The sequence below is a fragment of the Zootoca vivipara genome, chromosome 15, assembly GCF_963506605.1.
Source record: "Zootoca vivipara chromosome 15, rZooViv1.1, whole genome shotgun sequence".
Taxonomy (NCBI): domain Eukaryota; kingdom Metazoa; phylum Chordata; class Lepidosauria; order Squamata; family Lacertidae; genus Zootoca; species Zootoca vivipara.
The window spans coordinates 29,899,079-30,399,362 of record NC_083290.1 but is presented as its reverse complement, the minus strand read 5'-3'; the positions used below and the strand labels follow the sequence as shown (position 1 = coordinate 30,399,362).

The window sequence follows — 500,284 nt, the reverse complement described above, 5'->3', positions numbered from 1 at the left end:
ATATGCACGGGGAAGGGGGTTTGCATCGCTGGCAAAAAGCTGCCTACTGGGTGCATCTCAGCTCTCTTTCCTTTGCTCTAGGAGAGGGGCACTGGAAGACACTTCCCTGCCCCACAGAGGCAGTTCAGTTACACCCAAGGATTCACCCAGCAACTCTGCAGCTCCTGCAGTGCTCACAAGCCTACCGCGCTGAGGAGCTACCTCCAATTCATCAGGCAGACCTCCCTGTGCCAAACCTGAGCTAAATCAGAGCCTGGATGGTTGTGAGAGACATCTGTTGCAATGCTGTGTACATTCTAACACAGGGGTGGGCTGAAGGTAGATTTCCTAGATCCAAGGGGTTTCTGACTACAGTACCAACCAGTTAACAAAGGCAACAACAAAAAGGCTTTATAAAATACAATAATAATATTGCTGAAACAAAGAAAGCTTGGAGGAGAACCAGTATACTAGTAAGTGTACAGTGGTATCTCTGGTTAAGAACTTAATTCGTTCTGGAGGTCCGTTCTTAACCTGAAACTGTTCTTAATCTGAGGTACCACTTTAGCTAATGGGGCCTCCCGCTGCAGCCGCGCCACCATCACACGATTTCTGTTCTCATCCTGAGGTAAAGTTCTTAACCTGAGGTACTACTTCCAGGTTAGCAGAGTCTGTAACCTGCTTACCTCAACCTGAAGTGTTGTAACCTGAGGTACCACTGTGTGTGTGTGTGTACACTAGTAAACTGGTTGTGCTATATATATATATACATATAGTCTGCTGAAGTCTGCCTTACCCGTTCTTAAATATATGAATTCTGGAATCACAGAATTGAAAATGCCCTTGGAGGCCACTACTTCTTCAACTGGTGGGTCAGGAGCCACTATTAGGATGCTGCCTGATCTAAGGTGAGTCACAACAGCCCCGCTTTTGCATGCTTTTACAAAAACTGAAGAAATGGGTCCCCATGTTTGAAATGGCCCCCATTGTGTGCACTGCTGTACATGCACAGCTGCAGTTTAACATCCTTAAAACGTATCCTGGCACCAGCCACAGAAGCAGAACCTCTCATCCAAGAGCTAACAGTGCAATCCCAACCCCCAGATACTCCAGCTGGGAGAAGTCAGGATGTAGCATATATTCCCATCTCTTAGTGAGTTGGGCATGAGCCAGCATAAATGGCTTAACCCACCATATCTGCTTACCTCAACTGAGGGAAAAACCCCTGCTGGTTGCTGTTGTTCTGATGTAGAGGGCAAAAAAGGAGATATGTCAAGAGGGCGATGGAGGGAATGGACATGTAGAGGGAAGGGAGAGGAATGAACAAAGTTGCCCTGCATCCTAACTCCCTTCATTCACTTGTCTTACCCACAGAACCAGGGTTGTGTACATATTCCTGCTCACTCTGCATCCAATGTGCTCCAACCACTGCTTTTGTAAGTGGTGTCCACACATTAGACATGGTCCCTGTCCACTCTGCATGTTTCCTGTAGTTTTCTATGCCATGCTGCAATTTGATGTGCTTTTCCCCAAACCAGTTTCGACCCATATTGGGGGAAAATAACCTAGCTGCATTTTAAGCTGGTAATGTGTACACAGTCTTGGTAAAACGCAAATGTATCTTAAATTCACCCCATAGGATAGGCAAAATTTAAATATTTATACTGTCTCCATCCCACCCTCTGGCCAGGAACAGCTAGAATATAGCTTATTTTACACTGGAGATGTGTTGGTGCATTGAGGATTGCTCTGCCATTAAGTACACTCTTCACAGCACCATGATGGCCACACATCCTTTCCTGACCAATCATCACAATTTTTCTAATAGTGTCTTGCCACTCTAAATCGACTTAACCTTTGGATGGGCTGTTTCTTGTCTCCCTGCCCACCAACCCCTTGAGACACATCCAGTATTCATGCCTTGCATCCTTGCAAGCTGCACACAGAGCTGCCTCAAACTCACTAATTGGGAGTTACCAGTTACTGGATCAAAGGCACTTGGCCCTAGAGATGTATTCCAGGTCAAACATTTCTAGCCACGGTACAATGTTCTAAGATGGGACTGTCCAAGCAAGCCTTACAAGCCTGTCTGCTGACCAAGACCAGAGGAAAAGTACATATTCTGCAAATACTTGCTCTTTCTTAGGGCTGGGCAGACACTTGCTCCAAGGACACAAGAACACCCATGCACCATTTCCCAGCAGCACCAGAATTCCTGGCTCAGCTCTGCAACCTATGCATCTGCTGTGCAAAGCAGCCTCTGAGCTGAGCCCCATCTTCAAGCCACAACAGAGTCTGCCTATATTCAGCATTTCCCCATCAGTGGCCCTCACTTCAGCCTAGGCACATAGCTGCCAAGTTTTCCCTTTTCTCACGAGGAAGCCTATTCAGCATAAGGGAATTTCCCTTTAAAAAAGGGATAACTTGGCAGCTATGCCTAGGCAAAGACCGTGTTCTAAAAGCAAAAGGTCATCTGTATCTTTAATAAGATCCAGAGGTCAGAGGGCTATAAAGTATCCTTTGACCTAGGCTAGTACTTTCTGCCTACTACATTCTCCAGGACAAGGAATTCATCTTGCCCAGCAGGAAACTGAGGCAGAGTGATGCCAAAGATCAGGGGTCAGCAAACTTTTTCAGCAGGGGGCCGGTCCACTGTCCTTCAGACCTTGTGGAGGGCCGGATTATATTTTGAAAAAAAATATATGAATGAATTCCTATGCCCCACAAATAACCCAGAGATGCATTTTAAATAAAAGGACACATTGTACTCATGTAAAAACACCAGGCAGACCACACAAATAACGCAGAGATGCATTTTAAATAAAAGAACACATTCTACTCATGTAAAAACATGCTGATTCCCAGACCGTCCGCGGGCCGGATTTAGAAGGCAATTGGGCCGCATCCGGCCCCCGGGCCTTAGTTTAGGGACCCCTGCCAAAGATCATGCCATAAGACACAGAGCCAGGCAGTCCAAAAGGCTCCTTCCTGCCTCCCTCCTCAGTTTCACTCTGCCTTTCTGCTCAGTGCTTGCCCTCCGCCTCCTTTTAAGGCAGGGCAGGGGAGCCCATGGCCCTAAGAAAGAGAGGTAGCTCAGTGGTGGAGCATCTGGCTTGTACATGGAAGCCCCAGAAGCATCTCCAGGTAGGGCTGGGGGACATTACCTGAAGCGCCGGATTTAGGGTGGTTCCCCCACACAGGGTACTAAGTTGAGGGGGCTAATAAAATGATGATGATGATAATAATAATAATAATGATAATGATAATAATAATAATAATAGGTATCTACTGAGAAGATTTATTTAAAAAGCAGCTGTATCAAAATGAACTACTGTGAAAATAAAAAATACTTGGAGGGGAAGGTGCCAAATTTTGTTCTTGCTCAGGGCACCATATTACCCTCCTCCATGTTCGCCTCATTACCTGCCTGAAACCCCGCAGAGGCGCTGCCAGTCTGTGTAGACAATACTGAGCTAGATGACCCAATGATTCTGACTCAGTACAAAGTAGTTTCCTATATTCCGGGTGTTGCCCGACGCCATCGACCCTAGCCAGTTCAGCCATACGGAACCCGCGAAAGTCAGCGCGGTTTCAAGGGTTGTTTTCGACCGCCCCATGCAAGAAAGGAAGGCGCCACCTTCCCCAGAGTTTAGAGCTCCGCCTTACCTTTTTAAAAGCCTTCCCTGCAAGGCGCTAGCCGGATACCTGAAGTCCCCCGGCGCAATTCCCTGCCCACAGTTTCTCATCGCTACCTGGTGCACACTCGCGCCCACCCGATGGGCGGCGGCGGCGACCTGCTCTCCTATGTTAGGGGAAGGGAGGATGAATGAGTGAGCGCTGCACGAGGAGAAAGAGGCTCGCCTCCGCCGGTCCGAGAATCCTGCTGCCCTTCCTCCCTACCTGGGGTCCGTGGGGTTTGGGACTAAGGGGAGGCCTACACCCCACCCACGAGTGACGGGCTTCTCAGAGGCGCCACTGTGAGAACAGGGCGCTGAGCGGGCCGGATGAAGGCCCTTTGTTCTGGTTTTTGGCTTAGGCTCTGAAGGCCGACCCGCCCGCCCGCCCCCGCCCCACAGGCCGGCGGGGCTCTTCCTACCTGTTCTGTCGCCTCAGCGTCCCTCAAGGCCAGGCCTCTTGGCGAGCGGCAGCCTCGGCCTGCGGCTCAGTTGTCTTCGGCTTCCTGGGCTCCGTCCCGCCACAGTTTCCCGCCACCGCAACCTTCCTCGTGGCGTTTCCGGAGCGGGCTCCTGAGGGCCTGGCGAAGGGGCTCCGTCGGGCGCCGGCTCGCTCGTTTACCTTGCGAGGAAGCCCCATCGAAGAAAAGGGCCGCGCTTCATTCCGAGCACCGCGGCGCCGTCTCTCGTCTCTCTTCCGAGGGGGGCAGAGTTCAGCCTCGCAGGCTCCCTCTCAGCCCCAGGCAGGGCCTGCTTTGCACACACCATGTTCGTTTTTATGTATACTTTTTAATGGTCCCACGTGCCCCCTCCAAGCATTTCAGAGTAACCAGGACAAATATCTTCACACAGGAAGCGGCTGTTGAGGCTCAGCTGTACAGCCGCGCACCTGTTGGCTACTGAGTTCTGCTTGCCTTGACTGAAAAGCCTAGACACCTTGCAATGCCAGGGACACCCAGCCTGGTCGAAAATGAAGCCACGACGACACTCCCAGGGCAATCTCTTGTTTTGCTTTTGTGTTGCCCATAACCCTGTGCATTCTCCTCAGAGTTGCACTTTTGTTTTTGGGGTATCAGAATTCCCCAGTGCTAAGTAAGTTTTTCTATTCTTTGCCATGTGGCAAGTGATGGTAAAAGGAATATAGAAAAGTTTTTTTAACTTGCAAAGTAATGAACAGCACAACTTCCCCCTGATGGCTGCCCAGACACCTTATTAACAAATGGGGATTTATTATTATCATTATTATTATTATTATTATTATTTATACCCTGCCCATCTAGCTGGGTTGCCCCTATAGGTTGCTCCCTCAAAAAACCTGTAGATTCTGACCCACTGTTGGTCTCTGTGTTCAGTATCTGTGATTCCTCTTCTCCAACTCCTGTTCAAGAGGGAACTACCCTAATATTATTGATATGGATAAATAACAAACTTTTATAAACGGAGGCAGCATGGAGGGGTTCCATCATCTGTCAGGCAATGTGTGAGACTCCTTTGTGGCACAAGAACTGCAGGGATCCCCTCTGCCAACCAAAAAAAGAGCATCCACCTCACGTCTTGTCATTTTGCAATAAAAAAGAATATTTTGGGGTACAAGGAGGACTGAAACACTATTTATGGAGGGTGAAAGGAAAATTTATTACCAAGGAGGAATACAGCTTTTTGGCGGACACTTTGCTATTGATGGATAAACCTTTCAGGAACCAAAACAAAGGAAGGGAGAATCACATGTGTGGCTCCATTCCAGCTCAGCCTTGTTGTCCCTGCCAAACGAGTCTCTTCAGCTACATTTAGCATTCAGTGCTCCTACTATTGGTAAGTCATCAGAATATATCCCAAGTTCTGCTTTCTTGTTTCTTCTTGAGACCCTCTGCACCAAACAGCTTTAGTGTGGCTGCCCCAGCAATCCTAAATCTGAGTGGGTCACTTCCTCAGGAAGTTTCTTCAGAACAGAAGACTTCAAGATCTGCGTGAAAGTGAAACATAGGGAGCTCCACTGTTATTAGATGATCTGTGGAATGGAGCCCACAGATACCACATGTAGGGCATTTGGCAAGTCATCAGCATTGTTCCTGGGTGCTCAGTGGATACGGGGACACTGCAGTCCATAGGCATGGATTAGATTGAACCTACCTAGCTTTAGATTCCCTGTTAGGGACCCAGGTGGCGCTGTGGTTAAACCACTGAGCCTAGGACTTGCTGATCAGAAGGTCGGCGGTTCGAATCCCTGTGACGGGGTGAGCTCCCGTTGCTTGGTCCCAGCTCCTGCCAACCTAGCAGTTCGAAAGCACATCAAAATGCAAGTAGATAAATAGGAACTGCTACAGCGGGAAGGTAAACAGCATTTCCATGTGCTGCTCTGGTTTGCCAGAAGTGGCTTTGTCATGCTGGCCACATGACCTGGAAGCTATACGCTGGCTCCCTCGGCCAATAATGCGAGATGAGCGCGCAACCCCAGAGTCGGTCACGACTGGACCTGTTAACAATGATTGGGCAGCACCCATGTTTATGTGTGATGCAAGGAGGGTCCACACCAAATATCTCCTCACAATCAAGTCATAAGCTGGTTGAAGTCTTTTGATCAAAAAGCTTCCCTAAACCTGGAAATAAACAAGTGCAAAACAGAATTCAAACCACCAAATTGCCTTGATTATGTGCATACAAACATCTCAGACTTCTGAAAATGGGACTTGGTGAAATGCAGTAAAACTGGCCTCCAGCTAAGCTGGGCCCTTCTTGGCCCTTCCTCTTGATACCTCACCATATGCCTAGGCTGCCTGTGTGGGCTGTCAGTCCTCTCAGCTCCCTCCCACCCCTTCTTTTTTCCCTTTTGCTACAGGAACAGGAGCATCTCACTACATGCAGCACAGTTGTGATAGGGAATTATATTGTCCAGATCAGAGGGTTGCTCTGTAAGAAGATTACAGGGCTGGATAGAATTCTCACCAATTTTCATACAGGTTTAGCAACTATCCAATGAAAGTGGTTCAATAGGCTTTCGTCAAAACTTTAGAGTTACACACAACTGTGCAGTTTAACTCAAATGCATTTCCCAAAATCAATAATAGCAAAATACCTTTGTTGGGCCATGCATTTTTGAGATATTGCCCTTTAGTTTATTTAGCCAAAGTGAATTGATCAGAAGCTGAGGTGGAAGGAACCATTTTTATTGTCAGATATCAGACTGCTAATCCAGGATGGAAGATGTGTGTGGCAGGTTGCCTGCCTAGTGCAAGGAAAGCAGATCTCACACTTCATCTGGGTAGTGCTGGGGAGGAGTCTTGGCAGTCTTGGTGCCAACAACATAGGAAAATGTAGTTATGCAGCCTTGGAAACAAAATTTAGGTTGCTAGGTAGGAAATTTGAATCCATCATGTTCAAACTGTTTTTGTTTTTTTTTTCAGAAAAGCTACCTCTTCCACACTCGAGATCAGCTAAACAGGTAGAGCTGAAGGGTCTTAATGTACAGATGAGAATGGTAGTGTCAAGAGGAGGAGTTTGATTGGTTAGGCACTGGAGAATGTTTAGGGACATACTGAATAGAAGCTCCACTTGAACTGAAATAGAACCAGACTGCTGGTGTTCAATACCAAAGATGTGACAGGGAGGCTTTTAAACTGTCTCCTAGGGGAAAGCCAATGAGCTGGGAAGTATCCAGTTTGGAAGAAATCATGCATAAGGGGTGAGGATCCATAAGGGGTGAGGATGAAAACTGGGGCAGGATAGTTCTAGACGAGGCACCCCCAAACTTTAGCCCTCCAGATGTTTTGGACCACAATTCCCATCTTCCCCGACCACTGGTCCTGTTAGCTAGGGATCATGGGAGTTGTAGGCCAAAACACCTGGAGGACTGCAGTTTGGGGATGCCTGTTCTAGACTGTGAAGGTGCAGTAGGATATTCTTGAAAATGATGCACAGGGTTGTGAATCTGCTTAGAAAGTAGGATTTCCTTTTGCAATCAACACATGGAATTTGTTGATGGAAAATAAATTGTTTATTATAATTAGTACGCAACTTGGATAATATAACATTTTTAGTTCTAAACTAACCTAAGATGAAGAAAACAAAGGTGGTCATGTTTTCCCCTTTGTTCCCTGAAGAGATAGTTCCAATATGACCTTGCAGCTTGAGGTCCGAGAGAAGTGAGGAAGGGGAAGCAGAAGTTAGAGAGGATGCAACTTGAGAATATCAGTCTTAAGATCAAAGGATAGGTCAGCATAGAGATCAAAGGGAAAGAGACAGTTGAGGGATCTGGAGGTGGTTTACTCTTATCTGCCTTAACCCTATGCAAACTCTTTACTGCAAGCTGTGCTGCATCCCTACTTCAAACAGATATGATAGCCAGTCAAAGAAGCCAAAGGGGGAAACAAAGGTGCCATAGAAAGTGGAAAAGGGACCTGTATTGTTGTTTTAAAATCAAATACTAATGCCAGAAGCCTCTGAGCCTAAATGAGGCAGTTGAAGAGCTTGGTTTCCAAAGGTGAGCATAATGGAAACTGGAGAAATTGATAGAACTATGCACTGCAAGTAGTTCTTCTTACAGCACATTGTTAAACTATGGAATTCACTTTCACAATATATAGTAATGGCCACCAACTTCATTTTAAAGGGGAATTAGACAAATTTATGAAAGACGTGGCTATCAAAGTCTACTGTCCAGGATGGCTATATACTACCTCCAGTATCAGAGGATGCATGTATCTGCATTGTAGTTGCTTTGGGAACAGCATCAATAAAAGGCTGTGATGCTCATATCTTGCTTGTGATCTTCCCATATGTCACTATGGGAAATAGGATGCAAGACCAGGTAGGCGTTTGGTCTGATGCAAGAATTCTCTTCTGATGTTCTCATCTTCACGGCCTTTTGGGTTGTGGCATCCCCCTTTTTGCAGTTTATAGGCTGGATTCATTCCTGGATGTGTTTTAGGCTTTGCTGGAAAGTAGGAGGGAGTGTGAATCCTTTTCTATTGCTGAAATGTTAATAATTGTTTATAAACTATTTTCATTAACTGTTTTTTAAGGACTTGCCTGATTGACGGTAGTTGTTATTTTTGTTGTAAATCACCTTGAGGGATTGGTTCATAGAATCTAAGAGTGAATGAATAAGTGCAGACATTGATAACTCATCAGAGGGCCTTTCCTACCAATGGAGACAGGGTCCCAAATCGATTTTCCAAATATAAATTTAACTTTTGATCCAATACTGAATTGGACAGATTTAGTAGTGACCATTTATAAGACACTCATTGGGAGTGGGGGTTTAGCGACACCCTCGCCTCAAAGTAAGATTGGTTGTAAGCAGAGAGCTGTGATGACCTCAAAATAAAACTCTGCCCAGACCAGGCCTTCTGGGGATTGTGGGGGTGGGGACAGGGGCAGCCAAAAACTATGAATGTGTATCAAATGTGTTGAATTCTGATACCAAAGATAGTACAATAGAGGAGACTCTGTATGTCCAAGAGGCTTGACTTCCCCAATCATAGGAGCCAGCTCCTAGGGGTTGAGCTCCTTTCGGTCTCTCTCAAAATATTTGAGGGGGCCAGGGGGGGAGCAAAGTTGATAGGCATTGCCATTAAAATAGGGTGTGTGTGTCTTGTGATTGATTATGAAGGGCTTACCTGACACACACACCCGAATATTTTATTCAAGTTGGCACCCCTGTCCCCAATCCCTTTATGGAGCAGAAAAAAATTGCCGTGAAATATTAAAGTTGCCCATGGCAACTTGAAAGAAATCACGGACTGAGAACTTACATTTCATCTCAAGGTGAAAACAGCAGCAGGATTTAAGCTAGCAGATTTATTGGCAAAAACTTTTTGTGGACAACAGTCTGAAGAGCCTCCAAAATCTGCCTGCTCAGCCCTGAAGGAGCTGCAGGTTGTAGTGCAGCCTCATTCTTTAATGGAACAGTCTGAGAAGCCCATTTTTGGGTGGGGCAGTGTCCAGGTTAAAAAGGTTATTTTCCAACAAGCTGTTACTCCTGGGGAGCCCCTTTCCTCCTCTTCTTCCCTCCACCTCTGGGAAGCCACCCCTTGTCTGGCAGAGGCAAGTCTTCTTGGAGAGACTGTCTAGGCATACCAAGTGTCCTATCTGATTCTTCCATTGCCTTGCTGCTTGTGGGAAACGTTTTTCAACTTGAAGGCCACATTCCTTTCTGGTAACCTACTGGTGACCACACATATACCAGTGGCGGGCATGACGAGGCAAAAGTGGGTAGAGCAACAAATGCAAATGTTACCTTTGTACAGCTGGCTCATTTCTGCACACAATTCTGCACAAGAGGCAATGCAGAGTTAAAGGACACATTCCAGCCATGCAAAACACTTGGGGTATGAAGCAGGGCCAATGAGGGATGTGACCTGAGGGCCAGAGAGAGAGATTTGAAGGGCCATATTCAGCTCCCCAGCCACGGCCTATATCTTCAGCAACAGCAGCTAGCCCTTGTAGAGCAGCCTCTGGATGAAAGAGCAGTCCCTTTTACCATGGTATAATGTCCAGGACCTTTGTACTCATCTCAGTGGCCAACGAAATAGCATGTGGGAGTCTTTAAGTCTTCTAGATTAAATATGAGTAGGGTGGGGGTACAGTTGAACAGGTGTGTAAGCTCTCTAGTAGTGGTGTAAAGAATGGCAGATATATTTTTCTCCCTCAAAAATGTGGGATGGCCACCAAAATTTATTTGTGGCAGGTTCGCAATGGGGAGGGGCACAGGGGAGTATGACTTCATCACACAACTTGCAAGGTTGGTTCACTATCACAATATATAGTGATAACCACTAGCTTTTAGCTGCATGGGAGTTGCATCTTCTTCTTCTTCTTCTTCTTCTTCTTCTTCTTCTTCTTCTTCTTCTTCTTCTTCTTCTTCTTTTAAAGTATTTTTTATTAAAGATTTATTGAATTACAAAGGTGTGTGCATTGTCTCTCATATTTTTACATGTATCATTTTTGCAAATCAGTTTCATTTGCGACATGCTTTTGTAGCCCCTTGCAGACCGTCTGTGTACCTTTGTCGAGAGAAGGAAGCCATTCTTTCCCGCACCAGCATCCCTGGCCCTGAGGGGAATGGGCAACACCAGAACAGATGGAACTTTATCACTTTTTGTATTTTTATTTATGTGTCTTATTTTGACAGGTACCCCCTGCCTTTTATGATGAAACAAAACCCAAGGCAGCTTACAAGTAAAAGAGTAAGTCAGACAAACTAAAAACAATACCAATAATAGCACACCTGCAGTAAAAACAGCAACATAAGAGCTATTATCAGCCACAAAAGCTGTCACTAAAAACATTGGTCAGGATAAAATAGTTTTAAGAGCCCATTTGAAATCAAAAAGTATTCTAAATGCATTTGTACCTCTTACTGGAAAAGTGCAGAATTAGACCAGAGATAAGCAGCTCTCACAGGACTCTGGCAGGGTCTGAATTGTGCCTCATATGGCTTTTGAAAAGGAAAAGACAAATTCCTGAGAGAGTCAATGTCTTATCAATGGCTAATGGAGTCTCCATGTTCAGAAGAAGTCTGCATGTACCTAAATGCCATGTCTGGGGAACAATCAGTGGGAGGAGGCCTGTGGTCTTCATGCCCTGCTGGGGGGCTTCCCGTGATCTTGTGGCTAGCCTCTGCTGGAAACAGCAACCTTAACAAAATGGACCACCGTTGACCTGATACAGCAAAGCAGCTCTCAAGGGTCAGGAAGGAGCTGCTTCTCTCTATCTTTCTTTGCAGTGCTACTGCTCCATTTCCCCCTTTGCCTATTCAACTGTCTCCACTATCCTTAATAAACTCATCTTTGATTTACTATAATTGGACACAAAGTGTTCTGTGGTTAACAGGAGGAGAACAGAGATAAGCTGGTCAATTCTGGGCTAATGACTCTCCGGAGGCAGGTATCTTTTTTCTCATTCTTCTTCTGCATGCCAAAGGTCTCTGAGTCCAGGACAGGCAGTGCCAGATACCCCTGAAGAATAGCAGCAGAGCAAGTTGAAGACTGAGAGGTGGTGCTCACTTATGCCTTGATTGGGCTGCAAAGGGCATTCCCAGAAGAAGATGTGTTGTGTACTGCTTTAGGAGAGCACCACAGTCCCTAAAGTGCTACAGGAATCACCGCTCCTGTCTCTGAGGTTGTCCAAGAGATAGGGGCCTGGGAGAGTCCAGGAGCTGTGTTCAGATGGGAACATGGCCCGTCTAGTGCGGCTGAGAATAGAACAATATATCTTACAGAAAGAATGTTGAATGGCTACCATGTCTTACTTCAGTGCTCTTTCATTGCCTAGTTCCACCCCACCTTCATTTGGACAATCATGAACAGGAATCAATATCTCCCAAAGTGAATGCTCCCCAGATCTTGCAAGCTTTCCCCTGTAGTCAAATTTAAAAGCTGGTCTGCTTCCTTTTTTTTTTTTGCTATTGAGTGCTAGTAGTCAGTTCCATTTCATTCAAGCTGAGCTTTTGTAGACTCGGCACCCTACATTGGTGCTGACGTGTGCAACAACCAAGTCCTTCCCAGCCTATCAAGGAAAAGCATGACGCGGTCACCATCATCACCATTGTTTATTTATGAGCTGCTTTTCCATGTTAAGCCATGCTCAAAGCAGCTCGCACATCAAGAAGTTTTCATAAGATAATTCACTAACAAATACAAGGTATAACAAAATTTAAATACAGTAGTCATAAACAATATGCTTGTTAAATCACATATTAATGAACAGACTTATCAATGGATTATCAATGGATTGTTTGATGTTAAAGAAGAAGCCAGATGAAAGTAAAAATCACACATTTCCAAAATTAAGCAGCTTGACCCCAGCAACAGTCCTTAAACAATACCCCATCTTGTTTATCTCTATGCACCAGGATCAACCTTTATAGCTTGAGTTTCAGGACTCCGGAAGGTAGAAATGGGCAGGGGAGAGAGAGAAAAGGCCCCAGGAAATCAGTCCAGAACATAGTCCAGAGGCAAGATTAGGCAGTGGTCCAAGCTCAATGCCACAGGGAGTCCAAACAATGTACAGCAAGGTTCAAGAGCCCAAGACCTGCATTGTTCCCTCCAAGAACAACTGCAACTGAATAACCACTGTCGTCTTTAGCACCTTCCTTCTCCAATAGCACCATTGTTATCAATGAAGGCATAACTGTCCTTAATTAGGAGTGCCTTTTACCTGTTTTTGTTGGGAAGCTGCAGGTAATACAGAACATGGTGGCTGGAGTGCTCTACGGAGTAGAGGTAAAGCTGGCAACAGTGGGTGACATATTGCAGGTCTTTAATATGCTGCTTTTTGTGCGCTGCTCTGGTATTTCTCAGGTTCCCTAGGCTTTGGCAGAAGGTGTCATCTGAGGAGAAGAGGCGTCTCCTTTCAAAGCCATTCTCTTCTTTGGTTTCTCTCTGGTATCCATTTCCAGTGAAACCTCCTTTCCTAAAGGGAGCTGTAGTAACTTTAACCCCCTATGAAATGGAATAGGTACACATGATGACAAGGGGCTCTGGGCATCTCTGGGCCACGATCGCTGGCAGGGGAGATGGTGCCTCCCTCGCTCGATCGCTCTCCCCATCTGCGCCCGACACAGAACCCTGCTAGGTCTTCCATGGCGGAATAAATGAATGTTTGCAAAGCACTTTTGAGACCTGGGGCGGAAGGTGTTGGCGCTCCACGAGAGGCAGCCTTCGTCTCCAGATCTAATCCCCTCCCTCCCCCAGAGGGCTGAGGCTCAAACACTCGGCAGAGGCAGGAGGCTGGGGCAGATGGCCTCTCCTCAGGAGGGTAGGGGATTAATTATTTTCTTCCAAGAAAAAACAAAAAGCTGCATTTAATTTACAGAAGCAGGAAGAATATGATAGAAATTGACCAATTAATCGTGCCTATGCCAAAGCCTCACAGCTGAGGGCATCGGAGCAGCTCTCGCCCCTGCCCCCTTGCACCTTAGACAAAAGCTCCCCGCTCGCTGAGCGCCGGGCAGGCAGACAATGCGCTCCCCGGTTGGCTTTCGAAGGGGGTTTCCAGACGGGGCTCCCGGGGCTCATCCCAGGGTCGTTGCTTTTTCGCTGGAAGCTGCGTGCAGATTTGCAATAGGCTCATGGGGGTAGCCAAGGAGGGGCAGGGGGCAGTTGCCCCCCATCAAGTAAAACAATAGAAATAATTAACTAACGTTACGTACCAATCACATCGGTTCTCCCCCCTCCTAACAAAAGTCCTTCCCCCCCCCCCACAAAAATCCCGACGTGTACCCTATGTGTTCATCCCGGTGTACCCTACTGTGTGTCACCTTCCTGGGAGGGTGAGGAAGGGAAGCTCACCTCCGCATCTCATGTTTTAAAGTCCATTTTCGTCCATTTCTAAAAAATTATTTTGGCAATTTGCACAGAAATGCTTTTCTCTCATAATTTCAGCGCTACTAGTTCAATGTTAGAAAGCAGAAGAAATTGGAAGACTCCACAGGGGGGGATTTAACACAGTGGTGGCACCAATCAGAAGGACTAAAAGGCAGCATGGGGTGTGTGTGTAAAAGTTAGTTGTTAACTTTGCACTAAAATGCTTTTTCGTTTGAACCATTTTGTGCAAATAATTTAATATTTTAAAACAATAATAAACACAAACACTTGTTAAAAGATTGATTTAAAACACCACCACCTGGCTATAACTGCTTAGCCCGGAAAGAGGCTTCCACGCCCAAGGACCTCACTGCTTTTAAAATAAGTTTACCAGATTTTCCAATGAATCTGGGGACACTTAAATACATACATACATACATACATACATACATACATACACATACATACATACTACACGTTTGGGATGTTGATGCTGCAGTGACGGCGGTGACAGAGGGGTGGCCGGCGCCTTGACCTCAACCGCCATGTTTCCCCTTCCTCTGAGGCTTCTATCTCCTTTCTCCATGAGCCTGGGCAGCCCCTGAGTTGTTGGCTCTTCAGTGGTGGTGGTGGAGGGGAAGCAGTGTGCAGTGGGTCAGGCATGGAAGGTGGAAAAGGAGGGCCGAGAGCGGTGGTGGCAAGGCCATTGGAACAGCCCCAATCCCATTCCTACTTGTGTGCAAGCAGGAGGAGGAGGGGATCCCTCAGCAGGGAAGGGAGAGATCCTCGCCCCGCTCCTGCTTGCACGCAAGTAGGAGTTGGGCGGCTGCTTCGATAGGCAGCATGAAGCCTCCCTTTACAGCTTAGTTGCTGGGGTAAGGGAAGGTGGAGGCAGCCCGGAAGCTGCATCTTAGAGCCTCTGCACCACCATCATATGGGGACAGCAGCTCCTGAAGAGCCGACTGCTCCAGGCTGCTGAGACTGCTGCTGCTGCATTTCCCGGGGACATTAGATGAAATCCGGGGACATTCCAGGGATGGAATTTGTCCGGGGACTTATTCCCAGATCCGGGGACTGTCCCTGGGAAACGGGGACACCTGGCAACCCTATTTTAAAAGCCGGAAGACTAGCTCAGCGCCGAGGCTATCCATGTGGAATGTACTTGCTTTCAAAAAGCAGGGTTTTCTGCAATTGGAGGAGGGAAACGGAAGGAGTACAGCGAAAGCAACCTTTTGTTGACGACATGGGTGTAGACAGGGGGGGGCAGGAGGGGGCAGCTGCCCCCCCTAGAAGCAAAAAATTATGGTATTTTACAGACCATAACCAATACTTTGCCCCTCCAAAAACTGAAGTGGAAAGGGCTTTGCTTTAGCAAGAGCAGCTCTCCACTTGCTGGGGGCGGGAACACAGCTGTAACAAAAACACATCAAATAAATAAAGCAAAGTGGCTACCAGTACTTAAGCAGTTAAGACAATGGAGCAGAATATCCCTTCAGGCAAGGTCCACCCTATTCACCCTATTGTAATTCAGTGGGAGTTGTTAATGGGCATTCAGGGATCGCATTAACAGTTCTATTGGCGATTTAATGAGGGTGCAGAGGATTCAATTTGACTAAGGTGGCCCTGCAAGGCTAAAAGGAAGTGAATAAGAAGGGGGGGGCTGTAGCTTTGATAGACACAGTGATGTTTATAAAAAGCATTGGTGTTCCAGTCTGCCCCTCCTCCTGCATCTGTATACTGTAAATCAGGGGTGGCCACCTCCCAAGAGACTCTGATCTACTCACAGAGTTAAAAACTGGGAGTGATCTACCCGCTTTTGGGGGGTTCAGGTCAAAGCTGTTGAGTTTTTTTAAGGAAGGGAAGCCCTGTTTTGGGGGGTTTAGGTCAAACTTGTTGAGCTTCTTTTAGGAGGGAGGGAGGCCCATTTTTGTTTAGGGCTTCAGGTCATAGTTCAGCTTTTTTTAGGGAGGAGGAAAAATTTGGGTGAGCTTTTTTAGGGGTGCCAGTGATCTAGCAGTGATCTACCACAGACATCCAGTGATCTACTGGTAGATCACAATCTACCTGTTGGAAGTGCCTGCTGTAAATCAAGCAGAGAGAAAGCTGCTTACAAGGCTCCTGTACAGGTGTACCGGTATCTTGCTGCAGAGTTCTAGCATCACAGCATCACCCAGAGGCACCCACAAATGTGAGTTATCCCTCTCTCTATTTCTTCCTTCCTTTCCTCCCTCTTCCATCCTCAATAAAATACTGGGGGGGGGCAGATAAGCCCCACATAGAAAGCCCATCAACATGGGGGGGGGTGACTCTTTAAAATACAGTATTTACCAGTAATTTCTTTTTGGGGGGGGAGGCACCTAGGCCTCTAGGAGTTGGCTGCTATGCCTAGGAGTAGGACAATTCAAGAAAGCAGAATCATGCATATGCTATGGTAATATATCAATAGAATCATGGAATTGTAGTCGGAAGGGACCACAAGGGTCATCTAGTCCAACCCCCTGCAATGCAGGAATTTTCCCCCAATGTGGGGCTTGAACCCACAACATGGTTGAAATATTATGCTGATATGCAGCAACGCCTCGGAGCCATTGAGACTGCGGCCCTGTCTTGCCTCGCCCTCGCCCGCCCTGCCACCCCCTCTCCCCTGCCCGACCCTCCCATCCTCTTGCTGCAGAGTTCCAGCTTCACAGCATCACCCAGAGGCACCCACAAATATGAGGTATCCCTCTCTCTATTATTCCTTCCTTCCCTCCCTCTTCCATCCTTAATAAAATACTGGGGGGGGGCAGATAAGCCCCACATAGAAAGCCCATCAAAATGGGGGGGGTGACTCTTTCAAATACGGTATTTACCAGTAATTGGGGGGGAGAGAGGCACCTAGGCCTCTAGGAGTTGGCTGCTATGCCTAGGAGTAGGACAATTCAAGAAAGCAGAATGATGCATATGCTATGGTAATATATCAATGGAATCATAGAATTGTAGTCGGAAGGGACCACAAGGGTCATCTAGTCCAACCCCCTGCAATGCAGGATTTTCCCCCCAAGGTGGGGCTTGAACCCACAACATGGTTGAAATATTATGCTGATATGCAGCAACGCCTTGGAGCCGTCATGACTGCGGCCGTGCCTTGCCTTGCCCTCGCCCACCCTGCCAACCCCTCTCGCCTGCCCGACCCTCCCGTCCTCTTGCTGCAGAGTTCCAGCATCACAGCGTCACCCAGAGGCACCCACAAATATGAGTTATCCCTCTCTCTATTTCTTCCTTCCTTCCCTCCCTCTTCCATTCTTAATAAAATACGGGGGGGGCAGATAAGCCCCACATAGAAAGCCCATCAACATGGGGGGGATGACTCTTTCACATACGGTATTTACTAGTAATTGGGGGGGGGAGGCACCTAGGCCTCTAGGAGTTGGCTGCTATGCCTAGGAGTAGGACAATTCAAGAAAGCAGAATGATGCATATGCTATGGCAATATATCAATAGAATCATAGAATTGTAGTCGGAAGGGACCACAAGGGTCATCTAGTCCAACCCCCTGCAATGCAGGAATTTTTTCCTAAGGTGGGGCTTGAACCCACAACATGGTTGAAATATTATGCTGATATGCAGCAACGCCTTGGAGCCGTCATGACTGCGGCCGTGCCTTGCCTTGCCCTCGCCCACCCTGTCACCCCCTCTTGCCTGCCCGACCATCCCGTCCTCTCCAGCCAAGCAGGGTAGCCGCCGCCGTTGCCAGCCCCAGAAGAACAAGGTGGCCGCTGCCGCCGCTGCCGCCACCACGATGTTGTCAGGCCAGCTGGCCCTGTAGCCCCGCCCACGTTCCCACTTTGTGGCCCCGCCCCTGAATGATCATGGCTTGCCCCCCCCTAGTTTTGATCCTGGCTACGCCCTTGGTTGACGATGCGGAGGAGCTGCCTAGCAAAGGATGTTCGGTCCCTAGAGGAGAGTGGGGAGGGTCATGCAAAACACAACTGGGGTTCTCCAGCTTTAGGTTACTTTCCCTTAAGTAACTAGCAGGGGGTGCTACACTAGCTGGCTCCTTAAAGCATATCAAGTTGTTTTTAACCCTTTTAGCTCAGTATTTCCTTTCAAAATCCCATCCAAACCCACAGGGCAGAAACAGGCTGGGGCAAAGCAGTACCACATATTTCAGAGCAGAGGCAACGATAACCTTGTCTCCTGGTGCTATTTGTCAATCTTTGGTAGGGCAAAGAAAAACTTTTTTTCCCTGCAAGAGAAACCTACCAAAGAAGCTGAGCAGAGGAAGAGGGCAGGTTGCATTAACACGCATCCTTAAGGGTTACACTGCCACTTTTATTTTTTTTTAAAAAAATCGAAAGTTGCATTATTAGGACCAACAAAAACACCACAAAATAGTGAGCAAGCTTTGAATTCACCAGAACTGTTCATCAGGCTGGTTGTTAGCCAAAGCAGTGGTACTGGTTGGGTCCTGGTGCTGGTGTGGTATTGAGAAAAAGGCTGGCTTGGTATTAAGTCATACATCTCTGCATTGTTCAAAAGTTATTCTTTTGGTGTGTAGTCTTAGAAGGGGCATGGCAAGAGGATGTTGTCACGGTCAGTGCCACCACTGAATTCAAAGCCGCTTCAGAGTCATCTTTCGGAGCCAGGAGGAGGAAGAGGAGGAAATCTTAAGAATATAAAAACATCTAGTCCAGCATCCTGCCCTTTGGAAGCCTGAAAGAAGGATCTGAGCACAACAGCACTCTCCCCGACTGCAGTTTCCAGCAAACAGTGTTTAGAGGCATAATTCCTTCATCAGTGGAGGTATACATCTTAGCCATTGCAATCACTGATAGCCAACACGCCGCTTCAGTGGATGTACCCAAGTTCTATTGTGTTCTCTTCTGGATATTCTCACAATCCCTTTTTGTTTTAACCACCCTGACAAATTCAGCAAACTCCAGCAAACTTAGCCACTTCATTGTACAGCCCAGCACCTTAGTGTTGAGGTGTGTGTGTGTGTGTGTGTGAGAGAGAGAGAGAGAGAGAGAGAGAGAAATTGTGTTTCCACTAAGCCCACAGCTACTTTGGATTACTTCCAGAGTGCATGTCACTCTTCCTACACAATTTGAATGCAACTCTAAGGAATATCGGGAGCTGCCATATACAAAGTCAGACTGTAAGTCCCTCTAGCTCAGTTATATCTACACTGACAGGCAGTGGCTCTCCAGGAGTTCAGGCAGGGGTCTCTCCTTGAGGATTGAACTAGGACCTTCTGAAGGGAAAGCAGACAAACTTTCAATGAGCCATGGCCCTCCCCCAAATTCAATTGGCACAATTTGTGAATGAATTTATAGAGGCTCTGAAAGAGCCTCAGCAATTGGGGGGGTGGGCACAGGGAAGAAATCAGCTAAGGCACATATGCCCCTAGAGATCCAAAGCTATTTGGCTCTTGAGAATTAGCATAGGCTCACCAGCCAAAAGCTGTGTATTATAGTATTTCTCAAGCGGTACCATCTTTCCAATTATACAATTTAAATATCTTGTTCTACTTTTACTTCTAGGGTGAGGCTTGGTTTTGTAAACTTTAAATGGATAGGCATTTGGGAGGAGGCATTGCTGTGTCTGTGGCTTGACCCCTGGCACTCAGCCCCTCTCCGTCAGCTCTCAGGTCCCCCTCTACAAGGAGATTAGTTTGGCTTCTTCCAGTTGAACCCTAATGATCACTCATCTTTGAGTTTAGTTGCTGATCCTGGACAGATGGTCTCAGGAGGTATCAGGTCACAGAGTTTGCGGCTCACATGAGCCCCACCTGGCTGGTCTGCAATAGGGCGCACACACACCCCTCCCTGGGCTGCTCACTTCACCTGCTATTGACACTAGAGCAGCTTGTGGGTAGGAAGCAAGTTGAGGTGGATAGGGTAACGCAAATCCTGTGCTGCGTGCCATCTGGTGCCCAGACAGCACTCCCCACCCCCCCCACCCCGCTTAGGAAATCCAGCCAAGGCTTTTCAGCCCCCTTAATCTGTTCACTTCAAGCAGCAAAGGACCCAGCAAGTGGGCCGCCCCATCTATGTAGATTAGAGGGATGATGTGGGGCCACAAGCATGGATGGAAGGTGAGCAAAAGAAGATGCCGAGAACTGGCCACATTTGGAGCGTGGAAAGGAATCTCTGTTTTGAGGCTGCAGCCACCTGGGGAAATGATCCCTTATTATTTTTGACGGTGACATTCTCTTGCTTAGGACAGTTCGGTTATGATGGCACATCGAATTCTCAGAAAGCATACACATTATTTTGGATCAACTGGTAGATGGGGGGGAATTCCAGTTTTAATAAATCACCCCCCCCCATTTCTTGTATATAAAATTGGGTTTATTATTAGCTTCAGGGGCAGGGAGAATAGGCATGGGGGGGGGGTCAGCCAGTTTCCACTTTGGGGATGGAGTCTTCTGTACCCCTGTTACCATTGCCAAATACTGTATTTATAATGATTCACTAATGACTCCATCAGGGACATATGAGCCAACTCCTAGGGGCTAAAGGGTCTTCGCCCCTCCAAAAATTTTATCGGAGGCTGGGCCCATGAAAAGTTCATGAGCATTGCCATTCAAGTGGTGTGTGTGCACTGTATCATGTGATCTATTATGCAGGGCGGGGCTTGCCTGCCCCCCAATATTTTATTCAAGTTGGCACCTCTGATCAGTGACATCACTTCCCATCCCTGCAGAGAGAAACCTCAGAGATATTTTAGCAGGCAGTTTGCTTGCTCAATGGATGTATCTATCTCTGAAACTTTGCCCACCCCTTGAGAAATGCACACCATGGAACTTGCTTTAACTATGACAAGGTCAGAGAACAAATCACTCCTTCTTCCTGCCCTCTTTGCTTAGGGTACACATTAGACTAATAATCCCCATCTAATAAATTGCTCCTTTCTCTATAGCAAATACCAAGTTTGCATTAAGGCAACCTGCTCTGGGAACCACCTAGTCCCCTTCCTGGTTAGAAGCAGGATGGTGACAAGTACACAAAAATTTGAATATTTATCTCCTTTTGTTAATGCTCTTGTTTGAATATACAGTATAAACCAAACTTTAAGAAGCTCTGGATAACATAATGTGCCTAGCTTATAATTTGCAATTCATAGTTTTTGAATTCTCCATGTTATTTACACTCCCTTCCTTTGCACAGCAAGGAAGCCAAGCATTGACTTCAAGAGACTCCCTGCAATGATACAGAAAGGAGAGAAGGCGTCATCAGCATGCTGATGGCACCACACCCCAAATACTTGAACAATTGAGCATGGGGCCAAATTAGGTCTACCAAGGGTCCTTGTTTCCCCTACCTCCCCCACACCAGATATCAGTGGTGGGGCAGGTAAATCTATGGCTGCACTTGGGTGTGTTCAGAGTGTACATTCCTAGTTGTTCCTCTGCAAGCAGGGATTGCCCTTGCTGATTTTAAACTTTGCCTGCCATCTGCATTTTACTGCCCCACACCTTGTTACAAAAGGCTAGTGCTCAGAAGAGGACACGTTTATATGAACGTTCAAAGCTTTGCAGTAAAATAAGGTAAAGTTTTAAGGCATTCCAGCATATGTATAGAAGGCCAGCATTTCCAGCATAAGTTTTGTTGAAAATGTCCTGGAGAAGGATGGATCTGGAGTCAGGGAAGCAGAGGCCGGCTTACAAGGGGAGAATGTTTGAGACCAGGGCTAGGGACTCCTGGGCAAAATGTATACCCAGGCTGACCTCTAGTGGCCCTCAGCTGAACACCAATCCTTTGTTTTACACATCTAAAAGCTTCTGTATGAACTTAGGGGGAGAGTCTGCCAATGGAAACCATAGGGCCACTGCAGCCTCCCTAATCATAGCACATGGTTTGTTGCCTTCTCAGTTTGTGTATGCATGGGGCGATCTTTTAAATTTAGGGTGGATTTTTAGGAGCTCTAAGTTGGAGCCAGCGCCGCCCCAGCCCTGGAGGTAAGAGAAAGCATGTTTTAAATTGTGCACCTCTTTAAGCTGAAGGTTGAGCTGGGAGTTTGTGGCTGGAAGGAAACTGAAGGAGAAGTGGCTGGCTGGCTGGTTGGCTGGCTGGCTGGTTAGCTGGCTTTGAGGGTTAAATGCCAGGGGAGACAATACTGGCATCATGGGAACAAAGAAGGCATCTTCTCTCTTTGACAGGGAAGGTGGGAAGGAAATGAATTTCCTAGGACTTTCTTTTTGGTTAATGAATGTTTTGATGTTGTGGTACTCAGATCCCACCTCATCTGTATACTGTTTGTGGTCTCTACCAAGTCAGTTGTCTGAATCTAGTCCAGTTTACTGTTCCCAGCAGTAGCCAGGAAAATATCACTTGAGAAGTTTGCAAACAGGGCATAAGGACCAGAGACATCCCTTGTTATTTGTCCCTGGAAGCTGTCATTCAGAGGTAGACTGACTCTGAATGTGGAGTTTCCATCTGGCTAGCAAGGCTGATAGGAAGGACGTCTGTTGATAGAGCAAGTAGGAGGACCAGAATGAAGGTGCAGTGGGTCTAGCTTGGCTATTCACACACACACACACACACACACACACACACACTTGAAGCACTAGTTGTTCATGTAAATGTGCCTATTTCCAAGTTAGTATTTTGCACTCAGAAGTGCCGGAAGTCTTCAGAAAGGGCTGTAGCTCAGTGGTAGAGTACATACTTTGCATTCAGAAGGTCCCAGGTTCAATCCCTGGCATCTCTCATCTGAAAATCCCATCTGAAACCCTGGAGAGATGCTGCCAGCCAGCATAGACAGTACTGAGCTAGATTGACTGGTAGTCTGGCTCAGCAAAAGGCATCATTCTAACCTGATGCAAAAAGGGAGAGTCCTCTGCCTTTTCAATAGCTGTGCAGATGACATCGGCCCAAGCATTAGGCAGAGAGAGAGAGATTTGCCTCAGGCAGCAGAAGTTAGGTGGCAGCCATCTCTCTCATTCCCCCCTCCCTCTCTCACACACACAAATAAACAAAAACACACATCCATTCTTCCTGAACCCCTTAGGCCACGTTATTTCCAACCTTTCCAGACACAGGACCTACTTTTAACCCACACATCCATTTGGGGACCCATCTCTTAATCTTTTACCATATATTTGCATGGTGGTAGTGCCTCTGTTGCGATCCAACTTGGGTCAGACCTTGACCCACTACTGGGTCCTGACCCAGCAGTTGAAAACCAGTGCCTTAGGCTATTCCCAACCATTGAAAATATGATCCATGTGTGCTACAGGCACCTCCTAAAAGGGACTCCTGCCACCCATGTACACTAGAGGGTGTTGTGCCACCCCATTACTCATGTTGAAGTGAGAGTCAATGGCCACTCCTGTACATGGCATTTGCAGGTGCAGTGGACTTCTCCTTTGGTTCAGCCTACAAAATGTCCTGGGGCAGGAGGAGGAGAAGGCTCTCCTGCAGTTCACCATTAGTTTCTGCTCTCTTCCTCTGCCCTCTTCCCACCCCCCACCCCCAGTCTGCAGCAGAAAAGCTGCAGCAGGAGACTAGCCAAGGGGCCCACATAGGCATAGAAGTGCAGCTGTGACCAGGCAACTGACCCATCAGCATTTCCATCATAAACAGCTCCGTTTATCACAAGGAGTTTTCTGTTAGAATTCTATCTACAGGAACATTTGCAGTGAGTATCTCAGCTGTGTCTCCTCTGCACTCCTCCTTCCAACTCTTTGGGGGAAATGCTTTTTTGTAAGGACCAGATCTATCCTACCCACCCCAAGTACTGTGTCTTGCCCCCAAGATGCACATGTTTAGCACCCAGCCATTAACAGCCATTTGGGTGTCTGGCAAAGGCCTGAATATGCAGTTCTAAACCTCACGCTCAGCTCATCTGAAGCTCAGGTACCAAGATTTAAGATGCAGTTGCTTAGAATCATAGAATAGTAGAGTTGGAAGGAACCCCTGCAATGCAGGAAACTTTTGCCTAATATGGGGCTTGAACTCACAACCCTGAGCTGTCCATCTAGCTTGCTCAAGGTGGTCCAGAGACATCACTCTCATACAACTGCAGTACATTTCACACTTTATGGAAGGGGTGGGTTGGCTACATGTTGCCAAAGACTTATCACGGAGGACAGCACACATACTGGAATTTCTGCACAAACTCCATTTGGAAAGAATGTCACAAAGCAGGCTCCTGCTTTTGTCAGTTAGCCTGGAAAAACAGAAGGACACAGCTGTTAGGAGAGTGGCAGACACCAGGTGGCAGCACCAGCCCATCTTTGCCAGGCCTGGCCAGACTAGTTTGTCATTTGGAGTTTCAAATGTGGAGGGGGGTGGCAGAGGGGAGAGAGATGCCATTACAGGGAAACACACAAACACCCTCCACACAGTGAGTACAGGAGTCCAGTATGAGCATCCTGTCTGACATTGCAAGGGATCCTCCACCTAAGGGATTCCTCTGGAGCACACCTGGCTGCTTTACTAGTGGCCCTAAACACATTGTTTGGGTTGCTTCTATAGCTGCTCTGCTACTGGCAGTTTTCTTTGCAATCACTGCTCATTCTCTCTCCTGGGAATAGAGGCATCCTGTGTAGAGAGGAGGCAGCAGCATATTCCCTGACCCGGCCAGCAGGCTATATGTTCTACATCTACAGGCATCCAGCAAAAATAATAATGTCTGAGAACCACCTGGGAGCTGGCAGTATGTGTGCATGCAGTGCGGGTTTTGCTTTAGGAAGTTTTACCCACAAATTTTCCTCTTTACTCCTGTGAATCCTAGATTTATGATGTAGATTCACTCTGATAAACAAACACAGAATCTCGTCTCGGCATAAAGATTATTCCACATTTATTATGGAATAAGATTTTGCGGACTGGAGTCCACTTTATCTGATTTACTATATAATAAAAACTCTTTCCCAACCTGTTCTTTAGGTATTTAGAACTACAACTCCCATTATCATTGCTGACCATCGGCTATGCTTGCTGCTGCTGCTGCTGCTGCTGCTGAGAGTTGGGCGGTTCGGCACCAGGTTTGGGAAGGCTGTTTTAAGGTGCTCCAAGAGTCTCCACTGCTGCTTGTGCTACCACATACACTAACACAGCTTTGGACACATCTGGAACAAATGGAGAGGGGGCAGAGAGCAGTTGCCTCTCCCTTCTGCACAAGCAACACAACAAATGTCACTCTTGCCTAGTGGACATTTTATTAAATAAAGCATAGAAGCAAGCAATCTGTTTTACAGAAAGAGAACTCCAGGCAGACTGGGTGCAGCTCCAAATTCAGAAAGCTGCTCTGTTCATTTGTCGAGTGCAAAAGATTTGGCTGCTGTGATGGGCCTATCCCTTTGGCTCCAGCAGGGACCTCATCGGCTGGTCAGAGGAGTGCTGCAAAGGGGGAGAGTAGAAGACATAAAATGTTGGTGAACCAACCTTAACCAAGCTATACATGCCCCCTCCACCCTTCCCTCCATGTCTGTTGCTTCCCCATGACTCAATTTTAGATTGTAAGCTCGTTGAGAGCAGGGGTCTCTTCCTTTGTTGCTCCTGCAGCTCTGTAAGGCGCCAAGTATTCTGGCAGGGCAGTATAAAGAGATAAGAGAATCCATAAAGAGAGGGCAATTGCTCTGGTGTTAGAGGAGTCTTTCCAGGGGGCATGTTCCTTGCACAATCTTGGGGAAATTTCCTTCCCTGGGCTGGGATGGCTCAGGATGACCACATTCCCTGGTCCAGAAATTGATCTCCTAGTCTGGAACTGGGTCATGTGTGACTGATTTGAAGGGGACCCCAAGGCCTGGCATGGCCCTGGAGAACAGGGTCTGCAACAAGCAGCAGTGAAGCCCAAGATGAACAACTGACTAGCAAGGGCAAGGAAGGGGACCCCTCATTGGAAGCTTCCTTTCCCAAAGGACCCCTCTGGTCAAGGGGCGGTACCTGGCTAGAGCCCCTTCAAGCTGTTGCCAGAGGAAAGGCACCTCTGGGGCCCCTCGGCCTCCACCAAACATACCAGAATTCAGACTGCATCATCTTCATCATCTCCTTGCCTAGAAAAGGGAGAGGGAGAAGACCACACCTCTGTTAACATGATCTGGGTGCCCTGCAGACTGCCTTCCATGCAGCCTGTGCCCAGAGAAGGGATGGAGCAGGGGGGAAATCCTGACAAAATTGCACCCACCTTCGCTTCCTCTTTCCCCCACAGCGGAAACGCCGACCTGGAATCAGAGAGACAGGGTGAGGCCTCAGACAAACAAAAGTGCCCTGCCTTCCCCCATGGTGGGCACCCCCTTCCAACCCATATTTTCCTCTAGGTTTCCTTTACAGACTGCTGCTGCCCCATAACCTCACTCTTCCCACCCCGACCCCCATTTAGCCCAGGAACAGAGGCAGATTTAGGGGAGTGCAACTGGTTTGATCGCACTGGGGGTTGCACCACAACTATGATGTAGGATGGAAGGCGAGAGGCAGAGGCACCAGATTTTGGCTTTATACAGGGCCCTGCTGAAATCTGACAAGGCCTGGCACTGCCAGGAAAATAATCCCCAAATCTCTCCATGGCAGAACATTGGTTGGCCTGCCCTGTGGCCCTCCCCGCATCTTATCTTCCCAACACTGGCCGAGCCTTGAATTTCATGTGCTGCTGCAGAAATGGAACTTTCCACTGAGATAAAAATCTAGGAAAGCTGAGGGATGGAGAAGTGTGTTTGTGCCTCTGGAGAGGGGGGAGTATTTAACTCCTTAACAGCAGAATAGGGGACCTCTGACATTGCAATGACCCACAGACTGGGAATGGCATCACAAGCAGGGGGGTGGGCTAAAATAGTAACCACCACTCAGGCAGGCAGGAGGATCCTTCTTGGGATTTGGTAGGAAGGGGAGTTGCTTTGTGGCAGGACCCTTCCTCTCCTTTTCTGTTCCTGCTCCTGAGATCTAGCAGAAGAAGCTTTTCCTGACATAGAGATAACAATAAGTGTCAGGAGAAGCTTTACCTGCTGAACTTTTTCCTCTGGGGCTTCAGTCTCTGGATTGGTCAAGTGTGAGCCAAGGGCTGAAGTTCACCAGAACCTTTCCCCCTCCCCACTCCAGCCTGGAGCCTGGGTGTGTGCTGATGGGCCACAGCAGATCTGCCTTCAGGAGAGGTCCACTTTCTCACTGTGGGGTAGGGAGCGGCTGGAGGAGCACCTGTGACCAAATACAGGAATCTTCCTCTGGGGAAGTTCCACTGGATCACAAGGGCTTCTGGAATTTTCCCACAGCACATCCCTGGGGTAATGACAGCAGGAAGGGCACCCAAAGGGAGCGGTTTTTGCCTCAACTTTTGCACCCAGAAACCGCTCCTCTTTCCCACAAGCAGCAAGCATGGTGCCCACCCCATACACCCATTTGCATGGACAGCAGCCTTTGTGAACACACATCAGGAGCATGCTGGGTAACGTAGGTCAGGGGCTCCATTGCCAGTTTGCTTATTGTTGAGCTGGGCAAGGAAAGAAGCTGTCCCCTCCCTCCTTCTTTCTGCCCCTAGAGACACCCACCCCACTTTGGTACTCTCTTTCCTCTGGTCTACACTCCCCTCTGCCATTATGTAGACAAGGCCACTGCCCACCACCACCCCAGGAAAAAAAAATACTTACTGAGGATGATGGCAAGTCCAATTAAAAAGGCCACAACCGCAAAGATCAGGCCCCCATTGCGAATGGTTTCATAGTCTCAGGGGGAAAAGAGGGGGGGGAGAGAGAGTCAATCTAAGCCCATGCAGCAATTGCAGGGGGTGCCTCTGGCTCTGGGTGGGAAACCTGAGCACCAGCGTCCTTGGGAGCCTCCCCTCCCTCTCTAAGTTACAGGGGAATTCAACAGAGCAATTAGCTGCTGCATCTCTGCCAGTTTTGAAGCTGGGGATACTTTACAGGGGAAGGGAAAAGAACAAATTTGGTAGGAAGTGGAAAGACATACAACCCTCACTTTCCAACCCCAAACTTTATGACTTTAATAACAGGGAATGTATTGTGCATGACTGGTGGTACAATGTATGGCACTGTTGGTCTGTTTATTGAGTTTGAAACTATTGCTGCCTTTGTTTCATCATTCAAACAATTGCAAATATAGCCAATTAGCCATGGTCTAAGCTGGATCTGCACCCAAAGTAAATACTTTATAGGTTTTGCCATATGGGATTGGGCGTCCCCCACCCCCACCCCTTACTCTAGGAAGCCAGCCTTAAGGGTAGCACAGCCCCCCCTCCCCACTCACTCCCTTTCCTTACCGTAAGAGAATTTGTCAATCGCGGTCTCGGGGAGCCTTTCTGGAGGAGAAAAAGGAGAGGGGAAAGTCAGACTCTGAGCTCCCGCGGCAGCCCTTGGAGCCATTGGGCGGTGAAACTCGACAGCTGCGTCGGCGGCAACGGCTTCTTTCCAGCCGAGCTCTAGAGTCCTTGGCCGAAGAAGTTCCTCCTACCGCGGCGCCTGTATACTGGGGAAATGAGCTGGACTTTCTCCTGTCGAAGGGAAAGACTGGCCGTGCTGCTTCTGCTGGAGGACCCCACCAGCTCCTTCAGGCCACACTGCCTCCCTGCTCCTCTTCGTGGCTAATTCCCCTCCAGTGAGGAGAGAAATGAAGGGACTGACCCCCACGAGAAGTGGTGGCTTCTCCTTCCTTGGAGGTTTTTAAGCAGAGGTTGGGTGGCCACCTGCCATGTATGATATAGTTGAGATTCCAGCATGGCAGGGGGTTGGACGAGCTGACCCTCGGGGTCCTTTCCAAGCCTACGATTCTCTGCTTCTATCACCCCCACTTGCCCACAGAAGTAGGGAAGCTACGCCACAGAATGGGTCGAGCAGAGCACTGCCATGGCAGGCAAAAGCCCCTCCCGAAATGGATGCCTGGAGATCAGCTTTAGGGGAAGAAGAAACTGGAAAGGAAACTCTCTTTGGGGAGGGAGAAACTCTCCCTATAACCCCAGGATTTCCCCACTGTAGCCGGAAGGAGGACAGGACCCTTCCAGGGACCAGAATCCGGAAAGCATGGTGGGATCCCGGTCAAAGCTGCCCCATTCCTAGAGGTGTTGCTGAGGTTGTGGGAACCGAAGGAAAGCGCGTGGACCACTAGAGACTTGGCGTCATTACGCACCAACCCCCTCAGACCCAAGGAACAAGAAAGGCAAGACAAGCCCTACAGCAGCTGGGCCAGACCAGCGGGTACCCATTTCCTTCAGCATCCCGTTCCCCAGTGGTCAGCCAGACGTCCCAATGCAAGCAAGACCCAAGTGCAACAGCAACTCTCCCGAGGTTTCTAGCAACCGGTATTCAGGAGCACACAGCCTCGGACAGTGGAGGGAGAACAGAGGCATCGGGGTTAGCAGACTTTAAAAGCCTTTTCCTCCAGGAGTCTGTCTAATTAATCCTCTTTTAAAGCCATCCAAGTTGATAGCCATTACTACACCTTAAGGAGCGAATTGCAACACTCCTTCGCCTGTCCTGAGCCTTCCAACATTCAGCTTGGTCGGATACCAAGGAGTTCTAGTGTTATGACAGATGGAATTTCTCCCTGTTTGCTTTCTCCACTCCGTCATTTCATTTCACTTTTAAATTGTATACTGTCTTTCTATTTTACAATACCCAAGGCGGTTTACAAGCTAAAGAAACAAAGAATGTACACCTTATAACATATCATCTTATACACCCCTATCTTAAGAGAAGCCTTGCTCGCCTTTTCTCTAAACTAAAAAAAACCCACAAATGTTGCAGCCCCTTGATCCTTTCGGTTGTCTTTTTGCTGATCCTTTCCCCAGCTCTACAATGTCCTTTTTCAGGTGAGGCCACCAGAACAGCACAGCTTCGCCCTCCAACAGGGTCTAAGATGGGCAAAAACTCCATGGGGATGGATATTTGCTTTCCTTTCCAGCATTTTTCTTCTGCTACTTGAGTTAGAATTTTGCGCTGGGGGCGCGTGAGGGAGGGGAGAACGGATGCAGGACCCTCTTCGCCCCTTGGGAGAGGGTCTCCCTCTGCCCTGAAGGCGCAGCTCCGCTCAGCCGGCCAAGCAGGGGCGGAGAGGGGCGCTTACCGTCTGCCATCGTTCAGTTGCCGCGGCCAGAGGGTGTCTGGAGAGGCAGAGGCAGCGGAGCGTCCCTTAAGGGGCGGCGGGGACAAGGCTCTATTAACCATTAATGGGGCCCGTCTAATGTTTAGCCCAGGCAGTCACAAGGTGAAGCTGCGGAGGGAGGGGCCGAGGGAGGGACGGAGGGCGGCCCGGGGAAGGGAAGGGCCTGGACTCCCCGCAGGAGGCGAGGACCAAAGGAAGCAGGCGGAGGATGCCCAGCACATAGCTGCCAAGTTTTCCCTTTTCTCGCGAGGAAGCCTATTCAGCATAAGGGAAAATCCCTTAAAATAAGGGATAACTTGGCAGCTATGGCCCAGCACCCAGCAGTTGCTTCACTGTCGCCAGCTGTGCACAAGGGGCAAATAAGGCCCTTGATGTGTTTACTTAAAAGCATATTGTGGGTTGGAGCCCCACATTGGGCAAAAGATTCCTGCATTGCAGGGAGTTGGACTAGATTACCCTTGTGGTGCCTTCCATATGATATCTAAATTGCTTAATAGTAAACAAAAATCCTAATCAATATACAAAGATAACATAAAAATAAGAAAAATGCATCGTATAGTAAAAAATTAAAAATAGGCTGCATCGGACTGAAGGCCCTCCTTGTCCAACATCCTGTTCTCAAACTGACCAACCAGATGCTGCAATGTGAAGTCGCAAGCAGAACAGGAGTGCACCAGCCCTCTCCCACCTGATATACCCAGAAGCAGGTAGTTCAGAGGCATACTGCCTCTAGTATTGGATATAGTACAGTACCTAGCCAGGGTTAGGCTTGAAAGTCCTGAATCTTTGAAAATTCAGCTTCCTTTGATAGACTGATTGTGTTCTGAAGAGAAAATCTGAAGAGATGCAGACAAATTTCTCTCTCTGCATTCCTGACAGCCTTAAGGGAGTTTCATGCATTACAGCTGGCAGTCCTGTTGGAACACTTGAATGCAGAGAAGACCTACCCTCTTGGAAGGGCATGCTTGGCTCCCTGGTTTCTCAAAGCCTGGGAGCAATGAAGTGGCTGGGGCAATAGAGAGTGTTGAATTTTTCAAATTCCCCAATTGAAGGATGCTAAAAGGTTGTAAAACGTGACTTGGGAATTCAAAAGATATTTTGGTTAAGTTAATACCATTTAGTTTTGTTTGGTAAATAACTACATAAAAAATATTGACCTTTGAACATTTCCAGTACAATTAAACTTTTCTTATTAAAAGGTTTTGTGGGGGAAAGTGTGTAAAATTGCATGAAAATCAAAACTTCAAAACTTGACAAGCTTTTTGACACCTTCAACTGCAAGTGTAAAAAATTTCTCCTCTGAGTTTGGCTGCCATGCAGATGCTGGTTGCAAAAAGGAAGCTCACGTTAACTGTACATGTTCTAAGGAGATGAAGATCTCTGTGAGGGAACTTGCTTTCACTAAAGGTCAGAGAGAGAAGACTGGTTCTATTGGACCACATCAGATTAACTTGCCAGATCTACCTGAGCATAACAGACAAGTCCAAAAGCAGAAGCTTCAAGAAGACAAAAAAAGAAGGCTTGCTGCATATAAGCAGAGAAGTAAGCAGGATGGTTCAATATCATCAAATGAAATAATTTTCTCTACTGATGAAAATGAAGAACAAATAGCTAATGCCCAAGATGGAAATGATGGAAGTTTTGAATTGAAATTAGGATAACCAAGTATTTCTTCCATTTCTAATAAAAATACAGAGTACAACACATTATAAATACATAATATTGCTCTGCAGAGCATCATATATGGTATTGGCCTGTGTGCCACAGCTGTCATCACCACAGCCACCTTTATAGATGCTGATTTGATCACTGAAGAAGACAAGAGACTTGTAGTTGGATCACAATAAAGTCAAGAGTGCCAAATAAAAAGTAATGAAATCCCTGGATCAGGAATTTGATTATCTTTGTCAGAAAGGTGAAATTGGCTGCATCTTCTTTGATGGTCGCAAAGATACAACTAAAGCTATACTGAAAGCAGACAATTCAGATCAGCAGTTCCTCCTGAAACTTGTTTAAATTTCTTATTAATTGATGTCATTACTTTCTAATGTTGTATTATGATTACAAGGTAATGTTGCATGCTTAGATATGTTTTATGCAAAGAAACTAACATTTAAATTAGCATTATCTGACTTCTTCAGAAGGCAAACTTGAAATTATTTGGTTTTCCTAGAGCAGTTTATGTGCTTTTTAATCAAACATAGATTTGCCAAGCTAAATGTTGCTCAATCACAAAAATAATAGCAGATGTGAATTCCTCACACCCAAAAACATATTTTTAAGACCCCTCAATGAAGAAATTTGCAAAAAAAAGTTTCACCTTCTAAAAAGGCACAACCTACTGGGGCACAGGTAGAAAGATCAATGGTGTAAAGAATCTCATACCGAAACTGCTTGAGAAGGAGTCACAGCCCATGGCAATGATGGCAGCAAAGGAAGCTCTCATTGCACCAGTAATGGATTGTGCAGGCTGGCAGTAGTGCTTTTCTGAATGGAAATTGCATGCTGGTCCCTGGTAGGGGACAGAGGAGCCTTCAAAATCTGCTGCAACCAGTTTGCAAACCACTTTGCAGATAAAAATCAATCATATCTGCTCCATCTTGGACTCCACATTATTCACAGATGCTGCTATTAAGGATGGTCCCATGATTTCCGCTTGTCAGGTTCATAAGACCACGGTTCAGTTTGCTTGGCCTGAGGATGTGGGCAGAATACTTGAAGAGGCGAGTCCTGCCACTTTGCTTGCATGGCCTATCCCTGTTGCCAGAGTTTACTGAGTTAGCTCTTGGGATGACTGAGCTACTCAATGGAGAGAGAAGCAGTCTTTGGGCTAGGGTTGCCAGACTCAATAGAGGACAGGACTTCTGTGCCTTTAATTGCCCTGCTCTCTTTTGAGTCTGGAAACCTTAAAGAGAAACCAGCAGACCCTTTGTTTAATTTCCAAGCAAAGGGTCTGCTGGTTTCTCTTTAAGGTTTCCAGACTCAAAAGAGAGCAGGGCAATTAAAGGCACAGAAGTCCTGTCCTCTATTGAGTCTGGCAACCCTACTTTGGGCCAGTATTTTTGACCTCTTTGTTAGCTTACCTCAAATGTATCGCTCTTGCGTGAAGTTCTTAACCAAACAATGGCAGCCCAGCTGAGGCATTTCTGGTTGAGACTCATCCCCTGGGTCCTTTTCAATCTGGTTTCCAGTCTGGATTTGAGGTGTAAACTGTTTTGACCATCTTGACTGATGACCTCTTGCCAGTCCTAGCTTAAAGTGCGGTCAAACCCTTAGTGGCCAAGGCATCAAAAGGGCCATAGCCCCCCCTCCAGACTTGCCAGCTTTCTCTGAGCTTCAGCAAAAGAGCAAAGAAAGCTTTGTGTGACCTCACTCCCTTCTGTGTCCTTCCTGGGCTTCCAAAAATGCAGTGTAACGATGGCATGGGGGCAGTGGAGCTACAGCAGATGCTCGATGTGTTTTTTGCTTCTGCTGAGGCTGCTGAAGAAGAGGAGGAGGAGAGGACAGAGGGTAAAGAAAGAGCTGTGAGCAGAGGGATCGGCTGGGAAACTCAACAAACCTGCTATCCCTGGGCCTGGAACCAGGTGTGGAGAGGGCAGCTGAATGGGACACAGCTGGGGGCAGCCCGAGGAAGTACCATCCACCTTGGCTTTGTCCAAAGAAAGCAAGTCTAGAGTGAGAGATTAGGCTGGTGCCTACTGTTTCCAGGAACTCTTCTCTTTGTGGGTGAGATGAGAGTTTGTTTGGACTCCAGGTGAGAACCCAGAGGCTGAGAGGCAGGGTGTATCAGAAGGAAAATGAACTGATATTGATTTTTCTATATTAGTAACTTTGTATTAATGTAACATTTTTATATGTAACTGTGTATTTTTGTAATACTGTATTTTATTTTAGTTACCTGTTGCTGCTTCTGTTTTCTGTACACCACTTAAGAGATATTTTTGAAATATATTAAACTGTATAGAGATTAAATAATCAACAACAACAATAAATTTCCACTCTTCCTTCCCTATATTGGAGATCTCTCTGGCAGTTTCTGGTTGCTTTGCTAGATTCATTTTCATGTGTGTAGAAATACATATATATGTATTGTTTTAAGTTGCCTTGAATTAAACAGAAGGGTGGAGGAAACTCCATAAATATAGGGGCTGAGAGAGCAAGCACCACATCAGCAACTTCCAGAGGGTTGGCCTTTTCATTTCCTCTGCAAAACAGAAAAGAATCTGATGCCCGCCACCTGCTTACTTCAAAACAGGCAGATTTATTCTTATCTGAGGGAGAGCTGAAAGGAGTGTGAATGTAAACAAACACTAGGGAGGGGCCTCAGCATCTTTCCTTAAGTTGTCGGTGGTGGTGCTGAGTCCCAGGCAACAGATGCCGAGTGCCAGAATTGCCCTCTCCCCAAATTGCTCACAAACCTGCAGCTCAATAATCCAAGTGCCAGTTAGGAATGAGAAGCTCTTTGTTCTCAAGGTCTGTCAATCATTGACTGCCCAGTCAGGCATCAGAAGAGGGGTTAGTTTTATGGCAAAAACAGCCCTGGGGCTCAGGAAGGCTCATTCTGTACCTGGAGTCCTAGGGAAGGGTGACCAGCTGCCCCCTCCTCATATTGTTCTTAGCCCACACCCATCTAAATTAAGGCTAATGGCTTTGTAAGGAGTCATCTAATGTCTGACTGTTCCACACACCCCATGGATGCTGTGTGTGTGTTTGTGTGTCTGTCTGTGTGTGTTGCTCAGACTGTGTGGATCCTTCATGGAGGCCCTGGTGCCAGAGTGTGGGAGGGCCATTGTTACAGGCTATTGATTGCCCCTTCAAGGGCAGAGGGAGACAGATGGCTCTTCTACTGGAATTGGCTCCGAGCAAAGCTGCTGGAATGTGACCATGATGGGCTCATATTTAGGCTGTTTCCTCAGTTCTTTCTGCCTGTGGTGCCCCTTCCTGCCCATGCCTAGTGGGAGAAACTGGATGTTGCCTTTACTGAGTGAGCAAGTGTGCAAGGATCCATGTTCCTGCTCCCACCACACCCAGTGGGGACCTCCCCTCTCTCTTCTCTGGCTGCTGCCGTTTAATTTTCAACCAGGGCTGCAATCCACAATGGGACTCTCGCGCGCTGTTGCTCTCTGGCCAGGATTGGCTCAATACAAGTTTGTGCAGTGACCCCAGTGACCTTGCATGAGCAGAGGCAAGAAACACATATTCATTAGCATTGTTACAAGAAATTAAGCTTGCACGATGGCCAGTGTCCACTCTAGGCTGGATATGAGCCTGCCTACTGTCTTGCTGCCCCTCAAGTACTAAGCATGGACCCAATTCCCCTTTGCCTAAACTTGGTGCTCGCTGGCTCCTGGGGTGAGCACATGAAGAGCATCTCTTTAGCCTCTAACTGGATGAGCATATTTCTTCACCCCCACCCATGCATACACTACTTATTTTAACATCAGTCTTGGCCAGGACACTAGCTCATATGGTTGGGTTACTGAAAATCTGCAAGTAACAGGTCTTGTCACATCTTCTTGTTGTATATGGACCACCTTGGAATATACAGCCCAGTGCTAGCCCAGTGTGTGTCTTTGCACACACAGGCATAGTCAACCTTGGCCACAAGAGAAGGCGAGTGGGGGGGGGGAGATGCCAGATTTTGGCATTGCAGAGAGAGCCACTGAAATTTAAGATGCCACCACTGTTGGAAGCCAACAGGAAGAACTGACTTCAGCTTTTGCAACAGCACCTGGAACTGAGCCTGAACCCCCCACCCTTAGGCTCACAAGGTCCTGAGCAAAGAGAAGAAAAGTGCACAACAGACACCTGCCATTCAAAGCAAACAGCTTTGAGTATTATTTCAACCAAGCCGTATATTAAATTTTATGGAAGTGAATTGCAAATATAATAATGGTGTTCTACAAATCTATGGTGTGACAGCACACGGACAGTTCTGGTCCCCTCACCTCATAATAGATATTGTAGAGTTGAAAGGGTTCAGAAAAGGGCAACCAAATGGTCAAGGGGCTGAAGCAACTCCCCTAGGAAGAAATGTTAAAACATTTGAAGCCTTCTAGTTTACAGAGAAAGTGACTAAGTTCAGAAAAAAGGGGGTGGGACATGATAGAGATGTGTATAACATTATGCATGGAAGCTTTCCCTCCCTCTTGCATAGTAGTAGGACTTGTGGACATCCAGTGGTGCTTGCTGGAAGATTCAGAGCAAATGAATGAGGGAATCACTCCCATAAGAGTCAGTGATTCCCTCCAATGAATGGCTTTAATAGGGGATCAGATAAATCCATGGAAAATAAGACTATCCTACTAGTCATGGCAGATGTGCTCTGCCTCCAATGACTGTGAGTCAGTAATGCTTCTGAATTTGAGTTGCTGGTAACCTGGGGGGGGGGTGTTCCTGTTGCGCTCAGGTCCTGGTTTGGGGCTTCCCATAGGAGGCATTTGGTTGGCCAGTGTGAGATCACAATGCTGGACTAGATGGGCCTCATTTGGCCCGTTCCAGCTGCTGCCAGACTCCTCTGATGCTCTTACATCACTCTGCTGTGAACTTGGCCTGAGTGCCTTCAGTGGAGCAACTGATGGCTCTGTCAGGTTGCTTTTCTGCTCTCTGCTTTGAACCACAGTGTCCATCCCAGGCTCAAGGTAACCATGCTGTGCTTCTCCAGCACTACACAGGAGCTGGTGGCAGGTTTATGACAGCAGCACCAGTGCCAGTCAGCCACAGGATCACCCCAACCCCTTGCAGTCCATTTAAGATGAAGAATCCAAAGTTGTTTCCGCTGTTGTTCCCTGTGTGCTTCATGCACAGTCCATGGTGCAGCACTTTTCCCTTGAGGTGGCTCAGCCTACCGGTAGCAAAAGTGCAACTCTGCAACCAAACACCAGCAGGTGGCACCAACGTGCATGGAAAAACTGTTCAGCAAGGGAAGCTTTTAAGATCTCAGAAACTCCTCCAAGAGCAAAAATGAATAAATAAGAGCAGCCCTGAGGCTGGATCCAGCCAAGGCTCATCTTGTCCAGCATCCTGTTCTCACTGTGGCCAACCAGGTGCCTTCTTTGGGATGCCCACAACCAGGATGTCCCCACTCATGCTCCCCAGCAACTGGTGTTCAGATGCATCCCTATTCATTCTTGGTTTGATCTCATGGTTTGATTGAGAGAAGCCGGCCACAAGCATTTGTTCATATGTAACACTACACCTGCCAACCTAGCAGTTCGAAAGCACGTCAAAATGCAAGTAGATAAATAGGAACCGCTATAGCGGAAAGGTAAACGGCGTTTCCATGTGCTGCTCTGGTTTGCCAGAAGCGGCTTTGTCATGCTGGTCACATGACCTGGAAGCTATACGCTGGCTCCCTCGGCCAATAATGCGAGATGAGCGCGCAACCCCAGAGTCGGTCACGACTGGACCTAATGGTCAGGGGTCCCTTTACCTTTAACACTACACCAGTGGTCCAGCTTGCTTCCTGCTAGCATGGCAAAAGGGAGGAAGGGGGCAAGTGAAACTGGAACAGTGTCTCCTGCTACTGATGTATTTAAGTATTTTTGTTGCTGTTGGCCTTTATGTTTTTCTCAATGTGCTTGTATTCCTTTTTGGTATCCCCTATTGTCTGCTTGCAATCCTTTTACCGAAGTTGTTGCTCATTTTTGTTCTTCTCATTTCAACAATATCTGCATTGTCTGAAGAAAGCTTTCTTGCCTCTAATAGCTTTCTTAACTCTGCTCATTAACAGTGTTGCTATTCTCTTGACCCTGGTAGGCCATTTCCTGATCTGCAATAAGCATTCTAGCTAAGCATCTATTATTTGATCCTCTTGATGTTCCCTTTCATCTTCCTTTTTGCCATTCCCCTCATTTTTGAAAAGTTTCTTCCTTTGGGAAGTCCAGTATGACTGGTGAACTTTTTGGTAATTGTCTCCTTCCCCCTACTCCTGGAAGAGATACATCAGGCTTCCCCAACCTTCGGCCCTCCAGATGTTTTGGACTACAATTCCCATCATCCCCGACCACTGGTCCTGTTAGCTAGGGATCATGGGAGTTGTAGGCCAAAACATCTGGAGGGCCGCAGGTTGGGGATGCCTGAGATACATCCCAAACCAAGCAGGGTCCTTCCCCCCCGAGATCAAGAGTGGCAAAGGGAGAGGGGCTCCTGCAGGCAATAACTGAGGTTTTTTCACCACTCCTCCAGCCTGCCCTATATGCTAGTCCTCCTGGTAGGCAGTTCATTGCTGCCTGGAGCCAGTCAACCCTATCATACATTTCATAGAATTGTAGAGTTGAAAGGTGTCACAAGGATTATCTAGTCCAACCCCCTGCAGTGCAGGGCTCTTTTGCTGAACATTTTGAGTTTGAATTAATTATCTGAGGGCCCTATCATTTGGCAGCAAGTGCTGGGGGGTGGCAGTGAGGTGGAAAAGGAGGAGAGAACTGTGTGTGCACCCCTTAAGCTCGCTTATTCCCCTCTGATGCAGCGGAGGGCAATATCTCCTCCTCCTTCTCTGGTGTTGAAGAAAGATTCAGCTACCAGAATGGTTGGCTTCTGTTTCTGGAACAGGGTGTGGGGTGTGGGGTTGCACCACCTTGTCCTTTGCCTCAGGCAGAAAAATGTCCTGGTCTGGCCCAGAATCAATACCAGTGAACTGCTTCCTAAGGAGGTGCCACATCCCTTGCACTGAGGGAGTCCCGTCTCAAAGCAAAGCAAAAGGGCTGGGTGCTTTATGCAAGGAGCCACAGGCAAATAAATATCTGGATGTTGTGTCGGTTTTGAATGGAGAGGGGCTGCAACTTCTGCAAAGCATTTCTGCCTCTCAGCTTTTTCTTACTTGAATGGGGAGAGAGGGGGCCCATCTGGGCACTGGGCAGGGCAAGTGCTGAGGGTGCTGGCTGAGGTCGATTTAGGGGAGTGCAACCACTTTCGTTGCAATGCATGTGGAGCCTCACAGACACTGCAACTATGATGTGGAATGTAAGGTGAGAGGCAGGAGGCCACCGAATTTTGGCATTGCACAGGGCACAGCTGGAATTTGAAATCCCAAGGTCCACCACTGGTGTGGGGAGGAATGAGGGCCAGGCACCTTCTAGTCACAGCAGAGCTCACACATGGAAGGCCTGGGCGAGACCAGCAGCTCCCCCTGCAAAGCCCCACAGAGAGCAAGGGCTGGTAGGACAGCTAAAGCCCACAGAGAGAAGCCAGAGCCACTGAAATAGAAATGATATTTTATTCCTCTTCTCACGTGGGTTTTGGGACACAACACAAAAATGCAACAGTCCTTTATCACAGCAGCACAGCAGGGTTGCCTATTTCAGATGAAGACACAACAGTGGGTTTGGCTTTCAGAGTTACAACACTTTTACAGCTGGATGGCTTTCTACCAGGTGTGTTAAATGGCTGTTACCAAACTGCACACTACAGACACAACGGAGAGGCACATGGCAACAGACGACTGGTGGTGTACACACAGCAAGCACTGGTGGAGGGGGCAGAGCAGGGTGGCCCACTCACTCATTGGTGTGAGCAGGAGATGAGGCCACCTGGGTGGGAGGCAGGTGGCCCCAAGCACAGCACTCTGACTGCCCTGCACAGGCATTCCCAGTGGCCTAAGTCCATCAAGGTTGGCTGAGCCGGGCAGAGAGTGATCTTCCTGGGGCTAAACTGTGCTGACTGAGACAGGGGTCGAATCCCTTTGCAAATCCTCACTGTCCCAGACAAGACAGAGGAGAGGGATTCCCTCCTTCCAATGGCATGGAACTGACTTGAATCTGTCATGGGGGCAGGGGCTCTGGCATAGAGCAAACCTTGCATTGGAACAAATTTAACAGCTGAATTTGCACATGTGGCTGCGTAAAGCATTGTGGAAAGACAACCTGGTGGTGACAAATTGATGGGGCAGTGATGGGGTGGAGGAGGCTGATCTCTGCAAAAAAAAAATATGCCCCTGCCTTTTGGTGCCATTTCGGCCCTGAGCCCAGGAGCAATTGCACAGCACGGCTCCAGGCAAGCCTGTGTAAAGTGAGAATGTCACCTTTCCAAGGCTTTACAGAAGAAACCTGGAAACTCTGCAGATCTCCCCACACAGTGGCATGGCTGGAGGGCAGAGATTTGCAGAGGCAGCACTCCCAGGTAAGCGAGGCAGTGCTGTTGCTGACACCTTCCTCTCCCAGTCACATGTGGAGTTGGGAAATGAGAGCTCTCCCCTCACCCCTGGCACAGAACTAGCTCCCTTTTCTGCCTCCTTCTGCTTCACCAGATGACACTGGCATCTCCCCTCAGGTTGGCATCACAGTGGCATGGGCAGGGGGCTTCTCATAGGCCTTGCTGAGTACTGGTTGGAGGCGAGAGACAGACACAGCACATTTCTTATGGAGAGGGGAAGGGGACCGAGGGGGGGGCAGGGCTGGAAAGAGAAAGTGAGCTGCTCTTATGGCTGAACACTGCACATTATATGCATAAATACCCTGGGCCAGGTTCCTGCACCCTCTTCTCTCCCCCAGCCCCACTTCATTGCTTTTGCCAGGATCTGAGGTCATGGAAAGGTACAAGGAAGAGAAGTTGTACAGGCCGAAGGAACCTCCTTTCTCACTCTCCAAGGATGGAGCATCACGTCAGAACAGCACGAGGGAAGTGAAGAGAAACAGACTCACACGACAACATCGAACTGGAGGCAACGGTCACCACGGATTAACATTACACAGGTGGATGGTATTGGCAGTAGTTGGGGGTGGGGGAGTTTTTTAAAGAGAGAACCGATGTTCCAGGACACAGCCCAACATGGACACAGAGCTGGCAGCATCTCCCTGCAAGGACCCAGGCAGGTCCTTCGCCTCAGCCTCTCTTCACATCGTTTGCATCGGAGGTCCGCTTGTCCGTTGTCTGGTCTCTAGATCTACAGGAGAAAAAGAAGGAAGGAAAGGAGGGCTGGCAGCCTGGAAATTCCAGCTTTGCTGGTGGTAGAGCGCAAGGGGGGGAGGGCACGCTGCCTTTCTAGGAAGGAGCCCAGATTGGGCACGCAGGTTGTGTCTGACTTGCGTGGTTCAAGATCGGGAGATTGCATCTGCTCCTTTATCTTAAAGACACACATTAGGAGAAGAAGCGGCAGGCAGCCGCCACCTGTGGCTCCCACACACCTCTGCTTGCAACAGCCTGCAAGGCCATTTCTTGGCCGGCTGCCAGGAATTTTGCGTTCACAACTATCAGTCACTTAAACAACTTGGCAGGAGGGGGGAACCCAAGTTCAAGGAAAAACACCATCTGCATGTGAGAGTGTCTCTGCCTTTGACAGGGACAACATTCAACAGAGAAATCAGGCTTTGCAAAGGCAGAAATCTGCAGCCACTATTAGGGATTAGATCAGGCCTCCATAAGGAGCTCAAAAGGAACATGTTCCAACTCCTGGAACTGGGGCTTCCTCCTTGTTGTTCATCCAAGGTTCATCCTGCCCCCCAGCTCCACCCAGCAGTCCCTAGGAAAGGGTCATGGGGGGACGTAGGGGCTAATGCAGCTCCAGTATGGGAGGAATGCTGAAATATTTGCACCCCCATTTCATTTTTTTCTCCTTTAATTGGCAGAGTTGGGAGACAGGGCAAGAGCCCATTGGAAAAGGAGAAGCTGTAATTAGTGTTTGTTATCTTCCAGCTCAGGAAGGTTTCAAGCCTTGACTCTAAGGATTCATCCAGACTTCCTTTTGCACAGCCCTTTCCAGGCACAGCTCCGTGTCCATGTGTTTTCCTTTATTGTCCAGGCATTTCCCCCAGAGAAACTCATGTTTTACTGCTGAATCACAGCAAATGGCAATCCATAGAAAACCCTGGGGTGTCGCTGGTTTTGTTTGCTTCAGTATAAATGCAATAAAAAAATAAACAAACGAGAAGAAGCAAAAGAAACCCACCCTCAAGAGATGCTGCCCTCATGTAGCCAAAACTGAGGAAAGAAGCCCTCTCCAATTCTCAAATCACTGTAACCACATTCCACAGAACAGAAATAGGGTGAAGTGGCCATGGATGGGTCAGCCTTCTGCCGCCCAAGTTTCGGTCCACCCCACTGGTATTGCCACCCCATGCAATGGCACACAAAGGACAGACAGCACTCGCTTCCTCTCTGGAAAGCTCACCTCGTAATTTCTGTTCAGTTCTCCGCCTTTTGTGCTCCTGTTGCTGCAGAAAAGAAAAGAAAAGACCACCTGAAAAATGCCCCTGACTCCTCCATGACACAGCTGTACATTTTCTCCTTATAAGGAGCACTCAAGTAAGCGGCTAGGGGGGGAAACATGATATCTGACCACCCACTCCTTTTGGTCTGGCACCTCCCACTGCCAGACAAAAAGGACAAGAGAGTTTTTGAAGACGTCCCAAATGCCAAGCAGGGAGAAACTATTTCCCATTCGATCAAGAGTTCCTAGAAAACTGGCCATGCAGTTAAAGTGGTCTGTCTGCTTTTTGCAAACCAGCACTGCTGTCACACAAAGCATCCTGGCTGCTTCCACTTGCAGCCAAGACTTCTACGCACAAAAGAAACATTTGAGCACACAGACTGCAGGCAGAGTCAGGAATTCAGAGTGTATCTGAAGCACTCCTTCAAAAGCACCCTTGGTCAGGTGCCAGGATGTTCTTCCCAACACAGAAGGAGGAGGAGCCCTCAGGAAGCTTCTGCACAGCAAGTATGAAAGGCCCTTACCATTTGAGGCAATCAAATTCTCCCCCTGTGCCTCCTCATCTCCAGGAGCCCTGCAAAGAGAGACAGAGAGTGCAGTGGAATGGCCAAATTGCCTCTTGCCCCAGCTGGGGTTAGGGGAGCAGGCAGGGGCCCATGAATGGCCGGTGTTTTTGGCCACAGTTCTATAAAGACGGTTCTCATTTTTTTCCATCTTGGAAATCTATCATTACATTTACAATTTAAAGACACCTCAGAGAGACTGCCTGAATCTCAAGGCCATCAGCTGTCAGGGCAACTCCTACAGAAACACCTGAAGCTATCTTTATTCAGAGTCAGACCATTGGTATTGCCAATGGTATTGCCTACTACACTAACTGTCAGCAGCTGTCCAAGATTTCAGACAGGGGCTTATCCCATCTTCTAGCCCTACCTGGAAATGCTGCCTGGAAATGAACCACAGACTTTCTGCATGCAACACAGACGCTCAAACACTGAGTTATGGTTTCTTCCCCAAATCTCCTAAGGGAAAGTACAAGGATGCTTTTAACTTTGCTCCCTGGGTCTAAACTGGATGTGACATGATGGCCCATAGTTGCCCATGCAAGAAAAACAGACTTGCAAAGGCTGAGGTGGAGAAGGAAGAAAAGGTTGGTGTGTCTGGAATTCTGAACAGAGAGAGCAAAGCTTCTTCTCTCAGCTGCTCCTTCCAAGGCTGCTTTTATTTCAGACAAAAAACACATACTTGATCTAAGCTGGAGGAATCCAACTAGAAAGTCGCAGCCACTTTGGCCCTTGCTCCCTGGAATAGGATGTCATGGTATTTCAAGTTTCATAGGAGTAATGAATGTATGGGGGCGGGGAAGGGGCTGAGGAGAGAGGTGTCACCCAGACGGAACCCAAGAATCCTCCGGGCTGCCACATACCTTGGCTTTTGGTTGAAACTGCACCTACATCTTCTGCCTGGGAAAAGAAAGAGCATGCCATGAACTTAGAACCAGAACCTCAACAAAGGGTTGCCTCTGGAAACTGGGCAGGTGTCCCTCCAAAGCATCACTGGGCATAGTTCCCACCAGAGCCCTCCTCAGTGGCAGGCTATCTTCGTGCTGCTGCTGCTGCTGCAGCCCACTTCATCCCATGGTAGTGTATCTAGGGCAGGGGTTCCCAACAAAATTTTCTCGAGGACCCCTCATCGAGCCGCTATTGTGACAAGGACCCCCATTAATTCCTAATCCTAAAATTAAAAAGTGAGAGCCAAATTAAGAGCCTTTTTATATTTTATATTTATACGTTTTTTTACAGTTACAACAGAGTACTCCATCAGTATACAGTTAGTTTTAATTTTCAGTTCTTAATGAGATGAGTTAAATGTGTCCTTTGAGTCCATTATTTCTGAAATATTAGGTTCCAAACTTGAAACTTTCACTCTGAAATCCGACCACATGTCGAGCCGATTCCTATATTTGTTTTTCATGAAACACATGGAAGAAAATGCTTGCTCACACCGATATGTGGTTGCAAATGGAAGGATCTTTTTCATTGCCTTATCTCCAAGTTTCTTGTAGTCCTTGCGGCATACAGCAGAACTACTGCTTCTATCTAATTCTAGTTTTGCGCTAGACTCTGCTCATGCAGGAAGCGGCCAAAACAAAAAATCTGTTATCATACGAAATATATTTAATATATATTTTATTCTAATAGGATCTTGAGGACCCCTCTGGCATAGCTCGCGGACCCCTGGGGGTCCCCGGACCACCTGTTGGGAACCACTGATCTAGGGAATTCTTGGGTCTCTGGAAACTGGTGAGAACATTCAGAGCTCATTAGTTGAGCAACAGCTCAATCCTCTGTCTGCAGGAGCAGGAACCAAAACACTCCTCTCCCATTCTTGTTACCCAACAGAGAAGAGGGGGAATAAGAGAGCCACAACTGGGATGGGAGGCTCTGAAACTGCCTCCTGAGCAGGTAGGTTTCATTTAGGCTGTAGTAGAGGAACTGAAAGTACTGCATGGGGGGGGGGAGGAAGAGGTGCCACCCAGGCAGGGCCTCAGTGTCCTCCACATATGTCACCACACATCTTGGGCTTGAGGCCATTGTTTTAGACTGATGGCAACTTTTCATATTCAGAACAGCCCTGTCCCTCGGGGCAAATTTAGGCGGTGCTGTTCAGGCCAAGCCATTTTACTGCTTGAGGCGGAGTAGATTTGGCGCCCACAAGCCAAATCACACAGCACAAGTCTACTGGAACAACAGCCTCCTTGGTGGCCAAATTTCATTTTCTGGCCCTTAAGCGTTGTAAGGTTAAAATTGACAACATTGATATGGGTCTAAATGTATAGCCTATTTCTTATTGTCGGTTTAAGTTTTAAGTTCCTTTATATGTCCGATGTTTTAATTTTTGTATGGATAAATGTTTATTTCTGACTGACGGTCGAATAAAGTCTGATTGAAATCACACAGCAGCCAAGGGTGGCCAAATTATTTCGGCACCAGAGGCAGAAAATCCCAGAGGTCTGCCTTCCCCTCCTTGAGATTACACAATATGCAGCAATAGCCCATTAATAAGCTGACAGCTTGTTCCCTTTTTTTATGACACCTTTCACTCTGCTGCCTGAGGAGGCTGCCTCACTCTACCAAACGGGAGGGCCGCAGAGAAATTTGCAGACTCACTCAGTATAAGGAGGATCCCCACAGTGAAGAAGACCACAGCGAAAACCAAGCCACCGATCCGAAGGGTCTGGTAGTCTGGAAGGGGAGAGAAAAGGAAGATGCCGCTCGCTGCTGCTTTTGCAAACAGGCTGCAATGCCCAGAAACACACCGCACAGGGAAGGATGCTTAAAGATGCTCACCATAGTTAAAGGGGTCTTTTTCCTTCTCTTGATTAGTCACTGGAAATAAAAAACAAGAGCCTCATGAATATGGATCTGTCCACAGCAAAATACATGAGAATCCATTTCCCCCAATATGTGTGTGTGTGTGTGCGTGTGTGCGCGCACACACACACACTCACACACTCACACATGCAAGGAGGATGGGTTGCTGGAAGGGAGCATTTATGCCAAAAGCATGGAAGGTGGCAGCTCCCAGGAATGTTTCTGGGCAGAGAAACTGGGGCTTTTGCTACCTGGGACTTAGGGAGTAGCCAATGGAGCAGGAGAGATTTCAAGAGGATTTCAAGAGGAAGTGAATGCTTTGCAGGTGTGTTTTAGATTTGAAAGCCTGCTTACATGCCCACGAAAATTAATTCAATAGTACAAATACCCGAGTCACCCGAAGAGATAATGCTTCACCCCAACGCTTTCATCACACAAAGAAACAATGGCAGAATGAACCTGTGTGTGCCCCTAAAGGCTCAAGAAGCAAAGACCTCTCCCGAGTGCCTTGTTCTGTTCTCTTGAAGAGTCTCTTCATTAGGTGGCCCCTCCCTCTCCAGGGATGGCACTGGCAGCAACCTCAGGCAGAGAGCAGTGGGTTGGGGCAGGTGTTTTCATGAGACCCATTCTCCCCACCCATCCAAGGCTGCTACCTACCATCCACCAGCATCACTGGAACCAGCAGAGAGCAGAGAAAGATCAGCCCCGTTTCCATGGCTGCTGAGGAGGAAGAGAGAAAGCAGAAAGGGGGAGCAGGTGGTCAGACCAAGGAAGGACCAATTGGGAGATCTGTGGCAACAGGACAGTTAGCACTGCAGCAAGTCAGCCCACCCTCCAACCTGTGGGATGTAATCCTTTGGAGCAGTCAAGTACAACATTTTCTGTTTGCCTAGAGTGAACATGCATGAGGAACGTTGGTTCAGCCAGTTGAACTTCCTGTTACACCTGGCTGGAGCATCCTTCCTTTTGCATGTGACTAGTAGGTGGGCGTAACCTTTCCATTGGGTACCATTGGGGAAAGGGTGCCATCGTGGCCGCTCCCCCCTCGAACGCACAACCCCGGGATGCATGCCAGGCCCCCACAGGTGACGCACCATGCCCCTGGGACGCGCCACGCCCTCAAAATACACAGCAGCCACGCCCCCGCCTGTTCTCCGCTCCGGGGGGGGGGGGGCTGCAGCATGTTGCTCTGCCACTGGACCTTTCCAGACCTGGTAAATGACCAAGTGATGTAGCCACCTCCCTTCTTTTTCGTCCCTGATTCACCTGGACTGTACTGCTGGCTGTCAGCCAGCAGCCCCTAGGTAATCTCCCATTTGGGGTAAACCTGCTTGTACATACATTTGTAACTTTAAGCCTAAAACCTGCCTTAAGGGATCACACTGTACTCTGCCTGATCAGGAGTAAAACTTCTTTTTGTTACTTATGAATAAGACTGTTGTGTCTTTATTCTTTTAGGAGGGATTCAAGGGATCTTACCAGGAACACATCCAATCTGGGCAAGCCAGATTGAATTGTTTATTGTCTTAAGAGACTCACTTGAGTGTGTAACCAGCTTCTTGCTGTGTAAAGGGGAAATGCACTCTGCTGTATAAAGAAGCTTGCTAGGGTGAGTTTGGAAGGATTATATAAATCAATATATCCTCTCCTGTTACCCACAACATTCCCACACCACCCTGTTGCAACTCACTGAGCCCATTTTGTGTTGGACAAGGAATCCTGTGACATCTCCCACAGTGGGAAGATCTGTACCAAATTCCTTCAGCAGTTGCCTCCCATCTTTTCCAGAGCAGCTGCCCACTAACTGCCCAGGAGCGGCACAGGTCACCCTCCAAGTGGGCTTGAAGGTCAGTGGCTCAAACCACTTTAAAGCCAAACTCTTAAAATATCACTTAAAGCAGAGGTTAGCAACCTCTGGCCCACAGGCCGCCCATGAACCGAGCCACCCGCTCGGCGAGTCCCCTGCGCACTGCACTAAACCGGTGCAGAGCGGCATGGGGACTCACCGAGCGGTGCCGGAAATGGCACCTGCACCATTGCAGACGCTGGAAATCGCTTCTGCGCAGGCATGATTTCCGGTGTCTGTGCAGCTGCAGATGCCATTTCCAGTGTTGCCCTGCGCCCGTCCGGCCCACAGACGACATCCATGGGAACGATCCAGCCCATGGTCGGATAACCTTGCCGACGCCTGCCTTAAAATATACAGACTAGCAGGTAAAAAGGGACCCCTGACCATTAGGTCCAGCCGTGACCGACTCTGGGGTTGTGCGCTTATCTCGCATTATTGGCCGAGGGAGCCAGCGTACAGCTTCCAGGTCATGTGGCCAGCATGACAAAGCCACTTCTGGCAAACCAGAGCAGCACACAGAAACGGTGTTTACCTTCCCGCTGTAGCGGTTCCTATTTATCTACTTGCATTTTGATGTGCTTTCGAACTGCTAGGTTGGCAGGAGCTGGGACCGAGCAACAGGAGCTCACCCCGTCACAGGGATTTGAACCGCTGACCTTCTGATCAGCAAGCCCTAGGCTCAGTGGTTTAACCCACAGCGCCACCTAGCAGGACTAGCAGGACAACAGCACAAAAAGTAAACTTTTAAAGCCTGTTTAAAACCAACAAGCAAATAGGCTTGCCTAGTCACAGGCTGACAATCCATAATTTGGTGGGGGAGGCATTGCCGAAAGGGCTCCATTCTGTGTGTCTGCCAATCTAGTTGTGTTCATAGGTGAGCATCTCAACAGGTCGTCCAAAACAGATCTTAAAAGTACAGGCTGTATTGAATTGGCGGGAGCAGTCCCTAAAACCATCTGAACCCAAACATTTAGGGCTTTAAATGTCTTGAAATGGGCTGGGAATGTGGGAGAATGTGCAGCCAAGATCACAACTGTGTAATTGCTAGAGAGTCACAAACAGGGGGGGTATGATGTCACATAACCCCTTTGTGGTAGGAGGGGAACAATAGAAAACTTAATATTCTTCTTCCTCTTACTGCGCACAATCTTCTTCTTACCTAGAATGGGATAGGTTGTCAGCAAGCTCTCTCCAAAGAACACACACCATTCTTGAGCTGAACAATGGGCTTTTGTAACTTTTAATGATTATTAATTGCCTGCCTGATTTTCATCACTGTATCTATCTGAACCCTGGCACGTCTTTTGGCTTGAGTAAACTTTATATTTTCTTCTTTGCCTAAAACAGGCCTGAAAGTGATTTCTTTGTTAAGAGGGAAACTTAGATGGGAGATGGTCCAAGTCTGCTTAAGCACCCCAGGGATAACATAACAATTCTTTTTAGAAGGTTGCAAAACCTTGCCCCCAAAGCTTCTAAAGATCAGCTGCACGTGGATAGTGATTTTTAACTCTGCTGAAATAAGTATTTGCATTCTTGCAGAAGTGAAAAGAAGGATAATAAATAAGTAATTAAATAACCTCTCCTACCCTCTAAAATCCATCCAGCAAGAAACATACTAGTGGCCTGTATAACTGGTGCAATATAGGCATCATATGTCCCATCCACCCAACCTGCATCCTGTACCAGTTTTGGTTTCTGAACCATATTCAAAGACATATTCAGATAAAGCGTATTGCAGTAGTCTAGGCTGGAAGTTACTAATGCATGAATAAAGGTGACAAAGCCCAACAGTTCTAGAGAGGGTCACAGCTGGTGCACCACTGGGAAGGGAGATTTACATGTGAGGTTCTGGATCTATTTCTCCCCCATCTGTAACCCAGGCCCAACTCTGTGCAACAAAATTTAACACTGGGAAGTTGTCCTGAATATGGGATTGCCCTTTATTGTATGAAGGATAGATACTGTCCCGGTCTGCAAACAGAGCCCTATTTTCTGCCTTGGCAACTTATGGCTGTGGTTAACAGAAGCACCAGAGGCATCAGTCAATGGAGTCTTTCTTCACAGGCCAGAAAGCACCCAGCAAATTCGTACTTTGGAGTGCTGCCACTCAAAGGGTACCATACATAGTTCTCTCAAGTGCCCTTCAGGTAGCCAAACCTTGTGTTCCATCCTGCAGATTACTCAGGGCCAAACCACAGTACTTTTAACGTGTCTGTGGGGTTGTTGTTGTTTTTTTAAAAAATAATACAGTCGTATCTTGGATCCTGAACGCCTTGGTACTCGGACATTTTGGCTCCTGAATGCCGCAAACCCAGAAGTGAGTGTTCCGGTTTGCAAACGTTCTTTGGAACCCAAATGTCCATCGGGGCTTCTGCAGCCAATCAGAAGTCGTGCTTTGGTTTTCAAACGTTTTGGAAGTCGAATTGACTTCCGGAAAAGATTCCGTTCGACTTCCAAGGTATGACTGTAATTCTTTTATCACTAGGGAAAAGGAGGGCTACAGTCAGGACCAGGGCTTCTACCCTTTCCCTCTCTGACATGGTGTTGGCAAAAAAAAATTACCAAAAGCACCACCTGCTGTTTGTGTTGGGAGGAAAGCTGTGAAAGAATCTCTGGTCTACCCCCAAATGTCACCACAAAAATATAATGCAGCTGGAACACACTGCCCAGCCACATTAAAACACACACACACACACACACACACATACTGTACTTGTCAGCATTTCATGCCAGGTCTGCAACTGAGAGGCAGTGTGCCTCTGAGCATACACAAGCATTCCCTCCTTGCCACCTTGAATGTAGAATCCACCTTGGTAATTAAGCTGTATGGAGATATATATATATATTTGAATGATAATCACAATGCACCATGAGCCCATGTGACATTTCTCTTCGGCAACGTGGCGCTTCCTTTGCTGGGCAGGTGAGGAGTCCGTAGGGGACTCTTCATTTCATGACCTGCAGCACATATCCTGCCTGGCTTGCCAATCCTCCACCCCAGAGCAGAAAGGGCTACAGACAAAGAAGAAGCAGGCCCCACCTATGAACCTCTTCCTGGGTGCTGGACAGAGCCACTGAGCTTAGCCTCAAAAGCTGTGGCTGCAGCATCCAAGACCCAACCAGCAACATCCCTCCCTCCACAGCTACAGAACAGGCACTGGGATGCCTGGGGTGTAGAGGGTCCTTCTGCCTAACCACTGACTCTGTTATCCTGCCCCAAGCCTTCCCCTAAGCCTCCTCTTGCATTGAGAGTTACAGCCAGGGCCACAGAGGAGCAAACCAGTTGCCCGCAGGGATGCATGTAACAAGCACATGAAAGATGGCCCTTGAAAAGATTTGATGCATTTGTCACCAGAGGATGTGGCAGTGGTGGCTGCTGCTTAGGGACATGCTAGACAAGACAGCTGAGTGTACCTGTGATCAGACCTCTCAACAACAACCACCAAATGGGAACAAGGACTCTGGCAGAGAATATGAATGCAGGCAAGAAGGTGTGCAATAGAATGGCAATCATGTAAGAAATCTTATTGGCCACTCGGTACACATTGAATACTGTACAGTGGTACCTCGGTTTATGAACACAATTGGTTCCGGAAGTCTGTTCATAAACTGAAGCGTTCATAAACTGAAGCGAACTTTCCCATTGAAAGTAATGGAAAGTGGATTAATCCGTTCCAGACGGTCTGCGGAGTAACCGTTCATAAACTGAAGCGAACTTTCCCATTGAAAGTAATGGAAAGTGGATTAATCCGTTCCAGATGGGTCCGCGGAGTACTTAAACTGAAGCGTTCATAAACTGAAGCGAACTTTCCCATTAAAAGTAATGGAAAGTGAATTAATCCGTTCCAGATGGGTCCGCGGCGTTCATAAACCGAAAATTCATAAACCGAGGTGTTCATAAACCGAGGTTCCACTGTAGTGTAATATTGGGAAGGCTGTCTTAGAAGTAATATAGAACTAACTGATAATGATTAAGATTAGATGGGTAAAATATGAATTTATTAATGCAGTATTGTTTTAACTAAGTGGTTCCCTATATTTTGCAAATAAGCTTATCATCGTAAGGACCCTCTAGAATGACTTTACTGTTTTGTTTGCTGTTGTTGTGATTTGTTTCATCAACATGAAACATAGAACACTAACGATTTATGGAAGATTGTAAAGATAAAATACAAATTGTGTTTAAATTGTATAAAATGATTCAGGGCAACCCTCTCCAGGTATGGAGTGGTTGTTTTCCCGCACCCAGGCACAGCATCTCAGCAAGTGACCACTGGAAGCTGTAAAACAGGTGGGAAGGAGGCAGAGAGAGCTGTGGAAACACCTCCTAGCAAAGCCTAACACTTCAGCAGGGGCTGCCAGCTGGATGCCACCTGTCCAAAGGCTGCAACGCCAGCTTTGAGGCTGCCTTCTGTGCCTTGAAGGGCAGCCACTGAGCTGGGCAAGTAGCTGGAATCTGTCCTTGGACTTCCCTTTATTAACATTGTCCCTGAGCCACAGCTTGCCATCAGCTGCCATGGGAGGAACAGCAGCATCCTGCGCTGGGGACGGTAATGACATAGGTGTCCTTGCCAGTGCTGGTGAGCAGGGTTTCATTCTGCATAGCAAGAGGGGCCCCAAGGACCTCCTGTCTGCAATATGGGCATGTTCTGCTGGGAGTCTGATTTCTGCTGCTGCACGTGGAGCAGGGAGCCGTTCTTGGCTTCAAGGCTGAGCAGAGCCCATTCTGGAAGGCTCCCCACCAGAGTCTGGTTCTCTTGCTCCACTCAACCCTTTCTGCGGCAAGACAAGCACTTTCCCATCATCCTTCATCCCCAAGATTAGTCAAGTGTGCCAAGGGAACCCTGTGCAATAAGAGTCTCAGTCACTCATGAAAAGGATCAGGGATTTTGCATATTTAAAGCATCCAACTTCCCTGTGGAAGTTCCTTGGGTAACCTCATAAAAGGTAAGAGCCAAGATCAAGCCACAATGAGAACTACCCAGTGAGTCAAGTGTGCTCTGTTCCTACTGCTAATCTTCTGCTGTCTAAATTGTCCATCCAGTAGTCTCTGCCTTGAGGACAGCAGTCGATCTGGGGACTAATGCATCATTTAGCAGATCTATCATGCAGCAAGCAGTTTTCTTTTGTGATTTCTCCCTCCTCCTAATGACCAGACACAAAGGGGCCTTTGAGCAAGATCAGAGAGTGAGATAGATACTCTGCCTGTTCAGTGTTGCCTGCTCAGCTGCAGTCCTCAGCGTGAACAGGGCTTCTCCCCTTCTTAAAAATTAACCATGAAACCCACGAGACCCCTCCCAGGATTCCTCTCCAGGATGGAGATGGCGGGGGACTGTGGGATCCTGGCCAGTAGATGGAGACAGCATAGAACCCTCATGACTAGAAGCCACTGATAGCTTTCCTCTGACCAAGAGGACCCCATGGCAAAGCTTGTTATTGAGGAAATATTCCCCTCAAGTCATGATCAGCCAGGCTGGTGTGTCTCAGAAAGTTCCCCATGCCAAGGGACTTGCTTCCAACTTCCTGCACCCAGCGTGCTACAGAAAGGGCAGCCTTCCACACAAGCCATTTCCTGTCCCACATGCAAGGACCCTCCTGCAGGAGAGAAGTGGGTCGGGGTGGGGCAGCAGCCACAGCTTTGTTGTGCTAGCCACAGATGTCAAGGAAAGGGCTGCCAGCCTCCACATGCCATCCCAGCCCCATGGCAGGATCTGGCACACAGCAAGCAAAGACAACAGTATAGCCTCCTCCTCCTCTTGCAGCTGATGTGTGTAATCCAGCTGGAGAAATATTTGGAATGCTTTTGTTTTGCTGGCCAATAGCTCCATCATTCATGCGAAGAAAGAGATTAATGGAATACAAAACTTAACACAGGCTTTTCACATTTAGGGAATGTACATTTGCAAATATATCCATGCATGCTTTAGTACGTGAGCATGGATTTCATGTGCTAATCAGGCAGCTGCTTGCTCAACCACAAAGCAAAAACTCAGTGAAAGTTTGCAAAAATCACCAAAGCAGTAAAGCAAAGACCTTTGATAAGCATCTACTAGTGAGCAGCATTGGAAGCTGCACTGCTGGGCCACTCGCACCAAGAGAGAGGAGGCCAGGGTGGGTGGGGAACTGAAGAACACACAGGGCCAGCGCAAAACAAGGCAACATCTTTCCCTGGTCCAGAAGCAATCTGGACTGGTAATTAGTGATGGGGTGTCATCCTCCACTGCTCCTTACCTGAGACAGAAGGCTGAAAAAGGGAGCCAAGGTAGGCCTGTGACAACAGACCAGAATGGTGGTGGTGATGGGGAGACGAAAGCGGAACAGCTGGGGGCCACCCTCCAAAATCCCCAACTGAGCAAGTCCCTTCAGTCTGCCTAATGCAGGCATTCCCAAACTGCGGCCCTCCAGATGTTTTGGCCTACAACTCCCATGATCCTTAGCTAACAGTGGTCAGGGATGATGGGGATTGTAGTCCAAAACATCTGGAGGGCTGAAGTTTGGGGGTTCCTGGCCTAACGGCATTGCACAAGGTTGCCCACCCCCACACTTGACCGTTCATGACTGCTACACACCAGTACTGCACATACACAAGCACACACACCTGAGTCCAAAGTAAGCATCTGCTCCCATTCAGGGACCTCAGCATAAAGGTGAGTGTAAATAGCAACCTCAGTCCTTGTGAGGGTGCAGGGGAGCCCCATCAGAACACCATGGACTCCATCCTTTGAAAATGGGCTCTTCATTCTGTGTTTACTCAGCTATAATCATATATTTCAGCCACACACAAAATCTCCCCACCAGGCTAGAGGGCAATGTACCTAGCACTGGATTTTAATCAGAAGGGAGGGATTTTATCAGATAAATGAGGACATTCATGTTATCTCAGTCTCCTCCTTTAAAGTGTGCATCAGAAAATTGACTTTTAGGACTGCACAAGCATTCACCTTTCCCTTTTGCTTTTAAGGTATCCCCTGTGCACAGCAGAGACAGTCAAGTCAATCCTGTAGCTTTTCATGGTGGTTTTTGCAAGTTCTGCTGCCTAGTCACAGATACACTCCCCACCCCCACCCCTCTCAGTTTGCCTGCCTGCCTCCCCTCCTCCCTCCTAAACCAATCTGGACAATCCAACTTCAGGATTTGTTGTTGACTCATTGGCTGTGGGCGTCACTTTTGCTTCCTATCTGATTTTTCAGGGTGTATAAGAAGGCAAGACAAAAATGGAGGCCAGCTCTTTGTCCACAGATTATGTGAACCCCGGTTAAAAAGAAGCATCTGTCACAAATCTCCCCCAAACCAACCCCTTTAGAGAAGAGTTTCTCTGTCTCAAGCACACTGCACCCTTTTCTTCATGTACCTTAAAACAGGCAGAGCCCAAAGCCTGCATTTTCTGCACCCTAAGAAGAGTGGAAATTCATCTCTGCAGCTCAGCAAAGGAGAGAATGTCAATGTTGCCCATCGTCTTCCCGGAGCCACCCAGCCCCTGCTAACATCACAGCTTCCTGTTCTTGTTAAGGGGCCTGGAGGCATCTACCAAAGATCAAACCTGGTTAAAATCATGGCACTGCCCTTGAGTCTTGCCTGCACAGCTCAGCTGCCTCAAGGGGGAAAGGGGGTGCATGTGTGAACACAGGCAGGAATGTCACTTTGCTTCAACATCAATCAGGCTTCTAGTGTGAGGGAGGTTTTCTCCGTCTTCTGCTCCAGAGATTCTGAAGCCAGCCTGCACTGTGCCTGACAAGTGCTTCCCGCCACATGAATGCATTCCTGGCAGGTGGGGAGAGAGAGAGAGAGAGAGAGAGAGAGAGAGAGAGAGAGAGAGAGAGAGAGAGAGAGAGAGAGAGAGAGAGACCGAGACCCCTTGGCTTGTGGTCAAGCCTGGCCGCAGGAGCAGGGGTGGGGTGGGGGAAAGCACCAGTGCAAATGCCATAAAAAAAGGAGTAGCAGTGGTTTGCAATAAGGTGCGGGTGGCACTGTGGTCTAAACCACTGAGCCTCTTGGGCTTGCTGTTTGGAAGGTTGGCGGTTCGAATCCCTGTGACGGAGTGAGCTCCCATTGCTCTTCCCCAGCTCCTGCCAACCTGGCAATTTGAAAGCACGCCAATGCAAGTAGATAAAGAGGTACCGCTGTGACGGGAAGGTAAACAGCATTTCTGTCCACTCTGGTTTCCGTCACGGTGTTCCATTGCACCAGAAGCAGTTTAGTCATGCTGGCCACTTGACCCGGAAAGCTGTCGGTGGACAAACACCAGCTCCCTCGGCCTGAAAGCGAAATGAGCGCTGCAACCCCATAGTCGCCTTTGACTGGACTTAACTGTCCAGGAGTCCTTTACCTTTTTACCTTTTTTTAGTGCCACAAGGAAGAAATAAGAACAAAATCTGAGCAGGCTGAAAGCAAAAAGTAAGGTTACCATAACTTCCATCATAGAGCTTCAGTATGCTGATGTCAACGTAGTGTGCACATGCTCAGAGGATGACCTCCAAACCATCCTAAATATCTTTGCAGTAGCTTACGAAAAACTTGGCCTATCACTCAACAGCCAAAAAACCAAAGTACAAAATAACCCCTCCGCAGCACCACAAATCCAACTCAGTGGTGTAACGTTGGAAAATGTTGGTCACTTCCCCTACCTAGGCAGTTACCTTTCCACAAGGGCCAACATTGATGCCGAAAACCAGCATCGCCTGAGCTCTGCGAGTGCGGCTTTCTCCTGATTGAAGTGCAGAGTGTTTGAGGACCGGGACATTCGTAGGGAAACCAAAATGCTTGTTTACAAAGCTATTGTACTACCAACCTTACTGTATGCTTGTGAAATGTGGACCACTTATAAATGCCATCTCCAACTCCTCGAAAGATTCCATCAATGGTGTCTCCGAAAAATGTTACACATCACTTGGCAAGACAGGCGAACTAATATCAGTGTACTGGAAGAAGCAAAGACCACCAGTGTTGAAGCAATGATTCTTCAACATCAACTTCATTGGTTTGGTCATGTTGTGCGGATGCCTGATGATCGTCTTCCAAAGCAACTACTCTATTCCGAACTTAAAAATGGAAAGTGTAATGCTGGTGGTCAACGAAATAGGTTTAAAGACTGTCTCAAGGTAAATCTTTAAAAATGTAGTATAAACACTGACAACTGGGAAACACTGGCCTGTGAACGCTCCAGTTGGAGAACAGCCTTTACCAAAGGTGTCATGGGCTTTGAAGAAACTCGATCTCAGGACGCAAGGGAGAAACGTGCTAAGAGGAAGGAAGGCTTGGCAAATCCACACCATGATCAACTCCCACCTGGAAACTAATGTCCCCACTGTGGAAGGACATGTGGATCCAGAATTGGCTTCCACAGTCACTCACGGACCCATTGTTAAAACCGTGTTTATGGAAGACAATCTTACTCGGCTACGAGTGATCGCCAAAGAAGAAGAACAAAACACCTTGGATGATAATTCAGAGTGGAAAAGTCACAGGCACCACCAGAAACATCAGTGCTGGTTTGTTGTCCATTCTGCACAGAAGGGCTGGCTCTAAAATATTGGATGCTGGCATTTAGGGAGCATTTTGCCATCCCAGTTTTGACTTGTCAGGCTTGAAGGCTGCAGAAAGCCCCCTGTTCCCACCTGTCAAGACCCTCAGGCTCCTCCTCCCAGGATTGTAGCTTCAAGAGTCCCGCAAAATCAGAAGGCACCATCTCATTTTGCCTCAGGTGGTGAGATGGGACAAGCCACCCTTGCCTCCTTCCCTCCCACTAACCTAAGGGATCATGTCCTAACCTAACTTGGAACAATTGCCAGATCCATTTGGAGATGCTTTTCCTGGCCATGGAGGGGGTTCAGCTCATCAACCTGACGTATACATCACAAGACAGAATGTGGCAGGTCCCCAAAAGAATAGCTTGGCCCACTACCCACCACTAAGTACAGTCATACCTCGGTTTGCGACCACAATTTGTTCCAGGGAGCCGGTCGCTCCCCGAGTTCGTCGTAAACCAAGGGGCTCTTCTGCGCATGTGTGAAGCGCCGGTAGAGCGCTTATGCACATGCGCGCGTTGCGCAAATCGCTTCTGCGCATCCACACGCCACGGTACCCGGATGTAAACACTTCCGGGTCCGCGGCGGTCACAAATTGATCGGTCGCAAACTGAGGCGGTCGCAAACCAAGGTATGACTGTATCTCAGATGTGACTTTGGCAAGGCTTAGCTGCCTTCGTGGGGAAAACAACCTCAGAAGAAAGCACACGGGAGCATTCTTAAACGGGTGGCCCTTAATTGGAGGGTGGGTGGAGCCCTGGGTCTTTTGCACCATTCCCCAGATCTCCAACCCCATCCTCACCCCACTTATTAATCTTTAAAAATTATTTGACTTTGCTTACATAGGGTGCTCTCTAAAAGCTGACCTAATTTACATGTAGACATGCAAATTAGCATATGCAGATTTCATGCAGATTTTAATCATAGGTTGTGCCTCAAGTCTTTTAAGGGCCTAGCAACAGCCCTGGAGCCTAGAAGATTCTCTTGCTTGCTTGAGCAGAGAGGATGTTCCTTATTATTGTTTTTTTGCCTCCGCCTGATTATCTAAATATGTGAGCCTGCCTTTGTAAACAGAAACTCCAGCTAGCACAAAATATTGCTGCTTGCCTGTTGACAGGCTCGAGTCAGTGTAGTCGTCTCTCCATCTTATGCAAAACTCAGCTACTGAGCACCAACAGGACCATAGCCAAAGGGTGTAAACCCCAAATGTTTACAGAGGTACAAAAAAATCTTTAGGAAAAACGACCAAAGGAGCAACCCGCCTCCACAACAACAAATAGTGAGGACTGAACATGGTCAGTGATGGGCAAATAATGTCTCTTGGGGCCAAGGCAGTGGGTGGGAGAGTGGAATGGAGTTCCTTGGAAGGGGGGTGGCTTGCTAGCTGGCTGGCTGACACACTGAAATGAAACACTCCACAATTCATGGGAGGTCCCAGTTGTACCACTTCTTTTATTTTAAAACAGCTGCACCAGCTATTCATTCATTTCTGGGCTCAGTTCCAGGGGCTGTTTTTGACACTTGAGGCACTAAACAGCCTTGGACGAGGATCCAGATATCAGGGAGAACATCACTAACTGCCTCCTCCTACACAAACTTCCCCAGAATGACGACGGCATTCCTGAACTCAGAAGGAGCAAGCCCCGTTGAACACAGAGGGACTTGCTTCCAAGTAATCGGATTGCACGGTAAGTCCTACAGGCAAAAAACGATGCTTCCGATTCCACTATGGCATTTTGCACAGAAGCCACATTTGCCTCTGCAAGCAGCAGCACCTTTTTAGTTAAAGCCCCAACATTGTGCTGCACCTTCCTGCAGGAAGTGCTTGTGCACCCCTGTCATCTTTCCATAGGTGTGCTAAGACTTCTTCAAAAGGCCTTGATTCGGCTTCTCTGTTGTAATTTTTGTAGCAGATAGAGGTGCCGAGGCAGCAAAAAGATATGGGCAGGGAAAACGTCTTAACACTTACAGTCCCCTCATCCTATTATCATCAGTGCCACCCGGTTTGTGATTAACTGTGGCTGGTAGTGAGGGTGAAGTTTGGAGTCATTGTAAGACCACCCACCATTGCAGGCAGTGGGTGACATTTTTCACTTTGGGGGACAAAATCACTGTTTTGTTGTTGTTTTGATGCATCTATGATTGTGGGAGAGTCTAGTCCCCAAGTTTGAGATCGAGGGGAGGGACATAAGAAAGCATACCATACTCTCTTAGAATGCCTGAAAGCAGAAGCCATGGGTTCTGTTTTCAGTCAAGCATATGAAATTCAAAAGACCTTCTGTTCAAGGTAAGGAAAGCACATGGGGAAAGAAGCAAACATCTCAGCCTCTGAAGGTCAAGCATTATGAACACTGCAAGATGAATAATGTTCAACTTATGTTACTGTGGACCAGAAGCTCCCAAATCATTGCAAGTTCTGGGATCTAGTCCCTAGCTCCAGGAGATGCTATCCTGTAGATTAAGATAATCCTCACCAGGATAATTGTCTGAGCTCAGTTAGGAGATCCAATTGATACCCACTAGCTTCTTGATTGATGCAATTTTCTCATTTCTCAAAATATATGTTTATAACTCTGCCTATCAACCAAACCCACTCTCAGCCCAATAAATTCTAGCCTTTATTTCTAGGCAGTTCTGGATATTTGAGTCTGCAAGTAAATTGTCTTCCTCAATGTATTTGTCTGCACTCAGAAATCAATGTTCAAAATAAAAGACAGGTTTTATGCATTTAACATCTAATTACCATCTAATTAGAGCATGGCACAAACTGGAGCCAAACAAGACAGTATGCAGATATACAGTGACATTATTTGATAATTTACAGAGGGTTTGCTGTTGCAGCAAGAACATTAAAGGGCTTGTCTGCACCACAATTTACTGTGTGTTTGAATTCCCATTTAATTTGAGTAGTCCACATGATGTTACCCTCAAACAACACCAACCTTGATGTTTTCCTGCTGTAAACTCAAGTTTACCCATTATGAGGATAATCAGATAAATTGGGGAAAATCATGCTCCAAACTGTTCCACTCAGGGTCCCAGATGATTTGCTTCAGTGTTTTTGGGTGGATGGATCAATTGTCATTTTCTGCTGCTCCCTTTTCCATGCCTACCACTTCCACAACACTTTCATTTCTTTTCTGGCTGTACTTGTAACTATTTACGGTGTGGTGTGGTGTGCTCTTAAATAGAGGGGTGGTGGTTGTTTTTGATGCCTCAGATTTGCACAAAAATAGAAAACTGTACAAGCAAACCACATCCAAAAATTCTACACTATACTGTATATATTGGGCAGCAATCTGGAAAAATATATAATTGCTTTCATTTCTTTTCCAGCATGCTAGTAAGGCCTGGTGAGGAGCTCTGTGTGTGTGTGTGTGTGTGTGTGTGTGTGTGTGTGTGTGTGTGTGTGTGTGTTGGACCGGCTAGATGCAGAGGAATGGATGGAAGCACCAGCTTGGAAACCCCCCAAGGGAATCTCCAGGGGAAGAAAGCTCAGAGCCAGGGGATTGGTGGTGGGACAATGATGAGTGATCTGAGGGAGAAGACTGGGAGGAGGAAGTGTTGAAAGCTGAATAGGTACAGTAACAGGGCTTAATGAGCAGGAAGAGGGTGGGGCAAAAAGCAGTCCAGAATCAAAGGCAGGATAGCAATGGGGGCCAGGAGACAGAGGTGAGGCAGGCTTCTGGAGAATACAGGAAGTCTCTCCCTCCTGCTGTCACCAGCTCCCCTCCTCCCTGGTCTCCCTGAAAAAGGGCAACGAGAGACTAGACGAAGGAGCCTGAGATTGCTTGGGAAGGACCCGAAGGAAAAGGAGTCTTAGGGAGCAGAGAAAAATAAGGGGACCTTCCATCCTCATAATGGCTTCATAGGAGCAAGACCCAGTGGCGGAGCATATGCCAGGCACGCTCCCGAGGGGGGCATGGCGCGGAAGGTGCCCTCCCAGGTGCGGGATAGCCGCTCAGGTGCCTGGAGCAGCGTGCGCACCCTGCAGCTGGGGGCGGAGCAAGCCGCCCATGGCGGAGATTCGGTGTGCCACCCACCTGTGACTTCCAAGCCTCCCCCAAGCTGTCAAAACTAAGGGGGATGGGGGGAATGCCACCGGCAAAGCAGTGCAGATCCCTCCCTTACGCCAACAACTCAGGGTAGGCTTTGGAGTTGCAGATGGGCAGCATGCTAAATGTCACCCCCCTCAGTGAGGGCACCCGGGGCAGTCCGCCCCCACCACACCCCTTTCTATGCCCCTGCCAAGACCTACTGGGAAGAGTTGCTGTGATCACTAGGCCTATAGTGTTTTGCTTTCTTTGAGTCAAGAGTTAACTTCACAGACACATTGCTAACCTGCTCCTGACTTTGGCTCCTGAATGTGTTTGTGTTTATTCAATTGCCTGACCATATACTTTTGCACCCTTCTTGCAAGGGTGGGATAGGTACGGAGGTCGGCTATCTGTCCACATGCCCTGTCAGTACTTAACTGGCATAACAGAGTCAACAAATTAGAAGACAAGGACAAACACCGAAGGGAACATCTACTGGTGTGGACTGAAGTTGCTTCTCAGGTACAATTCCAAATGTGCATGGGTGTGAACTACTTCAGTCTAATTAGAACAGGGGGAAAGCAGATTAACAGCAAAATTATGCTCCAATGTGGACAAGTCCAAAGAATCTTAAAGCAGGGGCACGGAACATCTGCGGCTGGTCTCCATATGTTGTTGGACGCAACTTCCATCAGCCTCAGACAGTATGGTCAATGGTCAAGGAAGGATGATGAGGTCTGTAGTCCAGCGACACCTGAAGAGCACCGGTTCCCACCCTGTCTTAAAGACTTACAAATATTATTATGTATAGGCTTTCATGGACTAAAGTCCACTTCATTGGAAGAAATGCACAGGCATATGGGGACAGACAACTAAATTGTAAATTAACTCCGCATTCTCAAGATGATTATTTTATCATGTATCACAGCTGTGGTCAAGGGTCCCTGTACTTATTTTGTATTCCTGCAAGTTATAATGAATGGGCATTAAGTACATTTTGCATTACGTTTCCTCTGACCCCCACCCTCCAGATGCATATATTCCTGTACCTAAGGATTATGCTTCATGCATCTGCTGAAGTGGACACTACAGTTTGGCTGTAAGCAACGTATCACATTCTGTTTCAAAAATGGTAAAACTGTTTTCATATATTCCATAATTTTTTGTATAAGCAGGGTAAGTTTTTCATTATATTCCATAATTTATTGTATAAGCAGTGTAAGTTTTTCATTTAATTCAAAGTCAGCTTGTTTTAGTGATTGTATACAGCAATCAGCAGCTAACATTTTGCTTATGAAGTGTCTGAACTAGGAATAGAAAACTTGATTTAAATCAGTTTTTATACCCTGCCAGCTCAAGCTCGCTTCCAACACACTTTCTGGGCCCTTGTGTTGTGTTTTAGACAGTGTAAAATGTCTCCTCCTAACAGCTGCTCTGAAAGTTTTTCTTTCCTGTTCCCCAAAATTGGGATGTGGCCTGAAGGCACGTGATGGAATAACCTTGGTGAAGCTAAGCAGATCTAAAGCAGGCCTATGCCTGGGTGAGGGACCTCCTGGGAGCCCCACAAGCGATCCTTTGAGCTCCATGGCAGAAAGGTGGAATATAAATAAATGAAATATAAAGATGGACCACTGCTGGTAGGCCCTGTCCATCTTCTCATCTCCCCATCTGTCATCTCAGATACTGTACTGTCCCTCATTTAAGCTTTCCCATTTTCTTTCAACAGGGTGCTCACCCCATAGGTGCCAACTCCCAGACTGAAAAATCCGGGATCGGCGCGGCGCAGCACTGGAAGTCGCGCTGCGGCCATTTTGGAACTGGACGGAGCAGCACCAGAAGTTGCTTCTATGCATGCTCTGCCCATTTCCAAAATGGCCGCAGTGCCAGAAATCGCTTCTGCGCATGTCCAGAGACTCCAGAAATGCGCAAAAGGGGCCTCCCCGGGCTGGTAAGAATCCAGAGGATTTACGGGGGGTTTTTAAATCCAGGCTGCCAGCGGGAAACGGCTGGGAAAACGGGGGTTTCCAGGGGAATACGGGAGACTTGGCAGCTATGGCTCACCCACACACACAGGAGGGAGGAGGAACGCAGACCAATGGTGTGCAAGCCCTTATATAGACTTTTGAAATTGCCACCCTGTAGCTTTGGCCACCTCATGAGAAGAGAAGACTCCCTGAAAAAGACCCTGATGCTGGGAAAGTTTGAGGGCACAAGGAGAAGGGGACGACAGAGGACGAGATGGTTGGACTGTGTTCTCGAAGCTACCAACATGAGTCTGACCAAACTGCGGGTGGCAGTGGAAGACCGGAGTGCCTGGCGTGCTCTGGTCCATGGGGTCACGAAGAGTCGGACACGACTAAACGACTAAACAACAGCAGTTCAAGGACCACTCTTAGTTGGTCTCTAAGATGCTACTGGACAATTTTTTTATTTATTTCGACATCACAAAAGGGGCGGTCTACAGCAGAATCCTGTCTGGCAGGAAACCTGTTAACTGGTTTACCTGGACAGCCTGGCCATTCTTTTGTGATGATAAACACTTAGTTCCTGAGTCCAGGTCACAGGCTCACCCTATTCATACTCTAATGTGCCCTCAAGGCAGGATTTCTGAGCACAGACACAATGGGGAGGCTTTGCCCATTTCCATTCAAACTGCAGCGGAATATTTGAGGTCACTGAGTCAAAATGGCTTACGGAATGTTTTCCTGTACACAAGGCCGGTGGGTCCATTTAGGCGAACTAGGCAGTTGCCTAGAGCACGTAAATGGAGGGGCGCAAAAACCCCGCGCCGCCACCACCCTCCCATGGCGCACGCTCACGCTCCTCCCGCCTATGGAGGTCCTATGGAGCGCAAGCCAAAAGGAGAGCTCAGCGCCCTCCCGCCTATGGAGGGGACGCTGTGAGCTCCTCAGTGGCTGCAACGAGCAAGCGAGTGGTGGCGGCGGCGGCCGTAGCTGAAGCCTTCAGCTATGGGCGCTGCTGCTGCCACTCGCTCGCTCGCGGCAGCCGCCGCTGAGGAGTTCACAGCATGCCCTCCATAGGCGGGAGGAGCGCGAGCCAAAAGGAGAGCTCAGTGCCCTCCCGCCTATGGAGGGGACGCTGTGAACTCCTCAGCGGCTGCAACGAGCGAGCACTGCTGCTGCCGCCGCCGCCGCCGCCAGAGGAGCTCACAGCATGCCATCCATAGGGGGGAGGGCGCTGAGCCCTCCTTTTGGCTTGCGCTCCTCCCGCCTATGGAGGGGACGCAGGGGCGCCAGGAGGTCATTTTGCCTAGGGCGCAAAAAGCCCTAGCACCGGCCCTGCCGGTACAGTTTCAGACATGTTGTTTATATATGTGTGTGTGTATGTGTGTTTGCTTGTTACATTTATGAACAATTTGTTTTATATCTTAGGTCCTATAATTGTCATAACATGCCCAAAATCTCAGATGTGTATTCCAGTAAAGTGAAGCCAGAGTGCAGTAGCTATGCATCTACGCCAGAAGAGCTGGCTGGATCAGGCCAATGGTCCATCTAGTCTACTATCCTCTTCTCAAAGTAGTCAACCAGGTTGACTACTTTTGGGAAGCCTGCAAGCAGGACACAACCACAAGAACTCTCTCCTCTCCTGCAGTTTCCAGTTACTGGTACAGTCATACCTCTAGTTACGTATGCTTCAGGTTGCGTACAACACGGGATACATACGCGCCGAACCCGGAAGTAACAGAACGGGTTACTTCCGGGTTCGGCGATTCGTGCATGCGCAGACGCACCCAAGTGACATCACGTGCGTGCGCAGAAGCGCCGAATTGCACGGGGAGCATGCGCAGATTCAGCGCTTCAGGTTAAGTAGTGCTCTGGATGCGTACGGGACTCTGGAACGGATCCCGTTCGTATCCAGAGGTACCACTGTAGAAGAATTACTGCCTCTGACCATGGAGACAGAGAACAGACAGCATGTCTAGAAGCCATTGATAGCTTTGTCCTCCAGGAGCTTATACCTTTGCATCATGCCCACACGCAAGCCAGCACAGACATAATTATTAGGATTCAGATTTTAGAAAATCAGCGCTTCTGATTGCAAGGCTTCTGATTTAAAGTTTGTCGCACAGATCTGATAACTCATAAATTACTATCACACATTTCGCCCAGTCAGTTAAGAGTTAATTGCTTAATTGCAACGTGAGCCCCAGAAAGACAAGCCTCCCTCTTCTCCTCTGCTTGCAACAAAATGGTGGCAACCATGACTCTCTTAGGGGCTCATTGGGGCACCTCCAGTGTAGCTGAGCTAAAAGCCCATCCCGGCCAGAGGTAGTTTTGGCCAGCTGTGTCTCTCCATTGCAATGGCATTAGCTCAGGCAGACATCCTAGCCTCCCCCTCCCCATAGACTTTTAACTCTGCCTTTTATTGCAGCCCGCCCCCTTCCATCGCGCGCGCTCTCTTCATTCGGCTGGTTTTTGTTTTCAAAAGATAGGAGAGAGAAAGCTGAGCCCCTCCCTCCACCCGATGGAGGCCAGATGATGCCAAGGAGGGGCTGCCCAGAGGGCGCATGCGCACGGGGAGGGAATTGCGTGGAACCACTTTGAAAACATTTCTTCATGTTGCAAAAACCAGATAGGTCGCCCCTCCCTCGGCCCTCCTCCCACAGATCCCTCCCTCCTGCAAGATTATGCCTGTATTTTCCAGAGGGACCCCCCCCCCGGAAAAAAAGCATGAAACCCCTCCCTCCTCTTCTTCCTCCGCCTCCGTCGGTTCTCTTCTCATGTTGTGCTAGATAAACAAGGTTTCTCCTCCGTCTACCCCCTCCCCGCTCCTGCTCCCGCCCCCACCGACCATAATGGCTTGCTGTAGTTCACGTTGTATCCCCTTCCAACCGCCTGAATCATCCCACAGTCAAGAAAAGTCGCCTCGTAAAGATAATGCAATATGTTTGGAATGCAAGTCTGGATTAGTGTTTACCAGAAAAAAGAATGAGAAGAGAGGGGGCGGGGCGGGGGGACGATCGTCGTGGCCGGATGAATCCAGGCGCACGGCTGAGCGGCTTACTGAGGGCGGGGGCAGCGTAGATGGGGGGGGCGGGCAATGCGCGAAATTGCAGGCTGTCAGATGGGATTCCATCCACTAGCAGGGAGGGAGCGGGGAGAATGTCGAGGTAGGCCGGGGAGGGGGAGAGACTAGTCAAGGCAAAACATCCTCCCAGACTTATGTGGGGAGATAACTGGTAACTAGGCAACCCACGGAAAGAAGAGCCGTGCTAGCAGGTGGTTGGCACGGCAACAGCAAGGCCAATCACAGCCGCTCAATGGACGGATTTGCAAGACAGACAGACTGCAGGGCATGTGCAAGAAGAGCCACAGCGGTGCCAACAAGTGGGGCGTTGAAGGGGGGGGGGAGAGATGCAGCTGGGGAGGCGGGAGGGAGGCGCGCAGAGAGCGCCTGGCGAAGGTAGGGTGACGATAACACTGAGCTCCCGGGAACTCCCGCTGAGCATCCAAAGCAGGCATCGCAAGCCCTACCACGCAGCAAGAGGGCGCAGGGTGGGTGTGAGCGATCCCCGGGTGCCGGAGCAGAGTCTTGCCAAAGAAGGCGCCCTCTTGGCCCGTCTCTTTCCCGCGCCCAAAGTGTTGGACTGCAGTTAATGCTGGTCTGGAGGGAGACACTCTGCGAATGCTCAGAGGCACGCTCCTGGTTATTCTCTCTCTCTGTCTATTTATTTTACAGATTTGATCCCCAAAATCCCAAGGGGTGAGAAGGGGGCAACATATTTAGGGGTACATGACGCCCCAGATCGGATGATTGTTCACTCAGGACAGTTTTGGCCTGGCGCGGACTGGCTGGGTGGGGTGTCGTGAGTGGGAAGACCTGGAGGTGCTATGCCCAGGAATGGGAGGGAGCTGATGTGCATTTGGAAAGGCTGTCGGCGGGCAGAAGGCTAGAGCGGCAACTGCCCGGCTCCTCGGGGCAGAGACCCGTCGAGTGCGAGGGAAGGACAATTCGGGCGGGGCACCGCGGGAGGCATTTGCTCCCCGGTCACGTCTCCCGCGGCGCCTAGAAGGAAGCAGCCCGGCGTTGGCCGGACCGGTGTCTCCTGGAGTGGGGCCCGAAAGCCTGCGCTACGTAGCTACCTTCCCGTCGGGGGCCCCGCTTACCGGGCAGGCGGCGCGAGTGCGACGGCGGCTCTCGGGCGTCTGGCGGGGCGAGACGAGACTGGGCTGCAGGGGGGCCGCTCCGACGACGAAGGCGGCGATCGCAGGGCGAGGGCGGCGCGCGAGGCTGGCAGGCTTGGTTAGGGTGTCTCCTTTCCTTCGGGCGCTGCTACGCTCAAGCCCGCGTCCCCTCGTGGCTGGCTGGGGCTGGGCGTGCCACGGGCTCGGGCATGGCTGGGCTCGGCTGAGAAAGAGGGAGGGAGGCGGAGGGGGGGGCGAGCTGCGCGGAGCCGGGGAGGCGGCGCTGGCAGACAGACGGAGGGAGGGAGAGCGAGCGAGCGAGCAGGGGCGAACTGGGGGGTGGTCTCTCCGCCACCTGCACTGATGTCAGAGCGTGTTTCTGGACGCAGCCCCGAGACCGCCAGTCTCCGTTTCGGAGCGGCCAGCGGCTGCACTGCCTGCCTGCCACGGTCTCAACGAAGCTCAAGCAGACCCTCGACGCCATGCCAGCTGCCTGGGGGTGCTTAGGAGGAAGGCAAAGCGCTCTCTGCCCATGTTCAGCGGCGCCTTCACCGATCGCCTTCACGCGATCGCAACTACGCCCAGCCTTGGGAGGACTTGGGTTGTTCCACACTGCTCTGGAAACTGCTCTCCAGTCCCGTCCCACCCCGGATCTCGACGTTTCATGAGAGTAGCGCCGGTCCAGCGAGCTTACGTCGAGCACCAGAAGCCTTGCTGCGCGGACCCTGCCTTGCTCCCTCCCTCGTCCTGACTGGGGGGGGGGGGCTACAGCATCAAGTGGGGACTTGCCATTGCGTACTGATCAGAAGGTCGGCGGTTCGAATCCCTGTGACGGGGTGAGCTCCCGTTGCTTGGTCCCGACCCAGCTCCTGCCAACCTAGCAGTTCGAAAGCACATCAAAATGCAAGTAGATAAATAGGTACCGCTATAGCGGGAAGGTAAACGGCGTTTCCATGTGCTGCTCTGGTTTGCCAGAAGCGGCTTTGTCATGCTGGTCACATGACCTGGAAGCTGTACGCCGGCTCCTTCGGCCAATAATGCGAGATGAGCGCGCAACCCCAGAGTCGGTCACGACTGGACCTAATGGTCAGGGGTCCCTTTACCTTTACCTTTTTAACCGTCGGGAAAGCTGGTCAACTCTCAAGGCAGGAGAAGAGTCTCCAGCAGCGCAGCTTGGTTTTACATGTCTCCAGTAAGGCAGCCTGGTTTTCCGTCGGGGACAGAAGACAATGCGATTCTCCGCCTCTTCCCCAAGAAGAGAAACAGGAGGCCCTGCCTTGCCCACTCCCTGCTGTCCAGCTGTAGCAGCTTTCTAGGGGCCGAGCAGGAGCAGCAGGTGCTGAGCTCTGGCAGCTCAATATTGAAGCAATGCGTACCAATGTGGAAAATGCATAGGCCCTTTGGGGGCTAGTACAACTGCTGCTGCATCAACTGGGCAAATCCTGAGCTGATTGGCTTCCCTGTTCCTGACCAGGCTCTTTCGAGATTTGCATTCAAGACCAAGGTGCGTCAACATCACACACAGCCACACACTACCTCTAGCAGAGGGGCGGTGAACTTGTTGTTGCTCCTCCCTGACCATTGGGCTGCCTGACAGGCTGATGGGAGTTGGAGTCCAAGAATACCAGGAGGGTGTTTCCTCTCCCTGCACATCCTACTTGCCCTCCCTTCCTTGGGGGCATTCATTGCCTCCCCCTCTTCTTCCTTTAAAAAAACAGGTGGCTCTAAGGGTTGCCAGATGGATGCCCAACAGCTTCTAAGCCTAGGAATCCTGCTGACCTTGCACTGCTGGAGAATGGTCTTTTAGGAGCCTACCCCAGTAATTGTTTGGCTTCTGTAGGGAGTGGGGGGGGGATGCAGTCTCTTGGGGAGGAAGCTGCTTGCAGGAAAGACACCTCTGGTTAATGGATTGTCCATCTATAGGATGAAGTGTAAACCGACCAGGAGAGCATTTTTCAAATGCAAAGCCCAGAACTCTGGTTTATACAATGTAAATGATTGAGAGGACAAGCAAAAGAATTTCCTCAAACAACACATAATTAAATAATATAATTCATTTTCACAAGAAGTGGCAAAAACCACCAGCTTGGGTGGCTTTAAATGAGGATCAGGCAACCCTGTGGAGGAGAGGTCTATCTACAGTTGTTTCCCCGAACAGCTAGGTTGAGCCTTTGTAGTGAGAGGAACTTACCTCCTACCGGTAGAACCAGATGCAGGGGGCTAATCATCAAGCTCTGCTTGTGAGCACCCAGATGTATCTGGAAAGCCCTGGGTTTTGTATTTGATGGGCAAGAAGGTCACCCTGTACATCATCCTGCGCCCTAAGATCAGGAGAAATGGCTCTCCCTCCAACATCAGGACAAAGTCTAAACCCAGGAGTTACAGAAATGCGATTTCTGGAGAAATAATTGCCCAACAGTTACTATCAGGCTAATGTTGAAATGTGTATAAACATTAGAGGCAATTGTGGCATGGGGTGTGGTCTTTAAAGAGCACTGAATACATGTTGCTGCATGAGGAGCCCCCTAACAGCCCCGGTTCTTTGGGGCAGGCACAGTACTAAAGCTGGCTCCTCTTCACACCACCTCAGTGGCATAGCATGGGTTGCTAGTGCCCAGGACCACATGAGGGATGGGAGGGAAACAGGTGGAGTACACATGCACATTCAGCTGCCTAATGCCGTCCACATGCATCACCCAAGAGATCTCAGCTGCAGAGATAAGAAGAGCTGTTTTGTTGTCTGGAGAGGTCACTCCTCGTTTGCATAGAGGAGACAGTCAACAGAGCCCAGTGATGAAAGCACACCCTAACAGTTATGCACCCAGGACGACCGCTCCTGTGCCCCCTCCACGCTATGCCACTGCATCTCCTGTTAGAAAACTTATTATTGCCACATACCGATTATGCGCATTTCTGCTCGAAGAACTATGACGCTGATGTGGCAAAACAGCTGCCTTTGCCAATAGGCAAATCATACACAGTTGGTGGCTGGGCGCTTGGCTACTGGCAGCAGACACAGATAAGAAACTCTCTGCACTATAAGAAGGCAGCTTCGCTACCATGGTCTACCTCAAAGGGAGAGGTCATAACTAAGTGGCAGAGCACCTGCTTCACATGCTGTAGGTGGAAGTTCCAGGGGGCCTGGCTAAGAAAATGCCACACCTGAAGTTTCAGGAGGTGGGGCTATTACTACTGCCAGTCAAGCAGACAGTACAGAGCGAGGTAGACCAATGGCCTGCATCTCACTTGACATTGCAAATGGAAATGCCCCATAGGAAGCCATTGTGCCAGAGCAAAGGAGGCAGTTCCTCCTACAGGGGTGTGTTGTTTAAAAGGGTTGGAGAAGGGCAGAGAAGAGGCTTATTCCCACGACAGAGTGCCACAGTTTGGGGACTGAGAGGCACCCTTCTGCAGCTTGCCACTCTCCCCACATAGGATCACTGGTGGGGCCCAGTTCCCCAGAGTGGGTCAGTGGCATGGATATATCTAAGGCTGAAGCGTTTCTTAGCTGTGCCCTGAGGACTTCCCAGTGAGGGAGGCTGAGTGGGTAGGTGGGCTTAGCTTCCAAGGTCTTGTGATGTAGCCAGACTGATTCTAAAATGCAAAGGAGGCAGAGATGCAGCAGCCAAAGATGCCACAAGGGCTCCTCTTCTGCCCTATTTCCAAGTGCAAGGACCTATCCAATCCATTCCTGGTCCAAACTGCACAAACAGGCGACTTTAAACACTGAGAAGTGGTCTGTTCCCTTTTAGCCAATGCAACCTGATCCCAAGAGCAGTTCCAGAGCTTGAGCGCAGCTGCTTCTCTGGGGAGGACATAATCACACTCCACACTCCTCCCAAATGCTCCATTGCAGGCCCAACATCAGTTGCATCAGCCCCCAGAGGCACAAGCCAGAGTCCAAGAGGCACTGACAGCAGCAGCAGCCCAGAAGTACCAGAAGAAGGGAGGGGAAAAGGTTGTCCTTTGCCACACAGTCATCCTGATGGCCCATGAGCAGGACAATGCATCTGGCCACCCCAGCCTCCATGAGGACCTTTCCATGGGAAGACAGATGTGGTGCTGGGTGCAGAAGAGGCCCTTCTTTTCTCAGTCAGTCTGGCTCTGGCTCTGGAATGGAAGGAATGAAGGAAGGAATGAAATGAGCCCACGGAAAGCAGCTGCTTCATCCCCACAACTGGGGGAAAGCGAGAAAGGGGCACCTGCTGCCAGACTGAACTTCTGCTACTCTGGAATGTGCAAGCTTTTATGAGATCTAACATAAGCAGTCAAGTACAACACTTCCTGTTTGCCCAGAGTGGACACATGGGGATGTTGCTCCAGCCAGGAGGACTTCCTGTCATACCTGGTCTGGAGCATCCTCCCCCTGCATGTGACCAGGTAGATGAGAATGACCCTTGGAGACCCCATAAAAGGGTTGGTCACGCAGCCACCTTCCTCTTTCTTCTTCTTTGTTTTATTCCATCTTGATGCTTTTGCTGTGTGCTGGCTCTCAGCCAGCAGCACATGGGCTCATTCTCATATGGGATGAACTCAAACACTGTTCTGTAACTAATAGCTAAAGCCTGTCTTCAGGATCATCCTGTGAACTGAATGTAAGTAAACTTCTTGTTACTTTTAAGAAAAGACTGTTGTGTCTTTATTCCTTCTAAGAGGTAACAAAGGGTATTTACCAGGAACAAACCCAATCTGGACAAGTCAGATTGGATTGCTTAAGTAAAGAGATTCAAATGAATCTACCAACTTGCTTCCTGCAACATACTGGGGAATGTACTCTGCTACTGACTCACTAGCATGAGTGAGGAAGGATAATATTTAATCAATATATCCTCTCCTACTATCCACAACACTCCCACACTTTTGAACTCCCCAGGGCATCTTCTTCAGGGCAATGAAAAGGAGATGCATTCAGTTGCAAATATAAGTTTCTGTCCACATGGGCATAGCCAGGGGGGCAGCTGCCCCACCCTAAATCAATTAATTATTATTAAAATCAATTTAATCAATTAAAAATACTTAACTGACCAATTGTGTTGCCAATAACTCAGTTCTGCCCCCAACATAATGCCCACCCCCTCTAAAAAAAATCCTGACTACGCCCATGTCTGTCCACATTTGTAGGACAGAAGGTGGGTGAAGAATGGCTTTGGCACTAGCTATTTCAGACCTGTCCCCATAATATGACGTAGAAGTTGCAATGAATCAAGGATGTGCTTCCCTCCCACTAAGAGGTATGTTTGCTGGACAAACCTCTGATCTTTTAGCAGAGCATTGAAGAAACATTTCCAGCACCTCTCCACCTGTGGTCTGCCTGCCAGTCTCCTAAGCTAAAATAAGTCAGCCGGGCCCCAGCAGGCTCCTCACATGCTCCCTTACCTCCATTTTGCTGTAAATCCAGCTAAGCAGCTTTGTGACCTTCGTGTAGACACCAGGCTTGTTCTTCTGGCCACAGCCAGTCCCCCAACTAGTGATGCCAGCCAAGTACCAACGGGAGCTGTCATTACAGACCAGGGGGCCTCCACTGTCACCCTGGGGCAGAGAGAGAAGGTCAGTGGGGCAAGATGGAACCAGAGGCTGGAGAGGGGTGGAGCAGAAGCCACCTGACATTTGGGTCCCCCAGGAGATGTCGGCCACAGTGGCTTGTGAGCAAGGCCCATGAAGGCACCACAAAGGGGGACTTTCCACCGCAGGCCTAGAGTTTATGACAGGATGTGTGCCCTGGGCATAACCTCTCCTCATGGCAACACAGCAGGTAGATCACCTGTCCCAACATTTTAAAGAGCTGGACAGGACTTGTAATTTATTGAGCCCTCCATCCCCAGAAAGCACAGCCTCTTAGGGACACCTCATGTCAGGGAATGGTCTGGATCTGAAGATTGGGGAATGCAGTCGCAGGAAGATCGCTCATCACAGAAGAGGAGGGGGAATATTCACCCCACCCCCTGCCTCCAGCATTTTCAGAAGCAGAGAGAGAGGCAGACACAGACACAGAAGCTAAACAGCTTAGGGAGGAGTTACCCAGCTACGAGATAATGACAAGAGATCCAAAAGGGAGGGGACAGCTGGGAGACACATCAATTGAGTGTGTGAGAGACCCCTCCTCCCCACAGACTTGAAGGTCCGCACAGAGAACAAAGGAGGCAGAGAGGGGGAGGAACTTCCCATTGGTGTGCTCCTTGCTGCGGAAATTCGATTCAGAGTAGGCAACTGATCTCCTTGCAGAGAGTTGCGTGTTTGTGCTTGCAACATGATGCTGTAATAAAAGGACTATAAATCTATCAACTGCTTGTTAATTCTTATCTGTGAAGCTACAGAAGGGAGAAGGGTACTCTCCACGCTTGACACCTCTGGTCAAAGCACTCCACTTGGTGCTCAGTGCACCCACCTCAGCCCCATGGCATTTGGCACTTGACTCCTGGCACCAGTGAGAAGAGGATGGGGGATGACCAACCTGAGGGCCCATGGGTACTCTTGAAATCACACCCCCTTGCCTTCTTTCAGCAAAATACCATTCTCACCTGGCAAGCATCTCTTCCCCCTTTCAAGTACCCAGCACACATCATCTGTGGGGTCAGGTAGTGGTCATAGACATTCTGGCTGTTGCAGAGTCTGTAGTCAATTATCTTCACCTCTGCCTCCCGCAACTTTGGCGATGTATTCTCTGAAATAAGCAGACCATGATGAGATGAAGGAGCTCTCCTGGGCACACCAGCACCTCCTGTTGGAGTTTGCTCTGCAGCTGGCTTGGCGTCCTCTGCACCCCTCAAGCTGCAGTTCTACAACCCATCAGATGAAGAACCCCCACCCCAATTTACCTTCATTCTCGTTTGTCTTGCCATAGCCTGTGATGTAGCAGGTCCTCCCAGGCTTGAACTTCTGATCAAACATGGGGAGGCAGGCTGGGCGGACATTGGCTGAAGCAGAAAGAGAGAGAGATTAGTTTCCCCTTGAGGGGGAGGCTGTGGACTTGTTTCACCAAGGGACCTCAGCACCAGGAAGGCAGGGAGGTGAGATGTGGCAGCATACAGTTGGGGAGCTTTACCTGATAAGGTCAGAGGCCTCGAGAGCTTCAGCAGCGCAATGTCAAAGTCATCATGATCATCATCGTATTTGGCATTGATGATGATGTGTGAAACAGGGATGCCCGCGGTAGGCAGGTGCTTCAGGTTTGAGGCCCCAGCATACACCTTCCACTGGTCCAGGATCTTCACACTATTCCTTAGAGGCCCAAAGGATGAAATGCCACACAAGTTAGGGCAGAGTCACTTCTGCTTTTGCCCAAAGCCATCTTCCTCAGCAGGAACGTGTGCTCAGAACATAAATTATGTGTGACAGGGGTGCATGTGAGAGGGAGAATGTGCTTTGGATCAGGACCGGGTGCCAGGTGATGCAGCTACTTTATCAGAAAGAGAGGCATGGAGGGGAGGCAGGGGCCAAAAAGGACAGGGCAGGGGCTGGTGGGGCTTACGTTGCAGTTGGGAGGAAGCTGCAAGCAAACCGGGGGGGGGATGAGGAAGAGAGTGGAGTGGGGTGACCTGTCCAGGGAAGTGGCCATGGCATCTCCTGCCTTGCAATAACAGGTGGAGTAGGCATCAGGGATGGGATGACAGAGCAGATGGTCCACTCACTTCCTTCCTGGACCTCCTGGACTTCCTTCCAGCCTGCCATGGTATCCTTCAGAACTACACGTAGCCACAGTGGAAACCCAGAAGGTCAATTTCCCCCTGCTGATGCAACCCTCCAACCCAGCCCCCACCTCGCAAGTTTTGGCCAGGGATGCCACTTACATGAAGAAGCAGTGAGCTGCTGTGAGGACCCACTGTGGGTCAATGATGGTCCCTCCACAGATATGAATCGACCCATAGTGCAGGCTCACTTGCCAAGGCCACTTGTTGATTGTTGTTTCGTTGCCTTCAACAATGCGGCCAGACATTGTTTGTCCGCAGTCTACAGGGAGAGAAGACATCCAAGAATCATAGAATTGTAGCATTGGAAGGGCAAGCAGAGAACTCTTGTGCCCCAGGAGAGCTTGTGCCCAAAATATGCCATGCTGAGATCTGGCATTGCACAGTTCCGTTGCATCACCCAAAGCTTCCTTTAACTCTTCCCCTCCTGCCCTCTCCTCTCTAGTGATGTGCCACTCCCATGGCATTCTCTTCCCCTCTCTTGGCCCATGCAGGGACTTTCCTGGGACTGGGAAGCAGTAGATGGAGACAATGACAGGCAGAGAGGCAGAGCAATGGATGCTAGTTTTGTCTCCATCCCCCTCCCCCTCCCAGATGAGTTTCACAATAGCAACACGGAGACCAAGGAGGAGGAAGCTCAAAGCCAGGCCCACTCTCTGGGCTGCATATGAGAAGACAGATACATAAGTAGGTGGTGAGGGTGACCAAGGTGAGTGGGGCAATGCCCCATTTGCCCTAATAGACCATCCACCACTTGAGGCTCCTATTTCTCACTCACACATCTCTGCTGTGCTGGGCCCATGATGCTTCTGTGTTTCCAGTACGTTTCCGAGCACAATTCAAAGTGTTGGTGCTGACCTTTAAAGCCCTAAATGGCCTCGGTCCTGTATACCTGAAGGAGCGTCTCCACCCCCATCGTTTAGCCCGGACACTGAGATCCAGCGCCGAGGGCCTTCTGGCGGTTCCCTCACTATGAGAAGCAAAGCTACAGGGAACCAGGCAGAGGGCCTTTTCGGTAGTGGCACCTGCCCTGTGGAACGCCCTCCCATCGGAGGTCAAGGAGATAAACAACTACCTGACATTTAGAAAACACCTAAAGGCAGCCCTGTTTAGGGAAGTTTTTAATCTGTGATATTTTAATGTATTTTGGTGTTTGTTGGAAGCCGCCCAGAGTGGTGGGGGATACGCAGCTAGATGGGCAGGGTATAAATAAATAAATAAATAAATAAATAAATAAATAATAAAGGGACTGGGCAATGTATGGTCAGGCAGGGATCACTTCAGGGTAGCTCACAGCTCAGTCTCTTGGGTATAGCAATGGAAATAACATGAGATCCAGGAGGGGACCCTACCCACCTACCCACCCACCTCCCACCTATATAATAGCAAAGTCTCCTTACTTGTGCATCGGAGGGAAACATACTTTCCAGTACCACATTGGGACCTTTAGGAGAGATGAAAACAGACTCTGTTAGGTTTCAGAGGATGGGTCCAGCAGGCTGCAGAGTCAACACAATGTGACCTCCTGGCTAAGAGAATCGAGGTGCGGTAGGATCATGTCTCCAGGAGCCAGCCAGCCACCCAACTTACACATGTGCCAGGAAGGACCACATTCCTCCTGAACCACAAATGGGCTTTCTGAGCACCTGTGTGCCAAGAATAAGCAGGCTTGGCTGGAACAGGCATGGAAAGGGATCTCCATCCCTGTGCTAGACAGTCCAGGGAATCAATGATCCAAACAGTGCCCAGGCAAAGGCCGATGCCAAGGGGAGAAAGGAGTGCCTCATCCATCAGGTGAGTTTCCCCAACTTTGTGTTATCCTCCCAGCAGATTAATCATAGAATCATAGAGTTGGAAGAGACCACAAGGGCCATCCAGTCCAACCCCCTGCCAAGCAGGAAACACCATCAAAGCATTCTTGACATATGTCTGTCAAGCCTCTGCTTAAAGACCTCCAAAGAAGGAGACTCCACCACACTTCTTGGCAGCAAATTCCACTGTCGAACAGCTCTTACTGTCAGGAAGTTCTTCCTAATGTTTAGGTGGAATCTTCTTTCTTGTAGTTTGAATCCATTGCTCCGTGTCCGCTTCTCTGGAGCAGCAGAAAACAACCTTTCACCCTCCTCTATATGACATCCTTTTATATATTTGAACATGGCTATCATATCACCCCTTAACCTTCTCTTCTCCAGGCTAAACATACCCAGTCCCCTAAGCCGTTCCTCATAAGGCATTGTTTCCAGGCCTTTGACCATTTTTAAGAGACAGTGGCTTTCTCAAGGCCTCCTTGGCTAAGGGAGGATTTGAGCCACCTCGCTTCTCAGCATTTTTCATGGTTCCACTGTGAAATGTACTCGGAGTCGAGAGTGAATTTCATGCTCTTTATTCAGCTCATAGTCATCAAGGAGAAGAGGAGAAGAAGAATGGCTCTTTTCCCAAAACCATCTGCTTATATACATTATTTACACAATGGGCCTTGCGTGATTGGCTACTTCAGGGCTACACCTGTGGGCCAATTATATTGTGGATTGACTTCTGCCTGCAGCCTGATTGGCTGCTCCTACAGGCCAATCAGGTAGCAGATTCGCTTCTGCCAGCCGCCTGATTGGCTGCTCCAGCAGGCCAATCAGGTTGCGGATTCACTTCCACCTGGAGTTGGATTGGGTAGCTCCCGCTGATTCTGAATCCTATTGTTCTAGGATTCAGCTCAGTACATAACACCCCTCCCCTCTAAGTTCCAGTCCTGCCCGGGAAGTTGCATTTGTAGTCCCCAAGGTCTGCTGGCCGCCTCCGTGTGCGTTGTGGCCTGGGGTGTTCCTTGGTCAGGGGTTCTGGTTCTGGCTCGTGTTCCGGGGCTGTCTGGTCTGGCGCCACTGAACCACTAGGTTGTGGCTCTGGTTCCGGTGTCCTTCCAGCCTCGGGGCGCCCCTCTGTGCCTACTGCTTCTGCTTCCCCTGCCCACCCCTCTCGCTCTACAGGCCTCACTGCCCTGCTGTCCCCTTGGGACCCCTCTGTCCCGCTCTCCTCCCGGGTTCCTCCTGGGAATCGTCGCCGTAGCTGGTCGCAGTGGCGGCGCCAACATTGCCCCCCTTCCGTTAGTACCTCGTACGACACGGGACCGGTCACCTTGGTGACTGTGGCGGGTACCCATGCTGGGCCTGCCCCAAAATTCTTTGCGTACACTGCGTCCTGGGCCACAAATGTCCGGGGGTTCCTGCCTTTCCCCACCACTACCTCATCCTGAGCTCTGTCGGGGTGAAGTCGGTCCAGTCTAGTAGCAAGGCGCCGGCCCATTAGTAGTTCAGCTGGGCTCCGGCCCGTCGTTGTGCTTGGGGTGCTGTGCTGTGCTAGAAGAAATGCGGCAAGGCGGTATTCCCAGTCCCCTTGTGTCATGCGGCGGAGGCTGTCCTTGGTGGTCCGCACCATGCGCTCCGCTTGGCCATTGGTGGCAGGGTGGAATGGTGCTGAGCGGATGTGGCGGATGGCGTTCTGCGCTGTGAAGGTCTGGAACTCCTCTGACGTGAATGCGGTTCCATTGTCCGAGACGAGGGTGTCAGGGAGCCCGTGGGTTGCAAAAAGCTTACGTAGTACCCGGATGGCTGCCGCCGTAGAAGTGGACGGTACCAGTGCGACCTCCAGCCATTTGGTGTAGGAATCCACCACTATGAAGAATGTTTTTCCCTGGAAGGGGCCAGCGAAGTCCACGTGCAAGCGTGACCATGGATGTCGGGCGGACTTCCAGGGCTGGACTGGGGCCCTTGGGGGATCCGGGCGGGATTCTTGGCAGGTCTGGCAGTGTTGGACCCAGGCCTCTATCTCTCTGTCAATCCCCGGCCACCACACATAACTCCTGGCAAGGGCCTTCATCCTCACTACCCCTGGGTGTGTCTCGTGTAGGGCTGTGAGGACCCTTTTGCGGAGGGGCTGGGGAACAACAACCCTGCTTCCCCATAACAGGCACCCCTTGTGGGCCGACAGTTCATGTTTGCGGTTTGTGTAGCCAGCGAATTCTGGCCCGGGGCTGCTGCTGGGCCATCCTCGCCACACCCAGTCCAGGACCCGGGAGATGACCCTATCTTTTGTGGAATGGTGCGCAACTTCTTGTGCCTGAATGGGTCGGTCGGGAAGCAGCTCCAGGGTCATAACCTCTTGCGCAGGCGCTGGGTCGGGGCCTGTTTCTGGTAGTGGTAGCCTGCTGAGGGCGTCTGCGTGGCCCATCGCCTTCCCAGGGCGGTGGATTAGTGCATACTGGTAGCCGGCAAGGAAAATTGACCACCTGAGGACACGTGGAGACAACACTTGGGGGGTCTGCTTCTCGGGGGCAAACAGGCCAAGCAACGGCTTGTGGTCAGTCACTATGGTAAAGGGCCGCCCGTACAAGAAATCATGGAATTTTTTTACGCCCTTCACGATTGCCAGACCCTCCTTGTCAATCTGTGAGTAGTTTCGTTCGGCTGCAGCAAGCGTCTGGGAGAAGTATGCCACCGGCACCTCTCTTCCATCCGGGAGTTGGTGTCCCAGGACAGCGCCGATGCCATAGGGAGAGGCGGCGCATGCCAGCACCACTGGCAGCCTCTCGTCGAAGTGTGCCAAGACCGAGTTCGAGACGAGCAAGTCCTTGACTGCCTGGAATGCGGCCCTTTGTCGCTGGCCCCACACCCAAGGGGCCCTTTTATCTAGGAGTCTGTGTAGGGGCTCCGCTACCGCTGCCTTATGGGGAAGGAAGGCATGGTAAAAGTTCAATAGTCCCAAGAATGACTGAAGTTCGGGCTTGCTCTTGGGCGCTGGGGCCTCACAAATGGCCCGTACCTTGTCACCGGTTGGATGGACCCCTTCTGCGTCCACCTTAAATCCCAGAAAGTCCACCTGCGGCACTCCCAGTAAACACTTTTCCCGCTTCACCTTGAGGCCCGCCGTCTGGAAACGGTGCAGGACGGAGCGGAGGCGGTCCTCAAATTCCTCTGGTGTGGGCCCGGCGATCAGTACATCATCGAAGAAAGGGGTGACGCCAGGAATCCCTTTAAGGAGAGAGTCCATTAGATTCTGGAATATGCCTGGTGCCACGCTAACGCCAAATTGCAGCCGCTTTACTCTGAATGCCCCTCTGTGCGTCACAATCGTCTGAGCCTCTGCTGTGGCTTCGTCCACAGGCAACTGTTGATACGCTTGGGCCAAGTCCAGTTTGCCAAAGATTTTTGACCCAGCCAGGGTGGCGAGGACATGGCTGACCACTGGCACTGGGTATGCATGGGCCGTGAGAGCCTTGTTTATGGTGCATTTGTAGTCTGCACAGATGCGGACCGAACCGTTAGGCTTGACGGGTGTGACAATTGGAGTTTCCCAGGGGGCGTTGGGCACCGGCTCCAGTACTCCTTGCTCCACGAGCCGGTCCAATTCCTCGTCTATGCGGGGTTTCAGGGCGAACGGGACCCGGCGGGCCTTGTGCCTGATGGGTCGTACAGCGGGGTCTAGCTGTAGGGCAATGGGGGGTCCTGTATATCGTCCCAGTGCCCCATCGAAAACCCCTGGAAACTCTTTGCATATGGCGTCCACGTCCACTTGTAAGCTAGTGCGGTTCACCCCGGTAACGGCTAGCCCCAGAGGTCCAAACCATGCCAGTCCCAGTAAGCTAACGTAGGGGCCCTTAACTACCAGCAAGTCCAATTGTTGCTTTCGCCCTCGATATTGCACCCTGAAGGTCCCCACCCCCATTGTAGGGACCTTACGTTTCTGGAAGTCCCGGAGGGTGAATGGGGCCGGCCTTAGTTTGGGACCCCCATTAGGGCACAGTTCCCTTAATGTTCGGGCCGAGATTATGGATAGAGTTGAACCCGTGTCCAGCTCCATGCGGCATGGGGCTCCCTCTATCTGTACCTCTATATAAATTTTCTCTGTGCTGGGATGGGGCAACTGGAATACCTGGTAGTCCGTGATCTCCGTCGAGTTGCCTTGGTGCATGGTGCCGTGTGACCTGGGGCTCCTGGGTCGGTCATCTGATGCTTGTCGACGGGTGAGTCGAGCCCGACACACCCGGGCGATGTGTCCCAATTTTCTGCACTGCCTGCACTCTGCGTTGCGGAAACGACAGGTCCTCCTCTCGTGGTTCTCCCCGCAGCTTGCACAGTTCCCTCCTTCTCGTCGAGGCTGCTGTGGTGTGTGTGCTGCTTGAGTGCGCCGCTGTACTCGGTGTACTTCCTCCCTGTCAGATTCGGATTCGTCGGTGAGGTCTTCGTGGTAGACCCTCGGTTGGGATGGCGGGGCCGGTCGTGCCTCTTGCGTTGACCTCTCGGCGGCTTCGGTTGCCAGGGCTTCCTCCAGAGCAATCTGGAACGTGAGGTCTTTTTTGGCGTAGAGGCGTCGTTGCAACATCTCGTCCCTCAGGCCACCGACGAGGCGGTCACGAAGCATGTTCTCCAACTCTGAGAAGTTGCATAGCCGGGCGGCTTGGCGGAGGGAGGTCACAAACCCAGTTATGGTTTCCCCCGGGGCTTGCCGCTTTGCGTAGAAGGCATTTCGGCAAGCTACCACCGAGGGCTGTGGTGAGAAGTGCTCCTTCAGCCGTTCCATTATTGTTTTGTAAGAGACGGTAGCGACATCTCTAGGTGCAAGGAGAGCCCGGGCGATTTCAAACGTCTCCTCTCCACAGACGCTGAAGAATGTCGCCCTCTTCATGGCATCGTTGGTGACTTCTTTCGCTTGCAGGAGGAAGTTGAAACGGGCGGCGTACCCTTCCCAGTCTCCTGATGCTGGTTTGAATGGCGAGAAGCTGCTGTCGGTTGCCATTCTGGGTTCCTTGGGTCCTGGAGCTGAAGCCTGGATGCACAGTGCGATGCAGCGGTGCAGCAGGTGGCGGTGCTGCGGTGCAGTGCGTGGTGGCGGTCAGCTCAGCAGGATCCCATCCTCGTCGCCAGTGAAATGTACTCGGAGTCGAGAGTGAATTTCATGCTCTTTATTCAGCTCATAGTCATCAAGGAGAAGAGGAGAAGAAGAATGGCTCTTTTCCCAAAACCATCTGCTTATATACATTATTTACACAATGGGCCTTGCGTGATTGGCTACTTCAGGGCTACACCTGTGGGCCAATTATATTGTGGATTGACTTCTGCCTGCAGCCTGATTGGCTGCTCCTACAGGCCAATCAGGTAGCAGATTCGCTTCTGCCAGCCGCCTGATTGGCTGCTCCAGCAGGCCAATCAGGTTGCGGATTCACTTCCACCTGGAGTTGGATTGGGTAGCTCCCGCTGATTCTGAATCCTATTGTTCTAGGATTCAGCTCAGTACATAACACCCTGACTCTCTTAAACCAGACTTTTCGAAGGTTAAGGGGCCCCAGTCAACATATAATAAACCTGGCAGACTTAGCTGGAGCTCTTTTGCCATTTCTAGTTCTTAGCTAAATAAAGCACATTTATAAGAGTTGTGGGATGGCAACCTCACATGCTCCAATATGTATCAGGTGAGCCCTGTAATGGCCATTTCCTCATTGCAGTTCAGAGGGGCAGACTCTAGCCAACAAATTGCCTCCCCTGTATTGGGAGGTGGGGGTCAACAAAACACTCAGTTAAGCAATAATTGTTAATTTATGTTCTGGAACTCACACATTTTAAGGTGTGAAAAGTCTCATCTCTCACAGCTCCTTTGATGTTAGGGATTATGTTCTTTAAAGGGAAGTAATGCCTTGAATAATTTTGCATAGCAGATAGCACCAAGTCAGGAAGCACATGGTAAACTGATCTCCTGTGAAATTCACAGCTCCAGCTAACAACATCTTTGTAATGTGGCCTGAGAGAGACACAAATCTGAGGGATCTTTCTGTACACACACACACACACACACCATTTAAACAATTTTCAAAAATAACAGAAGACTATATATGATAACCACACAGAAATCATGTAATTTAGGGTTAGATTCAGATTCCAGACACATGTAGAATAGACCCAAGGAAGATCATGGGACTTAAGTTAGTCATGAAGAATTGATGGTTAAGCATGACGGGAAGTCTGGAACCAACACACAGGAAGGTGCCCTAGACCAGACCAGATCAGTACATTCATTCACGTAGCCAAGCAGCTGTCCAGGGTCTTGGACAGTGGGGGACGGTGGGGTGTTTTTCCTTGATACTTTCCACTATAGCAGGGTGATCCAATATGTGGCCCTCAAGGCCTTATTTGGCACCCTCTGCAACATTTGACCCCCACACACCCAGCCCTTGCACTGCCTTCCCAAAGCCAGTTAAGTGAGTCACTGGACTTTGTAAAGGAAGGGTGAGAGCTCCGACAGGGTCCTAGAGTCCTCCAAACTCCTTAAAGGCTAGTTAACACTTTCCTAGCTTTGGGAAGGAAGGTGTGGGCATCAATATTTTGCCTCGCTGCACCAACACCATCCTGCACATGCAGCAAGGCAGTGTATGGCCTGCGGGTTCCATGTCGAAGTATGATTGCAACCCAGTTGGGACACCTTCAACTAGAGGGTACTCTTGTACTGAACTTCCCTGCAGGAAGAGGCCCATCCAGGATTGCATGATTTGTTGTATGGCAGGAAGATCTAAGGATACCTGGATTTGGGGTGGATTTGTGGCAATGGAAGGATGCAGCCCTTGGCATTCTGGCTAGGCAAGCAAGAGAGGGAAGAAGCTGGAATCGTACTCATTCTAGTAATCCCTCTCCCCCCACCCAATGCAATGCTTAAATTATGTGTGTGCGGTGTGTGTGTGTAGATGCATTTAATGAAATCTACAAGCCCCATCCCCTGACTCACCCAAATTTTAGTCAAACCATGCCCCCTAATACAAGCTTCTAGAACAGGGGTCAGCAAACTTTTTCAGCAGGGGGCCAGTCCACTGTCCCTCAGACCTTGTGGGGGGGCCGGACTATATTTTTTGGGGGGGGGATATGAACGGATTCCTATGCCCCACAAATAACGCAGAGATGCATTTTAAATAAAAGGACACATTCTACTCATGTAAAAACATGCTGATTCCCAGACCGTCCGCAGGCCGGATTTAGAAGGCGATTGGGCCGCATCCGGCCCCCGGGCCTTAGTTTGGGGATACCTGTTCTAGAAATAGTCACTGGGATCTGTCACAGTTTGTTTACGACAATAGCAGAGCCAGTCCTATCATTTAGTATGGGGACACACCTGACTCAAGCGGCAGATGCTGGCAAGTGGCAATGAGCTGGTGGAGAAAGAGCTGTGTGTACCACAGAGTCAGTTCTGCATCCCCTAAGCTCACTTCCTGCCCTCAGGTGCAGTAGAGGGCATGGCCTCTTCTCCAGTGTTGAAAGAAGATTCAACAGCCAGTTTGGTTGGATTCTGTATCAGAAATGGGGTGGGGATGGAGGGTGGGAGTTGCAATATCTAGACCTTTGCCTCAGGCACGAACATCTCCTGGGCTGGCCCTGGCAGGCCCCAGGATTGGAGAGGGGCCAGTGCAGCCCCACCGCCAGTCTACAAAGGGGCAATCAATAACAGCCTACCAAGCTTAGCAAGGGGCTGCTACCCTGTCCCAGAATCTCACTGATAGGAGGAAAGGGCTGCCCTCTCCCCTTTCCAAAGGCCACCCCTTGCTCCCTTACCTGCTGAGGCTCTGCTGGATTGTGCTGTTCATTTCTCCGGCTGTGAAGCTGTTCCCAGACCACGAGAGAGGGGCATAATCTGTTAGAGAGGCACTGGGGAGACAAAGGAGGCCGTGTTCAGGATGCAAGAGCCGACCTTTAGGGCACAAGGCCTATCTTGGGGCAGCCCCAGCATGTGTTTGTACTAAACAGAGGCAGTGGAAGGGGCACATGTGGATGAGATGGAAGGTGGAGGGGTGTCTAGCAGGGGCTGCCTCTGAGGGCAGCAGAGGGATGTCACCCCCACCTGGGCCTCCACTGCCTGAGAGAGGGGGGGCCCACACAGAATCACAGAATTGTAGAGATGGAAGGGACCCCGAGGGTCATCTAGTCCAAACCCCTGCAGTGCAGGAATCTCAACTGAAGCATCCAGGGTCATCCAGCCTCTGCTTAAAAACCTCCAAGGAAGGAGACTCCACCACCTCCGGAGGGAGACTGTTCCACTGTCGAACAGCTCTTACTGTCAGAAAGTTTTTCCATATGCTTAGTTGGAATCTCCTTTCTTGTAACTTGAAGCCATTGGTTCGAGTCCTACCTTCCAGAGCAGGAAGAAACGAACTTGCTCCGCCTTTCCAGGCTAAACATACCCAGCTCCTTCAACCATTCCTCATAAGGCAGCGACCCTTTGATCTCCTTTTTTGCTGGGAGAAGCAGGTAAGCCACACACCCTCCCTGTGGGGTGGCAGCGAGGAGGCGCCTGGCGGCAGATGTTCTGGAAACTGCCCGAAGAGGAGGAGGGTTGCCTGCTGGTCTGCGCTCCTGCCTGCCTGCCTGCTTGCTGGGGCACGCCGCCCCCATCCAGGACTTACTTGATGAATCCGAGTTGCTGGCAGGTCTTCCTGGATAAATCATCTGTCCAGTCTTTGCTGCACACGGGCAGCCACCGCTTCTGGGGCCCCGAGTAGACCTGGAGAAAGGACTCGTTCCCGGCGAAGCGCACTGCAGAGCCGGAGAGGAGGAGCCAGTGAGGACCACGAGGAAGAAGAGGAGGAGGAAGACTTAGCCCTGCGGTGGCAACGCTTCGAGCGCCTTGCTCGCCGGAGTAAGCAGGCGACCCGGCCGAGGCCTCCTTTCCCGACCCGGCGAGCACTTGCCCGGCCCCGGCTCCCCAGGTCGCCCCCCCAACCCTCCCTTCGCACCCCCGGGGAAGGCATTACCGCAGTCCAGCTCGTCGCTCCGCTGAGAGCATTCGGCGACCCCATTGCAGCGCACCGCGTGGCTGTCGCATTTCTCGGCCGGCTCCTTGTAGACGATGCCGGTGCCAGAGCGCCAGAACAAGACTGCGAGGGGCGGAGAGAGAGGGGGAGAGAGATTAATGATTCCCACCGCCTTTTCTTTTAGCTGAGCTGCATTTGACAGATTGTCTCGGCTTCGAAGTTTATCTGGGTTTACGCGCCCGTGTTCTTTGTCCACCAGGTGTCAGGAAAGCTCCAGCAACCAGCAGAGGGAAGCTGTTATGCCCTAAAGGGAATTCCAAGCCTTCAGAAAACACCGCCTCCCTTGTCAGGGCTGCTGCCCTTCGTGATCCTCGTGACCTCCCGAGGATAACGAGGACACTCTTCCCACACACTGAGTTGTGGTCAAAGTGAGCATGACGATCCCTCATAAACTAAATGACACCAAAAGTGCTTCTATATTAGATGCTGACCACACTCGGTTCATTTTAAAAAACAACAACAGGGCACCTGCGTGATAAAATCATCAAAAGGTAATTGGGAAGGTGAAAAGAGCCCTGCAGCTGCATCAGGCCCAAGGCCCAACCGGTCTATGGCAACGGTCAACTTTATGCAGGATCTGAGAGCCACGGCAGTCCTCTCTCCCCTTCTAATTCCCAGCAACTGGCATTTACTGTATCCAATACTGGAAGTTCCCCCAATGCTATCCTTGTGCTCCTCCCATGTTCATTAGCTTGCAGAAAATTCTGCTTAAAAATATAGGTGAAGGAAACAAAAGCATAATCTATACAAGTGTGGATCGCCTTTGGCCAAGGCTTTTTTTTGCAGCTGGGACTCACAGTGGGGTGTGCGCACAGAACAAGTGTGGGACCCTCTGAAGCATGGAAAGTCAGTTGCCACAGCATGCATAACTTACTGAGAAGATCAACAAATGGGCAACCTTAGGAGCCACCCACTTGTGACCATCCAGCAGAAGGAGGATGGGATGAATGCCACGGAAAGAGAGCCTGGCCTGCAGCTGCTCCCCCAACTTCTCTCATCTCCCTTCCCAATTGTTGACTCCGAAACAGAAGAGAAAGAGAAGAAGGCTCCAGCCAGTGTGTCCTTGTGAGGAAATGTGGGCTCTCAGCCAATTTTCAAAGGAAGGGAGGAGCCATGAATCCAGGTCACATCTAAAACTGGGCGGGGAGTTCTCAAGACAGGCTTGTCAGAGTCAGAATCCTGAAAAATGGGGCAGCCAGTAACACCATGTCATTTGCATTTATTTGCCTGTTCAAACTGCTAGTTGCCTTTGCGTTGCTTCCTCATTTTAAAATCGCAACAGGTAAGCCTCTTGGGCTGTGTATACACACCATACATTTAAAACACATGACTTCCCCCAAAGAATCCTGTGAACTTTAGTTTATTCCCGCAGAGCTACAATGCCCAGAACCATTAACAAACTACAGTTCCCATAATTCTTTGGGGGAGGTCATGTACTTCAAACGTATGGTGGGTACATAGTTTGAAGAACGTGAAAGAGGAGCAAGGAAGAAGAACTCATGCAGGTGTAAGGGACAGCAGGGCCCTCCCATGAGCCACAGGACTCTCAGCTCTTCAAAACAGATGGAAGAACCCCAAGGGCCAAATTTACCCACCCACCAGGGTATCTGTCATGTTTCCTGCCCTGCAGCAGAAGGAAGGCGAGATGACGTTTGGGTTGTTGTGTGTCTTCTGATGCTGCAGCACATACAGGTGAAACTTGAAAAATTAGAATATCATCGAAAAGTGCATTTATTTCAGTAATGCAACTTAAAAGGTGAAACCAATATATGAGATAGATACATGACATGCAAAGCTAGATACATCAAGCCTTTATTTGTTGTAATTGTAATTATTTGTCGTTAGGCGGGTCAATTATAAATGGAATGTAATTAATGAAATGTAATAGCGATGTTTATTTTTGTATTATTGTAACTATTTGTTTTATTACTGTGGAATTTCCAAAAGAAAGCATTTGTAAAAATTAAAAGAAAAAATAGAAAATAATAAGTAGCATTACTGAAATAAAAGCACTTTTCGACGATATTCTAATTTTCCGAGTTTCACCTGTACAGGCCCCTCAGCCAAGTATTTGGTTTCTGGCTCAGTCCCTCCTTGTCATACTGTGATTAGTTAGAAAGAGATTAGTTATTTACTCTCACACCCAAACAGCACCCCAGGAGAGAGAGAACAGAAACTTCTACACACAAACACATACCAAAACAACCTCCCCCATCTGGCAAAATCCAGATATTTCAGACTACATCTCCCATAATCCCCAGACAGAGTGCCTAGCACCTAAAACAACCTCACTTGAATGTCTTCTCCATCCTTCCCCCACTCTGTTTTAAGACTGCAGCCAGATGGAGACTCCATAGCTTCAACATGAGCCCAAAAAGTTCTCTCTCCCCCAGTTCGTTTGCCATCTAGCCTCAGGTCTGGAGATCTCAAAAGCTCGCACTCTGTTTTGTAATATTTTGATTGCCCCAATATGAATTTGAGGGAAAATATATTCAGGGATATTTTTTAAAATTGTATGAGATCTGCCCTCTTCTTCAAGCAGGATCATAGCTGCCAAGTTTTCCCTTTTCTCGCGAGGAAGCCTATTCAGCATACGGGAAAATCCCTTTAAAAAAGGGATAACTTGGCAGCTATGAGCAGGATGTTCATTCCCAGGAATGAAGGAAGAGCAGAGACACGTTCCTTCCCCACCACAAACGAGAGGAGAAGGACTCACATAGCAGAATGAGGGCCACCAGAAGCACAATGAGGATTGAGATGCAGACAATGAGGGCCAACCTCTTCTGGCCCATCCTCCAAGACGCCTTGAATGTTGGAGTGGAGGAGGCTGTGGTTGGAGAAAGAAAAAAACCCAGATTGGTTACAATTATGAAGTACCCCTAAAAACATCCAGCTTTGCTATGGTTAAGTCTGCACCACAGAAGGAAATTTGGGGAGAGAGACTCCATTACAGAAAACCAGACTCACATGTCCAAGCAAAACTGAGTTGCAAGGAGCATCATGCTAAATTAATTTGTCTCCTTTGGCTAAAGCCTGGACCATTCCTCCCTTATCATTTGTAAATTTAAATGTAGAACTCCTTTTACAATATTCAACAAAGATATGGTGTCCCTCCTTCTACCCACAATTACTAATCAAGAAATTTCAATAGTCTAAGGGGCAAGCAGAGCCCAAAATATATGTTAAGCTTTTCACTCATCTCTCCTGTACAACAGAATGAGATTTTCCAAGAAGACATTTTGCAAGCTTTTTTTTAAAAGACAAACTCGTCTTGACTAGCACTGTTTTAAAATCTTTACACCAATCCACTGTCAGGAAAGCAGGATTTACAGTCTTTGTTTCTGTATTAATTTCTGTAGGCCAAATAGGTTTCTCATTCTTGGGGAGACCTGCTTCTTTCCACCCCCTGACTGTGCTCATTTCTTCCTTGAAAGGTGCAGATGTTCTTGACTCTGCCAGTCCTGCCTGGGATATACCATCCAGACTCCTCCACCTTCCATCAGGTGGCTTCATTCTCCCCCACCCCACCCTCCATCTTACCCCTTGAGCTCTCACGAGCCATGCAGGGCACAGGACCCAGTCTGGAGTCTGTAGGGTAGGGTCTGAAGGCAACTCCTCGAATGGTCTCTTCTGGTGGGGGAGGTTGGGCCACGATGGGCAGGACAGATGATGGGGCACAAGGGCTGGGATTCAGGTTGGCATGATGCACGGTTGGAGTTTCCTGCAGGTAAAAAGGGTTCAGACTGAATAAAGGGTTCTGAAAAGGGTTTCGGATAATAGCTATTTCTCTGAAGGAGCCAAAGGTCAACATGACTGAGGCCTCACTCATGTTGGAGAAGGTCCCAGCTTCAATCTCTGGCATCTCCAGGTGGGGCTAGGATTGTCCACTGTCTGTAATTCTGCACTGCCAATCAGTGTATAGAATACTGAATGTTCTGACATATACTCAGCTTCCTATGCTCAGCTCTTAATGTTCATCAATAGCAATGGAGAAATCCCACCATTTTTAGTAGGTCTGACCTTGAAGGCTAGTAGAGAAGCATCAAAGCAGAGATGCCTCCATTGCAGGACCTGCCTGCCCACAAAGTGAGGTGAGGGGCAGGGCTGGATTAACCATTAAGCAAAATAAGCACATGCTTAGGGCATCAAGGGAAGGGGGAGGCACCACCATTGCCAGATTTTTAGCATTAATGGTCATAAATTATCCAGCTGAGCATTCATTTTCTCACTTGAAGTATATTTAAAAATCCCAACAGAATGACTATGCAACAAGGCAGGCTGGATTCCTTATCTCTACTAAGTATAGAAGCAGATGTGTTGTGTAAGATTGGTTTTGAGGATCTGATCAAAGACTTTGCAATTAGAAAAAAAGTAGGAGAATACCCCCCCAAAAAAATATATAAATAAAGTGGAAGTGTACAAAAATAAACATTATTTTCTATCTCGCTGTAGGTTTCATTTTGAAAAATTAAATTAAATTTTATGGTTTATTATTGTTTATATTTTGAATTAGATATATATGGGGGCACCAAAATCTTTTAAGTGCTTAGGGCCTCTAAAGGTCTTAATCTGGCCCTGGTGAGGCAGTTGCCTCAGACAGCAGATCCGTGCCCAAGAAGAACCTGGCCCGTCTCCTCCAATGCTGCCATGCCCCCACTGCCCCCTCCTTTGCTGTGAACATTCCCCCCATGGAGGTAGGGGTAGGGCACAGTTCTGGAGGAGAGGGAGGGAGTGGGATGGGGCATTTTGGACCAAGATGCAAAATGTCCCAGACCAGCCCTGTTCTATTGGCCAGGAGTCCAGGCTGCACAGGGACCTCCAGAAATGTTTTCTTAAGCTGCTTCTTCACGGGATGGGAACACAGGGCATCTTTGCAAAGAAGTCACCTGATCGATTCTGGTGTGACCTGTGTGTGTGGATCTAGTTCCTGAAGATGGCTCCCCCTCAATGAGGCCACCTTGTTGAGTCAATCATTAGTATCTGTTTGAGCAACCAAGGGAGGGGGGATTGGGTACTTCAGTTCATGCACTTCCTTCCCTGGAAAGGCAGTGGCTGCTCCAACCTTTGCTTTGGGAACACACCTATTAATAGCCAAGAACCAATTATTTGCATCTGCTTGCTACTGTCTTCCTTGTGGGCAAAGGCAGGCAGGTCTCTTGAGCAAGAAGCCTGGGGTGCCTCCAGCCTGTTACTTTTTCCAGGAGGGATTCAAATGTGTATGGGAACTGTACGACGACTATCTTTTAGAATGGGAGACGATCGAGGAGCAAACTAAAACCCCAATGATTAAATGGGCCCAAGACTTGGGTTATAACATCAACATAGATCAGTGGGAGAGATTGTGGGAGAAAGATCTAAAATTTACAGCATGTTTCAACCTAAGAGAAAATTGTATGAAAATGATATACCGTTGGCATTTAACACCATGTAAGCTGGCTAAAATGTATGGGGGTATAAGTCCGAGGTGCTGGAGGTGCAAGAAAGAAGATGGCACGCACTACCACATGTGGTGGTCCTGCAAAAATATAAAAGAATACTGGAACAAGATATATGAAGAACAAAAGAAAATGTTTAATATAACATTTAAAAAAATGCCTGAAATGTTCCTTTTAAATATCCTACCATCGGAAATAAATAAGGAAATAAGATCTTTATGCCTATACGCTGTGACCGCTGCTAGAATCTTGGTAGCTAAAAATTGGAAGAGCGAGACGCTGCCCACAGTAATAGACTGGCAAACACAAATGTTAAACTATATTAGGATGGCATGGTTGACAGATTCAATGAGAGATATACCCGTACAAAAGACAGTGAAAGAGTGGAGAGTGTATAAGAATTATCTTAAAACATATTACCCAAATAGCTCTCTACTCATGGACATTGAATGATGCTTGAGAGAAACAGAAAGGATTAGAATAATAATGAGGAGGAAAAAGAGATATCATTAATATAAGCCTGTGAAACATAAGATATAGAAAAGTGTGCAACAAAAGGGACAGGAAGTATCTATATGTAGACGTGATGAGTGTATTTGTTTTGTATTCTTATTTGTTCTGTAAACCTGTGAGGATAAGTTTTGACGAAATATTGGAAGAATAAGGGTTTTTTTTCTGCCCTCTTTTTTCTTTCTCTTTTTTTCTCTTTTTTCTTCTTTTTTTATCGATCTTCTTTATTGTATTGCTGATTCTTTTCCCCCTCCCTTATTATTCTCCCCACCTTATTACTCCTTTTTATATGTAAGTGTGTATTTGTTGCTTTGTTGATTTTAAATAATAAAACTATTTAAAAAAAACAAAAAAAACCAAATGTGTATGGGAACTTTCGGTTTGCACAGTTAACGTGAATTAAAGGGCTCTCATTCTAGCACAGAAAATCCACTTCTAGAAAGCATCAAAAATTTTGCAGTTTGGAAAGTGACAGTGAAAAGCACTGGAAATGTGGGGTGATTGAATGTAGAGACACCCTGCAAGCGAATTAGGATGAATTCAGGATAAATGCCAGCTGTTGTATAACAAATCATAGGGAAGGCTCAATAAAAACCAGACTAAGTCTACATCCACATCATCTATTCAAAATACTCTTATATCACTTTAACAGTCTTGGAGAATCCTGGGGATTGTAGTTTGTTAAGGATGGTGGACCTATGAAGCCCACACCCTTAGCAAACTACAGTTCCCAGGATTCTTTGAGGGAAGCCATGGCTGTTAAAGTGTTGTAAGGGTACTTTCAATGGATTGCGTGGATCTAACAGTAGTCTAACAACTGCATTAGCTTTATGCAAACAAACCAGGGCAAATAGATGCTTCATGTACAGGTCATCTGGAAGAGTCCAAAGTCAGAAATGTCTACTCACACAGGGTCAGGACCCCGTAGGCTCACTCAAGGCCAAGTTGTCAAGACAGAGGAAGCAGATCTGGGAGTATTTATAGCTGACAGTGGCACCCAATTGGCCCTCTGCTGTCATTTGACTTCCTAGGCCGGGAGGCTTATGGGCTGTTCTGTTCATGCTGTTAGAAATATAAAAGTTTAATGTAGTGAGTGCAATGTGTTACTTTGTATTCTGTTCTTAGTAATGTTTATATGTAACTACTTTTAAGACTGTTCTGCAGTAAAGCTTTGAAACTCATTCTTGGGGCAGAAAGCTCAGTTATCCAGGTCAGGATTCAGATTCAGGGATTTTGCTGAATGACTCCAACATGTGCCCCCAGCCGAAACGATCTGCAATTCTACCCCTTGGCCCTGCAGCAACTCTGGTAGTGCAGGGAGCAGGTGACCAGCAGTGACTGAGAAACGATGATCCCAGTTCCAACCTGGCACTTTTCTAAATGCAGAGATGCCTCCCAGGGCCATGGAATGCTGCTGGGCCATCATGTCACAACCAGGTGGAAAATTCTCTCTCTCTGATTCACTAACAACCTTATTAACTGGATCACCATCATCTTTTCCACAAGCTGCTGCTAGTCCTGCTGTGGGGCTTATAAGCCTGGTGTTGTGGGTGGTGAAATGAGAGGGAGGAGAAGGTTTCACTCCCACACTCCTATGTCACTGCTGCAATTCAGTTTGTAGGGTCTCTCTCCCATTACTGTTTTTAAGGGGAAATGAAATGGCCGAGGGACCCAGCCCCAGACCTCCTGTGTCATCCCATCTCCTTTTTGGCCCCAATGCAAGCTTTGGTTGGGTCCTGACGAGCTCCAAGGGGGCTTCTCAGTCATCAATGTAATGTATAGGGAAAGGCAGCCCTCATGTCAAAGAAGAGGCAGAAGAACAGGGAACTGGCTATTTCTCCAAGGGGAAATAGTTCCTCCTCAAGGCAAAGGAGGCACAGCCAGACCTTTCTGATTTCTAAGCTTTTGTCAGAGGGCCAGATAGAAACTGCCTTCTGACTGTCAGCACAGCTTCCAAAGACCTGTTTCCTGTGCATCAATACTTGAAGTTCTGGTGGATTTTCAGGTCTAGGATCTTTGGGCTGATCCTAAAAGGTGCTGAGCAACATGAAGTCAGTGTGCAGAGGCTTCCACTGAGTTGTGGGGCTAAATATATATAAGCAGACATGGACACACACCCAGGCTGAACTGCTTCCCTCCTCCTAAAAAAGGGTGTGAATTGCTTGCACCCCTGGTCACAGCAGAAAGAGGGCAATTAGATATTTGGCACAGACCCCCACCCACATCCTTTGGTCTAATTGGGAGGCAGGGGGAAGAAGCCCCCATCCATGAGGCCCACCTACCAATGCAAGCACCTTGGGGTTCTCCTTGCAGCTGCCCCAAACCATCTGCAAGCACCACACCAGCCTCAGGACAGCTACCCTGAAGTCCTGCATTTTTACCACCACCCGCAGCAGCAATCCTGATTATTCAGCTCCGGGAAGAGGAAAACAGTGGCTGTTGACCAAACAGTGGCTGTTGACCAAACATGAAAAGGGGGCAGAGGAGAGCACCAGGATGCTTTGGCTCCTGGTCTGGCAGGTCTGAAAAGTTGCCAGAAAGTAGTAGGGGGTGGGGAGATTGCGCAGCACCTCCCCCAGGATACTGTAAGGAGCAAAGGGCTTTGGTAACGAAGGGAGCTTGAGGTTCAGTCTTAGGAAGAAGAGCTTGCAAAGAATATTGCACATTGGGCTAAGAAAACAAGTAGGGCTGGGCAGTATCTGGTTTTCAACTTCATATCCCCAGCAACTGCCCCAGGATGCCAGCTGGTGGTGCTGAGGCTGCGAGGAAGGGATTCCCAACACTTAGAAAACAAGGAAGTATCAGGATGGGGGGAGCAGCCTTGTCTGTTTTGTCAGCCCCACAAGTGAGGTCTTTTTGCCCAGCTGGGATGCTCAGGACAAGGCTCAAGTCCACCTCCCCCCACCTCCAGGCTGTTGCCCTGTTTCAATCCGTCTCCGCCCCCCACCCTATGACCTCCACACCACATCAAGGCCCCTGCTTCTCCTCCTCTGTTGACTTACCAGGCACGGTGGTCTCCCTTCCATGGCCTCTTCTCTCTGCCAGGAGCTCTGGGTCACTGCCACCTCCCAGTACCCATGGCGAACTACCAAGGGTGGTTCGCCCTTCCTGCTCACTCTTGGGCTGTGGATGCCAGCCAACCCAACGGAGTGGTGACTGTTCCAAATGGGGAGTCTGTCCGTCCGTCCGTCAGGCCTGCCTGCCTGCTTAGCTCACTCCCTGTTAGCTGTGTGGCAACCACAGATGGAATCCAGGGAAGAAACTGGACCAACCTGAAGCACTGCTGCTCAGCTCTGTGTTGCTTCCCTGCCAGATTCCTGGAGGCAGCTGGGAGGTGTGCTGGGATGGGCTCCCACTGGGACAGCTCCTTCCCGGCACAGAGAAGTGACCCTTGAAACCCAGCTAGGGAGGCATCACACTGACCGCCCCATTAGCTCTTTGAGCCTGGAGCCTGCCTAGCCTTAGACCTTTAAAGAGCCTTCGCAGGCAGGCAGGCAGGCAGTATTGGGGAGCCCCACCCACTTGAGGTCATCATCAGGAGCAGGGGAGGAGATGGTTTTCCTTGACTCAGGAGAGACAACAGAGTGTCATTTGGAAGGAGTAGCAGAGAGACAAATTACCTGGCTGGGGAAACCACCCAGGTCTGGGTCCTGCTGGGGAGCAGAATTTCATTGGAAGCTGCTTCTGACCTCTGGAAGCCTCTCAATTGCCATTAACAGCACACAGAATGAATGAATGAATGAATGAATTCTTTATTTATTTATTTATTTATTTATTTATTTATTTATTTATTTATTTTATACCCTGCCACTCTGGGCAGCTCCCAACAGAGGACTAAAAACAGAATAAAACATTTAAACATTAAAAAACTTCCCTAAACAGGGCTGCCTTCAGATGTCTTCTAAAAGTCAGATTGTTATTTATTTCATTGACATCTGATGGGAGGGCGTTCCACAGGGCGGGTGCCACTACCGAGAAGGCTCTCTGCCTGGTTCCCTGTAACCTCACTTCTCGCAGGAACTCTTTCCCTTTGGGTTCTTCTTCTTCTTCTTTTTAGCCATTGCATCCCCAGCAAAGATGCAAGCCCCTTACAACATTCCAAAACTTTTGTTCACTTAGTCTCTGCGCTGCTGTCCTATCACCTGGCCAGCACCCAAAGGCAGCAGCAGGCAAAAGCTCAGCATCCCCCCTGGTTTCAGGACAGGTGTGTGCATGTCTGTACTGTACGTGCGTACATGTGTGTGAAACTGTATTTGTGCTAAGGCAGAGTGAGTCAGCAGTGACCCCCAAGGCTGGGAGTTTGGATCCCTTGGTCTCATTCAATTCTGCCTTTCGACAGACACTGGGCTCCCCAGAGCAGTTTGATTCAGCCAGACTGTCTTCTTCAATTGGGGGTGGGGGAAGGAGGTTCAAGGGGCAGGATGAGCTGAGTGTGGCTCCAGGGTGAGGAAACCATGGGGAAAAGATGGAAACGCAGATTGCAAACTGGGCATGGGAGGTTGAGAAGGGATGTCTGCTTTGCACACACTCGATTCCTGTGTGAGTCTTGGAGAGAAGCAGGGCCGTCTTAAGCATATCTGGTGCCCTGGCGACGTGGTGCGAAGATCCCTCCGGCGCCCCACCTCCACCCAGTTTCCCAGTGCGGCTGTCTGGCGGGCGCCCTGCGCCACCCAACCTTGCCGTAGGACCGGCCCTGGGGAGAAGGATCACTGTTACCCACCCTCAGCCTTTAGAAGAGGGAGGGGCATGAATCCAGATGTATCCACACATGTATTTATTAATATTTGTTATATTTGAGGAATATATACTCCACCTCTTTTTTTAAAAAAAATCATTGCATGGCTTTTAAAATCTTAAAACACCACAAAACGAATTTAATTATATATATATATATATATATATATATATATATATATATATATACACACATATGCAAAACCCCAGAAAAATCACTAGAAACACCATTAAAAAACAGCAAACCCAGGCAAGTCAAAATGAAACAGACTTAACTGAAAGACAGAATAAAATAAAGAAACGCCTTTCCCTGGCACTGAAATGACATCAGGATAGGTATTGGCCAGGCAAGCCTCTCTGAGATGAGTATTTACTACTACTACTACTACTACTACTACTACTACTACTACTATTGCAAGGAGCTCAAGGTGGAATACGTAGTTCTCCCCCTTCCCATTTTATCCTCACAACAACCCTGTGAGGTAGGTTAGGGTGAAAGTTAGTGCGCTTCATGGTTGTGTGAAGATTTGAACCCTGGTCTCCCAGATCGCAGTCCAACAATTTAAGCACGCTGAAGCAAGTCTGAATGTAGCAAATGATAGATTATTTGCGTTTATTATAAGATTACCACTAGGGGGTATTTACCTCAGGTAGCCTTGTGTTACCGACAACCCATCTCTGCAGCTCTTTCCCCCCCAAAATAATATGTTGGGCATCTCAGAAGAGGATGGTGTTTCGCATAACTGGGGCCACTACTGACAAGGCTCTTCCTTGGCTGCCAGCTGCTGTACATATGATGGGGAGAGACCCCAAAGAAGGGCCTCTGGTGAGGAGCTTGCTGCATGGACAGTAGAGGCCACCCATCCCTCCAGCCAGGTCCCATGACTAAACACTCAGAGATGTGCTCCTGACCGAAAGGTCCTGAGTAAATGCAGCAGAGTCACGGGGAAAAAGGAAGGGTCCTTGGATGAGTCAGTAGCAGAAGAAAGGCCTCTTCTGCACGAAGTCCAAATGTGGGCTATATCCAGTGGGGGACGTCTGAGCCCTGAGCCCTGAGCCCTTGTCCTTGCCTGCCGCCAGGCTCAGCTAGTCATCTTGAGCATTGTTCGATGTTTTGCTGAGGTGCTAAGCAGCCTTTCCCAAGCACCAGCCTTACGCAACCGGTTGATCGTCTTGTCTGGCAAAGCAGAGGGAGGCCGGAAGCACCTGAGGACGAGGAAGCCAATTACTGCTCTTACATGGCAAAAGCATTACGAAAGCTGCTTCCCAGTTCACTCATCATACTGATGGGCTGATGTCACGAGCTCCCACAGAAGTTACATTGGCAAAGACGGTTTCGGCCAGCCTACTCTGCAAGATGCAACGCCAATGTCAGGTGGAGGTAGGCAGCTGTTCCTGCCTCTTCAAGCCTCCAGCCCATCTCTGTCTCTCACTGGGAGATGCGTTGCAACAAAGAACAGGAGCAGGGCCCAGATTTGAAAAGGCTCCTCGTTGCCATGAGAGCAGTGCCAGATTTACATATAAGCTAAACAAGCTATTTACATGCGGGTGGTGCTGTGGGTTAAACCACTGAGCCTAGGGCTTGCCGATCAGAAGGTCAGCAGTTTGAATCCCCATGGCAGGGTGAGCTCCCATTGCTCGGTCTCAGCTCCTGCCAACCTAGCAGTTTGAAAGCACCTCAAAGTGCAAGTAGATAAATAGGTACCGCTACAGCGGGAAGGTAAATGGAGTTTCTGTGTGCTGCTCTGGTTCACCAGAAGCAGCTTAGTCATGCTGGCCACATGACCTGGAAGCTGTACACCGGCTCCCTCAGCCAATAACATGAGATGAGCACCGCAACCCCAGAGTCGGTCACGACTGGACCTAATGGTCAGGGGTCCCTTTAAACAAGCTATAGCATATGCCCCACTCTCTTGGGGAACCCAAAAAAATTAAAGGAAAAAAACCTGGATGCACATTTCCAAAATATAAGATAAAAAGCAAATAAAATAAAACCTACATACAGCAACAGTGTTTTGTGTTGTGTAGGCTCCTATTATGTAAGTAATGGGCCCTGCCTGCTAGCCTAAAATATCACTGGTTTGCTCATTTCAATATATAGGGTACCCACATTCTGCATGGACTGTTATGTGCAAATGGCTTCAGATACCTATTAGGTCCATAAATTACCGTACAGCATATATTCAACACAAAAAACCAGCCACAATTTGTTGTTGACAAAGGACAGCTGGACAAAGGGCCCCATTACCTTCAGTAGCTTAGGGCCTCATCAAACCTAAATCCGGCCCTGCCTGGGAGTCCTTGCTCTCACAGCGCCAAAGTTGTGAGGGCTGACCACAGTTATGCAATGGCATTCTACACATGCTCAGAGACACCCTACTTATTGTGACTCCACATATGTGCACAGCCCGTGTCAAGTTTATATTGAGCATTCATTCCTGTTTGTTTACAGAGCAGTTATAAAAGAATAAGCAATTGCCTTGTGGGGTGCTGATACATCTTCCAAGTAATCATTCACTCACCCTTATATTTCTCTGTGTCTGTGCATTCCCCCAAAACTTTCCTGACTTGAAATGTACCCTTCAGAAGGGATTAAAGCACATAAAACTGAAGAGGACTAAAGAGCTCTATCGCCCAAGCACAATAAATCCACTAAAAAAAGCAACACAACTGGACTTTTTGCAGTTTGGAAAGTGATGGGGGCCTGCAGCTTGAAGTGTGGGGTAATGAATTACCAATGGGAAGATATATGAACACCCTGCAAGGAGATCAGGATAAGGTTACCAGATGTCCCCATTTTGTCCCCATACAAAATCCATTGAAATTGAAAAGTGTCCCCGGATTCATTGAAAAAAATCTGGTAACCTTAGATCATCAGGATGAATGCTCAGTGAAGACCAGATATAGTCTAACCTCCATGTAAGCTTTGTGCTAGCAACTCAGAATAAATCCTCAATAGGTCATCTGAAGGTACTTCAAATATCACTTTCGGTTGGTGTTTTTTTAAGTTGACATTATTATTATTATTATTATTATTATTATTATTATATATGTATTTACATTCCGTCTCTCCCCCCCCCCAGACAGGGACGTGTTGTGCTAGGGCAACATAGCACTTTAATCCATTTTAATTGCACAAAGCCTAAAGTTTCAATATGCACCCCAACCCCTCCCACACAGTATTAACAGTTTGGACGCAACTATAATTATTTTCCATGTGTGTATTAGTGCTTTTGAGTGTTTGAAGTGCTACCGTATGCCCAGTGGTGCACCCTTCTGCTGCTTACAACAGTCCTGCAAGGCGGGCTGCTGATCCATTATTGTCCCATATTGCAGATACGAGGGCAGAGACAGAGAGTGGTTTCACTTGCAGCTACCGTTTCACCAACAGGTGGTGCTGTGGTCTAAACCACTGAGCCTAGGGCTTGCCAATCAGAAGGTCAGCGGTTCGAATCCCCGCGACGGGGTGAGCTCCCGTTGCTGTAGATCAAGCAGGAAGGTAAATGTCCGTGCACTGCTCTGGTTTCACCAGAAGTGGCTTAGTCATGCTGGCCACATGACCCGGAAAAACTGTCTGCGGAAAAATGTCGGCTTCCTCGGCCAGTAAAGCAAGATGAGCGCCACAACCCCAGAGTCATTTGCCATTGGACTTGACTGTCAGGGGTCATTTACCTTTACCTTTTTTATCGTTTCACCAACAGAAAGAGCTGGTTCCAGAGCCATTGAATCCGACAGGAGGAGGATGGGGTCCCAGTTACAGAAGGTAGAAGCCTTCACCAAAGTATGCACCAAGGAGGGCAGGAGGGCAGCACAGTCCAAACAAGCCAAGGTCAAGTGCAGTGAGTTCTTCACCTGGTTCCTGTTCTTCGCCTGGTATAAACCGGGAGCTGGGAGAGAGTTCAAAGGGTTCCTCAGCACAGGATGCAGGAAGCCCTGCCTGCTCCTTAAGACCCTCAACCTGTGGAGTGTCTGATTCGTCCTCTGAGAAATGCTTTGATGGTGTTTCCTGCTTGGCAGGGGGTTGGACTGGATGGCCCTTGTGGTCTCTTCCAACTCTATGATTCTATGACTCCATGCCTGGTATCAGGTCAGGGCTAGGGCACTAGGCAGGATATTGGTACGGTAATTGTGCTTGTCACAGAACTTATGGGATAGGATGGCAAAGGTTTACATATGGGGTTGCCAGCTGGTTGCTCCAGTAGGGCTCCTGTACTTTCGGCAGCTGCATAGCAGAGAGAAGAGCAGCATGTGAGGTGTTCCTTAAGGTTGCATTTCCACATTGGGAACACCTTCATCTGTTGCTGTCCATCCTGGAGCTCACCTGGGGCAAGCAGGTTTGATGTTGGTATCTGGAGTGTTAGGGTGATGTCTCCGTTGGGCTTCTAAGTGTCACTGATGTACTCAGATCCCCAGGTGTGTGGTGAGGTCAGGCAGTTTTTTAGGAGCTGTCTCCAAAGTTTCCCATCTCCAGAGCTCCCCCTGGTGATCTCTAAGGGTATATGACAGGAGGACTGAGAAATGGAGCTCCATGCTCAGCCTCTGTGGCAGTGGTTTTCTACCATGGCACCCTGGGGCGCCTTTTTCTAATTGCAAAGTCCATGGTAAATCCAACAATTCAATATTTCTGCCGTGCCCGCCTTCCCTTGATGTCTGAGCAAGTGCTTATTTTGCTTAATGGTTAATCCAGCCATGGGCGTAGCCAGGATTTGGGGTGGGGGGGGGCGGGCAGGCTTTTGTTAGGGTATTGATTTGTCTTGATTTGGGGGGGGGCAGCTGCCCCCTGCCCCCCACATGAATCCAGCCCTGCCAACCCCTCCAGTCCGTACCCCTCTGCTCTGCTGCCTCTTTCGTTTCTCGAAGCGCTGCTTCTTTCTTCTAAGCCTCTCTCTTTTTCCCCTTTTCGGTTGTTGTTTTCGCTCTGGGGTTTCCTGTGGAACTGTGGCGGGTGGGGAGGAAGAAGTCGGCCGAGACTTCTTCTTTGGGTTTCTCCCAGCTGCTCCAAAGCAGAGGGGAAGTTTAGCCCTTTCTTCTTCCCTGACCCGACGGCAATCGCTGCCTGAGGATAGACGTGCCACTTCTGACCGGTTGGGGGTGGGGCGGAGCCTTTTCAAGGACCATGATGTGACCTATGGTCCGGTGACGTCATCCTGAAAACTCTAGACAGGGCCTGTTAGGATCCCTCCGGCCAAAGGGCAGAAAGACGGTGGTGGAAGCCTCAGGGCGCGCGAGGGAGGTGGCATTTCGCTTCCAGATAGGAAGCCCACCCGCCCCTACGCGTTGTCACCTTATCCTCGCCAGCCCCTGAAACTGAAGCTGAAGCTGGGAGGTGGACTTTAGCTGTGACACCCCCCCCCACACACACACACCTACACACTTGGCTTTCCCCAACAATTTACGAGGCAGACACAGGCGCACGCACTAAATCTGAGTCACGGGTGAGTATTAGAACGTGCGCGCGTGGACTTATTTCCCTTCGGAGCTTGGACGCTCTGTGAGGAGGGGCAGCGGCAGAGATCCTGACGCCTGGCGAAAGAAGAGCCTTGCTTGGGGAGAGGAAGGAAAGACAGACCCCGACAGCTCTCAGAGGGACACCGTCTCCCTTCTTCTGGCAGAATCCCCTGGTAATTCCTTTCGTTGGATGACAACACCCACTATAGGTCTAGCATAGTGAGCAGGGGGGAGGAAGTCCCCCCCTCTACCTCCACTTTCAGCACAACATACTAAACCCAACTCCCCAACTCCCATGGGCGTAGCCAGGGGGGCCGCTGCCCCCCTAAATCAAGTAAGAAAAAATAAAAGCTAAATTGAAAGTAGAAATAATCAGGATATTTGAAACTGAAATGCTCGCTGAGGTCAAAAGAATTAAGTAATTAAAATGAAAGTAATTTAAAACAACTATGGTTGAGACATTTCATTCCGAATCTGCTAGACAGAGACAGGCAGACGATGATGACAGGTGGGCCTCCTGACGCCCCCCAGCATAAATACTGGCTACGCCCATGCCATCAATAATACACCCCTAAACGCTTCTGCGCGGGCAGTCGAAGAAGCTCTCCGCCCTGCAACTAGTGAACTTTCCTCTTTGGCAGGGCTGGGGCTGGGGGGTAGGACATTGCGCACACACACCCCATTGGAAACTGACATGTGGACTCCACCCAGCCCAGGGCCGGATTTAGGTTTGATGAGGCCCTAAGCTACTGAAGGTAATGGGGCCCGGCCCTTTATATGTCCAGCTGTCCTTAGTCAACAACAAATTGTTGCTGTTTTTTGTGTTGAACATATGTTATATGGTAATTTATGGACCTGATAGGTATCTAAAGCCATTTGCACATAACAAAATATGCATTTTAATTAAGGTAATTGTTGAACTGAAATACAATTATGAAGAAGTATATTAATAGTGATAGTGATGTTTTAGGGAGCAGGCTAGCAGGCAAGGCCCATTACTTAGTACATTATAGGAGCCAACCCAACACAAAACATTTGCTGTATGTAGATTTTATTTTATTTGTTTTTTATCTTATATTTTGGAAATGTACATCCAGGTGTTTTTTTCCTTTACATTTTTTGGGGGGAGGGGCCAAGAGAGAGGGACCCTAAACTTGTTTAGCTTATACATAAATCCAACACTGACCCCGCCCCACAGATATGCTGCCGCAGCGCCCAAGGATGAGCCAAGCAGCTGCCGGTCAGGAGCCTCAACAGACACCTGCTGCAAACTGCAGCAGTAGGGATGGAAACAGAGAACCATAGAACCGTAGAGTTGGAAGGGACACTAAGGATCATCTAGTGATTTTCTAGAATTTCTAGTCCAACCCGCTGAGATAGCTCAGTCAGTAGGCTCTTAATCTCACGGCCCTGGGTTCATATCCCACGTTGGGCAAGAAGAGTCCTGCATTGCAGGGGGTTGGGCTAGATGACCAATGGGTCCCTTCCAACCTCATGATTCTGTTCTAACCCCCTGCAATGCAGGAATATGCAGCTGCCCCAGGGATCGAACCTGCAGCCTTTGCATCATTAGCACCACGCTCTAACCAACTGAGCTATGTAGGCCAGCATTCATAGTGGTTGAATGTTGGAAATTAGACAAGGGTCTGATGCTTGGCTCATTGAATTCCTGTGTATGGACTGTTGGGTTAGCAGAAAAAGTGGCATGTCACACCTGCATGTTGCCAGATCTATGAAGACCACCGCCATAATAATAATAATAATAATAATAATAATAATAATAATAATATTTATTTATTTATATCCTGCCCATCTGGTTGGGTTTCCCCAGCCACTCCGAACTGCTCCCAACAGAATATTAAAAACACGATAAAAAAAATCAGACATTAATTAAAAACTTCCCTAGACAGTGCTGCCTTCATAGGTCTTCTAAAATTCAGATAGTTTATTTCCTTGACATCTGATGGGAGGTTGTTCCACAGGGGTTCCCTGTAACCTCACTTCTAGCAGCGAGGGAACCTCCAGAAGGCCCTCGGCGCTGGACCTCAGTGTCCCGGCAGAACGATGGGGGTGAAGACGCTCCTTCAGATATACTGGGCCGAAGCCGTTTAGGGCTTTAAAGGTCAGCACCAACACTTTGAATTGTGCTCGAAAACGTACTGGCATAAACGTACAATCGCACGGAAATCTTTGGAGAGGCCTACTGGCGTGAAATAGTTGATAAATTATGCTGTATGAGTTAAGGCTCCTTTGGAACTCACCGGGACTGCTTTCAATGGAACACCCGTTAATTTGTATTTTGCTATAATTTGTGAATTGATTTCTCAAACTTTTAATAAAAATGTTTTTTTAAAAAACAAAACAAAAAACAAAAAACACCTGCAGATAGGGAAGAGGAGACCAGGTGGACGGATCCGCCTGCAGTGTTGGGCCGCTGATTCTCGCGCGGCTCAGTCCCCAGTCCAGAAGTGTTCTCTCGCCTCCTTAGGGGGACGCGCCGCCGGCCTGCCCAGAGAAGCAGCGGGACATTCCCCGAGGAACGTGGCGTAGGCGGGGATTGCCCCGAGGGAAGCGAAAAACGTCGCCAGCGCTTCCCTCCCCGCTCACCTCGCAGCGCTCGCTCAGTCGCTCGCCAGCAGCCGCCTGGACTGGAGGGACGGGGCAATGCTCCTGGCGGCGCTTCTGCTGCTCCTCCTGCGCTGCCTTCGGGGACACGGTGAGGATCCCGGGCGGGAGAGGGTCGCGGGGCCGGACGGGGTGTGGGGCTTGGCTTTCTGATCCAACCGCGGGCTCTCCTTGCCTTCTGAGGGTGCCAAGTCTGGGTCTCTCCGTGGCCGTGCCCTTCTCCTCTGGAGTAGAGCGGGTGGAAGATGCCCTCGCCCGCCTGGAGCCCTGGCTTGGTCCCTTTCGGGCTCACCGCGGTGCCTAGGTAACCCCGAGGACAATCAGTCGCTAACCGCTGCCTTTGCAGGAGGGAAGATCCCAGCCCCGCCCGAGCGCGTGAGATTCGTGGCCGAGACCTTTCAGCACGAGCTGCGCTGGGAGCCACCGAGCACCGAACGCGGGCTCCTCCTGTACGACGTCCAGTACATGCGGTAAGAAGGGAAAGGGCCGTCGCGGGAGGCACTGGAGGTCTTGGTGGTGGGGCATCTGCACCGGCCGTCTTAAGTGGGAAAGGGTCTCTGTCGACATCCAAGGCAAGCCCCCCGCCCCGTCGCCACTCCGGCCTCCTCCTCTCCCCTCACCCGCTTTGCCCTGTCCTCTCTTGCAGATACGGCGAGAACGGCGGCTGGAGCCCAGCGCTGAACTGCACGCGCGTCCGGAGGCACTCCTGCGATCTCTCCTACGAGACGCGGGAGCCTTCGGGGTTCTACTTCGCCAGAGTCCGGACGGTGACCGGGATGCGCGCCTCCAACTGGACCCAGACGCATCGCTTCGATCCTAGGACAGGTAGCCGCCGCCGCAGATTCTCCCCCTCCCCCTCGAATCCAGCCGCCCCAGAGAATCCGGATTGGGAGCTAGTGCGCTGGACCAGCCCCGCCGCCGGGCAGGAAGATGCGCGCTCCCCACGCGACAGCAGTGAGGAAAGGGCTTTGGTGAAGAGGCTGCTGTGCGTGCAGAAGGCCCCAATCCCCATTGGCATCTCCGAGCAGGGGGGGCAGGCACTCTCCTGCCTAGAGAGCCGCTGCCGGTCAGTGTAGGCAATGCTGAGTTAGATGGACCCATATAGGCAGCTTTCTAACGTTGCAATATAGTTCTGAGTGGCTTACCGCCTCCCAGAGCCCTCCACCCCCCAGCTCCCTGGCCTGTGTCCCATTTTGTTTATGTTTAAAATTGGTACTTAGCCTATTTATCCAATGTGGCTAACAGACTGTGACAAGAAACAGAATAAAACAAACATAATCCCTAAAAAAATATCAATGTACATTCAAATCACTAAATTAATAAGACTTGGAGATGCTATCACTGCAATCATGCATAGTTAATACAATTTGTGACCTTACTGTCTGTTCTTGGTTTGTTATTTTGTGTTGTTTGTTTTCCTAGCAGCAAAGAAATATCTATTTTTAATGACTAAATTAATAAATATCCAAATCTATTTAACAAATCCCAGCAGCACAATAATAATGCAGAGCTGAGCCAGCAGAACCGCAACATTATAAGTCAGGCCTGTTTTAAAAAACCTGCAAGCATCCTCTTGGCTACTGGGACGCTGTGTGCTGGGTGTCTGCTCACTCCACCTCATTCCCCAGGAAAAATGAAAGGCCATTGGAGTTTGGGATGGGAACAACTCTTCACCAGCAGGGCTGAATGGTTTTTCCAGCTTCTCTGTTTTACAGGATCTGGGTCCAGGCTGTGTCAAGGGGTGACTGTCACCCACACCTCCCAGTCACAGGGACTGGGCAGGGGTTGCTCAATAGATGGGAACAAATAGTCGTGAGGAGGGTAGAGGGCAAATCCCCCAATTTAGGACAACAGTATTTTCCTAACCTTGGAACGTCACACTCAGGCAGTTTTTAAAACTCCCCCAACAGAAATTCACATTAATTCTTTGGTGTTGTTTAATTTTCCCAGCAACTCCTCGACTGGCAGGAGTGAGCCTCTCTCTTTCCCACAACGTGATCCAAGTCAAGCTGCAACCTCCCACCAGCAGGTGGCACAATATAACCTATGAGGACCTCTACCACTCAGAGGAATACCATGTCCATATCCGGACGGTGTCTGACAATATCCAGGTAAGGCTGTGGTGGATGGCAGGGCACCCTGGCTGGCAGAGTTCAGGGGAAAGGTTTGCCTGTGGCGGGGGTGGGAGAGCATCCAGCTACAGCACCCACTTCGCCGTCCCTCCTTCTGCTCTGCTGGCCACTGGGGGCGCTGTCTCTGGACAGGCATTGCACGCTCTGGCAGGGGACATGTCCTAGGCAGTCCCTTCTTCTGTTCCCAGAGGAAGCCCTCTTGGTGATATTCCAGGGAGGCAGGCAGTTGCTGAAGGTTCCAGGTGCTTCCACAAAGAAGAGAATGGCCAGGCCCAGACCCTTTGGCATAGGGAGTGCTGGCCTCTTTGAGGATGCCATGGGGAAGAGGAGAGGAGACACCCTTGGCACTGACTGGGACTTGGCTAGAGCCGGGTATCATTGGCCAGCCTGGTGAACTCTGGTTAGACTTGGACTGAGCTGGACTGACAACTCTCACATTATTTTCTGCAGTTTGAGTATGTTGAGACCAAGCTGGAATTTAACCTCCCATCGCTGTCATGGGGAGAGTGCTATTGCATCAGTGTGGAGACACGGGTGGTCTCCCAACCAAGTCCTGGCAAGAGGACAGAGGAGCAGTGTATCTCAATACCCACTAAAGAAGGTGAGGCTCCAGTCCCCCTTCTCCTCAGCCCCCTTACTGTTCTTCTGTGTGTGGGGGAGAGAGGGGGGTGATACCAAAAAGAGAATGGGGGGCGGGGAAGGAAGAGAGATCCACTGGAGGGGATTGCAAAGGCAGGCTAGGCCCAAATTAAGCAGCCCAGTTAAATACTTGACAAAGAGTCAACAGCAGGAGACATGGGAAACATCTCCCAGGTAGCTAATGACCCTGCCCTCTGCATCTGCCACAAAGCACCCACGGGGTTGCTGTTCATGGGATCATAAAATTGTAGAGTTGGAAAGGACCACGAGGGCCATCTAGTCCAACCCCCTGCATGGGGCTCAAACCCACGATCCTGAGATTAAGAGTCTCATGCTTTACCAACTGAGCTCTTAAGCTACAGCCCTTTTTTTCTCCACAGCATGTGTCTCTGACACATTTGCATCTGCACACATTCTCATGTAAGGAACCTAGCTGCACCAGTCCTTTCCTTCACCTCCTCAAGGAGGCTTGGTTCATTGCGGAGGGCAGGGGGAGGGAGGCAAGATAGCCAGTGCACACAGAGAGGAATGGACACAGATCCTGGTCCCACAGTTGATTCTCCAGGTACTCCTGTCTCTACAGTGCACTTACTGGTAGCAATCTCCTGCAGATGCCTGTAGAACTCCCCCATCAGCCCATCCAGTTGAATAATCAGAGGTTGCTGCTCTCTTCTGTGCAGACCATGTAAGATCCATCCTCATCTCCAGCTTGGCCCTCCTTACGGTGATCATCCTCTGTGGCCTGGGAGTGGGAGTAGCCTGTGCCTATGTGAGGAAACCCAAAGAGGCACCTCTCTTATTGGTAAGTGCTTCTATGGAGGTTCAGCACCCTCTCTCCCTATGGGCAGTCCAACTGTACAGGGAAAAATGGAACCTGAATCCTAGGGGTGCTTCTGTGGCCATGGAAAAGTCTTGAAGAGAGAGTCGCTGCCTGCACTTCTGTAGAAGGCAACCCAGAGGGGGATGAGCAGCTCATCAACTGCGTAGGACCGACCCCGCACATTCAGGGTCCCTTCTACACCTCCCCACCTATTTATTCAGACCACCTAGCTGTCTTTCAGGGAGTGCTTATGAAAGAAAACCAGGTTTATTTAGGGCAAAGCCATAGAAAATAAGCTGTTAACATTCCTATTTTGCAGATAGGGACTGAGGCTGAGATACTGACCTATCCACACTGAGTGCACGACTGGGGGTGGGACTCAAACCCACATCTTCCAGCCCCACAACAGCTGCCTCTCTACCACCAGATTCTTTACTTCCCCTAGTCGTGGATTCAGTTCCTTATCGAGCAAGAAGCTGGTTCTGTCCATAGCTGCCAAGTTCTCCCTTTTTTAAAGGGAAATTCCCTTATGCTGAATAGGCTTCCTCACGAGAAAGGGGAAAACTTGGCAGCTATGGTTCTGTCATTAGGCAAAGGGTGGCAGGGAGTGGGTTGAGCATCAGCTGTGAGGTCTTAGAAGACACTGTGGTGTGTTCCACAAGCCAGGCCTGTCTGCTGCCCCTCCCCCGAGCTACCTTCCTGTCTTCAGCTGCAACTTGGGGCGGGCGGGCATCCTCTCGTGTGTTTTTTACTTGGATTAAACTGACAACCCAGTCAGCTTAGATAACTGGAAGAGGGGAGGCTCCCTGTCCTTTGCCTCAGGCAACAAAGTGTCATGCTCCAGGGGTGCCCTCAGGGATGAGGGTCTCAGTCCAAGGAAGGGAAAGACTTTTCTCAACACACTTACCCAAGGGTGCAAGGTAGCCTCCACAAGTCCAAGTCAAGCACAGAGAATCAGTCTAGGTCCAACACGTGCTCCAGAAGCAAGGACAGGAAACAGACCAAGGTCACTAACACAGGACGTGCAGCAAGGCAGAGCAATGAAATAGCAGAGACCTGCCTTGTTTCCAGCAACTGGAAGGGTCCAGAGGGATGCCTTACATACTCCAGCCTCCTAAACGTCGCCCTAACCACACGTGTTGCCAGTGAAGGATTCTCAGGAATTGCTTACCAACCACTGGGTCTGGGGATGGTGCCAGCAATCTTTGACCTGGACCCAAAGTTCTTGGCATCCCTACTAGTCAGTGGGGTAATTCCACCTCCTCTTCTGACAGTCCCAGGGGTCCTTCATCAGGTATCAACGTGGGGCTGGGGGAAGGGGCTCAACAGGGTCCTTAGCATTGGATTCAGGGGGCCCTGCCTGCTCCCCACTTGGTGCCTGGCACCAGGTCTGGGCTGCTCAAGACTGGCAGGTGAGTGAGTGAGAAGGACTCCCCTCCCCTCCAACCTGGCAAAGAGGAAGGAATATTGAGCAGAGTCTCAGAGACAGGCTTCGGTTTCTGGAAGGCCCTTCCAGCTGTGACCAGCACCTAGTTGGCAGAAGTGTACAGAAGCCAGAAAGCCACAACAGAAATCTTTTCTTTCTGCCTCCCAGAAATCTCCCGTAAAGCACAGTCTGCACTGGGTGCCAAAGGAGAAGCCTCCGCTCGGGATGCAAGACTTGGTATCATGCTTAGAGGTGGATGCCATCCAGCCGCTCTCCTCCATGGGACCGAAGGACCCTGTCCATCCTGACAGCACAAAGTGTGGAATGGGAGCAGCACCAGCACCACTGGGAGGTTGCTTCCGGCTGCCGACGCGGCTAACACAGGGTGCAGTGCTCAGGGACCTGATGGACAGCAGCAGCTGCAGCACAGACAGTGGCATCTGCCTGCAGGATCCTTCTGGCAGCCTGGGGAGGCTGTCTCTGGGAAGCAGTGAAGAGGGAGGCACCAAAGAGGACGAGATGGGTGCCCTCAGCAGACAGGAGCAGCTCTTGCTGGAGGCTCCCTCTTCTTCCAGTGGGGCAGAGCAGGTGGCTCCAGAAGCTGAAGACCCACCCAAGGCCCAGATATTTTCTGGGTACCAGAATCAGTCAGGGACACCTTCAGAGATATTGGGCTGCTCCCAGCCTCCCTTCAGTATAGATGAGATGACCCCTTCAGAGCCTGTCTTAGCTACTGGGTACTTGAAACAGGTCTCCATCAGTGCCCCCTCTGGCCTTGCGAGGGACGGGACTCTTACCAATGACTTTCTTGGCAGAACAGAGCAACAGAAACAGCCCTTCCCTGCCAGCACCCCCCTGGAGCAGCAGGGATTGCCCCCTGAATTCCCCAAGACCCTCTTGGCATTGGGCTTCTTTGAGCAAGAGCTGGCAAGCCCCTCTTCACACATCTCCCCACAAGTGAACTCTGTTCCACAGCTGAGCCTCGGTGTCCCAGGCCTCCTGCAGTACTGGGTGCAAGGACTGCCTCCCAATAAGCTGAGTCAATGGGAGATAGCACAGCTCTAATGGAGCCACACAGAGAGGTGAAGGCTGCAGGGTGGAAGGGGCAGGATTGGGGGCGGGCACCCTCCTGACAGTCCCTTTCTGTTGGACAGATGGAGCTCTAGTTCTGACATCCCTTCCCCGTGATACACCTTTCCTCTGTCCCCCAAATCCATACATGTAAACCAGCATGTTTTATTCTAGTCACAGACATAAAACATGCAGCAGGAAGGAGGTTGATGATACCAGATGTTTCTGAGAAGCTCTGGGACCTGAATGCAATAAGGGAGGTCAATGCAGTGGTGCGTGTCTGCCTGAAAAGGTCTGCAGCAACTAGAGGAAGGTAGTTGTGGGCGGTGGAAGGAGAGGACACTTCACACATCATTGGAGTTGTCTCTGCAACACTGAGCACTGGTAGTTTGTTGCTGGCAACAGCTGCAGTGTCTTCAGGATGATTATGTATATGTATGTGTCTCTCCTTTCCTACAAAGAGCGCAGAGATTCCTCAGCTGCCTTCCATTCATTTTGGGGCAGACATCATTACCCTTGATTTAGCTTTGGAGATAGAAAGGATGGTCACCCCGTCATAAGCAATAGGCACAGACTCAGCAGGACTGGCCTGTGCCTTTCTGAAGTGGAGGTTCCTTTGCTGGCCCTGAGCCAACCTGCCACCCCTCCCCCTCCCTGTACAGCAGTGAGAAGCCTTGAGCCCAGAAAGCCCAGTTTCAGCCTCTGATGTTAGCCAGAGGTGCTCAGAGATGAAGGAAGCAGTTGGATCTGCCCTTGGCAGCAGCAAATGGCCCTTCCAGACAATTCAGAAGATGGACTTGCCTCCTCCTTAGTGGGGGAAACTTGCACTAGCCCAGATTCAGCACCCTTTGCAATGTCAGGGCCAGCCTTTGCCACTGATGTGAGGGGTGCTAAGAAATAAATTTGTTCAGCTGGGCACTGGCTTCAGGGCCCAAGCTTACCTTGCCAGCCCTACATTTCCTTAGGAAGAGAATTCAGTGAACTTCTTTCAGGATTATTACGATTATAGGGAGGTCGCTAAATGTTCAAAATATTTTGTACAAACTGACTTTATTTATTTTATTTATTTTGTAAATCTATTTGGAGCATACAAGTTTTTTTATCAATGCATTTTGGTGTATTTATTTATTTAAAATGCCATGCCACTTTGAAGCATTGCTTTGGGATGAAAAACCTCCGTGAAGCACCCAAGGACCAAGTGTGCGGTGCTTGCATTTGTGCAGAGCTGCTCACCTGGCATGAGGTCAGGCAGGCTGAGCAGCTGAAGAACATCTCCTGCACAGGCATCAGCTGCTGGTCAGATGCAGAGGCTCCTGGTCTGGCAAATGGTCTTACACTTCACAGCTCCCAGAGCTGGTGGCGGTTCCTTTTCCTACTGATGTCAAGTGGATTGCAAGCATACTGATGCCCTGAGAAACTAAATGCACCTTTAGGTACATTTGCAAATGCCAGCTTTTGCCCCCAAGTGGAAAGATCAAGTGACTGCTCTCCATGTACATCAGAATGGCTGCACCAGACCATTTCAACTGCAGCAGGCGTGGACAGGGGGCACCACTTGTGAAATGCTTCCCTTATTCATTCATTCATTCATTCATTTTTAAAAAGCCAAACTTTGCAAAGCAGCACATCTGGGATAAAAGGTCTGTCCCAGCCCTTTAGCAGTGGCACCTTCTTTTCTATTGCCAGGAGCTTTTAAACTTAGGGGAACATTTCAAACTCTTGAGCACCCCTCTGCCCTCTGAAGTGGCACAGTCCAGCCCACAGCCACCTGCAGCTGTACCTGCCAACCACCCTATGAGCCAAATCCACAATGGCAGCCTTGGGTATGTTTTGATGCAACAAGGAGGTGAAACTCCTCCCCTAGCATGGACAGAGAGCCACAGGGGAGTTGTGCTTTGCAGCTGGCTCAAAACTTAATCCACCCCTAAAGAACAAGACACAGGTGTATTTGGCAGGCAAGACTATTAACAGCAATAGCAGACCATTGTTTTCAAAGCCTAGCTATGTTCTCATACTCCATTTTGCACTGCTATGAATAATTTGTGCATTTGATTTTTTTAATTTGACAAAATTTGTATGCCGCTTAACTGTAAGTGAAGTCTCTAAGCAGTTTACAAAAATATGTAAAAGATACAGTAAATTGTCAGTAAAAGTTCAAGGTTGTTGTTTTTTTAAAAAAGTCCAAAATATAATTAAAAGCACCCGACCCGTTAAGCTAAAATTACAGATTAAAAGACACACGAACTTTTAGATGTCTGGGTAGGCTTCCTTAAACAGAAAAGTTTTAGGGGGCACCAAGAAGCCTGCAAAGGAATTGCAGCAGCTTCACCTCCTCATGGGTCTGTGGTTTCTTAGCTCCCCAGAGGAGCAGACTGGAGCTGAGCTGTGCAAGACAGTTTCTCTGGAAACCCTGGAAAACCTTCAGATACAACTTCTTGAGAAATTCCACACACACAACATTGCAGCTTTCCTTCAGAGGTTCTGGACTTCCTCTAAACAGGGAGCAAAACTTGGTCACAAATGACCAAGGAGAAATTCCACAACCTTGTGGATTCCCCAAATTATCTCACAGTGTGACGGTTGGAGGAAGTCTGTTTGCATGTTATGCAAAAGAGGTTTCAGGAAGTAGTCACCAGGCAGCTGCAGAGCAAGACCCAAGTCTTTGGCCCTCAGGAGTTGTGCTTTTTTAGTAGAGCTGTTGAGTTTTTCCTAGTGGGGCTCTTTGAGTAAAACAACGAAGGTACGAGCAGGCATTTTCTTGTAAACACCCAGCCCTATAGATGATGCCCAGCACTATTGTTTCTTCCCAGGAGAAGCTCCCCAAGCTTCTATGGGTGGAGGGTCTTTCTCAGCTCTTCAATCCAAGGCATGGATTAATGGGAGATGCCAGGAGCTAAACCGAGGCCTTGAAAAAGCAAAGCCACCAAATCACAGCCTGCCATCGCCCCAAGGACACTTCATAGAGTTTTCTCTAGTCTACTCTGGTGACCTGCCAAACCATGAATCATGGCCGCCTTGAGTGGTCTGCATTGCAAACATGCCCACATGGGGCCTCAGAGCAATGTGACGTGGAGCTGCTACCTGGTCAATGGGGCAATGCCAAGCATGGGTGCAGAGGGACTTCTTGGTAGGTTCCACCATCTGAAGTAGAATGGAGTCAGATCCCTGCAAGTGGCTACTCCAATTCATGCCATTCATACACTTTGCAGAAGGGGACAGTGTCCTGTTTTCAAGCATTGAATGGGGTGAGATGAAGGCTGACCAAAGCAGCAAATAACTTTTTCCCAAAGAAGGAAACTTTTTAGCATTGGCAACCAGCTTGGTGCCTTCCAAGTCAGGGGCCCATTTTTCCTGAAGGCAGGGGCTGGGAGCCAAGAGTTGGTCCAGCAAGTTGGTGATGAACAACAGCCAGGAACCAGAACCAAGGAGCCAGCAAGTGGAAATCCTGGGATGGAGTCAGAACCAGAGAATACCTAGGAAGGCAAAACGGTGACCCTCTCCTTCTCAAAGGAGGTTCAATGGCCAGCCTGGGTAGGCAGAGCTAGGGCAGTACATTTACCGCTAAACACATGGGGCGCTAAACACATTTACCGCCTCTCCACATGGGGCAGCTGCACAGAACCCAGAGCCCCCCTGGCAGCTTCTGACATAGCGGAGGGATATTCTGCAAACTTCTCGTTTCATCTGGATGCTTGCACCATCTACTGAGACCTACCCAGAGATCCCAACGTCCTCCAGCCCTGCTCCCTATAAGTGGTTGTTTAGGGACTGTGTCAAAAGTCCTGCAAACTCTCTCATAGAAAGCCAGGAATAGCTGAAAAGACTCTCTCCATTTTACGCACACACATTGCCCAGACCCTTGAGCTGTGCAGGGTGTGAAGAGATGGCACCAACAGTGGTAGTCTGGGTGGAGCATCATTATGACCAACCTGCCCAAGCAGCCATATGCCCAATGGCTACTGCTGTCTAGCTGGTCCAAGACTCCTGGGAGACTTCTTTGAGAAGCAGTTGTCTGAGCTCCAAGAAGGTCTTGCTGGGAAAGAAAGTCACTGAGACCAGATTCAGAGTTGGCAGCTCCTTGGACTTACGTGCCTCTGTCGTGGAACCACACATAGCCACTTCCAGCTTCGCGCATGGAGCCACTGATGGTGAAGGGAGGGGCCAGTTCCACCTCCACTGATTTCAGATTGCTAAAAAGGACAAAGACAGACAGACTGACAGTTGCCCACTCCTTCATTTACTCCTAGAGCAGGCTTCCTCAGCCTCGGCCCTCCAGGTGTTTTTGGCCTGCAACTCCCATGATCCCTAGCTAGCAGGACCAGTGGTCAGGGATGATGGGAATTGTAGTCTCAAAACATCTGGAGGGCCAAGGCTGAGGAAGCCTGACCTAGAGTACCGTTAAGCAGGCACACACAAACACACGAGAGAACAGGAGATGGGAGTTTTAACATGTTGGTTCCAGTTGGCAAAGATGGAAACAAAGCCAAAAGGAAGTAATTCATCAAACCAGTAGAAATTGGTGTAGGTGTATGCAATATGTTAAGCCCCACAGGGGACTTCGTCTGGCACTCTGCTGGCACTCTCCTGGTTTTTTCTTGTGAGCAGTCACTGCAATGGTCTGGCATGTGCAGTCAGCTCACTGTGCTTGAGGGGCCCCCTCTGTCCCTCCCTCTGTTAATAGTGACCATCCATCACCCTGCAGAGGATCCAAGGTGAGCTAAAAGCTTGGGGTCTTGCAGAGTTTCATGGCCAGATGGGCCTGTGATATGGCATGCAGGTGTGTGTCTTTACATACCGGATATGGTAAAGGTTGAAGACAAAATTAGGCCCTGTAAGAAGAAAAAGAAGAGGGAGTCAAGAAACTGTTAGGAGCCGCAAGACTGGCAGCATACCCTCCAACATTCCTCCCATGAAGATAGGGGGCATCCTAAGGGAAAGCAAGACATTCTGTGATCAACTCAGAAACTGAGCAGCTCTTGGAAACACAAGCATGGAGCCCACAAGTTATGGGGTGGGCCTGAGGGTCCCACAAGAGGTGATGGTGGCAGAGATCCCTGAGCAGAGCTCCTACACTTTCCTAAAAGAGCACATGTAGTTGTGTGAGGCCATAATTCAGGCATCCCCAAACTTCGGCCCTCCAGATGTTTTGGACTACAATTCCCATCTTCCCCGACCACTGGTCCTGTTAGCTAGGGATCGTGGGAGTTGTAGGCCAAAACATCTGGAGGGCCGCAATTTGGGGATGCCTGCCATAATTCAAAGCTGGGCTGTCACAGTTGAGGAGGATATGTATGTTAACTCTCCTCTCTCCACTGCATTGTTTTCCTAGTCCAAATCACACATACCCTGAGCTGCTACTTGCCACATAACAGGGACTGTGTGGGAAATAGCAATTCATGTGAAACCCAGACTTTGGAGCTAGGAAGAGGGGTGGCCTTTAGGCTGACCTTGCTTTCCCACCCCACCCCAGTGTGGCCTTATAGTTTTAAAAAAGTGTGGATTTTAACACTTGGACTGTCCAGAGTGAAACCCACAGGGATAACTGGAAACTCTCCACAGTCCTGGGGATCTTGTTGAAATCTCCCTTCCTCTGCTCACCTCAGCTGCTGCTCTGCCCTCCCCTTGTCAGGCTTTCAAAAATACCCTGTCATGCTGGCAAAACCCCTCAGAGTGAGTCAGCACCAATAAGCCCCGCTTTGTGAAGTTTCACTCCTGACTAGCTGGAATTTCGGCAGCTCAGGCAACTCTGTGCTCTGTTGACGCAAGTTCCACATCTGTGGCATTGAACATCTGGAGTTTGCTGTCCATGAGACCTTCCTCATCAGTTGAGGGGTAGCTCAACAATGACAGAGCAGTGTTTTGGCAGACTGATTGCTCTGAGGGTCTGCCAGTCTTACTTTGTAGACACTTTACATGGTAACTTGGGGTTTAACTAGAGGCATTGTGCTTTGAAATGTAACCCGGCTAGTGCTAGTTATCTTCTTGTTTTAGAATGTAATTTGGATAGCTCAGTTGGTTAAAGCGTGGTACAGATAATGCCAAGGTTGCTGGGTCGATCCCCATGAGGGACACCTGCATATTCCTGCATTGCAGGGGGTTGGACTAGATGATCCTCAGGGTCCCTTCCAACTCTATGATTCTATGAACCTATCATTCTATGAATTATTTCTAAATTTTCATCTAGACATATAAATTAGCATATGAAAAGTGTATGCAAATTGGTAAATCCTTCTATGTGGACATATTAACCTGAGTCATTAGAAGCTAGCCCCAGCAGGAAATGCTTCTGGAAAGTCTTCATGTTATTGCTTTTTAATGGGATAATTTTTATTTGAATTTTACAGTGTAACTGCAGACAACAAATTATTTATGTAGATCACAAAGGTTATGTGTGTTTATGTAACTAATACATTTCAGTTTACATTACATTACAACTGAGCAATAAAGTATTATACAGTAGTAACTGTTAGAAAAGATAACAGTAGACCCGCCCGTAAACTCACAGAATGACAGCTGGCTCATAAAAATAAATCATACCTGCAGCAGGAAGAAGAAGAAGAAGAAGAAGAAGAAGAAGAAGAAGAAGAAGAAGAAGAAGAAGAAGAAGAAGAAGAAGAAGAAGAAGAAGAAGAAGAAGAAGAAGAAGAAGAAGAAGAAGAAGAAGAAGAAGAAGAAGAAGAAGAAGAAGAAGAAGAAGAAGAAGAAGAAGAAGAAGAAGAAGAAGAAGAAGAAGAAGAAGAAGAAGAAGAAGAAGAAGAAGAAGAAGAAGAAGAAGAAGAAGAAGAAGAAGAAGAAGAAGAAGAAGAAGAAGAAGAAGAAGAAGAAGAAGGAGGAGGAGGAGGAGGAGGAGGAGGAGGAGGAGGAGGAGGAGGAGGAGGAGGAGGAGGAGGAGGAGGAGGAGGAGGAGGAGGAGGAGGAGGAGGAGGAGGAGGAGGAGGAGGAGGAGGAGGAGGAGGAGGAGGAGGAGGAGGAGGAGGAGGAGGAGGAGGAGGAGGAGGAGGAGGAGGAGGAGGAGGAGGAGGAGGAGGAGGAGGAGGAGGAGGAGGAAGAGGCTTCGTGAATATGCATCCCTTGTTACATCAGGCGAAACCATACAATATTATTACACAAGTCTTATTGTATTAGCCAGATGCATTTATATGCGAGAGGCAGATTTTGACCATGCTCCTCTTTACTAACGTACATAATAAAATCAAACCATACTGATGTGAACCTGTCTTTCTTGCTCTGACCTCTGGAACCCCTTATTTTATACATTAACTTTTCTAAAAAGGGCCGTTTCCTGTACTTTGTTGTACTAATACAGTATGTGACTCGAGCACCTGCCAAGTCTCTCCAAAACTGGCTAATTGTAGCCCTAGCAGCCATCAGTAAATGAACCATTTTCTCTGTATTGGAAGGTCCTCATGCCTTTTGGGGGAAAGAGGGTCCATGGGTCATGTGTGGGGAGCAGATGAAGCCAGGACAAGTGCCATGCCAGCCCCCAGCCTCTGCTACAGATCTAGCCCTGGGCTCTCACTACACTACACTACACAGCAACTGCAAACCACACCCCATACTTACTGTTCCAGCAGTGTCCTTCCTGGTACCACTTGGCAATGACATAGCTAAGGACGCCAAGGATCAAGAGGGAGAGGCTGACGCCAAGGATGAGGCCAAGAATGCTGACGGGCTCCCCTTCTGAAAAGACAAAGAGCCCCACAGATGGAATCCAGTCAAAGGAAGACATGGAGGAACCTTCTTATCCCCCAAGGCTGATAATGGGTGATTGGAGGTCTTTGCTCTTAGGGCTGTATTCAATTCAGAGTTGACCCACTGAAATCAATAAACCTAACTTAGTTATGTCAATTAACTTCAATAGGTCTATTGTCAGTAGGACCAGTGTTGAATGCTACCCTTAGTGCCTGGCTCCCCCCCCCCCGAATGAATGTGATTTATTTATTTATTCTGAGCTTTTATACTACCCTTTAATCATATTCCCAACTCAGTTTCCAAAACAAACAAACAATTGAAATGTACTTTTCAATAAATTAATTAACACTAAAAACACGAAGTTATAAGCCCAAAAATGGAAAACTCAGGAGTTACCGATGATTGAAGAGTGGCAGACAAAAATGATGGACTATGCAGAATTAGCAAGACTGACTAGCAGGATCCGAAACCAGGGAGAGTCAAAGTTCCAAAAGGATTGGAGTAAATTTGTGGACTATATGGAAAGGAACTGTAGAAGTTTAAAAACATTCGCAGGATTGAAATAAATCCTACGAATTGACTTTAGATAGAAGGAATAAAGAAACTGTAAGACAGGAATGGACAAAAAAACCGACTGGGGGGGAGGGAGGGAAGTCAAAGCTCGGCAGAGCAAAGAGAATTGCAATAATTGAGAAGATGTTTAAAAGAAAAAAAATTGTGTTTATTATGTGGTGTTTGTTGTTGTTTGTTTCGTTTTGTTATTTGTTTAATTGGAAAATTTAATAAAATGCTTTTTTAAAAAAAACCACAAAGTTATATTTCAGCATTGTTTTATTGTGTTTTAATCTTGTTTTGTGTTGAAGTTGTTGCAAATTGTTTTGGATTATTTAAAAGACAAGTGGCACTGAAAAAGAGATTAGTTTAGAAATGAATGCACATACAGAACAACCCCTCCCCCCAAGACCCACCCCTTGTAGCACGAGCAACCAAAGTATCATAGCTGCCAAGTTTTCCCTTTTCTCACGAGGAAGCCTATTCAGCATAAGGGAAAATCCCTTTTAAAAAGGGATAACTTGGCAGCTATGAAAGTATACCAGAACAAAGTTTTCTGGAAAAACAAACTTTTGTCAACACTGGCCGAGGCAAAGAAATGCCACTATCCACTGTGCTTGCTGATGGTGGGAGCTCCTCACTGTGTTTTCAGGGAGCACCCTGCTGGCCATGCCAGGAAGTAGCAGGATGGCCTTGAATTTTAATTACAGTAATAACTTTAAAGAGTTCTACCTGCCCTCTCTGCAAGGTCCCCAGTAGGTTGCCTCTCTGCATGTGTGTTGGGTGAATGCTTTGGGTCCAGATCCATAGCTGCCAAGTTATCCATTTTTTAAAGGGAAATTCCCTTATGCTGAATAGGCTTTCTCGTGAGAAAAGGGAAAACTTGGCAGCTATGTCCAGATCATCCAGCTAGGACAATCCAATCTCCTGAGAATTAGGGCTTGTGCTATCAGGGAAAGCCTCCCATCAGCCTCCCCACTTTCCCCTGGATAAAGAGAGATCTGCAAAGTCAAAACATGCCTTTGCTCCCTCCTCTGAATCTATGGGCAGCCCAAAGCTTCCCATTAAATGAAAGGAGAGGGACCTTCATACGAGCACAGTGTCAGATAACCTGCCTCGTATAACCAGCATGCTTACGTCTAATTAATGTATGAAAGGGTTAAGTACATAGAGTATACTGTCCTGCCAGGCTTAGCTCACCTTGGGAGGGATTAGGTCAAGTCTTTGTTCCCGCAGTCTACCACATGAACTCAGCATGTGAAGAGGCTAAGCAGGTTGCTCCAACTTAGCTGCATGGCTCTAACAAGCTTCTCTTGTGCCCCTATACTTTAATTTAGGCACTTTCCCCACTAAGCCAAGTTTTACTGCCTGTGACACCTTTTTCTGAATGTTGTACAGAAGAGCACATGAATCTAACTTTTGGAGAGTTTGTAAGAAAACGTTTTTAACTTACCCAACGTGTGGTCTTTTTCTATGTTAGGAGAAGAGCAAAGTTTTGGAACTCACGAGAGCATATTTCAAAGGTCTCGCAGCCTGTATTTCCACACTACTTTGCTAAATATTTTGTGATTTTAAATCTCTCACCAAAGACTACATGCCCCAAGCTTGGACCTTATCAGAAATTAGTCTATAATACTTATATTTTTCCCTTGCAACCAACACACAGCTACCCCTGTCTAGGGAAGTTATATGAGATTGTGGGTCTGCTGCTGCCTGACAGAACTATATGCTGTTTGCCTCCACCTATGGTCTCCTTGTATACTTCTAAATAAAGCAAATATTACAAAACTACAAAAACACCATGCATCTCCCGTGCTGTGCTGTGCTCCATGCAGTGTGGAACTTATACAGCACCCATGTTCATTGGAAGTGCTCAAAGGAGCACCCAGAATACCCTCCCCTTTTAATAAAAAGCCATGAAGCCTGGGGGGGGGGAGATAGGTGTCCCCTGAATTTACCTGTGTTGGGGTCCATCCTTTTCCTCTGCAGTCCAGCTCTTCAAACAGGAGCTCTCCCTCCAGTCATCCAAGCCAACAACCTGCCTGCCTGCCCCTGCTTTGCATGCCTCTCACCTCTTAGCTGTGGCCACTCCCTAGATGTTGACACAGAATGTTCCACTTTGCAGGCAAAGCTACTTCAAATATCCCACTTTGTGGGTGACAGAATCACAGCTGGCTCCAGCTCCAACAGAGGAGGCAGCTGAACCTCAAGTTAGGCGCAAGAGTGGCCAGGGGTGGCAACTCGCAGCCCTGCAGTCCTCCACAGAATCTCTAGGATGCCCCTCTACTACAAGAAAATCATGGGGTCAAGATTAGGTCAGTTACCTATTGCAATGCTTTCACATGCAGGGCAAGCAGAGTTTGGCATGTAATCTTGGTTAAAGAGTAGATGCTATTGGTTGCAATCACACACTGAAAGATGCTTGTAGAGTGTGAAAAACAGGCATAGGCAAATTCGGCCCTCCAGATGTTTTGGGACTACAACTCTCATCATCCCTAGCTAAGAGGACCAGTGGTCAGGGATGCTGGGAGTTGTCGTCCCAAAACATCTGGGGGACCGAGTTTGCCTATGCCTGGTGAAAAATAACAAAGTACCCGTACTTTACTGTAGGAAATACTTTTATAACTTGGATATAAAAGTTTCTAGTTCTAACCTAGCTGTAGCTAATCTGGAGAAGAACAAGGCTCTGAGTGGCAGCAACCCCTCTCCACTCCTGGGTCCCAGGCAAATATTTTTTCCAGCTGACTACTCACAGGAATGGGCCACTGAGTTCTGGCCTCTCAGCTTGAGGTTGGATTACACAGGCAGTTCCTACAGTTCCTCCTTATCCCATTCTCTTTGGACCTTCCCACTTAGACTACTGCAATGCGCTCTACGTGGGGCTACCTTTGAAGGTGACCGGAAACTGCAATTAATCCAGAATGCGGCAGCCAAACTGGTGACTGGGAACAGCTGCCGGGACCACATAACACCGGTCCTGAGAGGTCTACATTGGCTCCCAGTACATTTCCGAGCACAATTCAAAGTGTTGGTGCTGACCTTTAAAGCCTAAATGGCCTCGGTCCTGTATACCTGAAGGAGCGTCTCCACCCCCATCGTTCAGCCCGGACACTGACATCCAGTGCCGAGGGCCTTCTGGAAGTTCCCTCACTGTGAGAAACAAAGCTACAGGGAACCAGGCAGAGGGCCTTCTCGGTAGTGGCACCCACCCTGTGGAACGCCCTCCCATCAGAGGTCAGAGAGATAAACAACTACCTGACATTTAGAAAATACCTAAAGGCAGCCCTGTTTAGGGAAGTTTTGAGTCTGTGATATTTTAATGTATTTTGATGTATGTTGGAAGCCGCCCAGAGTGGCGGGGGGAGACCCGGCCAGATGGGCGGGGTATAAATAATAAATTATTATTATTATTATTATTATTATTATTATTATTATTATTATTATTTTCCCTAGTCAACTCCAGCCTGGGGGAGGGAACTAAAGCACACAACCCCCTCCACAATCACATGCTCTGGCTGCCCAGAATGAGCATCCTGCAACCTTTCCATTTATGCAACCAGCAGAGGTTTTGGCATCAGCTACACCCCAGGAAAGGGCCTTTCCAAGCCATGTTTGTACAGCTGGGGACCAGAGGGGGCATGCACCTTCCCACACACCTCCCCACCACCTCCGCCCATGAAAACAGCCCTGCATGACGAATTGCTGCTCATTAGATGAAATCTTAGCCTATTCAAGGACTGAGCTAACAGAGGCTGGAGTGGCAGGGCCCACAGGAGGGGTCCTGCTAGACAAACCCGTTCCTAAGCAAACTCTGGCACACAATGAGAATCCTCCACAGCCCCAACTCCCTGGGCCTTGCTGGTGAGAAGGACGCCAAACAGCATGGGTGAAACCTGACCCAAGATGAGGCCAGCACCCAGCACCCAGCGGCTGAGGTGCTTCTCTCTGAACCAGAGGCTAATCACCACATTCAATCTTTCTGGCCCTTCTCACCAAACACAAGAGTTGTTCAGGTCTGCATCTCTATTTTCAGGGGCCTCCCGCCCTGGACAGTGCTTGTGCAACTTCACCACATACACTAAGGCAGGGGGTCGTGAGAGACCTTCATGCTTCTGTAAGTTTCTGTCTTCCACTGCACCATCACAAGTTGCTCTGGCACAGAAGCACACCTGTCTCTGAGTTAGAGAAGCTCAGAAAATCTATCGGATTGCCCAGCCAGTGTGTGCCCAGTTCTAGATTCCTGCAGCCTCTCCTGAAACTGCCCAAGGCTCTTCCAGTGGAGTGTGCTTGCCTCTGAAGGCTGTTAGTCATGGTGCATGCCTCTCTCTTCCATGGTCCTTATCACAGAATGGAGGGCTGCAGGAGTTGAGTCAGTTGGTTCCCACACTCAGATTAGGTATACAGTACATGGTCCCCTGGCTACTGGGATAAATAAGAGGAAGGGACTCACCACCAAGTTTCACATGAGTCCTTCATCCAAGGAAGCCACCATCATTCACTTTGCCTTTAGACTCAGATGGGCAGCAAAAACACAGGAGCGGGCAAGGTCTCTGCATCCCTGCTGTACCTATTGAATCTTGGAGTCTTCCAACCTCATTGACCCCCCCCATTTAAAAGCTCCTTCAGGTAGTGCAGCACCAAGTGGCTGCACATTGACAGGCTGGCAGAAGGTTGGGAGGACGTTTGAGTGGTGTCTGACCCAATCGAAAGTTCTCAGTTACACTGCAAACCAGACACAATGCGAGTCTGTTGCATTCAGGCAGAATGAATTAACTGCACTGTTGCTTAAGCACAGCCCAAACCCTAGACCCCTCCTCCTCTCTTCTTTTGAACTTGGATACAAACCCTGTTTGATAGTTCCACCTGTCACTGTTTAGTTTGACAAATGATCTGCCTCCTGTTCTATTTTTAGACCAGAGGTTCCATTGTTTCTGATGTTTGTATTCTTATTCTGCAGCTGCCATTTGATTTGACCATTGATAATTTTTTTTAGGGTGAAGGGCACGTTATAAATATGTGAAATAAAAACAAATACGAATACGTAATAGATCTGAGTGACGGGCAGAGGAACAACAAGATCTGATTTAAGCACTGCTTGTGAAACGGGCCTTAATCTCTGACTCTTGCAGGCCTGACGTAGGCCTGTGTTTTGGTCAAGAGGAACATCAGGATTCACGTACACAAGAGCACATATTTCCTCTTGTTGATTTGTTGTGTGCACAAAACATCCAAGGCCCCTGAGTCACCTCAGCTGTGCCCAGGTGAAAAATGTAGACATCACACCCAATTTTCATTTAGAAGGAAGCAGGAACTGCACTTCTGCCCTGCCTCCATGCGTATGAATGTTCAAAGTCACTGATAAAACAATGTCTACTATCATTTGCATTGCAAAGGCTGGAAAGACAGGGTGGGGGGCGGTGTGTGGATGTGCTGCCACTCCTATTCTGGATACAACCTCAGTAGCCTCCCAAACTTAGACCGTCTGCAAGAGATCAGGACCAAGGAACTGGGAGTAATCTACCACAACTCTTTCCCTCACTCCCTTGGTGGCCCAGCCCAGATTAGCTCCCAACAAGACCCAGCATAGGAGCCAACTCCTAGGGGCTGAGGGGTCTGCACTCCCCCCCAAAAAATTGAGGGGACCGCCCCCAAAAGTTGATGGTCATTGGCATTCAAATGGTGTGTGTGCACTGCATCATGTGATCAGTTACGCAATATTTATTCAAGTTCAGCCCTGGGCCACATGGGAGCAATTGAGCCTGCACCTGAAAGCAAGGGGTGCTCCAATGCCTCCCACCCCTGCCCCTAACCTCTGGGTTGTGCCCTGAGAGTTGAATGCAGTCCCAGCTGGGTTGACACCTCCTGGGGACTAGCATCTCTGACCAGTCTTTCAGACGAGCTTGCTGAAGAGGCCTGTGGGCAGGTGAGGAGATAGCGCTGGAGGAAGAACTACGCCTCCTTCCCTGCCCTGAGTCAGCCGGGCTGAGTAATCGGTTCTTGGGGCATCCAGAGGTCTTCTCTGTTTTGACAGAAAGCTGTTGTTCCTTCTCCGCGAGAGCACAGCAGCAGCCCAAACGGAGCGGCCTTTCGCAAGAGCTGCGAGCCTGCAGGAGGCTAGCAGAGCGCAGCTTGGTCTCGTCTGCTACTGACCTGAGTGACCCACCAGGCTCCCGGCTTCCCCGCTGTCTGTCTGGCGCATTGACAGCCTCCTTGCAAGAGACAGCCGCGTCCTGCAGCTCCTCCACCCGCGTTCCTACACATTTGGGTGCACAAAGGAAGAGGGAATTGGGGTCGTGGACTCGCCCTTGCTCCTGGTGCCCACGCCAACCCCCTCCTAGGCAGTCCGCTGCTGGTGGTGGATGATGCTGCCCGGCACATCGTCTTTTCCAGGTGTCTCTCCGCCCTGCCTGATCCCGCCCGTTCTTCGGTAACTTAACAGGCCGGCAGGGCGCATCGGGAAGGTGCCAAGGCAGTGGGCAGAGCCCGGCCCTGGTATCTCCAGCACAGAGCGGCAGAGGGTGACTGGCTGGCAGGCAAGCAGGCGGGGCTGGGTGGGGCAGCCGAGGGCACCAGGAGGGCATCTCACACTGAAGGCAAGGAGTCGCCCAGGGCGGGCGGGAGTTGGAAAACAGGTTTGTCGTGGGGCTTTGGGCACATTTGGGGGGGAAAGGGCGGCGAGTTTGTTGGCCCCCCACCCCCCACCGAGAGAGGAGATGACATCGGACTTTGTAGGATGGGAACAGACTGGCCATCCTGTGGCCTCCATTGGGGAGGCGGAGGGTTTGCCAGTCATTTCTGTGGGACTGATCTGGCTAACGCCAGATGTAAAACTCAGTTGGTTGGAGCGCGGTGTTGATAATGCCAAGGTTGCCGGTTCGATCCCGGTGAGGAACAGCTGCATATTCCTGCACTGCAGGGGGTTGTACCAGATAATCCTCAGGATCCCTTCCAACTCTATGATTCTACTCGCTTCCCATCCCCGAAAACCCCAGACTGAAAGCTATCTTCCTTTCTCCAAGCCCAAGTTTCCCAAAGCGGGGGGTGGTAGTGGCGGGGCTTCATCACTTTGCCTGATCTCTCCTTTTTCACCTGTCGATGAAATTATGCTTTGCACTTGGAAGCGCCCTTCGCCTCGCTCTCGTCTGCCGATGCAGGCTGACTTACAACCTGGGCAAGCGGAACCCCTGCAATTTCTGGGAGTCCTGCCTCTCACCCACTCGGGTGTCCCTCATGGAAGAGGGAGCTTCCTTTCTTCCACTTCGAGCTCTGCCAGCCCCTCGACGTTTTGACAAAGGCTCAGCTACCCAACCATAGGCCCAGAGAAGAGGCAGGCAGGCAATGGCAGGGTTCAGTTTAGAGCGGAGCAAGAGGTCCCCGGAGCCCAGCACCTCTCTAGGTCAGAATTCAGCATCTCCAGATTTGTCCCTTCGCTGTCTGCTTTATCGCATCAGTACCGCAAAGACCTCTGTGACTCTGCGGACTAGCCTGAGTTGCTAGTGTCTCCTGTGACCTTGGCTTCCCAATTCTCACAATCTACCTGGAAAGGCTTTTTCTTCCATCTTCCCCGCCCCCGGGGGCTTCACTTCATGGACCACCTAGGGGCCAGGTATCCAAGGTCCCTTAGGGATGGAGGGTGTGTGTGTCTTTTGTGCTTTAGGAGGGAAGGGTGCCTGTAGTCCCCGACGCCCCATCCTCCTTGCCAGGACTTCCCATTCGTGATTAACTGCGGTGGGGGTGACTCACTCAGGCTTCACAGTTAGAGGCAGGAGGAGGTGATGATGTTGCCACTGACAGGTGCGTGTCAGGTTACAACCCAGATCATCAGTCCCGCCTGACGACTCCAGCTGAGCCAAGTCTTAAGCAGGCGGCGGCGGCACAGCGCTGCTTGCCTGACCTCACACTCACAGCTGGCACGAAGGGGCAAGTGAGGAGAAGGGAGCGGACCCGCTGAAGACCTGGAAAGGACCTCGGCCACCTGGAGAGCAGCACACCAGAGCGGAGCCCTCTGAGCATCCCTGGGGACGACAAGGGCAACGCCTCTTGCCCGTCTGTGAAGGTAACTGGAGAGAGAGGAGCCCCGGTTGCAACAAACATGGTAAGTGCTGTGTACTAAATTTGCTTTCTAGAAGGCAAGATGAGTCCTATGGACTCTTTCTTCTGACCCAGTTGCCAGGGTGAGGGCGCCTTTCAACCTTCTTGGAAGAAACCACAACACCTCCTGGTAACTGGGCAATAGGGAAGCTGGCAGGACCTTTGGGCACACAGACAGGAACTAATGGCAGCAACAACCTCCACTGTGAACAGCCAGTTGCTAATTAATACCCCACCCCATCCCAGTTCGTGTGCTTATGTTGAATGAAAGACAAAGGGGGGGAGGGTTCTCTGTGTATCCTGAGCTGGCCGCAAGACCAGGCATTAGTTTACCACTGAGAGGTTCTGGGGCTTACATACACAGTAACCAGGAAGCCCGTTCCCTATTTCCAGATTTTTTGGGGTGTGTGTGTGTTGTGGCAGCAAAGGATAGGTACTCTGCATATGGAACAGAGTTGGTGTTTGTTGAAACAGACTGAGCCAAATGAAAGTCAAATTAAGTCTCATGGGCAAAAATAAGGGACCCTCTGTTCTTAAGGGCAGATTCTCAAAGCAAAAGAACATAGGAAAAGCCTTTTCCTGCTGGAAAAGCAATTGCCAGCCATATGCCTCACAAGAGGGAGAGTGGGACAGCAATCGTGCTCCTGTTGTTTGTGTCCATCTGGTATTCAGAGGTAGACTGCCCCTGGATATAGAAGTTCCACTGTGCTTGCATAGCAAGTGGACTTGATAATTCCTTCTACACTGCTTTGTGTCTGTGAAGAGTGTGAGCTGCAAAGTGGCCTTCCGAAATCTCAGCTGAAAGCATGGGTGTAGCCAATGAATGGAAATACTTAACTAATGGAAATACTTAACTAACTGACCAAACTAACTGACCAATCGTGTCAGTTCTTCCCCCCCCCCCAAAAAAAATCCCATGTCTGAAAGCACTGCCAATTATGAGGTTTAGAAAAGGATAATGTGCACATGAATTACCCTGAATAATCTCATGTGCTTTGATGTTGTTTAGTCATTTAGTTGTGTCCGACTCTTCGTGACCCTTCGTGATGTGCTACATAAGTGCAAAAAAGTTGTGGTGGTAAAATGAGTGGTAAGATGATAAAAGAGCCTACAAATATGCAGGCAGCAAAGGAACCAGGAAGTTGCAGGCAAATGAGGACAAGAAGGCTTTGCCGCCTTCTGTTGCCCTGCTGCTGCTGAGCAGCAGCAATTGAGAAGTTCAGCTTTGAACCAGACACTGCTTGGAGCTGTCCTGCCCAGATGCACCCTGGGACTCCCCAGTGACAATGGCACTATTAATGCCCTGCCAGGGAGTGAGCCTTTCCGTGAACCAACAGGACACCTCTTCCCCAGCTGCTAATCACCAGCAGCTCTTTGTATAAGCCAACTGGCACCACGTCTCAGACGGAAAGAGCAGCAGCCCTAATCGCTTCTAGAAGCCACTTTGGATGCCACCCTGCAGGACGGTTTTTCTGTGAATGGGAAGAAGAGACCTCTGGGCCCAAAGAGAGGGAGGGCTTCAACAGCACTGGCTGAGGCAAGCTTTGTCACCCTGGAAGGCAGAGAGAAGGAACAAGGCATGTCAGAGAGCACTGCCTGCCTTCTAAAGGACCTCCCCAGGTTTTGAGCCAAAGCAAGGAATCAGGCCAGGTGCATATACTGCTAGGTTGGGTACTTGGATCTTATTTTTCATATATTTGCAAAGGGATCTTTTAAAACCAACTCTCCTGTGGCTATGAGTGGCTTTGCACCACTCAAAACCTGACTTAGCATTGCCCAGATTTAGCCTAATTGAGAGGTCTGTCACAATTTGCTCCATGGGAAATGGACTGAGGATTAAATCTTTAGATTTATATCTGAACCTCTATCCCATGTGTGTAGGAGAAATGCAAAATGAAAACTGGCTGTGAAACCTTTTTAGCAGATTAAAACACTTACAAGTTTAACAGCTTATTAAAACTTAGGAACTGGACAGTTATACCATTTTATCCCTTTCATTTGTAGTATGCTGGCGTTCCCCTGTTATGGAGAATAAACCACACTTTTTTACGGTAGTAAGATAAACTAAAAACAGGTTTACTTACATTTCAATGCAGGCAGCATATACAACAAAATAGTGTACAGAAAAATATTTCTATGTTATAGTAAAATAAAAGTTGGTAGTTTTACCTAACATGTCTGAAAGCAGGAGCTTTAGCCATGTGTGTCTGGTCAGCTTGGAGGCATGGTGGAAAGAGAGTGTCTCCTCACAGACAAGAGGGAATATAAAGGATTGTCTCATTTGTTACAAAGTTCCTGTCCAAATGAGGCAAAGGAAGGACCACATACAGAGGGTCTAGGAAGTTCGAGAACTCTGTCTACTAGCCCTGTGTTTGTCTAGCAAAACATGCATTTGTGCATTGGCTGCAAATCCCACAGGCTCCACAACACCCAGACAGCTGTAGGAGAATAAATCCTTCCTGTTTGGGGTGAGGGCAGAGAAAAGAGAAAGTAAATTTGGCTTGGTTGTCCCTGTGTCAGCGGCAGAGTATGTGCCTGCGCTGCCTGGGGAGGGCGCATGGGGTGCACCCCCAAAGGGTGCTGGCTGTGTAGGGCAGTGTTTCTCAAACTTTTTTGGGCCACGGCACACTTGTTCCGTGAAAAAAATCACGAGGCACACCACCATTAAAAAAGTTAAAAAAATTAACTCTGTGCCGCCCTATATTATAATTATGACTGTAAGAAACACTTGCCAAATATTGGTTTCCGGCGGGTCAGTGTTGTGTATTGGCGGCCGCCAGGCTCGTTTGCACTGAGCTTTGGGAAAGAGGAGGAGAAATATTGCTTTCTGGCGGTTCAGTGTTGACTATTGGCGGCCGCCAGGCACGTGACAATGCAAATCGCCCTTCTCATCGCCGCACATCGCGGCACACCAGCCAGCGTCTCGCGGCACACTAGTGTGCCGCGGAACAGCGGTTGAGAAACGCTGGTGTAGGGCACCCTCCCACATGCCAGAGTTCTGGGTAGGAGAGGGGAGGGGAAGCTGCTGCTCACAGTCGTCCTGCTCTCTTCCCTGGGTCAGGTCTGACCCGGGGGCAGAGCTGTGCCAGGAACAAGCGCCGCAGCCAGGGCGCAGCTCCTTCTGGCACAGAGCCATGTTCCAATGAAGGAGCCTGCTGTGGGGGGTGCCTGTTTGCAAACCCCCCCTCAAAATTGTGCCTAGGGCCACGGCACCCCCCATGCTACGCCTCTGTCCTGTGTGAAATCAGAAACTCTTGATATAATAATAATATAATCCGGCTGGGTTTCCCCAGCCACTCTGGGCGGCTTCCAACAAAGATTAAAATACATTAAAATGTCACACATTAAAAACTTCCCTAAACAGGACTGCCTTCAGATGTAAACACAGGTATGAGGAAGCAGATAAGGCTTCCCACAGGTAGCAGCTCCCCAAGGAGGAGGGCATGAATCACACAGTCAGCCAGCTGCACCAAAACTGCCATCTAGGGCCATGTGGCCACCCAGACAGCTCTCGGATGTCTCTCAGAGGATAGGAGATGGCTAGGCACCTTCCCTCCCTCAGCAGATGCTTCTAATATCTGGTCTAGAAGCAGCATCAATTAGGAGCACAAGACAACTGAATTAGGCTAACCTGCTCCCACCACTGCCTGAGCATCAAACATGGCACAATCAAAGCAGGCTGATTTACAGCAATCCAGGCACTGGTATTAATTACTGCAGGGGTGGATCAACTACATATTCCACCATTTGAGCGCTGCTCCAGCAAGAGTGAACAGAAACTTTCAAGGCAGGCAGCCTGACCCAAGGCACCCCTCTAGGCAGCCTGTGGTGAAGGCACCAGCAGCAGCAACTGGCAATGGGCCCTCCTGCCCTACTATTTTTGCAGCTTTCTCTAAGTTAATCATTCATACTTCCTTCCATTGGAAGCCATTCCACCTGGCACCATCTAAGCAGCCAAAGAGGTGAGCCAGTCTCTTTCCTCCTCACCAAGAGTTGTACCTTTTTTGACTTTCCACCTGCCTGCCTCCATCCACTCCATGCTAACGGGAGTCCTCCCTTGTGCAAGGGAATGCCATACCAGGCAGCCAGCAGATGGTAGCAAAAGCCTTCTACTTTTACAACATCTGGGCTGGTGGGATCTCTTCTTCTCTCTCTTCAGTCTGGGTCCCGCCCAGCTTGTGTGGCAGCTACAGATTAAGAAACCTGAACAGTGTTTCTATCAGAGGGTGCACTTTAATATTTCTACCCCACCCTCTCTTTTCTCCACAAATATCGGCAGAGATGAGATGCTAATTTGGAGCCCAGTCCTTCCTCTGCAAAAAGGCAGCCAGAACAAAAACACACATATTCTCATCGGGTTAGCTTATTTCATAGACCAGGAGGGAGAAGTTCAGATTCCATGAAGCCTCAGATTTTGAGTTGACTTTTGCCTCTTTGTAAAAGAAGATCAGAAGAGAGCCTGGCTGCAGCTGGACCAATCCAGAGGGGCCCCATCTAGTCCAACAACGAAGCAAATACTCACCTTGGGAAGCCCAACAGCAAAACAGATGCTTCAGGTGTGGGACAGGGTGCTTTCACACTTGGCCACACCAGACCCCTTGTCCCTCTCCCAATTTTAAAAATGCATTATTAAAGACTTTGCTTACAGGGGGACTTGATGTCCTGCTAGTGGCGGCGCTAATGAGATGCCACCTGGCATCTTCACTTGCCCAGAGGAAATTAATACATTGGGCCCAGAATACCCTGTTGGCATCAGAATAGGCCCTGACAAGAAGAATTAATTTTGCCCTGAAAAACTGCAAAGATAAATAGATATTTGCATATGCAAATCTGTATCATGAACTTGTTAACAGCTAATTACCGTATATGCCAGCGTATAAGACGACTGGGAGTATAAGACGACCCCCAACTTTCCCAGTTAAAATATAGAGTTTGCGATATACTCACCGTATAAGAAATACGACCCGGCATATAAGACGACCCCCAACTTTTGAAAAGAAAAAGTAGTCTTATACACAGGAATATACAGTAATTGATAGAAGGAGCTAAGCCACTCTCCTGGTTAGAAGCTCCCATGTAAACTAAGATATCACCACAGCTATGCTCTGTTTTTTGTTTGTTTGTTTGAAGATGACTATAGATTTAATTTGATTTATTAAACCTGTATATCATCTTATACTAAAAAAGAAGTCCCAAATTTTTATATATGATATTCTGTGTGTGCATACCTGATACAGTAAAGCATAATAAAGTGTATTAAAATGCACACTATCAACATATTAGCAATAATAATAATAAACACTGAAGCCCAAATTAAGTAGCTGTTACAATATCATTAAATCTGTTAATTTGCCTAGGAGATTAAAATGTTTTTACCTGGTGCTGAACTAATAGTAAGGTTTGTGCCAGGTGTGCCTCCCTGAGGAGAGTGTTCCACAGATGGGGCCACAATTATAAAGGACCATTCACTAGTTCCAAACCCCCTCCTTAGTGCTTGTTTTGGAGGTGCATGGAAAAGTGCCTCAGGCCATGAACACAGCAGTATCCAGGCAGTCTCATATGGGGCAGCCCTTGAGGAATTGAGGCCCTGAGCTGTATAGGGCTTTAAAGGTCAGAAACACCACTTGCCATTTAACCCAAAACCCAATGACTGTCAATGCAACTGAGTGAGAATCAGTACTACGGTACAGTGGGACCTCGGTTTACGAACTTAATCCATTCCAGAAGTCCATTCTTTTTAAAAAATAATAATATATTTTTATTGAAACAAATTTAACAAAACAATTTATCAATCAATATAAAGGTAAAGGTAAAGGGACCCCTGACCATTAGGTCCAGTCGTGACCGACTCTGGGGTTACGCGCTCATCTCGCATTATTGGCCGAGGGAGCCGGCGTATAGCTTCCAGGTCATGTGGCCAGCATGACAAAGCCGCTTCTGGTGAACCAGAGCAGCACATGGAAACGCCGTTTACCTTCCCGCTGTAGTGGTTCCTATTTATCTACTTGCATTTTGACATGCTTTCGAACTGCTAGGTTGTCAGGAGCTGGGACCAAGCAACGGGAGCTCACCCCCTCACAGGGATTCGAACCGCCAACCTTCTGATCAGCAAGCCCTAGGCTCAGTGGTTTAACCACAGCGCCACCTGGGTTTCTCCCCCTTTTATTCCCTCCCATCCCTCCCTCTCCCACCCCCCCAAGGACTTCCCTCAGCTTCCCTCTCTGGTTTGTTTATACATATTGTTCTCTGCATGTTGTAAAATTCTACATATCATTACCTTATCTATCATCTGTTCTACTAATAAATTTGTGGATGTTTATTCAAAACCTGCCAAGGGAGTCCAAATCCTTTTGCTGTCTTTTTAAGTAATGTGTAAAAAGTTCCCATTCTTCCTTGAATTCACGATTGTCCTTCTCCCACAATTTGTTTGTTAACTTTGCCAGCTCTGCATAGTTCATCAGTTTTTCTTGCCATTGTTCTTTCGTTGGTATTTCCTCATTCTTCCATCTTTGTGCTAACAAGACTCTTGCCACGTTTTCCTTGGCAGGTCTTGTCCTAAGATCCCTAATAAAAATGAATCTGGTTTTTTTTACAAATGTACCAGTAATTTTGAACATTTTTTCCAATTCATTATATACCATCTCACAAAAGTTTTTGACTTCTCTACATTCCCACCACATATGATATAAAGTACTTTCTTTTTATTTACATTTGCAACATGTTTAAAAGCTCCATCTGGTATGCAGGCTGAGACCCTACCTGCCTGCAGACTGTCTCGCCAGAGTGGTGCATGCTCTAGTTATCTCTTGCTTGGACTACTGCAATGCGCTCTACGTGGGGCTACCTTTGAAGGTGACCCGGAAACTACAACTAATCCAGAATGCGGCAGCTAGTCTGGTGACTGGGAGCGGCCGCCGAGACCACATAACACTGGTCTTGAAAGATCTACATTGGCTCCCAGTACGTTTCCGAGCACAATTCAAAGTGTTGGTGCTGACCTTTAAAGCCCTAAATGGCCTCGGTCCAGTATACCTGAAGGAGCATCTCCACCTCCATTGTTCTGCCCGGACACTGAGATCCAGCACCGAGGGCCTTCTGGTGGTTCCCTCGTTGCAAGAAGCCAAGTTGCAGGGAACTAGGCAGAGGGCCTTCTCAGTAGTGGCGCCCGCCCTGTGGAACACCCTCCCATCAGATGTCAAAGAGGAAAACAACTACCAGACTTTTAGAAGACATCTGAAGGCAACCCTGTTTAGGGAGGCTTTTAATGTTTAATCCATTACTGTATTTTATTTTTCTGTTGTAAGCCGCCCAGAGTGGCTGGGGAAACCCAGCCAGATGGGTGGGGTATAAATAATATATTATTTATTTATTTATTTATTTGACCCAGTTTTGTACATTTTTGCCATTTTCACTGGTGTAATATACCATCTATACATCATTTTAATATAATTTTCATTCAATAGAGAACAATCTGTGAATTTCAACTCTATCTCCCACAATTTGGAAATCCATAAAGCATCTATCCTTGAACTGCTGTCATGAACATGAGAATAAAAAGTGAACTGTTTATCAAACAAATGTTTTACTGTCCAAATATCTATCAGATTTAAGGTTTGAACCAAATAAAAAAAGGTCTTTGGTAATCTGCCGCCTTTCATATCCTTTTTTCTAGCTGTCCTTTTCTTTTTTTTTCTTTTTTAAAATATATTTTTATTAATTTTCCAATTAAAACCAATTATATCACATTCATTATTTCAAATTATACACATATATATATCAATCAAACCGAATGTTATGCCAAATCGTCTAGAGAGTTTTTTATTTGGGTTCCCATGCTTCAAGAAATTGGGGATTCCTCGCAACCGTCCACTGCCGTCTTTTTTCTAAAGTTCAAATCGTCCTCCAAGTTCATAATAATCCAGATCTTCCCCTTACAGTCACATAGATGTTTTCCACTTTCAACCGATTGTTTCCCAGCTGCTGAGATAAATATCAAACAAGGTTTCACAGATGTTCTTTCTCCTGTGTGGGTTAATCAGTCCAGCCTCCCCATAAATCTTCTTGGTCTGGAGCTCCCTGTTGCGTCGACTCTCAACACGAAGCAGCGCCATCTTTAAAAAACTCAAATCACTTTCGTTTTCTCTCATAGCCATGAAGATTAACGATCTTTATAGAATTTACAGCTTTTCCAGGCAGAAGACCCAAACATCAAACCATAAACTCTTGGTAAATTAATGGATCTCCTTGCCCTATAGCTGAACTTAGCTTCAGGTCGCTGCTCCAATTCAAAGTGCGTCACAGCTCATAAATCCTCCGAACGCGTCCAGGACTCCTTCCGTCCGACTAGGGGGGGGGCTTTTCTCATCGGCAACTCCACATCTTTAAAAAATATGCTCAGTAACAACAGTTTATAAAGTTCAACTCACACAGTCTTTTGCTTCTCTTTCACTCCAAACAAGCCAGGACATCGCGTCTGGGAAGATACGAAGTAACTCATATGAAGAAAAATAAAAAAAACTCAATTCCCTTATCGCTCCGTCCCCATCAATCCTTCTTCCAGATGATATACAGCCTTTGACTCCTCTCCCTCAGCAGCATAAATTTCTCAGCAGTAAACAGCGCTTCTTCCCCTCCTTCTGAAGTATGTCCATAGTTTTAAGCTTAATTATCTTCTTTAACCATGGAAATCCCCGCCATGCAGATTAGCGTCCGGGAGTCCTGGCCCTCGTAAGTGCTTTTCAGCCCAAGCTCCCCCCACTCCATAAACAGTCGGAGTGGGTCTGGGGGCATCACGGGCCAGCGGCCCCTCTCCGTAACCCCCGGAGAGGGTAGGGGGTTGCCATTTACTCCCCTAGCAACCGCCAAATTCCTCACGAAGGTCAGAGGGATGGAAAACAGGTCCGCCATTCCTGCCGGCGGAAACCGGAACCCCGTCCTTTTCTAATGATGGAACTCCATTTAAGTCTCCCATTTAAAATAATTTTTTGATCTGCATATGCCAATAATTCTGTTTCCATAAAAAAAACCAACCCTGCTTTCTTCTCATTTGGGGCATAAATTCCTACCAAAATTATCTTCTCCCCTTGAATTTTTATTTGTACAGTGGTACCTCTGGTTAAGAACTTAATTCATTTTGGAGGTCCGTTCTTAACCTGAAACTTTTCTTAACATGAGGCACCACTTTAGCTAATGTGGCCTCCTGTTGCCACCACGCCGCCGGAGCACAATTTTTGTTCTCATCCTGAAGCAAAGTTCTTAACCCGAAGTACTATTTCTGGGTTAGCAGAGTCTGTAACCTGAAGTGTTTGTAACTTGAAGCGTTTGTAACCCAAGGTACCACTGTACTACCGGTAGTCACTAGTCAGCCAGCTCTTTGAACTGTGTTGAGAAACAAAGGAGCCAAGGGGGGAAAGTTCTGCACTGGCAAAATATATCCTAGCTGGTCAGTTAATTTGTTTAAAAGTTAATGTTTTCTTTTATCTAGTTTTATGATATCTGAGGGTCCCAGGGTGGCGCTGTGGGTTAAACCACTGAGCCTAGGGCTTGCTGATCAGAAGGTCAGTGGTTCGAATCCCTGTGACAGGGTGAGCTCCCGTTGCTCGGTCCCAGCTCCTGCCAACCTAGCAGTTCGAAAGCATGTCAAAATGCAAGTAGATAAACGGCGGCAAGGTAAACGGCGTTTCCGTGTGCTGCTCTAGTTCGCCAGAAGTGGCTTTGTCATGCTGGCCACATGACCTGGAAGCTATACGCCGGCTCCCTCGGCCGATAATGCGAGATGAGTGCGCAACCCCAGAGTCGGTCACGACTGGACCTAATGGTTAGGGGTCCCTTTACCTTTACCTTTATGATATCTGAAAAATCAATAAATTGCCATTTAAAAAATACAGTACTGTATATTCTGGCGTATAAGACGACTGGGCATATAAGACGACCCCCAACTTTCCCAGGTAAAATATAGAGTTTGGGATATACTTGCCGTATAAGAAATACGACCCAGCATATAAGACACCCCTGACTTTTGAGAAGATTTTCCTGAGTTAAAAAGTAGTCTCATACAGAGGAATATACAGTATATATCTTTGCGCCTCAGTTCAAATCAATGTTCTGACTCCTTATTCTGAAGCAGATGAAGTTTCTGGGAGTGTTCATGGGCAGCGCCATGGTTGTAGTTAGTGGAAATTACCAAGGCAAAGATTGTTGTGGGAAGGTTTTCTCCACCTGGGAGGGTGATGTGTAGCAAAAGGTGCTTCATGCCACTGTGGCCACTTGAGCCTCTAAAGAAGAGGCCAGATCTAATATCATCCATAGGCTCTGACCTTGATCCTTAAGAGGGAATACAAACCCACCCGGAACACTCACTACCACCTCCCATCAGCTGAACTACCTACCCACAACAGCATCTCCATCCTGCCTGGACTGGGACTCAGTTTATTAGCCCTCATTCAGCCCATTGGTTCAACCTTCTTGAACCACTGCGACAGCCAGCCTTACTGGGTTTCAGCATCCCCAATTCCCAGTCCTGACACAGGGGCGTACCCAGGATCAAAACTAGGGGGGGGGGGCAAGAGAGGGGAGGAGAGAGGGAAAGGAGGGAGGGAGGGGAGAGAGAGAGAGAGAGAGAGAGAAGGAGGGAAAGAAGGAAGGAAGGAAGGAAGGAGAGAGAGAGAGAGAGAGAGAGAGAGAGAGAGAGGAGGGGGGGAGGGAGGGAGGGAGGGAGGGAGGGAGGGAGAAAAAGGAAGAAAGAAAGAGGGGCGGAAGGAAGGATAGAAGGAAGGATGGAGCTCCTGTCCGCCCGCCCCCCCAGCTCAGTCTGCTCCTCCCCCCCCCCATGTTCCTATCGCTGGCTGCAGCCGCGGAGGGGGTGGAAACTGCCCGATTTCCATAACCCGCAGCGACTTTTCCCCTTCAGTTTTTGGAGGGGAAAAGTGCGGGTTATGGTCCGTAAAATACGGTATTGTTCTTTTTTGCTTCGGGGGGCAACTGCCCCCCCTGCCCCTCGCTGGTATGCCCATGTCCTGACAGCTGGCTCAGAAGGACACTAAGAGAGGTAGTATTGAAAGTCACTGAAAGGGCCAAGAGAAGCCACTGGACCACATACCCCCTTGCTCTCAGCAGCTGTTGGTTCACCAGAGCAACCAAGGTGGTTTTGGTGGCAACCCCAGATGAAAAGTCATATTGAACTGGAGCTAGATTGTTCTCAGATACTGGGGGGAGGGGAGGGTTGCACCTCCAATGCCCATTTCTTATAAACCCAGGCCTTACCTGTCATTGCAGGATCCAAGAGTTGCCCCTGCAGGTAAATAAATGCTCTTGCTCAGGAGCAAAAGAGGCTTTAAAGCGACTGATCTGGCGATTGTTTCCAGTGCAGCAGCAATGGAGAGTCTCTTGGCGTCATTGTCAAAAATGCCAATCTAAGGTGAAGCCAAGCAGGATCTGGCTGGGCCCTTGGTTAGAAGCAGAGGGGCTGGCTTCTCAGAAAGCAGAGGGCTTACTTCCAGCTTCTTCATGCAGAGCTCAGGTGCTTTCTGTCTCGGTGCAGTCTGCCAAGAGTAAGTTGGCAGTCTCCTAGCAGCAACCCAGCCTGCTTTCCTCAGGAGGACTTTTGCCTCCTGAGATTCCACCCCCCCTTCCACCCTCCCTGCTGCTCATGCAACAAAAGGACATGGTGGAAAGAAGCAGGAGACTCAACCTCCCAGGCCAAAACAAAGTCAATGTGTGGCAGTCGCAAAGGAATTGCCTGCTGAATCGATGTGGGCTTGGGTTCCAAGGTGGAAAATTGAGGGCTTCCCCTGGAGTAATGTCTCCTTAGCTGAGATTTAGTCTGTTTCCAGGGAACATGCACTGCACAGCTTGTGTATGGCAGTGTTAGAGATATAATGCATTCCCACCAAACTTAGAGCAAACCAAGCTGCTTCTTCCAGTATGCCGTTCATTTATTTATTACAGTTGTGTAATAAAGATCTTCCTCCAGAGAGTTCAAGGACAAGGCCTTGTGCACTCTTCTCTACCCCCGCATCACCTACTTTATCTTAACAACCCTGTGTGGTAGGCTAGCCATTTGACCAAGTTCAATCAGTGAGCTTCAGAGCTGGGTAGGATATCGCACCCTAGGTCTTCCCAGTTCTTGTCTGTCACTCTAACCAGTGTTAGAAACTCACATATTTAAGTTAGGCACCAACCATCACCTTAAATCAAGGTTACAGCTGCCAAAACAGAATGTCCAGTTCCCATTTTTGGGCAAAACAGCTCTAATGTCTTATTTTTCAAATGATGGATTAAACATCTGGCTAGATAGATTTAACATCTAGTTAAACATCTGGCTAGATTAGATGACAACCATGAGCTAGATTAAGAGCTTTGAGAACTTAAAGAAGACAAATGACTTGATCCAGGGGCAGCTCACATATATATCGGCCTCTTCCTACCTTTTTTTCTTAACGGTGACTGCTCCTGCTCAGGCTGCACAGAAAAAGCATTTCGGTTCCAGAAATTCATTCCAATTGTACAAATAAAATATAACTAATAGAATTCTACAGGATGGGGTATTAGTGTGTAAAAACAGTCCAGAATCCATCATCTCCAGGCATGCACCTCCAGATGGCGGAGGTGTTGGGTGCCATCCTGGTGCTCAGGCATCTTCACTTAGACACATGTGGTCGAAAGCCAGGTGCAAAATGCGCCTGGCACCTGGTTAATTTTGAATGCTGACTCTAACCACCACACCACGCTGCCTCTATATCTAAATAAGTACCTTGGATTGCTTCTCATCAGTGAGCCATACTTCCACGATGGAAGGTGTGCCAGTGCGGCATGGTAGGGGAGGGGTCCTCCCTGTTTTGCTCCCAGGGCTTTGCTGCCTTCCCCATCCTGATGAAAACATCTCCTTTTGCTTTTTAGGATAAGGACACTGAGCAGCCACTCAACAGCAGAGGTAAGAACAGAGGAGACCCGTTGAATCGGACGAGCATCCTCTTTCACACAGGAGTCGACCAGGATCCCTCTGGGAAGCCTTTAACATGCACACAAGAACCCCCCCCCCAATGTGGCTCCCCAGGAGTGGGTAATTCCAAGGCAGGCTGCTTCTGGGTGTGAAGGCAGCACTAGAACTATGATGGCGATGATGGCTGATTTATTCATTGTCTTCTGAACAACTGTCTCAAGGAGATGCATGCTAAAAATAGTTAAAAGCACAAAAACAGCAAATAAATTATAAACTATACAAAGTTGTGGTAAAGACCCACTTTATCCAGCATAGCAAGCTGGTGGCAGTCTTGAATGTTCCAACATTCAGCTTTATGTGATTGGTGATTACGACAGTGAAGGCAGAGAATAGCCATTATGGCTAGTAACTATTGATACATAGCTGCCAAGTTTTCCCTTTTCTCACGAGGAAGCCTATTCAGCATAAGGGAAAATCCCTTTAAAAAAGGGATAACTTGGCAGCTATGTATTGATAGCCTCCTTCCTCTGAATTTTTCTAACCCTCCTTTGAAGCCATCCAGTAAGGAAATACTACAACATTTGGGGCTTTTTAATTTAGAAAAAAAGATAAGTAAGGGGGGGATGGGAACATGAGAATGCATAAAATTATATAGTGTGGGTAAAGTGGCCGGACGTAACATTTTCTCCCTTTCTCATAATACTAGAACCCTCTGAAAGCAGGAGACTCACAGCATGAAGGAGTCTCACAGCATGCCCACCCTACCAACCAGCTCTCTCTATGTTCACAGATTCTTCACTCACGCACAAGGCTTTGACCAGCAAGGAAGCCTTCATACGCATTGGCATCCCCGTCATTGCTGCCATCCTGTGTATCGGGCTTCTCATCACTGTCATCTTCCTCAGTAAGAGACCCTCATGCTGCCAGCTCATACCGTCCGCCTGCCCCCTTCCCACTTGTTTTCCTCTTCCACAATGTGCATTCCCACTCCGGGCCCATTGATGCGTTGCAGGGGGTTGGGCTAGATGACCATTGGGGTCCCTTCCAACTCTAGAATTCTATGATTCTATGGCATGCCAGGGGCACCCCAAAGGAAGCCAGGCGCCTTCACCAGGCCTGATGCTCATAAGAATCTCACTTGGCTACAGCTGGGGGCTTACCTGGGTCTGGGCTGTCCAGAGAACCCCAGAAGTGACCCTGGCTCTCGCTCTCTCCTCCTAGTTAAGATAGCGGTGGAATCCTACTACTTCTTCTGCAGCCAAACCTACAAGTTTATCCCCCTCAACCTCCAGTGCGATGGGAGCGTGGACTGTGCCTGGGGGGAAGACGAGATCGGCTGCGTGCAGCAGATGCCCGATGGCACCATTGTGGGGGGTGAGTCCTCGGGTCGCACCAGAGGGAGGAAGGGAGGCAGGCAGGCAGCCGGGGTCTGCGGCTGAAGGAAACCAATGGCTGCCGGGCCTCTGCTTCTCTCTCCACAGTCCGTCTCTCCCGTGACAGGTCCAGCCTGCAAGTGCGCGACAGAGAGTCGGGCCTCTGGGCCTGGGCTTGCCATGACAACGCCTTTGACATTGCCATGGCCACGGCTGCCTGCAAGCAGATGGGCTACAGCAGGTAAGTGAGGCGGGCAGTCTAATGCCAAAACAAGGTGGAAGCAGCTTCTGGGACCCCCGTGCCAAAGCAGAGGGAGCCTGCACCGCCACAGCCTGGAAGGCCACTTGGCTTGAAATAAGCGTGCACGGATATCCCGGTGGCATCACCTCTCCGCACTGCAGCCTTCCTGCGCAAAGGGCTCCAAGTGCTGAGAGGATCCCCTGCTGAGACTCCCAGGAGGGATTACAGGGTTTGCCAGACTTGGCTCTCCTGCTGTTTTTGGTTGACAGTTCCCATCATTCCTGACCACTGTTCCAGCTAACTAGGGATGGTGGGAGTTGCAGTCCAAGACAGCTGGAGACCCAAGTTTGGGATTACAGCAAGTGCCACTCCAACTGCTTCTGGCTGCCACAGCCAGCATGGTTGACAGACAGTTCTTCACCAGCTTGGCTACCCACAACTTAGAGAATCATTGCACAACTCAAGTGCACCCAGCTGACAGTGCAGACAGCCTGTGCTGTGCAAGGGTACCTGCTGGCCAGGTGGTGGTGGGGATCTGGCAGGCACTGGATGCCCATCAGGTGCCTTTACGCAGGCCTGGTCCAGCTTGAATCAAGGGGCAGCTGCTGCTCTCTGCTTAAGTGGTCCTAGGGGGTTAATAAAGGCCTGTCAAGAGGCACCCTAGCAGCTCCCCCAAAATGGCAAAATAGAGACAATGATTCAACAGGAACTGGGGAAATAATTAAATAAGGATTGACCTTGCTAAGCTGGGAAATATGGACAGGGATCAAGTGAGGTCTCAGGTTAGAGCTGTTTGCAATAGCAGAGTGTCGTCAGGTCATGCACCTGACACTTTTGAAGGACTTCTTTCAGCCCTGGAGAAGATGAAGTGCTTCTGAGCGCATGCAAAGTGCATTTCTCACACCAGTAGGAGTATCCTGACTCAAGGATCCTCTTTCAAGTCAATGTCCCAGGCCAGGCCAACCAAGAGATGAGGATGGTTCCTCTCCACTGGGCTCACAGGATCCTCCTTGGTATCTTGGGAGGAAAAGATTTCTGACAGAGCAGCAGAACCTTATGACCCTTCCTTCCTAGAAATGCACGATGCTTTAGTCACATGACTGCAGCCCCCCAAAGTGTGGGTCAGCACATTAGACTCCAATGTGCCCTTGGCGTCTGTTTTGCCCATGAAAAAAATGCTTCCACTTTGGCATGGAGTTGTATACCTGCATTCAGATGTCCCTGTTGCCAAGCTCCTTCCCTCTTTTGCAGTGTCCCCACCTTTAGTCCTGTGGCAGCCGGTGATATGCAGCAGGGGCAGCTCCTCAGACAGGTGACTCTGCAGGGTGGGGAACTCCGCTGGACAGATTCAGAAAGGTGAGTGAGGCTCAGCAGGTGGGGGGGGCACTGCTGCTTTTCTGCTATGAGGAAGGGGCAGTTTAGATTTCCTACAACACCCCTAACACAGCGTCATGCCAGGGCCCTGTCCGAAATGACTGTGGTGGCCAGATCCAGCTGCTTGACACTCACTGGAGCACAGCTGCCTGCCACTAGATGGAAGAGAAGGCCCAACAAATGACAAGTTTGCTCAGCGCCCTCCCCAAAACCCCTGGATCCATCTGCATTGGACTCTCTCCCTTGCTGTTAATATGACAAGAGGGTTAATCCATACTTACCTTTTGCCCTGCTCTATCCAGACACAGATCCATGCTTTAAAGCTCTGTGTCTGAGTGGCTTTTTTCTCCTTTTTTGCCCCAGAGCTTTCCTTGTGAAACCTTGCTTTCTGGAGCTCATTTGGAGCAAATGTCGATTCGGGTCTTCTATAGATTTGTGCCAATTCAGCTTTAAAGAGCAGGTTTTCACAGGGAATGCTCCAGGGCAAAAAAAACCCCAACCCCTCCCATGCTCGAACACAGAGCTTTAAAGTAAGGACTGTGGAAGGAAAGATAAGTGTGGATAAGCCCAAAGCTGCTGTTGTGAGTTCAGTGACTTTAATGCATTTGCCTTGCACCGAATGGAACTGAGGTGTGATTTCTTGAAGGCTGATTTGGTGGGAGGAGATGCCCCTGGTAGGGGCTGGCAGGGTACCCAGCATAGATGTGTTGAGAAAGGGAGGTTGGGGGGGGCCCTCCGGAATCCACATGGCTTGAAGATGTGGGAATGTTGAGGAAAGTAGGAGAGGATATACTGATTGAATATTATCCCTCCTCACTCACGCTAGTGAGCTAGCAGCAGAGCATGGATTCATTAGAATCATTTAAGTTGAGCAATCCAGTCTGGCTTGTCCAGTCTGGAGTGTTCCTGGTACTGTAAATTTCCCCTTTTATTTCCCTCTTTAAAATAATAACACAACAATCTCATTTTAAAGTAAGAGTAAAGTTTACTTACATTCAGTTCACAATAGTTTTGTGAAGACAAGCTTTATCTTGTGGTTACAGTTACATTTGTAGAGAAAAGAAGTCTGAGCTAGGCCTCAGACTTTCTACCTTGTGGATTCCATCCTCTTTAAGGATGAGCCATGTGCTGCTGGCTAAGAGCCAGAAGAGAAGAAAATGCCAAAAAAAAGACCAAAAGAGAGAGGAAGATGGCTAAGTGGCTAGCCCAGGGGTCAGCAAACTTTTTCAGCAGGGGCCGGTCCACTGTCGCTCAGACCTGGGGGGGGGCTATATTTTGGGGGGAAATCATGAACAAATTCCTATGCCCCACAAATAACCCAGAGATGCATTTTAAATAAAAGGACACATTCTAGTCATGCAAAAACATGCTGGTTCCCGGACCGTCCGCGGGCTGGATTTAGAAGGCGATTGGGCCGGATCCAGCCCCCGGGCCTTAGTTTGGGGACCCTGCGCTAGCCCTTTTGTAGGGTCTGCTAGGGTCATGTCCATCTACCTAGTCACACACAGGGGGAGGAGCCTCCAGAGCAGGTATGATAGGAAGTCCTCCCTGTCTGCAGCAACATTCCCCTATGTGTCCGCTCTAGGAAACAGGAAATGTATTTTACTGCTTCAGTGGTCCATCCCACAGAAGAGACCCAAACTGGCCAATTTTGCCTGATAAAGTCAGAAGGAGGAGTGATGAGCGTACCTACGCAAGGGTTGGCCAGGTTGGTCTCCGCCAAGGATGCAGGTCCAAGGTATGGGAATGTTAGGGATGTGGATTAGGATATATTATTAGATAGATCCTATCCAAGCTTGTGTTAGCAAGCTTCCAATATTAGCAGAGTGACATTCCCCTTTTGTGCGCAGCAAAGCATGTGCGTTAGATTCGCTAGAATCTCTATAACAATATTACACTTCCTGGCAAAAGTCCCCTTTGTCCCTCTTAAAAGAAATACACAACACAGTGTTTATAAAATAAGATAGAGTTTACTTACAGTTTCATCCTGAGTTACAGCATAATCTCAGAAAGGCAGGCTTGCTTAGAAAAGTTACAAGTACATATATATCTAGAGACTACTTAGTAAAGTAAGACTCCATTTGGTCTCACTCTTGGCTGCAGGCCTAGAGTGAGAACCATGCTAACTGGAGATTCTCTGGAGATGTGTCCTCATCGAGGGAGGAAGTAGCTAAGAGAGAGAGTGATTGCAGGCTAGGGGCTTATCTAATCCAACTCATTTGCATGTCTGAGGGAACAGGAACTGACCTGTAGTCAGGTGTCCCTCCAGGTGAGTTCCTGTTAGTGGACACTCTAGGAACTGTTGTGACTTGTCTGCCCCAGTGTTCCATCCCACACAAGGAGGTGCAAAAATTGTGCTGCTCCACTCTGGCTTCGCCCACCTGTATGCTTCCTGGGCTGCTCCTTCACTGCTCTCTGTGGCTAGCCAAGGTGCACAGGCTCTGGGCACCTCAACAGAGGAATCTGGTTGTTGGCATGGGCCATTGCAGCAGCCATGTGGGGCCCCCTCCCTAGCCAGCCACTATGTGAAGTGTGACTGGAGCACCCAGCTCTTTGCACAAGGGAGGGAGGGCACTGATGCAGCTCATTGCCAAGGGTGCTAGGGAGCCTAGGTACACCTCTGTTCCCACTGAATCCTATGCAAGACCCAAAGAGGCTCAGCACTGCTTCACTGCGAAGCCTGAGCCATGCCCTTGTTGACTCCTAGGGTGAGTAAAGCAGGCCGTGTTTTTCTCATGCCGATCTCCTAACCTGTGACCACTTGGCAGCAGTTTCTGACCAGGTCTCTCTGTTACAGGCAATGCCCCTCTGGCTCCATCATATCTCTCTCCTGCTCAAGTGAGTATATGCATGCTCATAGTGATGACTACAGAGCAGCAGTGACATGGACCTGCCTGGACTTGGGCTGGTGCCAACAGAGCAAACCCATCTGAAGGCCCGGGAGCCAGGGGTTGGGTCCATAAGGACACTATTCAAGTTGGGGCTGGAGCAAATTTCACCCCAGCAGGGCAGGGCACATGCTTGTTGGTGACTTGATTGGTGTGAATGTTGGTGGTGAACTTCCACCTCCAAGCAAGCACCTGCCTTGTGGCTTAACCTGTTACCCTTTCAAGAACCAAAGAAACTTATTTTTGTATGCAACTATTGCGGTGAGTGTACTATACGCCCAAAACTGGCAGGATGATGCACATAGCTTCCAAGTTCTCCCTTTTTTTTAAAGGAAATTCCCTTATGCTGAATAGGCTTCCTTGCGAGAAAAGGGGAAACCTGACAGCTATGATGATGAGCACCTACAAATGAGGAGTGGCAGATGAAATTGATGGAGTATGCTACATTAGCAAGCTTAGCTAGTAAAATTGGAGAACAAGATGAGACAGCCTTTAAAGAGGATTGGAAACCTTTTGTAGATTATTATTTTAAAAATATTGTAAATGCGTTAAAACGCTAGCTGGCTTGCAGTCAGCTCAGCACTAAAAGCTACTTTGAGAATAAGATGGATGAAAGAAGGATTAGAATAATTATAATATGCAACAGCAATTGATAACTTGAGGAAACCATGGAAGGGTGGAAGGGAAGTCGATCAAGAAGAGACTATATTTTGGAACTGTTTGATTGACTGTATTGTATTTTTGGAAAATTCATAAATAATAATAAAAAGCACCCTTTGCTCTTTCAGGGTGCAGGTCCCGCCCCCACCCCCCTTGAGTGAGTCAGGAGCCCAAATCCTGTCTTCTGGCAAGAAGGTTCAATTGTTTTGCCAAGTGTTGTATCATGCATGAAGGAAGAACCTAAGCAGATTAATTTCTGTAGCCTGGGCAGTTGGGTGGGGGACAGACTAGCACTCAGCCCAGAACCCTTAGATCTTTTTAACCTGTCTCTCAAAAAGACAACTGACAGTGCTGGGCTTTCTGTGAGCCTGCAGGGATCCTTAGCAGTTGACTTTGCAGAGAAGAACTCGCAACTGCAGTATTATCTTCTGTCCTGCTCCACACCCAGCTTGTCTCTTTGAACCAGACTCCCAAGGTAGCATCATATGCTGAACTGAGACCCCGATTTGCCTACCCTTTGGATGTAGGTTGTGGCCAAAGCTGGAAGTCGCCGCGAGTCGTGGGTGGTGGTCCAGCTTCCATCAAGACATGGCCATGGCAGGCCAGCTTGCATCACAAGGGGCAGCATGTCTGTGGAGGGAGCATCATCAACCCCCAGTGGGTTCTGACAGCAGCACACTGTTTCCGGTGAGTCAGTGAGCGCCAGATTAGGGCCTAGAACAGTGATAGGCAACCTTTTGAGCTTGGTGTGTCAAAATTCGCCAAAAAACCGAGCATAACTCGGGTGGTGTGTCACTTCGAGGAAAAAAACACCACAATTTAATTAAATGAAATGAAAAAATTTATTATTAAAACCAATAACTAATAACTAATAACCAATAACTAATAACAATTAAACCAAAAACTAATTATTTAACCTAACCTAACCAAAAAACCCATATTTATCACAAAGTGCCCAGAGTTGTTGAGCTTTTAGGGGGGAACTGCTGACCAAAGTTTTTGGGGGATGCAAAAGTTGCTTTGCTTTTTTGGGGGGATGCCCAAAAGCTGCTGCGCTTTTGGGGGGGGGGAAGAGAACAGAAAAAAGGACAAATAATACCTTCGCTGGAACTAACACGCAGCACCAACATAGTCTGCCAAAGCGCCAGAAAAAACAGCATAGAAAGGGTTAAAAACTCTGGCTACCAGCAACAACAACAACAAAAAGATCCGGGTTTTAACAGCGGAGACAAGCTGTAGTGTGAGGAGGAGCAGGAGAACAAATGCGAGGGGGGGGGACAACAACAGCGTGAATGGGCCGGTGGGGCGCGTGCCAGTAGTGAGGGCTCTGCGTGTCACATCTGACATGCGTGTCATAGGTTCGCCATCACTGGCCTAGAAAGAATTGATATGATTCCCATCAACCCTGGAGGGAAATGCATCCAGACACAACAGAGGCTGCAAGGCAGCCCCAGGGAGGAGCAGAAGTCCTCTGCTATATCAAAGCAGGACCTACATGCAGACTTGAACCAGAAACACCACCAGGCCCACTTTCACTAGGCCTGGTTCAAGACTAGGGTTGCCATCTTTTTTTATTATTAGCTCATGCTCCTGTGCCTTTAACAGGAGCTTTGACTGCAGACACTGGAGAGCAGTCAGGCTAATCATTGTCAGCATAGAGGCTCATAAGCAGGTTGAGCCAATTTGGGCTACTTTTCTGGCCAGTTGGGCCCCTTTGCGGCATGCATATGTCTTGCCACTGAAGGGGAAGAGCAAACAGGTGAGCCTCTTTCTTTTTCTCAGGACCAACCTGGTGACGAAGTACTGGCAAGTGAAAGGTGGCTCAGAAATCCTCTCAAGTGCCACCGCTGTCCCTGTGGAGAAGGTCTTCGTCATTGACGTCAAGTATATGTTCCCCAAAGATGAGGACATTGCACTGGTCAAGCTGCAAAACCCCTTGAACCTCTCAGGTGAGAGTCTTCTCAGACTGCCAGCTGGGGCGAGTTAGGGACCTCTAGCTGGACCAGGGACTCATAGCTCATGACACACCAAGCCCATTGCAGAAATGGGTTGGAGTTCACAGCCGAGATGCTGGACTTGCTGCTTGCCTGTGCTGTATGGGCAACCTTTTCCAGAAGATATTTGTAATTTCAAGGAGTTTAGTGATCTGACATGGTCATCTCTTCCTGCCTCTGTTTACTTCCCTTCTTTATCTCTTGTTAAAGTTCTTTGATGGCTGAAAGCAGCCTTTAATTTATAATCTGGTGGAAGGAAGAAGTGATAATGCAGGGTGCCTTCTGACCTTCTTTGCTGTTAGACATTGTTTGGAGGAATGTGCAGTATTGGAAGAGGGGGCTAGCTAATTAATAATCTCCACTAGCTAGTTGGGCAAGGTACGTAGGCTAACAATTTAGCTATCTATAAATTGAATTGTTTGGGGGCATAGCTCTCAGAAGCTTGTGCAACCCGAGGCTACCTGGGGGTCACTTCAGCACTTCTTGGGGGCTTCCCAGTGGCAGATCGAAGTGTTTGCTTGGTAATGCATATAATGCTTGCTGTTTAGAATAAAATCTAATCTTCTCACTCACTTGTGTTTGTATTGCTTCTGAATCTCATAAAAAGAACCACCTTGCATTTGGCAAGACATTTCCCAACTGCCTTCCTTCCCTCTTTCTGCTGCAGGATCAGTGAAGCCAATCTGCCTGCCTTTCTTTGATGACGAAATGGCCCCAGGAACCCCCTTGTGGGTGACAGGCTGGGGATACACCAAGCAAGATGGTGAGTTTTCCCTTGGCATGTTCATCTTCTTCCCCACCATTGCTCTGCAAGCGCTGGGCCAGCTGCATTCTGGTCTCTGCTGCAGCCTGCTTAGGACTAAACAAGGATGCCAGACTCTAGATGGGGTGATTACCTGCTGTGCCTTTGAACTCCCAAGCTGTTCCCACAAGGTGCAGCTCCTGAGGACAGCAGACAGAGCCCAGGGGCCTACAGAGACCAACCAAGAGCAGGCAAGTGGGTACAGGTAGCTACACCCAAACAAAAGTCTGGCTTGAGCAGCCATGAACTTCTCTTATTGAAAGAGCAAAGAGTGCCTGCCAGCCTTAGGGACAGGCCATAGCTCAGTGGTAAAGTATCTGCTTTGCATACAGAAGGTGCCAAGTTCAATCCCTGGTGGCATCTCTGGTAGGGAGGGAATGTTCCCCTGCTTGAAATCCAGGAGAGCTGCTGCCAGTCAGTGTTGACAATACTGAGCAAGATGGACCAGTGGTCTGACTCGATATCAAGCAGCTTTCTGATGTTATTTGTATCCCACCTTTCAAACCATGCTCAAGGCGGCTTACAACATGAAAAAAAAACACATAGCTGCAACATAGCAATAGTCATAAGCAATAAATAAAACCTTAAAAAACACACAACCAATCTGAACAATTTCCACATAAATCGCAGCAAAATCTATAATATACAAAAAACCAATAGCAAACAACCCCAACAAAACCTGGCCAAGAGTCTCTTCAGCAGCCTCAGCTTTTGTAGCTGGAGTCAGAGCCCTGCCCTCCCAGGCCAGGTGGAAAAGGACCTGCAAAGCAAACAACTGGAATGAGCACTCCAAGTGTGAAATTGGCTTGGAACAAACCCCTCAGCCCTACATATAGATGGGGTGGGAATTCGTTTGGGCCACTGCAACCTCTCCCATAATTTGAAGCCATCCCCACTACGCTTTTTGCTAGGTACACTATCCAAGAACCTGCAGGAGGCACAGGTGGAGTTGATTGACAGCCGCATCTGCAACGCACCTGATGCCTACCATGGGGAGGTGACCGAAAAGATGCTCTGTGCAGGCCATGATCGGGGTAGAGCTGACACCTGCCAGGTAAGTGGCACAGAAGGATCAAAGGTCGCAACTCTCCTCCTCCACCACTCAGCAGTCCCAGCAGGAGGGAGGGCAGAGCACGGAATCACCAGTTCCCTTTTTCTAAGAATGATGACGCTGAAGCTGAGCTTCATTTGGAGAGGGGACTGGTGCAGGTTAGAGAGGACAAGGCATGGCTGGTTGCCCTTTATGAGAGACAAACTACGGTAGGAGCAGGGCGAGACATGCAGAGCTCCTGATCCCTAATGTTTCTGTTTGGGATTCAGCTGAGTTCTGTGCACATTTATGCAGCCTGTGTCTTCCTTCTCACACAGGGAGACAGCGGAGGCCCACTGGTACACAACCAGGGCCAGTGGCACATTGTGGGCATTGTCAGCTGGGGCCATGGCTGTGGAAGCCCGAGCACCCCCGGCGTCTACACCAATGTGCAATCCTACCTCAACTGGATCTACACCATCCTCAGGGTCAGTGTTGCTTTTCCTCTGGGATAGGACCCATTTTCTGTCCTGGCAGGATGGCAGTGGGTGGGCAGAGTTAGGCTGCCCACCACCAGGGGAATGGGATCCTTCATCTGAGCCTTTGCCTCAGATGGTCACCAGGCAATTCCTCTGTGGTTTTCTTCATCCAGACAGAGTCCTGAGAACAGACTGGCCGCAACTGTCCTGCACACATGCACACCCTTGGAGCAACGTGCGTGTAGGGCGTCCTTCCAGTCCTGCCACAGCTTCCACTGAGGACATGGGAAAGGCAAGAGGACAGCCACAGGATGGGGCCCTCAAGAAGGTGTTGGACAAGGCTCCCTGGGGAAGATGTTAATTTATGGCTGCTGCTGCTGATAATGATGGTGATGATGGAATCCACCTGAGATCCATTTTGCCAGCTACTCTGTGCCTTTCCATTTCCTGCTATCTTTCTTGGCAGAGCTTGGGGAAGCTCTTGCAACCCAGCAGTTTGTTTCCCATGACCTGACGCTGACAAAGGGAGCAATTGCAGAGAAAGGCTGGGTCCAGACCTAGGATAAGGACAGCCCGTTGTCTAGCTTTCCATCTTTTTCTCTGTCTGGCAGGAGCCCTCACCTGGGCATCCCGTGGCCTTGAGGCTGTTCCTCCTCTGACCAGGCCTGTGCAAGTGTAGTCTGACCCCAGCAGCTCTTCCTCCTCCTATTTATTGCACCCTGTACGAATCCCTCTTCCTCCCCTTCCCCCCCCCCCCCCGCTTGGAATAAATCAAGGAATGTTTTATACCAAAAGACTTTTGAACCTGTGCTTGTGGCCAAACTGAGTCCAGTATGAGGTTTGCCGGACCGACAGCTGTTGGAGTCATACATTCATTTTGGCATCAGGAAAAACTGGGAACTGTGGAGGGGGGCCTTACCACTTTCCCTGCCTTCACAAAAACATTGCCTCCCTCTGAATATAAGAGGAGCCTGGGTGCTGGATCAGGCCAAGGGGAACCCATCAAGGCTAGCATCCTGTTCTCAGAGTGACCAACCACCTGCTCCAGTGGGAAGCCCACAAGCAGGCCACGAGTGCAACAGCAGCGCTCTCCCTACTTGAGATTCCTAGATAGGGTCTTTAGAGGCATATGGCCTATGAGAGTGGCGGGAGAAAATAGCCATTGTGACTAGGAGCTATTGATAGCCTTATCCTCCCCCACAAATTCGCTTAATCTTTTAAAGCTACCCAAGCATCCCTACATCTTGAAATTTCAAATTCAATACTAGTTTAAGCATGTGCCTTGTTAAGAAGTTATTTCCTCTCCAGAATCTTTTAGCTTTATTGGACAGCTCTGAATTCTAGTACTATGAGACATAGGGTGGATCTACACGCCGGGGGGGGGGGGAACCCACTATAAATAAGTCAGAAATTAGACATAACAAACTAAAAAATACCAATGGAAAATCATGTATAAAAAACTCCTCCTCTCTGGCACCATCTGGTGTTGCATGTTTGTAGTACATTCAAATTGGTTTGTTTGTTTTACTAATATAGCTGTGTCCATAATTGTATACACATCTGTCATATCCACCCCCTTACCTGGCTTCCCTCTAAGCCAAAAGGTCCCAAATGCTGTAAGCTTTCCTTGATCGTTTTGGTTGCCCTTCTCTGGACCTTCTCGAACTCTGTAATATCCCTTTTGAGATGAGATGACTAGAACTGTACACAGTGTTCGAAGTGCAATTATGTTGCAGATTTCTACCCTGTTTCTCCGAAAATAAGACATACCCATAAAATAAGCTGTAGCAGGATTTCAAAGCATTTGTGCAATATAAGCCATACCCCAAAAATAAGACATAGTGATAGGCGCAATTCTGGAGGGCACCAAGGAAGAGGCTAGGCTGGACACATAGCTGCCAAGTTATCCCTTATTTTAAGGGATTTTCCCTTATGCTGAATAGGCTTCCTCGCGAGAAAAGGGAAAACTTGGCAGCTATGGCTGGACATGTAATTAAAAAATAAGACATCCCCTGAAAATAAGCCACCATGTGTTTTTTTGAGGAAAAATAAATATAAGAAGGTGTCTTATTTTTGGAGAAACACGGCATAATGGATTTGCATAGGATGTTGACAGCTTTATTTTTGGTTCCCTTCTTAATGATCCCTAGTATGGCATTTGCCTTTTTCACAGTTGCTGTACACTGGATCAACATATTCAGCAAGCTATGCATGCTCCAGCAGGGGTGAGGTTCTCAGTCCAAGGAGGGTAAATTATTTTAACAACAAACGTACCTAAGAGAGCAGAGCTCAAGCAGTGGTATGGTCTCCCCAAGCCCAGGTCAAGCACAGAGAATCAGTCTAGGTCCAAACATGGTTCAGAAACAAGCTCAAGGAACTGTCCAAGGGCAATAGCACAAGGGAAGAGGAGGGCACAAGAAGTAGGAACTAGGATCCAGAGACTTGTCTTGTTTCCAGCAACTAGAAGGGACCAGATGGATGTCTCACATACTCCTAAATGTCGCTCTAATCACATCCCTGTGATTTCTTAGATCTCTCTTTAAAAATTAGTCTTGCATTGGCCAATTCCTGTCCTCGGGTAGAGAAGCCGATCTCAGAGACAAGTAGCAAATCTTTGCTGGAACACAAGCAATTTCATAGTTGAGTTCTTTTAAGAACTTTGCAGTGGATGCCCTCCAGGCCTGGTGAATTCTCAGTTTATTAATTTGTCAATAAGACCTAGAACTTTGTCTCTTTGTCACCACTACCAGCCTTTGTTCCCTTCCTGCAAATGTTAGAAATTCCCTTCCTGCAAATGATAGAACTTTTTTTTTTTTAAGGTTTAAAAATACTTTATTGAAACTTTAAAATGAACATATATCATTAAAAGACAGATAAATCATAATTCTTAAATCCACTCACTCTTCAAAAAAAGGAAAAAGAAAAGAAGAAAAAGAAAAAGAAAAAAAATTATATACATATAAATCATATAACTCTTATAAATCATATAAATCATAAATCATATATAATCCATTCCATTCATGCAACTTAATATAACGCTTCACAAAAAATGACAACAACAACAAAAATTAAAGAGAAAAAAGACCGGAGATAAGGGGAAAAATAAGAAGATCTGGTAGATTGCGGATTAAACAAAGAAAGAAAGAGAGGAAAGAGAATGAAAAAAGAAAAAAAGAAAAGAAAAGAAAAAACAATACAAAGAAAAGAACATAATAATAATGGCTAGCCTTCCTACTAATTACTACCCGCTTTCCTTCTTCTGAACCTATTAACTGCCGTTTCTCATTTCCCCTGTTTTTTTATAATATTCTATTTATCTAAATATTCTTTCTCACCTTTTATAGCTTCAATTTATGCACGTTACTAATCTATTTTCTAAATTCTCTTTTTCCAGAAACTCTTGCACATATTTCCATTCTTCTACTATTTTACATCTAGGAATCTCTCTTATTATCGCCGTTAGTTTTGCCAATTTTAGATACTCTACTAATTTCTCTTGCCAATCTTGAATTGTCGGGATCTTTTCTTCTTTCCACTTTGCTGCTATTAGAATTCTTGCAGCCGCGCAAGCATATAATAAGATGTTTATTCTATCCTTTGGGAAATCCAATGGGACCATACTTAAGAGGAATAGCTCGGGCTGCTTTTCAAAAGTAAATTTCATTTTTTTTTTAATTTTTCATAAACCTCATTCCAAAATTTTGCCACCTTTGGGCATGTCCACCAGCAGTGATAGAAGGAGCCTGTCTTTTCCCGGCATTTCCAACATTTACCATCTCCCGATCTATAAAATTTCCCAATCTTTTCCGGGGTTATATACCATCTATAAAACATCTTTAGGATGTTTTCTCTAATTGTTATACATGCAGTAAATTTAACATCTGTTCTCCATAATTTTTCCCACTGACTAATTTGGATTGGTCTTCCAATATCAATTGCCCAGGTTATCATTACTTTTTTAGTCAATTCATCTTTTAGTTCCCAATCTAATAAAAATTTATACATTTTGCCTAATGGTTTTTTATCATTATTTATTATTATTTCTTGTAGTTTTGACTCTTTACCTGAGAAGCCGATTGCTTTATGTAAATTAAATATACTTTGTATTTGGTTATATTGTAACCAACTTGAACAATACTTCTTTATTTCTTCATAAGGTTTTAAATTTAGGTTATTTCCCTCCATCACTACCAGGTCCTTGTATGTCGGCCATTTCCCATCTCCCCAACTAGGTCTCATCACTGACATTTCCACGGGGGATGCCCACCAGGGACTCTGTGGCTCCACTAAATTTTTAAACTCTTGCCAAATCTGAAATAATGATTTTTTAACTGTGTGGTCTGTGAATTCCCTATTGTTTCCTTTTTGTTCCATTAATAAGTAATTATGCCAACCTTTGATATTACGAAAACCTTCCACCTCCAACAATTCTTTATTCTCTAAGGTTAGCCATTCTTTGATCCAGCAGAAACCCGCTGCCACATAGTACAACCTTAAATCTGGAACTCCCCAGCCACCTCTTTCTTTTGTTTCTGTTAATAATTTGTACTGAATCCTGGGTTTCCCCCCTGCCCAGATAAATTTGCTTAAAATTTTTCGCCATTCTTCGAATATCGACTTTTTCCCCACTATCGGAAGAGTTTGGAATAGAAACATGATCTTAGGTAACACCACCATTTTTATAGCTGCTATTCTGCCTGAGATTGTTAGAAATAAATTTTTCCACCTTTCCAAATCCAATTTTATCTCTTTCCACACTTTTGAATAATTATTCTCAAATAGGTTTATATTATTCGTGGTCATTTCTATGCCTAAATATTTCACTTTTTTAACTACTTGCCAGCCTGTCAGTTTTTCCAAATTTCCTATCTCTTCTTTTCTTATATTTTTTGTCATAATTTTTGTTTTTTTCACATTTACTTTAAAACCTGAAACAATCCCAAAATCTTCTAATTTTTTCTTTAATTTCAATATTGTTTCTTCTGGATTTTCTAACATTACTATAATGTCGTCCGCGAACGCCCTCACTTTAACTATGTGTTTTCTCACCTTTATCCCTTTAATTTCTTCCTCATCTTTGATTTCATTTAATAAACAATCAATAGACATTATGAACAGTAAGGGCGAAAGCGGACAGCCCTGCCTCGTTCCTTTTCCGATTCCAAACTCCTCCAAAATTCTTCCATTTACAATTAATTTGGCCGTTTGATTTTTATATATAGCATTAATGCCTTTCGCAAAATTCCCCTTAATTCCAATTTTGGTCATTATGTTTTTCATAAAATCCCATGAGAGGCTATCAAAAGCCTTCTCAGCATCTAAAAATACAAAAGCAGCTTTTTTTCCTGGGTTCCAATCTAGGAATTCAAATATATTTAAAAGCATTCTGATGTTATTTGCAATTTTCCTTTTTGGTAAGAAACCTTGTTGATTTTGATTAATTATTCTATTTAATACTCTTTTTAACCTCTCTGCCAATATATTCGCATATATTTTATAGTCCACATTTAGGAGTGATATTGGTCTAAAATTCGAGACCAATATCTCCTCCCCTTTTTCTTTTGGCAGTAGGATTATATAGGCCTCTTGCCATGACTGAGGTATGTTTCCCTTCTCTAATGCCTCATTCACTAATTTATGATAAATATCCATTAACTCCTCTTTTAGAATTTTATAGTGTTGACTCCCCAGGCCGTCTGTTCCCGGCGATTTCCCTAATTTTAATTTTTTTATCGCCCAGGTAATTTCTTGTTTCGAAATCGGGTCATTTAACAATTTTATTTCCTCCTCTTTCAATACTTCTCCCCTGTACTTCCCCAAATAATTTTTAATTTCCATCTCCTTTCCGGCTTCCCCTTTGTATAATTTTTTATAATACCCAATTAAACATCTTTGTATCTCATCAATCTTTGCCCAACATTTTCCTTCTTCTCTTACTTTTGTTATGATTTTCTCATTTTGTTTTTTCCTTAATTGCCATGATAAGAATTTCCCCATTTTATTTCCCTGTTCAAATTGTTTTTGTCTATACCAACTAATTTTTTTCTCCAATTCTTGATCTACCACATTTTCTAATTCTTTTTGAAGTATCTTTATCTGACTTACCAATTTCCCATCTTTCGGGTTTCTCCCAAGCTCTTTTTCTTTTTCTTCAATTTTCTTTTTGATCTCCTCTATTCTTTCTCTCCTTTCTTTTTGTTTCTTACCTTTTTGTTGTATATATAGGCCTCTTAGGAATGCTTTACTGGCATCCCAAATTGATGTTAATTTTGTCTCTTCTCTAACATTTATTTCAAAAAATTCTTTCAATGTGCTTTTCATTTTTCCAACAAAGGCCTCATCTCTTAAAATGTTTTCATCTAATCTCCATCTTTTTGATTTCTCTCTTTGATCCTCTAATTTAATCATAACTGGGTTATGGTCGGAGATTGATTTTGGTAATATATCACAATCAATTATTCCTCTTATTAGATTTTTAGTTGACCAAATTGCGTCTATTCTAGCTGCTGATTTTTTTGACTCCGAATAATGTGTAAACTTCCTCCCAGTTGGGTTCCATTCCCTCCAGATGTCTTTCATATCATAATTTATGGTCAATTGTTGGAAGCTAGCCGGCAGCTTTCCACCTTTTTTTCTACTCACATTCGTTCTGTCCAAATCTGGTTTTATAATACCATTCAGGTCGCCTGCCAATATAATCTCCTCCTCTCTCACATTTTCTCCTATCAATTTCTCTACTTGTTTAAAAAAATCCACCTTACAACCATTTGGGGCGTAGATATTTACTATTATGATTTCTCCAATAGTTAATCTGATTCTTACTCCTACTATTCTTCCTTCATTGTCTTGAAATATTTTTTCTGCTTTAGATTTTGGATTCACATATGTCACTACCCCTCTTTTTTTCTTTTTATCAGCTGAAATAAATTCATTTCCTAGTCTTCCATTATTTAAAATTCTTTCGTGTTTTTTTGAAATATGGGTTTCTTGTATACAGATTATATCCCAGGCCCCTTTTTTCAATAGATATTCTACTTTATTTCTTTTGCATTTCTTGTTTAAACCATTTACGTTCCACGAAATCAAGTTGAATCTCATTCTTTATTCTTTATTCAATACACTTCAATTTTAAGATTGGCTTTCTACTGGCTACTTCTAAAAGCAGAAGATTTTTCTTAAATCAAGAGCAGTTCCTAGACAAATATTTATGCAGGTTTTCCCCCAAGGAAACAGAAAGTGAGAATAGAAGCAAAAAACCCCGGTCCCCTATCTAGCACAATTAGATTCAGGCCTATAACCCCTTTTATTTCCCCCCCCCCCCCTCCTTATAATACATAAAAGAACATTTTTAATTTAACTCAGATTTTCATTTCCTCTCCACCCGCCCCCCTTCAGCTCTCAGTGCTTCCTTCCCCCTCTTCTTCTTCTCCTAGTTCATTTTTCAATCTTCTCAAAAATTTCTCAGCGTCGTCTTTCGTCTTAATCGTTTTTCTCCTCTCTTTGTAGAAGAAGGTCAGACCCTCGGGGTATTCCCAGAAGAACCATATGCCTTTCTTAATTAAGACCTCTGTTAAATTTTTATATTTTTCCCTCTTAAGAACAAATCTTTTGGGCGTTTCTTTAAAAATGGCCACTGTCCTGCCCTCAATTATCAATTCCTCTTGTTTCTTTTTCTGGAGGATTTTGTCCTTTAAAAGTCTAGAATTCAGGATCACCATGCAAATGATAGAACTTCAGGCACAGGGATCTGCCCTGTACACCTTCTGCTGCATCCTCCACCACCACAGAGAGGTGGCAGAAGTGAAACTTTTTGCAGAAGTGAAACTTAGAATGCACGAGCAAAGCAGGCAGCCAGCCCTGGCTACCAGTTGAAAATGCAGAAAGCCCAAAGAGAACATAGTTGATCTCGTAGGTTGAGCTTTGGACCCCAAAGTTCAGCAGCCCCAGGCTGCTTGCTTGTCCCATAAAATAGCCATTATCCCCAGCAACTGTTCTCTTCTGCCCCGGAGCAGGAGAAGTAGACACAGAGGGTAAGAAAATGCAGCATCCCTTCCCCAAGCACAGGAGAGAGGACCAGCTCTTGGAAATTTCCCAGTACAAATCCTGCCCCGGAGCATCCAGCACTGGGAGGAAGGGTTTGGTGCCTCTGGAAATCCTTGCTAAATATTTATTTTTCAGTGTGGGATCAAGGAGGCTTTGGCTTTCAGCCATGGAGGACGGCATGCATGTCTTGGCTCAGGTCAGGGAAAAAAGGCTCGAGTGGATCTCTGTCTCTGCATGTGTTTTAACACCCATAAAAACCCAGTGTCATTGAGACACTTGCACACACTCCAAAGAACAAAACGAAAGCAGCCTCTGTAGTAAATATAAACGATTTATTTCATTCAGGGCAATGAAGCCAATTACAGCTGAAGAGTGCAAAAGAGAAGTCTCGAAGGCAACACCGGTTACCAAAGGTGCACCTGTGCTTGGCCCAGCCTCTATGCTAGCCTGCCGCCTCCTCTTCCGTTCCTGGCATGAGCGCATGCAGGCAGCGCCAGGCTTGCTCCAGCAGAGGCTGCCAGCCTCTTTGGAAAAGGAAGGAGGGCAGAGTGGGGAGGCCTTGTGGCAGAAGCAGCTGGATCAGGAGGGAGAAAGAGCTCTGCTCGGATAGTCTCTTGTATTCACAGAGGGAGCAGGGCGGGTGGGGGGGGCACGCATAAGCGCAAGACAGCTTGGTGATGGAAAGCCCTTGGTGAGGAAGGCAGGGCCTTGAGGCAAGCTGCAGGCAGGGTCGTCATCCTCAGGGTCCTACTGCCAGGGGAAGAGCCACCAGGGGAGATGAACAGGCCTCCCAAAAGCCAGCACAGGACCAATGGCCCACCAGCCACTCTCACGGGCAGGCTCAGGTTTCACACCAGAGTCTAGCTGGCCACTGCTCCTGGTGGCAACTTGCCCCCGCCCTGGGGCAAAGGCTCAGCTTGAAATAAAAACAGAGGTGGGAGGAACATTGGGGGGGGCATCAGTGTTAGCCCAGCCAGGAAGTCCTCCTGGGCAGAAGGTTCCCTGGCCAATGCTGCCCCTCAACTTCTTCCTCCGCCTTAAGCAGCTAGTGCCCCCTGCTGGGCTGCTCCGGGACTCCCATGGGAGCTCTGCCTGCAAGCCTGGCTGTGAATTGGAGCCCTTCCTTGGCCCTTCCAGGCTCCCACCTTCTGACATTATTGCCAAACGTCGCAGACTGTGACTTCACCCTCGTCCACCAGCCTGCTTAGGCAGACGGTTCAGAGGAGTGCAAGTGGAGGGTGGGGTGGTAGTTTCTTTTTCTTTGGATTTGCTGCTACACCCAGTGAAGAGGATTCATTAACCTGAGGAATCTGGTTAATTTGTCCAACACCAGCCCGTCCTGTCGGCTGCTGCTGCTGCTGCTGCTGGCTCAGGCTGGGTTGCACTGTTATTGCTGTTCACACCTCCTTGCGTGGGGGGGGGGGTCAAGAGGAAGGAGGAAAGAAAGCAGACATAGGAGCAGAAATCAAAGCAGGATCCAGAAATAGGGGGATGGTGTCTTTCCAAAGCTTGGGGGGGGGAGTGCAAGTCACAGCCAGGAAGTCACTTGAGAGAGCTGAGGCCCTCCATGTTTGCTGCCACAGCTGCTAAACTTCTTGTGCTCACTTTGTGTATTAGGGTGGGAGGAAGGCCAGCACACACTTACGACATCTGACAATGACCATGAATCAAGCCTCTTTACACCCCCACCCCCACCCCGGGTAGGTTGATATTATTACCCATCGTATGGGAAGCTGAGGCACAGATGAAGGATGTGACTATTTCAAAGGCACGCAAAAAGCGAGAGAAAGAACTCTACTGCGGTGGGAGCTGACCATTTCTCCTACTCCCCAGAACAAATGGCATCTTCTCAGCCACTTTTCTGTCAAACGCAGAAAATGTATCTCTTCGATGAGAAAGGGGAGTGGGGAGCACCACCCAGAACTGTCTCCCTCCTGCCCTCCCTCCTCCCCAACCTCTGGGAGGTCAGGAGCTTAGCACGCTGTCCTGCCCAAATTCACCCAGACCAGACAAAGCGGAAGAGGTGGCCTCTTGTGGGTTGCAGGACAACCTTGTGCAGGATTTGCAAACGCATAGCTTTCATTATCATTAGTATTAGTGTTGTTGATGCTAGTCCTCATGGTAAACAAAAGAAAAAGCCTGAAAATTTCTGCGGTAAGCTCAAAATCAGCATGGATCTGGGTCCACTATCCTACAGAGTGCCGAACTTTTATTTCTTCCCCCAGTTTAAACAGGGGAAGATAACATTCCAAATTCTGAAAATGCCCAACTGAACCAAACACACAACGATGGGGATGCAGCTGTGAGGTTGTCATGCTTCTCTGTCTGTGTCATTTTGCAGGATCCCCATTTGGCCTGGCTACAGGGACATAGGTTTTTATATATATATTATTATCACAGAGGAGATATTAGTGGCTCTAGCAAGCCAGTGTGGTAGAGTGAGACCTCTGGATTTAGGGTGGTATATAAATAATAATAATAATAATAATAATAATAATAATAATAATAATAATAGTGGTGGTGGTTAGGGTGTCTGATGAGGACCTGGGATACCAGGGTTGAAATCCTTGCGTCAATGAATTCCTCTCAGCCTACCTTCACAGGGTAGTTATGGGGATTAAATCAGGAGCAGGAAAACCATGCATACCATGTTGAGCTCCTTGGAGAAAAAGGTGGGATGTAAAATACAGAATGGGTGGTGTCAGAGGGTTAGGGGTTCCAGGCCTCCCTCCACCCTTTGCCAGCAAAGAGGGACCAACTTGCCATAGGAAAGGGGAGCTTCCTGCAATGGGGGGTTTAGGTCTGCTGGGTAGCAGAGAAGACAAAGCCTTTTGGACCAAGTGTTTTGGTCATGATCCTGGCAAGACAATGTAACCTGCAGACACATGCAAGCCTTGCAAGGTTCCCATCAGAGTTGCTCCTGACCATGGCCAGACAGAAGAGACTCCCTTCCTCTTCTCCCAGCGGGAAGCCCAGGAGAGGAGGAGCGATATAGAGCCAAGCGGCAGGCCAGCTAGGAGGGGAGGGGAGCGCCAGGGAATTGGCTTGCTTCACACTTAAGGCCTTGGCAGATCCAAGGCAGTCCAAAGGCCTGAAACAAGAAGCCAGGTTCCTGGCTCTCTCCATCTCCTCTCTCACCAGGAGACCAGGAGGAGGAGCCAATGCAAGTAAGTTGGGCCCAGGACCGTGAGTTCAGGAGCCCCAGACTCACCAGTTGGGTTGAAAAGAGGCTGCCAGGCTTAACGGCTCACCTTGCCTAGGTGCCATTCCTCACTACAGTGTGGCGGCTGAGGGCAGAGCAAGCACCGCTTTAGGAACTCCAACCCCGAAGGGGTGCAGCATGAGCAATGAGAGCCAGGCTGCTTCTCTTATCCCCTCAGCCTCACAATCACACAAGCATTAAACAAAACAAACAAAAAATATTGTATAGCTATTGTGGGAGGTAGGGCGTGGGCAGGCAGTAGTGGTGACAGAGCAGCAGGCTCCAGATGCAGTTTGCAGCTTATCTACTCTCCCACCCACTCCAGGAGGCAGGAAAGATGACAAAATCCAGCAGTGGTACAGGCAAAATGGCGCCTGGCTCCCAGGGGTGCTTCAAACTCCTATTGCCTGTGCAAGTTCTATCCCAGCAGTGTTGGCCCTCCCATCCTTTAGAAATGAGCCTCGGCTCCTGTGAGAGGCTGGCAGGGAAGAGGGTGCCAAGCATTTCCCCTGATGGATCCCAGCCCATCTGTATCAGCTGGTTGCCCTCTGCCCAGGAGGAGAACCAAGTCCCTGGCACCACGCCCACCTGCCAGCCCAGGCTTCTGCATTGCATTGAAGATGCCCAAGCTCACACCTACCAAATCCCACCTGGCAGCATCCTCTTCATGGCTTAAGAACTACCTGAGCACACAGCCCCTCCTCCCCCCAGCCTGCCTGCCCAATGCCTGCAGTCTTATCTGAGAAGCAGTGCTGGTTGCAGCCAACTGTATAATATAGTCATGTGTCTCAAGCATCAATCATTTGGAAATGGTCGACTCTCCTCCTCTTCCTCCTGGGCCTGGATTTCAGGGCCACACAGGTCACCGGTTCCACAGCAGCCTCAGGCCTTTGGGGCGGATTTCTGTTCTGCTTTGGAGCCGGCCAGCCCATTCTCTGTGTTGTCATTTCCTGAAGAAGTCACAAGACACTCTCTGCGGAGAACAAGAAAGAGGCCAACTATCACTGTTCCCGGCAGCGTGTCCTCTCCTCAACCACCACAGCCTGCTTCACCCTTCTTCTATGCAATGGCAGCCCCGAGGTGGGGAAATCTTCCCATTCAGCAACCAGGCCTCCCAGAGACATAAGCCACACTCAGGAGGTTTGGGGCTCAGCAGGGCTTGCAACAGCAGCCCAGGGTGGGACAGGGATGAGATGGCCTCCAGGAAGGCAAGGAATCCCTTCACCCCAGTGATACTCCAAAGAAAGAAGCCACGCAAGTTGCCTACAGCATGCTGGAGCCCACATGCTGTGTGCCATACTGGGCCCCACTTTGCTCAGGGCCTCCCAGCCCCTCTGGTGAAAGGGAGCCTCTCAGTCTCTACTCCCAAGGGGAAGGTGGCAGGGAATGGGAATCCAACCACACTCACTTCTCCCGTGTCTTCTTGAGAATGAAGAGGGTGACTTTCTTGATCAACATGATGAGGACCAGGAGTCCAATGACACCCCCGACGACTGACACGATGATCACCGTTAGCGTGTTGTCCTTCTTCTCCACTGGGGAAGGGAGCGGATAAGGAAGGGTGAGGCAAGAGGGCCCCAGGGTGGTAGGGTGCCCCCTGCCTGCACATCCATGCCAGGCTGTGCCATGAGCCAAGGAAGGGGCTTCAAGCACCCCCTTCTCTCCCTTCCTCCCCAATATGGCAGCTTTTGGGTGAGATGCAGCCTCCACACCTTATACATGTGAGGAGGACCCAGCTTGTCTCACCACCCAATGCCAGGGCTGGGAAAGTAGCCCCGACACAACCCCTGGGCAAAAGGAGCAGCTGGTCCACTGTGGCCCCCAATGGCTGCCCTGGTGGCAACTGGTACTTACTTTCCACGACCACTTTGAGCGTGATGGTGGCACTATGGTTGGCATTCTTCTCCCTTGGGTTCTTAACAAAGCAAGTGTATTTCCCAGAGTCACTGAACTCTGCAAAGAGGAGCAGGAGGGAGACGTTGAACTCCCGGTTATCCTTGCTGAGGGCAATATCAGTCGGCAACTCGTACTTGATGAGAGACCTGTACTCCGGGTAGGGCTCTGGCTTGGAGTCTTTGTTCTTGACGATTCCTTTGAATATCTGCAGCAAGGAAAAACCAAAGAGCAAAGGGTCTGGTGGTCCAGAAGAAGCTTCCCCTGATGGGTCACACAGTCAGGGATGGGGTGGGAAAAGAGCTGCTTGATGCATTCATCATCATCATCATCATCATCATCATCATCATCATCATCATCTAATCACCCTCTATACATGTGTCTCAAGGTGATATACAAAAAAACAGCAGAAACACTTAAAAATAGCAATAAGAGTTAGAACAAAGACCCATTTACCCAGCTGGGAAAGCCTGCTGGAACAAAAATATCTTGCAGGGTTTCCAGAAGGTGCAGAGGATCGACACCTGTCCTATCTCGAAAGGGAAGCTGTTCCGCAGAGCAGGAGCAGCCACACTCAAAAGCCCTGCTCCATGTTATACATCAGCTCAAAGTGCACAGCTGAAAAGGGCCGGTTTCTCTGGACAGCCAAAACTGCCAAGGAGAGACTGCCTCCGTTTGGAAGCTCCTGAAGGATACTCTGGGGATAAGAGACCTACGGGGGGGGGGGGGCCTTTCTTTACCTCCCCTGTGACCACAGCTGAGACAGGAAGGGGTGGGCAGCAGATGGTCACAGTTCTGTATGTGAGCTGTTATACATGGAAGGAATTGGGCCGTCACTCATTACTTATTAAGACACGTGTATTTTGCCTTTGTGCCCTAGACTTAGGACCTTCAAACCAGCAAATAATAAAAGCAGTAAAGTTACACCATTGGCTGTTAATGAGACTCATGATGCCTTTCCACTTTGCTATCCAACCCCTCGCCTGCAAAGTGTAGTAAGCCACACACTTCAGTGCTATTGCTGATCCACGAGAAGTTGGCTCTCTCGATTCCGATGCAAGAGCTGAATGTGCAGGGCAAGAGGACATCCGTGCCATTCTTTACAAAGATAACGGCCGTCTTGCCCACCGAAACCTCCAAGGCAAGTGTCACAGAGCAGAGCTGAAGGCCTAAGGAGGAGAAAGCAGAGGCACGTTGACTGCGATGTGGTTCTGCTGGGGAAGACTCTGGGCACTTCCAGACTGTAGCTGTTTTGGGGTGAAATTCGACAGCATAGCGGCAAGTACAGGCTGCGCTGCTATAGTTGCTTGGGAGTTCTTGTGCAAGAAACCCACTTGCCCCAAAGAACAGACTTTTTGCCATAAAGAAATTGATTGGAAGATGCATTGGACAGTATGGGCTAACACTTGCTTTGATGAAATAAATGTCATCTAACCTCCCCAGGAACAAATCAGAGTGGGCACTCATTAATTTGCCAATGTTATCTTCCTGCAAATCAATCAGAATGAATGCTCAGTAAACAGGCTGTCTGGAAGTGCCCTCTTTTCCTCCACACACCTCCAGAGAGGAAAGCAGAGCAGCTGACATCACCACCAAGCAGGAAGCCCTCCCCAGTGATGGACATAGGTGATGTGGGATTTCTAGTCAAGAACACAAATGCATGATTGCCAGACAGGCACATGAGCAACTTCACGCATAGAGTTCTAGAATTAATATAGAAGGTGCTGTATGAGGTCATTTTTTTAATGCTTTGGTGGGAATTTCTAACAAAGGAGAGAATCTGATGTATTTCTTCTGTGTCTGACCTTTCTCTCTTCTTTCAAGCCGGTGATGTGAGCCCAGATGCCATTATAGAAATTAATTTTGTATTTTGTAACTGATTTTTAACTGCATACAGTATTGATGTATTTGCTGCCTGCACTGAAATGTAAGGAAACCTTTTTGTTCATCTTGCTAAAACATGTGGTTCATTCTTAGCAATGGGGACAAAAAAAGGAAGGTCAGCAGATCACAAATAAATGGGGGGGGGTGTAATTGCCTAATTCCTAGCTTCTAGTAAGCTGCAAATGTGAATAAGTGTTTTTTCATTTGCAGCCTGCTTACTCTCATATTTCTCTCACACATTTGGGACAGAAAGTTTAAATTTTAACTTCCTAATTTAGTCCTCAATCCATCTCCATCAGGTGAGCAAAAGGAGCTGCCTTCCATCAGGGAAGCGGCTATTTGTCCATCTAGTTGTGTTGACATTACTGAGCTAGATAGACCAAAGTGTCTGACTCAGCACAAAGCAGCTTCCAATGTTCTTACGACCTCAGGCAGAAAACGATTTCTTTCATCACTTGCAAATTGCCATCCTTTTAGCTAGAGATGTCCAGGGTTTCCTCCTGGGGCCTTCTGCATGTAAAGCATGAGGTCTATCATTGAGTTCTGCAGGCTACTAACCCAGAGTACATCCATGGTGATGTGCAGGCACCCAAACAGTTTTCACCCAGTATTTGACAATTGTCAATGCACCAGTATTAGTGGGTGAAACAGTATTAGTGGGTGAAATGGATGAAATTGGGACTCTGCAGCCAGCACTGGTAGGGTTAGTGGCAGGAAGTGGCCACCCTGTCCAAGGGGCACTGGCTACCACAAAGTTCAACCTGCCCCAGGTCTCTTACAACAAACTGGCATGCCTTAAATGCAGAGGTTTACAGCCACCACAGAGGGTGTTTAACACTAGCATAAAGTCACCCGAAATAGTCAGAGAGGCCACATGACAGACAGTCTCAGAAGATGTTTTCTAGACAAAGAACATGTTGACCAGAATAACTGGATTGTCATTGAAATGATGTAATGTTTGCTTCACAAAGAAAATGAACATGAACACACACACACACACACACACACACACACACACGAAGAACATATTTTTTTCTTTGGCCAATAACACACCCTTGTGCCAAGTATGTGCTGATCACCCTAAGCTAGGCAGATGCAAGCCTAAGACTTGATCACAGCATCAAATGTGGACATACCAGGGTATGTTCTGAAGGGATATGAGGCCACCACCTTGCTGAAGGTAAGGATGTTTGGGTCTGGTCAGGGCCATAGATGGGTGACCTCCTGGGCAGTTCATAGGTTCCATAATGGAAGAGAGGCAGGGTATGAATGCTAAGAACATAGAAATAGCCTGTTGACAGCTGACCAGCAAGGCAAAAAAAAAGGCCATATGTCCATTAGAAACTTGTTCACTGGAATGTTATCTAAAACAATCAGAAGAGTGAACGCTTGTTCAACAAATGGCATTAATGAAGAATACCGGAATGGAGGCCAATGGGCAGAAGCTCCACCTCGGCCAAGGACCCTTTAGCTACCTGCCCTCTGAGTCCTGCCTGACTGCCCCTCACAGCTCAAGTACCCAAATTCTTCTGGGAAAAGGTGCCACTAAAATACTTAAGAGACTTAAGAGTTGAAGAACAGAGGTGGTATGCTTAGGAACATTCAGGAAACTGTTAATCTCATAATTGTTAAATCAGTCTATAGGCTGTGTTCAAAGTGAAAGCATTGTAAACCACAAAGTCTATAACTCTATAAGCTGTCATATGCGCTATTAGGATAAATAAAAAGCTGACTGTTTAAAGCAGGCATCCCCAAACTTCGGCCCTCCAGATGTTTTGGACTACATCTTCCCCGACCACTGGTCCTGTTAGCTAGGGATCATGGGAGTTGTAGGCCAAAACATCTGGAGGTCCGCAGTTTGGGGGTGCCTGCTTTAAAGTTTCAAGCTGCCTCTTAGTGCTATTTATTTCCCTTCTTCCCTCCAGTGCTTAAGAGTTCCAAACATACAGTGTCAGTTCAGGGTCCAGAGCAGAACACCATTCTCATCAAAAAGGTTGCAATCCTTCTTTGGGGCCCTAATCTAGAACCTGCAAAAGAGGGGTCACACCACACAGCATGAGAATGCAAGAAGAGCCTGATGACTCCTGCATTGCAGGGGGCTGGATTAGATGACCCCCAGGGGCCCCTTCCAACTCTGCAATTCTATGAATCATCATCCCAATGGCTCATCTAGGCCAGCATCCTGTCCTCACAGTGGCCAACCATATGCCCAAGGTTCTCCAGGGTTTCAGGCAGGGGCCTTCCCTACCTGGAGAGGCCATTGGAGATTGAGCCTTGAACCTTCTGCATGCAAAGCAGGGGCTCTGCTCCTGAGCTACAGCCCTTCCCTTCACCAGGGGTCCTCTGCAGAGGAGCGGACATGGCTCATCCTTAGCCTGTCCTCATACATCAGGAGCTTCTTCTAAGCTCTGTAAAATGAGCGCAGCTCTGTCCACCTCTTGAAAGGCCTGCAAGGGGGATCTGCAGTTGTCACATATGGGGAAATCAGTGAATGTTGCTTAAGATTGGACAAGGTAAAGGAATGGGGAATCTCCCAAGATCTGAGCATCCTGCCTTGTAGATACCCAGAAATGAGGTCCACCTCTGCAAGAGATGTGGAAATGGGAGCATGAAAGTGCAAGGTGCTCCTGAAGACACCCCCCCCCAAAAAAAAACCCTCTCTCAGAGTGTTTTGCACACCTGCATGCTACCTACCCTCAGTATTTGCTAATTAGCCCAGCCAGACAGGCTCCATCTCTTATGTGCTGTTTGTCCCCACCAAACATATCTGGGCAGCCTAGTCTCTTTGGAAGATAGCTTTGCCTTTGGTGCTGCAGCTGACAGATGACCTTCAGGCTGCCAGCTTCAGAGCTGCTGCATCACGCACTTGCATCTCTCTCCCCCCTGCATCTTCTCATATATATTAACAAAGCAGAGAGAGAAAGGAAGTACCGGGAACGCATAAGGTCCTCTCTTGCTGGTTCCCCCACAGCTTTGGTCCTGGGCACCCACTCAAGAGGGGCCCAGCTGATGAAGAGATTCCAGAGTCCCCACATCTTCAGTGCGAAACAAGTATCAGGAACTGGGATTGATGCAGTTGCTAAGCTGTGCACCATCACATCCTCTACTGCACGTGCCTCAGCCACCGTGCTGGAGTGCTCTCTATCCAGCTTGCCTCCTCACAGAGCCTGGAAAAGTGGACTCCCAGACCAAAGGCCAGCCCAGCAAGACTATAGATTTGGAGAGGTCCTGTGGCCAGAGCCAAATAATTGTCCTGCAAACCCTCTGGTTGTACAACTGTGTGCTCTTTGGGGGCCAGCAGAGCAACTACCCTCTAAAGTATCTCACCACGCTCCAGCCAGCAAGTCGGCACCTACAAAGGCTCTTCCACCCTCAGAGCTCAGTGCAAGGAGCCCAAAGGAAGGGTGCCACCTACTGCATCATAACCCTAGCTGCAGGAAACCCCTTGGCAGCACAGTGGGCCTCAATGCTTTTGCCCACTTGCTATGGCTTTGAGGGAACTGACAGGAGAGCAAGGCAGCTGCAGAACAAGCCAAGGCTCAAAGAATTGGGAGCTTGCCTGTTGCGGAAGAGAATGCATCCAGATGAATCTGGCTTGGTGCTTCTGGAAGACTGCAGAAGGATCCCAGGCCATGCCCAGGAGCTGGAAACCCAGTCCGATGACCCCTGCCAATTCCCCGGCCTGCTCCACTACTTTGGGCTTCAATCCTGCCATGACCAGCACTTTGTGACAGCTCCTTTCTGCATCTCTAACCGGCAGCAGCAGCCAGTCAGCCATTCTGCAGCCTACCAATGGAGTCAATGATGAAAGGTGGTATGAAAATCTCTTAAATAAACAAAAGGATTAAAAGGTAAAAGGGAGCTAATAGAGAGCAGATTTTGGGGCTCCTTGGGTCAAGGATTAAGTGGTACCTTCAGGAGCATCAGGAAGATCTCAGTGGCAGAGCAACTGCACTTCAAACTGAAGGTCTGAGGTTTAATCTCTAGCTTCTCCAGGTAGGGCCAAGAGGCTCCTTTGCCTGAAATCCCGGAGAGCCACTGCCAGTCAATGCAGAGAGACAGAATGCTGAGCTAGATGGACCAAGAGCCCGAGTCTGTATAAAGGCAGCTTCCTATGTTCTCCAGACAGGGTTAGGAACCTGCAGCTGCACACCTACATGGTGTGAGCTGCCTTTCTGAAGCCAGCAGCTTCCAGAGTTTCCAAGAGGGTCACAGGAGGCCTCCTTTCTTCCAGGAAAGGGCTGCTGAGCAACCAGTTCCATTAGGAGCAACAACCTGCCCAGGCCTCCTCCTGCAAACGGAATGGATGGGGGCCTCTGGGGGCCTCATCATCTCGCTGCAGCTCCTGCCAGAAAGACTCTCAAAGAGTCATCCTGGGGCTATGAGCCACCCCAGAAGAGCTAGGGAGCCTCAGAGCCAGGGCCAGCCCCCAAATAGCAGAGGCACAATCACAGGACACATGCGTAGTCCTTGCAGCTCATTGATACAAGGTCTGCTCTGTGGATCCCCAAGAAACCCAGTGCTGATATTTGTAAAGCAAACAGAAATCAGATCATTCCATTGTGACCCTTCCTTGGCCCCTCTCCCTCCATTTCTTTTTTTCAGCAACTTGGTGTTAATGTTTAAACAGGGAGGTAGCCAATCTCACTCTGTAAAACACCACAGACAATGGTGATGCAATTAATCAAACAGTGACCAAGGCAGACCAAGGGAGACTAAAGCCTGGAGCGACTCCCCACTTGCCTACAGTGAAGCTCTGGGGTGGTCAAGTCAGTCAACATCTACTCTGCACAGCATAGGCAAGGATTAAATGCTATTTATTTTATTAGACAAATGATATAGCACTTTCCATAGGAAAATACTGAAGTTGTGTAAAACCACAATGAACAATGTACCGTATATCTATCTAATTCCATTTAAAAAAACTCAAATCATATTGATCAATGGTAAGCATAGCTAGGTGGCATTTCGGAAAAAGCATGTGTGGAAAATAGTTTTGGGGCCAGCATCACAGGACTGATGCAGCTGACGCTTGCCTGATAATAGCAGGGATGGAATTCCTTCCACAAGGCAGGAGATGCAGCACTGCTGTAAATGCCCTGCTCCCCCTGATCACGGGGTGGGCACCCTCTAAGACGCACCCACTGTTGCCAAACTGGCCAGCTTGTTTTATTGCCCACAGCCCCCTGGAGTAGCAGGGAGCCCAAAAGGCTCTACAGGATCACAGGAGATATTTGGAAGCAATCCAAGCAATGCCCCATAACATTCCACTATTCCATAGGGAAAGCAGGGTCTTGATAGAATAACCAGCTCTATCCACTGGGAAATTCCCCAGAGCATTCAGGAATCCATTAGCCTGTGTAGAAGGACCATTCTAAGAGGTCCCCCACCCCTGCAGGGAGAGACAGATGCCATAAGCCCAAACTTCACCAGGGAGTGGTCTGACCATGACAATAGGATCCCCTACCTTCACAAGGACCCAATTGAGGATATGCCTTGCATTATGGATTGGACCAATGATATATTGGGCCAGCCCCATGGTTGCTCAAGAGGCCATGTAGGGCAAGATGTATCCTTGATGTGACTGCTGAAGCCACCCAGCAGGACCACCATTCTGGACTTTTGAGACTGCCTCGGCCATCTCTGGGCAACTGAGTGAGTTACACACCAGCATTATGCACCAGCTGTCTCTATGGCCCAATACCAGAAGCAGGCCCTCTAAGACAGATCCAAGACAGAGCAGTTTTGTGGCGCAAGAGATGGCTGCACAGAGGACCATGACAAACTTGCCCTGCCCCCTCTCTCCAAAAAACCCTCCAGCCTGGGTTGGTGCTGCACAAAATGCCTGGACAGCAGAGCTGAGTCAAGTTACATACCCTCCAACATTTCTCTAATAAAAATAGGGACGTCCCATTCCATAATTATAATTTTACTATTTATACCCCACATATCTTACTGGGTTGCCCCAGCCACTCTGGGCAGCTTCCAACATATATGAAAACATAATAAAACGTTTAACTTTTTTTTTTAAAAAAAAAAACATTCCCTATACCCCCTATTCAGGCAACTCAGGGGTCGGATATCTCCATATGCTCCAACATTTCTCCAATGAAAATAGGGAAAAGTGGGACATTCCAGGATCAAATCAGAAACTGGGACAGCTTCTCTAAATCAGGGATGTCCCTGGAAAACAGGGACACTTGGAGGGTCTGAGGTCATTCAAGTTACCTGGGTCTAAGCCATCCAGGGCTTTACAACTTAATTTTGAACTGGGCTCAGAAATGAACAGGAAGGCAGTGCAGCTGTTCCCTATGACTGGAAGCCAACGCTCACAGTCCCAGCTCCCATCAATAGTCTGGCTGCATCATGCCAAACACTTAGCAGTTTCAAACCCGTGTTGAGCACGCTACAGTCATCCAAACATGGCATCACTAAGGCAGATGTCAGACCCGCCATTTCAAGTAGCAGATGCAATGGGCACACCAGCCTAAATTGCTCAGAAGCACTCCTAGCTCCAGTAACCACCTCAGCATCTAGGTTTAAAACTGAGTCTAGGAGCATGGCTAACATGTGAGAGCACCCCATTCAAGACAGGTCACACTCTGGTCCCTGGACTGCCCATTCAACTTGACCAGGAGCATGGAAGACCTTTGCCATCTCTGGATTGCATTTCCATTGACTTGCCCACCCACAGACTTGTGCTGCCTTGGAGCAGAATGCACAGGGAAGCAGGCATTGCCTGTTGACCTCGCCTTAGAGAGCCATCAGTAGGCTTGGTGGTGGCTATGTTCCACCTCCACCTCTGAATACCAGTAAAACACCAGTCCTGCTTGTGGGCTTCCCAGAAGAGACATCTGGTTGGCCAATGTGGTCTGAACTAGATGGGTCCCCCTTGGCCTGATCCAGTAGCAGGGAGCATTTTTAATGTTCTGACACTGACTCTGAAAGGGGGAGCCGAGTAGGGCCATCGTGCCTAAATTAATGACCAGTGGCCTGGTCTTGGGTCTGGGGACTTCGCTGTTCCCAGGTCCCGATGGGCCAAAGAGCAGGGAGCTCAGAGCAGGAGCAGGGGCAGGTTTTTCCCCACAACCACAAGATGGGAGGGCGGTAGAGCAAGCTTTTCTTTGCTTTGAACTAAAGGCACCCATTATCAAAGTTCTTTTTCCTTAGGCACTGGTGTGTGTTGTGTTGAAAATATACACTATTTAATATACCTATTCCAGAACGATTTTAAATAAAAAGAGAAGAAATAATAATTTTTTAAAAGATGGCAAGATGGGCTTCTAGGCAGACTGGAGCCCCAACGGGGAGGAGACAGGAGCCTGTCCCAACAGAGCAGAGCAGAAGCAAATGTTGCCTTCCCCCCCCCCCCCCCGCCGCCGCCGCCGCACTCAGGAATCGGAGGATCCGGAGCTGCAGTTTGGACAGCACAGCAGCAGTTTCTTCCTTGCAAGGGAGCCCCAGCGGCACTGCGGGTGCGGGTCTGCAGGATGTCCTGCTGGGGCCCCGAGCTGCTGCAGTTGCTCCCGGGGAGGGGGCTATCCGCCGAGTCCTCCGGGCCTGGAGAAAGCCGGTGTGTTGGCGTGGGGAGGGGGGCGGTGTTTCGTAGCCAGGCTCCCGCAGCCAAGTTGCTGGCAGGCGCCCACTTTGCTCCAGCAGCCCAGATGCCGGCGCGGTCCTCTTCGGGGTGAAAGGCGCCCCTGCTTTGCGGTGTGGCAGATCGACCGACCGACCGACCGCCCCGCTCCCTCCATCCCACTCTGCGCAGCTGAGCCGGCAGCAGCTTCGCCTCTCCCAGCCCAGCCCGGGCGCGCCGCCTGCGGCAGGACCTGCGCCGGGTCCCCCCTCTTCACTCGCATCCGCCGTTCCCTTCCCCGCCTGCCGGCACCGCTACTTACCCACCAGGGCGACCCCCAGCCAGCCCCTGGCCCCGCCGCCCGCGCCCCCGGCCATCTCCTCGCCAGCTGCAGCGCCGCAGTGGCCTCTTCCGCCGGCCCGAGCGAGCAAGCGGCGTCCCAAGTGTGGCTCTCGCTCCGCCGCTGCCTGCGCTCGCTGCCAGCCTCCGCGGCTCTCTCAGGCTCCAAAAGTTGCCGCGCGCGCGACCCGCCCCCTCGAGCAGCCGCGCCTTGGAGGCTCCGAGGGGCGGAGGCAGCCGGCTCCAAGCCGCTTCGCGGGACCGCCTCCTCCGCAGCGAGCCCTGGACGGGACCGAGAAAGCAGAAAGCCTCTTTGCCCGGCCCGCGAGGCAAGCGAAAGTTGCGGGACTGGCAGCTTGGTAGCGCCGACAGGGTGCGTCGATTGGAGCCCTGTCAGCAAGCAGACAGGGAAGGCTGTTCGCGTGGGTCACTTCAGGGTTTTTTGGAAAGGCAGAGAGCCTCCGCCGGAGTGAGAACCCTAGAATCTGGGTCGGGACCAGTAAAAAGAACGAGAAGTTCCCTTCCTCGCCCTTGATGCCATGGGCTCCGAAGCCAGCCTCTGCAGCCATGCCTGCCGGGAGCATCAGAGTGAGTGGAAGTCCTCCTTTATCAGGGCGATGTCCTTACTCGACCCCCCCCCATCCCAAATGCCCTTGGGCATCCCAGTTAGTGGGTCCCACCCACTCAGCATTGATCATGACACGAGTACTCTAGCCCTTCTTTCTGACTGGAACCGTCCACACGTGAAGCCCACCTGGCCTCATCCCGGAGCTCTCTCTTCCTTATCACCTGGCCTGGGTGAGAAAAAGCTGCACAATATAGGCAGTCGGTCCTGTGACCAACCGGGTGGGTGGTGCTGTCCACTTCAGGACCAGCCCTGCCATTAGGCAGGGTGAAGCAGCTACCAAAGAACAGGGACAATCATCATGAGATCATGGTGGAGCAGCTGCCACAGGCCTTTGTGGTGCAGCTGGCCAAGCCTGTCTTGCCCCTACATGCTTCTCTGGAGCATTGGCCAAATAGCTTTTAAGAACATGACATAAAGGACACAATAAGAGCCCTGCAGGATCAGGCCAAAGTGGGTCTTCTGGTCCAGCATCCTGTTCTCACAGTGGCAATCCAACTGCCCATGGGCAGCCTGCCAGCAGGACCTGTGCAAGAGCACTCTCTCCTCCTGCGTTTTCTAGCAACTGATTTTCAGAGGCATAATAGGGTGTTAAGGCTAAAGAGAGACTCCAGCTTGTCTCCAGGGTGTGGCATCCAGTTGCAGGTGCCATCAGCAGAAGAGTAATGGGGATAGGCATCCATTAATGGATGGAGGCCCTCAAGGAGTTTGCAATTGTGCCGCCTCAGCAAGCACATTAAGAACAGGAGGAGCGCCCCACAGCTGGATCAGACCACGTCCTGTTCTCATAAGCAGGACATGAGTGCAGCAGCACTCTCCCAGATTCTGCTCCCCTGAGAACTGTCCTCCTATTCTTGCTCTCTGCTTCTGGTTCTTTAACCAGTTACTGACCCATGAGAGGCGTGTGGGATTTCCAGTCAAAATCACAAATGCATGATTGCCAGAGAGGCACCTGAGGGGCTTACACACATCATAGCTGTCAAGTTTTCCCTTTTCTCACAAGGAAGCCTATTCAGCATAAGGGAATTTCCCTTTAAAAAAGGGAGAACTTGGCAGCTATGCCACACATAGAGTTCCTGAATCATTATAGAAGGGACTGTATGAGGTCACTTCCTTAATGCTTTGGTGGGAATTTCTAACAAAGGAGATAATCATATGTACTTCCTCCCTGTCTGAGATCTCTCTCTTCTTTTAAACCAGTGATTTGAGCAGACATACATGCCTGGGCTCTGCTTAGAGCCCAGACTCCATTTTGGAAACTATTTTTGTAGCTAAGAAATATTTTTTCCCCGCATACTACTCTTAGGTATTTGCTGTCTGCACTGAAATGTAAGGAAACCTTTTTGTTCATCCTACTAAAACATGTAGTTCATTCTTCACAAAGGAGACAAAGAAGGGACGATCAGCAGACCACAAATAAACAGGGAATAAAAGATGTGATTGCCTAATTCGTACCTTCCAGTAAGCAGCAAAAGTGCAGAAGTGTTTTTACTCTTCTAAAAGGGCTATTTACTGTCATATTTCTCCCACACACATGGGATAGGTGGTTTAAAATTGAATTTACACATGTAATCCTCAATCCATCAAGTAGGAAGCTCTCCTATCATCCCAAGACTGATAAACTTAGTTGAGAGTGGTTGGTGAGGGGCTGTTGTGTCACAAGGACAAAAATACCATTAGTGACTACTAACCACAATGGCTGTATACTACCTCCACTGCCAGAGGAAGTATGTTTCTGAATACTGGCTGTTGGGAATGACAAGCAGGAAGAGTGCTACTGTTGCACTCAGGCTCTGCTTTGCAGACTGTCCAAAAGGGACATCTGATTGGCTATTGTGAGAACAGGTTGCCGGACTAGTTGGGTCCCCTTTGGTCTGATCAAACAGCATATTTCCTTACCTTCTTATGTTAAAACAGAGGCAATCAATTCACTCAGCTTCTCTGTAATCATTTTCCACCTTCAGCACACCTGTGACTCCCTTATTACCCAGAGGTCCAACCATCTCCCTAGCCTGTCTCCCGCTTCTAATGTATTTGGGCATAACTTTCTTTTTCTTTTTCGTTTCTCTTTTCCATTTTTCAGTTTGCTACAAAACAATAGAAATCAAGCAGAATTTTACAACTTCAAACAACAAAAAGTGCCCCGGCAAACATACAGACTTGTATCATGCTTTACAATAAAGTTTAATCATATTATTCCAAAAGGTCTCTCCACATTTGACAGCTCTCTTGATTCTACTTGTTAACCACACTGACATTCTTTTAGCCTTGGTTGTGCTTTTTCTGATTTGCCATCTATATTTTAGCTGAGAAGATTCTATTTCCCCACCCACCTAGGCTCCTAGATCCCTTAAAGCACAGATCCTAGGCCAGGCTGGCTTGCTTCTCTGCCTCCCTGATGCAGTAACCCATATCCTGAGCTGAAACGGGGGAGATGACTGGCCAAGGAGAGCCCATCTAACGTGGGGAGCAGGACAAGCATTAAAGCACAGGAGTCAGTTAAACAGAAGCACCTAAACATATGATGCTGCAAGAGATGACAATTTCTTGAGCATTGATCCATTGCGGCAAAAACAACACAAAGTCTTGCGACGCCTTAAAAACTATTATATGCCACATCGCACCACAAAGGAATTCACTGCTGCATCTCCCTGAATCACCAGGAGAGCAGCAGAGGCCATTCATGCCTGTGCATGTGCTGCAGTTTTAATACAATACTTTACAAACAACAGCAGGTCATGAGTGATACGTGATACAAAAAAAAAACCTTAAGCCAATTTTGGTTTTCTCGGATTTTTTTGTGGCTCTTTGATGTGAGGCTGGACCAGTTCACCACTTGATCATGAGGACCAGAAGCAGAGGCATCACCTGGCTCAACAGCAACCTGACAGGGGCACATGGCTGGCTTAGCCCAAATACCTGCATCTTAGGATCCCTGCCGCAGTGGCATGCAAGGAAGGAGCGCCAAGGCTGTGAGCTACTCACAATGCATAGGAACATAGAAAACTGTCACTGGCCTACCTACTACTGTCCACAGACAGAGGCTCTCCAGGGTTTCAGTTGGGGTTATCTCCCAGCCCTGCCTGGTGATGCCACTGGGGAATTGAACCTTGAAACTTCTGCATGCAAAGCAGGTGTGCTACCACTGAGCTATAGCCTTTTGCATATTAATAAAGCCAGCTTGTAACAAATTTAACAGTTCAGCATGCACGGGAGGCAGCCAAATTTGGATTCCTTTTTAGGGATGACAAATGTGGCACAAGGCATGCAACCCTGAGTTGTTGCAGCTTCTAGTGACGGCAGGACACCTCTAGCCATTCCAGTAAGGTGCCTCCTCTGAGCCATCTCCCCCCCCCACTAACAGAGGCTAGAATTCAGGAAGGGGGTGGGGCAGAAATGAAAGTAAATTATGAGAGAGAGCGCATTTAAATGTGCAAATGCTGGTCTAGCAATTTTAGGCAGCAATCTCACATCTGCAGTGGGCATTCCTTTCAGTAAATGACCTCAAAAGAAGAGGACAGTTCAGAAAGGGAAGGAGGAAGACCCCTAAAGAGAGGCAGCAGTTGAAGGCAGAGTTGCAATGGCTAGTGAAAAGGGGGTAATTTCTGGGCAGAGAGTCAGCAGGCAGAACCCTTAACTGGTGAGTCTTCTGCTGGCTTAAGGGAAGTGATAGACATGGTAGGTCTGAGGGAGGTTGGAGTGCTGCTGCTGCTGCTGCTGCTGCTGCTGCTGCTGCTGCTGCTGCTGCTGCTGCTGCTGCTGCTGCTGCTGCTGCTGCTGCTGCAGTGGCTCCCAAACCTGCAAGGAACCGTGACTCAGGGATTGTGCTGTGAAATAAAGAGCTGTAAAGCTGCCAGAAACTCACTGCAAGCACTTTGGGCACCAGCTCTGCATGGGGAGGGGAGGGAGCTGAATCCATCCTGGAGGTGGTGCAGGATTTCCACTGCAGAGAGCCAGCTCAGGTGGGACTCCTCTGAAGAGCAGCCAGGACAATGACCCCAGAGCCAGCAAAAGGACTAGCGTTTTTCAGTCCCTCTGCCTAACTAGAGGGCTGGACAGTTTGCATCAAAATGCCCCAGCATATCACATTCAAGGCTATTTCTGTGTTGGTGTTTGTTGCCAGCAAGAGTCCTCCTTGAGATGCACTAAGGGGCATGGTGTGTGCTTCAGATGCAATGGTTAAGCAGGGAGATCTGAAAAGGTGAATCCCCACAGCAGCCTTTCCTAACCTGGTGCCCTCCTGATGGTTTTGGATGAAATGCCTAACAATCCCTGGCTAGGGCTGACAGGAGTTGTAGTCCAAACCATCCGGAAGGCACCAGATTAGGGAAGGCCACTCCGTCCAGGAACATGCATAGCTGCATTGCTGTCAAGGGAACACAATACAGCACAGACCAGTTACCAACAAGGCCTCCCTAATAGGTACTGGCCTGCTTGGCTCAAGCATTATTTCATGTAGAGAAGATGGGGGGGGGGCATGTTCAGCACTGATGGATGAGGCATTGGACCTGCAAGTATTTGTTCTTTTCTCTCACCTGCTCTTGCCTTTGGCACACTCTAGCACTCTAGCCTTGCTCAGCACTTGGAGCACAACCTGGGAAGCTCATAGGTTGGAGACAGCCCTTCCCTCTCTTCCTTGTCCCCAGGAAGACTTTGTCATCAGAAGTATGCTCCCTCTGGACATTCAGCTTCCATTTTGCTAACATGGTTGATAGCCACAGCTGAATCAAGCCTCCACGAAGTCCTTAAAAAGCCAACTGCTTTTTGCCACTACGTAGTAGTCATCATGACTGATCTCTGTGATAGTGCCCTTCGCTTGAGCAGAAGTCCGCCCCTCTCTTTGGGAAAAGGAGCCCCTTGCCTAGGCAGACTGCCCTTCTCTTCTATCTCCCTTTTTAGAAAACAATTTGCACCTTGATGGGAAGGTGGGGGCTGTTTATGCCTCATCCATGCCAGGTGCGAAGGCTGACTTTGCCTGACATGAGCCACCATGGTGCCCTCTCTGTGTGCTCTCTCTGATTGATCACAAGGTGCAAAAATAGAAGTGGGCCAAGGAGTAAGCCCAGCAGGTGTTCAGAAAAGTGCTGACTTAGCTACGTCCTCCAGGAGAGTGGAAATCAGGACATCCCAGAGGATGTTTTGGTCCGGGAGTGGGGGCTGGGAATTTTCCCACGTTGGTGCAGAGAAAGTTTTCCTTGGATAGGGATGAATCTCTAACCTCTAAAAGACATTAATTCCAGATGCTGTGGTTATTTCAAAGGAATTGGAAAGCTCCTCTATACATGATCAACAAAACTGTTGTCTTTAGTACAGTACTCTGGGTTCCAGCTATGCCTAACTCAGCTATGCCTAACTCAGAGGACATTCTGTAGGTGGGCCAACCATGATGTGAGCTTCTTCCCACTGCAGTCTCCCCCCCCCCCCCACCAACTGCCCAACATGCACAGAATTGCATCACAGGTCTTCCCCTCCTCCCCTGCCCTCCCATAGCACTCCCCCACCTCCACCAAGTTTGGCACCCAACCCCTTCCGAGGTGATGTTGAAATACAGAAGGCTTGGGAGTGTCTCCTTTCTGCTGAGTTGCACATAAGGTGCAGGGTTTGGTTTCAGGAAAATCCAAGCATCCCTAGATCTGGAGCTGTCAGCTTCTGCAGACAGGTGTCACCTTCCCAGAGTAGCAGGAAACCAGAGATCCGGGCTTCTTCCGGCTGGAGTAGGTAGGCCGGAGGGTGGTGGGAGACTCATGTTTCCAGGGCTATTCTGAGAGCATGGGGTAGGCAGACAGGCAGCAGAGTCAAACCAGGCTGCTCCTTACCCTCTGCCTGCCCTTGGTGGCTTTGAGACACCTTGACCACTGCCTCCTCCCCCTTTCACTTAGGGTTTTCTCTTGCCAAGAAATGGCCCCCTTCTGCAGAGACTGGAGTGGCTCCCCATCATCTCACCTGAGCCTCTCCTTTGTGGACAGAATGGAAAGGGCTGTGGACTCCCGAAAGCCTCCAGCTGTGCTCTCCCCTCCCCCCACAAGCAGAGCTTTGGGGCCCCTCAGGCAGGCATTTTATTGTGGGTAAAAAGGTAAAGGTGAAGGAAGGAACCCTGGACAGTTAAGCCCAGTCAAAGGTGACTTTGGGGTTGCGGCACTCATCTTGCTTTCAGGTCAAGGGAGCTGGCATTTGTCCACAGAGAGCTTTTCGGGTCATGTGGCCAGCAGTACTAACCCGCTTCTGGTGTGACGGAACACCGTGATGGAAACCAGAGCAGCACACGGAAACACTGTTTATCTTCCCGCCGCAGAGGTACCTATTTATCTACTTGCACTGGGGTGCTTTCGAAGTGCTAGGTTGGCAGGAGCTGGGACAGAGCAATGGAAGCTCACCCCGTCGCAGAGATTTGAACTGCCGACCTTCTGATCAGCAAGCCCAAGGGGCTCAGTGGTGCAATTAGTGGTGGATTTGGTCTGCTTTATTAGGTGTCTGGTGATGTTTCCCTGAAATTACCACATTATTGCTATCTGGAGGGGCTACAGGATACCAGAAGCAGAACAAGAACAAACCCAAGCATTTGTGGTATGAAAAGTTGTAGGATTGTGACAGGATATGCACTGACTCGATATGAAACCTCAGAACTTTTGCACACACACAAATAATATTGTTGCACACCACCACAATCTCTGCCAAGCAGTACCAAAATTCCAGAGGTTCCAAGCTCATATTTCCATTGTGAATTCAGAGCATGGCAGAGACTGCAATGTTTTCAGATATTTGGTTTATTTTACACCTACGTATGTATACCTAAAATCTTCCATGGAGGGGCTGCAGAACATTATATCCCAACCTAGCAGTTTGAAAGCACGTCAAAATGAAAGTACCGTAGATAAATAGAAACCGCTACAGCGGGAAGGTAAACGGCGTTTCCATGTGCTGCTCTGGTTTGCCAGAAGCGGCTTTGTCATGCTGGCCACATGACCTGGAAGCTGTACGCCGGCTCCCTCGGCCAATAATGCGAGATGAGCGCGCAACCCCAGAGTCGGTCACAACTGGACCTAATGGTCAGGGGTCCCTTTACCTTTACCCTTTACCTTTATGTATACCTAAAGTCTTCCATGGAGGGGCTGCAGAACATTACCGGGTATATCCCAAGTGTCTCTCATTGCGCCTCTCATAGCTTCAGCAAGCTTGGGACTTAAAGCAGCAGTCAGGCATGGCTCTGGTCTTTCAGCGCAGCCTCCTCCAACCAGCACCAAGATGGACTTCTGGTCTGCCAGCAACTTGTGGAGGTCTGCCCTTGGTTCCTGTACTTCCCAGAACACCTTGCAGAAAAACCCAAACTCCTACAAAAAAAAAACATTTCCTGCCACCTCATACCCCTCCCTGCCACCTGTGGCAATCACAGACCTGAGCACCTTCTTTGATATATAGGACATCCACACCTGTTGTCATGTTAAAGGCTTATCCCCAGCGAGCTACATGCCATGGGCAGACTGAGCTTGTGATCCTAAACTTTATTGCAACAGTGCTTAACATTCCCAGTATTAGCTAAATTCTTATATTAGGGCAATACTGAAAGCAGGGTCGTGTATGACCAGCACAAATTATCCTGCAGGTGTAATTGAAAATGGGTTGCATGATCTTACCTTGCCTCAAAGAAACTATTATTATTATTATTATTATTATTATTATTAGAATTAGAATTAGAATTAGAATTAGAATTTATATACCGCTCTATACCCAGGGTTCTCAGGGCAGTTCACAGAATAAAATCAAGATATAAAAACATAAAATACCTAATAAAAATAAAAACAACCCAATATCCCGCCCCCCACAAAATAAACATTTTAAAAGGGCATAGTATGTAAATGGGGTCACCCAAAGGCCTGGTTAAAAAGGAACATTTTTGCCTGGTGCCTAAAGATGTATAATGAAGGTGCCAGGTGAACTTCCCTGGGGAGAGCATTCCACAGACAGGGAGCCACTGCAGACCAATGATGGTCATGGGCTAGCCAGAAATGCCCCCACTGGGGGGGGGGGTTCAAGTCCCAGCTCCACCCTGGGCTCACTGGGGTAAACTGCTGGGGCTCAGATCTCCTCGGCAGGGAGGCCTTTCTCTGCAAACAGATGCTTTGAATCAGAAGATGGAATGCCCTAGCCATACAGAAGAAACAGCTCCCCCCAATTCCCCACCCTATCAGCAATATAGAGCTTGGAGTGGGGGGTGGGGTTCAGGCACACACTGCATTGCCAAGCTCCAAAACAATAGCTTCAAGATGCTTTAAATGTCCAAAGTTCTTTTTTCACACACACCCCAATAAAAGCCCTTCATTGACCTCTTAAAAACAGAATCGCTTCCTACCCCATAATAGGGGGGGATATGAATTGTTTCTGCCACAAAGAGATGGGCTTAAATTTGATTCAAGGCCCCACCACAGCAGACTTCTTTGAGTGCCATGGCTAAGACCCAGGTAATGAAATGCCTCTGACCATGTGCAGAGTACCTTTCACCACCTACCGGTAGGTATAATGGGAAACAGCTTTCCTAATTCATAAGCATAGGTGTGTGAAAGGAGAAGGGCCCCTTCTCCTTTCACACACCTATGCTTATGAATTAGGAAAGCAAGGGCCGAAAGTTACCTCAGCAAGAAGACAGGCCTTCATAGAATTGGAAAGTTGGAAGTAACCCTGAACATAGCTGCCAAGTTTTCCCTTTTCTTGCGAGGAAGCCTATTCAGCATAAGGGGAAATCCCTTTAAAAAAGGGATAACTTGGCAGCTATGACCCTGAAGGTCCTTGCAATGCAGGAATATGCAGCTGTCGCATATGGGAATCGAACTTGCGACCTTGGTGTTACCAGCACCACGCTCTAGGGAAAGACCTGCCCACCTCCCACCTACCGGTAGGTGGTCGTACTGGTGCGGGGGGGGGGGTGCAGGAGGCAGCACTTCGGGCCCTTTCAAGTGCAGGCGGGGCGGAGGAAGGCACTTATCTGATGGTAAAGGCTGGGTCACTCTCTCCACTGAACAGCTGAGGGTGAATTCAAGGCCAGTTAGCAGTTTTTGTTCTGCGCGTTGAGAGCCGTGGCAGTTGCCATCCCTCGGTAGGCTGGATGGGTTGTCGCCTCTTCTCTCTCCCCCCCCCCCCCCGCCGCCCGCCCAAGTGCTGATATGGCAGAAAAGGTCCCGGACAAGGAAGCTGTAGTGTAGGCCAACCTGCGCCTGCACCTTCAGAGTTGCTGCACCTTCAGAGTTGCTGCACCTTCAGAGTTGCTGCGCTAGGGCCCTGCAGCGGCCCCGAGTTGTCTTTTCCCAGAGAAACTGGCCAAAGACAGATGGTGACTCTGCAAACTCCGGGCAAAGAAGCGGGAAACGCTCACCGACGGAGCGGGCGGAAGGGAAGAAGCCGACTATGCCACAGCCGAGCCAAACCTGGGCGGCGGCGGGCGATAGAGGGTGCTGTCCAGCCAGCCGGCTTTGGCCCCACTCTGCGTCCCGGGGCGGAAAGTGCGGCGTCCGTCCAGGACCACCCCGTCGGAGGCCAGCGAGATCGCGGAACAGCGCGCTGACGCCCCGTCTTCCGCGGGGGTCTCGCCCTCACTCGGGAATTGTTGGCCAGGCCAGGTCCAGGACTCGGGAACTGCGAGATAAGCCGCCAGCAGGAGCAGGACTGTAGAACCTGGCGCTTTTCGCTGCTGGGCGCCCTCTCGAGAACAGCAGACTCGCGAGCAACTCTCTGGCTCGCGTCGCCTTCATCCCCACGTTCGGGAAAGTGGCTGGGAAAGCGAGCTCGCTGAGGGGATTGGAAGCTGGCGGCAGCTCCCTGGCACGGATAGGGATGGCTTGGCCACTCCACCCACGGGCTGCGTTGCCCAGTGGTTAGCTTGTGCGGCGCTCAATGGAACACACGCGGTTGTCATAGATAGAAGGGAGCCAGCGGTCAGGTTAGCATGATTCCTTTCTCATTTACTCCTCCACCTTTGGTGCTTAAAAAGTTAAAATTGTGTTCCCTCCCCTATGCACAGTATCCACCGGTGTTGTCTAATAATTTCAGAAGTACTAAACTACAAACTACCTCAGCTGAAGTCAGGCATTGGCCGTGTGTGTGTGTGTGTGTGTGTGTGTGTGTGTGTGTGTCCTTTGACTGAAGGGATTTGAGGGAATAATGTTCCCGCCGCCCCGCCTCGCCCTCCCCATCCCATAGCTGCCAAGTTTTCCCTTTTCTCGCGAGGAAGCCTATTCAGCATAAGGGGAAATCCCTTAAAAAAAGGGATAACTTGGCAGCTATGCCCCATCCCCATCCCAGGTAGCCACTGCCTGTCCTTAAGAACTTTGCAAGCGGCCGCTCAAGACGCAAAACCGCTTCCCCGGCTGAGAGCAGATGTCTGCCACCCGGTGCTTGCCACGCCCCCAGCGCGCTCTCTTTTCGCCCACTTCCCTGAGTCCACAGAGAAGAAGCTTGCTCTTCGCCAGGTGTTCCGCTTGATCCGACGCCAAGACGCAGACCATCCTCCGCTTTGGCTCAAGAGGAGGAGACGGACAATAGAAAGGCAGTCCGGCTAGTCCCGACAAGGATGGGCTGCGGAATGAACCTTCAGGCACCACAGTAAGAAAACCATTTAGGGCAGCCGATGATTATTCAGTTGCAAAGGAAAGGTACTCTGCACATGTCTAGAGGCACGGTAATCTTTATTATTTAATATGCTCTGGATGTAAGCCCTGCACTAGGCTTTGTGTTGGGGTGAGGCGGACTAGGCGGGCTTCAGGATCCTCGGATCCTACAACAGGACCCCGCAGAGTTGCCCGGTCTATGCTCGTGAAGCTGAGGTCTCCCCGCTGCCCCGCTGTCCCGGGAAAGAGGCGGAGCTACGCCTGTTCTGAGCGGCGCTCCCTGTTTTATTTCCCTGGACTTTGATTCCCCGAGACAGACCCAGGCAGAAAAAAAATGCTTACTCCCAAACATAGCAGCAGCAGCACAGCGAAAATACAAACAGCCAATGTGCAAAGTATGGTCAACGAAATCGTTTCCTGAATATGTACATGTGTATAGGTATGCATATCTGTATATTTGTTTTCCTGCATACGCACGAAAAGAGCAATAAAACATTCCATACTGTGGCTTTGGTTGAGAACTAAACGGCAACATTTGGCAAAACACTAAAGAACAGGAAAGTGGCGGCAGGGGGCGCCGTCGAGCTGCCGGGTGGCGAGAACAAGAGACATCTGCGTCTCCCCTGGGGGGGGGGGCAAATATCGAGCGACGGGTCCGGGGAAAGTCAAGCAAGAACCAAAGGCAGCTCCAGACCCTGGAACCAGCCGACGAGGTGCCCTTGGCCGGCTTGCCCTGCACTCTCCTCCACCCGCGTTTCAGTCGTGGGACTCCGGGGAGAATAACCATCACCCTGTTACGGGAAAAAACGACTCCCTTCTCCAGAGGAGATGTTAGTAGTGTGGGATGTATTGATAGAGCAGCAAGTACAACATTTTCCTGTTGCCTAGAAGGGACACACGGGGGGAAGTGGCTCCAGACAGGGAGGGCTTCCTGTCATACCTGCTTTGGAGCCTCCTCCCCCTGTGGGTGACCAGGTACATGGGTGTGACCCTAGCTGACCATGTAAAAGGGCTAGCCATGCAACCATCTTCCCTTTTCCCTTTTTTTGGATCTTCACTTCTGTATTCCTACTGCTCCTGGCTCTTAGCCAGCAGCACATGGCCCATCCTTACAGAGGATGGAGGCCACAAGTAGAAAGTCTGAGACCACCCAACTCAGACTTATTTTCTCCACAAATGTACAGTAACTGTGGCCACAAGATAAAGCCTGCCTTCAGATTACTGCTGTGAACTGAACATGAGAAAAACCTGTTATTTTTCAAGAAGACTATGTTGCGTTATTCTTATTTTAAGAGGGGAAATAAAGGGGAAATTTACCAGGGACAAGCCAGACTGGATAGCTTAATTTAAAAACTCCAGCGAGATCAACTGCTTCACTATAAGCTGCAAGGGAATGCGCTCTGCTGTTTGCTCAATAGCGTGAGCCAGGAGAAATAATATCAAAACAATATATCCTCTCCTACCTTTCTAAACATTCCCACAAGTGGTGACCCCCCCAAAAAAAAATCAATCAAAAAACTGACTCCATTGTCAGGGGAGGTGAGAGCACCACCTTGTGGCCTGCTTAGCAGAGAACGAGCCAATCGCAGCAAGGCAGCAAGGAATGGAGCAGAGCCTTCTTGGCCCGACCAGATGCGAGAAGGATGGGAGAAGCAAGAGGACTTAGGGGGCGCCTCCTCCCCGCATTCACTGCCCTGCCTTTTTGTCCCCAGGTGCGACAGCGAAAGAAAAGCAAGAACCCCTTGAAGGACGGCAGGGTCATGCACGGGGCCCAGCTGTGACAGAGGAAGAGACGCCCAGGAATTGCCTGCTTCTGACCCAAGGACGCAGCAAGCACCGAAGGACCTGATCCAGCTCTGCCTCCCCTAGAGCCCTGGCGAAGTTTACAGTAAGAGGCTGACGGGCACGGCCAGGTAAGTGCACTCTACCGAAAGGAAAGCCAGAGCATGGAGTGGGGAAAACAAGGCAGACAAGCCCAGGATCTTGCCCCTCCATTAGGATCTACACCTCTCCTCTGCCAGGGCCCTTCAGGAACGCTCCTCCCAGCGGAAAGCATAGCCGCCCACCCAAGAAGAAAAAGCATGGCACGGGGCGTGGGGCACAGGCAGCATGCTCTCAGGAAATAAACAAGGAGTCTCCCGCCACCACCACCCCAAAAAAACCTATTTCCAGAAAGACCCTCCCCCCAATTATGCTGGGGGTTGTGTGAGTTTGGATGGGGATCAGGGAATAGCTGGCTCATGAGCTTGGAAATGCTGATACTGGGAGGGAATGCAGAGTGTGCCGTCCTTTCGACCTCCCCCTCCCGCCCCACTGGCAGTGAGTTGCGTTTGGCAGTAGTGGGTTGTGCTTGTGGCTTCTGTAGAAGGAAGACGATAAGTGGCAGTTTCTGCATCGGAAGGGGGAACCTCTCTTCCCCCACCCCCCTTCTCTTCCTGAGGCCAATGCTCCCCTTCAGCAGCAACACACACAAACACACACCCCCTCAGGAAGGGAAAAGATCCCCTCCAACAGGCGGAGTTTCCTGCGGGGGCACCCCTGGTGACCTGGTGGGTGGGGGCGGGCCAGGAAGAAGCCTTTCCACCATCCTTGGAGGCGCTGAGCAGAGAAGACCAACAGCAGGGGCAGGAGGAATGGGTCAAGACCTTCCCTGTGGCAAGTTGGGAGGCAAGTCCTCACGCTCACCCCCAAATCCCCCAAATCGCACTCGCCCCTTTGCAACCCCCAACTTTTTAGCCCCGGAAGGGCATGAGGAAGATCTGCTCTGCAGCACCCTGCCCAGCTATGCGTGCAAGGTCTCAATGGAGAGGCTTAAGTGGGGACACTTCTGACACCAGTGGAGAGTCTTTAGAGGAAGCTCATGGATGCGGGAGGGCGGAGGGGCAGAGTGCAGCAGGGGACCATCCCGGGCCGCCGGGTGCCGGTCTACTTGGTGCCTTCGTCGGGGTTGCCCTCGCCATCCGTCTTGCCCTCCTCCTCCGTCTTCTGGTCATCCGTGTTCAACCTCTGCTGCTTCTTGCGCCGCACGCACTTGACAGCCACCAGCACCAGGATGACCACGGCCAGGAACCCTCCCACCGTGGCTCCCACGATCACGGCCACCGTCGAGTCCCGCTCGGGAGGTTCTGCGGAGGAGACACAGCTGGGACTAGCGGGGGACAGGGCTGAGGAAGGGCCTGATCCCACCCCAGGGGGCTTGGAGAGAGGGGCTAGGGGAGCACGGGAACAGGGGAGTCCCCGCCCAGACTCTGCAGGAAAGTGGGCTTCTAGGGTGGGAAAGGCCTTTCTAGGGTGCTGCAGCATAGCAGGTAAGAAAAGCGTGTTGTTGTGGGGTGGGTCCTAAGGTGAGGGGGAGACCCTAGACGGCAGGCCTCCCAAAGGCTGACTGACCTTCGGTGATCACTATCAGGCTGATCTTGCCGTGTCCCTTCTGCCGGTCAGGGGGGTTCATGACATAGCAGTGGTAGGTCCCTTTGTCATCCAGCTGCACGTTGTGGAGGGTGAAGGAGACATCATTCTTGATGGGGTTCCCGGTGAACTCCACGCGATCCCCAAAGCGGGTCTGCTCCATAGGAACAATCTTCAACCTAAACTGTAGAAACTGGAGACAGGGTGGGGTGGGGGGTTAAGGAGCAGAGATTGCCGCAGTCCATGCAGGAGGCTCTGGAGAGCTGCGACAGACCGTTTATGAACTACCGGTATGTCTGGGTGATATATCACACCAGGGGAGCCATCTTGTATTGGGGGTACCCACCCAGGAAAGCCCCGTCCCACATAATCAATCACATGAAGGGATCCACACACACACCATTTGAATAGCAATACCCATTAACTTTGATTGGGGGGAGCCCTCAAGTATTTTATTGGGGGGGCGAAGACCCCTTGGCCCCTAGGAGTTAGGCTCCTATGTATCACACACCCTTTAAAAAAAAAACCTAGAATACAGTTTAAATTATTAACGGATAGCAAGGAGAGGGGAGGTTGGGGTGTACCGGATTTAAAATTATAATTATATTTAAAATTATATTATGCAGCGGCAAATTTGTGCTGCTTAAAAGAATGGATTGTGTTAGACAATAGGGAAATTTTAGATCTGGAGGGATTTAGAAATTCTCTTGGGTGGCACGCATACCTTCTGCAAGAAAATGAAAAGATATATAAGGAATTTACCGACCACGTAATCAAAAATTCGATATTCAGGATATGGTTGGAATTTAGGAAATTATTAGAACCAAAGACACCGTGGTGGGCATCACCCTTTGAAATAACGGCCCTGGGGGGGGGAGGAAGAAATAAGGAAAAGTGGCTAACGTACCAGGACCTGATAAAGGAGGTAGACAAGCAGTACACATTGACACCATATGAAGAGGTGAAAAATTGCTGTGCAAGCTGGTTACAATATACTCAAATACAAAGCTTATTTAAGAAGCATAGGGAAGTCGGTTTTCAGAAAAATAAATCAAAATTACAAGAATTGTTAATTGAAAATGAGGGGAAACAATTGGCAGCAATATATAAATTTTTGTTGGAGTGGAATCTAAAGGACGAATTAGTTAAAGATGTTATGGTAAAATGGGCACAAGATTTCGGTAGGACTATTGAGTGTATAAAATGGGAGAATTTGTGGCTAGAAAGTATGAGATTTACAGCTTGCACAGCAATTAAGGAAAACACAATGAAGATGGTATATAGGTGGCACCTGACACCAGAGAAATTAAGGAAGATATATAAAGAAGGCTCAAATAAGTGTTGGAAATGCCACGAACAAATTGGAACGTACATGCATTGTTGGTGGCAGTGTAAAAAAATACAAGGGTTCTGGAACATAATCTATGAGAAGTTAAAGAGGATGTTAAAGTGTACATTTGGGAAATCCCCAGAGCTGTTCTTACTGAGTATGGTTCCCAAAGACATACCCAAGGATAGAAGGAATATTTTATTATATGCGGTGGTAGCAGCAAGGACCCTTATAGCACAGAAATGGAAAAGAGAGGAGACACCGACGGTTTGTGAGTGGCAAAACAAAGTAATAGAGTATATGAATTTAGCAAAGATGACAGCGTATATAAGAAATACCCCGAAACAAAAAATCCAAAGCGAGTGGAAATTATTAGATGATTATTTAATAAAAGAGGGATTAAATTCCGAATTGGTGATATGTTTAAATTAAGATCCGTACAAAGAGATAATATATGTTAGGTTAAAGTAAGGGAAAACCATCCGGAATTAGCCGGAAAGGAAAGTGGGAATGTAACAAGTAAGAGGAAGAGTATACTGTAAGATAACAGTGGACAGACAATCGGAAGTACTTCTACATTTTTCTTCTTTCTTTTCTTTTTTTCATTATTTTTATTTTTTTTTTCTTTTTTTTGCATTTTTATCTTTTGTATTATTATTTTTGCAGGTATTTTTTGTTATTACTTTTTTCGTTTTGTGTTTATGCCTTATAAATTATGTTTAATAATTGCTGTATGAATTAGGTGGTGAATGTTTGGAATTTTGATTTAGTATATATATATACATACATATATATATCCTTGGTTATTATGATTTGATTTGATTATGATTTGATTATTTTATATGTGTGGAAGTATTGGCTCTGTATGCATGATTATAACAAGTTATGATTTATGTAAACTCGTGAAGGAGGGAGCATTGAATCCCCCCCTTTTTTTTTTTTTTCCTTTTTCATTTTGTGATTTTTTGTTGGTTTTTTTTTTCTCTGTATTTATTTTTTTTTCTTGTTCCTTTAATATGTAATTTTAAAAATTCTGAAATAAAAATTTTTAAACCATTAAAAAAATAAAAAATAAAAAATAAAAAAAATTAAAATAAAACAGGTTTCAGTAGCAAAGACTATCCCTGGAACATGTGGTTGCAATAAAACGGGTGCCTCTGAGCACATGCACAAGTACATTCTGCTTGATTGTGGCTTAAAAGGGGCAGCAGAGCTCATCTGTTACAGCAAACACAACGAGCAGAGTTCTGGAACCTTATAGACTTGCACATTTATTGTGGCACGAGAAACTTAGGCCACAGTAGATGCTTGGCAGCTTCACGTGGAATAAGTGCTACAACCCGCTCCCTCCACCACACACATACATTCACAGGAACAACATTTGGGGGACGGGTTGAAAGCGCTTCCAAAGTACAGGCTCTGCTGCTAGGTTGTTGTTGCAGCGCCCTCTCAGCTGGGCACCCAGTGCAGGTGACCCAGTTTTGCACTCCCCTAAATCTGTCTCTGCACCGCAGCATGCTTCAAGGAAGCGACCGGCCCAGCTCAGCTGCGGGCTGCAGACTCACCATCTCTTCGGTGCAATTGTCGCATTCCTGGTAGGTCCAGTTGAGGGAGAACTGCTTCTTCTCCACCCGGTAGCAGGAGTTGAAGGTGCAGGTGAGGCGGATGGAGGAGCCATTCAGGGCACTGAGGGTCAAAGGCGCCATGACCTCCATGCCCAGGCTGCTTGGCACTGCCGGAAGAAGGGAACAGGGTAAGGCAGGAGAGGCGAATCTACCCTGGTCAGTTATAACCTTTAAAATGTGTTATAAAAATGTGACACCAGAGGGTGCTGCAGAGCAGCAATCAGTTGGCCATGGGAAATTGCATTGAGAGTTATACAGTACTGTTTTTTTTCTAATAGCCTTTTTTTCTAATAGCCTTTATTTAATAGCATTTATACAGATCAGTGCAGATCCAGCCTCGCTTGCTCTAGCACCCCACCCACCCATTACACATGAAGGGCAGCAACGTTGGGTCGGCAACCCCCCCCCCTTTTGGGGGAGGGGAGGAAGGCGGGCTGCTGAAAAAGGACCCTCTGGGAGTTGGTTTGTTTCTTTCTTTCCAAAGGGGAAAGTGCTCAAGATAGTTCAATATTAAGTGATCAAGTTAGAACAGGATCCCAACTGTACCAGAAAAACGTAGCTGGAGAATTTTATAGAACAAGCCTAATGGGATAGCCCAGTCAGTAGAACATAAAACTCTGCACCTCAGGGATGTGGGTTAGAGCCCCACTTTGGGCAAAAGATTCCTGCATTGCAGGGGGTTGGACTAGATTACCCTTAGGGTCCCTTCCAACTCGACAATTCTATGATGGCCAGAGAAGTGGGACGGGTGACTTCTGGTTGCAGTGTGGACAGCTCCTACTCAAGGCGCCAGGCAGTCCTGTCCCTTTCCTGAGCACTCCATTAGGAACATAAGAAGCTGCATTTATACCAAGTCAGACCATTGGTCCATATAGGCCAGTATTGTCAACACTGACTGGCAACAGCAGCTCTAGAGGATTTGAGGCAGGGGTGTCTCCTCCTGGCCCTACCTGGAGATGCCCACCGGGGTTGCTCCTGGGGCCTTCTGCATGCAGCGCACATGCCTTTTTCAGACCTCCTCTGCCCCCTTGTTTTTCGTCCCCCTCCCGCCAGTATTCTGGCCCAGTTGTTTGGGATTATTCTTTTTTTCTAAACGAGTTTTTTGGGGGGAGGGGGCATCTGAAAACTTGCCCGCCAGCCTGATGGCAGAGCGCTCCCTCTCTTGCGCGCGTTGCTGGCGAGGCTTTGGCTACGGAAGGACGGGCGCTGAGCTCCTGCGTCTGTCGCTGTTCCGTCCGGCTACGGATGGCAGGAAGCCTGCCAACAACTCCGCCGCTTCCTTTCTCCCTCTCTGTTTCTTCGCGCTCATCTCAGCAATTCCTCCCAGGTCCCCCTGGCTTTGAAGGCAGAGCAGAGTCCCAAAAGGGTCTCCCCTCACCCTCACCTTCTTTATGGATCAGCCACGCGGGGGCTCAAGGCGAGTTTAAACAATTAGAATTGTTTAGTTTCTGATCAGGGCTAGCCTAGCACACTATATTCTTTTTGTTTTGGCTTTAACAGATCAGGAACGTAGAAGGAACTGCAGAGGACGAAAGGGCGGCTGGGGGGGACGGACGGGGAGATGTATGGATTACCTGTTTCAGGACTGAACTAGCAATACCTGCCACCATGTCTGGGGTCTGACATTCCCAGGCTGCACCACTGCTCCGAACCGAAGCTCCTTCCGCGTGGCCCTAAGACCCCACCTGAGTCACCCCCGAGGGGATAATCATGGTAGCGTGCGTGCCGGACCCTCCACACTGGGCGCATGCTCAGGAGCAGAGGGGTTCCTGCTGCCCCACACGGGTATGGGTGTCATTCTTCCCGGTCGCTGCTGAAGCTGGGTGGCAGCCCTGGGGCTTTAAGGAGACGCCTGAGGCAGCAGGCAGTCCAAGGTCAGCTTGTTTCTGTCAGTCCCTTTTGCTGACGCCTGGCAAACCGGTCTCCTAGCTGTTCCGAGGAGCCCTGAGTGCTGCAGAAGCTGCAGCCTCTGCAGTGCCTTGAATGCAGCAATTGCTGAGGCAGTTCCTGGCTCGTCAGATGCTACTGCAAACTGGAACACATTCAACACGCACCTCCCCCTCGCCGTACCCCGGGAGCCCTGAGGGGAAGCCGGTGCGCCCTTAGTTCAGCTGGGATTTGCAGAAGAGATCAGGGGGTTCCTCGCCGAGCTGGCTACCTAGAGCAGCGCCTTGGCTGCGCCCCCTTTTCCCCACAAGCCCAGCCGCAGAAAGCCTGGTCTTTCGCCCCCTCATCCTTTCCAAAACGGTCGCCTGCGCGCTTTTTGCAGGCCCTTTGCGCTCCTGTTTGGAGAGGCAGAGAGGGCTGTGTGCTCGGCCAACGGGACACAAGCCTTGTAACGGAGGGGGCCGAGTAAGACGGGGCTGGGAGTAGCGAAGGCCCATGTCCAGGTTTGGCGCAGCCTCCTCGTCTCTCCTCTCCCACATGGAACTGGTGATCACGGACTGCTGTAGAAAGGTCGCGCCTGGCAGCAGGGAACCACTGGCGGCTAAGTCGGCCTTTAGAGAGTCCCTTTGGAAGGTGTGAGCAGGAGGAGCTACTGCAGGGAATCGCCAGCGATGGCCAGGAAACCCTCGAAGGCTCCCACAAGGTTTCTGAGAGAAGCCCCTATCTATGAATGCTGGGGAGTGGGCGCCGGCGCAGTATCCTAGGGGGTGGGAGGCAGTGGTTGGTCCCTGCTGAATCAAGAGGGGGCTCTCTTCCTGCGCAGTCGCCCGGAGTCCCCCCCCTCGCCACACCCCACAGTCCAAGCGAGGAAAGAATCTGTGCCTCATTTTGGGAGGACTTAAGCAGGCGCGGGAGGGAGCAACTCTGGTCCCTAGGATAGGAGGCGGAGCAGCATCTGGCAACCCCGGCACAGCTGTGTGTGTGAGAGAGTGACCACACGCACACTGCCCTCAGCCGCCGCCCCCCGCAGCCACTTTCCAAAGATCCAGGCCCGGAGCGTTTTCCTCGGCATTGATATTCTCCGTTTCTGGCGACTGATCCGGCCAAAAATTGTGTAGCTCTGGCGGGGCACCGGCTCTGGCCGGTTCTACCAGCAAATGCACTGAGGGGCGCTGGCCAGGAAAGGGCCCACCCCGAAGGCGCCCCCCAAAGACGCTCCCCGCTCGCCCTGGAGCCTAGGCAAAGCGGCGCCTCCCGCTCCTCCTCCCTGGGGCGCAGCTGTCAGTGGGGCTGTGGAGCCGGGCAGGTCCGCAGCGGCCCTCGCCAGATTGCAGCAGCAGACGCTGCAGACCCCTCCCCGCTGCTCCCCTCCTGCCTCAGCTCCCCATGCCGGGACCCCAGAAACCACTTACCCAGCGCGAGGCAGAGGATGAGGAGCGCCAGGGCGGGCGTCTTCGGGGGCCGGGGGGTTTCTCGGCTCATCCTCCGGGCCTAGTGGGGAGAGGGGGAGGGGGCCGGGCGGTGCGCTGCTTGGCTCGGCTTGGCTTGGCTTGGGTGGAGGGGAGGGGAGGGTCAAATGCGGGGTTTGGACTCGGAGGCATACATCATGTTCTGGAAGCTTTATGGCGAGGGCTCAAAGATGGCCGGCTGAAGGGTTTGGTGCTTCCCCTGCAGCCGCGGTTAAAAAACGGGGGGACACATCATTTCTGTGGTTGGCGAATCTCAGCAAAGGAAGTGGGAGGGCAGGAAACCCTTATGTGCCGGGAATGAGAGATGCTCCCAGCTTCCGCGGGGGCGGCGGGCTGGGGGAGAGCGGAGAATTAATCTCGACACCCCCTGCCTGCCCTCCCCGTGTTCTGGTCAGGGAAGGGTCATAGCTGAGGGGCAAAGCACCGCATTTGGACGCAGAAGGTCCCAGATTCAACCCACAGCAGCACCTCCAGGTAGGGCTGAGGAAAGGCACCTGTCTAAAGACCTGGAGAGCATCTTCCCATCAGAGCTGGCTGGACCTGGACCCGGAGAAAGCAGTTGCCACTGTTGCTACGTTCTTGGGCTGCTGCCATTTCCCAAAGAGCAGAGCCTGGCGGCCTGTGGGAATGTTCAGGAATGTGGATGAGGAGATATTGTTTAATATATCCTATCCCCGCTTGCGCTAGCAAGCACAAAACTTTAGCAGAGTAAAACATTCCCCTTTTGCAAAATACACAGCAGAAGAACGTTTGCGCAGGCTTGATTTAAGCCACTAAAATAAAGTGTATTTTCCTGGTATTTCCCCTTTTTCCCTCTTAAAAGAAAAGACACAACACAATGCTCTTAAAAGTATAAAAGATGTTTACTTACAAGCATCTCGAGGTACAGCACACTCAAGAGGTAGACTTGCTTAGTTAAAAGGTAATATATACATTGTGAAGTTCACTTATAAGAAGTGAGACTCCATCTCATCTCTCTCTCTAGGCTGGAGGCCTTGAGGGAGAGACTCACTAAGATGTGTGTAGTCCAAGAGGTCTGGTCCAAGAGAGGGAAAATGGCTGTTTCCTTCAGGATTTATCTGCCACTTCCTCAACTCATTTGCATGTGAAGGAAGAGGAAACTACGCTTAGTCATATCCTCCTCCTCAGTCCTCCAAGTGGACTATCTAGGGATTGTTGTGACTTGACTGCACTTAACCCTTTGCATCCCACAAACCCCTTCTCAGGCAATTCACAACATACACAAAAACATACATAAATAACTTTAATCAACCACCCAAGAGTCCCAGCTTGCCACGAAGATCCTGGAACTTCTCTCTTGGCAGGGGCTTTGTTAGGACATCTGCAGTCATCTGGTCAGTGTTGCAGTAACACATTTCAACAAGTCTATCCTCGATCACCTGGCGTATGTAGTGGTACCTGACCCCAATGTGTTTGGTGCGTGCAAGGAACTTTTCACTTTGTGTCAGCTTCATACTGCTCTGATTGTCCTCCATCAAGCTGACAGGTCCCGTTCTTGGCACGCCAAAGTCCTTCAGGAGCTGATCCAGCCAGGGGATCTCTCTGCAAGCTTCCGAAGCCGCAATGTACTCAGATTCTGTGGACGATAAAGCTACACATTTCTGTTTATAGCTGCCCCATGCAATAGCTCCGTCCCCATACATAAAAACATAGCCACTTGTGGATTTATAATCCTTATTGTCCCCAGCCCAATCCGCATCAGTGTACCCAAGCAGTTTAGGGTCTCTGACAGCTGGCAGTTTTAATTTACAGTCCATGGTTCCCTTTAGATAACGAACAACCCTCTTAACTCCAGCCCAATCATGCTCAGTGGGACAACTTACTTTCCTACTTAGGATCCCCACTGCACTTGCCAGGTCAGGTCTGCATGTGGTAACCAAATACAAAAGTTTGCCGACCGCTGACCTGTATTGCGTGTTGTTTGGCAGCAACTTCGAACCTTGTTGATTCTTCAAGAAGTCTGTGGCCATCGGTGTCGCAACTGGGTGTGCGTCCTGCATCTGCATGCTTTCAATCAGTTCAGTTATCTTTTGCCTTTGGCTGAGTAAGAACGATCCATCCTCTTCTCTCTCAACTTGAATTCCCAAGTAGTATTTCACTTTTCCAAGTTCCTTGACCTCTACTTCCCTGTTGAGGTGTTTGACTATGTCTTTATAGTCTTTCTCATTTGACGTAGAAATTAAAAGGTCGTCAACAAAGGCTAAAATGTACGAAAACTGTCCATTCCTTTGTTTGGTGTACAAGCACTTATCAGCAGTCCCTTGCTTGTACCCAAGCTGCACCAGCATCTCATGGAGTTTCTGGTTCCAAGCCCTCGCTGCTTGCTTCAAACCATAAAGTCCTTTCTGCAGCTTGCACACTAGATGTGCCTCATTTGGTTTAATGAAACCTTTGGGCTGCTTCATATAAATCTGCTCAGAAATTTCGCCGTGAAGAAAGGCTGTCGCAATGTCAATATGGTAAACTGACATTTGCTTAGATGCTGCAATACTTAAAAGTAGTCTGACACTGCTGTATCGAACTGTCGGTGCAAACACTTGATCGTAATCCTCTCCATACTTCTGGGAAAAACCTTGTGCCACAAGCCTAGCTTTGTAGCGTTGCACCTCCCCTTCTGAACCCTTTTTAACCTTGAACACCCATTTACTTCCAATTGCTTCCTTACCAGGAGGTAGTTCTGTGAGTGTCCAGGTCCTGTTCCGATGAAGTGCATCTATCTCCTCCTGAGCAGCTTTCCTCCAGAGACTGGCTTCATCTGGTGGCATCCTCTCTATCTCTTCCCATTTGGAAGGTTCCTGTGGAGACGCCGACCTTGTAAGGTAGGACAGCCGTAATGGTGGAACACCTCTGTTGGTTCTGGATGAGCGTCTGACCTCTGGTCTTTCGACCGCATCAGCTTCCTCATCCTCCTCCAGCAGTGGCATATCCCCATACAGCTGCTCGTCATCATCTTCGTCTCTGGTGCTGCCAGGGGCCTGGACCTCCACGTCTTCTCGGGTGTCACCTATAGGGGGTGCTACGACACTAGAAGTTGGATTAGTACTTTGTATTGGTTCAAAAGGAAAAATCACAAATTCCTCATCCTGTGGCTCCTTGGAACAATCAATGGCAGTGTCCTTTGTATCAACTTTGCCTTGCTCATCGAAGTAAATTACATGCTGCGAACTTGTCTTGCCAGTTTGCGGATCCAAGACTCTATATCCTTTTCCTCCAGAAGCGTACCCAACTAGGATCCCTGCCTTCGCTCTGGAATCAAGTTTGTGTCTGTGCTCCTTGGGCACATGATAGTAGCACAAACTTCCAAATACACGTATATGTGACAAATTTGGGGCTTTTCCATGCCAAAGTTCAAATGGTGTGCGCTCTGCGCCTTTTGTGGGCAGTCTGTTCTGAAGATAGACTGAGCAACGAGCCGCTTCACCCCACAGCCTGTGTGACAAGTTAGCTTCCTTTAGCATGCACCTTGTCATTTCCAAAATGGATCTAAATTTCCTCTCTGCAATTGAGTTTTGTTGGGGTGTGTAGGCAACTGTGGTCACGTGTGATATGCCTTCTCTAGCCATGACGGCCTGCATCTCATGTGAACAAAATTCCCCACCATTATCGGACATTAAAATGGAAGGGGCTCGCTGGAACTTGTTCTTGACCATGTTAAGATAGTCCCTGAACAATTCCACTGTCTCACTCTTCTCCTTGATAAAGTAGGCTACGCAGAATCTCGAGAAATCGTCCAAAAATATCAAAATATATTTATTACCTCCTAGAGAAGACACATTCATTGGTCCACATAGATCTGTATGGACAATGTCCAATACTTTAGTGCTTCTCTTCTCTGCACAACGTGGGAAAGAAGGTTTAGTTGCTTTCTCACTAACACAAGTTATACATTTTGATGTTGGTGTATTTGTGTTGCTTTGCTTTACCTGCAGACCTCTCACAAGATCACCTTTCTGTAGTTCCAGAATAACGTTGGTGTCTCTGTGTCCAAGTCTCTTGTGCCAGAGTTCCAGACTTCCTTCGTCCTTTTGACTTGGTTGCGCCACCTTTGCAGACTGGTTCTGCTGGTTCTCTGAAACATTAAGCTCATATACACCATCCTTTAGTGTGCCTTGAACATAAACTTCATCATGCTTAGTCACAATACATTGTCCTTTTTCAAATGTAATTTTAAAACCTTTCCTGTCCAAACTGGACACGCTGAGTAAGTTGCAATTAAGCTTTGGTGCAAACTTAACTTCAGTTATCTTAGTATTAATTGTTTCATGATCTACGTTGAATTTCAAATTCACAGTTCCTGAACCAATTGCCTTTACAATGTTGCCATCAGCAATCTCAATTTCAGAGGTTTCATCCCCATTAATCTCATTAAAATACTCCTTTTCATAACAGAAATGAGAACTCGCTCCACTGTCAAGAATCCACTTATTGCGCTTATTTTCACAATCCTGGACAGCTAAACTCCTCTCCTGCATCAACATGGTTTGCTCATGACTCCCCTTCTTAACACCTTGTGGTTTTGAGGGGTGGGATTCAACTTTATCCCCATTTTGACTCTTGCAGTTCCTTGCTATGTGGTTTTTCCCATTGCATTTAAAACAAATTATTTCTCTAGATGTCTGTCTGGACTTTCCAAAATGCTTGGATGCATAGCTGCTATCCTTCCTCCTTGGATTCCTTTCTTGAGAATCAAGGCTATCTCTGCATTCCTCTCTTAAATGGTTGATAAGCTCATTAAAAGTTAAATCCTTTGTGTGATCCATTATACTTTTAAATGGAGCAAACGTAGGTCCCAATGATGCAAGCATAAACGTTACTTTAGTCACATCATCAAAGGCTCTGGGAGTAAGGGCAATTCTTTGAACAATCTCAGAAAAATTCTTAAAATGCTCTGTAAACTCTTCTCTAGAATTCATCTTCAACTTGAGTAACTTATCCAACAAGTATCTATAGGAACTCTCTGTAGATTGTGCATAAATGCGTTCAATGTCCTCTAGGATCTTAGATGCATCATCTTCAAAATTTATCATTGATAGATGCTCATTCCTCAAACTGCTCAAAATTATGTGCTTGGCTTCATCATTTTTAATACTCCAAGCTTCTATCTTAGCTAAAGCTTCTGCATCGGTTCCTGTAGGCTTTTCTTCCTTAATGGCCTGCAGAACACGCCTAGCAGCAAGATAAACTAAAACGCGCTGCTTCCACTGCACAAAATTATTGTCATCCAGCAGCATAAAACTTGGTCTTGCCTCACTATCAAAACTGGAGCTTGCCATCTTAAAACTTCAAAAATTTCCAAAATTCAAAAATCTTTCAAAAATCAAATTCAAAATCTCAAAAATATCTTCACTACCTCTGAGCTTTCTCAGTGCTGTAAACTCTGAGGGAGGGGAGGGGTAGTTAATCCCCCAAGCACACTGCAGAACAAAGAGACCATGTGCTCAACCAGGAAATCCTAACTGGAAAAATCCTACAGAGTTCAAAATCACAATCCAAATCAATCCTTCAAAAATACACAAAATACGCAACTCTGGGCCGCAATAACCCTATGTGGGAATGTTCAGGAATGTGGATGAGGAGATATTGTTTAATATATCCTATCCCCGCTTGCGCTAGCAAGCACAAAACTTTAGCAGAGTAAAACATTCCCCTTTTGCAAAATACACAGCAGAAGAACGTTTGCGCAGGCTTGATTTAAGCCACTAAAATAAAGTGTATTTTCCTGGTATTTCCCCTTTTTCCCTCTTAAAAGAAAAGACACAACACAATGCTCTTAAAAGTATAAAAGATGTTTACTTACAAGCATCTCGAGGTACAGCACACTCAAGAGGTAGACTTGCTTAGTTAAAAGGTAATATATACATTGTGAAGTTCACTTATAAGAAGTGAGACTCCATCTCATCTCTCTCTCTAGGCTGGAGGCCTTGAGGGAGAGACTCACTAAGATGTGTGTAGTCCAAGAGGTCTGGTCCAAGAGAGGGAAAATGGCTGTTTCCTTCAGGATTTATCTGCCACTTCCTCAACTCATTTGCATGTGAAGGAAGAGGAAACTACGCTTAGTCATATCCTCCTCCTCAGTCCTCCAAGTGGACTATCTAGGGATTGTTGTGACTTGACTGCACTTAACCCTTTGCATCCCACACGGCCGAAGTCAACTTCTCAGCCACCCGCTCCAGAGGGACGTCTTCTTGTCCTCCAGCCCAATCTATGCACGGGGTGCCTCCTGGAGCAAATGCCCATTTCAAGGGCTCCCTCCCCAAAACCTGCTGAGCAGGAGAAGGCTGGTAGGGGACCTTCGCGCGGGGGTGGGGGGAGAATTCCCTGCTCTTCAAATGATTTATTGCCTGCCCCCTCAATTTGGTCCCGGAGGAGCCAAGTGCATTTCATATTCCCAGTTAAAGCAACACTACCCCGCGCAAGAGAGATAGTAGAGTAGCTCCCCCGACTGGCTATTGGACCCTTGCGCGCGCACCCCTTCCTCTTTCGCAGCAACTGCCCCAGCGATTGGGCAGGGAGGGCGAGAAGGGTCAAGAGTATCAATTTAGGCATCCCAATGTGGTAATCCAGCAGGCAGCAGCCCTTCCCCACCCCCTACCGCGCGCAATCGTCCAAGAGGACAGAAAGTGGCGCGGCAGCATGCTCCAGGCGGATAGGTGGCAAGGAATGGATGGATGCGCTCCCGCCTCTTCCACGGCAAGCAAACAAGACAGACCCCAGCCACGCCACCCTCTCTTCTCCCCTCCACCAAGCGCTGTGTGCCACGGCTGCTTCCTCCTCCTCCCAGTTGGCCCTGAGCTGCTCAGTCTGCGTTGCCAGTGGGAGCTGCTGGGGACCAGTCGGGACAGGGAGCCAGCGGCGAATCAAACGCCCCCCCCATCCCATACAAACACACTGCAGGCTCCGAAGGCCTCCCCACCCACAAGTGAATGCCTTGGCTATCCTGCTCCCTTCCTTGGGCACTAGCTGAAGTGTCGGGTGCGGAGAAAGAGCTCCCTTAACTTCCCCGCTTTCTGGACGCTCCAATAAACGTCGGAGGGCGGCAACGCGAAACCAAAGAATACAGCCGGCTACGCTTCTGCACAGGCTCTGGGTGGCGTCTCCCGGGTCCGCTCAGACAGAGCCCGCGCAGAGAGGGCTCTGGCAGTGTTGTAGGTACGCTTTGGACTTGTCTCGCATCTGCTGGGGCTGCTTGGCTGCTTAGGGGTGAAGGAAGAGCCTTGGCTGCTGTGGGGAAGGGGAGCGAGGAAAGGGACTGTTGAGCCGCTCCAAGCCCCAGCGCAGCGCCCCTCCGGCCTATCCCAGATCCACATCTTTCTACTGGGGCGCTATCCATAGTCCTGATGCAAGCGGCCTCCCGTCACTCTCGCCTTCCTGATAGAAAGTAATGGTGGGCTGGGCTCATCCTGCGCAGTGCGTGGTCCATAGGGAGGAGAGGGCACCGGCCCACCAACCTCAGTCTGCACCTGCCTGCCTTTCTTGACATCCATCCAGTTTTGTCTTTGCAGGGGGAATGGAGACAAACACAGAATTAGTTGGCTCAGCCTGTCTTCAGTTCTGGTTCTGCAAACTGTTATCCTTCCAGTCTTCCACCCTGCCAGTCCTAATGGGCATCACACCCCAGTGGCTTCTGAGTCCAGATGGTTTCAGCAGCTATAAACCCCAGGTGGTTCATATACCTACTAGAAAGAGGAGTATTTTGGGTCTATCACTCATGCTCCTTATGGGCTGGGCTAGGCAAGCAGAGCTGAGGGAGCTGGAGAACGGCCCAACTGTGTTGGCTGTGTGTTCCTGACTTGTCTGAGGCCCTTCAAATTTACCCTATTGGGCTCAGCCAAATCTGATGCACAGGCCTAGTATATAATAGGCATATCTAGTAGTCACTGATAGCCTTATCCTCCATTAATTTGGCAACAGTGACAGTACAGCTCTCTGACTTCTAGATTGTTTTGTGCTCACAGAGGCTGCCCATCACTACCATCCTGGGCAGGTTCCAGCTGATCCCCTCTGAAGAAGACCCCACTGCACTTCCTCCTCCTCAAATTTAAGGAGCACTTCATTAATATTTCAAGGCACTCTCCTTTACCGGGACAACCTGTGCAGCCCAGTTCTGCAAAGTCAGAGCAGACTTCTAGCTGAGTCAGTCCCTTATGTTCGCAGTTAGCAGAGGCCGGGAGTCCCAAGGGGCAAGACCAGCCCCACTCCCAGAAGTTTGGCACTGTCTTCCAAAGGACAGGGAAATGTGGCTTAATAGGTTTGCTAGGTCCAGCGTAGTCCTTCCCTGAGAGACGCAGTATCATTCTGCATGATAACAACTGCCGCGATGACAAGAGGTGAGAGTGCTATTTCTCCCATGTCCCGCTTGTGTATTTCCCATTGGGGCACCTGGTTGGCCACAGGGAGAACAGATGCTTGGACCAAATGGGCCCCCATTGGCCTGATCCAGTTGTAATATTACCTGCTGAGATTACCTTTGGTGGACTAGCAAACTTTGGCCTCTTAAGGCCATTTCTGTAGGGATGTGAATGGATGCTAGGAGAGGGTATAGTTATTAGATTTTATCCTTCCTCACATTTGTGAATTTGGCAGAGTGCATCTCTTTGCAGCTTAAAAGGGAAGCTTAGATAGGTTAGTTTTAATCTTTTAGTTTAAGTAATCCAGGGTGCTTTAAGGCAGACTAGATTCTCCTGGTATTTCACCCTTTTCTCCCCTCCAAAACAACAATCACACAGTCTTGTAAAAGGTAAAAATGCCATATTTTTCCGTGTATAACATGCCCTCGTGTATTTGGGGGACTCAAAATTAAGGAAATGGGGGGGAGATTGTCACCATGTATAAGACTACCCCCCTTTTTAACATTATTTTTAGGTAAAAACAAAACAAAACAACCCTAGTCTTACACACAGAAAAGTATGGTAATATTCTGCTAGTTTTGATTTTGTTAGTTTTTGTGGGGGGTGTCCTTTTTGTTTTCTATGAATTCTCATTGTTTGGGCCTAAACTCTGCATATTTTATATACTTATTTATTATTTCAGGTATGACTATACCACTTTTCATCAGAAAGGATTACCAAGCAATTTACCAAAAATTAAAATTAAATGCAGTATAGAAAACCTCAACATCCATAAATAAAATATAGAAAACAGCAAACTCCTAACATAGAATTCCACTCAATCATAACAAAAGAAAGAAATCCCTATGGAAAACCACATTTTAAAATTTCCTGCTCTCTGCCGCCATCTGCTGTTGCACATTTATAGGGCATTCAAATCCCTGTTTCTTTACTAATGTAGCTGAGTCCAAACTCTCCGCAGTTACAGATCTCAATAATCCTCTCAGTACATATACAAAGACATACTACAACACCAGCAACCAAATGCTATGAGGCTAAAATCACATTTAATCTAGGAATAAACAACATTTACGTGGCAGTGCATAACAAAAATGACATTCCTTGTCTAGAACAGAAGTTTAAAAATAAATGTGAAGTGGGAAAAGTAACATAATACAAATGTGTAAATGGGACGGAAATCTAACACTGCAATCCCATGCCTATCCACTCAGAGGCAAGTTCCATCAAGTTCAATAGGGCTTACTCCCAAGTAAACATGCACAGGACTAATAAACTGTTACAATAAAAGAACTTAATTAACTGACTTCCTCCTTCCAGGACCATGGGTCAAAAGTTGTAACTTCCCCATAGTTATAAAAACTTTCCATCAAACATGATGCAACTTGAATTGGGCATTATGTAATTACAACTATTTCACAAGGAATTCTGTTTTTGAGACAGGAAACTGCTGCTCGTAATTCAAACCGACTATAAAATCTTAAGGTGTGTATCATGTCATACCCTAAGCATGCAGAGATCTGGTTTCTATCAGGAGGGTTGAAGAAAGGACATATTGTGTTGGTGATGAGTTATTTGCCACTTTACTCATGGAAATGACTCAAAGCAATTTTACAAGCACAATAGAAATACTAAAACCAACTACAATGAACACAATTAAAAATCTTTTTTTAAAAAAAATACAGAACTAAAAAATCACATCTATATAAACAAAACACATATCTAGCAGATCCTGCCCCGCCAAAAGCGGCCACAAATATTTAAAACCCCTTCAAAGCCAAAAGCCTGGGTAAAAATGAAGGTTTTTGCTTGGTGCCTAAAAATAGATACAGATTATACCAGGTGACTTTCCTTGAAGAGAGCATTTCACAAAGAAGGAGCCACCACTGCAAAGACCTGTTCTCATGTTGCCACCCTCTGGAACTCCCATGAAGTAGGCACATGCATTTATAACATTTTATTTTTACTAATGTAGCTGAGTCCTAGGACTCATTCCAATTCAAATCTAAGGGGGAACCACTAGCTGACATTGGATTTTAACTTCCATTAAGAACTGTTTGATGTTGATAATTGGTTAAAGGTAAAGGTAAAGGTACCCCTGACCGTTAGATCCAGTTGCGGACGACTCTGGGGTTGCACGCTCATCTCGCTCTATAGGCCAAAGGAGCCAGCATTTGTCCACAGATTGCTTCCGGGTCATGTGGCCAGCAAGACTAAGCCACTTCTGGCAAAACCAGAGCAGCTCACGGAAACGCCGTTTACCTTCCTGCCGGAGCAGTACTTATTTATCTACTTGCACTCTGATGTGCTTTCGAACTGCTAGGTGGGCAGGAGCTGGGACCGAACAATGGGAGCTCACCCCGTTGAACCGCCGACCTTCTGATCGGCAAGCCTTAGGTTCTGTAGACCACAGCGCCACCCGCGCCCCCTGATAATTGGTTACGGATTAGCAAATATTGTGTGTGTGTGTGTGTGTGTGTGTGTGTGTGTGTGTGTGTGTGTGTGTCCATATAGATATATAGTCATATATATATTGTGGGGGTGGGTGGGTGGGGGTGTAATGCAAACTTTGTAGGATTTTTTGTTTAAATGTGATTAACAACCAAACTCCTCATTAGCATAATAAATGACAGCACCAGCACCACCCCACAGACAAGCCTACCCCAATCTTCTCTGAAGTTCCACTTGCACATAACAATGTGATGGCTACATAATGGCAACAAAATATAGAACACTTCCTGAATTTGTGCTAAACTTCTCGGTATCATTCCATGATGAAGCAAGCAAATATTTTATGCTTCTGTAAGGCACATTGAGTGGTTTTTGAGAAAAGCAACCAGGTTAAACAACAGCAATAACAACAATCCTGCCAGACAACTAGTCTCTGCTTGCTCTGTGATTGCAAAAGGCGACAGGCGGAGGCTAATCTTCAATCTTATCATTGTGGGACTACAAGCTAAGATCAAAGCTAAGGCTCTGCCTGCTCCTGGCTTGAACTTCGAACCACCTGGCATCAGAAGATGAGGGGTGACTTACAAGTGGGCGCCTCCTCTCACCTGCTAAGAATGGTCCACAGAGTTCTCTTGCTTCCTGGGGAAGCAAGAGGCACAGCTCTTGCTTTACCTAAATGCTTTTCATTTTGGGCAGTGCTGGATGCCTGGGGTCTTGTGGAAGGGGAAGGCTTCCATTTTCAGGGTGATGGAAAGGAAGGAGTCACTTTGTTGCACTCAGTAAACTTCAGCCAAGGACTTTCTCTCTTTTACATCTGAAGGAGGGAGAAACAGAAGGGTGGGTTTCATGTTTCAAAGAAACCTGATAGTTGCTGGACAGGAACTTGACCTGGCTGCTTTTAAGGTAAAGCTCTCCAGAGCTGTCAAGGCATTGCCTTCCCACAAATTATAACAGATCAGAGGCCCCAGCTGGAACAGATGGCGGGGAGGGGGCTGGAAAAGAGCCAGCCACATGTGACCAGGGCAATGGCCGAAGGAGTCCTCCCAGCGATAGGGCTGGGAGTGATGACAGGGGTAATGACAGGCCCAAAGGGAGCCTAAGGAAAGGCATCCAGGCTCCAGCCAGGTCACTTTACTAACACTCGTAGGGGCCATGCAGACCACCATGGGAAGCCTCACTTCCTTGCCAATCTGTAGTCGGCAACCAGGGCAACCTGGGTCCATCAACACTAAAAGCCTTTCAGAACCCCCATGTCCTCAAACCAGTAACTCTCTAAAAAACAGATGCTGGAGACAAAACTCAGAGAGGGTTGTTGCCTACCTGCCCTGACCTCCCATTTATCCCTGTAGCTACAAGTCAGTGCAAAAAAAAACCTCCCATGCTGCCATTGAGCTTGAATAAAGCCTCCTGTTGTCTCCAATAAAAGACTTCTTTCTTTCTTTTCATATAATATCTGGTTTTTTAATTCTTTAAAAAATCATATATTTTAACTATAATTGCATGTACAAGTAGCCCTTTTTCCTTTTTGAAATCCTTTTTATTTGATTCTACTATATATAATTTTAGGAACGCGGGTGGTGCTGTGGGTTAAACCACTGAGCCTAGGGCTTGCCAATCGGAAGGTCGGAGGTTCAAATCCCCGTGACAGGGTGAGCTCCCGTTGCTTGGTCCCAGCTCCTGCCAACCTAGCGGTTCAAAAGCACATCAAAGTGCAAGTTGATAAATAGGTACCGCTACAGCGGGAAGGTAAACTGTGTTTCCGTGTGCTGCTCTGGTTCACCAGAAGCAGCTTAGTCATGCTGGCCACATGACCTGGAAGCTGGCTCTCTTGGCCAGTAAAGTGAGATGAGTGCTGCAACCCCAGAGTCGTCCGCGACGCAACTGGACCTAATGGTTTTACCTTTTTTCCCCTTTACCTTTTTATATATAATTTTATAACAATCCGAATGCATATCCATATACAGAGATTACTCTGAATCTCGAGATTTCCCATCCCCTTCATGGGTCCTATTGTCAACATTTACAACTGCATATTATTCCATAGTCTATATTTTATATCAATCCATATTGTAATGTAATGTTTGTTACATTACACGTGAGATTAAAATCCTGCTAATGGTTTCAGCTGCTTCCAGTGGTCTCTTAAATAAAATATAATTTCCCCCATTCTTTTTAAAAGTTTTTGTCCTCTTGGTTCCTATATAGAAGATGGGGATGCACTGGGGGGCATTTTGGGGAGGGAAGGGTGTAGTTGGGGAAAGTGTAAACCAGGCATGTCAAACCTGCGGCCCTCCAGATGTTTTGGACTACAATTCTCATCTTCCCCAACCACTGGTCCTGCTAGCTAGGGATCATGGGAGTAGTAGGCCAAAACATCTGGAGAGCCGCAGGTTTGACATGCCTGGTAAACCCTCACATGCCTTGCAACCCCCCTCCCCCAATTGAAAGCAATGCCCTGTTGCTGGAATAGGTAGAGTCTGTATGTGTATGTATGCATTTTATGGGCATATGTATGGGCTGCAGCTCAGTGGTGGAACTCCCATTTGCTTGCAGAAGGTCCTAAGAAGAGCCTGCTGGATCAGGCCAAAGGGGTTCTGTGTTATCCAGGATCTTGCTCTCCCACAGGACACCCACATGCCTCTTATGGGAAGCCAGCAAGCAGGACCAAACACAATCCTATTCCCCACTTCTGATTCCCAGCAAATGGTACTCAGAAGTCTACTCTGAGGTTCAATTCCTTGCAGCATCTCTCAGGGAGAAAATTTAGCAGTTGCCAATCAGCATAGACATTACTGTGTGATTGATTGATTGATTGATTGATTGATGGATGGATGGATGGAAGGATTGATGGATGCATGCATGCTAGCTCTGGCCCTGCCCACTTTGGGCAAACCCCTTTTCTTTCAACAGCTTGCCTGCCACCCACTCCTGGCCAGAACAAAAAACAAACAAACCATTAGACGGAGTTGGTACAAGATGTTTATTGGCTACAGGAGAGATGGGTATCCTCCTCTCCCAGGCCCTATCCACAGAAAGGCCCCACTGAGGAATGAATGTATGTGGAAGAGGAGGAGACAAGACACATACCGGCATCTGCACAGACACAAGCAGCAATTCTGGAAAGGAAAGTCAGGCTGACAAAGAGGAAATGCTTCTGTAAGTAAATGCAGAACAGTCCTCTAGAGCAGGGGCTCCCAACTAGTGGTCCACAGACCCCAGCAGGGCCGTGTAATCCACCCAGGGGGATGGATTATGTAACCAAAACTACCACAGGTATACCAACATTTTCAAAAGTAGGGGGTCCACGTGACTTAGCTGCCGTGTTTCTCCAAAAATAAGACACCGTCTTATATTTGTTTTTCCTAAAAAAAACACACTATGGCTTATTTTCAGGGGATGTCTTATTTTTTTATTAAGTATGGTACAGTTTCCAGTAGTGGTGTATGGAAGTGAGAGCTGAGCCATAAAGAAGGCTGATCGCCGAAGAATTGATGCTTTTGAATTATGGTGCTGGAGGAGACTCTTGAGAGTCCCAGAAGATCAAACCTATCCATTCTGAAGGAAATCAACCCTGAGTGCTCACTGGAAGGACAGATCGTGAAGCTGAGGCTCCAATACTTTGGCCACCTCATGAGAAGAGAAGACTCCCTAGAAAAGACCCTGATGTTGGGAAAGATTGAGGGCACTAGGAGAAGGGGACGACAGAGGACGAGATGGTTGGACAGTGTTCTCGAAGCTACAAACATGAGTTTGACCAAACTGCGGGAGGCAGTGGAAGACAGGAGTGCTTGGCATGCTATGGTCCATGGGGTCACGAAGAGTCGGACACGACTAAACGACTAAACAAATGGTACAGTTTAGCCTACAAAGTTAAACTGCCTATCACTAGGGCTTATTTTCGGAGTATGGCTTATATTCCTTGAATGCTTAAAAATCCTGCTATGGCTTATTTTATGGCTACGTCTTATTTTAGGAGAAACAGGGTAATTGGGAACCACTTCTCTAGAGTCTTGTCCCAGGGCCTGCCAAATACCTGTGCTTTGGGGGACATCCTGAGATGTGCATGGACCTCCAAAGGAAGGCTCTTCTTACATTTTAGCTCTAAGTCGCCTGAACCTAGGAACACAATGCCAGCCCCAGGCATGTGGCAAAAGGCCAGCTGCCACACTTGGCATTCATTAAAAGGAAGCTCAGTCCCCCTACCATCACCTGCTCTGGTGCCACTGCCTATGGCCAGCTTGGCTGTGAACCAGCAGCCATGGGCAGCAGCCAAAGGAGAAGATCACACAGTGGCCCTTCTCTCTCCCTGGAAACAAAAGCACAATGAACCTCTCTGGTCTTGAGCCATGGAATACCTGCCCAACTCTCTCCAAGCCACTGCAGGCGTTAACATTTGCCTGCTTCAGATGTAGTCCAGACTACCCCCTTTTCTCCATGTCAGTGGTAACTGGCCACCAGACACAAGGTGCCCACACCATTTCCAAGCATGTTGTTCTTGCTGTTTTGTTCTTGTTGTTGTTGTTGCTGCTGCTGTAGGAGTTGGAACTATACCGGAGGTTTGTGCAAAAATATGGCAAGGAGGAGGAGGACCAAGTAACACCTTCATGAGTCAAGTGCTAAAGGGTGGCTGAGTTCAACGCAGTGTGTGGAGAAGCAGCAGCTCAGGAGTGTCAATCAGCACAGGTCATCTTACCCAGAACCCAACAGTACAGATAGCTGTACTCCCCACAGGCGCAATTCTCCATCCAAAGAAACAGGGCAAGAGCCACACCAACCAATGAGAAGCTGTAACATCTTGATGATCCCCAACATGAGGTAGAACCTGATCCCACACACACCATCAGAGCCCTCCTGACACCATGAAGTCCAGTGCCAAAGTTCCATTCATTGAAGAATCACTGGGATGTATCCTGTTGGCCTTCGGATGACATTCAGAAAAATATATTTGTCCTCAAGTCAGTAAGGATCCTCATCATCTGAATCCTGAACAGAATGCAATAAGAAAAGGTCAAGCAACAGAGCCAACAAGAGCCCCCCAAAAAATGCCTCACCTGGCAGAAATTTCCTGCTGGGGAAATGAGCTGCAGGATTTTGTGCTAAACAACTCACTGAACCCAGATCTGGAAATGTCTGCAAGGAAGCTCAGTTAGATTCCGCCCCCCCCCCCTCTTCTCTCACACACACACATGCCACAGTGTACACCCTGGTCTTCTTGAGAAACCTCCATATGAGGATGAGACCACTGTGGGAAATGGACTGAGACACAATGCAAGATTCATGGACAACTGTGCCAGACTCTTAGACCAGGGCACACATTTGCAATGCCACTTCCTTGTGTAACCAACAGGATCCTTCAACTCAGTCTTATTTTGTACTCTTGCTGACAACCTCCTTGCATACTCTGGCTGAACACCAGCACAGGGATGCCAAAATCCTCAGCAGCTCACACCCAAGAGCCTGCCAACCACACAAACATTCATGGTCAGAAACAAAAGGGACAGCCAACTCTCCCACCCACCCAATGTTTGGTCTTTGCTTCACTGGCAAACAGGGCTGGGCCTTAAAAGACATTTTGCTACCTGACGTGGAACAGTAAATGTCCCCTCCCTAGGTCAGGGTATTTTTGTCATTTTTGGTATACCTGAAAGTGCCTCTCCCTGGGACTAAAAATACAATAATGGGTTAAGTCACAGGCCACTTGTTGCCCTTTCACAAGACCCTAAACCAGGGTTTCCCAAAGCTGTTTTTGGACTGCAACTCCCATCATCCCATTGGTCAGGGATATGTAGTCCAAAAACAGCTGGAGACCCAAGTTTGGGAAGCCCTGCCCTAAATCATTTGCCTCAGCCAGCAGCTTCACTCAAGCCTAATGGCAGGATCAGCCCTATGAAAGGGAGGGAGGGTACTTCAGATGAAGCTGTAGTATACCCCCACCCTGGACACCAGCTGTAACAGGGAATGGCCTCATTTAGCTCTCATATCCCCCTTGCAGCCCCTGCCCAAAATGGTGCACCTCTAGCAATGGCAGGAAGAAAAGAGGGAGGTTCTCCAGGGCCAGATGACTAGGATGCCTCCACCCTACCTCTCATGACTGAAGGGGAAATGGAAACAATGGGTGGTGGCTGTGAGTTGGTTTGTTCCTATGCCCCCCCAATCCACTCTGCCAGGCCAGTCCTGTTCACAAATGGCTTCACCCTTCTGACACCTACAGCGGCAAAGGTAGAAGACTTCAATCTTGGCCTCTGGATTGGGTCAGGCATGAATGGGAATTTGATGGCAGGCCCAGGATGCTTTGCCCTCCCTGCTATCTTGCCAGTGTCAAACTGGCTGTGTGTAAGAATGGCACTTTCACTTACCATACATCGCAGACACCAGGCGGCCAGCCTCTCCTTGCACTTAGGTCGCTCAGGTCTACAGGAAGAGCACAGAGATGAGTCCAGCATGTGTCTGCTTTGCCTGCCTGGCACCTGCCCACCTCAAAAACCCCAGTATAGCCAGTTGCACACCTGTGCCAGTCAGCTTGCTCTACCTCTGCCCATCCCCTCCAAAAGAAACCCAATTATCCTGACAAGCAGCTCCTCACTGGTGAGGCTTGACCAGACTCGCCCTACCCTGACCCCTGCATCTGCCACAAAGCTTCCATGGGGTTGCTGTTCACAGAATTGTGGAGTTGGAAGGGACCCCCCAAGGGCCATCTAGTTCAACCCCCTGCAATGCAGGAATCACAGTTAAAGAATCCCTGACAGGAGGCCACCCAAACTCTGTTTAAGAACCTCCAATGAAGGTGAGTCCTCCACCACCTGCTCCTCAGGTGGGCCAACAGCGGCAGACCACCAAGCTCCCAAGATTTATGCAGGAGCTGACAGTAGGAGGGACATGCCTTTGAGGCACCAGGTGCAGTGGAGTGTCAATCATAAAAACACCTGCTGATACCCTATGGAGGGTTCACAGTCTGAATCAGCTGCTCCACAATAACCACATATTCTGCTCATTATATTCCCCTTGGTCTGAGAACATGGGCATGCTGAGGGTTGGATGGGGTGGTGTCATTTATTTCCATTAAGTGACCTTGAGTACAAGCCCAGGGATCCCAACAAGAACCCTCAGGGCAGCCCTCCCCTCCCCAAATGCTACTTCTCTCTGCTTCTCCCTGGTTAAGCACAGAACACAAAGTGCTCACTCTTCAGAGACTTCGATGGAGGACTTCTTGTAGCTGCACTTCTTCTTGCTTTTCAGCACCCCGAGCTTCTTGCCCATTCGAACCAGGAGCAAGGCCACCACAATGGCTGAGGGGAGGAAGACCAGGATGGAGAGAAGCCCAGCTGACGTCAGCTGGAAGGAGGCCCCTGGAGAAAGAGGCGGGAATCAGGCCACATGTACATCAGAAGGGCAAGCTGGGCCTCTGGGGAAAAGAGGACCCAAGGGGAACACCCAAGATCAAACCACAACTGAGTTTCCAACCCACGTGAGAAAAGAAGGCAAAAAGCTGAATTAAGGAGGCATCACAGCCAGTCCGCAGAACAGAAGATGGGAGGTAAGCACATACCATGCTAATCCCTGGCCAATGCCCAAATGCTAACTGAGTCTTCCCATTGGTGTTTGAATTTTTCAGCAGAAACATGGTGAAACATGAAAGCTTAACTAGGGATATCCGCAACAGACTCAGTTTTGTGACCGGAACAAATCCATCAGCTTATTAAAGCTTAATAGTGTTACGGAATTTAAGGAAAAGAAAGTAACTTATAGAAAATAAAGCAAATCGCTTACGATTAAAATTAAAGCAGGAATACCATATAAACTGAATACTTATGAATGTTTTATACAGTAGATCCTCTGGATGTGAATTTAATTCATTCCAGGGTTCCATGTGCACCCCGAAAATTTCGTAAGCAGAGGCGCTGCTTCTGCGCACACACATGGCATGCAGAGCACTTCTGTGCATGTGTGCACGGTGAAACCTGGAAGTATACACTTCCAGGTTTGCCGTGTTCGCAACCCGAAAGTTACTTTACCCAAAGGTAACGTAACCCTAGGGTCCAATGTAATTAGCATGAACTAATTGCAAGTACCAATAGTAGAACTGAGAAAGCAATCAGAGAAACACAGACTCTGAACTTCCATATGTCATTAAAGTTCTTTGTTTTCATGTGATTATTCTTTTTTTTTCCAGCCCTCCCAACTCCCCCCCCCCTCCTATCCCTCCCTACTCCTCGTCCCCCGAGATTTCCCATCCTGTACTGGGCTTCTCCCTAATTTCCATATAAAAGATTACACACTACAATTCATATTACACAAACTATCGATGACATATAGATGAAAATCGTTTACAGTTATACTTATGATAGAACCTTTAGATATCTGAGATCAGGTTTGGGTTTTCCATTTTATCTTTTATATAATTAATAAATGGTTTCCAAATTTTTATGGTTGTTTCTGAATCTGTTCCTTTTAGTTCTTCATATCTCGTCGCTAATCTATAATATTGTAGTACCTTGATTTGCCACTCCTTTCTACTGCTACTGCATAACTTATTATGCACCTATCATTCGGTTTGACATCCTCCGGTAACATTCCCAAGAGAAACATTTCCAGACTTTTCTTAATGGAGTATTTCAATATTTTTTTTAATTCTTTGTATAACATTTCCCAAAACCCCTTAATTATGCTGCAGTTCCACCACATATGGATAAATGAACCAGTTTCCTTGTCCAGCATAGATTACTAACCCCTGGATAGATTTTTGACAGTTTTAGTGGCGTCAAGTGCCATCTATTTAGCATTTTTAGGATATTTTCTTTCAGGTCATAGTTAGGTGTGAAGTTTGAGTCACGTTTCCATAAATTCTCCCATTTTTGTATTGGGATTGATTTCCCCAAATATAATTTGTATATTATTGTTCTTTTTTCAAAATCAATAAAGATTTTCTTTAAAAAAAAAGTTCTTTGTTTTAGGTATGTTGCTTTTGTCTTGAGTTGTTTGTTTCTCGGTCACATCAGCCCATTCTTCTTCAGCAATGGGTACTTCACTTTGACACCAGTCCAAATAAAACTGAGGTGTCAGTCTATGTCCTTAGCCATGGTTCTACATTAAAATAGGAACGACTCAAAATAAACTTTTGGTTCTGTAGGCCTAGCAGGCTTTGCAATCTCCAAAAGGGGGAAAGGGAAGAAACACCCCAAGGAACTTGCCTCTCACCATGGCAAAAAAACAGGTCCTACTTGCAGGCTCACACAGATACAGTGAGTAAGCCCCACCCCTTCTCTTTTCACTTTGTACTCGCCAGCCTCTGGGGACTAAGGCAGGAAGTGAGCAGATCTGACGCTCAACCCCAACAGCCCCCAGGGTAGAATGAGGGCCTGTCCTACCATTCTCCTGAAACAGTGCATGCTAGAAAATGCAACTGGTGGAGGGTGGCAGCGGGGAGATGGTACTAAGAGGCTGGGATTTTCAGGAAACAGCAACAGTGTTTTAATGCTCTTGACAGGAAAGGCTTGGGGGAGGGGGGGAGGCAGAACCACCATGGCCACGGAGACTAGAAACATTGCTTTACCTCTCTGAGTGACAGTCAGCATAGTCTGGAGGATGTTATGCTGCACATCTGGGGGATTTTTCACAGCGCATGTGAAAGTCCCATTGTCAGCCATCGTTGGGTTGTTGATCCTAATGGAAGCATCCCGCTTGGCCACGTTTCCAACCCAGGATACCCGGTCACGGAAGGTGCCCTTCTTAGCTGGATAGGCATCTGACTGGTAGTGGAAGATCTAGAGGAGTTTAGAGATGGTGAGCACAGACAGTCGCACAGATGCTACTAGCCCAGAGATGGAAAGAAGACAAAGTCCCTACCAGAGAAGAATGGCAAATCAAGCTGTTGGACTATGCCAAAATGGCAAAACTGACCAAAAAGCTCAGGAACCAAGAAGACCAAAACTTTAATAAAGAATGGAGGAAAATATAATTTATCTGGGAGACCACTGTAAGCAAGATGAAAACATTAGCAGGGTTGCAATAACACTTGTAATGTAGCAGATACTGTGGACAAAATGGAGTGATATAAAATATGGATTATGGAACAATATGCAGTTGAAAAGATTGCCAATTGGACCCATGGAGGGGAAGGTGGAAAGTCTAGAGATTCGGAGAAGTCTCTAAATATGGATATGTATTTTGTATTTTTATAATTCTACACTTGTAAAATCAAATAAAAATTATTATTTTTATTTAAAAAAACAGAGATGGTGAGCATCACGTCCCATGACAGCCAAGAGCCAATGGCTCAAGGCCTTTCATGAGCCAATCTCACTGCAGAGATCCATAGCAACATTCCAGCAAGGTAGGCTCATGCTTTTGCATGAAGGATGATGATCTCAGGGATACTGAAAGCCATTCGATTGGTACCCCCAGAGCAGCAAGATAAAGGCTCTGCTGCGCACCTGCCACCATATACGCCTTGTGCACCAGTGGCACCTACCACAGCAGAAGTGGCAGGCACCTGTGCCACTCTGCCAAGAGCCAACGGGCAAACAGTGAAAGCACCACTCACCGGCTCCAAACTGCCCCCTGCAAGAGGTCGGTATGTCCAATCGATGGTGAGCTTCTCTGTGACTGGGGAGGAGGACTTGAACCAGCACTTCAGGATCACGGCCTCACCCACAAAGGCCTGGATGTCTGAGTCAGCCTGGATCTCGAGGGAGTAGACTCTGGCAAGGGCTGCTGCAAAATATAACCCCAAGAGATGGGTTAGTCACCCGAGCAGGAGCGCAGAGGTGTTGGCAGGAAGAGTTCCTGCTGCTCCCTCTTCTGCCAGACCCACTTTGCAGGAAGTGCTCAGCTCAGCGAAGGAACCGTCCACCGTTTTTTTCTTTTGGGCAGGCAGAGATCAGGAACTCAACAGAACCAGCCACAAAGGACTCCCAAAAAATAGCACCTTCTGGTGCTCTGCAGCCTCCAGACATAGCAAATACCAGCAGGTGGCACCATCATTAGACAAAAGGAAGAAACTGCCTTGAGCAGATGACAAGTAGCAATGTCTTGGAAGGATGGTGCTGTGGCCCCCATGGTCTCCCCCCCCCCCAAGATAGGCTGCTGTGCTCTGGAAGCAGAGGTTATCCTTTGCCTATGGCAGCACAATGTCTAACACCAGCCCCAGAGGCAGGGGCCTAAACATTTAGTCTGGGGTGGGGAGGATTGGTGTGGGTTCCATCAGAAGTGCCAGTCTCAGTGCTTTATAGACTCCACCTCAGAGGGAGGGAAATTCCCATTTTCTTTCTTGTTGGGACAGATTTTATTTTTCACTGTATCCAATGCTGCAGATCTAATTTTATTCAATGGGTCACTCATTTCAATGGGTCTACTCAGAGTAAGAAAAGCACTCAACACAACCCATCAGTGATTCTTTCAGCCTAGGACAGGCATAGGCAACCTTGGCTCTCCAGATGTTTTGGAACTACAACTCCCATGATCCCTGACCACTGGCCTTGTTAGCTAGGGATCATGGGAGTTGTAGTTCTAAAACTTCTGGAGAGCCAAGGTTGCCTATGCCTGGCCTAGGACAACGACTTCTGGGCATTTGTTTGGCTCCCCCCCCCCCCGTTCAGCACACTTCGAGGGCCTAGGCTAGCTGCTCTCTTGAGAACCACCCCGCAAGGTAGCTCAGTCTTGTGGTCCACCATCCCTACAGGAACTGGGAAGGCCGAGCCCCGTCGCCTCCCTCCGCCACTTGGCGGAGTCGCGTCTCCGGATAGAAAATTCCCTTAGGCGGGCTGGCCGTGCGCCTCTTCCCCGGGCAGCAGGCAAAGGGGCGCGGGGCTTCTGGCCCCGATTCGCTCCCGCCTGGAAACCACGAAGGCAGCCCTCGCTGCACTCCAATGTTTCTCTTGGCCCCGTACCGCCGGCAGGCCGAGTCGACTTGCTCCGGAGGAGACCTGGCTGCGCTTCTCGCTGTTTGGCACCAGGCCCGGGCGGCTGTTCTCGGTCGGGTCGGCCACAGGACCAGAGGCAAGCCCGAGATCCAGGACAGCGCTATGTGCTTGCTGGAGGGGAGGGGAGGGGAAGGGAAGGGCCCCGCTCCCGCCTCCGCCCCTCTCTCACCCCACAGAAGCAGGAGGACCCCACCGCCAGGCTTCTTCCGCGAGAGCCCCATTTTCCTCGCCACTTCCTCGGACGACACCTGTCCGCCCAGGTGAGGCCGGAAAGGGAGGGGAGAGGCTCAAAATGGCCGCCCAGAGACACTCCCTGCACAGCAGCCGGCAATCTGCACATGCTCAGAGGCGCCGAAAAGACGCGAGTGGCGACTGCGTCATCCAAGCGCTCTGCGGCGTCACCGGCTCCACAAGCGGGATACGGAATAGTGATGTTGCCGCCGCCGCCGCCAGGGCATCATCTCTCTCTCTCTCTCTCTAGGGCGCTGCCGGCCCGCGTTGCCTCCCTCAGCTGAGCCCTTGCCGCGGGAAGAGGGGCCTCCCAGCTGGCCGGCTTCCCCACGAGAAGCCCGGAAAAAAACTTACAAAACAGGCTCAAAGTTCGCTTGACTTTCAAAGGTTTACAGTTTTTATTGTGAAATACAGCTTATTTACATACAAATGCGTAACCAGTCTCTCAAGGACAACTAAATTCCAGGGCCGGGCCGGCAAAGGACAAACCCGCCCCCCAAGGTGCTCCCTCCCTCCCCTGACCACTTTCCATATCCAGAAGCAGACCGGGAATGCTTGGCAGTTTACTCGGCGGCCCAGGACGACCCCCTGCGCCTCTGCAGGGCAGGCTGGCGGGGGAAGGAGCGTGCCGCATATCCTCTAGCAGAGGGGGAAGGGGCTCTACAGATGTGACCTCGCCCCCTCCCCAAATAGTGGGGCAAGCGGGACTGAACTGGCCTAGTTTAGAGCGCTGAAAGGCAGTTTCTGAACAATAAATATACAGCGCAGAGGGGGGCTGGCTGAGGCTTCCTGAAAAGCCTCCAGTCCTGAAAGCTGTTGAATTGCAAATGGCCCTGGGTGCAAATTCTGAGGGAGGAGGGGTTTGTCGCAGCATTTGGACAAGTCAGTTTGCATCTCCAGAATTCCAGGAGGAAGAGAATCTTGGCTTGCGCCTGGGGTGCAATGTGTGCAGGGAAAGGGATGGTGATGGCTCACTGTGAAGAAACAGAAACCCAGACGCCCCACCCATCATCAGCTTCTTTCTTCCTGGGCTCATAATGTTGACCAGCCCTACAGTTATTGGAGCTACTGTGGATACTGAACTGCTGGTGATAGGATGATTGGAGCACTGTGGGCTGTGACTCTTGAGCAACACCTCAACTGGCAGAGCAGGAAAATCTCAGGGTTGTGGGTTTGAGCCCCACCTCGGGCAAAAAGATTCCCACATTGCAGGGGGCTGGACTGATTGTTCTTTCCAACTCTATGATTCTATTCTCTGCTTAACAGTTTAGCTGTGGAGGGGTAGGGAGGGCTTCTCCTATGGGTACAAATAATTTATTATTATTATTATTATTATTATTATTATCCTTTAAGCCTCAGGAGTCTAGCCAGGCTGAGCTCCCCAAAAACTTAGAAAGTTGGACTGTATTTGTGCAAGAGTGGCATAGTCCTAGTTGAGAAAGAGGCTGTGTGTTGGAGTCTTCGCCTTTTCTGACAGTTGTTTGCTTGGAATAATTCCCCACAGATATGCACCAGGTCAGGGCTGGGGAGCCACCCATGACCCCTCCAGACACACACTATAGCATCACTAGGAACCGCCACACTCTGCTATAGGCCAAGCCTTAAGGTCTTTCCACCAAGAGCTGCAGCCTCAGAGGGCCTTTGAAGATAACAGTGGTGATGCACTTCTCTAAGGCAAGGGAATCAGGGACAGCTGTCTTGTGGCATCCGCCATCTCTGATCCAGAACTCTGAAGAACCAGCCTCCAGCTCCTATGGGGGTGGGCAGTAGACCTGTGAGGAGAACAGACAGGTACACAGGTTATTCTTAGGCTTCATCCCTGAGCCTGAGGGCAATGCTGGAAAGGGTGATGGGTTCAACCTAGGCCAGCAAGGGCAACACTGCAGGGGTGTGCCAACAAGTTGCATAAACAGGTTTCAATTCCTCTTTCCGCAAGGTATGTGACAATGTTCTCTGCTCCCTCCAATTTTATTTTATTCACTTAAAGTATTTGGATCTTGTCGGTCAGCCAAAAAAATGCTACCAGAGTTGTTTACAGTGATCAGCAATAAGATAGTCCCTACCCTCAGGTTTAGAGTAAAAATGGCACAACACTAAAGGAAAAGGAGAGTGGAGGAAAAAGGAAAAAGCCAAACTCAAGCACAAGATCTTATTTAAAAGCTCCTATAAGTGCTCTTTCTTGTGGAGATAGGGGAACATAGGAAGCTGCCTTATAGAGAGTCAGAGCATTGGGCCCTTCTAGGTCAATACTGCTTGCACTGGCTAGTTGTAGCTCTCCAGGGGTTCAGACAAGGGGTCTTTTTCCAGTCCCACCAGGAAATAGTGCTAGGGATTGAACTGGGACCTTCTGCTTGCAAAGCAGGTGCTCTGCTACTGAACTGTGGCCAGGGCCGTTTTAAGCGCCCCTGGCGCCGTGGTGCGCCGAATCTCTCCGGCACCCTCCCGCCCAGTTTCCCAGTGCGGTGGGTGGGTGGGCGCAGCGTGGCTGCCACAGGCGCAGCTGCGTGTCGAACCGGCGGACTGGCCGGCCAGCGGGCGGGCGCAGCTCGTGGCGCCCTCCTGGCGGGCCGGCGCCATGGTGCCCTGAGCCACCGGGGGTCTACCTAGAGCCGGCCCTGGCTGTGGCCCTTTCCCCAAACATTTAGAATGGCTAGATGGAGACACCTTCCGCTGGGCTTCTGCTGACCCACCTTGGACTCTACCACCCACTTGGTAACAGAAATGCCTTCTGGAGAAAGGGGCAAAGCCAAAGGTACCTACCGGGCACATTAGGCTCCCTCTTCTAGCAAGTGCTTCTCTGTCTCTTTCGAATTCTCCTTCTCTGACCTGTTATCAAATGCAACAAAAGCAGTAGTTAGGGAGCCAGCCAAGTTCTCTGGCCTCGGGGTCAGGGAGGAAAAAAGAGGCTGCTGTGTAAAATGAAAGGCAAGAGTCCCTCCTGGATTTGGGAGGCAGTGAGGAGCAGCAGGAGGGCCCACCCCAGCCTAGAAGCTAGTGAAGCTCAGCTGTCCTGGGTCCTGCCAAAGTCACAGTCCTGATCCACTCGGTGCAGCGCTCACCGTGTAGGTCACAAGTCTGTGCTAGTAACACAGCAAATGTGCCCCACTTGCAGGCAGTTGTGGAGCAACTCAGTTCAGTTTCTGGCCCGACTTTTCCTCCACTTCGACACAAAGCCATCAAAATGTTTTGCAATGAATTTCCTTCGCCTTGTATACGTAGCAGATGAACGAGGTAGCAGAATGGTGTGCACCACACTGAAAACTGTAGCTGCAGGATGTGGGTCCCAACTTTAAATGGCCCTACAATGAAAACTGCTTGCGATGGAAAACTAGCACAGCTGTGAGTGGAGTGGAATAGAACTTTTCTCCCCAAGTGGGCTAAACTTCCAATGGCAGGGAGGTTTTATTTATCTATTACAAAACATATTTATACAGCTTTTCATCCTTTTGTAACTTCGGGTGGTATGCAGTCAATAATCATTTCAACCATAAAGCAATAAACACAGTTCATAAAACCAATTGACAGCAAACACTTTTGCGTGGGGCTGAAAAGATTTCATTGTTGGCACCAGGTGAGCCTCTCTTGGAAGGATGTTCCCCAGCTGGGAAGCCACCACTGAAAAAGCGTTTTCTTTCATTGTTGAGTACCAAATAAAGGAGACACCCGAGTGAAAGTTTTGGCTGAAGACCTCAAGACACAGGCAGACCAATATGAGAAGAGTCATCCCTTCAGGAGTCTGGATCCTAAGATGTTTAGGAGGAGTTTTTAAAATGCAGTCTGTTTAGAAGTGATGAATATCACTTCTAGGGCTGCTTCCATGGTCTCCCACATAGGCTCACTTCATTCTGCCACATGTGTAGAGACTTGGCCTTTTTCATTTTAACTTCTCTGGTTCACCAGAGCCTGTCAACAACCCGGCCCATTGGCACTTGCCTGTGACCCATTAAAGCTTTATGGGATCCAGGCAAGTAAATTCTGGCACTCCTGGTTCCATTACTTACTGATCCCAGCCCCAAACCATCCCTTGCTCTATCTCTCAAGGCTGTGTGGTCATCTTCATCTTTTTTTGAAGAGAGTGATTTACCTATATCAGTGAACAGTTGGTGTCCATTTTCTGTGACGGCCAAGAGACCAGTTGTGGTTCCCACAAGGCCAGGCAAATTGGCTCTAGCCAGCTTCCTTACACACACACACACACACCACACACACACTTACAGTTCTGTCTCCTCCACTTCTGACTCCATATCTCCATGCCTTCTCTTCCGGGAGCGGCAGATGACAACCACGACAACGATGACAATCATCAGAAAACAGACAGCGCCGATAACGAATGCTAGGATGTGGATCTCTGAGAAAGTCACTGTGCAGGGATGAAAGGCATGTTGGGTGTGCAAGAGGGAGACAGTGGCCCCTGTACCCCAGAAGCACTGGCGACTGAGCAGCCCCTCCCTCCCCCAGCAACCCCACCCGCACCCTCCCCCCGAAGTCACAAACCTTTCGTCACCACACGTAGCTGGATCTCGCCAGTCGGACCGTCCACATCGGGCGGGTTCCTCACGTGGCACTGGAAGGTCCCGTTGTCACTGGGCTTGGTGTCCCAAAGGATAATGGAGCCATCGTTCCTGTGGATGTTGCCATCCCATGTGACTCTGCCTTTGAAGCGACCTGATGTCGGCGGGAAAGGCTCCTCACTGTAGTAGAAAACCTAGGAAGTTGCAAGGAGAAGCCCAGCTATCATGCCTGCCACTGCTGGTGTTAAATGACAGCCACTTTTCAGTGACCTCAGTCCTCTGTGGATAGCACCTCCCACTTCTGCAGGAGATTTTTTGAAACCGGAGGAGCCAGGAGGTTCTCTAAATGAATATACTCCTGGGAATGGGTGAGATTGACTGGTCAGGTCTGGCCCAGCCATGCAAAAGAGTGAAGCAACTTCCTTCAGGCAGCACCAAGAGTGGGAGAGGATTTGTGTCTGAGTGGTACAGCAAGACTTTTCAAAGTGTGGGTCCTGGCTAGAGAGGGTGAACACCTGTTTAGCTCTCTGCCTTAGGCAGCAAAATGCCTTGGGCCAGCCCTGCCAACAGTGGTGAACTGCCCTTGATTAAGCCGATCTCCAAAGAGGGATCTGAACCATCTTCCCATCAGGGACTGGATTTTGTTGCATGGATGTCAGCTGCAGCTATTCAGAGCAGAGACATTATAATACAAGCCGTTTTCAGGATCTGTAAACATTTGATCAGCAAGAGCCACTCACAAGTCCCACTTTATTGGGCATGATTGGTCTCTAGAGCCTCATGGCCATGGTACAAGGTGACACCCACTCACTCCCCTTTGCTCCACGGGGGTGCAGGGTGCTTATTCAGAGCATATTGGACATGGGTAGAGGCAGGTGGTGAGAGGGTTGCAGAGACTGGGCTGCAAAACTCCCAACTTCACAGGGAGGTTTATCAGCTGCTCAGGATCCTCTGGAGGCCCAAGCACCAAACTGGGGCCACAACCCTGGGGAAGAGCCCAGGTCATGTTCAATGAAAAGGCTGCAGAGATGAACTTACAAACTCAGATCTGCCAGGTTCCTCAGGCTGGAAGTGCCAGGACACTGTCAACTTTGACCCGACTGTGGAATAGCTGCGGAAGGTGCATTTCAAGCGCACTTCTGTCCCATTCAGGACTTCCAGGGACTTAGGAGTGTAAATGTCCACAGCTGACACAGGCCAGAGCACTGGAGGGGAAAGAAGCATAGAAAATGAGCCCCTACAGGACACACACACACACACACACACACACACACACACACACACACGAGTGTCAGCATTCTAGCTTAGCACCAATAATCTCCCAGAGCCAAGAGTGATGCCCTGGCTAAACCTTCCTTGGGATGATTTTGCGCATCCTGGGTGACACTCTGCCCTTTTGGTGGGTTTAGGTCTAGCTGGAAGGGGAGGGCTTCTCAACTGCCCTGAAAGATGGCAAGTTGGCTGGGCTCAGTGCCCTGCCTGGCTTCAGCACCTGAAGAAGATGGGCACCTGCTACATACTGTAAGCATTGGTGCGACTTTGATCTCTCCTACCTGCAGCTGTCAGGCAGAAGAGGCTACCCCAAAATAAAATGAGTTTCTGCTTCCAGTGTAGCAACTACTCTTTGGAAACCCCTCCTGTACATAACAGGCAGGCAGAATATTTACTGACTTTTTGGTACCTAGGGAATAAGTTCCTTTTCCAAAAAGCCTTTTAAATGGAGATTTTCACCCCCGTTTTTATGTGTACTGGGTTGAGAATGTATCTATGTTTTCATGCCCTGTTTCCCCTATTTTAAGACGTAGTCATAAAATAAGCCATAGCAGGATTTTTATGCATTCAAGGAATATAAGCCATACCCCGAAAATAAGACATAGTGATAGGCGCAGCAGCAATGCCGGCCGCGGCAGGAGGAGGAAAAAAATAAGACATCCCCTGAAAGTAAGCCAGTGTTTTTTTGTTTGTTTTTTGAGGAAAAATAAATATAAGATGGTGTCTTATTTTCGGAGAAACACGGTGGTTGTTATTTTTATTGTTAAGTCACATGGGGATGTTTTAGGGAAAGCAATTCATAAATTAAGTAAAAAAACAAAACAAAACTGAGCAGTAGCTTTGGACACTGGCTGCTCTAGAGTAAAGGATTCCCATGCCTAAAATCCCCCCCCCCAAGCTGGCTTGTGTTAGTCAATGGGCTGCTGGCTGCCCTTCTCTTTCTCCAGCTCACCCTGAGAAGCTCCTTAATTTCAATCTTCAGGGAAAGGGTCTCTGCCCTTACCCAGATGCCAAAGGTTGCAGCCTCTATTTGGATGCTAAGGCACTCATTATCTGCTTAGGGCACAGGTGAAATGACACCTGGGAATCACCATTCCCTTCCCATTGACCAGGATGCAACAAAGGCAGGATATCGATGCACAAAATAAAATGAAACAATACCGTATTTTTCGCTCCATAAGGTGCACTTTTTCCCTCCTAAAAAGGAAGGGAAAATGTCTGTGCATCTTATGGAGCTAAAGCACTGGACGGCAGCGGGATCCTTCGAGCCTCTGCCACTGGAGGGATGCCTCTGCCACTGGAGCCATGGCTCCCAGTGGCTGGGGCGGGACGAGCAGCCCGAAAGTGGGCTGCTCCTCCCTCAGCTGCCACTGCCAACAGCAGCATTGATTCAGAATATTTCTTTTCTTGTTTTCCTCCTCTAAAAAACTAAGTGCGTCTTGTGGTCAGGTGTGTCTTATGGAGCGAAAAATATGGTAAATAAAGCGGCTTTCTTTTAGAATATTGAGGACACAAGTTGGGCAAAGCCAGTACTCATGGGTGGAAGGTGGTAAGGTCCCCAAAGTGGTCTCTCTGCCCTTGGGCAGTAGCTGGACCACCTGATCCATAAATCCCTAGGCTGCCACCACCACCCTCGTCAGGTTGGAGGAAAGGCCAAGAGCTGCCTCTGCAGAAGGAGGAAGAAACTTCTGCCAAGACCTTGGCTCTGCTTCTCCTCTAAGTGATTCATGGTAAGGTAACTCCTTATGATAGAAATGCTTGATTCCTACATCCGGCTTACAAAACACGTGAGTTGATTCTGTGTCCACAGCGAATGAACTCTGTGGCTGTGTGATGCAATGGGTAGAGCGCTGGGCTTGGGCATGCTAGGACACAGGCATTGCCAGGCTGGTCTTGCATAGAATGCTGCTGCCTTCTGGCCTCGATTTCCGGCATGGAAAAGGGGAATGGCGTGGAAAGCGAAACAGTGAAAAAACCAAACCTGCCAAGTGTCTCTTGTTAAAAGTGCTGCATTAGGGAAAGGTGTGAAGGTCTGTTTTCTCAAGGGAGGGAAGGAGGGTCTCCAGAGAAGCCAAGCCCTTGCAGGAGAGGAAACTGATCCCGCATTCCCGCATTGGCCTCCCTTTATCTCTCAGTGGAGCAGAGCACAAACATTCCTTCTTTTTGGCAGAGCCCTCCAGAGGGAGGGGAAGGTTGGCAGGAGAGGGGGGGGAAACACACAGAATAAACAGGAGCTCAGGACAATACTTTCACCGGAGCCCCTGTTCAATCACACCAGGGTAAACCGTCCACAATCAGCTGGAGTTTGACAGCTGGAGAAAAGCAGAGTTGAGGCCACATTGTCCAGGTACAGGCAGGCAATAGCAGCCCAGCTGGCCTGAACAGAATGAGACCACTGCTGGCCATCCCCTCCAGGCCCTGGGCCCTCTGCTGGGCACCCCCACCTGGTGATTCTCATAGGAGGCCAAGGAAATGGCAGTGGAGGGGAGTCTCTCTCTTTCTCTGTGCCTGGAAGACACCTCAAACCTGTTTGTCCAAGAGCGCCTGTGAGCTCCCCACTGTCCGCACAGCCCAGAAAGTGCCTGGCTTGGGCTGGCCTGCCAGCTTGCTTTGGAGCTCTTGCCCCTAAGAGCAGAGCCCAGGGCAGGGATTGACAAGCAAAGGGAGAGAAGAGCAGGGCTGTAGTCCTTACCTAGCAGCAGGAAGCCCACCCAGCTGGGGCCAGGCAGCCCCTGGGAACAAGGTGCCATGTCCACAGCCGCTGGGACGGTGGAGAGGAGGCGGACTGCTGCAGCAGAGTACAGCCACTCCTCTCAGGTGCCCTTCTGGCACGGGACTAAACAAGGTGGAGCCAAGAGGGCTCTCTGCTTCTCCTCCTCCCCTCCCCTCTCCCTCCCACAGGCCAAACCAGGAAGCCTCTCCCAGTCTTGCTGCTGTTACAGCTGAGACTGCCTCCACCCTGACTTCCCTGGGGCAGGCAGTGGTTTGCAGAGAGGAACTGGGGCTGTAGCTTGACTGCACGTAGCACTCCTCAGTGTGTAGGGCTGGTTGTGATTCGTCAGGGGAGGCCTAGGCCCTCTCCCACATGCTCAGGACCTCTCCCTTTCTGCTAACTTCAATTCCTCCATAGCTGAGCAGGGGGTGCTTAGCTCCCACGACAGAGGGGGAGGAGAGATTTCCATTCTCCCTTTTGGCAACTACCTGATGATCAGACCAGGAGCAAGCAGGCCACCCCGTTAAGTCATGGCAGAAGCAAAAGGCTAATGCTGGTGCTCTGTGTATGGTAAATGGCCTTGCAAAGTTCTCCACCCTGTTTGTGGTCAGAGGAACTAGGAGAACATAAGAGCCCAGCTGTGGGGTCAAGGCAGCGGCCCATCCAGTCCAGCATCCTGTTCTCATAGTGGCCAACCAGATGCCCATTATGGGAAGCCCACAAGCAGGACTTGAGTGCAACAGCGCTTTCTCCTCCTGTGTTTTCCAGCAACTGATAGGCAGAGGCATGGTGCCTCTGACGGAGGATATGCAAACTACGGTAGCCATCCTGGCTAGTAGCCATTGGTAGCCTTATCCTCCATGAATTTGTCTACTCCTCTTTTAAAGCCATCCAAATTGGTAGCCATCACTGCCTCCTCCTGTGGGAGTTTCATAACTTAACTATGCCCTGCATTTTTTCTGTCCTGAAATTCTAATGTTATGAGATGGGGGGGGGGAGGAATCTCTGACCACTTTCTACTTTCTCCATACTATCCAAAATTGCAACACATCTATCATGTGTCCTCTTACTCAGAGGAGTTACCATTTCCCTGGAGAGAGAGAGAGAGAGAGAGAGAGAGAGAGAGAGAGAGAGAGAGAGAGAGAGAGAGAGAGAGAGAGAGAGAGAGAGGGCAGTGAAAGTTGCAGCATGCGGGACTTTTTAGTTTAATGTGCCGCAGATCAAACCTTGTTCCAAGGCACAGGGATGGTGGAAAAATATGTGGAGAACATTCTGAAAAGTGGCTGCCTTTTTTTCTAAGGGTGTGAGGGGGCGGGAAATAGATCTTGGCCACTTACTCAGAAGAAAAATGTCTTCTGAGGAATTTCAGCTCAGCCCTAGTGAATGCCTTCCAACCTTAATGCTGCTGGGATAAAGAATTTAAAATGATTTGTTGCAAGTGATCAGTAAGAATAAGGATTTCAAGGAGCTCCAGGGCAGATATCAAAATGAAAGACAGAGGCAGGGAGATCTTTGCTGGCGGGGTGGACAGAGACAAGAGGGAAGCCTTCACAATGACAAACTCTGAAGCCTGAGAAGCATGCATGTGTGTATTGAGGTGGGGGGGTTTAATAGGGTCTTTCCTTCCATCACTATCTGTGCTCTGAGGGCAAACAGTTAGTTTGTGGCTTTGCAGTGAAGATGGGAAAGCATTTCACACATGCTCAGAGGCTCTCTCTTCCCGTGATGAGCCAAGCCCAGCCTTGCAAGCAGGTTCTGGAGCAGGCACCTGTTGGTGTCTTATGCACCTTAGGCCAGGTCCAAATAACAGGTGACATGACCACGAGCACAGGGGCAGCTGAATCAGCCTACAGCAGCCCTTCCCCACTCCCAGCAAAGCTTCCCTGCCAGTCCAGGCCGTTGTGCCTTCCAAGAGTGCAACAGAGCATGGATCGTGGCGCCGTGAGGCTTCCTTCTCTGGGGCTGTGGGAAGGGCATACAGCTGGGGTCAGGTCTCAACATGCAGCAACAGCAGCAAGGATCGCTGAACAGGTTCCTACTCTGGTGATGGGAGGGAGTTGGGCTGGCCCCACAAAGGCACTTTGTACTTTCTGGTCTGGCCGAAAGCTGATCCGACAGAAAAGGATGGATTGCATTTGAGCCGGTTTTCCCTTTGTCTGGCCTGAGAAGCAGCCATCAGAGTCAGTCATCGCAACCTGGATTGGACTGTCAGCTCAGAGAACTGCACCAGCTACTTCTCCGGACTTTTGAGCCCCCAGTGCTCTGCACTCCCTTCTAAACATTCTCTAAATATCCCCTAAATATCCTCTAATTATGACCATGCAGTGTGTGCAGCAAGACTACTTGGGAACAAAATATCCTCCATTCATGTTATATTGATGTCACCTGGCTCCTGGGAGAGCTTTCCCCAGGGAGATCTTATTGATTCCCCGCCCCCCCGCCTCAGATAATTAATCTAATATCCTCTCTGCCTCTGCCCTCCTCCCCATCCTGTGGATCCTTTACCACAGAGAAGAAAGCACACATCCCAAATGAGCTGGATTCAAAGGCAAGAGGAAGCTGCTGACAGGGGAATCAGAATAATTTTGCAACAGATGCAGCAGGCAAAAGGGGACCCACAAGGTACAGCATCCTATTCTCTCAGCTGCCAACCAGATGTCCCAAAGGGAAGAAGACCACAAGGAGAAACTAAGTGTCACAGCCACACTCTCAGAGTCATTGATTGTGAACCCCAAAAAATTTGCAGTGCCAAAGTTTTGTAATAGTTTTGTAGTGTTCTGCAGAGCAAACCCCATGTTTTGCAGCAACCAAGCTCAAACTGGGGGGGGGGTCACAGGTATCACCCCAATACCCAACATGGTCTGATTCACTTCAAACCAGTGCCAAAGTTTTGTAATAGTTTTGTATTGTTTTGTAGTGCAAACCCCACATTTTGTAGCACACCCAGGGCTGTCTTAAGCGTATCTGGCGCCCTGGTGCGAAGATCCCTCCGGCGCCCCCACCCCATTTCCCGGCATGGCTGTCTGGCGGGCGCAGCGCAGTGCCCCCCTAGCGGCCCAGCACATTGCGCCACCCAGCCTTGCCTTAGAGCCGGCCCTGAGCACACCCCAAACTGTGAAATTGATACTTCAAACCAGGGTTCGTATTTAACACCCCTAAAACCAATATGGTCCAATTTACTGCAAAATGGGGGGTTGCACTACAAAATGCTGCAAAACTATTACAAAACTTTGGCACCAGTTTGGAGCTCCCAAATCTTGGGGTTCATAGTTGCCATTGTGACTGAATCATTTGTGGCCTTAATATGCAATCCTAACTCTGCACCCACTGCTCAGTTTAGGAAAGAGAGACAGTCCTCTTAGGAAAGCCCAAGCCATCTCCTATCCCTCACATGGCTGGCTGGCTGGTAGCAGCAGTAAACACACCCAGGACACCCCAAAATGTGTTGATCCAGGACAAACCGCCACCTGCCAGACATTCCTCCCAGACGACACTTCCACCTTTGAAATCCTGGGAAAATCCTCAGCCCCACTCCCCATGAGTTGTAGCCATACTGGCCCTCAACACTGACCCACCCAGCCAGGACAAAGTCCCAGCTCTGACATTCAATGAGCTTGTGAACATGCCAGTCAGAACAAGCAAACAGTCACCTGCATGTTATTATAGAGACCTCCTGGCTGATGTATGAATATCACCGCAAAGGGGGAGAACTGCATTGGGCTGCTCTGCTGGCACTTGGAACCCCAACCCTTGGTTCTGGCTCCTAACAGCCACTGCTGCACCCAGGCATGGCACATGCACAGGGCAGCATTGCTTCCATGCTTGTATGAAACATGCAGGGTGCACAGAAGCCTGCAATTCTCACATGCAATCCTGACACTCACAATGATCGCTTGATGTTGAGGCCCGGATGCCCTCTCAAGCTGGTCACCCCAAGAGTTTGCACAGATGAAACAGAGAGACAAACAGCAAATTTTATTCTATTGTAAACAGCACACTAACACAAAGCTGCATTGGAAGAGTTTGAAACCACTGTTAAGATAAGCGTTTCTCGAGGTCCGCTAGCTTGCTTTTCAGCTCCCTGTTTTCTTTATGTAGTTGTTTTAAATGCTTTCCTTGTATCTGGTTCTTCCTCTCCAAGGCGGTAACGCTGCCTCTGAGAGTACTGACCTTGGCCACCATCTCTTCTAATTGTTTCATCAGTTTAGCCATTGCTTTAGTGGTTTCTTTAACTTCCTGGTCAACGTCTTCTGGGTCCTGTTGTGGTTGTATTGTGTTACTGTTTTCTGGGCCCATGGCAGTCTCTGTGGTTTTGGTATTGCCCTTGGTTGTGGCCAATTTGGCTTTCCCGTCGACCCCTCTTTCAGGTTGTGTGTGGTGGCTTTTGGCAGTGGGGGTGGGGTGTTGCAGGTCTCTTGCTGTTGTGCCTTGCTTTCACCTTACGTACCCCTCGTGTTTATGGGGGGAGAGTTCTCTGTGAATGTTAGTACTGTAGGTCATACAGGCTTTGCTGTTGGGTGGTTTATTCAGAGCTCTGGGCTTAGGCAGCAGTCACTGTTGCATCTGGGCTGTGGGTATTAAATGTTGCAGTCGTTGATTTTGGTGAGGCTCTTTCCTTTTTCCATGCCTTTCTTTCGCTCTTGCTTCCCTAAGGACAACTGACCTCCCAGGAGCAGGTTGGTTGGTCCAAGGGCTTCTCTTGGGCCGCAGTGGCTGAGTTAACCCTGGTGGCAGAATGATGGACAGACAAACAAGGACAAACTACCAGAGAGAAGGACAAACATGCAAGCATACAAGAGACAAGTAAAAATGTACAGGGCAGAGCCGTAGCTGGGTGATCTTGCACCCCTGACAGAACCGTCCAGATTGTGCCCCCTAGCCACGGACAAATTAGCTCTTCTATCCGCCTCTCCTCCACCCATTCAATTCAACCTCTACTGTATTAAAAAAACTTTTCTTATGATGCAATAAATGATATTTTCATTTACAGACATTTATGGACATATTTTAAGCCCATTTTGCACCCCTCCCTAGTCTGCGCCCCTGGCGGAGGTTCACTTCAGCTCCCCCTAGCTATGGCCCTGATACAAGGGGAAAGAAGGGGAGGATGGGTGGTGGTAGGGGATTGTGTGTGTAAAACAGGCATCCCCAAACTGCGGCCCTCCAGATCCAGTGGTCAGGGAAGATGGGAATTGTAGTCCAAAACATCTGGAGGGCCGAAGTTTGGGGATGCCTGGTGTAAAATATTGAAATAAGAAGAAAAATGAAGATGTGCAAATAAAAAGTATAAGGGTAAGGATAAGAATTTAAAGATGAAGGTCAAAAATCAAGGTAGAGAGTTAAGTTTAAAAATGGAAGGTAAAGTTAAAAATTTAAAGTAAAAAATAAAAATCAGAATGAAGATTAAAGTTAAAATGTGAAATAAAAAACATATATACCCACCCAAAAGAATGCGGGGGGGGGAGGCGAAAGTTATGAATTTAAAAAGTTTGAAAGTATTGTTCAGTCTCCCTGACTCCAAGTCCTGGTTTATTTCTGCTGCATAGCTAACATATCTTTCTCCAGTCTCCCTGGTGTGCTGGGAAGGGTGGGGAATTCAAATATTGAGAACAATAATAATGCTAATGGTGATAAAATTAATAAGGAAAGAAGAAAAGGTGGGGAAAGGAGAAAGCAATGATAATAGTAGTAATAGTACCGGTAGTAATATTTTTTTAAAAAAATATATTAAAAAGCGGGGAGGGGTAATGATTAAGAAATAAACGTCAAAATAGTAAAAATAAGGAAAATTGATTAAAAGAAAAAGGGGGATTGCCCCACTAAAGAAAATATTTTTTAAAATGTATATGTTTGTTTATTTCTTAAAGTCTCCGTTGGAGCGCACCAACCTGAGGATGTTTTTTACTGCGTTTCGGAACTCACGAGGCTTGGAGATCGGTAGCGTAGGCAGGAGGAAGCCTTTGTCGGCTCAGGCTTCCTTCGTGGGCGCCACCATTCTCCGTCTCCTCCGCTCTCACCCAGTCCAAAGCGGACCGGCTGGGCTTGGGGGGTCCCGACCCACGGTAGCCGGCTCCGCAGGCCCAGCTGGCCGAGGGTCAAAGCGACAGCAGTGATTTCAAGGAGGCAGCGTCAGAAGTCGCCGCGGTCCTCCTCCTGAGCCTCGCGGTCCCGGCTCTCCGGTGGCGCGGTCGCTGCGTCCCTCTCCCCAAAATGTTAGAGTCGCTGGCGACTCGGGACCCGGGTCTGAACCTGGGTCTCCCATTTGTTGGGGGGGGGGAGATCCGGAGACGGAGCGAAACGTGGGGATGATCTCCCCGCTTCTCCTTTCCTCCCTTGTTTTGCTTCGGGATCTGCTCTAAAGCAGAGCGCATGGCCGGGCTCCCTCCCTGCTTCTCCCGGCGTTCAGCTGCTCCCCCACCTCCCCTTCTGCCTTTGAAGGTTGGATGGGGCTTCACCTTTTCTCCAGCCCGTCGGTTTGGGTCTCCTCGGTGTGGTTCCGAACTCCTGCGTCTGGATCAGCCCTGGGTGGCCTGGGAGAGATGGCTCCCCCTAATTCGCAATTTCCGCCCTCCCTTCCCCACAGGTGGGCGGGGTTTGCGGCACAGAGCGGGGCTTACCTGGGCGGGTGCCTCCCACCAGCTCAGGTTGGCCTTTGACCCGCCCCCGGCCAGGTAGGACAATGGACGGCCGGGGATGGGGCTAAGGCAAAAAGAAAAAGATGCTGAGCCTTTCGGCCAGGCCTCACTTGGATAACACAAAGGAAAACTAGGAGATGTGGCCAGGCAAAAAAGTTGTTGTTGGCTAGGAGGAGGAAATTTGGCTGGAGTGCTGAAAGGGTTACTTGCTCTGGGAAGAGAAGGGGAGGTTTGCAGAGGAGGAAGGGGGGTTGGGTAAGGGGTCTAGGGAAGGTTTGGGGGCAAGAATCGGAAGAAAGCAACTGGAAGAGTTTGGGGCATGGAGGTTTTTAAGCAGAGGTTTCGATGGTCATCTGTCATGGATGCTTTAGCTGAGATCCCTGGATCGCAGGGGGTTGGACTAGATGACCCATGGGGTTCCCTTCGGACTCTGTGGTTCTATGAAGGGGAGGCGATCTCTGCAAGAAAGAAGGGCCCGATGGGGCTGAAACCTGAATACTGTATAGGGGAAGAAGGGAGAGAGTGAGGGTTTTGCCTGCTGATGGGCTTGCCAAGGAAGAGAGAGGGGAGTGAGCCTGAACACCTGCAAGTATTTATTTGAGGATTTTTAGTATTTATTGATCAAAAGATTCCTATCTGGGAAAGGCACCAGCTTTTATGCCCAAGTTGAGCTCAAAATAATAGGCAAAATAAAAATAAAAAATCCTTCCAGTAGCACCTTAGAGACCAACCAAGTTTGTCATAGGTATGAGCTTTCGTGTGCATGCACACTTCTTCAGATACACTGAAACAGAAGTAACCAGACCCTTATGTATATTACTTCTGTTTCACTTCTGTTTCACTTCTGTTATGTGCATGCACGCGAAAGCTCATACCTATGACAAACTTGGTTGGTCTCTAAGGTGCTACTGGAAGGATTTTTTATTTTTATTTTGACTGCGTCAGACCAACACGGCTACCTACCTGTAACTACTCAAAATAATAGGAATAGTTAAGTCTTTCCGGCAGTGTATGCAGACTCTCCAAGTGTCCCTATTTTCCAGGGACATCCCTGATTTAGAGAAGACATCCCGGTTTCTGATTTGATCCTGGAATGCCCCACTTTTCCTTAGGATGCCCCTATTTTCATTGGGGAAATGTTGGAGGGTATGATAGGATGTCTCTATTTTTAATTGGAGAAATGTTGGAGGGTATGATAGGATGTCTCTATTTTTAATTGGAGAAATGTTGGAGGGTATGGAGTTATCAAACCCCCGAGCCATCTGAAGTCAATCCCTTTATAGGGAAGGTTTTTTATTGTTCAATGTTCTATTATGTTTTTATATACATGTTGGAAGCTGCCCAGAGTGGCCGGGGCAATCCAGTAAGATGTGTGGGGTATAAATAGTAAAATTATCATTATGGAATGGGACGTCCCTATTTTCATTAGAGAAATGTTGGAAGGTATGGTGTATGGGTGTTTAAAAGTTTTCGAATGGTGCCAACCAGGAAGAGTTTGAGAAATGGATTCTAAAAGTGTATCTCCATTCCTCTTTTCAGCTGAGTACATAAAGGGGAAAAAAATTGGCATATTTGGGGACATCTACTGGAAAGAGCCTTTTAGGTGATTAAAAGTATTTGATTAGTAGATGGGGGGGGAGGAGAGGAAAAGGGGAAGAAGTGGCATTCGTTTAACCATTCTTGGTTTAAAGCTTCCAGAAAGAATCTGTGTTATTTTGTTTTTAAATTTAAAAATGATAAGGGAGGCTGGCAGAGATTTACAGAGAGCGGTCAACAGACTTGCCAAGAGCTGTTGCAGTGAAGCTTGCTTGAACATGCCAGCTGGACTTCCAGTGATGGAGGCTCTTCTTCTGCCTCTCCAAGCCAAAACCAAACTTCCCTTCTCAGGAACAGGATGCCATTGCAAAATCTGGTGCCTCTGTTTGGGGGTGATTCACAACAATGCACTTGTATTCACATGCTGCCCTGTAAGAGGTGCCAGCCCAGAAGGGGGACATGGAGGATCAATGCCTCCCCAACAAGGAGCACACACACTCCACTTGCCTCCCATATCAGAACTCCTGTCATTAACATATGCTGTTATGGAGAATAGAGTTCCCTTACCTTTTAAAAAACAAATAATTGTGGGGGGGGGTTGTCCAGGGTGGGGGGGGGGTAGCGGCTGGAATGGATATACACCCAATGCCTGAGTCAAAAATTCACCTACATCTGTAATCAATAAAGTTGTGGCTATTTCTAATCCAGATCACTGTGGGCTTGATTTTATTAATCACACATTACATTTAGCCAGGGTTGGGCACTGTGACTGGGCCTGCGTTATAAGAATTCTAAGGTCTCAAATATGGAATAGATGTTCATAAATTTACCAGGCAAACACATACATAAGTATATAAACCAAGTGTCTGAAATGGTACAGGAGAGCAATCCTGAAACCCTTTCGGCTCTCCCAAATTGACCTCAAATATTTCTCTGCAAGGAGGAAGGAAATGGGCAAAGCTTTCCCATTGTCTCTGGACTTTACAATTGTCTTTTTACACCTCCCTGCAAATACAGTCTGTTAAGCTGAGCAAACTATCAATATGTGCAAGAGATTCTGGAACCAAAGTATTTTCCATCTCAAAGGAATGACCAGGCTACCCAGAAAAGGCAATGAAGTAGTAAGTCATTATCAGGTATCCTGGCAGGAGAGAAGCAATCCTCTCAAATATCTGCTGCAGACCACCTCCTTCTGTGATGTATGTATGATTTTTTTGGGGGGGGTGGTCTTGGGCCACAGGGTGGGCAATTTCAAAAGTTTATAGGGGCTTGCACACCATTGTTCTGGGTCTCTCCTACCTCTTTGCAAGGAGGAGAGGGAACTTCATTGCAACAAGAAAATAAAGATCTGCCTTATTTTCTATGGATCTTGCCTCCATCCATTCATCTCTGACTAACCATGGACTTAGAGGACTCAGTCCCTTGGGGAGTTGGGAAGCAAAAGCCATCTCCCCCCCCCCCCGGGTTTTTTTAACAACTGCAAAAAATAAATAAACCTTGGGGTGAGTTCCCCCACCTTTTTCCAGAAAAAAGCACTGGCAAAAAACCTCCACACTTTGGACAGTTTTATCTTGTGTTATCTTATGTTTTTTTTTCTTTTGCAAGTTCACACACCACCAGAGGTCCTCCTACAGCCCTCTCAGCAACAGCCCTACAGCGCCAGGCTCTGCTGCTGGACTACAACTCCCAACATCCCTTGCAGCAGGTCTTGCCCCGCAGGATTAGAACTGCAATCCAGCCACAGCTAAGGGACTCCAAATTCACACAGAGGCCAACAGCTACTGCAACAGATGGGCTCAGCCCAGGGCAGGGAGGCCCCCAGCAGAATCCTTGGGGTGGGAGCAAGGAACACCCAACCCAGGGGGCAAGGAGGACAGCTGGGCACAATATGGGTAACAGGGAGGCATTGCCACAGAGTGGGTGCCAAAACCTATAAGGGGCTGTCGAAAGGGTTGACTTGGGGAAACAGAGGCAGGGCTTGCACTAGCCTCAGAGGAGACCTTGGGCCAGAGTTCATTTTGGGCCGCTTTCTGTTCTGTCCTTGTCCCAAAGACCTCCTTTTCCTCCACAGTCGGCAGCCTTTTGGGCTCCATGTCAGGAGAGCTGTAGTAGAGCAGCCTCTGCTGCTGCTGCTGCACCGCCGCCGCCACCACCACCCGCCCTTTACGCTTCTGTACTTCCTGGCAGGGCTTGTGTGTCGCAGACACTTCAAGCTGCTCTGAGGATGTTGCAGTGGAAACTCTGAGTCTCTTCAGTCTCTCTTTGCTGATAGACTTGCCAAGACTCCTACTCAGCGATTCCAGGACACCCCAAAAGCATACCTTCCCTTTCCCTGTACAGGAGTAAACAAGGTGGCACGAATTGGATGAGAGAAGTCTAATTAAGCAAGAGCCAGGAGATAGCTGAAAACGGAGAAGGATGCACCTGGGAGTCTGTCTCGGAGCCTTTGTTCTTGTCCTCCCTTTGTGTAAGTACACCTGGCTTGTTGTGGTGTGAGGGCTGGATTGGGTGGGAGGACATCAGAAGGACACACATCACCTTGCTGGGTCAAAAGGGCCCTCCAAGGTCCATCTAGGCCTCAGTTCCTAGCGGTGGCCACCAAGAGGAACTTGGAAACCCACAAACTGGGCACGAAGGCAATGCCCTCCTCTGCCATCATGGGAGCCCATTTGGGTTACATCAGAGCAGCCAGTCCACGAGTTTGCCCCTCGCTGATGATGCTGAAACAGGCTCTCCTGACACCGCAGGAAACTCCCAGACCATTGCTGTGGTGCAGTGGATCAGTACATCTGGCTATCAACCAGAACATTGAACAAGAATGGCTGTGGGCAGGATTCCTACGTTGCAGAGGGCTGAACTACATGACCATAGGGGGCCCATCCTGCTCTACAGTTCTATGCTTCAGCCAGTTCTGTTGAGGGAGAGATGATTGGGGCACCAGGGAGGGGCCCTCCTAGACGGTGCCAGAGCTGCCTGCAAGCAGCTTCAAAGTGTTTCTAGCCATAGGTGGTTTGGGGCACTGGGGCTTAAATTGCACCAGGAAAAGGACACAGGCACTGGGTGAACTGGGAAATGTCCCCACCCCCATCAAGCTCAAGAGCATGTTTACATGGATCAGGCTATCCCTGGGCAGGTGAGGCCCTCAATCCTTTGAAAACCAACCCAGCAGTAGCAGCGCAGAGCTGGATTCCTCGCAGCTTCCTTGCAGACACTAATCCTGGAGATCTTAACTTCCACATTTCTCTTGCGTAGCTTGCCCCCCACCTTGGCCCTGCTGCAGATTAGGGCTAGTCCCCCACCCACATACTGTACCTAACTCAGACGCGCGCGCCCCCCCCCCCAAGTACTTGTCCCTATTTTCCAGGGACAGTCCCAGATTTACAGAAGCCATTCCGCTTTCTGATTTGATCCCGGAATGTCCTGCTTTCCCCTTAGGACGCCCCTATTTTCACTGGAGAAATGTTAGAGGGTATAGAGTTATGCGACCACCAAGCCAAGGAGATACATAACTATACAACCCTTAGAAGACATGTGAAGGCAGCCCTGTATAGGGAAGGTTTTTAAAAAAATGTTTAATGTTTTATTGTGTTTGATATATGTTGGAAGCTGCCCAGAGTGGCTGGGGCAACCCAGTCAAATGAGCAGGGTAGAGATAATAACAATAATAGAATATATGTCCCTTTTTTCATTGGAGAAATGTTGGAAGGTATGCTAAAAGCAATGACAAACCTAGACAGCATCTTAAAAAGCAGAGACATCAACTTGCCGACAAATGTCCGTATAGTTAAAGCTATGGTTTTCCCAGTAGTGATGCATGGAAGTGAGAGCTGGACCATAAAGAAGGCTGATCGCCGAAGAATTGATGCTTTTGAATTCTGGTGCTGGAGGAGACTCTTGAGAGTCCCATGGACTGCAAGAAGATCAAACCTATCAATTCTTAAGGAAATCAGCCCTGGGTGCTCACTGGAAGGACAGATCCTGAAGCTGAGGCTCCAATACTTTGGCCACCTCATGAGAAGAGAAGACTCCCCGGAAAAGACCCTGATGTTGGGAAAGATTGAGGGCACAAGGAGAAGGGGACGACAGAGGACGAGATGGTTGGACAGTGTTCTCGAAGCTACTAAAATGTGTTTAGCCAAACTGCGGGAGGCAGTGGAAGACAGGAGTGCATGGCGTGCTGTGGTCCATGGGGTCATGAAGAGTCAGACACGACTAAACAACAACAAAATGCTAACGGGGGGGGGGGGGCGTTTCCATAATTTATATGCCTCAGCTTCAACATAATTTCTGCTGCTAAATGTTCTGATTCAAAGCTATATGAAAGAAAACATCCTAACCGATGTTCCTGACTAAAACAACTGTGGTCGGGTTCAAATAAAAACTCCTCTGAGTTAAAAGCATGAGTCTTGGCACCTCTTAAGTGCCCTGGTAGAGAGAGAACTGTCACAGATGGGAGAAGCTGATGTTACTTTTCCCTCACCTCTGCTCTCCCACTACGTTCCACATGAAGCTCTCTCTCTCTCTCTCTCTCTCTCTCTCTCTCTCTCTCTCTCTCTCTCTCTCTCTCTCTCTCTCTCACACACACACACACACACACACACACACACACACACACTGCCCTTGGCATGAAAGGTCCTGAAAGAGAGAGAACCAAAGGTTTCTAAAGGCCTTGGATGAGGCTTTTCTGAGGGGCTGGTAAATGAAGTCAGAGCTCTTTCTCAGCCAGAGGCACCAAGGAAAAGGCAGAGTGGAGACCTTTTCACCCTAGCCTTGTGGTCACCTGTCTTTTCTTCTGTTCTCCAGCCTCATCCTCTGAATCGCACAAAGTGGACATCTCTGGGCGCCGCGTAACTGTCACCTGCCCTCTACAAAATGCCAAATGGGACGAGGACGATAAAATGAATGGAAATCATCATGTCACCAGAGAAAATGAAACCTTGACCATTGAAGCCATGAATGACAACGAAGTGGTCAAGGGTGACTTCACCTGTCAGGATGGCAAGACATCCAACAAGATTTATCTGCAAATCAAAGGTCAGTGCTCAAGTTTGAGGTTCTGGTACTAGAAATCCTCTGCTTTCTTCAGGCGAGAGCTACTGTGAGGGATGACTATGCTCTACCCCCCCCCCCAGTATGCCTCTGAATAATACCAGTTGGTGGAATTGAAAGGGGGGGGGGAGAAGAGTGCCGTCCCACTCTTGTCCTGCTTGCGGGCCTTGTTTTGGGGCATCTCATTGGCTGCTGTGACACTGGACTAGCTGGGCCACCTTTGGCTTGACCCAGCTGCAGGGCTCCTCTGATGTGGAAGGTGGAGGGATCCAAGGGAACTGCAAAGAGCTTCTCCTCCTCCTGTGCCAGAAGCCAAGTCTGGGGTATCCATTCCCTGACCTTGCAAACAAAGCCTGCTCGGCCCTAGCAGACTTGGATAAAACTGGAGGAGACAGCCCCCGCACCCCAGTGAGATCTTTCTCCAAAGCCAGAGTGTGCCTGGACATCCCAGTACATTTTGCTGCCTGCAGGGAAGGACAAGACAAGTCCCACCCACCCCCTTGTATGTGTAGGAGCATCCAGAGCAGGGCTCAGCAAACTTTTTCAGCAGGGGGCCGCTCCACTGTCCCTCAGACCTTGTTGGGGGGGGGCAGACTATATTTTTTGGGGGTGGGGGGAATGAACGAATTCCTATGCCCCACAAATAACCCAAAGATGCATTTTAAATAAAAGGACACATTTTACTCATGTAAAAACATGCTGATTCCCAGACCATCTGAGGGCCGGATTTAGAAGGCAATTGGGCCGGATCTGGCCCCCGGGCCTTAGTTTGCCTACCCATCATCCAGAGGCTGGAGGGTAGGTTCTGTGCAGAGTGTAGCATGGGTGAGGTTGTGGGGGGCCGTCTCCCCGGATACATTTTTTAAAGGGGTGCAACCAGGCGCTTCCACAACAGGCTCCCTCATTGAGGCCAGAGCCACAGAGAAGGAAGCTGCACCTGGGCTGGGCCTTCAGGATTGGAGCCACTCTACTCCTAGGCAGAGAGGAGGAGAGGCTGCAGCAGCATTCCCTCTCTGCTCCTGTGCTGGACTCTGGGCTGCCCAATCCACCAGGGGATGCAACATTTTACCCGCCTCAGGCGCCAGCAACCTATGCTATGCCACTGGCTCTGTGCACCAACCCCTTCCTTGCCCCAAGCTGCCTAATAGTAGGGCTGCCCCAGTTTCTATGGCTTGACTCTCTTGCTCTCCTGGGCAGCCTGTGATGACTGCGTGGACCTGAGCATCGGGCTGGTGGCCGGCATCATCGTTGCTGACCTGCTCATTACCCTGGGGATCATGTTCCTGGTCTACTACTGCCGCAGCAAGAAACCTGCCACCAGCTTTGGTGGGGGGGCCGCAGGGGGAGGCACACGGGGACGGACACGAGGTGAGTAACTCTCGTACTCTCCACAGGGCTCTCCACAGGGGTGCCTTCGGCTTCCTCCGTTGTCCCACAGAGAAAATGGGAAGTTGTCTATGCTGGGGTTGGATTGGTAAATAAATGCCAAGCATATATGGCTCCCATCCAGAGCTGGAGGTGGGGAGGGTTGCAGATCTGGTGGCAAGGGTGGGCTCTGGTACGCCCACAGCTTAAGAATTTGGGGGACCTGAAGGCTCCTCTGGGTGTTGCTGGGATGGGATCAGCTGGTTCAGGGCTTGCTTTAAGGGGTGAACTGGAGGAGAAACCAGCTGGGTGGCTGGCTGGCTGGCTGGCTAGACCCCAGCAGGGATCCTGATTGGCCCAGCCCAGAAGTCATAGCAGCAGCAGTGGCTCTGGGCTGGGCTGGGGGGGACTTTACAGCCCCATCGTTCTGACACAAAGTATTTCAGCTAAAGCACCCAGGAGTTCCTTGTATGCGCAGACAGGGGCTGATGCCCCACAGTTAACCATCCTGCAATAACCACCTCCAATTCTTGGTTGTGCTAACAAATACCCACTTTGCATTGTCTTCCAGGCCAAAAGGTGGACCGCCCCCCACCAGTCCCAAACCCAGACTATGAGGTAAGCACAGCAGAGGGTGGCTGCCAGGGGCCAGGAGGGAGAGTCTATGGAGGGCAGCCAAATAACCTGTCGCCTGAACGCCATCAGCACTGGGAGGGCCAAGGGCTAGACTGGGCACACCTGGCAGGAAGGCCCCGCAGCCCTCTGTGGGCAGCTGCTTGCTCACCTGAGGTAATCAGGCCCTGCTTGTTGGTGACCCCCATGGCCTCTCCAGGGGGAGACAGAAATGGCCCCATCACAGAAGGACCCTTGGTGAGTAACCTCTCCTCTTTATTCCAATAGCCCATCCGGAAAGGCCAGCGGGAGGTGTATGCTGGGCTGGAGCCCAGGGCCTTCTGAGACATACCACAGTCTCTGGGTGAAGCCGCAGTGCCACGAAACCTCATTGTTGCTGACTGCTGGTGGCACCGCCGTCTCCCTTTGCCACCAGCAGCTTCCCTTGGTGGCAGGTGGGTCACCACACACCTCTCCCTGAGTCTCACAGCCTGGAAAACCATCCTCCTTTTCTGCAGCTCAGTCCACTCCCTTCAGTGGGTCCAGGTGCACCTCCGATGGGGTCCTTCCCAGCTTCTTGATGGCCCAGTAGAAGTGCTTCCTTCTGGGTCAGACAATCGTCGTATCCAAGCCATGCCTGGAGCAACTTCAGCCCTGCACTGCAGAGAGGGATGTGGGGCACAGAGTCACAGGGGGGACAAGTCACGGGGACTGGGAAGGGTGTTATGGGCTTAGGGTCATAGGCCACTTGGGCTTACACTGTGAACTGTGTTCCAACCCTGAGCCAGCTCAGATTCTCCTGATTCCTCTTCTCTAGCCACACACCTGGGCAGGAGCTGGTTGCTGGGTCATGCAGGTGGGGGAAGAAATGCTGGGCAGAGAGGTTTGTCCCATCTCTAGAGCCTTAACTATGGGGGCTGACAGAAGCTGAGCCCTGTTCTAAGGCATCTCGCCTTTGTTCATTCATCAGTCCCAGCCCTTCTCCACCACATCAGCCCACCTTTAAACCACTTTGTAGTCTGGTCCCCACCCCACCCCACCCCAAAAGTGCTCCTGTGACCCAGGGAGGAGGGTTGGTCCTGATTGAATAACCTCAGCTGACTCCTCCGCTGCCTTTCTCTCCCCCAGCCATGCTGTGTTTGGGCACCACAGTAGATGCGCTGACCCCTCGGGGCACAGAACTGTACAGTATGTATTTTGTTTTGGTTGTGTTTGCAAGGAATTCTAATAAAGTGCCTTCCAGGCCAGCATGCTGTATCACACTGGCTCTCTTTGCATGTCATTCTTTAATGGGTTGGTATGTTCCCTGCTGGGAACTCCTGGTGACTTTGCAACTAACAGGGGATTCAAGAAAATTCACAGATGTGGCATAGTGGGGAAAAGGCAGGGCAGAGAAGGCAGGGATTGCTGGTTATGCCCAGGGTGGGAAAGACTTAAAAGCTGTCAGGAAGGCAGGTGAGGAAGGTAAGCTATTCAGAGCGGCGGCAACAGAAGGCAGGACTACATTAACGCCATGGGCCAGAAACTCTGGCTGAGCACCCTCTTGGGAGCCCCTCAATTCTCTCTGCTGCCCAGGGACTGCTTGATGGGGAAGGGCAAGTGGCAAACACTCATTCCCTCGCCCCACAGGAAGCAGCAGGTGTGGGAAGAGCTGTGGTCCCACGTAAGAGCGCTCAGCACCCAGCTACCACGGCACTTGTTCTGCAGGATGTGGTCAAGGCAAGCGCAGCTGCATTTTCAAGAAAGGCAAAAAAACAGCTCCCACGTGCAAAAGGCATGTGAGTCAACGTCCAATGTGTGGCTGCGCCTTTGTGCAAGTTGCTGGCTTCGTGTGGTGCTTAAACTCAGAGCAAGCTACCGATCTTCCTTCAAAATACATTCAGCCACACACCACTTGAAAGACTGCAATTTGTTTTCAGTAAAATAAGTAATTCCCCCCAAAAAATAATATTTATTGATTTTCTAACATTACAAATTACAAAAATTCACAAAAACAAGAATAAAAACATAAAAAAGAAAAACATATCAATTCTAACATTTTAATTAACATTGTAGACTTCCTCGTTTCCCCTCGCACTGGGTCCAATTTTAACTCCAAATTAAGCCATTTTCATTTATTATCTTAAATCATTCTAACACATTTTTTTCATTATCTCACAACTATTTCTATTCTTAAAAGCATCGACTATCTTCCACCCATAATTCATCTTAATCCAAATCTAAATTTATTTTCCCATCCATCTATCCTCTATTTCTCCCCTTAGCCTCAAATTTATACCCAAATTTTTTCCATACATTCAAATAGTATTTCTTTTATCATAATAACATTTAAACACTTAAATCTAATTCAGCCCCCCCCCCTGGACTCAGGGCAGTAAAATTAGTAATTTGGAAAGGTATGCGCTGCACACGGATGAGATGCAGTTTCACTGGAAACTGGAGAAGCATTTCCTTGATTATTATTTATTTCATTCTATTTATGCATTGCTTGCTATAAAACAGCTCACAGCGAACAGGCAATGTTGAAAGTGGATCACTGCAGAAACAACAAAAGCCCTTTTGGCTTTCTTAGTTATTGGAGCCCCTTCAAATCAGAGGGGAAAGTTGGGGTGGGGAGGGGGGTAGGAAGAACAAAGGGAGGCCAGCTCAATGGTAAGGACAGGGGTTAGATTTTGAAATGAAAGCACAGCAAGAGTCAAACTATTTCTACACCCTTAACTATAGCTTGAAGGAACCTTCCCTTTTGAGCTCCCCATGGCAAAAGGAGGAGCCATCAGCAATTCACTCTTTGCTGCCAAATCAGAGGAAGAACACTTTGTCCCCTTCTCACTGGTGGCGGGTCTTGGCCACTCCGATGTGGCTGTACTGCCCATTGTTGCGTTCTCCGAGAGGCTGGAGGGGAAGAGAGGCCTGCCGTTAGAACAGGGGTCTGTACTTTTCTTAACCTGCCTTAGGGACTTGCAGGTTGACCGAGGAGGATTTGGGCAAGACTAGTCTGGCACATGGGAGTGCTAGCGGACTGCGTCTGCATTGAAAGCCCCCCCCCCAGCTGCACTTGACCCATCCTGATGCCACTGGAGATGAGGGTTCCCATTAGCTATCTGGAGGCTGCAGGGATTTCCAGGGGGGAAGCTGGGTTAGTCTGCTGCAGCAAAACCTGCAAAGGCTGGATCCATTTCAGCTGCCCAGCCTGGAGTCCCTGCCCTTTGTTTATTCATTTTTTTATGGCAAGAGGTCGGGTGGTGTCATGACCTGCCCGTGACAGATCAGAGTTTTCCCAATATTTCTTCCATCTCACAAAAAGAAAATCTGACAGTTTCTGTTGAACCAGCAGCACAGTCACTTCTTTCTTAGTACTATTGCCTGCCTTTTCATGGCACGTTAAAAGATTTAACAAGTTTACTACAGCAGAAGCTTTTGCAACCTTAGATTCACTTTCTCTGTCTGTCTACTCCTTGTTTTTTTTAAAAAAGACCAGGAAATCCAGCAGCTATCCCAATGAACTCCCAGAGTAGTGACAAACATGCACGGACCTTACAGCAGGCTCTGTATGAAAGAGTTGTTGCAAGGGCTGCTCACCCTGTAGTCCCCTGACCACTTGAAATGTCTCAATGCTGGTCTAACCTGGTTCTGACCTAGCCTGTCCCTTTAAGAGTACCCAGTTTTTCTAGACCAGGAGCTGGGACTCTCCCCCCCCTCCCCAGCCTTTGCTGAACTACAACTCCCATCAGCCCCAGCAAGTCTGGCTAGCAGACAGGGATGGTGGGAAATTTAGTTCAGCCCCATTAGAGTACCACAGCTGCTCTGATTCTCTATCATGTTTAAGTGGGGAGCTTGCACCCCACCCTACCCCACCCTAGTCTCCCCTCCAATGCACAAGCAGAGGGAAGTTGGGCAACTCCTGCAGTGATGAATTCGTGAAAGCCCACTCTCCCCACTTCCAAAAGGTGGCACCCACCCTGGCTCCATGCTTCTATTCCTATCAGCATGCCAGAGCCACCTGTCAATCAGAACCCACCTGAATCAAGAGCTCTTAAAAACAGAACACTGCCAACATTCCTTTCCCCCTCAAATGCTTATTTTCGGAAGCCTCATTCATAATACTGTAAACTCTCTTAAAATTGTGCCACTGGAGTTTGATGTGTGTTTGCAACTGCTCACTCCAGGGGCAGACTTTGGTAATAGGGGCGCCCTAAGCAAGGACAAAATTTGGCACACACACACACACACAAAAAATCTTATTTTCTCAACAATTCATTTTGGTGCAGCTGATTTTTTGTGAATCTTCTTAGTACCAATATAAACATAGGGATTAACAACAACGACGACAACAACAACAACAATATCATGCGCCCCCTTGGCTCAGTGCCACCACCCTAAATCTAGCATTGCTTACTCATGGGAGAGATTGTGTGCCTAGACCTCTTGGATTCAGCCTATGTATTTGTGTCCAAGGAGGCTGCTATCTAGGGAAGAAAAGAAAGCTGCTCTGTTTCCTGTAGAAGGAGAGGTATAGGCTGAGTGCTTCTTCCACTTAAGAATGGAGGCTTAAGAATGGCCTTTGACTCCAAGCCAGAGAGGAAAGGGCTGGAAGCACCAACACACCTCATACTGGATTTGGAAACAGCTGCTGCTCCTGTTTCAAGGGATGGAGGACTCGCCCTGCTTCCTGCTACACACCCCATATCACAGCAAACTTCAGGTGTCCGGAAAGGACTGTGGGTGTTCTCATCCTTCATTTATTCTTCCTTTATTTTTATTTTTTCAAATGAAGTTGCTTTTGGGATTTTCTGCCACCACAGTCTCTTCATTTTACCCCACTGGGAGGCTAATCTCTGGCCACGAGGGCTAGAAACTAGCTTTTTAAAAGAACACACAGACAGAATCATGATTCCCAGAAGAATACAGTGGTACCTCGGTTTAAGTACACAATTGGTTCTGGAAGTCTGTACTTAACCTGAAGCGTACTTAACCTGAAGTGAACTTTCCCATTGAAAGTAATGGAAAGTTGATTAATCCAGTTCCAGACGGGTCCACAGAGTACCCAACCTGAAGCGTACTTAACCCGAAGTATGAGTGTAATTGGTTCTGGAAGTCCGTACTCAACCTGAAGCGTACTTAACCTGAAGTGAACTTTCCCATTGAAAGTAATGGAAAGTGGATTAATCCGTTCCAGACAGGTCCGCGGAGTACTTAAACTGAAAGTACTCAAACCGAGGTGTACTTAAACCGAGGTATGACAGTATATTGTCTCTGCAAAGCAGCACCCTAGGCTGAGGCAGAAGAAGCTTTGCAGAAGTCAAGGAATTCTTGGATGCAAAGGGCCCCTCATTTCACAGCTTGGGAGGAGCTGTCCAGGAAAACACCACCATGGAGGAGAGGAAGAGATTGACCACAGGCACCCACTCACCTGGTAGAGCTGCTCATTGGCTAATAAGGTCTGCTTGTCAGAAGCTGCAAAGTCAAAACAGGAAATGTCAGGATGACTCCAAGTGGGGGATTAACAAAATTAAACATTAAACATACCAGGTATGGGAATGTGGATACCAACTTGGACATTGCTCCCTTTTCCAATGATGTTTCCCCATCTCCCAGCAATTGTCTGTCCCCCAATGCTCACCCTGAGATCGTCGGCCCGGCTCCCCTGCAGCAATGTAGTACACACCAACAGCCATGAAAAGCGTAGCCACGATGCTGGCCGTCAGAATCCCCATGATGGCGGCAAGGTCCAGACGAATACAATTCTGGCACACTGTGGCAAGAGGAAGAGAACTCAACATGCATCCTATGCTCACAAGCACACCTGAGTTTTGTCCACATGTGGCTTGATTTGAATAGAGTGTGCCTCTGAGCACATGGGAACTGTAGTGCTTTAGTATTTTGATGTTTGCAACCCTGGGCTCCTTTGGGGGGACGGGCAGGATAGAAATTTATTAAATGACAAGAATAATCAATAAATGGCCGGTCCCTCGCCATTGAGTGACTAGAAACAGCCAGTGCTTTTTTTCTTCGGGGGGGGATGCAGGCGGATGCATGCCCCTAAACATTTTATGAATCTTTGTACTTTTGTCCATTTACTGTATTTATTTCTCCTGATTTGAACTATAAAATGGTGGTTTTCTTGAGTCAAAATGAGAGTAACCCTAAACATTAAAAACATTAGTAACCCTAAACATTAAAAAAAAAGCACTGGAAACAGCCATTTGCCATCTGGGACTAGATGAAAAGCACTTCTGGTTGTAGGGTGGGTTTTCTAGATAATAATAATAATAATAATAATAATAATAATAATAATAATAATAATAATTTATTATTTATACCCCGCCCATCTGGCCGGGTTCCCCCAGCCACTCTGGGTGGCTTCCAAAAAAACAGAAATTCTAAAATACAGAAATCCATCAAACATTAAAAGCTTCCCTAAACAGGGCTGCCTTGAGATGCCTTCTAAAGGTCTGGTAATTGTTCTCTTTGACCTCTAGTGGGAGGGCATTCCACAGGGTGGGTGCCACTACCGAGAAGGCCCTCTGCCTGGTTCCCTGTAACTTGGCTTCTCGTAATGAGGGAACCGCCAGAAGGCCCTCGGAGCTGGACCTCAGTGTCCGGGCAGAACGATGGGGGTGGAGACGCTCCTTCAGGTATACCGGACCGAGGCCGTTTAGGGCTTTAAAGGTCAACACCAACACTTTGAATTGTGCTCGGAAACGTACTGGGAGCCAATGTAGGTCTTTTAGGACCGGTGTTATGTGATCTCGGCGGCCGCTCCCAGTCACCAGTCTAGCTGCCGCATTCTGCATTAGTTGTAGTTTCCGGGTCACCTTCAAAGGTAGCCCCACGTAGAGCGCATTGCAGTAGTCCAAGCGAGAGATAACTAGAGCATGCACCACTCTGGAGAGACAGTCAGTGGGCAGGTAGGGACTCAGCCTGCGTACCAGATGGAGCTGATAAACAGCTGCCCTGGACACAGAGTTGACCTGTGCCTCCATGGACAGCTGTGAGTCTAAAATGACTCCCAGGCTGCACACCTGGTCTTTCAGGGGCACAGTTACCCCATTCAGGACCAGAGAGTCCTCCACACCCACCCGCCTCCTGTCCCCCACAAACAGTACTTCTGTCTTGTCAGGATTCAATCTCAATCTGTTAGCCGCCATCCATCCTCCAACCGCCTCCAAGCACTCACACAGGACCTTCACCGCCTTCACTGGTTCTGATTTAAAAGAGAGGTAGAGCTGGGTATCATCAGCATACTGATGGACACCCAGCCCAAACCCCCTGATGATCTCTCCCAGCGGCTGCATATAGATGTTAAAAAGCATGGGGGAGAGGACAGAACCCTGAGGCACCCCACAAGTGAGAGCCCAGGGGTCTGAACACTCATCCCCCACCACCACTTTCTGAACACGGCCCAGGAGGAAGGAGCGGAACCACTGCATGACAGTGCCCCCAGCTCCCAAGCCCTCTAGACGGTCCAGAAGGATGTTATGGTCGATGGTGTCAAAAGCCGCTGAGAGATCCAGCAGAACAAGGAAACAGCTCTTACCTTTGTCCCTAGCCCGCCGGAGATCATCGACCAACACAACTCCTAACATCCAAACAGCCCATCAATCCAACAAAACAAGTCCCGGAGCCCAGGGACTGTTGCTGCACCACAACCAGCAGAGAGACCTGCGCAATATGCTTAGCAGGATACTTACCACTAACAAAAGAACAAGCCAGCCGAGAGGCTTAAAAGTGGAACAGAAACAAATTTTGTCATTCAAAATTCTCATCTGAAAGGTATTCTAAGTTTGATGCCATTGTGTGATATCCAACGATATTTGATATTTGATATTTGATTTCAACTTCTTTAAAAAATGAAATCACAGTCAGATCTGATGTGAGTATTTGACAGCTCCCATGCAGAAGCTGCCAATCTTTGATGGTGTCTGAGATCTTTCATGCAACAGCAGTCTGCTTTTGAAGTAAGATTGTTCATTTAGTTTAACCAATTAATTAGGAAACAAGCCCCAGAAAAAGATAGTACTCTCTACCATATGCGGTGATCTTGTAAGAGAGTAAAAGCTTTATGGGAAATGATTTATAACAAATTGAAGAAAATGTTTAAGATAACTTTTAACATTAAAAACCAGAAGCTTTTTTTAGGGATAGTAGATAGTGATATACCAAAAGACACCCCACCCAAATTGTTTATGTATGCCACAACTGCAGCTAGAATGTTTTTTGCCTAGAGATGGAAAGAAGATATAGTACCAACCCTGGAAAAGTGGCTAATTAAATTAATGAATTATGCCGAAATGGCAAGGTTAATGGGTGTACTAAAAATTTCTTAAAGATTGGGAGAAATTTGTGAAAAATGTGAAAAACCCATGTATGCAAATAGATCATTAACAGGATTAATGTAAAACAAGTGGTTAAACATATTATTATGAGAAACTAAAGAATAACTTTAGATGGAGTAATGTGGAAAATGGAGCATAAAAATTAAAATCAGAAGGAAACCACAAAAGGGAGGAAGTCAAATATGTGTGCATTAGAAATGTATGTAATTTGTGTTTTTGCAATTTGTATGTTTGCAAAAAAATTGAAAAACCAAAAAATAAAATTTATATACTGTATTTTAAAAAAAAGGATACAAAGAAAGCAGGCTCCACCAGGGCCATTGACAACATCACAACTGCCAGGCTAAGCACATTCACACTGGACAGGGTTGTTGTGGTCCCCACCAAGTGGCCACACATCTGGGTGTGTCCCCCTCCCACCATCTCCTCAGTTGTGTGACTCTCTGGAGTAGCACTGCTTTCTTTTCCCTTCACATGGGGGAGGAAGGGCTCACGCACTTCGGACGAACACCTGAAGACGTGCGTCATTGCACTCAAAGACACCTCTCGGGTCATCCAGGATGGCACCCAAAGACAGGCTAGTGTTTCCGTGGTTTAATGCATTCCCATCTTTCTTCCAGCTTATTGGGTGGTTGTTATCCTCTTTACAGTAGAGGACAATGTTATTCTTATGCTGCTTCACTGTGATGGATGCCGCAGCAATACCTATGAGGAAGGAATGACAAGGTGGAGTGAAACACCCGCAGCAGTGCCCTTGGTTCATCTAACACTCAGAGGGACGCAAGATCAGCCACAGCTGGGATGCACAAAGGAAGACCACAACCCTAAGGTAAAGACCCTCTCACAGGAAAGTGATAAAAAACATAGACTACATTGCTTGTGCTGGAAGAGGAGGAAGCTACTAGGCTGACCCCCTCCTGCAATAAAGGAATATACAGCTGTCCCATATGGGGATTGAACCTGCAACCTCGGCGTTATCAGCACCATGCTCTAACCAACTGAGCTATGAAGAAAGCCAAGTCATTCCATGGTCCAATAAAAGAGGGTGGGAATTAAGTTGTGCCAAGAGTCAGCCACATCACGCTACTTCGCCCACTTCTGAAACAGAAACATGGCCTTTTAAATGCTTTGTGGGAAGGGGCTTATTGGTGTCAAGGAGTGGGGACTATGCCCAGATCTGGACACAGAAGTCAGGACAATGTCTGCAGCCCAAACACAAACACCTGCATCCTCCCACCAGGCTGTACACCTCAAAACAATGGAAGCAATTACTTGGTGTTCAGCAGTAGTGGCAGAATGAAAAGGACAAATACCACACTAGGGATAGCTAGGAAAGGGACTGACAATCAGATGGACCCAGCATTATGTAAATCACAGTGTGGCTGCATTGGAACTACTGGCTGCCACATCTCGATAAGGACACCAAAGAGCTTAAAAAAAAACAAAAAAAACCAGCGGGGGCAGCCAAAACGATTAAGAGGCCAGAACACCCGCTGTCACAAGGAAAAGCTAATGTGTTTGTGGTGTCTTAGTTTTAAAAAAAATGGTGGTGGGGAAAAGGGACATGTTTGAGGTTTATATTATGCACATTGGACAAAGGAAAGTCTGCTTCTGCTCCTCTCTCTCTCTTATACAAACACACACAGACACTCACACACACTACTACTACAACAACCCAGAGTTGTACAATGAAGTGGAAGAGTGGGACATTCAGGAGAGAGAGAGAGAGAGAGAGAGAGAGAGAGAGAGAGAGAGAGAGAGAGAGAGAGAGAGAGATTTCTTGTGGAATTCTCTGGCACAAGATGTGGTGATGATAGCTATTATTAATGTAGGTTGGCGATTGATCCTGATGGCCAAATGGAACCTATCTCCTGTGGTTGGTGGTTCTGCTTTATCCTCTGAACAAGGCACTAACATTTCATAGGGTCCAGCGGCCAGTAAGGCCTGATGCCTTTCAGGGTGGGACATAGAAGCTAACTGTGGCGAGCATCTTCTTTTCAAGCATTTGATATATACAGGTTTTTGGAAGCGTTTTAGAGCACAATTACAGGCAAAATAAAACAATATGGGAAAGGATTTGTCAATGAACATTTTAAGGTGAATGGGTTAGTTGTCTTCCCACTCAAGGACCCGACTTCTCTACTTTTCTGTCTTTGTTCCCCCACCTCCACAAATGTGAGATCCTTTCCTGAGGCTAGACTCAAGGGCCTTTGAGCGAGGTCCTACCTTTGGAGAAGAGCAATCCAAAGAGGAAGGTTGCACACAAGAGATGCTGGCTGCGTCCCATGACCCTTCTTCAGAGTGTGTGCTGATAACCCGCTTATTCTTTCCCTTGAAAGGAAATTGCCCACTTTGCAAAAAGACACCCACAAAGAAGTGCAACTTCTTTGCTCAGTGCTGTGCTGAGCTGGATATGAAAGTAGAAGAAAACATCTCTGTAGTCAGCCAAGAACAGGAAACCTGTGGGTGGGAGGCCTCTCTGTCCCCGCTGTGCGTGAAAATGAATGAGTGAATAGATGTTAAGAAAGAGTACAATTTCCGAAGGGAACCACAGGGGAGGGGGAGTGCTCTTGTGTTTGGGACCTGCTTGAGGGTCTCTCACAGGCAGGTAGGATAGTATGTGAATAGGATGCTGGACTTAAAAGGCCATTGATCTAACCCAGCAGCCTCTTCTTATGTTCTTAAATGGAAGGAAATAGCCTGCAGAACATGGAAATTTAACTGATTCCTCACCACACACTATTCCCCCCCCCACCAGATCTGCCAACTTCATGAACTGTTGTCTAGAGAAGTGGTGTACTCGCTGGGGGTGGCATGCAGCCATCACACCATCAGAGGGTGGGTATTTTGGTGGGGAAAGTGGTGAGGTGAATCCTGGAAACCCAAAACAGCCGCTGGCAGAAAATGACAATTGTGGGCTGGGCTGGGCCAGGGCAGGATATAACTTCCACTGTGGCATTGCAAAGCACTGTCTAGTACGGTATATGAGAAAGAAGGATTGCATTGTAGGATTGTTACATAACTCTCCCTCTCCTCTCCATGTCCTGTTTGTGGGCTTCCCAAGAAGGCATCTGGCTGACGACTGTGGAAAACAGGAGGCTGAATAAGATGGGTCCCCATTGGGTTTGGTCCAGCGACACACCTCTACAGTACTTAAATTTGGCCACAGCCCTCATACTGCAACATGAAGACAATGCTTGTAGATTTGATTTTCATTTTTGAAATATTTTAAAGAACCATTTGAAACTGCATTGATTTTCACAAGAATATCTGAGCATGAAACAGTATGAACTCGGCTGCAGTGCTAGAATAGATACAGATATACTGTAGAGATATAGAAAGAGTGTGTATGAACTTCCACCACCGCTTCTATATGTGTGGGCAGTGGGTAAGGATGGATATGCTGCTGCCCAAACAAAGCTACACAAGAGCAAAGCAAAACTGGATCTCTCTCCATTGTTTCATATGAACAGCTGTCACTTTTACCTTGGCAGGCGAAGTGGGAAAGCAAGGCTTCAAATACAGCCAGGAAGCCCCGCCTTCAGGAACGTGAACGGTCAATCTGATCCTATTACAGAGCTACGATTTCAAAGTGTTTACAGTTTAAAGAACCTTCGGAGCAGTTATTGCAAGCAAAAAGCAACAAAGAGGCTCGTGGCTCCTCATGTTCCAACAAATATCCTTATGCTATAACCTTTCGGGGACAAGAGGCCACTTCCTCGGATACATCACCCTCAGTTGCAATAGCAGGGATATGATACACACATCATCATGGCTGTAAGCGGGGGCGGGGGATGACTTGTGACCAGGGACCCCCTGCCAGGAGGGCTGTTGCGAGTCAGAGGGGACGATTTCACCCTCCCAGCTGTCCCTATTCAGAGCAAACGGCCCTGCAAGCCTTTCACGAGATGTGATCCTTCGGCCGCAGCCCCCTTTCTACAACTTGCGCATAGCTGTCAAGTTTTCCCTTTTCTCGCGAGGAAGCCTATTCAGCATAAAGGAATTTCCCTTTAAAAAAAAGGGAGAACTTGACAGCTATGCTTGCGGCATGAGGACGGCAGAATGTATTTGTTTTAGAATTGGTGTTGGCTAATTTTGCAAATACTGGAATTTACGGGTGGCGGGTTGTGGGAGAAGCAAACGTTTCCTACGAGGCGACACCTGGGTCTTCTGCTACCTTCGGGGCGTAGTGCAACGGATGGCTGCTGCCCAGTCAATAGCTGTATGATCTTGGATTTTACACATCTCAAAACGGGAAACGGGAAAGCGAGCTAGGAACAGAACCACGTAGTCCTCTCTTTCTTTTTCCTATCTCTGTGGCTCTAATTTCTCTCTTTCCCCCCGCCCCGCCCCCATGCGTTCCCGCCTTCCCTTCTTCCATTGGTGGGGCCCGCTTCCGACCCTCTACGATGACGTATTGGCGCGATCCAGTGGCGTCACGCGTTGTCAAGTTGACTGACTGGGAAGTGGCATCGAAGCGGTCGCGGACCGGTAAGCAGGCGAAGAAGCGGCGAGTCCTGTCGCTCCGAGCCTTGGGCTGGAAGGACCAGGCCAGGCCGGTGGGGTTGCCCTGATTTGGGGAAGCCTTGGTGCGGTGCAGGTTGTTCGGCCCAGCCGGGAGGCCCTCCGTGTGCGGGAGCCGCCGTCACCGTCGCCTCCTGGCTCGGCGCTTCTGCCGCAGCTGCGGGTCAGCGGCGTCGGGCCTTCCTAGGCTCCCTCCTCGGGCCCTGGAAAGAGGGCTTCTGAGTCGGCCTCTGAGGCCCTTCTCTCGCTTTGGTCCCCAGCCCTGGATGGAGTTCGCCTGGCGGGGAAATGACCGACCAGGAGAACAACAACAGTATCTCCAGTAACCCCTTCGCCGCCCTCTTCGGCTCCGTCGCCGACGCCAAGCACTTCGCCGAGATCCAGAAGCAACAGCAAGTGACGCCGCCCGTTGGTGAGAGGGGGAGAGGCGGCCTCGCTTTGGGGGGGAGGGGTTGACGCCCCTGGCCTAGGAAACATTGGGTCAGATCGAAGGTTGAATCCCACGTGGAGGCATTGGTGAAAGCACTTGAGTGATCTTATCTGTACCCCCACCCCTCCTTGTCCTTATTTTAAACGACAAAAGTTACCCACCAAAAGTTGGGCATCAGTAACCATAGATTGCAAAAACTAATCCGGATTTTAAGGAATTGGTACAAAGAAGAATTGGATTAAAATGGATAAAATCTAGTAGATGCTGAAATCCTCAATTTTTCACTGGCTTAACCCCAGGCTGGAAAGGTTTTTTCTCTGCTTCAGCTTGTGCAAATCTTTGGAAGAGCAGAGACAGTTCGTGGTGGTGGGATAGTCACTGAGGCAGCCTTTTTGTGTCTTGACTGGCCTGGCTAGGCAAACAAATTGTGTTTGGGTGATAAGGTACAAATGGTACCCATGTGGGGCTGGCAACCAGCCTACATGTGTTTTCTAGAGGCGACAACAATATGTTTGTGATTTGTGATAAGCTGACTTTGTGGCTGGTAGCTGTATTTGCCTGGTGCCTGACACCTTATCAAGAAGCCAAATCTGAGGCATAGGCCATGCTGGTCCCTCCTTCTTCTTGACGCAGAGCCCTCCAGGGCAAAAGGCCAGGTTGCGTGGCTGGTGCCTGGTGGGGCCAAGTTAGGCTGCTTCTTAACTAGTTTTACTTCTCCAGTGGAGGAAACCTCGGCCAGCCAAGATGATTCTGACAACAGCGTGTCTGAAAGCCTGGATGATTGTGACTACTCTGTGGCTGAGATCAGCCGCTCATTCCGTTCCCAGCAGGAGCTCTGTGAGCAGCTCAACATCAACCACATGATCCAGAGAATCTTCCTGATCACGCTTGACAACAGTGAGTATGGGGCGTTAGTTCCTGGGATCCAGACTAGGAGGAACTCTCAGTTATACTAGGGTTTTTGCAGCTTACTAAGAGTAGGGCTGCAGTTTTCTATGGTGGCTGTAGACTCAACACAGATAATCTTCCACTTGTAACACCTTTTGCTGTACTATGTGCTGCAGAATCTCCTAAAGAAGAACTTGGCTGGGTTTGGTTTCTCTTACACTGTGCTTGTCACTGTATAAATGCTTTCCTGACACACCAAGTGTGGTGGCAGGTAGTAGTGTTTCCTGTAATAGTGCTGCTCTATTCTGCTGCACAATGATTTGTGTGGGGCAAGAGAACCCCTCAAGCTTGGATCCCCATGTGCATCAGTTGCCTTAAAAGTCTCTCAAGAGTTCTAAAATGCTGGAATGGCTGTGTCCCTTCAGGCATGTGCTGTGCCACTGGCACTCAATAAAACAAAGCTTAAATCTCTCCCTTCCTCTTCCCCAGTGAACTGATAAAAATAAAGGAAAAATGAAGTTAACGTCTGCCAAACTAGGGAGGGGGGTTATTGGGTAGTTGTTTTTATTTTGATTATATATTTTGATTTTGTTCTGTGAACCGCCCAGAGATTTCTGGGTAGAGGGTGGTATATAAATAAAATAAAATAATAAAATTAAAATAAAATAAAATAAAATAAATAAGAAGGTGGGGCGGGAGGATGATGTATGGGTTGGGCGCTTGTAGGGACACAGATTCATGCTTGTAGTGTTACTGATGTTGCTGGTTTGATGATTCCCAACCTGCAGGTGACCCCAATCTCAAAAGTGGCAATGGGATTCCTGCACGCTGTGTGTACTTGGAGGAAATGGCAACAGACTTGGAGGATCAGGATTGGCTTGACATGGAGAATGTGGAGCAGGTATCTGTGCACATGCAAATGCAGTTGATTTTTCTGCCTGGCAGAACATCCATGAGCCTTGGTGAAGGATGCAGGCTTTGCCCTTCAGGACACACTGTTCTCTGTGCTGATGTTCTTGAAGGACCCTTCAGGTGGATCAGTCTTGTGAATGGAAGACATTTGCCTTCTCTCCTTTTGTAGTGCTCACTTTCTAGAGTAGGGCTGGCTAACCTATGGACCTGCAAATGTTGTTGGATTTTAACTTGAATAATCCTCAACCACTAGCCATACTGGTTTGGGGCTGATGGGAGTTATAGTCCAACAACATCTGGAGGGGCACAAGTTAGCCACCCCTGTTCTAGAGCCACCAACGTTGCATTTTGGACTTCTTGTTTAATCAAACAGACTTGTCTGAGCTGGGTGCCTGAATCCTATCACCCATTTGCTTGCAGCTCATGATAATGTGGGTGAAGGATCTGGCCTTAGCCACAGGGATTGTCTTGGATGGCCTTCGGGTCTTACTGTGTGTTTTTGATACATAGCTGGGCACTTGCTCTGTGTGGCTGGTGGGTGGGCAGGGTTGTGTACTGACCATTTATGTTTGACTTGGCATGTCTCTCCAGGCTCTCTTTACCCGGCTACTCCTCCCTGAACCAGGGAATCACCTGATTCACATGACCTCGGCTGGCATACAGAATCTATCAGCTGAAAGAGATGCAGGGGAGAAGCACATATTTCGCTACCTCTTTGCCAGCTTCCAGAGGGCAAAGGAGGAGGTGGGTCAATGCCCCACATCCCTGTCAGCAAGTCTGACTGCCTGAGCAGAGCAGACCAGCAGACCAGAGACAAAGTGCTCTCCTCTGTTCTCCTAGATTACCAAAGTGCCAGAGAACCTGTTGCCCTTTGCCATGCGCTGCCGAAACCTTTCCGTGTCCAACACTCGCACGGTCCTCCTCACCCCGGAGATCTATATCAACCAAAATGTCTATGAGCAGCTAGTGGACTTGATGCTGGAGTCCCTTAGAGGAGCATGTAAGTTAAAGAGGCAGAGCTGGGCACCCTAGAAGTTGTTAACGGGCTACAACTGCAGGAGGTCCCTCAAAGATATCCCACCTTTTTATTACAGTTATAAATGTGTTGGGGTATCTGTATATTTCTGTGTGTGTGAATGAATAAATGTCTGGGTGTTCACTTCTCTCCTACTCTCTTACTGTAGGCTTTGAAGATGTAACTGAGTTCCTGGAGGAAGTCATAGAAGTCCTCACCATGGATGAGGAAGTGAGGACCTTTGAGGAAGTAATGGTGCCTGTCTTCGATATCCTCTTGGGACGGATCCGAGAGCTGCACCTTTGCCAGATCCTGCTATACTCCTACCTGGACATGCTCCTGTACTTCACTAGGCAGAAAGATATAGCGAAAGTGAGCATTTGGCTAGCCTCTCTTCAGGGTGCCAGGGAGCAGCAAACCAATCAGTCATGGCCATCTTCAGCCTCCCTCCTGGGTAGAGGGATAGTTGCTTGTTCTCTTCACTGTGAAGGGAGAATGGCCTTCCTGATTCTGTGCCGTGGTTGCAACATGCATCAATGATAGGCTGGCCAATATGGCAGAGCCATCATTCCATAAAAGGGTGTCCTTCATTCCACAACTTACATCAGGGCTTACCCTGTACAGTACTGGCTGACTAGCAGTACCTTCTATTTCTGTTTGTTCAGGTTTTTGTAGAGTACATCCAGCCAAAGGACCCAGCCAACGGGCAGCTCTACCAGAAGACTTTGCTGGGAGCTATCTTGAGCATCTCATGCTTGTTGAAGACCCCAGGTGTGGTAGAGAACCACGATTACTTCTTGAATCCCTCTCGGTCCAGCCCTCAGGAGATCAAGGTGCAGGAATCCAACATCCATCAGGTGGGTGGATGTGCACGTTTCATACCAGTGTAGCTTAACCAGGCAGAGTAGAGGGGGAAGCAGTGGAAAATGGCAGCTTCTCTCTCTTAAACTTATCTTTCTAGTGTGATTTGGTGGGTTCTTGGTTGTTCCTTAAGTCACAGATTGTCAACATCAAAGTATAGTGAAAACCTCCGCAGGAAATTCATGATGCTTGGGGTATTTGAGAAGACTGCTGAAAGTTATGGAATTTAGGAGAGAGGCAACATAGCTCAGTGGGTAGAGCACAGACACTGCATGTGGAAGATCCCACTTTAAGTTGACTGAGCAAGTGTGTTCGTGTTGTACACATCTTAAGACTTCTGATGTTTTGGCAACAGTTCATGGCTCAGTTCCATGAGAAGATCTACCAGATGCTCAAGAACCTGCTGCAGCTATCACCACAAACAAAGCACCGAATCCTGTCCTGGCTGGGAAACTGTCTCCATGCTAATGCAGGCCGCACGAAGATATGGGCCAACCAGATGCCAGAGATTTTCCTCCAGATGTATGCCTCGGATGCCTTCTTCCTGAACTTGGGGGCCGCCCTCCTCAGGCTATGCCAGCCCTTTTGTAAGCCCAGATCTCCCCGGCTCCTCACATTTGACCCTACCTACTGTGCGCTGAAAGAGCTGAATGAGGAAGAGCAGCGGAGCAAGAATGTGCATATGAAAGGTGAGCCACAACTTTGCAGGTGCCGAAATCTTGTCCTCATACCCTTGGCAAGGCAGCCTGTAAGGGAGGAGGCTGCTGGCCAAGGGCAGAGGAATAGTTAGAGGAAACCAGAGTGCTCCCATTGGCTCTGGCATCCTCCTGGTAGGTGTTGCTTGGTGGGGAAGCAATTCCTGTTAACTTCCTTCAAGGTTTGGAGAAAGAAACCTGCTTGATCCCAGCCACAACTGAGCAGGAGCCAGAGTTTGCCCCCAGCTACAACCTCGTGACGGAGAACTTGGTGTTGACCCAGTATACCCTCCATTTAGGATTTCACAGGTACTGCCTCCAGAGGGTGTATGGGTGTGGGGGATTGGCAAGGCCTTGCAAGTGCCTCTTCCTTAAAGGTAAAGGTAAAGGGACCCCTGACCATTAGGTCCAGTCGTGACCGACTCTGGGGTTGCGCGCTCATCTCGCATTATTGGCCGAGGGAGCCGGCGTGTAGCTTCCAGGTCATGTGGCCAGCATGACAAAGCCGCTTCTGGCAAACCAGAGCAGCACATGGAAACGCCGTTTACCTTCCCGCTGTAGCGGTTCCTATTTATCTACTTGCATTTTGACGTGCTTTTGAACTGCTAGGTTGGCAGGAGCTGGGACCAAGCAACGGGAGCTCACCCCGTCACAGGGATTCGAACCGCCAACCTTCTGATCAGCAAGCCCTAGGCTCTGTGGTTTAACCACAGAGTCCCACAGCGCCACCTGGGTCCCACAGCGCCACCTGGGCCTCTTCCTTAAAGACTGAAAATTTGCCCACAGCAGGATTGGGCTGTAAAAGCCTGGTTGGCCGCCTTTGCAACTGAGGTGACCTGAGATATCCTACTGACAGGCAAAGCCTGTAACGAGAACAGGGATGTGAGAGCACCCCAATCAAATTTGTTTAAGCAGACATTGGTTTGGAGAAAGGAGATTTTACTGCTATAAAGAAGACCCTAAAGTAGTAAAGCCAATGCACATGATTTCCAGCTGTCCCCTTGAAGCACCCCTCCTTGACGTGGAAGCCCCCTCAAATCAAAGCAGCTATCAAACAAAGGATTGCAAAAAAGCCTCTGGATGCAGTAGTTTGTTCCAGTTTGCTGCTTGTGTGATCCAGCAGAGAGAATTAGTTCTGTTCCTGGGAAACCTGAATTTTTCGCATCTCTAGTTCAATGGGGGAGCCTTAGACACCCCCCCATACTTACAGAGACTATCTTGTACACCCCACTTTGCTCCTGTCCTTCTGGTTAATGTATGTATTTCTGTTGCTTGTACAGGTTGCATGACCAGATGATCAAACTAAACCAAAGCCTTCACCGGCTGCAGGTGGCCTGGCGAGAGGCTCAGCAGAGCTCCAGCCCTTCAGCAGACAACCTTCGGGAGCAGTTTGAGCGTCTCATGACCATCTATCTCTCCACCAAAACAGCTATGACAGAGCCACAGATGTTGCAGAACTGTCTTCACCTGCAGGTCTCCATGGCTATTCTCCTGGTCCAGCTGGCCATTGGAAACCAAGGGACCGAGCTGGTAGACCTGACGTTCCCTCTGTCTGAGGTGGAGAAGAATGCTCTGGCCTATGTCCCAGGTGACCAGCAAGGGGCTTCCCCTTTGGAAATGTTGGGCTTATCTCTTTGGCCTATGACGGCATCCCAAGGTTTTGAACACCTCTTTTCCTCCAGCAGTTTCCTGAAAGTTAAGAGCACCCTTGACTGAAGGGCATCTAGAGAATTATAAAATATACCCTTTTGTAGTTTTCATCAGGGTTTAGTAGACCTAGAAAAGTTCTGGGATGGAGCGAAATAGTTTACAAGCAGGGGCCTTTAGTTCTGCTCTCTCTGGAGCAGGCCTAGCTGGCTTATTACAGCATCCTTGGGTAGGTAGGTAGGTGGCAGTGGTGACCATGGTCTAGGATTCTTAAGTCTGGCAACCCCAAAAAAATCCACACAGAATCACTGAAATAATTGGGACAAAACATTGCATTGGCTGTGCTTGTGTGCAGTCTCTAGTTCCACGCTAGAGATGGAAGGTTGAGGCTTCTGGAGTTGTGAAGGGAAGATATGCTGATGTATAAGAGGGCCTGAGAATTACGCCGGCAGCAAAAACACCAGACCTGGAAGCCCCCCACGAGCAGGCACTGAAGGCCCAGGTGGTTTTAGGCTTGTCTTTGCAATTAAGGACAAATGCATCTTTTCCAAAAGAAAAAAAGCTGTTCTTCCCAGGACACCACACAAAATCGGACATCACTTGCTGTACAGATTCCACATTGCTCTAAAAGATTCCCCTGCTACATCTTAGGGACCTTCTCCCTTAGTGCCAGAAAGATGTACAACTCCAGAAGAGGTGTCTGTCTTGCTGGCAGGGATGGTGTATGCTACCTAAAAAGCTAAACTTAGAGAGACAGTGAAATGGATGGTGACACACAAACACATCTGTCTCTATCCTTAGATGTGAAATAGCTACAAGTGTGCATCCATTTCCAACACCTTCCATGTTGACATATAGGTTTCTCTTCCTGTGAGCTTTAGGCAAGGCCAGGCTGTGGTGTCTTGGAGTATGTTTAGTTTGACCTGCTTATTGACTTTGGAGAAGCTAAAATGCCGTCCTGTTCCAGAGGAGTCTTTGTACTATTGAGTTCTTTATATCTGATCAAGGTCTGGGCCTGAACATTCTCCCAGCAAGCACCTCATTTGGAGCTTTGTATTTGCAGAATTTTTTGCTGACAACTTGGGTGACTTCTTCATATTCTTGCGCCGCTTTGCTGATGATCTTCTGGAAACGTCAGCTGATTCCCTGGAGCACATCCTTCATTTTGTGACTATCTTCACTGGGGATGTGGACAGGTAATGGCCTCTCCAGCCACTTGTCCACCTCATCTCCCTTCATCCAGGCTTCAAGGGTGGTCACCAGTAAATATTTGGGAGTACCAAGGCAGGGAGAGAGGTTATGGCCAGATCAAATCAATCCCCTTTGAGCCAGGCAGTGATGCTACAGCTCCTATACCTTAGCACGGAAGACCAGGCCAGTGCAGAAATCTTAAGCCATTCAGGCAGCTGGTAATGGCTTCCTGTTCTGCCTCCCTCTGTATTCTTGAACAGAGACTGTCAGCTTGAGACCCTTTCTCTGTCAAAGGAACAACTGGGGGCTTTGAAGTCCTGCCCTTACCTGTCAGGTGTTGGGTATGGCTTTCTGAAAATGGCCTGGCAGGCCTAAAGATACCTACAGGTCCATGTTTGGTCAGGAGGTTGGAGGTTCCCCACCCTTGCTCTAACAACTACATTGACTGCTGCATTGTGAGATAGCTATTTATTTTTGTTTATTTGTTTATTAAATTTATATCATGCACCTTCCTCCAAAGGAGCCCAGGATGGCAAGCATGTTAGTACTCAAACAGTGCAACTGAAACTTCTAAGAACAGTTAAAAATGCCTAAAATTAATTACCTACACTCAAACTAATAATTTCAAGGTTACTAGGGACAAGACTTTCAGCCAAGAAATGCCAGGGCAAATAGGAACGTTTAATTTTTTTTCCCTAAAAGTTGATTGCGAGGAAGACTAATGAAGCTCACAAGGGAGGGTATTCCACTAAAGGGTAACTGCCACTAAAGAAGGTCATGTTTTGGGTCACCGCCAGCAATGACACCACCAGCAGGGCTTCCCCTGCTGATTATAGGGTTAGCCTCTAAGGTCCTCAGTGTCCAAGCTTTTGGGGTTTTAGGAGATCAAATCCCACATTTCCACTTGAGCCAAGAAGAAATCAGGTAACACTTGCAGAAGTTAGGGCACTTGCCTCATGGTTCTGGCATCTTCCAAGTTCTGCCCCAGTCGGTGTCTCTGAATTGTGGTCAACAGCAGACAACGAGGAAGCCACTAAGAAGCAAAGCTTCTGGGATATGATGGCAGGGCTAACAGTCATCCTTGAATGTCCTCCCAGGTGGTTGATCATCATTTGCCCTCCTGCAGGATGAAGAACCCACACCTGCGAGCCAAGCTGGCTGAAGTGTTAGAGGCTGTAATGCCTCACATGGACCAGGTGCAGAATCCCCTTGTCTCCAGTGTCTTCCATCGCAAGAGGGTCTTCTGCTCCTACCAGCATGCTGCCTACCTTGCTGAGGCGCTCATCAAGGTCTTTGTGGACATTGAATTCACTGGTAAGGAGGAGGTGGGAAAGAGGGACCTTGCTCTAGCATTGCCACTTTCATCTTCTTCCTCCTCCTTGAGCTGCTGCCATTTCCATTCCTGCTCAACAGAGCCATCTTCCCAGTCCCGTGCTTTGCATATGTGATAGCAGTGCTCAGGGGCAAGGGGTTTTTCCTTTTCTCCCAAGTCCTCTGAGCACCTTATTCTGCACCAGACATGGGTGACGTCTCTCCCTGTACCATTCATGGCTCTGCTTTTTCTTGAGTGTAAATCATGAAAGTGGAGGGTGGAAAGTGCCAGCCCTTTGCTGTTCTCTCTGGAAATTCAGTAGCACACTGTCATGCCAAGATGCAGCTTTAAAGCAGGAGGACCTGCCATATTGTGAGCAAAACATCCCTTCCTTGGTTTTGTGGTGCTGCCAGATCTTGGCATTCATTTTGGCTTGGCCTGTTCTTTTCCCCCTGCCTAGGGGATCCCCATCAGTTCGAGCAGAAGTTCAACTATCGCAGGCCTATGTACCCCATCCTCAGGTATATGTGGGGCATTGATTCCTACCGGGAAAGCATCAAGGTAAGGCTCGGGAGGTGCATGAGTTGCTTCAGCCAGGACAGCAATAATCTCTGGGAGGGAAACATCTCTTTCTCCCCCTCCCTCTTCTTGCAGGCACTCGCCGACTATGCCTCAAAGAACCTAGAAGCAATGAATCCCCCTCTCTTTTTGCGCTTCCTAAACTTGCTCATGAATGATGCCATCTTCTTGTTGGATGAGGCCATTCAGGTAAAGCATTTTTATTTATTTTTTGATGATGGGAGGGAGCACCAAATAGGAAAATAAAACGGTCCCAAAATCTATGAAACAAGAATTTCTCATAGCCATGAAAGGAATTGCCACCTGCAGTTACTCTAATAGTACCAGGAAGGGTGTTTGTTTGTGTGTGAGAGAGAGGGTGGGGGGAGAGTTATTGAAAGTTCTCGGAGGATTAGATATCTCTGAACTGATCATTGTAAACTAGCTCAGGAGAGGGAGTGGAAGGAAGTTTCTCTGGCAGCCTCTGTGGCACTGAGGCCAGTTCTCCTGAAGGGTTTGTGTGTGTAGAGACACTTCTCCTGAAGGGTTTGTGTGTGTAGAGACACTAACTTTTTTGGGTCACCACCCCTTCGGTTCCATGGTTTCACCCCCAGTGCCCCCACCCTTTAAAAAGCATTATTCGAAATAGCGGTCCACTATGGACACGGGTGGCGCTGTGGGTTAAACCACAGAGCCTAGGGCTTGCCAATCAGAAGGTCGGCAGTTCGAATCCCTGTGACGGGGTGAGCTCGTTACTCAGTCCCAGCTCCTGCCAACATAGCAGTTTGAAAACATGCAGTGCAAGTAGATAAATAGATACCGCTCCGGCGGGAAGGTAAACGGCGTTTCCGTGCGCTGCTCTGGTTGGCTTAGTCATGCTGGCCACATGACCCAGAAGCTGTACGCCAGCTCCCTCAGCCAGTAAAGCGAGATGAGCGCTGCAACCCCAGAGTTGTCCGCGACTGGACCTAACGGTCAGGGGTCCCTTTACCTTTTAAGGAAAATTACAACACAACGAAATTCAGAGCAGGAGCAATTAATTGCACATTTGTTCAGAGCCCAATTTAAACTATTTAGTCTAATTAATGCAACAAAATTGATAAACAAGATCCAGTGATGCAAACTTTTCAAAGTTTGATAGTCATTTACACCTTCAATGCCCCACCACCACCAATGCCCCTTGCCTCTTAGCACCCCCCTAAGTAATCCCACCCCCACCCCTGGGGGTGGTACCACCCACTTTGGGAAACACTGCTTTAGACCAACTTCAGTTGCATTACCCATGCTTGTAAGATTCATTCCCCCTGCCCCTACTGAATACTGTTGTGTGTTCATCACTTGCTCTACTGCCTTTTCTCAACCTTTCCTCTGCTGGTGTGAGCTGGAGAACTCTATTCTGCCATGCCTGCCTAAGAGGGCTGCATCTGGCCTGTGTTGAGGAAAGAGGCCCATTCCGGAAATTGAGTCTGGCTGATCTGTTGCTGTTGCCCCTCTCAGCTGCTGTCCATCTCCTTAATAGAAGATTGTGGAAAATGGGCCAGAGGACTACTGAGCTATGGTGTGCTTCATACACCCTCTTCCTTCTCTCCCTTTCTCCCCCACCTGAAATCGCTCTGCAGTACCTGAGTAAGATCAAGATCCAGCAGATTGAGAAGGACCGGGGTGAGTGGGATGCCCTGTCTACAGAGCTGCGGCGTGAGAAGGAAGCCAGCCTGCAGATGTTTGGGCAGCTGGCTCGCTTCCACAACATCATGTCCAATGAGACAATTGGGACCCTGGCCTTCCTGACTTCAGGTAAAGACAGCACTCTCCAGCTAGGAGTGAGGAGGGGAGCTGGGCTGTTCAGGGGACCTCACAGAGATCTGGTTTACATTGCAGAGATCAAGTCCCTCTTTGTGCACCCCTTCCTGGCTGAGCGCATTATCTCCATGCTCAACTACTTCCTGCAGCACTTGGTGGGCCCCAAAATGGGGGCTTTAAAGGTCAAAGACTTCAGCGAGTTTGACTTCAAACCCCAACAGTTGGTTTCTGACATCTGCACCATCTACTTAAATCTGGGGTATGTGTATTGGGAAGGAGAGAGCAACTTGGTGGTGGTGGCTGCGGCAGCCCTCTGAGTATCAGGGAAAATCAGTGAACGCTTTCCTCCATCATTCCCTTTTTTGGAGCATTTTGTTGACCAATGTTGCAAAAAGAGGGCAGGGCCAGCTGAGCCTTTGGTCTGTCCAAGCCCAAGAGCATTGGTATGCTTGTGGAAGTGTGAGAGAGCGAGAGAATGCCAAAGGTGGAAATCCGTAAGGCAGACTGGGCTTGCCTAGGGAAGAAAGTGGAGAAGCTCCCTTCTTTCCTTGAATGTGTGGAAGGGCCCTGCCACTCCCAGTGTTCTCTCAACCCTCTTCTCTTTCAGGGACGAGGACAACTTTTGTGCCACAGTGCCCAAGGACGGGCGATCGTATTCCCCAACTCTTTTTGCTCAGACAGTCAGAGTCCTGAAGAAGATTCACAAGCCTGGCAACATGATTGTAGCATTTAGCAACCTGGCACAGAGGATCAAGGTGAGGGGTGGTGGACGGGAGCTGGCGCTAGCTTCCTCCCTACTTTCCACAAAGGAACCCTCCTTTTTGGAGAGCTGCTTGTTGGTGCCTGATCCTCTGCGGTTGGCATTTTGAGCTGGGCAGCTTCTCTTGCGGGAAGGAGGCTTTCTCTGCCTAGTAGCATGTGCAAGGAGGAGACCCTCTGAGCTGTAGGCTTTCACTAAGTCCCTGCATGAAAGGAAAGGCAAGGGAACAAAACTGAGTGTAGTGGGAGCATTAGCCCCTTCCATAAGCCAGAATTACATTCCTTGCCACTTCCTGGAGCTAAGCCAGGCCCAAGAATATAACTTTGCTCTCATTTGTTGCCCTTAAACAAAGGCTTGGCGGCAACCAGTCATTGCTCAGCTTCTCGGGTGTGGCGGGCAGAGGTTTCCCTCTTTCATCCAGACCACCGTTGACTTGAGCAGGCAGGGACCTCTCTTAACAACTGTTGGGCTTTCTTCTAGTCCCTTGCAGACCGCCAACTGCAGGAAGAGGAGACCTACGCGGATGCCTGTGATGAATTTCTGGACCCTATCATGAGTACTTTAATGATGGACCCGGTGTTGCTGCCTTCCTCTCGGGTCACTGTAGATAGATCAACAATTGCCAGGCACCTCCTGAGGTATTCACAAGGATGGGAAGGGGTCAGGGTCAAGGCTGAACAACTGATTGCTTATCTCGTCTAGGAAAACATTAGGTGGCTATAGCTCCAAGTACCTCCCCCCCCCCAAGTCATTTGGTGTTAATGTAGCCCAATTTATCCCTGGGTCTGCCTCAGTTAGCTCTACTATTCCAGGCATACCCAATTTTCTAAAATAAGCAAATTCCTATCACTACAAAATGCTCCCTCACAGCAATGGCTGCACATTGGGGGGCTGTCAGAGCACCATGTTGGGCTTCCACAACTGTGGTCAAATAAAAGGCAGACTTGGTCTCTGCCAGATGACTTCCTCCTTGATTTGATATCCATCTGGTGGGGTGGGGGCAGGCCTATGTGTCCATCTCCAAAGGTTGGTGGCACTGCCTCCTGCCCACATATCTGTGCTACCAGCTAATCTCTCCTTTACATGCTTCCTGGTGTTTTATCCCTTGTAGTGACCAGACTGATCCTTTCAACCGGAGCCCCCTCACCATGGACCAGATCAGACCAAATACTGAACTCAAGGAGCGGATCCAGCAGTGGCTGGCAGAGCGGAAGAAAGAAAAAGAGCAGTTGGAAGGGACTCTGTGATCTGGATTGTGGCCCTGCCTGGGCTTCCACAACCCCCAGGACCTTTAAACTGCCTGCTCCTTCCCTCTTTTGCGCTACCACTGTGGAGTTGTGGGGGGAGAAGTGTGGGGGTTCTATGGGCCTGTTTTGGTTTTCGGGTTTTTTTGCCGTTAGGACTTTTGTCAGAAATCTTTAGCTGCTCCCTGCCTTTTTGGTTCACCTGCTGTCCAGTTTCCACAGCAACTGCCCTTCCCCATATCCCTGCCCAAATAGGTTTCTCTTCTGTTGCAGCAGCAGTTCTCGTGCCAGAAACTTTTTTTCTGTTTTAATGTGAAGGCAAAAGCTGCACTCTCCCCATTGGACAGACCTTTGTTTATGCAATCCTGACACTATTGACTGAGATCTGCAACTCACTTTGGTCCATACAGGGGGACTATTACCCACCAACAGCCTTTGGGTAGAGGAAGCTGATGCCAAGAGGCTGGGTGAATGTCGGCTGTAGCATTTGCCCCCTCCCCAAGCTTGACATATCATACTGTGGTGATGAGCCCCCCGTTGTTGCTTTTGCTGGCAATGACTCAAGTCTTCTGGGCTGGTGGGCCTGTGCCCAAAGCACTGTGTACATGTTCATGCAGGTACCCTATGAATCCTGCCTGCATTTATACTGTGCCTGTTGCATGTCAATATGTATGCAGTGTGTATATAGTATAACATTCACTTTAGACCAATAAAAGTGTCAGGTGTCCATGTTTCTTTGGTGTTGTATGCCTGTTGATCCTGTAGCCTTCTACCCTCAACCACTTCCTCTCTACCAGGGTAGCTGCTGCAACCTTATTGGTGTGCTCAATATGCCCCTTGGCTGCTCTTCGTTTAACTCTTCAGTTTTTCCATTTCAAAGCAAGTATGTATTTTTGTTTTAAATATTCTACCCTGCTCCATTTAAATGAGATAAAACATATACTTGATCAGCTCTCCAGAAGTAGATGCTTTTCGTATATTCTTGTTGACTTTCCTCCCCTCCAGCCTGGTGTGGAAAACCCTTACCCTATAGAATACTCCACAAACATTCTTCAGGGCCTAAACACATTTAAATCTTCCCAGTGAAGATCCTGCACTTTGAGCTGTCTAGGTGGTCCTGTGTAAGGAGATAAATAGCAATTATGAAACTGCTTTCTTGAGGTCCTTGGGCAGGCATCCCTAGAACTTTGGCCCTCCAGATGTTTTGGGCTACAATTCCCATCTTCCCCAACCACTGGTCCTGTTAAATAGGGATCATGGGAATTGTAGGCCAAAACATCTGGAGGGCTGCAGTTTGGGGATGCCTGTCCCTGGGCTTCCATATTTTTCTTTTCTTTCTTTTTATGATTGCACAATTTGTTTCCCATAATCAGTGGTGCACCATAAGTGCTTCTCACCCCCTTTCACAGTGTGTGATATCAAGATACCCCAAAGCAGGCAACATGCCTGTCACAAGCCCATCTTTTTATACCCTGTGACACTTTCTTCCTCCTATCCATAGCTGCCATAACCACCTCCTCCCCTTCCTTCCACAGCCTGCCTGTATTCAGGGGTGCATTGGCTTGGAGAAATTTGACAGGTTCTATCTAAATGTGTCCCACAGTATATCCCCATACACAATCTGTTATTTAAAGTGGATCGACATTGTTTTTTGTTGTGGGTTTTTTGTTTTTTTAAAGAATGAAAACCACTCCCCATGGAAGGATTCACTCCCCTGAATTTGAAGAAGCAGGCATGGGGGCGGGGGGGGGGTGAAAAGCATGCTCCTACTGCCACTACATTGAAGTGGCGCACTGTGGGTGGTTTGTCTAGGCTAGGACATGGTTTCCCAAACTTGGGTCTCTAGCTGTTGTTGGACTACAACTCCCATCATCCCTAGCAGGCAAGATAATAGAATGATGGGAATTGTAGTCCAAAGACAGCTGTCGACCCAAGTTTGAGAAACCCTGGCCTAGGGAGTGTTCCCCCAGTGATGGATGGGGCTGTACTCTGCTGTGAAAGCTCAGATTTAGGAACACCAGAAGCTGCCTTAAAGTCAGATTTATTATAATGTCGGGTTTATAAAGTTTACCTAGCTCAGTGTTGTCTACATTGACTGGTGCCAATTTTCCAAAGTTTGAGGCGGGGATCTTTCTAAGACTTGCGTGGAAATGTCAGACACTGAATTTGAGGTTTTCAGATAGAGAAGTCCAAGTTGGAAATGGAATTGTTAGATACAAAAACGAAAAATCTTTCCAAAATGGCATATGAAAAGATGAACAAGTGATATCAGTAATGATTGATTGGGCTAAAGATGTGGGGCACAACATCATGATGGTTTGGGGGCCTTCTGCATGCAAAAAGTGCTCTTTATCTGTACAGGCTTAAGTAACTATGATGGTTTCAAAAACTCTTTCACGGGCGCCAGCTGTTAATTAACTGTAACGCCCCAACCCATAACCTGCATGCAAAATATCTATGCATTAGGAGCATGTGTGTTATGACGGCTGCCTTCTAAGATACGTTTGGAAACTCTAGTTGGTGCAATGTTAAAGCAGCAGCGCTCGCTACCTGTCCGTTTCTGAGCACAGTCCAAGGCGCTGAGACCAGGCTCCCTAAAGGACTGACTTCAGCACAAACCCGCACTGCTTGGAGAAAGGCGGGCGGTTTTAAAAAGGCAGAGCCTTTTTAGGTATAGCTCCCTCTCCCTGCAACTTCCGGGTGCTCTCGCACAGGCTCTTTCTTTTTTTTCTTTTCGGCTTTGCCTCCAGACTGCGGACAAAAAGGAAAAGCTCGCTGCTCCCTCTCCGGGGAAGCCAGCCTGCGGCCGCGTTCTATTTCTGCACGCGCGCTTCGCTGGAAGCGGCCCATTGACTTACCGTATTTCACGGACTTCATTCACCCTCCTCCTGTCAGCGCCTGCGAAGGGCGCACGCGCACAAGAACTCTCTCCATCCCAATAGACAGGTGTCTTCGATAAGCGCCTGCTGGAAAGAAAAGGGGGGGATTTTAAAAATTGCGTGTGTGGCAGCGAAGACAGGAGCCACTGAGAAAGGCCGGCAGGCATGGCTGCCCGCCAAGCAGCTCGGCGGCTTCCTCCGGGCTAGGTGCGTGGGCGGCGCAAGCGAGACCGGCACAGCCTGGGCATCTGCGACGGGGTCCTTAAACTCCGCCTGGCTGTGACCTTCAGGGGGCTTCTTTCGAGAGGCTCCTGCTTGTCCGCTGTTCCTCCTCCTCATTCCTCTCCGGTCGTCCTCCGTCCGCCGCTCGCTCTCGGGATGGCGCAGGCTGCGCAGAAGCTGGTGACGGCCATCACCACCCAAGGGCCCAAGCTTGTCTCTGGTCAGTCAGGGGAGGGGCGCCGGCTCGGGCGAGTTTCATTCAGGGGCAGCTGAAGAAGAAGCGCTTCTCTTTCGCCCGGCTGCCGCCGCTTTCCCGTACGCGCTGGAAGAGGAAGGGCAGGCGTCGCCGGCCACGGGGCCTGCCCCCTGCCTCCTGTTAGGGGACGACGAGCCGTCGCCGCTCTTGGCAGGGTGCGGCCCTTTGCTTTGCCCGACTCCCGCTGCTCCTTCCCCAGCCTCGGTGCTGGGGGCGGCCGCTCCGAGAGCTGTAGGGCCGAAGGCCGGGCGGGGAACGAGTTTCATTTGAGACGTGTCGAACCGCTGAAATGCCCCAAGGGAACCTGACGTCCTGACGTGGCTTCTTCCAAATGAATGACTTTGCTGCTTAGTCGCACTGTGGCTTTAAATCCTATCCCACAGTAATACCGTGCAGCAAGTAATACTGGAGCTCATGGTAAAATATGTATAAAATTTAAGCAAGCAGCCGTTCAATAAAACTGTTTTATATGCATGCAGTGGGACTGACCTTCGCATGCCCAAAAGAGTAAGGCAGGCTTAACATAGCATATAAAACTATACCACGGGCTTAGCCAGGATTTATGTTTGGAAGGTGGAAGGTGGTCAGGATTATGGGGGGGCAGGACCTCTGTCTGGCTCTGTTCTGCTAAACAGGCTGAAATGTCTCAACAGTTGGTTTAAATTATTTTCTTTTGATCCTGGCTGCTCAGAGAAATCTGTCAAAATCTTTCTCCAATTTCTACTCTTAGTTAAGTATTTTTATTTATTGACTTGATTTAGGGGGGCCAGCTGCCACCCCTGGCTACACCCATGAACCATACCATGATGACACCCGCAAACAATGCCGTGCTGGGGAGGGGAGGGGATTCTTACCAACATAGCAACACTACAGAGATGACGCTTTTCTTAGTCGCCATCTCCTGTGTGGGGGCTTTACTTATTGAATGGTATACCAAACTGTTAAAGGCACTTACGGTACCTTTGTTGCCAGTAGGGACCAGAATTACACTGTTTTGCTTTACTTCAAATGCTTAAATTATTTTAAATGTACTTAAACACTCAAGTGAGTTCTGGCACTGAATTTTTGGATGCTGCAGGTTTTGACGTACGTGTGCAAATAGTTACCTAGAGAGTTGAAAAAATTCCAAGTGCTGCTTTGCTCTGGTGCTTAAAAATGTGCCAGTGCTGGGGATTTGGACTACTTTTCTAACCTTGGTTATTCACTCAAGAGTTCATATTAAATGGCCATAGCGTGCAGATTGAGAGGAGTGATCCCCCACTGGACGCAGGTAGTTTTACCTGTTGTCAGGAAACTTCCACTTTTGTCACAGTGGGACATCAGTTTATGGTGATTTGTAGATGTCTGCTTTGCACACTTGCTTTTGTTCTCATCCCACTCTTTATCTCTTTCAGCTGCTATCACTTATTCAAAGCCTCGCCTGGCCACTTTTTGGTACTATGCTAAAGTTGAATTGGTTCCCCCAACTCCTGCTGAAATTCCTAAGGCCATTGAGGGCATGAAAGGATTGGTGAAGAGCATGCAGTCTGGCCGCATCAAACAGCTCACTGTCAAGGTAACTGCAAGCCAGAAGTGAAAGGTCATTACCCTAAGCTATAGCTGTTCATATCTATAATAGGTTATATCTGGCTGTATGCAAAAAGTGGACTCAGTCAATATTAAGCAAAAGACCAACTGAACACCTTGTTGGTGCTTTACCCTGATACAAACATTGTGACTTTTCTAAAACATTACAACTTGTAAATCATTAAAGTTTTTTTTTTTTTAAAAAAAAAAACCTCCTGAGATTGTGGGCTGGGCCCCTGACCTCATCCTGGCTTGTTGCTTCTTTGTCCAGAACTAACAGTGATGCCTGCAACAGTCAGTCTCAAAGTTTTTTATAAACTGGCATGCAGTTGCATTTTTGTTCTTTTATTGTAGGTGATGTAGCTTGCAAAGCTTTACTTGGGTCATAGGAGCTCCTCTTTCTGAGGCTGGAATCTTGGATGAATTTGGGGGCCACAAGCTGAAATGCTAAAATATCTGCCCCTTCTTTCTCAATCCTGTGGAGGAAGCATGGGCACAGATATTTTCTAGGAACTAGAGTGTGCCATGTAATGCATCCTATCATAGATAATAAGGGAGCTTCTGGAATGGGGTTTGTGTATTGAAGGGATGATTTGCTAAAGTAGCAAAAGTTGTGAAATATTTCTCTTTTCTTTCAGGAAGCTCTGAGGAACGGCTTGGTGGCTACTGAAGTGCTAATGTGGTTTTACATCGGTGAAATCATAGGCAAACGTGGCCTGGTTGGCTATGATGTTTGAAATTTTTGTTTTCTACTCCTAACAGTGTCTTAGTATTAAATTACAGTGCTGAGATGAAATTGTGGTGGTCTCTAGAAATATCATTCAGATTGGGGCAGAATCAGATGGTGGTGACATGAATGCAGACAAGGATCCCTAAAATGCTCCTTCTCTTCCTCCTGTTGGGGGATAGGATGGGCACCAGTGGTTGGCTATTCAAATAAATGCTATACAAAGAATGACTCAGAAGTGAATGGGAGTATCTCTTGATTGTTGCCCTGTATTTTGAAGTACCTTTATACTGTCCTGATGCTAGTTTGTAGAAATAACAGGCTCTTAAATTGAAGCCGTTTTGGCCACATGACCCGGAAGCTGTACGCAGGATACCTCGGCCAGTAAAGCAAGATGAGTGCCGCAACCCCAGAGTCATCCGCGACTGGACCTAACGGTCAGGGATCCCTTTACCTTTACCCAAATACTGTAACCTTGGCCTCTCCTGGATCCTACTTCAGTCAAATATTGCAGGTAGGTGGGATGATTCCCTCTGAAGCTCTACTGTTTGGGCACCCTACAAAAATATGAGTTTCCTAGCAAAAACCCATTCTTCACTTTTTTTCACTTACGGTTTTTTAAATACCAATTAGAATATGATTTAAAATAGCATATATACCAGTACTTCTAATCCTTAAAGTACTGGGTGAAAATACTGTTTGGGCATTAATTACTCCTCCCAGAAAGCTTAAAAGAATATGAAGGAGGCAAACTTAACTGGGTTGCATCCAGCCAGGTGTTCAGTGGCAAGGCAACCACTGAGAAAAGCCCTGCTCAGGCACCACTTCTAGTACTTGTGTTCTGAAATGTTAGTTGCTTCCTAAGATGGACTGAAGTCACTAATAGCAAGAGGGGGAATTGTGAAACAAAGAAGATTGATTTGTGTATCCACATTAAATAGCCTTTGATCAACTAATGCTTCCATAATGTTTTGGATGCCTAGCAGTGAGTGAGCATTAAACTGGCCTTAGCTCTGTGCTAGGGTCTGCGTGACACCATTGACACATTTATAAATGCAGTGCATTTGTGCTGCTAGCTGTGGAAGTGGTTTCATGAGTTAAAAAACAGCCACCAAACCTATCATGTTATTCGTTGAAAACCAATGTGACCTGGCTGTTGGAAGGATAACTTTACTCAACCTGTCTTGCTTTAAATATAACCTCATTATTGCATGACTTTGTATTTAACTTTGTGTGGAAGTGCAGCAAACTCTGGCTTTCCTTACTCTGGCAGGTCTGCTGGAGTACAGCCCTTATAGGAAGAAACAAGATGGTGTGATGGATGAAGCTTGGTTGTTAATGGGCATGAGGTTTTAGAGGGTGTTTCTTTTTGTGTGCTGTTGTATTGTAGCTTGCTTCCAAAAATGGTAGGCCAGAATTCCAAATGAATATTTAATCCTTTTCCTAGTCTTGCACCTGAAGGCAAGTATGGCCACGGTCCTTCCCAGTCTCCTCCTGTGTTGCAAAGAGGTAAAAAAGGTAAAGGGACATCTGACCGTTAAGTCCAGTCACGGACGACTGTGGGGTTGCAGCGCTCATCTCGCTTTACTGGCCGAGAGAGCCAGCGTACAGCTTCCGGGTCATGTGGCCAGCATGACTAAGCTGCTTCTGGCGAACCGGAACAGCACAAGGAAATACCGTTTACCTTCCCGCCGGAGCGGTACCTATTTATCTACTTGCACTTTGACATGCTTTCGGACTGCTAGGTTGGCAGGAGCAGGGACCCGGGCAACAGGAGCTCACCCCATAGTGGGGATTCGAACCACCGATTAGCAAGCCCTAGGCTCTTGTAGTTTAGACCACAGTGCCACCCACATCCGTTGCAAAGAGGAATGGAACATATTTGTCCATCAGCATTGCTAAACTGGGTGAAATGCCAAAAATACACATCTTGATAAGGTGTGCTGGTCTATATGGTAGTGGGACCCAGGAGGCGATTTCTCACCTTACTGTCTGTACAGGAATGATGTCCATCCCCGGCAGAGGAAGTTCTATGGCTTCTTAGCAATGTAAATGCTTCAGTGACTCATAAAGTCGCCCTTTTTGCTTTGGCTGCCAAAAAGATCAGAAAGAAGACCCTGGACAACATAGTGAACTGTAAGAAACTGAGAGATCCAAATAAGAGACCATTATTTGTAGCACGCCCCCCCCCTTTTGCTTGTATTTATTTTTGATTCAGATTTGTCATGGCCAAGGGCTAGTACAATAGTTATTTGGATCAGATATATGGTAGTGCCCCTTAAGGCATCCTCAGTAAAGTTAGTGTCCGTTTTGATCCTTGAAATTTAGTGTCTTTTATAGATCGAAAACTCCCAAGAAATGCCGTCTTCCCTTTAGTCATTTCCTGACTATTAATACATTAGCAGTGTCCAGCTATATATAGATGTGAATCTGTGCCAAAGGAATGCCTTGGTTTTTAGAGAAAGATGAGCCTTAGTTGCACAGTCTGACAACAGACCAGTTGGCAGAATGTGCTGCTTAATTATGCCTAATATGGGTTTTACCCCTAGAGGTGGCAGTCCTAGTTCTTAACGTCATTCTGCAGTTTGTGAGGCGGCTGTCAGAGTTATCACTTGGGGCCTATGATCCAGGGAAGGAAAGGCAAGGGAATCCACCCCTCCCTGGTGATTGCAGTCTGTAAGGATGTATATTCAGAGGTGCATGACTGGAGTGATGGTTCCCTTCCTTGCCTTTGTTTGGAACTACAGCACTCCACTTTCTAGGACTCCCAAGACTCCAAAGTTTTAAAACAGAGGTGGGTAGGAATATTAATGTTTATAATGGAGTTGCTGTAGAATAACCCACCAGTCTGCTTGACAGCAAGAAATGCTCTCTACTAGGGTCCAGGAATCTGAATGTGCACCACAAACTAAGTACTGGCACAGCTTTACGAAGACTTGTGTCTCTGGTGCAGAGGCTTTCCAACCTCCCTCTCCTCCCCCCTCCCCCACCTGTTTCCAGCTGAGAAATCACAGTATTGTTTCAGTGTAGTTGTAGCATCCCAGTGTAGCATCCCAGCAGCCAATGCCTACACGGAACTTAATTGTGGCTTGTTGGTGAGAGACCCCAGGATTGAGAGACCACGGAAGGGGATCAGAAGCAGCAGCGACAGCACGGTAACACCGATTTCTGCAACTCGGATTGTATTTAGCGGTGGCAACCTCCCTGGTGGGCTTTGCTACGTATCCGCTGACTGCCACTAGAGAAGTCCATGGCAGAGAATAAGAGTTTGTATTACCTTGGCCTGATCAATAATGCTGCTGTTTGTGTGGTCCAACAGCAAAATCGAGTCTTGTTTTTGTTATGCCTGGATAATGACATCTAGGGGTTGGACTACATGACCTGCTCGTCCCTTACTATTTGCCCCATGTTCCCCTTAACCAGCCCTGTTAAGTGCAGGTGGGGAATTGCCCAGCACCCGAAAATGAGCTTTTTCATGGTTACAAAGGGGGCTGTTGGATATTCATGGATAAGCAGGCCAAGCCTTCAGCAACGGTGAAAGCAATACTGTATGGACACCCAAACAGCACATTCAGTCCGATGGAATCCGTTCAGGTGAGTCCTTGGCTTAGCCTATCCCATCCTCCCCAGCCACAGAAATTTAAGTCACACCATCAGTCCAGCTAAGCTTGTGCTGCTTAGTCTGCCAGACTGTGGCTGTCCTTAAAGGAAGGCCAATATGGGAAATGTGGCCATTGAGGTCTTCCTCTGGTAACCACAAAGCCAAATCCCCACCACCTTTGTTCTGAGGTGTTGAGGGTGGTATTCTTTTAGTCCCAGAATGGGTACATTAAGCTGAAGCAGGAAGTTGGAGGAGTGATGCGATTTCCCACTTAGCTCCCGCACAGCATGCGGCCAAAGCAGATACCTCCTCGCCTCCCCCCATGGAGGCAGAGGGGCAATTCGCACTGGTGCCAAGTGAAGAGAAGGGAGGGCAAGAGAGCAGCCTTACTAGAGGGGGAGAAAGAAGAAAGGCCTAGCAGGGTGCGCCACCAGGATGCTCTTTTCTTTAAGCGCCTTTTTTTGCTGTTTTGCCGCCAGGCTAAGTTTTGAAACGTGAGCGAGGCCACACCCGCGCCTGCTTTTGATCTGGGGCGGCCGCCTCGCAGCGCCTCCAGCCGCGCTGCACCTGCTGCCCTTGTCCCGTTACAGGAGGCTGCCGCGGGCGGACATCCTCGCAAGGGCGGCCGTAGGAGCAGCTGCTGTTCCTGCTGCCGCCGTTTGCTGCGGTCCCCGCCAGTGGCCACTGGGCGGAGCAGGCGGCCGCAGTGAAGCTGAAGGCCCGCCCCAGCCGGGGCCCCGCGCCGAGCATGCAGCCCAAAGTTATGCCGGGCAGGCCGGCCGGGCTTTTGAGGTGTCCCGCTTCCCGGGCGGGGGCCCCGGCCCCTGTATAGGCTACGCTGTTATGCCGCGGCTGCTGCGGAAAGCCATGGCTCAGGCGAGGCGCGGGGCGGCGCTCTGGTGCCGCCCCGGAACCTGGATGGGAGCCGCGTGTCTGCAGCGCCCCTAGGGGCGGGTTGTGCGCCAGGCAGGTTCCCGGGCGCGGCCCGGCCCCGCTCTCTGGCTCGTCGCCTCACAGTAAAGATGGCGCACAGCGGTCGGTGGCGCTTCCCGGCCCGGCCCGGCAGCTGTGGCTGGGGCCGCCGCGGGCTCGGGGGCTGCCGCGTGCGGGTGCCGGCCGTGCGCAGCCTGCGCGGGGAGCCGCCCGAGGAGCGCCCGGCTGGCGGCGGCGGAGCAGCCGCGCCGGCGGGAAACAGCGGTGGAGGGGGCGGGGCGGGCGGCTCTTCCTCGGCCTCCGCCGCCGCCGCCCTCGGCTCGCCGCCTCCACCCGCTGCTGCTCCTGGCTCGGGCGCTGCCGCCGCCGCCTCCTCCTCGGTAGCGGCGACCGCGGCCAGTGCAGGGGTGGCGCCGGGCTTCGACGCGGCGCTCCAGGTCTCGGCCACCATCGGCATCAACCTGCGCCGGTTCCGGGCGGCCTGCGGGGCTGAGGCGGGCAGTGGAGAGGTGAGGAGCAGGCGGCCGGGCGCGCGGGGATGGAAGGGGAGGGAGCGGGATGTGCGCGGGGGGGGGCTAGCGGGGGAGAGTTCCCTAGCACGCGCGCTCGCTCGCGTGCGTGTGTGGCGGGGGAGAGAGAAGCGCGCGCGCACGCGGGGCGGCAGGAGATGGGGGGCGTGCCTGCGCTCGCGCCCGGCGGGAAACGAGCCGCCTCGGGATGGATGGAGCGAGAGAAGGCGGAGGCTTTCCTTACCCCCCCCCCCCCAAGCACTACCTCCCGGAGGGGATCCGCCCGCCTCGTGCCCGCCTCGCAACCAGCAGCCTGGGCCGCCGCGGGAGACTGACAGGCACGCCCACCTCGCCTCCCCGGGAGGAGATGCTGCTGCGCGCGAAGAACGGCGGGGCGGGAGAAGCAGCGAGCGAGCGAGGACACCAGCGCCACCCTCTCCCTTCTCTTTCGCTCTCTCTCCTTGGAAGCATCCGCGCTTCTCGCCGGGGAGGAAGCGGAGCGGCAAGGCCCGCTCGCACCTGCGTTTCTGCCCGCTGGGAGGGAAAAAAAAGCTCCCCCCGACTCCTCCTGACTATCAAAGCCGCGGGGCCACGATCCTGCCTCCGCACTCCTCCTGCAGGGAAGCCATCTCGCCACAGTTGCAGTGCACTTGGTGTAGGGATGTGTCCTTGCCAAGAGCTCTTCTATCCGTTTGCCCGCCACCCTGCAAGCAAGGGTGTCTAGGTGGTCAGGCATCACTGGTTGAGGAAGCATATTTAGCCTGGAGAAGAAGAGACTGACAGGAGATTTGATAGCCATCTTCAAATACCTAAAGACCTGTCAGGAGGCTAGGACCTGAATCAATGGCTTCAAGTTACAAGAAAGGATATTCCAACTAAGTATCAGGAAGAACTTTCTGACAGAGCTATTTGATAGTAGAACAGTCTCCCTTGGGAGGCGGTGGACTCTCCTTCCATGTAGATTTTTAAGCAGAAGTTGAACGGCCATCTGTTATGTATGATGTGGTTGAAATTCCTGCATTGCAGGAGGTTGGACTAGATGATCCTCAGGAATCTCTTCCAACTCTACAATTATATGATTCTGTGATTTTCTCTTTCTTCTATTCAGTACTTTCCCTACCTTCCTGTAAAACAGGGGTGTTCAATTTGTTGGTCTTTCAGCTATTGGACTACAATACCATGGGGTATTTCTATTGCTTAGGTTGGGAGGCTGGCTAAGTAGCTTGTTGTGCGGCAGTGTTCCTCAACCTGATAGCCTCTAGAGCTTTTTGGACCACAACTCCTATCAGCACCAGCCTGTATGGTTGTGCATAGTTGCAGTCCAAAACATCTGGAAAGCTCCAGGCTGAAGAAGGTTGTTATACAGTTGTCCCCCAAAATCTGTCTCTATATGGGAATGACTATAGATGCTCAGTGGTAGAGCATCTAGCTTGTATGCACAAGGTCCCTGGTTCAAGCCCCAGTGGCATCGCTAGGTACCGTAGGACTGGGAATGTTCCCTGCCTGAAACCATGGAGAGCTCCTGCTATTCATTGTAGACAATACTGAGCTAGATGGATTAAGTGGTCTGACAATATAAGGCAGCTTCCTATGTTTGTTTGTTTAGTTTAGTTTATTGAATTTCTGTTCCACCTTTCTTCCAAAGATAACAGAGTGGTTTACAATATAAAAACACGCACACACTCTCTATATATAATATTTAATAATATATATTATATATAAAACATAATACCAAACAAAAACAGTAACCCCTCCACAGTTTAAAAGTTTAAAAGGCCACAGTTTAAAAGGTCATAGATTGTTTGATTAGTCAAAGGCTGTAAACAGTTATGCAGCACTTAATCATTATTTATGATTTTACTGTGGTTGATACAAGCTGCTGCTTACCTTCTCCTACCTAATGACAAGGCACCTGCCTCTGCTCCTCTCTTGAATGAGCCTCTTGAGCAGATTGAGGTAAGCCCTAGACAGTGCTAAGTGCCATCTCCCTCATGAATTTAGCAGTTGGATGCAATAATTTTATGTAAACAGGTTTTAAATCAGGTGTTTTTCAGATTTACTTACATGTGAAAATGTGTGCATGGAATTGTTGTAACTAAGCAAAGATTAATAAACAGCAAGGCTGAGAACTGACTTTACCCAGTCTCAAAGAAGCTCAAGAGAAATGGGTATGGGGTAATTTTAGTATCACTTCATTTCTTTAAAATAGCTTATAAATGAGAAAGATTAGCTTCCAGGCCCAGACAATTGAACTTGGGTTTTTCATACATCCAGTCCCAACCACTTTATTGAGTTTATTGTTCTTTCTTTCCTAAAGGAGTCCTTCAAATAAGCAGCTCTTTCAGTCATTACTCTTTTGGGGGAAAGTGGGGTGTTCAAGTGAAAATATTGTTAAAACAGCTATGTTGCTATTAGGATAGCTGGAATAACTTAGCTGAGACATATTAGGGCAGTTACATATTTTAAGAAATCTCCCCCCCCCCATTTTACATTTTTAGAATAAACTTTGGACATATGCACAGTAACGTGGTCCTATTCAGAGACACAATAAATTTGATTCAACCAAATTGTGTAGATGTAGTAAAGATGTGGACCTCTACTCATGTAAAATATGGAGCCCTAGTTATTTACAGATTAATCAATACATACAAGTGCAGTGGCACAAACCTGATAAGGAACCTTTCTTGCAAATATGTCACTACTTATCTTAGATCTTCCAGTTTAGATTTATTTTGTTCAGCTAGGGCTTGAAGAAACTTAGACTGAAGTTGCCACTGGGATGCTTGATGTTGTGGCAACTTTTCTAAGAGGAAAATTAATTGCATGCAAAATTATTTGAATGACGGAGGCATGTTCCACTCATTTCAAATTATTTGATATTGATACCAGTATGCCACACCTTCCTTGGTGACAGAGATTTTGATGGTCTTGCATCTTTTGTTTTGGCAGAGCCTATTTCCTTCCTGAGGACTTTCAGTGATGTAGCAGAGAATTGGCCACTTAAATGCTCTGAACAGCAGAGCAGCTTCTGTTCTCTTTCAGCAACAGATGTTATGACCCACATCCGTTTATTTTCCCCCCATAATTAAAACTTAAGTTTAGGAATGCTGAACTTGTTTCACATAACTTTAAGTCAATGATGAAAAAAAGTAATTTTCGCTATTTCATGTGAGTTTTAAGTATTTGATAAAGAAGCTTAGCATGTAAATGACATCTTAATTGTCTTTCTGGTACTAGTCAGAGGTATTTTAATGCTATTCTCTTTTTAGGCTATTCCATTGGAAACCTTATTAATTTTTTTGCAGCTGTTGTGTTTTTCTTTTTTATGATCATTATATTCTGTAATTCCCCCTTCAAAGTTCAACTGAAGGACAGGGTATCAAACAAACAAGTAACCTAAAACAGTGATGCCACTATTGCACTGTAATTGTGAATGGATCATAATTTTTTAGGAGGCAAGCTGAATCACTTTATTGAAATCATTGCAGGAAGGGATGGTCAGCACTGTTTGAATATATTTTTCTTTCATAATTTTGAAATTTTGCCACTCAGAATTGTGCACTTTACACTGATGGCATAGCAACTTTGTTGCTTGGTATGTTGTACTTCTGGTCAGCTGCTAGTATCATGTTCTCAGCTGGCTTCAGCGCTGGATTTAGGGTGCTGCAGGCCAAGGGGTTGCAAAATAATAATAATATATTGAGAAGATCCATTAAAAAGCAACTGTTCTAAAAGGAATTTTTGTGAAAATAATAAATACTTGGGGGGGGGGGATTTTGTCCCTGCTCAGGACACTATATTACCAAAGTCCACCTGGCGGCATCCTGCATAATTAAACCTCAAGAGCTAAGCTGCTGGATGTGTTCTTGGCTCCTGTTAGTAAAACATCAGCCCCCAGTCTTCCCTGGAACCTTGCAGCTTGCTGTGTACAAAACACATTTTCAGGCTCTGCAAACTTTGTTTCCAAAGAAGATCTTTGCACATGGGGAACATGTGAGTGCCAAGTCAGTCTTTATCACTTGAGCTTGTATTGACTTCTGCAAAAACAGTGCTTTATGGCAGACAAATGAAAGGTGCTACCTCTGTCCAATAAGACTTTGCTGGAGTAAAATTAATAGAGCATCTTTGAAGAAAGGGGAATTTATTTATTTGTAAAATTTATGAGTTACTCAAAGTAAAAACAACCAACATAAAGAGTATTTTGTCTTATATTAAACAGCATTCCTGGAGACTAAGAAGGCCAAAAGACTTCCCCCCGAAATAATTTCTCAAGGTTATAATGGGTAGGGGCTCCCATTCTATGTTGCTGCTACATGAGATTGTTCTGAGAAAGAGTTAAACACAGCACATTAAACTCAGTGTTGGCTTGCAATCAGTAGCACAACAAGAACTATGCAAACAAAAACAAAAATGTAATTACACTGACAGAACTCCCAGAGCATCCGTAAAAGCTCTGGTGCCGTCCATCAATTGGTGATGAGATCCCCTCATTAGTGATGCACACAATGCACCAATCAACTTACAGGAAACAGCAGAAGCACTCTTTCCATCCCATAGTCATATTCTAGTTCCCAGAAATAGAGCACCTCCTCCAGTAAAGGCATCCCAATGCTCAGCAATCAGAGGCTTCCCAGGAGTAAGGTTTAAGTCCTGCTATGGGGCCAGCAATACTACACAGGCAATACAAATAATGCTGCACAAAATATGTTTGTATTGTGAGGTGAGGGGGTGTTTTTGGCAAGGAAACGCCACGAAGACAAATAAGAATGGAAGCTATATCAGCAAGCTTACAGGAGGCCACCCTTTGAGCTGCCCAGGAGCAATGTGTTTGTGACCTCCACAAGGGGGAAGCGCCACTTTGTGAACAGCAGTAACTTTAGATGGGGAAAAGAGTGAGGTAGCAGGACTAGCACTGGGGCTTCCTGGACCAGAGAGGGATACCCTAACCCAGAGATAACCAACACTACCCTCTGGACATTAGTTGGACTACAACTCTTATCATCCTTGACTATGGGCTAAGCTGAGTGGGGCTGATGGGAGTTGGGAATCTAGCAATATCTGGAGGGCACCACATTGGCTATCCTTGCCATACTTGCATAATGCAGGAACCTGTAAATGGGGGGAAAAAACACCTATGGTTGGGACCTTTTGGTCTTCGGGGGCCAAGCTCCTGGCACGTTCCACTTCCTACCCCCACTCCATCCATGAGATGTCTCCCACCCCAATCTTAAAAGTGCCTATGTTGTGGCATTGCACTGGTTAGCATACTTGAGATGGGTTCAATTCCTGGTACCAGTCTGCTGGGTTAGACTCATACCAGATAGTGCAGCAACTGGAATTACTCTCCAGTAGCCTCGTTCAGATAACTGACTCATTCATGCCACAAGATACCCAGTCCCGTCATCCGGTTCATTGACATACCCTTTTTGTTAGGATAATTACCAATGTCTGATGATGATTTTCTCAAAGTGCTGTTAGGACCCTCCAGAATTGAGCCCAGCTGCTACGTTAATTATTACACCAGGTGTTAGTGGGCTGGACATGTCTGGGAGGGGACTGAATTGCTGTCTCCTCAGCAACCATGAGTGGGGTGGATGGATTTCCTGTCATATGATGAGACTGGGAAGCTGGTCAGGCAATGAAGGCAAGGTGTGCCAAAGCAGGCAGGGAGCTGTCCAGCCAAGGATTCAAGCTGGAGAAAGAAAAGGGTGTTGCAGCAGCAAGGACAGGCAGCATGTGATAGTTATTATAGCTGCTCTCTAGATCTGGAGTATGTTTCAGGTATTTTCCCCTTTGTTTTTTCTCTTTAGCACATGACAGCTGTAGGGGGTGCTGATTCCTTATTTGTTAACTATCGCAAGAGCAGAGGCACAGCTTTTGTTGAAATGTGCCAGTTGTGGAAGGGTTTAGGTGAATGGGCTCACCAGTAGTATTGGTCTTGCAAGATTCCTGTGCTGTGCGCTTGAAAGCTGCATGACAGGTAGAGAAGTAACAAATGCAGAAGTTTCTACTGTATTACTCTCTCTGCATGCTGCAGATGGCTGCACCCGTTGCATGACTGTCTGGAAAGGCAACAGAAGCTAGAAGATTTTGATCTGTGGAACACCCTCCACAAATTCTGCCAGATGCCCAGCTTATTAGAATCATAGGATTGGAAGGCACCATGAGGGTCATCTAGTCCACCCAAAATGCTGAGATGAGTTTCATGCTTTACTCACTGAGCTATCCCAGGATGATGATGATGATTAATTCAATTTATATATCACTCTTTATCCAAAGATCCAAGGGCAGGGTACAACATTAAGAAAACATTTGATTTGATTTGATTATATGTTGTTCTTATATTCAACTAATAAAATATTCAAAAAAAGGATGGAAATAACATGAATAAGTAAGCAAACAAGGGTGGGAAAGAAAACATTTTATGGAGCATAAAAATAAAAACATAACAGCATAAACAAACAGCATAATAATAATAAAATAATCATAATAAGTGCCCCCCCAAAAGCTTTAACAGGTTCTAACTTGGCATAGAGTCAGACAATAAGCAGCCAATATCTGATTGTCTTATCATTTTAATGAAATTATATTTTAGCCACTGGTATGATGGTTTCCCTCTCTGGTGCTTTTTCAGGGTGATAGCTGAATTGTGTTAATATTTTGTTGTTTAGTATTGCCTTTCTTGAATATTGTTGATGTTTATGTATTTTAAATTGCATTGTAAACACCTGGGAATAAATGTGTAAGCTTTTTAAGCATCGGCTCCACACTTCTTTGCACACCTGTGGGATCCCTTATCCTTGCAGTCCCTGTTAAAGAAGGTTCCTAGGGTGTGTTTGTGTCTGGACTCCAGGGGGAGTCTAGAAGTGTAAGGGTTCTGATAGAAGACTTAACATTATTCCTACTTAGTTATTAGTATTGGCTGCTTGTTGTCTAGGTCAAGTGATGGAGCTCCACAGTGTATGTCATTTATATACCGTATAAATTGTGTTCCTTGCTGCGGCTTTGCCATTCTTTTGTGGCTGCACAGTTTGTTGGGATCCTGGGGACAGGAAGTGGGGGCAGTTGTTTTGGGCTGTCAGAAGCCTCTGGGCTGCAACCAGGAATCTTTGGATCTCTGAAGCATGAGCTTTGGATTGGGCCCCAAATACCATTTAAAGACACTCTCTCTTTATTTGTATTTAGCTTAAAGTCTTAACTTGACCTATGTTATTATGTATAGGTTGTTTTTTTTAAAAAAAAAAAAGAGGGTGGTTTTCTTTTATTTCCTACCTTTTATGCACTTTCACAGAAAAGTGATACATAAAGATTAGAAATCAGGACACAGGGAAGAAAACTTATACTTTGTGATGGAAGTTAATCCTTTAAGAGAGGAAAGTCTGCCAGGACTCTAGATGGAGCTTGGGAGAATTCTCATTTCTGCATAACTATTTGAATCATCAGAAAATTAATTAGTGAAAGGTGTGCATGCTATTATTAGTAGCATTATAATTTATTAGCCATCTTCATTACAACAATGAAAACACGATGTTAAAAATAATTTAAAACACCTTACAATTACAGAAATAATGTGTGCCCTAAAATATACATCTCAGGTGTCAAAAGCCAGGACGAAGAGGCTCAGAAAATGGGGAAGTGTTCTTTCTGGAGCTTCTCTGTCAGTTAGGTTCATTGCTGCTTCATCTAATATACCGGTAGAAGGTGCTGCATTTTCCTCTTGGCTCTTGAGGAAAAACAAAAAGCCAAGGTATGTTGAGGGATTTTTTTTACAGTTAAACTGATAAATCTTCTTTAAGTGCTGGCACAATAAGATCCTTGTCTCATGCACCTGTTTCTCTGGTAACTTGGACTAGCTTTCTTCAGCAAATCTATGACCTGCTTAAACATGGAGTGCTTCTGGCCTGTCTGCAAATCTCAGCTTGGGCCATGTTGTTCTTCTAAAGCCTTAGACTTGCAATCTCTTTTTCCATTTCTAACTTACTGTACTTGGGGGGTCAGCATGATATATACTCAACCATTTTGTAATCCCAATTGCCTTTATTTTGCTGTTGGGTCACTCAGACAGGATGGAGAGCCTTCTACAGTTGTCCTGTTTTAAAGCTTAAGGAACATAGCTAGGTTGGTTCCACTTTTGTCTCAGTTCTAAGAAGACACAACAGTCCCTGGGAGTGATTTGAGGTGTTTTTGGGGGGGGGGAATCCTGTACAAATTACCCTGATTTGCATAAGGTGATTTGCATTAGAAAAAAATTCAGTTGGAAGCAGAAAATTTTCTAATGCCCTAGAGACTAATCAAATTCAGCATGTCTATTTTACTTGTGTTTATGGTGCTGGAGGAGACTCTTGAGAGTCCCATGGACTGCTAGAAGATCAAACCTATCCATTCTTAAGGAAATCAGCCCTGAGTGCTCCCTGGAAGGACAGATCGTGAAGCTGAGGCTCCAATACTTTGGCCACCTCATGAGAAGAGAAGAATCCTTGGAAAAGACCCTGATGTTGGGAAAGATTGAGGGCACTAGGAGAAGGGGACGACAGAGGACAAGATGGTTGGACAGTGTTCTCGAAGCTACGAACATGAGTTTGACCAAACTGCGGGAGGCAGTGGAAGACAGGAGTGCCTGGCGTGCTATGGTCCATGGGGTCACGAAGAGTCGGACACGACTAAACGACTAAACAACAACAAAGCAAAGCTAAAAATGTTGAAACTGTCAATCTTGCCTAATGTTTCGTCGTTTCGCAGTTGGCATCTGTTCATTGTTAATAGTGAACTTATGAAACCGAAGAGTTTCTTTGGAAAAATAAAAGCACTGGGGAATTTTTCCACCTTAACGTACATCAATGGCTCCTGAGTCATCGTTCACTAGATTCCCACTGGAGATGCTTGTGGGTAGAGATGGAGGAATTGTCTTTTACAAAGCAAGGGAAGGGGAAGAAAAGAAAAGATGGGAGGAGACTCTTATCCCTTTTTCAAAACTGGTGACTTGAGTGGCTGCAGAAAAAGACTTTGAGATCCAGGAGTCCAGCCTCCGTATACTCGGAGACCATGAAGCTCTTGACTAATTAAAAGAAAATTGCAGCTTCACCCAATCCAGAGCTATGTTGGCTTCACCCAAGACAGGAATTATTATATAAGGCCTCTTGAAAGTGAAGAATCTGTCACATCAGACAGAAGCTGATGAATCTCCATTTTCATATTTTGTAAAAGAGGGTATTCGGCCCTCCAACCTATTGTTGAGTGAATGGCACTTTAAACTGTTATATGCAGAGCTAGCAGGGATGGCTACTAGAATAAACCAAAATGGCAAAATCCATAAAGAGGACTGGATGTTGTTTATGGAACATATGGGAAAGTACTATAAGTAAGGGACGCGGGTGGCGCTGTGGGTTAAACCACAGAGCCTAGGGCTTGCTGATCAGAAGGTCAGCGGTTCGAATCCCCGCGATGGGGTGAGCTCCCGTTGCTCGGACCCAGCTCCTGCCAACCTAGCAGTTAAAAGCACGTCAAAGTGCAAGTAGATAAATAGGTACTGCTACAGCGGGAAGGCAAATAGTGTTTCCGTGTGCTGCTCTGGTTCACCAGAAGCGGCTTTGTCATGCTGGCCACATGACCTGGAAGCTGTACGCCAGCTCCCTCGGCCAATAACACGAGATGAGCGCCGCAACCCCAGAGTCGGTCATGACTGGACCTAATTGTCAGGGGTCCCTTTACCTTTATCTTTACTATAAGTAAACAATTTACCTAGCAGGATGGGAAGATTTTTTTGCAATAGATAAGGTGAACTGAGAAAACATGGGGAAAAGGGGATAAAAGGAACCATGGAAGGAGAGGAATGTTTTCTGGTTTTTGTTTTTGTTTTTTGGTCTATTGTCTATTTCTCACCAGCTGATCAGATAGAAGGGAGCTGACATATTTGTGATGTTTTCATATATACACCACCATGGGCAGTGGGATAGTGCCATGGGGCAGCTGCTTCCACACAACTTGGTATAAATAAAAAAGGGACAACTCTGGTGCACTTGTAATGTACAAGCTTAAGAGAAAGAGTCTTTCCAAAAGGATCTCTGTGAGATAAGGTCATAGTATTTAACAATCTACACCAATGAAATTCATGCGAAAACAATATAAAGGGGCTGTATATTACAGAGCTTAGGTGTGGGATGCTTACTGGTAAAGAAGAAAAATATCAAACTTTCACTTTGGGATCATTTTATACCCAGTAGAATGAGAAGATGACTTATGCATTAAAATGATTATGTTCAAGCTGGTTGACAAGGCTCTCGAGGAAAGATTTCTATATGGTCTGGCCAAATGTTATGCCGTAATTTATATAACAGTTTAAATATATGCCCTTACATTGCATTCTTCAGTTGTTCAAACACAAATCCCATTCTTAGTGTAGAAAACTGCAACTAGACTTAAGGTTCTGCTTCTTGGTGGCTGGCAATCAAAACAGAAAAGAGTTCAGTGGCTGAGCATGGAACACTTCTGCAGGCCAGAAATTCAGTGAGATGAGGTTGTGATCCATAATTTGTTGCTTGGACGGATTAAGATGACTTGCTGAAATATGAAGGCACAAAGTGTTGCTGAAGTGTTTTGAGACAGAGCTGAGGACTGGGATACCCAGATTCCATCCCTAGGTAGTCTGGAATTGCTTTGCCTTTCTACCTCCCTCTCTTCCTCATTAAGTTGGACTCACAACAGCAGGAAATCATTGCAAAGAGTGGCTGGAGGATTTACAGCCTTTGATCTTTTTGAACTGCCTCCCTTGAAGCTGGTTAGAGCCCACCTTTGCCTTTCCAGCTGTTAGTCAAGGCTGCTGTTCTTTTCACGGTGCCTGGGACTGATGTGCTTGCTTTCTAGGAAGGGGGAAATGGAAGAAATGAAGCTTTGGTCACATGCCCAAACGTCTCTCCTTGCTTGCTTGTCCATGGATCTTTCTCCCAGCTTAGTAGCTACAAAGGCTACCCTTGTGCTTTGCAGAGCAGTCTCTGTTGATATTATTCGGCCAGCTTTGTAGAGGAAGCCCCAGTCCTTCCTCAGTCGAACATTGTTTACTTCTTGGAGGGAGCCCCACGTGTCCAAGAGGAGTGGCTGGCAGAGGAGATATGATGAGGCTGCTGCTCTTTGCAGTGCTGTGCGCAAAACCAGGGCTTGTGAGTGATGTGCTTCCACCACAGCAATTCTCTCTACGCAGCTCTGCTTGATTCAGCTCAGATGCAGAGGCTGCAGCTGAATTTATCTTTCATGAAATATTCTGCTTTAGAGAAATCTGCAGGCATGTTGCCTGCTTTTCTGTACACATCCTACCCCTCCCTCCTGCCAATGCTAGTAAGAGAATTTACTGCTTGACGTAATGCTGGTTAACAAGCCACCTCTTTACAGTCCAATGTTGTGAATGTTGAAGAAAGGCAGCCCAAAAGCAGCTGTTCCTCAAGTTGCTTTTCTAGAACTGACTTCCTGCAGATGACTCTCATCTTGAATCAGCTGTTCCTAGCTATGGCCTGCAGCACAGCTCTTCCCAGAATTAATGTTTCTTCCTATATCAAGTACACCTCTCTGTATGTGTTTGTGAGTGGTATGTTTGTGCACATACACAGAGCTGTATTCTGGAAAATGGCTTAGGTGGCAATGGGAAGAACAGATTGCAAGGTGACCTGCTATAGTTTAAACATGGAGAACTGGAAGCAACACTTGTGGTTCTGGGCAAAGCCAGGGTACTCCATTTACCCCCTCCCCCAAAAAAAAGTATGCTGAAGGGGTGCGCACACAAAAATGAAGGCTGGTCCTCTAAATTACCTTGAGTTAAGTGATCACCATAAGCCTCCAGGTTTGATAGTTGTAAAGAGCTTGGAATATGAGTCAAAGGCTGCCACAGGTGTCCTTCTCCTCTCTTTTATTGGAGGTGTAGTTCCAGCCCTCTTCCTGTCAGACCTAGCAGGCAGGAATGGCATTTCCAGTTTAGGCTATCCTGGTCCTGCTGCCATAGTGGCTTCTTTCTGCTTGAGGTAGAGGGGACCCTCCTGCCACTTCACCCTATGCATGGTGCTCTGCTTGGAATGGTTGCTGTGGTTAACTCTTTCCTATCCAGTTTGAATCCTGCAGTTTATTCTTCCATTAAGGTTTATGGGGCAAGTAAAATGCCTGCAACTGGGACCACACATGAGCAGAGCCAGCAAGGTTTGTCAGCAACCTCATTTGTCCCAAAGCACACCTTTTTCCATTCAGATAATTGAACAGTTGCCACTTCCTGCTTAAGGAGCTACACTTGAGGGAAGGAGGATCCTTGTCGCAGTTGGTACAGGGATTTCCCTGCTATGCTGACCTTGGGTGGCCTATCTCATTTTTGGCAGATGGCAGAAGGATATGCTGTGTTCCCCCAAAGGGCCCTGTCCAGCACAGTGTCAGGCATTTGGGAAATAAACAATAGACTGATGTTGTTACTCAAGATGTCAGCAGTTATCAGTGTTTAATGTCACAGGCAAGTAGAGGAGTGCCCCCACCCCTGAAATATGGGAGAACTAGCACCTGCAGGATGGGATGGCTGATCTCCTTTTAGCTTCAGGTCAAGGCCACAAGAATTGGATCTAGTCTGGCATAATAGTAACTGGCAGTCATTCAGATGCTCCTGGGAACCCACATGCAGGGAGCAGCTCCACCCCCCCCCTCCCTCTTGATTGTTTCTCAGCAACTGGCATCCAGGGACACAGAGGCTCCATTTTAGCCATCCTGACTAGTAGCTATTGATAAGCCTTCCCTCCTCAAGGAGTTTGCATAATCCTTTTTAGGATGTGGCCAACAGCACACCTTGTGGCCATGAGTTTGATAATTTAGTTCTGTGCTGGTGAGAAGAAGTGGTTACTGTAGAAGAGGAGTGTGGCTGCCATGTGGTCCATCCAGCAGGAGTGGCCATAGGCCAGTGATTGTCAGATAGCCTTTCTAGAGAGGGCAGCCTCAGTGTGGTGCTTTTCCATTTCATTCATGCATTTTCATGTCCTGTCCTTCAGTCCTAGATTTTATCCAGCATTTCCCTTGTGGTTTGTAAGACACAGTTTCATTATCACATATAGCTGAGTGCGCGTTAAGAACACAAAAAGAGTCCTCTGCAGCTGGATCAGACCAAAGGCTCATCTAGAACATCAATTCTCACAGGGGCCAACTAGATTCGTATGCGAAGTCCATCAGGAAGCAGGACATGAGCACAGCAGCAGCATTCTCCCCTCCCCTGCCCAGACACTAGTATTCAAAAGTATCCTGATTCCTATACTGGAAGTAGTCTACAGCCATCATGACTAGTAGCCACTGATAGCCTTACATTGGTGATACTCTAGCACACACCCCGTGGGGCTTGTTACTACTTATTTTCATCCTCCACTTAACTTGGCACCAGGCAATTGGCGTTGCTGTAGATATTTCTAGTCTATTAAACTGCCCCTCCCTCCCTCCCTCCCTCCCTCTCTCTTTTGCAGGATGAGCAGTTCATAGGCTTTGGTTCAGATGATGAGGCCAAAGGACAAAGTCCCACCAAATCTCCCACAGGTATGTTCAGTTTGCTACTGTCTTGTCAGGTTCATGGGAGTTTTTTCTTTAAACGGTCTACATGGGCCTGGTCTGAAGCCTGTACTAGTGCCACAAACCGTTGAGGTAACACATGTTATCTCTCTCCACCTTATCTGTAGGGATGTGGCTAAGCTCTGCTACAGGGATGGGGCAGGGGGGCCTTTGGCTTGCAAGGATTGATGCGCTGAGTACTTAAATAGGCGTCAAATCAAGTGCATATTGTATAATACCTCTCACTTGTCTTTAACATGAGCAACGTTTTAAAAGTAAACAATGCAACAATACATAGTGGGCTTTCCATTTGGTTTATCCTGAATGCTATCCTTAGTCTACATTTTTGGAAAGAAACAAGTGCAACTGACCAACTAATCTCCGTAGCTACTAGCTTTCCTGGTGGGGGAAACTTACAGTCCTTTAACAGTCAACTGGAGAGAAATCCTTTTCCTGTAGCAGAAGCTATTGGTTCCAGCAGTTAACAAGCATTATATATAAAACTGTTTTCTTTTGTTTCAATAGCCTGTGTGCATACCGTGTGACTTTGAAATGCAAACAATTATTCCAATCTTGCAGAGAAGCTGAATGTGCACTTTCTTTCCCCTTCTTTCACTTTACCTGCAGCCTCAGTCAAGCCTAGTGCACGCAAACCTCGTGGGAGACCCCGAAACAGCTCAGACCGAAGTTCAGTTGTGCTCTCAGAGTCCTCACCTGTGTCCTCACCTTCAAGCAAACCAGAACCCATCTCCATGGAAAAATTAAAGAGGAAAGAATTGAAAAGTGCAGAAAAGCGACGAGGGAGGCCTCCTGCACTTAGCGGTGTGAAGTTCAAGATCACCCGCAAAGAGGTCGTTCCAGATGCTCAGAAAGGAGGCAAAGAGGAAAAAGAGAATCTAAAGAAAATAAAGCGAGCACCATCCACTACATTTCAGCATGCTGCAAAAATTAAGAAACTAAGAGCAGGAAAACTCTCTCCACTGAAGTCTAAATTCAAATCTGGAAAGCTCCAGATTGGAAGAAAAGGGGTTCAGATTGTACGCAGGAGAGGAAGGCCACCATCTTCCGATCGCTTGAAGACTACACCAGCTCTGGTTGTGAGTTCTGCATTAGAGAAGGCCCAGAAGGTGCGAAAGGAGAAAGATGGAGTTTTGCCCCTGTCCAGGGACGAGAAGCCAGCTGTGAGGCAGAGCCCCCGCAGGCCTGTGAGGATCATCCCTTCCTCCAAGAGGACGGATGCCACGATTGCCAAGCAACTCTTGCAGAGGGCTAAAAAGGGGGCCCAGAAGAAGATTGAGAAAGAAGCAGCAAAGCTTCAAGGCCGGAAGGGGAGGACACAGCTCAAAAACATCCGGCAGTTCATCATGCCAGTGGTGAGTGCAATCTCTTCGCGGATCATTAAAACTCCCAAGCGCTTCATTGAAGATGAAGACTATGATCCACCAATCAAAATAGCCCGTCCGGAATCCACACCAAATAGCCGCTTCAGTGCTCCCTCTTGTGGGTCCAGTGAGAAGTCCAGCGGCGCCTCTCAGCACTCCTCTCAGGTGTCTTCAGATTCCTCACGGTCCAGCAGTCCCAGTGTTGACACATCCACAGATTCTCAGGCCTCAGAAGAGATGCAGGCCTTATCTGAAGAACGCAGCAATACTCCAGAAGTTCACCCTCCGTTGCCCACATCCCCTTCCCCTGATAACGAGAGTGGCGAGAGGAGGAGGAGGAGGTTTTCTATGGCAGAGAGAAATTTTGTGCCCAAAGCAGCTAAAAAATTGTCCAGCCTCCAAAGTGTGTCCCAGCAGCAGCAGTCATCGTCTTCCTCTCCTCCGCCACCACTTCTCACCCCGCCGCCGCCACTCCAGCCAGCTGCCGGCATTTCAGACCATGCCCCTTGGCTTATGCCCCCCACCATCCCTTTGGCATCACCCTTTCTGCCCTCCTCAGCTGCTCCCATGCAAGAAAAGCGGAAGTCGATTCTTCGAGAGCCAACATTCCGTTGGACCTCTCTAAAGCACTCTCGGTCCGAACCCCAGTACTTTTCCTCAGCCAAGTATGCCAAAGAAGGTCTCATCCGCAAGCCCATCTTTGATAACTTCAGGCCTCCTCCGCTGACCCCTGAGGATGTTGGCTTTGCCTCTGGTTTTTCAACGGCTGGAGCTGCAGCTCCAGCCCGCTTGTTTTCTCCTCTTCACTCTGGAACAAGATTCGACCTACACAAGAGGAGCCCCTTGCTACGAGCTCCAAGGTTCACCCCAAGTGAGGCCCACTCACGCATCTTTGAGTCTGTAACTTTGCCTTCTTCTGTTAGTCGATCGGCAGCAGGAAGCACTGCAGCAGCATCCTCTTCGAAGAAGAGGAAGAAGAGAGGGTTCAGCCCAATTCGATCAGAACCGAGATCTCCTTCGCACTCCATGAGGACGAGAAGTGGAAGACTAAGCACCTCTGACCTGCCCACTCTCACTCCATCCTCATCAGTTTCTTCCTCGCTGACAAGCATTCCTGTGGGTTCCCTTACCACCAGTGCCTTAAACTCAACTTTTACTTTTCCTTCCCATTCTCTCTCCCATCCTGGGGAGTCGGCAGAGAAAAGCCAGAGACCGAGGAAGCAGGCAAGCATTCCGGCTGAGCCTTTCTCATCCGGGAGCCCCACTCCCCTCTTTCCGTGGTTCACACCAAGTCCCCAAACGGAGAGGGGCAAGAACAGAGACAAAGCCTCCAGTGAGGAACCATCCAAAGATAAAGAGAGTGACAAAGGTCTTGAGAAGGAGAAGAGCAGAGAGAGGGATAGAGAGAGGGAGAAAGAGAATAAGCGGGAGTCCAGGAAAGAGAAAAGGAAAAAGGCTCCAGAGATTCAGAGCAGCTCAACTTTGTTCCCACTGACTCGAGTTTCCAAAGGAAAAGTTGTCCGTGAAGATGTAGCCATTTCCTCTTCTGCCAAAAAAACTGCAGGCCGGAAGAAATTGGTGACTGCTGATCCAGCAGCAGATGTGCCTGCTGTGGTTCTTGTAGACTCAGCAGCAGCCATCATCAAGACCAAACTGCCCAAGAAAGGCCGAGGGGGCTTAGAGAAATCCAGTCTGGAACTTGGATTGGCTGCTCCTTCCATGGAAAAGGAAGAATCCCTGCGTCTCCCGGCTGCTGCTTCAGTCAACATTGTGAAACATTCCTCCATCAGCTCAGTGCTGGCTCATGCAGACAAACTTCCAATGACTGACAAGAGGGTGGCCAGCCTCCTCAAGAAAGCAAAAGCCCAGCTGTATAAGATTGAGAAGAGCAAGTCCCTGAAGCAGGTGGATCAGCCAAAAGGACAGGTATTTATCCCCAAAGTAGTGGTTTGAAAAAGAGGTAGCACATGAAGGGAAATAACTATGACAATAGAAGGCCCTGCAGTGCCTGGCTGGCACCATGAGGAGGAGGCCAAAGCTCTTGACATAAGTGGTCTGAGTAGGGTGCAGCGTCTCAGGTTTCTAGGTCCCTGTAAGCAAACCAGAGCATGACCTCAGATCATCATTTAGCTGCCTCTGCTTTGGAGTCACAGTTCCCACTGAGGTGTCTTTTTGAAGCTTCCTGTTGCCTTGATCTCATGTCTTGTCCATCCAAAGGGAAAGCAATGGCTCCTTCCGTTTGGATTACTGGTGAGAGTTTTCTCACTGCAGCCTTTTACCTTCATGCTTCCACTTGCCTTTTACCAAAGACAATCTCAACCCATCCCGGCCAGACATATGCACACACGCACATACAAACAAATACACAACAGCCGAGGGATGCATGGCAGTTACCAGATGTCTCCCCAAAGCTGTTGCACTTTTCTAACAGGTGTATGATTTGGTGGGCTTTTGGTCACACACGAGGTGCATAACTAGCTGTTTAATGCATTTTATGTAAGTAGCGGCAGGAATTGTTCCTTTCTTTGCAAGTCTTAGCCTTGGTAGAGTATTTTTACACTTAAAAGGTTACTGTTCATTAGGGGGGAAACTGCTTCTGATTTCTGCTGTGTCCTCCATTTGAAAACACATTTAGAGAAGGTTCAGAAATCTTTAACCTTCTGCTGGACAAACTGTTTTTTGCTTTTGAGCTTGAATCACTGCCTGTGGGATGGTTAATTGTGTTTTAACAGCCTTTTCCTGTGTTCTTGCCCTGCTTGGAATTTAGGGTCAAGAGAGCGATTCTTCAGAGACCTCCGTGCGAGGGCCACGCATAAAACATGTTTGCAGAAGGGCAGCTGTAGCGCTAGGCCGCAAGCGAGCTGTCTTTCCAGATGACATGCCCACTCTGAGTGCCTTACCATGGGAAGAACGAGAGAAGATACTGTCTTCCATGGGGAACGATGGTAAGTGTCTGAATTTATGCTGAAGGGTGCTGTTTTCTCCAAGGGTGCATCAGTGGCAGGGGAAGGCATGCGAGACTGTAGGACGAAGGAGTTGTGTTTCTAGGAAATCTGGATGGGTTGTGAAGCTGTTCTGAGAAAACAGCAATGGCCAGCAAAGTCAGTTCTGTTGAAGAAGCACTTCTCCTTTATTGATTGCTGAATTAATATCTGGTCTTTCATTTCACAGACAAGTCCTCGGTTGCAGGTTCAGAAGATGCCGAGCCCCTTGCACCTCCCATCAAACCTATCAAGCCAGTTACCAGAAACAAGACCCCCCAGGAGCCCCCTGTGAAGAAAGGCCGGCGGTCAAGGCGCTGTGGGCAGTGCCCTGGCTGCCAGGTCCCAGAGGACTGTGGTGTCTGTACAAATTGCCTGGATAAGCCAAAGTTTGGTGGGCGGAACATAAAGAAGCAGTGCTGCAAGTAAGCGTGTGGGTGTGAAGCCCGCCCCTGCCCTCCCGTTGCTCTGGCAATAAGGCCCTCCGTTGTTGGTTTGTGGTGTTTCTACCCTGTCTTCCTATAAAATATTTAGCCAGAGGAAGATCCTTTCACTTGCATCAAAGAAGAGCTAAGGAGCACAAGACTAGTGGCTTTGTCATCCTCTGAGCTTGGCTGTTGCCTTTCCTTCCTCTTGGAGTTCAAAGTGGCAGTTGGGGGCTCTCAAGAGAGTGGTAGGGAAATAGACAGGGTTGGGTGGGGCAGTGGAGAGATCTACCTCCTCTTTTCTTCAGGCTTTTCAGGTTTTGTGTTTACCCTGCTGTGTATTCTGCTGAACGTGAAAACCAAAGTGTAGCGTGGAGAGTTGATCCCTTGTGTGACTATGTGCCACAGCATGCTTCCTCTGAGCAGCCTTCCTCATAGTGGCTTGGCCAAACCTCAGAGCAAGGTTTCAGATCTTAAACAAAGAGGGAGAACAGTTATCTTCTTCACATATTGAAAGTAAGGCTTTTTGAAGATGCTTCAAAAGTAGCTGCTTTTCTCCATAGAAGAAAGGCTGACATAGCAGAGCTGGTGCTGCTAGGGCGATCTTTCTCATCCTTTTAGCGAAGTTGGTCTGCCATTGATCTCAAACAGAACTTTGGCATGGCTCCAAAGCAGATACCTTTCCAGCCTGAGATAGTACCTTTTTGTAGGGGCCTCACTTGAGATGCAGCAGCCTGCAACATGCCTGAGAATCCAAAGGCTTGTTTGTGTCGGGTGATGCATCTTGCCATCTCCTTTATTCTCCCCTAGGATGAGGAAGTGTCAGAATTTGCAGTGGATGCCATCAAAAGCCTATCTCCAGAAGCAAGCCAAAGGTAGGTGCCTTTTTTCCCTTATTTCTATTGTGATGGGGAGAGAAAGGCATAGTTAACAGCTGCAGAGTCTTTGCTTCAGCTTCAGCTCCATCTAGGCAGTGAGGCCGTGGGCAGGCTGACGTATCCTCCTTAGGCACCACCCTCCCCTCTGGCCGTCAGTCACTTAGGGGAGGCCAGTGCCATAGGCTGCGCTATCGGTCATTGCATCTGAGGTGCTGGTTTTGCTTTACAGCTGTGAAAAAGAAAGAAAAGAAATCCAAGTCCAGTGAAAAGAAAGAGATCCATGCTGGGAAGAGCCAGCCAGAGGCTGGACAGAAAGCAGCTGCTCCTCAGCTCAACTTGACGAAAGAGGATCATGCCTCCAAAAGGGGCAGTGAACCTGCCCGGAAGCCCAATGAGGAGAAGAGTGAGGAGGGCCCACCATCACTGACTCCGCCTCCCCCAGACACAAAGCAGGCCACTCCCCCTGCAGCCCGGAAGACTGGCAAGCAGCAGGCACCACCCCCCATGCAGGTGCCCCCCACCCCACCGCCTAGTATGGGCCCAACAAAAAAGGAAGCCCCCAAAACCATCCCTGCTGAGCCCAAGAAGAAGGCAGCTCCACCACCAGAAGTGGGTAGGTATTCATTTGCAGCAAAGGTAGTTGTTAGCTGCCTCTGCAAAGTCAAGCAGCCCACCTCTAGACTCCATGGAAGAGATGTGACCACATCTGCTGTACTAATTGGGCTCTTAAGTGGGTCAGGAAAGAGCAGCCTTGGACACACCTGGGCAGGTTAGGAAGTGTGTGGCGAGCTGCAGGAAATCCTACAGCACCCACTCCTCCCCAACAAATTGGAATTGCTAGTTCACTGTGTTTTGTTTTCAGCTTTCCACAACAGCGTCTTAAGAAGTTGCTGTTGTCTCCTTAAGTCCCCAAATTCCGTTTGACTGCTAGAAGCAACTCTTGGCTTTTAACAAACTGCATTTGTACTTTTCCTAGGGATCGAACAAAGCAGACAGAAGAAAATAACTCCTCGTCCAAGCTTACCAGTGAAACAGAAGCCAAAAGAAAAGGTAACCTGCAACTTGCTCTATGTCTCTAGTGAATAGAAAGAGCTTTTTCCATGGTTGGTTCCTTGTACGTAGCTCTCCTGGCTTTTAGAGAGCCCATGAAGACAGCACAAGTTGAGGATGCCCTTTGGTGCAAGTTCTGACCCTGTAATGGCACCACCACTATCTTAGGGATCCTTTTGCTTGACTCTCCAAGGTTCAGGTTGGTGTGCAGATGATGATGCTTCTCACCATGGTTTTTTTTCTCTCCCCCCACCCCCAGCCAATGGAATGGCCTTTCCCCCCAGAAAAGACAAGGCCATGCACCTTTTAACACTAATAGATTCCAAGATTCCAATTCATGTTTGGGGGTGGATACCTACTGGATTGAGTTTGCTTTCAAAACAAGACTGACCAATTCAAAATTTCAGATTTTGCTTTCCAGTTTCTGAAACCCCTGTTGCTCTTTGCTTTTCAAAATCTGAAAGAAGAGGTCCTCCTTAGATTCCAGCCCATAACTAACTGCATATATGTTGAATGCTGGTTTTCCTTCTTCTGCTTGAGCAAAGAAAATGCAATGTTTTTTGCCCTCTTTTCTCCAGGAGAGAACACCCCCAGTCAGCAAGCCAGAGAATGGTACCCTCAACCTGTTGAGCACTTTATCGAATGGGAACAGCTCCAAACAGAAACCCCTCATAGATGGAGTCCACAGGATCCGAGTAGACTTCAAGGTAACAGGGTGGTTTGGGGAGGTGCCCCTGCCTTTCTCCACCAGAAACCTGGCCTTGGGGGTTTGTAGGATGTGGCGACATCTCTTCCTTGAAACTCCCATCTTTCTACAAAGAGCTGTTCTGGTGAAAGGTGTTTAGTTTTCTGTAGAGCCTGTTGCTTCTTAAGATAGCACACAGGAGGATAAGAAAGAGTGATGAATACAAAAGGGAATACCAGCAGTTTCCGTAAACCGAGGCAGCCTCCTGAGGCTCTTAATGCCCAAGGAGAGTCTTTATTGTTAGCAACAGCATAAGTTAGGCAGTACATCGGCATTCATATACTGCTGCCACGTGCCCTTTAGAAGATGTCTAGGTATGTATCACTGTTGTGGAGAGAACCAAGGTTAAGTAACTCCACCCAGCACATTCCTTTGTATGTAACAAAAGCTTTGGCAAACAAAACATTTTCATAGTGACGTGTACAGGATCTTTGTGCTTTGCTCCAGTTCTTGTCATTTCCACCACCCCTGGGCCTGGTGTAAGGCTAATTCCCTTTCCATGTTCTTCCTTTTGTGCTTTTTAGGAGGACTGTGAGGCTGAGAACGTTTGGGAAATGGGCGGTTTGGGTATCCTGACCTCCATCCCGATAACTCCCAGGGTGGTCTGCTTCCTCTGTGCCAGCAGTGGGCATGTGGAGGTAAGGATGAGCTCCAACAGGGACAGTCCACACCAAGCTGTTTGGTGTGTGTGTGTGTGTGTGAGAGAGAGAGAGAGAGAGAGAGAGAGAGAGAGAGAGAGAGAGAGAGAGAGAGATACTATTTCAGCTACCTAAAACTAAAGGAAATCTGAAGCTGGAATTGAATCCTGAATAAAGGCCATCAGTTAGAGCTGTAGCTTCAGCTACCATTTGAAATGCTGCTTTACCTGCCTCTCAAAGCAGGAGGTGTGGTGTCAGATAAGCACTTATGTCTCTAGGCACTGGCTGCAGTTGACCTTTTGTAGCTTCACAAATACATGCTGCTCTTGCAGAGGGGCTCTGGAGATAAAACATCCCACAGACAAATGGTGCGGAACTTGGTGGTGGAAGAGGGCTCTCTAAGCCTCTTTGAAGCAACTGTTATGTGGAACTGGGGACCAAACCATGAGGGTGGGGTGCCCAAAGACTTTCTCCTCCTCCTCCCTCTCCCTCTAGAACCAGCCATCTGGGGCAAGCTGGTGGGCAAATAGTTGAAGTGCACAACTGCTGCAGGATGTGGCTGACCTGCTGACTTGCCCCTTCCCTTGTAGTTTGTGTATTGCCAGGTGTGCTGTGAGCCATTCCACAAGTTCTGTTTGGAGGACAGTGAGCGCCCCCTGGAGGACCAGTTGGAAAACTGGTGCTGTCGTCGCTGCAAGTTCTGCCATGTGTGTGGGAGGCAGCATCAGGCCACCAAGGTAGTCAGATTCCCTTGATGAGCTTGCTTGGCTCCTTTTGGCCCTCTGGAATGTGGGGTTTGTGGCGTCACAAGGGATGGCTGCCAGGGATACTCAGTTTCCCCAACACAGCTTCCTCATGCTGAACTAGGAGTCATCAAATGTCTAAAGCAGAGCTTTCCAAACTTTTTATGCTGGTGACACACTTTTTAGACATGCATCATTTTGCGACACTGTAATTCAGTTTTACTAGCAAACTGAAGGTTAAACTATCCCCTTTCCAGCTCCGGGAAGAGCATGGGGAACGTTCGTACAACACACCTACACACTGCAGCTGACACACTAATGTGTCGTGACACACAGTTTGGAAAGCTCTGGTCTGAAGCAACTGCCGGAGTGTCTAGGCTTGACTTGCTGCTGTTTTCCATTTTTCCATAGCAGTTGCTGGAGTGTAACAAGTGCCGAAACAGCTATCACCCAGAGTGCCTGGGACCAAATTACCCAACAAAACCTACGAAGAAAAAGAAGGTTTGGGTGAGTTCGGTTGCATTGTGGGGACACTTGTAAAGCAGGGATACCTTCTCTTATTATAATCAGACTGCCAGAAGTCTTAGCCTGATGTTGAAAGTGGTCCACTGTTTACAAGGATATGCAATAAAATCGGTCTGAATCATAAACTGCTGGATATGGCAACCCCATCAACTGGCCATTGCAAAAGAGAGGCTGAGGCATGGTTTTCTGTTCCATGGCTCACCCGTAGAGGGCAGCATCTTTGGTCCCTGCTATGACTGAATCCTATGATTCCAGAGAGAGACCATGCAGCCCTTTATTCCTTGTCTGTCTTTCCAGATATGCACAAAATGTGTCCGCTGCAAGAGCTGTGGAGCGACAACGCCAGGCAAAGGGTGGGATGCCCAATGGTCTCACGACTTCTCTCTGTGTCACGATTGTGCCAAACTCTTCGCTAAAGGTGTGGAGAGACTGGGTGCATGATAGGTCTGGTCTGCTGCGGAAGTATGCTGTATCATGCTGAATGGCCTGGGAAATGCTGGCAGCTGCAGTTCCATGTGCAGATGCAGCCCTTGCTTTGCTAAATTCCAGTACTTCCTCTAGGGAAGCGGGGGACAGCAGCAGGGAGCACCATCACACTGAAAGGGGCAAGTATAGTACTTGCTGCTGGCTGTTAAGGGTGGCAGTGACTGATAGCCATTCTTGCCCTTTGCGTGGAATCCCCTGACCGCTAGACAGCCCTGAGTGTTTGGCTTTGTATACTGATGGTGGGAGATCTGGACCACCTCTCTGTTTTGCTTGTAGGGAACTTTTGCCCCGTCTGTGACAAATGCTACGATGACGATGACTATGAGAGCAAAATGATGCAGTGTGGGAAATGTGACCACTGGGTCCACTCCAAGTGTGAAAACCTCTCAGGTGAGGACTGCTTCCAACCCTGCATATATGGAGGAGTAGGATGAACATTTACAACCAGGAACCTTGTGCTTGAGATCCTTTTTGAAATTTCATCTTGGTCTAAGGGGTGGGTTGTTTCTTCTTGGACTAGGGTGCAGAAGCCAAGGAGCTGAATATCCTGAGCTAATAGTGCTTAGCTGTGGACTTTGGAGCCCAGCTTTGCAGGCTGCAGTTGTGCTGTGAGTTCCTGAGAGTGTGCAGAGAGACACTCACCCTGTTGAATCAGTTCCAAGACAGGCATTGGAATCCCTACAGCTGAGCCCCTTTACATGATGTAACCTCCTACCATGCTGCCAGATCCCCCAACAGATCTGACACTTTTAGCCTCCCGAGGCTTGCCCTCTGCCCCTAATGCTTGCCCTGTCTACCTTCAGATGAGATGTACGAGATCCTCTCCAACCTGCCAGAGAGTGTGGCTTACACCTGCATTAACTGCACAGAACAACCTCCTGCTGAATGGCGGCTAGCTCTGGAGAAAGAGCTGCAGATTTCTTTGAAGCAGGTTCTAACAGCCCTACTAAATTCCAGGACATCCAGCCATTTGCTGCGTTATAGACAGGTGGGCCTCCCTCTCCTTCTATGAACCATACAAATGTACCTGAATTCTGGCTGCTCAGAGTGGTGCTGTTGGACTTTAAAGCACAATATTCTTTCTAGTGTTTCTAGAAGAAAAGTGGCATTAGAAATGCAGTGGCAGGTGTGTGTGAGAGGGGGTGGGGAGAGGGAGAGAGGGTGAGAAGCCAAAGGTTCCAACCAAATGTTTGATATTCTGTCCTGCAATGGATCACAGAGGAACCCATAACATGAGCAGAACCCATATGGCAATGGCTACCACTCTGCCTTGCTATTTGCCAGCATGTGAGAGAGAGTATGTTCCAGGCAGGAGGGAGTCCATAGGAACATCTGTATCTGCCTAACCTAAGCCAGGCCATTGGTCAAGCTTGGACAGCACTGGCTGCCCTTCTCTGTGGCCTCAGTTGTGGCCCTTGCTCCATATCAACCAGGAAGGACCCTCCGTAAGAGCCATTCACCGTGGACCTTTCCTTCTCGTGTTTATTCCTTAAAGCGGTTTTTGCCTAGAGTTTTACATGGCAGTCAACTCAAGACTTAGCATGCATGATGTGAAGAATTGCTACTTTGCCTGTGTCTTGACTGCTAACTGTCATTTTGGGCCTTGAAAAGAAATACTTCCCCCTTTTGTGCTTCCTGCACCACTCAAGGTTGTATAAACTTCCATCATGCCCCTTCTGCTGTTTTTGTTTCCCCTAAGTCTTTTTTCCAACCAAGGAGACTAGCCAGAAAGGGCCTGCAGGACTCTGCCTCCAAGGGCTTCAGCATTCATGCATTAGATGTGGGTGTCTGTGTCTAGAGCTCTGCTGTGCATTACCAAGGCTACACTCATGTAGAGGCATTTCCTCTGCAGATGCTCCCACCTATGGTGTGAATGTGAGGGCCAAACTTGGTGATCTGGGGTGCAGTGCATCCCCCTCACACAATTCAGACATGAAGGGGTCTTGTCTCCTCCAGTCCTCTGTTATGCTGTACTTTTCTGCACCTCCTTTCAGTCAACCAGATCCTTGCGCTCAGGTAGTGCTTGCAGGCTTCCCAAAGGCATCTGGCTGGCTACCGTGAGAACAGAATGTTGGACTAGATAGGACTATTGGCCTGATCCTACAGGCTCTTTTGCTCTTAACCTCTATCCACAGACCTACTAATTAAATGCTTTGTGCTGGGCTGAGAAACTGTTGTACTCTCTTACCGTTGTGTCTCCAGGCGGCCAAACCCCCTGACTTAAATCCTGAAACAGAAGAGAGTGTCCCATCCCGAAGTTCCCCAGAAGGCCCAGACCCTCCTGTGCTCACTGAAGTCAGCAAGCAAGAAGAACAGCAGCTGCTGGACCTGGAAGGAGTGAAAAGAAAAATGGAGCAAGGAGGCTACATTTCTGTGGTGCGTTAACAATTCAGTCAGCATCCCCTTCTTGCTTTCATCATAGCTTCCATGAGGAGAAGGAAATGATGGGATATATACAAATCAACTTGCTGTTTGTGAACTGCATTGAAGTGGTCCTAAAATGCTACATTTTTGCTATAAATCCCCCCTGTGCCTTGAAGGTGCATGGATGTTTTGGCCATGCTACAGTGTTTTAATGTTGGCCATGCTGCTCTTCTAAAACATAGGCAGGGAATAAAAAGGATTTCAAAAATTGAGAAGGAAAAGGTGAATTTCTGCCACTTGATGTTCAGCACCCGTGGGTGGGGGAGAGGGGTGGATAAAGTATATCACAGAAGAGGATAGGAAGCTGATTTCTGTGTGTGTCTATCTTGCAGCTGGAGTTTAGTGATGATATTGTAAAAATAATCCAAGCAGCCATTAATGCTGATGGAGGGCAGCCAGAACTTAAGAAGGCCAACAGCATGGTGAAGTCCTTCTTCATTCGGGTAAGCCAAGCTGCATCTTAGTAAAGGTAAAGGGACCCCTGACCATTAGGTCCAGTCGTGACCAACTTGGGGGTTGCGGCACTCATCTTGCGTTATTGGCCGAGGGAGGCGGCATACAGCTTCCAGGTCATGTCGTGAACCAGAGCAGCACACAGAAAAGCCGTTTACCTTCCCGCTGTAGCGGTACCTATTTATCTACTTGCACTTTGACGTGCTTTCAAACTGCTAGGTTGGCAGGAGCTGGGTCTGAGCAATGGGAGCTCACACCGTCGCGGGGATTCGAACCACCAACCTTCTGATCGGCAAGCCCTAGGCTCTGTGGTTTAACCCACAGCGCCACCCCCTTCTTATTTTCAATCTGCATCTTATTTTCAATAAATTGGCAACTGGTGTACTGAAATTGCATCTTTAATACTCCCCAAGGAGCCCATATTTCTGTTCAAGCTACTGTGTGGCTGTCTGTGAAACAAATTAGGATATTGTCTCGGCAGACCTTTAAGTTCATAATAAATTATTCCTGACTGTAAATTTGCAGAGATCTTAGACAGTAGACTTCTTCAAGTGTTTAGCATTGAGTCCTGTAAAGCATTTCTAATACATTTGTGGGTGTTTTGTTTGTTTTTAAGCAAATGGAACGCGTTTTTCCATGGTTCAGTGTAAAGAAATCAAGATTTTGGGAACCTAATAAAGTTACAACCAAGTAAGTAACTTGTTCCACTTCCAGCACTCACTTGCTGCAATTGACCTGCCTGTTTCAGCCAAAGGTGGTGCCAGCGCTCTTGCCCCTTGGAAAGAAGATCAGAATTGAATTAACAGATGGGCCTCTCCTGCTTCTCAAAGCAACTGGCTGCAATTAGTTCCTGATCTAGAAAGTAGAAGTGGGTTGTGGTCCCTCTTGTACCAATCTGTGTCTTAGTCCTGCCCCTTGCCCTACAGAGAAAGCTTTGCAGGGAGTGAGGGAGCTTTACCTGCCTAAGCGCTATAGATGGCCCTCCTAGGTGCAACCAAGTCTGATGCTCTGCCTTTTGTTCATTTCTAGCAGTGGGATGCTGCCTAATGCTGTCTTGCCACCATCACTTGACCATAACTACGCACAGTGGCAGGAGCGTGAAGAAAACAGTTGTGCTCAACAGCCTCCTCTTATGAAGAAAATCATTCCAGCACCAAAACCCAAAGGTCCTGGAGAGCCAGATTCCCCAACTCCACTGCATCCTTCGACACCACCTATATCCAGTGAGAAACTGAGCCTTTTTGTCTGGGGGAAGTGATAGGTAATGAGGCGGACACTGGGGGAGGCAGGCTTTAGACCCTGGGGGAAAGCTGGGCCAGCTAGAGTCGGGTACAAAGAGGCTCTTTGCCTTATCCACCATCTGCCATGACTTCGAAGTCTGAACCAAGCCTCTTTCCCTGCCTCCCCCTTACATCTGCATAGCTGGTTAAATTGTGTTTTATTTTAAAGTGAAGTAAAACCTTTTCAATTCATGTGAGCAGCTAAAACTGTTTGCTGCTCTGAGCATTTGCAAGCTACTTTATTCTCCAGCAATCAGTTCCCAGCCCACATTTTCTTCCAAGCATTGTTTCTCAGGAGTGAACAGTCCTTTCTTTCTCTCTCTTTCTCTCTCTGTTCTGAGGTTCTGACAGAAGCTTGGAGGACAGCCCAGAACTTACCCCTCCTCCAGATGTGGAGGATAACCGGCAATGTGCACTTTGCTTGAAGTATGGCGATGATGGTGGGAATGTAAGTGGCTCTGTCAAGAATGTGTGTTGTGAGCTGGTTCTTGTTAAGGTTGAAAGGCAGACTTGATCCTTGTCACACACTCAGTCCAGCTGAGCCAGACTAATATTACCTTTCTTAAAAAATAAAAAAACAGGTTACTATCTTACTGAATTGTGGAAATGCTGTGGGTATAATTTAGCTGATAACAGCAAAGCATTTTACAAAGCTCCTTGTGATATTTTGGTTAGCAAACTCTTTAAATGGGGGCAGGTGATAATATCATCAGGTGGTTTCACAGCTAGTTAGAAAAGTGTCCTGTTAAGAGTATTCATCAGTGGTTCCTCATGAAACTGGAGGGATGTGGAGTGCTGCAGGCTTCTGTCCTGGGCCGGGTATTCTTCCAACATTTTTATCAATGACTTTTGGTGTGAACTGGAAATCTGATAAGGATTCCCTCTAATCCTCCATTTAAATATTGGATGAGGGCATAGAGGGAATCCTTACCAGAGTTCCAAATGGCACTGAACTTTGAGTGAACAGCTAGGACCCCAGAAGACAGAAGGGAAAATAGGCAGAACCCGACAAAAATAAATTCAGTAGAGACAAATGCAAAGTTCTGCACGAGTGTGGGAGGAATCAGTTGCACAAGGATAGAATGGGCAATACATGGCCCAGCAGAAGTGTATGTGAAGAGTATCTCAGAGTTGTAGCTTATCACAAGTCAGGGGTGTGATGTGGCTGCAGTGAGATCTTATTCCTCATTAACAGAGTCACCATCACGTTACAAGAAGGAATAGCTGACTTTATTCTGCGCTAGTCAGACCTCATCTGGAGTACTATGTTCATTTCTGGCACCATATATCAAGGAAGATGTAGACAAATTGGGATGGGATCAGAGGAAGATAGCAAAGATGGTCAGAAGTATGGAAGACAAGTCCTATATAAGGAACCAGTTATGCTTAGCTGAGTGAAGAGAAGACTGAGGTAGAACCTAATAGCACTCTACAAATCCTTGAAAGGGCCGTGTCACATGCAAGAGGGCGCAAAGGCTTGTTCTCCATGACTCCAGGGGTCAAAGGGTTATATCGCATAGAATTAAGTTACAGGAGGGTAGATTTGGATTGTTCTCGAAGCTACGAACATGAGTTTGACCAAATTGCGGGAGGCAGTGGAAGACAGGAGTGCCTGGCGTGCTATGGTCCATGGGGTCACGAAGAGTCGGACACGACTAAACAACAACAACAACAGATTTGGATTGAACAATAGAGGAAATTTCTTGACAGTAAGAGCAGCTGGACAGTGGAGGGGTGGTGAAATACTCCCCCTCTCTAGAGGTCTTTGAGCGGAGGCTGGAGAGCCCTCTGTCTGTTGGGGATGCAAAGGGTGGTATAAAAAATTAATATATCATAATAATAACCTAGCACTGGGTGTTCTGTTCTGAGCAGAGGGTTGGACTAGACAGCTGCAAAGACCCTCCCTTTAAACTGTCTGATTCCATGAGCCACCTTTATGTTTGCTAGCTTTTATTTCACTGTGGCTGTTGCAACATGTGCCCAGCAGTTGTGGGGTGGGGAGTGCACTTGACTGATTTCTGGGTGTATCTGGTGGCCTTCTGCTTTCTTGCAGGATGCTGGCCGTCTCCTCTACATCGGCCAGAATGAGTGGACCCATGTGAACTGTGCCCTGTGGTCAGCTGAAGTTTTTGAAGATGACGATGGCTCCCTGAAGAATGTGCACGTGGCAGTGATCCGAGGGAAACAGCTGGTGAGTAGGAACAGGTTGGGCTCAGGAGTCTGTCCAGGAATGAGGATTTACATTTCAAAATGTTTCTCTTCTGCTGTTACAACGGCAAAGAAGAATATTGGAAAACCCACAGCATGTCTCAATGGAGAGACAGCTCATAGTTGACATTAATGGCCCAACTTAAAAAAGAGCAAGAGCCTCACATTGCTTGATTCTCCACAGTTGAAGTAATGGGCTTCACAGGATGGTGTATCTGAAAAGGACAGAGATCCTTGAATTCAGCTTCCAGCAGTTCCAGACTGCAAAGAATCAAAAGCACTGGTTACTTAGAGGTCCCAAGCCCGAAGGAAATCAGATTAGCCTCAACTAGAACCAGGGCCTTCTCAACACTGGCCCCGCCCTGGTGGAACGTTCTGTCTCCTGAGACCAGGGCCCTGCGGGACCTGATTTCTTTCCGCAGGGCCTGTAAGACAGAGTTGTTCCGCCTGGCATTTGGCCTGGAGCCAACCTGATTCCCTTCCCCATTTTCCCTTTCTTTTTCCCTTTTGTATGAGGCTGCATTTTTAATTTTTGATTTAATTTTGATGTATTTAGTTTTGTTGTTGAGTTATATTTTAACCAGTTGTTTTATATTTGGTGTTAGCCATAGCTGTCGAGTTCTCCCTTCTTTTAAGGAAAATTCCTTTATGCTGAATAGGCTTCCTTGAGAGAAAAAGGAAAACTTGACAGCTATGGGTGTTAGCCGCTCTGAGCCCGGCTTTGGCTGGGGAGGGCAGGGTATAAATAAAAATTATTATTATTATTATTATTATTACTACTTGGACATTTGCAAGCAGCTCTATTATAGTAGCATATGAACCAGCTCATCACCTGGCTTCTGCAGCAGACAGATGTGAGCATATGACCCACATCTCCTTGTAATGATTAGGAAGGGGTGTCTTCTGTGGACTCTCAATGGCCTGAAGTGTAGGAAGTAACAATCACAGGTGGCCAGCTTGGGCTGCTGCCCTGCAACTGCCAGCAGTTGAGGCTGGTGGCTGTGGCAGCTTTTTCGTGTTCTCAATCAATCACTGATCCTTTTTGCATGCTCCAAAATAGCTCTAAACTGTAAAAAAAGAAAAACCTTTCTTCTTAATTGGAATTAAATTGGGAAGTCCAGACAGTATGTGAGCTTGTAAATAAATAAACAAACAAACAAAAATAAGGCTGCACTCAGATTACTAACAGGTTTTTTTGGGACAAGATTAATTGTGTTTGCTAAATGAGTGGTAGAACAGCAGCAGTTCTATTGCTTTCTTTTTGTTTGTGGGCAACCTGATATGCATGTCATAGATATCATATTAGGGGTGTTGCTTTTGACAGTGCTGCACTAGTCCAGTTTATTTGTTTAGGCCATGGGCCATAGCATCAAGATGCTTTCCCTAAAATCCCAACCCTCAAACCTTGCAGAGATGTGAATTTTGCCTGAAGTCGGGGGCCACAGTGGGCTGCTGCCTGACCTCCTGCACAAGCAACTATCACTTCATGTGCTCCCGGGCCAAGAACTGTGTCTTCCTGGAGGATAAGAAAGTCTACTGCCAGCGCCATCGGGACCTGATCAAAGGAGAGGTGAGCCCAACCACCACCACCCGGGCTTTGCCCAGCTGTACTCCCCCCCTCCCCATTTCCCTACTCAACTCAGCTCAGGCTGTGTGTTTTCACCTTAATACTATATAGGCCTCTTTTTGTGTGTGCTTGCTGTAGGTGGTGCCCGAGAATGGCTTTGAAGTCCTAAGAAGAGTCTTTGTGGATTTTGAAGGGATTAGTTTGAGACGAAGGTTTCTTCATGGTCTGGAGCCAGAGAACATCCACATGATGATTGGTGAGGGCCCTCTGCCTCTGGCCTTGGCAATGTGCCTGGTGGAATTTAGTTACTGCCTTCCTCACACAGAACTTTGCCTCTTTGGTTTTCTTGTAGGGTCCATGACGATTGACTGCCTCGGGATTCTGAACGATCTGTCTGACTGCGAAGACAAGCTGTTCCCCATTGGTTATCAGTAAGTAGGAGCTGTCTCTTGAATAGGCAGCAGCAGAATCCATGTCATTTCCCCTGGAAGATGCCGTGAGGACCACCCAGGAAGTCTTTGGCCTTCCTTCTCCTCTTGCCCCAGGGAAGGGCTTTTGCAGGCATGCACAGCTCTATGTAGAAGTTGTAACTTTCAAATGTTTTCCCAGGTGCTCTCGAGTGTACTGGAGCACAATGGATGCTCGGAAGCGCTGTGTGTACACTTGCAAGATCATGGAATGCCGCCCTCCTATCCTTGAGCCAGACATCAACAGCACAGTAGAGCACGATGACAATAGGACCATCACGCACAGCCCCAGGACACTTTCAGGCAAGTTTCTGCAGGCATGGCTTGGCTTGAGATTGTGGCCTTTGTGCCAGACCTGTGGGTGCCTGTTTTTTGTACTGCTCAGCTCTTCCAAAGACAAAATCTTCCTTCTTCTGGTCAGTTTTTGCTATGGGACAGGGCTTGTAATACCTTTTGGTGACAGCAGTAGCAGTACACACTTGAAGTAGGGCAAAAGGGTTCCCTGGTAAAGATCACATCCTCTACTTTGGCTATAGTATTTGGAGTGGCTTCTGGCCCTTGTTCCATAACTGAGTCACAGAATCATAAGTGTTGGGAGGAACATCGGGGGTCTTCAACTCCCAGCTCTGCTCTGTGCAGAATGACACTCCAGCATTTGCCCAGGTGTCATGCATTTCTGGAGACTAGATTATGACATGCTTGATGTGAAATAACAAGGGACTTTGTCCTTCTGAGATGTTTGGGGCATGGTGGGGTGTGTGCTTCTACCTAGTACTCTTAATGTTTGGCCCTCACCTGCTCCCAATGACACATAATGTCCAGCTTTGCATTCTGGTTTTGGCCTAGATGCCAAAAGATTACAGCCTATTTTCTTTTTTCTCCCCCCCCTTTTTTTGCTTTCTGCCTCCCTCCATGTATAAAGATTTTTCTGTCCACATTCCCTGAGGGAGGAAGAAAGGATGTTATTGAGGGGAAAGGCCTCTAGTACTCCCCTACTTCCCTGAAGCTGTTTTGTTTAAATGCACCCTGGGTTTTGCCTGAATCCATAAGTTCCTTATTTCTTTTTCTTCTTCATCAGAAATTCCAGCCAGAGAAGGCCATGCAGTGTCAGCGGTTGTGAGTGCTCCCTCTTCAGACTTCCTGCCACATTCTCAGAACTGCAGGGCTCTGCGGATCAGAGCGCCAAGTTTTCCTCCTGCCCTGCGATCTCCTGGTTCAAGGCCATTGCCCTCTGCAGGTCTGGCCCTCCACCTCCCTCTGCTGTTTTCTCTGGCTTTCTTTGACTTCTGTTCTTTCTTTGTTTAGCAATTTCTTCAGGCTGTTCTCAGTGGTATGGAACCTTGTTTCCACCATCTCTATTGGGCTTAGGGCTTAATAAGTGCTGCGGTGCAAAAGACTTGTTGTCCATCCTCATCATCAAAGGCCAAACGCTGAGGATGCTGGTAGAGGGGCGCATCTTCAGTCATTTCCCCTCTGCTTACTGGACATCTCACCTACATACTTAACATGTAGTTTTTCCTCACATTTAACCTTGTCATGTGAACCATGCTTGAGTTGCTGACAACTTGTAAACCTCCCTGAGCTTTTGGGCTGAGGTGGGCTCCATTTTTAAACAGAACTGAACTAAGAGCCTTAAACCACGCCTTGAAGGATAATGTTATTTGCAAATTCTGCTCACCGACAGTCCTAGCTGGTGACTGACTCACCTTGTGAAGTCAGAAGACCTGGCCTAGATGAGAAAAGGCCTATCAGGATAATGAAGCTCAGAACTCCACCTGCAGCTCAGACGGCCACCCCCTCCTCTTCCCCAGCCATAGGAGTTTGTCAGGGGGCTGGATCAGAATTTGAAAGAATCCCAGGGAAAGTTCAGTCTGCTGTTCTTACAGTTAAGAAATATTTCTGGGTAGGCAAGACCAAACATGCTCCCATGCAACTTGAAGCCAGAAGGAAAAAGTTAGATAGAGTGTTTGTTTCAATTAAGCCAACAGTAGAAGGAATAATTAGATCAAAAAAGGGGTTGACTCTGGGGGTTTGGGCTTGTCTGCATAGATCCAGATATTTGCATTCAGCAGATGACCTCAAACACAGTTCTAATATTCCTCCCCACCTTCTATCTTTTCCCAGGGAGCCCCACCCACATTACACACGAGATCGTGACTGTGGGAGACCCCTTGCTGTCATCTGGACTTCGAAGCATTGGCTCCAGACGACACAGCGCCTCCTCTCCTCTGCCCCCTCCACAGCTGAGGTCCTGGATGATGCCTTCCAGCAGAGCTGGGGCCACTCACTCCTCCAGGCACAGCATCTCTTCAGCACCCAGCCTGTCTCCCTTGCCAGAGCATGACTTGAGCACAAAGCTTGCAGAGCGTTCTTCGGGCCCAGCAGCTGGACGCATTGCCACCCAGAGTAGCTCTGCCCCTCCCTGTGGTGGTCAGAGGCCAGCAGGGACAGGTGGAGGAGGCACAAGCACTTCCTTGGAGGGAGCGCTGTCATTAGAAGCAGTGGGGCCTCCGGGGACAGAGAAGACCAAGCTGATGAGCCAAAAAGACGCAAGTTCTTCCCTGGGTAATTTGAAGGCCAGTACTCCTGTGCAGAGTGCTTCTGGCACCGAGCCAAACACCAGCAAAGTAGGGAAGCTTCCGGAGCCCTCTTCTGGGCTGTTTTCTTCCAAAGAGGCAGTAGCCTTTCCACCTTTACACCAGAGACCCCCAAAGAAGGAGCAAGAGCAGCAGGTGGATCTTGTAAAGCCAGAAAACTGCTCTTACGAGGATCCAGAAACGAAGATCTCTAAGCTTTCTGGGGCAAGTAGCAGATCTCCTCCTTCCATAAGTGACCCAGCACCTTCTGCAGGCAGAGATAAGCGGCAGCAGAAGGGGAAAAGGGGAGCCAAAGAGAGACATTCCAATAAACTCTTTACAAATCCGAGCCTCCTCACACCTAGCAACAAAGACAGCGTGGAGCCAGAATTCGTTCATCAAGCTGTGACGCCTGAGCATGCGAACCAGAAGCTCTGTAACAATGTTGTGGCTTCAGAGAAAGCCACCGATAGACAGCTGCTTAACCAGAAGACCTCCAAGGCTCCTTCCCAGGGCGAAGTGGCCACTTCCAAGGATCTGCAGGCTTCCCAGAAGCGCACAGTGAAAGTCACATTGACTCCTCTCAAGATGGAAGGTGAGAGCCAGTCCAAGAACATTCAGAGGGAGGTTGATGTAGAATCTCAGCCTAAGGAGACCAAACCAGCTTCCCTGGCACAATCCTCTTCCACTCCAGAACGGTCAGGAAACGGCTCCCTGGTTCAAGATAGCCCAAGTTGTGCTTCAGTCCCCGAGGCTCCAAGCGAGGCCTATCAGAGTCTTCCTGTTCAGGAGAGCAACTTGATGCTCCAGGAGGCAGCCAAAGCCCAGGAAGATGGGGCTTACAAGCGGCGGTACCCCCGGCGTAGCGCCCGGGCCAGATCCAACATGTTCTTTGGGCTGACTCCATTGTATGGCGTGAGGTCTTATGGGGAAGAAGACATTCCCTTCTACAGCAACTCCACTGGGAAGAAGCGGGGAAAGAGGTCTGCTGAAGGACAAGTAGATGGTGCCGATGACCTCAGCACGTCGGACGAGGATGACCTTTACTACTACAACTTCACCAGGACAGTGGTCTCAAACACGGAAGAGCATCTTGCTTCTCCTCACAACTTGTTCCGGGAGGAGGAACAGTGCAGCCTTCCCAAAATATCTCAGCTGGATGGTGTGGATGACGGGACAGAAAGTGACACAAGCATCACGGTGACAACCAGGAAAGTCAATCCAGTGACCAAAAGGAGTGGAAAAGAAAATGGAACAGAGAGCTTAAAACTTGATCGGAGCGAAGAGAGTGGGGAGAAAGCACAAGTCACCAAGAGCTCAGCTGGCCACAAAGCAGCCGAGCCCAAGATGGAGAACTGCCGTGTAAAAACCCAGAGCCAGGATCCTCTGGAAGCTCAGCTGAGTTCTTTAGAGGCCAGCCGCCGCCCTCGTGCCAGCACCCCTTCGGAGAAGACCCTGCTGGATACCTTCAGCACAGAGCTGCTCAAGTCCGACTCCGACAATAACAATAGTGACGACTGCGGGAACATTCTCCCGTCTGACATCATGGACTTTGTGCTGAAAAACACCCCCTCCATGCAAGCCCTTGGAGAGAGCCCTGAGTCATCGTCCTCCGAGCTCCTGACGCTGGGAGACGGGCTGGGCCTTGACACCACCAACCGGGGCAAGGATATGGGCCTCTTTGAGGTCTTCTCTCAGCAGCTGCCAACCACAGAGCCTGTTGACAGCAGTGTTTCGTCATCCATCTCAGCAGAGGAGCAGTTTGAGCTGCCTCTGGAACTGCCTTCTGATCTCTCTGTCTTGACCACTCGGAGCCCGACAGTGCCCAGCCAAAATCATGGCAGGCTTGCTGTCATTTCAGAGTCCTCGCTCTCCTCTTCCTCCTCGTCGTCAGGGGAGAGATCACTCTTAGCTTTGCCTTCTACGGAGTCTGCCGAGAAGAGGGTGACTGTCACAGAGAAAGCTGCCTCCAGTGAAGGGGAGCCAGCTCTGTTGAGCCCACGAGTGGACCCAAGCCCTGAAGGACACCTGACTCCTGACCCCTTTATTCAAAATCACATGGAAGCAGAGCACATAGCCAGCCCCCCATGTGGACCAGGAGAACCAGGCCGTTCAGCCAGCCAAGACTTGGCCAGAAATAGTGGGACACCTGGTCTCCAAGTGCCAGTTTCTCCAACCCTCCCACTTCAGAATCCTAAGTATGGCCCAAACTCCACAGAGAACCCTGGCCCATCTCAGATTTCCAATGCTGCTGTGCAGACAGCCCCCCTACACCTCAAGGCAGCTGCAGAAAAGCTCCTGGTGGTTAACCAGAACATGCAGCCATTGTATGTCCTTCAGACTCTTCCCAATGGTGTCACACAAAAGATACAGCTGACCTCCTCTGTCAGTTCTGCGCAAGGCGTGTTGGAGGCCAGCGCTTCTGTGCTTGGGCCCCTGGGCCCAGGGCTGGCACTAGGGACCGGTGTAAACCCCAGCTTGCCTTCCTCCTCCCAGCCTCTCTTTCCACCAACCAGCAAAGGGTTACTGCCGATGCCCCATCACCAACACTTGCACTCCTTTTCTGCAGCCCCCCAAAGCAGCTTCCCATCCTCCCTTGGCAGTCCTGCCTCAGGACTTCTGATTGGTGTCCAGCAACCGCCTGACCCCGAAGCAAATCAGAGAGCCGAGATTGGGTCCACAGCCACCACGCCACCCTCTGGCCTCAGCAAGAAAAGGCAAATTTCGCGCTTGCCATCGCGCAAGAACAAAAAGCTCGCCCCTTCCGCCATCACCCCGTCTGACATGGTCCCCAACATGACGTTGATAAACTTCACTCCAAACCAGCTCCCCAGCCATCCAGGCCTCCTAGATTTGGGAACTGCCAGTAACCCTGCATCCCACAGAACTGTCCCCAATATCATCAAGCGTTCAAAGTCTGGGATAATGTACTTTGAGCAGACCCCTCTGCTGCCCCAAGGGGTGGGAGCAACTGCAGCAGCAGTTGGAACACCCCCTAGCGTGGCTGGGCCAGACAGCGGTCTTCTTGCAAACAGGCCAGTGGCAGGCCTAGCCTCTGCTGGATCCATGCTGAATGTAGTGTCAATGCCGACGTCATCAGCACCTTCCACGGGCACACCAGTCCCCAGCGGACATGTGCTGGGGAGGGGGTCCGTTGCACTACCTAGCTCTGGGCTGCAAGGAGTATCTGACATGGGCTCCATCAGCAACCTCTTAATCAAAGCCACTCAACAGAGCTTGGGTCTTCCGGAGCAGCACAGCACAGTGCCACCATCTGGCTCCGGGATGTTTTCACCACTAGGCGATGCCTCATCGGCTCAGTCCACAGTCTCAGTGGCGGGGACGGCAGCATCCAGCATCTGTGTCTTGCCTTCTGCACAGACTATGGGCATAACCACTGACCCCGAAGGATCTTACCAGCCTGGGCCTCTGACACAGATCCTGGCCAGCAAAACTGGTGCCGTCCCGCCTCAGGTGGACCTTGCGCCATCCCAAGCTCCTCCGCATTCAGGCTTTCCCCAGTTGGTGGACACCACTAACCCTGCAGCACTGGAGCAAAACAAGACCTCATCCGCCACGCGTGCCAGCTCAACTTCTCCCGCGAGTTCCGCATCCTCTGACCAGCTGCTTGGAAGTTCCTCCATGAAGGTCAAAGCCAAAGTAAAACGGTCTCAGCCCTCATCAGACAGCAGCGTCAGCAAAGGGTCTGGGAAGAAGCACAAGATGTCTCACTTCTGGTCCAGCTCCCCTGAGAAGCACGTTCCCCAGCAAGGCACCAACTCTGCAGCCCAGGACTTGGCTGGAGGGTAAGAGAGGGAGCTCTTTGGTCTCCCCCCTGTTTTCCCAGCCCCTTCTGAACCCGTCATCCTTTTTATTTCTTTAGTACTTCTGCTGTAGAAACTTCTGTGACAAAGCCTAGATGGAAAACGAGCTTCATTCAGAAGCCAGCAGGCAGTCTGCTTGTCTGCCAATGTACATTTGAACCAGGAAGCTGTCATGTATTTGATGCAGCTCCTGAATATGAGCTGTGATGCTTGAGAGCCTTTTCTTTGAAGGAAAGAGGGAGAAGCTGCTTGAGCTGCTAGCTGTTCATGCTACTGATCTGCTTTATTTGCGGCAGTGGGTGTGATGGGACAGTACTAAGTGGGAAAGGGGGGGGGTAGAAATTAGCTTTGACAGCCTCAGTGGCAGCTCAAGATCACCTCTTTGACTCCATATTATTATGATAGCTTCCTTTAGAAAACCCAACAGATACGTTTTTAAAATGGAGTTTCTCTTGTAATAAATGTTGCTTCTTGGAGAGCCAGAGAAGTCAGTCTTGCATTGGCTGCAAGTGGAGCATTACCTAGCTTGTGACCAGTCATTGTAGTATCCCTGAATAATCTTGTCTGTTCCAGGATTCCTACCCTGAAGATGCACATTGAGGAAGAAGAGGAGGGGGCCGCAAGTGTAGAGCAGCCCCCACCCAAAGTGGCAGGCAGGTAAGGCAGTCTCTCAGGTTGTGGGCACATCAATAGTGGCTGTGTTTTATGTATGCTTGCGGTGCAGGAGGGATGTTGGCAGGCAGAGGAACGCATGTGCCTGGCTGCACAAACATTGTTCTGCCCCAAGGAAGCAACCATACTTCTTAATATGTTTTGGGCAGTTCCAGTGAAACATTGATAACCAGAGCCTGCAGTAGGGTCACTCTACTGCTGACCTCAGAGGCTTTAAGTTTTCTCTACTTGCCTAAAACATGGAGACCCCTCTCAGAAAGCTCCAAGTGATGTTCTTTGCATTGAACGTCCCAGTTTTCCACCTACCCTACAGTTTAGAAGGATGGGCAATGCTGTGCTGTGGCTTGGTCCATTTTTTGGAGCGCTTGCCACTCAGCCAAACATAAGTAGCAGACCTCTCCATCCAGTGCACACTCACAGTTCACAGTGTTTTTGTTTAGCTTCTCCCTTTTGCATCTGCTGGGGAATCAAAACTACTAAAAGACTTCCGTTGTTGAAACAGGAGTGGATTCTTGCATTGTTTCCAGCTGTTTTTCTCTCCACAGGCAAACGGCATCTGTTCCAGAATCCCAGACAGCACAGAGCACTGCAAGTGAGCAAGAGCCCACAGGTATGTTGACCATCAACCTCGAGTACAAACTGAGCACCAATTCACAGACGTTCCACTTGGAAAGGCACATATATCTTCAAAATAATTTTTTGTTTTATTATGTTCTTATACCTTGCTGGAAGCTGCCCAGTGTGGCTGGGGAAACCCTGCCAGATGGGCAGGGTATCAATAATAAAATTATTATTATTACTCCCTATTGTAAGTTTGCCCTATGATTCTCCTTGTATGACAGCTCTGCTTGAGAGAGCCCTTGGCAGCTCTCTTAGTTGATGAGAGCCTCTCCCTACATTCTTAATGTTCATTATTTGGTGACTGGCTTTGCCAAGGACTCTGGAGATAAGATCCTGTTTTCATTCCAGACTCCAGAGCTTCTGAGGATGAGGAGAGCACTTTCAGCTCCCCACTCATGTTCTGGTTACAGCAAGAGCGAAAGAGAAAGGAGAGCCTCGCTGAGAAGAAGCCCAAGAAAGGACTGATTTTCGAGATCTCAAGCGATGATGGATTTCAGATCTGTGCTGAAAGTATTGAAGGTGGGAAAGGGGGCAGGTGGGGGAGTTGACATCTGCTGCAGCTGCTTTGGGGTTAGATGCATTTTCGCTGTGCTCATCTTACAAAAGTCACCTTTGACTGCTTTGCACCTTTCCAAGTGCTGCAGGGGACAGCCCTGCGTGAAGTTTGCAGGAATGCAGAGCCACCTGGCATCAATTGTGAATTTTACGGTTTAAAAAGGAGCAAAAGAGAAGCTTTTCTGGGACTCTCCTCCCTCCTACTGAATCATTTCTTGTTTATCTTTATCTCAGAGGCCTGGCAATCCCTGACTGACAAGGTTCAGGAGGCTCGTTCCAATGCCCGTTTGAAGCAGCTATCCTTCACAGGTAAGAAAGGCAGCAGCTGGGTTGGAAATTCCAAACCCCTTGAATGGATAGGAAGGCAATAAGAAAGTGCCTTGAATGTCACTGCTGTCCTGTAGGCCATGATCTAGGCAGGGACTTTCCCACCTGGGCCTGCTTCCTTGAGCTACATAAACACTAGAAAGAGTCTCACAGGATGCCCTGTTTTCTTAGGATACAGTACTTTGGTTGCACAAACAGTTAAGGACAAAGAATGGGGTTTGTGCTTCTTTTGGGACACCCTCTGCATCATTTAAGCCTGTGCCTGGCCGTGGAGATTTGGGCCCATTTGAGCTGCTCCATCAAGTTTATTGAGCTGCTTCTTGCCTAAAGGCTGGGCCATGTTGCCGCCGCCACCACCACCAGGCTTCTTCTTACAAAGAGGACTGAAGGGAACCACTGGGCTCAGCCTGGGCTGGACAGCCTCTTCTACCAGCAAGCTGCCTTCCTTGCCTACTCTCTCCTTATTCCAGGTGTGAGCGGATTGAGGATGCTGGGGATTCTGCACGATGCTGTTGTGTTCCTGATAGAACAGCTGTCTGGAGCAAAGCACTGCCACAACTACAAGTTCCGGTTCCATAAGCCAGAGGAGGCCAAGGAGCCCCCAGTGAACCCCCATGGCTCTGCCAGAGCTGAAGTACACCTCAGGTCAGTGGCAGGCCCTGCTCTCATAAAACCAAAGCACCTGCATCAGAGATCCTTCAGTGGTTTGGGGGTGAGGCTTTCTGTAGAGAGACAGTGAAAATAAATTATTGTTCAAATATCAGTTGGGGGGGGGAGGCACATGAATAGCTTGTTATCATTGAACAGACTTGGGCCCAGGTGCTCCCTAGTTTGCATATAGGAGGAATCCAGGAAAGAGAGGGTTAACTGACCTAACTGTCCAATACAAGGAGGGTCACATGATGGAAGACCAGAGTATCTCTACCCTGAGGGAGGAAAAGGTTGCTAGAATCCCACAGAAGGCCCTACAAAGGGGCTGCTGTGGCTTTAGCTCAGACCAGACACTTTGAAGTTTGTCCACACAGTATGGGGAGCCAGTGTAGAGCCTAGTGGGCAGCCAGTCTGGGAATGTCGCATTGTCCTGGAGGAGAGAGGAGCATTGTGTGGCTTGTAAGGCAGCCTGTTAACCCTGAGAGCCAGTCTAACGCCTCTTGGATCTGCATTGCAGGAAGTCTGCCTTCGACATGTTCAACTTCCTGGCTTCTAAGCACCGCCAACCACCAGAGTACAACCCCAACGATGAGGAGGAAGAGGAGGTGCAGCTGAAGTCTGCCCGGTACATAGCGGGTGCGGAGGCGAGTTGGTGGGGAGGGATAGAAGACTGCTCCTTTTTGATCTCGTCGGCAGTGGTGGGAAGCTAAAGAACGGGGAAGGGGTGCGGATTTTGCCTCCTGCAGCTGCCCCATAAGCCAGCCTCTCAGCAGGGCTTCCTGTTTCCGGCGGTGAGAAATGACTGACTCCCATACGATCAGACCTCAGCCGTGCCGGTAATTCAGGGTTGATACGGGGCTAATTAGCCCTGGCAGACTCCCCAGGGTGGAGGAGGACTGTCTCGTAGACACGCAGATTGTCCAAGATTGTCAGCTTGCATCAAGGTGCAAGCGGCAGGACACTGGGTCCCAGAGCATGACACGGCTGCCACTCTCCGAAGCCACTCTCATAGCCGGAAATATCTGTTTGATAAAATAATTAGATTTGGACAATAAACAAACATCGTCTGGACTGAAGAAGATTGAGAAAAAAAACTGTAGAATTGCACAGTCCCTGGTGTTTAAGCTCAGACTTCAAAGAGATTCTCATCATGCTGTTTGGATTACGGAGGTGATTGGTACGTTCTTTTTTTTTTCTCAATACAGAATTGTTTTTCTATGCCAAGCCTCATTAAGAATTCTTTTTTTAAAAAAAGTACAGATGGACTTCTATATATAATTAAGTATTCAATTGCGCAGCTTTACTTAGACTTGAAAGACTTGATAAAGATAAAAGAAGAAACAAGATGGCGCTTGTTAATATGACGCAGCACAGAAAAATGAGAGTTCCTTCCTTTTTCTAGGGAAGTGGGAGATGCTTGCTGGCTGACTTTGTAGTGACTTGAGACAATAATTTGGGATAACATACAGTGCATCTGTTTGCAGAATTTCATTATGAGCAAGAGAGAAGGCTAAATGGATGTCTAGCAGCCCCCCTTCTAGGGCCCAGAAGGGGGGGTTGTGTGGTCTCCGAAAGCTGATTGATCGCCAAATGACTTATATCTGTGGAATACAGTTCATTTACATTGCGATATTGCAAACAGCATGCCTAACAATTTTCAAGCGACAGGCTTGGACAACAGCCCGAATTGGAATAACTTAACAACATGGGAGTGGCGTCATTAAACTCTAAATGATAGACTTGGACAACAGCCCGGATTGGAAGATTGGAATGAAGTCAGGAAAAGCTGCACTGGCAAATAGACAGTTGGAAAAATACATATTTACAAATAAAGCTATATTCGATGGATGAAAGGTTATATGATTTCTGACATGATTGAGAATTGCATAGCAGGGATTGAGAACTTTAAAGCGATAAGATCGGAATGTGGAAAATATGAGAACAACAGAAGAAGGCAGGAATGAAGATATTGGAGATATACTTCAAGAAGTCCAGACTATGGGAAGCCCAGAAAAAATAATAATAATTTGGACTGTAATTTGGGTTGGGTTTTTTTTTAGTTTATTGTTTTAATTGGATTATGATTATGGATATGTTAATTGGCAGTTTTTCTTGGAAAATTAATAAAAATGATTTTTTTAAAAAGCCAGCCTCTCAGCAGTTGGCTCTGCAAAGTGGCTTGCGGAGCAAGGTGGAGCTTGGCCGCTCAAAGGCCCCATTGGTTTGAACTCTCACAAGCAGTCTCTTTCCTCCTCTCTTCAGGAGGGCAACCAGCATGGATCTTCCCATGCCCATGCGGTTCCGACACTTGAAGAAAACCTCCAAGGAGGCGGTTGGTGTCTACAGGTAGGTGGGTGGGTTGGTAGGTGGAAGCCACCTCAGCAGGATAAGCGATGGGGACGGTAGAACAACCTAAGCCAGTAGGGCTTAGCAGAACAGCAATGAGAAAGTGCCTGGAACGACTCTCCTAGGTCATGTGGACAGATCTGCTCCTAGCTGGGTTGCCTGCCTGCCTCCACATTCAGGGTGAGGCTTGCTACCTCTGTGGTTGCAGCACCTGACACCGTTGCTGCGCTGTGTGTTCCTCCTTGGCAGGTCTCCTATCCACGGCCGGGGCCTGTTCTGCAAAAGAAACATCGATGCAGGAGAGATGGTGATCGAGTATGCCGGCAACGTGATCCGTTCCATCTTAACTGACAAGCGTGAGAAGTACTATGACAGCAAGGTAAGCCTTAGCAACAGCGGAGGCACTGCTGAAACCCAGCTGGTCACGAGTGCTGGCCACAGGGGCTCTGAGGTTCTCCTGAGCGAAGACAAGGGCTGCCTAGGCCTTCAGTAAAGCACTGGGAAAAGCAGGCCCCGGGTTCTCTGGTCGGAATGCACAGTGCACGGGTCACCCTGTCAGCACTTGAGCAGTTCCTCCTTATGTAAGGCAAGTGCCAGCACTTAAGGCTTGGAAGCAAAAGAGGGATGAGAAGTGGTGGCTGCACAGGAAGAGGTTGGTTTTCCTGCAGAAGGGAAGGGGGTCCTCGGATGGGTTGTCCCTCCCACTTGCTTCACTAGGCAGGATTATGTAAATTAGGTTGAATTTACCCCTTAGTGGGTGGGCAACCCCTCCTTCCTGCCCTGTAATCCTTTTTTGGGTTGCTGAGGAGAGAGGTTCTGTTGCTATTGCCTTCAGGAAAACAGGGAAGCATCCAGTCAGCCAGAAAATGGTTCAGAAAGCAGCTAGTTCTCACAGTAGCCCTTATTCTCCCATCAGGAGAGGACATTTTGTCCTAGGAGCCCTCTTGAGGTGACAGGATTGGTACCTGATTTTCCTAGGAGCTGGTAGTCAGGTCCTTCTCAGGTGCAGGCAGGGGTTGCTGCAAGATCTGGCAATTGCTGGAGCGGAGAGGGTGGAAGGGTTGTGGGGCTCTTGCCATGCATCCCCACACACACACACACACACACACACACACATCATAGAAGGTATGCCTCTCCATCCCAGATTTTGCCAGTGTGTAGCAAATCCTCATGCAAGGATCTGGAGCTGGATCTGCTCCCGCCTTCCCTATTCAGAAAACTGGTTTGGGGCTCCTTGAGCCTTATTGGGCTCAGGTTTGGGGAAAGGCTCAGCCTTTCCCTGTTTGGACAGGAAAGCCATCAGGTTGCCAGCTCTGTAAAACTTGATTGGAATGAGGCCTCCAGTTGTGTTATTATTATTAGTGAAGTTTTCTGATGCTTGCAGCACAAAAAAGTAATAGAATTGTAGAGTTGGGAGGGTCCTCTAGTCCAGCCCCCTGTAATGCATAAGTCATAAATAAAGAATACATTATAATAAAGACCTATAACAATTCACAGAAACTCCACAGACTCAAATCAATACAGACACCCATCAGTCAGTCTCCCTGGCATGTGTGAGCCACGTCCTTTGGGAACCTTTTAAAAGGCGTGTTGAACAGGCATGAGTTGGCTTTTATGTTGCAGCTGATCTTGTCTGAAGGGTTAGCTGTGGTGATGCCTTGAGATCTGAAACCAGCCCATCCTCTTTCCCTGCCCCCTCCTCTCCTGGCCCAGGGCATCGGCTGCTACATGTTCCGCATTGATGACTCTGAGGTGGTGGACGCCACCATGCACGGGAATGCAGCCCGCTTCATCAACCACTCCTGTGAGCCCAACTGCTACTCCCGAGTCATCAACATTGATGGGCAGAAGCACATAGTCATATTTGCCATGCGCAAGATCTACCGCGGCGAGGAGCTGACCTACGACTACAAGTTCCCTATCGAAGACGCCAGCAACAAGCTGCCCTGCAATTGCGGTGCCAAGAAATGCCGCCGGTTCCTCAACTGAACGCTGACCTGACCTGGCTGTCGTAGGGGTTGGGCTCTGCCAGTCTCAGGCGTGTGGAAGGTGGGGAGGGTGGGGTGGCCCTCCCATGGCAAGTGGGTCAAGCCATGCAGCAGGTGGCTGAGGTCTGGTATTGTTTGCTGCCTCCTTGGCTTTGTGAAAGGTCCTGCCCAGAAGATGGACTTTGTTGTCCCGTCTCGCAAGGAAAACTGCTGAAGTGTTGGGCTGCTGCAGCAGCCAAGGACTGCCTTGAGAGGTGGGGCTTCCCTTCCCGCACACTTTGGTGGGCCCTTTCCTCCTCATACTTGGAGACATGGCCTACAGGTCTCAGTGAGCTGCCCTTGTGTCTTGCCTCTGGCTGGCTGTTCCCTGAAATTCCCATGACTTGTCGAGGAATAGCTCATCAGTGTTTGAGCAGGCAAGCAATGAGGACTGAGGGCTTCCATGCACTTTGGGTGAGGTTAGGTTAGAAGTGAAAGCTGAGGAGGACTCCCTGCGCTAGGAAGGAGGCTGTCCTGCCAGGCATTCAGTCCCTAGAGCCCTCTCCCTGCCCTGCATCTCCCCTCCAGTTGGGACTCTAGAGGAAACTGACCCCCCCCCCGGCAGTGGGCCTGGCGCCTCTCTGAGCACCAGCCTACAGCAGCTGATAGCGTTTCCTTCCCTACCAGCTGCTCTCTGACATAGGAAAAGGCAGGGAGTGCCAAAGCTCCCAGCGAGCTGCAGGCTGTGGGTTCCCTGGTCCAAGATTGGGGGACCCAAAAGGTGACAGATCTCCCTAGTGGGATCATGTGCCCGTTTCAAAGCAAAGACAAGTAGCACAACTTCCTTTCAGCCTCCTTCAGTTGCACCCTCTTGAATTATTATGTCATTGGATTTTACTTGGTTCTTCTGTTTACAGTTTAGTATTTAAGGTTTTGTAAATGTAAATATATTTTGTATATTTTTCTATGAGAAGCACTTCATAGCGAAGAGCACTTATGAACTATTTTTTCAATTGTGGTTGTCATCCTAATTTAAAAGAATCAGTTTTTAATGACCTTATTATTTTAATAGGATGGGCTTTAGGAGGTTGCTGGCCAGGCCTGCAGTCTGAACCTTCCTCTAGAGAGCAGTGGGGGCAGTGGGAAGAACCTTTTCAGTTTTCTGGAAGCTTCGGCTGGACCTCGAATCACACATTGTGGGAGAGAAGATACACACATCTGCAAGAGGTGTTTTGAACCCAGCATTGATGCTAGGTTTTAACATGGGGGTGGGACTACAGCTAGAGGGGACCCCTGACCTTCCTCTCTCTTGGGAAGAGGCTAAAATCCCACCATGCCACACCTCAGTAACCCAACATTTCTGGTCTGCTGCATCTCATGCCTCCAGATTAAACTTCCTTGGCTCTGAAACTGCAAGCAAACCTTCCTATGGTTGTCTAGTAAAGCCGCAGCAGCAGCCAGGCTTCTTTTGGGCCAACAAGCACATTCCCTATGAAGATCTTGCCTCTCCTGCAGCCCAGCTACTAGTTGCCTGGGGAGGACAGACCAGCACTTACTAAGCCTTCCGCTCCAGCTGGAGTGGTACAGGGCATGTGTCCATTTCTCCTTTTTGGAGGGGGGGTGGTAAAACCTAAGTTTGGGCTGCCTGTGGTGAATGTGGCAGAGCTTTTGGGGAATCGAGTAGCCCTCCAGCTTTCCTGTTCCAGGCTGCCATATCCTGTGGGGTCAAATAGGAACATAATTTGTGTGTCCCCTGCTGCTACCAAAGCCCTGGGCCAGTAGCTGCCAGGCCAGAAGAGAGTTCCGTCCCTTGCTTCTTCCTCTCTTCCACAAGGAAGTTCCAAGCGAGGAGGAGGAGCACGAGCATGTGGCTCAGGGCAGAGTTGGACTAGAGTCCAAGCTCACTGACATTTGCTGCTGCTGTTGCTGCTGCTAAACCCTGTTCTGACTGAGCTCAGCAGCAGGCAGCCACTATGGCCAGTAACCCAAGGGAAGAAGGCATGCATGCATGCCACTGTGCCTGGGCTCCATGGGGAGGCCGGCAGGAACAGAGAGAAGGAAGGGTTGGGGTCTTGGCCAGTTGTGTTGGCTCTGATCCGTGGAGCAAGGAGAGGAGCTCCATGCGGCTTCCTGGCAATATGAATGTATAATTTCTAAGGACTGACAAAGATCATGATACCTGAGAATACTAAGAGTCAAACCTTTAAGGTGTTTATTTTTTTAAAGGAAAAGCGGGTCACTGCAAAGGGCTGGGGTATAATAATCTTCTCTTCATTGTCCTCCCTTGCGAAGCAATACCGGGTTCTTGTTCTTTGTGCAGAATCATGTCGTTCTCACCCAGATTGCTGCTCCATCCTCCTCCCCTCCACCATCTCCTCCTCCCACACCTGCAAGTTTTTATAACTATAAATATGGTATATATAGGAACAAATATCGTACTGCACCATGTCTTGAAGCCTGGCTTTGAATTCTCTTTAACACTATAGATAAGAGTTGTGTTCCAGTTGCTCAAAAGGCAGGAAAACCAGCAAGCCAGAGGCTTCGGGGCCAGTTGACGTCTCCCTCCTCCAAGGAGGGCTGGGTAAGGGACCGGGGGGGTGGAAGGGTGGATGCTCTGGCTCAGTCTGCCTGCATGCAAACCCCCAGGAAGCTGTTGGGGGCTTGGCTATGAATTCTCCTGACCTTCAGTGTTAACAGTCAGTTCTTGTACAACTTGTTTCTTGCCGCCTTCGCTGCCTCCTCCTGGGTTCTGATTGTTGAGGTACCAAAATGGCATCATCTGCTTTCCTGGTACCTTAACAAGGTCCTGCAGCTTTGCCTCTCAGCCGAGAACTGTGCTCGTGATGTTCCTTTGATTCAACGTAAGCCGTCTTTTAATAGCTCAAGGTAGTGAATAATTGTCTCAAACCGTGCAAAAGCTACGCAAACAGGGTTTTGTTCCAGAAAAAAAGCAACTTATCATGTAAAACCAATCTCTCTCTTCGTTTTATTTCTTGTGTTCTTCCAGATTGTTTGGGTTTTTGTTTGTTTGTTTGTTTTCTTTAAAAAGAGGAAACGCGTCTCTCGTGCTGCATCAGTGTTAATTCCCTGTCATCGTCACAGGGATGAAGGAAGTACTTTCAGTAGTTCAAGAAATGACTGAAAAGTTCCATGAAAGACTGAATGTAAAAACAAGTGTATATAGTTGTACAAAAAAAGGAGTTTTTAAACATGTTTATTTTCTATGCACTTTTTTATTTAAGTGATAGTTTAATTAATAAACATGTCAAGTTTATTGCTTCAGAGGATGGTGTTTTCATTTATTGATCAAGGCTGTGGAGGTTTTCAGCAGGGGAGGAGGGCTAGTTTGTATATAGCTCTCAAGAAACAATAAAAAAGGAACCCACCTCTTCTAGGCTGCACCACACAAACACAAGGTAAGACCATTTACTTCACCTCTTGGACTTCTTTCCTTGTTGCAATACAGTCATATCTCAGAAGTTGAACACCTTTCGAGATGAACATTTTGGCTCCCAAACACTGCAAACCTGGACATGATTGTTCCGGTTTGCAAACGTTCTTTTGAACCCGAACATCCGTCACGGCTTCCGATTGGCTGTAGGAGCTTCCTGCAGCCAATCGGAAACTGTGCCTTGGTTCCCAAATGTTATGGAAGTTGAATGGACTTCCAGAACAGATTCCGTTTGACTTCGGAGGATGACTGTATATCTGATATTCTGTAAGGTGAATGTGCTTGCAACAGTCTTGCACACTTCCTTGTCCAGAAGCAAAAGGGAAACCTTGTGGGGAAAGAGATACCTCATAAAAACAATCCTGCTGAATCCAAATAAAAGCCCATATAGTCCAGCATCCCCTTCTCACAGAGGCTGAGCAGATGCCCCAAAGGGAAGCCCACAGTGAAGACCCAAGTGTAAAGGGTATCCCTACCATTGGTACACAGAAACTGATGTGCAGAGGCAGGCTGCTACTGATACTGGAAGTAGTACACAGCCATCATTGACTAGGAGTTTAAAAGCTGCTCTGCCACCCTTTTCATTTTAGGTGCCAGCAAACTGGTTCAGGTGGAGCCCATCCCTTTTGCATTGGTCCAGCTTGTCCCCAAAACTCCCATAAAGGTAAAGGTACCCCTGACCGTTGGGTCCAGTTGCAGACGACACTGGGGTTGCGTGCTCCTCTCTATAGGCCGAGGGAGCCGGCGTTTGTCTGCAGACAGCTTCCTGGTTATGTGACCAGCATGACTAAGCCGCTTCTGGCGAACCAGAGCAGTGCACGGAAACGCTGTTTACCTTCCCGCTGGAGCGGTACCTATTTATGTACTTGCACTTGATGTGTTTTTGAACTGCTAGGTGAACAGGAGCTGGGACCGAAGCTGTCGCGGGGATTTGAACTGCCAACGTTCCGATCAGCAAGCCCTAGGCTCTTTAGACCACAGCGCCATCCGCCTCCCTTGGCATCTTGCAAATCCAAGCCCTGCCTCCTGACACAACTGTCTCATCCAATGCATTGAGACTGCTCTGTCTTTTACCTGGCCTTGTGCATGGCAATAGTAGCATTTCAAGGAATGCATCCCAAGCTCAAAAAGTCCCCGCAAAAGAAGTGCAGCTGGCATAGTGTCACTGCACAAGAGAAACAATAATTGTGGCTGGCACAGGTGTGGTTTATATCCTGCCAAACACTGATCGCCTGCATGGTTCCACCACATCTGGAGAGCGCTCTCATGCCACCATAAAGATAGCCGGTGAGTGGGGTCCCTGTGCACTGCCCCTTTGGCAGGCATAGCATCCAGGCGTAGTTGCAGTCTTGAGCAGGGGTTACATATATATATATGGCAGCCAGCTGGCCTCCCTCTAACATGCCCCTTTTTTGCCAGGCAGATCAGTGGCAGGCCTGACCTTCATCCGCCAAGCTACCCATTAGCGGACAGATGAACTTCTGGCAGTAGCAGCAGATTTCCAGCAGCATGGGCTCCCCTCTGCTGTGGAGGGCAGTTGCACTGCATCCTAGCCCTTAAAGTCTAGCAGATTCGTGGTTTAAACTGCTCCGTAACACAGCATAGTAAAACATGAGACTCAAAACAGTAGCAAATGTAATCCGGATTAGCTACAGAAATCCCCAAAAGCCTGTTAGGAAAATTTGGGCTTTACTGCAGCAGGGAAAGCGGCAGGGTGGACCTTTCTCCAGCCCTGTTGCTCGACCGGTCATGCTAAGAACTCTGGGACAGAGCATCTGGGCTGGCTGGAGGTGTATGTGCGCCCCCTCCCTTTTCTGTTATTCCTGCACTGTGTTAGTTCCTGCACTTCTTGCTCCTCCCCCAGCCCTGGGAGTTTGCTTGGGGGTCAAAAAACTTCCCTGTTTCAGCTCTAGCAAGAGCACTGACTTAGACGCAGCAGGGCATTGCCCCATCTCCTCCCCCATTGCTATTGGCCGCCTGGTAAGCCAGCCCCTCTCTCACAACCCCACTTGCTCTCCCTAGCTCACTCAAGATCTTCTCATCCAGCCGACATGGCTACAGCACACGACAGGGCAGTTTTGCAAAGCATATTCCACCCCAATGCCCCTTTTGGCGACATCTCTGCTGAGCTGGAGGAGCAGGAGACCCTCAATGGAGAAGGTGAGTTTGGCTTCTGCATGAGATGGGGCAGGGGAGAGGGACTTTCCTGGAGGCATTGTTGGTCTCTACCCTGAGCTCCCGGAGGCATCAGAGCAGCTTCAGGCTGCCAAGAAGTGCAGGTTCAAGGATGGTGGGGGGCTGCAAAGAGGAAAGCCCCACCTACCCATCTCTGTGTAATTGGAGCAGCAGCAAATCCCTCTGTTTTTCATTAAGGAGGCCTTTACAAGGCTCTCATATCATGGCGCTGGAAGAGAGGGCCTCTCGCTCACTATCAGCAGCGTAGGAGCCAACTCCTAGGGGCAGAGGTCACTTCGACACCCCCCAAAAATATTTGAGGGATCTGGGCATTGCCATTCAAATTGTGTGTGTGCACCATGTCTTGTGATCAATTATGGTGGGTTGGGGTTTATACCTGCTCCCCAAATATTTTATTCAAGTTGGCTCCCCTGGTCTGCAGTAGGTGGTGCAGTCTGACCTCTGATCGTCACCTGACCATGATTCATTGCACTTTGCCCTGGAGAAGGTGGGTGGGCTTTTCCCCACAGACTTTCTGTCCCCTTGTCCCTGAGAAATTTCTGGGCTCTCTTGAGCTGCTGCATTTTAGCAGTTGTGATGTAGTCAGCCATGTACGTAATTAGCACTGGATTGGAGGCCACTGTAAGTTCCAGTGGCTGTAGAATGGGGGGGGGGGTGCATACCTATATAGTGCAGCTGTCTTCTGTCCCCCCACTCTTGACCCAGAGCTATTAACAAAACTGTGCTTCTCTTCATAATGAGACAGAAGCAAGCTTTGACCCAGAGCTCCTGGAGCAAGCCACTCAGCTAGAGATCCAGGGCATTGAAGCTGCTGAAGCTGGAGACCTGCAGAAGGCCTTGGAGAGATTTGAGCGGGCCATTCAGCTGCTCCCTGAGCGAGCCGCAGCCTACAACAACCGGGCCCAGGCCTTCCGCCTCAAGGGCAACACAGCAAGTAAGTGAGCAAGGCAGTGCTGTTTCTGCATTGACACAGAGGACAGGGACCCTCTGCCTGGGACAGGCACCATGTCTGCTATGTAGCTTCTGAGCCTAGCAAAAGGAGGGCTGAGCAAACCCCCTGGACAGTGAACACCACGTCCCTTGTCCTCTTCAAGGGCTTTTCAGAGACCTTCCCATCAGCTGTTCTCTGGGCTCAATATTGGTGCTGCTGCTTGCTTGGGAACCCACCTACCAGGGCATCTCCCCATGCCACAGCCAGCCCTACAAGGTCCCTGAGAGTCAAAGCTCTGAGCTAAGTATCTGCTACCTAAAGTGGAACCCAAACCACTGAAAACAATCCCCAATCCTAATAAAACAATTGCTTTCCATTTCAACTCTGTCCATGCTGAAGATGGGGCCACTGTGTGGGCACAGCTGCTGCCGCTTCCCCTTCTGCAATATCTCTGCTATGAAGTCAGGTTCCATGGCATTCCCCTCCATCATTTGCATGTATATTTCTTCTCTACCTGTCAGGTGCGCTGGAGGACCTGGGTACGGCACTGCAGCTTAGCAGGGGCGTTGGCCGTGTAGCCTGCCAGGCTTTTGTGCAGCGGGGGCTGATCCAGCGCTTGCAAGGCCATGAGCAAGAAGCCCAGAGGGACTTTGAGCAAGCGGCCAGATTGGGCAGTGCCTTTGCCCGTCGTCAGCTGGTCCTGATGAATCCATATGCAGCCCTCTGCAATCAGATGCTCTCCGAAGTGATAAAGAAACTGAGCGGCCCAAGTGAAGAGCCCCAGCTGGAGGCTTCCCCCAGGGAGAAAGTATGTCACTAAGGACAAAGGAGGGCTCAGCCTGCAATTCCTCTCCCCAAGGCAAGCTGGGGATGCTATTCCCCACCTTTCAAGCTCCAAGGATAATATAAAAACAATGTTCCATCGGGTTATGGTCCAGAACAGGCATCCCCAAACTTCGGCCCTCCAGATGTTTTGGACTACAATTCCCATCATCCCTGACCACTGGTCCTCTTAGCTAGGGATCATGGGAGTTGTAGGCCAAAACATCTGGAGGGCCACAGCTTGCAGATGCCTGGTCCAGAATAAACTATGCAAATTAAGCACCCTGAAAAACTTTGTAATAAGTTTTGTTTCTTTCTTAATAAAGATCTCTGTGACAAAATTGTAACTTTATGTTGTATTAATTGTTCAAATTGAGAAACAATACATAGCTTGTTCCTAAGATGAGCTTTCCTACCTTAGGACTGGTAAGCTGTCAATGTAGCACCAACTTTTAAAAAAGGATTCAGAAGGGATCTGGAAAATTACAGGCCTGTTTGTTTATCTGCTCCTGGAAAACTGGTATAAACCAATACAAGTTACAACATTACTATATATATGAAAGGGAGTAGGAGGAGCTGTAAAGCAGTGTTGTTCAACAGATCCAGACCCAAGACCAACCTCTGAGTCCCAAGCTGCAACATGGGACCCACTTTCACTTTTAATTTATACGTAATATTGTTAATAGTGCACATTGTTAATTATAAAATGGCAATTAACAGAGCAATATACATAGTGTTGCCTTAGCATTACTACTAAATGAAAACCAGTGTTGCAATGTGGCAAGAGAAAAGAACAGGCATGTGACTGGCCAGAAATATGTATCGTATTAAAAATTGGCTCATGCCTTTCTCCTGCCACATCAGAGCACTTATAGAAATTGATAAAATGGGCGTCTCATCCTGAACTTTACCTAGTCCGGACACACAAGCAATGCTCCTTTTTGTCTGTTCAGCCTAAGCTGGAATCCAGCTTCTCTGTGACCCACTTGGTGTGGCCTCACAACCCACAAGATCTGCACAAAGGGATCTCTCCAAACTGAGTAAATGGGCAGTAAAATGGCAAATGCAATTCTATATAAGTATAAAGTGATGCACAATGGATTAAAAAATAAATAAATCCAAGTTTCACAGGGGGTCTGAACTAACCAGAAAAGATCTAGGAGTCCTGATGGTGGAAGATGACCTGCCCTGAACACACTCATGTGTCCAAGTTCTGCTTTATACACTAATAAAGTACTCATAAACCCAATCACTTCTTAGAATCACCAGTCTTAAACTTCAAGTGTTTTAAAGGCGGCCTTCCTGATGTCTGTGGTAACTCAAAAGGAGACGGAGTGAAGGCAAAAGCTTTCCCTGGCGGGGTGAGTTCAGGAGTCAAAGAATTGTAGAGTTGGAAGGGACACCCGAGGGTCATCTAGTCCAACCTCCTGCAATGCAAGAATGTCAGGGATAGACTGCTTTGGAATAAGGAGGAGCCAGACAGCTATGGCAGAACACCTCTTCGTCATGCAGTGGATCGGGGCCAGTGGAGTGGGTGGGGACAGCCAGCAGAGGCGCCTCCCCCTCCCCGTTCTCTGGAAAAGCTCGCGGCCGACAGACCATTTTGCCCTCGAGGGTTGGCTACGAAGCAAATCTCCTCCGCCCGCCTGCGAAGCGTGGTCGTCGGCCAAGAAGAAGGTGAGAGGCTCCCGCCGCTGCCTCCCGTACACACCGCGGAGCGAAGGATCCAGACCGGGATTGCCAAGGAGCCCACGTGAAGGAGGAGGCGGAGCGGCGGCTCTTGCTGGCCAATCATTGCAGCCGCAGCCTCGACGGGACCGGTCTGCGCGGTGCAGGCTCCGCAGTGTGGGGAGCCAGAACACAGCGGGCCCCGCGTCCTGCCAGCTGGAGCCCATCAAGGTCGTCTCCTCGGAGCGCCTGTCTGCTGCCCGGCCAGCGGCCAAGGAAGCGTATGGCGCCCAGCAGCCCCCTGTCCGCCCTGCTGCTGCTGCTGCTCCCCCCGCCAGGTGAGAAGGGCGCGCGCTTCACCGAGGGGTCCCGGGCTATGGCTGCTCGCCCCCTCGAGCCGGCTAAGTTGTGCTCTGTTCTGCTCTGCTCAGGCCTGGCCGAGCCCGAGACCACCATCGACGGGCGGGCGCTGTCATTCAGCAACCTGCAGGAGGCTGAGAGCCGGGCCTTCACCTGCCTTTCCGCGGCGCCCAGCCTGGCCTGGTACCTCAACGGCGAGCGGCAGGAGTCCAGCGGTTCCGGTAGGTTCCTGGCCACAGGCGACGGCGGCAGTGGCAGTGGCAACGGTGTCGCCTTCGAGGAGAGCAGCAGCAGCACCTTCGTGGTGACAGCGCGGCGCCTGGATCGCCAGCTCAACTGCTCCGCCACCGATCCGGCCACAGGCCACGTCTCCAACGCCTCGGTGCTCCTCAACGTGCAGTGTGAGCGGGACTCCCGGGGCCGGTGGGTGGGTGAGCGGTTGGCGGCATAGCTGCCAAGTTTTCCCTTTTCTCGCGAGGAAGCCTATTCAGCATAAGGGAAAATCCCTTTAAAAAAGGGATAACTTGGCAGCTATGGTTGGCGGGTGGCAATGCCCAGCCACTTCCAAGCTCAGCACCTCCTTCCCCTGCAACCAGGGCTTCCTAGCTCCCATGAATCTGGCGAGGTATCACCTCCGCCTTACCCTTCTGTCCCCTAGACCCACCCCGCAGCCTAGGGGTACACTGTCTGGTTTTGTGTCTCCCAAAAACAGTTAAACCAGAAATCGTGAAGATGGATGCCCACTATGAAGAGGCAAGGGAGCCAGGACTCCTCCTGGTGCTCTTTGTGTTGGTCCAAGCCAATCCCCCTGCCAACATCACTTGGGTGGACCAGGATGGGCAGGTGATGGTGAACACCTCCAACTTCCTCATTGTGGACACCAAAACCTACCCCTGGCTCACCAACCACACCGTGCAAGTGCAGCTCAGCAGCCGGGCCCAGAACTTCTCCTTCAGCGCCTCCAATGATGTGGCCATCATCAACTCCTCTATTCCGCTGCCCGGTAGGGGTTGGGATGTCCCCGTCGGTTGGGGGTCCTGGTTGCATGACGGGCCCAATAAGTAAGTAACAAGTCCTCCCGTTTTCTGCTTGGGGTCAGCCCCCATTGCAGTGACTCCTTGGGGCAAGTGCCCTGCATGGCACACAGCCTGTCCAATTACTGGTCTGGGGGAGAGGCTCTCCCTTCACCCCATACCAGGCAGGGTGCAGAGCTGGAAGGTGGCAGACCCTCCAAGAGCCCTGACAGGCAATTCTGGTCTCCTCAGGTTTCCTGGACACCCGCATTGAGCTCTCCCTTCTGGTGCTTGTGGTGGGTTGTGTGGCGGCCCTGGCGACTGTCCTAGGCCTTGGTGGTCTCATCAGCTGTGCCATCTACCGGCAGGGCAAGAAGGCGGCAGGTAGGTGCAGGGGAAGCCCAGCAGGATTCTGCCCCTCCCTGCCAGGACTGGCCCTCCCCAATTCTCTTTCTTCACTCTGCAGGACTTGCCCCACCAGCGCCGCTGCCTCAGAGGTAACCTTCCCAGCCACAGGCTCCTCTTCTAGCGGGATTGAGTTTGGGGTAAAAACGCTTTGCTTGCTCCCTGCCTTCCCCTGCCGTCGTTGTCTGCATGGACACCACACTGGGACCCTGGCAGTCAGAGAGCGGCCCTAGGCACTAGCCAGTTTAGCCCTGGCAGCAAAGGAACCGGGTTGGAAGGGTGCCAGCCAGCCTTCACTGGAACAGCCCAGAGAACCAGGAGCAGGGCGGAGAATCTGAAAGAATGTGGTCTCAGATCTGCCCTGAGTTGACTTGGGGAAAGAGATGAAGCCTAGTCCAATGGGTTCTTCTGCTCTCACCACAGTGACTCCAACAATCTGAGACCAAGGCCAGCACGGCTTCCCCGGGCAAATATGTCCCTCCCTTCCAACCTACAGCTCAATGACCTCACCTCCGAGACCAAAGGTAGGGTGAAAAGGGGCCTGAAGGTCTCACCCTGGGGCTGGGAGGTATTTGAGGGGGGAAGCATTGAAAGCCCCCAGCCCCACACCACTTTCCTCTACAGCCAAGGTCAGGATGGAAGGAGCTGCAATGGAACAGGAGGAAGAGGCCCACTCTGAGCCAGAGAACAACTTCACCCTTGTAGAAAGAGGTAAGAGGCGAGGGCTGGGAGGTGGCTGCTCTCTACAGCTAGGGGTTCAGTTTGCCCTCTTTACTGAAAGCCAGTTTTGTTTTAATGAGGCACGTTTGAGCTAAGGGAAGCTGCACCAGATATTGGGCAGATGCCTTACCCACCCCAGAGCTGCTTTCATCTGGGGAGGTATCTGAAGAGCTGGGTCAGACAAAAGAGACGACCATTTTAAAAATTATGTTTTGACTTAACTAGGAAAGAGATCTTTACTGCATGGTGACTAGAAAATGAAAATGGCAAATTCCCTGAAAGGTTATTAGGAAAGGAATTGAAATCAAAACAGCCAGCATTATAGCATCCCTATATACAAATCCATAAATACATAAAAATAGAGCATCCATTTCTGCACACTTCATCTCAGAGAAGGTAATTGAGGAGCTGGAAAATGTTCAGAAGGTTATTGAGGGATGGAGTAGCTCTCTTATGACAAAAAAGTACAAAGTCAGGGGCTTTTTAGTCAAGAAGATGGTGGGGGTTCATACGAGGTGTACACAAGTATGCCTGTTATGACAAAAGTGGTGGGGTTATTCATAACACAATAGCCAATGAATCTGATTAGTGGGAGCTTCAGGATAGAGGTAACGGCAATTTTCATACAACACATAATGAATTATCAATTTAAAATGTTTCCCTACCTATGAGTTGTGAAGTCTGCAAGTGAGTCTCAGGTTTTATAAGCAAACACAAAATAACCATTGCTGGTAATCCCTAACCAGTATGAATAGCTCTTACAGCTTTTCTGATTCTTGATGTTTTATAGTCCTGTGTTAACACTTCTAACATCGGAAAGACTCGAGTCTTTCATTTTTAACACTTGGGAACCACTCTGGTGGCAAAGAAGACTTTTAAGGCCCAAAATTCATGTGACATAAATCAAGGGTTCTCCATACCACATCAATTTAGACTTGCACTGTGGGATCAACTGCTTTAAAAAGATGGCAAGTTTCTGAAGTCTTATCAGTGGCAATTACTTGGAATAGCTCGATGGAACTTTGGAGTTCAGAAGCCGCATATACCTCCATAGACCAGGGTTTGGGCCAAACAATGACAGCTGTAGCCTTCCTCCCCTGTTGGACAGGGCGACCTTTTTGGCTGGATTATGCTCATAGGGAGGGCCCTGAACCACCAGTTTTGAGTCCTGCAAATGCTGTTTGGCTCTCCACACACTCTGGCTTACAAGACACTGCCTACACCCATTCAGATATACATACTCAGCTCTTTCTTAACAAAAAGACAAAAGAAGCTGAAATCTGGCCTCTGAAACAATACATGCTGGGGTTGCATATCTGTCAGTAGCCCAATTCAGTTTCTCTGGCCCTGCAGGTTTTGGCCGATATCCTATGGTTGGATACATCTACAGAGCTTCCAGCATGAGCAGTGACGAGATCTGGCTGTGAGGGCTGTTGCTGCACCCGCCAGCAGGCACAAAGAGCAGCAGCGGAAGTCCTGAGGAGGCGGACTTCCAAGGCAGCTTGAACTGCAGGGATGGGGTATTGCACCTCTAGAGCAAGATCCCATGTGTGAGGCCCCAGTGCCTGAAAGGATATTGACTGTGGTCCAAGGAAGACCTGCAGCTGCCAAGGGCTGCCCACACCCCACCCCACCCCAAGCTGCAGTACATCTCTAGACCCACCAAGTGACTCGTGTTCCCCTGAAGAACGTCCCTCCCACAAGAGCCATTGGTTGGCCCACTCCTCCTTCCTCTTCCCAACCTCAGGGATGGCTCAATCTGCATGTGATGGCTCTTCCTTGGCATGAAGGGGGCCAGCCAGGCTACTAGGAGACTGGCAAGCCCCGGCACTGCTGCTGCTGCTGCTGCCAACTGAGCTAAAGCATGCTGCTTTGTAGCTTCTGCACTTTACAAATAAATGGCTGTGATCAAAGTGCCATGCCTGTCCTTCTCCTTCAGAAAGAGAAAGCCAATGGAGGGAACAAAAGCCTAAGCCCAGGCAAGAGCCAGGGCTCAGAAGGAAATAAACATTGTGTCTGCTCACCACTAACAGATTTGGCAGCGCTCAGTGGGCTGAGCTGGCCAGTGTCTGAGGTGGTAAATGACAGTTTAAGGGAGGAAAAGGCTCCTTGCTCATTCAAGACTTTTTGCATTTGGATTCCGAACTCTTTATATGGGCAGCCCCTGAACAATACAACAGGGGAATAAATCTGGAGCTTGTCCTGCACATAAGTAGAGTCTAAGAACCCCAAATAGCCACAGTACGCTGAAATTGTTCTGAGTCCATCCACAACTCAGACTGCAGCCCCAGCCTACCCTCCACAGCTGTGAATCTCCTTCAAGGACAAAGTAGCACTATGAGCAAAACTTTTAATAAGGCAAATTCTCACAGAAGCTGTACAAAGAAAGGTAGATGAGATACTGGTGGGTTTCTGAGTGGCCAGGGGTCTTTGAGCCAGATGCTGACTGTGCTCCATTAGGTCCACTGGAAGCCTGAATAGCAGTTGCCCAAACAAGAAGGCCTCAGGCGCTGCAGCATCACAGGCTGGCACTTTTCTGGAACAGGTCCCACCTGGGGCGGGAAGGCAGGCGTCTCAGGTAAAGCTCAGGATGTCTGTTTCGCCAGCCTGTGAGGGGGGGTTGGAGGGAGGGCTTGCAACCTTCTTGCCCTCAGCCAGAGCCTTAAAATGCTGCAGGATAGAGAAGGGGGCAGGGAGAACACCATCATTTTAGGTTGCTCTAGGGCAAGGCCGCTCCAGGTGAGGCTGGCCAAGGGGGAAAGACTTGGGGAGCAATCTATTCAGCAGTGCCTCCACATGAACATGGGCACCAGACCAGAGCTGCTGCTCTTCAGATCCTTATGTTTCCTACCTGTGAATTTTTGAATTCAGAGTAGAGGGAGAAAAGGGTGTGCAGGGACTGGATATGGCCCTTGTAGACAGGAATGTCCAGAATAGCTGAAGAGAAAAAATAACAGCTATTTAGTTTGATTCCAACAAGCAAGGAGACTTTTGCTGGGTGGTGTATAACTGAGGGGCATTTTGAGAAGAGGCCAATTCCGACACTGACTGGAGCAGATCTCTACCCCTAAAAGGCTTGGCATAGGTGAGCACCACATCAGCAAAAGGGCACTCACCACATATCATGTCTGTGTATTCTGCCAGGCTGCAGTTAATATCTGCAGTGGGAAGGCTCACCTGAAAAGCAGAGAGGGAAGGGTCAGGTCAGTACTCTCTTTCTCTGCATTAATCTCTCGAGGCCCACAAGCTTCTCCCTCCTGCTGACAAGACCCCTCTCTTAGGCCAGGCCAAAACTAGAAGTTGAAGAGGGGGGCAATTGGCAGATACTACCTTTCCCAGCAGCTCTTCAAACTCAGGGGACCACTCCTGCATCAGCGTGTCTATATCAGGCATGGGCCTACAAGGAAGAAATACCAAGGCAGCAGCTTGAAATGGCCATGGTTCCTCCACACAGAGGGTGCATCTGCAGAGTGGCTTTCTTCCCCCACCCCCAGCACGGAGCAAAGGTGGGGCTGAGTACTGGCAGGCCTTGCCCTTACCCTTGTACTCATCCCTCCCTCCAAGAGGCCCACCTAGCATAGTGGACTGTAGCTGGGGGCTTGCAGCGATGCAGCTCACTGATGCTCTCAATCCAGCTCTCAATGGCTTTGGGATTCTTATCAGCATTCTCCAGGCTCTTCACTTTAATCTGCTGCTAGAAACAGAGACCAGAACATGCTCCAATGTGCCTCCTCATCAGAGCCAAGGGCTGCCTTGCATCCAAGAGGAGTCACTTCACCCCCCCCCCTCTCTCCCACTTACGGCCACATTGTGCTGCTTAGAGTTTTCCGTTAACCAGAGGGAGAGAACAGTGGGGTCGGACTGCTTGGTCGATGGCTCATCCAGCACCAACAATCCAAGGTTATCTGGCTTCCCATCAGGGCGTGGAACCTATAAGAAACAAGCCGGGGTGCCCTTTGCAGGTGAGAGTTTCCATTCTTCATGTACACACCCAGGTACAAGACCAGTCAAGAGAGTTTCTGCTGGGAATGGTCAATCACCACTAACAAACAAAATGTGGCCCTGCCTGCTGAGAAAGCCAAGGATCTGAAAGAAATCTTTGCTGCCCTGTCACACCAAAGGCCCCTCTAGTTCATCATTTTGTCCTCTCAGTGGCCAAGCAGATGCTTCAGTGGGAAAGCCATAAGCATCACTTGAGGGCAACATAAATTCTTCCCACTTATCTACAAGGATTCTGCAAAGCAGCTAACCTTTCAGCAGTGTTGACTGTGGGTATGGAGGCAAAGCACTGACAGTGCTGTCCTGTTGCACATCGCAGGGAAAGAGTCCTGCGTGGCAGTTCTCAGCCAGTGCTGCATGTAAAGGAGTGTCAAAATGAATGCAATACCTTTAAGAAGGCATCAATGTCCCCAACAGCTGGAATGAAGTCTGGAATGAAAGGTTTCAGCTTGTGCTCCAGGTCAATCATTTGTGAAGAATACCTGAGGAGCAGACACCGTGAGCGGAAGCCTGAAAAGAGACATGCCTGCCCACAATGCGGCCAAGATCCACATTACTACTCACCTCCGGATGTACTGGAAAAGCTCCTTGATCTCCAGGGAGACTGGCAGGTAGTCATAATCTGCTGAGTTGTATGCCCTAGGGAAAGAGTCAGTGGTGAAGCTGGGCAGGAGGCAATGGAAACAGGATGTGTTCAAAGGCAGGGTGAGGGAGAGTCTGACTCCAAGGAGAGACAAAGAAAAGCCAGCTTGCAGTCTCACTCTCCCCCATCCACCCCACCACCCTTAAACAAGACTGCCACCCCTATGGGCCAAAGATATTTCCTCCTGAAGCAAATAGCACCTTCCATAAGACCGCATCAGGGAAGGTTTACATTCTTCCACACCTGCTGCAATCTCAGCAACTGCATTATTCTCACACTCCATTTTTAAAAACCTGTAAGTTGCATACAGATACACATTTAATGTAGAACACAGTTCAGTAGGGGTGGGGGCTGCCAAAAACAGCAAACAGACTGACTGGTCTAGCTAAGCCACTACGGTATATTCCTGGGACACGTGATCTGCTTGGACATTCAACCATCTTCTACCTGGCAGCTAGCACGGGTGGGCAATCGGTGACCTTTCAGAGGATGCTGGACTCCAACTCCAATCAGCCCCAGCTGCCAGTGTGGTTAATGGTCAGGTATAATGGGAGTTGGAGTTCAGCATCATCTGGAGGTCCAGAGGTTCCCCAACCCAATATTATGGACTGCTATCCTACCCAAATGACAGTATATGGGGACCTTTGGAATCCAGCGAAACCTCACTTAGGTGTGACTTTAATGCTTGAAAGAGCTGTCTTTGCTATCACACAGGAACCTTCTCAACTTTCCAACTGGCCTATGCAGGGAATGGGTGGGTGCAAGAGGCTGAAGGCCAAGGAAGGCTCCAGGACTTGTTTTTGCTCACTGGATCCTTGGTGGAGTTAGGCATCCCTTGCCCCACCAAAATCAATCAACTTAGGAAAGCATTCTTCCTGGGCAGTCTAGTCTTCAAGGCTGGCACACACCATGCCAATTGGAAACAAGGGTACGATTGCATGTAAGCTTACTACCAAGTAGCAAATATGTTGGCAGCCAAGCACATGCCCTTCCTAGCCAACTTCCTCCACCCCACATGGCTCCCGGCACCCACCCACCCACCCTGCAAATACCCCTCCAGAGGAGCGCCGTGCTCTTCGTCGTCGTCGTCATCGTCAGAGTCCGTCTCTGAAGAGTCGTCGTCCTCATCTTCTACCTCGTTCCCACTGAAACGAGGCTGGGAGGCCAGCTGGGAGGCCTTCTTCTCCTGGGAGTGAGGGAGAAAGCAAAGGAGTGGGAGCCAACTCGGCCCTCAAGCGGACCCATCACCACCACGACCCCAGCCCACTGGCAGGAAACAGGACGGCGGGGGGGGGGTGAAGGAGGCTGCTGTTCGGTGAGTACCTTGAGTATCTCCTCGTCGTCGTCCTCGCTGCTGTTTTCGGCCAGGCTCTTGTGCTGGGAGCGCACGCGGCGAGGGCCTGAGACGGTGACGGGAGAGAAGAGCCGAGTCAGAAGCGGAGGGACGTCCCCCAGACCGTGTGCGCTGTCCCCGTTGTCCCAGCCCCCCATACCTGGCTGCGGAGGACTGGGCGCGTAGATGCTGGCCACGTCCTCTGTCTCGTTGACGTCCAGGCTCTCATCGTAAGGCTGGTTCTCCACGATCCGTGTCTACGAGGTGGGGAGAGAAACGGGACGTGAGCCGGATCCCCTTGAGCACCCACCCACCCAGCCTGCGAAAGGCTCGCCCTCCCTCACCTGTAGGCCGGCCTCAGGCGGCACTGCGGGAGGCGGCGGCGCACCCGCCATATCGCCAAGTAGGACCAAGTCTTCCCCGCGAGCGAGGGAGGCCTAGGCGGCCCCGTCTCCAGGGAAACGGGAGACGAGGCCCTAGCAGTCCTCGCGAGAACTCGTCTCCCGCTAGAGTGGTCAAGGAGCGAGCATGGGGATGCAGCGGCCCCTACCGGCAGGGAGGGCGGCGGCGGCGCTGCCACCGGCGGGTGGGCGGGGCCTGGCGGACACCCATTGGGGCGTAGCGGCGTGCCCTCTGCGTGCGTGACGCCGCCGCTTCCGCCTGGGAGACGTGGCTCGGGGCCGCCATCTTGTGTGGCAGGCAGAAGGAGCGGAGAGGCGCTCGGTCCCGGAGGGGAGAGGAGGAAACGGAGACGCTGACGCCGCTGCTGCTGTCATCTTCGCCGTCACATTCGCCATGGTGAGTACCCGGCCGAGGCCTCCCGCTGCCCTCCGCGGTCAGCGGCTGCCACTGGGGGAGGAGGGGGGTGTCGGCGGGGCCTGCTCGATCCCGTTGGCCTCCATGGGGCTCCTCCTCCTTCTCCGGCCACCCTTGTGAGCAGCGGGCAGTCGGCCGTGGGTGCTCCTCGGTCGCCCGTTGCTGGCTACCTGGCCTCCTCCCGAGACACCGCGGGCGAAGCGCTGCTTCCAGGGGCGAGGGGGGCGTCTTTCCGAGGCCGAAGGTGGAAGAGGGCCTGTGGAAGCCCCTCCGGAGCCTGCTTGGTTTTCAAGGGCCTCCGCCTGCGCCACCCAAACGCCTCCCTCCGTGAGCCCGTGGCTGCCGGCGGAAGGTAACGTGTCACAAGAGGCAGCCTTGAGGCTGTCGCGATGATACTACTTCCAAGCTGGGACTGAGAAAGGGGCCCTGCAACTGGTAGGCACAGAAATCTTGCAACTGCACTTTTCACTTGCTCTACAAAAAAACCACCAGGTTTTCCTCTGGTAGGGAAACTGGACGGGGAGAGGGAGGAGGGTAAAAACAGCCACCAGTGAGTTTGCTGGTGTCAAAATGTTGCACGGTTTGCAAAAGCCTGTGTCAAACGCCAGGAGTTGCGGAGTATTTGTTCAAGCCGTCAGCGTGGCAAAGGATGAAGCAGCAGGTTTCTTTTTTGTGCAAATCATGTTGCAAAACTAGTTTAGAGCAAAAGGTTGGGGCAAGTTGAAATTTGGCTTCTGTCAGCTTTACAGTGCATTTTGCATTGGATAATATAAAAAATCTCTCCATTTAAGTCAAGCATACGGATATTGCCTGCTAAATTTACATATATATTTTTAATTGTGAATTATTTGGGCATGAATCCCAAATTGTTGGCCATTTCAGATTTTTTAACTTTATGCCATGGTTCCCACGGGCCAGCTGATTTGGATCTCCTTAATACGAACCTTTGACCTTTCAGATGTTATAATTCAGCACAATGAATTATAACACAACAGCTTTCTCTTCACACAACAGCTTTCTGAGGTTGGTTAGATTGAGTGACATTGGCCTGACCAAGGCTACCTCGTGGCAGTGAATTAAACATGGCTCTTCAGCACCAAAGTTCAGGCAGAGGCCTCCTTGGGTTATAGGAAGAAGATGACAGGCTTTGTGCAAACCTTTGCCCCTTGCTTGTAAGGCAGGAAAGGAATGCTAATGCTAATGATGGCTATTAGGCACAGCTCCTGTGTATTACCTCCACCTCTGCTTACCAGTTGTCAGTAGGGCATATCACCAGCTAAACATCGTGATATACCGATATATCATGTCTGAAATAAGGATGGGACTGCTATGTAGTGGCATTGGCTGTCTTCACAGTTTTTCCCGCATCATGATTTTTGCCGGCAAGAGCTGGGACTGCAGGAATCAAGAGTAGCTTTGGCTGACTTCACAGTTTTTCCCGCATTGTGATTTTTGCAAAGTACACACACACCCACCATGATTCACGATATATTGCCAGGTCAAAAATTATGAAAACGACATCACGATGTGGACTTCAAACCGGTTTTGGATGATATATTGATATACCGCCCAGCCCTAATCACAAGGCCCTGATCTAGGCTTCACATAGGTTTCTGGCTGACCACTGATTCAACTGAAAAGCTCTTATTTTTTCTATGTAGTTATGAGGCTGACAAAAGCTCTTGTCCCCACAGGTGCTCTTGGCAGCTGCCGTCTGTACGAAAGCCGGAAAGGCGATCGTCTCACGCCAGTTTGTAGAGATGACACGGACCCGCATTGAGGGGCTGCTGGCAGCCTTCCCCAAGCTCATGAACACAGGGAAGCAGCACACATTTGTGGAGACAGAGAGTGTCCGCTACGTCTACCAGCCCATGGAGAAACTCTACATGGTCCTGATCACCACAAAAAACAGCAACATCCTGGAGGACCTTGAAACTCTCCGGCTTTTCTCTAGAGTGGTGAGGATCTTGCTCCAAGCTGCCTGGCATGCAAAATGCCCAGGGGGAGGGAGGGTTTGCACATGGAGCAGCTGTCTTATGGAGCCTGCTTTTTCCTTGGGTTGCATTGCTGTGTTTAATTATTTGATACTGGAATTGGAAAGTGAGGAGCTGATCCACCTGATCACATTAGGATAAGTGTGGGGAGCTAGTTGGGAGAATGTTTGCCCTTGAAACAGGCTCCTGGACCAATGAGGTTCAGCTACAGGTATAGAGGCTTTGGGGACTTTGCAAGTCTATGAAGATGTGTGGAGTGGGTTTTGGCCACGGTTGCTTTGCCTCATTAGAATACCATTTTCCCTGACTCCCTCCAGATCCCAGAATACTGTCGAGCCCTGGAGGAGAATGAGATCTCTGAGCACTGCTTTGATCTGATATTTGCCTTCGATGAGATTGTTGCCCTTGGCTACCGGGAAAACGTCAACCTGGCCCAGATCCGCACTTTTACTGAGATGGACTCTCATGAGGAGAAAGTCTTCAGAGCTGTTCGTGAGGTAGGCCAAAAGCTTTCTGTGGCCTCCTATGCTCCAGGCCCAGGACTCTGGGGCATTTTGTCCAGGCCATCAATTCCTTTCTTGTCCTCTTCTTCTCATTTGTATATGTAGACTCAGGAGCGGGAAGCCAAGGCAGAGATGCGTCGGAAAGCCAAGGAACTGCAGCAGGCCCGAAGGGATGCTGAGCGCCGGGGCACCAAAGCTCCAGGGTTTGGTGGTTTTGGAAGTTCTGCCATGTCAGGAGGCAGCACAGCTGCCATGATCACTGAAACCATCATTGAGACGGAGCGACCAAAAGTGACTCCAGCACCTACCAGGTATAAAGGTTGGGCAAGAAGCAGGTGAGGGCTTGCGGACCTCTTGTTGCCATGAGTGGCCACCTTCAGAAGTGGGAGAGTTCTGGGTCTTTTGAGACGGTCGATGGTGCTCCAATCTGGATCCTCTAGGTTTCTTTGACTGTTCTTGTGGGGAGCTGCTTCAGTGTCTCCCAAGTAGCTGAATGACATGTTTGCTCTCTGGCAGGCATTCAGAGGCAACACCCATACTCTACATACAATCTGTGTGTGTTTCCTTCCTGAGAGGGCAACTTTAGAGCATGAGGATAAGGGGAAGGCTGTAGCAGCACTGTCACTATAAATCTCAGGCCCTCTCTGGGTTCTTTCTATGGAGAAAGGATGTCTCAAAAACCTCTGCACTGCTTTTTGTTTGTTAGGCCATCTGGTTCAAACAAGGCACTCAAGCTTGGCGCAAAAGGGAAGGAAGTGGACAATTTTGTGGACAAGCTAAATTCTGAAGGAGAAAACATTGTCACTTCAGTTGGCAAGCGATCCTCAGAAGCAGCCACTGTTCTAGCTCCCCCCATCAACATGGAGAGGTAAGTTTTTGTGCTCTGCAGTGGGAGAGGCCATTGAAACTGGCTGGGATTCAGAGTAGTTTCCTAGACCTTCTGGTATCATCAACCTTAACCTTCCTTTTGGGGCATGGCTTTCTTGGGAGTTGACAGCATTTTGGGCAGGTGCCCAGAGTGTGTCCCAATGAGGAGTGAGAGATACCTCTTTGAGGTATAAGTCCTGTACATAACATGATGTGGGGGAGGGGGAGTTGATATAGTCACTACCCTGAGCCACAGGGATTAGAGGGAGATTCACTCTTGTAAGGAGGGCCATTTCAGTGGGAGCGGAACGTCCTTAGACCTGCCTACTTTTGCAAAAAATAAAATCAGTGCAGAGCAATGAATGGGGGGTGATTCAGGCTTTCTCTTCTCTAGTGTGCACATGAAAATAGAGGAGAAGATCTCACTCACCTGCGGCCGGGATGGAGGGCTGCAGAACATGGAGCTCCACGGCATGATCATGCTGCGGATCCTGGATGAAAAGTTTTCCCGGATTCGCATTCACGTCGAGAATGAGGACAAGAAGGGGGTGCAGCTCCAGGTATGGCTGGCCCACTGGCCTTGCTGCTCCTACTGCCGGCCATGCGGGTGGAAAGGTGCTGTCTGCAACATGCTGCAGCTGACACAAGTTGTGGGGATTAATTGAGCCCCATGGGTGGGGTGGAGGGCATCCGTATCTACTTCATTCTGATGTTACCAGTCCTCCAAGACCTGTCTTTGAGGGAAGAATTTGATTGCGGGTATAAAGCCAGTAGGAGCTAAAGAGCATTAGGTTTGGAATGTTAGCATTAGAGACTGGCTACGGAGGTGGCTAAACCTTTGGTTGACAGTCAAATGTGTGCTGAAGAGAAGGGAGTTAGCAAAGAAGCTGAATAAATTCGATGTACCAATCTTCACAGTGGAAGATATTGGGCAAATATCTGTGCCTGAACTAAGTTTCACAGGATGGGAGTCTGAGGAACTGAGGCAAATAATGGTGACAATACAAAAAAAAATTGTATGTTCTTATGGGAGGCTTTGGCTACAAATTATTCACCATTCTTGCCTGTGCTTAAGGACCTTCCTAGCCTGTCTATGCTGTGCATGGGCAATGCTTTCTAGATTTGAGTGGCAGGGTGAGAGAGCAATATTCCTCTGCAGCCCTGCCTGGGTAGCTGTCTATGGAAAAAACTTGTGGCCTGAGAACCAGCTCAACTTCTCTTCTGACTGGCTTGCTTTTCCCAGGCTGGTGTGCTAATCTAGTGAAAGTCTTCCAGAATTTGGAGCATGGGACGATTAATTTTTGGATCTACAGATGAATCTTACCAGTTTTTTTTTCTTTTCAGACTCACCCCAATGTTGACAAGAAGCTTTTTACGACAGAGTCCTTGATTGGCCTGAAGAACCCAGAGAAGTCTTTCCCTATAAATAGTGACGTGGGAGTCCTGAAGTGGCGGCTGCAGACCACAGAGGAGTCATTCATTCCACTGACAAGTAAGTGTGAGCACATCTGGTTGGGGATTGGGGAGGGGCAGATGGACGTAACACTCCCATGAGCCTAGAACCAGGCACAGCTCCCTTGGTTCAGTAGACATTCCTCCTGTCCCTGTTCAGGAGAGCCCATGGCTGCTGGCAGAAGGTCATGTGACCAGCAGGGGTGCTTTTTGTGTCTTAGTTAACTGCTGGCCATCAGAGAGCGGGAGTGGCTGTGATGTCAACATTGAGTATGAGCTGCAAGAGGAGAACCTGGAGTTAAATGACGTAGTGATCGCCATCCCTTTGCCGTGAGTAGCCATTGTACCTTCTGATCCCCAATTCACCCACCAGCTGCAAGGTCAGCCTTGATGCAAGGTAGTTGAGTGGTCACTCGTTGCTGCTTCTGTAGGTCCAACGTGGGTGCTCCTGTGATTGGGGAGATTGATGGCGAGTATCGCCACGACAGCCGGAGAAACATCCTTGAGTGGTGCCTGCCTGTGATCGATGCCAAAAACAAGAGCGGCAGCCTGGAGTTCAGCATCAACGGGCAGCCAAATGACTTCTTTCCTGTGCACGTCTCTTTCGTCTCCAAGAAGAACTACTGCAACATCCAGGTGAGTCTGGGAAGTGCCTTGAGTGGAGGCTGTGGCCCTGTTCGCTGCCCGCTTCTATTTTGGAAAATGCCCTGGCTTTCCAGACGGCCCACAATTCTGCTCTCCACCTGGCAAGAGCGATGAGCAATCGGCTTTCTTTTCCAATGTTGAAAATGCAGAGATGGGGAAAGGATCCTCCTGGCAGTGGTATAGCTCCCAAGGGGGCAGGGGGCTGCCTGGCAGTTGTGTGCTAAGGCACCCAGAGCAGCTGGCAAGCCACACCCTTCCCCCTGTACCTGCACATACACACAAACACTGTCTAGGGCAGGAACATGGGTGGGGGTGCATACGCTTTTTAACTGGAAGCGAATACAGGTCGCCTGCATGCAACGGGGGTGGCTTCCCTTGAGGTGTGTCCTATTTGGCACCATGACTTGTGTAAAGGACGCATTGGTGTAGATTGTCTTTGTCCCTTCATAGGTTAATGATGTTTCCTCAAAGTGTCTCCTTCACTTTTGGGGGGGGGGGGGGAGAGGCACAGGTCAGCATACCTTGAGAGTTGTTTTGGTCTCAGCATGTATAGTGGTACCTTGGTTCTCAAACTTAATCCGTTCCAGAAGTTCGTTCCAAAACCAAAGCATTCCAAAACCAAGGCATGCTTTCCCATAGAAAGTAATGCAAAATGGATTAATCTGTTCCATACTTTTAAAAACAACCCCTAAAACAGGAATTTAACATGAATTTTACTATCTAATGAGACCTTTGATCTATAAAATGAAAGCAATAAACAATGTACTGCAGTCACACAATCAATCAGTAGCTGAACTGGGTTCCACACAGTCACAAAAAAGGAGCCACAAAAACAGCAAAAAACAGAGAGCCCTCAGCATACCAAAACGGAAGTGTGGCATTCAAATCAGAAGCGTAACGCTCAAAACGGAGCACGTTTGGCTTTTGAAAAAAGTTTGCAAACCAGAACACTTATTTCCAGGTTTGCAGTGTTTGGGTTCCAAGTTGTTTGAGTACCAAGGCGTTTGAGAACCAAGGTATAATAATAATAATAATAATAATAATAATAATAATAATAATAATAATAATAATAATTTATTTATACCCCACCCATCTGGCCGGGTTCCCCCAGCCACTTTGGGCGGCTTCCAACAAAATATTAAAATACAGAAATCCATCAAACATTAAAAGCTTCCCTAAACAGGGCTGCCTTAAGATGCCTTCTAAAGGTCTGGTAATAGTTATTCTCTTTGACCTCTGGTGGGAGGGCATTCCACAGGGTGGGTGCCACTACCGAGAAGGCCCTCTGCCTGTTCCCTGTAACTTGGCTTCTCGTAGCGAGGGAACCGCCAGAAGGCCCTCGGCGCTGGACCTCAGTGTCTGGGCAGAACGATGGGGGTGGAGACGCTCCTTTAGGTATACTGGACCGAGGCCGTTTAGGGCTTTAAAGGTCAACACCAACACTTTGAACTGTGCTCGGAAACGTGCTGGGAGCCAATGTAGGTCTTTCAAGACCGGTGTTATGTGGTCTCAGCGGCCGCTCCCAGTCACCAGTCTAGCTGCCGCATTCTGGATTAGTTGTAGTTTCCGGGTCACCTTCAAAGGTAGCCCCACTTAGAGCGCATTACAGCAGTCCAAGCGAGAGATAACTAAAGCACTGTACTACAAGAGCAATTTGATCCAAGACCAAAGTAGCAGGCTATTTCATCTTGACTGACCGTATGGCTTCCTCTCTGCAGGTTACCAAAGTGACCCAGGTAGATGGGAACAGTCCTGTGAGATTCTCCACAGAGACCACCTTCCTCGTGGACAAGTATGAGATCCTGTAACTGTTGCTGCAGGGAAGCAGCAAGCAAGACTTTGAGGCTGTCGTCTCTTGGGAGAGGGATGCAACGCTTTCTGTGTCAGGGGACACTGACATGTTTGCTCACCCACCCAACATTTCCAAGGTCACAGCCAGTCAGGCAGGGAGAGGCTGCTTGCTTCTCTGGTTCAGCCAGCCTCCCTACTCCTTAGGCACACTCCTCCTCCTCCTCCTCCTCCTCCTGTGCTTTAATTCACAGCAACTTCCCCCTTCCCTGTCCCCAAGGCATCCCTTTTCATTACCAGTTCCTTACTCTGATGGGAGGTGAGTGGCTCTTAATCCCAGCATTGGTCAAGGGAGACCAGCCTGGACATCCAGCAACCTCTAACCTGGCAGGAAGCAGAGGCCAGCCCCTGGCACCCCTTTTCCCTGCACCAGGTGCTGGGTGAGGGAACCTTTGGCCCCACTGCTCCTGACTCTGTCCATTTCCTGGACTGTTCACTGAAGACACTTCACTCTCTCGAAGCTGCTGCCTGTCCAAAGGAGGAAGAAGCAGCAACTGTCTCTGGCCCTTTTTGCTTGGGAATCCCTTAAACTGCCCATTGATTGGGGCAGGCGGAGGCGGTGGCAGTCACTGACTTCCCAAGTGGCTTTGGGCATGTGCCAGTTTGTGCCCACCTGTTAAGAGAAGTCACCAGCTTCTCCCACGCTGCCTCATTGCTGATGTGGCCCCTTTCCAAAATGTCCCGGGGGTGGGTGGTCTAGGCCTGTACTGTAGGAGTAGCTACGAATCTTACTGATCCAGCTTTGTTCAAGAGTTGTCTTGTCTGATTTTTAAAATGGAGTCAAGTTTAGTTCCACCAAAGGAGGCTTTTTTCTTTCTTTCTTAAATTACATTGAGGAGGGTGGGGGGGGGAAGAGTGATATTTAAATAAGATTTTGTAACCCTGTAACATAAAGAGCTAGGGCCTATAACACATTCCAGTGTACACAAAAGAATCCCTGCCCCTGAATCCAATAAAGACTATTCTAAAATGAGATGCGTGAAGCTATGTAGCTGCCTGGAATGGGACGGAGGTTGATCTTAGAGCTAATATTATAAGTGGCGAACTAAACGCAGAGCTGGCACCGAAGAGCATTTGAAGCAGCTGTTTCTGGGTTACTGCTGACAGCTCAGTTTGGGGAACAGGGAATCGGCTCAAGGTTTGTGTGGCGATGCTGGACCCATAATGTGTATCTATAAGATATATAGATTCTCTGCCTATCTCTGCTACAGTTGTGAAGCTTGCTCTGTATGGCCACGCGTTGACAAACAGCAAGGCTGGGAGCTACCAGCCTCCAAGGCCAAAGTGACTTCCTTGCCCTTCCACAGAAACAATGTGGGGTGGAGGATCCTTGTTGCAAAATATCTGTCTCTGGTAAAATCGAAACCTCTACAAGAGAAAAGTTTGCATATTTAAATACAAACAATGGAGTACTGTCTTAAGTCTGCAGAGGCACCTGAGGCTGTGTCTCTGATTTCCATCATGGACCAAACTGCAGAGCCCAGGCGCCACGATAACAGTTCTGACACTCTCGTGCTCAGCTTTGGAATGAGAGGCTGCTAACCAATGTTAGTCATACTCTTGAGTAGTCCCATTAAAATAAATGGGTCTTCTCTGAATACAATTCAGTTGAATAGCAGCCAGAAATCAAAAGGTGCTGGGTACTTGTAACATATAATGGAGCTTCATTTGCATAGATTCAGTGAACAGACCAATCTGGGGCTCTTGTGCACCCCTTTGCTACGGAGAGCTGTCAAACTCCATGGTAGAGGCAAAACTGGATAGGACACTATGCCACACTAACCAAATAAAGAAGAAATATAATGAATAAGGAATTACCTTTCAGAAGGGTAAAGTGGCTAATTTATTAAGTGAAAAAGAATTTTAGAAAGCTGATGAAGATGCTGAAAGGAGTTCACAGCTTATCTGGAAAAGTTCCAAATTCATTGTGCTATCTTTGAATTCTTCCTCACCCAGTGGAAGGATAAATGAGCATTGTCCTGAGCACTACCAAATTATAATAGTAGTAACTGGGATTTGCCCTCTGATAAAATGGCTAGTCTAGTCTCCCTTTTAAAGTTCTATTTAAATAGAAATGGAATATTACTTGCTAATGGTATATTAACGGGAGGTTAAAGGGGGCTCTTCAGGAGACGACCACCCCCAAGCTGCGTCGCTGTTTCCTATAATAAGAAGCTTGGGGTATTCATTTACAGTTCTCTGGAACAAGGTTCTGGGTGCAAACTTACCAGTAATAGCATCAAGCTGCTTGACCGTAATTAAGTTGCGGAGTTTTTGAGCCTCTTGGTCTGCCCAGTTCAGTCTACAAACCTTTCAAGTCCGTTTCAGGTCTGTTGGTCACAGGTGAGAGATGTTGCCCTGAAAGAGCCTGTGTAGAACTGCAATCTATCTAGCTATGGGATATGAAACCGCCACCCACTCTCACCCCAATTTCTGGTTACAAGGGTGGCACCCAAATATAAATAATAAGGTAAGGCTTTTTCTTTCTGCATTCTGAAATTGTAAACAATACATTTTACAGATACATCAGACAAATTCTCAACTGTGTATATGTAAAGTGTTTCAGGAAGCTGCACCTGCAGAATTGTAGATTACACATTTGAATATAAGCATTAGCTGTGGAGGTTTTCTGACTCAACTCCACATTTTGGGAAGAATGAATATAACTTAATTTCAGTGGGTTTAATTGAATATAATTTAGGGCTCACCTACACTTTTGTTTGCACCACAGTTTCTAGCATTATGTAGCAAACAATAATAACAGGTTTGAGAGAGAGATTTTTTTTGTCCTGCTCCTCCAGAAAAACCCACTGTTTACCAAAGAATTGGAACAAAAGGACATTAATAGAAAACCCGAATACAATTTTGTCCCTTTTGTGGACCAGTCCAGAAATAGCTCCTGAACAAGAATTTGCATTTATTGGATAACAACCCAAAGGCACTCAAAGTAGTTTTACTCATTTATTGTAATTTCTCCTCCTTTCACATTTCTATGTTATTCTCTCATTCCAAACTGCCACTTTCATCTGTTATTCACTTCAGTTTGGTATTCTTTAAAAATCATGTATCTACAGTAGTTTCCTCCCCCCCCCCCGTGGGGGCACACTAGTCAGGGTGGTTTATCTCCTGCTAGCTGGATTGCCTCAGCATCCCTACAGCTTCTTGACAGGTCAGTGTGCCAGCAAAACCACCTGTATCCACCAATACAGAAAGCTTCATATGAGGCTGTCTCTCCCACTGCAAAGAGGAGCAACACGTCAGGCAACCAGCTCCCATGCGGGATCCTGTGCTCTGCTCTGAAAAACCAGCAGCAGTGCTGTTATTGTTTTCATTTCCCTTTTTGCTGGTTCTTCACCACCCTGTTTTGGTCCTCTCAAGAGGCTACAGCTGCTGGCCTCCTGGCCTCAGAAAGGTGAATCCAGAGCACATCTGGGCCCTTTAAACTCAACTATGCTGGAAGATGAAAGGATTCATCACATGGCGGGATTGCATCTCCCCCTCAATATGCTGGGGCTCCTTTTTTATTCCAAAGGGCTTGAGGGGGCAGGGAAAGGAAGATACTCCAGGGACGTCCCTTCCCGGGGTGATGTAATGTTCAGCTATAATTAGGTTGGTCTCTTCTTGTGAGCGGATTTGTTTCAACTGGGAAATATTTGGGGCTGTTTATTCTGCTTGCTCTAACTCCGGATGGGGGAGGATGTCCACTGGTGGGGGGGGATTGCCAAGATATTGGGGTGTCCTGTTCCACTCTTTCCCACAGCTGCTTCTGCCGCAATGCTGAGATAACACTGCTGTAAGGTTTACTGCAACACATACTGCAGTGGTGGGGGACCTTCCAGGCCTCTCTATTTTTATTTATTTATTGCATTTCATAGGATCAGAATTGTAGAGCTGGAAGAGCCAGCAAGGGTCATCTCATTTGTCCCCCTGCAATGTACAAATAACAGCTAAAGAATTCCTGGCAGATAGCCACCTAACCTTTCTGAAAACCTCCAACGCCACCTTCTGAGCTAGTCTGTGCCACTGTGCCAGAGGTCTTCCTAATATTTGGTCAGAATCTCCCTTCTTGTACTTTGAATCCATTGGTTTGGGTCCTACCCTCCGGAGCAGCAGAAAACAAGCTTGCTCCATCTTCCATCTGAATATTGATATCCCAGCTTTTTCTCCTAGGAGCCCAAGGTGGCATGTATAGTTATTCCCTTCCCCATTTAATCCCCACAACAACCCTGTGAGGTAGGTTAGCCTGAGAGGCAGTGACTGACCCAAGGAAACCGCCAGTCAACTTCTTGGTTAAGTGGGGATTTGAACCCTGGTTTCCCAGGTTATAGTCTGACACACTGACCACTACACCACACTGGCTCTACCTGACACCCAGGAAGATATCCCAGTTGAGGGGGGGGGGAGTATTATTTTGCCGGCTGTGCCTGTAGCTTTGTGCCTTTCCTAAAATGCCTGTGGGGGCTGCTGCTGCCTGGTGTGCTCTGGACCTCTGGAAGTCACTCTTTTGAACAGCTGTGCAGCCCGTTGTGTAACACAAAGCGGAGCAGGGAGGGGGTTGATGGGCTCCAGATGTTGCAGGGTCTCTGCCAGCATATTTGGACTGTGGGAAAAGGGGGGAATGTGGCCGGCACTCATGATCTCCATCGCCCCCTCCTCCTCCAAGCTGAATGATTGCCAGCTCCACACAAGGTGGTGGGTGGGCCACAACTTCACCTGTGGTGGATCTGGGACCCAGAAGGATCTCTTAGCTCACCCTGCCTGGCCTGGCTGCCCCCAGCCCATGACTCAGTACAGGAAGCTGGGCTAGGAAAATCCCAGGGACTGTCTCTGGCCCAGATTCTGCCTCTAGACATTTTCTGGTCCTCACACTTCCTTTCCTGCTCGTCTTCTTTTTCCCATAACTTTATTTCTGAATCAGGCAGCTGGGAGAGTCCTGGCAGAGCTGTTGTATTACCTCCCAGTGCCCAAACACCAAAAGGAGGGGACTCTCTGTTTCTGCCCTCACCTGTTGAGCTTCTGTGGAAGGTGGAAGGCCAGACAACAGGTGGTTCAGGAAGGACCACAATAGCAGGTCCACGTGGACTCAGCTGCCCTGCTGCATCCTCTTTTCCAGCCATCTCACCTCCTGCAGGAAAATACCTCTGGGTACCGGGTGCTTACTAGGGCGAAGGAATCTTTGTCCTCTACCTCCACTGGGTGTTGCACCCAGGGCAGCAAGACTGAGAGAGGGAGCTGCCTTGCTCGTTAGTTCCATCTAGCTCAGTACTGTCCACACAGACAGGCAGCAGCTCTCCAGGATTTCTGACGCAGGGGCATTCCCATCCCTTGCTGGAGTTGCAGACTGAACCTGTCACCTTTGCGTGTCAAGCAGCTGGTGCCGCTAAGCTGCAGTCTCTCTCCATTGCGACCAGGAGATCTCCCGTCTCCTCTCCCGAGAAGGAGGAGGCCACCCTCCCTCGGAGCACGTGCCGCTGCCAAGGGACCAGACGGGGCGTCGAAGACAGGAGCAGCCAACCAGCCAGTTGCGCCCCGGCACCTCTCTTGATCCATCCCTTTGTTCAGGCTTTCCTCCGGCGGCGGCGGCGGCGGCGGCGGCTCGGGTTGCAGCCAGCGAGCAGCGCCTCTCCGGTTTCCAGCCCTGCCTCCTCCTCCTCCTCGGGCACAAGCCGGGGGGGCACTGCCAGTCCCCGGGCGGGCGGCATCCGGCGTGCCTGGCAGGTCACGCGCCGGGCAGCGGCACATCCCAGCCTGGCACAGAGCGCCCCAGGAAGGGCGGCGAACAAAGGCCAGGCCCGGGGAGAAGGGGCGGGGGCTCCTCCGGCTCGCCCTCCTCCTTGGGCTGAGGCGGAGGGACGGCCCCTCGCCGAGGAAAGAAGAGTCAGGTCGGGGCGAGGAGGAGACGCGGGTTCTAGCGCTCCACTCGGAGGCAGCGCGAGCGAGCGGTCGAGTGGGCTCCGCAGGTAGGGGCGCCCCGTCGGGGCCACCCAGCCAGGTAAGCGGGACGGGGCGGCGAAGGATAATTCCCTTCTTTGGACCGGACGCACCTGCAGGGGATGGAACTGGGATGGGGAGGGGGGCTCTTTCCCGGGCGTTGGGGCGGTTCCCTCGCCCCTTCGAACCCCCCCCCCCAATCTTCCCCTCTCAAAATGCCCCCAGCTATTGTTCGTATCCGTGTCTGGGTATATATGGGCGTTGGGTGGGGGCGAGATGTCCATGTAGCCAGCGGTGCCCCTTCCCTTATAGGCTATTGGCTAGACTCCCCTCTTGTCTATCTCCAAGGGAGCTTCTTCCTGGATGGCACCTGAAGGGGGCACCGGTGGCGGTGGGGAGCTCGCCTGCCCGCCTCCCTGCCTGGACGGACGTGGCGCATTCCACACATTTTTGACATTTCTGCTCCCTAATCCGCGCAGCGAGCGAGTCTCCGGGACTGGAGAGAAGGAGAAGGGGGACCTGCGGCGTCTTGGCAAGGGGGGAGACTGGCAGGCAGCCGCATGGAGTTCCCTCCCCGCGCTTCTGGGGAACAGAAAAGAGGGTTCCTGTATCCTGTTCCCACCTGAGGGGGTTGATTCAGAGCCCTGAGCACTTGCCCTCAGTGCTAGAGTCCCGAGCGCCCTAAAGGGACGTTATGATTACAGATCCTCTCCAACAGTTCCGGTGGAGACTTAGGGACAAAAGATCTGGGTCATCGAATGTGGCTTGTGGGCAGGATTGAGTTGTGTGCATCGCTCTCCCCACCTGAAACAATGTAATGCTTTTCTGGCTTTTTAAAAAGTGCACGTTTCCTTTGTTGAGCTGACAAGGGAGGCGGCTGGAGACTTTAATGGTGACAGCCTCTCTCTGTTTGCCTGCGCTGCTGGTTTGTGGGAAGCCCAGGTGGGGAGCAAGGTGAGGGATAGCACCTGGCCTCATTTAGGACAAGGGGGGAGGTCTTCCAAAGGCACTGGGGTGAAGCCGTCCCCAAAGCCAAGGCACCCAGAGTGGGCAGCAGCAGGACTGATCAGCCATAGCCTCTCCACACCCCTAGCAGAGAATCCCTGGGAATGCTCTCCCAGTACAGGAGAATGGCTTTGCTATGATGCTCTGGCTGAACCTGTGGAACTCCTGCCTGCCATAGTGACAGGATGAATTAATGGAGGATGAGTGGAGGAATGCTTTCCCTTACTTGCAGGACTCTTAGAGAGTTCCTCTTTGTAATGAGATTTTTATTAAAGTTTTTCATAATATAATAAAACGGCAGTTACAAAACACACACCAAAAAAGAATAAGAATATGGAGTCCTCTTTTAAAAGCAATTATTAGCCCTTACGACTCACCGAGGATAGTATCCCTATCCTTGGGGAGTTTCTCTTTGGATCTAAAAGCAAGTGCTTTTAGTGCATCTTTAAGATCAGTTCTCTCTCTGCAACAACAGAGCGGTAGGCATCCGGTCCACCTTTGAGACACCTGATCCCCTTGGAGCCAAAGGACAAATTGTCTGGTTGCCTTGCCCAGTTGTGGCTAACCTCCTTGGGGCCAGTTCTGTTTTGTGCTCAGGGGGGTGCCCAGAATGTTCTGAGACTTTCTTCACAAATGAACCAGGGAGCCTGTTGCACTTGGATCTGCCCCATGAAAGGGTTTATTGAGCGGAGGGCAATTTTACTTCCCCCCCCCACCTTCATTTAATCAGGATTTGCCAGTCCTGGGAATGAGGAAGGCATCGTGTGTGTGCGTGACATTTTCTGGCAGCCACAGAGAGCCACCCAGGGACACCTCTCTCTTGGTACTTGGATGCTTATCTGGTGGCGATTTTGAATTCACCCAGTTTATTGGTTTCTCTCCCCAGCTTGAGTTGGGTAGCCAGGATCTGAAATAGCCGTCTGCTAATGTTGATGTTGGAGAAGCACATGGCTATGAGCATCCCATGTGGCAGTGGGCATTGGTGGGCTTCCACAGTTGCTTTTGGGGGCTGCAGCTGCCAGGTTGCTGCCTGACTTATTTGGGGGCACAGGAGCTGAAACGAGATCTCTGTCCCTTGGGGAACTGGGGAGGGGACTACTGAGACAGTGCGCCTGGTGGATAGATCTAGCTCTTGGTTTGTTTTCCAAGGGGAAGTGGCTGTTGCCCCTGTTATTGTCCACTGTTGTCTTGGCAACCTGTGGCTTGGGCTGGGCCTCCCCTCTTTGCCTGTGGATGGGACAGGAAAGGCTGTTTCCTCCTGGTGACTCAGGATTGCAAAGGGAACTGGCCTCCGGAGCCTCTTGCTGACTGTGGGAGTGGCAGTGCTTTCGGGTGCCCCTCCAGGAGTCAGGATGGTTGTCTTGGGTGACTTTTGAGGTGAATCTCCCTTGCTTGAGGGGGGCCTGGAGGCCTTTGGGGGCCCTCTTTACCTATAGCCCCGGACTTTGAAGGATGCACACATGCCCCTTGGCACCACAAGGAAGGCTCTACTGCTGTGTGGCTCTTTGACAAGCCCTCTTTAGCTTGGACGAGCAATGCCATCTGTCCCCTACCACTGGCTCTTCCTCCTCCTCCTTGTGGCTGACTCCCTAGCATGAGGACTTGAGGGGTGTGGACGGCCAGAACAGTTCTCACTCTGGTCCAGCTCGATGTGTGTGGGGGGGGAGCTGGTCACCCTGCTCTTGTGTCATCACAGGCTTTTTGGCAATCCAACCGTTGTGGGCGGCTAGGCCTTGGCCCAGCTCAAGACCAGGCCTGCCGCCCCCAACTTTCCCAGGCTCTTTCCTTGGGGGGGGGGAGAGGACAGGCCAAAAGCAGCCTTGCCTGGGAAGGGAGCGGCCCACAAGGAGGTCTTGTCAGCTTCTCCTGAAAGGGGCCACATCACAGCCAGGGCTCACAGGCAGGTTTCCCCTTTCTCCCTTCCTTCCCCTTCCCCCAGAGGACCTTTTTCTTCCTTTCTGTTTTCTCTCTGTGTGCTTTGTGTGTGTGGTCCAGCTAGGAGCCCCCGCAACTTGCTCGGTCCCCAGGTCTAAGAGGAGGCTCACAGCTGTCCCGGGCCTTTCCTGGAGCTCCGACCCTTTGGCATTTGCTGCCCGGCCACTCCCAGCCACACAAGCGCCTCATTCTCTGACCTCTTTGAGGAGAAGAAAGCCGCCTTGTCGCTGCTGGCAAGGTGGGGTGTCCACCCTCCCTCCCTTCTCCAGAACAGAGGCTGCTTGTCAGGGCTTGTGACCTGCTGGAGCAGCTCTGGAGGAGAGAGGGGAAGGCAAGGGAACAGGGAGACCACCCCCCCCACACACACACCCTCACCAAGGCAGTTCCTGCAGAGGTGTCCCCTCCCTCCTCCCCCACTAGCTGGGAGACTTGAGGAGAAAGAAAGGCAAAAAGCCAAGACTTCTGGCTGCCTTTTCTGCTGATGAAGAACTCTTGCATCCCCTTGGGAGGACCTGTGTTCAGTTTCAGGGAGGTGGGAAAGGGAGGGAGGGAGAGTTCAGGACAGAGGCAGGCATGTGCTTCTGCCCTGCCGCAGAGGGGGCTGTGAGTTGAGGTGCTCCTGACCTGAGCCAGTGGTGCGTGGCTGCTTTGCCTCTGGCGGGGCCCAGGTGGCTCCTCCAAGGTAGGGCAGTGTTGGGACTTGGCCTGAAGGTGGCGTACTGTGGCTGTCATGGTGGCCTCCCGAGAAGAGGGCTGGGGGATGCAGAGAGATCTGAGGTGCAGCTGAGAGAGAGAACCGATGAAGGGTCAATGAAGTAGAATCGCTGGAGCTGTGGGGGCATTGAACATGTTGCCAGTGTGATATTGTTGCTTTTCATGTGCACTCTTCCATGTACTTGAGAAAGCAACATGTATTTTTAGTAATCATGCCAGAGGGGCAGGAAGGTCTGTTTACAATCTAGATTTCAGATGGGGTGAGAGATCTGGGAGCATTTGGGGGGGATGTGTGCAGACACAGTTGGGTGGTGAAGGTGGGGTAGATGGGGGTGGGGGCAAGGGATTACTCTTGGTTAATCCCAGATTCAACATATGATTCATTTGTCAAGGTCTGAGCAACCTAGATTTTATTTTAATCACCCGCTTCTACACTATTCAAAGTGGCTTTGATGCAGAAGTCAAAACAAGATGGTCACTCAGGATGTGTTGGGGTAGGGGTGGGGAATGGATCTCCTAGGGTCCTTTTCTGGGCTAGGATTGTTGACTTTTCCTTTTCCTTTAGGGGGACCATTGCCATGGAGACCTGTAACCGCAACGTGGCCAGCCCAGCTGGTCGAGTGCAGGCACGTCTTCAGGTGAGCTGATATTGTGAATGGAAAAAACAACAACTTGGAATATTGTGAATGAAAATACTTGTAAACAAAGCAGGGTTCTCACCCTCAGGCCAGTGAGTGAGCCTAGGGAGGGCAATGCAGGGCCTTTTCAGTGCTGACCCCTTATTTATGGAGTTGGCCTGGAGTCAACTTTGTTCTCTTTTGGCAATGGTTGAAGGCTTTCCCTAGTTCTGTGTTGTAACTGATTGTAAGTGCTGTGCTACTGTTGGTTTTATTAGGATCTCTCTCCACAAGGGGTACCACCCTGACGCATGCACAGGGGCTGCAACCTTTGTGTGCATCAGCCCCAAATGACCAGGAGATGCTCCCCCACTGTAGTACCAATGGCCTCCTCCTCTCCTTGGCTCATCAGCCTTCAGGGCTTCAACAGAGCAGGGTGGCTCCCTGCTCCCCAGCTCCTGTTATTGTCCAATTAGGAGGATTGGCCCTAAATCCCTTAGGGTTAATTGGCTTGCTCTGTGATCCTATTAGAGTGAGCTACAGACCCTGGATACTGCCTGCAACTGGGGCAGTTCTCTTCCTTCCTCTCCCACCTTCTCCCGAATCTCAGCCAGCCCCATGCCTTGGCCATCCACCCCATTTCTTCAGACCCACATCTCGCAGTGGTGGTGCAGCCAGTTAAAGCTACTGTATTCTCCACCTTGCAGAACAGTCTTCTAGACCTGACCGAGACAGGCAAAGGCCTGAAAGTGCAGACTGAGAAGCCACATCTGGTGAGCCTGGGCAGCGGGCGTCTCAGCACTGCCATCACTCTCCTGCCCCTGGAAGAAGGTAAGCACCTGCAGGGCTGGTTGGGAAGCCCCTTCCTGTGCGGAGGACACCATCAGAGCATCAGCTAGGAAAGGTGGCAAAGCAGAATCTCTCCAACCTTGATGCGCTGGCCCATCCAATTTAGGAATCTCCTTTGGGCAGCCTTGGCTACTCTCAGGCCCCTGGCTGTCAAGCTCCCTAGGTGAGAGGGGGCACCTGCTTCTCCTGCTGGGAACTAGCCAGGCAGAAGAGCTGCTTGGAGGACAGTGGCTGCCCCACATCCTGCCCTGCTGAGCATCTGCCTGTGTCTCCTTGCAGGCAAAACTGTGCTGGGCTCAGCCGCCGGGGACATTGTGCTGCAGGGGGCTGGCGTGGCACCCAAGCACTGCTTCATCGAGAACATGCATGGGACTCTCACTCTGCACCCCTGTGGCAACCCATGTGCCATAGATGGCTTGGCAGTCACACGCCCCACACGCCTTTCTCAAGGTAAGGAGGCTGATGGGTTGGTGGCTTTCCTTGTTACTAATATATCCCTCCCTTTCTACCGGTGAGAGCAAACAGCTGCTTAACACTATAACCTGACAATTAAAAAAAAATCACTCTAACAACCACATATACAGAGTAGCTTTGTTGGCAAGGAAGCTGATTGCATTTCCAAAGGCCTGGGCAAGCAACAAACGTTTTCGCCTTGCCCCAAAATGAAGCCAGTGGGTGGGACTCCTGAAACTCCTTTGGGGAGGCTGAAATGGGGTGTGGCTTTGTTCTCCCCCTCCCCCAAGGTAGGGGTCATGGCAGCTGATGAGCAGAGGCAGTGGCTCCTTGGATGCAGGAGGTGTGGTTGTGAGATGCCTGGCTGTGTCTGGGGCAGGGAACAGCAGACCCATTGGATGTCCTGCAGGTCCAAAGGGCTGTTAGAGGATCCAGGATCTTAAGATTTATACACCGCTCGAATGTAAAACAAAAACCCAAAAACTCTCAAGTGGTTTACAGAAGATCATAAAACATGTGCCCACATTCTTTTGAGGATCAACCTTGGAGGAAGGGAGAAGAAGGGTGGGGGTAGCATGCTGCTTTCTGCTGGGGGCTGTGGAGCTCACTTTGCTTTTAGCTTGGCCGTGCAATGCATGCTGTGGCCTAGGTAGGTGCCTGACTCTAGCACAGGTGGCTGCTGGTCAGGCACTCTTTCAGTTTGGCTCATAGCTGCCAAGTTTTCCCTTTTCTCACAAGGAAGCCTATTCAGCATAAGGGAATTTCCCTTAAAAAAAGGGATAACTTGGCAGCTATGGTTTGGCTGTGCCTGGTAGTTGTTTCTGAGGCAAGGCTGAGTCACTTGGGGCCTACAACCAGGGAGGACGGTGGTGAATCTGCTGCTGGTGTGATTTTCTGTGTGATCTGCAAATGAATTTTGGCTCCGCTCTGCCTGACGATTTGCTGGGTTCTGCCTTTGGCTTGGCCTGAGGAAGCTGTGGGGAGGGGCTGCTGTCAGGCGAGGAGGCCCCTCCTTAGCAAGGATTAGACTGCTGTCAGATATCAAAGGTCCTTTCTGACAGCTGCAGCGCTGGCACGTGGGCGGCCCAAACAATGGCCGAGACTGTCTGTGCAGAGGGACACTTGAGGAGAGTAGGTGGCTGGTGGGCTCCAGGCCAGGCAGTGCCCCAAGGGAGACTTGGGGAGCCCCCTTCCTGGGGGGTCTGGAGCAACCACTGCCCCCCAGAAAAGTGTGGGCTGCTGTTGCTGAGGAAGGCTCACTGATGGGGCCACACCAAGATGCTGGCACTGCAGCAAATCTCTCTTCTCTGTGGCTTTTTGTCCTTGGCAGGCAGGCAGGCAGGCAGGCTCTTGCTGGCACAAACAAAGGGAAATTCAACAAAATAGGAACAGTGACAAGTCCAAGCTCAGAGAGGGAAAGAATGTCTTTAGCCTCCCAAGTTTGGGCCGGCTGCTGGATAGCGCTTTGCTACACTCTTTCTCTGCACACGTTGGGGGGGGGGAGAGAGAAGCTGTTGCTCGTCTGCCTGTCCTTGTCCCTGGGGCTGCCAGGGACACGGCAGGGGAGGAGGGGGCTGTTCCTTGGCGGATGCCAAGCTGGCATTTGCTGGGAGGCCGTGAAACTGGCAGTTCTGCGACACTTCACTTGGTGGCTCCAGGCAGACTGGGAAAGCCTGTGTGGTTCTGTAGCTACCTTGATAGCGGACTCCTAACTGACTCCGGAGAGGACCACAGGCTTTCTCCCAGCTGGGGTCTTGCCTTCGCTCAAGAAGCTGGCCCCCTTGTGATCTACTCCCAGACATCACTGGTGAGTGGAAGGTGGTTTGCTGAATGTGTCCACTCGCCAGTGTTTCCTTCCCTTGACAGTGCTTTGCAGATGCAAGTTGAGATGCTGCTTTGATGTTGCTCTTTCTACTCCCAAAGGAAGAGAAGGACTGAGGCTGCATCCTGGAGGCCTGGGAGATCTTCTAGGTGTGTGGTCCCTAATGTCCAGGTGCTGATCCCACCTGGCAAAGTAGGATGGAGTGCACTTGGGTGATTACACCCAGAGTGGAAGGGTATGACATGCCCCGATCAATGGTGCAGATACTGACCAGTATGGAAGGAGGGAGGCAGCTGGTTGGGAGGCAATTTTGCAGTAGGACTGGGCTGTCTACAATCTACAACCTACAGCAGCTACTGTATGCAGCTGGGGGACAGGGAATGGGAAGGTGGATTAGGGGAATTTCAAAATTCCCTGGTGCTTGATCTTTAGTGATGCTTTCACCTGAGTTATCTGTAGTGAACTTGCACAGAATTCCTGGCTGGGTGGGTACAGTGCAAAAGTTCAGGTTCAGAGAGAGGCACCAATTGTGCACCTTTTTCACAGGTGCCGCACACTGGGTTGACGTTTTCATTGCACTGTCTGCTGTGACTGCAAGACTGCTTTTCCGGGCAGTCACTAGCAGTTTAGATCCCATTAGTGTGTAAGTAAACCGAGGACTTTTTGCCCCATAGTGCATCCCTTTAGACTTGCCTACATGGAAGTGGATTTGCTATTTCAATGCCCCATCACCCAATTTGGAAATATCCTCATGGAGCTCCTTCGAATCCCTTTTTGTTCTTGCCAGCCTATTTTATTTTACTATATGACTTGCCATATGGAAACTTCTTTGAAGTCATACATGATGGAAAGTGGTACTTAACGATTTGGTGTTAACAGCAAACTGGCTATCTGACTGCTCACTCCCAAATCCAGGTGATTGGTAAACAAGTTCAAAAACACAGGTCCTAATACAGATTTTTGGGGCACCCCATTTCTTGCTCCCCTCTATCAAGAAAACTGCAATTTTATTGTTTTTCTTTGCTTCCTGTTTCTTAACCAGTTTCTGATCCATAAGAGGATCTTATTCCATAACTGCTATGCTTACATGGGAATATTTGGTGAGGGGCTTTTATCAAATGCTTTTTGAAAGTCTAAGAATGTACTCTCTGCCAAAACACCCTTCTTCATTTGCTTACTGACAAGGTTAATGAGACTTTTGACTTTCCCTTGCAAACTTCCTTTCTAACCCATCACCTCATTCTTTAGAAGTTTCCTCTTTTGAAGTCAAATGTGACTGTACTTTCTTGGAAACTGCCCACTTACATCTTGCTCCAAGTTCTCCTTGGTGCCACTTAGGATTATGTCCAGGGTCATCTCCTTTCTGGCTGGTTCCTTGACCAGCTGTTCTAGGGCAATCATTTAGGGTACTGTATCTATAGACCTTTGTGTCATGAGTGGAGCATACATGAGCCTAGTCTTATTTGAGTGAAATTCGTTCAATTTGCCCATCAGTACACCACTTCCTCCCTGACTTCATTCTCCATCTCCCAGAACACTTGTCAGGAAATTGACAGCATGTCTGTCACCAGTACTAGTCACCCACAGCAGTTCCGTGGAGAAGTCTGCCCATTTAAGTCAATCTAATTCAGGCTTTTTTTTACACTGCTTGGCAGGAAGAGGCTCTCTAGGATTTCAGGTTGGGTCTCTCCCAGTCTTATGTGGAAATGTCATTGGGGATTGAACCTGGGACATTCTGCATGCAAATCAGGTATTCAGCTGTGGCCCTTGGAGATTAATTTCCCTCTTTAAGAACAGCCCTGTTGGGTTATAACAGCAGCCTACCCAGCTAAGCACCTTCTTCCTCCCAGTGACCAAGTAAATGTTTGTGGGAAGCCTACAAAGCAGGACAGGAGTGCAACAGCTTTCTTCAGCTATTGATGATGGTGATCTGACCTGATGTTGCAAGTTCACGTGGCCTACTAATTTGAGATTTAAAGTATTTATTTGACACATTGAGAGCCATGGAGTCACATGTTCAGGTCACATAAAAAGTAAAGCATAGTCGTATTGGTCCATAAGAAAATTAAAAAATAATGTTTAGGCCCACCAAAATATCACAAAACAGTATGCACTCTTTGGGCCTAAGAATGCAATGGCCCCAATTTGGTTTTTGAACTGATGTTCAGGATGCATTATAGTATTGTGTGACTGCACACAGTGTTTACTGCTCTTGGGGGCTTTGTTATTTAATAATAATAATAATAATAATAATAATAATAATAATAATAGAAAGACCAAACCAACACACTATTTGCATTGGCCTTGGACCACAGTGGAGAGCTCTGGTGCCTCCCCAGGAGGTCTCGCCTGCCTGAAATGGTGCCGCAAAACCACATGCCTGCATCAGAAAGGTGCTAACACACAGGCTCCCATTTTGCACCCGTTAAGCATGTGCTGCTTCCGGCCCCGAGATATAGCACTGCTATTCCCTTTCTCCAATATTCAGTCCCTTATTTCCTCCTCCCCATTGTCATTTTATCTTCGGAATGGGGTCGGTGTCTGTGCTTCGGTGTGGACTGAAGAAACCGTTAAGCGAATTGTTGCTCTCTGCAGAGCAAAGAATGGGGATCTGGAACTAGTGGCCTCCTTAAGGACCTCCCCCCCCCCGTCCCAAACACACACATTTTCTAGGGAGCTCCTCCACACACCACCGGGTGCAGCAGCCAGCCCTTTCATACAAAGATCACAGTGTCAGATTTTCCAGAGACTCCCTGTTTCCTGCCTGAATCATTCTCTTTCCCACCCCCCACCCCCGCCCGCCGAGACCCTGGAAAAAGAATCCCATTAAAAATATTTTAAAAATTAATAGCCCCGAGGACTCCCCTGGGCCGAGAGAGGAAAATAGTTGAGCTACTTCTCTCCATGACTGAGTCAATCCCAGCCACACACACACTCAAATGCTTTTGCAAGGCGTGGGCCGAAGCCTGTTGTGCCTGGCTGGAGAGAGCCAGCAGACTGCAGACACAGATGTGCTCTTATAGATGCCTCCCCCCTCTCCTCACCCCCCATTGTGCTGCTAAACTGTGATCTCACATGTGGGAGGGACGGAAGCAGCAGCAGCAGCAGTGAGAAGCCAGAGCAGCCCATCACCCTGCAAAGGACCCTGCAGTTGCCCTATATTTTCCATGCTAGTAAATCCCACCAAGGCTGCCCTACTTCAAAGCACATCATTGCCATGTCCCTTGAATGCACATCCCAAATCGCAGCTCAGGAGGCTGAGGTGTGCACTCTGACCAAAAATGGGATCCTGGGAGGGGGCAGAAAGTCCCAGGGACCGATGCACCTAGAGATTTGAAGGGAGGGGGCTTGGGGTTTCACTCTGGCCCTTTTTAGCCATAGCTGGGGTACAACCTGGCCTTTGGATCTCTCCTGTCCCTTTGTCCAACCTGGGGGTGGGAGGGAGATGCTTTCTAACCGACAGCAGCCTCCGCCAATGAGGTCCTTACTCCATTTTGAGGAAAGGCTGGACCCAGTCCATGCAGCCGGCAAGGGGGGGGGGGCTTGTGCCCAGAATTTCCTCCCGGAGAGACAACTGGTAGCTTGTGCTACTACTAACCTGCGGGACACTTGCTTTTCAGGGATGATTTGGCTTCAGTTTCTGCTGGCTTGTCCAGGCCATCCAAGGCATGGCCTTCTCCAGTTCTTCCTTTGAGGTACCTTCTCCTTCTCCCAAGCACTGTTTCTTTTTTTATTTATGCCACCACCGACATCAGGCACCATCTTCAACAGGTTTACAGAGAGGCTTAGAAAAAAACTTTAAAAGCACACCTATGTAAACCAAGCTTTACAACACTACCATACAAAACAGCAGTTTAAAGCAGCCAGCTGCGTTTTAAACGGACCAAGCAGTACAAAAGCCAGGGGAAGTGAAAAGAGGTTTGGCGTTGAGGCAGACTCGGGGGGGGGGGGAGAGCCTGCTGCCCCACTTCTTTCATGCCCCAGAGTGGTCACCTTGTGAGGGTTTGATCTTTCCAGTGAAAGGAAGAGGTGGCTGCTTTGCTTTCTCTGTCTCACAATCTTTTCTCCTGCCCCTTTTTCAGGGCTCAGTGCATCTCACTCTCATTTTCACTTCACAATGGCCCTGCAAGGGAGCTTAAGGTGCACGATAGAAGCAAGCCTCTCCCATAGGTGTCTGATGTCTGCTGCACCCACACTGTCTCTCAGGGAGCTTGTGAGATAGCTGTTCAGTTTGGGGATGCCTGAGCTAGAGGAAGTCACAGTGAAAATACAATTTAAGCAGCCTGGCTCCTGCATGGTGTCATTCCGTGGCACATAATGCGGGCGGGCAAGGTCCACACTGCAGGGGGTGATTTCACTCTCCCCCCCCCCACAAGAAAAGAGGGCATTCAAAATAATGTTGCGATGCTCTTGGGTTTGGCAGCCGCCTGCAAAGAAGAGTCCAAAATTGTGTAGAGCCTAAATGGGGAGGCAAAAGGGGTTTTTTTGGGGGTGGCGTGGCGGCGCTGTTATTTTTTTGGGGGTGTGTGGCGGCCCGCTTCTTTCAAAGGGACGTTGAAACTGTTTAAGGACCCACTAGCACATAATTTATTGGCAGAATAAAAGCGGGTGAGAGCGGCGCCTTTCCGCAGCTCTGAACTGGTCACGGCTCCGGTTTTCTCTCCGGCACCTTTCCCAACAACCCTGTAAGGCAGGCCAGTATCATGGCTGCCCCACCCCCACCCAGAGCTGAGTCGACCGAAAGGGTTGCTACTACTAGTGAGTCCTCGGAGTGGGGGCGGCCCCTGAGTCCCAGCCTCGTTTCGGCCACGGCCTCGACGGGCAGTCTCTGTCCCTACTGACCTGCGCGAAGTAAAGCCCGGCCAGCCGCCTCGTGGCCAGACGAGGGCGCAGCCCTTCAGCCGTCCAGGCTTTGCTCCCGGGGGAAGCGCCGGTAGCGACCCCGGCCCTGCCGGGCAAGGGCCTTCGCGGCGATCCACCCCCCATCTCCAAGGGTCCTGCCGCTGCGCCCCCCTTCCTGCCGAGACCCTCCCCAGAGGTCCGCCTCAGCGGCGCCCCCTCCCCGGTCTCCACTGCCCGGCTGCGCGACGGAAGCAGGGGAGGAGCCGCCCCCTGAATAGACCCCGCCAGCTGGGGCCGGGCTTGGCACCGCGAAAGGCGCGGCCAGACCGGGATCGGGCGCGCTGCACTGAGGAGGAGGCGGCGGCACGACGGGGGCAGGTGAGTGCGCCAGGGGCGGGCGCGCGCGCGCGTCCTCCTCGCCGCGGTGCCTTTCGACGGAGAAAAGGCGGCGGCCGCTCCGGCCTCGCCGGGCTTGCAACAGGCGCTCCAGCCGCAGGCGCTATTTTTAGGATTCCCCAAAGTGGCGCCGGCGGGCTGGACCTGGCCGGGCGCAAATGCCGGTCCCCTCCCCCGGCGTAACGCGCTGTGGCTCCCGGCGCAAAGAAGCTGGGCGGGCCCAGGGAAGCGAGGCAGGCTGGGGCCCGCAATCCGGTTCCGAGTCGGCTCGGCTCGCGTTGCACGCCTCCCCTCTGCCCTTTCCCCAAGGGACGGCTTCTGATCCTGCTCCAGGCCTGGCGGCCCTTGCGCTCTTTGCCGCCTCCGCTGCCCACAGGAGACGTGGCACCCGACGGGGGGGGGGAAGCATCACATGGTATTGGAAGCGACAAGGGGGGTTGCCTGGGCCGCGTGGACCTCAAGCTTTCCCTGGACGAGTCCAACCGCCTCCCTCTCTTATGTCCGCCCCCCCCCCGCATGCTTGGGTAGTTATGCCACCGATCAGTGGGCGGCGCAATGGCTAAGAGTTGCAGATTGCGCTCAGAGTGTGGATTCTGTTGAGGGGTCTCTGCGAATTGAGGGAGCAAGGTCCAGAAGGTCAGCCAAAAATGGGCAGGGCAAGGGGCTGCCGCGGGGTGGGGTGGGGGGACGGGCGGGAATAATGCTTGGAGCCCACCTGGATGGCTCAGATCGATTCCCTGGTTTGGATGTTTGCATCTGCTGGCTGACTTGCGCCAAACATCAGGTTTCCTGGTAACTTAGTATATTCTGGCGTATAAGACAACTGGGCGTGTAAGACGACCCCCAACTTTTCCAGTTAAAATATAGAGTTTGGGATATACTCGCCGTGTAAGAAATACAAACCGGTGTATACGACCCCCGACTTTTGAGAAGATTTTACTGGGTTAAAAAGTAGTCTCATACGCAGGAATATACAGTAGTCGCTTTTTCTGTGCCATCTTGACTTCAGGGCTATGTGGTGCCTAGCTCTTGTGCTGGGGATCCACTTAACCCTATAACATTGGTCAGACTTGAAGTTAGACGCTGAGCCTGTTAGGACCAGAAGATAAACAGCAGGTCATGCAAGCCACTGTTTTCAGCTGCCGGTTATCCTTAAAAAGGAACGTCAGTGGTCTACCTTACAGGGTTGTTGTGAGCAAAGTGAAGGGCATGATTTATTACTACTGCATAGTTGAATTGCTATAGACATTATAATGAGAATGGTCCATATGTGCCTTTCCCAGGCAGCCATCAGGGATCAGAAGTCCAGATGGGGAGCAGCTCAGGCGTGGGTGATTTATCTCTGAGATCCCAGCACAAAGGACCAGCGATGCTGCTGAGGAGGGAGGGGAGCAGAGAGATTTACAGAGCAGATTGTTTGAGGGGGGGGGATTTGACGTGTGGCCGTTCTGGTGCTCCAATGCACCCAGAGCTTGGTGGGGCACAAAGCCCTGGGGACGGTCCCAACTGCCCCCTTCCTCCCCCTCCTTGGCTGTGTTCCACATGCTGTGCCTTGTATAGGGATGGCAGAGAAGCACAGACTGCCCCCCTCCCTCCTCTGCAGGACAGAGCCACCTGTTCTTTCGCTGGCTCCTGCTTTTACGTACTTCCGCTTCTTCCCAGGGTTCAGGCAGGACAGAGGACAGAATGGTTTTCTCTCCTCTTTCCCTCCCTCTCCCCAGAGTGATCTTTCCTGCCTCCTGACTGGTATGAAGTGTTTGGGGACTCAGGAAAGGTGGGATGGGAACTCAGAATTTGTACATGTCTGTGTTGCCCGTATAACTTAAGTCATCTGGGTGGCCCAGTGGAGGAGATGCTTAAGCTGACCGCCTGGGAAAGTAGCTTGCCCACAAGTCCTCCTTTCATCCTGTCTGAAGGAGGAGTGGCGGGGGGGGGGCGCTACCAATGCTTCCCCAGGCCTTTCCTTGAGAGGAGACATATTGTGTTGCAGGCACAGAGCTGCAAGATTCATTGCTGCGTTGTAAGATAAACCTGGCAGCTCCCCTCTGGAGCTGTGGGGGTGGGGAGAGATTTTCAGTGAGGCTGGTCAAGTTGTCCTTTCTGCGGATGTGCAGAAGCATCAGTTTTGTCCCTGGGGGAGAAACATGCAGGGATTGAGCAGCAGTTTTCACTTCTCCAGAATTCTGCCTAGTACTGTAACATGATCCATAACATCTAGTTTCTTCGCCTGCTCCTCCAAAATGCCCTCTATTCCATTACCAACCAGCAAAGCCCTCCCGCACTCTGTAGACAAAATAATAAAAAGGCACACAAATCAGGCAGCAGAAATCAGACATTCAGAAACCAGTTGGAGAACCTTTCAACATACTGACCTTTAAGACCTTTAAGGAGAAAAATGCTCTGTTCCTCCAACTTTCACATGCTTTTCCTCCTTTACGTGTGTGTGGGTAACTGGAAGGAATTTTTTTATTTTGTTTCGACTACGTCAGACCAACACGGCTACCTACATATAACTGTAACTTTTTAGTTTAGATAAGAGGTGACACGATAGAAGTATATAAAATAATGCATGGAGAAGGTGAAGAGAGAAAAGTTTTTATTCCTCTCTCAACACACAGAAACTCATGGCAGGGATTGTCAACAACAACCTAAGTGGCTTTAAAAGAGTCTTAAGCAAATTCATGGAGGATAGCCCTAAATATGGCTAGTAGCCATCGTGACTATGCTCTGCCTCTCCACTAGGAGGCTTCTGAACACCCTCTCCCTTTCCCCATGTGGCAAGGAGCAGATATTAGGGTTGTGTGGTTCAGACTCCTGGGATTAGCTAAACATGCAATCCCATTAAGAAGGAGGTGGGATGATTGTGATGTTTGCACATTTGATCTTGGAAGCCATGTGACTGCACCTGATTAACACAAAGCAGCAGCTGCACCCCAGAGGAAGTGCAACCTGCCTGGAAGGTGCTCCTGGCTTGAACTCAGCGCTGTCTTTGCATCCAGTCCTGGCAGGGGAAGGGCTGGTCAGTGTTATTATGGAGCACCCAAAGGCTCCATTTTTAGTAACCTTCAATTTCCTTGGTTTGTTTTTAAAATGGCCAGGAACGTGCTTGCCAACACGGCAGTTTCTGAAATATAGGAATGTGTGTGTGTTTGTTTGTGTATCTTCTCTGGGTGGTGTGGACCTGCCCTGGCCAGGCTCTGGTGAGGCCGGAGGGATTTGACTCTGGCATTTGGGGAGCACACAAGACTGGAATTAGTTGTGGGTTTTTTTCTACTTGTGGCTGGGAAGCATGCAGCCGCCACTGCAAAAGGGGCAGCTGCTGGTGCCAGTTTTTTTCTGTCCCATTTCCCAAAAGAAGCTGCTTCTACCGCCTGCTTTGCCGCAGGATCAAGGGGTCCAAGAGGGGGCTGTGAATTCCTGGCGAAAGCCAGGGGACTGCAGCGGGGTGGGATGTCAGCCGAGCCACCCAACCTTTGCATAAGATAAAGAAATGCCCTTCCTGGCTCTCTTTCTGGACAGGTCCCAATCCCTCCTTAGGAGCAGGGTGGCCTCCATGGCAGGTGCTGGGTGGGCAAAGTCGGAGCCTCTGCAAGTGCACCGGTGATGTCAGGAGGAGTGTGCAGGAGGGGGTGTGGCGGGCCTCTTCTTTCCACACCTGGCTCTCCGCAAATGCTGCTGCACATTCCACAGCAGCGCTCCAGGCAGGAGCTGGCTTGTCGGCCAGCCAGGGAGCTGGAATCCTGCCCCTGCAGGCATAGAATCCTGCTGCTCCGCCTCTGCGCACGAGTCCCCCACCCCCACCCCCCGCCACACCTTTTGTGTGCACAAGGCACCTTGTCATTGCCCTGTCACTCACAGAGCTGCTCACAGATTTGGACAGCTGGGCTGGAGTGGGAGTGCAAGGCTGGGCCCCCACAGCATTCACAGTGGAAACTGTTGCTATTATTTAACCTCAGCCTGCCTCCCAGCATCTGAACCCCGTCAGCAGGTTGCGGCTCTTAGGGTGGCCTCATTTGGCCTCCTGCAGGCCAGGCTGGTCTTGTCCTATTCCTTTTACTCGGGGTGGGTCACAGTTGTGGACCGCCAAATGTTGCTAGACTGGAGAGCTGCCATAATCCCTGGACATTGGCCGTGCTGGCTGAGAGCTGGTGGGAGCTGGGAGTCCTGACAGTATCTCAAGAGCCACAGATGCACCCCAACTTCTGGTTTAACTCTTCCCAGTAGCTATTTCTGCGTTTTCTGGCCTTTTCTGTTCCTTTTCTGCCCACAGCTTGTTGCCATGTAACATCTGGCACCCACCAGATCACTTTCTGACGTGCTTCCAAGATCATATTGTATGTGTTGCACCAACTCCATTAAAAGGGACCCAGCTGGACTCTCCCTTGCAACGCTGTCCTGGGAAAGTGACAATGGGCTTGTCATGGTATTGAGCCCTTTGCAGGGTCAGTCATACCGGAACCCCAGCCATTTGGAGGAGGCCCCAAGGCAGAGTAGTACTTTTTGCAACCCCTGTGGGGCATGGGTTCAATGCGCAGTGAGAGGGGAGATTGCTGTGTGACCCCAAAGTATGTTTTAATAGGGTTGATTTCCTGCTCAGCCTGTGAGATCACTGTGAATCTCCCCCCTCCCCATCAGTTCTCTCATTTGCTTTCAGGGTGTATGATCTGCCTGGGCCAGTCGACCTTCCTTCGGTTCAACCACCCGGCTGAGGCGAAGTGGATGAAAAGCATGATTCCCAGCGTGGGGCGAAGCCCTGCACCCCAGCATGGGCTCACAGCAGGTAGGAGAATTCCAAGCGTGTGGTTTAGGTGGGGCTCCGGGAGGCACAGCACAGCCCTCCACCCCTGCACTCACTTGGAATAGCCACATGACCCTTTGCCCCTGATGTTCCCTTGGCCTTCATAACCATGGGGTTGTTGGGGGTTGAGTACCCCCAGCTCCCAGTCTAGGGATATTACGTCTGGGGTGGGGGAGCCTCTGCTGTTGCGCCGTGGTTTGGAATTCCTGCAGCTCCTTGCAAAATGTGAAATGTCAGGCCCTCCTTTGGGTGCCTCCTCCATGAGAGGTCTGGAGGGTGGCAACACGAGAATGGGCCTTTTCTGCTGTAGCCCCCGTCTGTGGAATGTTTTCCCCCAGGAAGTTCACCTGGTGTCTTCATTATACACCTTTAGGCGCATGGCAAAAACATTGCCTTGGCCGATTGACATCCAGTGTCCTTTTAAAATGTCTTGAGGAGGGTGGCGTTATTGGGTTGTTTTTGTTTTTATGATGTATTTTGTGTTTTTATATTGTGAGCTTATGTTGCAACCACCCTGAGACCTGTGGGTATAGAAATTTAATATGCAAATTTATACAAATTTAATTAATGATGATGATGATGTCTCAGCTGCCAATGCAGAACTTGGTGACTTGAGTCCAGAGAATTTGATTTCGGGGGAAAGTTTCCCGCCCACAGAAGTTGAGCATGGCTCATAGGCAACATGTGTGGGGTTAGGGAGCTGCAGTAGTTGCAGGAGCAGTGGGGTGGAAGCAGGAGCAGTGGAGGGGCAAGAGCTAACCCAGCCCACCTTGCCTTTCTCTCCACAGAGGCCCAGAGCCTTCTGAACGGCAACCAAGATACGGCGAAGGCTTCCCGGCACAGCCACAGCGCCCTGGTCAGCTCCATCGAGCGAGACTTGCAGGATATCATGGACTCCCTGGTGCTGGAGGAGGAAGGCAGCACCCCCAGGCAGCACCCCAGCAGCCGCGGCAATGCTCCGTCGCCAGATTCCTCCGTCGTGAATGGCAGGGGCGGGCGCTACCTGCTGTCCCCTCCCCAGAGCCCTGGCGCCATGTCTGTGGGATCCAGCTACGAAAACACCTCCCCGCCCTTCTCTCCCCTCTCCTCTCCCGCAAGCAGCAGCAGCTGTGCCAGCCACTCGCCTGGCACCCAGGACCAGGGCCCTGCCCTGCCTCCGGTGGTGCCCGTTCGCTCTTCTAGTTTCAACCACACCATGCTGACTCCTCACGGCGGGGCCAGCCTGGACCTGCCGAGCAGCACCGGAGGCCCGAACCCAACACGGGGGCCGGGGAGCCCGCGGATGGCTCGGAGGGCCACACAGGAGAGTCCCCGGAGTCCCACGCCCAGCCGCAGGGCCCGGCCCTCAGGGGAGAACCCCCGCCCGGGCCCACGCAGCTCCCCTCCACCTGCATTGCCTGCCAGCCTGAGCGAGAGCCTGCCGGGCAGCCCTCGGGTACAGCCACCCACCAGCCCACGCCTGGCCCCCAAATTCCAGTCACCCTCCACCCCACGGACCAAGGCCACGGCTCTGCAGGAGAGGCCTCCCAGCCCTTTCCGGGAAGCGCGGGACACGCCTGCTGGCACCTCCCGCCAAGGGCTGGGCAAAGGCTTCCCACCAGCTGAGCCTGCGGGATTTGTGCCTCTCAGCCAGTCGAGCCGGGCCCTGCAGCCCCCCGAGAGCCCCCGACTCAGCCGGCGGCCTCTGGAGAGCATGCGGGAACTGCCTCCTCTCAGCCCCGCCTTGTCCCGCCGGGCAGTGTCGCCAGCCCCTCACGGCGGCCCCCCAGTGCAGGCTAAGGCTGGTGAGCCCCCCTGTGGCTGGAGGAGGGAGCCTCTTGAGGACCTTACGTCTGCCTCTTTCTCCTGTCTGCGGGGACGCAGCCCCTCGCCCACCCTGCTCTCCAGGGAGCCTGGCCAACGCAAGCCCAGCTACGCAACCGGCCTGAGCCCCGCCTACAGCCTGGGCTCCCTGACCTCGGCCTCGCCACGCCAGAGCCCCCGCCTGCACCGGAAGTTGTCTGGGGGGCTGGAGCTGACGCCAGGGCCCCTGCGGGAGCGCAAGCACAGCATCTCAGAGCTCAGCGGCGACGAGGGGGAGCTGAGGGAATACCATCGGTGGCAGCGCCAGGAGCGCCTCCGGGAACAGGAGATGGAGCGGCTGGTGAGTGCGGCACCTGCTCAGGCAGCAGGCACAAGGACCTCTGTAATGACGGGGGGGTCCGCCGGTGCCTCTGAGGTGGGTGGGCTGCGCAGTGTTAGGACTTAGCCAGGCACCAGGCATGTTTTGCGACTTGCGCAGGACCTATTGCAAGCAGGTGGAGGTCTCCAGATGCAAGGCTGGCGACTGACATCACCATCTGTCTGACTTCTCCAGCTTTCTTGAGCATCTAGGCAGAAGAGCTTGTATACTGCATTTCTATTCCACATTTTTTCCCTCTAAGGAATACATGGTTCAACCCCCCCCCTCAGTTAATTCCTACAACAACTCTGTGAGGTAGGTTAAGAGGCTGTGACTTGACTGACTCCAGGGTCACCCAGTGAGCTTCATGACTGAGCGGGGATTTGAACCCTGATCTCCCAGGTCTTAGTCTGAAACTCTAACCATTAGACCACACTGGCTTCCTACAGTACTTCTGCTAGTGGGCAGCAGAATTAAGTAGGTAAATAAATAAAGAAGGGGAAGGCAAAATGACCCTTAGAGAATGTTCTGAAACATTTTTCGTATTGTATTTGATGTTCTAGTGTGTTGTAAACCGCTTTCAGATTTATTTTTTCTTTAAAATATAAAGCGGTAGAGAAATTAAATGAATAGTATTAATATATTTTTTTAAAAAAACACCACCGTTGTGGCAGTGGTGACCTAGGTTTAAGGTGCCGTTTGGTGATTAGCTTGTATATCTGAGTTTCTAACACTGTAGATGTGGAATGAATGTGTGGATCCTGGGCAGGCCGAAGGAATAACCGTTCCCCAGAGAGAAGGGAAGGCTGGGGGCTGCCCTGCCAGGAGTGTTCGGGGTCTTAAGCTTAAATACATGCATTTCCTTGCAACCAACAACTAGGTGTGCTAATTGTTTGAGGAGGATGGGGGTGGAAGTCAATGATATTTCTGGAATTTCCAGCTTTGCACATGCCAAGCCTTGAGCTGCAGTTACCAAGGGGGTGTTATCAAGGGGTGGGCAAAATCAGCCTATGTGTCAGGCAGGTAGCAAGGTGGTGGCAGAAATAGCTGCGTGGAACAGTTTCTGAATAAAAGAACAGGGGAGTCAGACCCCTTTGCAAGAGTGTCTGCCTGGGGAAGTGAGGCAGGAATGTTTGGGTTGTGGTCCCCTGCAGATGGACAACAAGCTTCTTCCCCCAAGGCACACTTGGCTCTGGGATGAGGGGTGAGGTGGAGCTGCAAATGGGAGGGCTTGTAACCCCCAGGCCTGAAACAGTGCATTCTCTGGGATTTCCCCATGCAGCCCAGACTGAGCATGCTCCGTTCCTCTTCTCAGCCTGGCCTGGCATTTGTCGCTTTGTTTTATGCTCCGCCTGCCTGGAGTTAACTCTTGCAGCTCCTATCTGGTGATAAGCACCTCCTAACCAAACGTTTGGATGTTGCCCAGATCCCATCACGGGCCCCAGTGCTCCCCGGGAACGGCACAGAAGGGGCCCAAAATGCACTCTGATGGAAGAAAGCATTTCTTCACGCAGAGCGCAGTTAAACTATGGAACTCCCTCCCCCAGGAGGCAATGATAGTCACCAACCTAGATGGATTTAAAAGAGGATTAGACAAATTTGTGGTTACGAATCGCTACTAGCCATGACGGCTGTGCTCCGCCACCACAGTTGGAAGAAGCAGTGCTTCTTTCTAAATGCCAGTTGCTGGAAACGGCAGGAGGAAAGAGCGCTCTTGTGTTCGAATTCTGCTGACGGATTCGCAGGCATCTGGTTGGCCGCTGTGAGAACAGGATACTCCATTGGCTGGATCCAGCAAGGCTCTTCTTAGCCCTTAACTGTTGACTCTGGGTGGGACCCTCCCTGGCAGAGCTAACACCAGGGCGGGGTGCTTTGTGTGCCCAGCCTCTCAGCCCAGCTGCACCACACAGCTCCTAGCCAGAGTAACTCTGCAGCCTTTTTGCCCAGCTGTGCCTGGGTCTCAGGACTGGCTGTGTGTCTGCCTGGCTCAGACTGGTGGAGTGTGCCACCTTGGGCTGCTGTGCTAGCCCCCACCCACCCCCCAGCTGCACCCTGCAGGCTGCCTGTTGTCTCGCCAGTGGCTGGGCACTGACTCACAACTGCTTGTTTGCACAGCTTGTGTGATTCACAGAGGAGAAATAAGCTGGCAGGAAGGAGGGGGGGGGGGAGAGAGAGGCTGTTGCTGCTGGGCCCGCACCCTGCCATTAGCCTGGTCACGTGCCGGGGTAAGCGGAGAGCGTTTTTTGGTTCTCGACTTCGTTGAGGGAGGCTGGAGGTGTTTGTGTTCCTTTCCTGTGAGAGGCCTGGAGGGATGTTTCTGTGAGATGTTGATGAGAGTCACTCTGGACTTGACTGTGAGTACCGTAAGCCTGTGTGCATTTTGCACGCTGCTTTCCTCTCCATCCCACTTGGCACTCTGCACAGCCGAAGCAGTGGCATGGGTGGGGATTGATTGGGGGCTTTGTAGAAGTGGGAGTCTGGGAGAGATGAGCGTTGGGGGTTGCCCACGAAAGCCTGCCTGCTCTAGTCCTGGTGAAGCTTAGCTTGGCACAGGATCCTGTGTGTTCCCCCCACTGCCCAGTTGGGCTACATACAAGCTAAAATGGGGGCGCTCTCCTTAGCAGTGGGACTAGGGAGACTTGGATTTCACTGTGTCCTGGAGGGAAAGTAGCAAAGCTTCTCCTTAGCAGTTTCTGGTATCCCTGCAGCCTCTCTTTCTCCTCCCCCCCCCCTTGCCCCCACCCACAATGCCTCTTCTGTCTTTCATTGGTTAGCAGCTGACCTGGACACCTGTGCAGGAGTGAAAAGGCGCATAGGCAAGTGAGGCCCTTCTCCCAGTGGGGTGGGTGAGGCCCAAGGGTGCCAAGCTCCTCCAGCCTGCTGGTGGCTGCCTCCTTCTCTCTCTGCCAGTTCTAAAGGGCACCTGTTGTAGGCCCAGCTTTGAGTCAAGGTGCATCAGGCTCCTCAAGGGGACATACTCTGAAAGCACACCTGTGGAGCCTTCAGAACCCTATGATGTGGCTCCTTGCATGAGAGCAGGAAAAAGCTGTGCAGGCAGATCCATAGGGAAGTTTCCTGAGCCCCCCCTGCTCTGACCATCTTCCTGCTTGGGGAGGCTCTTTCAAATTCCTTGGGCACCTGTTTTAGGTAGCTGGTGGCTTTATTGTTTCATTCGCTGAATCAGATGTTTGCTTGCTTGAAAGTATTTTATATACCTTCAGTCTGCACCATATAGCACAACAGTATACAATTTTTATATATATGATCATTATATATCACATATAAATATATATGATCATTAAAATGACTGGCTGCTCAAGAAAACAGGGTCTGTTGGCATAAAAAGATTTTCACGAGGCACCTGAAAGTAAAAAGTAAAGGTGCCTGTATGGGAGCAGCAGCGACACGTAATACCCAACTGCTGGGGGAGGCCAGTCGGGCATCTGTAATCTGTAGCATGGGGGGGGGGGCAAGGGCACAGATAGCTGCTACCACTTCTCTGAAAGATCTCTGTGGTAGGGATTAGATAGAAGGGCTCATAAAGGTAAAGGTAAAGGGACTCCTGACCATTAGGTCCAGTCGTGACCGACTCTGGGGTTGCACGCTCATCTCGCATTATTGGCCGAGGGAGCCGGCGTATAGCTTCCAGGTCATGTAGCCAGCATGACAAAGCCGCTTCTGGCAAACCAGAGCAGCACACGGAAACACCGTTTACCTTCCCGCTGTAGCGGTTCCTATTTATCTACTTGCATTTTGACATGCTTTCGAACTGCTAGGTTGGCAGGAGCTGGAACTGAATAACGGGAGCTCACCCCGTCACAGGGATTCGAACCGCCGACCTTCTGATCAGCAAGCCCTAGGCTCAGTGGTTTAACCACAGCGCCACCTGGGTCCCTGTAGAAGGGCTCATACAAGCCTTAAATTTCAAATTGCATTTATACCAGATAAATATTGTAAGCTGCTGTGTGAAGGCTTTCAATAAATAAAAACCTCCAATGGCTAGCTGCAGCAGTTGGGCCAGACCCGAGTGGTTCCACCTAGTCTACCCTATTCTTTTCCACGGTAACCCCACCCCCAGGAAACAGCATTTAAAATCCCCCAGGTGCCAGGTGCGTTTTGCTACTGGCGCGAGTCCAATTGCGAGATTTCTGGGCGCCAGGTTGGCTGCTGCAGTTTTCAAAACCTCGGTCTTGGTTAATACCATTTCCATTTCCGCTGTGTGTGTTTCTCTTGCTTGCATACTGGGACAAGTGAATGGAGTAAGCTACAGTCAAGCAACGTAGTTGAGATCATAGAATCATAGAGCTGTAGCGCTGGAAACGACCCCCAAGGTGAATAGACGTTGTGGCGACCGTAACCTAGATTTAAGGTGCCGTTCAGCACCTAGCTTAAATATCTGAGTTTATGCCCACCAGAAGGACAGAAGGACCACGGCTCTCCCCTTTCTGTCTGTAGTATTTCTGCCCCACCCTCTCTGCCTTCCAGAGGATCCCAGGGCAGAATTTCATTGGCCTTGAGTTTCCAGCCACACTCAGTTTCATGAGATGACACCCCAGTCCTTGTGTTATGGAGGGAGAGGGAAGCCTCTCTCTCTGGGTGTGTTTCTCCTCCCCTTCTGCTGCAATGCACATAGGAGCTCCAAGACCTTCCTGGCAGATATTGTCTCAGGCTAGCTGGAGTCCATGCTTGCAAAATGCCCTTGGGTCTTCTTTGCTCACGCACCAAAATGTCCTTCGCCAGCTTTGGTCTGTGCTTACGGAAGCAGCTGCGCGATAAGACACAGAACAGGTTGGACTAAAACACGAAATGCCACGTTCTCACTTTTCCCTTGTGAAAAGGCTGGGGAAATCCGGTGGTTAGGGAACTGGCCGACCACAAGAGCCAAGAGGTTGGAGGGAGCCTGGGTGGGGAGGGGTCAGCTGTGGCTCCTGCCAGAGCACCGAAAGTCTTGGGATGCCGATACTGACAGCGTTCCTTTCACCCCTCTGCCCTTTGCTTAGGAGCGGCAGCGACTGGAGACCATCCTGAGCCTGTGTGCCGAGTACACTCACAGCGATGGCGATCCAGGCCAGGAGCACAACACCTTCCCCAGCGCTGCTGCCGAGGGTGCTGGCCAGCTGGGAAGGAGGCCCTCCAAGGGCTCCATCAATCTTGGACGAGCGAAGGAGCAGCTGGTGGGAACCCTGGGCCTGCGGGAGAGGGAGAGCTTGGAGCGCTCGGATGAGGACCACCTGAAGGAGGAAAGCAGCAGCACTGAGAGTGCCGGCCAGGAGGTGAGAGGGCCATGCTTGGTGTTGGGAGGATGAGGAGGAGCATCAGGGACTGCCCTGGGTGGAGTGCTCCTTTGCTCCCCGAACCGGCACCTTCCACCCGTTTTTTGGAATACAGCTGCCATCTTCCCTGACCAATCACCAGGCTGGCTGGGGCTGATGGGAGTTGGAGTCCCGCAACAGATTGGGGGCAGCTGACTTGGCAGGTAACCTTGGTAGGCTCAGAGAGAAGAGAGTGGCTTGTGCGTTCCTCCATCTCCTTGGGGAGAAGAGTTCTATGCCTGTCCCACCCCCAGTGTGCCTGGGAGACCTCTGGCTAGCAGAGTTCATGGCTGGTGTTGTGGTATGAATTTATTTCTAGCCCACCTGTTTGTTGCACAGGGAGCACCTATTAAACATAACACATGGAACCAAGAGAATTAGAAGCAAGCTTCAGCAGATCCAGTTTATTAGAGCTATTGCAATAGGACAGCCTCTCAGCAGAACTGCTAGCTAGGAGAAATAAATAAATAAAATGTCCAGTAGCACCTTAGAGACCAACTAAGTATGTTCTGGTATGAGCTTTCGTGTGCATGCAGACTTCTTCACACACACCATCATGGCTACCTACCTGATGCTAGTTAGGAGGACGGCCCAGAGCAAATTTGTAACAAAGCTTATATAGGATTTCAAGCACAGCAGACAAGGAGTCATAAACATCAATCATTCTTCTACATACCTCAAGAAAGGTTACAAGTCATGGGATATGGAGATACTTGACCTCACACTGGTAATCACCTTTCCTGGGGCGTCCGAAACCATTTAGTCCTAACTATTCTGTGGGGGCTGCTGACATTCCTTTCCCATGCCTGTCCCTGGAACCTCCCAAGGAGATGCCAGTGCTAACTCACAACAGACATAGGAAAACATCTTGCCGTTTGTGCCACTTTCAGGGTAAGATAGGAGAGATGGAATGCAGCCTAGGAATGAGGCATGAGAGTCACAAAATGCAGACATGCGGGAATCATTCACGGATGCATTCTAGCCAAAGGTTAAATGCAGTTAATATTGAAACATGATTAAAATAAAAAATATACACCTGGGGGTCACTGATTTTTTTCATTAATCCCCCCTTTGATTATAACCTTTCCAAGGTTTATAATCCCACTTTATCAAAGTCGTTAATCTAACAAGACATAGTCCCTCTTGGACATATTTACCAGACTATTAGCATTGAACACCACAACAGAGCAATATAATACAAAGAATGACTGAGGGGAAAATTAATTACCCCCCTTTCAAGGTTTCCTTTGATGAAACTAGTCTGAGGATACCAATATGACAATCCTTTATGTTGTTCTTATTAAATTCTCTATTGTTTCAAAGACCTGAGAGAAGCATTCTCTCCCTTTTTCTTTAAACGTGTCGGCTTATGCTTTACATGCAGCAGGAAGGCCTAGTCCTCAAGGACACACCAAGTTTTCTTGCATCAGCTTTCTTTTGTGCCCGGTGTCAAATAAGCCTTCTAATTAGGCTACCCTCTTTGCTGATTTCCCAAACCTTCCGCAGCACGAAGAGCCACCCAGCGCCAAAGCCAGCCGGGAGGCGGCTCTGTTGGAGGAAGAGCGCACCCGTGTCCTGGCCAGCGTCGATCAGCTGAAGAGCCGAGCTAAGGAGCTGGAGCAGCAGCTGCAGGAAACAGCCCGAGAGGTTAGGCAGGGATGAGGGCAAAGGGTAGGGCTCCTTCCTCTTGGCTGAACCCCGTTTGGTCATGCTGATGGGCAGGGCACACCCCAGGAGGGGCCCAGTCCTAGACTTCATTCATCAATGAAGAGTTGCTGGAGTTCAGGGAGGCCTCTAACTCACCCCCACCTCCCGATGGCTCCTCCTGCAGAGAGAGGCCTGGAGGTGGTCGCTGAGTCTTAGCATGATGGGGCTCCTTGTCTCTTGCCCAGGCGGAGATGGAGCGGGCCCTCCTGCAAGGCGAGCGGGAGGCTGAGCTGATCCAGCTGCAGCAGGAGCAGAAGGCAGTGAAGCAGTTGCAGGAGCGCATGTCTGGTCTGGACGCCGCCATCCACCGGGACAAGGTAAATGGCTGGCACCCGAGGCCTTTTGGCTGCCCCACTGCCACCTGCCCACCCTTCTTCTTTGGGGAGGTGCAACCAAGCCAGATGTGGCCCTCGGCTTGGGCTGGCCCCGCTCCGCCCAGCTTGGCTGCTCTGTTCCTTACCCCATCCCCAAGGATGCTACACCGAGGGGACCTGGGTTCCAAAAGGTGCCCTGGCACTTTCCCTCGCATCTCTGCTGGGTTTTCAAGCCGAGGTGACTCGCTCGGGAGCTGAACTTGGGGCGGTTCCGCTTGGTGCTTCGTGGTAAGCTGGAAAACTGCTTGGGGGGCTCCGGAGGGGAGCCCTCTCTTTCCAAGCTTTGGTGTCTGAGGTATCTCTTCTCAAGCTAGGCAGTGCTGTTTGCATCCACCTCCCTGGCGCTGCTCAAGGCTGGGCTCTTCCTTGCCCCAATTCATCTTTCCAGACCAGAGGCATTAAGAAGAAGTTTGACTGCGAGACAGGGAGCTCCAGACCAGCACCTTGGCTGGCTGGGGATGGAAGCAAGTTGCCCCTGGGACCCGATTCCCACCATGCCAATGGACTCCCTTGCATTTAGCCTCCCAGGTGCTTGTTTGGGGGCTGCCGATTCCCAGCCTTTCTCAAACCTTTGCTCCCGCAGGGAGCCCGAGGGACGCACACACCTTGCGAAGTGCTGCCACTAACCCCCCCGCCTCGCACTAACCAGCTCTAACCCTCTCTCCGTTCTCTCTCTGTCTCTCTTTCTCTCTCTGACTCTGATTGCTTGGATGCCTGCCTGCCTGCATCTTGCTGGTGGGCCACCCTAACTGAGACAGTGAGGCGGAGCATGGCTGAAGCCCAAAAGACAGGAGGAGGAGGAGGAGGGAGGGTCTATTGCATGTGTACAAACATCCCACCCGACCGGAGGCTGCCTGGCAGGGGCACGGCTCCAGGGCCTAGTCTTGGCACCTCCTGGGGATCTGTGGGGGCTTGGGTGCCTTGAAGGAGCTCTGCAGTGCCCTCCCTCTCCCCCATGTGGGTGCCCATCCCAGCTGCTCGCCAACAGGCAGGGTGCTCCAGCCTCTTCAGCACTTCAGTCTAGCTGCGGGAAAACTTGCAGGTTTGTTAAGGAAACGGATTTGGATGCACAACTGCTGATGCCGTTGAAGGCGGGCTCAGGGCTCGCTGTTCTGTTTCCCAGTGTGTAGGCCTCCCCAGCTTTGGATTATTCCTTAAGGACAGTGGAGAACCACCCAGTCTACTGCTGGCACACTAAGTTCACTATAAAAACTCAGGGCGACGTGGAGTCTTTGAGGGCTGTGCAAGTGATCTCATTTCACAGGGTCGTGAGGGCCAAAGCCAGGGGGGGGGATCAATACTGCACAGGGCAGTCTGTGTGGATGGGGTGGCAAGGCAGGATGCCTAGGCCAGGTGACTCAGAACTGAAAAGCGGCAGCTGACACTCACACCCACCCACCCACCTTGAGATTCTGCCCCAAGGAAAACTGGATGATACATTCTATTGTTTTTTATTTTGCCTCGCCTATTCTGCTGACTGCCCCTCTGCAGGGCACTTGAGGCCCCCTGACCCCCTTCACCTAGTCACCTTTCAAGCCTCTACATCACAAGCGTCAGAAACCTCCTTTCCTTTCCTCCACCTTGTGCCCAGAGCTGAAGTCTGTGCCCCAGGGCAGATGAGGCTGCATTGGCAGAGCAGCCCAAGCCCCAAAGGGCTGCCATTCTGCCCCGAGGAAAGCTCAGTTCTGCAATTTGTATAAATTGCACACATGTGCACCTTTTCTTTCATCCTGTATAATTTATTAGTCCACATTTGCTATTTCTCAAAACCAATTCTGGGTTTTCTGCTTAGGGGAGGGGCCTGGAAGCCCCATAGGCCCCAATCCCTTGGGAATCTGCACCACCCTCTCTCTCCCCCTTGACTACGGAGGCTTTGGCTGGTGTTCCCCAAACCACATCCAGCTTATGAATCTATCTGCAGTCATAAGGGGATAGGAACCTTTTTAAAAAAACACGGCTCCTAAATATAAGCTAAGGTTGTCCCTTGTGTGCCCCTGCCACATTCTGTGAAGTCAGATCCGGCATGCAGCCTTGGCCACGGGGGGCAAGGGACTTGCTGCCCCCAGTGTGGGCCTGGTGCCTCTCTCCTGCTGCCCACTCACTCACAGACATGTACCCCCAAAGTGCCCAGAGCCCCCAGGAAATGGTGCTGCACTAACTCCAGAAAGGTGTGAGCCTAGTTTTGTGTCTCAAACATAGCAAAGCTTGTGTGACATGAGTCATGGCTGGGATGGGGCTGAAGGGAGGGTGTGTGTCTCATCCTGAAAATGCCCATTTCCCGGACTCCTGAGTATCTCTAGAGAGCTTTGCGACAGCTGACATGGCGGACTCTTCTGGGCAGGCCAGTAATTGGCCGGGGAGGACTTGTGGGTGGCCAAGCCTGCCCTTTGGGTACATGGGTGACTTTGAGACGCAAGACTGAGGTTCCCAGTAGCTGCCTGGTAACCCTGTTAGAGTTTGAGCCCCCTTGCTAACCTCCTGCCCCCTTGCTTTGCATGGCCTGCTCTTGAGAAGTGTGTTTTCTCTCTCTCTCTCTTTCTCTCTCTTTTCCCGTGTGTGTTGTTTTCTCCCGGATTCAGGAGAGGGCAAAGGTTGATGCTGAAAGGAAGGAACTTGAGCGACTGCGGGCACTATACTCTGAGCTCAAGCACCAGCTTGATAACTGCCCTGAGTCAATGAGGGAGCAGTTGCAGGACCAGATGCAAAGGGTCAGTGTCTCCTCCCTTGCCCCCCACCATCTCCCCGCCTGCAGCCGGGGTCAGCGCCTGGCTGAGGGTAAGCATGGCAAGCTGGCTTGGGTTGGTGGGGCACAACTCGGCAGGGCCTGGCACCCTGGCCGCCTTGGCAGCTCTTCTTCTTGGGAGGACGGCTTTTCCGGAAGAGGGAGCTCAGATCATGAGTGGGGGCACGCCTCTCCTTGACCCCTCTTTGCGGAGCATGAAGGGGCTAAGGCTGGAATGAAGCTGAGCCCATCCTGGCAGGGAGCAAGGGTTGCCAAGTCCTAGCAGCTCCTCAAGAAACCCACCCTACACCCCTTTTTCATGGCTCCTGCTGGCGCCAGAGGAGTCTCCAGGAGGCTGCCAGCTCCTTTCTCCCTTGAATGCCCCTCAGGCTACTTTCCTCCTTGAACCGTTTTGCTAGTTACGTTTTCTTTTGATTAAAAAAGAGCTCACCTTGCCCCATTTGGGATTTTTTCCGCAAGGGTTTGCTTGCAGAGGAGAGCCAGAGCAGCCCTGTCCTTCAGGTTGCTTCTGCTGGCTCTGCAGCCTTTGGACCCTTGTCCCACCTGCCCAGTGACCCTCTGGAAGGCTTGGACTGGACACAGATAGAAGGTCCTGGGTCCAATCCCCAGCAGCATCTCCAGGAGAAAACCCCCTGGAAATCCTTGCTGAGCTAGATGGACCCATGTTCCTTCCCCCTGCCCAAGCCAGCCGCCTTTCCCGAGTCCCAGCTGAGCCGCTGTGTCCCTGCTGCAGGAAGCAGAGGCCCTGGAGACGGAGACCAAGCTCTTTGAGGACCTGGAGTTCCAGCACCTGGAGAAGGAGAGCCGCCTAGAGGAGGAACGCGAGATGCTCAGCCAGCAGCTCCTGCACAGCAAAGCCGAGAGCCACCGCAGCATGGCACGGAGGAAGGTGGGTGGGCGAGAGCGGAGAAGGAAGCCCTTTGAGCCGGGGGGGGGCGACTGGCCACGTGGCACTTGCTCAGCCCCCAACCCCGCTCTTTCCGTGTCCCCGCAGGAACGCCTGGCAGCGCTGGAGAGTCAAGCCAACCAGATCAGGCTGCAGGCTGCCCAGGAGGCTGACCGGCTGGGCAAGGAGAAAGCCACCACCTTGCAGATGCTGCAGAAGGTACCGCCTGGCAGGGAGGGCATCTGACAGAGCTGGGCGAGGCATTGCAGGCAGGGCAGGGCCACCTGGAGTGGGGCTTCTGTCCTGCCAGAACCATTCCTCCACTGGGGGAAGGTTAGGTGGGACCTGGCCTGTTGACATGAGGGACGGCATGGCTCTCCCCTTGGCACTGTGCCATAGGGGAGAGGGAGCTGGAGGCTGGGTGGTATGGCTGGAAGCACCCCAACAAGCTTCTCCCTTTTCCTTCCCTGTGGTAGGAGAAGGAGACCCTCCTTGCGCTAGAGAGACGGTACCGGGTGCTGACTGGTGGATCCGGCTTCCCCAAGGCCTCTACAGCTCTGCGAGAGGTAAAAGGACCTCTGTGGGTGCCCAGGTTCTTGGTGGTGGTGGTGGGGCTTCAGCAAAGCCCCAAGGGTGCAGACTTTTGCAGCCTCCTGAACTTGGGTGAGTGGGAAGCGAGCCCTTGCCTTAGCAGTGCTTGTTGTTTCTTCCTTTCTCCCACCTTACCCTGCTAACAGCACAGAGTTCGATGGGAATCTTTCCTTACTAAGGAAGGAGGCTGAGAGGGAGGTGAAGAGGCAAACCCTGCCCAGGAAAGCTTGGTGTGCTGGGACCTCATGTTCAGAGCTGCTGCTCCAGCCAGTCTCCCATAGTCCGAGATAGTTAGTTATTATTATCTCCCATTATTGAGATTTTCCAGAGCCATTAAAAAAAAAAAGGACTCTTCCAGTCTAGGGCGTGCTGAATTTTTCAGCCTTCAAATTCCAAAAATGAAGACTGCTAAAATGTAGTATAGGGAACTCAAAACATATTTCGTTTAGTTTTGCTTGGTTGGTAAAATGTGTGCAAAATTGCATAGAAATCATTAAAAATGATTGCCAAGTACTTGCAGTTTTATTATTATTATTATTAAGCATTACCTGTCATTTTCAGAAGATAAAATTAAAATTCTTTGGTTTTCTGAAAATAGTTCATGTGCTTCTTCATCACACTTGGACTTGCCAAGCTAAATGTCGTCCAATCACGAAATTAATAGCAGATTTGAATTCCTCACACCCAAAAACATATTTTTAAGACCCTTCACTGAAGAAATTTGCAAAGATTAAGTTTCAGCCGCTAAAATGGCACCCTCCTATGATCCACTCATGCCCTGCTTGGAGACATCTTTGTTGGCCTCTGTGAGAACAGGAACGAGAGACAGGTTCTTCTTATAGTTTTAGATTTGCAACTTTTCATGAATTGATCGCTTTGATGAATAAATTAAAAATCCTACTTAAATCAAGTAAAAAGGCATCCTGATTCAGCAACAAAAAGGCCAGTTATTTTTTAAGTGCTTTGCAGAACTGCTGATAAAAACTAAAGCTGCATGTGGTTGGTGCCGTCTTAGAAGGGGCATTCTGCCTCCCCCTCCCTCTCCCCTCTTTCTCAAGCTGGGAGGGGCTGTTTTATGATGTCATCCCCTGCACTATAAACACGTGCCATCTAAAACCAAAGAAAACACGCTTTCCCATTGTTGTTTTAGTATCGTGCACATATATTTAGAGCTATGCACTTGATTAGTCAGCTAAACGTTATTTAACTTGGGGGCAGCCGTAATTAAAGACAGGCATGAAATTCGCAGCGACGTCCTTCCTTGCAAATTTTCGGAAACACAGGCAGGGCAATAAAATCCAGCAAAGGGCCCATAGGCGGGCATACACAATACTTAAACCCATTTCTGCGTGCCATCCCAATATCTTACTCCACAAACCCATTTTTAAAATATATTTTTTTCTAGTTGACTTTTCTGAACAGATCTAAACATCTGTTGCTGTTTAGCAGGCGGAATATTTCTATTAGTAGGGTCTTCCATGTCTGGACCACATTTCCCACTAACAGGGAATTCAAGTTTTGTATGAGAGCTATGTCATTCCCATGTTTTATAAGCTATGTGTATTATATTGAGCCAGACCATTGCATCCATTGAGGTCAGTACTGTCTGCACTGAGCAGAGTCCATTCCCAGCCCGTACCTCGATACGTCGCTGGAGAAGGAACCTGGTTCCTTCCAGACTCCCAGCAGTAACCTCCTTTCTCTGACTTGCTTTCTTTTTCCCTTCTGGGGAAGCTTGAGGGCGGGGGCCTCTCATACTGGCAATGAGGCACAAGAGCACTTAGTGGGGTAGGAAGCAGACGAAAGAATCTCTGCAGCCTCTCCGTTGCCTCTGTTCTGAGAATTAATTGCCCAAACAGGTGAGGGTTCCTTTAGAGGCTGGGACGGCTGTGCGTGTTCTCTTTCCTTCCCTCCCCCCTGCCCTCTCCCCACAACCTGAGCTGACATTTTCAGGGTTCTTCTGCAGTTCGGCTGCCACGGACAGACCCTGCCACCTTCCTCTCGTGCCCCCCTCTCTTTCCCTGCGTCCTGCTTTTCTTGCAGCTCCCTCACCGCTGTTCCCATCCTCGCAGGAGATGCTTCCTTTCTCTGAACTGGGGGAGGCGGCTGACTCTGCAAGCCCCTTCTGTGCAGCTACTGCTTCCTCCGCCCAGCCCTACCCAGGGAGGACAGAGGTAATGCTATGCGGCTGCCTGCCTGCCTGCCTGCCTGCCTGCCTGCCTGTGAGCTGCTTCCCCACTTGTTGCATGCGCTACAACATCTCCTCCCTGCCTGGCTTGGCTGTGCCCATCCGTGGCTGGACTTTGCAGCATGCTTTAGATCTGTGGGCACGGGTTTCAGCCCAGACTTGACTCTGGAATACATCACTTCTTCCCTCCGACCTCCATGTTTGCGCACATGCACACAAACGCTCCTGCCTGCTGACTTTCCCTTCTCTTCGCCAGTGTGATGTCTGCTCCCCACGGGTCCCAAGAACACCGCTCTGCGTTGAGCTTTCACAATATGACCTCACTTGGGCAAGGGGCAACAGCTCAGAGCAGGACGCTCTACTCCGGGTAGCTCTTGCAGGTAGATGCTACCTGGCACAGCTGTGGGCCACAGGCAGGTTAGGCCCTTCCCAGGTTGCCATGCTTGCATGTGTGTGTGTGTGTGTGTGTGTGTGTGTGTGTGTGTGTTGTGTGACATTGCTCCCTTGGCTCAGTGCCCCAATCCCACTCTGATTCTCCTCCTCCTCCTCTCTGCCTGGCTGCTTCTAGGAGTACGTGAGACTTTCTGACATTTTCCCATTTTGTGGCTGTGGGCCAGATGCTAGCTCCGCACCTGCCATCCCCTCACCTGCGCCCCCACTGTCCTATGAGGTACCTGCCTTTTGGGTCCCATTGCTGGGGCTGGTGCAACAGTACATGCAGCTGAAGGAGATGTCTAGGGGCAGGTGGGAAAGGGGGTACTTCCATATTCCATGCTACCTCCCAAGAAGAAGGAGCCAACTCTAGCCCAGCACACTCTTTGGGGGGTCCTTAGCCTAGCCTCCTCCCTCCCACCCCCCGCATTCTCTGCTGGCTTTGTGCACTCCCAGACTGCTTGCAGCCTGCCTCTCACACTTTCCCTTTTCCTTCCCGCCCAGTACGTGACAACTGACCAGCTGGCAGTGATTCTGGGCAGTGTCAGGTCGGCTGTAGGGCTTGCCCACTCCCCCAGACCCCCCGCGGCAGACACCGCTGCTTCTGCCCTGCCAGCGGCGCTGCTCTGCTCCTCCAGCTGCCCCCAGGTTTGTGCTTCTGTGGCAACCCCCACCCCCTTGCTACCTTCTCCCTCCCTCCATCGCTTCCTTTGGGATAGGCCGGGTGCCCTGCACACCGCAGCAAGGCACTGGGGCAGGGGGGAGTTATAGCTGTGTCTGTCTGTCTGTCTGTCTGTCTGTCTGTCTGTCTGTCTGTCTGTCTGTCTGTCTGTTGGGGGCAGTGGGAGAGAGAGGGAGGATTCTTTTGGCCTCGAGGTGTATTTATTTAGAATACTTATATCCTGCTACTCAGTGAGTTATCCTTTAGAACAATACGGTGCAGGAGAGCCAGACCCACACATCTCTGCAGGGTGGGCAGGGGCTGGTGCCTACCGGTAGCATCTGCCTGGCCTTGCTTTTCGCCAGCTGCCCGTCCGAGTCTTTCATGCTGTCTCCTTCCTCTCTCTCTTACCCTCCTTCGCCACCACCCTCTGCCCCCCACCCTCAGAGAGAGCCATGGTGGGCAGAGAGCACAGTGCAGCTGCCACTTTTCGCCCAGGACCTCCCAGCTGGCTTTGAGGCTGAAGCAGACCCCCCTGCTGCTTGTCTCTCCTCCTCCTCCTCCTCCCCTCCTCCTCTGCCTGCTAAAGCTCGCTCATCTCCAGACCCGCGACAGGTAACGAACCGTCCCCGGATGAGGTGCTGCTGTGCCCCTTGGAGGCACTCTCCCCTCATGTCCCGCATGGGCACAAGCCATGCCCTCTTTGCCAAACCTCTTTCCCTCCTGCAGGTCTATCGCTCCAAGATGGACGGTGGCTCCAGCAGCTTGGCTTGGCCCAAAGGAGGCAGCTCCTCGCAGCTGAATGTGGCCACTCTGGGACGCAGCCCTTCACCCAAGGTACAGTGGGGCAGTGGGTGAGGTGCGGGGGTGGTGGGAGCCTCTCAATTTGCCCATAACCCCTTACTCAGGTTCTTCTCCCTCTTGCATCCCCTGAGGTCCCTCATTCCACTTCCCCCCCCCCCAAGCTGGGCCTAGTGAGTATCTCCAGAAAACCCTCCTGCTTCTCATCCTCTTCCCCCCCCCCCCCGCAACCTCCCCCCCCCCAAAAAAAGATCTGGCCAATGTGACTTATGGAGCTGAGGAACTAGTATCAGTGGAGCACATCACCCCTTCCTCAGTCAGTGAGCATATGTCAGGAACTGGGCAGATGAGGAATGATGGACACCACCTCCCCAGCCTGACGCTTCCAGAGAAGAGGGAGACAGTTCAGAATTACAACAGGGGTTTGAGGGAAGATCACAGTTCAGAGGCGGATGAAAGGGGGAAGCTGGGAAATAATGGAAGAGGAGGAGGAGGAAGCACTAGGGGAGAGACAGCTGACAGACTCATTGTATTTAGAAAGTATTCCAGACCCCCCCTCCCAGAACCTGGTGGGCATTGAAAGTAAGAGAGCAGAGAGCTCAGAGGCAGAAGGCACAGCTTAGCCACCCAATAATGGGAGAGACTTAGGGGGTGGGGTTTCACTTGGGAGCAACACCATTACTTGAAGAAGCCACATTTCTAATCCTCTCTCTGTGACTATTGAATAAAAAGCATTGGTAAGAACTTCCTTGTCTTATCCATTCCTGGCAACCTACCTTGTGGGGTTGGATCCCCTGAAGCCTGACAGCATAGCACCCTGCTCTAGGGTCAGGTGGGACTGAGAGGTCCGGCTTCCAAACTGCTTCTCTCCCGCAGAGCTCCCTGTCCCCGCAAAACGGCACCGGCAGCCTCCCTCGGAATCTGGCCAGCACCCTGCAGGATATCGAGAGCAAGCGCCAACTGGCCCTTCAGCAAAAGGGTGGGTGCTGGGGAGCGGGAGAGAGTGGTTTGGGGTGGGGGGCAGGAGAATGTCCGCAGCCCAGCCAGATCCATTGCTCGCTGGTTTGATGTTTGGAGGGTTGGTGGTTTTGGCATCTCTGCCCAGGATTGGGGTGTGTGGGTGTCTTCCTTGCATAGGAATGCCTTCAGGGAATGTTGGGAGGGCGCTGAGCTGCTGCCCCCCCAGCGCTCAGCCTGCTTTTGTCCTGGGCATCTCTGCAGGCCAGCAGGTGATTGAGGAGCAGCGGAGGCGCTTGGCCGACCTGAAGCAGAAAGCGGCGGCTGAGGCTCAGTCCCAGTGGGAGGCCCTGCATGGGCAGCCCCTTCCCCCTTCTCCGTACTCCCCCCTCATCCACCACTCCATCCTCCATCACCACCCACCGGGGGGCCTGGGCCTGCGTGCCAACGACGACAGGGAGCGTGCCTACGACACCCTCAGCCTGGAGAGCTCCGACAGCCTCGACACCAACCTGTCCACGAGCGGCAACTCCGCCTGCTCCCCGGACAACGTCTCCAGGTACAGCGGGACAACAGCCGCCGTCCCTGAGGCCCGGGAGAGCAGCTCAGCCCTTGCCCTGCTTAGGGAAGGAGGAGGAGGACACTGCCATCTCTGGCTCTACCCTCTCTTCCTCTTTCTCCCTGGGCTTGGCTGCCTTCTCTGCCCCCACTACTCCCCTCTCCCCATTCCCCCCCCAAATGTCTCTATCGGCTTCTCCTGGGCTGAAGGCAGAGCTCCCTGCAGGGAGGCAGGAAGAGAGCTGCCCTCTGGCCCTCCACGCAAGCAGTGAGTATGCCCTCCGACCACCATTCATCCATTTCCTCCATTTCTCGCATGGCTCTTGAGCGTTGCCTCTGCCCGGTCTGGGTGTTGCCCCGTAGCAGAGAAGCCCACTGGCATTGCTCGCCGCTGACAGCCTGGCTTTGCCTTGCAGCGCCAGCGGGGCAGATGCAGGGAAGATCGAGGAGATGGAGAAGATGCTGAAGGAGGCCCACGCAGAGAAGTCGCGCATGATGGAATCGCGGGTGAGGGGGAAACGGGGGGCTGAGACACTCCACCCACCTCCCCTTATCTCTTGTATTCCCCTACTCTCCCTCGCCTTGGTTGGGCACTGCAGCCCCTTCTGCATTTCACATAGATGTTGGGTCTCCACCAAATAAAGATGTTCCCTCCCCCTTGGCAGGGTACTTATCAGCTCTCCTTTCTTGGCATGCAAGCAAGGGATTGTTTCCCTCTGGCTGATGCCAATCACATGGGCTGATTGGGGAAAATGTTGGTGTAGAGTCAAGAGGGGAAGGGAGCCTGTAGCTCGTTGGTAGTGCAGAAGGTCCCAGGTTCAATGCTTGATGGCATCTGAATCCCTGGAGAGCCACTGCTGGTCAGTGTAGGCAGCACTGAGCTTATGTGGACCAGTCATCTCACCTGGCATAAGGCGACTTAGGTTCCCATTTAACATCATCCCTTTCTTCTGTACCATAAGCGTTGGAGTCTTACAGCAGACACCTCAAAAAGAAAGTAGCTCACCAGGTAGGGCTAAAGCTCAGTGCTAGAGGATCTGCTTTGCAAGCAAAAGGCCCCCGATTGCATCCTTGGCATCTCCAGGTACAGCTGGGGAAGATCTCTGGTCTGACTCTCCGCATGGATGCAAATGGGTGGGTGGCACCCCAGGGTGGGGCAGGGCAAGGTGTTAACATGGATTGCCCCTTGCAGGAGCAAGAGATGGAGCTGCGGCGCCAGGCCCTGGAGGATGAGCGGCGGAGGCGGGAGCAGCTGGAGCGGCGTCTGCAGGATGAGACGGCGCGACGGCAGAAGCTCATCGAGAAGGAGGTCAAGATGCGAGAAAAGCAGTTTGCCCAGGTATGGGACAGGATGGGGGCAAGGGGTGGAGCACAGCTACTTTCTTCTGGTCCCAGTTAGGAGAGGCAGGACAGGTGGCAGGGAGGCTGCTGCTTCGCTGCCCAGTAAATCATGCCATGTGGACCTTGGGGAACTTCCCGGGGGGGGGGGTGTCTGAAAGGACAACCAGCAGTTAAGAGGGGAGCCTGGCAAGATTCTTCATAGCCAGCCCTGCTGAGCTCTCCCTTCCCTCCGTAGGCCTGGCCTAATCCGGGTGCCACCATCTTGAACGAACTGTTGCCATTCCCTTACATGGAATGAAGTTCATGCACGATCTGACCCACTCAGTAATCAGGCACAAAAGCAAAATATGTGAAGTGAGGGCATTACTGGGCTTCCAACTAAATGGGCTTGGGGATTGCGGCTGGTTGCGCTGAACGAACTTGAGGTCCATCCTGGCTCTGGCATGCAGCTCCTCCTTCAGTGTGGCTCCCATGAGCCGGGAGCCTTGGAAGCTGCACTGAGCCAGACATGGGAACTGCCCTCTGCCCCACACAGGCCCGCCCTCTGACACGTTACCTGCCCATCCGCAAAGAGGACTTCGACCTGCGTTCGCACATTGAATCATCTGGCCACAGCGTGGACACCTGCAGCCACGTCATCCTCTCTGAGAAGATGTGCAAAGGCTACCTGGTCAAGATGGGGGGTAAAATCAAGTCCTGGAAGAAACGATGGTTCGTTTTTGACCGCTTGCGGCGCACTCTCTCCTACTACGCAGGTAAGTCCTGTTATTTAAAAAAAAATTAAGGGGTTTGGCTTTTGCTTCCCAACTCTCCAAGGGACTGAGTCCTCTACATCCATGATTAGTCAGAGATGAATAGATGGAGGCAAGATCCATTGAAAGCAAGGCAGATCTTTATTTTTCTGTGGCAACGGAGTTCCCTCCCCTCCTTGCAAAGAGGTAGGAGAGACCCAGAACAATGGTACGCAAGCCCCTATAAATACACTTGAAATTGCCCAAACTGTAGTCGGCAAGACCAACCCCCCCCCCAAAAAATCATGCATACATCAAAGGAGGCAGAGGTCCCCAGCAGAAATTTGAGAGTGCTGTTTCTCTCCTGTCTGCCAGGATAATGCTTCCTTGAATGGAATTTATGGGTAGCCTGGTCATTCCTCTGAGATGGTAAACACTTTAGTTCCTGAAACTCTTACACATATTGATAGTTTGCTCAGCTTAACAGATACTGTACTTGCCAGACTGTATTTGCAGGGAGGTGTAAGCCCCTACAGTCCAAAGACCATCGTACAGCTTTTCCCATTTCCTTCCTCCTTGCAGAGAAATATTTTAGGTCAATTTGAGAGAATCAAAATGGCTTCAGGATTGCTCTCCTGTATTATTTCAGACACGTGGTTTATATACTTATGTATGTGTGTTTGCCTGGTACATTTAGGAACATCTATTCTATATTTGAGACCTTAGAATTCTTACAACAGCCCTGCCCTCTCTTTCCTGCCCAGAATTAGCCTCACTCTGCTGACTCCCTCTTCTCTATCCTATGCAGACAAGCATGAGACGAAGCTCAAGGGCCTCATCTACTTCCAGGCCATTGAGGAGGTTTATTACGACCACCTGCGCAGCGCAGCCAAGGTGAGCGAAGCAGGGGATACAGGATCCCTTATGGGGGCAGCCACTTCGCATGGGGGCGGGGGCTGGACAGGTAGGCAGGGTGGTGCTGGATTTAACACAGGCATACAGCCAAGCCTCCTTCCCTCTTAGACTCTTACTTCCCTTCTCTCTCTGCCTTTCTTTCTTTCTTTCTTTCTTTCTTTCTTTCTCTCTCTCTCTCTCTCTCTCTCTCTCTCTCTCTCTCTCTCTCTCTCTCTCTCTCTCTCTCTCTCTCTCTCTCTCTCTCTCTCTCTCTTTTTCTCCTCCTCCAGAAGGGATTCTTCTCTCTCAGCCTGGCCAGTGTAGGTACCATCCTCTTTTATAGGCATGCCTGATGGCGCCCCCTAAATGCTGCACTGCCTTGAGCATTTGAACTAACCCAGCCTCCTTGTACTGGAGGGTTTCGGCTGCATTTTGACCTGAGCTCGGTACCTGTGTGCGGAACGAGAGACAGGATTTAACAACGTGCCATGACTTCTCAAAATAATAATAATTAACAACAACCCTCCTGGCTGTCAGAATGGCATTGAAAAGTGTGCAGGCTGGGCATGGCTGGTATTCCCTGGTGAAGAATTTGGGTCCTCTGAACGCAGAATAAATCAGAGCTAAAATGATGCAGTCTGGAGGGCAACATTCACAGGGCCCTGCCACCAACTGCAATCGCAGCCCAGCTTCCTCTCAGCCATGTTTCATCCTGCAGTCAAACTGGCCTTGGGCGCTTCTGCTACTAACTTGAGCCATGCCTGGTGGCTGCACCCAGCCTTCAAGCCCAGCTCCTCCTCCTAAGGTGCCTTTAATTCTCTCCTGTTTTTCTATTCTCTTCCAGCACCTAGCCGACTTTCTCCCTGCCCCCTTCAGTGGAGAGGTTGGTCTCAACGCTCCCTACCGTGCATTGGGGGGTGGGGGGGGCAAGATGGGATGTGTTTGTGGAAAAACAGCCTCTGCTTACTCTGACTGGGTTCAGTGATTTGGGGTCAGGGGGTAGATGTGGCATCTCCTTGTTCCACAAGCTGGTTTCTTAACACTCTAGCTGCCCTGAGTCTCTTTCCAACTTCCTTAGTGCTAACGGAACTAATTTTAGGGGAAAGGGGAGAGACCTTACAGCTAGGGGCAGTTTGCACAGCCAGGTGAGCCTGTCCCTTCTCTCGGCAGAGCCCCAACCCTGCCCTCACCTTCTGCGTCAAGACTCACGACCGCCTCTACTACATGGTGGCCCCATCGGCCGAGGCCATGCGCATTTGGATGGATGTCATCGTGACAGGAGCCGAGGGCTACACGCAATTCCAGAACTGACGGAGGGGAGGGCCAGAGGAGCAGATGCCACCGTGAGCCCTGGCCTGGCTGCCTCTTCCTCTGCGAGGGAGGCAGGAAGAGACACCAGCCGCCCTCGCTTGTACCGACAAGGCTTTAAGGTCACGGCCCTGCCAGGCCTCCATCACTGCCGCAGATGCAGGAGGGCAACCTCGTGGGGTCACCTGTGCCAAAGATCTCATACTACCCCAGCTCTGCCCCATGCTCAGTTCCTGTAAAAAAAGTGCTCAGGGCCCACGTAGCAGCAGAAGTCAGCTGGGGGAGACACAGGTGCCTTCGGGCACTTAGCCCAGTTTTCTTCCTCCTGAGGACTAGCGGCATGGCCTGTGCCAGCTGCCCTATAAACCACAGGGGAGGGTGGGCTTCACCTACCACCATGTGCCTTGTTGGGGGAGAGAGTAGAATCTGATACCTGTTCTCCCTGGCTTTGCCTAGTCCAAGGGTCAGGGTAGGGGACTAGGAGCAGGCAGACCTCTCTCCCCCCCACCTTCCCCACTGCCAGGCAAAGGTGGGCTCCAGCTCAGCCTGGTCCTCTTCCCATCCTACCCTCGGCCAGAAGAGGTGGGTTTCTTTTCTTTTGCCTCGGTGGTCACTTTTATACCTTGCTTTAAAACAAAACAAAACAAAAACTATAGCAGCTCTTTTTCTGTGCCTCAGGGCTATTGAGGTTGCTGCTGTGGAGGGGGGGGGGGAAGGACAATAAAACCTTTTATGTAACTAGAGCCTGAACATTTGCTTCTTTTCCTCCATGTAAAGGGGACCGCCAGGAGGTAACAGCAGCATCCCCCCCCAACTTCACCCACAGTGCGCATCATGTAGTGTTCTTAAAGGGTGGCAGGTTTGCATCTGTCCACTGGGCGGGGGGGGGGTCTGTCCTGGAAGCCAAGCTCTCTCCCATCTTGGTTGCCATAGCCATGCCCAGCATAGATTTGGGCATTATTAGGAACAAGTTCGAAGTTTGCCTGCGTTTAAACAAATATGAGGTATGCTGGCCAGAATCGCACCGAGGGCAGGCACTAGTTCCACAGAAACCTCTGAGCAGCCTTTCTTGGGCGCAGAGCAAAGGTCTCACAGTTGCAAAGGCACAGTCTCAGGCAGGACAGTGGCTGCTACGTTGAGGCCTGGTGCTTCTGCCAGAGGCAATACCAGTAAGTGCCATCAAGCACTTCCTGCATCACAAGGGGTTGGACTAGATGGTCGTCAGGGTCCCTTACGATACTATGAATGCCATAGTTTAACTAGGCCCTGTTTGACGAAATCCTTCCTTTTGTCTGAATTGAATCTTCCAACAATCTGCTTTGTTGGGTGGCCCCCAAGTCCCAGTATTACAAGAAAGTCTTCCTCTCCCCCTTTTCCATAACCCAACATAAATTTAATACCCCAATCCTGTGCTCCTTAACCCCCCCCCCTATGCTAAAAATGTTTGCAGCAGTCCCCTGGTGATTCTGGTTGTTCTCGTCCAAACTTTTTCGTGCTCTACAGTATTCTTTATTTTAAGGGAGAAATCGGAGATGTACACAGTATTGTAGCTGCTTAAAGGCAGTGCAGTGTCAAAGCTTCTGCTAGGACCAGGCAGACATGCTCCAGTTAGCCTTCCTTGGCTCCTGCCTCTTTTCCTCAAGATATGGGAGTGATTACAAGGCACCATCCCTAGGTCAAGTCACTCTTTTCAGAAGCAATATACCACTTGCTGAGACAGAAACCTCTAATGGATATTTGTGAGAAGCAACATCCAGAAGGAGGAGGAGGAGGAGGACGCTGAGTGACCTGATCTGCCAAGGCACTGATTTAGCTATTATTGCATTTCTATTCTCGATTTTTCTCCAATGAACTCAAGGTGGTGTACATGGTCTTCCTCCTCATTCAGTCCCCACAACAACCCTGTGAGGGAGGTTAGGTTGAGAAGCAGTGGCTGGCCCAAGGACACCCCATGAGTGTCACAGCCAGGTGGGGATTTGAACTCTGGTCTCCCTGGTCCTAGTCGAACACTAACCACTGCACAACACTGCCTCACTTCCTGTAGGCTTTGCACAAGTGGAATGTGGTGGTCAGGGCAGGTTATCACATGTAGAGAGATGCAGAGGAGAAGCAAGCAAGTTGGCTTTATTCTCTGGCCCCAGCCATGCAGAGCACCAGCCCATCCACACAGACACCAAAAGGACAGCCACTTTTGGTGATGGAGCAACATTCTGGCCATCACCACCAGCAGCAGCCACTCCTAGATCAAGGACAGAACAAGGCAGGCCCCAACGCAGAGCCAGGAGCGAAAGAGCAATGTGCCTGCAGAGGTGAGGCGGTTGCCATAGAGATGCAGGAGACGCAGGGCCAATCCATTGGTCCAACCAAACCCCTCCTGCAAAGGGAGATGGGAAGGTCAATCCAGGCCTCACAGAGGCTGCAGACAGGTGCCCCTACTTCATCCAGCCCCATTTGTGGTGGGAAGAGGCACCAGTTTATGGCTTTGATGGGGGAAAGGGCTTATTGCCTCACCTGTACTTGATACTCTCCCCCACCACCGGGTTTCCCATCGCCTTCGACATCATACTGGAAGAAAAAAAGAGGGGGGTTATTGGGGTCAGGGCAGGCAGGAAGGTGCACAACCTCAGTACGTTGCAGGTTAGGATGACTCTCGGTATGGAGAGAGTGACAGGACAACCATTCCGCCCAGAGCAACATGGGGAGGGCTTTCTCCTCTTGTACCCGAAACAGGCTTGGAGGACAGCTAAGAGCTTGCAAACACCTGCTCACCAACCCTATTGGGAAGAAAGGATGGCAGTGGCCAAGAGTACCAGGCACGGGATTATGGGCTATGTGGCAGCAGGAGGCAAGGCTGGCCTGGGAGCACTCGGGGTGTGTGTGTGCGCATCTTACCTTCTCATACATGTAGTGGTATTTCTTGTAGACAGCCAGATTCGTGTTGATCCAGCGCTGTGCCAAAGTGAAGGCCAGATCTTGTGCTTGAGGCAACGAGGACTTGGCCAGACCTGGCGAGCACAAAGTGCTGTCAGAATGCGAGCAGGGGTGGCAGCGGCCCTACAGAGGAGCAGCACAGCATCTTTTCCTGGGTGAGGCAAGGCTACAACTGGCAATAGCAGACCAGGAAGGGATGGGCGGAAGCAACCCCTCTGTGCAATTGGCAGAGGGGCATATATTTGCAACGCCTGGACCTAGTAAGCCTCCAAAGAGAGAGATCTGTTTTCCCGTTAAAACATTCCAGAATAGGGCTTTACCTGAGATCACCACATCCTGGAGAGGGGCCCAGGCATTTGGCAGGTCCCACTGCTGCTGTGTTCGTACCAGAGAGGTGGGCACTCCGTGGGGATAGGAGAGCGCTCGACTCGCCTGTGGGCACAAACACACTGTGTGGTTCAGAGGCAGTTTTAGGGCAGTGCAACCGGTTTGGCCACACTGCAGGGGGCACCTCAACAATGCTATAGAGCGGAGCAAGAAAGTGGGTGTGCGTGTGCCAATTTTCGGCATTGCACAGGGCGCCATTTTAAAAATTGAGAGCCCAAAGTCTGCCACTGCGTCTCTGGAGCAACAATGAGCAGAAGGGCACCTTCAGGAATCAGGACAGGAGGGACCAGTGACCTGGATATAGGGTGAGGCTGATGTAGCAGAGGGTGCCATGGGGTCGCCCTTGCAACACAGCACATTTGCTAGAGTTGGGCAAGCGCAAATCACAGGTGCTGTAGGGAGGTAGAAGTAGCTTATTATATTTGTATACCACCTATACCCGCAGGTGTCGAGGCAGTTACAATATAAAATCACAAAATACATAACAAAAACACCCCACACACACACATTTTCAGTGGGCATTGGATGTCACTTTAAAGAGTAGCATTTTTGCCTGGCACCTAAAAGTGTATAATGTGGGTACAGTACATGTATCATGTGAGGTACAGTCGGTAGCTGAACTGGTTCACAGGAAGTCTTTTGCATAAAAGGACCCCCAGCAGCTGCCTGATCAGGGACTTGGTACAAACTCCCTTCCACAAAGCCTTCCTCACGGTCTCCCTGGCAGTTCATTCCACCACTGCTCTTCCCGGTCAGAAGTTCTTGCTCAACATGCCTCCTGTTGAAAACCCAGAGGGCTCCTCTCACACTAAACCTGACGAAACGCTTGGAAGGCTTTCAACAGTGCTCCACTCACTGGCGGAGGAACGGGAGTGCGGAGGGAGCAGACTGCCTCTGACACCACTATTCTGGTAGGGTGCCATCACGGCGACCCCCCCCGGACATGCACCGCACACACACACCCTGCACTCCGGGTGCCACAACCCCATAGTCTCGTCACGTCCCCAGAACGCGCGCCACAGCCTTGCAGACGGCATGCCACACCCCCTGGATGCATGTCACGCCCCCACCTGCTCTCCGCCCCCAGTAACGGAGCATGCAGCTTTGCCACTGGCTCCACTCTCCTTCCTGCAGGCCTCCTCAGTGCAGATTTCCTTTGAAGCCAGTGCCTGCCTTAAATTCCAAAGTGCCCCCAAGAGCACCCAGGAGTCAGTCTGGGTGAAGAGAAGGTCGCCCTCATTCCCTAGCTCTTGGAACTGCTCCCAATTCCCAGTTCCCTCCAGCTAGCGGGAGAGGTCCCAGCCTCCACCTCTGATACTCCCCTCTCCCCAGCACAGTCGCACCTCCCTATGTCTGCTTACCTCCAGGTAGCGAAGGGCTTTCTCAGAAGCGGCCACATCCACCCCACATTCCATCCACAGGGGCATGAGGTTGGTTGGATAGAAAGCCTCATTGTGCCTCTGCTGTAGTAGGTTGTAGTCCAGCCAGGCTCCAGTACTGTTGCTCCAGAGGACAGCACGGACGGCATCCGCCCGTCGCTTGTGAGCAGCCTGGAACAAGTTGGCCTTCACGTCGTTCCCTGGAGAGGCAACAGCAGCCTCAATTTATGCAGCTCCAATAAACCTCTGTCCCGTAGGCTCAGCTTCCAATTAATCCAGGGTGGATCCTCTCTGCCCAGCTGGCTAGACCTCCCTTCCCCAGCATCACACAAGGATGCCAGCTCACCTCTGCAAAGGTGGCACCCACAGCAGCTGTGCAACACCAACCGCAGAGGTGGGCTGTGAGGGTCCCCCTGACCATGCAGCTGTGTCCTCCTGTACCTGGGAGCCAGTTCCAAGGGACCATATGCTCTGCACCCACCAGGGATGTGGGCTGCACCATTCAAGACCCCTGCACCCACATACCCCATAACTGTCCCACTTTAAGCATGACATCCAGGAATTACAGAAGTCATCCCGGCTTCTGATTTGATCCTGAGACGTCCTGGTTTGGCTCCTGCAAACATGCCGCCCCAAAAGATGCACACCCCAATTTTCCTCTGCGGTGTGTTGGAGGGTATGTACTCATTGGGCTTGCAGATGTCTTACCCAGAACCCCATAGAATGTGGCCAGAAGCTGTTCCACCCTGCAAAGGATGGCGTTCAAGTCCACCGGCACGATGGTGCTGGTTTTGGTGTCTTTCAGCAGGGATGACTCCAGGGGGAACCAACGAGAGGAGAAATCCCAGCCTGACTCAGCTGCACTCTTCAGCTCAGCCCAGAGAATTTCCTGGGCTCCTGTGTAAAGAAACAGGACAGGAGAAAAAAGATTATCACCGAGGCAGGACAGGGAGAACCACCCCAATGTGCCTTGCACTGCCTTCAGTATCCCAAATAAGGCCTGGATGGAGCTCCCCTTTTGTCTCCCCCTGGTTTACAAGGCCAAGCAACACCCCACCAGGTCATGAGGGAAATCCCTGGGAGCCTGTTGGCTGGCTGGGGAGCATGAAACCCTCCTCTGCCCACAGGCTCAGCTCTGGGTCCAACCTAGAAATAGCCATAGGGCAGAAGCTTGCAGGGCTAGTTACCTTCATCTAAGCCAGCAGCAGTTTCCACATCCTTCATGTAGGACTCTGGTCTGGGAGGAGAAAGAGGAGGGTGAAAGAATGTGGATTTAGTGAGAATTCAGTTCTTGGAAGCCCATTGCCACCTCAGAAGATGGGCATGTGACTGCCCAACCAATTCCAAATGTGATGCATTGCACACCTCACCTGGGCCCCCCAACTTGGACATTGTAACGGTTCAAGGTGTATTCCTTGCCCCCAAAGGAGACATTGACAGCCCGATGATCTTGCCAAAACTGGTACTCAGCCTCAAGGAGATGAAGATTGTGCCTGAGGTAGGGGGTGGGGGGAGAAGCAGAAAGAGCAACTGGGCACAACTGGCAGGATATGTCCCGGCTGGGAAAGTTCCTAGAGGCATCAGGAAAGGCACTTGGGAGCCACATTTGGGCTGAAGCGGGTGGAAGAAGATGGACACTTTTCTGTCTTTCCACGTCACCAGCTCCATTCCTACCTGAGCAGGCAATCCGACACCTCCCCACACCCAATAAGCAGAAGAGGAAGTACCAGCACAAAGCTGGGTTCCCTCCCCATGCACCCTGCAAAAAAAAGAAGGGGGGGGGAGTGGAGAGAACCAAGGCTCTTACCTCAAAAAGTCGGTGTCGTTTGTGTGCTTCCAGTAACTCTCCACCATCAGGGTGAGGAAGGGGGGCTGACTTCGGCGTTCATAGTAGACCCTTCCCCCATTTGGGATGTGGCCCAATCTGTCATCGAGAAGCAAAATTGGAGCAGGAGAGCGGACGGGAGCTTGCGCTGATGGGGTGTGTGTCTCCCTTCCATTCCCCAAGATAAGCCCAAACACTTCTGGCTGGCCATTCATTCCCCCTTCTCATCCCTTCGGGAGGCAGCCAGAGCAGAAGGAAGAGCCCCACCCCATTCCCCCAGGAGAATCTCACTTGTCCACAAGGTAGAGGAAATTCTCAATCATGCCTCTGGCTGTGGCCGTCATATTGGAGAGCAGCAGCCCTTCAATGACCCAGAAGGAATCCCTGCAGGAAAAGGCCAGGGTTCTAGAGAAAGGCAGCAGCAAATGAGAGACTGAAAATAATCCTTAACTCTACACACTTCTCACCAGTAGTAATATTCAATGAATCTCCCACCAGGCACTATCAGTGGGTTTGGCACGTAGATCAGGGAGTGACGGTCAGGGCTAGTTTTGACTTCGGGTTTCATCTGAAAGGCAAAGATTTGTCTGTCGACCTCTTCTGGCATACAGCCAGCCCTCACCTCTGGAGGCCCTTGGGGATTACCTGCCTGCCCAGCTGCCTCCATATGGCATTCAGATCCCGGGCCCAAGACTGCAGCTTCTCATCCGCAATCCCCTGAAGAAGTGGGGGGCTAGAAAGAAAGCAAAGAGAGTGATGGAGAGGCCAGTCCAGCTGCTCAAGGGCCATATGGCAAATCCCAAAGCGAAGGCAACAATTGGGACCTTGAGGTGCTCCACGGGGCTCTCTCACCTAGTTCTCAAAACCTGCAAGAGCCCTGGGCAAAGGAGGAGGAGGACGATGCCAGGCACACCACTCAGAGATGGCTATGCTCTGTCTGCATGATGGGAGGGCTGCAATGCTTCTGAACACCAGTTGCTGAAAACCACAGAGAGGGAGGATGAACTTGTCCTCAGGGGTCCCGTTTGTGTTTTTCCCTTTGTCAGCTGGTTGGCCACTGTGAGAACAGGATGCTGGACTAGATGGGCTCTGATCCAGAAGCGCTCTTCCTATGTTCTCGTGACAGGGTGTGGTAAGAATGGACTTCTAAACCACCTTGTTCATTACCCAGATGAGGGAACACACCTTAAATAAAACATGGAGCCGAGGAAATAAAGTAGTCCATTCTTACCACAAGGGCAGCACCCTGAGTATGAGTCACCACCCAACTCACCTCGGAAGGTGGCAAGATGAGGAGAAGCCCCTGAGCTTAACAACCAGGCAGGTTCTTGTTTGTGGGAGAAGAGGCAGCCCTTCTAGTAACCTGGCCCCAATATTTGGGATTGGATAGGTCAAAGCCAACATTTTGAACAGAACCCAGAAAGGACTTAGAAGCCAGTGTGACGGTTGAAGACCTGGCAGTCCCACTTAATAGTTGTGCTGCTACATTTTACGGCGAAGTTTCTCAAGAATCCTAGATGGCAGCTCCACGCAAGAGCACGTTGTAATGCTCTGAAGCACCTCACAGCCCTAAAGGCACAGAACAGGAGCACATCGCGCCCAGCCCCTGCTCTTTCGCTCCCTGAAACCTGCCCCCAAGCTGCGCTGGTAAAGAGAGGAAGTGGGTGAAGGTGGTCAACACTGAGCAACAGAGCCCTACCTGTCTGTCCAGTCTGGAGGTTCCCAGTTCTCAAGCTCCTGCCCTCGTGGGGAAAAATTTTCATCTACAAATACTTTCAGCTGCTCTTGGGACAAGTCCCTGCCAGGCGTCTCGTTCACCAACCTCTGGAATCTCTCCAGAACCACCTCTGTGAAGGGAAGAGATGTCACAGCAAAGACCAGGCCTTGTCTAGACTCAGGGGATAAGAAATAAGGATGGTCCTAGCAAGCCCCAGCCTTTGCTCCCCAAGAAGTCTAACCTCACAGCATCAGCACATTTCTTGCCGCGTGAACAAGCAGCAAATTAGGCCACTCCAACAGAGGTTGGGTGGCTGTCCCCCAAGACCATTCAGGAAATGGCAGGTTTCATCTGTAAGCTTGTCTTGCTTTCATTCTGGGTGTTATCCAAAGCCTGTGTACATTTCAGACTTTGAAAGCCTCAGCAAATTGCCTTGACTTGTTACAGAAGTCGGAAAACCTGTTATTTGGTAAGCCAAATAGATACACCCTTTTGGGGGAGAGGCTCTGGCCTCAGTGAGAAGAGGGGTGGGGGAATAATGAGGGTACTGGATCTCCCCATGGGGTGGAGGGTGGGGTTGACTGGGCCTTGGCCATTCACCTGGGCTTTCCTTCAGCGGCATGTCCACAAAGAACTTGTCATCTGTAAAGAGCTTGGCTTGCTGGACCTGCCTCAGCAGCTCCCCGGTGCAGTAGATCTCACTGGAGGGGTGGGGAGAAAGAAGCAAGTGCAGGAGGGTCAGCAAAGACCACCACCAGCGGAATCCTTCTGTCCTAAAGGCAGTGGGGAGAGGGGAGGGGATTGCCTGCCAGACCTTGGGGTTATCGTTTCCTACAGTGAGCATGGGCTGCACATGGATCCTACAAATACACACTGGGGAGACTAATGATCTTCACCCAATCAAAGGGACTTGAGAGGTGAAAGATTTTCACAGCATACACCCGAGGAGGCAGACGTGACACAATGGAAGACCAGAGGGGAGAAAACTGCAGTCATACTGGAAAGTGAGCAGAGCATGGCATGAAGGGGGCAAAGGTTCTCCACTCTCTCCCTGGCAAGTAACCAGCCAGCCGCTTTGCCTTGCACAGAACATGAGAGAACAGCAGGACAGTGTGGAACCTGTAGAGGGAGGCTCAGACCACTTGACATTCTCCAACTTCCCTCAAGAGATGAAAGTGAGCCCTGCCTGATGCTGGCAAAGCAAGGGGCCCTTGCGGCTGCTCCTTTCATCAGATCAGCAACCATGGTTCAGAGCAAAGAGCATCTAAGCCCCCTGACTGGGGTGCCTCCTCCCATCCGGGGAGAACATACTGTAACATCTCCAATAACCTCGTTTATTTCCTGCTGTTCCCCCAGCGAGCAATGCACAGAGTTCTCCAGAGACCAGCCCGTCTATGTTTACTCAGTGGGATTCATGGCTGAGAAGGGATCTTCCTGTGTCCTAGGCCAGCACTAACCACTGCAGCACACTCGGGATCCCTTGAGTTTTAGTGCAGTGGCAAGGAGATCCACTCAAAAATGCTGTCCTGGGTAGAACCTGGAGAAGCTTCATACTCCTGCCTCCCACCCCCACCCCCGTTTCTCCATAGCCTCAGAAAACTCACCTGTCACAGGGTGGTGGGAAGGTGCTTGCCACTGCCTGCTGCCCAGGCACAGCTACACAGATACCCAGGAGCACCCACCAGGCCATCCTGGTGGAACAATTATTTGCTGTAGAGAATTGCTACAAAGAAAGCTGTTGGACTTTACCCATGCGAAGACCAGGAAGCAACTCTGGAACCTGACATGGGACATATTAAGAGGGTGTGTGGGTGTGGCTTGTGCACCACAGGCCAATAGCATTTGGCTATGGAAGTTGGGTGGATCCTGCTGCACAGACTGGAACCTGTGGGAGGGACTGGAGCACAGTATTCTGCACTAGAGAAGTCTAGTTTATGCTCCCATGGCACTCCATGTAAAGAGTGGCAGAATCTGGCCCTGACTAATCTCTAAAAAGGAAGTCCTCCCCCCCCCCCATGCATGTAGATGAAGTGATTGCAGTCAAAGAAAGGATGGATCACACTTTTACTACTGCCTGGCTACTTCTCTTGACCTCCCCCACACAATGGGTGTTGCTCATTCCTTTACAAGGGGCACCAAATACCAGGGAAGGCAGCATCCATATACAGCTGCTCAGCCTTGGCACTTGGGTGAAAGCCCTAATTCTGCCAGCCAGGTTTTCATCTCTTTTGCACCGTTTCTACTTCCTGGGCAGAGCTGCCTGACAGGAAGAGTTCAGCAGAGCCAAGCTAGACCAGAAGCAGGTGCCAATTCCTCTGCGCCTAGCTTAGACAGTATTGGCACAAGGCAAATTGGTGGCAGGAGTTGAGGAGGGTAGTCTTTGCTGTCAAAGTCCTGTAGACAAGCCTACGCATCACATCTTCCATGGACTTAAAATACTCTCACCACCACACAAAAGTAAACCACCACCACCAGACCAAGAAAGAATATGAAAAGGCAAGCTTGAGTCCCAGTGAGCTTTTATTGAGCTAATTCTCTCTTGAAAAGTAAGTCAGGCTTTTATCATCAATCACTTCTGCCCTCTGACACAGATATGGTCAGCCTTCTATTACATACTTGTGTGCGCAGACACATATCAAACCAAAAACATGAGCTCTACTGGACATTTGCCAGTTACCAGTTCAAAAAAAGTTTTATCTTCCCTCCCGCCCCACCCCATCCCGTTTCCAAATTCTAGTCCCCACTGTTCACAGTGAACATGGCCTGGACCGAGGACTAATGAAATACAATGTTGCTTGAACTGAAAACAAAACATCCCTCCCCCTGACGTTTTCCAGTTTTGTTTCAATAAGGGGAATAGAGACTAATTTTTCTTCCAGATACCCCCTCCCCACAATTCCTGGTTAAGACACAGCAGAGCTGTTATCTTTGTATATTTCTGTATCCCCACCCCCACCCCCTGCAGAGAACTCTGGAATGCTGCCAAATGGGGAGATCCTGGCATAGCAGAGGTGCATCACAAGTGTCACAACAGATCTAGCGTGCTCTCACTTGGGATTGCCCTTTCCATATTCTGCCAGGGAATAAATGGTAGTTGTGCCCCACAAACCCACGGCATGCTTGAAACCAGCAGCATAGGTCAGCCTACTGCTGGCAACAATGGCACACCGCGGCAAAGACACTGCCATGCACCAGACGCTGCACAAGGCCTCCCTTCACTGGCAGGAGTCCATGAGTCCTGTGTAGGTAAACTCAGCCCCAAAATAAAATAAAAATAAAAAAATAAGAATGAGATGCCCAATGTTAGCACGTCTGCCCTTGTGTCCTGTTCACATGATCTCATCCAGCTCCACAACAGACACAAAAGCAGGTGAAGGAAAGATGCTCCCATCTCATTCTGGATATTTTTTTCAAAAAAAAAAAAGGCAAATAAGACCTACCCACCCCCACCCACCCCCACGGGCAATCTCTGGCGAGTGCCAGACATTCTAGAAAGAACACACTGAAGTATCCCAAGCCTGGCTTTGCCCCTGTCCAGCTCTGGGGGGGATTTATCATGTAGATTGGTTACTCCTTGCACAATCCAGGGGGATAAGCCAGCCTCAAGGTACATCAGTGTTTTATTCTCTTTGGACCCAGCCAGAACAACATAAAATACATTGCTCTAGGCTGCCACAATGAATATGAATGGAGCTACATTGGCAATTTAGGAACACGAGTCCATAATCTTCAAAGTTTCTATTCAGATTAAGAGGGGAAAATGGGAGGGAGACCAGGGTCTACCTAGTCAATATCTGGAGCATCTTTCCATTTACATGTCCCTCTATGCCCTAGAGAGGGCTTCTAACCAGCACCAGGTGGCTTTCTGACCCAACAAAAGCCACCCAAGATTGGCGCTCAAGAATCTAGGCAAATGCTGCTCCCCTGCTAGGAGGCCACATTTAAAGTAATACTTTCCATTTAGAAATGCTGTGCTTCAAGAGTGACTGGCACAGGGCATGGGGGCCACCTCAACTCATGGCACCATGTCAGGTGTGCATGCTCCTACGAGCTTCTAGAATCCTGCACACTTGTCACCTTTGCACTAAAATGACCCCCTTCCCTCCTCTGCTAGGAAGACAGAAGACTGGCTGCAGCAGAAGAGCAAGATTTTGCTTTTGGTCAGAATTTCCCACCCACAAAGCATCCCTCCCACCCCCTCCCACCCCACACAGAGTACTTGCCAGTCTGATGCAGCTGCAGTAAAGTCCCCAGCAGTGGAGCTATACTTTAGTGCAGCTTCTGCTACGTTACTGTGGAGTTACTAGACAAAACATTTTCACTTTGAAAGGTGTTGCCAGGAAGCACCTGGTTCTAAGCACAGACCTCTAAGCAGTAGGCTGGGTAAGGTTGTCATTTTCCATCATGGGAGAAATCAGGGTAACTTAGCTCCTCGGGGCAAGAAAGCAGGATGGTGTGGCAAGTGCAGCTTCTGACTATGTCTGAGCAAAGAGGGCCTGTGCTTGCCCTGGTGCCTCCTGGCAGCCTGTTGCTGGTCAGGCTGGAAGGGAATTCTTAAGAAGTTTACAGGTCGAGTATACTCACTCCTTTTGCCTGCAGATCAGGCCAAACATCAAGCATATTGGGAGGGGCACAATTTAAAGCAACACTACTTGGACCTAAAGCTTTTGCCTACTGTAATCAAGGCATGCGGGCCACCTGCAGCAGAGAAGGGATAGGAGAGCAAAGGCTTGGGCAGGGGCAATGAGGGGCTTGCCCTGGCCTGCTCCAGTCTCTAGGCAGACAGGCTTGAGACAATGTCAAAAAAGAAGTCGAAAGAGGCAACCCAATCCAAGAACTCTGGAACTGGCCAACAGTTTTTGCTCTTTTTAGTCCCAAATCCACACTTTGCATGTCCTTTTCTGTCTTGCAAGAAGGCAAAGGAGGACTGTGCCCCCTCCAGCACAGTTGCCACCTTCCTGGAGTTTCTTGTAGGCAGGAATCCAGGTATGCCTCCAAAAGGGCTCCCTAGACACACTTCTACCCCACCCCCAGATCTCTTCCAGGTCTGAAGTCATAGTGCTTGGCATGGAGTAGTGTTGCAGAAAACTGAGCCCCTCTCACCTTTAGCTGCTGTCAAGATCTATCTATAATCCCTTTAACCCCAGCAAACTTCATTAAAACAGGAAAAAAGGAAAAAAGAAAGTTATATATGAACCCATAACAGAAAAAACACATATTTACAGAGTTTATACAAGTATACACATCCATTTTTTTGTGGAACACGCTTCAGAAAGGAAAGAACACCACGGCTCTGAGACAAGTCTACCTAGCAAGTGCTGTGACCACCAACGGAGACTCACGGAAACCAGTCTGTAGTGTTCTACAAGAGCACAAGGAGGGCTTTTCGGATGGCTCCATATTGCAGGTGGGTGGCAAGTGGCTCTTTCCTCCTGGGGTGTCGATGTTGCACTCAAATCAACCCAGGTGGTCCGGGTTCTTTTGTTTAAATACACGTATTTACAGAGTGGGTGAACTGCATCTGCATCTCAACTCCTCCATTAAAAAAAAAAAGTTGAACAAAAAAAAGTATTACTGACAAGTGTCACCTCCCGGCCCAGCTTGTGTGCGAGAGGGGAAGGGAGTGGAGGTGGGGAGAGAGACTTTGACCTGAACCAAAATGACTCCTTGGGCTGTATCTGAAAGGTGATATTCTGAATGGTCTCATAGCATAAGGCACTTTGCACAAATAAGTAACAAGCTCTTTAGCTTAAAAGACAGATGAGGAGCCAGGGAGAAGTTGAAATGCACTCAGTCAGGCGGCTGTGGGTGAATCTGAAATCGCAGAGTCAAGCTTGAATTTGGGAGTCTTCTCTTTTCAGAGTTCTTCTTCTCCACCACAAAGAAAGAAATTAAAACCAGCAGTTAGTGCAACTAATGTTCAGTCAGCACACAGTGCAAACATGTGGGAAAAACAAAGGTATTTCCTTCCTATTTTCTGCTTCCATCCTCACAGCCAGATTTTTAAAAAACGGAAAAAAAAACTCAGCTCTTTAATCTTCATAGTTCCAAAAACAAATAGATGAAAAACCCACAAAGAGAAGGGCATCCCGAAAGAAACAATGTATCACATATCCGGATCAAAGGGCTTTAAGCTCGTGTGTTTAAGCAAAGCCTAGAAAGGAAGAAGAAATACTCACGTTAGTATCACACAAAATGCATTGAAAGTTGACACTTTTGCTGTAGGGTGTGTAGGCCAAAGCTGCAATCACAGCTCAAAGCCAGGTGTGTGCTTTGTTGCCTGCCTGTGAGGCAGCATAAATAGAAGGAAAGATGCTTCCTGGTTAGCTCCCCATGCATAATCTTTTTGCCTCCTGCATAATCTTTTTCTCTGTACTGTATACTTTTAAGAAGAATTATTTGTATTTTTAAAAACAATTAAAAAAATATTTCCCTGCTACTTCTTAATCAAGAAGCTTGAACATTTTAGTCCCTTCCAACTCTACAATTCTATGATTCTTTTGTACATTCTTCGAGCTACAGGAATGCCCTTTGATAGGAAGACATCCTTAAACTCCTGCAAGAACACATGTGAGAAATTGTTTATACACACACACACACCAACAAATTAGGCACCCAACAATTGTACACATCTCTGCAGCCACAGCAGGTGCTGTGATTCTCCAGCGGTTTGACTTCACCCCTGAAGGTGCACTCCATTGTCTCTCAAGACAGATGGATGTCAACAATATAGGTTATAGGAAGTTGCCTTATACTGAGGCAGACCAGTGGTCTTATACAACTCAGTACTGACTGGCAGCACTTCTCCAAAGTTTCAGTTCAGGCATCTTTACCTAGTCCTTCCCTGGGGACTGAACCTGGGACATTCACCATGCAAAGCAGATGCTCTACCATTGAGCTACAGCCCCTCTTATTTCTATCAGCTGCCCCTCAGTCTGTTCTCACAGCGACTAGCAGAGCCTGAGAAAGCAGAAGGAAAATTCTCTCTAACCACTGTTGGGGGGGGGGGAATAGTAAACTTGCCCCAGGCTCTTTGAAAGGTGTACATCCAGGAGTCAAGTAGGAAATTTGCTCACTCTGACACTCCACAAGTCCAAAAGCCACAAGAAAGCAGTGATCCTTATGACCAAGCTATAAACTCTTATCTGACATCATAAATATATGGAATTAACAACTAATAAGTGCAAAGTGCGGAGACAAGTAGCATTGCTCTGCATAGGCATGCATAGGACAGGTAAGTGAGCAGCTTCAGGAATGGCCTATTCAGCCACCTCTCCAGAAGTGATGAGACAGTCTAATTCAGCCCGCTTCTCCCTTCAGCCCCCAAGTCAAATACGTACGCAGCAGTTAAGGTTTTTCATCTTCTACAGGCTCACTGTGGTATTCTGCCACATACAGGCTCTTGTCAATGTTACTGGGGATGGGCTTGATTTCTGTACCCAGCTGTTCCTCAATACTCTTCAGGTTGAACCGATCATCATAGGTGATCAAGTTGATGGCTAGCCCAAGGTGGCCAAATCGACCTTTAAGGAGAGAAATCGGCTGACATAAGTTGAGAAAATCCTCAGGCTTGCAGCAGCTTGTGTCCCATGTCAATTAATGCATGGCTGGTTCAGCAGCAGTGCTGAAGTCTGTTCAACCCCAGCACGAAACTCAAAGGCCACCCGGTTCTCCTCCCCACACCCTGTATAGCTGCACTTTCAAGTTTCACATCCCCATTTATTCTGGTATTTTCAACATTCAACAAAAATAATAAAAGGGCATTTTACTATTCCCCTGTGGGGAGGGGTGAAGTACAAAGTTAAGAATCAGGCAAGACTAGCCCACTCACATTTTGATCTCTGTAATAAAGCTATTTGCATGTTGTTTTTCTTGTTCAATCCAAACAGATTACATATATATCATATGAAATATGTTGCTATCTACAATAGATAGATAACTTTCTATTTGTGGAACTAATTGCTGCATAGCAATTAAAACAAGAACAAAGATTAGGGTATTCCCCTGCAAAGCTTCCTCAAACCTGCAGTGGGCAACCAACAATTCTGATGGGGGCGGGGGGGAGCCTGCTTCAGAATATTCCCCCAGCTCTTCTTGAAAAGGTACCCATTCTCAGAGTGTAATGGGTTGGGGTAGGACCACAGGGAGTGTGGTTCACAGAATCATGCAGAACTTCGCCTGAGCAGGACTTCACTGGTGCACTGCATTGTGCTCCTAATCAAACTGGCAGTCAACAAAGCTGTGCAGAGAATGCATCTGTGTCAACCCACTACCACACCAGGTGAACTGCAACTTTGCCAGCTGAGTTTTCAAGGGTGGACCCCTGTAAAGTGCACCAGGAGGTTAGGAGACTGCATAGATGATGGGAGCTCAATAAGGCTTTGCTGTTTAATCTCTGGGATAGAAAGCCTGAGGCTTGCTGGATTTTGTGGGACTCCCAACTTCCATCAGCTCCACCCAGCATGGCCAATGGTCAAGGATGATGGAGGCTGCAGTCCAACATCATCTGGAGGGATCATGATAGCTACCCCTGGTTTAACTTCCTCTGAATAGTTTCAGAAACAACACTAGTTCCTATCATATCACTGGATAAGCGATAGCGATACCCCACACATTAGCTCCACCCCTGCCATTTTGTTTCACCCCATGCTGTCCACATATTGTAGAAAGGTTTGAAGGAAGGGAAGCCTCCTAAACCCACATGAGCTGGAACAGTAACAGCCTACATGTTCCCCAACACGTGGGTAGTATCAATGCAGGGATGACCCACATGGTCCCATCCCCCCTCTCTTTGCAATCTGAACTGCGCAAAAATAAGTGACTGAATAAGGCTAATATTGCTCACGGATTGTTTTTTCAAAGGAAAAGAGCTTGATGATATCAGCTCTGCTTAACAGAGGGGTGGCTGGTGCACCAAAAGAACCCTAATCTGACCAAGATCTCCAACATTAAGGAAAAAGTCAAAGTTTGCTGCTGCTTGCTCACTGAGCAGTATTTGGCAAGAAGTTACCAAATAAACTGTCATTCTTCACTGCACAGCTTTCTCACCTGATCTGCCAATACGGTGGAGATAAGTTTCTGCCAGCTTTGGAAAATCAAAGTTTATCACAACATTCACAGCTTGGATATCAATACCTCGGGTAAACAGATCTGAAAAATGAAGTTTTCAGTTTAGATAATTTGACTAAAGTGACAAGGAGAGCCCTCCTCAACCAAGAAGTGGTAAGATGGTCTGCCAACAGGCACTAGCAGGGCAGGAAACCAAGACACAACTAATTTTGCATTTAGTTTTTCCTTTAGCCTCAAGTGTGGAGTTTATGGATATGTTAAGAGCTACTGGATTCTTTAAAGGACTAACCATGAAGGACCCTTCACAGCCACAGAGATATTTATGATGAACAATACACACTGTTGTCCCATAGCTAACTTTTCCCAACCAAGAAAATTCAGAATCTGGACAAAGTGGTTCTTGGCTACTCAAACTGTTGTACCATTCAGTTGTGAATGCTCTTCAGGGATAGCTACTGAGCCAACAAGAAGCTGAGGGAGGACTGAGAGAGGTTATCCAAACTGCTTTCCCCCTTATTCATTCTTACGTCCATTCATAATAATGCCCATTTCCCTCTTGCATTCTCCTATTTGACTGAAGGTGCTTAATGAATTTCCAAAATGGAAGCACAGAGAAGACATTCTAAGTCTATTTTCAATTTGATATTGAAATAGTCACTAGGCTTGAGACAAGAGCCAGAGAGAAAACAAAAGGGGCACTCACCAGTGCAAACAAGATTGCGGCATAAGCCATTCCGGAAATCGTGGAACACACGATTGCGGTGCTCCTGGTAAGAAACAGGAAGAGATTATTCACCAAAACATCCCCCAATGTTGAGAGACTAAGCAGCTGGGAACCTTTCGTTTCTGGGACTCCAGAGAAACAGCAAGGAAACAACAGTCTGCACAATTCATGCCACAAAGCACAACTTACTGCAGGAAAAACTGCTGCACCGGCCCCTCCCTACCAGTTCTTATCTTTTAGTTTCACACTAGGTCACCCCAATGCTACCTTAATTTAGCCTTCTGTTTAACCCCCCATTGTGCCAGTACCAATCTGACTCTCATCGGTGCCATACTAGTACAGTAGTAGCAGAACTGAAGGTGGTTCCAGAGAGTATTTGAATGTGTCATGCAGCAAGAAGGGAACATCTGAACAGCATCTATCTCCTCATCTGCCCCCCCCCCGGCAACCCTTAGTAACAGGAACCAAGTTGCATTAAAATCCTACAGGTGCTTGTTAATTTTTAACTTCATACTGACCTGTCTCATCTTTGCATGGATATAGAAGCACGAATACCCCAGCTGGGAAATTTTCTTAGCTAGTAGTTCAACCCGTTGGGAAGAGTTGCAGAAGATGATTGATTGGTTGATTTGGAGCTAAATGCAAAAGTAAAGTGTTCAATGTCTGAAAATTCCAAGGCAATTAATCTTTTAAAAAAGACAAAACTAACAATCACAGCAAAGCACCTCATTTATAAACTGCACAAACATTTCCCACACATGTATCATCCTCCCCTGGCTAAGGCTGATGGGAGTTGGATGTTTAAAACATCTGGATAACATCAGGCTAGGAAAGGGGGTTCAAAGTAGTTCTAATGGTTCTGGTAAAAAGAGTTACCAGCTGCAAGATGAACAAGTGGTGCAGCTGCTTCAGTTCAGCATAGTTCCTGGGCATCTCACAACTTAAGCCCCAACTCAGGAAAGAAATGTAGCTTCAGAACAGTCCGGAACATGAAGCATACAGCTACTAGGTATATTAAATGACAATTTCTCGTTCACAGAGTTCTATTCTACTGGAGAAAATATGGAGGATGGGGAGCAGTAAGTACAGATATGCAAACACAGCTTTTCATTTGGACTACATTAGAGGCCACCATGTAAGCCCTCATTTCCTCTCCAAGAGTCATCAGACCTGTGCTTTCAAGATGAATGGCTTTTATTTAGTTTACTGTTTAGTTATATGACTTGGTCTATTTGATTCCATGTATGAAACATAGTTTGGGGCAGAATTGGAAGCCTGATGTCACTACTTACCCTGGAGAATAATGTGTTGAGACAATGAACTTTCTGGCGCTCAGTTACATAGGCATAGTACTGAGTAACTCCCTTCAGTGTCAGCTCTTCCATCAAGTTAATCTCATAAGGTTTCTGCAAGTGGGAATTCTGAAAGAGAAGCATTTTGACATTTGGGAAAAAATGCAGCCTGCAGGGAACCCTGACAGTTGTTCTTTTGGTCATTCAGAAAAGAGGGATTTATCAAATGTTGTAGCAAGTGCCAACAGTCCAAGAAAATAATCAACGCTGCACTTACCATAAACTTCTGTACACTTAAAGGGAAAGTGGCTGAGTATAGCAAGATCTGTCTATTTTTAGGTAGCGTGAGAATAATGTCCTCCATTATTTGAACAAAATCTTGGGACAGCAGCTTGTCTGCCTGCAAATACAAGTGGACCAATTTAACACTGGAGTCTTCATGCAACATATAAAAGTTTGCTCAAAGTTCAGAGATCCTTACTGTCTTTACAACTAGTTCCAAATAAGAGTTCCACCTTCACTTTAACATGCCTGCCTAAATAACAATTTAATAATAATAATTTATTATTTCTACGCTGCCCATCTGGCTGGGTTTCCTCAGCCACTAAAGACATTGTTTCCCAGCTCTTAACCAGAATCAACTTGACCTTATTTTTCCATGCAGCCCCTACCCCTTTTAAGCAGAAAAATCATCCTTTGCAAGGGTACCAGGATACAGGCCTGATTTCAAAATGCATTTCAAGGGACAGGAGTTGCCACGTGCTGCTACTTTAACTTGCAAAGAACAGGTTCCAAAGTCTGACAATGCTAATATTACCTCATCTAGAACAATCATCTGGACATGGTCCACCTTTGCTACTCCTTTCTTGATGAGATCCAGAATCCTCCCTGGCGTAGCTATCACCACATGCACTGCAAAAACACAGAAGCACACAGAGATGAGCTGCAAGTTGAATGATGGAATTCTGAAACTAAGCAGTCAGATGCCACCCAGGGTGTCCAGGGCTCTACACTTCAGCATCACAAGATATCCTACCTGTATCATCAAGCCTCATTATGTCATCACGCAAGTTGGTTCCTCCTGTGGTTGCCATCACTTTGGCCCCTCCCATATGTTTGCTGACCTGGATGCAGATCTGACTGACCTGCAGGGCAAGTTCTCGTGTGGGAACAATCACCATTGCTGCAAGAAAGAAGAATATTCAGGGCAGTCCAATGATTTTTGCATTCATATATTGTACCCTTTAAGAGCTCAACACAATACTTTCAAAAATCCCATTGTTCTTCCCAGCCTATACAGACATACAATAAAAGTGTTAATTGTAAATCGAGGCAACAGAAAGAGAATTTTTCTTAAAACACATAAAAACCTATACTACAAAGATCAATGAAACAGATTGGCAGCAAGCTCAGGACATAAAAGTTATTAACAAAATGAACAATTAATTGACTGAATTCACTAATGTGGTAGTCTTAAGTCACTAGCTTAGAGAGCTTCAATAAAGGAATTTTCACCTAGTCCAGAAACAATTATTTCTAAGCAACAAATATTGGGAGCTGCCTATCACCCTCTTGCCTGGTATGCAAATGAGCTTCCCCGAGGCATCCAGTTGGACCAAAAATATTCAACTAAAGACAGACTGATTCAGAAAATAAGTTACAGTATGTTCTTAGTTGGTGGGAGCATACTGTAACAAGAAACACTTAATTGCATCCCATTGTAATTTTCATCAACTAAATCTACTCTCAAGCATTTTATCTCTACAATGCAGAGAAAATCTCAGCAACAACTCTGGGGTGGGCAAGTTTGCAGTTCAATTCTTCAAATTTTACTTCCTGTAAAAGTGTTCTATAAATCAAAGGAACAGCTTTCTTAACAGGTGCTGCTAAAGGTTATAGGGGTGTTGTTGAACAAGCAGGGATAAAGCAGCATTCTCAGCCTTGAGAAAGTCTGTCTAATGCTTTGTTTTCCTGACATCTGTGAAGGGGGAAGTTAAAGATAGAAAGGGATTCAACACAGCCATGGGTGAAATGTAAAGATCTAGACAAAGTTCTCATGGGGCGTACTTATTTTCCATCTTCAACTCACCTTGTATGTTATCCTTCTTTAAGTCAAGCCGTTCAAGTAAGGGAATGAGGTAGGCGCCGCTCTTTCCGGTTCCGTTCTTAGCTCTAGCCAAGATATCCCTCCCAGACAAAGCAATGGGAATGCTCTCCTCCTTAAAAGAAGTAACAAGGATCAGCACAAGAAAATACAATGCTTACCTCTACTGGGAGCAAAGGGCGGGGGGAGAGGCACTGGAGCTAATGTAGCATTAGTTAAGACCCTAGGGCAAACAAGCACATATCTTCCATTCATGACCACGCCACCCAAGCAAGAAGTCTACCATCATGAACTGGACCTCTCACAAGCAGAGTGATAGAAGCTACAGAGGGGCTCTCAACCTGTCAATATGGTGACTCAGAGGTAACTAACTAGCTAGGGTTTTTTTTTTTCAAAAATGGGCAGAGATAGCTGCTTCCAGATTCTTCAGATGATATAGTTTTCAGGATGACCCAAAGTCAAAGCACAGGAGCCTTGTCCTCCAGTAAGAGTGTCACAGAAAAAGCAACGAGTCAAGATTTCTCCCTGTTGCCCTCCATACAGCCAAGGACTGAATGCACAAACAATTTAATACATACACCAATGACCTATTGAGAAAATAATGGCTTTCCTCCTAGTTGGTCAGCTATGAGAAGTCTGTAATTGCTGAAAAAGAATGACTCAAGCAGGAAAAGTTCTATATTAACTGTATTGAACAATAACGTTCCTGAACTCTGGACATACATGGATGAGGGAGGAACCTCAGTTATCCACACAGCAGCTAGATAAAGTTTGATCTATTAGATATTTCCAGAGTGCCAGTGAAAGCAACATGGCAAAATAAAGCATCTTGCTCAACAGGAATCTAAAGCACCATATCATGCACCATCCAGCTCAAATACGGTAGTCCTCTACCAGCTGAATTTTCATTCACCAGGCAAGCACCTTACACCTGCTCCTGTCACACAAACCAACCTGAATCGGAGATGGTTTTTCCCAGCCCATTTCAAAAATTCCCATCAGCAACTCCCGTTTCAGGCAGTAATCTTCAAATTCATTTCCTTTTGTGGATGTCACATCCTGATCAAGCAAAGTAGAACAGTCAGCTTATGCCCTCTCACACATTCAATTTCAGTACCAGATAAAAGCAGGCAGCAGAGTGATACTTCAGTGGAACAGCACCTCCTTTGCATGAATGGTACCTCGACTTACGAACGACTCGACAACCGAATTTTTTGACTTACAAATGGGGGTAATGGCCGCACGCTTACGAATGTCTCGACATCCCAAAGAAAACTGTGGCGGTTTTAGATAAGGATTTTTCGACTTACAAATTTTTAGATAGGGTTGCTTTGACTTACGAATTTTTCCATTTCCAATGCATTCCTATGGGAAATCACATTTCCAATGGCGTTTTTCGACTTACAAATTTTTCTACTTACGAAGGTGCCTTCGGAACGGATTAAATTCGTAAGTCGAGGCACCACTGTAGAAGCTCCCAAGTTCAATCCCTGGCATTCCATAGTTAGGGCCGGGGTGACCCCTTCCTGGAAGCTTAAGAGCTGCTTCCAGCTAGTGTAGAAACTTCAGAAAGACGGACAGTCTGCCTCAGTATAAGGCAGCTTCCTTGGCTTCTTGTTCATTTGCTCATCATGAAGAATATGTACTAAAAGATGCTCTTGCTTGCATGCACAAGCCCTTCGGTCCATTCTACACAGCCAATGTGATTAGTACAGCACGTCAAAGTGCAAGTAGATAAATAGGTACCGCTCTGGTGGGAAGGTAAACTGTGTTTCCATGTGCTGCTCTGGTTCGCCAGAAGCGGATTTGTCATGCTGGCCACATGACCCGGATTCTGCGGACAAAACGCCGGCTCCCTTGGCCAGTAAAGCGAGATGAGCGCCGCAACCCCAGAGTGGTCTGCGACTGGACTTAACGGCCGGGGTCCCTTTACCTTTTTTAGTCCAAACATCTACACACCTCCCTCAATTATTTTTAAAGCCCAATATTTGCATGCTTTCTAGGTTTAGGAACTCCTTACCGAAGTTTTAATTCTCAGATCTTTTGGAGGGAGTTTTAAAGTCTTCTTCCAGTCATCGCCAGGTCTGAAGTGATAAAATAAGACTTGTCAGCCGCTGATAGGATGCACCATTCCACTCTGTACTGAGAGTACCACAGAGCCAGAAATGCAAACCAGAGAACATGACAAAAGAAAAACTAAAGCTTCCTCAAATGTACCCCAAGGCTTAAATTCATCTAATAGCCATCTTCTCTCATAGGACTGTGAAGTGAACAAGAGCTCTCCAACAGAAAATACTCGGCACTCGCCAAACTACAATTTCCAGGACACTTTGGGGAAGGCCTAACAATTAAAATCGTGTAAAACCAATACTGTGCAGCTATGTCAGAAGATGTCCATATACTGTACTTATATTATGCATGTGGCAGATGCAAAATCCATGCCTTAAAAACTTGTCAGAATGAGTTAACTGAAAGCAATAGTGGCAAATTTAATCTAGCTACTAAGTAAGCAAGACGAGATTCCCTAGACTGACAGTGCACCACCTTAGTCTGTGTTTTGGGACACACAGTTCTTCTGACAGATTACCCAAAGCCCTCATTATGCAGTCAAGTACCCAATAAATGTTAAGCAAGCACCTGAAATTGTAAATATGATATTTAATCTTCACATACCACAACATACTCACCTAATGTAGAATGCAGCAGCCAGATAACCAGGCTACATGTCTAACTCAACCACATTAGCTGCCTATGTTTCCAGGCCAATTCAAGGTTCTGATTTTAACCCATAAAGCCTTGTGTGGCACAGGGCCCTTATTTTTGTAGAAGGTGCCTACTGACATGAATCTATTTGGTCAGCTCCAATAAATGTTCAATGAAGGCTTCTTCAGTGAAGGCTCTGTACCTCGGTAATATTCTCCCAAAGCTCACCTGGCACAGAAATTGCTTTATCTATATGGTGCCAGGTAAAAACCTACGCCATGTGCATTTGACAGCACATTAATAAATATCTCTTCTTTAATGTGTTATCTGCCACTGTTGGATTTTGTTATTTTTATGGACAATTGTTTTTACTATGGTTTTAAATTTTATAAGACATGTATTTTGTCATGGGTCTTTCCACAAAAGTTGTCTAAAGAGATTTAATAAACATTATACCAGTAATCAATTCATAATATAGTCAGTTCTTCTTTAGGGGAAAGATGCCTTTCATCTAAACTAAAAAATCTATAATAAGACCACCTTTAAAAAAATTCCTGGATTACCATAAACTAGGCCAATATGCTACTCTCAATCCAATAGCCAAAGTGGTTGAGTGAACTATAGATAGTCTATGCAGGAGTACTGGGAGCTGTCTATCTAGGTCCATATCAAACTGGCTTCTGGCTGTGGTTTCAGGCAGACTGCCTTAAGCACCATAGCTGATGACATGGGGAGTATAACTCCAATAATGCTCTTCAACCTCTCAGCAATTTTTGTAACTAATGATTGTGGCATCTTTCTGGAAGTGCTACACGTTTTGTGAATAAGGAGACCCAGTGCTTTAAAAAAAAAGTTTAGGGGTACTCTCATTTTGACTCAAGAAAATCACTATTTTATAGTTCAAATCGGGAAAAATAAATACAGTAAATGGACAAAAGTACAAAGATTCACAAAATATTTAGGGGTATGCGTACTCCTGCGTGTCTGTGTCCCCCCCCCAAAAAAAAGCACTGGGGAGACCACATTGCAGTCTTCCATTACTGCCATATTTGGCAATTACAGGTGATGATAATGGAGGGCTTTTCTTTCCTGTAGAAGCTCTCTTATGGGGTCTTGCATGTATCTCTTTTGTCCCACCATATTAGTACAAGACAGGAAACCACTGGGAGAGATTACCCAGGTTCTATTCCTTACCTATCTGAACCAGGTAAGATAATTCTTAAATGACTGCCTGAAGTTAGTAATAGTCAAGATGAGGGTCAATATCAAACTTTGTCCAGAGAAGACAGATGCTCATAGTAAGTGATCTTAGAACTGGAGAAGAGATGGAACTGTTTGCTCTGAGTGGGGTCACACTTCTTCTGAAATAAGTTAATTGCTGGAGTTCCCTCCTGGACTCTTAGGTGTAAGTTACAGACAGCAGTACATTTCAACAGTTTCAACCAATAAGGCAAGGGGGCAAGTAGCCTTGCCACTGTTATGCAAGTCTGGAAGCCTCACTCTTCCAATATGCAGCTATGTATAGCTGACGTTGAAGATGATGCAGAAACTTCAGTCCATCACAAATACAGCCACCAGTATAATCACCAATGTCAGCTACTGGGAATGCACAACACCAATTCCGAGTAAGTCCTCTGGTAGCCAGTGAGCTTGTTTCCAGGTGAATATCAGTATTATGATTCTTACCTCTAAGGCACAAGTCCAATATTCCTGAGATTATGGGATTCACTGTTCTCTGGTGTAGCTGGCCTCAATTATTAATACAGCTCTCTCAATAGTGTTCCTGTGCTTGCAGACATTTGCTATTGGATCAAGGAGCCTGGACTACTCAGAGAAGCAGTCAAAGCTTCTCTGATTAGGAAAGCTTTTCTGCAGTTAGATATACTGAATTATTGTGTAAACCATATGTTATTAATATGTTTAACATGCTTAGTTATTATTATAAGCTCCTCAGGGCTCTCTAAAGCACCATGTGCATTGATGGATACAAATTAAGCAATGAAGTACAAGAATCCCAATTAAGTATTTGCTGATATTGTTGAAGCTCCAGAGAATCAGAGAGGTGAAGGGTGATTTGTAGGACACATAACCCACCTCCCTGTTCGATGCTAGAACCATCAAGAGGGCTCTCCTCATTTTCAACCAAAATCTATCCACCTGTAACTTAAGCTCCTTAGACCTAATCCTGTCCTCTGGGGCATCAGAGAACAAGTGTTTCCCCCCACCTATTTAACAGCCTTTCAGGTATGGGAAGATTGCTGTCATGTTACCACTTAGGCTTTCCTCCAGGGCATCCACACTCCCCAGAACCTGACACAGTACACTAGTAAAGGTCTGATTAATGCAGCTATGGAGTCCAAAGTGCTCAGAGCCTAGCACAGGCATCCCCAAACTTCGGCCCTCCAGATGTTTTGGACTACAATTCCCATCTTCCCCGACCACTGGACATTTTAGCTAGGGATCATGGGAGTTGTAGGCCAAAACATCTGGAGGGCCGCAGTTTGGGGATGCCTGGCCTAGCACAACCAAGGTGGATTTTGTCAGTCTCATTAACAATGGAAACACTGGCTATTCTGTACAAACACATGAGGGCATTTCATAATCAACAATTAGAATGCATGAAAAATAACAGAACAGAAAGGATTGCAGTTAAGGCTTGGTATCAAGCACTGCTCCAGTTGGCAAAACAGGCTCACAGGAAGAACTCTGGAGGTCATCCTTTAAGCACCAACATGGCTGCTGAGTAGTTTGGCAAGTACTCACTTGATAGTGGAGGCCATGCTCTGTGCTTGCTGCTGAGTGCCGTTATTGATTGTGTTGGGATGTTTCAGCTGGTTCATCTGTTGCTGAGCCTGTGTTCCCCCGCCTCCTGGGCCACCAGTGGGTTTAACGGGGCCCCTCAGCTGTCCATTTTGACTGGAGAGACCCATTATAACAGGGTTCTCTGTTCTGGCTGTACTCATGTTTTGCTTTATAAAGATGTCTTTTTCAACTTCAAAACTTTGTGAGTACAGAAACTGTAATAGTTTATTAGACTCTCCAAGATGAAGAGATAAATAAGGTCCTGCTCAATATATGAGTCTTTTATTGCAACGCAGGCAAGCACCTGTAAAGTCACTCAAGAGTAAAGCAGTCACTTGCACTGTGGAACAACTCTCTTAAAAAAAAAGTCTTCTGGCAAACTTGAGTTCTATCCAAAAACCACTCACTTCAATCTGAAAAAGATAAGATAATAATGTTAGCATTTCTAATTATTTGCTGCAAGCTATACCAGTTAGGATGTCCTCAATAATGCAGACAGATTAGGATAACTATTTTACTAATAGACTACTGATAAGGAAAAACCCCCCAATGAACAGTCTTGTCGTGCCTTAAAGACTTAACAAATTTCTTATGGCAGAAGCCTTGATGGACTAGGGCCCCCTTCAAACACACTGAGTGTGCTCCCAGGTTGGCGGATGTATATACACAAGGGAAAAGAGAGAAATAGAAACATTGAGATCAGATAGAAATAAAATACAAAAAATAAAGCCAGAAAATTACATCGAAGCAAAATGGTAAGTTATCATTGTGATCACCCTGCTTATTTTATGTAATTTTATGAATTTTTAAACTTTAATGCAATTTTCACTTACTAGGCTTTCTGCATTCCTTTCTACCTGACCTCATTGTTTACATTTCTCTCCCTACACCCAGATGTACAGTATATAAATTTGCCCACTGAGAAGTAACTAACTTTATCTGATGAAGTGGACTCTAATCCACCACGTAATATAACATTACAGTGATAAGTTGGCAAAGGGACTTCCACTTGGGCAAATGCAAACATTGAAGGACCCTCTGGGGCCAGTGGGGCCTGTAGGGGGTGGGTAGAAAAGAGAATCCTTTGTGTCCTGATGGATCTGACCTAGTGTCATGAGGGTTCCGTAAAACTCATTTTTGCTGCAACAGACTAACAAAGGCACACGTTTGAAAATGAGAAAATTTGATACACATCCAAAAAGGCTCCCACTAGTTCCCCAGCAACTCTGCATTGCAAAAGATGCCAGTACAGATGGTGTATTGTCTTTGTTAATAAACTAGCCATAAGCTCTCTAAACTTTGTTTCCAAAACTACAAAAATTTTGCTTAATATCCTGAATGTACTGCCTTCTTTTTTTCAGTATTGTTTTTATTACACTACCTCCTATCTGCTAAAAATATTGCTGCAAATGAAGTCTGCACACTGGTGTGCTGCCTTAAAAAAACTTCTAAAGGGGAACTTGTTTTGGAAATGAAATGGAGGTACGCAGTATGGGAACAGTGAAAAGTCCTCTCTCCAATTTTTATGAAAGGGTGACTTTGAAAAGCCCTTTCCTGTGCACATATAAAATTAGTGGCCCCAAATCATGCTTGCAAATCATGTTAAGGAAAGGGAGCCCTAACTATGGCACTTCACAGACACAAGCAAGCACTCGAAGCAGGAAGTTTGGCTTCTAAATTGCAGAGCACCTCTTCAGCTAAAGCCACCTGACTAGAAATAAGGAGTGAAGTTTGCCAGATGCATCTTACAGGCTTACAAAGATTCCAAAGCAAAGCCTCTTTATGGATGGCACATGATGAAGTCTTGGTACTGAAGTTACATGTAAAGAGAAGAGCATGTACCCTCAAAACTCAATTGTTCCTCTGAGAATATGTTACAAAAGTATAGCCACTCAGGAAAGGCTGCAGACCACCAGAAAACTAAACAGAAGCTGCTGGGAGGCCTCTGAAATGTTTGTGTTACTGATATTGCAGTGTAGCTATGGTAGCTCTCTTACTACTCTGCTGAAAAGTGACTAAGATAAAAACCACTCTAGGCCTCCCTGAGCAATCCCCAAAGTGCTTGCAAGCTCTCAAGAGTGTAGCTGATACAAGCTTGATTATAGCAAGAGTGTACTCAATAAAAAGTCTGCATTCCTCCTTTTGCAAGTGTTGTGATTTGAGGAGCTAATTTACTATTTCTTCCCAAAGGGCAAGTCCAAAAATTCCCAGCCCAAAATGTCACTGTGTGCGTGTGTATGTAGTACACTTCCACAACCGCAACACGCCCAAGGCAGAGAATCACAAAAGACCCACAAGGCACCCCCCTAACCCCTGCTGGAACTACAGCACTGGTCAGAAGACACCCCCCCCACCTCCGTCTATGTCTTAAGACTGGCTGACCAGCTGCCACAAGTGAAAATAAGGGGCCTGCTACCCTAAAAAAACAACAGTAAATTTTGGTGTTAGAAGTGGCAGCTTTAAAAACATTTTTCTCCACAGCCAGGCCAGGTAGTGGCTGTGGAGTGAAGCTGCATATTATGGATTGCATCCATTACTATTCATATTCAGAAAGGGCCCAGTGAAATGAATAGGCATGGCTAGATTAGATCCGTCAACTTCAGTGGGTCTACTCCGTGTAGAAGCTAGTTGGCTACAACACTAATATCATTTCCCTCTTTTGGATTTTTTTGGGGGGGCGGGGCTGCAACATTTTTATTACGAAGGAGGTTTCCAAGCCCTTCAGCTTCCCTCCGAGGAAGGAACAAGTGAGTTCCAGGGCGTCTCTTTCTCTCTCCCACCCTTTACCCATTTTGGTTATGTGTCGGCAAAGCGGAGGGGGAGGGGTTGAGAAAGGGAAGGGGGGAAAAACCAGCTCCCCACCTTCCGTTCCTGGCTGGACAAGTGAGCAGCCACCAAGATCTAGGCCAGAATCCCGCGGGGCCACAGCCTCCACCCGGCGCACTCAAAGAACCCTTTACCCGCAGAGCGCCGCTTTTAAGGGAAACTGCTGCGACTGCCGGGACCTCCGCGCGCTTTCATGGACCGAGAAGCAGAGGGAAGAAAGGAAGGGGAAGGGGGCGCGGCCTGAAGGCCGACAAAGCCGCCGCCGCCGCCCGTCCCTCAGCAGGGGCCGCTTCGTCGGGCCTCACCGGGCACCCACCGACGGCCCCACAAGTCAAGGCCCGTCGGTCGGCCGTCCCGCTTTCTCCCCTCTCCCTGCTTCCTTGTAGCTGAGGGGCGTGTGAGGAGGAAGAGGAGAAAAAGGGAGGCCCCGATCCCAGGCCCAGCTACGCACGCGCGCGTCCCATCTTCTGCCGCCCCCGCGCCTCACAGAGGGGAAGCGCCTCACCGGCCCTGCTGCCTGCTCGCTCGCTCTCTCCTTCCTCCTTCCTTCCTTCCTTTATTTCTTCCCTTCTTTCGCGCCTGCCTTGCTGCGCTCGGTCGCCCGCTCCGGGTGTCGGCCTATCTCCTAGCCCGTCACTCGGTGGGTCTGCTCCGGACTATGGCGGCGGCGGAGGCGACGCGACAACAAGATGGCGGCTTCCTCCTTCCTTCCTCTCTCAGGACAGGCCCCGCCCACGCCGGAAGCACCACCCCCTCGGCGTTCGAACGCTTGGGTGCGCATGCTCCGAGCGCCGCTCCGTTGTCTGCGGAGGGAAGAGGCTCCTGAGGAGTTTTCGGCCGTGCTCGAACGGCGACGCCCGCCCCCTCCCCCCCCCGGCGCTCCTCGGCCCGAGCTGCGTGGCTCGTGCTCGACGCGAGTGCTCAGGGGCACACTCTGCTCCTGTACATGGAGGCTCTACTACGCCCTTATGGCAGATGGACGCTGCTCCTCCCCCTCCTCGTCAAATGTGCCTACAGTACTGTAGTTTCAAAATCACTTTAGGCTGTCTATAAGAAAATACCTCTAATTCCCTTCTGGGGTATCTAGATTCTGTCTAGAGTCCTTCAGGAGATCTCTGTCAGTTGGAGAGAAAGCAGAGGCCCGCCAGAGTATATTGAGAGCAAAGCCTGATCTTTCTTAAAGGAAATAAACTTGCAACAGGGTCCCCACTCACCACACGCAGGAGGGAGGAGAACCCTGAACAATGCTGCGCAAACCCCTATAAAGACACTTGAAATTGCCCACCCTGTAGCCTAGGGGTCAGCAAACTTGTTCAGCAGGGAGCCGGTCCACTGTCCCCCAGACCTTGTGGGGGGCCGGACTATATTTTGAAAAAAATATATGAATGAATTCTTATGCCCCACAAATAACCCAGAGATGCATTTTAAATAAAAGCACACATTCTACTCATGTAAAAACACCAGGCAGGCCCCACAAATAACCCAGAGATGCATTTTGAATAAAAGAACACATTCTACTCATGTAAAAACATGCTGATTCCCAGACTGTCCACAGGCCGGATTTAGAAGACGATTGGGCCGCATCCGGCCCCCCGGCCTTAGTTTGAGGACCCCTGCTGTAGCCTAAGATACCCCCACAAAACATACATACATCACAGAAGGAGGAGGTCTCCAGCAAAAAATTGAAAGCTTCGCTTCTCTCCTGTCTGCCAGTATACCTGATAATGCCTTATTTGATTGCATTTTCTGGGTAGCCTGGCCATTCCTTTGAGATGGTAAATACTTCAGTGCCTGAATCTCTTAAACATATTGATAGTTTGCTCAGATACTTGCCAGACTGTATTTGCAGGGAGGTGTAAGCCCCTACAGTCCAAAAGCGATTGAAAAGCTTTTCCTTCCTCCTTGCACAAAGAAATATTTGAGGTCAATTTGGGAGAGTCAAAAATGACTTCAGGATTGCTCTCCTGTACTACTTCAGACACATTTATATACTTGTGTATGTGTTTGAACACATCTATATTTGAGACCGTAGAATTCTTATAATGGTGGCAACAGTTTCACAAGGATACATCATGTGTGCTGTGAAGAAGCGCACTGTCTGCACGGACAGCGTCCACCATGCGTTTTCCTGTGGTCAGATCAGGACAAAGACCCATCTAATCCAATATCTTCCTCACAGTGGACGTGGGTGGCGCTGTGGTCTAAACCAGGGGTTGGCAACCTGAGGCCCCTGGGCCACAAGCGGGCCACGGGGGTCGTTTAACCGGCCCATGAGCCACCCGCTCGGTGAGTCCGCTAAACTGGTGCAGGCGCGGGGATTCGCTTCCGTGCAGGCCCAAACAGAGGATGGGCCATATGGGCCATTTGGCTCGGGCCTCCGATTCCAAAGGGGGCCTCGGTCAGGCTCACTTGTCTTATCCTAGCCTACTGTACCGCAGCTTAGCTTCCTTTCTTGATTAGCTCCTGAACCCCAGAGACAAAGGCACAGGGCAGGGCAGACTCATTTAAACAAATCCCAAAATCCCTTGAAGAATCCCAAAAATTTCCACTCCCCCCACCACCCCAGGGTAGGTGGGCTTACCTGGCTGGTTGCCACCTATCTTTCTATAGCTGGGGGTGGGGCAAAGGTTCGTGAAGGGCTTCATCTTTGTTTTCTTAGCAGCTATACTCTTGGTCTTCGTTAGGTAAGTGTTTCTTACCTAATTCTGGGGCTGGGATGCGACCTGCTGGGCATCCTGAGGATGCCGGGGGCTGGCTCCGGATAGTTGTGAAGGCCTTGGAGGCCTCCCACGGCCTGTAGGCCGATCGCAGAGCCTCCGTAGGCCCGGAGGAGGTTGGGGCTTGCCTCTGGGAGGCTGCAAGGCTTCGGAGGCCTCCCACGGCCTACAGGCTCATCGCGGAGCCTCCACAGGTCCGGGGGAGTTCGGGGCTTGCCTCTGGGAGGCTGCAATGTTTCGGAGGTCCATCGTGGAGCCTCCGCAGGTCTGGGGGAAGTCGGGGCTTGCCTCTAGGAGGCTGCAAGGCTTCGGAGGCCGATCACAGCCTACAGGCCCATCGCAGAGCCTCCGCAGGTCCGGGGGAGATTGGGGCTTGGCTTCGGAAGGCGGCAAGGCCTCGGAAAGCTGTGGAAACTCACTTCCAGGTTGAAATCTCAAAGAGCAAGCTGCTAGGATCTGGCAATGCAAATGGTATCACAAGCCAGGGCTTAAATGACTCTAGATCAGGCATCCCCAAACTGCGGCCCTCCAGATGTTTTGGCCTACAACTCCCATGATCTCTAGCTAACAGGACCAGTGGTCAGGGATGTTGGGAATTGTAGTCCAAAACATCTGGAGGGCCGAAGTTCGGGGATGCGTGCTCTAGATCATGGGTAGGCAAACTAAGACCCGGAGCCCGGATCCGGCCGGATCGCTTTCTAAATCCGGCCTGCGGACGGTCTGGGAATCAGCGTGTTTTTACATGAGTAGAATGTATCCTTTCTATTTAAAATGCATCTCTGCGTTATTCGTGGGGTCTGCCTGGTTTTTTTTTAATACAGTGGTACCTCGACTTACGAAGGCGATCCATTCCGTGGCTCTTTTCATAAGTCAAAACCTTTGGATGTTGAAGCGTCCATTTTGCGCATGCGCGAAGCGCGTTTTTGCGCTTTGCGCAGACCGTGCACGCCGCTTCTGCGCAGGCGCAGAATGTGCGCACTGTGCGTGTACGGTGAAAATACTTCTGGGTTTGCCAACTTCGTAAGACGAAACCTTCGGAAGTTGAGGCATTCGGAAGTCGAGGTATCACTGTATATGAGTACATGTGTGGTTTCATTTAAAATGCATCCCTGGGTTATTTGTGGCGCATAGGAATTCATTCATTTCCCCCCCAAAAAATATAGTCAGCATAACTTATTTGTCAGCATAACATTTGTAAAAATTATTTACAGTGGTACCTCTACTTGCGAATAACTCTACTTACGAATGTTTCTACTTATGAATGGAGCTCCGTCCGCCATCTTGGATGCGGTTTAGATAGGATTTTTTCTACTTACGAATTTTTAGGTAGGGTTGCTTCTACTTACGAATTTTTTCTCCCAATGCATTCCTATGGGATTTGACTTACAAATTTTTTCGACAAATGTGTTTTCGGAACGCATTAAATTCGTAAGTAGAGGTACCATTGTATATACTTATGTATTTATAAGACTTCAGGGATCCCCAGGGAAAAAAAGGGGGGGCACATTATCTACTTGGCCCTCTGCCTGGCTCTGCAAGGGCCTGCTTCCGTGGTGCTGGTAATTGCATCTGCAGACGCCAGAAATCGCAGGCACATGCGCGATCCGGCCCACGGAGGGATCTGTGCTGCCTATAGGGGCGTGGTGCCCTGCGCAGGCGGAGGGCAGCCGCGCAGGGCACCCCGGCGGGATCGCGCTGCCAGGGGCGGTGCACTCCCCCCCACACTCCTCTTCCTCCGCCAGTGCCCCCATAGTCTGGACTTAACCAGATGTCTAAAATAGTACAGGAGAGCAATCCAAAAGCTATCTTGGCTCTCCTAAAGTCTCTAAATATTTCCTCTGCCTCCTTAGTCCCCCTTGCCTGAGAACACTTAGGCCAGGCACCTGCAACCTTCGGCCCTCTAGATGTTTTGACCACTGGTCCTGGTCCTGTTAGCTAGGGATCATGGGAGTTGTAGGCCAAAACATCTGGAGGGCCACAGTTTCAGGTTGCCTGACTTAAGCAGATAGCAATACTGTATGGGGAAGTTCCTGAAGGGATTCCTCTCCTATATCTATGAACCCCCTTTGTATTAATTGTCATTGTTTGCCCAGATACTCTGCATTGAGGGATGTCTGACAGACATCCTGGTTGTCTTCTCAAATGCTAATGTTTTGTGTAAACTGTCTTGTTCTGCCTGAGCCACAGTAACCCCACCTTATATGTGATGTAATTTCTGACTGTTTGTAGAGGGGATGTCCTCCTTCTCCACGCCAAAATGCAAACCCTTAAAATAGTTGTTTCTTCTTGGTTCTGGGTCTCTCTTGAGTGGGAGATGTTTCAGAAAAGGTTACAGAAAAGTCCAAAGTTATGCCTTTCTTGCTTCAAGCTTATGCCTAGTACTTGAGGCAAAACTGCTTGAATTAAAAAGCACAGGGCTGAGCGGAGTTTAAATCCTATCTTAGGCAGTTTATTTTTTTTAATGTAAGACTTTATTGTTTAAAATAATACAGAGTAGAACATATGCATGATATAAATACAACAATAATTTTCTCCTCATCGTATCTCATACAAAAAAGATAAGTACAAAAAAAACTAAATGCATAATTCAAAATAAATTCTTCTTTGCAATGTGAACCGTATACCATCTTTATGTTACATCCTATTTCTTCCCTCTTAGACACTTCCCGTCCTTCCAATGTTACAGTTTCAAATTCTTTGTTTTCTACGGGTCTTCGTTATAGTTTTCTTCCTTTCTTCTCTATTTTTCCTTAATCTCATTTTTATATTACAAACGTTATTCTATATCTGCCAATATGGAATTATTAGGATAATACACTTTTAGATATTTTTTGTAGACCTTCCACTCTTTGGATATCTTAGGCAGTTTAAATGAAAGCATAGGAATTAGCCGTTAGGTCGATCTCCCCCTTTTGTTACCCTGTTTATCAAAGAAACAGGCTACAAACTGAAAAGTAAGTTTTAAAAGTTTACTCACAGTCAAGCATTCGTCCTGTGCAGCAACAACAGTAAAATAAATGGAGACAAATACTAGTATTTACAGCAAATGTGTCTGATGCAGGGGTAAGCAGACATACATCCACTCCCATGTCTGGTTAAGGGTGGGTGGGAGAAGGAACAGAAATACCTATTTGCTTCTTCCTCCCAGGAGAGGAGGGGAAATGACATCACACAGAACCTTCTCTACCAATTATGTTTCTATGGTCCGTGTCCACCTATCAACAATACGGCTCTGTGGTCTTAACCTTTTCACATGCTAACTAGCAATAATATGCATTGTTAGATTTGACTGCAAATCTCCCACATCATCACCCCACCCAAACTCCATTCAGTTTTGCTTTGTATGAGCAGAGGGTTTTTTCTAGAGAAGCACTAGATCCACTAGGATCATTCATTGTTGTAATTCTCAATGAATTCATCAGGAATTGTTTCATATCAAGATGCTGTGCTGTAATACTGTAACCCCTCAAATTATATTTAATCTTGATTGCTAAAGAAACATTCAGATCGAAAGAGGCCCTTCAGATTTTCACTTCTTGCTTTGAGACAATGAAAGTGTGTGTGAAAGAGAGAGAGAACGAAAGAAGCCTTCCTGTTGCAGCAATTATTTTTCAGTTCCCTCTGCTCCTCCAGGACCCCTCTCTTACCTCCACAAAGCTGCCATTTGGTTCCAAATGTTTCAGTTAGAATGTCTTGAGATTAAGGAGACTCAGAATTATTCCTGTCATAACATAGTAGACACACGCTCCACAGAAACCAATCCCTCAACCTTTAAAATATTAGGAAATATTCCTTGAGGAAACTCTCACATTATTTTGGCAAACAGAACAATCCCCCAAAGCCATTTTGACTCTCCCAAAATGATCTCAAATATTCCTCTGCAGTGAGGAAGGAAAATGGGAAAGCCTCCCCATTGTCTCTTTGCTGCTTACAAATCCTGTCTTAAGGGTGTATTTGCATATGAATAGGGTGAGTCTGTGACCTGGATTCAGTATTAACCATCACAAAAGTTACAGGTAGGTAGCCGTGTTGGTCTGAGTCGAAGCAAAATAAAAAAATTCCTTCAGTAGCACCTTAAAGACCAACTAAGTTTTTATTTTGGTATGAGCTTTCGTGTGCATGCACACTTTCTATCTGACGAAGTGTGCATGCACACGAAAGCTCATACCATCACAAAAGTATTAACCATCACAAAAGAATGGCCAGACTGTCCAGGTAATGCAATCAGTGACCATTATCAGGTATTCTGGCAAACAGGATTTCTGCTGCAGACCGCCTCATTCTGTGATGTATGTATGATGATTAGGGGGGTGGTCTTGGGCTACAGGGTGGGCAATTTCAAACTCTATATAAGGGCTTGCGCACCATTCTTCTGGGTTCTGCTCCCTCCTGCGTGTGGTGAGTGGGGATCCTGTTGCAACAGTTTATTTTCCTTTAATAAATATCAGGCTTACTAGCCATTTTGCTTCTCAAATATACTCTGGTTGGCCTCTGTTAGTTCCTCCTACCGATAGGGAACCCTCAAAGATTCTATATGGGCTCCGGAATACCCCATAAGGGAAAGGGAGCAGTAGTTTTTCTGACAACATGCCCTTCCTGCAAATCTGGTCTGGCAAGTTTCTGTTAAGTTGAGCAAACTGTCAATAGGTGTGTAAATAAGAGATTCAGTACCGTATTTACCATCTCAATGGAATGGTCAGGGTGCCCAGGAAATGCAACCAGTGACCCTTATCAGGTATCCTGGCAGACAGGATTTCTGTTATAGATAGATCACTGTCTGTGATGTATATATGGTGCTTTTAGGGTGGTCTTTGATTAAGGCAGGGGTAGTCAACCTAATGCATCTTTCTTGATGGTAAAATTTCCTTACCGCCCACTAGTGCTTGATGGAAGTAAGTTTCAGCTTGTGCCGTAGAACCCACTACCACCCACCTAGAATCCTGAAATGTCCACTAGTGGGCAGTAGGGACCAGGTTGGCAACCCCTGGGCTAAGGGGTTGGGCAATGTCAAAAGTCTTTAAAGGTTCCTGCACACTTTGTTTGTCTTACCTCCTTGCAAGGAGGGGAGGGAACTCTGTTTCAACAGAAAAATAAAGATCTGCTTTGCTTTCCACTGGATCCTCCCTCCATCTATTCATCTCTGACCAATCATGGACTTAGGGGACTCAGTCCCTTGGGGAGTTGGGCAGCAAAAGCCAAACCCTCTTTTTTTCTGTAACATTCCCAAACCATCTTTCTCTGTGGCCGTGCTCCTGCCCTGCCCATTTTATATATGAGGAAGTCTATGTGTGGCTATTTTGAAATGTTTCATCTTATTTTTCTGTGGATGGAGAAAGATTCCTACTTAGATACACCCTGGAGAGGAAGAGGAGGAGGATGAAGGCTGTGTACACACTACACGTTTAAAGTACATTATTTCCCTCAAAGAATTCTGGGAGCTGTAGTTTACCCATCACCAAGTTCCCATTCCTAGCACTCCTTAACAAACTACAGGGTGCTTTAAAGGTATTGTTGTGTACACAGTCGAATAAGAGGATCAGGACTCCTTTCATATTCATGCTTTTACTCCTCAATGAGGCATTAATTGAGATAAGATCCATTAACCATTATGACATACCCTCCAACATTTCTCCAGTGAAAATAGGTACGTCCTATTCCATAAGAATAAGAATATTTATACCTTGCCCATTCAACTGGGTTGCCCCAGCCACTCTAGGAAGTTTCCAACATATATAAAAGCATACCGGTACTTAAACATTAAATATTTAAAAAAAACATTCCCTATACAGGGCTGGTTTCAGATGTCTTCTAAAGATTGTATAGTTACTTAGCTCCCTGGCTTGGGGGTTACATAATTCCATACCCTCCGATGAAAATAGGGATGTGCTACCATACCCTCCAACATTTCTCCAAGGAAAAATGGGACATTCTGAGATCAAATCAGAAACAGGGGCAGCTTCTGTAAATTTAGGACTGTCCCTGGAAAATAGGGACACTTGGAGGGTCTGTTATGATCAGCCTAGCCGAAAACCTTTCAATATTCATTGGCATGTTTCTTCTTGGAGGCTGATGGGGTTGTGTGATTGTTGATAATATTTTTTATTAGTTTTCAATTACAACCCAATGATAACCTCATTATAACAATCACAAATTATAATACAAGTACATCCCTGTTCTATATTATTAGGGAAGTAAGGGACCAATCATTCAAATACCAAATTATATAATTTAGGTGGCCCCCCACGTGATAGAATTGATGGTTTGGTGATTTTCTTTATAGCCGCGTTCCAAAAATCTTATTAATTTCAATCACATTCAAGTCAAGATAATAATCCCATATACAACAACTGCAATATTAATAACTTCTATTCGTGTTGACACATTAAACGATTTATGAAACTGCAAGTGAGGCACTCAAACTATATCCTTGTTCTTCCTGTGTGTGAGACAATTATTCTGTCTGTGATGTTTCTTCCTGTCTTTGTAAAATGTTATGTCTATCTTTCCTGGTTGTTGCTGTTCTCCATCATTACCAGAGCTAATATCCCATTGTTGTTTCAGAGATTCTTCATTGCTTCATTGTTTTGAAACTTTGACAATACCTGAAAAAATCAGTTTCCCAATAAATAGCCTGTTTTTGCCATTTCCCCTCTCACCCTGGGAAGAAGAGTGATCTGTCAAACTGGATATGACTCAGTAATGAACCTTATCAGTTCCTTGGCAAGTTCACAGATTCCTTTCATCCTTCTGTTCGGCTGGAGATCATTATGCAGTTGTACTTCCAATTAAATTAAATTAAATTCTGAGTCCCTTTAGCATTTTCCAGTTCAGTCCGTAAATAATAAAGGATAGGGAAAAGTCAGTTCTAAGTTTCCATCATAATTTTTTTACAACATAGAGCTTCCCTCCCTTTGTCTTTTTCCTTTTTTTAAACACACACAGTTCCATTTAATGTTGTATTCCATATCTTCAATCCAGTTTCCTCCTTTTTCCTCACTTGTACATATAAAAATTGAACTAGCATTTAAGGGAGCATTGCCAAATCATAAATGTAAAGGGGGGGGGAACTTTACATAAAGAAGCCGTAGGCTCCCCTCCCCCACCCCCACACCGTCTTTTGCACTGAATGAAGTTTTCTCTCAATTTCAAACCTTAACAACCTTGCAGTTGGTTCTGTTCCGCAGTTTGTGATCTCATCTTTTTCTAGCATGCACCTGTACATTAGTCCAAATTAAGCTCTAATTAACAGGAGAACATCTGCTTCTTAATGGAGGGTGATGAGCAGGCGAAGTGCTTTTGCACTCAGTGCCTCCCTGCCTCCATGCCGGAGCGAGACGCACTGCGAGTGAATCCCATTCCCCACTGTCCCGGGGTGGAACTTGCAAGGATAATTACCCTCAATCATCCTTGTTTCTCCTTTGCTAACAATCTCCTGCTGTCGTGGGAGCTGCCTCCATCAAGGCAGACTGGAACCGGAAGTCTGGGCAGACTTGACTTTACAACCTGAGAGGCACTTTAAATATAGTGAAATCAATGGCAGGCCATGTATGAAACCACTGAAATACAATTCATCAGGAGGAAGAGATCAGTGCTACCATTTTTGGATTGATTTGACACAATGGGTTTTTATCATGCTACAGGTCTTAATTGTCTTACCAATCCCAGGATGTTTGTGTTATCAACAGGCATACTCCTGTAACACAGGATATGCACCTGATGAAGTGCCACTCTTAAATTATTTTAACAGTCACTGAGAATCCTGGAAACTTTGTTAAGAGAACTGGCTTCACAGATCTATGATTCCCAGCAGCACCCATAACAAACAACAGTTACCAGCATTCTCCATGGCTTTTAAAGTGTTGTAAGAGTGCTTTAAATGCGAGGTATGGATGTGACCAGAGTTCAGCAGAAAGCGCTCATGTGTGGACAATTGTAAACCAAAGTACATATGGAAACATTTGGAACTGTGTGACCCACATGCACATTAGCACACTTTGTGTGTTCCACAGTCTGAGAGTTCCCAGTTACGGGTAACATTTAAACCAAAATCAAAGAACTTTTTTGCAGATTTTATAGATGTGGCTCCCGTTTATTAATCTTGCAGACTTGAGAAGCAGGCACTGCTACTCAAGACACAACCCAATGCTGAGGACCCACCAGCTGAGGGGCCTTTGGTGGAAATTCTGTCATGCCACCAAAATGAGACCAGATGGGTAACACTAGTGGAAAAGAGCTGTGGGTCTTATACATCTGCAGTCCACAGCCACACCTCCATCAATGGAGCAGCTGTACACTAACTTGGTATCTTACCGAGGAAATTTCTCTCCCATTAACTTCAGTAGGAGAGGTAAAACGTTTTAAAATAGTTGCCCATATACTGATTTTGGAGAAAAGCCCCAATCTTTTGCCCTCCATTTCGACCTGAGAGACACACTTCCTGATTTTTCTGAAATACACAAGCAAAGGATAGGTTTTATCTAGCAGGAAGACTGAAAAATCCTGGTGGCAATTTCAACCTGCAGAAATACACAACACATCTCCCTGCCCCAGGAGGTGTCTGCTATCTTTCCCAGCTTCCTGAACGGTGTTTGCAGACTGCCTGGCAAGTGTGCCCTGTGCCCAGACTAACTGCTAAAAGTGCCAGCTGTCACTCAGCCGAACCTAGGTAGGGAACCATTCAAAAACCTGGCAGGCCTTCTGGACCCCCTTGCATCAGGGATGCTAGTCCTGATTTGACTATGAGAAAAAACTTGTAACTTAAGCAACAATTATATATTACTAATATGTTTATGATGTTATACGTTATTTTGTTTTTTGCTAGAATAGCAATTTAAAAAAACAACAACCCCTGCAACTGACCGTCTCCACTGTGTTGATTATGAGGATTCCAGAAGCCTGTTTGTAAGTCACCAGCTTAGACTAGATCATGCGTAGGCAAACTAAGGCCGGGGGGCTGGATCCGGCCCAATCGCCTTCTAAATCCAGCCTGCGGACGGTCCGGGAATCAGCGTGTTTTTACATGAGTAGAATGTGTGATTTTATTTAAAATGCATCTCTGGGTTATTTGTGGGGCATAGAAATTTGTTCATTCCGAGCACAGTTCAAAGTGTTGGTGCTGACCTTTAAAGCCCTAAATGGCCTTGGTCCAGTATACCTGAAGGAGCGTCTCCACTCCCATCGTTCTGCCTGGACACTGAGGTCCAGTACCGAGGGCCTTCTGACGGTTCCCTCGTTGCGAGAAGCCAAGTTGCAGGGAACCAGGCAGAGGGCCTTATCGGTGGTGGCTCCTGTCCTGTGGAACGCCCTCCCATCAGATGTCAAAGAGAAAAACAGCTACCAGATTTTTAGAAGACACCTGAAGGCAGCCCTGTTTAGGGAGGCTTTTAATGTTTAATTGTTTTATTTCATTTTTCTGTTGTAAGCCGCCCAGAGTGCCTGGGGAAACCCAGCCAGATGGGCGGGGTATAAATAATAAATTATTATTATATTATTATTATTCCCCCCCCATATAGTCCAGCCCCCCACAAGGTCTGAGGGATAGTGGACAAGCCCCCTCCTGAAAAAGTTTGCTGACCCCTGGACTACATATATTTGAACAAGCAGGTTGCATTTTATTTTCCATATTCTGCTTTGTCTATTTGTCCTGCTCGCTTATTTGTTTTTAATTCTTAATAAAACTTCATATTGTTAAGAGTCTGAAGTGTATTTATGCCTTCTCAGGCTGAGTATACAATTAATACACCAGCCATTCCGCCAGCGCAGCTACAGCAACGATTCTCCAGTCCTGGTGTAATCCAAATATAGGATTGATCTGCCCATTCTATTTTTATAACAAGGAAGAAGAGGCAAGGAAATTGGTGAAACAGGACCTGAGCATCTGTGGTGCTTCTAAATATGTGTCTGTAGGCTGCCAATGATGGAAGCAAGTTTGATGGGGTGGTGTTTGATGTTTAATTTAATACAATAGCATTAAAAAAATCAACAAACATTGCAGTCACTATTAGATCATACACAATAGCATATAAATAACAACAACAACAAAATAATAATAAAAAACAATAAAGTCATAGTAACTCATAGGATTGCCAGGATATTTCATAATCACATGAAAACTCTCTCACACACAAAACCACGAGGGATTAGCTATGGTTATCAAATTCATGGTTTTGCAGCACTGCAATAGATGGAAGTAGATGGAAGTTTCAGTCTACCTGAACTATAGACACTTACATGGAACTTGTTGGCATCCACCTGTACATTTAAAAACCATTTGGGGTGCTTGGGCAAGGTGGTTGATCAGTGGTGGCTTGTCAGCTTCCGATGTGATTGCAGACCCCCCAAGTGTCCCTATTTCCCAGGGACAGTCCCAGATTTACAGAAGCCACCCCAGTCTCCAATTTGATCCTGGAATGCCCTATTTTTCCTTAGGACGTCCCTATTTTCTCCATGTTGGAGGATATGGAGTTATGAGACCCCTGAGCCAAGGAGATAAGTAACTATTCAACCTTTAGAAGACATCTGAAGGCAGCCCTGTATTGGGAGGTTTTTTTAATGTTTAATGTTTTATTATGTTTTTATATATGTTGGAAGCTGGGGCAACCCAGTCAGATGAGTGGGGTATTGATGGTGATGATAGGATGTCTCTATTTTCATTGAAGAAATGTTGGAGGGTATGTGATTGAAGGAAAAGGATTGTCTGGACCCATTTCTACCTGGCTTCAGGCCTAGATGCTGAACCTAAAAAGTCTTGGCATACTTCCACCTGCCTTGCCCCACACTAGAACCCTGGAAGCCTTCATAAGAGAGCTGCTCCAGAGGAACAACTGGGAGGGGAGAGACTTTATGATTCTCATCAGACAGTGGCGTTTCCAGCTGCCTTGACCCAACCAGCCTTTCCCAGACTATGACTTTGAGAACAGCAGCAGCTGGGAAGAGAGGAGTTCAGGGATTTATTTATTTTTTAAAGTTTTATACGTTGTGCCTCTTTGTTTCTCCATTTGATCATTTTACGTGGTTTGGTATGTTTTGTGGTATTTTCTGCATTGTGATTTGCTGTTATTTTCATTGATTGTGGTTGATAAGTGTGAACTGTTTAATTATTCTTTGTTGATGTTTAATTTTACTATTAGATTCTGATGGATTGTTGAATGTTGCTTTGTTTGATATAAGTTGTTCATTTTAAAGTTATTGTGACTTTTATATTGCATCAGATTGTTACTATTAACGTTCGAGGTTTTATTGTGTTTTTATGTGTTGGAAGCCACCCAGAGTGGCCAGATGGGCAGGGTATAAAAATTATTATAATTATTAGTATTATTAGTATTTCAAGCAAAGGGGACAGAGAACTTCACTGAACACTCTGAGACTTTTTCAACGATAAATTAAAAACGTGATCTTTGAGTTACAGGTACCGGTAGGTAGCCGTGTTGGTCTGAGTCGAAACAAAATAAAAAAAATTCCTTCGGTAGCACCTTAAAGACCAACTAAGTTTTTATTTTGGTATGAGCTTTCGTGTGCATGCACACTTCTGTAGATACGTATCTGATGAAGTGTGCATGCACACGAAAGCTCATACCAAAATAAAAACTTAGTTGGTCTTTAAGGTGCTACCGAAGGAATTTTTTTTTATTTTGTGATCTTCGAGTGTGTGGGTGGAGATTCTCAATTTGCCTTGCAAAGCAATTTAGGAGCCTTCTTCACCCGTCCCTTCCTCCTACTAGCTGCAGTCTCTGAAGACAAAGTGAGACTGTGCTGAGGATGGTTGACTCCCAAATAATAGAAATGACAGGCATTTCCATGGATAACTTCACGGTGAGTTGTGGCTAGTTTGGCCTAGGCTCAACTTCCACAGTGGGGCAACAGAAGGCTGAGGGTTGGGATTTCGATACACGTCATTTGGGATGCTTACAAGTTTAAATCGGAAATTTTACAAATGGAAGTTGTGGGCTGAAATCCTTCAGGGTGGGGGACTTTGTGGATTTGTGGCTCTTTGGGCTCTCTAGAGTATCTCCCTTCCCAAAGAGGTCTGTTGTAAGTCTAAAGATGTGGTCTCAGCCCCGGAGAGGGAGTTCCATCCTAAGGCCAGGAAATATTGCAGAGAGGAGTGGGCACATCAAGCTTTTGCAGCCAAAGCAACTTCTGGGGTGCTTCCGGATTGTAACTCTTTTCAGGTGGGTTTCATTCACATGTATGGTCAAATTCAAGTTGTCCAATTATATTTGATAGGGAGGTTTTGAAAGGTGCATGTGGTCCATTCTTGAGTCTGTGGATCCCTCCTTCCACATATCGCTAAAATGTCAGCATGGCCACACAGAGGCAACAGTCTGACACGCAGTTGTCTACTTTGGACTAGCTCACTCTGTGCAAGTTGTGGCTGCGTGTGGGTTGCTGAGTGGAACCTAAAGACGGTGCCATGGCAAAGGGGGTATGAGTCTCAAGAAGCAAATGAGTTTCAGAAGAAGACACCTTTGAGAAGCTGAGAGCAGGATCTGTGTGCTTTTCTTCAACAGGAGGAAGTTGCCTGCAATGGTGGTTTGGCTGGTACTTCACAGATTGGTGAGATTTCCGCTGCAGGCAGGACACCAAAACCACTTAGTCCCATGGGAGAGAGAGCAAGAAAGCTGCTCCCCTCATCCCCTAGAGAGAAAGATGAATTCTCATTTCTACCTCTCTCTCTCCGGCTGGTGAGCTGGGTGTGGAGGCAAACTTAGTGCGTGGGTGTGGAGGCACAGAAGTCATTCTTGTCCTATGTCTCCGTTCAGCTCTTGCTGGACTGTACCACACTGCGAGGGCCTCATGTCAATCTTTTATTTAATGGCTCAAAGCACATTTAACCCAAGTAGCTAAGATTTAACAGGTCTTGGGTTCAGCCTTCCAAAGAATTGGGGGAGTTCAGGCTAATTGAACATAGGTAAAGGGACCCCTGACCATTAGGTCCAGTTGTGACCGACTCTGGGGTTGCGCGCTCGTCTCGCATTATTGGCCGAGGGAGCCGGCGTATAGCTTCCAGGTCATGTGGCCAGCATGACAAAGCCGCTTCTGGCAAACCAGAGCAGCACATGGAAACGCCGTTTACCTTTCCGCTGTAGGGGTTCCCATTTATCTACTTGCATTTTGACGTGCTTTCAAACTGCTAGGTTGGCAGGAGCTGGGACCAAGCAATGGGAGCTCACCCCGTCATAGGGATTCGAACCGCCGACCTTTTGGTCAGCAAGCCCTAGGCTCAGTGGTTTAACCACAGCGAACATAAGACCATGTAAATCTCTCTCTCTCTCTCTCTCTCTCTCTCTCCCCTCTCTCTGTGTGTGTACTGGCTCCACCTTCTATTCAGCATCCTCTGCTGCTGCTGCTGAGAGTCTTGGAGAATATGCTTTTAAGCCCGTATTCATGGAGTGTATTATGAGACGAATTGTCGGAGAATATTTAATATTGTTAGCTACTTTGAGAGCAACTGGCAATTGGGATGAGAGGGAATTTGATTCAGTTTGCATTTAAAGGCAAATTTATCGAACTAGCACTTCCCTAAACAGTATGAAAACTAAAACGCCACCATCCTTTGATATTCACGCTTATCCGCATTTTGCAACAAAGTTCTCCAACTAAACAGTGCTTACAAAAATGCATGTACGGTATTAGAGGAAAGTGTGCATGAATATAAATAAATTGGTGAAAATGATATACAAAATGCATTATGTTTGGGGTGATTACTTACAAAAATGTGTACATTAGTCAAAACTTTATACAGAAATGAGTTCATTGAGAGAAATTCGCACTGAAATGCTGGTGAATTTTCATGAAGTTCTGTTATTGCAAATTTCTGCAGAAATGTGGAGAGAGAAATTAATATTATAGAAAAATTAGAAAGTGAAAGAACCAAAATTGACAGACCACTCAATCCCTACTTGGCATAGAGGTAGGGTTATAGTCTGAGAACTTTATAAAAATAATCAGTTAACTGACCTTCAGATCCAGATATTTTCTCTTATTCCTATCCCACAGTCACTGCTAGGCTGAGCCAACATATGCTTGGACTGGGAAAACTTACTCATTGTAAAGCCATGGACTCAGCTGGCTTTACATCTATGGGAGCACAGCAATCTGTGAGTTGCAACCACTTTGGCATATGAGGTTGGTGTGGTTTTTAATCAGAGCTTCTAAATGACTCTGAACAAAAATTGCAGTGTTAAACAAAAGAATAGTTTCATTCAGACAAAACTAAAATAATCAGGAGTATGTGTTGGGGTCAGGAGGTGAGCTCCCTCCCATTAACACCTTTGGGGGTTGAATTCTGATTGCCTCTTTTCGTTTATGCTCCCTTTATATGTCAGGAATACTGACACTCTTTCAAGTATTTGAAACGATGTTGTTTTTAAATCACATTTCAGTCTTAAATTTGCCCCCCCCCCAATGGTGGCATAATCTGATTAAACGTCTGTTCAGTACTTTTAAATGTGGGGGGTGAGGATTGCACACTTTAAAAAACTGTTAAAAGAGGAGAAAGAGATGGCTTTGCTGCTTGGCACAAGGGCTGACCAATCAATGCCATGAAAATTTGACTTCTGCTGAGAATGGGATCCCCATGAATCTGATCTCACCCAGAAGGCTTTGTGTCTGTTGTGTACTTCCATGTGCAAACAAAACTGGACTGTTTAAAGTCCAGATCTTGTAGGCTAAAGAATAGCTCACCAGCTGCTCTTGGTCATTCAGGTCCAATGAAGCTATAGATCCATTGTTAGGTAAAGGGGGCCCCTGACCATCAGGTCCAGTCGTGTCCGACTCTGGGGTTGTGGCGCTCATCTCGCTCTATAGGCCGAGGGAGCCAGCGTTTGTCCGCAGACAGCTTCCGGGTCATGTGGCCAGCATGACAAAGATCCATTGTTAGACAGGTGTAATTCCTCTCAGGTCCAGATAGCAAAACAAACAGCAAAGCTGCTGTCAGCCCCAGGGCACCAGAAAGTATCAACCAAGTTGCTTCTCTGCAGCTGAAAACCACAACATCCTTTCTGAGAGAAAGTTCGTTCAAACTGCATGAGGAAACTGAAGAAATGGGTCATTGTGAGCAGCGAGGATGATTGCTATCTTGGGGGAGCAGCTCGGGCCTTATTTAGAAGTATCTGCATCAGATACAGGTCCAACAAGGCGTCAAATGAATCTGCAATCTGGCAGATTAAAAAGTGTGACTGGCAGTTTCCTGGTTCAAATATGCCCCTTGAGTCTTTAACAAATATGGGGTGGTGCTCAGCTCAATTTTTACTCAGAGCTGACCCACTGAAATTAATAGACCTGTTATATTCATGAATTCCAATAGGTCTACCTAGAGTAAAAGTGTAGTTGGATACCACTTACAGCTTTGGGGACTGAATCAGGTTGGGTTGCCCTGTTGATCTGGTATTGAATGAGGGACAGGGGAGAACAACCCTATCACTTTTTCTTGATCTCTCAGTGTTTTTCGATACCATTGACCACGGTATCTCCCTATATTGACCGTGTGGGGTGGGTACCAGAAGCTACGAGGTTCCAAAACAATGCGGCAACAAGAGGAAATTATGGACACATCAAGGATGGAGTGCAGGAAGTCAATTTTGGGGAAAACAGTATTAAATTTTAGAGCTTATATCCAATAAACCAATAGGCCGATAGTTCTTGGGGTTATGTTTGTCACCTTTCCTGAGAATTAGGATGATAATACTCTGCTTCCAGCCCTCAGTGAAAGTGCTAGTAGTTTATACTGTATAAGAAAATAATTTTGCTAGGAGGGGAGACCACCACTCAGAATTATTCTTAAAGACCTTTGAAGGGATAATGTCCTCCCCAGGACTTTTATCAGTCATTAAGGCACTAATAATAATAATAATAATAATAATAATAATAATAATAATAATAATAATTTATTTATACCCCAGCCACTCTGGACAGCATCCAACAAAATATTAAAATACAATAGTCCATCAAACATTAAAAGCTTCCCTAAACAGGGCTGCCCTCAGATGTCTTCTAAAAGTCTGGTAGTTGTTTTTCTCTTTGACCTCTGGTGGGAGGGCGTTCCACAGGGCAAGTGCCACTACTGAGAAGGCCCTCTGCCTGGTTCCCTGTAACTTGGCTTCTCGCAGCGAGGGAACCACCAGAAAGCCCTCGGTGCTGGACCTCAATGTCCGGGCGGAACGATGGAGGTGGAGACGCCCCTTCAGGTATACTGAACCGAGGCCGTTTAGGGCTTTAAAGGTCAGCACCAACACTTTGAATTGTTCGCGGAAACGTACTGGGAGCCAATGTAGGTCTTTCAAGACAGGTGTTATGTGGTCTCGGCAGCCACTCCCAGTCACCAGACTAGCTGCCGCTTACTTCTTGTTCTGAAACTGGGGGCCATTCCGGTAACATTAGCAGGTCCTAATTAGCAGTTGGTCCATTAGGACTGTTGTCACCATCACGTTCAAAGATTTTGTCTTTGGCAAACGTACCCCTCCCAAGTGATGTTTTATTCTGTTTAATATTCTGTTGGGAGCCACCCAGAGTATTTGGGGGTATATTTTGATGAGAAAAATTCCTGGAAACCTCAGCTACAAAATATAACAGCAACAGTACAGGTCAGCCTATGCTACACTGAAGTTTTTCTATTATAAAGGTGGCAGGCTGGTAATCCCAGCCCTAAATGTTTGTCTTGGGAAAGTAGTAGCTCAGATGCAGTATGGCATTGAGATTTGGGGGATGAATCATAATAACCTGAAAGACCTGGAAGTGTGCCAGAATAAGTTCCTAAAGTATCTGTAGGCACTACCTCCAGGTACCCTAGCTGCCTTCCTTATGACAGGGACAGGTGTGGTGTCTGTAAAAGCTAGGGTGGAGATGGCTACTTTTTCGTATTATAAAAGGGTCCTGGATATGCCAGAGGACCTCTTGCCTAGACTCTGCCTGGAGAAAAAAATGGAAGAAGGGTGTTAGTACAAGAAGTTAGTACAAGACCTGCTAGCCTCAAAAAAACAAAACAGACAACAGATATTTTTGTATTCCCTGGAGTTAAAAGACTGCTTAGGGATTGGATTTATAAACAGGATAACGAGGAAGACTTAACTCTAATCCATATCTCAGAATTCTCCCATTGGTACTATTTGCTGAAATCTAACCACACCAGGGTTAAAGGGACGCGGGTGGTGCTGTGGGTTAAACCACAGAGCCTAGGGCTTGCTGATCAGAAGGTCGGCGGTTTGAATCCCCGTGATGGGGTGAGCTCCTCTTGCTCGGTCCCAGCTCCTGCCAACCTAGCAGTTCGAAAGCACGTCAAAGTGCAAGTAGATAAATAGGTACTGCTACAGCGGGAAGGTAAACGGCATTTCCGTGTGCTGCTCTGGTTTGCCAGAAGCGGCTTTGTCATGCTGGCCACATGACCTGGAAGCTGTACGCCAGCTCCCTTGGCCAATAATGCGAGATGAGCTCCGCAACCCCAGAGTTGGTCACGACTGCACCCAACGACACCAGAGCTCAGTACTTGCAGTCAACTTACCTTGCCTTCCTGAGAACTGCATTTACAGCTCTCCGTTTTCAAACAATGCCTACATCAGTCTTAGATGGAAGTTATAGATGTGTTCCAAGGCATTTAAGACTTTGTATTTGTGGGGTAGATGAGGTAGAAGATCTCCCCCATTATATACTCCATTGTCAGCTCTATCAAAACCCCAGAAAGAGATTTGATTTTTTTTTGGAACAGATACTGGCACTGCTACAGGGACAGAACTTTGAAGTGAAAATATGTTGACTGTTACTTGACTGTGATCCACTTGTCACATACAAAACAGCCTTATTTGCTAAAGCTGCTTAAAGTATTTGTGCTAGCTATATAAAAGACAATGCTGTAGACTGTGCAGGCGATTCATTAATTTGACTTATTGTAAGTGGATGTATATCTCTGGATTTCATTTAACGGGTTTTTATTGATTTGCTGGATCTGTAACTGAATTTGTAATGGTTTTTAGTTAAACACAATACATGATTGATTGATTGATTGTATTAAATTTGTTTTAGTTTGTGGTGGGTTTGATAACATTTGGAAAAATCAATAAAAACAATTTGGCAGAAACCAAGCAGCCAAATAATAATATTAATAATAATAATAATAATAATAATAATAATAATAATAATTTATATCCCACCCATCTGGCTGGGTTTCCTCAGCCACTCTGGGTGGCTCCCAACAGAATATTAAAAGCATGATAAAACATCAAACATTAAAAACTTCCTTAAACAGGGTTGCCTTCAGATAGTTGTTTATTTCCTTGACATCTGATGGGAGGGCATTCCCTGTAACCTCACTTCTCACAGGGAGGGAACCACCAGAAGGCCCTCAGAACTGGACCTCAGTGTCCGGGCTGAGTGATGGGGGTGGAGATGCTCCTTCAGGTATACTGGGCTGAGGCCGTTTAGGGCTTTAAAGGTCAGCGCCAACACTTTGAATTGTGCTTGGAAATGTACTGGGAGCCAATGTAGGTCTTTCAGGACCGGTGTTATATGGTCTTGGCGGCCACTCCCAGTCACCAGTCCTGTCAGGATTCAACCTCAATCTGTTAGCCAGCATCCATCCTCCAACCACCTCCAGACACTCACAAAGTCTTTCCATGAATGTCTCTCTGTGCTCAAGCATTTTGGCATGGAGGCATCGCTGAATATCAGCACAGCAAGGGCTGGGGAAATAACATTTCTATCCCTGCCACATCACCTGCTAATGTCTTTGTCTCGCTTTATCTGTTCCACAGTTAGATGATTACAATACATCGGACTATGCGGACCAACTCTCCAATTACACCGACTACATGTGCCCCACGATGGACGACAGCAGCACCCATCAATTAAGGGCATTCCTGGTCCCTTTCGTCTACCTGTTGATCTTTTTGCTGGGGGGTGTTGGAAACCTGATGGTGATTGTGATCCTGTGGTGCTACCGACGCTCCCGCAGCTCCACCGAGCTCTTCCTCTTCCACCTGGCCTTGGCGAACCTTTTGCTCGTGTTCACCTTCCCCTTTGGGGTGGTCCAGAACTTAGCCGGTTGGGTCTTTGGACCTATCCTCTGCAAGGTGCTCAGCGCCACCAACAGGATCAACTTCTACAGCAGCAGCCTGCTGCTGGGCTGCATCAGCGTGGAGCGCTACCTGGCCGTGGTGCACGCGCTGTGGGCCTTCCAGAAGCAGCGAGCCATCTCCGTCCACCTGACATGCCTGGCAGTATGGGTCATCTCCCTGCTGCTGACATTGCCTGACCTGCTCTTCACCGAAGTCTGGCCGAGCAGGGGCAACCAGCCCAGCATCTGCCACTTCAGAGAATACGGCAAACACGGCATCAACGCGTGGCTGGCCACACGCTTCCTGTATCACATCGTGGGCTTCTTCCTGCCCTCGCTGGTCATGTGCTTCTGCTACATAGCCATTGTCAGAGTCCTGTGCCGCTCCCAGCGGCTGAAGCGGCAGAAAGTGGTTAGAGTAGCCATTTTGGTCACCAGTGTCTTCTTGTTCTGCTGGACTCCATACCACGTGGTGATCTTCCTGGACACCCTCAACAAGCTGGCTACCGCCGACAACGGGTGTACGGTTGAGCTGAGCACCGCCATTTTGCTGAGCGAGATGGTTGCCTTCAGCCACTGCTGCCTCAACCCCATCCTCTATGCTTTCGTGGGCATCCGGTTCCGTCACGATGCTTGCCGACTTCTGAACAGTCTGGGCTGCCTGAGCCAGAGCACCCTGCAGGACATGCTGGGCACATGCAGGATGGATAGCAGCACCGCAGAGACGAACATATCGCTCGTCAACCGCCACCCTTCCTCCCCATCTTCCACAAATCCCCTAACCACATTCAAAGGCTCTCCTCCTTCCTCATCTTGTCCCCAAGCCCCAGCTGACCAAAGGGCTCAGGGGGGAGAGTCGGGCTCAGCTTAAGCCAAGTCAGAGACCAGCCCAGAAAGTACCCACAGACCAAAGACTGGACGAGCAGGACATCGCTTAGTAAGCCAGGCACCACTTTCCTGAAATCCTGTGTGTGATGAATGTGCACACTCCTTCCCGCATCCTTGGAAGAGTCCCATGATGTTGGCGAACATGCGATGCTTTCAGATACAGATACTGCTTTTGCTTCTGAGGTTCATATTCCCTTAGTGCTTCTCTCCCCACCCCACCCCCCCGACCTCGGAGAATGTGTAACTGTCAGCTTCAATGAAAGCCCTACCACACCTTCTTTGTGTTGAAATACTCGCCTCTCCTGCCTATTCATCCGGAGCTCTGCTGTGCCCCAGCGTTCAACCAAGACGACTCACAAGCATCTGCTCAAGTTGTGAGCCCAAGGTTAGCTCACACCTTGGGGAGCCACACTATTAATCAACTATGGCCCACATGACTTCCTCTGGGGCCACAGAGACTCCTATCTTGCTACTTACAACATTCTTGGGGGGGAATTGGGGGCTCTTAATGAAATTCACAAGCCCCAGACCTTCCCACCAGGCTTTTTGTGTGCGTGGATGAAATTATTTTTCTATTGTCAAAACATACACAATACTATAACAAGAAATTAAATTTGAAATAAAATGGCTGATTATAACAGGAGAAAGCAGCAGAGTATGTACCGTAATCTCACTTTCGAAAAGCACAATTCCAAAGGGGGGGAGGAAGACCTAGGGTTGCCATATTTCAAAAAATGAAAATCAAGACACAAAATTTATTGAGCTTTTTTTGCTCAAAGTTGTTGGAACTTTTTAAAAGTTTTGCGCAAAGTTACTGAGCTTTTTGGGCAAAATTGCAAAAAAGACGTTTCTGAGCTATTTTTAAGGTAAAATGGCAAAAAATATGCTGCCATATGTCTGAATTTTCCCGGATATTTTGCCGATTTCTGCCTGGACACTGCTTCCAGATGTATGGCAATCCTGGGAAACCCTGTATATGTATGTGTACACACACACTCACACTGCATTACTTATTACCAAATTATTCATTAATACATGGTAAACTCATAACTCATATTTGGGAATAAACCATAATCAATAATTCTCTTTTATTTTACCAAGTTTTTACGCCTCTCTTCCTTCTCGATAGCTTTAAAAGGTTGTGAAGTTAGCAATAGCTGCAAACAAGAGATTCCAACAGACACCTTCTGTTCCAACTTTTAAACACCTGTTGGAAACATTTCTATTTACCATGAGGCTTAAGCAGGCAATTAAGAATACATCTTTCCATAATAGCTGTTTTCTGATTTTAACTTTTTAATATTGTTTATATTGTATGGTTTTATGTACAACTGTTGTTAACCACTCTATTTTTTATGAATAACAGTATATAATTAGTTTTTTTAAAAATAAATAAAGGGCAGTCACATATTTTATCCATCTATTCTTTAAGTGTTGGAAATAATCTTCAATATTTCGTGTACAGGATTCTATTCTCAACAAGCCTATTAAAAACAGTTCCTTATGTTCTGGCCTAACCAAATGTTCTACACAATTTTTCTTTTAAAAATGAAATGCTGTGTGAAAGGGGGCTTTATAACCTAAAACCTTTGCAACTCGAAATTTTATTTTCCTCCAAAACTTCCTTCCCAACAGTTGTACCAAATCTTGACTCCTGCAGCCTTCTACAAAATTATTTAAGGAAAGGCAGGAAACCAACATGAAAGGAAACAGTCAGGTCCCCCTCTCCATTACATTTCCCCCTACCCAGCACTGGCCTATGCCAGTAATAAGCTTGTTCCAAACAGGATCTGGAAATACCTGTGGCTACTTCCCAGTTCTCCTGAAGATGTTTGGACTCTCCAACTGGAGACCCATTCCTAGCCTAGAGTACCTTTTAAGCAAGCAGGACAAGGCAAAATGAACCCAAAGAGAAGCTGCTCGTGTTGTCACAGACTCTGAAAGGGAAAAGAGCAGCGCCATGCTCAATGCACATGGTTTTTTTAAAATCATTTTTATTAATTTCCCAATACAAACCGCCAATTAACATCTAATCATATTCCAATCAAAAATATTAAACTAAAAAAAGAGAACCAAATTATAGTCCAACTTATTATTATTATTTTCCGGGCTTCCTACAGTCGACCTCTTGAAGAACATATTTCATGTCTCATTCCTGCCTTTTTCTGTTGTTCTCCTATTTTCCACATTCCGATTTTATCACTTTAAAGTTCTCCGTCCCTGGCTATGCGATTCTCAATCATGTCCATAATCATACAGTGGTACCTCTACTTATGAATAACTCTACTTACGAATGTTTCTACTTACGAATGGAGCTCCGTCCGCCATCTTGGATACAGTTTAGATAGGATTTTTTCTACTTACGAATTTTTATATAGGGTTGCTTCTACTTACGAATGTTTTCTCCCAATGCATTCCTATGGGATTCGACTTACAATTTTTTTCGACTTACAAATGTGTGTTTGGAACGCATTAAATTCGTAAGTAGAGGTACCACTGTATATCCTTACATCCATAGAGTATAGCTTTATTTGTAAATATATATTTTTCCAACTGTTATCTAGGTCTTCTTTTAAAGTTTAATGATGCAGCAACTACCATATCATTAAATTGTAGAGTTATTCCCATCCGGGCTGTTGTCCAAGTCTGTCTTTGATGTTAGGCATTCTGTTTGAATATTGCAATGTAAATGAACTGTATTCCACAGATATAAATCATTTGACGATCAATCGGCTTTCGGAGACCACACAACCCCCCCTTCTGGGCCCTAGGAGGGGGGCTGCTAGACATCCATTTAGCCTTCTCTCTCATGCTTAATGAATAAATTCTGCAAACGGATGCAAATATTGTCCCAAATTATTGCCTCAAACCACTACAAAGTCAGCCAGCAAACACCTCCCACTTCCCTCAAAACAGGGAGGAACTCTCATTTTTCTGTGCTGCGTCACATGCGCCATCTTGTTTCTTCTTTTATCAAGTCTTATCAAGTCTTTCAAACCAAATAAAGCTGCGCAGTTGAATATTTAATTGTAAATAGAAGTCCATCTGTACTCCTCAAAATAAATTAGGTTTCTTAATGAGGCTTGGCGTAGAAGACCAATTGTAAATGTTGAGAAGGAAAAAAAGAACATACCATCCTTCATAATCCAAACATCATGATGAGAATCTCTTTGAAGTCCGAGCTTAAACATCAGGGACTGTACCATTCTGCAGGTTTTTTCTCAAGTCTTCTTCGGTCCAGACTATGTCTGTTTATTGTCCAAATCTGATTATTTTATCAAAACAGATATTCCTGGCTATGGGAGTGGCTTCAGAGAGTGCCGGCCATGTCGTGCTCTGGGACCCAGTGTCCTGTCGCTTGCACAATGCAAGCTGGCAATCTCGGACAATCTGCAGGTCTACGAGACGGTCCTCTTCCACCCTGGGGAGTCTGCCAGGGCTAATTATCCCCATATGAGCCCTGAATTACTGGCACGGCCGGGGTCCAATCGTATGGGAGTCAACCATTCCCCACTGCCGGAAACAGGAAACCGCTCAATGGACATGTTATGGCTGCCAGTTTAAATTCGTCTTGCTTGGACGAGGAAATCCCATGGTGCAAAGTGGCTTCTGTGCAACTTGGCAGCTGGGCTGTCTTGCCAGCGCTCAAGTAAGGACGTCTGCAGCCAGGGTACCCTGTCCAGGAAGTGAACAAAGGGCAGACGTTTGCCTTCCTAGTTCAGTGGAGAGACTGAAGCCAGCACCAACAGCACAGGGTGAACTCTTTGAGTTGGCTTCCCTTCTACCACTAACTTCCTGGTAAACAAATGCAGTTCTCGTATCCCAGCTTTCCTTTGTACCAAATGGATGGAATTCTCCCTAACATGTTGCCTTACCCCGTGGAAAGCCAACTCTGCAACCGCCCTCTTTCAGCAGGGAACCTCATTTGGACTTGCACCCTAGGATTGCATGCAGCTCCCCATTCAACAAGGTGAGTATCTCCTGTCAGTGCAGCACCTGTTGCCTCCCTGCGCAGGAGTCCTTGTTTGTTTGGGAGCTGGCAAGGTGTGTGTGTTGCTCATGCAGCTGGGGAGGGTGTGTGTGTGCGTGTGTGTGGAGGGGGGGCATGAGAAGCTTGTGTGAAATGTTAACTCAGCATAATTCTGCTCCTATTGCAAATAATATCAGAGGGTACATTAAATAAAGTGATTTTGTGCCCACTTTCCCCTCCTGCTCCTGCTGGCATCCATTTATGAAACAGGCTCAGGATGGCAAATCAAAGGCCTGGAGAGGCTCTTGGGAAGGCCGAGATACTTTGTGGTCTCCCTTAGAGCAACAGTACAGTCGTACCTTGGTTGTCGAATGCCCCGGAACTCATACATTTCGGCTCCCGAACGATCAAAAACCAGAAGTGAGTGTCTGGTTTTCGAACAGTTCCAGAAGTTGAATGGACTCCCGGAACGCATTCTGTCCGAGAACCAAGCTATGACTGTAAATGGAATACCCTGAATCGAATTGGATACAACCAAGTCCTGAGCCACCTAGTGGCTTACCCCGTGGAAAGCCAACTCTCCAGCCATCCTCTTTCAGCAGGGAACCTCATTTGGACTTGCACCCTAGTTGGCTTCCCTTCTACCACTAACTTCCTGATAAACAAACACAGTTCTTCCATCCCAGCTTTCCTTTGGACCAAATGGGTGAAATTTTCACCTTTCACACCCTCCACGGCCAGTGGGCTTGCTTCCCATTACCCTTGTCAGCAAAAAAATGGGTCTTATCATGAGGGTGGGTGTGTACATGCACAGAATATTGTGGCCAGGGAAAGTCCAGACAACCCAACTCTGCAGAATCGGGCCCCCTCTCAATCATACATTAGACTAGCAAGCAGCCCTTTCCTGCCCACACTCAAAGACACCACAAAAGGCTCCTTCCAAGAGAGTTTTGAAATGTCTTTTTAATAAAAAGGCACCTATAAAACAGGTCAATCAATACGTTACAGGCAGCACAGATACCCAAAAACAAGCCTAGAAATCATTTCAAAATAAAAACCAATAAGATGTCTTCACATATTGTATTTATATATTTATATATATATATATATATTTATAGAATGGTACAAAATGCATGGGTGGCAGGGAGAGGGGCCTTCCCCCTCCCCACATGGGATGACAAGAGAGCGGGCCAGTCCCCATTACCTGGGCACAAACACATCCGTTGTGGGAATTCTGGATTGCATGAAATTGCATCGCTTGGGTCAGGTGTGTGTGTGTGTGTGTGTGTGTGTGTGTGTGTGTGTGTGTTGAGAACAGGAAATGGACAGGTTGTGGCAAGAGACAGAGGAGATCAGGGCAGACTTTCAGCAGACGTCGCTCAAGCTGGGGAGCTGAGCAAGAAAGCACAAGACACGAGACTGGACAATGTTCACAGCGCAAGGTGAGGCAGGGAGGGAGCAAAGGCTGCTGTGCGAATGACTGCGTGGCAAGGGGCCCAGGACCACCATATTGCTGATGAACCAGACGCAGCAGATTGGAAGAAGGTGACACACCTGGCAGGTGTGGCTGCCACAGAGGATCAGGTTTGCAGGCTTCGGGCTGGGGCAACAGCTACAAGGGCAAATACGCAAACCAGGAACATTTCCCTTTGATTTTTCAGGACGAGTGACTCCCCGCTTCCCCTTCGCTCACTTCTGTACCCCTTCCACTGATCAGTTTTGAGTGCAGAACACGTTAGATCAGGCACCCCCAAACTGTGGCCCTCCAGATGTTTTGGCCTACAACTCCCATGATCCCTAGCTAACAGGACCAGTGGTTGGGGAAGATGGGAATTGTAGTCCAAAACATCTGGAGGGCCGGAGTTTGGGGATGCCTCCCAGGTCATCTCTGCTGCCAGCAGGAGGATGAAGACATCTCCACACTTCCGTAAGTAGTACCGCACACCTTTCAAAGGGCAAGATGGAATTTAAAATGGGGCAAGTAATTTGGGCTTTATTACGTGGCACACCCTAAGGGCTTGGGAATGTCGTCCTTGTGAGCAAGCTTGCAGGTCCTGGTGTCATCTTGGTACCACCCAGCTGGTGATGGTTTTTTGCCATAGAGGCTCGGTGGGGAAGGAACAGATAAATGCTACCGAGGTGTGTGCAGCACTGGAACAAGCGCAGAAGAGCATGGGGTGGGTGGGGAGATGTGGGGAACACCCACTCCTTAATACTAGATGCCTAGAACTTTGTCGTATCAGAGATCTGCATTATATTTGCTTTTAGTCATCAAGCTGCTCACTTTTTCTGTATGCAAATACTGTACTTCAATCCGGAACAGTCCAAAAGTGCAGATGGGGCTTTTCAAATGTTCCCATTCAGAGCTCTGGCAAAGCCAGCTTTTAGTCTCCGTTCATTCAACTGGCTCGTTTCTATGATTCAAGCCAAATCAAGTAAAGGAGATCAATGAAACTTTTGTTTGACATGGACTGAATCACGATTACTATGATGTCCCCCCACTTTGCTCTCATTATGTGACATGTGTATAGAGGTGGGGTTTTTTGAGGGGGGGGCAGGGGACAGGAAGAGATACACCAGGGCAAAGGGTTGCTCAACCTGTGAGAGAACATATGTGGCAACTGCAACAAGCCAAAATAATATGGGAATGCTGGCATTTCTGTTCTTGGAGGGGAAACCGTGGAAGAAAAGGGTGCTAAACGTGAGATGCTTATGGTAGGAGGCGGCCAACATTTAAGTTACATTTCCCATTCTGCCTGTGTGTGTGTGTGTGTGTGTGTGTGTGTGTGTGTAGAAGAGGGCCATTCATTTCCAAATGCTATGACTGCACACATGAGAGAGAAGAGAGGCAGACATCCAACCTACTCCCAACCTGCTAGGGGACCAATGTCTTGTGTGGAGTTCAGGGGGTAAAATATATGGTTGTGTGCCAAACTAGTGACCCAGTGTGTAGAGCTGCTGGGCTGACAGCATGGCTAGACTGGACCAAAACCATACAAGCCAAAGGACGTCCTTTCCTCACATAGGGAAAAGGGGAAAGAGGGGTGGGTGGGAAGGCATTCTGCCAGACTACGCAGAGGGCCACTGCATCACCTGACTAGCTGGCACCTAGCAGAGAGAATCAGCTGGTGGAACCTGCATCTAGGCCCTTAAGCTCGGGATTTCCAGTCCACAATGAGTCGAACTTTGTCAATGGGTTGTATTTTCATTTGTTTCTTCCAAAAAAACAGGTTTTGAGGCTTCTATTAAAACACAGAAATACAAACAATTCCAAGCCAGCAAATCTTTGCTGCTGCTGCTGCTGCTTCCCCCCAACCTATTTACAGCTGTTCCAAACCCTCTTGCACATTTTGGTTACTTAAAAAAAGAGAAAGAGAAAAAGAGAAAAAGAGAGAGAGAAACCGAGAAAGAAAGAAAGAAAGAAAGAAAGAAAGAAAGAAAGAAAGAAAGAAAGAAAGAAAGAAAGAAAGAAAGAAAGAAATTCACACTCAGAGGAAAGATCCAAACCAAACTCTGTGCCAGGGCAGAGACAGGGGATGGCATCAGCATGGCTGCACCAGGAGGCTCCCCACTGCCAGCCTCAGAAGGGCAGGTTGGTCATGCCGCCCGCTCCTGGGCCATAGCTCATCTGACCGTCCAGGGAGACGCTGCGCTGCCGCATGGGGTGTGAGACCATGAGGTTCTGCTGGGGTGGGGGGCCCATGAGCGAGCCTTGTGGGGAGATCATGTGACCTGGCTGCGCATACATCTCCCCCGAGACGGACATGCTGCGCTGCTTGGCCTGCATGAGCAAGAAGTTCTGCTGGGCGAGGAGGTTCTGCTGCTGGGGCAACATCATGCCCTGGTGCATGCTGTTGCTCATCATGGCTTGCTGGGGCGCCAGGCCTGTCCTGCCCAGCACGGGGGGCACCTGTCCCGGGTGGCACATGGCCATCCCACGCTGCATGCCCGGAGGGCCGGGCCGGGCCGGCGCCTGCTCTGCCATCATGTTCTGCAAGTTCATGAGGTGCAGGTTGGAGGGCGGCTGTGCCTTGGGCCCCGGCCCCTCACCCTTGGGGAAGTACTGCAGCGTGCTGCTGGGCTTCTCGGACGGGATGATGCGCGACAAGTCGAATTCAGGGATGCCGGTGGGCGTGGGGCGGATCACATCGCTCAGCTCCGGGTCGTTGAGCACCGAAGCCACACCAGGAAGCACCGATGGGTAGGGCTCCGGCGGCATCCTCCCAGCCATGCGTTGCTGCTGCTGCGGTGGCATTTGTCCTGGCTGTGGTGGGGGCAGTTCCTCCGGGGGCAGTCCCAAGCCTGGCGGATAGTGTTGCTGGACACCGGGCCCCCCGGGAGCCATGGGCATATTGCCCCCATTCGCGGGGGGCTGCTGGAGGCGCTGGGGGAAGATCAGCTGTCCAGAAGGGCCACAGGGCTGGTTCAGGGAGTCCTGGGCATTGGGGGGCAGCATCATTGGGTTCTGGGGGGGCGCACCGCTGTGCATGGGAATGTTGCCGCCCAGGGGGCTTGGCGAGGACATTGAAGGCTCGTGCGAAAGTGGCTGCTGCCCCGGAAGGTTCATCCCCATGGGGCTCTGAGCAGGAGCTGGCCCCACGGAGTTCATGTGCATCTGGCCGGGCTGGTTCCCACCCATGCCTGTAGGCAGAAAAAGAGAGAGAGAGGGCTGTTAGCTCCTAGGTGGCAGGCAAGGCAACAGGAAGCAAAGTAGCCATGGGGACCAAGCACCCCCCGCACCCCCAAAAAGACACGGCAGAAGTAGGGCTGGCGTGTGGAGGCAAGTGCTCAGCAACGGCAGCCCCACCCCACCCCAATCTCAGAATAATTTATTAGGTGGGGGGAGGCAAGGCACATTCCCCCACTTCTCTCCCCAGAAATGACTGAGGTAAGATGCCAGGGGCTCACCCCACTGCAGCTAGAGGTGCCCTTCTTGGCCAGCACAGTTGACAGCAGAGATCACGTAGGAAGGCAAAGAGACCAGCTGCCACGGCGAATGCCATTTAACCTGCATTTAGCCAAAATGCAGGAGTATCTGAAGCAGCCTCTCTGGGAAGCCTGGGGGAAGGAGGTGGAGACTCTCCCTGCCAGCACTGCAGGAGATTTGCGAGATTTGGTTGAAGAGGTGGCAGCAGGCAGCCTCAATTCCTTCCCCTACCCAGCCGGACGCAGGCCCCACGATACTGATACCTACCAGACATGGCACCTGGCGGAAGCATCGGCCGGTCGGGCATCATTTCATCGTCCGAGGTGGCGATGGTCTTGATGGCGTTGTGGTAGAGAGGGGTGGAGCTGGGCATGGCGTACTTGGACATCTGGGACATCATGAGTGACAAGGGGTTCTGGGACGGGGGTGGATCTGGAGAGGAAGGAAAAGGCAGGTTGGGGTTCAGGGGGCCAGAGGGGTTGCTAGGTGGGGCAGAGGAGCTGCTCCTAGGCCCAGGCGCCATCGGACCTGTAATGAGAGAGACAGCAAGCAGCTTAGGAACCAAGATTCAGAGCAGGAGGTTGGCTGGCACAGCATCCCTGAACTGGGACAACACCCCTTTCTTGGACGCATGGATCAATATTTGTGTGGAAGGGCTGTGGTTCTGCGACAGGGAACCACAACTCCCGGCAGAGCTGGGAAAGACCACCTAAGTCTGAAACCTTGAAGGGCCTATGGCTGCCAGTCAGTGTGGAACAACACTAGGCCACTGGACTGACAGGGTATTAGGAAGCTTCCTATGGAGGGGTGTAGAAATCTTTGAAGATTTTCTGTGGCCAACTGCCCCAATGGTATGGATCAGATCCGTTGTTCCGCCTACTTTTTTGCCTCTGGCTCCAACTGCTACCGGTACTTGCGAGCAGCCCTTGCACAGGAACAAATGCCCACCCCAACAACGCCAGCCAAAGACAGTGGCACATCTTGGCCCCAGAGTAAGGGCGGCATTTATTGCCAAAGGGATATGACTGCCACTGCATTTCACTCCCACCCAACCCACCGGTGTGGGAAAGGGCAAGGAGCTGAAGAAAAACTATGTTCAGGTCATGTTTTAAACCACTTTCCCCCACATTCAGGTATATTTTTGATTAAAAGTGCCTGCTAGTTGCAGGATGAAAACATGCACATATATCAGCCTTCATAACCTAGCGCTCTCCAGATAGGTTGGACTACAACTCCCAGTAACCCCAACCAGCAGAGGCTGTGACAGAATTGCAGTTCAAAACATCTAGACAGCAGCAGGTTGGAGAAAGCTGGCATACAGAGTGTTTCTATTTCAATAGGGTTTCCATTTGGAGGTTCTCTCGGAACACAGAAACAGACCACCTGCTTTCAGACCCATTGGCCAGCTCTTTGCAGAAACAAGAAAGGGCTGATCCTTCTTCCCAATAATTTGTGTTTTCCTATGAAACAGGAAGCAAATGTTCATTGGAAGTTGGCAGAACGGCACATACAACCTGAGAACTGCAAGCACCGCATAAAGCAGGGAGACAGGAGCACATAGAAGGGCTTAGAGAATGGGCTTGGCGTGCAGGGCAGCAGGAGAGTGTCTGGACCCAGACGTTGGTGATAACTTGTTAGCAGCCGATCCTCAGCATCAAGCAAATAAATATAACGGTTAATCTACTGAGCCGTATTTCCAATGCTTGACATCTAAATGCAGACACTCCCCCCCCCCCGCCCTGCTTTATCTCCATTTTTTAAAAGATGCCTACTTCCTGTTTGATAAGAACAACTAATTAAATTTTAATATAAATGTAAGCTTTACTCTTTTTATTTTTTTTTAAAAAAAGGACAGGAGAGTTGCATTTCAGTTTAAAACTGGCTATTTTCAATAGCAACGTGCTCCTTCTGCAGTCCGTGCTCCCAGGGTACAATCCATGGCCGTTACGGTACCTTGCTCGATGCTGCCCAGGGGTGCAGAGTTGCTCATTCCAAGGGCTGACTTGCTCTGCCCGATGCCAGGGCTGGAAAGGGCGTTTTTGGGCGACGGCGCCCACCCTGGAGAAGAGACAGCCATGGACGGGGACTTGAGGTGGCTGGGGGAGCTGGTGGGGGATCGGACGTTGAGCACGGAGCTGAGAACTTGCGGGGACTTGAGCGGGGCACTGGTGGCACTGGCGGCTGGCAGGTTGACCATGGCGGAGGGCGTCTGTGGAGACTTGAGGTTGGCAGAAGGGGAGGTGCCCAGCGGGGAATGAACTTGGCTGAGCGTTGGAGACTTGAGGCGGCCCACGCTGGGAGAGTTCATCTGCCCCATGTTGAGGGCCAGGTCGGAAGGGCGGCGGCCCAGGCCTCTGACAGGCGCCTGGTGCATGTTTGTGGACGGGGCGCTGGTGGTGGGGGGCAGGGGGATGTGGCTGAGCCGCGTGGTGCTGCCCATGCCCCCCTGCTCAGGGCCAAACATGTCTGTAGCGTTGCCCATCTCCTGTGGCACAGCAGGGTATGGGCCCTGCATGCCTGGGAAGCCTTGTTGCTGCTGCTGAGGAGGCGGTGGCGGCTGCTGCTGCCCCTGACTGGGGAACGGCGAGCCCATCATCATTTTCGGGGGGCCCCCCATCATGGCTGCAGTGCCGTTGGGGGCACGCAGCCGAGCCATTTCCTCGGAGGGCATCATCTCGGGGCCGCGCATCTTCTGCGACATCAGCATCTGCTGCTGCTGAGGCGTCATCTGCACGTTCAAGTTCATGTTCATGTTCATGTTGACGTTCATGTTCATGTTGAGGTTGCCGGGGCCCAGCGCCGGCTCCATGTCCCGCAGCGGCGGGCTCATCATGGCCCGCGAGCCCCCAAACTCCATGCCCAGCCCCTCCCCGGCGAACATGGCTGGCTCCACCTGACGGTGAGCCTGCATCATGCGCTCCATCTCCATGCCCAGAGGCCGCTGCATCGCCCCCTGCCGCTTCTCCAGGTGGTGCCGCAGCATCTCCTCACGAGCCCGCGGCGTCACGAAGCGCTCCGCCTCGCCCTGCCCCGGCAAGTAGGGCAGGTTCCCGGGCGCAAAGTTCCCAGGCCCCGCCATGGGCATGTCCTCGTTCCAGGCCATGCCGGGCCTCGGGGGGCGCTGCACGCTGCCCATGGGGCCCAGCGACTCGAGGGGCATGTTTGGGATGCCCCCAAAGCCCCTCTGCATCTGGTTCCCAGGGAATCGCGGCCCCGCAAAGGACGGCCGCAGCTGCATCTGCTCGGGCATGTCCATGGGCACGCCCCGCAGCAGCCACTGCTCGCCGGGCTTGCTGTGGTAGGGCGGCGGAGGCCCCCGCAGCATCATGGTGCCCATGGGCTGGGGCAGCATCATGTCCTGCAGGGGCCGCCCGCCGTGCATGCCCACCTGCTCCTCCTTGCGCCGCTTTTCCTCGTAGTACTCCTCCTGCAGCTTCCGCCAGGCCACCTGCTCAGGCGTCAGGCTGTCCTGGCCCAGCCGCTGCATCATCATGTTCATCTGCTGACCCATGTCCACTCCAGAGGGAACAGGGCCCTCCTGCTCCAGGCTGGGGCCCCCCAGGCTCTGAGTCTGCGAGATCATGGACTGCAAGGGCTCCTCGTATTTCTTCAAGCCAGCGGCCCCAGGGGGAGGGGCCTGGTGGGCCTGGGGTGGAGGGGCCTGGGGAGGTGGGACGCCCCCCTCGCCAGCCCCGGGACTCCCTTTGAGGAAGGGCTCGGCCTCGCTGCTGCGCAAGAGCAGGCGCTCAATGTCCCGCAGGGTCTGCAGAGACCGCTCACGGTGCTCCAGCTGCTCCTTGGAGAGGCCCTCTGTGTTGAGGGCGTTGCGCGGCCCGTTCCCCGCCGAGGGGGGCCCAGCGTTGGCCCCTTCCCCCATCAATCCATCTGCGGCCCCAGCAGGCAAGGAGCTGGGGGCGGTGGGCGTGTTAGGATGGGTGCCGCTGGGGGCGGTGCTGCTGCTGCTGCCATTCCCAACAGAGTTGGGGGTCAGGTCCCGGCGGGCATCCTCAGGAGCCCCCTCTTGCGGGAGGGGGCCGGCCGTAGGCAGGGGTCCTTGGCCAAGACCCAGTGGTGGGGGCGCCGGAGGCTGGGGAGGTGGTGGTGCGGAAGTTGGAGGCTGGCCCTGGGCTTGGCTGCTCGGGGGCATGGCAGGCTGGGACTGCGGGGTGCTTGCAGGAGACGGGTTGATAGGCAGCGGCTCAGGAGTGGCTTGTATCTTTGGGATGGGCACCTGCAGGGAAGGAAGGAAGGAAGGAGGGTCAGTGAGGTGGGTGGGTGGCTTGTTCCAGGGTGCACACGTCCAACCTTCACCTTTAATGATGTGGCCCGCACCAACCCAAACCCTCAGGCAGGGGTAGTCAAACATTTTATACCTACCGCCCACCTATGCATCTTTCTTGATGGTAAAATTTCCTTACCGCCCACCAGTGCTCGATGGAAGGAGGATTCAGCTTGTGCTGTAGAACTCCCTACCACTTACCTAGAATCCTGAAACGCCCACCAGTGGGCAGTAGGGACCAGGTTGACAACCCCTGCCCTCAGCAGTTCCAAAGCCCTGAGCCCCCATCCTATTCCTACCTGATCCAACTTGGCCCGGGGCACATGCTGCTGGTGGTAGCCCAGGATGGAATCCGCTCGGCCTTGGAGGACAGCTTCTGCCGCCCTGCAAGCACAAAGAAGGGAGGCTATCAAGCAGACGTCTTGCCGGCCCTGCCCACATGCATCCCGTTAAGAAACCTGGGCTCTCCCGTTGCCCTGCCTGCTGTTTCCCCACAGACTGCAACGGAAGGGATGCCTTGGCTGAGGAAGGGGGGTTTCCAAGGGAACCCAACACTTCCTTTGACTCCACGCTGCCCCCGTGGGGCTGGAGGGCCTTTCCATTCCCGTTGGGGAGAAGCATGAGCCGCAAGGCCTCAGCCACAGGTGAGGGGAGCCAAGGGGAGAAGCTGAGAGGGGCACAAATTCTGGGCAGAAGTGGGGTTTTTTGGAAAGCCACCCACCAAGCCGTGCCCCAAGCCACAGGAGCAGCCATGGGCAGAAGGAGGCCCGGAACCCAACCCGCCGTACGAAGGCTTACGTGTTAGCGAGGTACGTCGTGAAGACATAAACGAACTGCAACGGCTGCTTCCCGCCACTGTTCCTGGTGTCCGACCTCAGGCCGGGCGTTGCTCCATGGGGTGTACCGGACGCGTTGCTCTCGCTCAAGGCTGGCAGCGGATTGGGTCCCGGGCCCAGCTGTGAGGCCGCGGTCATTGCCGACTCCGCTACATTACAATCTGCAGTGGTGGAAGGGGAGAGGAGGAGTTAGAAAGCCAAGAGCAGGAGCTGCTAGTCCGCTGTTGGGTCCAGCAGGAAAACCTCGGAGCTGGGAGCGGAGAGCTGAGAAGCCTAGACACAGCTAGAGGTCCATATCCAGGGAGTGAATCCACACATGAACCAGCGTGGAGGGGAGGCTCAACCTCCTTCCCAGTTTATTTCAATCCCCATCTAGTATGTGATGGTATTTCCTGGTCATACCTGCAAAAAAAAAACACCGCAAGAGACATCCCTCCCTGTCCCCCATGCATTTCACATTGTGTTGGTTCCAGCTATCACAGGTCACTCTTTGCTGGGGAAGACGAGGGTGGGGAGGCTTCTCGCTAAGGAAATGGCTGGAATGGCCAAAGGAAAGGAGATGGGAAGTCATGGCTGTGCGTGTGTCTGTTTCAAGGGGTGTCTGTAATTTACTCTTCTGCTTTTAATGACCAGATTATTGTTATTGTGTTGTTGTTGTTGTTGTTTTTAAAAATACCTATGTACAATTCGTATGTACAACAATTCAGTTTGTTGCCTTGTGCTTCTCCACCCAACCGGAAAAGTGAGACCGAATTTTTTAGCATAAATAAAATTACATAATAAATGCGCTCCATAAAAAGAAGAAACTGAACAGCCGCAAAGAACCCGAGGAGGCGGATGCTACGAAAAACCCTATACATTTAAAGTCCATTTCCCCCACCCTGCAAACTGTAGTTCACTCCTCACAGAGCTACAATTCCTGGCACTCTTACCAAACTACGGCTCCCAATATTCTTGGGGCAGGGGTATAGTTTAAATGGTTTGTATGTGTGATCCGGCGGGGCTGCTGCCCGCTGCTTTGAAGGGCTGTGGGCAAAGCTTCTGGGCGTCAATTCACTGCAGTTTCAGGAAGCAAAACACGCAAATCCCAGAGTAAGTGATGCTCAAAATGCTGCAGCCCTTTGGGCTCATGCTAAGCCACTAGGGGCCAGTATTTCCCCACGCACACCTGGACATGCAAGACACACACATGGGGGGGGGGAATATGACTCACTGTGGGCGCTGCTGAGAGGCTTCTCCTCTTCCTCCTCGCTGTCTGGTCCAGAGCACCACTCGTCCCCACTGTAGGGCTGCTTCCTTTCCAGCACGCAGCGCCGCTTGCTCCGGGGGGCCACTTCGCCTACAAGGAAGGAATGCGCCGTGAGCCACCCGCTGCTCCTCTGGCCCAGAGGGGCAACTGCGCAGCGAGAGGGGAAAGCGGCAAGCAGGTAGGCAGGCAGGTGTTAAGTGTTAGCAGTGGCGGCACCCAGGGAATGGCCACGCCCCCTCTGCTGGTCCTGCCCCCACCCTCCGGCCTGGAAGAGAGGCAAGGCGGAGCCAAGTTGGGCAGAGGCAGGAGCCCTCAGTAGGGGGCAGCACTGCGGAGATGGCTCCAGCCTGCCGTTCTCCCTCCAGCCAACAGGCCCCTCACCTTTCAGCTCCTTGTCCAGTGAGGTAGTGGTGGCTTCCTGCCGCTGCTCTCCGGAGTCCACGGAGACACTCCGCTCTCGCTTCACTTTGCCCTTCAAGGCCCCAAAGACGGGCACAGGAGGCTGGCTGGTTTTCAGTCCAGAGTTGCCAGGAGTTTGCTGGCTGGCTTTGCCACCATGATTCCCTGCCCCCACGCCCTTCGTGCCCAGGTTGCAGGTGGGGCTTTGGCTCACATTATGGTGCTGGGGCTGGGCACTGCTGTTACCTGTCTTTCCATGATTGGTCAGTTTATTGTCAGGGTGCATTTGATTGGCTAAGGCTTCTGGCAGCGACACTGGAGGAAGCTCCAAGTCCCTGCTGCTTCTTCCTGTTGGGCAAAACACCTGTGCAAAGGGGCGGGGGGAGGGGGGAGAGACAAAAGGAAGAAAAATGGTGGTCAGAGTTGGGGGTGGAGGAGCGAGAGCTTTCTCTGTCCAGAAGCAGACCAAGCTGCCACCTAAGTGCCCAGTCCAATTACCACAACAGTTCCTTCACGACCAAGGTTATACGGTGCTGTGCTGTCACACAGTTAACACGCTCACAGTCACAACTCAGCCTGCAATAGCAGCCATCGCCAAGCCATCTTCAAGGGCAGCCCTAGACTGCATTACAGTAGTCACGTCTAGAGGTTACAAAGGCATGGACCAGTCACCGTGGCCCAACTATCAGCTGGAGGTGGACATAGGCACTGCCAGTGACCAGGTGGAAGTCAAGGAGTACGCCATAGTAAGAGACTGGTCCTTCAGGGAGTGTGTAAGCCCACCCAGAAGGGGCCAACCCTCCAGTTCCCAGACATGAGAACCACCAATCCACAGTACCTCTGCTTTGTTGGCATCTACTTTTAGCTCATTGACCCTCATGCAGCCCATTACTAACCCCAGGCACTGGCGAAGAAGCACTTGCACAGCTTCACCCAATTCCAGTGGAACAGAGCTAGATCTCTATGGAAAACTATGTGGATGTTTTGAAAGGGCCTGGATTGTTTTCCTATTGCTTCCAGGAGGGGCAGCAGGCTCCTTGGCCTACCATTTCTCTGTGATTCAGCAGCCGGTTGTTCCTCCCCTCCAATGTGCTGCCCTTGCCAGGGAGTCTGCCGGAGGCAGCCGTGGGAATGGAACTGCTCTCCCTCTCTCCAGGGTTGCCAACTCAAGTGCCATCAGGCAGGCAGATTGAGACACGACAGAGGAATGGAAAAGCTTCCTTGGGGCATACCCTCTCCCTATGTATGGGCACCATGCCAGGGCCACAGTTGAAGAACCCAGAGCACTCATTCCTACAGGTGAAGCAATGCCCTCTAGCTAGCTGAGGCCAGAGCACCCAGGCAACCAACACTTCCATGCCTGCAAAAAGTTTAATTTGGGGCTGAGGGCTGTGACAGCAGCATTGCCTGGCCAGCCCCTTCATTCCTCCCCTTGACCAGCGCCCATCTCTAACTCCTATCTGATGGCGGCAATCCTAGAGGCAGGGATGAAGATTAATTCTATGCCTGCAATCCGGAAGGAGGGAAGGAGGGGAGCCGCTGTCCCTTTAAGTGTCAGCCTGTCGCACTGGCTGGCTCAGTCTCTGGGGGCCTATTAATAGCAGCTGGAAAGATCACATCACTCCTGGGATATTTATACCCCTTTCGTTCCACACCAGGAGAGATTTATTTCCATGCTGCCTAACCCAGGCCAAGAGCCTGCCTGGCGGTGGGGTGGGGTGGCAGACACATGCAGAGGAGGAGGAGGAGGAGGAGGAGGAGGAGGAGGAGGAGGAGGAGGAGGAGGAGGAGGAGGAGGAGGAGGAGGAGGAGGAGAAGAAGAAGAAGAAGAAGAAGAAGAAGAAGAAGAAGAAGAAGAAGAAGAAGAAGAAGAAGAAGAAGAAGAAGAAGAAGAAGGGAGGAGCTTGCCTGCTTCGAGGTCTGCCTTGGTGGGGAACAGAATGTGGCCGAAGGCCCTGAGATGCCCCCAGGCAACACGTGGGCTCTCTCCTGGGGCAGACACAGATAATACAGAGGGTGCACGCTCACTGCTGCGAGGTGTAGAGGAGCAGGAAGAGTAACCCAAGGCTATGCACACATGCCACAGGGTCCTATAGCAGGAGGGCAACAGGTGGCACCTGCGCCCGGAGGCTTCCAGTTGTGCCATGCACACACAGAATCATAGAACTGTAGAATTGGAAGGGACCCCGAGGTTCATCTATTCCCACACCCCCTGCAATGTAGGACTATGCAGACGTCCCACATGGGGATCGAACCTGCAACCTTGGTGTTATGAGCACCATGTTCTAACCGAGCTTCCATGGCATATGCATGGTATGATCACCACCTCTTGGCCTGACCTGGTTAAACAAGAAGGGTCACAGGAAGCCGCCAATCCTGCCCCTCCCCACCCAGTCTATAAGGCTGCCCACAGCACAGCTCCTGCATTTGTGACACCTAAGTTGCCAGGGTTAACAGCCCGCCAGTACAATCACTCCCCCTCTCCCCCTAGTTCAGCCAGGGAATGCCTTCGGGTGGTAGCTCTTTCCATGGGGCAGTGCCCTTGCAGCCCTTTTTTTCAAAAACCATCCTGGGTAGCCCATCCCAGAAAAACCCAGCCGTGTACATTTGCTTCTGATTTCTCTGGGCATAGGTCTTCCATATTCCTCTTGTGCTACTCACATTTACTGCATTTTATATTCCACCTTCCCCACACCCACCCCAAACTAAGGAGGGGAAGGTGGTGCACATGATTCTCTTGCTTCTTCATTTAAACCCCACAACCCCCCTTTGAAGCAGCTGAAAGGCAGTGACTGGTCCAAAGCCACCCAGTGAGCATCATGGCCAAGTGGGGATTTGAACCCTGGTCTCCCAAGCCCCAGTCTGACACTCTAACCACTAGGCCTACACCACACTGGCTCACCATTCTTCCCAATCATTGGTATGTTGTTCCTCCTATTTACTGTCATTGGATATCAGTTGTTGGCTGGTTGTTCGGTGGGGAGGGAACAAACTTTTAATGGCTTCTGTGGGACAGTGAACTTCCCCAAATTCTCCTCATGAACCTCAAAGGCAATGGGCTCAACTCAGGCATGACTCCGTCTCCCCAGAGGCAGATCTGCTAGCCTGGAATTGCTAGGACTGCTGCTTCTTAGATCTGAGCAGGTGGGGACAGGTTGAGGCTATGGGTGTTGGCAGGCACTCTGGACATGTTCAGAGGTACTTGAAAACATTATTGCACATATTTCAGGACTTCATAATAGTATTGAAAATTGCTCAAAGGGCTGGTCCTGATATATACTGGGAAAAATTAAGGCCTGGATTAAAGAACAGATTCCTCAGCTACAAGGTAAACAATGGTCCTTGTTTCTCAATTTGATCATTTTACATGGTTTTGTAGTATTTTATGCATTGCTACCTGCCATTATTTTTTATTGATTATAGTTTAGTAATTCTTTATTGCAATTGTTAAGTGTAAACTGTTTATAATTATTACCTGCTGGTATTTAATTTTACTGTTTATTGTTCTAATGGATTACTGAATATTGCTTTATTTGACATACATTAAGTTGTTTATCTTAAAGTTATGTTTCCATTATGGTTTTTGTATTGGATCAGATTGTTATTAGGTGTTATTATCTTTGCTGCCTATGTTGTTGTTTCTTTAGCTTGCAAACCACCTTGCAGTATAGTAATACAAAAAGGGGGTATACAAATAAAAATAATGAAAAACGAAATGAAATTGCTTTTGCAAGCCCCTCCCCTCCCAGTCTTTGCCTCAAGCTGAAGAACTTCAGTTGAAGGTGGATCCCGAAGGAGGCATCTTGTTGGGCTGCTGAAAGAAAAGTGGGGAGCAGGTGGGAGTGTAGCCCTTGTGTAACTGGTGAACGGGGAAGGAGTAAAGATGCTCGAGCTGCAGCTCAATAACATAGGTAAACCCAGACACTGATAATAAAAGTGTTAGTAGGAACCAGCAAAGAAAGGTGCATTGCATAAATAAATCAGGGTGGATTTGATTTAAATCAAATTGATTTAAATCACTAGTCAGTAAGACTTGATTTAAATCTTTCTTTCTTTTTTACAGAAACACTCATTCTTGCTGGTATAACCTTAATATTTACAACCAGATTTTTGAATAATCAATTTCCAGAGTTATATCAAAAATTATTGATTTGGTTATACTATTAGAAATACATAGACAGATAATTATGAAATTATTGTGGGGTTTAATAAGTTAACTGTTTCTATTTGGACAACTTTTCTGCTGTACTTTATTGGAAGGAGAAAAACAATAATTTCCTTTATAACAATTTAAACCATTTATTTAAAACAATAACATTATAGCATATGTATCCATGTTTGTTAACTGATGTGGTTAAAGAATTTTAAAAATAAATAAAACTTAGACTGAGTTTTAGCACACATGAAAAACTTAAAAACAAATCCCTATCTCCTGTTGAATAGCCTTTGGACTATAATGTAACTTAAATAGAAAACTATTTTTAGAGAGATTGTCCCCCAAAAGCATTTTATTTGAAAAATCTGATTTAAATAAAATAAAATCTGATTTAAATATTTAAAAAAAACCTGGGGTTTTTTTTTGTTTTAAAAAATCAATGATTTTTATCCACCCTGAAATAAATACACCTTTAAGTATTGGACACCAGCAGTTCGGCCCCACATGTATCGGAGCAGTGGCAACCAGTTGCTCAGTACCCAAAACTCCGTGCAACTTCCAAGGCCAGTCTGGCGATTCTCAGCACCCTGCAACCAACCACACACTGAGCACTAGTCAGCCAAGCCAGCGTGCATGGCAGAGCATGCTTCCGCATGTGTCCACATGCCTGTATCCACCCCTGCCCACACAGCAGTATTCAGCACTTGCCAGGGCGCTATGAAAAGGATAAGGAGGAAACACACAGAGAGCACTCCCCTGCCTGGGCACAACCACTCTGGGGGACTGGCTGAAGGCAGAGGAAGAAGCAAGCCCAGCACACTGCCGCAAAAGGGTAGACATGCAAATCTCAGTTTAGTGGGAAAGAAAAGAGGCAGGCACTCCCTCCGTGCAAAGCCACATGTCCCAAAGACACGGCTACAGTCTACTACCCACAATGGCCTCCAAGGAGTGACACAGGATCCTGCCCTGACATGTTACAAGCCAAGGAGTCTCAGCCTCCTGCAAAGGCACCTGGCTCCTTCCAGCAGCCATGCTTGCTCCAGCTATGCCACTCAGCATCCTGCTGTAGGGAGATTAGGCCCAGTGGGTAGGCAGCTGTAAAGGCAACCCAGTGGGGATGTTCAGGGGCCCTGCCAGTCTGGGTGGTTATTTCTCCTGGAAAGGAAGCACCAGGGCCAGTTGCTGCTGTAGTGTGGAAGTACAAGTACCTTGCCAGCCAAGACTAGGGACACTTGAGCAGCTGGCTTAACAAGGCTCCTTTGGGCAGCCACTCACTACGCCACAAAGAAAGACCCAAGGGCAGGGAGAGGCTTCATCAGGCCAACGCCAAAGCAAAGAAAGAAACCGTTAAGAGAAATTGCGAGCGAGCCTGGCAACCTCTTTACCACCTTAGGCAACTAGATGCCGCTGGGAAGCCCAGCAGCCCCCCCCCCCCAGTTGCAGCAATTGGCATTCAGATAGACTGCCTCTGAACAGGGATGTTTCACATAGTAATAGCCCCTGAAATACCTTTCTCCTCCTCCGTGAACATGTCTATTCCCCTTCTTAGACCACCTAGGCCAGTGACCATTTCCACGTGGCGACGGGTTTCAACAAAAATTAACCTATGCATGTCATGGAAAGAGGTTCTTTCATTTGTCTGTCCAAGATCTCCTGCTGGTCCCAGTATATCGCAAGTGAGGGAGGAAAAATCCTATCTGCTTTCCTTAACACCCCCAACACCCCAGTCTTTTTAAAGCCTTTGTTTCCTGTTCCAAGAAGAACATGGACAGCTCCTTGCATTGCAAACTCTGAATCCGTTTCCCCAGGACTAAGAGTGGCCTCTGGGAGCCCCCCCCCCCGCAGAATGCATCTCTCCTGCCAGAAGTCCACAGGATGTTCATTGCTTCCATATTGCTGTTCCACCAGATTTAGCCAGCCTGCCTCAACTCCACATATTTTATGTCCTTCATAACAAGGTACTTAAAACAAAAAAACATTTTGAGACACCACAAGAAAGGTATTTCATTAAAAAGAGAAGAGGCAGTCTTTTAACACTTTGTTTAAATGAGATCTTTTCTCTTTTTTAAAAAGTATAGGCTGGATGATAAAGCTATCAATGGCTACTAGCCTAAACGGCAATGTTCTTTCTCCACAGTTTGGAGCCCGAGTAGGCAAACTAAGGCTCAGGGGCCGGATCCAGCCCAATCATCTTCTAAATCCGGCCCGTGGACAGTCCAGGAATCAGCGTGTTTTTACATGAGTAGAATGTGTCCCTTTATTTAAAATGCATCTCTGGGTTATTTGTGGGGCCTGCCTGGTGTTTTTACATGAGTAGAATGTGTGATTTTATTTAAAATGCATCTCTGGGTTATTTGTGGAGCATAGGAATTTGTTCATATCCCCCCCAAAAAAAAACAGTCCACCCCCCCACAAGGTCTGAGGGACAGTGGACCGCCCCCCTGCTGAAAAAGTTTGCTGACCCCTGGTTTGGAGGCAGCAATTGCTTCTGAATGCCAGTTGCTGGAAACCACAGGAGAGCGGGCCTGCTCTTGTGCTCAGGTCAGGCTTGTGGGTTCCCCTTATGTACCTGGCTAGCTGCCATGAGAACAAGATGCTAGACTAAATGGCCTTGTTTTAAGTTCTTACACAGATTTTGTTGTTTGCTTTCACCTGCTGTTTCAATAGATGGGTATTACTGGGTTTTGCTATCTTGTTCAAAGACTTCCCTCCCGACCTCATATCTACTGACTATAACAGTTAGTGTTTTTTTTTTTAAAGGTTTAAAATAGACTTTATTTCTCATCTTTTTTTAAAAAAATCACAACAAATCCATAAACAAAAAGAAAAATACAAACTCATAAACAAACAAACAAAAAGAAACAAACAAACAACAATTAATATAATTTACAATCCTTCAATAAAATCATCCATACACTCCAATTAAAATTTCTTCCCAACCCTTTATATATCGCTTTCCTTGTAATCTTCTTAGTACTTGCATTACCCTTTTATTAACCGTTAAATATCTCTAACTTCCTTTAACTTTGCAATTATCCATGTAAATATAGATCTAACTATAACTATATCCCCATGTAACTCTAATCCCAACAAATCGCAAGCTCAGTTTTAATTCCCTTATTCCTAAAATACACTTCTACACATTCCCATTCCATTAAAGATTTTTCTTTAGATATATTTCTAATTATTGCTGTCATCCTTGCTAAGTTAATGAATTCTATTAATTTCAACTGCCACTCTTGAACCGTGGGTACCTCCTCTTTCTTCCATTTTTGGCCAATTAGAAGTCTCGCCGCTGCGCTTGCATAGAGGAAGACATTTTTCTTGTTTTCTGGAATATTCTCGGGTATCAGACTTAATAAGAAATACTCTGGTTTCTTTCTGAAGGTGATTCTTACCAATTTTTTCATCTCCTCGTATATATCTCTCCAAAATTTATTAATTTTATGACATCCCCACCAGCAGTGGAAGTAATCCCCTACCTCCTTACTACACTTCCAACACATCTTTGATTCATTTTTATAAAATTTCGCTAATTTATTCGGGGTCAAATGCCACCTGTACATTAATTTCATCATGTTTTCTTTAATACCCGCACTGGCCGTGAATTTCATTGTTTTTTTCCATAATGTATCCCATTGTGATTTGAGAATTGGCCTTCCCAAATCCTGGGCCCATCTAACCATTACGCATTTCGTATCTTCGTCTTTTAATTCCCATTCTAACAAATATTTGTACATTTTAGATAGAGGTTTTATATTATTGTCAATTATAATTTCTTGCAATTTTGATTTCTCTTTTTTAAATCCTAATTCTTTATGCTCCTTAAATAAACTCTTAATTTGACAATATTGAAGCCAGCTGGCGCAAGATGTTTTGATTTCTTCATATGATTTTAAAGTTAATTCCTCACCTTCTTTTTTTATTAAATCTTGATAAGTCAGCCACCTCTCATTTTTACCCCTTCCTCCCATCGCGGTCATCTCTAATGGGGAGGCCCACCATGGTGTTTGGGGTTCAATCAGATTCTTGAATTCCTTCCAAATTCCAAAAATTGATTTCTTTATCACATGGTCGGAGAAATGTTTAGAATTCCCTTTATTCTCTAATAAGAGGTAGGCATGCCACCCCATTGTATTCCTAAATCCCTCTATTTCTAGGAGCTCTTTATCCTCCAGAGAAATCCACTCTTTGAGCCAACATAGACAAGCCGACGCGTAATAAATCCTTAGATCGGGGACTCCCCATCCACCTCTCTCCTTAACGTCTGTCAATAATTTATATTGAATTCTTGCTTTTTTTCCCAGCCAGATAAAATTGCTCAGATCTTTCCTCCAGTTGTCAAAAATTTCTTTCTTCCCAATCACCGGTAGCATTTGAAATAGAAATAAAATTCTCGGCAATATTGCCATTTTAATAGCGGCTATCCTACCTGAAAATGTCAAATTTAACCCCTTCCATCTTTCTATATCTTTCTTAACTTCTTTCCATAATTTTATATAATTATTTTCGAACAACTCTATATTATTTGCCGTTATTACCACTCCCAAATATTTGATTTTTTTGACTACTTCCCATTCCATTAATCCCTCCAATTCAAATAATTCATTTTTTCTTATGTTTTTAGTTATTACTTTGGTTTTCCCTTCATTAATTTTAAGTCCTGATATTTCTGTAAAGAGATTTAATGTTCTTTTTAATTTTATTATCGAATCCGCCGGATCCTCTAACATTATTATCATATCATCTGCGAAAGCCTTTATTTTGGAAGTGGTCCCTTTCACCTTTATGCCTTGTATTCCCTTATCCTTTTTAATATCTTCTAATAACCAATCTATTGATAAGATAAATAGTAACGGGGATAAGGGGCAGCCCTGTCGGGTCCCTTTTTTAATCTCAAATCTTTCCAATACCTCCCCGTTTAGAATCAATCTGGCATATTGTTTTTTATAGATTGCCCTAACTCCTTCCATGAATTTCCCATTAAATCCTTTAATTTCTAATACTTTTCCCATATATTCCCATGATAGATTATCAAATGCTTTCTCGATGTCTAGAAAGATAAAAGCTGCCTTCTTACCTGGGGCCCAATCTAAATATTCTATTAGGTCCAAAAGGATTCTTACATTGTCCCCTTTTTTTCTTCTTCTTCTTCTTTATTAAACAATTAAGGGGGTGGTTTCGGGTTTAGTAGCTGTTAGAAAAATATATACGATAAGATATAAGTCTCCATCTACCTTCCATCGTAAGTGTAGGGTAAAGTGTGAGTTTTTTATTGATTGGTTGGAATTATTAAAGTGAAATTATAAAGTGATGAATATCAAGGTGGTCTCGTGGAATGTGAATGGCCTGAATAATAAACTGAAGAGGAATAAGGTAGAGCACATCCTGAAGAAAGGGGCCTGGGATGTGATCTGCCTCCAAGAGACACATGTTGCAAGTAGACACAAGAGAGTTCTAGAAAATAAAAGGTTAGGTGAGGTATATATGTCGTTGGACGAGAGAAAGAAGAGGGGTGTAGTCACCTATGTAAAGAAAAATATTAAGACAGAAAAGATCCTCCAGGACGGAGAAGGAAGAATGGTAGGCACAAGGCTACACTTACCAGGTGGTAACGTGGCAGTAATTAACATCTACGCACCCAATGGAGGAAAATCTGGCTTCTTTAGAAAGTTGAGAGACCAGTTGAGCAAAGTATTAGATGGGGAGGAAATTATACTAATGGGGGACTTTAACGGGGTCTGGAATGCGGAAATGGATAGAACTAATAAGGAAAGAAAGAGTAGGGGAGAATTACCAAAGGAATTCAGAGACTTAATAGAGGAATATGGATTAAAAGATGGTTGGAGAATAAGGAATCCTAAGGAAAAGAAGTTCTCTCATTATTCAGATCTCCATAAGTCGGCAGCCAGATTGGATATGGTGTGGCTATCCACAAATTTGATGTTAAAGGTGACAAATAGTGAAATTTTACCAAAATCAATAAGTGACCATAATCCGGTAATGGTAAATCTGAAAGAGAAAGAGAGTAGAAAAGGTAGGTGGCGAATGGATGAAGGGATGCTAAATGACGAGGGGTTCGTCGCAAAGGTGAAAAAGTTATTGATGGAATTCTTCCAAGTGAACATGAGGGAGGGCATGAATACGACAACAGTTTGGGAGGCGAGTAAAGCCTTTGTGAGGGGCATCTATATCCAACAAAAAAGTAGAATTAATAGAGAGAGGAGGGAAAGAATTAAAAAAATAGAAAAGGACATAGAAGAGAAGGAGAAGGAACTGGGGAAAAATCCAAAGGATGTTAAAATAGCAAATCAGATTAAAATTCTACAAAATAGTTTGTCAATGGTGATAGGAAATGAAATCGAGAAAAAGATAAAATGGGCAAAACAAAGACAATTTGAACAGGGAGGGAAAGCTGGACGTTTGTTATCATGGCAATTGAGGAAAAAACAGGAAAGTAGTTTAATTACAAACATTAGGGAGGGGGAGAAAACTTGGACAAAAAGGGAGGATATCCAGAAGCGTTTTGTAAATTACTATAAACATTTATATAAAGAGGAGGATATAAGTGAGGAAAAATTATGTAGTTATTTTAGGAAATTGAATTTGACCAAATTAAAAGATGAAGAGAGAAGAGAATTAGGTACCCCAATTTTAAAGGAAGAAATATTAGAGGCAATAAATAAATTAAAACAAGGAAAGTCGCCTGGGACAGATGGTTTAGCAAACCAACACTACAAAATTTTTAAGGATGAATTATTAGAAATATATCAAAAATTGGTAAATGAGATTTTGGAGAGAGGAGTATTTCCCAAGACCTGGCAAGAAGCATTCATTGTTCTGATCCCAAAAGAGAATGATAAAAAGGAGGAGGTTGGAAATTTCAGACCTATATCCCTCCTGAATTCGGACTATAAAATTTTTGCGTTGATTCTTGCAAATAGATTAAAGAAAGTATTAAATAGAATATTGGGCAAGGAACAGCAGGGATTTTTGCCCAAGCGTAGAATGCATAACAACATGAGAGTTCTTTTAGATGCAATTGAGTTCCTCGATTGGAATCCGAGTCAAAAAACAGCCTTTGTCTTTCTTGACGCTGAGAAAGCGTTTGATAATTTGATTTGGAAATTTATGAAGAAGGTAATGGAAGAGATTGGGATTGAGGGGAATTTTTTAAGAGGAATCAATGCAATATATAATGAACAATCAGCTAAATTATTAATAAATGGCGAAATTACGGAAGAATTCGAGATTTAAAAAGGTACGAGACAGGGATGTCCATTATCCCCCCTCCTATTTATTTTATCAATAGAATGCTTAATCAAGGAGATAAAAGAGGACAGAGATATTAAAGGATTGAAAGTTAGGAAGAGTGAGATTAAACTTAAAGCCTTTGCGGACGATATCTTAATAATAATGGAAGATCCAGCGGATTCGGTAGGTAAATTGAAACTTAAATTAAAAAATTATGGGGAAATAGCAGGATTTAAAGTTAATATGGGAAAAACCAAAATGATTCTTAAAAATTTGAGGGAGGATGAAGCGAAGGAATTAGAATTGGCTACGGGTTGGGAGGTGGCAAAAAAGGTAAAATATCTAGGAATAATAGTGACAAAGAATAATGTTAATTTATATGAGAATAACTATAGAAGGCTATGGAAAGAAATTGAAAAGGATTTAGAGAAATGGGACAATTTACACCTATCAATAATGGGAAGAATCTCAACAATAAAAATGATGATATTACCAAAAATCTTATTCTTGTTTCAGATGTTGCCAATTATCGGGAAACCGGAGATTTTTAATAATTGGAAGAGAATTTTAAGCAGATTTATCTGGGGTAAAAAGAAACCTAGAATAAAGTTCAAACTGTTAACGGATAGCAAAGAGAGGGGAGGATGGGGTGTACCGGATTTAAAATTATACTATGCAGCGGCAAACTTGTGCTGGATAAAAGAATGGATTGTGTTAGACAATAGGGAAATTTTAGATCTGGAGGGATTTAGAAACTCTCGTGGGTGGCATGCATACCTTCTGCAGGAAAATGGAAAGACACATAAGGAATTTACTGACCATGTATTTAAAAATTCAATATTCAGGGTATGGTTGGAATTTAAGAATTTATTGGAACCGAGGACACCGTGGTGGGCATCACCTTTCGAGATAACGGCCCGGGGGGGGGGGAAGAAATAAGGAAAAGTGGCTGACGTACCAAGACCTGGTAAAAGAGGTAGATAACCAATATACACTGAAACCGTATGAGGAGGTTAAAACGCACTGTGCAAGCTGGCTACAATATAATCAAATACAGAGTTTATTTAAAAAACATAGGGAAGTCGGTTTTCAGAAAAATAAATCCAAATTACAAGAATTATTAATTGAAAATGAGGAAAAACAATTGGCAGTAATATATAAATTTTTGCTGGAGTGGAATTTAAAGGATGAATTAGTCAAAGATGTCATGGTAAAATAGGCACAAGATTTCGGTAGGGTGATTGAATGTACAAAATGGGAGAATTTGTGGATAGAAAGTATAAGATTTACAGCTTGCACAGCGATCAAGGAAAATACAATGAAGATGGTATATAGGTGGCATCTGACACCAGAGAAATTAAGGAAGATATATAAAAAAGGTTCAAATAAGTGTTGGAAATGCCACGAACAAATTGGAACGTACATGCATTGTTGGTGGCAGTGTAAAAAAGTACAAAGGTTCTGGAACATAATTTATGAGAAGTTAAAGAGAATGTTAAGGTGTACATTTGAAAAATCCCCAGAGCTGTTTTTGCTAAGTATGATACCCAGAGGTATACCCAAGGATAGGAGGAATATTTTATTATATGCGGTAGTAGCGGCAAGGACCCTTATAGCACAGAGATGGAAAGGGGAGGAGACACCGACGGTATATGAGTGGCAAAACAAAGTAATAGAGTATATGAATTTGGCAAAGATGACAGCGTATATAAGAAACACCCCGAAACAAAGAATCCAAAGGGAATGGAAATTATTAGAGGAATATTTAAGGAAAGAGGGACTAAATTCAGAATTGGTGGTATGTTTAAACTAAGATCCGGACAAAGGGATAATATATGTTAGGTTAAAGTAAGAAAAACTATCCGGAATTGGCCGGAAAGGAAAGGGGGAACGTAACAAGTAAGAAGAAGAGTATATTGTAAAATAACAGTGGACAGACAACCGGAAGCACTTTTTATACTTTTTATATTCTTTATATTTTTCTTTTTCTTCTTATTTTTATCTGTGTTTCTACGTATGGAAGTATTAGTTTTGTATGCATGATTAGTATAAGATATGATTTATGTAAATTTGTGAATGAGGGATTTTTGAATCTTCTTTTTTTCTTTTTTTCTTTTTTCTCCTTTTCTTATTTGAGGATTTTCTGTTGGTTCTTATTCTTGTATTTGCTTCTTTCTGGTTTGTTACTATGTAATTTTAAAATTTTTGAAATAAAAGTATTTTTAAACCTTAAAAAAAACAAAAACAGTTAGTGTCTCACACTGAATATAAGTAATTTGAAGAAAGGACTCTTAAGAATTGAAAACAGAGATGCTGTATGTACTTTCCTTACCCTTTTAAAAAAAACAACACATATTTTTAAATAAAAAAATGGGTTATGTTTTTGCCACTAGCCAAGGAAAAGCAGAGGAGATAAATCCTGTAAAGAGAAGCAAAAGGATTCCAACTGCCAGGGTGTTTCCTCCCCAATATAGAATCATAGAATTTTAGAGTTCGAAGGGACCACCACACAGACCATCTAGCCCACTACCTGCAATGCAGGAAACTTTTGCCCAACCTGGGGCACAAACCCACAACCCTGAGATGACTGTGACTCAGCTCTGCTGACTCAGCTATCCTGGATATATTTCCTTGTTAACTTTAACGCCTGGGTAGCTCAGTTGGTTAGAGCGTGGGTGCTGATAACGCCAAGGTTGCAGGTTCGATCCCTGTAAGGGACAGCTGCATATTCCTGCATTGCGGGCGGGCTGGGGGGTTGGAACTGGATGATCCTCAGGGTCCCTTCCAACTCTATGATTCTATGAATACAGGTCCAATTTAAGTCCATTAATTTCAGTGTGTCTGTTCTGCATGAAGCATCACTTGTTTCCTTGTTATAACTTGCATTGTTTGTTCAAAGGACAGAACAGAGGGCACCTTATTGCACAGGCCCCGGGTGAAGCGTCTGTGAGCCACACAAAGGAGCGCCCCCACTCCCTTGCACACCCACCTACCCTGGGCTGCCTGCCCATTCCAGGATACTCCTTGGCAGCCTCTCTTTCCCATCAGGAAGGAAGCCCAGGCTGCAATCACCCACAGGCAGCCCTTTCGCTTCTCAACACACATTTCTTCAGGTTAGTGGCAGGAGATTCTCTCCTGTTCAGCTCTGCAGAGGGACAACTTGAGCAGGTGAAGCTGATGGGAGGGTCCCTGGCGATCGGAGCAGGACCCCCCCCCCAAAAAAATATATATGCCGGCTGGCTTTCTAACGAGAGCCTATCAGATGAACCTGCTCTGCTTGCCATCCCTCTCCACACCACAAGTGGCCCGTGATGCCCAGATGGAAGGAGTCTCATCGCCTGCCTGCCTATTTCCTTGTGGGAGTTTATTTTCTTCTTTCTTTGGGGGCTAAATGACAAGACCCAATAAGGGCAGTATCACATCCCTTGTCTAAAGCTGAAGATAATTCCCTCCGCCCATTACCTTTCAGCAAAGGCAACCAACTTAAAGGAGGCAGGATGCCTCTCCCCATTTTAGTTACTTCAAGTATTTATATGCTGCTTAATATTCAATATTCCTAAGTGGGGCACATAATTTGTTTTGAGAGCAAGGACTGGTGTGATGAAGGCTAAGTTTGTGCTGTGATGCAGGGCCTGTTCTTGCTGCATGGTGGGAGAAACCCATGCCCTCCCCTGGCAACTGGCTCCCCTCCCATCTGGGGAACCACAGCTCTGGAATTAACCATTCAAGGCCCCAAACTGCTCCTAAGCAAGATGGCCAGGCTGCACCCATTTCCAAAAGTGGTGACTGACCTATAAACCTCAACCTTGGCTCCCCGTTGGACTACATGTCCCATCAACTCTGACCACTGGGGCTAAGCTGGCTAGGAATGACAGGAGTAGTAGCACAACACCTGTTGACCCAAACTGGAAGAACACTGGCAGCTCCCTACATCAGGCATCCCCAAACTGTGGCCCTCCAGTTGTTTCGGCCTACAACTCCCATGATCCCTAGCTAACAGGACCAGTGGTCAGGGAAGATGGGAATTGTAGTCCAAAAAATCTGGAGGGCCGAAGTTTGGGAGTGCCTGCCCTACATCTTTTGGCATGAGAGCTTTTAGACAACGGTTGGTTTTTCGGTAAGGAAGAGAACATAAGAATCCTCCTTGCTGCCCTATGGTCCTTGCACCTTCTAGTGATGGGCAAGAACCAGTGGCAATATTTAATCTCCTCCCACTCAAACTGGTTCCAAATTCTGTGGCTTCCTCGGGTAGTGCCTGCAAGCAAGCTTTAAAATGGTTTTTTTCTCCTTTACTTCATAACATCATTCAGATTTGCTTTATTTATTTCAAGGGCACAGGTAAGAACTGAGATGCTCAGAAGTCTTTGAACCCACCCACCCCCAATACAAGCAAACTGCTTACAGGTCAGCTGGTGCAACAGCTTCTACGCCACTTCTTCCCTCGCAAAAGAAATCTTTTGAAAACAGAGGAATTTACAAAAAAAAAAAAAAGCAAACTCAGGCCACTGTACTTTGCAACAGCCTCGTCCCCCCCCTTCCCCGAGGCTAATGCCTTCAAGATGTGCAAAGTAAAAATATTTATTGCATTTGTATTCTGCCTTTCCTCTGCAGGGCTCTAAATGAGGTACGTGGTTTGGTTATTGTTGTTCTCACGACAACCCTGTAAGGTAGGCAAGCCCCAAAGGGCATGTCTGCCTGAGATCAGCCTGACAGCTTCATACCTGAATTAGCATTTGAACCTAAGGCTCTCCTGTTCTAGCCACGACACCCCACTGGCTTTCCAAGGGCCCAACCAGACAGACCCACAGGGTCTTCCCCTCACCAAAGAAAGCATTATTCTAAACATGCCAGCACAACCAGTGATGCACTGGGTCAATAAGCCACCTGCTTCTGCTGCTCAGCACCAAGCTACTGCCAGGCCTCAAACAAATTGCTGGCAGCAGGTAGCTTGTTCCTTCCAGTGGGTCTCACATGCTGTGCAGGTGCTTTCTAAGGGAGCCAGCAGGCATTGGGCAAGAGATGCTGGAAAGTACTTTCTGACCAGTGTCTACAACTCACATGCCCATTTCCAGTGCCAACATATGGCCGCAGAGAACATGCCTACCAAGGTGGATTTGATTTAAATCGATTTGTCAAACTTTATTTAAATCTTCTTTTTTTTTACAGAAAGACTCATTCTTGCTGGTATAATATTGACAACCAGATGAAGGTTTCATTTTTGGAATAATCAATTTTCCGAGTAGTTCTTACAGTTATATCAAAAATAACTGATTCGGTTATGCTATTAGAAATACATAGACAGATAATTATGAAATCATTGTGAGGTTTAATAAGTTTATATTATAACTTTTCTGCTGTACTTTATCGGAAGGGGGGAAATAATCATTTCCCTAATAAAAATTTAAACAATTTATTTAACTAAAACAATAACCTTACAGCACATGTATCCATGTTTGTTAACTGATGTGGTTAAACAATTTTTTTAAAAAAAAAACTTAAGACTGAGTTTTAGCACACATGAAAAACTTAAAACAAATCCTTATCTCATGATGAATAGCCTTTGGACTATAATGTAACTTAAATAGAAAACTATTGTTAGAAAGATTTTTCCTCCGAAAGCATTTTATTTTTAAAAGCCGATTTAATTTTTAAAAAATTACGATTTAAATTTGAAAAATCCAATTTTTTTTATTTTTTTAAAAATCATGTTTATCCACCCTGATGCTTACTCTTGAGCAAGACTTGGCACCCAGGATGACCCAAATCCACCACAGGCTTTGGAAAGGCAGCACAAGGCAGCTCCCCCTCCTGCCCCCCCCTATCAGAATTATATTGAGAATTATATTGAGCCAGAGGAGAGGAGATGGAGGTGGCAACTGGGAACTGGAGAGATTTCGTTTTGGGGGGCCTCAACCCACCTGTAAGGGAGGCTCTTGCTTACTTGAAAGCTAAAGATCAGAACTGCCTCTCTTTAGCTTTGGGGTTGTTGTTTTTTTCTGAGCAGATGAGGGGGGGGCTGCTTTGCTCTTCTGCCTTTGGGTATTTTCCCAGTTGAAAGCGCATACCCCACTGCAAGATGCTTGCACCCAGAAGGAGAAAGAGACACATCACTGTTTCAACCGGGGTGTCCAGAATTTCCCAAAGCCAGTCATACTGGCCCTTACTGAGAAGAAGAGTGTTTCTACACAAAGTGGCTAGGAAATCCCTGAGCTTTTTAGTGGGTGGGATCTTGCAAAGCCATACATTTGACAAGCGCTACAGAGATCAAGTAGCCAAGCATTCCAGGTTTGAGCTCTTGATCCTGAAGTATCAGCAGCTATGCCTGGCAGACCCCAGGGGGACCAAGAGGGACCCATCCCATATAAAAAGGTAACAATACAAGACCTATTCGGGAGGATGCATGGAATGATTGGCCTCTGAGAGTCAGATGGTTTCCCTCCTTTCTTTTATTTTTTTTAATGTGAGAAAGGAAAGGAAGGGGAAAGGAAAACAGCTACACAGTCCATTCTGCATAGAGGGCCACGGGTTTTTAAGTAGGTAAGACACAGAGGTACCTCGGGTTACAGACACCTCGGGTTACAAACACTTTGGGTTACAGACTCTGCTAACCCGGAAGTAGTACCTCAGGTTAAGAACTTTACCTCAGTCCTAAAATAATCTCTAAAACTACAGCATTTTATTTTAGGATTGAGGGTAATATGAAAGAATGATAGTTAATGGTTAGATTTAAAAATAAGTGTAGATAGATGGATATAAAATATGTTGAAAAGATTAAGAAATAGAAATTGCTAAAGAGGAATTACAGTGAAACGCGGCACGGGGGGGGGGGCTCGATGAAGTCACTCCAAAATGATTAGAAAGGATGAAAAATTGTGAAACGTATATCTTCTTTTATATGTTCTTGGTTTTGTTTGTAATGTTGTGTTTTCTTTATTTGTTGTTGTGTTGTTTGTTGTTTATTTGTTTTCATAAAAGCAAAAAAAAAAATTGGGGAAAAAAATAACTTTACCTCAGGATGAGAACAGAAATCACGTGGCAGTGGGAGGCCCCATTAGCTAAAGTGGTACCTCAGGTTAAGAACGGTTTCAGGTTAAGAACGGACCTCCGGAACGAACTAAGTTCGTAACCAGAGGTACCACTGTAATTGCAAGCTTTAACATTCTGCATTAAATTTAGATTTCACCTTGAGCCTGTTTATTTTTAAAACCACTGCTATATGACACAGTTGAAGCATAAAGTTTTGTTTTTAATTTAATCATTTATTCCCACCATACAGACACAAGCACACACTTACCGGGGGGGGGGGGGAGCAGTGAGTGGAGGAAAAGGTCTGCAAGGCAGCCTGGCACTTTGTTCCTGGGACCCTATTGGGGGAAGTTCCTTTTGTGCAGCCCCTCCAGAACAAACCCACCATCACACACACACACACACACACACACACACACACACAGCCCAAGCAGCTCACACTTCAATTTTTGTCTGAATGGTCCGTTATTGTCCGCTGCTCCAACAGAGAGATGGTAACACACTGCTGTGGCGGCGGCTGCGTTTTGGAATCTTTACACATGCTAATCAGGTGAAAACTCTGCTTGGAGAGAATTAATATTTAGCAAAGTTCCTGCAGTTTGCTCATACAAGGATCATATTGTTGATGCTTCCACATCACAGTCCAAGAGAATTCTCCCAAGTTTTAAGGAATGATGCTGGTCTGCTTTAAGAAACGGTCTCTGGTTCCTCGTGCAAACTTCCCTGAAGCCAGGGCTATAAAGGCTTCCAGAGTCCTGGGTGCCAGCATCCCACCCCCACCCCTCTGAGAAGTCATCCGGGTGCCAAGGATTTTTTTCCTCACTCCTGCCAGCAACATTTCCTAACACACACTTCTCAACTGAATGTCTTGTGGAATAAGGGGCAGGTCTTCCTTGTTTACTTGAGTGTGTGGAGCTGCTCTGGGCCAATAGCTTTTGAATCCACAACAAAAGGAGTTGGGGGGGAATTAAGAGCACCCCCGCAATTGCCCAGGCACTAGGCTATCAATAGACAACAGAACCCTTTGTAAGGTGCAGAAAAAATCGTGGACAGAAGTAGAGTTCAGACCTGGAACAGCACAGAGCCAGCCAGAGAGGTGACCCACACTTGCCATTCTGCTCCAACAGACCCAGAGTGGTAGGGCTGGAATGATATATCATTCAAAACTGGTCTGAAGTCCATATCATGATATTGGTTTCATAATTTTTGACCTGGCAATATATCATGAGTTATTATGTCTGCGTGCACTATGCAGAAATCAGAATGCGGGGAAAACCGCGAAGCCAGCCGATGCCTCTACATAGCTCCATCCTTATTTCAGACAGTTTAATATATTGGTATATTGCAACGTTTATCATGATGCTGAAAACCAGGTATCACCCAGCCCTATTCTGTGGCACCTTAAAAGCCCAACAGACATACTGCGGCATAAGCTTTTTTGTGTCCACTTGATCATTGGATGAAGTGGGTTTTAGTCTGCAAAGGCTTGTGCCATAATAAATCTGTTAGGCTTTCAAGATGCTACAAGCCTTGGTGATGCTGTTTTTAAACAAAGAGGGAGCCCCCCCCCCGCAGTGCCTTGCCTAAGGAAGCGGTGCCCGCTGGCACTACACAGGCATTGGCACTGAATGCAGAACAGCCAAGGAGCAGAGAGGTCTTCCTCGCTGGGGACCTAGCACCAGCCAGCAAGCTGGCCCAAGAGGTCCCTTCCTGCAAGACCCGCTGGAGGCCGGCAGGATGCTCAGGGCATTCAGAGAGAGTAAAGTCCCTCTGGCTGGAGCTGGCTGCTCTTTCCACCCGGTGCCAAAATACCAAATGCTGCTGCCACCCAGCTTGCTCTCCCTATGGAGGAATCCAAGCAGCTCACACTTGTTCCAGCCCCAAGAGGGGAGCGGAGGCAGCAAGAGCTTTGTTGTGCATACACGAAACTGTCGCTAAGTGAAGAAAGAAAGAAAAAATCCAAGCGGGAGGGAAAAGGGGGAGAAACCAGAGTTTGATTTCTGGTGGCCAGCCAGCTCACTGACTCAGCCAGCTTGGTTGCCTGCCATGCACAGTTAAAAACAAAACACTTTCTGCAGCCGGGAACCAGTGGGGTAAGCAGTGGGACTTGCGGGGGGGGGGGGGAGAAGCAAGGAGCGGATCCTGCATCAGCCATCAGAACACTGCAGGGGGGCACTGAGTGCTAAACCGTGGCTTGCGGCATCCCTTTCCAGGGCCCTCCTAGTTTCCCTGAGCTGGCGAGACGATTTTCTATTAATGACACTAGGAAAGGTTCCCTGGCTCCAGAGGGCTTTACACAGGGCTGCTGCTGCTGGGGGCCAGGAGCTGCCTGCTTCACAGCAGGTACCCCCTGGTGGCAGCGGCTTAGTGGCAGAGCATCTACTCTGCATGCATAAGGGCCAGGTTCAATCCCCAGGTAGGACGGGGGGGGGGGACCTCCTGCCTGAAACCCAGGGGGAGCAGCTACCACTCAGCACAGCGAAGACAATGCCAAGCTAGGTGGACCGAGAGCTTGCCTTGGTATGACGACAGCTTCTTGGGTTTCTGGAAAGCCTCCCCCAAAGAGTTCTATCCGGGACAGGTTATTTTGTTTGCAATGTACTAGCCCCTTAGAGCAAGAAATCCCGGTGATTAAGCAGTATATAAATAGCTCAAATAAAACAAACAAGGCCTTGGTTGCAGAATGTCAACCCAGGATAAAATATGTGGCTCTCGCTCTTGCAGAGCAGCTTCAGCTCTGCAACAGGGAAGGACTGGCTGTGTGCCGTGCAAATGTAAGCCTGAGCAGGTTCCACTCATGCCCGGGGTTGGCAGCAGAGCAGGACACACCAAAATGTGTGAGACCCCACACATGGGACAGTTCTCGACTAAGGGTAGTGGTGGCTGCCTGCCTGCTCCACAGGACTGTTGTGGCACTACCCAGCGCCACCTCACCCCTAGCCCGGAGCCCAAGCTCGAGCCCAGCAGGGGAAGGAGGAGCCCAAGGCGAGGAAGCCCGCTCTGGAGCAAGAAAATGGCTGCTTTGTGGCAGGCGTCTCTTGCAGGCTGGAGCCTGAAGGTCTGGGAGCAATTTCTGCCTCCCACGTGCTGGGCTGAGTTTGTACTGAGGGTCTAAGGTCAGTGCTTTTCCAAAGCACTCTGGGAAAGACGCCAACTGGAGCAAACTGCTAACACCCCCTCCTACTGCACTGAGCAAGCTGTGGCTTTCTTAACCCATTGCAGGAAGCAGCCAACAAGCTCTGCTCAGTCCCAGCAGGGACAGTTGGCCTTCCAGGGTGGAGGGAGGAGGGGAGAGGGAGAGAGTCCTGAAGACATGCAACAGAAGCAGCAGATGGCAGAGATGGGCAGCAGGCTGCAGATTCACCCACCTGCAGACAGTCCCCTACCAAAAAGCAAGCAGCACTCAAAACCTGCACTTTGGGGCACATAAGACCATATCTAAAGCCGACTCGTTATTGGCCCAGCAGCGCTACAGGAGACTCAAGCCTGGGCACATGCGGGTTTTCCATGGGTAGGATGCTTCAGCCCCCAGCAGCAGAGGGAGAGAGGAAGGAGGCAGCCCAATGAGAATAGAATATTGCTCCTTCCTCAGAAAATGTTGTGTGCATGCACACAGCATGCTTCCAGGGTTATAGGTCCCTCTCTGCACTTCTCCAACTTATATTCTCTTCCCTTCCCAACGCCCCAAAGTAGGATATCCCAGCTCTGACTGGAGCAGCGTGTAAGGTCACTCGAGGGCAGCATGGCGGGATGTTATCACGGTGGACAGCTGTACCACTTACTGCACTGCAACCAGCAACACATTCTCAAGGCAATCCAGAGTTCCCCTGACGTTGCTGATTGCATCAGCCCCCCCTTCCAGAGGAGACGGAAGCAGAGAAAGATGAGACTTCAGTGGCAGGTCCGATTCTTTACATGCTGAGCAGCATTAGAGGCAGGAACACAAACACGGAAGCAGAAGCAGGTTGGTGTGGCAAACGAGCCCCCGTGCACCGCAGACAGGGCAAAGATAGCTCCCACAATATACACAGGAAGTCTACCCTCCTGCACTTGTGATGATACTCTCTGTCCCCATCATCAGTGCAAAGCAAGGGCAGTGACAATTCCCCACCCCACATGCCCAGGAGGTCCCCAGCCAAGTGCTCTCTAGTTCCCAGGGAACTCTAAGGCCCCAGGCTAAGGCAGCACACTGCCCACTACTGTCAGGAGCCGGAGTCAGGTGAAGGTCAGCAATTAAAAAAACCACTGGTGTCAGTGAAGTTAACTCTTTACAGTATTCGAAGAAACCAAAACAGTGCAAGCCTACTGATCCCAGCAACTCTTCCCAGTAGGCCTTGCCCCAGTGAGACAGTTGCAAGGACTTTCCACATATGCCTAAGTCTCCTCCCCTCCAGGGTTTTCCCCAAACAACCAGAGACTGTGCCTGCACACAACCAGACTCTCCTCTGCCCTCTTCATTTCTCTGCAGGTTCTGGGAGACAAGACCCCTCCTCTTCAGAGAGGGGGGGATTTGCGGACGGGACCTGCTCTACGCAACAGGCAGGGGGCGGGATCCGCCCCCTGCTCCACCTTTACCTGCCGCGCTCAGGGCTGGCCAATAGGGCCAGCGGAGGGGGCGGAGCTAACAGGTCTTTAAAATAGCGCGGCAGGCTCCAGATCGCCCCTCTTTGCCCCTGCACCACATCGGATCTCCCACCCACCCGCCCTTTAGGTCGTCCCTTAGTCAGGTACATTTTGACCTTGCTATGGACTTCGGTTGGTCGCCTTTGGGTCGCCTTTGGTGGCCCAAAGGGTCCGGGTAGGAGTTTTTTCTCCAATTGGCTAATTGGCACCGGCCTCTTGGTTTTTTCGCCTACCTCGTAGCAATTCATCACAACTTCTTCTTCGGTATTTGGCGGTAGGCATTGGAATATGGAGTTGTCTGGTGTGTTCGAGGACTGGTTGTGGCCATCATCCAACCCTCCTCATATAGGGGTATCCCCTTAAAGGGATCCGGCGGTCGTGGATCCCGTCCGACGCCCTGCTGGTGGCTAGGGCCATGGCACGACCCCGGTGGCACCAGGGGGAGCTTTCAGTTGTATTTGCATCAACAGGCTCCTCCCTTGGGGTGTTAACCTGATATGACCCCCCGCCGAGCGGGGTGGAGTCACGCTTGCTAGGGAGTCCAATGCCTAAGCCAATACCTCTCACTTGCTTTAACCAATAAAGTTGTGGCCTTATTCTACCCATTAACCTTAATACCACGTGTCACTGTGTCTTTATTTCTTGCGGGGGCGGGTCCTCGAACCGCAAGGGGGAGGGGGAGATTCCCTGGATTCTCCAGCAGCCTACCTCATCTCTGTCTACTGGCCCCTGCCCTCCACTCCAGCATCTGAATCAGGCATGCTCTGTGTCCCAGTCTCTTCCTGCTTATTGAATCCTGTTACCTCTTCAGCTTCCTCCTCCTCTTCGTCTGCTCCCTCTTCTCCCTCTGACCACTCATTGTCCTGGGTCTGAGCCTTCTTCCCCTTGGGGATTACGCAGATGGTGCTTGCCACTACTTCTCTGCATCCAGCCAGTCCATGACAACTACCTGCTCCACCTCCTGAAAAATGGCACTCTCCTTCCAGCCTGCCCTATACCCCACTAGGTAATGTTGGCCTGCTCCCCTTGCCCATCTCCCATGGCATGCAATCAGCTTCTTTCTATCCAGAAAGTCATGTAAAGGCTTGCATCCTTTCCAGCCATCCCATGAAACACAATACTTTTCAGTGAGCAGATGCAGAGCACTAATACCAGCGGTGCCAGCAGGGTCAGGGCTCTCTGGTCAAAAGAATTAGCAGAAGGAGCCCCAAATGCAGTAGCAGGGCAGGCTAACCACATTGGCAGGTCATCATCTAAAGCAGGGGAAGGGCAGTGTTCGAAATTAGCCAGGCGCATTTTGCACCTGGTTTTTGACCACTTGCAGCCAAGTGAAGATGCTTGGGCACCAGGATGGCACCTGATATCTCCACCATCTTGAAATGCATACCTGGGGACCACACACTAATACCCCATCCTGTAGAATTCTATCAGTTATATTTTGTCTGCACCATCAGAATGAATTTCAGGAACCAAAATGCTTTTTTTATGCAGCTTGAGCAGGAGCAGTCAACACTGTAACAAGTTAATTATATGTGTGGGCTGTCCTTGGATCAAGTGACTTTTCTTCTTTAAGTTCTCCAAGTTCTTAACTAGCTCAAATTGTCATCTGAACTAACCAAACATTTAACTGAGAATCAAGCTGTCAGTCTATTGTTTGGAAAATAAGACATTAGAGCTGTCTTGCCCCAAAATGGCAACTAGGCATTCCATTTTGGCGACTGTAACCTTGGTTTAAGGAGTCACTTGGCACCTAGCCTATATATCTGAGTTTCTAAGCCTGGAAGGGGGATGTTGCATAAGGCTATCTAGTCTAGAGTCTGAAATGACTTAATGGCACCACTGCCTAAGATTATCTCTTCCCAGGCAGTTAAGAACACAAGAACAGCAATGGCCCGTCTAGTCCAGCATCCTGTTCTCACAGTGGCTAACTAGAAACTGGTACCTTGGTTCCCGAATGGCTTAGTTGTCAAACAAATCGGCTCCCGAAAACCCGAAAGCAAGTGTTCTGGTTTGCAAACGTTTTTAAGAACTCAAACGTCTGATGCGGCTTCCGCTTGAGTGCAGGAACTTCCTGCAGCCAATCGGAAGCCGCGCCTTGGTTTTCGAATGGTTTTGGGAGTCTTAACGGACTCCCGGAACAGATTAAGTTCGAGAAGCAAGATACCATTGTATTCAGAAGCACACCGTCTCTGACAGTTGAGGCAGAACATATCCATCAGGGTTAGGAACCGCTGTTGAGCAGGGCTGAACCGCACTGCTGGCAAGGCTTTCTGACAACAACAGCACCTCCAGAGGGAGCACTCCAGGAAAGGCATAGACAACCTGCATTCAGGATGACCCAACCCAACCTGCTCTGCAGCCAAAGAAAATTGGTGAGAGCAGCAGGTACAGGTGCTCAGAGCTGACAGCTGATTTCCAACACACTGCAGGAGCCAGGAAGGAAAGGTGCTTGGTTCTCTTGCCCACTGTAGTCCACACAGCTGGAGCCAGAGAGGGGGAGGTAGGCATGCCCCCTCCCTGAAAGTAGGGTTCTCCCCGCTTCCCCCGACCAGACAGCAGGAGTCTCAGGCCCCAGCCCTAGCTGAGCAGGAATGGCGCATCACAAAATGCACTATGCAAGCCAGAGAATCACCTGGGATGGAATGGAGCATCCCAAGAGTGTTCCTTTAAAGGGAGGTGTTGAACCACCCTGAAGGCTGCAGAAATGGGGGAAAAACAACAACTTATGGGCAGACCCTGAGGAAATCCCACCACCACCACCACCTGAGCTGCAATCCAGAGAGGAGGGCTTCCAGTGGTTAGCGGGTGAAGCTCCAGCACTCCCTACCCTGCCCCACTGGGAGCAGCAGCCGCCTCCACCGCTGCCAGTCCAGTTCTGCAAAATGTGTGCTCACATTTGCAGCAGTAGCTGCCTGCTGCCCGCCCGCCCCCAACCCTGTCCCTCACTGCTGGGCTCGCCTCAGCTGCCAAATCAAATTGCCTTCCCAAGCTGCATTCCTGACAGAAGGAAAGAGGCGAGACCCGAGAGGGGGGACTGGCGCGAGGCCTCCCTCCACCCAGGGCAGCGCACTTCCCCTGCCTGACGCTCATCCACGACGACTGGGAGCAGCTGATGCCGGAGAACCGCAGCCCCTGCCGCCTCTGCAGGCAGCCAGGCATCTGCCCCTGAGCCTGCAGAACACACAAAGGGCAGGAGAAGAGGCCCAGAAGGCAGCGGGGTGGAGGGGGGGGGCTCGGGAGCATTCCCACCCCTGGAAAGCAGAAGCGGCCAGACTGGCTCGGCCTGGCCAGTCCCTCTTCCCTCCCCTCCGGCTTCTTTTCACAGAGGGAAAGCCTACTGAGCTGACAGAACAACACCCTCCTATGCTCCATTTTATGGCACAGGAGATGTGGGAGGCAGTCACTGCCCACCCACCCCCTTCCCCGGCCAGGCAGAAAAACAAGCCGAGCTACAAAGAGATCCCCTCCAAAGGGCACTTTGGGTGGGCCAGACCAACCGGCCTCTACCCAGCTGAAGCCTTGGCACTTCAGACCCTGCGCTGTGCTCTCTGCCTCTCCCAACACTCATGAGAGAGCAGAGTGCCTTTGCCAGTGAGTGGCATAACAGGACAGAGCCCACCTAGTGGGTTCAGGGACCCACCCAACCCAAGGATAAAAAGTCACACACAGAGACACACAGGTGGAACCCCAAAGGTTGCCCAAGCTGTGGCTAGCCCAGGGCAAGTTCATCATCGCATTTCATTTTTTTCCTTCTGCATGGAATCTCACCTTTCTCCTATCACGGAACCCAGGGTGGCAGCACACCTGTGGCTCCCAGATTGCCGCTGCAATCAGCATCAAGCAGCTGAGCAGAGCCACTGTGATTCACAAGCACAACACATGCCAAATCCACCCCCTTCTCAATCTCCTCCATGCAGGTTGCAGTTTGGCTCATTCGCTCAAGTCCTCTGCATCCTTTTTGCCCAGCTGCCTTTTTCATTCCCTGCTGTGCTCTGGGGTGGAATGTTGCTTTCAATTGCAGGAGGGGAGAAAGAGGTGGCTCATGGGTGGGCTTCTAACAGCTATGTACCAGAGCATTCAAGCAGCTGCCTCCCCCAGTCCCCCTCCCCACAACGCCACCCGCCTGTAATCTGCCTCCTGACCCACACCCAGTGGGGGAAGATGGTACTCCCCTTCAGAAACTCTCCCCCTTGCAATCAGAGGACCTTGGCCCGAGGAGATATGTACTACATATCAGTGAGCTGTGCAAATACACCTAAAGTCTCTCACCAAATCCTGAATCTCAGCCCATGCTAGGCACACCTCAGAAACTCTGTCTGTCTTACAGAGGAGCAATTTATGAAGAACTGGTGCCATACCAAAGGCATGCTGGAAGGAATGCGGGGAGGGAGGAGCCAGAGAGCACAGAATCAGAATTGTAGAGTTGGAAGGGACCCTGGGGGGTCATCTAGTCCAACCCCTGCAATGCAGAACCTCAACATGGAAAGATTCAGGACTAAATCATAACAGCTAACGTAAATTTGTTAAGTACAACTCCTGCTGCTACACTAGCACTGGCAACATACAAGTGGGTACAACCCAGTGCTATACAGAAGGGGAATCCACAAAAAAGGCATTAAGATCAATGTAGTCTCCATTCCCCACCCCTGCAAGAAATGCTAGGTCATTCTTGCCATCAATGGGCAGCCTGGTCACCTGTGTGTGTGTGACACAAAGAGGTCAGCTTTGCAGCCAGTATCCCAACAAGGGAGAATTCACAAAGCAGGCATGACATGCAAGCTTAGAAATGCAGCTGCCAGTTTTAATCGATCAAACTGCTTTGATTAACTGACGGAAGGCCTACCTGAATCAGCATGACTGAAAAAAAATGTTCCTCAACTCTTGGAGGAATTTGAAGCCCCACCTACACAGCCTTCTTCCACCCTGGTCTGAACAAGTCCTACCCTCCCCAGGGTCTTTTCTTATTTCAACAGAATGCTGGTCCCCCAACAAGGAGAGGAAGAGCTACATATACTTTCAATAGCTTTATAGTGAGGAATAATTCTTTCAACATTAGTGGTACTACGAGAAAGCAAGACTTATTGAGTTCCTAGCTCTTTCCTATCTCCAAGTTTAAGCCAAGCGAGCTGGCCTTCATCTGCATTTGGAGCCTAGAACTCTTGACAATAATCAACAGAGAAGCTCAGGCCTAATTAGTTCAGCAGCCGATAGCTCATCAAGATTGTTGACCAAGCCTTCCAGGGCATCTGCCTCAGAATGCAGACGAAATGTGGAGTCCAAGAAATCACCACAATTGCTGCATTGGTTTAAAAACAAAACCAAGAACCAAGGAATGTCTACTGTAAGTGCAAAGATGGGACAGATTCTGTTAACTATGTTTGGGATAAGCGTGCCTGCAATCAAAACAGCCTGAAATTGCAAAGCCAGGCTGATGACGAGAATAACAATAACAATAAAATAACAATAATAATTTATTAATACCCCGCCCATCTGGCTGGGTTTCCCCAGCCACTGAGGGCAGCTCCCAATCAAATATTAAAAACACGATACAGCATTAAACATTAAAAACTTCCCTAAACAGGGCTGCCTTCAGGTGTCTTTTAAAAGTAGGATATTTGCTTATTTCCTTGACATCTGATGGGAGGGCGTTCCACAGGGCAGGCGCCACTACTGAGAAGGCCCTCGGCGCTGGATCTCTGTGTTCGGGCTTAACGATGGGGGTGGAGACGCTCCTTCAGGTATACAGGACCGAGGCCGTTTAGGGATTTAAAGGTCAGCACCAACACTTTGAATTGTGCTCAGAAACTACTGGGAGCCAGTGCAAGTCTCTCAGAACCAGTGTTATATGGCCCGGCAGCCACTCCCAGTCACCAGTCTAGCTGCCGCATTCTGGATTAATTGCAATTTCCAAGTCACCTTCAAAGGTAGCCCCACATAGAGCACACTGCAGTAGTCCAAGTGGGAGATAACCAGAGCATGCACCACTCTGACGAGACAGTCTGCGGGCAGGTAGGGTCTCAGCCTGCGTACCAGATGGATCTGGTGGACAGCTGCCCTGGACACAGAATTGACCTGTGTCTCCATGAACAGCTGTGAGTCCAAAATGACTACCAGGCTGGGCACCTGGTCCTTCAGGGGCACAGTTACCCCATTCAGGACCAGGGAATCCTCCACACCAGTCTGTCCCCTATCCCCCAAGAACAGTACTTCTGTCTTGTCAGGATTCAACCTCAATCCGTTAGCCGCCATCCAGGAGCTCAAGACAATTAAGGGTCAAGTCAACCTGCCCCTATTATTTATTTCATAAAATTTATATACCACTTGATTGTAAAAAAACCCAACAAAACCCTTAAAGCAGCTTACGAAAAGGTGAAACAATAAAATCAAGGTGGGCCACAGGGCACACCAAACTATCAAGCCCCTCCGTATGATCTACCTCAACACCCCACACCCCACCCCTTTGTGGTTATTTGCTGTCTGCAGAGCAGTGTTAGAAACTCAGATATATAAGGTAGGTACCAAATGGTTCCTTAAACCAGGGTTAAAGTCGCCAAAACAGAAAGCTTAGCTAGCTGCCATTTTGGGGCCAGGCGGCTCCTAAGTCATATTTTTCGATGCGACTTTTATGGTTCCTTAAATTCATCCCGACTGTGCAGATAAAACGCCACAGACAGAATTCTACAGGATGTGCTGCTAGTGTGTGAAAACAGTAGAGATCCAAGGACACCCCCCCCAGGCATGCACCTCCAGATGATGGAGATGTCAGGCACCATCCTGGCACCCAGGCATCTTCACTTGGTCGCAAGTGGCTGACCACCATGCCTCCTTACAAATGCTGTACCTGCACATGCTCAAGTACATCCTTCTGGCAGCCAGGTAGCATGTGGGGACAGCTGGGAGGGGCAGCCGGGCCTCTTCACAATGAAGGGGGGGGGAGCCACAACAAACTGAGATGACAGCTCCAAAGGCAGGTTTCTTTCTAGGCTGCCCAAGCAGGAGCGACCTCTTCAAAGCCCAGGAAGGCAGTGGCAAGCTGCTTCATTTAAGCACCAGCTAAGGGGTTGGTACCACCATGCTGCACTGAGGGCAACACCCCCCCCCTCGGAAGAGGCTGCTGAAGATTCAGAGGGGCACATAACCAACTAACAGAGGTTAGAAGCAAGTCTGAGATGGGGAAGGAGGCTGGGGACTTGAAATGGAGTGAAGCTGATAAGAGTGAAAACTTATGAAAGATCTAGGAAGAGTTGTGTGACTCATCCAAACATGAGCCCCCAACCCCCTGTGAAGGGTTCAAAGAGCGTTCCTAAACTCTGGGTTAGAGCATCACACCCCTGCTCTTTAATGAATCATTGAATTGTAAAGTCGGTAGGGACCCCGTGGATCATCCAGTCCAACCCCCTGCAACGCAAGAATATGTGACTGCCGCATAAGGGGATCAAACCTGCAACCTTGGTGTTATCAGCACCCACTCTAACCAACTGAGCTATTAGCAGGAGTCTCAGGTCGCTGGCTGACATCTATGACGGAGACCCACCCACTCACCAGTCTCCATCACTTCTGTGGCCAGGATCCTATCCATAAAACCAGCACAGCCTTGCTCCTCATTAGAAGCGATTCTTGAGAATGGGGAGTGGCTGGGCTACATTAGCCCCCACCCTGGTCTCTCCCCTTTCAGCTGGAACCCCCTCATAAAAACAAGAGACAGCCGTTACTGGCATTTCCTCCCTCCAGAATCGGCAGTAAAATTTTCTAAGTGAAGCCAAAGATTGGGGGGGGGGGTTAGAAGAGAGAAGCCGAGGAGGCTCAGCTCATTAGCAGCTGCATGGGGAGCCCCTGGAGCAGGGCAGGAGTAGGGTGGGGGGAGGAGGGAGGGACGCAGCCTCCTCCTCCTCCTCCTCCTAATGCAAAACAGCTCAGTCCTGGGAGAGAAAATAAGAACCAGGCATAAAGCAGGAGGAGGAAGAAGAGGAGGAGGGGGGTAGTCCTTGGCTTCTCATCAAGCCCCCCTCCCATTCCAGGAGCCCCCCTCCCCCCCCCCACCCTGGCCCTGTCGCAGACACATTGGCCAGCCTGAGATGAGCTGGCACCCGGCAGAGGAAATTCCAGCTCTGTTGCTTCTGGCAGCCAAGCTGGGCTTTGGCCACAGTCACTTGGAAAGCCTCGACTCAGCACTTTTCTTGCCATGCAAAGAGCCGATTCCAAGCTGCACATCGCCCCCCCCCTAGAAACACATACACATACTCTTCACTGCTCCCACCCCCAGCAGAGACCTCCACAAGCAACGCTGATTTGCTGGGCATTGCACCAGGCCCCAGAGACTTTAGGTGGCAGCTCCTGTTTGGGCTGGTGGGAGCTCAGCTTGCCTGCCTGCCTGGCCCAGTGGATTCCTTTGCCAGGGAGGAGTTCAAACCAGGCCACAGTGAAGCAGGCAGGCAGGACACAAGCTGCTTTCAGCCCGTCGACCCACCGCTGCTGGCCACTGGTGCAGCTGTGGCAGTTCCAGCCAGGCTCAACTTGTCTTGCTCAACACCCAATAGCAACACCCTGAGGTCAAAGCCCAGCTGGCGAACAGTTCTTTCCTCCTCCTCCTCCTCCTGGTTGTCTCAATAGGAGGCAGCCTGCTCTGGGGTGAGGCCCAGCCACATTTGTGGGGGGAGCACTATCACAGGCTCATTTACAAGATGCCTGCAGAAATTTGGAATCCAGGATGTAGCAGAGGTAGCGATGGGATCCCATCAGTCCCCATACTCAATGGCTGGGAGGGCACATAGGTCCTGTCTCGAAGGCTCAGTAGTAGAGCATCTTAGTTTGTCACACTGCCAGCCACCACTGAGCTGGATGAGCCAATGGGTCTGATTTAGAACAAGCCAGCTCTTTACATCCCTTCCTTCTCCACAAAGAGTTTTTACCCAGCCCTTTGGGCAAGGAGTATCCTGCTGGGACTGAGGATATCACCCTAGTATCATTCAACAGCTGAACCACCCCAATAGAGTAAGGAACCCCTTTGCAGCCATTCCCTGGATGAATCCCTACTTGCTCCCCTCTTGACGAACAACACAAGAACAAACCTACCAATGGGGTGGGGAGAGAGGAAAGAGGTGCACTAAAATTCCCCAAGAGACAGCAGAGACAGAAACCCAGGAATCCATGAAGTGTCAAGGCAGAAGGTCAGGGCAATTTTAAGTTGAAAGCAATGGAAACTGCTACCTTCATTAGCTACTGCTGAAATCCAAAAACGCCAGCCAGGTTTCTAGCCCTCCAAGTCCTACTTAGGCTGCCTGCTTGGGCCTAAAGCAGAAGATCAAGAAGATTATCAGAAAAGGACAAAAAGCAACCACATTTCAACCTCTCACTACCCTGCTTTTGGTCAGTTTCTGAGTTTTAACCAATATATACTGCAGTGACAAGTGTGTCATGCCTAGCAGTTGGAGCAAGCTCACACACTTTGCCCACTCAACAGTTCACAGCTTCATTCTTTGGGGCTCAGCACCCCATCCCCAAAGCCAAATGTTTATCTTCACACCACAGAGGCATGTGTGTGGTGGAGGCTGCAGTCTACAACCCCACAACTAGAGGCAGAAAACAAGACCAGGAGAATCTCAGGAGTTTGGTGGCAGAGGGACTTGGTCCAGCCCAAGACAGGAGGGGGCACAATGGAAAGACACTCAATGCCTAAGCATGCAGCTGCTTCCAAGGAGAGGCAACCCAATACCAGGAGACCCAGAGCGTCCGCTACAAACAGTGCCAAAGGCAGGGCATCCATCAAGAAAGAGAACATGCAAAGGAATTGAGAGAGGGGGGATGCTGTCCCCAGTCATTCAGCAAACAGAGCCTGTGGCTCAGCTAACAGTGCACATGGCCACCCACAAGGCCTTACAGCTCTGTCCCGGATATGCTCCCTGCCAGGGCACCTTTAGAGTCCTGAAGATGGAACAGGCAGCACCCTCCTTAGTGCCAGGTGAGATATCATTAGCACGAGTGATCCAGAGAATAGGAACAGCCCTATAAGTCCAGGTGACTGGAAAGCACCAGCTGTAGCATGGACAGGTCTCTCTCACCACCAACACACACAGTGCCCATTCGGCTAATTGGAATTCTGCTCCTCCCCCCACCCCCAGCCATCTCTACCAAAATAAAGAATCAGATTTTTTTTGCACACATAATGAGGTGGGCTAACCCGGACCGTCCAACACCCTTGTCAAGGCTGGGCCAAAGCTCTTTGGTTGCTTTGGTTGCTCAAAGAGTGGGGCCACACAATCTGAGAGGTGCACCCCAGAAACCCACAGTGTCACATGCAATTCCTGGATGCATCTCTCAGTTGCATCTCTCTCTATCGCTGGCACTCCTGAACCTATGACCAGATGACTAAAAGTAAAGGTAAAGGGACCCCTGACCATTAGGTCCAGTCGTGACCGACTCTGGGGCTGCGGCGCTGATCTCGCTCTATTGGCCGAGGGAACCGGCGTACAGCTTCCAGGTCATGTGGCCAGCATGACAAAGCCGCTTCTGGTGAACCAGAGCAGCACACGGAAATGCCGTTTACCTTCCCACTGTAGCGGTACCTATTTATCTACTTGCACTTTGACGTGCTTTCGAACTGCTAGGTTGGCAGGAGCAAGCAAGGGGAGCTCACTCAGTCCTGTGGATTCGAACCAGATAACTAGCTAATGCCAATAAACAGCCTTGTCTGCTGAACACCTCCCTGGTGGCAGAAGCAGCACCTGGACACCACAGGGGGTGGGGGAAGGGCAGAGAAACAGGCCAAAGATCTGGGTGGAGGGAAGCCAGATGATTCCCAGGAAGTTGGAAATTTTATACCGCTGCTAGCAGCCTGCAAGTGCCTGCCTGCCACCTAGGGCTGCAATCATCCTGTGCAGGCAAAGCGGGGGGGGGGGGGGGCAAGAAGACTCCCAGAACTTTGTGGAGCTTACTCTGGATCACCTTGCCCAAATCTGCCAGGAAGGAATCACGCCCAGAGTGTAAGCAGAGGCAAAAGCACAAATCAGGCAGCCCAGCTGCCCAAAGCAGACTTTCCAGTCACTTCTAGGTTGGTCACCTGCAGAAAGTAATAAGAGCCTTCAGGCAGCCTGGCAGGGGAGACCGATAACCTCTCTGCTTCTTCTTGTCCCATACAACTAGTCCAGGTGTATAAAGGCAAGAACTCTGTGGCATTGCAAGTCAGGCTGCCAAGATGTTTTGGCAGCCTGGGACCGCAGCGGCCCCCAGGCCCAGCCTAGCAACCCAAGAGCTGGCCTGTTTCATGACTCTGAGTCAGCCTCCTCCGTGCAGCAGCTACTTTCAACTGGGCCAATTCCTGAAACTACCTTGCTCAGGGCCAGAGACACCATGCCCCTAACAGGTCACCTGCCCCAACTGCCAGGGAAGATGTTAAAACATTTCAAAGCCACCCCTCAGTTCCAGACTTGTGAGGTTTATGGTAGTGCACCAAGACACAGCTTGTTCTCACAGGCAGAAGATCACAATCCAAAGCTGCCCCCGCCTACAGCCAGGAAATAAGTGCCAGGCGCCTCTCCAGGCAGAGGTCAAAGAGGGCTCCTGGATGGAGACATCACCACCGCTCTATTCAAGTCACTCTTCTTAGGGTCACACACACACAACCACGTGGCTTGTGGCAGGCTCAACATGGCAGTGGCACACCAAGGAAGCTCGCAAACAGACCTTGCCCAGGGCTGGTTCCTCTTGTTGGGAAGGCCAGCAGGAGAGAGATCCTCCAGGCAGAAGATGACAAAACTACATGGGATCTGGTGGCAGAGGGGATTGTGGTGCGGAACTGCTGGACACCACCACCACATGGCTCTTGCCACAGGAGGGCTTTAGTCCCACCTGGAAACACCCACCAGAAGCCAGGAGGAGTTTGAGTTCAACATCTGGGGAAGACAGGGCCAGGTTCTGGCACCCAAAGGCTTTCCTGATTTCTTCTCCCCAGCTCCACACGCAACGCCACCCCAAAAAAACCTCCTGCCAAGATGAGGCTTCCCCTCCGGGGGTCTCAGCCAATGGCATCATTGCCATCGTTGTCCCAAGGAGCGCCAGGTGAGCTGCTCCACAGTGGCCGGCTGCTCGCACCAAAAGGTAGGGGAGCAGGCGCGCTGCCCCCCTCCCAGCCACGCTGGGAGCCAAGAAACCACCTCTGCCGCTGCCAGCGGAGCCGCAGCAACAGGAGCTCTGTCCCGTCTTGCCTGCGAGAGGGACGAGTCACGTACCCAAGGCAGCTCTCCCCGCCAGCAGAGACCCGACGTGCAGGCCTCCTTCCTGCGGGCAGACTGTGCCCAGAGGCCATGCACGGAGGCCTCACCTTGCCCGCCGCCGTCTCGGGGGCAGCACTCGGGCTCGGGCTGCTCGAGGCCCGCGGAGGCAGCCCAGGCGCGGCCCAAGCAAGCAAGCAGCCTGCCTGGCACCGCGGCTCCAAACAATGACCCGCTCGGCCCAGGGCGCTCCGCCGCGGCTTACCTGCTCAGGAGAGGCCGCCGCGGGGCTCGCCCATGGCCGCCGCAGGAGCACCGCGGTTGCTGCTGCTCGGCAAGGCGGGGGCACAGGCGGGACGCACGGCGGCGGCGGCGGCGGCCAGTCCTTCCCTTCTCCTCCTCTTCCTCCAGCGCCGCCGGGCCGCCTCTTTCGCTTTCACTTGCCGGGCCGCGCCGCGGAGGCGGCTCCCGCGTCGCTCCTTCGTGCTGCCGCTGCGCCTGGCCCGGCCTCGCCCTGCCCAGAAGACGCCGCCGGTGCCAACGGGCAGCGCCCGCCGCCGCGTCCGCCTGCCTCTGCCCGCCTCCGACTGCTCATTTGGGGGGAAGAGAAGCGCTCGCTCCGCTTCAGACGAGGAGCTACTCCAGGCAGGCGCCGACGCCGCCGTGTCAAAATAAGAGCCGCCGCCGCCTCCTCCTCCTCCTCCTGGTTCCGCTTCGGCAAGGCCTCCCAGCGGCCTGTCGGGGACCAGCACCCGGCTGGCAGCTTGAAGGGCGGGCGAGCAGCGAATTCGGCGTCCGCAGGCCGGGCACAACTGCCCAGACAGAAGAGGCACCGCCACGTGCTCCTACTTGGAAGGTGGCGCTCCACCTGGGAGCCACCGGCGGCAAGCGAGCAGGCTGGCTTCCTCGACGGACTGGAAGCTGCAGCGCCCTTGGCCGCCACCAAGCACCGCCCGCTCTGGGGAGCGCCGTAGCCCACGACTGGCTGGA

At 48.9% G+C, this 500,284-nt stretch overlaps 23 protein-coding genes and 1 long non-coding RNA gene across 43 annotated transcripts; 11 read left to right on the top strand and 13 right to left on the bottom strand.

The window, feature by feature from the left end:
- Positions 1-25,090: 25,090 nt before the first annotated feature.
- LOC118096813 (FXYD domain-containing ion transport regulator 6) lies at positions 25,091-67,303 on the bottom strand. The gene is made up of 11 exons (XM_060268592.1): positions 67,055-67,303; positions 46,174-46,236; positions 45,493-45,531; positions 45,313-45,387; positions 43,569-43,605; positions 42,667-42,716; positions 28,160-28,198; positions 27,531-27,605; positions 26,078-26,114; positions 25,910-25,946; positions 25,091-25,290 (listed from the first exon to the last, which is right to left on the bottom strand). Exons 2-10 carry the CDS (start codon positions 46,229-46,231, stop codon positions 25,916-25,918), a joined length of 441 nt encoding a protein of 146 aa, XP_060124575.1. The 5' UTR covers positions 46,232-46,236; positions 67,055-67,303; the 3' UTR covers positions 25,091-25,290; positions 25,910-25,915.
- A 1,807-nt stretch (positions 67,304-69,110) lies between these two features.
- On the bottom strand, positions 69,111-94,991 carry TMPRSS13 (transmembrane serine protease 13). Of its 3 annotated transcripts, XM_060283041.1 has the most exons (14): positions 94,539-94,991; positions 92,445-92,598; positions 89,132-89,312; positions 88,308-88,418; positions 85,532-85,654; positions 85,184-85,313; positions 84,336-84,428; positions 76,158-76,201; positions 74,860-75,019; positions 74,115-74,290; positions 73,888-73,986; positions 73,591-73,733; positions 72,449-72,601; positions 69,111-71,182 (listed from the first exon to the last, which is right to left on the bottom strand). In XM_060283041.1, exons 3-14 carry the CDS (start codon positions 89,151-89,153, stop codon positions 71,162-71,164), a joined length of 1,275 nt encoding a protein of 424 aa, XP_060139024.1. In that variant the 5' UTR covers positions 89,154-89,312; positions 92,445-92,598; positions 94,539-94,991; the 3' UTR covers positions 69,111-71,161. The 3 variants fall into 3 exon arrangements, with proteins under 3 accessions (XP_060139024.1, XP_034994909.1, XP_060139023.1); XM_035139018.2 differs by lacking the exon at positions 92,445-92,598; XM_060283040.1 differs by lacking the exons at positions 69,111-71,182; positions 72,449-72,601; positions 73,591-73,733; ... (7 more) ...; positions 92,445-92,598; positions 94,539-94,991 and adding an exon at positions 77,992-81,145 and having other exon boundaries at positions 74,856-75,019.
- Positions 94,992-101,490: 6,499 nt separating this feature from the next.
- Positions 101,491-116,928, top strand: LOC118096811 (interleukin-10 receptor subunit alpha-like). 2 transcript variants are annotated; one of them, XM_035139015.2, is made up of 8 exons: positions 101,491-101,705; positions 104,207-104,434; positions 104,690-104,813; positions 104,990-105,168; positions 106,294-106,454; positions 106,926-107,076; positions 107,795-107,916; positions 109,529-116,928. In XM_035139015.2, the coding sequence occupies exons 2-8, from the start codon at positions 104,383-104,385 to the stop codon at positions 110,423-110,425; spliced, it is 1,686 nt and encodes a 561-aa protein (XP_034994906.1). In that variant the 5' UTR covers positions 101,491-101,705; positions 104,207-104,382; the 3' UTR covers positions 110,426-116,928. The 2 variants fall into 2 exon arrangements, with proteins under 2 accessions (XP_034994906.1, XP_034994905.1); XM_035139014.2 differs by having other exon boundaries at positions 101,491-101,891.
- On the bottom strand, positions 114,516-120,649 carry SMIM35 (small integral membrane protein 35). The gene is made up of 5 exons (XM_060268591.1): positions 120,634-120,649; positions 120,129-120,146; positions 117,995-118,111; positions 115,227-115,260; positions 114,516-114,621 (listed from the first exon to the last, which is right to left on the bottom strand). Exons 1-5 carry the CDS (start codon positions 120,647-120,649, stop codon positions 114,516-114,518), a joined length of 291 nt encoding a protein of 96 aa, XP_060124574.1.
- A 5,794-nt stretch (positions 120,650-126,443) lies between these two features.
- On the top strand, positions 126,444-151,259 carry TMPRSS4 (transmembrane serine protease 4). Its single transcript, XM_060268318.1, has 13 exons — positions 126,444-126,770; positions 139,664-139,697; positions 140,497-140,610; positions 140,928-141,080; positions 141,188-141,320; positions 142,572-142,676; positions 145,492-145,532; positions 146,770-146,929; positions 148,025-148,191; positions 148,904-148,999; positions 149,950-150,092; positions 150,407-150,556; positions 150,721-151,259. The coding sequence occupies exons 1-13, from the start codon at positions 126,768-126,770 to the stop codon at positions 150,730-150,732; spliced, it is 1,311 nt and encodes a 436-aa protein (XP_060124301.1). The 5' UTR covers positions 126,444-126,767; the 3' UTR covers positions 150,733-151,259.
- A 7,646-nt stretch (positions 151,260-158,905) lies between these two features.
- Positions 158,906-165,650, bottom strand: SCN4B (sodium voltage-gated channel beta subunit 4). The gene is made up of 4 exons (XM_035140042.2): positions 164,694-165,650; positions 163,647-163,893; positions 163,201-163,327; positions 158,906-162,765 (listed from the first exon to the last, which is right to left on the bottom strand). Exons 1-4 carry the CDS (start codon positions 165,150-165,152, stop codon positions 162,675-162,677), a joined length of 924 nt encoding a protein of 307 aa, XP_034995933.1. The 5' UTR covers positions 165,153-165,650; the 3' UTR covers positions 158,906-162,674.
- Positions 165,651-184,317: 18,667 nt separating this feature from the next.
- On the bottom strand, positions 184,318-194,652 carry SCN2B (sodium voltage-gated channel beta subunit 2). Its single transcript, XM_035139344.2, has 4 exons — positions 194,367-194,652; positions 191,008-191,174; positions 188,095-188,305; positions 184,318-187,829 (listed from the first exon to the last, which is right to left on the bottom strand). Exons 1-4 carry the CDS (start codon positions 194,434-194,436, stop codon positions 187,630-187,632), a joined length of 648 nt encoding a protein of 215 aa, XP_034995235.1. The 5' UTR covers positions 194,437-194,652; the 3' UTR covers positions 184,318-187,629.
- Positions 194,653-208,206: 13,554 nt separating this feature from the next.
- MPZL3 (myelin protein zero like 3) lies at positions 208,207-217,690 on the bottom strand. Of its 2 annotated transcripts, none has more exons than XM_035139341.2 (6): positions 217,328-217,690; positions 215,781-215,950; positions 214,791-215,001; positions 212,421-212,586; positions 211,597-211,651; positions 208,207-210,223 (listed from the first exon to the last, which is right to left on the bottom strand). In XM_035139341.2, exons 1-6 carry the CDS (start codon positions 217,377-217,379, stop codon positions 210,197-210,199), a joined length of 681 nt encoding a protein of 226 aa, XP_034995232.1. In that variant the 5' UTR covers positions 217,380-217,690; the 3' UTR covers positions 208,207-210,196. The 2 variants fall into 2 exon arrangements, with proteins under 2 accessions (XP_034995232.1, XP_034995234.1); XM_035139343.2 differs by having other exon boundaries at positions 215,781-215,947.
- A 446-nt stretch (positions 217,691-218,136) lies between these two features.
- On the bottom strand, positions 218,137-226,034 carry MPZL2 (myelin protein zero like 2). Its single transcript, XM_060268613.1, has 6 exons — positions 225,865-226,034; positions 222,939-223,105; positions 221,884-222,094; positions 221,605-221,749; positions 220,150-220,215; positions 218,137-219,161 (listed from the first exon to the last, which is right to left on the bottom strand). The coding sequence occupies exons 1-5, from the start codon at positions 225,920-225,922 to the stop codon at positions 220,158-220,160; spliced, it is 639 nt and encodes a 212-aa protein (XP_060124596.1). The 5' UTR covers positions 225,923-226,034; the 3' UTR covers positions 218,137-219,161; positions 220,150-220,157.
- A 3,811-nt stretch (positions 226,035-229,845) lies between these two features.
- On the bottom strand, positions 229,846-232,467 carry LOC118096928 (uncharacterized). The gene is made up of 2 exons (XR_009556822.1): positions 232,341-232,467; positions 229,846-230,646 (listed from the first exon to the last, which is right to left on the bottom strand). It is a non-coding gene; the product is annotated as an uncharacterized LOC118096928 (long non-coding RNA).
- Positions 232,468-236,250: 3,783 nt separating this feature from the next.
- On the top strand, positions 236,251-242,454 carry LOC118097107 (T-cell surface glycoprotein CD3 epsilon chain). The gene is made up of 5 exons (XM_035139718.2): positions 236,251-236,523; positions 238,860-239,090; positions 240,303-240,473; positions 241,042-241,088; positions 241,371-242,454. The coding sequence occupies exons 1-5, from the start codon at positions 236,475-236,477 to the stop codon at positions 241,425-241,427; spliced, it is 555 nt and encodes a 184-aa protein (XP_034995609.1). The 5' UTR covers positions 236,251-236,474; the 3' UTR covers positions 241,428-242,454.
- A 571-nt stretch (positions 242,455-243,025) lies between these two features.
- On the bottom strand, positions 243,026-251,814 carry LOC118097067 (T-cell surface glycoprotein CD3 gamma chain-like). The gene is made up of 5 exons (XM_035139652.2): positions 251,645-251,814; positions 249,917-250,123; positions 246,703-246,834; positions 246,493-246,536; positions 243,026-243,974 (listed from the first exon to the last, which is right to left on the bottom strand). The coding sequence occupies exons 1-5, from the start codon at positions 251,703-251,705 to the stop codon at positions 243,909-243,911; spliced, it is 510 nt and encodes a 169-aa protein (XP_034995543.1). The 5' UTR covers positions 251,706-251,814; the 3' UTR covers positions 243,026-243,908.
- A 2,032-nt stretch (positions 251,815-253,846) lies between these two features.
- Positions 253,847-269,619, top strand: UBE4A (ubiquitination factor E4A). Its single transcript, XM_035139651.2, has 20 exons — positions 253,847-253,909; positions 254,203-254,354; positions 255,093-255,269; positions 256,049-256,161; positions 256,764-256,916; positions 257,013-257,172; positions 257,357-257,559; positions 257,853-258,044; positions 258,404-258,737; positions 258,926-259,052; positions 260,024-260,331; positions 261,454-261,586; positions 262,708-262,895; positions 263,354-263,454; positions 263,548-263,661; positions 265,071-265,245; positions 265,330-265,510; positions 265,859-266,006; positions 266,492-266,649; positions 267,123-269,619. The coding sequence occupies exons 2-20, from the start codon at positions 254,231-254,233 to the stop codon at positions 267,256-267,258; spliced, it is 3,225 nt and encodes a 1,074-aa protein (XP_034995542.2). The 5' UTR covers positions 253,847-253,909; positions 254,203-254,230; the 3' UTR covers positions 267,259-269,619.
- Positions 269,620-270,413: 794 nt separating this feature from the next.
- ATP5MG (ATP synthase membrane subunit g) lies at positions 270,414-273,133 on the top strand. The gene is made up of 3 exons (XM_035140206.2): positions 270,414-270,576; positions 272,007-272,167; positions 272,817-273,133. Exons 1-3 carry the CDS (start codon positions 270,513-270,515, stop codon positions 272,913-272,915), a joined length of 324 nt encoding a protein of 107 aa, XP_034996097.1. The 5' UTR covers positions 270,414-270,512; the 3' UTR covers positions 272,916-273,133.
- Positions 273,134-275,834: 2,701 nt separating this feature from the next.
- On the top strand, positions 275,835-326,572 carry KMT2A (lysine methyltransferase 2A). 4 transcript variants are annotated; one of them, XM_060268351.1, is made up of 36 exons: positions 275,835-276,060; positions 291,415-291,484; positions 292,124-294,804; positions 295,646-295,823; positions 296,050-296,284; positions 297,095-297,159; positions 297,392-297,775; positions 298,139-298,212; positions 298,791-298,919; positions 299,482-299,595; positions 300,186-300,332; positions 300,750-300,845; positions 301,161-301,281; positions 301,626-301,739; positions 302,153-302,337; positions 303,552-303,725; positions 304,106-304,216; positions 304,843-304,916; positions 305,256-305,449; positions 305,848-305,954; positions 307,560-307,697; positions 309,126-309,284; positions 309,420-309,537; positions 309,634-309,712; positions 309,891-310,051; positions 310,827-310,985; positions 311,873-316,130; positions 316,722-316,805; positions 317,366-317,430; positions 317,790-317,960; positions 318,231-318,305; positions 318,794-318,968; positions 319,492-319,599; positions 321,237-321,320; positions 321,570-321,699; positions 323,034-326,572. In XM_060268351.1, exons 3-36 carry the CDS (start codon positions 292,249-292,251, stop codon positions 323,307-323,309), a joined length of 11,298 nt encoding a protein of 3,765 aa, XP_060124334.1. In that variant the 5' UTR covers positions 275,835-276,060; positions 291,415-291,484; positions 292,124-292,248; the 3' UTR covers positions 323,310-326,572. The 4 variants fall into 4 exon arrangements, with proteins under 4 accessions (XP_060124334.1, XP_060124333.1, XP_060124332.1 ...); XM_060268350.1 differs by lacking the exon at positions 275,835-276,060 and adding an exon at positions 276,071-276,499; XM_060268349.1 differs by lacking the exon at positions 275,835-276,060 and adding an exon at positions 277,507-277,948 and having other exon boundaries at positions 300,753-300,845.
- A 146-nt stretch (positions 326,573-326,718) lies between these two features.
- TTC36 (tetratricopeptide repeat domain 36) lies at positions 326,719-331,018 on the top strand. The gene is made up of 3 exons (XM_035139499.2): positions 326,719-328,898; positions 329,680-329,868; positions 330,387-331,018. Exons 1-3 carry the CDS (start codon positions 328,790-328,792, stop codon positions 330,683-330,685), a joined length of 597 nt encoding a protein of 198 aa, XP_034995390.1. The 5' UTR covers positions 326,719-328,789; the 3' UTR covers positions 330,686-331,018.
- Positions 331,019-332,505: 1,487 nt separating this feature from the next.
- TMEM25 (transmembrane protein 25) lies at positions 332,506-337,142 on the top strand. The gene is made up of 7 exons (XM_035139453.2): positions 332,506-332,693; positions 332,787-333,116; positions 333,428-333,718; positions 333,981-334,112; positions 334,195-334,225; positions 334,557-334,657; positions 334,758-337,142. The coding sequence occupies exons 1-7, from the start codon at positions 332,639-332,641 to the stop codon at positions 334,946-334,948; spliced, it is 1,131 nt and encodes a 376-aa protein (XP_034995344.2). The 5' UTR covers positions 332,506-332,638; the 3' UTR covers positions 334,949-337,142.
- A 44-nt stretch (positions 337,143-337,186) lies between these two features.
- Positions 337,187-341,321, bottom strand: IFT46 (intraflagellar transport 46). Of its 2 annotated transcripts, none has more exons than XM_035139458.2 (12): positions 341,173-341,321; positions 340,989-341,085; positions 340,819-340,895; positions 340,548-340,681; positions 339,417-339,491; positions 339,241-339,334; positions 338,655-338,783; positions 338,426-338,547; positions 338,184-338,250; positions 337,970-338,030; positions 337,705-337,790; positions 337,187-337,523 (listed from the first exon to the last, which is right to left on the bottom strand). In XM_035139458.2, exons 1-12 carry the CDS (start codon positions 341,221-341,223, stop codon positions 337,428-337,430), a joined length of 1,089 nt encoding a protein of 362 aa, XP_034995349.1. In that variant the 5' UTR covers positions 341,224-341,321; the 3' UTR covers positions 337,187-337,427. The 2 variants fall into 2 exon arrangements, with proteins under 2 accessions (XP_034995349.1, XP_034995350.1); XM_035139459.2 differs by having other exon boundaries at positions 338,426-338,544.
- A 159-nt stretch (positions 341,322-341,480) lies between these two features.
- ARCN1 (archain 1) lies at positions 341,481-349,926 on the top strand. The gene is made up of 10 exons (XM_035139451.2): positions 341,481-341,626; positions 343,339-343,602; positions 343,956-344,135; positions 344,247-344,452; positions 344,848-345,009; positions 345,403-345,568; positions 346,353-346,500; positions 346,682-346,790; positions 346,892-347,096; positions 348,824-349,926. The coding sequence occupies exons 1-10, from the start codon at positions 341,624-341,626 to the stop codon at positions 348,911-348,913; spliced, it is 1,533 nt and encodes a 510-aa protein (XP_034995342.1). The 5' UTR covers positions 341,481-341,623; the 3' UTR covers positions 348,914-349,926.
- A 4,801-nt stretch (positions 349,927-354,727) lies between these two features.
- On the top strand, positions 354,728-396,249 carry PHLDB1 (pleckstrin homology like domain family B member 1). Of its 9 annotated transcripts, none has more exons than XM_035140208.2 (24): positions 354,728-354,945; positions 359,104-359,176; positions 359,863-359,986; positions 360,284-360,454; positions 372,172-372,297; positions 373,104-374,458; positions 379,477-379,749; positions 381,295-381,435; positions 381,681-381,812; positions 384,449-384,577; positions 385,346-385,501; positions 385,607-385,717; positions 385,975-386,064; positions 389,214-389,357; positions 390,100-390,207; positions 391,048-391,150; positions 391,393-391,687; positions 392,103-392,193; positions 392,879-393,025; positions 393,563-393,782; positions 394,567-394,652; positions 394,943-394,972; positions 395,497-395,535; positions 395,823-396,249. In XM_035140208.2, exons 2-24 carry the CDS (start codon positions 359,117-359,119, stop codon positions 395,961-395,963), a joined length of 4,272 nt encoding a protein of 1,423 aa, XP_034996099.2. In that variant the 5' UTR covers positions 354,728-354,945; positions 359,104-359,116; the 3' UTR covers positions 395,964-396,249. The 9 variants fall into 9 exon arrangements, with proteins under 9 accessions (XP_034996099.2, XP_060124353.1, XP_034996101.2 ...); XM_060268370.1 differs by lacking the exon at positions 389,214-389,357 and adding an exon at positions 388,162-388,263; XM_035140210.2 differs by lacking the exon at positions 384,449-384,577.
- Positions 396,250-396,320: 71 nt separating this feature from the next.
- TREH (trehalase) lies at positions 396,321-406,210 on the bottom strand. Its single transcript, XM_035140219.2, is given in 16 exon segments — positions 396,321-398,249; positions 398,251-398,334; positions 398,472-398,525; positions 398,853-398,965; positions 399,212-399,323; positions 400,640-400,857; positions 401,366-401,554; positions 401,845-401,894; positions 402,028-402,150; positions 402,465-402,581; positions 402,774-402,866; positions 402,950-403,050; positions 403,128-403,215; positions 404,182-404,329; positions 404,800-404,900; positions 405,804-406,210. Coding segments are annotated over 16 exon segments (1,722 nt in total). The 5' UTR covers positions 405,890-406,210; the 3' UTR covers positions 396,321-398,204.
- Positions 406,211-406,701: 491 nt separating this feature from the next.
- DDX6 (DEAD-box helicase 6) lies at positions 406,702-426,442 on the bottom strand. Its single transcript, XM_035140220.2, has 14 exons — positions 426,225-426,442; positions 422,855-423,306; positions 419,409-419,472; positions 418,343-418,447; positions 417,374-417,503; positions 416,321-416,467; positions 416,102-416,196; positions 415,562-415,684; positions 415,285-415,413; positions 414,511-414,627; positions 413,972-414,035; positions 413,248-413,349; positions 411,540-411,722; positions 406,702-410,353 (listed from the first exon to the last, which is right to left on the bottom strand). The coding sequence occupies exons 2-13, from the start codon at positions 423,052-423,054 to the stop codon at positions 411,547-411,549; spliced, it is 1,452 nt and encodes a 483-aa protein (XP_034996111.1). The 5' UTR covers positions 423,055-423,306; positions 426,225-426,442; the 3' UTR covers positions 406,702-410,353; positions 411,540-411,546.
- A 20,742-nt stretch (positions 426,443-447,184) lies between these two features.
- CXCR5 (C-X-C motif chemokine receptor 5) lies at positions 447,185-448,568 on the top strand. Its single transcript, XM_035139840.2, has one exon. It carries the CDS (start codon positions 447,237-447,239, stop codon positions 448,350-448,352), a length of 1,116 nt encoding a protein of 371 aa, XP_034995731.1. The 5' UTR covers positions 447,185-447,236; the 3' UTR covers positions 448,353-448,568.
- A 1,190-nt stretch (positions 448,569-449,758) lies between these two features.
- Positions 449,759-499,934, bottom strand: BCL9L (BCL9 like). 4 transcript variants are annotated; one of them, XM_060268464.1, is made up of 9 exons: positions 499,560-499,932; positions 496,296-496,376; positions 464,012-464,393; positions 463,595-463,720; positions 462,344-462,542; positions 461,845-461,929; positions 459,220-461,497; positions 457,534-457,794; positions 449,759-456,980 (listed from the first exon to the last, which is right to left on the bottom strand). In XM_060268464.1, the coding sequence occupies exons 2-9, from the start codon at positions 496,299-496,301 to the stop codon at positions 455,920-455,922; spliced, it is 4,398 nt and encodes a 1,465-aa protein (XP_060124447.1). In that variant the 5' UTR covers positions 496,302-496,376; positions 499,560-499,932; the 3' UTR covers positions 449,759-455,919. The 4 variants fall into 4 exon arrangements, with proteins under 4 accessions (XP_060124447.1, XP_060124449.1, XP_060124448.1 ...); XM_060268466.1 differs by lacking the exon at positions 496,296-496,376 and having other exon boundaries at positions 464,276-464,393; positions 499,560-499,934; XM_060268465.1 differs by lacking the exon at positions 496,296-496,376.
- Between the last annotated feature and the right edge of the window lie 350 nt (positions 499,935-500,284).

What these genes read in the sequence shown, in the direction of transcription:
- LOC118096813 (XM_060268592.1), bottom strand. Translation starts at nt 46,231, where the DNA reads ATGGAAACGGGGCTGATCTTTCTCTGCTCTCTGCTGGTTCCAGTGATG. An exon ending in AAAAGACCCCTTTAACTATG is followed by an intron (nt 45,388 to 45,492) that starts GTGAGCATCTTT and finishes CTCCCCTTCCAG; the next exon opens with ACTACCAGACCCTTCGGATC. An exon ending in GGGGGAAAGAGGAAGCGAAG is followed by an intron (nt 25,947 to 26,077) that starts GTGGGTGCAATT and finishes TCCCTTTTCTAG; the next exon opens with GCAAGGAGATGATGAAGATG.
- TMPRSS13 (XM_060283040.1), bottom strand. Translation starts at nt 81,126, where the DNA reads ATGTTGCAACGACGCCTCTACGCCAAAAAAGACCTCACGTTCCAGATT. An exon ending in CCGACAGAGCTCAGGATGAG is followed by an intron (nt 76,202 to 77,991) that starts GTAGTGGTGGGG and finishes TCTCTCCTAAAG; the next exon opens with GTCCCAATGTGGTACTGGAA. An exon ending in TGTTTCCCTCCGATGCACAA is followed by an intron (nt 75,020 to 76,157) that starts GTAAGGAGACTT and finishes CTCTCCCTGTAG; the next exon opens with ACTGCGGACAAACAATGTCT.
- LOC118096811 (XM_035139015.2), top strand. Translation starts at nt 104,383, where the DNA reads ATGCTCCTGGCGGCGCTTCTGCTGCTCCTCCTGCGCTGCCTTCGGGGA. An exon ending in TCGCTTCGATCCTAGGACAG is followed by an intron (nt 105,169 to 106,293) that starts GTAGCCGCCGCC and finishes TAATTTTCCCAG; the next exon opens with CAACTCCTCGACTGGCAGGA. An exon ending in CGGTGTCTGACAATATCCAG is followed by an intron (nt 106,455 to 106,925) that starts GTAAGGCTGTGG and finishes TATTTTCTGCAG; the next exon opens with TTTGAGTATGTTGAGACCAA.
- SMIM35 (XM_060268591.1), bottom strand. An exon ending in GGAAGGACACTGCTGGAACA is followed by an intron (nt 115,261 to 117,994) that starts GTAAGTATGGGG and finishes TTCTTCTTACAG; the next exon opens with GGCCTAATTTTGTCTTCAAC. An exon ending in TTCAACCTTTACCATATCCG is followed by an intron (nt 114,622 to 115,226) that starts GTATGTAAAGAC and finishes TGTCCTTTTTAG; the next exon opens with CAATCTGAAATCAGTGGAGG.
- TMPRSS4 (XM_060268318.1), top strand. An exon ending in CATATCTCTCTCCTGCTCAA is followed by an intron (nt 145,533 to 146,769) that starts GTGAGTATATGC and finishes CTTTGGATGTAG; the next exon opens with GTTGTGGCCAAAGCTGGAAG. An exon ending in GTAGAGCTGACACCTGCCAG is followed by an intron (nt 150,093 to 150,406) that starts GTAAGTGGCACA and finishes CTTCTCACACAG; the next exon opens with GGAGACAGCGGAGGCCCACT.
- SCN4B (XM_035140042.2), bottom strand. Translation starts at nt 165,152, where the DNA reads ATGAGTGCCCACTCTGATTTGTTCCTGGGGAGGTTAGATGACATTTAT. An exon ending in GCTCAAAGTGGTCGTGGAAA is followed by an intron (nt 163,328 to 163,646) that starts GTAAGTACCAGT and finishes TCCCTTCCCCAG; the next exon opens with TGGAGAAGAAGGACAACACG. An exon ending in CTCAAGAAGACACGGGAGAA is followed by an intron (nt 162,766 to 163,200) that starts GTGAGTGTGGTT and finishes TGTTCTCCGCAG; the next exon opens with AGAGTGTCTTGTGACTTCTT.
- SCN2B (XM_035139344.2), bottom strand. Translation starts at nt 194,436, where the DNA reads ATGAGCCGAGAAACCCCCCGGCCCCCGAAGACGCCCGCCCTGGCGCTC. An exon ending in CATCCTCTGCCTCGCGCTGG is followed by an intron (nt 191,175 to 194,366) that starts GTAAGTGGTTTC and finishes TTCTTCCGGCAG; the next exon opens with TGCCAAGCAGCCTGGGCATG. An exon ending in ACAATTGCACCGAAGAGATG is followed by an intron (nt 188,306 to 191,007) that starts GTGAGTCTGCAG and finishes CCCTGTCTCCAG; the next exon opens with TTTCTACAGTTTAGGTTGAA.
- MPZL3 (XM_035139341.2), bottom strand. Translation starts at nt 217,379, where the DNA reads ATGGGGCTCTCGCGGAAGAAGCCTGGCGGTGGGGTCCTCCTGCTTCTG. An exon ending in TCCATCGAAGTCTCTGAAGA is followed by an intron (nt 211,652 to 212,420) that starts GTGAGCACTTTG and finishes CTCTTCCTGTAG; the next exon opens with ACCTGAGCGACCTAAGTGCA. An exon ending in CCTGGTGTCTGCGATGTATG is followed by an intron (nt 210,224 to 211,596) that starts GTAAGTGAAAGT and finishes CATTCTGTTCAG; the next exon opens with GATTCAGATGATGAGGATCC.
- MPZL2 (XM_060268613.1), bottom strand. Translation starts at nt 225,922, where the DNA reads ATGGCACCTTGTTCCCAGGGGCTGCCTGGCCCCAGCTGGGTGGGCTTC. An exon ending in GCTACGTGTGGTGACGAAAG is followed by an intron (nt 221,750 to 221,883) that starts GTTTGTGACTTC and finishes ATCCCTGCACAG; the next exon opens with TGACTTTCTCAGAGATCCAC. An exon ending in GAAGTGGAGGAGACAGAACT is followed by an intron (nt 220,216 to 221,604) that starts GTAAGTGTGTGT and finishes ATTTGATAACAG; the next exon opens with GTCAGAGAAGGAGAATTCGA.
- LOC118097107 (XM_035139718.2), top strand. Translation starts at nt 236,475, where the DNA reads ATGCACCTGGGAGTCTGTCTCGGAGCCTTTGTTCTTGTCCTCCCTTTG. An exon ending in TGTTCTTGTCCTCCCTTTGT is followed by an intron (nt 236,524 to 238,859) that starts GTAAGTACACCT and finishes TCTGTTCTCCAG; the next exon opens with CCTCATCCTCTGAATCGCAC. An exon ending in TCCCAAACCCAGACTATGAG is followed by an intron (nt 241,089 to 241,370) that starts GTAAGCACAGCA and finishes TTATTCCAATAG; the next exon opens with CCCATCCGGAAAGGCCAGCG.
- LOC118097067 (XM_035139652.2), bottom strand. Translation starts at nt 251,705, where the DNA reads ATGGGACGCAGCCAGCATCTCTTGTGTGCAACCTTCCTCTTTGGATTG. An exon ending in TCTTCAGGTGTTCGTCCGAA is followed by an intron (nt 246,835 to 249,916) that starts GTGCGTGAGCCC and finishes CTCTTGCCACAG; the next exon opens with TGTGCCAGAATTGTATTCGT. An exon ending in CCAATGAGCAGCTCTACCAG is followed by an intron (nt 243,975 to 246,492) that starts GTGAGTGGGTGC and finishes CTTCCCCTCCAG; the next exon opens with CCTCTCGGAGAACGCAACAA.
- UBE4A (XM_035139651.2), top strand. Translation starts at nt 254,231, where the DNA reads ATGACCGACCAGGAGAACAACAACAGTATCTCCAGTAACCCCTTCGCC. An exon ending in CCTGGCCTTCCTGACTTCAG is followed by an intron (nt 265,246 to 265,329) that starts GTAAAGACAGCA and finishes TTTACATTGCAG; the next exon opens with AGATCAAGTCCCTCTTTGTG. An exon ending in ACCATCTACTTAAATCTGGG is followed by an intron (nt 265,511 to 265,858) that starts GTATGTGTATTG and finishes CTTCTCTTTCAG; the next exon opens with GGACGAGGACAACTTTTGTG.
- ATP5MG (XM_035140206.2), top strand. Translation starts at nt 270,513, where the DNA reads ATGGCGCAGGCTGCGCAGAAGCTGGTGACGGCCATCACCACCCAAGGG. An exon ending in AGGGCCCAAGCTTGTCTCTG is followed by an intron (nt 270,577 to 272,006) that starts GTCAGTCAGGGG and finishes TATCTCTTTCAG; the next exon opens with CTGCTATCACTTATTCAAAG. An exon ending in TCAAACAGCTCACTGTCAAG is followed by an intron (nt 272,168 to 272,816) that starts GTAACTGCAAGC and finishes CTTTTCTTTCAG; the next exon opens with GAAGCTCTGAGGAACGGCTT.
- KMT2A (XM_035139007.2), top strand. Translation starts at nt 277,529, where the DNA reads ATGGCGCACAGCGGTCGGTGGCGCTTCCCGGCCCGGCCCGGCAGCTGT. An exon ending in AAGGAGGCTACATTTCTGTG is followed by an intron (nt 303,726 to 304,105) that starts GTGCGTTAACAA and finishes TCTATCTTGCAG; the next exon opens with CTGGAGTTTAGTGATGATAT. An exon ending in TTCGACACCACCTATATCCA is followed by an intron (nt 305,450 to 305,847) that starts GTGAGAAACTGA and finishes CTCTGTTCTGAG; the next exon opens with GTTCTGACAGAAGCTTGGAG.
- TTC36 (XM_035139499.2), top strand. Translation starts at nt 328,790, where the DNA reads ATGGCTACAGCACACGACAGGGCAGTTTTGCAAAGCATATTCCACCCC. An exon ending in GGAGACCCTCAATGGAGAAG is followed by an intron (nt 328,899 to 329,679) that starts GTGAGTTTGGCT and finishes ATAATGAGACAG; the next exon opens with AAGCAAGCTTTGACCCAGAG. An exon ending in CCTCAAGGGCAACACAGCAA is followed by an intron (nt 329,869 to 330,386) that starts GTAAGTGAGCAA and finishes TCTACCTGTCAG; the next exon opens with GTGCGCTGGAGGACCTGGGT.
- TMEM25 (XM_035139453.2), top strand. Translation starts at nt 332,639, where the DNA reads ATGGCGCCCAGCAGCCCCCTGTCCGCCCTGCTGCTGCTGCTGCTCCCC. An exon ending in CCAGCGCCGCTGCCTCAGAG is followed by an intron (nt 334,226 to 334,556) that starts GTAACCTTCCCA and finishes CTCTCACCACAG; the next exon opens with TGACTCCAACAATCTGAGAC. An exon ending in CCTCACCTCCGAGACCAAAG is followed by an intron (nt 334,658 to 334,757) that starts GTAGGGTGAAAA and finishes TTTCCTCTACAG; the next exon opens with CCAAGGTCAGGATGGAAGGA.
- IFT46 (XM_035139458.2), bottom strand. Translation starts at nt 341,223, where the DNA reads ATGGCGGGTGCGCCGCCGCCTCCCGCAGTGCCGCCTGAGGCCGGCCTA. An exon ending in GCCCAGTCCTCCGCAGCCAG is followed by an intron (nt 340,896 to 340,988) that starts GTATGGGGGGCT and finishes TCACCGTCTCAG; the next exon opens with GCCCTCGCCGCGTGCGCTCC. An exon ending in CTAAGCAGCACAATGTGGCC is followed by an intron (nt 338,548 to 338,654) that starts GTAAGTGGGAGA and finishes CTCTGTTTCTAG; the next exon opens with CAGCAGATTAAAGTGAAGAG.
- ARCN1 (XM_035139451.2), top strand. An exon ending in GTGACTCCAGCACCTACCAG is followed by an intron (nt 344,453 to 344,847) that starts GTATAAAGGTTG and finishes TTTGTTTGTTAG; the next exon opens with GCCATCTGGTTCAAACAAGG. An exon ending in AGAAGGGGGTGCAGCTCCAG is followed by an intron (nt 345,569 to 346,352) that starts GTATGGCTGGCC and finishes TTTTCTTTTCAG; the next exon opens with ACTCACCCCAATGTTGACAA.
- PHLDB1 (XM_035140208.2), top strand. Translation starts at nt 359,117, where the DNA reads ATGGAGACCTGTAACCGCAACGTGGCCAGCCCAGCTGGTCGAGTGCAG. An exon ending in TGCAGGAAACAGCCCGAGAG is followed by an intron (nt 381,436 to 381,680) that starts GTTAGGCAGGGA and finishes TCTCTTGCCCAG; the next exon opens with GCGGAGATGGAGCGGGCCCT. An exon ending in ACCTGCGCAGCGCAGCCAAG is followed by an intron (nt 394,653 to 394,942) that starts GTGAGCGAAGCA and finishes CTCCTCCTCCAG; the next exon opens with AAGGGATTCTTCTCTCTCAG.
- DDX6 (XM_035140220.2), bottom strand. Translation starts at nt 423,054, where the DNA reads ATGAGTACAGCCAGAACAGAGAACCCTGTTATAATGGGTCTCTCCAGT. An exon ending in ATCTGAGAATTAAAACTTCG is followed by an intron (nt 418,448 to 419,408) that starts GTAAGGAGTTCC and finishes TTGCTTGATCAG; the next exon opens with GATGTGACATCCACAAAAGG. An exon ending in TCCATGCAAAGATGAGACAG is followed by an intron (nt 414,036 to 414,510) that starts GTCAGTATGAAG and finishes GTTTCTTACCAG; the next exon opens with GAGCACCGCAATCGTGTGTT.
- CXCR5 (XM_035139840.2), top strand. Translation starts at nt 447,237, where the DNA reads ATGTGCCCCACGATGGACGACAGCAGCACCCATCAATTAAGGGCATTC.
- BCL9L (XM_060268464.1), bottom strand. An exon ending in ACTGGACAAGGAGCTGAAAG is followed by an intron (nt 463,721 to 464,011) that starts GTGAGGGGCCTG and finishes CCTTCCTTGTAG; the next exon opens with GCGAAGTGGCCCCCCGGAGC. An exon ending in GCCTCTCAGCAGCGCCCACA is followed by an intron (nt 462,543 to 463,594) that starts GTGAGTCATATT and finishes CCACCACTGCAG; the next exon opens with ATTGTAATGTAGCGGAGTCG.